The following is a 576716-nucleotide window of genomic DNA, read 5'->3' as shown; positions in this document are numbered from 1 at the left end:
GTAAGGCTTCGGGGAAGGGTTAGGGTCAGGGCTCGGGCTAGGGTTAGGGTTAGGTAACGGGGATGGTTTACGGTACAACTGAGGGTACGACAACGGTTTAGGGTGAGCGTACGTGTGAGTGCACGTAGTAGTGTCAGCGTACGGGTTAGGATTAGGGCACGGGTGAGGGTAAGGCTTCGGGGAAGGGTTATGGTTAGGGTTCGGGCTAGGGTTAGGGTTAGGGGATGGGGACGGTTTATGGTACAGGTGACGGTACGTCAACAGTTTAGGTTGATCGTACGTGTGAGGGCACGGGTTAGTGTTAGCCTACGGGTTAGGATTAGGAGACGGTTGAGGGTAAGGCTTTGGGGAAGGGTTAGGGTTAGGGTTCGGGCTAGGGTTAGGGTTAGGGGACGGGGACGGTTTAGGATCCAGGTGAGGGTAAGGCAACGGTTTCGGGTGAGCGTACATGTGAGGGCACGGGTTAGTGATAGCATACGGGTTAGGATTAGGGGACGGGTGAGGGTAAGGCTTCGGGGAAGGGTTAGGGTCAGGGCTCGGGCTAGGGTTAGGGTTAGGTAACGGGGATGGTTTATGGTACAAGTGAGGGTACGACAACGGTTTAGGGTGAGCGTACGTGTGAGTGCACGTGGTAGTGTTAGCGTACGGTTTAGAATTAGGGGACGGGTGAGGTTAAGGCTCTGCGGAAGGGTTATTGTTAGGGTTCGGGCTGGGGTTGGGGTTAGGGGACGGGGACGGTTTAGGGTCTAGGTGAGGGTACGGCAACGGTTTAGGGTGAGCGTAAGTGTGAGTGCACGGGTTAGTGTTAGCGTACAGATTAGGATTATGGGCTGGGTGAGGGTAAGCCTTCGGGGAGGGGTTAGGGTTAGAGTTCGGCCTACGGTTAGGGTTAGGGGACGGGGACGGTTTAGGGTCCAGGTGAGGGTACAACATCTGTTTTGGGTGAGCCTACGTGTGAGGCCACAGGTTAGTGTTAGCGTACGGGTTAGGATTGGGGACGGGTGAGGGTAAGGCTTCTGGGAAGGGTTAGGGTTAGGGTTCGGGCTAGGGTTAGGGTTAGGGGACGTGGACGGTTTAGGGTCCAGGTGAGGGTACGGCAACGGTTTAGGGTGAGCGTACGTGTGAGGGCACTGGTTAGTGTTATCGTACCGGTTAGGATTAGGGGACGGTTGAGGGTAAGGCTTCGGGGAAGGGTTAGGGTTAGAGCTCGGGCTAGGGTAAGGGTTAGGGGACGGGGACGGTTTAGGGTCCAGGTGAGGGTACGGCAACGGTTTAGGGTGAGCGTACGTGTGAGAGCATGGGTTAGTGTTAGCGTACGGGTTAGGATTAGGGGACGGGTGAGGGTAAGGCTTCGGGGAAGGGTTAGTGTTAGGGTTCGGGCTAGGGTTAGGGTTAGGGGATGGGGACGGTTTAGGGTTCAGGTGAGGGTACGGCAACAGTTTAGGGTGAGCGTACGTGTGAGGGCACGGGTTAGTGTTAGCGTACGGGTTAGGATTAGGGTACGGGTGAGGGTAAGGCTTCGGGGAAGGGTTAGGGTTAGAGTTCGGGCTAGGGTTACGGTTAGGGGACGGGGACGGTTTAGGGTCCAGGTGAGGGTACGACAACGGTTTAGGGTGAATGTACGTGTGAGGGCACGGGTTAGTGTTAGCGTACGGGTTAGGATTAGGAGACGGGTGAGGGTAAGGCTTCGGGGAAGGGTTAGGGTTAGGGTTCGGGCTAGGGTTAGGGTTAGGGGACCGGGACGGTTTAGGGTCCAGGTGAGGGTACGACAACGGTTTAGGGTGAGCGTAGGTGTAAGGGCACGGGTTAGTGTTAGCGTACTGTTTAGGATTAGGGGACGGTTCAGCGTAAGGCTAAGGGGAAGGGTTAGGGTTAGCGTTTGGGCTAGGGTTAGGGTTAGGGGACGGGGACCGTTTAGGGTCCAGGTGAGGGAAAGGCAACGGTTTAGGGTGAGCATACGTGTGAGGGCACGGGTTAGTGTTAGCATACGTGTTAGGATTAGTGGACAGGTGAGGGTAAGGCTTCGGGGAAGGGTTAGGGTCTCTGCTCGGGCTAGAGTTAGGGTTAGGTAACGGGGATGTTTTACGGTACAAGTGAGGGAACGACAACGGTTTAGGGTGAGCGTACGTGTGAGTTCACGGGTTAGTGTTATCGTACGGTTTAGGATTAGGGGACGGGTGAGGGTAAGGCTCTGGGGAAGGGTTAATGTTAGGGTTCGGGCTGGGGTTCGGGTTAGGGGACGGGGAAGGTTTAGGGTCTAGGTGAGGGTACGGCAACGGTTTAGGGTGAGCGTAAGTGTGAGTGCACGGGTTAGTGTTAGCGTACAGATTAGGATTATGGGATGGGTGAGGGTAAGGCTTCGGGGAGGGGTTAGGGTTAGAGTTCGGGCTAGGGTTAGGGTTACGGGACGGGGACGGTTTACGGTCCAGGTGAGGGTACAACAACGGTTTTGGGTAAGCGTACGTGTGAGGGCACAGGTTAGTGTTAGCGTACGGGTTAGGATTAGGGGACGGGTGAGGGTAAGGCTTCTGGGAAGGGTTAGGGTTAGGGTTCGAGCTAGGGTTAGGGTTAGGGGACGTAGACGGTTTAGGGTCCAGGTGAGAGTACGGCAACGGTTTAGGGTGAGCGTACGTGTGAGGGCACGGGTTAGTGTTAGCGTACGGGTTAGGATTAGGGGACGGGTGAGGGTAAGGCTTCGGGGAAGGGTTAGGATTAGGGTTCGGGCTAGGGTTAGGGTTAGGGGACGTGGACGGTTTAGGGTCCAGTGAGGGTACGGTAAAGGTTCAGGGTGAGCGTACGTGTGAGGGCACGGGTTAGTGTTAGCGTACGGGTTAGGATTAGGGGACGGGTGAGGGTAAGGCTTCGGGAAAGGGTTAGGATTAGGGTTCAGGCTAGGGTTAGGGTTAGGGGACGGGGACGGTTTAGGGTCCAGGTGAGGGTACAACAACGGTTTAGGGTGAGCGTACGTGGGAGGGCACGGGTTAGTGTTAGCGTACGGGTTAGTATTAGAGGACGGGTAAGTGTAAGGCTTCGGGAAAGGGTTAGTGTTAGCGTTCACGCTAGGGTTAGGTTTAGGGGACGGGGACGGTTTTGGGACCAGGTGAGGGTACGACAACGGTTTAGGGTGAGCGTACGTGTGAGGGCACGGGTTAGTGTTAGCCTACGGGTTAGGATTATGAGACGGGTGAGGGTAAGGCTTCGGGGAAGGGTTAGGGTTAGGGTTCGGGCTAGGGTTAGGGTTAGGGGACGGGGACGGTTTAGGGTCCAGTGAGAGTACGGTAACGGTTTAGGGTGAGCGTACGTGTGAGGGCACGGGTTAGTGTTAGCGTACGGGTTAGGATTAGGGGACGGGTGAGGGTAAGGCTTCGGGGAAGGGTTAGGGTTAGGGTTCGGGCTAGGGTTAGGGTTAGGGGACGGGGACGTTTTAGGGTCCAGGTGAGGGTACGACAACGGTTTAGGGTGAGCGTACGTGTGAGGGCATGGGTTAGCGTTAGCGTACAGTTTAGGATTAGGGGACGGGTGAGGGTAAGGCTAAGGGGAAGGGTTAGGGTTAGCGTTCGGGCTAGGATTAGGGTTAGGGGACGGGGACCGTTTAGGTTCCAGGTGAGGGAAAGGCAACGGTTTAGGGTGAGCGTACGTGTGAGGGCACGGGTTGGCGTTAGCGTACGGGTTAGGAATAGGGGACGGGTGAGGGTAAGGCTTCTGGGAAGGGTTAGGGTTAGGGTTCGGGCTAGGGTTAGGGTTAGGGAATGGGGACGGTTTAGGGTCCAGGTGAGGGTATGACAACGGTTTAGGGTGAGCGTACGTGTGAGGGCACGGGCTAGTGTTAGCGTACAGATTAGGATTAGGGGATGGGTGAGGGTAAGTCTTCTGGTAGGGGTTAGGGTTAGGGTTCGGGCTAGGGTTATGGTTAAGGGACTGTTACGGTTTAGGGTCCACGTGAGGGTACGACAACGGTTTAGGGTGAGCGTACGTGTGAGGGCACGGGTTAGTGTTAGCGTACGGTTTAGGATTAGGGGGCGGGTGAGGGTAAGGCTTCGGGGAAGGGTTAGGGTTCGCGTTCGTGCTAGGTTTATGGTTAGGGGCCGGGGACGGTTTAGGGTCCAGGTGAGGGTACGGCATCGGTTTAGGGTGAGCGTACGTGTGAGGGCACGGGTTAGGGTTAGCGTACGGGTTAGGATTAGGGGACGGGTGAGGGTAAGGCTTCGGGCACGGGTTAGGATTAGGTTTCTGGCTAGGGTTAGGGTTAGGGGACGGGGACGGTTTAGGGTCCAGGTGAGGGTATGACAACGGTTTAGGGTGAGTGTACGTGTGAGGGCACGGGTTAGTGTTAGCGTACAGGTTAGGATTAGGGGACGTGTGAGGGTAAGGCATTTGGGAAGGGTTAGTGTTATGGTTCGGTCTACGGTTAGGGTTAGGGGACTGGGGCGGTTTAGGGTCCAGGTGAGGCTACGACAACGGTTTAGGGTGAGCGTACGTTTGAGGGCATGGGTTAGTGTTAGCGTACGTGTTAGGATTAGGGGAGGGGTGAGGGTAAGGCTTTGGGCAAGGATTAGGGTTAAGGTTCGGGCTAGTGTTAGGGTTAGGGGACGGGGACGGTTTAGGGTCCAGGTGAGCATGCGAGAACGGTTTAGGGTGAATGTACGTGTGAGGGCACGGGTTAGTGTTAGCGTACGGGTTAGGATTAGGGGATGGGTGAGGGTAAGGCTTCGGGGAAGGGTTATGGTTAGGGTTCGTGCTAGGGTTAGGGTTAGGGGACGGGGACGGTTTAGGGTCCAGGTGAGTGTACGACAACGGTTTAGGGTGAGCGTACGTGTGAGGGCACGGGTTAGTGTTAGCATATGGGTTACGATTAAGGGACGGGTGAGGGTAAGGCTTTGGGGAAGGGTTAGGTGTAGGGTTCGAGCTTCTGTTAGGGTTAGGGGACGGGGACGGTTTAGGGTCCAGGTGAGGGTACGACAACGGTTTAGGGTGAGCGTACGTGTGAGGGCACGGTTTAGTGTTAGCGTACGGGTTAGGATTAGGAGACGGGTGAGGGTAAGGCTTCGGGGAAGGGTTAGGGCTAGGGTTCGAGCTAGCGTTAGGGTTAGGGGACGGGGACAGTTTAGGGTCCAGGTGAGGGTACGGTAACGGTTTAGGGTGAGCGTACTTGTAAGGGCACGGGTTAGTGTTATCGTACCGGTTAGGATTAGGGGACGGATGAGGGTAAGGCTTCGGGGAAGGGTTAGGGTTAGGGCTCGGGCTAGGGTTATGGTTAGGGTTAGGGTTAGGGTTAGGGTTAGGGTTAGGGTAAGGTGACGGGGACGGTTTAGGGTCCAGGTGAGGGTACGACAACGGTTTAGGGTGAGAGTACGTGTGAGGGCACGGGTTAGTGTTAGCGTACGGGTTAGGATCAGGGGACGTGTGAGTGTAAGGCTTTTGGGAATGGTTAGGGTTAGGGTTCTGTCTAGCGTTAGGGTTAGGGGACAGGGACGGTTTAGTGTCCAGGTGAGGGTACGACAACGGTTTAGAGTGAGTGTACGTTTGAGGGCATGGGTTAGTGTTAGTGTACGGGTTAGGATTAGGGGAAGGGTGAGGGTAAGGCTTCCGGGAAGTGTTAGGGTTAGGGTTCGGGCTAGGGTTAGGGTTAGGGGACGGGGTTTGTTTAGGGTCCAGGTGAGGGTACGACAACGGTTTAGGGTGAGCCTACGTGTGAGGGCCCGGGTTAGTGTCAGCGTACGGGTTAGGATTACGGGACGGTTTCGGGTAAGGCTTCGGGGAAGGGTTAGGGTTAGGGTTCGGTCTAGGTTTAGGGTGAGGGGACGGGGACGGTTTAGGGTCCAGGTGAGGGTACGACAACGGTTTAGGTTGAGCGTACGTGTGAGGGCATGGGTTAGTGTTAGCGTACGGGTTAGGATTAGGGGACGGGTGAGGGTAAGGCTTCGGGGAATTGTTAGGATTAGGGTTCGGGCTAGGGTTAGGGTTAGGGGACGGGGACGGTTTAGGGTCCAGGTGAGGGTACGACAGCGGTTTAGGGTGAGCATTAGTGTGAGGGCACGGGTTAGTGTTAGCTTACGGATTAGTATTAGGGGACGGGTGAGGGTAATGCTTCGGGGAAGGGTTAGGGTTAGGGTTCGGGCTAGGGTTCGGGTTAGGGGACGGGGCCGGTTTAGGGTCCAGGTGAGGGTACGACAACAGTTTAGGGTGAGCGTACGTGTGAGGGCATGGGTTAGTGTTAGCGTACGGTTTAGGATTAGGGGACGGGTGAGGGTAAGGCTTTGGGGAAGTGTTAGTGTTAGGGTTGGGCTACGGTTAGGATTAGGTGACGGGGACAGTTTAGGGTCCAGGTGAGGGTTCGGCAACGGTTTAGGGTGAGCGTACGTGTGAGGGCACGGGTTAGTGTCAGCGTATGCGTCAGGATTAAGGGACGGGTGAGGGTAAGGCTTCGGGCAAGGTTTAGGGTTAGGGTTCGGGCTAGGGTTAGGTTTAGGGGACGGGGACGATTTAGTGTCCAGGTGTGGGAAAGGCAAAGGTTTAGAGTGAGCGTACGTTTGAGGACTCGGGTTAGTGTTAGCATATGGGTTAGGATTAGGGGACGGGTGAGATTAAGGCTTCGGGGAAGGGATAGGTTTAGGGTTCGGCCTAGGGTTACGGTTAGGGGACGGGGACGGTTTAGGGTCCAGGTGAGGGTACGAAAATGTTTTAAGGTGACCGTACGTGTGAGGGCACGGGTTAGTGTTAGTGTACGGGTTACGATTAAGGGACGGGTGAGGGTAAGGCTTCGGGGAAGGTTTAGGGTTAGGGTTCGGGCTAGGGTTAGGGTTAGGGGACGGGGACGCTTTAGTGTCCAGGTCAGCGTACGACAACGGTTTAGGGTGAGTGTACGTGTGAGGGCACGGGTTAGTGTTAGCGTACAGGTTAGGATTAGGGGACGGGTTAGGGTAAGGCTTCGGGGAAGGGTTAGGTTTAGAGCTCAGGCTAGGGTTAGGGTTAGGGGACGGGGACGGTTTAGGGTCCAGGTGAGGGTACGACAAAGGTTTAGGGTGAGTGTACGTGTGAGGGCACGGGTTAGTGTTAGCGTACGGGTTAGGATTAGGAGACGGGTGAGGGTAAGGCTTCGGGGAAGGGTTAGGGTTAGGGTTCGGGCTAGGGTTAGGGTTAGGGGACGGGGACGGTTTAGGGTCCAGGTGAGGATACGGCAACGGTTTAGGGTGAGCGTACGTGTGAGGGCACGGGTTAGTGTTAGCGTACGGGTTAGGATTAGGGTACGGGTGTGGGTAAGCCTTCGGGGAAGGGTTAGGGTTAGGGCTCGGGCTAGGATTAGGGTTAGGGGACGGGGACGGTTTCGGGTCCAGGTGAGGGTACGACAACTGTTTAGGGTGAGCGTACGTGTGAGGGCACGGGTTAGTGTTAGCGTACAGTTTAGGATTAGGGGACGGGTGAGGGTAAGGCTTCGGGGAAGGGTTAGGGTTAGCGTTCGGGCTAGGGTTAGGGTTAGGGGACGGGGACGGTTTAGGGTCTAGGTGAGGTAAAGGCAACGGTTTAGGGTGAGCGTACGTGTGAGGGCACGGGTTAGTGTTAGCGTACGGGTTAGGAATAGGGGACGGGTGAGGGTAAGGCTTCGGGGAAGGGTTAGGGTTAGGGTTCGGGCTAGGGTTAGGGTTAGGGGATGGGGACGGTTTATGGTACAGGTGACGGTACGTCAACAGTTTAGGGTGAGCGTACGTGTGAGGGCACGGGTTAGTGTAAGCGTACGGGTTAGGAATAGGGGACGGGTGAGGGTAAGGCTTCGGGGAAGGGTTAGGGTTAGGGTTCGGGCTAGGGTTACGGTTAGGGGACGGGGACGGTTTAGGGTCCAGGTGAGGGTACGGCAACGGTTTAGGGTGAGCGTACATGTGAGGGCACGGGTTAGTGTTAGCATACGGGTTAGGATTAGGGGACGGGTGAGGGTAACTCTTCGGGGAAGGGTTAGGGTCAGGGCTCGGGCTAGAGTTAGGATTAGGTAACGGGGATGGTTTACGGTACAAGTGAGGGCACGACAACGGTTTAGGGTGAGCGTACGTGTGAGTGCACGGGTTAGTGTTAGCGTACGATTTAGGATTAGGAGACGGGTGAGGGTAAGGCTCTGGGGAAGGGTTATTGTTAGGGTTCGGGCTGGGGGTGGGGTTAGGGAACGGGGACGGTTTAGGGTCTAGGTGAGGGTACGGCAACGGTTTAGGGTGAGCGTACGTGTGAGGGCACGGGTTAGTGTTAGCCTACGGGTTAGGATTATGAGACTGGTGAGGATAAGGCTTCGGGGAAGGGTTAGGGTTAGGGTTCGGGCTAGGGTTAGGGTTAGGGGACGTGGACGGTTTAGGGTCCAGTGAGGGTACGGTAACGGTTTAGGGTGAGCGTACGTGTGAGGGCACGGGTTAGTGTTAGCGTACGGGTTAGGATTATGGGACGGGTGAGGGTAAGGCTTCGGGGAAGGGTTAGGATTAGGGTTTGGGCTAGAGTTAGGGTTAGGGGATGGGGACGGTTGATGGTACAGGTGAGGGTATGGCAACAGTTTAGGGTGAGCGTACGTGTGAGGGCACGGGTTAGTGTTAGCGTACGGGTTAGGATTAGGGGATGGGTGAGGGTAAGGCTTCGTGGAAAGGTTAGGGTTAGGGTTCGGGCTAGGGTTAGGGTTAGGGGACGGGGGCGGTTTAGGGTCCAGGTGAGGGTACAACAACGGTTTAGGGTGAGCGTACGTGTGAGGGCACGGGTTAGTGTTAGCGTACGGGTTAGTATTAGAGGACGGGTAAGAGTAAGGCTTCGGGAAAGGGTTAGTGTTAGCGTTCGCGCTAGGGTTAGGTTGAGGGGACGGGGACGGTTTAGGGTCCAGGTGAGGGTACGACAACGGTTTAGGGTGAGCGTACGTGTGAGGGCACGGGTTAGTGTTAGCGTACGATTTAAGATTATGAGACGGGTGAGGGTAAGGCTCTGGGGAAGGGTTATTGTTAGGGTTCGGGCTGGGGGTGGGGTTAGGCGACGGGGACGGTTTAGGGTCCAGGTGAGGGTACGGCAACGGTTTAGGGTGAGCGTACGTGTGAGAGCATGGGTTAGTGTTAGCGTACGGGTTAGGATTAGGGGACGGGTGAGGGTAAGGCTTCGGGGAAGGGTTAGTGTTAGGGTTCGGGCTAGGGTTAGGGTTAGGGGACGGGGACGGTTTAGGGTCCAGGTGAGGGTACGGCAACAGTTTAGGGTGAGCGTACGTGTGAGGGCACGGGTTAGTGTTCGCGTACGGGTTAGGATTAGGGGACGGGTGAGGGTAAGGCTTCGGGGAAGGGTTAGGGTTAGAGCTCGGGCTAGGGTTAGGGTTAGGGGACGGGGACGGTTTAGGGTCCAGGTGAGGGTACGACAAATGTTTAGGGTGAGCGTACGTGTGAGGGCACGGGTTAGTGTTAGCCTACGGGTTAGGATTATGAGACGGGTGACGGTAAGGCTTTGGCGAAGGGTTAGTGTTATGGTTCGCGCTAGGGTTAGGGTTAGGGGACGGGGATGGTTTAGGGTCCACTGAGGGTACGGTAACGTTTCAGGGTGAGCGTACGTGTGAGGGCACGGGTTAGTGTTAGCGTACGGGTTAGGATTAGGGGACGGGTGAGGGTAAGGCTTCGGGGAAGGGTTAGGATTAGGGTTCGGGCTAGGGTTAGGGTTAGGGGACGGGGACGGTTTAGGGTCCAGGTGAGGGTACGGCAACGGTTTAGGGTGAGCGTACATGTGAGGGCACGGGTTAGTGTTAGCATACGGGTTAGGATTAGGGGACGGGTGAGGGTAAGGCTTCGGGGAAGGGTTAGGGTCAGGGCTCGGGCTAGGGTTAGGGTTAGGTAACGGGGATGGTTTACGGTACAAGTGAGGGTACGACAACGGTTTAGGGTGAGCGTACGTGTGAGTGCACGGGTTAGTGTTAGCGTACGGTTTAGGATTAGGGGACGGGTGAGGATAAGGCTCTGGGTAAGGGTTATTGTTAGGGTTCGGTCTGGGGTTGGGGTTAGGGGACGGGGACGGTTTAGGGTCTAGGTGAGGGTACGGCAACCGTTTAGGGTGAGCGTACGTGTGAGGGCACGGGTTAGTGTTAGCCTACGGGTTAGGATTATGAGACTGGTGAGGGTAAGGCTTCGGGGAAGGGTTAGGGTTAGGGTTCGGGCTAGGGTTAGGGTTAGGGGACGTGGACGGTTTAGGGTCCAGTGAGGGTACGGTAACGGTTTAGGGTGAGCGTACGTGTGAGGGCACGGGTTAGTGTTAGCGTACGGGTTAGGATTAGGGGACGGGTGAGGGTAAGGCTTCGGGGAAGGGTTAGGATTAGGGTTCGGGCTAGGGTTAGGGTTAGGGGACGGGGACGGTTTAGGGTCCAGGTGAGGGTACGGCAACGGTTTCGGGTGAGCGTACGTGTGAGAGCATGGGTTAGTGTTAGCGTACGGGTTAGGATTAGGGGACGGGTGAGGGTAAGGCTTCGGGGAAGGGTTAGTGTTAGGGTTCGGGCTAGGGTTAGGGTTAGGGGACGGGGACGGTTTAGGGTCCAGGTGAGGGTACGGCAACGGTTTAGGGTGAGCGTAAGTGTGAGTGCACGGGTTAGTGTTAGCGTACAGATTAGGATTATGGAATGGGTGAGGGTAAGGCTTCGGGGAGGGGTTAGGGTTAGAGTTCGGGCTAGGGTTAGGTTTAGGGGACGGGGACGGTTTAGGGTCCAGGTGAGGGTACAACAACGGTTTTGGGCGAGCGTACGTGTGAGGGCACAGGTTAGTGTTAGCGTACGGGTTAGGATTAGGGGACGGGTGAGGGTAAGGCTTCTGGGAAGTGTTAGGGTTAGGGTTCGGTCTAGGGTTAGGGTTAGGGGACGTGGACGGTTTAGGGTCCAGGTGAGGGTACAGCAACGGTTTAGGGTGAGCGTACGTGTGAGGGCACGGGTTAGTGTTAGCGTACGGGTTAGGATTAGGGGACGGGTGAGGGTAAGGCTTCGGGGAAGGGTTAGGATTAGGGTTCGGGCTAGGGTTAGGGTTAGGGGACGGGGACGGTTTAGGGTCCAGGTGAGTGTACGGCAACGGTTTAGGGTGACCGTACGTGTGAGAGCATGGGTTAGTGTTAGCGTACGGGTTAGGATTAGGGGACGGGTGAGGGAAAGGCTTCGGGGAAGGGTTAGTTTTAGGGTTCAGGCTAGGGTTAGGGTTAGGGCACGGGGACGGTTTAGGGTCCAGTTGAGGGTACGGCAACAGTTTAGGCTGAGCGTACGTTTGAGGGCACGGGTTAGTGTTAGCGTACGGTTTAGGATTAGGGGACGGGTGAGGGTAAGGCTTCGGGGAAGGGTTAGGGTTAGAGCTCGGGCTAGGGTTAGGGTTAGGGGACGGGGACGGTTTAGGGTCCAGGTGAGGGTACGACAACGGTTTACGGTGAGTGTACGTATGAGGGCACGGGTTAGTGTTAGCGTACGGGTTAGGATTAGGAGACGGGTGAGCGTAAGGCTTCGGGGAAGGGTTAGTGTTAGGGTTCGGGCTAGGGTTAGGTTTAGGGGACGGGGACGGTTTAGGGTCCAGGTGAGCGTACGACAACGGTTTAGGGTGAGCGTACGTGTGAGGGTACGGGTTAGTGTTAGCGTACAGTTTAGGATTAGGGGACGGGTCAGGGTAAGGCTTCGGGGAAGGGTTAGTGTTAGGGTTCTGGCTAGGGTTAGGGTTAGGGTACGGGGACGGTTTAGGGTCCAGGTGAGGGTACGGCAACTGTTTAGGGTGAGCGTACGTGTGAGGGCACGGGTTAGTGTTAGCGTACGGGTTAGGATTAGGGGACGGGTGAGGGTAAGGCTTCGGGGAAGGGTTAGGGTTAGAGCTCGGGCTAGGGTTAGGGTTAGGGGACGGGGACGGTTTAGGGTCCAGGTGAGGGTACGACAACGGTTTTGGGTTAGTGTACGTGTGAGGGTACGGGTTAGTGTTAGCGTACGGGTTAGGATTAGGAGACGGGTGAGGGTAAGGCTTCGGGGAAGGGTTAGATTTAGGGTTCGGGCTAGGGTTAGGGTTAGGGGACGGGGACGGTTTAGGGTCCAGGTGAGGGTACGACAACGGTTTAGGGTGAGCGTACGTGTGAGGGCACCGGTTAGTGTTAGCGTACAGTTTAGGATTAGGGGACGGGTGAGGGTAAGGCTAAGGGGAAGGGTTAGGGTTAGCGTTCGGGCTAGGGTTAGGGTTAGGGGACGGGGACCGTTTAGGGTCCAGGTGAGGGAAAGGCAACGGTTTAGGGTGAGCGTACGTGTGAGGGCACGGGTTAGTGTTAGCGTACGGGTTAGGATTAGGGGACGGGTGAGGGTAAGGCTTCGGGGAAGGGTTAGGATTAGGGTTCGGGCTAGGGTTAGGGGTAGCGGACGGGGAAGGTTTAGGGTCCTGGTGAGCGAACAACAACGGTTTAGGGTGAGCGTACGTGGGAGGGCACGGGTTAGTGTTAGCGTACGGGTTAGGATTAGGGGACGGGTGAGGGTAAGTCTTCGGGGAAGGGTTAGGATTACGGTTTGGGCTAGGGTTAGGGTTAGGGGACGGGGACGGTTTAGGGTCCAGGTGAGGGTACGGCAACGGTTTAGGGTGAGCGTACGTGTGAGAGCATGGGTTAGTGTTAGCGTACGGGTTAGGATTAGGGGACGGGTGAGGGTAAGGCTTCCGGGAAAGGTTAGTGTTAGGGTTCGGGCTAGGGTTAGGGTTAGGGGACGGGGACGGTTTAGGGTCCAGGTGAGGGTACGGCAACAGTTTAGGGTGCGCGTACGTGTGAGGGCACGGTTTAGTGTTAGCGTACGGGTTAGGATTAGGGGACGGGTGAGTGTAAGGCTTCGGGGAAGGGTTAGGGTTAGAGCTCGGGCTAGGGTTAGGGTTAGGGGACAGGGACGATTTAGGGTCCAGGTGAGGGTACGACAACGGTTTAGGGTGAGCGTACGTGTGAGGACACGGATTAGTGTTAGCGTACGGGTTAGGATTAGGGTACGGTTGAGGGTAAGCCTTCGGGGAAGGGTTAGGGTTAGGGCTCGGGCTAGGGTTAGGGTTAGGGGACGGGGACGGTTTAGGGTCCAGGTGAGGGTACGGCAACTGTTTAAGGTGTGCGTACGTGTGAGGGCACGGGTTAGTGTTAGCATACGGGTTAGGATTAGGGGACGGGTGAGGGTAAGGCTTCGGGGAAGTGTTAGGGTTAGAGCTCGGGCTAGGGTTAGGGTTAGGGGACGGGGACGGTTTAGGGTCCAGGTGAGGGTACGACAACGGTTTAGGCTGAGTGTACGTGTGAGGGCACGGGTTAGTGTTAGCGTACGGGTTAGGATTAGGAGACGGGTGAGGGTAAGGCTTGGGGAAGGGTTAGTGTTAGGGTTCGGGCTAGGGTTAGTTTTAGGGGACGGGGACGGTTTAGGGTCCAGGTGAGGGTACGGCAACGGTTTAGGGTGAGCGTACGTGTGAGGACACGGGTTAGTGTTAGCATACGGGTTAGGATTAGGGTTCGGGTGAGTGTAAGCCTTCGGGGAAGGGTTAGGGTTAGGGCTCGGGCTAGGGTTAGGGTTAGGGGACGGGGACGGTTTACGGTCCAGGTGAGGGTACGACAACGGTTTAGGGTGAGCGTACGTGTGAGGGCACGGGTTAGTGTTAGCGTACGGTTTAGGATTAGGGGACGGGTGAGGGTAAGGCTTCGGGGGAGGGTTAGGGTTAGCGTTCGGGCTAGGGTTAAGGTTAGGGGACGGGGACGGTTTAGGGTCCAGGTGAGGGAAAGGCAACGGTTTAGGGTGCGCGTACGTGTGAGGGCACGGGTTAGTGTTAGCGTACGGGTTAGGAATAGGGGACGGGTGAGGGTAAGGCTTCGGGGAAGGGTTAGGTTTAGGGTTAGTGGGTGGGGACGGTTTATGGTACAGGTGACGGTACGTCAACATTTTAGGGTGAGCGTACGTGTGAGGGCACGGGTTAGTGTTAGCGTACGGGTTAGCAATAGGGGACGGGTGAGGGTAAGGCTTCGGGGAAGGGTTAGGGTTAGGGTTCGGGCTAGGGTTAGGGTTAGGGGATGGGGACGGTTTATGGTACAGGTGACGGTACGTCAACAGTTTAGGGTGAGCGTACGTGTGAGGGCACGGGTTAGTGTTAGCGTACGGGTTAGGATTAGGAGACGGTTGAGGGTAAGGCTTCGGGGAAGGGTTAGGGTTAGGGTTCAGGCTAGGGTTAGGGTTAGGGGACGGGGACGGTTTAGGGTCCAGGTGAGGGTACGGCAACGGTTTAGGGTGAGCGTACATGTGAGGGCACGGGTTAGTGTTAGCATACGGGTTAGGATTAGGGGACGGGTGAGGGTAAGGCTTCGGGGAAGGGTTAGGGTCAGGGCTCGGGCTAGGGTTAGGGTTAGGTAACGGGGATGGTTTACGGTACAAGTGAGGGTACGACAACGGTTTAGGGTGAGCGTACGTGTGAGTGCACGGGTTAGTGTTAGCGTACGGTTTAGGATCAGGGGACGGGTGAGGGTAAGGCTCTGGGGAAGGGTTATTGTTAGCGTTCGGGCTGGGGTTGGGGTTAGGGGACGGGGACGGTTTAGTGTCTAGGTGAGGGTATGGCAACGGTTTAGGGTGAGCGTACGTGTGAGGGCACGGGTTAGTGTTAGCGTACGGGTTAGGATTAGGGGACGGGTGAGGGTAAGCCTTCGGGGAAGGGTTAGGGTTAGAGCTCGGGCTAGGGTTAGGGGTAGGGGACGGTGACGGTTTAGGGTCCAGGTGAGGGTACGACAACGGTTTACGGTGAGCGTACGTGTGAGGGCACAGGTTAGTGTTAGCGTACAGGTTAGGATTAGCGGATGGGTGAGGTTAAGGCTTCGGGGAAGGTTTAGGGTTAGGATTCGGGCTAGGGTTAGGGTTAGGGTTAGGGGACGGTTTAGGGTCCAGGTGAGGGTACAACAGCGGTTTAGGCTGAGCGTACGTGTGTGGGCACGGGTTAGTGTTAGCGTACGGGTTAGAATTAGGGGACGGGTGAGGGTAAGGCTTCGGAGAAGGGTTAGGGTTAGGGTTCGGGCTAGGGTTAGGGTTAGGGGACGGGTATGGTTTAGTGTCCTGGTGACGGAAAGGCAATGGTTTAGGGTGAGCGTACGTGTGAGGGCACGGGTTAGTGTTAGCGTACGGGTTAGGATTAGGGGACGGGTGAGGGTAAGGCTTCGGGGAAGGGTTAGGGTTAGGGTTCGGGCTAGGGTTAGGGTTAGGGCACGGGGACGGTTTAGGGTCCTGGTGAGGGTATGACAACGGTTTACGGTGAGCGTACGTGTGAGGGCACGTGTTAGTGTTAGCGTACGGGTTAGGATTAGGGGATGGGTGAGGGTAAGGCTTCGGGGAAGGGTTAGGGTTAGGATTCGGACTAGGGTTACGGTTAGGGGATGAGGACGGTTTAGGGTCCAGGTGAAGGTACGACAACGGTTTAGGGTGAGCGTACGTGTGAGGGCACGGGTTAGTGTTAGCGTACGGGTTAGGATTAGGAGACGGGTGAGGGTAAGGCTTTGGGGAAGTGTTAGGGTTAGGGTTCGGGCTAGGATTAGGGTTAGGGGACGGGGACTGTTTAGGGTCCAGGTGAGGGTACGACAATGGTTTAGGGTGAGCGTACATGTGAGGGCACGGGTTAGGTTTAGCGTACGGGTTAGGATTAGGGGACGGGTGAGAGTAAGGCTTCGGGGAAGGGTTAGGGTTAGGGATCGGGCTAGGGTTAGGGTGAGGGTACGGGGACGGTTTAGGGTCCAGGTGAGGGTACGACAACGGTTTAGGGTGAGCGTACGTGTGAGGGCACAGGTTAGTGTTAGCGTACGTGTTAGGATTCGGGGATGGGTGAGGGTAAGGCTTCGGGGAAGGGTTAGGGCTAGAGCTTGGGCTAGGGTTAGGGTTACGGGACGGGGACAGTTTAGGGTCCAGGTGCGGGTACGACAACCGTTTACGGTGAGCGTACGTGTGAGGGCACGGGTTAGTGTTAGCGTACAGGTTACGATTAGGGTACGGGTGAGGGGAAGGCTTTGGGGAAGGGTTAGGGTTAGGGTTCGGGCTACGGTTAGGGTGAGGGGACGGGGACGGTTTAGGGTCCAGGTTAGGGTACGACAACGGTTTAGGATGAGCGTACGTCTGAGGGCACGGTTTAGTGTTAGCATACGGGTTAGGATTAGGAGACGGGTGAGGGTAAGGCTTTGGGGAAGGGTTAGGATTAGGGTTAGGGTTCGGGCTAGGGTTAGGGTTAGGGGACGGGGACGGTTTAGGGTCCAGGTGAGGGTACGGCACCGATTTAGGGTGAAGGTAAGTATGAGGGCTCGGGTTAGTGTTAGCGTACGGCTTAGGATTAGGGGACGGGTGAGGGTAAGGCTTCGGGGAAGGGTTAGGGTTAGGGTTCGGGCTAGGGTTAGGGTTAGGTGACGGGGCCAGTTTAGGGTCTAGGTGAATTTATGGCAACGGTTTAGGGTGAGCGTACGTGTGAGGGCACGGGTTAGTGTTTGCGTACGGGTTAGGATTAGGGGACGGGTGAGGGTAAGGCTTCAGGGAAGGATTAGGGTTAGGGTTTGGTCTAGGGTTAGGGTTAGGGGACGGGGATTGTTTAGGGTCCAGGTGAGGGTACGGCAACGGTTTAGGGTGAGCGTACGTGTGAGGGCACGGGTTAGTGTTTGCGTACGGGTTAGGATTAGGGGACGGGTGAGGGTAAGGCTTCAGGGAAGGGTTAGGTTTAGGGTTCGGGCTAGGGTTAGGGTTAGGGTACGGGGAAGGTTTAGGGTCCAGGTGAGGGTACGGCAACGGTTTAGGGTGAGCGTACGTGTGAGGTCACGGGTTAGTGTTAGCGTACGGGTTAGGATTAGGGGACGGGTGATGGTAAGACTTCGGGGAAGGGATAGGCTTAGGGCTCGGGCTAGGGTTAGGGTTAGGGGACGGGGACGGTTTAGGATCCAGGTGAGGGTATGACAACGGTTTACGGTGAGCGTACGTGTAAGGTCACGGGTTAGTGTTAGAGCACGGGTTAGGATTAGGGGACGAGTGAGGGTAAGGCTTCGGGGAAGGGTTAGGGTTAGAATTCGGGCTAGGGTTACGATTAGGGGACTGAGACAGTTTAGGGTCCAGGTGAGGGTACGACAATGGTTTAGGGTGAGCGTACGTGTGAGGGCACGGGTTAGTGTTAGCGTACGGGTTAGGATTCGGGGATAGGTGAGGGTAAGGCTTCAGGGAAGGGTTAGGGTTAGGGTTGTGGGTAGGGTTAGGGTGAGGGGACGGGGACGGTTTAGGGACCAGGTGAGGGTACGACAATGGTTTAAGGTGAGCGTACGTGTGAGGGCACGGGTTAGTGTTAGCGTTCGGGTTAGGATTAGAAGACTGGTGAGGGTAAGGCTTTGGGGAAGGGTTATGGTTAGGGTTCCGGCTAGGGTTAGGGTTAGGGGACGGGGACGGTTTACTGTCCAGGTGAGGGTACGGCAACGGTTTAGGGTGAGTGTACGTGATAGGGCATGGGTTAGTGTTAGCGTACGAGTTAGGATTAGGAAACGGGTGAGGGTAAGGCTTTGGGAAAGTGTTACGGTTAGGGTTCGGGCTAGGGTTAGGGTTAGGGGACGGGGACGGTTTAGGGTCCAGGTGAGGGTACGACAACGGTTTAGGCTGAGTGTACGTGTGAGGGCACGGGTTAGTGTTAGCGTACGGGTTAGGATTAGGAGACGGGTGAGTGTAAGGCTTGGGGAAGGGTTAGGGTTAGGGTTCGGGCTAGGGTTAGTTTTAGGGGACGGGGACGGTTTAGGGTCCAGGTGAGGGTACGGCAACGGTTTAGGGTGAGCGTACGTGTGAGGACACGGGTTAGTGTTAGCATACGGGTTAGGATTAGGGTTCGGGTGAGTGTAAGCCTTCGGGGAAGGGTTAGGGTTAGGGCTCGGGCTAGGGTTAGGGTTAGGGGATGGGGACGGTTTAGGGTCCAGGTGAGGGTACGGCAACGGTTTAGGGTGAGCGTACGTGTGAGGGCACGGGTTAGTGTTAGCGTACAGTTTAGGATTAGGGGACGGGTGAGGGTAAGGCTTCGGGGAAGGGTTAGGGTTAGAGCTCGGGCTAGGGTTAGGGTTAGGGGACGGGGACGGTTTAGGGTCCAGGTGAGGGTACGACAACGGTTTAGGCTGAGTGTACGTGTGAGGGCACGGGTTAGTGTTAACGTACGGTTTAGGATTAGGGGACGGGTGAGGGTAAGGCTTCGGGGGAGGGTTAGGGTTAGCGTTCGGGCTAGGGTTATGGTTAGGGGACGGGGACGGTTTAGGGTCCAGGTGAGGGAAAGGCAACGGTTTAGGGTGCGCGTACGTGTGAGGGCACGGGTTAGTGTTAGCGTACGGGTTAGGAATAGGGGACGGGTGAGGGTAAGGCTTCGGGGAAGGGTTAGGGTTAGGGTTAGTGGATGGGGACGGTTTATGGTACAGGTGACGGTACGTCAACATTTTAGGGTGAGCGTACGTGTGAGGGCACGGGTTAGTGTTAGCGTACGGGTTAGCAATAGGGGACGGGTGAGGGTAAGGCTTCGGGGAAGGGTTAGGGTTAGGGTTCGGGCTAGGGTTAGGGTTAGGGCACGGGGACGGTTTAGGGTCCAGGTGAGGGTATGACAACTGTTTACGGTGAGCGTACGTGTGAGGGCACGTGTTAGTGTTAGCGTACGGGTTAGGATTAGGGGATGGGTGAGGGTAAGGCTTCTGGGAAGGGTTAGGGTTAGGATTCGGACTAGGGTTACGGTTAGGGGATGAGGACGGTTTAGGGTCCAGGTGAGGGTACGGCACCGATTTAGGGTGAAGGTAAGTATGAGGGCTCGGGTTAGTGTTAGAGTACGGCTTAGGATTAGGGGACGGGTGAGGGTAAGGCTTCGGGGAAGGGTTAGGGTTAGGGTTCGGGCTAGGGTTAGGGTTAGGTGACGGGGCCAGTTTAGGGTCTAGGTGAATTTATGGCAACGGTTTAGGGTGAGCGTACGTGTGAGGGCACGGGTTAGTGTTTGCGTATGGGTTAGGATTAGGGGACGGGTGAGGGTAAGGCTTCAGGGAAGGATTAGGGTTAGGGTTTGGTCTAGGGTTAGGGTTAGGGGACGGGGATTGTTTAGGGTCCAGGTGAGGGTACGGCAACGGTTTAGGGTGAGCGTACGTGTGAGGGCACTGGTTAGTGTTAGCGTATGGGTTAGGATTAGGGGACGGGTGAGGGTAAGGCTTCTGGGAACGGTTAGGGTTAGGGTTCGTGCTAGGGTTAGGGTTAGGGGACGGGGACGGTTTAGGGTCCTGGTGAGGGTACGAAAACGGTTTAGGGTGAGCGTACGTGTGAGGGCACGGGTTAGTGTTAGCTTATGGCTTAGGATTAGGGGATGGGTGAGTGTAAGGCTTTGGGGAATGGTTAGGGTTAGGGTTTGGGCTAGGGTTATGGTTAGGGGACGGGGACGGTTTAGGGTCCAGGTGAGGGTACGGCAAAGGTTTAGGGTGAGAGTACGTGAGAGGGCACGGGTTAGTGTTAGCGTACGGGTTAGGATTAGGGGACGGGTGAGGGTAAGCCTTCGGGGAAGGGTTAGGTTTCCGGCTCGGTCTAGGGTTAGGGTTAGGGGACGGGGACGGTTTAGGGTCCAGGTGAGGGTACGACAACGGTTTAGTGTGAGCATACGTGTGAGGGCACGGGTTAGTGTTAGCGTATAGGTTAGGATTAGGGGACGGGTGAGGGTAAGGCTTCGGCGAAGGGTTAGAGTACGGTTCCGGCTAGGGTTAGGGTGAGGGGACGGGGATGGTTTAGGGTCCAGGTGAGGGTACGACAACGGTTTAGGGTGAGCGTACGTGTGAGGGCACAGGTTAGTGTTAGCGTACGGGTTAGGATTAGGAGACGGGTGAGGGTAAGGTTTCGGGGAAGGGTTAGGTTTAGGGTTCGGGCTAGGGTTAGGGTTAGGGTACGGGGAAGGTTTAGGGTCCAGGTGAGGGTACGGCAACGGTTTAGGGTGAGCGTACGTGTGAGGGCACGGGTTAGTGTTAGCGTACGGGTTAGGATTACGGGACGGGTGATGGTAAGCCTTCGGGGAAGGGATAGGCTTAGGGCTCGGGCTAGGGTTAGGGTTAGGGGACGGGGACGGTTTAGGATCCAGGTGAGGGTATGACAACGGTTTACGGTGAGCGTATGTATAAGGGCACGAGTTAGTGTTAGAGCACGGGTTAGGATTAGGGGACGAGTGAGGGTAAGGCTTCGGGGAAGGGTTAGGGTTAGAATTCGGGCTAGGGTTACGATTAGGGGACTGAGACAGTTTAGGGTCCAGGTGAGGGTACGACAATGGTTTAGGGTGAGCGTACGTGTGAGGGCACGGGTTAGTGTTAGCGTACGGGTTAGGATTCGGGGATAGGTGAGGGTAAGGCTTCAGGGAAGGATTAGGGTTAGGGTTGTGGGTAGGGTTAGGGTGAGGGGACGGGGACGGTTTAGGGACCAGGTGAGGGTACGACAATGGTTTAAGGTGAGCGTATGTGTGAGGGCACGGGTTAGTGTTAGCGTTCGGGTTAGGATTAGAAGACTGGTGAGGGTAAGGCTTTGGGGAAGGGTTATGGTTAGGGTTCGGGCTAGGGTTAGGGTTAGGGGACGGGGACGGTTTACTGTCCAGGTGAGGGTACGGCAACGGTTTAGGGTGAGTGTACGTGTTAGGGCATGGGTTAGTGTTAGCGTACGAGTTAGGATTAGGAAACGGGTGAGGGTAAGGCTTTGGGAAAGTGTTACGGTTAGGGTTCGGGCTAGGGTTAGGGTTAGGGGATGGGGACGGTTTAGGGTCCAGGTGAGGGTACGACAACGGTTTACGGTGAGCGTACGTGTGAGGGCACGGGTTAGTGTTAGCGTACGGGTCAGGATTTGGGGATGGATGAGGGTAAGGCTTCGGGGAAGGGTTAGGGTTAGGGTTCGGGCTAGGGATAGGGTGAGGGGCGGGGACTGTTTAGGGTCCAGGTGAGGGTACGACAACGGATTAGGGTGAGCGTACGTCTGAGGGCACAGGTTAGTGTTAGCGTACGGGTTAGGATTAGGAGACGGGTGAGGGTAAGGCTTTAGGGAAGGGTTAGGGTTAGGGTTCGGGCTAGGGTTAGGGTTAGGGGACGGGGACGGTTTAGGGTCCAGGTGAGGGTACGGCAACGGTTTAGGGTGAGCGTACGTGTGAGGGCACGGGTTAGTGTTAGCGTTCGGGTTAGGATTAGGGGACGGGTGAGGGTAAGGCTTCGGGGATGGGTTAGGGTTAGGGCTCGGGCTAGGGTTAGGGTTAGGGGATGGGGACGGATTATTGTTCAGGTGAGGGGACAACAACGGTTTAGGGTGAGCGTACGTGTGAGGGCTCGGGTTAGTGTTAGCGTACGGGTGAGGATTAGGGGACGGGTGAGTGTAAGGCTTCGGGGAAGGGTTAGGGTTAGGGTTCGGGCTAGGGTTAGGGTGAGGGGACGGGGACGGTTTAGGGTCCAGGTGAGGGTACGGCCACGGTTTAGGGTGAGCGTACGTGTGAGGGCACGGGTTAGTGTTAGCGTACGGGTTAGGATTAGGGGACGGGTGAGGGTAAGCCTTTGGGAAGCGTTAGGTTTAGGGCTCGGGCTAGGGTTAGGGTTAGGGAACGGGGACGGTTTAGGGTCCAGGTGAGGGTACGACAACAATTTAGGGTGAGCATACGTGTGAGGGCACGGGTTAGTGTTAGCGTACAGGTTAGGATTAGGGGACGGGTGAGGGTAAGGCTTCGGGGAAGGGTTAGGGTTAGCGTTCGGGCTAGGGTTAGGGTTAGGGGACGGGGACGGTTTAGGGTCCAGTTGAGGGTATGGCAACGGTTTAGGGTGAGCGTACGTGTGAGGGCATGGGTTAGTGTTAGCGTACGGGTTAGGATTAGGGGACGGGTGACGGTAAGGCTTCGGGGAAGTGTTAGTGTTAGGGTTCGGGCTAGGATAGGGTGAGGGGACGGGGATGGTTTAAGGTCCAGGTGAGGGTACGACAACGGTTTAGTGTGAGCGTACGTGTGAGGGCACGGGTTAGTGTTAGCCTACGGGTTAGGTTTAGGGGACGTGTTAGGGTAAGGCTTTTGGGAAGGGTTAGGATTAGGGTTCGGGGTAGGGTTAGGGTTAGGGGACGGGTACGGTTTAGGGTCCAGGTGAGGGTACGACAACGGTTTAGGTTGAGCGTATGTGTGAGGGCTCGAGACACTGTTAGCTGACGGATTAGGATTAGGGGACGGGTGCGGGTAAGGCTTCGGGGAATGGTTAGGGTTAGGGTTCGGTCTAGGGTTAGGATTAGGGGACGGGGACGGTTTAGGGTCCAGGTGAGGGTACAACAACGGTTTAGGGTGAGCGTACGTGTGAGGGCACGGGTTAGTGTTAGCGTACGGGTTAGGATTAGGGGACGGGTGAGGGTAAGGCTTCGGGGAAGGGTTAGGGTTAGGGTTCGGGCTAGGGTTAGGGTTAGGGGATGCGTACGGTTTAGGGTCCAGGTGAGGGTACGGCAACGGTTTAGGGTGAGTGTACATGTGAGGGCACGGGTTAGTGTTAGCTTACGGGTTAGGATTAGGGGACGGGTGAGGGTAAGGCTTCGGGGAAGGGTTAGTGTTAGGGTTCGGGCTAGGGTTAGGGTTGGGGGACGGGGACCGTTTACGGTCCAGTTGAGGGAACGACAACGTTTTAAGGTGAGCGTACGTGTGAGGGCACGGGTTAGTGTTAGTGTATGGGTTACGATTAAGGGACGGGTGAGGGTAAGGCTTCGGGAAAGGGTTAGGGTTAGGGTTCGAGCTAGGGTTAGGGTTAGGGAACGTGGATGGTTTGGGGTCCAGGTGAGGATATGACAGCGGTTTACGGTGAGCGTACGTGTGAGGGCACGGGTTAGTGTTAGCATACGGGTTAGGATTAGCAGACGGGTGAGGGTAAGGCTTCGGGAAAGGGTTACGGTTAGGGTTCGGGATAGGGTTAGGGTGAGGGGACGGGGACGGTTTAGGGTCCAGGTGAGGGTATGACAACGGTTTAGGGAGAGCGTACGTGTGAGGGCACGGGTTAGTGTTAGCGTTCGGGTTAGGATTAGGGGACTGGTGAGGGTAAGGCTTCGGGGAAGGGTTAGGGTTAGGGTTCTGGCTAGGGTTAGGGTTAGGTGACGGGGACAGTTTAGGGTCTAGGTGAAGGTATGGCAACGGTTTAGGGTGAGCGTACGTGTGAGGGCACGGGTTAGTGTTAGCGTACGGGTTAGAATTAGGGGACGGGTGAGGGTAAGGCTTCGGGGAAGGATTAGGGTTAGGGTTCGGTCTAGGGTTAGGGTTAGGGGACGGGGATTGTTTAGGGTCCAGGTGAGGGTACGAGAACAATTTAGGTTGAGCGTACGTGTGAGGGCACGGGTTAGTGTTAGCGTACGGGTTAGGATTAGGGGACGGTTGAGGGTAAGGCTTCGGGGAAGGGTTAGGGTTAGGGTTCGGGCTAGGGTTAGGGTTACGGGCCGGGGATGGTTTAGGGTCCGGGTGAGGGTACGACAATGGTTTAGGGTGAGCATACGTGCGAGGGCACGGGTTAGTGTTAGCGTACGGTTTAGGATTCGGTGATGGGTGAGGATAAGGCTTCTGGGAAGGTTTAGGGTTAGGGTTCGGGCTACGGTTAAGGTTAGGGGATGGGGACGGTTTACGGTCCACGTGAGGATACGGCAACGGTTTAGGGTGAGCGTACGTGTGAGGGCACGGGTTAGTGATAGCGTACGGGTGAGGATTAGGGGACGGGTGAGGGTAAGGCTTCGGGGAAGGGTTAGGGTTAGGGTTCGGGCTACGGTTAGGGTTAGGGGACGGGGACGGTTTAGGGTCCAGGTGAGGGTACGGCAAAGGTTTAGGGTGAGCGTACGTGTGAGGGCACGGGTTAGTGTTAGCGTATGGGTTAGGATTAGGGGACGGGTGAGGGTAAGGCTTCGGGGAAGGGTTAGTGTTAGGGTTCGGGCTAGGGTTAGGGTTAGGGGACGGGTACGGTTTAGTGTCCAGGTGAGGGAAAGGCAACGGTTTAGGGTGAGCGTACGTTTGAGGGCAACGGTTAGTGTTAGCGTACGGGTTAGGATTAGGGGACGGGTGAGGGTAAGGCCTCGGGGAACGGTTAGGTTTAGGGTTCGGCCTAGGGTTAGGGTTAGGGGACGGGGACGGTTTAGGGTCCAGGTGAGGGTATGACAACGGTTTACGGTGAGCGTACGTGTGAGGGCACGGGTTAGTGTTAGCGTACGGGTTAGGATTCGGGGATAGGTGAGGGTAAGGCTTCGGGGAAGGGTTAGGGTTTGGGTTGGGGGTAGGGTTAGGGTGAGGGGACGGGGACGGTTTAAAGACCAGGTGAGAGTACGACAACGGTTTAGGGTGAGCGTACGTGTGAGGGCACGGGTTAGTGTTAGCGTACGGGTTAGGATTACGGGACGGGTGAGGGTAAGGGTTCGGGGAAGGGTTAGGGTTAGGATTCGGGGTAGGGTTAGGGTTACGGGACGTGGACGGTTTATTGTCCAGGTTAGGGTACAACAACGGTTTAGGGTGAGCGTACGTGTGAGGGCACGGGTTAGTGTTAGCGTACGGGTTAGGATTAGGAGACGGGTGAGGGTAAGGCTTTGGGGAAGGGTTAGGGTTAGGGTTCGGGCTAGGATTAGGGTTAGAGGACTGGGACGTTTTAGGGTCCAAGTGAGGTTACGGCAACGAATTAGGATGAGCGTACGTGTGAGGGCACCGTTTAGTGTTAGCGTACGGGTTAGGATTAGGGCACGGGTGACGGTAAGGCTTCGGGGAAGGGTTAGGGTTACGGTTCGGGCTAGGGTTAGGGTTAGGGGACGGGGACGGTTTAGGGTCCAGGTGAGGGTTTGACAATGGTTTAGGGTGAGCGTACAAGTGAGGGCACGGGTTAGTGTTAGAGTACGGGTTCGGATTAGGGGACGGGTGAGGGTAAGGCTTCGGGGAAGGGTTAGTGTTAGGGTTCGAGCTAGGGTTAGGGTTAGGGCACTGGGACGGTTTAGGGTCCAGGTGAGGGTACGACAACGTTTTACGGTGAGCGTACGTGTGAGGGCATGGGTTAGTGTTAGCGTACGGTTTAGGATTAGGGGACGGGTGAGGGTATGGCTTCGGGGAAGGGTTAGGGTTAGGGTACAGGGTAGGGTTAGGGTTAGGGGACGGGGACGGTTTAGGGTCCAGGTGAGGGTACGACAACGGTTTAGGGTGAGTGTACGTGTTAGGGCACGGGTTAGTGTTAGCGTACGGGTTAGTATTAGGAGACGGTTGAGGGTAAGGCTTCGGGATAGGGTTACAGTTAGGGTTCGGGATAGGGTTAGGGTTAGGGGACGGGGACGGTTTAGGGTCCAGGTGAGGGTACGACAACTGTTTAGAGTGAGGGTACGTGTGAGGGCACGGGTTAGTGTTAGCGTACGGGTTAGGATTCGGGGAGGGGTGAGGGTAAGGCTTCGGGGAAGGGTTAGGGTTAGGGTTCGGGCTAGGGTTAGGGTTAGGGGACGCGTACGGTTTAGGGTCCAGGTGAGGGTACGACAACGGTTTAGGGTGAGCGTACGTGTGAGGGCACGGGTTACTGTTAGCTTATGGGTTAGAATTAGGGGACGGGTGAGGGTAAGGCTTCGGGGAAGGGTTAGGGTTAGGTTTCGGGCTAGGGTTAGGGGACGGGGACGGGGACGGTTTAGGGTCCAGTTGAGTGAACGACAACGTTTTAAAGTGAGCATACGTGTGAGGGCACGGGTTAGTGTTAGCGTACGGGTTAGGATTAATGGATGGGTGAGGGTAAGGCTTCGGGGAAGGGTTAGGTTTAGGATTCGGGCTAGGGTTACGGTTAGGGGACTCGGACGGTTTAGGGTCCAGGTGAGGGTATGACAACGGTTTAGGGTGAGCGTACGTGTGAGGGCACGGGTTAGTGTTAGCGTACGGGTTAGGATTCGGGGATGGGTGAGGGTAAGGCTTCGGGGAAGGGTTACGGTTACGGTTCGGGCTAGGGTTAGGGTGAGGGGACGGGGACGGTTTCGGGTCCAGCTGAGGGTACAACGGTTTAGGGTGAGCGGACGTCTGAGCGCACGGGTTAGTGTTAGCGTACGGTTTAGGATTAGGAGACGGGTGAGGGTAAGGCTTTGGGGAAGGGTTAGGGTTAGGGTTCGGGCTAGGGTTAGGATTAGGGGACGGAGACGGTTTAGGGTCCAGGTGAGGGTACGGCAACGGTTTAGGGTGAGCGTACGTGTGAGGGCACGGGTTAGTATTAGCGTATGGGTTAGTATTAGGGGACGGGTGAGGGTAAGGCTTTTGGCAAGGGTTAGGATTAGGGTTCGGGCTAGGGTTACGGTTAGGGGACGGGGACGGTTTAGGGTCCAGGTTAGGGTACGACAACGGTTTAGGTTGAGCGTACGTGTGAGGGCTCGGGTCAGTGTTAGCTGACGGATTAGGATTAGGGGACGGGTGCGGGTAAGGCTTCGGGGAAGGTTTAGGGTTACGGTTCGGGCTAGGGTTAGGGTTAGGGGACGGGGACGGTTTAGGGTCCAGGTGAGGGTACGACAACGGTTTAGGGTGAACATACGTGTGACAGCTCGGGTTAGTGTTAGCGTACAGGTTAGGATTAGTGGACGGGTGAGGGTAAGGCTTCGGGGAAGGGTTAGGGTTAGCGTTCGGGCTAGGGTTAGGGTTAGGGGACGGGGACGGTTTAGGGTCCAAGTGAGGGTATGACAACGGTTTAGGTTGAGCGTACGTGTGAGGGCTCGGGACAGTGTTAGCTGACGGATTAGGATTAGGGGACAGGTGCGGGTAAGGCTTCGGGGAATGGTTAGGGTTAGGGTTCGGGCTAGGGTTAGGGTTAGGGGACGGGGACGGTTTAGGGTCCAGGTGAGGGTACGGCCACGGTTTAGGGTGAGCGTACGTGTGAGGGCACGGGTTAGTGTTAGCGTACGGGTTAGGATTAGGGGACGGGTGAGGGTAAGGCTTCGGGTAAGGGTTAGGGTTAGAGTTCGGTCTAGGGTTAGGGTGAGGGGATGGGGACAGTTTAGGGTCCAGGTCAGGGTACGACAACGGTTTAGGGTGAGCGTACGTTTGAAGGCACGGTTTAGTATTAGTGTACGGGTTAGGATTAGGAGACGTGTGAGGGTAAGGTTTCGGGGAAGGGTTAACGTTAGGGTTCGGGATAGGGTTAGGGTTAGGGGACGGGGATGGTTTAGGGTCCACGTGAGGGTACAACAACGGTTTAGGGTGAGCGTACGTGTGAGGGCACGGGTTAGTGTTAGCGTATGGGTTAGGATTAGGGGACGGGTGAGGGAAAGGCTTCGGGGAAGGGTTACGGTTAGGGTTCGGACTAGGGTTAGGGTTACGGGACTGGGACGGTTTAGGGGCCGGGTGAGGGTACGACAACGGTTTAGGGTGAGCGTACGTGTGAGGGCACGGGTTAGTGTTAGCGTACGGTTTAGGATTCGGGGATGGGTGAGGTTAAGGCTTCTGGGAAGGGTTAGGGTTAGGTTTCGGGCTACGGTTAGGTTTAGTGGACGAGGACGGTTTAGGGTCCACGTGAGGGTACGGCAATGGTTTAGGGTGAGCGTACGTGTGAGGGCACGGGTTAGTGTTAGCGTATTGGTTAGGATTAGGGGACGGGTGAGGGTAAGGCTTCGGGGAAGGGTTAGGGTTAGGGTTCGGGCTAGGGTTAGGGTTAGGGCACGGGGACGGTTTAGGGTCCAGGTGAGGGTACGACAACGGTTTAGGGTGAGGGTACATGTGAGGGCACGGGTTAGTTTTAGCGTACGGGTTAGGATTAGGGGACAGGTGAGGGTAAGGCTTCGGGGAAAGGTTAGGGTTAGGGTTCGGACTAGGGTTAGGGTAAGGGACGGGGACGGTTTAGGGTCCAGGTGAGGGTACGACTATGGTTTAGGGTGAGCGTACGTGTGAAGGCACGGGGTAGTGTTAGCGTACGGGTTAGGATTAGGGGATGGGTGAGGGTAAAGCTTCGGGGAAGAGTTAGGTTTAGGGTTCGGGCTAGGGTTAGGGTTAGGGGACGGGGACGTTTTAGGTTCCACGTGAGTGTAGGACAATGGTTTAGGATGAGCGTACGTGTGAGGGCATGGGTTAGTGTTAGCATACGGGAGAGGATTAGGGGACGGGTGAGGGTAAGGCTTCGGGTAGGGTTAGGGTTAGGGTTCGGGCTAGGGTTAGGGTGAGGGGACGGGGACAGTTTAGGGTCCAGGTGAGGGTACGACAACGGTTTAGGGTGAGCGTACGTGTGAGGGCACGGGTTAGTGTTAGCGTATGGGTTAGGATTAGGGAACAGGTGAGGGTAAGGCTTCGGGGAAGGGTTAGGTTTAGGGTTCGGGCTAGTGTTAGGGTTAGGGGACGGGGACGGTTTAGGGTCCAGGTGACGGTATGGCAACGGTTTAGGGTGAGCGTACTTGTGAGGGCATGGGTTAGTGTTAGCGTACGGGTGAGGATTAGGGGACGGGTGAGAGTAAGGCTTCGGGGAAGGGTTAGGGTTAGGGTTCGGGCTAGGGTTAGGGTTTGGGGACGGGGACGGTTTAGGGTCCAGGTGATGGTATGACAACGGTTTAGGGTGAGCGTACGTGTGAGGGCACAGGTTAGTGTTAGCGTACGGGTTAGGATTAGGGGATGGGTGAGAGTAAGGTTTCGGGGAAGGGTTAGGGTTAGGGTTCGGGCTAGGGTTAGGGTTAGGGGACGGTGACGGTTTAGTGTCCAGGTGAGGGTATGAGAACGGTTTAGGGTGAGCGTACGTGTGAGGGCACCGGTTAGTGTTAGCGTACGGGTTAGGATTAGGGGACGGGTTAGGGTAAGGCTTCGGGGAAGGTTTAGGGTTAGGGTTCGGGCTACGGTTAGTGTTAGGGGACGGGGACGGTTTAGGGTACAGGTGAGGGTACGACAACGGTATAGGGTGTGCATACGTGTGAGGGCACCTCTTAGTGTTAGCTTACGGGTTAGGATTAGGGGACGGGTGAGGGTAAGGCTTCGGGGAAGGGTTAGGGTTAGGGTTCGGGCTAGGGTTAGGGTTAGGGGATGGGGACGGTTTATGGTCCATGTGAGGGTACGACTACGGTTTAGGGTGAGCGTACGTGTGAGGGCACGGGTTAGTGATAGCGTACGGGTGAGGATTAGGGGACGGGGGAGTGTAAGGCTTCGGGGAAGGGTTAGGGTTAGGGTTCGGGCTAGAGTTAGGGTTAGGGGATGGGGACGGTTTAGGGTCCACGTGAGGGTACGACAACGGTTTTCGGTGAGCGTACGTGTGAGGGCACAGGTTAGTGTTAGCGTACGGGTTAGGATTAGGGGATTGCTGAGGGTAAGGCATCGGGGAAGCGTTAGGGTTAGGGTTCGGGCTACGGTTACGGTTAGGGGATAGGGACGGTTTAGGTTCCAGGTGAGGGTGCGACAACGGTTTAGGGTGAGCATACGTGTGAGGGCACGGGTTAGAGTTAGCGTACGGGTTAGAATTAGGGGATGGGTGAGGGTAAGGCTTCGGGGAAGGGTTAGGGTTAGGGTTCGGGCTAGGGTTAGGGTGAAGGGATGGGGACGGCTTAGGTTCCAGGTGAGGGTACGACAACGGTTTAGGGTGAGTGTACGTGTAAGGTCACGGGTTAGTGTTAGCGTACGGTTTAGGATTAGGGGATGGGTGAGGGTAAGGCTTCGGGGAAGGGTTAGGGTTAGGGTTTGGGCTAGGGTTAGGGTTAGGGGATGGGGACGGTTTAGGGTCCATGTGACGGTATGGCAACGGTTTAGGGTGAGCGTACATGTAAGGGCACGGGTTAGTGATAGCGTACGGGTGAGGATTATGGGTCGGGTGAGGGTAAGGCTTCGGGGAAGGGTTAGGGTTAGGGTTCGGGCTAGGGTTAGGGTTAGGGTACGGGGACGGTTTAGGGTCCAGGTGAGGGTACGACAACGGTTTAGGGTGAGCGTACGTGTGAGGGCACGGGTTAGTGTTAGCGTACGGGTTAGGATTAGGAGACGGGTGAGGGTAAGGCTTCGGGGAAGGGTTAGGGTTATGGTTCGGGCTAGGGTTAGGTTTAGGGGACGGTCACTGTTTAGTGTCCAGGTGAGGGTACGACAACGGTTTAGGGTGAGCGTACGTGTGAGGGCACGGGATAGTGTTAGCATACGGGTTAGGATTAGGGGACCGGTGAGGGTAAGGCTTCGGGGAAGTGTTAGGGTTAGGGTTCGGGCTAGGGTTAGGGTTAGGGGACGGGGACGGTTTAGGGTCCAGGTGAGGGTACGACCACTGTTTAGGGTGAGTTTACGTGTGAGGGCATGGGTTAATGTTAGCGTAGGGGTTAGGATTAGGGGACAGATGAGGGTAAGGCTTCGGGAAGTGTTAGGGTTAGGTTTCGGGCTAGGGTTCGGGCTTGGGCACGTGGACGGTTTAGGGTCCAGGTGAGGGTACGACATCGGTTTAGGGGGAGCGTACGTGTGAGGGCATGGGTTAGTGTTAGCTTACGGGTTAGGATAGGGGACGGGTGAGGGTAAGGCTTCGAGGAAGCGTTAGGGTTAGGGATCGGGGTAGGGCTAGGGTTAGGGGACGGGGACGGTTTAGGATCCAGGTGAGGGGACGACAACGGTTTAGGGTGAGCCTACGTGTGAGGGCACGGGTTAGTGTTCGCGTACTGATTAGGATTAGGGAACAGATGAGGGTAAGGCTTCGGGGAAGGCTTAGGGTTAGGGTTCAGGCTAGGGTTAGGTTTAGGGGATGGGGACGGTGTAGTGTCCCGGTGATGGAACGACAACGGTTTAGTGTGAACGTACGTGTGAGGGCACGGGTTAGTGTTAGCGTACGGATTAGGATTAGGGGGCGGGTGACGGTAAGGCTTCGGGGAAGGGTTAGGGTTAGGGTTCGGGCTAGGGTTAGTGTTAGGGGACGGGGACGGTTTAGGGTGAGCGTACGTGTAAGGGCACGTGTTAATGTTAGCGTAGGGGTTAGGATTAGGGGACGGGTGAGGGTAAGGCTTCGGGGAAGGGTTAGGTTTACGGTTCGGGCTAGGGTTAGGGTTAGGGGACGGGGACGGTTTAGGGTCCAGGTGAGGCTACGACAACGGTTTAGGGTGAGCGTACGTGTGAGGGCACGTTTTAGTGTTAGCGTACGGGTTAGGATTAGGGGACGGGTGAGGGTAAGGCTTCGGGAAGGGTTACGGTTAGGGTTCGGGCTAGGGTTAGGGTTAGGGGACGGGGACGGTTTAGGGTCCAGGTGAGGGTATGAAAACGGTTTAGGGTGAGCGTACGTGTGAGGGCACGGGTTAGTGTTAGCGTACGCGTTAGGATTAGGGGATGGGTGAGGGTTAGGCTTCGAGGAAGCGTTAGGGTTAGGCATCGGGTAGGATTAGGGTTAGGGGACGGGGACGGTTTAGGGTCCAGGTGAGGGGACGACAACGGTTTAGGGTGAGCGTACGTGTGAGGGCACGGGTTAGTGTTAGCGTACGGGATAGGATTAGGGGACGGGTGAGGGTAATGCTTCGGGGAAGGGTTAGGGTTAGGGTTCGGGCTAGGGTTTGGGTTAGGGGATGGAGACGGTTCAGGGTCCCGGTGATGGAACGACAACGGTTTAGGGTGCACGTACGTGTGAGGGCATGGGTTAGTGTTAGCGTACGTGTTAGGATTAGGGGACGTGTGAGGGTAAGGCTTCAGGGAAGGGTTAGTGTTAGGGTTCGGGCTAGGGTTAGGGTTAGGGGACGGGGACGGTGTAGGGTCCAGGTGAGGGTACGACAACGGTTTAGGGTGAGCGTACGTGTGAGGGCACGGATTAGTGTTAGCGTACGGGTTAGGATTAGGGGACGAGTGAGCGTAAGGCTTCCGGGAAGGGTTAGGGTTACGCTTCGGCCTAGGGTTAGGGTTAGGGGACGGGAACGGTTTAGGGTCCAGGTGAGGGTACGACAACGCTTTACTGTGAGCATACGTGTGAGGGCACGGGTTAGTGTTAGCGTACGAGTTAGGATTAGGGGATGGGTGAGGGTAAGGCTTCCGGGAAGGGTTAGGGTTAGGGTTCAGGCTACGGTTATTGTTAGGGGACTGGGACGGTTTAGGGTCCAGGTGAGTGTACGACAACGGTTTAGGGTGAGCGTACGTGTGAGGGCACGGCTTAGTGTTAGCGTACGGGATAGGATTAAGGGACGGGTTAGTGTAATGCTTCGGAGAAGTGTTAGTGTTAGGGTTCGGACTAGGGTTAGGGTGAGGGGACGGGGACGGTTTAGGGTCCAGGTGAGGGTACGGCAATGGTTTAGGATGAGCGTACGTGTGAGGGCACGGGTTAGTGTTAGCGTACGGGTGAGGATTAGGGGACGGGTGAGGGTAAGGCTTCAGGGAAGGGTTAGGGTTAGCGTTCGGGCTAGGATTAGTGTTAGGGGATGGGGACAGTTTAGGGTCCAGGTGAGGGTACGTCAACTGCTTAGGGTGAGCGTACGTGTGAGGGCACGGGTTAATGTTAGCGTAGGGGTTAGGATTAGGGTACGGGTGAGGGTAAGGCTTCGGGGAAGGGTTAGGGTTAGGGTTCGGGCTAGGGTTAGGGTTAGGTGACGGGGACGGTTTAGGGTCCAGGTGAGGGTACGACAACGGTTTAGGGTTAGCGTACGTGTGAGGGCACGGGTTAGTGTTAGCGTACGGGTTAGGATTACGGGACGGTTGAGGGTAAGGCTTCGGGGAAGGGTTAGGGTTAGCGTTCGGGCTAGGGTTAGGTTTAGGGCACGGGGACGGTTTAGGGTCCAGGTGAGGGTATGACACGATTTAGGGTGAGCGTACGTGTGAGGGCACGGGTTAGTGTTAGCGTACGGGTTAGAATTACGGAACGGTTGAGAGTAAGGCTTCGGGGAAGGGTTAGGGTTAGGGTTCGGGCTAGGGTTAGGGTTAGGGGTTGGGGACGATTTAGGGTTCAGGTGAGGGTTCGACAACGGTTTAGGGTGAGCGTACGTGTGAGGGCACGGGTTAGTGTTAGCGTACGGGTTAGGATTAGGCGACGGGTGCGGGTAAGGCTTCGAGGAAGTGTTAGGGTTAGGGGTCGCGCTAGGGTTAGGGTTAGGGGACGGGGACGGTTTAGGGTCCAGGTGAGGGTACGACAACGGTTTAGGGTGAGCATACGTGTGAGGGCACGGGTTAGAGTTAGCGTACGGGTTAGAATTAGGGGACGGGTGAGGGTAAGGCTTCGGGGAAGGATTAAGGTTAGGTTTCGGTCTAGGGTTATGTTAGGGGACGGTGACGGTTTAGGGTCCAGGTGAGGGTACGACAACGGTTTAGGGTGAGCGTACGTGTGAGGGCACGGGTTAGTGTTAGCGTAGGGGTTAGGATTAGGGTACAGGTGAGGGTAAGGCTTCGGGGAAGGGTTAGGGTTAGGGTTCGGGCTAGGGTTAGGGTTAGGTGACGGGGACGGTTTAGGGTCCAGGTGAGGGTACGACAACGGTTTAGGGTTAGCGTACGTGTGAGGGCACGGGTTAGTGTTAGCGTACGGGTTAGGATTACGGGACGGTTGAGGGTAAGGCTTCGGGGAAGGGTTAGGGTTAGCGTTCGGGCTAGGGTTAGGTTTAGGGCACGGGGACGGTTTAGGGTCCAAGTGAGGGTATGACACGATTTAGGGTGAGCGTACGTGTGAGGGCACGGGTTAGTGTTAGCGTACGGGTTAGAATTACGGAACGGTTGAGAGTAAGGCTTCGGGGAAGGGTTACGGTTAGGGTTCGGGCTAGGGTTAGGGTTAGGGGTTGGGGACGATTTAGGGTTCAGGTGAGGGTACGACAACGGTTTAGGGTGAGCGTACGTGTGAGGGCACGGGTTAGTGTTAGCGTACGGGTTAGGATTAGGCGACGGGTGCGGGTAAGGCTTCGAGGAAGTGTTAGGGTTAGGGGTCGCGCTAGGGTTAGGGTTAGGGGACGGGGACGGTTTAGGGTCCAGGTGAGGGTACGACAACGGTTTAGGGTGAGCGTACGTGTGAGGGCACGGATTAGTGTTAGCGTACGGGTTAGGATTAGGGGACGGGTGAGGGTAAGGCTTCGGGGAAGGGTTAGGGTTAGGGTTCGGGCTGGGGTTAGGGTTAGGGGACGGGGACGGTTTCGGATCCAGGTGAGGGTACGACAACGGTTTAGGGTAAGCATACGTGTGAGGGCACGGGTTAGTGTTAGCGTACGCGTTACTATTAGGGGACGGGTGAGTGTAAGGCTTCGGGGAAGGGTTAGGGTTAGGGTTAGGGCTAGGGTTAGGGTTAGGGGACGGGGACGGTTTTGGGTCCAGGTGAGGGAACGGCAACGGTTTAGGGTGAGCGTATGTTTGAGGGCACGGGTTAGTGTTAGCGTACGGCTTACGATTAAGGGACGGGTGACGGTAAGGCTTCTGGGAAGGGTTAGGGGTAGGGTTCGGGCTAGGGTTAGTGTTTGGGGACGGTGACGGTTTAGTGTCCAGGTGAGGGTATGACAACGGTTTAGGGTGAGCGTATGTGTGAGGGCACGGGTTAGTGTTAGCGTACGGGTTAGGATTAGGGGACGGGTGAGGGTAAGGCTTCGGGGAAGGTTTATGGTTAGGGTTCGGGCTAGGGTTAGTGTTGGTGGACGGGGACGGTTTAGGGTACAGGTGAGTTTACGACAACGGTTTAGGGTGAGCGTACGTGTGAGGGCACGGGTTAGTGTTAGCGTACGGGTTAAGATTAGGGGACGGGTGAGGGTAAGGCTTCTGGGAAGGGTTAGGGTTAGGGTTCGGGCTAGGGTTAGGGTTAGGGGACGGGGACAGTTTAGGGTCCAGGTGAGGTTACGACAACGGTTTACTGTGAGCGTACGTTTGAGGGCACGGTTTAGTGTTAGCGTACGTGTTAGGATTAGGGGATGTGTGAGGGTAAGGCTTCGGGGAAGGGTTAGGGTTAGGGTTCGGGCTAGGGTTAGGGTTAGGGGACTGGGACGGTTTAGGGTCCAGGTGAGGGTACGACAACGGTTTAGGGTGAGCGTATGTGTGAGGGCACGGGTTAGTGTTAGCGTACGGGTTAAGATTAGGTGACGGGTGAGGGTAAGGCTTCGGGGAAGGGTTAGGGTTAGGGTTCGGGCTAGGGTTAGGGTGAGGGGACGGGGACGGTTTAGGGTCCAGGTGAGTGTACGACAACGGTTTAGTGTGAGCGTACGTGTGAGGACACGAGTTAGTGTTAGCGTACGGGTTAGGATTAGGGGACGGTTGAGGGTAAGGCTTCGGGGAAGGTTTAGGGTTAGGGTTCGGGCTAGGGTTAGGGTTAGGGGACGGGGACGGTTTAGGGTCCAGGTGAGGGTACCACAACTGTTTAGGGTGAGCCTACGTGTGAGGGCACGGGTTAATGTTAGCGTAGGGGTTAGGATTAGGGGACGGGTGAGGGTAAGGCTTCGGGTAGGGTTAGGGTTAGGGTTCTGGCTAGGGTTAGGATTAGGGGACGGGGACGGTTTAGGGTCCAGGTGAGGGTACGACAACGGTTTAGGGTGAGCGTACGTGTGAGGGCACGGGTTAGTGTTAGCGTACAGGTTAGGATTAGGGGACGGGTGAGGGTAAGGCTTTGGGGAAGGGTTAGGGTTAGGGTTCGGGCTAGGGTTAGGGTTAGGGGACAGGAACGGTTTAGGTTCCAGGTGAGGTTACGAGAACGGTTTAGGGTGAGCGTACGTTTGAGGGCACGGGTTAGTGTTAGCGTACGGGTGAGGATTAGGGGACGGGTGAGGGTAAGGCTTCGGGTAGGGTTAGGGTTAGGGTTCTGGTTAGGGTTAGGATTAGGGCACGGGGATGGTTTAGGGTCCAGGTGAGGGTACGACAACGGTTTAGGTTGAGCGTACGTGTGAGGGCACGGGTTAGTGTTAGCATACGGATTAAGATTAGGGGACGGGTGAGGGTAAGGCTTCGGGGAAGGGTTAGGTTTAGGGTTCGGGCTAGGGTTAGGGTTAGGGTACGGGGACGGTTTAGGGTGCAGGTGAGGGTACGGCAACGGTTTAGGATGAGCGTACGTGTGAGGGCACGGGTTAGTGTTAGCGTACGCATTAGAATTAGGGGACGGATGAGGGTAAGGCTTCGGGGAAGGGTTAGGGTTAGGGTTCGGCCTAGGGTTAGGGTTAAGGCACGGGGACGGTTTAGGGTCCAGGGGAGGGTACGACAACGGTTTAGGGTGAGCGTACGTTTGAGGGCACGGGTTAGTGTTAGCATACGCGTTAGGATTAGGGGACGGTTGAGGGTAAGGCTTCGGGGAAGGGTTAGGGTTAGGGTTCGGGCTAGGGTTAGGGTTAGGGGACGGGGACTGTTTTGGGTCCAGGTGAGGGAACGGCAACGGTTTAAAGTGAGCGAATGTTTGAGGGCACGGGTTAGTGTTAGCGTACGGGTTAGGATTAGGGCACGGGTGAGGGTAAGGCTTCGGGGAAGGGTTAGTGTTAGGGTTCGGGCTAGGGTTAGGGTTAGGGGACTGGGACGTTTTAGGGTCCAGGTGAGGGTACGACAACGGTTTAGGGTGAGCGTACGTGTGAGGGCATGGGTTAGTGTTAGCGTATGGGTTACAATTAAGGGACGGGTGAGGGTAAGGCTTCGGTGAAGGGTTAGGGTTAGGGTTCAGGCTAGTGTTAGTGTTAGGGGACGGGGATGGTTTACGGTCCAGGTGAGGGTGCGACAACGTTTTAGGGTGAGCGTACGTGTGAGGGCATGGGTTAGTGTTAGCGTATGGGTTAGGATTAGGGGACGGGTGAGGGTAAGGCTTTGGGGAAGGTTTAGAATTAGGGTTCGGGCTAGGGTTAGGGTTAGGGGACGGGGACGGTTTAGGTTGCAGGTGAGGGTACGACAACGGTTTAGGGTGAGCGTACATGTGAGGGCACGGGTTAGTGTTAGCGTACGGGTTAGTATTAGAGGACGGGTAAGAGTAAGGCTTCGGGAAAGGGTTAGTGTTAGCGTTCGCGCTAGGGTTAGGTTTAGGGGACGGGGAAGGTTTAGGGTCCAGGTGAGGGTACGACAACGGTTTAGGGTGAGCGTACGTGTGAGGGCACGGGTTAGTGTTCGCCTACGGGTTAGGATTAGGGGACGGCTGAGGGTAAGGCTTCGGGGAAGGGTTAGGGTTAGAGCTCGGGCTAGGGTTAGGGTTAGGGGACGGGGACGGTTTAGGGTCCAGGTGAGGGTACGGCAACGGTTTAGGGTGAGCGTACGTGTGAGGGCACGGGTTAGTGTTAGCGTACGGGTTAGGATTAGGAGACGGGTGAGGGTAAGGCTTCGGGGAAGGGTTAGGGTTAGGATTCGGGCTAGGGTTAGGGTTAGGGGACGGGGACGGTTTAGGGTCCAGGTGAGGGTACGACAACGGTTTAGGGTGAGCGTACGTGTGAGGGCACGGGTTAGTGTTAGCGTACAGTTTAGGATTAGGGGACGGGTGAGGGTAAGGCTAAGGGGAAGGGTTAGGGTTAGCGTTCGGGCTAGGGTTAGGGTTAGGGGACGGGGACGGTTTAGGGTCCAGGTGAGGGTACGGCAACGGTTTAGGGTGAGCGTACGTGTGAGGGCACGGGTTAGTGTTAGCGTACGGGTTAGGATTAGGGGACGGGTGAGGGTAAGGCTTCGGGGAAGGGTTAGGATTAGGGTTCGGGCTAGGGTTAGGGTTAGGGGACGGGGACGGTTTAGGGTCCAGGTGAGGGTACAACAACGGTTTAGGGTGAGCGTACGTGGGAGGGCACGGGTTAGTGTTAGCGTACGGGTTAGGATTAGGGGACGGGTGAGGGTAAGGCTTCGGGGAAGGGTTAGGATTAGGGTTTGGGCTAGGGTTAGGGTTAGGGGACGGGGACGGTTTAGGGTCCAGGTGAGGGTACGGCAACTGTTTAGGGTGAGCGTACGTGTGAGAGCACGGGTTGGTGTTAGCGTACGGGTTAGGATTAGGGGACGGGTTAGGGTAAGGCCTCAGGGAAGGGTTAGGGTTAGGGTTCGGGCTAGGGTTAGGGTTAGGGGACGGGGACGGTTTAGGGTCCAGGTGTGGGTGCGACAACAGTTTAGGGTGAGCATACGTGTGAGGGCACGGGTTAGTGTTAGCGTACGGGTGAGGATTAGGGGACGGGTGAGGGTAAGGCTTCGGGGAAGGGTTAGGGTTAGGGTTCGGGCTAGGGTTAGGGTTAGGGGACGGGGACGTTTTAGGGTCCAGGTGAGTGTACGACAACGGTTTAGGGTGAGCGTACGTGTGAAGTCACGGGTTAATGTTAGCGTACGGGTTAGGTTTAGGGGACGGGTTAGACTAACGCTTCGAGGAAGTTTTAGGTTTAGGGTTCGGGCTAGTGTTAGGGTTAGGTGACGGGGATGGTTTAGTGTCCAGGTGAGGGTACGACAGCGGTTTAGCGTGAGCGTACGTGTGAGGGCACGGGTTAGTGTTAGCGTACGGGTTAGGTTTAGGGGACGGGTGAGTGTAAGGCTTCCGGGAAGGGTTAGGGTTAGGGTTCGGGCTAGGGTTAGGGTTAGGGGAAGGGGACGGTTTAGTGTCCAGGTGAGGGTACGACAGCGGTTTAGCGTGAGCGTACGTGTGAGGGCTCGGGTTAGTGTTAGCGTACGGGTTAGGATTAGGGGACGGGTGAGGGTAAGGCTTCGGGGAAGGGTTAGGGTTAGGGTTAGGTTTAGGGTAAACGTTACGGGATGGGGATGGTTTAGGGTACAAGTTCGGGTACGACAACGGTTTAGGGTGAGCATACGTGTGAGGGCACTGGTTAGTGTTAGCGTATGGGTTAGGATTAGGGGACTGGTTAGGGTAAGGCTTCGGGTAAGGGTTATGGTTAGGATTAGGGTTAGTGTTAGGGGAAGGGGACGGTTTAGGTTACAGGTTAGGGTACGACAACAGTTTCAGGTGAGCGTACGTGTGAGGGCATGGGTTAGTGTTAGCCTTCGGGTTAGGATTAGGGGACGGGTTAGGGTAAGGCTTTGGTTAAGGGTTAGGGTTAGATTTAGGTTTAGGTTTAGGGGATGGGGATGGTTTAGGGTACAGGTTAGGGTATTAGTACAGGTTAGTATTTTGTTTTCATCTGTGTGTCTTTGACTACGAGTATGCTTGAATGGTTTTAAGGAACATTCATTTATTGATTAATAGCCTTTCCTACATATTGTCTTCTTTTGTGAATTTCCAAAAAGGCTGGTGAGAGGGGCCCCAAGCAAGGGAGGACAGGAAATGGGGGTCTGCTTTGTCAAGTGGCCCCAGTTTGCCCCCCACCTGCCCTGATTCTGCCTGAGCAGAGCACCAAGGTCTGTGAGTGTTAGAGGCACCTTTTTAGAGACCACACTTTAATTAAAACCTTTCTTACATCACACATTATCTATAAATGCAATTCAGTTAGGTTATTGATTTTGCTGTGTGGTTACAGAGTTCCCATGGGGAGTCTTATTCCACTCTCTGCAGCTTTCTAGCCATGGTATCTGCAAGCTTCTTTGTGAGAATTGCATACTCACCCATGCTCATATGCCTGGACACACATGCACACACATGCACACACACGTTCAGATGCACACATTCATACTCATACCCCTGTACACATATAGACTCACAAATACAGACTCATACACATACACAAACATGGACACACATGCACACACACATACACATTCATTCAGACACACCCACACTCATATGCCTGGACACACATAGACACACTCATACAGACATAAACATACAAGGACACACATGCACACTCACACATACAGCCTTTTCTCCCCTTCACACGCAATGCTACCGCCATATTCAATTTCTTCCACCTCTTTGCACATGCCACAATCACTCTCTCCTTGAGTACTCTGTGCACATTATTTTTTTCTGCCTGGGACCCTCTTTCTTCATGTCCTGGACTCATGCCTTCCCTAGTTCCCTGGGTCACCTTGGGGCTTCTTGCCATCACTCCTGTTGTATGTGTACCTGCCTCTTTGGTGACACTCACTGTGCTGTATTACAATTATTCCACAAGGGCAGGGATTTCTGTCTGCTCTGCTCCATGCTTTGTCCCCAGAGCCTAGGAAGTACACCTGGTAGGTGTGCAAATATATTATTCAAAGAATGAATAGTCTGGGGAAACTGATGCTCTGGTTGACTATGGACACGAAGCTAGTAAGCAACAGAGGCAGGACTCAAATGCCCAGTTTCTGACTCCAGAGCCCATGTTCCTTATCTTCTATCCTGGGACCCTTCCCCTCTCTGACACTGGTTTTTCAAAGGATTCTTTTGACTATTAATAAATATGTGCACACACACACACACACACACACACACACACACACACACACATCAACCAAAGGAAAAGGTAGTTAAATGATCTTCCAGTTGGGATCTTCTTCAGCCATCAGTCCACTCATCTCCTCTATGACAGTAGCTCCCCAGAGAAAGGGACTCTCCACCCTGTTTACCTGTGCGGTGATAACCTTTGCACATAACACAGTGCCTGGCTCACAGCAGACACTCAAAAGTATGTGTTAAATGAACAGATGAAAGTGTTCAATAAGCAGTCACTGAACATCAACGAAGGACTGGACTAAGTGCCAGTGGGATTGCAGAGATGAATGGACACAGCCCTTGACCTCAGTATCTTGCTGAATGGTTTTTAGATATATCTTTGCCTTTATGGATATGCAGACAGTCTGGTCCTTTCCTGATCCTCTCTCATACCTGTGCACAGACAAAACAAAAGCACACACACAATGGCATGTGTGATTGCAGCTCCAAACGCCCTGCACACATACACCTGCACACCCAGGCCTCTTGTCCATGTGAGGAATAAACAGGCTGCAGTATTTGCAGCCCAACATGGTTTGTTTCCTCTGAGATCAAAGGAGTTTATTAATCTCAGGCCCTTCATGTGGAACTAGCAAAGCCTCCTGTAGGAGATACCATAGCAACTGCAGGAAGCAGCTGAAAAGGAAGATGTTAACCTCTTGGAGCCTGCTGCCCACTTTGTATGCCCTCCTTAGCATATTTGCAGTGTTGCTCGGAATGTCTGAGATAATGAGGCTCTCCGACCCAGAGAAGCAGCTGCCCTGGGGGTGGTGAAGTCTGGGGCAAAGGGGTGCCTCCTTCCTGAGCCGAGGACCTGTGCCCCAAGCAGGCTGGTGTTGATGAGGTAAGCCTGGTGCCAGCTGGTGTCTCGAGCTGGAGGTGGAGTGAGAGGCTAGGGCGATGTGGGCGTTAGCCTCGGCTTTGCCCCCAAGCTGCAGGCTGAACTTTCTGAAATTGCCAAAAGGTCTCACTCTGGGTCCTGCTGTCTGCAATCTGACCTTTTCAGTAAGAGTGAAAAATGTTCGGTGCCTCATCTTTAGGTCCAGAATGGATTGTTTCTTCAAGCGGGTCAGCCACTTCTACTCACTTCCTGACCTTTGGCACACCACCCCAATTTTGTGATCTCATCTGTGGGCAAGGGACTCCTCTGAGAGTAGAAAGAATGCCTTTCTTTCCAGCTTGAGGGTTAGGGGGAGGCACTAGGGTACAGCACAGCTTGGGAAGAAGGCACCTAGTTTCCTGCTCTTGAGAGAAGCTTGGTGAAGAAGGGGAGAAATTTCGGGGCCATTCAGACCAGATTCAAACCCCAAGTACATTCACATACTTGCTGTGTATCTTTAAATGAGTTCCTTGTTTCTATGCCTCAGTTTCTTCATCAGCAAAATGGACACAATGAAACATACTGTACAAACCTACTAGAAGGGGGAAGGAAATCATACATGCAAGCAGTTTAGATTTGTGCTTGGTATATAGTAGGTGCTCAGTAAGTAGTAGTTTACTTTCTTCCCTATCCTGCTCTGCTACCCTCCACTCTGTGCCAACTACAGATACAGATACAAATGAAGTCAGCCCTTAAGGGGCTCCCAGCCTAGCAGACCAGCCAGATGAGCAAACAGTTATGAGACAATGAAGGCAGTGGCTAATTCGACGGGAAGAAAGCTGGGCATCTCCCCAGAAGAGGTGCTGTTAACTCAGGGCAGAGTGACCAAGCACACTGGGGTGAGGGGATCTATTTCCTGTAGAACAGTAGTGCTCAACTGGGGGCAACTTTTTCCCCAGGGGACACTTGGCAACGCCTGGAGACAGTTTTGGTTGTTAAAACTGTGACGGGTGCTACTAGCATCTAATGAGCCAGAGATGCCACTAACATTTTACAAAGCACAGGGCAGGCCTCCGCAACAAAAAATTATCCAGCCCCAAATGTCAATTATGCCAAGGCTGAGAAACCCTGCTGTAGAATAGAATAATATTCTTCATCATAAAAATTATAATCACTGATGATTATTGAGTACCTACTGTGTGCCAGATACGGCACTAAGGGCTTTCTGCAGGCACCATTGCATTTAATTCTCAAAACCAGTCTATGGGATAATTCTCATGACTCTCTTTTAAAGCTAAGGAATCTGAGGGTCACAGAGATTAAGAACCTTGCCTGAGACCTCCTGGAATCAGAAGTCAAGTTTGGAATTCAGGTCTGCCTGACTTCAAACCCTACTTTTTTCAAACTTCACCATGCTCTGCTCAAATGTCTATTGTGGAAAGATCTGGGGCTTGCTTTGACCACCCACTGGACGAGTGGTATGTAAGATGGGTCTGAGTAGCTTAGGGATTTAAAGAAGAAGGACCACTGCTGCCTTCAGAGGTACCACCTGGGGTCTTCTTTCAGACAAGGAGGGCAACTCTGGCCCGACCCAATAATATGTCAATTCCATGGGTAGAGAACAAGTAGAAAGGGAGTAGCTGGTCCTTACTTCCCCATCTCTCAGGCCTTTTTTTTTTTTTAAGTTGCTAGTCTCTTTCCCGCCTAGAGGAGTTCCTTTAGCATTTGTTGCAAAGCTGATCTGGTGGTGCTGAATTCTCTTAGCTTTCGCTTGTCTATAAAGCTTTTGATTTCTCCATCAAATCTGAAAGAGAACCTTGCTGGGTAGAGTAGTCTTGGTTGTAGGTTCTTCCCTTTCATCACTTTAAATATATCGTGCCAATCCCTTCTGGCCTGCAGAGTTTCTGCTGAGAAATCAGCTGATAACCTTATGGGAGTTCCTTTGTATGTTATTTGTCATTTTTCCCTTGCTGCTTTTAATATTTTTTCTTTGTCTTTAATTTTTGTCAATTTGATTATTATGTGTCTTGGCATGTTCCTCCCTGGGTTTATCCTGCCTGGACTCTCTGCACTTCCTGGACTTGGTTGACTGTTTCCTTTCCCATGTTAGGGAAGTTTTCAGCTATTATCTCTTCAAATATTTTCTCAGGCCCTTTCTCTCTCCTCCTTCTGGGACCCCTATAATGTGAATGTTGGTGTGTTTAATGTTGTCCCAGAGGTCTCTTAGGCTGTCTTCATTTCTTTTCATTCTTTCTTCTTTATTCTATTCCACAGCAGTGATTTCTACTGTTCTGTCTTCCAGGTCACTTATCCATTCTTCTGCCTCATTTATTCTGCTATTGATTCCTTCTAGTGTATTTTTCCTTTCAGTTATTGTATTGTCCATTTCTGTTTGTTTGCTCTTTAGTTCTTCTAGGTCTTTGTTAAACATTTCTTGCATCTTCTTAATCTTTTTTTTTTTTTTTTTTTTTTTTTGCGGTACGCGGGCCTCTCACTGTTGTGGCCTCTCCCATTGCGGAGCACAGGCTCCGGACACGCAGGCTCAGTGGCCATGGCTCACGGGCCTAGCTGCTCCGCGGCATGTGGGATCCTCCCAGACCGGGGCACAAACCCGTGTCCCCTGCATCGGCAGGCGGACTCTCAACCACTGCGCCACCAGGGAAGCCCGCATCTTCTTAATCTTTGCCTCCATTCTTTTTCTGAGATCCTGGATCATCTTCACTATCATTATTCTGAATTGTTTTTCTGAAAGGTTACCTATCTCCACTTCATTTAGTTGTTTTTCTGGGGTTTTATCTTGTTCCTTCATCTGGGACATAATCCTCTGCCTTTTCATTTTGTCTATCTTTCTGTGATTGTGGTTTTCATTCTGCAGGCTGCAGAATTGTAGTTCTTCTTGCTTCTGCTGTCTGCCCTCTGGTGGATGAGGCTATCTAAGAGGCTTGTGCAAGCTTCCTGATCCCTCAGGTCTTGATGCAAGTTCTGCTAATGCTGTTGCTGCTACTACTATGATTACTACCACTACTTCAGCTAATAATTTAATGAACACTCATCCAGCTATGCCTTCTATTCACTTGATATTGTGTAGTCTCCTAGCAACCCAGTGAAATAAGTATGACTGCTTCTATTTCACATATGCAAAACTGCGGCCCAGAGAAAGGTCAAACATAAGAGGGAGGGCTGGTAATTGAACCCATATTGTTCTATCAGTGGTTCCCAACTGGGGGAAAATCCCCCCCGGGGGGAATATTATCTGAATATCCAAATATTATCTGGAGACAGTTTTGATGGTTACAACTGGTGTGTGTGTGTGTGTGTGTGTAGGGGGTGCACTGAGTCTGCTGCTAAACATCCTACAATGACAGGACAGTTGCCTACGACACAGAATTCTCTGACTCCAAATTTCAGTTGTGCCATGGTTGGGAACTTTGGACTCTACCTCAGAAGCCCCTACTGTGCTCTACGTCTTCAGCAGGCAGTGAGATTGATGGCTTCTGGTTTGTGTTGAGTAAAATGTTCATTTAACGTTTCCTAAGGACAGAAAACTCCTTGCATTGTGCCTGGAAGCACAGAAGAGCAGCAAGAAAGTTACAAATTCTTTTTTGATTTATTTTTGACTATGGGATGAGTTCTGCGGCAAAAGTATGAGAAAGGCCAGGAACATGAACATTGCAAATCCACCTGTTTATGGCTATGTGAGGGTTTGTTTTTTATTTAAAAAAGATGGAAATTGGGAAGGCTAGCAGTGAGCCTTAGTTAAATATTCATGACCCCCATCTAATTTCTAATTCAATTAAAAGGTGCTAATGTAGTTAACTGTGACAACAATTATTTTTGTTAATGAATATATTTAAATGCTTATCAGCTAAGGTGATAAGGATTGCCCACAAGACCCAGCCACAAACTTGAATTTCAAATTGGTTTCAAAGTTTAAAGGTTGTTTTCAGAAAGCTGTGAACCAAATTCTGAATTTAAAAAATGGCTTATTTCAGAATTAGCTATTCAGTTCTAAAGGCAGCCTTCCGCGTTCTTGAGGATTCAAGACAGAATTCTTTTAAAGTGCAAGTTCCTCAATTGCATGTGAAATGGGATTTGATTTATAAACATTCAAATTACAATGACTTTGCAAGAACCCAAGGACAAGAAACTGGGCAAATCCCAGAGTTTGTTGCTGAGCAGAAAACAGAGTTTCTCTGCCTGGGATGTCAAAAGATTGTCCCAGGAATGGGAGGTTATGGGCTGGGAGCCCCTTTCAAGTGAAATTGAACAACATCTCCTTCTAAAAATTCAGCTCGTCTTGTGGTGGGGAGGGGTGAACCACAGGTGGATGTACTGGGGCTGGTATACCAGATGTCTAGACATAGTCTCTCATCCTTACACTGGTATTTAAACCATGTACTTGAAATTGCCTAGTTTTAAACACAGTCATCAAAATGTGAAATTGCCTATTTTAAATTTTACAGTGTTTGCGTGACTTTTAAAAGATGGGTTTCTAGCTTCTGGATGAAAAATGTCTCTTTTCATGTCCTTGATTCTTACTTTCACTGTTCTGTTAACCACAGTAGCCACAATGATGGGTATAATGCCATCTTTGTGACCAACAAATCTGGTTTTGACACTCAATTCCACTTCTCACTAACTGTGTGATTTGGGGCAAATCAGTAAACTTGTCTGAGCCAGTTTTTTTTTAATCTAGGAAATAAAGATTATAATATCTTGCATACCTTGCCAGGTTGTTGAAGGGGTTAGAAAAGTAACCCCTAAGTAAAGTTTGCAACAATTTAAGTGCCTAACAGTGTCTTGACATATAAGTGCTCAATAAATGGTAGTGAGAGTGGTCATAGTACTAGCAGTAGTCGTTGTGGTCATTGTTTAATCTTTACATACTTTAATCTCAAAACATCTTATGGAGTAGATAACATTATTTCTATTTTATTGATAAGGAGACTGAGGCTTAGAGAATCTTACTTGCTTGTCCAATGTCACACAGTTGGTAAGTGGTGAGATTAAGATTTGAACCAGATTGGTTTGATTCTAAAGAATATGTTCTGTTCACATATAATGTTCCTTGCACTTACAATACATATTCCATCTCCCCTCAACCTGACTGAAATCTCTACACACCTTACAATGCCTAGTGCTTCCAATTCATTGTAGGTCCTTAATAGACATCGTTTGAGAATAACCAGTCTCACCATTGCTTTGAACAAAAAATCGCCCAGTTCCTGTATTTTATCTCTTCAAGATAATGCAGAAAATAAGACAAAACACTGTGAAGGTACATCAAGCAGTAATGTCTTTGATATTGTTTGGAGAAAGATCCAGGACACTAGTTTCTACATGTAGACCTCACTCTAACCATAGAGACCTCTTGGGTAATAGCTGAGGTAACTGTTTATAAATCTAACCCTTTCCCCAAATCTATCCAGAACTGGAAATGCTAAGTTCTTGCAAAGGTAGGAGTGAGAGAAAGGGGCAAAGACTTTAGTATTTGACTTGTGCTGTTGGTTCTGTATAATGACTCAGCAGAGGACTTTTGGCTCATGCTCCTGGAAATTCCAGGAGTAGTCCAGTCCAGAGCTTTTCCTGGAGATCCCAGGGAAGGGAAAGCATATAACATTCAACTGTTTCTGGTAAGGACTCCAGACAGGAACGCTCCCGGTGTGGTTCACAATGCCAGAGTAAGGCTCAAAGACTTGATCGGAGGAAGAAATCTGCCAAAGTAACCCACTGAGGGAGAGAACATCATTTTAAAAGCCATTCAAATCTCAACAACAGTGAAAACATTATGCTAAATGAAAGAAGCAGCTCACAAGAGACCACATGTTATATGATTCTATTCATATGAAAGTTCAGAACAGAGAAATTCGTATAGACAGTAGATTAGTGGTTGCTTGGGGCTGGGGGAGGACGGGGGAGTAGGAGGGTGATAACTGGAGAGTACAGGGCTGCTTTTTGAGGTGATGAAAATGTTCTAAAATTGACTGTGCTGATGGTCGCACATGCCTGTGAAAATACTAAAAACCACTGAATTATACACTTTAAATGCGAATTGTATGGTACGTGAATTATATCTCAGTAAAGCTGTTTTTAAAAATCTCAACAACCGGGCTTCCCTGGTGGCGCAGTGGTTGAGAGTCCGCCTGCCGATGCAGGGGACATGGGTTCGTGCCCCGGTCCGGGAAGATCCCACATGCCACGGAGCGGCTAGGCCCGGGAGCCGTGGCCGCTGAGCCTGTGAGTCCCAAGCCTGTGCTCCGCAACGGGAGAGGCCACAGCAGTGAGAGGCCCGCGTACCGCAAAAAAAAAAAAAAAAAAAAAAAATTCTCAACAACCAACACAGGCAATCTGTTGCCTCTGGCCATGCCCTTGCTCTCAGTGCCCACCCATTGCTTTCTCAAAGCCTTTGTGGTTCTGCCTTCCTTATCCTACCAAGCTTAACAAATTGATATTACCCATATGGTCTCAGAGTACCCATAATAATATGTATCTTGGAAGCTACAGAGTCATTTCTTTGCTTTTTAGAGCATGCTGATTTTTCTGATCACCCGAATTTGTTTTTGTGTATTTCAGATATACATTTGTAGGCTTTAAGGAAACTGATATACCACCACCCAATAACCATCTGTTCTCATACTTTTAAACCTGCTCTGGGAATCATTGGAAATTGAGAGGGGAAATCTCTTCAACATTATGTTGGACTTCCTATTTGGTATCCTCAAGGGAGGCAAAGAATAACACACAGACCTTGGGAGCTCATTTTCTAACAAATTTGAGTGTTACCACCTGTGAGATCCAGGGAACATGACAACCTTTCTGAGTCTGCTTTCTCATCTATAGAAAGGGAATCATTGTAGTACCTGTTGGGTTTTCTGTGTAAATGAAATAAGATGGTGTCTGTAAATCACTTACCCTGACATGCAGTAGGCAATCTGTGGATCAGAGCTATTTATTATAATTGCTGTGGTTACATTACAATTGACAGGAGTGTGTATACTTCTGAAGTTCAATCTTTTTGACTCCCTTAGGACCTGTACCCTAGGGAATACCCTAGGAATACTCACCTTCTCGTAGATGCCCCCTTTCTTGAAATGACTACCATTCTAGCCTGATCCAGAATTCAAATAAACAGGAGTGTGCACGTTACAAAGAAAACCCTGATAACCATGATGGGGTGTAATGGGAGGGCTGGATCTTCAGACTGGCTGCATGTGTTTAGATTTTGCAGACCCACGGACCGTTTGGTAGCTAGAGGTGGTCATTCCTTTAATCCTTTCATCTTTACATTTTGATAGCGATTTCTGGGAGAACCAAACCAGAGAGCATATCACCCACAGGTGTGTGTGGTTTGCACCAAGAAGTGTCCCTGTCTTTTATTTAGTTATCAGCACCAAGTAAAAGTCAGACTTCATTTATCGTGTGGATTTTTGATTCCCCTGCAATGCCTGTGCACACATTTCTGCGTGGCAGCTCCCAGTTGGAACTGAAAAGCAGCTGCCCTCCTTCAAAGGGATGTGCCTCCGCCCGTTCCCCCAGTCTCTACCCTTCTTCCTGACTTATTTATGTTACCTGTCTGGTGTCTGGATGCGCCCGAGTTTATGATCCCCAAACTAAGCCTGTGTGAGCCACAGGAATGAATTACTCATAGCGGAAGAGATATTGATAAGCTTTCTTGGTGTCCCTAGAAAAATCACAGTCTATGAGGCCAAGTACAGGGATTAAGGTATTTTGTCTGGAAGTACACAGGAACAGGAGCCCAGCTAGGACTGGAAACTCTGGCTCAGAGCCCCATTCTAAGATGTATGAGGGTAGGAGATGAAGCTTTCAGGACAGACAAGTGGACTATTTCTCTCCAAGTATAACACAACATCATCAATAAATCAAACCCTCTAAAGAACAATGTCGGGGAATGTGCACTGCTCTCTCTCTTCCTTAAATGTGTTAGAAGAGGAATAAGTCCGCAGCTGCAGCCATTGCTACGGGTCTCACGCAGGTCTCTGAGGCCCTCTCCTCCTCTCCAGTCCTGAAACAGATCAGCTCACATTTTAAATTCTCTAACAGAAGCACAAATGAGGTTTATGAACCATTAACCTTAGGTCAGTTTTCCAAAATCTCAAAAAGCATTTTCAAACAATTAATTACTTTGCTTCACTGGAAGCAGATTGTAGATCAGTGCAATTAGGCAGATGCTCGAGGTGAAACATTTCACTAAGATGGACCGTAAGCTGCCACCCCAGAACTTTTTTGGGGGAGGGAGAAGCTTATTTCTCATATATTCCCCCCTCCCACCTTGGCAATATTATGATCATTTCTAAGCAAGACCTGTTTGCATTTTCCAAGCCCCTCCTTATGGGTTTGAAGTATAACCTTGACTTTTTTTTCACTGTGCTTGGGGAAAGGACAGTTCTGAGTAAATGAATTTATAGGTTAAGAGGAAGATCCTCTTAAATTCATTCAGTTCTGTTGAAAATTTCTTCTAGAAAGTCCTCCATTATTTTGTATTAAGAGGATCCTAGAAAAGAGGTGATTAATAAGGTGAATACTGTGCTGAGCCTAAGATACAGGTGGGTGGAGACACTGACTTTCTCCTATAATTTCTCAGGGTTCTTGGAGCAGAAGACAATGGCCAGTGTAGAGGGTGAGTGACTTCCTTCTTTGCCCAGCTCTGCCACCACTGTGCTGTGGAGGCTCAGGTGAGTGAGTTCCCTTATGTTAGTCTCACTCTGTTCCTCAGTAAAATGATGGATTGGACTGGCTCTCGGATCTCCTCTCTAGCCCTGACATCCTATGATTACTTATAAAACTTATTCTGTAGACACAAAAGGCATAAGAAATCAGTCTACTACTTTCAGTTCAAGATGGCTGATTGAGCACATCGTGACAGAAGAAATATAAGAGCAAGAATAAATCAATGGCGGTGCTGGAAAATGGGGAACATTGCCATCAGCAGGCCAAGAATGCCGAGAAATGTGTGGAAGAGATAAAATACATGGCATCAGATTAATGACCATTCCTTAACAGCCTTCAGGAAACTATAACCCCAAGTAGATAAAAGAGGAGACAATTGTAAAACTGTGTTTTCCCAACAGAACTCTGGAGAAGAAATCAAGATCAGAGAGAGAGCAATGTGGGAGAAACAATGGTCTATGGGTAATAAATTAGAGAACAGCAGAACAGTTCCGCAATTCTTCATTCAGAAGAGAGGCTGGCTATCACACTGTGGAGTCAGTTTTCTATGTAAAGTGACAACCGGAGCTTAGGTGGCTAGAGAGAGACATGGGTCACTGCCCTGAGTAACCGTTGCTGAGCACGAGTGAGACGGAGCACCCGCAACTAGAAGCATGCTTCCCTACCTCCCATCATGAAGAGAAGCCCACTGGATGTAACTCTTCTCCACTTAATGCAGGGGAAAGTGACAGTCACATGTTCGGAGGAAAGCCATTTTAGCTGCCAACGCTGGTCAGGTTAAAGCAGCACTGTACAGCAGAAGTCTGTGCTGATAGAAATACTTTATGTGCGAGAGATGAATTGGGAGCTTGGGATGGACATATACACACTACTATATAAAATAGCTCACTAATAAGGACCTACTGTTGAGCACAGGAAACTCTACTCAGTACTCTGTAATGGCCTATAGGGGAAAAGAATCTAAAAAAGAATGGGTATAAGTATATGTATAACCGATTCACTTTGTGGTACACCTGAAACTAACACAACGTTGTAAATCAACTCTATTCCAATACAAATTTTAAAAATAAATAAAATAAAATAAGCTACAAGGATATATTGTACAACATGGGGAATATACCCAATATTTTATATTAACTATAAATGGAGTAGAGCCTTTACAAATTGTGAACCACTATGTCGTATACCTGTAACTTATATAATTCTGTACAACAACTATACTTCAATAAAAAAATTTTTTAGTATTCTAAAAAAAAAAAGAAATACTTTATGAATCTCAGAAACAGAAAGAAGAATGGTGGTTGCCAGGAACTGGGTGGGAGATGGGGGATGAGAAGCTGTTTAATGGGTATAGAGTTTCAGTTTGGCAACATGAAAAAGTTCTGGAGATCCATGGCACAACAGCATGAATATACTTAACACCACTGAATTGCACATTTAAAAGTGGTTAAGATGGTCAATTTTGTGTTATGTGTTTTTTACCACAATTAACACTAAAAACTAAAATAACTGAAAAAAGAAAAAAAAGGAATACTTTATAAATCTGTGCTGCCCACTCCCACAGCCACTAGCCACATGAAGCTACTGAGCACCTGAAATGTGGTTAATGACACCAAGGAACTGCATTTGCATTTCATTTCATTTTAATTCATTTAAATTTAAATTGAAATAGCCACATGTTGTTAGTGGCTACCACATTGACTATTGAAATCGTTGCCATATGGGACGGCACATTCTCCTCCATAACTATAAACAGCTGCATCACCCGACATTTGAGGGAACTAAATGACATCAAAGAGAGACATGAAGCCGAGCATACTAAGATCCTAAATCTTGACCAAAGTTAGTATAGGAAACAGAAGATGACTTCAAAGAATGCTGATTAGTACCCTCAGATCTGAGAGGATGTACCATCCATACAACCACCTGGGGTTATTCATAAGAGTACTTTAACAATGCAAACTAAATCTTGGAAAATAGAATGTGATTGGCAACATTAAAAGCTAAATAGAAGGTCTGAATGGCAGAATTAAAAATTAAATAAAAGGATTGACTTAGGGATTTGGAATATATAACCAAAGTAGACTCCCGACACATGGAGTAATGACAAAATTACAACAGAAAAGTTGACACATGAAGGATGGATCCAAGAGCCCTAATATTCATCAAAGGATGCTTCTAGAAACACAGTAAAGGTATAATGGAACTAAGAAATGAGCTGAGGAAATAATGAGGGCAAAATCCAAATAATTGCTGAAAATACAGGTGTAAAATTTCAAAGCAACTGTGAGATAGCAGTTAGTAAAAAAGAGACATGCCACAAAGGTAAGTATGTAAAATCCATGCATATCTACATCAAACTATTCATCTTAGACCAAAATTCTACGTAATAAGACCTAAGAGTTGGCAAATGGAGGGTGGAAGAAATGAAGGGATACTTCAAGGATTGTCTTTTCAGAGAGGAGGCTTTAGACTACTGGTTACTTTTTGACATTGCTAAGAAAATAGGATTTGAAATGTATTTGTTTTTGTAAAAATATATGTAAAATACAAGTATTTTAAAAAAGAAGGCAGACCTCTATTTCACTGGAAAAATAAAAATAAGAAAGAGTATTTGCTCAATTAAGTAGAATGTGGAAAGGGAAAACTCAAGACAAGAGGAAAAGTAGATGACATAAATTAAGATGACAGAAATAAAACCAAACATACAGTGATTGCAGTAAAGATTAATAACAATTCCTCCTATTGAAAGGCAGACACTATTAGGATTTTTCAAAGGGAAATCTAACTATATGTTGCTTAAGAAAACTTAAATAAACCATAAAAAATATTAGCAATAAAGTGTTGGAGAAAGCTATAAATACTGAATTAGTTTCAACTATCTTTTCTAAGAAAAGATTTTCCTTGTTTAAAGATTATGTCCCACTATTTTTTATTCTTGCTATACTAAAATACTCTTATTTTATGATACGTCAACCTTCGGTTAGCTGCTAAATCATTTTGAAAATTTCACTCTTGTAAAAAAAAAATCTCAAAGTCTGGCCTCATCTGAGTTACAGTGATAAGAAATCAAGATCCTGTCAGTCATTAAAAAAATAATAAAACCTACTAGTTTCAGATTATGTTCCAGGGCCACAATTACTTTTAACCCTTCTTCTCATAATATTATTATTATTATTATTTTGTATTACAAAAGTCAAACTTGGTAGTTGGAAGAAGAAATTCAAATGGTTGAAAGGTATGTAAAACACATTAACTCCTAATACACACATACATACACTGCTACCAATTAGCTCTTTTTTTTTAAATAGAATGTGCACGTTATTTTATTTTTTTAGTTTAATTTTTTTCAATTAATTTATTTTTTGGCTGCGTTTGGTCTTCATTGCTACGCTTTCTCTAGTTGCGGTGAGCAGGGACTACTCTTTGTTGTGGTGCGTGGGCTTCTCATTGCGGCGGCTTCTGTTGTTGCAGAGCATGGGCTCTAGGCGCACAGGCTTCAGTAGTTGTGGCACGCAGGCTCAGTAGCTGTGGCACACAGGCTTAGTTGCTCAGTAGCATGTGGGATCTTCCCGGACCAGGGATCGAACACCTGGCCCCCTGCATTGGCAGGCGGATTCTTAACCACTGCCCCACCAGGGAAGTCCCCCAATTAGCTCTTTAATTATTGAAATAGTGTGGAGAACCAGTTCCTCCTGAACACTTCAGATACTCATTTTCCTTTCTAGAAAGCATTCCCGACGCATCTGCTCTAATCCATCTAATTGTCCTACGGGTCTGAATTGAGAAGGTTCTGCCAGTCTCCTACAAAAATCCATGTTTAAAACAATAATTCAGGGACTTCCCTGGCAGTACAGTGGTTAAGACTTCAAGCTTCAACTACAGGGGGCGTGGGTTCGACCCCAGTTGGGGAACTAAGATCCCACATGCCCCGTGGCACCACCAAAATGTAAAAACAAACAAACAGACAAACAAAAACAATAATTCAGTAAAATGCCCTAGAATGCCACAGCAAAAATATCTCCTTTAACTAATAACCACATTTTATAGCTGAGGAAATCTAGATTCAGAGGGATGAAGAGGCTTGCCCAAGGTCACACTACTAGTTTGTGGCAGAGTTAAGATTAGACTCTAAGTATAGAGCTCTTCTTTTTGTTTGTTTAAGGTGATAGGAAACCCAACTGAAACTAGCTTTGATTCCTATAAATGACAAGTTGAGGATCAGAATTAGGTTCGGGTGAGGCCCGAGCCCGGTGTTCAGATCACGTCATCATAATGAAGTCTCTGTCCGAATGCTTCCTTCCATATTGGCCTCATGTCAGATGCCATGGGGTAGCAAAATGGCTACCAGCACCCCCAACTCCAAATTCAAGTCTGGCTATAAAGAGCCTGGGCCTGTGATCTTTACCATCAAAAGTATCTTTATGTCTCATTGGCTCAACTTGAATCATGTGACCATCTCTGAACTAATCACTATAACCACAGTAATGTGTGCTCTGATGGGTCTGGTCTGAGCCACATGCCCATCCCTAGAACAGGAAGTAGATTCAACTCCACCCAAAGCACATGGGCTAAGAATCAGAGGGGAATGTTCCCAGAGGAAGATCTGGTTATTCTAAATAGAAAAAGGATGAATGTGTGCTGAGCGGCCAAGTCAAGTCTCCTTCCTTCTGGTCCAGTAAGTCCACACTGTACACTCATTGAAACACGTTCATTCCTCCACTAAAGGAAACAACTGTTGCTAAACCTAGTCATACTATCAGTACTTCAGGGGCAGGAACAACCAGGAAGGAGAACTTGAACTCTTTTTTTTTTTTTTTCTGGAGTGATGTTCAAAGGGCAATAGTGAAGGATGACAATAGCAAAGCCATTGTTCATTGTTCTGTCATCATCTATTGCAAATTCCAAATCAGCAAAAGCAGCAGCTGTCTGGAGTGATAAGTCCTTTGATAAATTGAAGCCTTCCTGGTTGCCAAGCACTGACCCTGTTCCAATCATTGATTGTGAAAAATCAATGGAGACTCTGGAACCTGAGATAATAGTATTTTTGAGTCTATATGCTTTCAAAATTAGCCAGAGTGTCTAGCCACAGTATCAAATTGAGGCACCAGTCCTACAGATGCTGCTTACAGAATACATCCAGTCTTGGTGGTGCATTTTATGAAGATATATAGGAAGGGTGGTGCTGAGTAGCCCAGCCTCTCTTGGACTTGGGATTGTACTGGAGGACTTCTGTAATTCGTGACTGCTCAAAACCAATGATCTCCTTGTGGAAAAAACACCCTCCCTAATCACAGTCTTTAGAGAATTTCTTCCTCCCTCACTACAACCCTATATTTTGTATAATACAAGTATTTAAAGAATGAAGCATAGCATCTTGCCGATAGGACATAGGAGAATCTAAGTTTGGACAATAAATATTTATATTCCTCCTGGTCATAGTGATTGGATCCTAGTTGGACCAATCAGAAACCTAACCTAAAATTTGTGTATGAAAAAGTGGGAGGAAAAGTCATCTTTTTTCTTTAGAGTTGAGGCTGTGTATGTCTGGTCCCATAGATGCTGGTGATTATGGGGATCAAGATTTAGAAAGGATGTGTGCAGGGAGGGACAGGAGTTATAGGAAGAAAGGATGTCCTACAATATCTAGTGAGACATTTGCAAACACATTTTCGGTTTTTATCCAAAAGCCTTATTAGTAGAAGCTTCTCTCTGATTCTGACAATAGGTTTATGCTATGTCCTTGTGGAGTGGAATAGCCAGACTAGATTTTTTCCTTGTTTAGCTAAAGAAGGTGCCAGCTGCTCTTCATTCTGGTGGGGATAGAAGGTCAATATAGAGCAGATGTTTATGGACTCTCTTTAATATGCAGACGTATTCCAAAGAGACTCAGATTTGAGAACTATTATGATGAGGCCTTTGGTTTGACTTAGAGAAGCTACCTATACATTCCTTTTTGCAAAGAGAAGAAGGCTACTTTGCATATGGAAACCAGGGGTTTTCTGGGAGGAGGATGTTAACATACTTGCCCCTGATTATTTTACTTATGAAGCTCTACTGGAAAGGATGGAGTGGACCTGGACAAGATTCAGTGAAAGAGAAGAGTAATGGGGCCATTAATTAAAGTCATCATAAACATAGAGAGATGCAAGACCAATGATCTCTTTCTGGAACTAACTCAAGAAAGAATAGCAAAAGGTGGTTCTGGGGATCCAAGATGAATAAATCTTCAAAAGGATTCTGATCTAGCATTTCTGGTGTTAGCTCACATCAGGAAGCGCCTGTGCGTTAGCTGGTGCTAAGGGCCAAAGCAACTATTGATGCTTTTCCCATTGATGAGAATGTTTTAGAGATGCAGATAGGGCCATCTCCCTGCATCCTGTTCTTCACCAGTGTTACAGCTAGTAAGCAGCTGTGTACTCTGAACGAAGCAGCTCTTGGGTGCCCACTGATGTTCTCTACATTTCTAATTTCTGGTGCTGATAACCAAGAGGCTACCCAAGTGGAACTAGTCTCAATCCAAGGCAGCATATTCCTGCATGAAGTGGGACTTTTCATGATAATGATCACTCCTTTCTATCCCACTTTCTAAGACAAGCGAGGTAAGGAAAGTTGTGTTTGTGTGCTCGGGACTTAAGAGTGCTTGGACAACTTCTGTAATCCATAGACCATGGCTCCATAAGGGTTATTGGCTTTCTATTAGAAAACATGCAGTAGTGCTAGGCACTAAGGATGCTCATTGTTACTGGGTTGGCTATTGTTTTTAGGAGCTTTCAGAGAATATAATATAATATAATATAATATAATATAATATAATATAATATAATATAATACCTCATGCATTCATAGTGATATTTCCAGCTTTAAGTGAAGACTTCTTTCATTTAACTTCTTCAAATTACATCAATATGTCTTCTCTTCCATCCCAAGAATACTGGTTTTCAAGAGCACAAGGGGTGATAGAATTAGAATATACCATAATTTCTCACCTGTTTTATACAATTTTAAACACACAACACTCTTGGAATAATACTACTCATACCATTAAGAATTACGATTGTTGAAAACATTAAGAAATTTTGGTATATGTTCTTCTCATCCCCCTCCTTTTTGTCAAGTTTATTGAGATAAAACCTACATACAGCAAAGGTTACCTGTTTTAGGTGCACAGCTCTATAAATTTTGACAAACTTATAAAGACCCCCCCTCATTCTTAATAATTGTACTATATATACATGGCTAGAGCATGTAGGCATTTCATAATACACTCCTCCTATGGGTCCTCATTTATCTTGGTTTTCTCTGTCTCAACTGCTGTTCGTTTAATGCTCATTAGCAGTCATTATGTCACCGGCTCCTTAGTTATTTTTGGTTGTCTAAAACTCATTCCATGCTAGATTACTCAGAAAAGGCTTGTGGGAACAATATTTCTTGAGTTCTTGTGCTTTGATAAGTTTGTCTATGCCCTTTGTACTTAAAAAACCAATTTTGGTGCGTATAAAATCCTTGGTGTTCTGTTTCTTGAGTATATTAAATATATTACTCAATTTTCTTATGACATAAAGCATGGCTTTCAATGCCTAATAATAATCTAATTCTCTTTCCCTTAAAAGTCACATGCTCTTTTTGCTAGATGCCAAAAGGATTTTTTAAATCCCAGATCAGAATATGTCTTGATAGTGATCATTTTGGATCAACGTTCTTATGTATGTGGTGCTCTTTCACAATGTAATTTAAAATTATTATTTTTTAATTTCAGGAATGTTTTATTCCTGAAAACATTTAGTTTTTAATATTTCTTCTGTTCCCTTGTTTTGGTTTTCATCTTCAGAAATTCCTGTTATCCATGTGTTCAATCTTCTTTGCCTATTTTCAGTACTTCAGTTCTTTCTTCATTTCTTCTTTTGAAATTTATTTTTATTTATTTTTAATTGTGATTAAAAAATATATAACATAAATGTTAACATTTTAACCATTTTTAAGTGTATAGTTCAGTGTCATTAAGTACATTCACATTGTTATGCCACCATCACCTCCTTCCATCTCTAGAACATTTTTCGTCTTGCAAAACTGAAACTCTGTATTTATTAAAGAATAACTTCTATTGCCTACTTCCCCCATCCCCTGGCAACCGCCATTCTACTTTCTGTCCCTACGAATTTAACTACTCTAAGCACCTAGTGTGAGTAGAATCATACAGTATTTGTCCATTTTTCCCTGGCGTATTTCACTGTCTTCAGGTTTCATTCACCTTATAGCATGTGTCACAATGCTTCCCTTTTAAGGTTGGATAGTATTCCATTGTATGGATAGACCACATTTTATTTATCCATTCATCTGTAGATGGAATTTTGAATGGTTTCTACCTTTTGACCATTGTGAATTATGCTGCTATGAGCATGGTTGTACAGATATTGGTTTGTGCTCTTCATTTCTTATTGACTTTTGAATTTTTCTTCCTTTTCACCTTCTGTTTCTTTAAAGCATCATTTCTTTTGTTCTTTCCAGTTGACTACTATGGGATTCTCTTTTTCTCAAGCTCTTCAGATTCTGCGTCTATTGCTTCTCTCCTCATCCTCCTCTATAGACTTCAGTACCAGGCAAGTCTGATATCTGTTAATGATCTGTCCCCACCCTCCTGTCTTTTGGAGCTTGTGGGCGGTATCTTTTCCCCTAGAATTGTTTTGAAATTTTATAGCTTTGCTATCTAGTTGCTCTGTTTTTGTGTGGGGATTGAAAGAGATTGAAAAACTAAGCTGCCACTGCTACTGTCTTCTGAGAATCCCACAGTTGTTTCTTTCTCTTACTTTCTACTCACTATGTCTTACTTCCTACATGCTTAGACATTTATTACTATGTTCTGCTCATTTTTCTTGGAGATTTATTTCTGGCAATCCCTTGAGGACTGGGAAAAAGTTGCATTCCTCCAGACAGCATTCTCATTTTCCTCTGCTGGACACCTGGGGCCACAGTATGCGATCGTGTTAAAACATTTCATGGCTTGGAGGCTTTTAGACATGTGGGTGGTTCAGTTTGGGCTGTAACTGTGATTATAGCTTCTTTAGAAGTTTTTTTCCCCCCTGCTGTACTAAATCCTGAAGAATTTTTCTTGCAGACTGCAGGGATTGGGGCCATATATGTACAGTGGTTTTACTTCTGGTTCATCTTTACGCTGATATTATAGCTCTTTGGGTTCCATATTTTTGTGGAGTCTTGCATTTAACTTCTCACTTTGGGAAGGTCCTAGGCTTGGTATTTAGTCCCTTGTGCCCCATGAGGATGTAAAAACTGAAGCCTAAGTTGATCAGTTTAGGGAAATGCTTTCAGCACAAAGATGGTTCAATACTGTGCTTACCATTCTGAATTTCTGCCTTCCTTAGATTTTGATTTGACAATTCTTCACTATCAGCATTTTTAGTTTTTTTCAGTGAGAATATTGGCCTTCTATTTGATCAGAAATGGAAGTTCAACATGATCTTCTTCTGTGTAGGCTTTTGTAGAAATATTGTCACTTTTTGCAGTCATAATAATTGCTCTTCATTCTTTCAGTTGGATATCAGGAACCATGCCTGGTGAGGTTAGGTTGTCCAGACCAAGTACTGGCACCCAAGAGCATCTAACAAGTTCAAGAAGGCCAGATCCAATCCTAGAATATAGGTCAGATCTTCACATAGGCAAGTCATGTTGGAACAGCCCTGTCTTGCCTTTTTCTCTTACAATATACTCTCTGACTTCAGAAGGCTCACCTCAATTTCTGAGCTGGCATAAATGCGTTTTTCTTAGTTGATCTATCATGGACTGGAGATGGGTTCTGGAATAAGACTGCCTGAGTTTGAATCCTGGCTCCACTACTGTCGGTACTATGACCTTGAGCATGTCATCTAATCTCTCAAATCTACTTCCCTCACTTTCAAAGAGAATAGAAAGAGAACATGCTTTATTGGGATGTTCTGAGAATTGCATGTGATAAAGTATTTAACACAATGTTTGGCACATTTATGAGCCCTGAGTAAAAATTAATTGTAATCTTAATATCCCCAGAGTGAAAAGTTTTATGGCGTTTTTCCCCTTCATTTTTTTTCTCCTTGTTGAGACATACTTTATCCATCCCTTCATAATTTCATCCTGACCTCTGTTTTTTACCACCCTTACTCTTTGTCATAATAGAAATGCTAAACTAAAGTTTTAGGGGATGAGATGGGAAAACAGTTTGGAAATACAAGGGCAAAGAATTTTCTGAGTGAATGGGGAAGGTGACTGATGGGGGAAAAGATGCCATGCTACAGAGACCAGGTCCTGCTGCATCTGTGAGAATGATGGTGTTCAAGAGAGAGGAGCAAGGTATGGCTGAAGTGCGGGGTGGAGGAGCAAGGCGGGTATGGGAAAGTCCTGTGCATTCGAGAGACTGGGTCACTAACTGATTAACAGTGGCACATTTGGGTAATGAAGTCTCATATTTACTGCGCTATCGACTGCAAGAATTCGGCAAACAGTAGGATTGAGTGGACTATGGGGAACTGACCCCTGAGTTTGATCTGGGTTTTCAGAGTTCCTGAAGGTTGATGTTGGCTGCTCTGTTCTTTTTTACTTCACACCTTACCATCAAGAGACCCAGAGCTCTTTTGGTAATTGTGCTGTGACAGTCCTGGACAACCACACAAGCTTTCCTCCTTGCCCTGTATCCCCATCAAAACTCACCTCTCCTGTGATCTATTCTTTGCAAATTTTCTCTGCCTTGCTAACTTGACAAACACATCCATTCTAAAATGTGGACTAACGTATTCTCCATTCTAGGAACATTCTATTGAGGGGTTTCTGGAAAACTGGTTGCTTCAGCCCAAGGATGGCATATTGATTCTGTCATGCATGCCAACTCCAATCTAGGGCTGGTGAGAATATAAAATGGTACAGTCACTCTGGAAAACAGTGGCAGTTTCCAAAAAAACTAAACATGTAACTACATTATGAACCAGCAATTACACTCCTGGCCATTGATCCCAGAGGAATGAAAACATATTTACACATAAGTGTTTATAGCACTTTTATTCCTAATTGCCCAAACTGGAAACAACCCAGATGTCCTTCAGGGACAAATGGCTAAACAGTGATACATCCATATCATGGAATATTACTCAGCAATGAAAAGGAACAAAAAATTGATTCATGCAACAACCAGAGCAAATCTCCAGAGAAATATGCTGACAGAAAAAAATTCAGTCTCAAAAGGTTACATCCTGTATGATTCCCTTTATATAACATTCTTGAAATGGCAAAATTATAGAAATGGGAAACAGGTTAGTGATGCCCAGGAGCCAAAGAGGGGATAGGGCAGGAGGGAAGTGGGCATGACTATAAAAGGGCGATATGAAGAATCCTTTTGGTGATGGAAATGTTCTGTATATTGACTGTATGAATATCAATTTCCTGGTTGTGGTATGTTGCGATAGTTTTGCAACACGTTGCCACTGGGGGAAGCTGGGTAAAGGGCACATGGGATTTCTCTATTATTTCTTACAACTGCATGTGAATCTACAATTATCTAAAAATAAAAAGTTTAATTTTGTAAAAATGCTAATATAAATTAAGTATTCGGAACAGCGATTGGCACAAAGCCAGAGCTATTTAAGCATTTGCATTTGCTGTTATTAGTAGTGATAGTATGTTAAATTTTCAGCTCTGTTGGGTTCCAATCCCATGGATGATAGGAAGTAAAATAATCTCTACCCATGTAGGATGAAGATGAGGAAGTGGTTAAATGGGCCAGCCCCTGTAGAGGTACCTAGGGAAAACCTCTCTAATATCCTTGAACTTCCCTACCTTGGGGTCAAGAGAGGTCATCCCTTCTGTTCATCTCCTTCTTGGCTTCAAGAGGGCTTTGCATATCACTACAGACCAACGTTGGCCTCCCAGAAAGTCACAGATCTCTAAGACTCTCAGTCCTGTAGCTACAGGGCTCACCCAGCCTTTGGAGAAGAAATCTCTTCCCCAGTTCTCTCTAGAAGGATTGAAGCAAATCCCAAGGCTTCATTTGCTTCTACCTGCACCTAGATGACGTTGATAGCTTAGACCTGTGGGTAGACCAGAAAGAAGTCTCATTCAGGTTGCCCTGCTCCCAGAATCCAACACGACCCTCTCTTAGGAATGTCACATTCTCAGAACCTCCCTCAACTTCCTCTCTCTCTGGAATGTCATTATGACCCATGTGCCCAGCATCTCCTTGGTCTGCTCTCTGGAATGTCATTAGGATATTCCCAGATTCCCTTTGGCCCTCTCCCTGAAGGCCATCATGCCTCAATAATGCTTGTATTTGGGAAAGTGGTCCTCAGGGAGGGGGGACACCATCTTCTGGAGAGTGGGGATTTGAAAATGGTGCCATATTTTTGGTTGTCCAAATGAAGAGCCAGCTCCTCTGCCACAGGATGCTGGGCACATAGAAAACAGTACTTTCCTTCTCCCATTAGTTGGCGTTACCACACAGCCTGTTTCCCTCTAGCTTTTACCTTAATTGTAACCACACAGCAACATGGTTAAAAAACCATGAACTCTGAGCACACGTGCATGGAACTTTGTGTTGACATCAACTTCTAACCAAGATGATCCCACACCTATCTAAGTATAAGCATCACTGTTGCCATGCTGCAGGGCAATTAGGCACATATCACATGCTCTCCTCATAAATGAAAGTGATTCTGATTCCTCTCTTCAAAACACCAGACTACGTGCTCCTAGACTTAAGGGAACGTGGGCAGTAGGAAGGGATCCTGACTCAGCAAGACCTCCATTCTCACTGGAGGAAAGCATTTCCCTTCCCTTCCCGATCCTCACCTGGATCTGATTATCAAGCTCCTCAAACTCTAAAATGCAGACCTAACTACTAGATACTTGGCTAAGTTTGTTTTGAAGTTTGAGATCATGTATATTCAGCTCCTGGTAACTGTTAGACACTCAGTAGCCATGAACTGTAATTATTCATCATAATTCAGAGAGAAAGAGAGGGATGACAGAGAACCAAAACTCTATGATCATTGCTGACACGTGAGCTTGATGTCCACTGGCGTTACTTTGTCTTTTGAAATTCCAATGACACTGGCTTCGTCTTCACCCCACATATGGTGGGAAGGCCACTGCCCCTTCCTGTCTCTCTAGGATTCTCAGAGGCCTGATTTGGATAAGCTCTATCTTCTCTGGTCACTGTCCTGTTTCTCCTTTCATTGAATTAGATCTGTTTAGGGAGCACCTCACTGTCTTCCAAGCTCCGTCCACCAAGAGTAAAACCTGTTTTTTCACTTCCACCAATCCCTGAGACAAGGTTATATTCATCAGATTGTTGGTGAAGATTTAGGGCAACAGAGGAGGTTCATGTGGCAATTCCCCCAAATCCAAGCTGGAGTATTAGACATCTCTGCTCCTAAATAATGTTCTCTGACCTCACCACTGGGAACTTATCACTGATACATTTCTCAACAGGCTCCATCTTCCCACCCTGTTACTCAGTCCCTTTTGCCTCTCCCATCTCTCCTCTCTCTTATCTGTCTCCTTTCACATGGAGGATCTTTCCACACAAAAGCAGCCCATCAAGTATTTTCCTAGTCAAACATGGTTCTCACCCAAGGATCTCTGGTTCCAGCTGTTGAAATAACATTTTTATTCCACAACATGGAGAAACTCAGAAGTACAAATGTCTTTCGGACTCTGGGTCAAGGCCACCATATAAGATTTTGCCAGTTGTGCACTGCACAAAGGTGTGTGGCCAAGAAGGTAGATAGGGGCCAAAATGTAGCCAGTTCTCTACTCTCCAAGCTGTGTGCCCCTTGATGTTGGGTACCCTCAGAGAGGTAATTTTTCCTAGGTCAACCAATGAGGTAGAAATAACTTTTCTAATTTTCTCCCAGGGTGGGGGGGTGGGTGGGAAGGTGGAGGTTGTTGGTGGTGTGTTCTTTTAACTCATCTGTCCAGAGGGAGCCCCATTTTCTCATTCTCACAAAGGTATGTGTTAGCAGTAGCCTTGCTTGAAGTCAGGGCGTTTGCTATCAAGTTGGGTAAATCAGAGCCCCAGATTGAAGTAACAGTGTCAGTAACTGATTGGGAACAGCAGCGGGGCTGTGTCATTTTGAAGGCAAGACATCTGCAGTTCTCCCCAGGCTGTCACTGGGAGGTATCATTTGCATATTAAACAAATATTTAAAATTAGCCGTGCAGCAAGCAATCAGAAGCTGGCATCACAGACGTCACTCCTTCGAAGCAACATCAGGTGTGCTCTAGGTGTGCTATGTACCTCTAGGTGTGCTTATCTGGATGGGGGTGGTGTGATTTGAGCCTGGATCAGTTTCTATGACAGGTGACATTTTCAGGTAAGAAAGGAAAAATAAAATGAAATAAAGTAATAAAATAAAATGACATAAAATAGAATAAAACACCAAATCCTTTATACTCCAATCTCAGAGGGCTATTTTGAGGGTTAAATGTGGTAATGCATTTAGAATAGTGCCTAGCTATAGTAAATATTCAATAATGTGAGTTACATTTGTCCAGAGGTGATGGCCAAAATATTTGTAAATGGACCAATCAGAATGGATGACACCTATGAACAATCATATATAGTCATCATCTGACCTGATTTTCCTCACTTGATCAAAATGTATTATTCAAACAATAGCCCAGTGTTTTTTGAGTAGGCTAAGAATGTTACATGTTTTATTTTATTTAATTCTTGTGAGAGCCTCATGTAGCAGGAAATAGCATTATCCCCACGTTATAGATGAGGAAACTGAGGCAGGGAAAAGTTAAGCAAGTTGGCCAAAGTCACACTGCAGGCGTTGGAACTCACGCCAGAACTCATGCCCTTGACCCCTCTGCTAGATTGTTTCTGTCCTTCCATTCTGCTCAAGGCACTGTATAGGGACACACCCATATTCTTTGATTTAGCAGGTAAACCCTTTTAGTAATGTAGTCATTGTGCCCCATAGGTAAATTTTTTTAACCACTTTATGCTTTTCTCTATTTTCCAATTTCCCACATTTGTCCTAGTATTTTTATAATTGGGCAAAGAGTGAGAAATAAAAGCAAATGCTAGTTAAATTTAAAGGAGAAGATAAATTGTTGCTTCCCACTCGACCAAAGGGACTACGGATCTGTGTCATTAATTAAAATGCTTTCTTAGGCACAGATACTTGCATCCCCATTAGCTCATTTTGTCTTTACGATATGTGGTGTGGGGGAGCTTAAACATCCCAGAGGGAAGTGGATACAGGGAGTGTAGTGACAGGCAGCCCAGATGCTGGAGCCCCAGTCCTCCAGGGCCTAAATCATTCATTCCTACTGGCCGTGTTCAGATCCCCCTCATATGCAGGCAGAGCAGGTAGCCACCTGCTCTTGTGATCTGAAACTACTGTTTATTCTTTCTCCAACTAGAGCGATGTTTGTTTTTAATGTAGTGAACATAAGAATGATGTGGAGGTATGTGTTAAAAATGTAGATTCTCATACTAAAAAATACTGCCTTATTCGAGTGAGGGCAGTTCCAGGAGCCTCCATCCCCACAGACACCTTAGAAGGTGCAGTTGAGAGCTTTCCTTCCACTTTGCTTTGGATGGGAATTGGGTGGGGTCATGGGGTGCTTTCTCTGGGCCAGGTCTGGACTAAGCATTTCAGAAACACTTTCTCATTTAATCCTCATAACCACCATCATTAGCATCATTTTACAGCTGAGTAAACTGGGACTCAGAGAGTTTAACCCAGACCCACCAGACCCCAGGGCCTGCCCTCTTGTCCAGCATGTTAACAGCCATTTCCAGATCCAGGTCTATCAGCTGGTCCCATCATGGTCACTAAGACTTTTGTTAAAAATACGTATTCCCACCCTAGAATCACCCACCCTAGAATCACTGAATCAGAACCAGAATTAGGGACCCAGATTCTGAATTTTTAATAAATGCCCCAGAAGGTTTCTGATGTGCAGACACACGTATACCCTCTATTTCTGTCCAAGCAGGGCTGGTGTTCTGCTGGTGTGCCCTGGCACACTTACCTAAGTCGGTTAAAGATCAGCATACCTCCATTCTGATTGGTAGAAACAGATACATGCTGACCCCAATCTCTGGTGCTCCAGCCTCCTCCTGCACCATCCCAGCCACTCAACCAGAACGTCTCACAATCCAGCTAATAGAGGGCTGTTGCCCAGCTCACTCGGGGTTTTCAGGGGTCTGCTCCAGTGCTGAAGCCATTGTCCTTCTGATTTGTGGACGCTCCTACATACCTGTTATCAAGGACTTTGAATATCACCCTGCATATGAGTACATCTCCCTCTTGCGATCATCCACCTGGGAAGTCAGGAAAGATGACTGACAGGTCTTCCCATTGCAAACAGGGCCCTAGGCAGAGTCAAATATTCATTAAATTGAGTTTTTAAAAAATCCCGACTGTATGATTTTTGTTCTCATACGTGTTGTAAGAAGGAGCCTGCACAGATGGAGAGACAGTGCGGGGAGGACCCAGAGCCGATTCCTGGAGGCTGTACAGCAGGGTGGACCTGGGCAGCCCGGGACAAACTTCCAGGTACTCGGGAAGACGAGAAAGCAGCTCTATGGCTGAAAGAGAAAATGGGGTGCTCAGCAGACATTTGTTCAATGTTAGGTGAGTGAACATAACAAGAGAATTGCAATTGGGCTCATTTTTCACATCATCTAAAGAGAAGAAAGGACCCGTGGGTAAGAAGTATGTCAGTTTCAATTCCACTGTAGCCGCGGCATGTGGAAAAGACATTAAATTCTCAGGAAGGAACCCATTAAGCCAAATAAACGTCACAGTAGCCAAACATTATTGGCTCCCTGACTTCCACAGATAACTTTAGAGATGGTTATTTCCTTAGTTGAGAAATCATGGCCAGGTATTTTCAATGGAAATGAGTTTCGCAACCTCTCACATGTTTGAGGAAAAGGAATATTTTTGACACTCCATTCCAATAATAGATAATGCAGAATAATCTCCCAGGTAAATCAGCAATGTGGAATGATTTGCTTCATCACAGAAAGGCTGGTTCTCCTCCCACCCTCACCTTTCCTTTCTGGAATGTCTGTATCATCTCCCATGCTGCTCTCGTGCTTCAGAAAAGTAATAAGAAATTTAGGGTTATACGCTAAATGTGTTTGTAGCAGAAAGCCGCGTTTCTGCACCACCAGCACGCCCACCAGCTTCTCTGGCACCTGGTCAAGTTCACTGACTAGAGTGTTGCAGTGGAATCTAAGAACGTCTAACTAACCCCCCTTATGGCAAAATGAGGTTTTTAATAGAGGAGAGCGTGCCAAGGTTGCATTTGGGAAACGTAGAGGAAAAATAAAAACTCAAACTGTGACCAAGCCAGCTCAGAGCATGAGAAAGAAATCAGCACAGAATGCAGACACAGACGACCAGACTCTTCCCTGTGTCTCAGCTGCAAGATTTCCAAGTTGAGATCAGCTTTGAAAATAAATTCTCCAACCTGGCCATTCAGGGCAAATTCCAAACCATTCAGGAGCTTCCTGGTTGGAAAAAGGTTGCAATCTCTATTCTTTACCATAGAGGTGGTTCCCAAGGCAGCCTCTAGACCCTAAGGAATAGCAGCCCTGGTGGAGAAGAGTCACTGATGCCCCAGGTCTCTGCTTCCTGTGTTTCCATTTCCACTCCCTGGTGGAGAAACTAGAAGACAGAAGCATTTGGGCAAGGAAATCTTTCCATTCCTTGTTGCAAAAGTGAACCCAGTAGTTTCATGTTCTTTCCACAGCAGTGGGTTATTGGTGGAAAATGAAGTCATAGGACTTGCTGATGTCTTAGAAATTACTTGAAGAGAGTTCTCAACAAGAAGTCACCCTAAGTGTCCAGAGCAACTGACATCAGGGAGCTATTAACTAAAGATAATATATATACAGTTCTGTGTCTAGTTCCCCCAAATACTGTGGTTTTCTCTCTTAGAGAATTCTTTGCTGATGCAAAGAATTTGGGGTGTAGAAGATCTGAGTTCAGATCTCTGCTCATCTCTCTTGAGTGATGCTGAGCAAATTTCTTACTTTTTCTGTGCCTCCATTGTCTCAACTGTAAAATGGGAATGACCATTTCTGACTGAGGATGCTCTAGAGCGCTCAGTTCAGAGGAAGGGAAAATGATCTTCCTCCAGCTTTACCTTACGCTCTGTCATCTGCTCCTAAAAGAACTCTGAAAATACTCAGAGTCCACAATGTCTAAGGACAAGGCAGTTTCAAGCACATATAAGAAAAGAGCAGTCCCAGAAGCTAGGGGAAGGGAGATAACATGAGGCCCCTCCACGGTTGTCTTCTTTCTCCCTTTTTGACCCAACAAAATACCAGCTCTCAGTTCTTCCCTGATTGTAAAACAAAAGCCTCCATGTATATCAACAGATGCACATAAATTCCTGAGGAGAAAAGAAAGAAAAACTTACAACATTCTATGTCTGAGCACGGTTGGCCAAGACGTCCTGTCCTGACACTTTATAAAACACTCTCACCAACACCATAATTCCTGATTATTATTCCTGTTATGGTTAAAAAGACATGCCTCCACCTTGCTTTTGGCTGAAGATTGGGGCAGAATTTTCAGAACAAAGAAAAATGATGTTCTGAACTTCAGAAAAAGTTAGGTTTTTCAAAACTGAACACCGAATGAATATGAGCATATTTTATATTTTCACAGGGAATTTTGTAACAGAAAGTGCCAGACCAATACAGCCCTGTGCTGATTAAACTGGAGACTCTAAAATAGTGATTTTTCACACCTGACTACACATTAGAAACATCTGGAGAGCTTAAAAATGAACAAACCCCAAAACAGTGTCCAGGCACTCTCCCTACCCTGCGATCCTGACTTAATTGGTCTGGGAAGGGACCCAGGCATCTATGATATCACAGCTCCCATGGTGACGTGACTTTAACATGCAGTTAGCGTTGAACACCACGGATCTAAAATTGTTTCTTTTGTGGCTTTTTGAGGCTGCCAGTGCAAAATAAAGAGCAGATGTTGATGTTTATGTAGGCGTAGACTCCTTACCCTTTCTGACTCTAATATCCAATAAATCTAGCTAGGTTGCCCTGACCCCCAAGGAATACTGGATGTGGTCTCAGATTCAAAGAGCCAAATAAAAGTCGTAAAGCTCATTTAGCTCAGGAAGTCACAAATGTAGATTGACTGGGCGGTGGTTTCTAATGGGGAGCCTGCCTTTGGCCATGGCTGCATTCTCTGGTGGGAAGAAAAGAGGACTGAAAGAGGCTTGATCAAGAAGGAAGAGGTGAAATTGGCAAGGAAACACAATCACTCTGTATCACTGCATGCCTCCTCTAAGAAACAGACCTAATGTAGCCAGCAGGACAGGGAGAAACCTTCTGAGCACAAACTTAGCCATCTGTTGTGCTGGCTATGCTTGGTGCATAGTAAGGTGACCCGAGAATCCTCAGAAACAAAAGACACCTACCTATCTATCGCCACTAACATTGTACCTTAAACTAGTAAGTTTATAACTGGCCTGAGCACAGTTTTGATCGATAAGTCTTGAGTGGGTCTTTCCACTGGGCTGCCTTACAAATAGCCATGGCTCATCTGTCTATGTTCATCAAAGCCTGGGAAAAGCGACCCCTCCCCCCATTTATGTCCTTTAGTCTCTCATATACATGGTCACGCTATGGGACCTTCCCCATTTTCCTTTTTCAATGCCAAGGGCACTACCTTACACCTTGGGGGCAGATCTTTATATCACTATAAGGCAAAGTTTATCTTTGGGGCTTGTAGTAGATTTAATTATTGGTCTTAATTATGCCCTCCTTTGGAATAGTATTAGACACGTACCTCCTTGCCATGGTTTCACGGTGAGCAGTGTTCCCCTACCCTCTGCCTTTGGACTTGATCATGTGAGTTGCCTTGGCCAGTGGGGTGATATCAGACAAGATGCCAGCAGAGATTGAAATGTGTTTGTATGATTAGACTTGCTGTCTTGTGTTTTTGTCATTGCCATGACATACACCTGCCCTGGCTCACCTGCTGGTCCAAAGAGAATGAGAGACACGTGGAATTGACCTGAACCCAGCTTCCAGCTTGGAGTAGAGTGTAACCTAGATCATCTATCTATCACCGCTAATATTGCATCTTTATTCGTTTATAACTGGTATCGCCAGCTGGCCCACAAATCTGTGAACCAGAAATAAATACTTGTTATTGTATGCAACTGAGTTTTGGCATGGCTCGTGACATACTATTATTGTGATATTATCTACTCCAGGATCCGTCTGGCCAAGTGCCTGGCCTTCAACCTTTGAACCTTTCCTACTTTGATACAGAAAAATCATCCTTTGGTGCCCTTTTATTGTTTATGGTCTCCATTCTGAACCAATGTCTTCATCCTACTCCCTCACCTTGCTGACATGTTCTACATCTTTCTGACCTCTGTTCCTTGACTGTTGATGGCCTTATCTGCTCCATGGAAATTGTGCTCTTGGCTACCTGCTGCTCCCTTCAAGCATAAATTGCATTTGGTCTCTGTGCTGGCATTGGTTAAGCATCTTTTGTGGATGCTGGGACTCCACAACCACGCTCAAAGCCTCAAAGGCAGATCCCCACTAGGGCTCACCTATTCCTGTGAGTTGGATCTAGATACATTTCCATTTTCTCCCAAGCACACAGTGGAGAAGCAGTACAACCTAGTGGACAGAGTGCAGACTCAGGAGCCAAGGTGTATGACCTTGGGCAACCATTTTCACGTCTTTACCTATAAATTAGGGAGGGCAATGCCTACCTTCTAGGCTGGCAGTGAGGATTAATTCATGGAAAGAACTTAGCAGAGAACTTGGCACATAGCAAGCACAATGTAAGTTTTTGCTCTAATTATCATTATAGTCACCATCATCATCATCCTTCATCTCCCTCAAATTACTCCATTTTACATCCAACTCTCTCAGTATCCTACTCTGTGACTGGCATAAAACACATGAATAATCAACCAAGGGTTGACTATCTGAGACACAAGTGGTGTCCTAATGCTTTAGTGCCAGGCTTCTCAAATTGAAGTGAGCACATCGCTTAGTATACAATTCTGCTAGCAAGTACTCAGAAGCCATGGAATAAATATGGTGCAACTTTCTAGAATATTCGTTTTGCTTGACAATAAGTTATTATAAATACTACTTTTATGTACTTAAATTATTTTTTAAAAATCTTATTAGCTTGAATAGAATTTCTCTTAGGGAAGAAATTCCTATGTTTCCTCAAAGGCTTTATTAGCCTTGGGGTAGAAAGTGAGGCACCTGAAGTAAGGAGCCAAAACAAATATAAAAGTGAAGGATATTTTTGGTTTCAAGTAACAGAAAACTCAACTCAAATTTGCATTAAAAACAGAGGGCGTGTATTACTTCTTGTACCTAAAAATCAGGAAGATCTGGCTTCAGATAAGGCTTCGTCTTCAAATGATTTTACCAAGGACCCAGATTTTGTCTTTCCTGTTTGCTTTCCTTTGTCTTTGGCTTCATCCTCAAGTTCTGGTGGATATCTCTTTATCTCCTCCTTAAGTCCTGGGTTTCCTTCTCCCTCAATGGCCTACATTGGGTCATGTGTTCAACTCTGAACCAATCACTGTAGCCAGGAAGCTGGCACATGCTGATTGGCTTAAGCCTCTCAGAGCTAATTCCTATAGGCAGGGAAGGGTTCATTCCACTCAAACAGTAAAACTGAGAGGGGAGGAGCGGTGCATTCCACATTGAAAGTGTAATAGGCTGTTGATGGGGAAAGGGACATGGATGTTTGGATGGTAACCTGCAAACATCCAATACCCCGATGAAAGAGATGATTAAATAGCTTTGCAGAAGATAAAGAACCTGAGAGGGAGGAAGAAGAAAAATTACCCGTTTTTGAGGTGAGAAAGTATATGTATATATACACACACATATATGTTTACTATTCAGTGTGTTTATATTATCATGATATAAATTCTTCTGAGGGCTGGGCTGGTAAACGTTTAACAGCTAGTTCTCCAGGGAGACATACATAAGTTTATCCAAACCTTTACTGACATGAAGGATGTGTAGCACACAATTTACAAATGAGAACAAAATATAGGCTATTCTTTACCATCTAGCCACTCGATTCTCACAGAATGCTTTCATGAATTTTGCAGAATTCTTGTATCTATAGCTGATCTGTGGTCACAATTCAACCATGATTTGACAAAACTGGGCTAAAAATAAATACTTGATTACAAGTGTAATTCTGACATGAACGTTGGTTGATATTTTCATTTATGTTGGTGAATAAGATGGAAGTGAAACAAGGGAGACAGACCTGTCAGAACTTCACTCATTTGTCAATGACATGAATGACTCCTTTGCTAAAATGGGTAATAGTTTTCAAATATTGACAAAAATTTCTTCAGCCTTTTATGCGAGTCACAGGTATGACACACTTAAATTTAACTGATATTATTAACGTAGCCTCCATGAACTTTTAAGTCTAGGCAATCAACAAAACAGTTAATCAAGCTTTGATTTATAGCATTTGCCAATTTATGTTGTATAAAAACTCTCACCATGGCCAATTTCATTCTACCAATATGAAATCATTGAACATAGAATTGGGAAGAGATGCAATAGCAGCTCATTTTATAATATTTCTGCCACATGAATGTAGTAGACAACCTCTATATCTATATCTATGGTATAGATAATAATAGAATGTAGTGAAATGATTAGTAAGTAATGAGTTTTGGATATTTATTACCTTTATCAATAACATAGTTTATTTAATTATAAGTTTATATAATTTAATTTTTAATAATGGCTGTGTTTAACAACCAGATTGCAAAAATCTTGAAAATTTAATAGCTGGCTCTTGTGAGCCTGTATGAGCCTGGTCCTGCACATCATTGCCCCTCATCCATGCATCTCTCCCCTGTTCTTCCCCAAAAACCCATTATTAGAGTGTACTGTACAGACCAATATTTTGTGAGAATTGATTTTACTGGAAATCAACTATGGGTCACTTTACATGCATCAAAAAGTAGAGGTGATGTCCATGGAATGGTGAGAAGATCCAGAAACAGATTTAGTGGAAACAGGAATTTAGAGCCCAGAGATGAACCTGAGGTTATAAGCACCCACCCCTACCCCACCATGGATTTTCAGACATTTTGGGAAAGGCTGTGTATATCCATTGGGTAGAGCATGGGCTGTTCTAGGAAATGTAACAGGTATTCTGGAGCCAGCTAACAACTGGGGTATGAACACACACACACACACACACACACACACACACATAGATATGCACACACATATATATGCATATGTTTATATAATGGTTATTATTAAAATGGAATCCAAAATTATATCATTTTTAGGATAAATGAGAAAATTTCAAAGAAATTCCCTGGTGGGAACCATCTAGGCTAGAAGCTCCAGCCTCTTGGGAGTATGTTTCATTCTTCTCTGCCATTTGGGATACCTAGTGTGTTTCTCTTCCCTGAAAACTTGTGTTTTTCATCTATTCTTGACATTTTAATCAGATGACTCCCATGCCTGACTAGTCATCAGAATCTGCCTGGAGACGTTTGAAAAAATAGAGATTCCAAGATCCCATTCCTAGATGTTGTGATTCAGTAGATGGAGGCTTGGGATTGAGAATTTGAATTCTGAAGACCCTACCCAGGTGGCCCAGCCACGTGTGGTAGAGAAACCATGTGTGGGTCTAGGTCTAGGATTGAGACACAGCTCTGCCCTTCGTTGTGTGACTTGGCAGATCACAGCTCCTTCTGGGACAGTTTATCTTTCAAGCTGTGACATTCAGGACAGTGTTGTGCAGCACAGCAGGCCAAGGAGGCCTCTCCTATCCCTCCTTGTGGGAAGGTCCTTTCCACCTTCACATCAGCCCAGCCCTGTCTGCATGGCTGGCTTCTGTTTGATGGGGAAAAAGAACTGAGTTTCCCCTTTGCAGTGAGATGCCCTGATTGCAATAAACTTTTAAACTTTCTCTCTAACATGGAAAACTTTCACTCCCATCTAATTTGCCTGGACCAGAGGGGCTCTGCAAGTCAGACTCCTTCCAGATGGAAAAAACTTGATATGAACTTTTAAATCAGTTTTAAAAAATTATTATTAATCTGCCTCATGGGATACAGCATGCTGTGACCGAAAGCAGGAGGAGTCGGGTAGCCCCCAAGTATCTAATTTAACGCCTGAAAATCCCTGAGGATGATTATACCATGTAAGGAAGACATATTAAGGATTGTAAGAAAAGGTTTAATAAAAAAATGTAAATGGAGAGGTCATAAAATTCAAATGAGGCTCATTCCCTGGGTTATGACAAGCTCTGTGCTCAGACCTTGTTAATAGCTTTTTTAAAAAAATAACTTTATTGTAGCTTCTATTTTTCCTGTCAGTGTAATTAGAGCTTAATTAATTCCCCTCCAAAGGGGAAAAAGAGGACAAAATGGTATTTGATCTGAGACATGTACACCCTGCAAAGCAATTAGGATCAGCAAGTTGCTTTCTGTTAACCTTTTTTCCTAGTTACGTCTTCAGGGAGGCAGAAGGCTTTGGACAGAGACTCCAGAGTCTCTCCCTGGACCAGACAATCAACAGTGCCAGGACATGCAATAGGGCCAAAGGGTTTTATTTATACAGAGATCATGCAGTTAAAAATATACATATACAACTGTAGACGCCTGCTGCATCAGTTCTCAGGTAATAAGAATGGTTAGTTAAGTTCTCGATGTAAAATATAGTTCAAAGTATTAAAAGCATAGCTCATGGAGGGTACTAGAAAGAACATGACCTAAGTTATTACTTAGACATGGGATGGAATCCCAGCTCCAGCACTGAAGCTGTGTGACTTTAAAGACCTCTCTGTGCCTTAGTTTCTTAGAATCTATAAAACAAGAAGAGCAATAAGTACTATTGTACCTAATGGATGAGCTGGTCATGAGGAAAAGGAAGTCATGTAACAAAAAGCATCAGATGTAGGAAGTTGCTAAGTGACAGCATGATTTTTTTTTTTTTTTTTGCCCTGATTTCACAGTAATGGAATTAGTCTTGAGCAGTTCCCAGTGTTAGAATTAATTACCCTGAGCTTTCATGGCAATGACTTATTATACCAAGCCTGTTAATGCGACCTCTGGTGGCCTCATAGGCTCAGGAGAAGCCACTGGCAGCGTAGGTGTGCTAGCTAATTAGAGAAGAAATAACACGCAGGAACCTCAGTCAGTTCACACTGCATGTTGGAAGCCAGGTGCTTGTGGGACCTGCTGAGTGGCAGAAAGTGATCTGGTGGGGGTGGGGGGTCACAAGAGGATAGGGAGAGAGACATTTATCCTCCAAAAGCAAGCAAGCCAGCCCCTAGCTGGACTCCAGCATTGCTGGGGCCTCCAAGGTGATGAGGGGAAACGAGGCCAGGGAATAGCTCTTGCTCCAACATGCTCTGAGATGAAAGCTTGGAGGCAAAGCGGAAGTCTGCTTTTTGCTTCCTGGTCTTTGCATGTTAGTTTCTTCTGCCTGGAGTGTTTGCCTCACCTGCTTCATCAAATTAGCCCCTCCTCTTTCTTTCATACCTCTTCTGGGCAACTAATTCTGATGTCAGCTGCCTCCTCCCAACATATTAAATCCAAGACAGTTGTTATAAGCTCTTATCTCCCCCTGTAAGAACTTTTTAAATAGATAAGTTTATTTGATTAAGCTCCACTAGAATACAGATTGTTTTGTTTGTTTGTTTTTGCTCACCTCCATATCCTCCATTTCCAGCCCAATTTAAGATTTTTTAGGCAGCTGCTAGTGGCTGCCCACAGACCTTGGCTTGTGGCCCCATTACTCCAGCAACAGCCTCTCTTGTCACATCTCATTCTCTGACTCTGACCCTCCTTCCTGCCTCTTATAAAGGACGCTGGGTCCACCAGGATAATCCAGAATCACCTTCTCATCTTAAGATCCTTAACTTAATCACATCTACAATATCCTTTTTGCCATGTAAGGTAACATATTCACAGCTTAAGGAGATTAGAACATGGCTATCTTCTTGGGGGTCATTACTATATGACCCACACTCTCTAAAATGATCTACAGATTCAATTCAGTCCTTATCACTATTACAACTGGACTTTTTTCAGGAACTCACAAGCTGATCTGAAAATTCCTATGTCCTAGAATAGCCAAAACAATCTTGAAAAGAAGAATAAGGTTGGACTTACAGTCCTTGATTTCAAAACTTACTTCAAAGCTACAGAATCAACACAGTGTAGTACTGGCATAAGGTTAGACATATAGATCAAGGAAATAGAACTGAGAGTCCAGAAATAAACCCTCACATTTATGGTCCATTGATTCTTGACAAAGGTACCAAGACAATTCAGTGAGGGAAAGAATAGTCTTTTCAACAATGATTTTGAATAACTGGATATTCACAAGTAAAAGAATGAAACTAGATCCCTACCTCACACCAAAAATTAACTCAAAACATTTTGTCAAACTAAGTGTAAGAGTTGTAACTATAAAACTCCCATAAAAAATAGGAGTATATCTTTGTAACCTTGTGTTAGGCAAAACCTTCTTAGATATGACATTCAACATAAATGACAAAAAATAATTAGATAAATTGAACTTCATCGAAATTAAAAACTTGTGCTTTGAAAGACAACATGAAAAAAAGTTAAAAGGCAACCCACAGATTAAGAAATAATATTTGCAAATCTTATATCAGATGAGGACCTTGTATCCAGAATATATAAAGAAGCCTTATAACTCAACAATTTTTAAAAAACCCTCAATTTAAAAATGAGGAAATGGGACTTCCATTAAGACTTTGCCTTCCAATGCAGGGGGTGTGGGCTCAATCCCTGGTCGAGGAGTTAAGATCCCACATGCCTCGTGGCCAAAAAACCAAAGCATAAAACAGAAGCAATATTGTAACAAATTCAATAAAGACTTTAAAACTGGTCCACATAAAAAACAAAAATCCTTTAAAAAAATAAATAAAAATGAGGAAAGGATTTCAACAGACATTTCTCCAAAGAAAATAAACGAATGGCCACTAGGCAGATGGGTAGATGCTAAATATAATTAGTCATTAGGGAAATGCAAATCAAAACCATAATGAGATACCACTGAATACCTACTGCAATGGCTATAAACAAAAAGACAATAACAAGTGTAGACAGGATTTAGAGAGATTAGAACCTTAACATATTGCTGGTGGGATTGTAAAATGATGCAGCCACTTTGGAAAACAGTTTGTTAATTTCACAAAAATGTTAAACATATCTACCATTTGACAGCAATTCTACTCTTAGGTATATCTCCAAGAGATTTGAAAATATACAGCCATACAAAAATGTGTACATAAATGTTGATAGCAGCACTATTCATATTAGCCAAAAAATTGAAATAACCCAAGTATCCATCAACTTACGAATGGAAAAGTAAAATGTTGTATATCTATACAATGTAATATTATTCAATTATAGAAAGGACTGAAGTACTGATACATGCTATCCCATGGATGAACCTTGAAAACATTATGCAAAGTGAAAGAACACATCACAAAAGGACACATATTTTGTGATTTCATTTATGTGAAATATCCAGAACAAACAATCCACAAAGACAGAAAGTAGAATAGTGGTTGCCACAGGCTGGGGAGAGTAAAGAGTGTGGAGTGACTACATAATGGATATGGCTTTCTTTGGGGCATAATGACAATCATCTGGAATTAGACAGCAGTGATGGTTGAACAACTCTGAATTTACTAAAACCTACTGAGTTGTACACTTTAAAAAGCTAAATTTTATGGCATGTGAATTACATCTCAATAAAGCTGTAACTTAAAAAAATGAAACCATAAAGAATACTCAATTCAACAAAAGGAAGAAACAGAACAGAAACAAAGAAACAAATGGATCTAATAAAAATGGCAAGATGATAGACATAAACTTAACTATATTAATAATCATATTAAATTTAAATGGTCTAAGCATCCTTATTAAAAGGCAAGAAAGCCAATTTGGATTAAAAAAACAAACAAACAGACAAACAAGACCTAACTGTATGCTGGAAATACAAGAAATGCTCTTTAAATATAAATACACAAATAGGTTAAACATGAAAAGATAGAAAAAATATACCATGCTAACACTAGTTTTATAAAAAGCCAGAGAAGTTATGTTACTATCAGAGAAAATAGATTTCCAAGCAAAGAATAAAGAAGTTTATTTCATAACAATAAAGGGGTCGATTACTCCAGAGGACATACGTGTTTATGCACCCAGTAACAGACCTTGAAAAGACACAAAGAAGAAACAGGGAAATGCAAAGAGGAATAAAGAATTCCACAATTATAGTTAGAAAAATCAAACTCTTCTCTCAATAACTGATGGAACAAGTAAATGGAAAATCAGCAAGGAAATAGAAGACTTGAACAGCACTGAACCAGCATCACTGAATTAACATTTCCAGAACGTTCAACAGTAGCAGAATACACATTCATTTCACTGTGTTGAATGTCCACACAGGACATTTAGCTATATCCTGAACCAAATACAAGTCCCAATATAGCTAAGAGGATTCAAGTCATTGAAAGTGTATTTTCTGACTATAATGGAATTAAATTAGATGTTAATAACAGAAAGATCTCTGGAAATTCAAAATATTTGGAAATTTAATAGCATACTTCTAAATAACCCATGGGTCAAAGAAGATATCAAAAAGGGGAATTGGAAAGTATTTGGAACTAAATGAAAATGAAAACATAGCACATGGTAAGGTGTGGGGTATTGTTAGGGAGAAATTTGTAGGATTTAAATGCCTTCCTTATAAAGCTGTGAAGGTCTCAAATCAATGACCTCAGTTTCCACCTTAAAATAGAAAATGAAGAGCAAGTTAGACTCAAAGTAAGCAGAAGAAAGGATGTAATAATATGAGAGCAGAGACAAATGAAATAGAAAACAGAAAAAAAAGAAGAGAAAATCAATACAACTAAAGCTGATTCTTTGAGAACATCAGTGTATTTGATAAACATTTAGCCAGACTGATCAAAAAAAAAAAAAAGAAAGAAGACACAAATACCAATACCAGGAATAAGAAAGGTGATCTCATTACAGATTCTGTAGATATTTAAAGGATAGTAAGGTGAATATTATGAACAGCCTTATGTCCATATATTCAACAAGTTGGTTGAAATGGACAAATTTCCTGAAAGACACAAACTGGGAACGCTCACTCAAGATGAAATAGATAACCTAAATACTGCTATCTATAAAATGAAATTGTAGCTTAAGCATTTCTCACAAAGAAAGCTCTAGGCTCAGATGTCTTCACTGGTAAATTCTATACATTTTAGAAAGAAATAATATCAATTCTACACAAAGTCTTCCTGAAAAATGGAAGAGGAACACTTGCTAATTCATTGTATGAGTCCAGCATTGCCCTGACACCAAAACTGTATCAAAGACATTACAAGAAAAGAAAATCACAGAGCGAGTTTCTGGTCACTCCCAAGATAGAGTCTGGATGTGAAAATATGGAGGACCAGCCTGGATAAAAATTCTACGGGACTGTGGTTAAGAGGGATTGTTTAGTCAGCCAAATTTAGGTTCAGAATTCCTTCTCCAACACTTTACCAGCTGTATGACCTTGGACAAGTTGCTTCACCTCTCTGATCGTCAGTTCCCTTATCTGTAAAATCAAGGTAATAACAGCATCTATGGCTGAGGATTGGAGTGAAAATTCAACTAGACTGTATTTTCGCAGCACCCTCAAACAGTGCCTGGGACATAACAAGAAGCTCAATAACTATTAACTTTAACAAGATAATACTCTTGTTAAGATAAAGGAGGCTTATGCCTTTTGTAGTGTGAATAACTGTTTGCAGCGGTAGTTATTTTTTGATCAATGAAGCCATTTCAAAATTGTTGTTTTTCTCTGCATTTAAAGGAAGAATTAAAATCCTCTATAACTACATAGCTTGTATAACAATACAACTTATCTCTTAAACAGGAAGCAGTGGCCTATCTTTTTATTTTTTTCCTTTTTTTTTTTTCTTTCTGTCATCGGAAGAAGGAAGGTTTTTCTGCTCCAACGTAATGGAGAAGTTCCTCTTGGCCGTCTCTATTCCTGCTAGCCGAGGACCTGACTTCCCCGGATAGCAGTCACAGTTCAGTCCGAGACAGAGTCCAAAGAAGTCTTCCTCGCTGGAATGTGCTGGTTTCCCCAGGCCCATGTGGTTTACAGCCTTACTTGAGGAAAAGCCTGTCAGGAGGCTTTACCTGGCTCTGCTCAGAGCCTTGCCTTCCCCATGACCTGGGGAATAAAGACAAAGAAATAGACCTGAGTACTTATCCTTGTTAATGCCTCATCCCAAAGTCGCCAAGATACCCAAATGCAAAGGATTCAAGTCTAAAATGAATTCCTTTCCCCCTTCCTGGTTAATGGAAATTTACATGAAGAGCTGGAACCCTGAGCTTTATAGGTAGTATAGTTTCCATGAGCTTCATTGATGGTTCGCACTCTCCCACCCCCATCACCACCAAATCCTCATCATTTGGTAAAACTGTATTATAGAAAATGGCTTAGATGGGGGCTCACAGGCCCCCCTCCCCAAATCTAAGCCTGAAAAGGACACACCTTTAATGTATGAAAGCATAACAAAGCATCCAGCACAGGCTTGGAGTCCACACTAGCAGACATCAGTGAAAGGCAGGCTCCTCCCTCATCTGCTGTCCTCAACAGGGATGCCCTGCTTATTGTTTTTACTGCAGGGGTCAGCAACAGGACAGGAGAAAGAAGATTTACTGTGTCTGGGGGCAGATGAGACCAGGGGAAGTAGACAGCCTGGCTCTTGTTTTTGAAGCTTTGGGAGCCCAAAGATCCTGACTGCTTATTAATATGCCTCAACAATTGTCTCATATTCTGACAAACAGGATTACTCACTCTCCCTCCCGCTGAGAGGACAAGTAAATCCATAGAGAAAGAGACTGAAATCACCAGGATATTTTTTTTTTCCTCCTCATGGTTTCTGAACTGTAGCATTGCTGACATTTTGGACCAGACAGTTCTTTGTTGTGGGGTCTGTTCTGCACACTGTTGGATTGGCATCTACCCACTAGATGCCAGTAGCAGCCCCCTTCCCACGTTGTTACAACCAAAATGCCTCCAAACAGCGCTGAATGTCCTCTGGGCAGGGAGGGGGCACAAAACCCCCTGAGCGCCGAAAACCGCTGACCTCTGCAGAACCATGGAAGTAAGAACATTTCTCATGAGATCTACTACAGCTTTCTCTTAGAAAAATGGGAGAAGGAAACAAATTCCTGAACTTCACACAGCAAATCAATGGATGATGAGAGAGGAAAAAATGGGTCTGCAAACGCTGCTTGGTCAGTTAACCATCTCTTATGAATGGTCAAACTTTGTCCAAGTAGAAAATGAATCACCGATTGATTTAGTCAGAAAAATACAAAGACTGCTTTGCAGGACTCTCCAGTGAGGGCTGAGCTGGAGGCTGCAGGATGACTGGACAGTATTTCTTAACATCCTGTCCCACCTGCAATGTGGGATGTCCAGAAATGCAACACAAACCAGCAACACAGAGCAGGGAGGAGTGAAAGCAAGAGCACATCAACCTCGAACAAAGTTCTCTCCCCTCCAGTAAATATGACCCTGAGAGGTCCTCACCCCTTAGCAAAACTAGGAAGGGGTTAGCCAGAGAAACAAGATTGGAGAAAAGAGACTTTGTCCCTCCTCTGCAACAGTAGTCACCATTCATCTGTAATGCAGCAAAAACGGGCTGAGGCTAATAAATGCATGCCCCTGATGGTGAAAGGACAGAACTGTGCGTGGTCAGTTGAATAGTGGCCTCCCAGGGATGTCGGCATCCTCATCTCTGGAACCTGTGAATATCTTACCTTACAAGGGAAACAGGACTTTGCAGATGTGATCAAGTTAAGGATCTTGAGATGGGAGATCATCCTGGATTATCCTGATGAGCCTGATATAATCACAGGGCCTTTAGAAGAGGGACGCAAGGAGGGTCAGAGTTAGATGGAAGGGCATGTCATGATGGAAGCAGAGGGAGAGAGATGGTTTGAAAATGCTACCTACACTGCAGGCTTTGAAGACAGAGGAAGGAGGTCATGAACTAAAAGATGCAAAGGGCCTTAGAAGCCAGAAAGGACAAGGCAACAGATTCTCCCTGGAGCCTCCGGAAGGAACACAGCCCTGAGGACCCATTTTAGACTTCCAGCCTCCAGATCTGTAAGATAATAAATGTGTGTTGTTTAAAGCCATTAAGTTTTTGATACTTGGCTACAGCAGCCATAGGAAACAAACAGAGAACCCTACAGAGAATCTCAGAGAATTCAGGGTTAGACACCAAGGTTTCAGACCAGCTTAGCCACTGAGGTCCTCAGCATCTCTGAGTCGCTTTCACTCCTCTGTAAAATAACACATGGCTACACTCTGAAAACACCCAGCCAGTTCTCAAGAGGGAAGCTGGGGTGACAGAGAAAGAAGGAGTGGCGGTGTCAACCTCTGCCCTGGAGGTATGATTATAAAAAAGAAAAATCTTGTCTTTGTTCCTGGTTCCCGGCACAGAGCTTCAAAAATCTTTGGAATTTCCTGAATGGTAGGAGAATCTTATTATTCATAAGGAACTCCTCTTGAGCACACCTGAGTTTACATAAAGAGGTAACGCATGGTGGACCCTTAGATAGTTTCTAGGGAGGGTCTGGCCACACCAGAAACACTAAGCATGCAATTAGAGGGTTGGAACTTCTAGCCTCACTCTGCTTTCTTATTAAAGTTCAGATAATTTAGAATGTTGTGTTAGTTTCAAATGTACAGCAAAGTGATTCAGTTATACATATGTATGTGTGTATGTGTGTGTGTGTGTGTGTGTGTGTGTGTGTATATATTCCTTTTCAGATTCTTTTCCATTATAGGTTATTACAAGATATTGAGTATAGTTCTCTGTGCTATACAGTAGGTCCTTGTTGTTTACTATTTTATATATAGTAGTTTGGATCTGTTAATCCCAAATTCTCAATTTATCCTTCCCCCCCACCATTCCCCTTTGGTAACCATAAATTTGCTTCCTAGGTCTGTAAGTCTGTTTCTGTTTTGTAAATAAGTTAATTTGTATCATTCTTTTAGATTCCACATATAAGTGATATCATATGGTATTTGTCTTTCTCTGTCTGACCTCTCTTAAGATGATAATCTCTAGGTCCATCCATGTTGCTGCAAATGGCACTATTTCATTCTTTTTTGTGGCTGAGTAATATTGCATTGTATATATATAAAACACATCTTCTATATCCATTCATCTGTCAATGGACATTTAGGTTGTTTTCATGTCTTGGCTATTGTGAATAATGCTGCTATGAACATTGGAGTGCATGTATCTTTCCAAATTAGAGTTTTCTCCAGATATATGCTCAGGAGTTTCATCTCCACTCTTGCCCAGACCTCCTTGGGAGGGGAGAGCAGCTGGAGGCTGAGTTCAGCACATGGCCAATGACTTAATCAATTGCACCTATCTAATGAAACCTCAACAAAAACTCTGGACAAGGAGGTTCATAGATCTTCCTGGTTGGTGACCTATGGCTGTACAGGTAGGATGGTACACCCCAGACTCCACAGATACAGGAGCTCCTATACTTGGGGTCTTTCCAAACCTTGTCAACTCATGAATCTCTTCATCTGACCGTTCATTTGTTTCTTTTATATTAAAATGATAATTACAAATACAGCACTTCCTGAGCTCTGTGAGTCCTTCTAGTTAATTATTGAACCTGAAGGAGGATCATAGTACCACCAAATGTATAGCCACATTGGTCAGGGAGGAGTGTGGGTGGCCCTTGGGACTTGTGGCTAGCATCTGAAGTGATTCGGTCTTGTGGGACTGAGCCCCTCAATATGTGCAGTTTGATGCTAATTCCAGGTAGTTAGTATCAGACTTGAATTGAATTATTGGACACCCATTTGCTGTCAGAGAATTGGTGTTGGAGTGTAGCCCTTGAGTGGTTTATGGCCTTGGGCCTAGCTTTTCTCATCTAAGTGAGTAGACTAGTGGGGTTCATGACTTTTAGCAGCAAAGTACTTTTTTCTCTAGATAATATCTTACCCCTAAGCCCAATATATCTATATCTATATCTATGTGTATACAGTTGACCCTTGAACAAAGTAGCCATTAGGGGCACCGACTCCCACCCAGTTGAAAATCTGCATACAACTTTCTAGTCCAAATATACCCACAGTTCCACAACCACGGATTCGACCAAACACAGATCACATAGTATTTTAGTATGTATTTACTGGGAAAAAAAATCCATGTATAAGCGCACCTGCATGGCTTAAACCTATGTTGTTCATGGGTCAGCTGTATATATAATAAATTAGAGCAAATTTCAGGGCCCAAATCTCTTCCAAAGCTTCCTTCTCCTTACCCGCAAGTTGCCTTTGTGAAAACCTGGGGCCCTAGTGAATAATTGGAGAGCCACTGGCCTAGGTGATCTGCGATCCCCTGTTCTCTCAGGAAATCCTATTACACACTCTCCAAGTCTAGTAAACAGAGATGTGATTTCCCCGAGGCCCTGGATGCCATTTCAGAGGGCCCCTTCCTCTTGCAAGCAGCTCCCAGGGGAACTGGTGACAGAGGATGCCTGCCTCCTGACTGAGTTGGAAATGAGCCCTCACTCCTGTTCAAGTTCTCCACCGGGGACCAAGGTCAAACCTGTGCGGTCGCAGAGCCCAGCTCTTTATTATCAGAAATAAAATAAATTCTTCCCTTCTCTCCTCCCCCACGCAAGGCAGCAGCGTGCTCTGGCCCTATCTCTGGGCCAGATATCTGGTAATATCAGGTTTATAAGAACAGTTTCTCACTTTTATTCATTTGAAAATTGAATTAGCTTTCACATTTGCCTCCACAACTTCAAAGAACATCTCCCAGCCATCCTTTACCACACTATTAAATCGAGAAGCATCTTGTCGGCACATCTGGTAATTTGATTCTGAGTGACGTTTGTGTCGTTGCTAAGGATTTTAGCCAGCGACAATAACGTTACGGATGTGTGGCTGGGCCTTTTAACTACCAACTCAAAAGAGATTTTGACAACTGGTTATAGCACTGGTAATGAAGAGACTAGATTACTTTAAAAGTTAATATGTTTCAATAGGAGGAACTGGATTCAATTTAAAGATACTCCCAGGTCTGGCCAAAGTAACATCTTTAGTTTCTCACATGAAACTAGGTAAAAATCTGCTGTTGGAACAGTGGGCAATCTTCAAGTCCCAGCATATTAAGTAGGTTCAGGATTGTCACTGTAAAGTTCCCTATTTAGTTCATCCTTATAGGCTGTCAAGAGTTATAGGCTGGACTGTAAGAGCACAGGGTTTAGAACCAAAAGACTGAGGTTCAAATCCCAGCCCTACTTCTTGGGCATATTACACATTCCTCGGTTTTCTCTCTAGTCAAATCAGGAAAATAATAATAATAGGATTGTAGACGGGATTCACTTAGATCAGAATTTCTCAACCTTGGCACTATTGACATTGGGGATGGACTACTCTTTGTTGTGGGGGCTTGTCCTGTGTATTATGGGATGCTTAGCAGAATCCCTGGCCTCTACCCACTAGCTGCTAGCAGCAAACCACTTCCAGAGTGACAATCAAAATTGTGTCCAGACATTGCCCTATGTGCCTGGGAGGCAAATCACCCCGATTGAGACCCACTGGTTTAGATAATGTTGTCACAGCTCTTAGATGGTGCCAGACACACAGTAAGGGCTCAGTAACTGTTAATAAGATTTCTTTTTAAAAAGTATCTGAGCAGCCTCGACTCCTCTCATTAATACTGGGTTGAGTGTCCTGCCCTTGGGTCTCTGCTATACCCGTGAGACCAGGATTGTCTGTGAATCCAGGTCAGGAGAACATCTAACGAGATGTGAATTCTGTTGGCTTTTGTGTGCCCTGACAGCCTAAATTTTCTAATCAACAGACTCACAATGCAAAAGTCAGTGTAATCACTCATCTTGCTCAGAGTAGGATAAGATACCTCTGTGGACAAGTGAGGTTAGCCAAAGTGATCTGTCTTGTGTCCATCCATCCATTTGTTTAATAAACATTTACTGAGTGTCGATTACATGCCATGTTCTGCCCTGGGCATTTGGGATATAATGAATAAGTGCTGGTCTCTGTCTCCTAGAAGTTACAATGTGGCGGGGAACACAGAGAAGTAAAAGATGAATACAACAGAGAACAATGAAAGAGAAAGAAGGAGAGAGAAAGAGAGAGAGAAAGAGAGGGTGGTGGAGGGAGAGAGGGAGGAGGGAAGGAAGGAAAGAAGGAAGAAAGGAAGAAAGACAGGAGGGAGGAAGGGAGGAATGAAAGTCCAGAACAGAATTTGGCCACATAACACAACCTGGAATCTCAGGGAGCTCCCTTCATGAGACCTGAGTGGTAAGGATTTATTTCATATTCAAGCTCTTCACCTTTCAGATGAGAAAACTCAAAAACAGAGGGGATAACTCTTGTTCAAAGAAACCCAGTGAGCTTGTACCCATCAGAGTCTACTTCTCTGCACTGGAAACAACTGATTGGCCCAGGAATGGGTACCTAAGCCAAAGAGTCCATTCATTAGGACATTTGGACTAGCATTGAGGGAATGAGTTCAGTATCTCTAGGAGGACTGACATCATAAGTAGAAAACTCAGGAGTTATCAGGGGCCATGTTCTTTGCTGTGTAGCCAAAACGCGTTTGCAATGAGAGAGAAGAGTAAGGAAATGAGCAGACAAATGCTACAGGAAATGGAAGAAGAATCGTAGTGTGTCTGAATCTTGGTTTTACAGTTCTGAGGCCCACCTGCGTTCCTGCCTTTTCCTTGGCTTAATTGATCCATTCTTCACGAGATTCCTCTGTGTCTTTATAATTCCATTTTTCCTTAAGCTATTTTGAGTTGTGTGTCTGTCACTTGGAATCTGCAGGGTCCTGGCTGAACACACAGGCCCAGCATCAAGATAAGTTCATTCCCTTTGCCTGATTTGTCACTTCTGTGGATGGTATCAGGCAGCACACACCTCCATGCTGTAAATCATAAACACAAGGCCCTTGGTCTGTAATAAAGCACCATTCTCCTTCAAATGCATTCAGTACGCCTTCACAAGAGTAATAGATCAGAATTTGCTTCATAACGAAGATGCCGATACTATAGAAACTCAAGATGGAGAATTTACTGGAGAGAGAAGAGCCGTCTATTGACCTACCACAAATGTTCTGGTTCTGCTGTTATTAAAATACTTCTATTGCCTGGACTCCTGAATTTTTTCCTCCACTCTCTGCTCCTAAGCAAATGGGAGAGTCTTTCTACTAAGCCTTCCCTACCTGTATTATTTTGAATTAATGCTCCGTTGTGGAAATAGCTGTTCATGGTGTCATAGTTTGTGGCAGCAAATAGTTTAAGCTGATGATAAATCCACATAATCTGAGTGCCTCCATTCAGAGAGGAAGGAAAATCCACCTTTATCCACTTTTCTAGGCACCATCCAAATGTTATCTATCATCTGATGCTCTCAGCCACACAAGGAATGTTGTTTTCCCTATTTTGTAGATGAGGAAACTGAGGCTCAGATTAGTTAAGGAAATTGTCCAGCTGGTAAGCTGTGGGGCAGAGGTTGGAAGCTGGATCTGTCCGGTTTGGCTGGCTCCACAGCCCATGTTCCCTCCTTGTTGAGATCCTTCAGGGACACAGAGGGACCACTTGGGAGAAATTCCTGACCGCCCGGAGCGGAAGAAAGTCCCAGTTCGTTCAAACCAGACTCTCCTTACTGAAACTTGAGCACCTGCAGGCAAGGAGGAATCCAGGTACAGTCTGCAGGACCTACAGCATTCCAAGGCTCTTCTCTCTAACCAACACATGGACTCCATGTTGGGAACCTCAAGTTTTTATAAAATAACGGAAGAAAATGTTCAAATACCTTTTCTCCCATAATTCTGGTCACTGGCTTCTTCTCCCCACTGCTGCTAATATGGCCATTTTCCTTCCCACTCAGGTGGGTCCAAAGCCTTGGAAATAGTTTGCCAGCTTCTTTCTTTACCTAATTTCTATTTTGCACCCCAGAGCAAAAATGAGATCTGAATCTGCTACTTTGCTTAAAACCCTTGTCTCTATCGCTTATCCTGACTCTTAGAATAAAGTCAAAAATCCTGAGCAGGGGTTTACAGGGCCTTCCAGCATCATCCAAGTCTTCTCTTGCCTCACCCGTCACTGTTCAGCTTCACTCTTGCCCATCCCTAATCTAATTATATTTTCCTAATTCCCTTTCTTCTTACTCTCACTCAGTCACCCCAACCCCTGTCGCCCTGGAGGTCTGAGCATAAAGGGCTTTCCCTCTGAGAAGTGTATTCTGACCCTTGAGGCCAGGTTGGGCACCTGCTCTATGCTCCTGTGGCACCCTGTGCTTCCCTTTGTAACACGAAGTTAGTACCTGGTTTTCCACGTCCATCTTCCTTACTAAACTGCAGAATGATGGGCACATGGCTGTCGTATTCTCAAAGACAGTGCCAACGCTTTTCACCTATAATCACCTAATTCTTCTTCCTGTAGAGAATCCTTGGTATTCATTGTTTACTTTCCACTTATCATCATCCCAAATGTCTTCATACAATGCTGTTGGTTCCTGGGTCTCCCCACTCAAGTCCCTTTTGGTTCCCTAGTGGTTATGTGACCAAAACCATCCAATGAGCATCAGCTCCCCAGTTTTTCTAAACCTACTGGGAATGTGGGCACTTTCTCCATTGCCGTTGCTAAGCCAGAACTTCTGGGAGCTTTTGGTGAGCCCACCTGAGAATGAAGCCAACCCAGCGGAAAGCAGATGTAAGAGCTGGGGAGGAGAACCCTGATGACATTGTCTGGGTACCTGCAGCCCTGGTGCCTGGACTTTGCAGCTCTGTAAGCCAATACACTCCATGGATCCTCGAGCAAGTTTGAGTTGTGTTTCTGGCATTTGCAAGCAAACGAACCCTGACTAAAATGACAGGACATCATTCAGGACCAAGAGCAGGGATTCCAGCCATGTCTCCCAGGAGCCTGGAATTGGGACCAGGTGTCTGTGTCCATCTCAACGGTGTGGCTGGATGGGGACACAAGTGTCTCCCCTCTGTGTCTTTCTGCAGACTTGTCTGCATTATTCTTCTCTTTCTCCCTCTGCATAGCAGCTGTGTCTTTCAGAGCCAGGCTTCAGAATTGTATGGCTCTTCATTCAAGTGCCTGACAGCAACTGTGCAGAGCTCCTGAACCACATTCTTTTTTTTTTTAATTGGAATGTAGTTGATTTACACTATTATATTAGTTTCAGGTGTACAGCATAGTGATTCAATATTTTTATAGATTATACTCCATTTAAAGTTATTACAAAATAATGGCTACATTTCCCTGTGCTGTACAATAGATCCTTGTTGCTTATCGATTTTATACATAGTAGTTTGTATCTCTATCTTCCCCGCTCACCCCCCGACACTGGTACCACTAGTTTGTTTTCTGTGTCTGTGAGTCTGTTTCTGCTTTGTTATATACGTCTGTTTGTTTTATTTTTTAGATTGAACCACATTCTCAATCCCCAAGTGATGCTGGCATTATCCCAATTTAGGCTTAGATTTGTGTCTATCTTTGGCCCAACCTACAGTCAAGGGGCAGAATACAAGGCTCATTTTCCACTCATCAGCCTCTGTGGAAGAGCCTGAGATGGGCAGAGCGGGGAAGGGGTGGGGTATAGCACGCTGAGTAATCAACACGCCAGCAACATGAATGACTCCAATTCACTGTTAATAAGTACAGGTGGAAAGGAAATCATACATAGTTGGACCACCTTCAACTCCGAAGCCTGCTGGTTGGAATATGAGGTGACCTTTCCTGCAAGATGGAGGCCAAAATGATGAGTCCGTGGCAAAATCCAATGACATCTTCCTTTTGCCTTATCTAAGAGCCAAACTTCCTTCCCCATCTGTCCATGGAGATGTACATAACAAGCAAAGCAACCAAGCAGCATTCCCAACATCAGTGCTTTGACCAGGATCTACACCCTGGTGTATCACTCATCTGTCCCCGGTGGAGACGTGCAGGCTCTCACTAGTCAGCAAACCTTGTCATATCTCTGCTTAAGAACATTTCCCACAGTCTCCTGGTCTCATCTGTTCCCTTGAAAAGGAAAAAATAATTATGGGGCCGTGACAGATCCCCTTATAGCAGATTTTCCCAGGAGCCCCCCATAATAATCCTCTAGAGCAGCAGCCCCCAACCTTTTTGGTACCAGGGACTGGTTTCGTGGAAGACAATTTTTCCATGGATGGGGTTGAGGAGGGGTGATGGTTCAGGTGCTAATGCGAGCAATGGGGAGCGGCAGATGAGGCTTCGTTGGCTCGCCCGCCGCTCACCTCCCGCTGTGCAGCCCGGTTCCTAACAGACCGCAGACTGGTACCAGTCCGTGGCCCGGGGGTTGGGGATCCCTGCTCTAGAGCTCAGAGTGGGCCTCTGGGGACCCCACTGGAGTCTGGGAAGGTTGAAGGCACAAAGCTCCAAGATGCTGCCTGCAATTCCAATTAGCAGCTCTACTTTCATTTTGTAGATTAGGGTTCCACTGTCTTTTAAAAAATCTACAGAGACACAGAGCAGACGTGTGGATCCAGGGGCTGGGGGTGGGGGATGGGTGTGGCGTTTCGTTTGGGAGTGATGAAAATGTTTTAAACCCAATAGAAGCGATTGTTGCACAACACTGTGAACGCACTACATGCCGCTGAATGGACCCTTTAAGTGGTTAACCTTATGTTATGCCAATTTTACATCCATAAAAAAAGCTCAAAAACTGCTAGTTTAAATAATCTTGTTTCGAAGTCACTTGTTAGGCTGTGGGAATCACTTTACCTCCCTCGGCCTCAGTTTTCTCATCTGAAAAACGGGTTAATAAATTGTACCTATATCATGGGTATGATGTAAGGTTGAAATGAGACAATGATTTTGAAGACCCTCACTAAATGTAGGTATCTTTCCCCTGTATCCCTTTTTGTTCTAATATTTCATGATTCCACCTTGATCTGTAGATCACTGGGAATGTTGTTGGAATTTTAGCAAGGACAAGATATGACGCCAGTGTTTTATTATCCCTTTGCATTGAGCTGGAGAATTTTGCTTGCCCTCTTTTTTCCCTGCCCCCAGAGTCTCTCTGGAGGTCCTGCATGTATAGGCCACATTTTTCTCTCCCAACTTGCTTCAGAGACTGTCACAGAATCTTGATGGAGGGATGCAGAACCGGGGATGAATTGCCAGGCTCTAAAGTCAATACCTGTTCAGAGGCTACACTGAAAGTGAATGATTACCGGCGGGGAGAGCTTGCCAAAATGGGCTGATGAATTGGGATCTATCCAGTCACAATAAAGGTTGCAATGCTGTTAGGAGGCCAGATTAGATTTTTCTGGGCTACAATAGGCTGCAATCATCTTGTTATGTCAGCTTGTTTACTGTTTTGGGTCCTGACTTATTTTCAGAGTGCAAGGTGCCTACTCTGCTGTAAACACTCAAATAATCTGTGTAGCAGGCATTTAATCCCACTAGTGTCCCCCATTAATCAGTAGAATGGGTCACCCTAGGGGAACGGTGACCCCGTATTGTTCAGGAATGCTTTATCATGGTAGAAATTTCACACCCAGTAAATTGCTAATGAACATGTCATTTTGCTGCCGAATACACCTGACATACTATTTCTCTTGCCATTGCCATTAGAGATAGAATTACTGTCAGATCGACTACAAAAAACAGAATTGATTTTTAATTAGGGTTTCTAGAACTAAAGGTTAAAGATGGTTTAAAGAAATGGAGCTGTGGTTTTCTCCTTAAGTATCCCCAAGATTGCTTCCTTAGTTCAGTGAGAGGCCAGGGCCATCACCAGCAGAGAGAATGCTTCATAATTAACCCTTCATACTTTTTCTGGCAACAGGAACATGAACAAATTCCTCTCTACCCCCGCCTCTGACCCTTTTGCAAGCCAGGGGTGTCAGAGTGTCAAAGTAGAACAGATTGGTTTGTGTAACAAGGGTTGCTAAAATTGCAATCTTACCTTCACAGACGATTCAGGGAAGGCTCCGATAACCTCATGCAGGCGTTTCACATACAAGCAATTATAGGGAGATAGATTAGAGTGTCCAGAAGAATCATAACTTCCCTTTGCCTGATTTATAAGCCATATCCTGATGTTTTATAATACCATTTATAATATCAACACCATCTGGACATCTGTCTATGGGAGTTGGTTTCTCCCAAGCTTATGCTGGTGCCCGGCTGACACGGGAAACGAGATCCTAGAGGCAAACTCCTTGGGAGAGCTGATCTCGTGGAGAGGTTCTGAGTTCAAGTTCAGGGCTTGGGCCTGGATGTGAGTCTGAGCTTCGCCGCTCATGAGCTGTGATGGTGGGCAAGTGGCTTAACCTCTCTGAGCTTTGGTTTCCTCTTCTGTAAATATGGGGTAACGATAGCTCGTACACTGTAGGGTTGTTGTCTGCAGTAAATGAGCTGAAACTTATAAATGGATTAGCATTGTATCTGACACACTGTTAGCATTCAGTAAATATTAGCTATGAGAAGGGCAGAATATGGTGATGGAATTAGGACCTAAAACCATGGGGAGCTGTGCTCATAATTCATTCTCCCAAATATCTGATAGTTTGTATGATGTCACTGGACACCCGCGCCTCATGCTACCTTCATAGTTTCAAATTATCTTTGCTGTTGTAGGAAAATCTCTTTCCAGGGCCCGGTCTCTCTTACTTTTCATGTTTTCGAGTTCTTTTCCTGTGGCCAGGCTTAGTGCCCACTTAGCCCACTATCATCAGCCTGTCCTTTTTCACCTTGATGCTACATCCACAGGAAGCCTGGGTCCCTGGTGACCGCTCCCCTTAGCCCTCAGTCTGTGAATATGAGAATGAGAAATTGAAGAAGACAAAGGATCTCCACTGCCCTCAGCATTTGAGTTGGAAAGCCTGGGGCAGCAGAAATCCTGTAAGCCTCCACTCTGCCCTTTGGCTTACTTCCCATAAGAAGCCACGACTTGCCCCGCCTGATAAGTTCTTTATGCTTTAAACAAAAGACTTATTGGAAGGAAGGACATGAGTGTCTCAAAGTGGTATTTTGGTACTAAAGGATGTCTTAAAATAGCATGCTTACACTTTCCACTGGGGCAGGAAGGACCAGAGGAGAGAGGACATTAAGTCTGGAAAAGCCAAAATGATTGCCAGGCATTATCGTCCCCTGATGGGTAAGACGGCTCTCTGTGAGAAGTGGCTGTGCACTCCGCTGGTGGGCTGCTGGGAGAGGATAGGACCCCGTGATTAAGTGGCGGCAGGACACGTCCTCTCAATGGACAGTGCCAGTAAGACCCAGCAAGCTGGAGCCCACTTAGGCAGTAGGAAGAGGAGAAAGGTGATGAGTTTGTGTCATTTCTTCCAAGCCTGACCTGAGACCCTACAGATACTAAACAGAGAGGCCATAAGTGACCAGATGATGGCTGCCGTCTGGTACCCGAGCCTCTGCTTCCACATACCCTGTCTCTGTTTTAGATGCATACGTTCAGTGCCCCCCATCCCTCACACAAAGAACCCATAATTCACAAGTCTCAATGTCCAATACAGACATAACACAGATTCCCTAGGGGATAGAGAGGAGGAGTGTTATATAGTACACCTATTGTAGACCACTTAAAAATCCATGGTAGACATGTCTATTCTGCAAATTCTGTCTCTGAGGGAGTCTCTCTCTCCTTCTACATCAGGGATCAGTAAACGTTTTCTTCAATGGCCATATATAGTGAATATCTCGGGCTTCACAAGCCAAGAGGCAAAATCGAAGCCATTACATGTGTACTTATATAACCATTTAAATGTAGCCATTAAAATATATAAAAACCATTCATAGCTCAAGGGCCATAAAAAGTAGAGCTGGATTTGGCCTGTAGACAATAGTTTGCTGACCTCTGTCCTACATAATTCTCAAATTTCAGGCTCACCATTTTGCCTTAATAGCTCTGAAGCACTTCACATCCTCAGGTCTGCCCCTGCTCATATCCCTGAGCCAAACCCAGTTTACAGAAACAAACAGACCCTACAGCAAACAGTTAATGGCCTCCAAACAGTTAACAGGAACAAACTTGTTTGAAAATGACCAGGGTTATGGGTAGATTTTTTTTTCCTGTCATATGAGGAAACATTGGGGACATTGGTGGAAAAGGACCAACATCTCAGGATTTCTGCCCATGAGTCAGTGAAATTAGGTCATGTTTCAAAGTGAGGGTAATGCCTCTCGGTCTGCTCTGAGGGGAACTGGCCCAGTGATTTGTGGAGGAGAACAAGACCCGCTATTGCTATATCCGTGTCTATGTCCAGTGCAAACACAAGGTACATACATCCATTGGGCAAGATAAGACTCCTTAATACCGGACTTATTTTTCTTCAGAAGCCATCAGAGACAAATCACCTGGCTACCAAAGGACACAGAAGTCTGGATTTCTCCAGACGTAGCAGTCAGCAAAACTCAGCTATCATGTATTCATTCATTTGGTCAACAAACATTTATTAGACACCTATCCTCTTCAGAGATTTTTAAAAATGCAGCCAATGAACTTATAGAGCTCAAGTCCAGGTAGAGGAAAGAGTTACAGGAATGGACAAATCATAGGCCATTTAGTCCAGAAAATTTGCATAAGTGCTGGGAGGAAGATTTGCCCAGACTAAAATGGGAGGGTATGGAAGTATGTGGGGGGAAACCTCCCCAGACTGGGAAGGACAGAAAAGGGTTTCCAAAAAGGGACAGTTAGTCCAGGGAGTCCAAAGGCAGAGAAAGGGAGAGGTATCCAGGGCAAGCTTATAAGGGCACAAGAGAACACAGTACATAAAAGAAGTGAAAGTGTAGAAGGGATAGATAGGAGTGTCTGGGGTGTGTGTGTGTGTATGTGTGTGTGTGTGTGTGTGTGTGTGTGTGTGTGTGTGTATTGAGATAGGAATGATACCAGAACAGAGGGCAGAAGATTAGGAGCACCAGTTAGGCAGGAGAAAGAAAATGAAAGGCCCTTTCAGCTTTACTTAGTGTTTGTCCTTTATGCTTAAAGCAAGGAGATGCCATTGGGAAACTCAAACAGAAGAGTGTCCAGAATTGTGTTCCTAGAGATGAAAAAGCTACAAGCCTTTTTGCCTAATTATGGCCCCAGTTGCCATCAGAATGAAGGTCAATTCCTGAGCATGCATTTCAAAGTCCTTTGCAATGTGACCTTTCTCTGCCTTTCCAGTTTCTCTTCTTTGCATCCTTTCCCTCCCGCCCTAGACCATTTACTCCTTCCCTCAACATGTCATTGATTTTGTATTAGTTATCTATTGCTGTGTAACAAAGAGTCCAAAGTTTAGCAAAGCTTAAAATACAAACATTTATTACCTCAGTGAGTTTCCAAGGGTCAGGAATCCAGGGCTGACTTAGTTGGGTGGCTGTTCCTCAGGGTCTTCCATGAGATTGTCATTAAGATGTCAGCTGAGGCTTCAGTTATCTGAAGGCTTGACTGGAGCTAAAGGATCTACTTCCAAAATGGTTCACTCCATAGCAATTGACTAGATCCTCAGCTCCTCACTGGCCCCCATCCTCACCGTGGAGACTTCTTCATAGGGCTGCTTACGTGTTCTCATGACATAGCGGGTAACTTCCCCTAGAACAAGCAATTTCAGAGAGAGAACAAAGAGGAGGCCAGAGTGCCTTCTATGACCTAATCTCATGTGTCCCTATTATGTCCACTGTATTTCCATTTCCGAGAAGTAAGTCACCAAGTTCTCCCCATTTTCAGGAGGGTAGGAATTAGGCTCCAACTCTTTAAGGAAGAGTATGAAAGATTTGGGGGACATATTTTAAGACCACACCTACTTTACTATTAATGTGCCTTTCTTAAAGTTCTCAATTAGGAGACATTTGCCAGGGGACATCCGTCAGTGTCTGGAGAAATTTTTGGTTGTCACAAGTGGAGGGGAATGTGCTACTGGCATCCAATGACTAGAGGCCGTGGATTTTGTTAAACGTACTGCAAGACCCAGGGCAGCACCCACACAACAAAACATTCTCTAGCCCCAAGTACCAGTAGTGCTGAGGCTGAGAACCCCTGGTCTCAGCTGTTAGTAGCTGTGTGACTGGGCAAATGAATTACTCACTCTAAGCCTTGGTTTCCTCAGCTGTAAAATGGGGACACAACATAATCCATCTGGTGGAAAAATGAGATAAAACATGTAAAGCAACTACACAGTGAGTCAAAGGAGTACTTTCTCTGTGCTAGGCCCCATGCTAGATCCAGGGAACTTGGCGATAAACTAGCCAGGCGTTGTCCCTGATCCTAGCATTTTGTGTTTGGAGCCATAATCATAATATGAGTCTGAGTTTAGTATAATTTATCATGCCGAGGTCATTTTTCCGTTGTTATGAGAAAATCTTGGAGACAGGAGCAGTCCTCTTTCCAGGTCCAGCCCACTTTGATGCCTAGCCACATGCTTTTCACAGAAAAGATACCCAATCAATACTTGTTCAATTGAATTCCACCCACTTGCTTCTTGAAACGACTACTCTTCCTATGATTTTAAGGTGCTGAAGATTTTTAAATGTACAATCTATTTAATAACAGCTTTCAATTTTGTTAGAAAGGTTTGGGGAAAAAAACATTCTGTTAACTATTCTTCAGTTGTAAGACACATCCTGATTTGAGAAATGTTAAAATTTGAAAAACAAAACAAAAAAGCATCACAAAATTGAGGAAATACGGTAACGTTTGTATCTTGCTCTACTAGTTCTGAGTAAAAGAAGGCTGTGTTAGTTCCTCTATGATTCTTTCTACGGGCATGGTTTTAGTGTCGGCAGATTAGTTTTCTATTGCTGCTGTAACAAATTACCTCCAGCTACGTGACTTAACACAAATGTATTACCTTACAGTTCTGTAGGTCAGAAGTCCCTGAAAATCTTCACTAGGCTAAAATCAAGGGGTCTACAGGGCTGCATTCCATCTGGAGTCTTTCAGGGAGAGTCTATTTCCTGGCCTTTTCTGGCTTCTAGAGGCTGCCAGCATTCCATGGCTCATGGCCCTCTTCCTCCATCTTCAAAGCCAGCAATGGAAGATCAAGTTCTTCTCACATCACATCCCTCTGTCTTTCTTCCATTATCACATCTTCCTCTGGCTCTCCTCCCCTGCCTCCCTTCTACTTTTAAGGACCTTGTGATTATATTGGGCCCACCTGGAGAATCCAGGCTAATCTCTTTGTCAGAAGGTCATGAGGTCAACTGATAAACAACCTAATTCCTCGGCAACCCTGATTCCCTTTTGCCATGTCTCCTAACATAATTACAGGTCCAAGGGATTATTAAAACAAGGATGTCTTTGGGAGAAGTGTTACTCTGCCAACCACAGTCATTGATACCGAAGGAACCACAGAATCCCTCTAGACTTGTAAAGGTAATCCAAACCAAAGGTAATCCAAATCCACATCTCATAGCATAGGGAATGTTGAACATGAGTTACATTATCCATTTGGATGGATGAATTCCAGCCTCTGCTTTCAAATGGCAGGATCCAGAGAAATATTGCATTTCCGTGCTCCTTGCCACTGGGTGAAGTGAGACTCAATCCTTTTCTACGTAAGCAAATGGAACCTATAAACCTCACTTTGGCTACTCCACTGTTCCAACATCACATTGCTCAGTGTCGTGAAACGTGACTCTTCAAAAATCTATTATGTGACAAGCCGGGTGGTTTATGACACAAATATTGTATTTTGCACACTTCATTTGCAGTTAAATTATTGAACATCTGACAACACAGGCCATGTTCTGTTTCTTAGTGCAAATCCATTAAAAGGTACTTTTTTGGTTGTTGCTGTTAAACTAAGGCTTTAATATTTCCAGACATGAAGAGTGAATTTATTTTACAATGATTAAAAATCATTTTGTAATTAGATTTGAATGAATAGGGAGTTATTGGAAAAGCTAAGCCTAACATTCAGCTTCTAAGGGAACAATTCCAATGCTCACGTTTTGATGATATTTACTGTTGTATCACTTGGCTATTTTATAAAAGAGGAAATTAAGGCCAAGGGGGAAATGACCAATGAGAGTTGAGACCAGGGAAGTAAATCTCCAGGAAGATTTTAATTTTGATTCACATTCTGAGATAGGTCAATCTGTGAGTTTTAAAACCTTGCACTGCTCCATCCTCTCCATGATTAGGTAATTTATTGCCTACAACTGGGTCATAACATCAAAGTCTGTTACTGCTAGGCAGTTAAAGAGAATGAGAGAAATGATACTGACGCATTAGGGAGTAGTGGGGACTGTGGAAAATTGGAAAGTATATGTCCTGATAAATGAGTAGCTGCTACTCAGCTCTTATTGATTTTTCCAGAAAGGTATGGGACACCAACAGTCTTGCCAAATTTTCCAACTTTTCACAAGAAAATAAAATTCTGGGTTTTTATGTAAAATCTGATTTTAAAATATAGACTATTAATACAGAAACATTTAAAAAACTATTCAGGTCAAACAAAACACGTGTACAATTCCAATATAGCCCAGAGGCCATTTTTTCTAGAATTTTGGGTTCTAATGTTCCAGACAGACTATATGCAGTAGCTCATCCAAGGCTACAAACCCTGAAGTAAGCCATGTAAGGGCAGTACAATGAGGTATTATACAGCCTATAAACAGAATTGCTTGTTTCAACCTAACCTAGCTACTAACTGTTAATGACCTTGGGCAAGTTACTTAATATCTCTGTCTCCGTTTTAGTTTCTTGTTCATATAAAATGGAAATAATATCTATCTCATAAGGTTATTATGAAGATTTAGAATCAATGTCTGTTTAATTCCAGTAGTGACTGGTTGTAGAAAGTGCTTGTGTTTTGTTGCTCTTGTTACTGGTAAGGACACTAAGCAACTCATGCTCAAGGTCACATAATAAGTGTGATTCTGTGTATTGCCTTTTATGTGTTGCTACTGGTGAAATTGTCAACAACTGTCTCATAATTGGTTTAAAAGTGGGAATAAATAAGTCCATAATTTGGATGCTAAGATTCCCAAAGCCTGTTTCATTAACACTTGATAAATATACCACATGAATACAAATAAATGCCCTGAGCCTCTGACTCAATCTGACTGCCTTGTTTTCTCGTTGCTAGAGTTTGCACAAGACTGAAAACAAAATCACATCACTTGTAATCCTTCAATGACTCCCTATGACCTTGGGATAAATCTTGATTATTTAGCATGGCTTTGGGGACCCTCCATGATCTGGTCTCTCCTTACAGTGTTTGTTCCAGCCCTAACGAACTCTCTCTGTGTCCAGAATGCATCACATCCTTTTTTGCCTCTGGAAATTATACTTGTGTTATTCTCTCTGCCTGAAACACTTTTTGCATCCTTTTTTTAATTTTATTTTATTGACTGATTGTTTGTTTATTGGATCTCAGGAGCACAGAGCTGAATTAATCATATTCCCTAGCCCATGCTTGGTCATTGGATGGCCCTTGTCTTATTGTATTATTCATTTATTCACTTATTTTTTCCCCTATACACCTAGTCCCCAGTATCATTTGCCTCTCTCATCTGTTTGATAGAAGTTCGTAAATACTGTAAAATATGCAGTTATTTTGATTGTGAATGTGTTTTTAATTAGCATAAAGAGCATTGTGTTATAACCCACATCCTGAGGTTTTCTTCACTCAACACTGTTTTAAGATTTATCTGTATTGCTTTCTATATATTTAGCTTGTGAATTCCTCATGCTCTATGATTTTCTGTAATGTGCATTTATCACATTTTATTTACACAATCCCCTAATGATGGACACCTGGGTTCCCTTCAATTTCTTTTTTTATTATTATTTATTTATTTTTATTTATTTATTTTATTTTTGGCTGCATTGGGTCTTCATTGCTGCGCTCGTGCTTTCTCTAGTTGTGGCGAGCGGGGGCTACTCTTCGTTGCGGTGTGCGGGCTTCTCATTGCGGTGGCTTCTCTTGTTGCGGAGCATGGGCTATAGGCACGCGGGCTCAGTAGTTGTGGCTCATGGGCTCTAGAGCACAGGCTCAGTCGTTGTGGCGCACGGGCTTAGTTGTTCCACGGCATGTGGGATCTTCCCGGACCAGGGCTTGAACCCGTGTTCCTTGCATTGGCAGGCGGATCCTTAACCACTGCGCCACCAGGGAAGCCCCCTTCAATTTCTTGATATTATAAACAAACTCGATGCTACAAACCCATCCCTTTATGAATCTATGTGAGAACTCTCCCAGGACGTACGCATAGGAGAGAGATTAATAGGTGATAGGGCACACACAAGCCTAAGTTCACCAAGTCCCACCAGATAGCTTTTCTGAATGGTTTTGCCAGTTTACCCTCCCTCCAGGAAGGAAGGAGAGTTCCTGGCTCCATGCTTCTTGGCATTTGCCACCTGTCTTAATGTTCTGCCATTCTGATGGATAGGCAGCATCTCATTGTTTTACTTTGTATTTCTCTACTTATGAAAGAGTCTGAGCACTGCTTCCTATATCAGAGCTATTCAGTTTTCTCATTGTCTGAATCATATGTTCTTGGGCTTTTTAAAAAAATCTTTCCATCGGGTTTCCTTTTTGATTCTGGATGTTGTCAGTATCTCTCAGGGTCCATCATGCTCACCTCCCTCTTCTTGGGCTACCTGACTCCAGCTCTCCAGGATTCTTTAGGACCAGACTAGACATCCCTTCCTCCACAAGGCATTGCCAGGCTCCCTGGATTCTGTGTTATCCATCTCATGTGCACTCCTCCAGCCCCCTCTACTTCTCCTGCCTTCACGCTTATCAATCTATTATAATCACCTGTTGGAGTCCCAATTTCCCCACCATGATGTTGAGCTCCCTAAGGCTATACATCACATCTTGTTCATTGTGGCATCTTCAGCTCCTGTTTCAAGGGCTTAGAATGAAGGACCAAGACAAATATGTATTGAATCAGTGAGAAGGAAACTCATTTGTGAAATACCTCCTATGCATTAAACCCTGATCTGTGAGCATCGTAGGCGTTGATCCATAAAACCATCCCAACAACCCTGAAGAGGAGGATTTGTTATCCCCATTTTACAGATCTGGAAACAGGGGTGAGACATGGTATGTATAGCAGGGAAGATGGATAGCCACAAGCATTTGTTATTTTCCACACTCATTATGTATATACAACTCCATAGCTCGAGCTGTCATATTAGGGTTTCAGAAGTTCTTGCCCAAAGCATGATCATTTATTTTCCCTCAAATATTTCTTTTTTGCTCAATATGGCTGCAAGAATCTGATGGGGTCTGCCCCTGCCCCTCTCTCCAGCCTCATATCACCACCAATTCTTTCTCTCCAGGTTCAAGGAAGACCTGATCCTCTTGCAGTCCCTCAAATGCTCTTCTTTCCCTTCAGAGCAGCACTTCTCAGCCTTCAATGCAAATATAAATCACCTGAGGATCTTGTTAAACAGTTTGGATTCTTATTTACTACATGGAGGAAGGGGCTTGAGATTCTGCATTTCTAACAAATTCCCAGGTGATGCCGCTGGTCTGAAGACCACATTTGGAGTAGCCAGAATTTAGAGCACTGTTTACTCAGCTCTCCCCTCATCTCCCAGATAGTCATGCTTCAGAGCTCAGGGTAACTATTATTGCCTCAAGTAATCCATCACTAACCAGACTAGACCAGGAAACATCCTCATTGCTCTCTGTCCTTATTTTTTGAAGCTCTTCACACCATCGTACTAATGAGACAAATCATTTACTGCCTATCTCCCTATCTCACATAAAAGCTCCGTAAAAGAGGGAGCATCAATCTGGTTCCCCATCATAGTCCTTGCACCTGACCATGACTTGCCCATAGTAGGATCTCAGTAAATATGTGTTAAATGAAAGAAGGGCTGAATGGAGATGAGTGTCCTAACATTTGATTCAGAGACCCCACGACAGTGGGTTTTTAACCTCTTTGGGGTTGCAGATCACTTTGAGAATTTGAGGAAATATACCTCCAGGAAAAATCTCTCCCAGAAAACTGGGGCATTTAAATAAAGTTTTGCCTAACATCGTACTGCACTTCAGGAGGTGAAGAATCGCTGCCCTATGTAAATGTAATCATGGTGCATCTCTTCCGAGGAGCACCAGGCTCCCTCCAGATCTTCCCTCCTTTCCTCTCATTTCAGTCTCATGCTGGAGGGCATGGTGGAAACTCCTGGTGTCCTTACAGTGTCTTCATTCCAAACTCACTCCCCTGCACAGGCAGTGGCAAAGCGCAGGTAAACATGGCCAGAACAAGGCAGGGATGTGTGTGCACTGCTGGGGGGAGGACTACGCTTTGCCAAATCAACAAACGAATCAGTCAGCCCTGAATTAACTGAGACATGTCATGAGTTAGAAATCGCTTCACCCGGAAGTGGGCTAATTTTTAATCTGGGGGTTGCAGCAAATGAACCTGATCTTAAAACATCTCAGAGGCCTACCTCTCTCACCATCATTTCTGTGCCTCTCTGTCTGCTGGAACAGAAATGCCTTGTTTAGAGGACTAGTGTGGACTTCAGGGACAGATGCATCTGCTTTCACATCCTGCCCGCCAAAGTGTATTGCTTTTGAGATCTGTGGGCAAGAGAATGAACTTCCCTCTACCTCAGCTTCCACATCTGTGAAATGGGTCCCTTCAGGGTATCCTCTGAAGTCCTGACGCATATTTTCCAGGGCTGAAACAATGTCTGCAGATGATATGGCTCTTGCTTTTAGGCGCTCTGTCCCACTGCCCCCACCTCCCCAGTAAAAGAGCCAGCTTAGAGGGGCTTGCGTTGCCCTCTCAGGCCGATTATCTAATCTTCCTGCTCACTTCTCTCCTCCCAGGCCTCTGGGAGTACAGCCCATTAAAATCTGTTATTGACACTGCTATTTATTTGGAGCCAGGGATATTTTATCCTTTTCCAACTTGTACAAACCTGGGCTTGGCTTCCATCCACAGCCAGACCTAGAAATGATAATGTAGGTAATATTTAAGGTGGTTTTTTTTTTTTTTAAGTTCTTTAATATTCTCTCAGAGGCTCAATTATTTACCATGCTAGCTTCAGGTAGAGAGTAATTTGAATATCACAGTCAGGAGAAACTGGTGGAGGAAAAGGTAGCAGTTTGCAAATCACACGAGTCAGCCTTGGCTTTGGTGTATACCACCAAGTTGCAGAAATGGAGGCTTGCATTATATCATGTTATAGTTTATTGATTTGTTTTTAAATTACATTAAAATATACATTTCTGTCTTTAGGGGTGATATTCAGAATACGCAACTGTGATAGACAAAGGATCAAAGCCTGAGGCTGGAGCAGGGATCTGGGCAGTCAAAGCATTAACCCTTTCCCTGCTGGATCATGGGGAAGACTACAGGGGGAGAGAGACCCTACGAAAGGGCCCTGGAGGGTCAGGATAGTGGGGACATTCTTACCTGACTGGTACAAAAATATTTCAGTATTTTCACAACTGCTATAACCCAAAGGTTGCCTAACCGCTGAATATCAGCTGTCTTAGTTGTAACATTTCAGTAGTAAGAATATAATGATGAAGTGATTAATCTCCCCCTTTAAATCCCATTTGTCCTTAGTCTGGTACATTGCCCCTCATTCAAACACTAGGAACATCTATATCTACGGGTAGGGTTTTTTTCCTTTTTATTTAACTTCATCACAAAAAATGGAATCTATGTTATGAATAATAATAGCTAGCGATTGTTAAAGCTTACTGAGTACCAGGCACAGTTCTAGCAATTTACATAATTAACGCTTCCAATCTCCCTAATAGTTTTCTCAGCTGACAGAGGAAAGGAGGCATAATGTGGTTAGTTACCTCACAAGCTAATACGTGCTGAAGGAGAGAACAAAATCCAGGTAGCCTGGCTCCAGACCTCCACCCTCAGTATCATGAACTAAGCTAAAAAATCTATTACTCTGCACTTTTTGTTCTAGATCTGACTCATTCTTTAATGACTACTATCATATTATCTTGTAGGGTTTACCATATTTTATTAACTCTTCTTCCTTTTGATAGACATTCAGAATGGTTCCCAGCCTCTCTCTCTCACTCTCTTGTCTGCCTCTCTTTTGCATTTTTCTTTTCTTTTCCTTGAAGGAGAACACTACAAACAACGCTACAGTGTGCCCATGTGCCCTTCTACAAACGAGCCTTTGTACAGCTTTTATTTCTGGAATATGTGCTTCCAAAAAAGAATTGTTGGCCCTAATGGTAAAAGTATTTTGAATTTTAATAAATGTTGCTAGAATTACATTGCTAAAAGGCCTATGCAGTTTCAACCAGTTGTACATGTGATTGTGTGATTGCCATTCCTCCTCATCCTTACCAGCACTGGAGGTTATCAGTCCATCAATTATGCCACAAATGGGAGAAGGATGGTGCCAAATGGTTGCCTTAATTTACCTTATTCTGATTATCAGTGGGATTGAGCCAACGTTTATAGGTTTAATGGCCTCCTCCTCACAACTTGCTTGTTGTTGTTCATGTGTTTTGCCCAACTTTAAACTGGGTTGTTTATCTTCTTTCTTATTGGAGCCCTTTAGCTATTAGGAACATTAACCTTTTGTCAGTCACATGTATTGCAAACGTTCAATCCGCATCTGTCGCTGCCTTTTGTCCTTATGTGGTCTTTGAAGAGGTTTAAGAAATTTTTTTGTAATCGGTTTTTCAATCATCTATTTCACAGCTTTTGGACTTTCCCTCTCGCATAAGAAGGTCTCTCCCATCCCAAGTTTACTCATATGGTCTCTTATTTCCTTTCCTATTTCTTTTATACATTTACATATTCAATCTATTCAAAATTGATTTCTATATCTAATTTGATGTGTGAAGCTGTGTTTTCCTCCAGACGGAGAGCCAAATATACAGTTCCGTTGATTAAATTAACCATACCTTCCCCATCAGTTGAGATGCCACAGCCAGCACTGAGGACAGAATCACAGGCCTGGGTGGAATCTCAGAAAGACAGAGTCAAACCATGACTCCTAATTCCTCACTCCTCTGATTGTCCACATGTGTGCCAAGTCGTGGCCGCAGGTCTCCTTGGGAAAATGCCTCTACAACCATCTGTTTCTCTTTAAAAAGCAGGCAGTGTCTAGAGTGAGAACGAAGGAAAAGGAGGGCGTTGAGTCTAGGCAAAAGGACTCTCTACCCGCCCACCCCCACCTCCCAAGTACACAGGATTTGGTCCAGGTCAGGCAGCCTGGGCCATCAAACCCATCACTATTAAGAGCATCTGTTGGGCAGCACCCAGCAGGCCTGGAAGACTTGTAGTTGCCGAAGAAAGAGCCTGGAGACAGCAACAGAGACATCAGTGGTTTACTGGCAAGGGATCTTGCACGTCCGAAACAAAGGTCCTAGAGGGACACCCCACCATGTACGACAAACAGCAGGCAGTACACAGCAGCAATCCCCCCCCTTCGGAGGAGAAGGAGGCTACTGTTTACAGGGGGAATTGACATCTGATTGGTTCAACAGTTATCAGGAGAACCAGAGGCTAGGGCAGGGGGCAAGCATGTAGGCAGTTACTTATTAAGCCCTGTAATTAAGAGGATTAGATAGGCCTGTGAGTGAAGCGGGGCCTGGTTGGGCAGGGGATGTACAGAGAGCAAGAGAACAGCCATCTTGAGTGGCCTGACCACACAGCATTGGTGAAACCAAATCACGTCCTGGATGATTTGGTGGGAAGGGCACCGGCATCCTGAAAGCTTGAATTATGCAGTCAGTTCCTGCCTGCTGTTTGAAATATGCACTGACTTCTAAAAACTTGTGCACACATGAGCTGGCAGTGTCTTCCTGCTTTACCTGGGACCAATATAAGCAAAGTCATGGGTGACTTACTTCCAGTCAGGTCTCAGCATGCAGCAACCTGGATAAAAGTTTAACCAAAGGCTAGAAGTGCTCGGCATTTGCCAACCAAACTGGAAAGCTGGTTTGGCCACTTTTTCTTTCCTTTTCCTTTTTGTTCTTTTCTCTCCTTACCCCGCCCCCGCCTTCCCTTTTCCTTTTCCCCTCCTTGTCCACTTCCTTCTTTCTCTCCTTCCTTCTTCCCTCTATCCTTCCCTCTACATCTCTCCCCTTTTCTGGGAAGATGAGATCCCAATGACCCCACTGAGGGCTCATCTCCAAGACAGAACAGAGCAGCCTGCCCTGCATTTGATCAACAATTGAAGTGGCTGCAAATACTCTGACTTCTCATTTCAATGTGTATCGATCTCCCAAATGGAAAACAGGCATCTACAATAAATTATATAGAGTTAATCAGGAAGGAGCCAGTGCACGAGAGGAATCTGGGGCTGGTGCCACAGATTTTGCTGATATAGAAAAGTTGCAGGGATGAAATATGGCTGCTTTGGAGAGAAGAAAATAAACAAAATCCAGTCCCCAAGAAGTCAGAATTATTGGGAAGTGAACCAGGGTCTCCCTGGACAGACTTATTCCGTGGCTGGCAGTTCTGGAGGTGAGAGTACATGGATCATTAAGGACAAGCTCCTTCTTGAGAAGAAGCTGCAGAAATCCTATATGAGGAAGAAAAGATCCACTTATAATAGGTATATGGTTTTTTTCAAATTAAGCCATTTCGAGCCAAACAACGCATGACTCTAGGAAGAAGAAACCCAGCAGGGAGCCTAGTAATACTAGTCTTTTCAGTTTGTGCCTTAAATCAAGTATCTGTAGCTTCTGTCTAATTTTTCCTGATTTTGACTTTAGGAATCATCTCAAGAGAAATAGACCTGCAGTGCAGGTTTAGCCAATCAGCTTTCATCCCATTCCCCCAGGGATTGGTTCAGAGATGGATCCAGTATTATCAACATCAATGTTTTGTTTTGGTTTGTTGGCTTAAGTGATTTCGTTGCCTACATTTAAACAATGGGTCTGTTTTATGTAATATCATGGATTGACGGCTTCTACACCCAGCCCACATCATTCACTAGCCCAATTCCTACTTGCCTTTGAGTTTCTAAGATAGTACTTAATATCATTTCATTTCATATCAAATGTCAAGACTGATAGAGACCTCAGACATCACTTGTCCTCAATTCTCTCCTTACAGATGGAGAAACTGGGTCCTGAGAAGGGAAGTAAGTTGTTTAAGGTCACACCACAAGTTGAGAGCATAAATGGGAAGAGACCTAGGACACTTTTATATTAGCTCTCAGCAGCAGACAATAGTTCTTACATTTCCGGCCAGGGAAGGGCTACTTCCCCAAGGATGCCTCCAAAGGTAATATTCTATGATGTAATCTTTTAGGTGTTAATGGTGGAATTTCAAATCCAATAGGTGGTGAATATTTTTAGGCAACGGGACCAAGTGCTGTCTCTCAAATTGCTTTTCACAGGTGGGTGCCAACTCCTCTTATAACCAGGGTTGAAGGCTGGCTGTATAAGACTGTTCTTTTCCTGATCATTAAAAAAAATATGACAATATCCCTCAGTCTTTCTGAAGTGGGTGTGATTTACAAGCTTACAGATGGAAAAAATATCCATCTTTTTTCATTTGTTCATTCAACTGTTTGTCTAGCCATCCTACATTTACTGAGCATTAACTATAGGCCATGTACTATGCTAACTTCCAGAGATACAAAGATTGGCCCATGAAGCTCTCAGGTGAGCTATAAGCTGTAATGCAGACACAAAGAAAAGATGGCTTCACTGAGGAGGTGCCCTGTTACTAACCTTTCCAAGACAAGGAAGAGTTTTGGGTAGGAGTCAAGGATGAACATCTGTGATCTGTGCTTAGAGCCCAGACCCACTCTGGTTGCCCCACCTCGACCCAACCTTAAAAATTAAATTAAACAGAAGTAGTTTCCCATATCTAAAAATTGGAAGATTTCAAATAAAATTCAGACTCCCAACTTCTCTTGAAAAATCGTGGATCTGAAAACACTGGGCCCACATCCCCACATGCCACAATTACGTGTTGCTGAGTGGTAGCTGCGCCTTTTAGAAAGGGTGAGCATTCTCCAGTATGTCACATTCCCCCCCAGTCCCTATCAGATTATTCATGGTTCCCATCATAAACTTATGTAACTTGCCTGTCCTCTCTAGGGATTTGAATCGGTAGTCCCTGACCTAGCATCTCAAGGAATGCATGAAGATCACAGAGCAGAGGTGGACAGTAATGTGTAGGCAGAGGCTTAGAGGTGGGAAACATAGAATATATTCAAGGGATGGAACGTCATTTTGCGTGGCAGGCAGATGATACAGTGGGACAGAGGGTAGGCAGAAATGAAGCTGGAGAAGTAGGTGAGGGCCGAATTGCCCACGGAAGGTCCTGTGGGTCATGCAAAGGGCTTTGTCCTGGATCCTGTACTCTACAGGGAGCCTTTGGATTCTCGGCAGGGGAGTGTTATGATGATATTTGTGTCTTTGAAAGACCATCGTGCAACCACAGAGAGAATAAAACTGGCAGAGGTCGTGAAAGAGGCTGGGACATCATTTGAGCAGCAATTGTACAGACCAGGATAGAGATGAGGGATCCAGTAATCTTTAATTCCTGCCTGGTGTAGGCAGTAGGCAAATGATATTGAGAGATGAATGATGAAGTCTCAGGGGTCACTTGCCCCTTATATCAACCAAGGGTCACCATGACCACCCTCTAGGCTTCCTGTGGTCAAAGTTAGGCACATGGTCACAGGGCACAACTGAGTACTTTCTTGTCTGGAAAATACTTTTTGGCAAAGTACATAGGAATTTAGACTTTCTTAGTAGTAATTACATTATTATGCCCCAGGTGCCCGCAGGGTGTGCTCAGAGAATTAATGGGCCTACCCGTCTCATTTACTTCTTAGGGTCCCAGGGTCTCCTTCCATAAATGAGCATTACTAGTGCACTGAATGGGACCCTGGAGGGCTAGAAGAGTGATTGCTTCTCTCAAAGGTGAGCTGGAGGTAAACATCAGCCCCTTGAGGACGCCCATGGCCTACTGATGGGGAAATACTGCAGTGACCGAGGCAGAAGGCACTCCAAATGCGAAGAGCGTTATTCCAGGCAGATGAGGGAACCCAGCAATTATTTCCACTCAGAAGCCGGTAATGAATAGGAATGTAATTTATTCATTCATTAAACATAGGCAAACAAGGAACCAAAGAGGAAGCCGTCTGGGCATTCTTTTAATGAATCTGCCCCGTTTCTGAGTGAAGTGTGGGCTGTGTGGATGAAACGCTGAACTCCAGAAATATATTACCCACTCAAGAAGCCATCCTTCCAGCCTTAATTAAAGAAAATCAACAGCTCCCACTTACCATGGATGATGATGGAAATCAAACTGAGGAACTGAAATACAGACTTGCCAGGCAGGCTGGGCTGGGCTTGGCTGGGCTCCCAGAAGCCTGGGAACCTCATGAGTTGGTCTGAAACATTGTGCCTTGGGCATCCAGGAAGCCTGGAGCACCAAAGGTGGCCAAGGCATTGCCCGGAATTGACGTCATTACAGGACACCAGATCCTTTTGGATGAAGCTTTGGTGACTCATTCATTCATTCCCTCCGTTTTTCATTCATCCACTCAGGAAGCATTTTTGGAGTACCTACTATGTGCCAGGTTCTGCACCATAGATATAAAATGCTAAGCAAAAATAAACACTGTCTCAGTTCTACTACGCATATTTTAGTAGAAAAGATGTTTATTATGTAGAAATTAGGTAGATATATAATCACAAATTGACCAGAACTCAGAGGGAAAAACACAGTATTCCCTGCAAACATGTAACGAGGAAGCATGGGGAATCAAGGTAGATATCTGGCAGGGGCGGGGTGGGGGGGACTTGGGGCAGGAATTCTAAGGGGTCAGGAGGAAACTGGGTGAGGACCAGAGGGAGAGGGAGAAGGCAGAACAATCCAGGTAGTGCCAGCATGTGCCAGTGTTCAGAAATGGAAGAGAGCACTGTAGACAGAGAAAACACCCCTTGTGTATGACTTTGCCTCACTTTTATATACAAGTAATGGGATGCTCTTTAGATGATTAAATTAGGAAATACTTGTGGGCTGAAAACTGTCATGAGAACAGAAGGCTTGGTTTAAGCGTGTTGGTTTAGATGCGTCATAAACTAGAGAGAACCGTATTTTCACCCGAATAGCCTCTTAAAAGGAGGATTGAGCTTGCTTTCATGTAGTAGGAACACGACCTCTGGGTCTCCTGTCATGTCAGCGCCTCCTGCCAGGTGAGTTGTCCCACCTTGGCTGAACCCAGAGTCCTAGAGACCTCTTAGGTCTTAGGAAGAGCTCCCATGCCCTCCTCTCCAAGAGGCTGCCAACAGCATGGACTCCAGAGACTGATCATACTGCCCTGCTTTTCGTGAGTTCTGTAACCTTGACCAACCCACTTAACCTCACTGTGCTTCAATTTTCTTGTCTAAAAATTGGGTGTGAAAATAGTGCCTACCTTAGAGTAGATGACTCTTGTGAGGAGGGGCTATATGGAAGGCATGGTACAGTGCCTGTTCTATAGGAGAAGCAGCAAAAATACCTATATGATTATTACTTAGGGAGCCCTCCCCCCTCCCATTTCAGGCCAAGGGGCAAGAAAGAAGCGTATTGTTTAACACCAAAGCAGGTGGATGGATGTGTGTATGTGTGTTTCATGTTGTTATACACACCGAGAGGTAAACACTCCTGAGACAGAGGTGTAAAAGGTGTGTAGCTCGAGCAGTTGTCTTTGGCCACGTCTAAGGCAGGGTTCTTTGAGGGACTGCAAAGTCATTGGGGCTGGAGTCCACATGACTTGAAGTCTCTTAGCAGGATTCTGCTGATGGCTTCTGTGCAGCAGCTTGGGACTGTCTGCCATAAGAACATGTACTACTGAAAGATGGTGATGTTCCCGAGCTCTCCATATCTTCAACAGCCACACCCACTTTTCAGGCTTAGCTAGTCACGGTGTGCTGAGTTCTGCATTGAATATAGACTACTTATCACCTCCATTTTATACCCAAGCTGTTCTTTCTGCTCTGACAGCCCTTTTTCTCCTGCTCCTCCTTTATCCACAGCCATCAGGAAAACCATTTATCTTCCAAGACTTGGCTTATGTGTCACACCCCATAAAGTACTCCTGGACTCATCTTCCATCCCCACCTCCATAAAGTCAGCTATTTCCTTCTTTATTCCTAAATGAAATGTATATGTAACTGTCTTGGCATCTGTAATACTGTATTGTTTCACTAAATGTATGTCTATCTCCCCACATAGACTCTAGAAAAATCCCTACAAGGCAGAGCCCTCTTATGTCTCTCATGTGCCCAGTGTCTAGCACAATGTTTGACATGCAGTTGGTACTTCAAAAATATTGGTTGAATTAATAAACAAATGAAAGAACATGTGAGAACCTAGCTTATCGTCCCTTGAGTATAAAAGAAATTAAGTCACTATGATTGTTTGGGAATGAGTGCTTGTTTTCTTTTCAAAAGGTCTTTCATGGAATGCTACTCAGCAATTAAAAGGAATGATTCTGATATATGCAACACCTTGGATGGCCCTCAAAAGAATTACACGTATAAAAAAACCTCAAAATGTTACATACTATATGATTCTATATATATAACATTCTTGAAATGGCAAATTATAATGGCAAATTATAGTGGTTTCAGGGGAGAGAGTGTGAGAAAGGGAGGGAGGTAGCAGTAGATATAAAAGGTAGCAGGAGAGATCCTTGTGGTAGACTGTTCTGTGGCTTGACTGTGGTGGTGGTCATTGAGTCTACGTACATAGTAAAATTACATAAAACTAGACAACACACACACATGTAAAACTAATGAAATGCCAGTTTCCTGGTTGTGATATTGTACTATAGTCACCCAAGATGATACCATTGGGGGAAAATGAGAGAAGAATATATGGGATGGGATCTCTTTGCATTCTTTCTTGCAACTGCATGTGAATCTTCAGTTATCTCAAAATAAAAGAAACACACACATATGCACACACACACATACACAATGAAATCCCACTACACACCCGCCAAAATGACTAAAATTAAAAAGACTGACAACATCAAGTGTTGGCAAGGTTATGGAGCAATTGGAACTCACATACACTATTGCTGGAAGTACTGATTGATATAAACACTTTGAAAAAAATGTTTGGCAGTTTCTACTAAGGCTGAAATATCTACACCCAGCATTTCCATTTCCGGGGATATAATCCGACAGAAAAACATACACACTAGATGATTTGAAGTAGCACATTTCATAATAGCTCTAAACTGGAAACTGTCCAATGCCCATTGGCAGTAGAATGGATAAATCAGTTGTGGTATATTCCCATGTCTCAGTCAGTTTGGGCTGCTTTAACAAAATACCATAAACTGGGTGGCTTAGATAGCAAGCATTTATTTCTCACAATTCTAGAGGCTGAAACGTCCAAGATCAAGGTTCAGGTAGGTTTGGTGTCTGGTGAGGGCCTTCTTCCTGGTTTGCAGATGGCCATCTTCTCCTTATATCTTCACATGGCCTTTCCTTGTTCAGGCTTGAGGTCTTTTTATAAGATATTAATCTCATCATGAAGGCCCCACCCTCATTACCTAATCCAATGCTAATTTCCAAAATCCCCACCTCCAAATACGATCACTCTGGGGATTAGGGTTTCAACATATAAAGTGGGGGTGAAAACCACATATTCATTTCATAGCACCCATATACCACACCCTATCACAATTAGAATGAGCAAGTCGTAACAGCATGCATCCATAGGAATGAATTTCAGAACCATAATGTTGAATGAAAGAAGATAGTCACAAAAGAAGACACACTATATGATCCCATTTATATAAGGTTCAAAATAAGCAAAATTAGTCTGTGCTGTGAGACATCAAGATGGTGATTATATTTGGAGGAAAACAATTGGAGAGGGACACGAAGGAGACTTCTGGGGTCACAGAACTGGTCTGTTTCTTGATCTGGGTTCTGGTTATGTGGATGAATTTAAGTTTGTAGAAATTCATCTAATTGTACACTTAGGATGCATACTAAGTGTATAATACTTCAATAAAAATTTTTATGATACTTCAATAAAAATTTTTATTATACTTCAATAGAAATTTTTAAAAGAAAAAAGTTTATTCATTTTGTTCTGTAGTCAACATTTATAAGGGGCTGACTCTGTTCTAGATACCCTACTAAGCTCTTTGGAGACCATATAGTTGAAAGGAACCCTGGTCTTGGGGCTCCCAGTCTATGGAGAAGCTACTTATTTTCTTCTTTCTTTCTCCCTGTCTTGCAAAGTAAGTAACCAATAAGATCAGGAGAAGCTTTTCTGTTGGTGGTATTTGTGATTTTAATTAATTATCGAACTAAAAGAACTTGCATAAGAGAGAGTTTTTCTTGTCTTTACAGCAGAGCAGAGAGATCTTTTTTATAAAGTACTTACTGAACTCTAAATCTTGAGCCCCAGCATCCCGGAGATAATTCCTTTTAAGACCTCCTCAAACTAATTTTCAATAAAAAGAAGGAAAAAAATCGCCAAATGTAATTGCTAAAAGAAAAGAAACCTCCTTATTAGGAAATCTATAACTACCTTCAGGAATTCAAAAATAAAAATGTTCAAGTGAAGGAATCGTTGCTTTGATTTGCCTGGAAATATCTCAGCTAAAAAGAAACTCTACATCTGTGTTTGCAATCCTCCAGCTTGGGTGAACACACCTGCTAGCCCCACCCCAGGACAGATTATCCCCACCCATTCAAATGAAGGGCAGTTCATGGCTTTCACTGTGATTTGGTGAAAACAGTGTTTCTTGTCATTCCATCTATCATAATCCTGTAATTTGCAGAACACAGGAGGCATTAAAGCATGGATAGTGTCACCTCCCGATGCCAAAGAAGGAAAAGAGAATTAATGAGATCAATAAAGCTACTCTCGCAGGAAAAATAGAAACACAGATGGGAAATGGTACCAGAGTTGGCAAGTCTGAGAGAGAGCTGGGGATCTGCTTATGGCCCTGTCTTAAAGCCAGGACTGTTACAGGGAACACGTGAGCTGGCGACCTCACCACCACACCTCCAGCAGAGCCCCACCCTTGGCAACATGCAGGGTTCTGGCCAGGATGAGAAATCAATCAGTATGGTCAGCAGGTATTGATGGAACACTGCCATATGCTTGGCACCAGGCAAGCATCATGGTGATGCAAAGAATTATGAAATATTGCCCATGTATCAAGGAGCTTATGTTCTACTATGAAAGTCAAATGCCCTCACCTCTTCCATACCATCACTTAAGTAAACATGTTGTATGGAGGTAGACATCTGATCAATATTTACAATAAAAATTGTGTCAAAGTTTATCCACGCTTCTCGAAGAATTGAACACAGAGGGTAAGGAGATGGAAGCTCCAATCAAGGAAATAAACATATAATCTAATACATCCATTAGGTCCTCAAAGCAACCCCTAGAAAGATAGATGTAATTACACCCTGTGTGCGGATGGAAAAAATGAGGCTCCAGGGATAATATGAACTTTGCCCAAGGTCCCAGAGCAAGTGGTGAAGCCAAATCAGATTGTAATTAGTTCAAAGTCCATGCTTTCTCACCCCAACCTTGTTTCCTGTAGAGAGAGGCAAGTGGCACCTGGATGGACATTTTAAGTTGTGTCATCATGCATTCACATTAATATTTATAAGAAAAAATACACATAGTTAGTATAGCAAAGCCCTGATTTCGGTCACTTTGCTTCAGATGAGCCTAAAGTATTTAAATACTTTAAATAGTGCTTCAGATGAGGCTACAGTATTTAAATACTTTAAAACAAATAATGCAATTTCTTAGAGCCATATTAATAAATCATCGTGCAGGTGATAAACGTTTGTAGCAAAAAGCATGGATGATTAAAGTTTGGACAGTTTTCACTACAGAAAGCAACTATCCCTGTGATAGGGAGACTTAAGGATGTTTTATGGGGTCCCAGACAAGGACTGAGGAATCTGGAGGTTACTAGGACTCATAATTCCTGCCTGAGGCAAAGGAGGTTAGTCTACGTGTGGTGGAATCAGAGAAAAACCTAGAGTAGAGGGGACACCATGTCCAGAGGGTCTGGGGTCAACATCAAAAATCTGAACATCAATCAGTATCAATTAGCATCAATATAGGAAAAACAGAAGCTCAAGCTTTTCACTACCAAGTCGAGGAGACAGGAAATAGACATAATTTTTGAGAACTCTAAGCAAGGGACATCAGGAACCCTATCACCTGGGACAGCCTGGTGCCTACTGCTCACCTTGGTGGGCCTGGCAGCTGATTTAAAGGGCAAAGGTGGGGGATACGGGACCAGACAGCAGCAGGCTTAGGAGGGCAAATTCTAATTTTCTCCTAGTTTGTCAATGCCCCTCAGGAATGAGCACACCTGAGACACACGTCCTCATCACCACCTCTGAGATTAGCTTCTTGTTGGCACTTCCGTCTTCTCTTCCTACTAATCTTCTTTTTGATATTTTAATTTATTGCAGTTCATTGGGCCCTCTTTCCCTTTAAGGCACTGAAATTAATGGACCGATCTAATTTCCTTTGAGACAACGTTTTTAATTGCCATAATTCTCACTTATATCTTTTAGGCATCCCTGTTGGCGGTAATTCATTCGCATTCGCCTTCTCCAACTCTTCAATTATAAATACTCTGTTGATACAGGGAGACAGTTTTCCTTCCATCCAAGCATTCTTCGTGGTGTGTGCGAGCTTCAGGCCCTCTGTCTACCTTTTAACGTCTATTTTATAATTGAAAATCCTCTCAGTCTTGAAGTACATTGGAATTTTTATGAACTTCTGCGAAGAGGTTATTGGGATTTTGTTTTTGTTTTTGTTTGTTTGTTTTGGAAAGTCAGTATTGTGTTGTTGTTTTGTTTTTCTTTTTAACATCTATACTGGAGTATAATTGCTTTACAATGGTGTGTTAGTTTCTGCTTTATAACAAAGTGAATCAGTTATACATATACATATATCCCATATCTCTTCCCTCTTGCGTCTCCCTCCCTATCCCGCCCCTCTAGGTGGTCACAAAGCACCAAGCTGATCTCCCTGTGCTATGCGGCTGCTTCCCACTAGCTATCTATTTTACATTTGGTAGTGTATATATGTCCATGCCACTCTCTCACTTTGTCCCAGCTTACCCTTCCCCCTCCCAGTATCCTCAAGTCCATTCTCTAGTACGTCTGCATCTTTATTCCCGTCTTGCCCCTAGGTTCTTCAGAACTTTTTTTTTTAATTCCATATATGTGTGTTAGCATACGGTATTTGTTTTTCTCTTTCTGATTTACTTCACTCTGTATGACAGATTCTAGGTCCATCCACTTCACTACAAATAACTCAATTTTGTTTCTTTTTATGGCTGAGTAATATTCCATTGTATATATGAGCCACATCTTTATCCATTCATAGGTCGGTGGACACTTAGGTTGCTTCCATGTCCTGGCTATTGTAAATAGAGCTGCAATGAACATTGTGGTACCTGACTCTTATTGAATTATGGTTTTCTCAGGGTATATGCCCAGTAGTGGGATTGCTGGGTCGTATGGTAGTTCTATTTTTAGTTTTTTAAGGAACCTCCATACTGTTCTCCATAGTGGCTGTATCAATTTACATTCCCACCAACAGTGCAAGAGGGTTCCCTTTTCTCCACACCCGCTCCAGCATTTATTGTTTGTAGATTTTTGATGATGGCCATTCTGACCGGTGTGAGATGATAAAACCTACTTTTACTTTATAATGTTACATTATATTAATATATAATACATTATAATTATTGGGTTGGCCAAAAAGTAAGATGTTATGGAAAAACCCAAACGAACTTTTGGGCCAACCAGTATATTAAATTAACATATTATATTTTCCTTTATTTTACTCTCCACCGCATACCATGACACCCTCCTCCCTTTTAAGGAATTTACAAAAGAGTTGGGGGAAGCAAGACCCCAAAAAAGGCTAAAATGCAAAGAGATGACCATTAAGGTTTCTCAATGGGGTTTCTAATCCTTGTGGTCCCCCTGTCCTGCCTTCTTAGCGCTCATAAGCAACGAGGAAGGAAAAGGTCTGATCATGCTGAGAGTAAACTCAACAGCGTCGACTCTAAACTGTGTGACCTTGGGCAATGTATTTTGCTTCTCTGAGCCTCAGTTACTTTACTTTTAAAATGGGGATAATAGTACCTACCTCCCGGGGTGGTCGTGAGGGTTAAATGAGTAAGAATATGTAATATGCTTAGGACCATGCCAGGTACACCTGCAGCATTTCTGTGTCTGGTGCTCTCATCAGCCTCATCCCCCTCATCATTTCCACAATCAAGCACAGCCAAGAAGGAGGGAGAGGGTTCACCCCTTTTGTGATCCCAGTGCAAAAGCAGTCCCTCAAAAATACTGTGCATAGCACAAGGAGTCGGCAAGCTCTGAGGGTGCCCAGAGGCTGGGATGGGGCTTGGGGAGAGACTCCTGTAGCTCCCAGCTCTCCCTAGCACCTGCACTTTGGCTTAGGTGCTTATGCAAAGTCTGAAACCCTCCCCTCTCTGCTTCCTGTTCCCGTTCTTCCCAAATTTGCCTCAAGCATCTCCAGCAGGGACCACGTGCTCCGGCCAAGGAGGGTCCCACAGAACCACTCAGCCCTCGCTTCTTGGACTCTTGCCCAGTCGTGGTAACACGGGGGTGGCGTTTGGTGACTGTGGCCACTTCGGTGCCTGCCAAGTCTGTTGCTCAATAACCTAAGGTAATTGGTTTCCTTTCCTTTGTGACTCACCCCATTCTGAGTCTGTGATCAGCTCTATTGGAAAAATTGAGAATTTACTTTCTATTATATCTTGTAATCACCTGTTACTGTTAAATGGATAGTTTTAATTTTTCTACTGCTATTGTAATTTTTTAAATTTTATTTTGAAACAATTTTTCATTCCTACAAACGTAGTTAAAAGAGTTGCTGTGTGCCCTTCTCCAAGCTTCCCTCAATGGTAACATCTCACATAACCAGACTATACCATCAAAATTTGGAAAGTGACTCTGGTACAATACTATTAACTAAATCACAGACATTATTTGGATTTTGTCCATCTTTACAGATTCTCATTCGCGCACATGTGCACACGTGTGTGTGTGTGTGTAGATCTACGAAATTTCATCTAATGAACAAGTCCATGCAACCATCACATTCAGGGCACAGAACTGTTCCATCAGCACAAAGAAATTCCTTCACGCTACCCTTTTCTAGCCACACCCCCACCCCAATGGCCTGCAACCATCGATTTGTTTTCCATCAAAGCAATTTTGACATTTTGCGAATGCTGTATAAATAGTGCCCTTGTAATTTTTTATTCTAGCTTTTGGTTATGCCTCCTTTTGCAGTTGTATCTACTGTTTCCAAAGTACCTAGAAACATACTTTTATATTTTATTTTATTCCCCATCACTCCCCATGCATGGCATCCTTCACTCATTTGGGAAATGTATAAGATAGGTGAAGGAAACAAAACAAAAGAGGAGACTAAAAAGCAAAGTGACAACCGCTAAGTTTCTAAACAAGGAAATAATCGTGAGAATAGTAACACTAGCAGTAATAACAGCTTACATTTACTGGGCCCTGACCATGTGCCAGGCACCGCTATAGGTACCTTTATGAACATCATCTCATTTAATTTTTACAGCCCCCATCATGAGGTAGATGTTATTATTATCTTAACGGTGCTACTATTATATTATGGGTGAGGGAACTGAGGCACATGTAAATTTCTCAAAGTTAATGCCACAAAGTAATGGAGCCAGGCTGGGAACCCAGGAAGAATTCATCCTGTCCCCCGAGTCCCACCACAACGAAGAATTCACTTGGTTTCTTTTATTCTGTAGCCAGGACCCACGGCTTCAGGAAACTCTGTGAAAATTCATAAAGTCCTGAAGAGTCATAGATTCTCAGAGCTGAAGGGGCATCAGAGACCATGTGACTCAATTCCTTAATTTTACCCTGAAGAGATGGAGGTCTGATTGCATTTGGGGCTTGAACAAATGATTTAGAGACACAAGATTAGAACCTTGAGCTACTGGTGTCTTTTGTTTTTAAAACAAATATTCCTTTTTCCCAGCTTTTTTGAGGTATAGGTGACAAATTAAAATTGTATATATTTAAGGTGTACAATGTGATGGTTTGATAAATGTATACAATGTGACATGGTTACTACAATCCAGCTAATTTACATTCCCATCACCTCACATGTTTACCCTTTTTTTGGTGAGAACAATTAAGATATCAAGTATACAATATGATATTGTTAAACTGTAGTTACCATGCTGTACATTAGATCCCCAGAACTTATTCATCCTGCATAACTCAAACTTCATAGATTTGAAAACCTTCTTAGGGATTTTCAGGGTTTGGACAAAAGTCAAGGTGTGGGACCAGTTACCTTCTGCTTTGGTTTTTATATGAAAGTTTCTATCACTTGCTCTTGTCCTCCTCTCGCAAATAGAGCCTTTTTTTATGATCAGTATAACTTTGTCATTTTATGATTAGTCACTAACCAAAGTCAATTCACTTGTTCGATTCATATTAGTCGGGGTTCTCCAGAGAAACAGAACCAACAGGATGGTGGTATATATCAATATATAAAGAAATTTGTTATAAGGAATTAGCTCGTGCAGTTTTGGAGGCTGAGAAGTCCCAAGATCGGCAGTCAGTAAGCTGGAGATGCCATGCACACACACACAGACACACACAAACACACACAACCACACACACTTCTACTGTACTACAGCCATTGTGATTTGCAGGCTTATTTGTTATAGCAGCTAATATTACCTTAATTAATACATGGCATCAGGTCTGATTCATTTTAATCCAATTCACCCAGCAACCAGTCACTGAGCATCTATATGCCAGGCACTGGCCTGAGTGGTGGAGCCCCAGCCCGTGTAGGGCAGGTATGATTCCTGCCCTCATAGTGTTTTCAGGGTAGGGGGCTGGTGCCCTGCTTCTGGCCTCTCCCAGTGTTCTGTGCTTTTGTCTATCATAACACTTCTTATGTTTCATAATCATCGTGTATTTACCTGTATCTACTGTGAAAATATGAGTTGCTTGAGGGTAGATAACTTGTCTTAATTTGGTTTCTAACACTATGGTGCTGGAGACACAGTGCAGGTTGGTAAATGTTTAATGAATAAATGCCCCACCTGCTGTTGTCACATTTTGCCCCCTTAACCCTGGTCAATAGAGAAGGACCCACTCCACGTCCTTTTTGCATTTTGTGACTTACTGGCTTTTTTCAGAACCACATAGAAGTCTCTCCACAAACAAGGCAAATTCATTGAATCAGAAGAGAAATTTTATGTCTCATTCCATGGCTTCCCCACCATGAGAAAATAAAATATTTGACCATTTTCTCCATTGTCCTCCTACTATGTTTTGAATTGGGCTGCATTTTGCAGTGTTTCTCCTGCTCAGAAATGATGAATACCCTTTAAACCAACACAGTGTTATTTGCAAATGAACTTAAAGAGGAACAAAACCGTACAGGGCCGAGGTGGGCTCCAGCAGTGGCTTGGAAAAACACATTTTTCAAAGTACCAACCAAAAGGAATTTATCCAATTTAATTTTCAGGTAGGTCTATAAAATTAATAAGTATTCTGACTGAAAAACATAATTAAACCAACGGTGAATGTAAATGAGGAAGGGAAGTATCGTGCTATGACTAGAATATCGTTTTGCAACCAAATGACCCATACCAAGAAAACAAATTATTAATGCAGTCTTATTTCTCGAGAATATTCAGGGAAACAAGAAAGCTCTTGCAGTTCTGTATAATCATCTTCTTTGGGATGTATGAGCAAAGAACAGCAGGCTCAGCTGGAACAAGAGGTCGTTTCCACAGCACTGAAGCCAAGGGGGAGCTGCCATTTTTCATATCCAGGTGGAGACAGTTGATATAAAACCGGAGCCCACCTCCCACCCTATGGAAGACACTGCTCAAAGCTAGGCCTCCTACTAACAGAATCTCGATTTTGTTTAAGGGAGGGCATTCTGCAAGCTACAGGGCATGGATCATGACTCGTGTAAGCCATTCAGACACCTCTGTTTACCTTTGCTGGATACCGTATTTCTCAGCTCACCTTGCAGCTAGGAGTGACCATAGGACATTGTCCTGGCCAAGGAGACATCAGCAGATATCTGCTATGAAACTGGAAAATAGTTCCTCCCTAATAAAAGGAGAAAGAAGTAAAATGATCCTCTCTCAGCACCCTGGCTCCCCCATTTTAACCTCTCGTTCCTGTCTTTGAAGGTAGCCATGATGCCTGGAATTGTGGCAGCCATTTTGCAACCATGAATCAACAAACAATATATTTTTATGAATATAAAAAGCCAATAAGCTAGAGATTGTAGTCCATACTGGAAGAGATCTGGATCTTTAATTACATAATTGAGTTGCTAAACCAAACTAGGAGTGTCTGTCTCCAGCCTTCTTGTTAGTGAGATAAGAGATGTCTACATTGTTTAGGCTACTGTTGATTAGAATTCTATTACTTACAGCCAAACAGAATCCTAACTATGTCTAATTCAATCCCCCCTGTAATGTCCCCAGATGCCATCTCTTCCTCACCAACTGCTCTTCTGCTTTCCAGTTCAGGCCTGCTCATCTTTCATCTGAGCTATTGCTCCAGCCTTTTAACCAACCTTCCTACCTTCAGTCTCATCCAGACTATCTCCTGCACAGCAGCCTCTGTGATATAATGTTCCTTCCCAATTTGTGCATCTGACAAATGCCTGTTCATCCTTTAGGTGCCTTTAGGGTCAAAGTCAATCACCACCTCCTTTGAGAATCCATCTCCGTTTTTCCAGGCAAATTCATTGATCCCTTCTCCTTTTCTACAGGTAGTACTGTTTCCATATGTATTTCAGAGTATTCCTTCCTTCCTTCCTTCCTCAAACATTTGATGTACCAGAAAGCACATCTGGTCTTATCTCTTCCACTTAGAGTTACATGTATCTCAGTAGAGATTTAGCTTGTGGTCAGAGACTACATCTTATTCCTTTTGTGTCCCTAGCACCTAGCACAGCCTTTGACACCTCCTAAGAACTCCATAAATATTTATGGAAGAAATTCAGCCTTCAAGGCACAGGAGATGAAGTAGTGAACAAGACAGAACAGTCCCCTCTACCCTTCTGGTTTACCAACTCCAGCAGGAGACTCAGTAAACAAATAATTGCAGACATTTAAGCTTGGAGAGTGTGTGGGATGCTAAAAAAGGTGAATTAGAAGATGCTGTGAGGAGTGTAACACAGGATTCTATATTGCCGGAGGAGGGGTCAGACCAGGGCTCCCTGAGGAAGTCACTCGTATATATTAAAACCCTCAAGGCCACGAAAAGGGAAGAAATTGAGTTTTTCCAAAGAGCTAGAAGAGAGTCATTGTGGCCGTAGCACAGTGAGGAAGGGGAGGAGAGGATTCAGGGAAGTAAGCAGGGGCCAGACCACGGGGGGCTTGGAAAACCGTGGGAAGGTTTTTTTTAACATAAAAAAGTGTATTTTTTCATGCTAAAAATGTCCAATTTTGTCACACATTATGTATGTTTTAAATAAATTTAGTCCAATAATCCTGATATACAGAAAACATTGATCATCAAATTATCAAATCAATAATACCTTTCCAGCATTTGTCAATAATGCGCATGTAGCTTATCTTGTTACTGGAATAAGTTAGTCAGCGTCTATTTCCCAGATGAACTGAAACACACAAAACGTTGGTCATTCATCTCAAGTTTCAGTTTTAAAATAATGAGTAGTGGTGATATGTGGTTTAATTCTTTAAAAAAATTATTTTATGATGGTAAGACCACTTAACGTGAGATCTGCCCTCTTAACACAATTTTAAGTGTACAATAGAGCATGGTTGACGACAGGTGCCATGTTGCACTGCAGATCTCCAGAGCTGAGTCACCTGACTTCACTGAAATTTTGAGCCTGTTGATTAGCAGCTCCCCATTTCCTTCCCAGCAGGCCCTGGGAGCCATCATTCCTTCCTTGAGTCTACAAATTTGCCTGTTTTCAATATCTCATATAAGTGGAATCATGCATCTTTCTGTGACGGGCTTATTTCACTTAACACCGTATCCTCAAGGTTCATTCATGGTTTTGCAGAATTGCAGAATTTCCTTCTTTCTTAAGGCCAAATAGTATTGCGCTGTATGTCTCTACCACATTTTCTTTGTTCATCTGTTGATGGACATTTAGGTTGTTTCCACATGCAAAGGATTTTTGATGTTTCTCCCAAGTGCAATGGGAAGCGACTGAAGGGTTTCAGGAAGGTGGGATGACAGTGATCTAATTTACATTTAAGACAGTCACTTTGTTGGCTCTGATACGAAGTTACTGGAAGGAAACAAGAGTGGAGGTTGAGGGTGGAGTTAGGAGTCTACTTCAGGAAAAGATGGCAACTTGGGTTAGGGAGAGAGCAGTGGGCTGAGAGGAATGGGCAGATAGGAGGGAGGTTTGGGAGTTAAATTGACAGGACTTGGTGACAGGTTGGATGGGGGGCTTGGGAAGCAGGTGAGACACAGTTTCAGACACGCAGGGCTGTCTCTACCTTCGCCCTGCTCCCTGGCTGCCTCCTGACTTCCCTTGGGGCATGGGGCCAGGGTCTTCCATCTCTGAGAGGCTGCCAGGCTCCTTGTCCCAAGCAAACCCACTTAGTGGGAGCAAGGTCAAAGAGAAGACTTTCCTGCTAGAAAAATCAATGTAACATAAACCAGAAGAAAAAATATTAAATCTGCCTGCCTTTCCTTCCACACATCTGTCCCTGTAGAAAGATGCATGTGGTATTTCCCAGTAATTAAATCATACGGTTGAGAGGAAATGCAAGGGATCATTTAATTCTCCAAAGTCTGTTTCCCTGGAGGATGCTTCTTCTCTGGCCCCCACGGGAGCAAGGTTTGTGCAGAGCGCCATCAGCCTCCTGCTGCAAGCCCTGCCCCTCGTGGCTATGGTCTCCTCTGACCCGACTCGGTCAGGATTTCCTGTTGTGAACTCTCAGAGCCCCCTACACCTTCTAGCACTTATCACTCTGCATTTAAATAATTAATCGTGTAGGCAGTTGTGTAATGTCCTCTTAGGGTGGGGGACATGCCTGGTGTGTTTAGCCTGCTTTCAGAGTTCGGACTTATTTAATAGCACTAAATTAACTCACCCCAAGGGCTCACCCAGACATCTGACCATCCCCTGGATCAGATGTGCCCTCCTTGTGAAGGGCACCCCAAATCCCAGCCAGCCCCCAATCCCACTGACTCGGAGGAAATTCCCTCGTCTCAAATATCTGCTCTGATGCTTACAAGCTATGTGACTTTGTCCAGTTAGCTGACCTCTCCACTTCTCTGTTTCTTTTTTCCTACAGTGAAAACTGTACCACCCACCACAACATAGTGGTTACGACCCTGGAGTCAGTGTGGCTCAGGTTCAAATCCCAGCTCTACCACTTCTCTGCTGTGTGACCTTGGACAGGTCGCTTAACCTCTCTGAATCTGTTCCCACTTCTCTAAATTGAGACTCAAGAGTATCTATGATGTAGGATTGCTGTGAAAATTAGATAAGATAATGGGGTTTTTAGATAGCCCCAAATTTGGCGCTTATTAGATACCTAATAACTGTGAACTGTTATCATGATGATGGCTGGTTTATCATCTCATATAACTGTTGCAATGAAAGCACTTTAGTACACGGAATAGATGCTTAAATGACACCATTACCAACACCAGGGACAACAATGGCTAACTCTTGTTGAGTGCTTACTAGGTGCCAGACATTGTCTAAGTGGTTTACTTATGTTAACTCAGCAACCTTGAGAGGTGCTGATAATATCCCCATTTCAATATAAGGAAATTAGAACAACTCAACAAATATTAGATAATAGTACCATCAACAAACGTTCAATCAGCACTGCTATCTGCCAAGTACTACACTCAGCCCTGAGAATACAGACATTCTTTCCTTCTAGAAACTCACAGACCAGCAGAAGAGGTAAATAAACACATCACTAACTTAAAGTGCTCTGCTCACAGTATGAATAAAATTGTATGCAAATACTGAGTTAATAAGCAGTTTTTTCTGAGGCAGTAGGCGAGAGGATTAAACTGAAAGTATAGGAAAGAACTATGTAAATATAAAAGCACACACACACAAAAGGAAAATAGTATCATTAGCAGTTAGAAATAGCTCCCTACCTACCTGCCCAGGCGAGAAACAACATACCTCAGGTGTGAGGGGAAGACAGTCAGCTTAGTTCACTTGATTGACATTGTCCCCTCCTTGGCTGGTAGAGGGGAGGGTCTTGAGATGGCCCATATCCGTTCATGCCTGAATGCGGGCTGATCCGTCTAATTCCATAGTGGTGGCCTGATGTTAATAATAACAGCGGCTGAAATAGGAAAGCAGCTTTATTAGAAGCAAACCATTAATTAATTTATTCATTCAACAGATATTTACTGAGTGTAGGACTCTAGTCCGAGTGCTCGTCAGTCTACAATCTAGGCAAAGTCTGTGCCATCGTAATGCATATATCCCAGTAAGGAAGATGGACCATGAGCAAATAAAATAATTTGCTTATGTTTTAAAACGTTTAGTGGACTTGATGGTGATGTGTGCTAACAGAGGAAAATAAAGCAGGAAAAGGAGGGGAAAATGAGTCTTGGGAGGGAGAGTGGAGTTATCATGTGTACAGGGTGTTGTATTCATCTGCTAGGGCTGCCGTAACAAAACACCTCAGACTAGGGGTCCTAAAAAACACACATTTACTTCCCACAGTTCTGCAGGTCAGAAGTCCAAGGTCAAGGTGCTGGCAGGGTTGGTTTCTCCTGAGGCTTCTCTAATTGGCTTCCTGATGGCGTCCTTCTGTGCATGTGCACTCCTGGTGTCTCTTTTTGTGTCCTAATCTTTTCTTATAAGGATACCAGTCGGATTGGATTAGGCCTCACCCTAACAGCTTCATTTTAACTGCATTACCTCTTTAAAGACCCTATCTCCAAATATAGTCACATACTGACGTACTGGGGGTTAGAACATCAGTACATGAATTTGGGGGGAAGTGGGGGGACAGAATGCAGTCCATAACAGGTTTTGGGAAGCCTTCACCCATTTATAGTATATATATATATATATATATATATATATATATTTTGTTGTTGTTGTTGTTGTTGTTGTTGTTGTTTTTGTTGTTGTTTTTTTTTGTGGTACGCGGGCCTCTCACTGTTGTGGCCTCTCCCGTTGCGGAGCACAGGCTCCGGATGCGCAGGCTCAGCGGCCATGGCTCACGGGCCCAGCCGCTCCGCGGCATGTGGGATCTTCCCGGACCGGGGCACGAACCTGTGTCCCTGCATCGGCAGGTGGACTCTGAACCACTGCACCACCAGGGAAGCCCTTTATATTATATTTGATTGTATTTGACCAGAACTTGAAGGAAGAGATGAGTCACGTGGACGTTTGGAAGAGCATTCTGGCCGAGTAACAGCAAGGGCAAAGGCCCTGGAGTAGGAATTGAGTGGGTGAATTTGAAGAACAGGAGACAAAAGCAACTCAGGCTGATTGAGTGATGCTGTCAGAGAGACCATGAGGGAGGATGAGCCTTGTAGTCCATGCTTGAAACGCGAATTTTATTCTTGGTGAAATGGAAGGGATTTTGGAGGGTTTTGAAAAAAGGAATGGTACAGATTGCATCACTCTTGTTTTTAAAAGATTCCTCTGGCTGCCGTGCTGAGAGCAGACTTTAGGAAGGCAAAGGAAGAGAAAGAGGACTGGTTACAAAGCTATTGCAGTAATCTGAGCGGGGGATGAGGGTGATCTGAGCCCAGGTGTTAGTCCTGCAGGTGTCAGGAAGCCAGGTGGAATATGAATGTTTTGAAAGTAGAGCTGAGAGGACTTACTGATTGGCTGGATGTGGGTGAAAGAAAAGCAGGAGACAGGGAGAGCCCACCTTCTTTGGCCTGGACCACCAGAAGAATGGAGCCTTGTTTACTGAGACAGGAGAGACTATAGTTGGACAGGTGGGAAGTGGGTAGATTGGAGCCCTTTGGACCATTTGGTGTGAGCTGCCAACAAGACACCTGCAGAACTACTGAAGGAGTTTCGGCAGAGACATCCAGGTTTGGAAGCAGAAATTTGAGAATCATCAACTTACTTTGAAACCCATGGGAGTAGAAGATACGGCGGAGGGGATGAACACAGACAAAGCAGAGAAAAGCTCTGAGGAATTGCCCCAGGACCACAGCAGTGTTGAAAGCAGAGGCTTCTAGCCAGGAAGGCCATGAACTCAGAGGGGAAAAATAAAAAGCGTCTTCATTTTCACTGACTCCTAACTGAAATTTGATATGTCCCTCAATAATGAATGAGGGAATAAACCACAGCAGCATTAAGTATTAGAGTAGCTGTGACCATGTCACCAATAGGAATCATAGCTAATTATCATGTTATAAGTGTTGCCAATATTTCAAAATATCCTTTACACTTATCACTATTTAAAAATTATGAAGTCTTTAGACCTGCCACTGGACCTTTTTCTTTAATGTGTTAATAAAGAAACCCATATATTACCATTTCACACATTAGTGTTATTAAATATTTTGATAACTATTTTCAGTGAAATTAGTTTCTTTGAAAAGGCATACATTTTATGGATTTTTTTAAAAAATCATTATTCTGAGAAGATATCCACAAGCTTCATCTGCCTGTTGAAGGGGTCCAAGCCACAGGAAAAAAAAAAAAAAAAGCTCAGTCCTCTGGTTTAAAGGTTGAAGGATCAACAAAGGAAGTGACAAGGAGCCAGGCTCCCAGGCTGATTCTACAAACCTGGTCCCTCTCCCTGGTCCTTCCACCCTCCCTCCCCGATGACCATGTCCTATTTGTCTGGCCCTGTGCTCAGTGCAACTTGGATTCAGAAATGAGCGAGCCAGAGCCTCTTCCCCCAGTGACCCTGTTTTCCAGAAGGGGCACAAGTACCCAAACAGACATTATACTCGTCAGACATTCTTGCAACCTACAAAGGATACTCAGCTACTCTGTGCAAGTTCCCAAGACTATACTATATAGCTTTCAAATGCAGGTTTTTACAGCCGGGGAGCAGAGAATTGACACTGCCATTGTATTCTTCTGTGGCTTTCTTTCTCCCAGAAGTATTCAGCTCAGAGAGAAGATCTCTTTGGAGAGAGTAGTCTATCTACATTGATTTCATCACAGAAGGAGTAAGTCCCTTAAAGAACACATCCTGCCTCACGGGGCCACTCAGGATGAGAAGTTACTTTCCACTGGTGGCCCGCTCTGTTTTCTCCTCGCTCACTTAAGTCCCTCCCTGGCCCAGGCTGGAGTCAGGGATGGGGGAGGGGACCAACAGCAAGAGCTATTTTCATTGTTCTTTTGCAGATTTTCTTTCCAGAACCTTGTGGGTGCCGTTTATCCCGCTGCACTTCTGAAAATAGAAGCACCAGAATGTTCAGATCCACGTTTTGGGCCCTGTAGCTTGAGGCCTTCTATCTCACTGATGCTGTTTTTGGAGCTAGCAAACGGCTGAATAGATTTTCTTGGCTCAAACCCACTGTCTCAAAGCAGCAGTCAGGGGGGTAGAGCATTTCAGAGCATTATCTTCACCCCAAGAGGAAACCAAGAGCATCAGAAAGCATCATCCTGCCTGCATTGCTAGGGGAAGACTTCATACCCACTCCCATGGCTTGCAAAAGAAATACAGAAAAGAGTTTGCTGCAAAAAAGTGTGTCTATTACAAAGCTTTAATTAAGAGACATACTGGACCAGCTTCATTTTTCCCCATTGGTAAGATGGAGGAGATGGTCTCAACTAAATGAAAGAACGTGTGTATGAGGGGTGGGTATTTTACTATGAATTTGCCTTAGTTGAGAGGAGACTGTCTCATCTTGGGGAAAATATCTTGGTAAGTGGTTTAGATTAAAGGGAAAGTGTGGAAGGCATGAGATGGCAGAAGCTCGGCTGACAGAAGACTTGGTTAAACTGCTTGCTTTAGAAACAGACAAGCAATAGATAAGAAGTAGACAGCCTGGGCTTCCCTGGTGGCGCAGTGGTTGCGAGTCCGCCTGCCGATGCAGGGGACACGGGTTCGTGCCCCGGTCCGGGAAGGTCCCACATGCCGTGGAGCGGCTGGGCCCGTGAGCCATGGCTGCTGAGCCTGCGCGTCCGGAGCCTGTGCTCCGCAAAGGGAGAGGCCACAGCAGTGAGAGGCCCGCGTAACGCAAAAAAAAAAAAAAAAAAAAAAAAAGTAGACACCCTTTCGTAAACAGTGGGAACTTTATTTTAATAACATATTCAATACAATGAAGTAAGTAAGGCCTTTCTAACCATTCATCTATTCAACAAACATTTTTAAGTGCCAGGCACTGTTCCATGCAAAGGGATCCACATTTATGTCTTCTAGAAGACTCCGTGAATATGAATGTGTGTTGGAGCATGGAGAAATGTTTGTGAAAATAAGGCGTCAAGAGCGCTAATGTATTCTTATAACTGGGTGACAGAGAGCAAGGGCTTTGCCATCAGCCAGACCTGCCGGGGTTCAAGTCCCAGGCCTTCCTGCCAGTGATGTCACCTTGGTCAAGTTACTAAGTCCTCTGGGCCTCTGTCAACCACGGGGTTATAAGAACCAGGTAAGATAATGGTATGAAACATTTAGCACAGCACCTGTGTATAATATGTACTTCCCAATGATAGCTGCTATCATTAAATAAACCCTTCCTTGCTATGTTCGTTCCCAAAGAACTTAACCTGCAAAAGTGTAATCTCATAATAAGCTGGGGTTGTTAGTAAAATTCAACCATTAAGAAAGTGTTCTTTTCTCTGCTTAGTGTGGAATCTGCAAAGCCCTGCTCTGGAAGGAGTTGGAATTATGCACTTCTGTGTCCATTCTTGTTCATGCATCCTTTAAGCCAATATTTGTTGAAGCCACACTATGTGTCAAACACTCTGCTGAGTATTGGAAGGGCAGTGGTGACAGAGAGGTGATCCTTGTTCGCATGGAGATTGCATTTTAGCTGAGGAGATAAAGTATTAACTGCACAGATAATTACTTAGCAATTATGTACTAAACAGTAGATGGACCAGTGAGAATGAGACAGAGGAAATGATCCTGGTATGGGAAAGACTGCTCTGTGGATGTGGCATTTGGGCTGATGCTTGAAGGATCTGGCAGGATTTAACGTATGACCTTGGTGTTCCAATCACTGTGTGTTGAGCCGCTGGGCTCAGCAGTCCCCTGGCATTACTATTTGTGAAATCAGAGAGAGACTGAGCAGCATGGCGGGTAAGAACATGGGTTCTGGAGCCAAACTGCCTTGGTTTGTAACCACCTTGGATAACGTCTCTGCCTCAGTTCCTCATCTGTAAAATGGGGATGAAAATAATGCCTGCCTTGTTGGTTCATGGTGAAGATCAATGAGTAAAATAATATCATCAAATAATGGGAAACACTCATACAGTAAACCCTAAGTAAGTATTGGTGATTATTGGAGTTAATATTGTTACTTGAAATGAAGGAGTAGGTCTTCTCCAATAAAATCTGTCCCACAGATCTGGGAAATGGTGAGAAAACGGGCACCAAAAATGGGCTAATCACTCCGATCCCACCTGCTCATATTTTCTATGCAATCCCATCATTTTGAAGTGAATTTGGCCATCTTTCTTTGCAAGTGACATCGTCTGAGGCTGGGAGTGGAACCTACATTCTTCTTAGAGAAGTGAACAATCAGTATAAGAACTGCCGTGGGCAGAATGTCAAATAGAGGCAAAGATGCAAAATCCGATTTTTCTTCCATGGTAGTGTTTCCGACTCACTTTCATGGTCTTGATTCTTTAAATTCCTGGTAAACTCATCCAGTCCTCCCTTCTATGAAACTTCCACTCCATAAAAAGGGAGTTAAAAATGTTATTTTTATAGCTGGCATGAAAATACTCTTCAGGGGATCCTGTCTTTTTTAGAAAGACATCTTGATAATAAGATTTAAGTGTAGAAAGATAGTAAAAAAAAAAAGAGAGAGATAGATGACCAGCTTTGTACTCCAGACATTTTGGGTTGGGAAAAGTGAGAGACAGAGGAAAAGGGAAAAGTCACAATAAATCCAGCAAAGAAGCCAGAAATGGTCAATTAAAAAAAAAAAAAAAGAAACAGGAATAGCTGAAGGACTTTTTAGATCTCGTGTGCCTAAAAATCAGTTTTCAAATTGTGTGCTGGGTAGAAGTCATCCATCACCTTAAACTTTCTTTTAAGACACACACCAAATAAATGTCTTTTGTGAATTTTGGACGCAGAAAATTAAGGAAAAGTTTATGATGTCCATATCTGCATAGCCCTCCTCAGAATGAGACTGCGGTGAGATTAACAGGAAGTTAGAACTAGAGGTAACCTTAAGAATATACGACCCTGGAATCTGCAGAAATCTTGGAGCAGAGATTAAATTTTCCAGCTGAGTGGGGGATAGGGGGCTTGTGTCAATTGTAAGGAAATGGGGCAGGGTGTCCTCAGATGACTTGTGAGTCACATGACCCTCTCCTTTATAAAGTTTCACACAGCAATGCATGGATTGCTGGAGGAGCTAGTTTATGGGCCATTCTTATGACTGTTCGGGGCAGATTAGACATAAAAGACAGTAAAAGAAATCATTAGGTGCTCAAAGCAAAACAAATGAAAGCATAAAAATCTCAATATAAAAACTTATAAAAGAGCCTAACTAACCTAAAAAAAAGTCTTGCTAACTGAAACAAAGAAATCAATAGGAAACTAACACAGTACTGTGAAGCAATTATACTCCAACAAAGATCTATTAAAAAAAAAAGAAATCAATAGGCAAAAATGCAGTGGTTTTACTGATTTAAGGTTCACCCTCTCGTCTAGATTAAAAAGGTATATTTAAACTTTTACTTTGCTTCTCCCAAGGTACTAGGAACTTTGTCTTGTCTTGGGGTGTTTTGTTTTGCCCGAGCTCATCACCCTATAAACTACCTCCTTCTGCAGTGGGAAGAGATGGAAACAATAAAAAGCTACAGGCGTCCCTCATTTCATTGTGCTTCATTTTATCACACTTCCCAGATTTTTTAAAAATAAATTGAAGGTTTGTGGCATTTCTTCATCAAGCAAGTCTATCAGCACCATTTTCCCAACAGCATTTGCTCACTTCGTGTCTGTGTGTCACATTTTGGTAATTCTCGCAATAGTTCAAGCTTTTTCATTATTACTATGTTTGTTATGATGACCTGTGATCCGTGATCTTTGATGCTATCATGACTCACTGAAGGCTCAGGTGATGGTTAGCACTTTTTAGCAATAAAGTATATTTTAATTGAGGCATGAACTTTTTTTTTAGACATAATGCTTTTGCACATTTAATAGACTACAATACAGTGGGAACATAAATTTTATATGCACCGGGAAACCGAAAAATTCATGTAACTCAGTTTATTGCATAACTCACTTTATTGCATTTGTCTGGAACTGAATCTACAGTATCTCTGAGGTCACCTGTACCCCAATTTAAAAATGAGGTGCTGGGCTTCCCTGGTGGCGCAGTGGTTAAGAGTCCGCCTGCCGATGCAGGGGACATGGGTTCGTGCCCCAGTCCAGGAAGATCCCACATGCCGCGGAGCGGCTGGGCCCGTGAGCCATGGCCGCTGAGCCTGCACATCCGGAGGCTGTGCTCTGCAACGGGAGGGGCCACAGCAGTGAGAGGCCCGCGTACCGCAAAAAAAATAAAATAAAATTTAAAAAAATGAGGTGCTTCTTTTTTTATTGACAACTGCTTTATTATTAAAAGTTACTGAATTCCATAAAGCACACAATGTAGTTTATATTCAACTAACAAAAGTTTCATACATGTATTTAAAATAAATAATATATAGATTTATCTGTCAATATTTATATTTTATTTAAAAAGCAGTAGCTTTACATATTTCACAACTTGATTTTATAACATGCATACACCTGCCCTATGCAAATCTTCAAGCATGAGCTTCCATTCCTATTAATAAAATGCACAATCTGTATTTCTCAATATTGAGAGAAAAATGGTACCAACTAAAAATAACATATCCATTATGACTCGAACATGCACCTGATTTTTGGCTACTAGATAACTGACCTAATAATCTATTCAAATAACTGTGTTCCTTGAGCTTGGCAATCAATTTGCATTATGTAAACAATCTGTGATTAACTATGAAGAGACTTGCATTTCCAGGGTATCTGACACAATCTACCAAATTCTTTATTTGTCCTGTTTCAGGTTTTTAATTAGAGAAGCAAGATTATTCAATAATTTGATGTGCCAGGAAATCTGACAAGTGAAGTCACACCCAACAAGCCACAGCCTGGTGAGTTCTGAAACCGTGCTTTTGCCTTTGAGAAAACAGCTCTGAGAATTATTGTAGGAGCAAACTTTTCTCCAAACCCTGATGGTGTATGTGCCAAGAAATAGAACAAGAACTGTTTCTCCTTTCACAATCAGCTGCGCTCAACTTGCAAAACTCGAGCTCTTTAGGTATGTGAAGACGTACTGGCTTCTATTCAAACATTCCTTCCACATATTCAAAATGGCGTCAGATATCACACTGTTTTATTAACAAAAAATTTTTCATAAGAAAGATATTCATGTAATAATTTTGGAGATTCATCACCAACTATAAGTCCCAATGCTAACATTTGAGAATTAAAGTCACAATAAACACCTTAATTATCAGGACCATAGTCAGAACCAGAACTTCAACTTGAAGGACAGAGGTCTAAGTTTGAAGTACATGCTTAGATTCCATGGGCCTCTAATGATAATGGTGTATATAAGTCTGTCTTTAATTTATGCTGAGAAAGTAGAAGTCTCCCATAAATTATTATTTTTAGAAAATTGTTCCAAATCACAAAATGGTTTAGAAACTTAAATGGAAAAACACTTTCATCAAAATAAGTAATTTAATTCATTTGGGCAATAATTAGGCTTTGAGAGAGGAGTCACATCCAAAAAGTAAACAAAATTCCCTCAATACCAGCATTTAAGAACTAAATTATAGCTAACAACAGCTTATTTATCAAGTAGTCAGTTATTCAACAAGTTTAGCCATCTACTGATGGACTAAAATTAGGTATCGGAAATTATTTTATTTGTAGGATGGAGTCTTTTTATTAAAATATTTTTCTGATATACTTTTAATAATCCTCCTTCTCTGGATTTCCTAACCTCAAGAAAGGGAAAGGGAGAGGAAAGGGAAGGAAGGAAAGAAGGGAGAAAGGAGGGAAGAAAAACTGAGAGGTCAGAAGGACACTGAAGACTGATCCATTGGTATCTGTGAGTAGACAGGAAGGAAGAAAAATAAAGGAGGAATAAAAATAAAGACTGCAGGGCTTCCCTGGTGGCGCAGTGGTTGAGAGTCTGCCTGCTGATGCAAGGGACACGGGTTCGTGCCCCGGTCTGGGAAGATCCCACATGCCGCGGAACGGCTGGGCCCGTGAGCCATGGCCACTGAGCCTGCGCGTCCAGAGCCTGTGCTCCACAACGGGAGAGGCCACAACAGTGAGAGGCCCACATACCGCAAAAATAAATAAATAAATAAATAAATAAATAAAAATAAAGACTGCAAAGAGGATTAGGGCCAGGAGGTGCAGCTTAAAAGATATCTTCTTCACAGATCTTAATGATGCAAAGGCATTAGCATAACAGAATAGTGCAGTAGCTGATTTTGATAACAATGAATCCTCAGAAAAGAATCATATGGTCAAGCCTCAGCTCTTTATAAAAAATAAGACTTGATTACCAGAAACAAGTAATATGTGGTTACATACCATTTTCAAATCATTACTCATTTGGGAACAATTAAGCAGTCACTAGATACCTGTTCTAAGATCTGAAGAAATTGTTATCCACCACAGGAATCTAATGACATATATTTTTGCATATAGTTAAAATTTCAGAAGGGAAAAAGTAGTAAACTATTCTAGTTACTTTATACCAAATATTTATATACCTAGTCAAAACAATAAGTATTACAATCTTTCTCCAGATAACTCTATATAAAAGCTATTTTTAGCATTTTCTCCCAAGGATTTAAAAAAAGCCTTATTTCCCTGCTAGCTAAAAAAGAGGAATTTGTACATTACAAGTAAGTCCTTTAGAGATGAATATTAAATTCCTTAAGAGAACAGCTGTAAAATTTATTTTTAAAAATTTATCTTAAAAAACTGAAAACCGTTTCTCTCTTTAAAATCTATGGTATTAATTACCTACTTGACATAATTTTTTTTTGAAAGGATACCAAGTTCATGCAAAATAAGGAACTGAATGTATCACTGCCTTAACAGAATTTGGCAAACCGGAAGAATGACTTTAAAATAAATAAATAAAAAAGAAGAGAGTACATATTGTCCTAAATCTGAAGGTATAATTCTGTAGACCTATGCAGCAGATAGTGCCTCACAGAGGGAATGCAGGGAAGAGGGAAGTAGCATGTTCCCATGTACACTTTCTTATTCTGGTTGTGATTCAACAATGCAGTACAGAGAAATATTCTTTTTATTATTACAAAACTGTTAATTGCCCTCTCTTAAGCAATGACTCAGGTAAACATCTTATGTCTTTCAATTATGTAACTTAACATTTAAAATTAACTTAATTAAATCTAAGTGTACAGGAGTTTTCAGTGATTCCTAAGTTCAAGGAAGTAATGCATAAGGTGTTATCAGATTGAAAATTTTGAATGGTTGGTGCTTCTGTATTTTAGGATATTTCATCCTATCTTCTTCTCCTTAAACCATAAAATGTACCAAAATTATTTGGTTTTCCTTTACTTTCCTCTGTGTCATTTTAATTTATTGTACGGTATCTCTATGTAGAGAGAGAGGTATGTTAAAATACTATTATTTGTATTAAAAAACTCAATTGAGGCTATGTATGACCTATTAATCTATACAGTAGCATTGTTAATCTTTGACCTGGTATATTAATTCCTTTGGTGAATAAATGTCACAGGTCATTTCTTTATAAAAGGGTTTTAGTAAGAGGACCAGCAGTACGGAGAGAGACCCCCTACCCCACCCAGAGAATGATCAAGTGAATCAGTAGTTTAGAGCAGTTATGTAAAATATGAAAAATACATAATTTACAGCTGCAATTTTCATATTAAAAAGCAGTTAAAAACTAAGAGTAGTTCAAAGCATTCCAAAAAACATTTTTTTGTCTTGGTTGAATCAGCCAATTAATAATACTTACTGGTAGAGACTACTACTGTGAGAATTTAGGTACATCTAGTCAAGAACAAAATGCTTCTAAGTTTAAACAGTGGTAGTTGCTAACTAACAGTATAAACAGTGTCCACAGTTTGGTGGCTGGCCATAGTTTAAAAATTTTTTCCAGTTATTTCTACAGCAGACATATTTTAGAAGTCTACCCACCCCTGAGTTCAACAATTATCCTTTTAGAGTATAAAATTATACACTTTTAATTAACATGTACAAAGCTACAAAATGTCATCTATACAGAGATTAAAAACAATTTGTAAAATATTCTTTGCCAATTATTGATTGGAAGGTTTTGCTGGGGTACATATTTCAAACCTTTTAGCCAACTGGCTTTCATTTTTAAGGCCAAATTGATTCATATATTCACTGCAGGATATGTCAAAAAGAGTGCAACAATAGGCATTCGTAAAAGTAACGTTGTAGTAGAAACAGATTTTGCATATGTGAAAAGACAACTTATAAAATACATTAATTGCTTTTTAAAAAAGAGAACCTAGTTAACTTACATGGTACTGAGAGCTGGACCCTTCAAAAAAACTTTTTTCTATAGGAAAATATTATCTAGCTGTAAGCAAAGTCTTAAATACCAACAAAGCAAAGCAAAACAAAACAAAACAAATCCCTCCAGAACAGAACTGTATGGTTGTGTGAGACAAATAAGCAAACATGCCATATTCTATAGTGTACTTTTACCTAAATTTTAAAATAAAAATGTCCACACTCCTTTGTTAAAACATTAAGCCTCTGTCAAAATGTATTCCTTATTTTAGGGTACAGGATTGAAGGACAAGATGATGCTTACAAATAAAGAAAATTTACAAGGAAAAACTTGACAAAAGTTTTTCAGTTAAAGTATTGTAACGTTCAAACTTGACTTAAAGCATAACAAAAGAAACAAAATTGCAGACAAAAATGTTTATGGATTTTCCAAACATAAATAAATGAAATAGTGTTTAGGCAGCAGGGCTTAATGCTGATGGCTAGCAGGAAGTAACAGGGTGTAATCTACTTGGGAAAAAAATCGTTAATGTACAAATAACAAGCCCAAATTATGGACTGCAGCAGTTTAATCATCACTGTCATTTTTCTTACAAAATAAAACCTTTATTAAACCATTCATACCCTATATTACCTTTACTTTACTATAAATACTATATTTACTTTACAATACCCTATATTACCTTTACTTCAGAGATTGAGGAACTATATACAACAGATGAATTCATTTTCACCAGAGGGATAACATATTCTACCTCTCTGCCAATGTTACTTGAAAACCGTCCATGTCAAAACAATTTGACAGCAGATATAAACAATTCAATAAATACGCAATGATCTTTCATTACAGTCCTTTAAAAACGCATGTTAATTCATGCTGTTAACCTTGGGTTCACAGTGCATAGAATCCAAATATAAGCAGTTGGGGTGGCTTTCAAAGTAACGTTGGATCCCTCACTTTATTTATAATCCCACTCTAACGGATAAGTTCATTTCATAGGCCCTATCATGCATTAATCATTGGGTGGCAGGAGTTGATGAAAATTTTTCCTGTTACAACGTCCGTTGCCGGCAATGAACGTCCCAAAACCTCCAAGGAAGTCATTGTTATTGCACAGTACATGAGGACCTGGAACTTTTCCAAAACCTTAAAAAAATAAAAATTAAAAATGAAATTATATTTGACATTTCCTGACACCTGCATCAATACTGTATGACTAATAAAAGCATGTCAGTTGCCTGGACTGAACCAGCGATCAACATGCGCCCAGAATGCACACAAGTAAAAGTGCAGTAAAAGGAAGTAGTCTTCTTTGTCTATAGGTCATTTCCAGTCAAAGGTTAAAGTTCAAAGACTGAATGATCAAAGTGCTCATTTTCTCAGTAGGACTATCTTCTGCTAGGAGGATGATAACAGTGGCATCAACAAGTGTCATCATGATACCACCATTTTGTTTTCTTTGGATTCTTGTTACATGTTCGAACATAAAAAGAATTCTGGTGGTCATCTCTGAGGAGAGTCAAAAGGATATCAACTACTAAACTTAAATAGAAGTTGAAATTTTTCCCCTTCATATAAGGTACCTGGTGCTCCTTCCATATCTACAATCCACTGTATAAATGAATTTTGAACACTCTTCATTTAAAGTCATTCCGGGAGGTGGGTCATTTTGCAAAGCCAACGGTTCTTTTTGTAGTCGTTCTGCATTGACGCCATCAATGAGGTGCTTTTGAATGTTCAACATGATTCAATTCAACCAGCAAATTCTAGAATCAGCAAAATTTTATAGAAAGAGCGTGGATGATTCATTCTGGCAGAACTGGGTTTGATTTCTAGTTTTGTGTGACCACAGGCAACCTGCTAAGCCTCTCGGAGATGCAGTGTCTTCAACTGTTGAGTGGAATGGTACCTACCTTACAGACTGCTGGGAACATAAACTGAGACCAAAAAAGGTGCATTATTCACAAGAGTCATGTACCATAAAGTTTTGAGAACACCGATTTAGCGAACACTGAACCATTGTTCTTAGGGGAGATACAGGTTAGGTTCCTGTAAACCTCTGGTCACAGCATTTTCATCGAATAATCAGTACAGAACTTTGTTTTAAGTGTGTTTCTGTTTAAAAGCCTTTTAATATTAGTGTTGATTCATTAATGTTGGTCTCAGGGCCAGCAGCACTATGACCCCTGCCTGTTATCTAGCTGTTCTCTCCATAAGGCATGTCCCAGCCTTACTGCACTTAGGAACACCAGACAGCACTTCAGCTCTTTACTTGGAGACCATTTTAAACAGCGAAATCACCAATAAAAAGGACAAAAAAGCAAATAGCAGTAGTGCTAGACAGACTTCAAAAAGAGCACTTGTTTGCAGTGTAAGAACTGCAACAACAAAGCCTGGTTGTCTCATCAAAGCCGTGCACATCAGCTGGGAATGTGCACGTTGAATGACTGGAATTTTTTGCAACTCTGTGCATGGCTGCAAATAACCACCAAAGTACTGCAAGTTTTCATTTGGGGATGATGAAAAAATTGTAGCGAGTAAGCAAATTCACAAATACAAAATCTGGAAATAAATGAGCATCTACTGAAATATATATATGCTTAAAACTGAAGAAATGCTTTGTTTCCCTCTTTTTCTCTTTTCCCAATAACATGTTAGACATTGCAGGGAAACCAAGGAAGTTTGAGACAAGTAGTGTAGAAACTCAGTTTGTCAACAGGGGGAATAAAAAACAAAAACAGCAGCTGAAAATTAATTAAGATGAGAGGAATAAGCGTCTCTCACAGCCCAGGGGCTGCCACAGGTAGTGGGTGATTAAAAGCCACCTGCCTGATTCAGGCAGTAAAGACTACAGCTGGGATGCAAGCAGGTCCTTGCATACGCCTAGCCTCACTCCCTCACTCCTAGCTACCCGCAGAATGTGGTCCAGGACAAACAGAACATCAGCAGTTCCTGTGACTTCTGGACTGGAATTTGTCTCTGTGGTCACAAGCAGAGCTCTCTCACTTACCAGCTGTGTGACCTTAGGCACATGACTTAACCTCTCTGAACCCTGGGAGATGTAACTGAGATGTTAAATTCCTCTCTCCACCCCATAGGAAGGTCCCATGATCATTTGGAGAAGCACCAATGGATCAGGAGAGGATCTTGTTTCCTGAGCATTGAAATCCTCAGAGAAGCACTTTGAAAAAACCCTGTGAACAGCTATGTAAACAGCAGACGTATGAGCGCTCTGTGACCAGCCCCTCATGTACAGGTACTGTTAGAGACTGAATGTTTGTGTCCCGCCTCAAAATTCATAAGGTGAAACCTAACCCCCAAGGTGATGGCATTAGGAGGTGGGGTCCTTGGGAGGTGACTGGGTCATGAGGGTGGAGCCCCCACGAATAGGATTAGTGCCTTTATAATAGGGACTCCAGGGAGCTTCCTCCATGTTAGAGCAGCCTGAACAGATTAAGACAAGCACTCAGTTTCCTTCTCTGTGAAACTGACGTAATAATAAGACCTACTGCAGGAACTTTGTGGAGTTGTTGTCGGTCATTACATGGAAAGCACTGAAAACAGGATTCCAGAGGATCTCAACAAATACCAGTCACTAGCAATAACCATAACAACAACAGTGGTGGTAAAAAGAATAACACTTAATGATGGTAGTGTTGTTCCCTTCCTTCCCAGGCCCCAGCTCATTCCCCATGTCTGGAAACAGCTACCCCAGCAGATGGTTAAGCTCTAGAAAAAAGTTTCTAATTCCTGAACACCTTCCGTGAGCCAGGAGTCGGGCCAGCTCTTTTCGAGCATGATCTCACAACATTTGCTCTTTACACGAGGCTTTCTCAACTGCAGCCCTATTGACATGGGGCGCCAAACAATTCCTTGTTGGGGGTCTGTTCTGTGCACTAGGAAGTTAGCAGCATCCTGGCCTCCACCCACTAGGTGCCAGGAGCAAGTCTTCCTCCCCCACCGCTGTGGCAATCACAGATGTCTCCAGACACTGCCACATGTCCCCTGGGTGGGTGGGTGGGGCGGGGGACAAAGTAGTATGGTAGTTCTATTTTTAGTTCTTTAAGGAACCTCCATACTGTTCTACATAGTGGCTGTATCAATTTACATTCCACCAACAGTGCAAGAGGGTTCCCTTTTCTCTGCACCCTCTCCAGCATTTATTGTTTGTAGATTTTTTTCATGATGGCCATTCTGACCGGTGTGAGGAGCTGCATAGCACAGGGAGATCAGCTCAGTGCTTTGTGACCACTAGAGGGGTGGGGTAGGGCGGGTGGGAAGGAGACACAAGAGGGAGGGGATATGGGGATATACGTATGCATATAGCTGATTCACTTTGTTATACAGCAGAAACTAACACAACACTGTAAAGCAATTATACTCCAATAAAGATGTAAAAAAGAAATAAAAACGCCCTAAATCCTCCCACATGCCCCCCAAGAGGCAGTGCTACTCCGAGGAGCACCACTGCTCTAAACTTCAGGCAGCATCCTCCCAGCCTTCCATCGGCCTGAGTTCACTTCTCTTATTCTGGTTCAAACCCCAGGCCTGTCCTTCTAGCCCATAAGCAGATCTCAAACCCCCAGGCACTGCCCATCTCTTTCATCTCTTTCTTCATTTCTGGCCCCTGGTGAGTTTGCTCTCTGGCTTTTAAGTTTGGGTGGGTATCCTCATGTTTTTATGATGTGTTATCCTGCCTAACTCTATGTTTATAGCAAGAGAGGATGCTGTCCGCTTCAGCTTCACCTGATAATTTGCTGGAAACCACGTGTGGTTCCATTTTCTTCCTCTCTCACTGCATCTCCTGCCCTCATGGTGATGCTGTTCAGGTGTGGTCATTACAAGCCCACCCTGTGCTTTTGTTGGGCATTGACCCCAAGCACCCCAGGCCGGGGTTTCTCAGGTCCACCATCTATAGTCATCTCACCCCTGTTAGGACAACATCTGTTCCAAGTTTTTCATGTCAGAGGCCTTGGTTCCTAACCTACATCTGCAGTGTCAGGGCATCTGGTTCTAGAAAGGTCTCAGCCACGGCCTCACACTCTCACAGAACCAACCTGCCCCCCAATGACAGCCTGGTCTCAGCCCCCAACCCCAGTCCAGCTTCTCCCTGCCTCTGTGGTGAGTCTCCCAGCTGCTCACTCCTACCCCGGCTCTCATGGTTTGTGGTGACCTCAGTCAGGACCACATGAGTCAGCAGAGATATCCTATAACCTTGAACCTCAGGTATGAAGGGGTCAGCATCTCCCTAGAAGGGGATCTCAGCCCCCTAGGCAGCTGTGCCCCCCTCCCCATAACAGCCCTCTGTATTCGTTTCCTGTTGCTTCTGTAACAGGTGACCACACATTGAGTGGTTTCAAACAAATGCATTCTCTTACTGTTCTGAAGGTCAGAAGTCTGAAGTGAGTCTTACAGGCTAAAGTCACGGCGTCTGCAGAGTTAGTTTCTTCTGTTGGCGCTGAGAAAGAGTCTGCTCCCTTGCCTTTTTCAGCTTCTAGATGCTGTCCTCAACTCCTTGACTTGTGGCCCTGTATCACGTGGCCTTTTCTCCCTCTGCCTCTATCACCAGTTCATCTTGTTGCTCCTTTGACCTTCCTGCCTCCCTTCTATAAGGACCCTAGTGATTACATGTAGGACCCACCCAGATAATCCAGGATCATCCCCCACCCCCTCCAAGATCCTTATCAGAGCTGCAAAGCTCCCCTTGCTGCATAAGGGAACATTCACTGGATCCAGGGATTAGGACCTGGGTACCTTTTGGGGGCGGAGGAGCATTACTCAGCCCACCATGCTGTCCGCCACTTTATAAAGGAGAGTGGGAGTGCTGAGGTTATCAAACTGAAGACGAAAAATGTTCCCGTGCTGTTGCACACACACTTCAGAGCCATTGCCACCTCCTTGGATCATGAGACGAGAGTCACCACAGAAGTAAGTGGTTCTTGGTAACTTAGAGGCCTCTCCACCGCTGGACAGAGAAGGAGCTAACAAGGCTTGCATGGACGTTTCTTGTCCTATATTTATAATCGTTATAATAATGCATCTTAGCTTACAGTGAATCTTGCTGATAAGAAGGTACAGAATTCTAACAATAAATAAAGCACACGTCCTATGCCAAGTCTATATGTGCTTTACCTCATTGGATTACCCTCAAAAGCCTACATTATCTCAATTTTCTGGGCAAGGTCACTGAGGCACAGCTAAATAACTTGCCCAAGTTTCCCAAGTTAGTAAGAGTCATATCCACGATTGGGAGCCACACCTTTGGACTCCAGAGTCTGTGCTTCTAACAACTGCAGGTCATTCTGCTGCCCAGTTCTACCATCAAGTTGCTGTGTGACCTCAGGTGAGCCCCTTTCCCTCTCTGGATGTTGGTTAAAGCAGGTGTATTAAGCTAGGTCACGATTTCTCAACCCTAACGCTACTGGCATTTGGGACCAGATCATTCTTTGTGGTGGAGGCTGTCCTGTGCACAGTAGGATGTTAAGCAGCTTCACTGGCTTCTACCCACTAGATGCCAGTAGTAACCCTCCCTGAACTCCCACCTCCACTGTGATAACCATAGATGTCTCCAGACATTGCCATATGTCCCTTGTGGAGGACAGAATCTCCCTTGGTGGAGAACCACTGAGAAGTCACCCATCAGGACTTGCCAAACTTAAAATATTCTAGGATTTCTTTCATTCTTTCTTTAGCTTCAAGTTAGGAATTGCTTTGTATTCAGGAAGCTCTCTCGGCAGGCAAGAGTTCAGATGCAATGTGCAAGCTAACCAGTCTCATAAATTAGCACAAACATATATCAGTGGTAATTAATTAAATACCTCTGTCGCATCACTAATAGCACCAGCTGAGGACAATATTGCTGTTCAAAGTACACCGTCACCCATTTCTCAGTTTCACATTGCATAAGGTATAAGAGTAAACTGTTTAGGGGGTTAAACAAAAGCTATTGCTTTTTCATGTTGAAGGAAAGAGGAACCTCCCAAGATGGAAACAGGGTCTGCTTACCCTCTATTCCTGCCACTTTCTGCAAGATCGTCTCAAGGAGCCAATTTACATACAATGGACAAAAAACAAAAAAGACTGGTGCTCATTGTTGGTTTATCTTGTTCCCTCTCCCTGTGGTCTCAGATTTGTGAGTTTGCCTCTTAGCTTCACGTTTTTCCATCACATTATTATAGGAGCTCTCCAGCCCAACTGCTACCTGGTACATAGGTACTGTTTTCATGTCATTTGACTTTATCCTTCATTTAAATCAGTTTTGGATTTTTTTGGGTACTAACTGAAGTCATGAAAACACAGATAAATGCCTGATTCTATATTCCAGCTCTACCACCGGTTGTGTGATTCTGGGCAAGTGGTTTCATGTATCAGTCTCAGTTTTGTCATCCGTAAAATGGAGATAGTAACACTTATCTCATGGATGGCCATAAAGATTAAACTAGATCATATCTAATCAGTGCCAAGACAGTGCCTGGCAGGTACTGATGGCTCACTTCTGCCACAGCAATGAGTCAGCAGGCAGAGAAGTGGCTTTGGGCTTCTCCCTTAGCTTCTTGCTGTCACGATTGAAGAGTAGAGCTCATGTAAATGAGATGGTCTAGATCTATACTAAAAGAAGAAATGAGGTGGAATAATCAGCCCCTGAATAATGAACCTCTGATTACCTATAATCGCTTTGGGAAACACAGCTCCTAAAGGCTGAGTCCATGCTGGCTTTAAGCAGGATCAAGTGTCCTTCTGACATGAGCTCAGTCTGGGAAGCTTCATCACACACACACACTTCACGTGCGCACATAATCAGCCTGAAAAATCAGATCCACTGGGTCACCAAACTCCCAAAGCAGTGGAAAGAGTAGAAGCAATCAATATTCCATAGGAGTAAGTTTAAGTTTAGCATGAGAAACTAATCTCTGGCCTCTATTAAAATGTTTAACAAACAGCTCTTTAGCCAATGACCCCTCTTACCTCCTGTATCAGTTAGCTTTAATAGGTTATGCTGTGTAACAAGCAACCCCAAAATCTCAGTGGCTTACAACAACTTAGGTTTTTTTCACCATCTCTTTATATGCTGGTAGTCACAGGTCTGCCACAGCTCTGTTCCACATATCTTCTCATTTCAGGACCCAGATTGAAGGAACAGTCCCTGTCAAAGCCCCAAGAGACCTGATAAAAACACACAGTCTTAAAACTTTTGCTTGAACATGGTTTACATTACATCTACTCATATGCCATTGTCCAGAGCCAGTCACGTGGATAAATCTAACATCAGTAGATCAGAAAAATATACTGCTCTTACAGGAAGAACTGGTGAATATTTAGGGACACACCTCCAAAGTGTGTGTGGGGCGGGGGCAGGCTTGGATTATGCTCTAAGCATTTCCAGGCCTTCTCTGATTTCAAGCTAATTTTCAGTTTTGAGAAGACAAACCAAGTTAAAGCCTTATACACACTATGAGAATGCCAAAGCTCAGAGTTCCTCTTGAAGGTTCTTAGGGTCTATGGTCTCCTAGAAAAACTAGGGTTTTTCTAACAGATTTCCAACAGATACCCATAAACCTCTAAATGTACTTTGTTAGAGTAGGGATCTACTTATGGTAACGATAATCCATGGTAAGCATCTTTTTCAGGTATCTTTGTGGCTTTTAGGTATTTTCAGCAGAGGAAGGTCACAATTCCTTTCTAGACTTGCTATGCCTATGACAGATTTCACACTGGTAAAAGATGAAAGGACATATATAGAGAATGGGATATGTATGCACCTTGGAAGGAGTGGGCCCCTGAGGAATATAGAAATGCTGTCACCACATGGTGAAAAGGATGGTGAATAGCCAAAACTACAAGGATTGAGGAACATCCGTTCTTCCACTCATTTCTGAGATTTCTTCTACATCTAAGATGTTATAAGTCCAAGTTTAGATACTGCTTTCTCCATATAGACATCAAACCAACTGCAATATCATTTTCTAAGCATGACACTTTCCTTCACACCACTCACCCCCTCCACTGCCACTTGGAAAGAAGGTCCCAAGTTGTCCATCACTAATTCTTCTATTCAAACCTAGGACCCTTTGCTTCCCATTCACTAGCACCCACCAAATCCCATCACTCATATTCCTAGTCTTCTGATTTTCCACTTTTTCCCAATGACTTTACCTTGGGAAACTTTGCTGTCCTTGCAGGTCTAAGTCACCATTCTGAACATTCTTGCAGCAGCAGTATGAATGTTCACACTGAGTTGTATGTCCATTAAAGGGAAAAGCTCACCCATCTTTGTTATCACTATGTGTGGAGTCCCCAGTGATGTTCTAGGCACTGTGCTCCATAATGTTCATTTACTACAGCCACCCCTGAGTACAGGAGAGAATATAGTATGACCCCAGTTGAAGAGGTGAACCAGATGGAGGCTCAGAAGTGTGAAGTGGCTTGCCCAAGGTCACAGAAGCCAGGAACCAGCAGAGCAGACATTCAGCTTTGCCTGATCCCAGTATCCATATCTTCCTTCTACATCATGCCTCCTTCCACCTAAATACTGGATGAAACAAGCAGTATGAAGGGCATGCCATGCTGGGCCAAAACGATGCCCGTTAAGTGGAATTCACACCTATCTTGTACTTCCTGCACACTTCGATTCACTCAACAGACTGAGGAATGGAACAGAAGACACTTATTCCTCTCCAGACAATAAATCATTGGCTTACTATCTGTCACTGGCTCGATTTTCCAAAGACTTGTTTTCATCAGTTTAATGAATTATTGGATCACCTGGAAATCGCTCAGAATTAACCTGTGGCTGACATTAATGGATCCGCAACACAAGTGTCAAGCTCTCTCTAACCAGTCCTATCCATCCTTTTGCGAGGAGGCCAGCTGCCCTGCACAAGGCGATTCATTTATTTTGATGCTGCATCTGCCTGTGTCTGCAGTGGGGGTATGGGGGTGGTGGTGAAGAGCCTGTGGGGAACAAAATGGCATCCTCGTTTCCAGGGGTACCTGGGCGCTGCCTGCTGCCTCCACCCTGCCCGTGTGGGTGGGCAGCAGGTAAGAATCATGATCAATCCCGTTACAACTTGCCACAGCATCCTCAGTTCTTTGGAGAGGCGTGGCAAGCTTTGGGCTTCTTTGCTTGGATCCCCTCTGTATTTTAACCATCCTAGAGTCCACTTAGCTCTAACTCCAGATCTAGCTCCAATCCAGACGGTTCCCTCCATCTCCCTTGTTACCAGCCTTCACAAGCTAACCCCAATTCATGCCTCATAACTAGCCAAAAAGCATCCTCCTTTCTCCCTGCTCCCACCCCCAACCTGCAATAAGCCATTCACTACAGAGTGGTCAGAGGGATCACTTTAGATCAGATCATGCCACCTTCCACTCTGCTTAAAAGTTCTCAATGGCTTTCCGCTCTACTTGGCATGAAATCGCCCAAGAGCCTCCAAGACGTGCCTCAGTCCCCGCGTTCCCCCCCCACCCCCAATCTAGCACCTTGCTCCAAGCTCTCCCTTGGTACCCATCCCTGAGGCCTTTGTCCCTCCCACATTCCACTCTCATTTTTCGGTCTGTTTCGCTAACAGCTCTATCCACAGCACTATGACTGAGCTTGGCACATAGCAAGTACTAACTTACTATGTTGACTTGATTCATTAATGAGTTATTTTCCAGGTCTTAAAGACATTGTGGAGAATGGGGAAATGGAGGGCTGCTGATCCTTTGTGAGTGGTTTTACAACAGAGTTCCACTCAAGGGAAGTCCCATAGCTCACTGAGCTCTGGTGTTCAATTTCCAGTTTATCTGTCAGTCAACTCTCTAGACCAGGAAGTGGTACACTCTTCCTGCATAGGGCCAGGTAGTAATCATTTGCCCCATTCAGTAGTTGTGACAGAGACCCCATGCCGCCTTCTCCAGACAGCATTCAGTCTCTCAACTACTCTAATCAGCCATTGTAGTGCAAAAACAGTCATAAAAAGTATGTAAAGGAACAGGCCTCTTATGTGTCAGTAAAACTTTATTTACCTGCAGCAAGTTGGAGGTGGTCCACTGACTATAGTTTGCTAACCCTGCTTAAACTACAAGTTTCTTGAGTAACATGGCTGGCCACCACTCACTTCGGGCCCACTGAAGAAGGTCCAATATGGTAGAGACAAGAATTCACCCACTGCTATGGCAATCAAGAAAGCCCTCGGGCTTCCCTGGTGGCGCAGTGGTTGAGAGTCCGCCTGCCTATGCAGGGGTCACGGGTTCATGTCCCGGTCCGGGAAGATCCCACATGCCGCGGAGCGGCTGGGCCCATGAGCCATGGCTGCTGAGCCTGCGCGTCCGGAAACTGTGCTCCGCAACGGGAGAGGCCACAACAGTGAGAGGCCCCCGTACCGCAGAAAAAAAAAGAAAAAGAAAAGAAAAGAAAAGAAAGCCCTTTCCATGGCCTTCTATTTCTGGGACCAGCCTTTCACATCATGAATATTGGAATCAAGCCTGTCCATCACGGCTTCCCCCACAGACAAGATATGCAGCCTCAGACAAGTTACCAAATTGTTCTGTCTTTTCTCCCATAAAAATGGGACGAGGGTTATTTTAAAGAGCAAAGGAGATAATGGAAGTGATTCCAGGTGAAGTGAGAATCACCTAGCACAAACGTACACATGCATGCAGGTACATGACCAGCAAAAATAGTTTTGATCGTCACTGATCCGCTAACAACCTGGCTTTTATCCTCCCGAGTGATGTTTACAATCTAGAGGCGCAGCTGAATTGCTCAGGACGACAGAAGACATTTCTTTGTAATCTTTAGGGGAAGAGGGGAGAGAAAGATGAGGCAACCGGTGAGGAGAGAAGATTTTGGTGAAAAAAAAAAAACCAACAGGCGTTTGAAGGGGATTTTCATGCTGCATGCAGTGTCTGATGTAAAACCTCTCCCTTCACCATCCACGGGACTCCAGTAAAATATCCCTTTCTTTTTACTGTGTTGGGGACTTGGATCCATTTGTTTTCAGGGGGGCTGATTTGCTGAAGAGCTGACCCCTACTTGCTTAAGGCATGAGCTGAGAACAAGGGCTCCCTTGCCTGGCACATTAGAGATTCAGTAAATGCTAATTCGTTCCCTTCTCATTCTACCTTCGTCACTTTGTCTTTACAAAAAATTCTTGGTAATTCAGACTCCATACCAAAAATCAGTAAGTCTCAAGTATGGGTGTTTGTTGAAGGAAGAAAGTAATTCAAATGAGGCTTGCCCGATAGAGATCCCTCAAGGATACACGAGAATAGCTTGCAATTAACATACTCATTCTTAATATATGAATGGATTCTTCTAAAGTGCCGAAGTATGCTAAAAAGCAATTTTATTCTCAGTAGTTTAAGCATTCTCTTCACAACCTTTTCCTCACACTGTTTACACTTCTCAAGAACAGGGGAAACCAGAGACCAACACTTGCCTGAATTATAACAAATTACAAATGAATAATTGTCCTAGCACTCCCCGGGAGAGAGAATTCAGCTTTGAGTCCTGGGAAAGGGAACTCAACCGGGTTCCAATTGACAGTTTCCCATATGTTTTTGTATGATCTTGAATAAATCACTTATTCTCTCTAGGTTTCAGTATTTTAATAAATTCAAAAACATCCTGTGTGCATTGATTGGAAGACTAAATATTGTTAAGATGTCAATATACTGAAAATGACCTACACATCTTCTTGGCATTGTTTCACATCTGAACTGTGATTCATCTCAGTAAGGTGCTCTAAAAACCTATTGTTCTTGTTGTTTGTCCCCCCCTAATCCTGGAGATATGCATACACACACAGACACACACACAGACACACACACACACAGACACACACACACAAGAAAAGACACAACTTATGTCTTTTCTTGCTAGTGCTTTTGGTATCATATCTAAGAATCTGGTGCTAAATCCAAGATTGTAAATATCTACCCCTATGTTTTCTTCCAGGGGTTTTATGGTTTTAGCTCATATTTAGTTATTGATCCATTTTGAGTTAATTTTTGTCTAAGGATGAGATTGGGATCCAACTTCATTGTTTTGCACATGGAAATCCAGTTGTCCCAGTACCAGCTGTTGAAAAGACTATTCTTTCCCCACTGAATAGACTTGGCACCCTTGTCAAAAATCAATTGGCCATAGATGGTTTATTTCTGGGCTCTCAGTTCTATTCCATTGGCCTATATGTCTATCCTTATGCCAGGAACACACTATTTTAATTACTATAGATTTGTAGTAAGTTTGGGGAAGTATGAGTTCACCAATATTCATATTTTTCAAGATTATTTTGGCTCGTGAGAGCCCCTTGCAAATACATATGAATCTGAGGAACAGCTTTTTCATTCTTGCAGAAAAGGCCATTATAATTTTGATAGGCCATTGAATCTATACATTGCTTTCTATATATTGACATCTTAACAATATTAAGTCTTCCAATCCATGAACACAGGATATTTTTTCATTCATTTAGGTCTTCTTTAATTACTTTCAGTAATATTTTGTAGTTTTCGGTGTACAAGTCTTTACCTCCTTGGTTAAATTTATTCCCAGGTATTTTATTATTTTAGAGGCTATTGTATATGGGATTGCTTTCTTAATTTCCTTTTTGGATTGTTCATTGCAGTGTATAGATTTCAACTTGTGTTTGCTTTATCCCCTGAAACTTTGATGAATTTTATATTAGCTCCATAGCTTTCTTGTAGATTCTGGGGATTTTCTGTGTATAAGATCATGTCATCTGTGAACAGAGATAATTTTCCTTCTTCTTTTCCAATTTGGATGCCCTTCATTTCTTTTTCTTGTCTAATTGCTCTGGCAAGAATTTCTAGTACAGTGTTGAATATCAGTGGTAAAAGCATGCATCCTTGTCTTGTTCCTAGTCTTAGAGGAAAAGCTTTCAGTCTTTCACCTTTGAGTATGATGTTAGCTGTAGGTTTTTCATAAATGCATTCTGTTATGTTGAGGAAGTTTCCTTTATCCCTTGTTTTATGAGCTTTTTATCATTAAAGGGTGTTGGATTTTGTCAAATACCTTTTCGTTATCATCTGAGATGATTGCATGTTTTTTCTTCATTCTATCAGTCTGTGTCAGACTGACTGATTTTCTTACATTGAGACACCCTTGCATTCCTGGGATAAATCCCACTTGGCCATGGTGTATAATCCTTTTATTATGCTGTTGGATTCTATTTGCTAGCATTTGTTGATTTAAAGGAATATTTTTAATGAGTCAAATCCTCAAAAATTCCATTGTCTCCATATTGTAATAAGCAGTAGCCCACTGTCTCCTGCCTACATATAACTAACTTGTCCTCTTATAATAGCACTAGATTTTTACTTCGGGGTTATGTTTGTTGTATAGATAATAGCTTAAATAACTGATCTTTTACATCCTTAAATGTGTGTGTGTTCCTGCATGTGTGTGTGTGTGGTTGAGGCAGTAGAGCACAGTAGACTGCTCCAGGCTTTGGGGTCAGAAAGATCTGCACTCAGCTCCCAGTTCTGTCACCCACCATTTGTGGGAAACTGGACAGTGTCTTAGCTTCCCTGACCTTCAGTTTCATCACAGGAATAATTTCATCTCTAGCTTTCAGAGCTGTTAAAAAAAAAAAGGCAAATGAGACACTGTATACTAAACACTTAGCACAGTGCCTAGCATAAGACAGAAAGTCTCAATAAAAATAGCAATTTGCTTATCAGGATTATTTGGATTTAACAAATTACAAGTGTGTTATGTTTATGCATTTTGCTCCCCAGGAAGTTAGTTTTGTTGGGAAAAACTGTTCAGTTAACATGAGCTTGAAGTGGTGGCTGTGGTTACATCTATCCAGCCAGATGTACCATGAAAACAATTCCATCAGGCATCCAGATGTGGGAAGACTGAGGTATGGACATCTCACCCAGATGCTGAGTGCAGTACTCCAACCTCAGTGATTTTCGTTGCTCTCTGCTTTATCAGCGTGGAAAGGAGGGTGGTATTCAGCTCATCTAGGCTGATCTTTCCTCTGTGATCTCCATCCTGGGCCAAGGGGAGGATGCAATCCCTCACTCTATCACTAGGTGGCGGGAGACTTCCCAGGAAGGGAGCGGGGCTAAGTGGGTGTCCTGAACCAGAGGCTGTTGGAATAAAAAAAATGATCAGGTATTTGAGCCACAGTCTGAAGTCATGGCCTTGATTACAGCCCAATAGAAGAGGAATTGCTAATGCCACTGCTTTGTTTCTCTGCTTTTTCTCAAGAAATGGTACGATGTTGAGGGTAGACTCACCTTTCTCCAACACCCCATAGGAAAGAAATAATTACATCCAATTCCAGAAATGATGCAGCAACTGTAATAACTGAAGTATGCTCAAAGAATCACTATGACAGAAGTTCACAGTATGGCAGGATTGTATGCTGGCTAAGAACAAGGTCTCAGCAGACAGAGTGCCTCCATTGAGGTCCAGAATGTTCCACCAGTGGCCTGTTAGCTGTGTGACCTTGGACAGGATGCTTCATCTCTCTGTGCCTTAGTTCTCTTATTCGTAAAATGGTATAATAATAAAAGCTCTCTCTGGACTTTGGGGAGGAGCGGATGAGACCGTGGGTTAAGCTCTGAGAACAGTGCCCAGCACGTGATAAGTATTCAATACATAAGAGCAATCATTCATTTAGCCAACATTTGTGAGAGCTCATGACAGTAACTCCCCAAAGAGTGGGTGTGAGAAATAACAGATTATACAGCTCGAGTGCTTGGAACAGAGTCAGCGCTCAAATCAAGGTTTACTATCAGAATATTAAGGAGAAAAAGTTTACAAAATACTGGTGTAGAGCATGATCTCATTTTTCAAATATGCAAAGGGATGGGGGAGGGATACAGTTCTCCTTTCTCTCCTTGCCCTGCACCTCTGGTGCTGCTCCAGAAAACCTTGAATACCAAACAACAAATTCCACCCTGGGATGTTAGAGTATTTTGCAGGTGGTTGAGAAGCCTTCAAGGCCCAAAACAAAGAGTTTCCTAATGGGATTTGGGGCACCTCCACCAGTTGTGCCAGATTCTGACCCTCACTCAGGACCCAGGTTTCCTGGAATGGGGGTCTTAACCCTTAATGTGCTATGGACCCCTTTGCGGTCTGAGAAAGCCCATGAGTTCCTTCTTACAATGATGTTTTTACATGCATAAGATAGACTTCTTTGGATTACAAAAGAAGCCTATAATTTGACATAAACTATGCCTGATTTCTGTAAGTGAAAAGTCACAGATATTACTAATACCATTGTCATTTTGGTTTATATTCATAATTGACTGAAATGCTAAATTTTAAGTGGAAGTTAGTTAAAACTGATATGCAAATTTTTTCCCATCCAATGCACAGACTCCTGAATTCTATCCACAGATATTGTGGGTCAGTGGTCCCCAGGTGAGGACCCTTGCTGGGACAGATATCCGTTATGCCTACACCCTTAGGCAGGCTGACTGAGTCGTCAAGATCTTGTTGTTTCGTTCAGGAACAACAGATGTTCCATTATGCGCCTTGAAATCTAAATGAATTGATTCAAAACACATAGCTTATCACCTTCTTTTAATTATGAGATTGAGAAAAACTACAAGCGCACCTTATGTTGCGGGAAAATCCATCTAATTGGAATTGAATGATATCAACAGCTAATTCTTTTTTTAACACAACAATTCTACATAGAGTAAATTGGTTTAGCTGATCCGTGGAAAAGAATACTGTTTTAGGGCTTAATGAGAATAATTCCTTCTTCCTTTACAGAGTTCTCACTCACAACTAGATGCATATTCCTCTTATCAACAAGTTTGGAAGTGATGCCACATTGTTTTTCATTTAAAAAAGGAAAAAAAAACACCTTTCCTGAACCTTTTCAGTACCACAGACGTTTGTGTATATGTACGTGTGTGTGTATGTGCATGCGTATGTGTACATTTTATCCCAGAGTTATGAAACTAAGATAAATAATTCTGTACCTAACAGAGAAAACCTTTTGAGATTGTTTCCATCAAGAAACAGCTAGAAGGGCTTCCCTGGTGGCGCAGTGGTTGAGAGTCCGCCTGCCGATGCAGGGGACACGGGTTCGTGCCCCGGTCCGGGAAGATCCCACGTGCCGCGGAGCGGCTGGGCCCGTGAGCCATGGCCGCTGAGCCTGTGCGTCCGGAGCCTGTGCTCCGCAACGGGAGAGGCCACAACAGTGAGAGGCCCGCGTACCGCAAAAATAAATAAATAAATAAAAGACACATAGGAGGGAAAGGGCAAGAGCATTCCAGGCAGAGGGACAGAAAGTGTGGGAAGGCTCGGTGCCCTCTTGGAGTTTCAGTAGCCCAGCAGTGAAGATGTGCTGTGAGATGGAGCAGCAAGAGATAAAGATGAGGAGGTCAGTAGGCAAGACAAAGAATGTCCTCTATTAGCTAACTCAGGAGTCTGAACTTCATTCAGCTAGTAATTGAACTAGTGATCCCAGCCTGGAGCCCAAGAACCCCTCAAGATCCCTTACGCTTGATCAGAGGCCTGTGAGTTCCCTTTAAGAATTTTTCTTAGGAAACTTCTGGTGGGATGACTCAGGACAAGTTAACGTCACCTCTCTGAGCCTCATTCCTCTCATCTGTCATATGGCAATAATAATAGTGCCTGCCCTATAGAGTTGTGAGGATTAAATAAGTTACTATATGGCAAGTACTTAGAACAGTGCTTGGCACATAGTAGTCGCTCAATAAATACTAGTTATTGTTATTCTTATTAGTTCAATGAAATGTAAAAATGAATATAGGCGTCTTTAGGTCATTTGGGCAGTCCACTTATAACCTGGCACAGCAATGGGATTACAATGCCTATGTTTGCATTAATATTTTATGATCCCACCGGCACCACTTAGCATATCTTTCATTGTCATGGATTAATGGGGAAAGAACAAAGGTGGATTTGATCCATGAAAGGTGTTTTTGTAGTAAGCGAGGGTCCAGTAGTGTCAGGGCACAGTATTCAAACAAAGGTACCCCATCTAGTTCAAAGAGAGGAAAGGGATGGGAGAACCGAGCCATCCCAGGACCAGAGCACAAAACAGAACCTCCATGAGAAAGAACCTACATCACAGCAGCCAACAGGGCACCATAATCTCTCTGCCAGGGTCACTTTAGTTTTGGCAAAACAACCTCATCCATCCCATTAAATTAATGTTGTTCATTTGAATGTTATGGGTCTTATAGTCTTTTTTTAATTCATAAATTTGGCTTTATTGTTGTATAAGAGCTATTAGCATATGGACTACATGCCAAGTTTTATGTTGGTACATATTTAAACAGCGATATCGTAAACATAATTTAAGTCAGTACTAGGAGTCTGCAATTTTTATATTATCATTATTACTCACACTTGAGAATACTGTAGACAGCCGGGAGGGCGTTGAAGGGCTGAAGTCTGTTTCAGAAAGCTCGGGCTGTGTAAGGGGATGATGGGTGGAAAGTTCTGTTGTCTCAACAGCACAGTTTGCTCTGAGAAACTAACGACCTTGTGGAAATAACAGTACGTTTTCTTGTCTGTATCTCTGCGTCTGGAGTAGGTGACCAGCAGTTGTGGTTTGCCTGGGAGCAGGGCCAGCTTCATGAGCCTGCGATGTGTGCAGGACCCCACCCTCAGAAGGACACCACATTTACTTTAATGCCCTGTTGTCGCAGTCCTGAAATTCTTCGTACGTTCCGAGCAAGGACCCTGCACTTTCGTTTTGCATCAGGCCCTGCAGATTACGTGGTTGGTTCTTCCTGGACTGAGGGGATTCCCCAGACATGGGGCTTTCAGTGCTAAAACTGGGACCATCCCAAGCAAACGGGGAGGGTTGGTCACCCCAACTGGCAAGGAGGGCCCAAGCCAAAAAGAGAGTAGGTCACCTTAGAAGGGCATCTGGTGGCTTTACTCCCAAGCCCCTGGATGCTTCAAGGGGCACCTGGCAGAGGATTTGTTGAGCCCGCAGGTCGGGATGGCGTGCACAGCCAGGCTCAGGATGTCAGTTTCCCAAGGGGCTGCTCACTGCAGAGCTGGCGGATGGCTGGGGTAGCAGCTGGATCTCATTTGGCACAAGGAGTGAGTGGGTTGGGAGGGGGATGGCCTGGCTCTGTATAAATGGTTGGGACACACCAAAGGAAACGACATCTGTACATGTCTCCCGGCAGGCTTGCTTTTTCCAAAGCATGAGCCATTCACAGAAATCCCGACTACCTTCAGAAGTAAAAGTTGCTGTTTCATCTGCAACAAAAATCCCAGCAGGATAAGGGCCTGGCATCTCCATAGACAGCTCCCAAATCCAGCCCAGCTCTACAGTCTGCCGCTTCATCTCAGGTAATGCGTGATCAAGGAAGAAGAGAAAAACGTAGTTAATCCTTTAGCTGTCAGGCCCCCTCGACTGACTAAAGAAGGTTCAAGGAACCCAGAGGACAGAGAAGCGTGGTCATGGGAAGCAACAGAAGTAGAAGCCTCGGGCCAAATACTTCTCTGCCACTGCAGCCCAAACGCCTTCCCTTTCCCCAGAAGGTACTCATAGCCATCCCATGTGAACTAGAAAGAGTCAGCCCTCTTCGGAGGTTAAGTCTCTAAAACAGGGACACGCTACATGATCCATTGGGCTACTGGACACAGAATATCTCTGTTCATCTTTGTATATCATGCCTTTCAAGAGCTCTTTTTCATATGTGCATCATAATTTGGAGAGTATGTAGTTCAACGTAGACTTTATACATATGTGACTATTCTAATATTTACAGCGCCCATCCACTTTTTTTTGAAGGAGGTGTCCGTGATCAAACGTATTTGAGGACTGTTGACTCAGATGTTTTAAGCCGTGGAAGCGAAAGAGGCTGTGAATTTCCATTCAGGCTCTTTTTCCCCTTCCCACAATTCAGTGGATTATGTGCGCTGACTATGCAGATGACATCATACAGATGCAGCGAAGAAGCACACACAGTCGATGTCCCCCTGGGATTTGCAATATGATGCGAGAGGCAGGGAGACACATAGAAGGGGCTTGATCCATATTTTTGAGTAAAAGATGGAGGGTGGGATTTAAGCATGGATAAGGGGTTATTGGATGGCTACAGGGCAGGAAGGTATTTTAGGCAAAAGACACAGTTTGAACAAAAATACGGAGAATAGTGTTCAGTTTAGAGTTTAGTGTAGAGAAGAACGCAAGTGGGGAGAGTGGAAATGGATGTTTGCTTGACAGATGACAGTGAGTAGAAAGGAGGACTGATGGGCTGTTGCCCAGAGCAACATGCTAGGTTTTCAAGAAATATTTTTTGTGTCAATGAAGAAAGGAATGAATGAAAGACAACCTTGAATGCCGGGCTAGGGACATGAAATTTAACTTTAGGCAATGAGAAGACATGATAATAATACTGGTTAACATGTATCATCTTCAATAGTTTTGAGAATAGGGGGTGAGCTGCTCAGAGCTTCACTTTGGGAAAACAGGGCACAATATATGGCATCTCGGCATAGATTGTGAGTTGGATGGGAGATGTTAAAAGTTCAACATTGTATCTACTCCAGTGGAGCTTAAATTATGTTGGTGGAAACTGAAGTTAAAGAAACATCAATGCCAGAAAAATAAGTAAAGACAGAGGTAGGAAGGAAAATACAGGGTAGTATGAAATAAAACAATGGGGAAGTTTTCCCTGAAGAATTCCCACTTCAAGTGAGAATTGAAATGTTAGAATCAGTTAGCCAGGCAAAGGGAGAGGAAAGTGCATTTCAGGCAGAGGGACAGTTCATGCAAATGCCCTGAGCTGAAAAGGGCTTTGGTGAACTAGAGAAACAAAATGAAACAATATAACAACAACAACAAAACTGGTGTGACTGCAGCATTGTGAGGCAATGGGAGAGAGCGGCCCATAGTGAGGCCAGAAACAGGCAGGGGCCAGCTCAGGCCAGGCCTGGAAGGCCTTGATAAGGATTTTGATTCCCATCCAAAGAGCAAGAAAGGGCCATGGTAGGGTCTAAGCAAAGGAGTGGCGAGCTTCTATTTATGATATTTAGCAGATCACATCCAAGTGCGTGGGTCCAGATGATTTGTACCTGGACCAAAGACCTGCTTATCTTTCTTTCCTCAGGACAGTCAGATGATCCGCTTTTGTTTGCTAGTAATAGAACTCTGAAATAAAAGTATATTAACCATATCAATTAATTTTTTTTGTACTTAAGAAGCAATCCAGAGGTAGGTGATTCCAGAGCTCACTCAGCAGTTCAACAAGAGCTTCTCTATGATTCTTTGGCCCTTTCCTCATAGTCCCAAGTTGGTTGCCACAGCTCCAAACATCACATCCTCACCTGACAGCACACAAATGGGAAAGAGAGGAGAAGAAGGCCTTCTCCTTGCATCTCCTCCTTTTTTACTGACAGAGGGTATACTTTCCAGAAACCCCTGAGCAGATTTCCTCTTTATGGAGACTGGGTCACTGGCCACGCTATCGGTAGGCTAAGAAAGTGAATAGCTACCATCTTTTGCTTCTATCGTAAAAAACAGTCTCTGCTGGCACAGCAGGGCCGTTGGGCCCGCAAACAAAAGTGCTGCCAGTCCAGCTTCTGGATGGGATTTTTGGTGACTTTCTGATTCAGTCTATGAAAGGAAGTTCCTCTTTCTTGCACCGAAGCTACGTGGAAGCCAAACCATACTCTGGGATATGGGGAGACAACTGGAAGGAAGGTGTCAAGGGCGATGGTAAGGCAGTGATCAGGGAAGGAAGGAGGGAGAGATACGGATTACTCAACATGGCATTTCATCTCTTCCCCACGTTGCACAATGGGGTGATTGTCTGCTTTTTGGACAGCTTGCTGCAGGGGAAAGAACACTGGACTAGGAATCAGGAGGCAGATATACTGCCCAGCTGCATCCCTAGACAGCTGGTTGACCTTAGGCAAGGCATCACCTTTTTATAAATGAAGTATTTCCACTGGGGAAAAAAAAGTATAAAATAATGTAATAAACACCCACCCAGCTTAAGGAAACCATTCCAGCAACCATGAGACCCCTGGTTACTCTCCACAATATCATCTCCATCCCTTTAACCATAATTTTGAATTTGGAGCTTATGATCCCGTGAATTTGAGCGTGGCTATTAACGTTTGTATCCTTAAACAATGCATAGTAATGTTTGGTATATTTTTGAACCTTGATATGAAATGGTCCTATACTAATAGACCCTTTGGCAGTTTGTTTTTTTCATCCACACTGTTTTCTCCTCCACGTTAAAGGTGATATGAATACCCCTAGTTCATTCAGTTTAACTGCCATATATTATTTCAGTGTTTAAATGTTCTAGTGTGTCTATCCTTTCTCCCACTGACAGGCATTTGGGATCGCTACCACTTGTTTTTACTATTACAACCTGATATTTTTGTATATATTTCCCTGTGTACATGGGTATGTTTCTCCAGGGTATATAATGGGAGAATTGCTGTGTAGGGAAAGCACAAAACTGAGAGTCAAACCCGCTTAGGACTGGATTATAGCTCTGCCACGTCCTAGCTGTACGATCATAGGTGGGTCCTCTAACTGCTCTCCCCCAGGTTCTGCATCTGTGAACCACGGGACAATGATGTCGTTATGAGAATCATTATGAAAATTAAATTAAATCGTGTCCATTGAATGCCTAACAGAGCTCAGGCACAGAGTGGGTTCGAGTCCCCCTTACTTTTCCCTCGGTTCTTCTCTTGCTTCATTATTTTATAAAATGATGATTATATTCCTCATCTTGCTAACCACCCAGAATCAAAGGGGACAAGGTTGTAGGTAAAAATCTTATGAAATCGCTGCCTTTATAAGACAAATTTTCTAATAGCAGTAACATCACACATTTCAACCTAACATATCAAAATGCTTTGGAAGTGAAACCCAGCCCTCATTCATTCGTTCATTCATCAGATATTTTTTGAGATCTACTGCACGCCAGGCACCGGGTCATCAAAGATTGAGCAAACAGACCCAGACGTGGACTCCCAAACCTGCAGAGAAAGTTAGTGAACAATTAGCATACAAATGAATGTAAAATATGGTAAGTGCGAGGAAAGAAAATAATAGCTAGTAAAAATAATAATAATGGCAAATAATCTTTGCACTAACTACATGTCCTGCACTGGAGCTAATTTAATTCTCACAACAGCCCTGTGAGATTGATACTGCTATTGCGTGGGGTGGAATCCTTGCAGGAAGCAGATGGCATACACCAAGGGGCAACCGACATGAGTGCAACGAAGGGAACATTTACAGAGGTGTGGGCAGGGCTAAACGAAACCAGCCAGGGGTGGGGAGGCTGCCAGGAGCTGGCAGCGTCAGGGAGCTGTGACCTCTTTGGTGTTGAAGAAGCGTGGTGGGGGGCAGTTTCTAGAATTGAGTGCACAGCTGCCCATCAGGAGCCTGGGGAGGGAACAGAGCCACCACCCAGCAGGCAGGGAGCTGGGTGAATAAATTGCCTGATCTCCTGTTCACCTGCCTTTCACTGACTGAATCCAGCTGGAGGACGGGGCAAACCATTGACCAGCCCAAGGGAGCATAGAGGAGAGTGGAAAAGGATGGCCAGATAGAGAATATGCAGTACGAATTGGTATCCTTATTGACCAATGAGAAAGGTGAGGCACAAGGAAAGGAAAAACAGCATTGAGATCAAGGATAATCAAAAACAACCTTTTGCTATTGTGTGATCCAGGAGGGCTTCTCTGAGGAGGTGACCCATTCAGTGAGAAGGGACCAGCAGAAGAAAGATTGTCCACAGAGGATTTGCACGGGTAAAGATCCTAAGTAAGGAAAGTTCCAGGTGTGTTGGAGAGATGGAAAGAAGGTCAGACCAGAGTGGCTGCAGGGTTGGAGCAAGGTGGATAGAGGCACGTTACAAAGAAAGCACTTATTATTACTACAAGCAGACCCCGGCTCCCAAGGACCCGGCTGGAAGGCCCCTCATGGCTGGCCTCTCTAATCTGGATTCACAAAGGGCTTGCTATGGACACCGGGCTGGGTTTTCCTCATCGGGTCACCCCACTGGTGTGTGGTGACCTAAGAGTGGCTGCTTTTCGGCTGGAGGTTCTTGGCAGGATGCCCCGGCCAGACTGGCTGAGCTTGGCTCGGGGCCTGAGGACCCTGCCACGCGGCCGTGAATCCATTGAGTGATGAGCGCTGCCTAATGGAGCGGAATGTGTTTAAAATACAATCCAGGTGCCGGGCCCTATTCTACATGCAGTACCGTTAGGGAGACTCCATCCTTGGCCAAACACGACTCCCGTATCCACAAGGGCACCACTTAGAATGAGATTGCACTGAAATTGACTTTGGAGGGAGGTGGCCTCCCTGAGTGAGAACCAGACAGGAGGGAAGCAGAGGGCCCCTCTACTCTGGGCACCAAGCAATCGCTGTGGGTCTCAATTACTGCTGTTTGGTGTTCTTGCCAGTGCCCTCAAGGGACAAGGCACCCTTCAGAGGGGGAAACGAATCTTCCAGCTGTTGGCATGCTGAAATCCAGTTATGGGCCTTATATAATTAACATATTTGTTTTAATAATTTTTATTCATGTATGCATATCTATATCCACCCATCCATCCAACCATCTATGTATATATCCATGCATCTATCTGTCTATCACAGATAACCACAGGGCTAACATATTTGACCACTTATTCCATTCAAGAAATGGTTATAAGCACATTAACTTCTTTAATCCTCACAAAACACCTGATAGGTACTATAAGAATTCCCATTTCAAGATGGTAACATTGAGGCACAGAGTGTTTATGTAACTTGCCCAGGGTCATCCCCTAGCTAGTAAATTAGAGAGTGGAGATTTGAACCCAAGAAGTCTGGCTCCAGAGAAAGGCTGAAGGAACTGTAAGTGACCGCCTGCATATCCTCCACCTTAGGTTTAAAATTGTTGCCACTTTGCAATTTCTGCTCTCTCTCCCTCTCCCTCTCTCCCTCTGACTCTGTCTCTCTCTCCATACAATACAATGCTATATGTTAATTATATCTCAATAAAGGTAGGGAATAAACAGAATTAGAGGAGAATATATTACTTATAGGCAATGCATGCTGAGATATTAGTGTTGAAGTATCATGATGTACACAGTTTACTTGCAAATAGTTCAGAAGAATGTACAGAAGACATACAGTTGGCCAACAGGCCCATGAAAAGATGCTCAACATCACTAATTATTAGAGAAATGCAAATCGAAACTACAATGAGGTTATCACCACACTGTGGTCAGAATGGCCATCATCAAAGTCTACAAATAATAAGTGCTGGAGAGGGTGTGGAGAAAAGGAAACCCTCCTACACTGTTGGTGGGAATGTAAATTGGTGCAACGACTATGGAAAACAGAATGGAGGTTCCTCAAAAAACTAAAAACAGAACTACCATATGATCCAGGTATTCCACTCCTGGGCATATATCCAGAAAAGACAAAAACTCTAATTTGAAAAGATACATGCACCCCAATGTTCATAGTAGCACTGTTTACAGTAGCCAAGACATGGAAGCAACCGAAATGTCCATCAACAGATGAATGGATAAAGAAGATGTGACACATATGAAATGCAATATTACTCAGCCATAAAAAAGAATGAAGTAATGCCTTTTGCAGCAACATGGATGGACCTAGAGATTATCATACTAAGTGAAGTAAGTCAGACAAAGAAAATATCATATGATATCACTTATATGGGGAATCTAAAAAAAATGATACAAATGAACTTATTTACAAAACAGAAATAGACTCACAGACATAGAAAACAGACTATTGGTTACCAAAGGGGAAAAGGGGAGGGATAACTCAGGAGTTTGGGATTAAAATATACACACTACTATATATAAAATAGATAACCAACAAGGACCTACTGTATAGCACAGGGAACTATATTCAGCACCTTGTAATAACCTAAAATGGAAAATAATCTGAGAAAGAATATATATATATATGAATATATATATATGAATCACTTTGCTGTACACCTGAAACATTATAAATCAACTATAAGTTAATGAAAGGAAGGAAGGACGGAGAGAGCGAAAGAAAGGAAAAAAGAAAGAGAAATAAAAATGTGTGTGTGATGAGAAATTTTAAGATCTACTCTCTTAGCAGCTTTCAAATATACGCCACAGCATTGTGAACTATAGTCACCATGCTGTATATTGCATCCCCAGAACTTATTCATTAGACACCTGGAAGAGTGTACCTTTTGACCACCTTCACTGATCCCCCCAACCACACCCCCACCTCTGGCAACCACCAATCTGTTCTCTGCTTCTATGAGTTCAGTTACTTTAGGTTCCACGTGTAAGTGAAATCCTGCAGTGTGTCCTTCTCTGTCTGACTTATTTCACTTAACATAACGCCCTCAAGGTTCATCCGTGTCGTCACAAACAACAAGATTTCTATCTTTTTTATGGCTGAATAATATTCCATTGTGTATACATGCCACATTTTCTTAATCCATTTATCCATCCGTGGACACATATGTTGTTTCCGTGTCTTGACTGTTGTGAATAATACTGCAGTGAACGTGGGACAGGGATTTCATTTCTCTTGGATAGTTACCCAGAAGTGGAATTGCTGGATCATACAGTGGTTCTATTTTTTATTTGTTTTGAGGAATCTCCATACTGTTTCCTGTAATGGTTTACCAATTTATATTTTTACCAGTAGTATACAAGGATTCTCTTTTCTCTCCATCCTCACCAGCACTTACCTCTTGTCTTTTTGATGAAGCCTGTGTTAACTTGTGTGAAATCTCTCACTGTGACTTTGATTTGCATTTCCTTGATGAGGTTGAGCATCTTTTCCTGTACTTGTTGGCCACTTGAATAACCTTCTTTGGAAAAATGTCTATTCAGGTCCTTCCCCTATTTTTAATTCCATTACTTGGGTTTTTCTGTTTTTTTTACTACAGAGTTGTATGGGTTTGTGTTCTCAAACCTTGCTAGCTACAGGTGGACACACTGTCTTGTGATTTCCTCTTAGCTAGCGATCTGTTAAACCCTTGGGGAAGGGGGGCCCTTACATGGTCGGGGCCAGTGAGAGAGACTCAGGAGAGCTGAGCAAAAGTCCTTTGCAAGAGACAAAAAGGAAGTAAAACCCAATTTCGCTGAAGGTGAACCACCTTCAGCCGAGTGATTCTCCATTTCTCACCCTGATTTTTGAAACTTGCAATGCATGAAGGTAAATTTCAATCCCACCTTCCCTCTCCCCGCTTTAAAAATGCAGCTCACTCTGCCAGCTCCCCATCAAGATGCCCACAAACATCAGACAATCCTCTGCCTTAGTTGATTCATCTACAAATTTCTCTGCCACTGTTGCAAGGCCACTAGGATCTGATTCTGTTTCCTTCCCTCAGCATCTTCTTTTTTTCTTTTAACATCTTTATTGGAGTATAATTGCTTTACAACGTTGTATTAGTTTCTGCTCTATAACAAAGCAAATCAGCTATACGTATACATATATCCCCATATCCCCTCCCTCTTGAGTCTCCCTCCCACCCTCCCTATCCTACTCCTCTAGGTGGTCACAAAGCACCGTGTGCTATGCAGCTGCTTCCCACTAGCTATCTATTTTACATTTGGTAGTGTATATATGTCAGTGCTACTCTCACTTCATCCCAGCTTACCCTTCCCCCTCCCTGTGTCCTCAAGTCCATTCTCTACATCTGCGTCTTATTCCTGTCCTGCCCCTAGGTTCATCAGAACCATTTTTTTTTAGATTCCATATATGTGTGTTAGCATATGGTATTTGTTTTTCTCTTTTATATTTCCTCTAGCCATGAGTGGAATATTTTTCAAGTCCTCTCTGCTATGTTTGTGGGGTTTTTTTTCCCTGCCCCAAGCCCATCTTCTTGTTCCTCATTGGTGGCAGGAAAGCTGGTCTTTCTGACAGCTGGACAGACTTAAATAGATCACAGCCCATAATGGGACCCTACAATAAATAGCTATATTGCTCAGAGTGATGGCCTCTCTCAGAATGAGTTATAAAGCTGGCTGACGTAGTAGCATGGCACATTTGTACACCGGAACTCCTGCTCGGTATGTTGCATTCCGTGGGGAGCATCCTGAGACAAAATATGGTATTTTGCAAAGCCCTGCAAGAATTATTTGTGCAGAGTTTTAACAAAAGCTGCTTTTCAAGGCTTGCATGGAGCAGGGGTTTTGAAGATTATAATAATTGTAATAGCGACATTTACTGAGCTCTTACTGTGTGCCAGGCACTGTGCTAAATAGTTTACATGCATATCTCATTTAATCCTTGCAACGGGTCTCTGAGATATAGGTACTGCTGTTATTCTAATCATTTCACAAACGAGAAAATTACGGTTCAGAAAGGGGAAATCATTTACCCCACCCCCAGAGTTTCTAATTCAGTATGTCTGGGGTGGGACCTAAAAATTTGCGTTTCTAGCAAGTCTCCAGGTAAATGCTGTTGGACTGGGCCACACTTGGAGAACCACTGAGTTTTTGAGCAGCTGTTCTCATGCCAGTGCTTTACCCGTTCACCTAGGTTAACAACCTCACCACAATTCAGACAAAAAGTTGCCTTATCCCCACTTGAGATCTGAGATCCAGAAGAGGGAAGTGGCTTACTCAGAAGCATGCAGGTGTGGCTGACTTCACTTCCACCACTCTCTACACTAAAATGCAGCTACCTTCTGAAGTAAGAAGCTGTCATGGACCCAGACAAGTGGAGGGTTTCTGAAATAAATTTTGTTGGAAGATTCTTGACATGGGTTTTGAAACTCGTAGTCAAGTAGAGAATGCTGGTTAGGGTTCGCCCGCCCCTCTTTGCTGTCCCGGGATGCTGCAGGGAGCATGAGTAAAGCGGAGGCACTCATGGTGCTTCTTAATTTGATCCGGATATTTTTCCAAGTAGAGCTGGGGAGGAATGTCTCAGACACTTACTTCTAGCTGTGTCTTTGCGGGTCCGTGACTCCAGTGCCCCTACCCAGAAATAACCCTGTTTCTTCTCAGCGCTGTAAATGGCCCTCTGCTGGCCCTCAGCAGACCCATGCTCCCATTAATTTCTTTTGGAAATTAATGCAATTTCCAAAAGATTCAAGATGGGAAGCACAGAGCTGTGGAACTTGTCTGCATTGAGAGAGCCTCAATCCTGGCTGTGTCCTGGAATCACCTGAGGCAGGTGGGAAATGCCAATAGCCAGCCCCAGTACCAGAGCTGCTCATGAAAGTGGGCTGGGGGAATCTAGCGTCCCAGGCATTCCAGCTTTAAAAAACATTCCAGGCGAATTCTAAGATCAGCCAGGGGTAAGAACTGATGAAGCATGAAGGAGAATCCCCCAGAGAGCTTGTTAAAACGTAGATTTCGGGTCTCCACACCCAGAGACTTCAATTCCCTGGGTCTGGGGAGGAGAAGAGTAATTTATATGCCCAACCACCTGCCACATGATGCTGACGCCACTCTCCTCAACCATACTCAGAGGAGCAAGCACGCTCATCCATGTCAGTTTCAGAGAACCGAGCTCAGAACAGAGGGGAGCGACTGCTTTGGGCTACATAACCAGTTACTGGCATATTCAGGATGAGAATTCAGGTCTTTTGACTTTTGCCTGAGTCATGCTTTGCTACTCAGCCCAGAATCTTCATTCAGCCATTCAGCAAACATTTATTAAGGACCAAATAAGTACTAGGTGCTATTCTAGATTCTGGGGGGTTAGGATGAGAACGATAGACCCACTTCCTGTCCTCCCAGAGCTTACAGTCTAGTGAAGTGGTTTCAACCAGGGATGATTTCACACCTGCCCCCACCTGGGACACTTGACAACATCTAGAGACATTTCTGGTTGTCACAACTGAGATGGAGAGGGAGGGATGCTACTAGCACCTAGCGGGTAGAGGCCAGGGACGCTGCTAACCATCCCACACTGCACAAGAGAGCCCCTGTAGCACAGAATGATCTTGCCCCAAATGGCAATAGTGCTGAGGTTTAGAACCCCTGGGATAGTAGGTAAGACAGACATATAAACAGGCAACTAAAATACACTGGAGGGGGAAGGTGGTGGCCAAGATGGCAGAGTAGGGAGACACTGAGCTCACTTCCTAACACAGATACACCAAATTACAACTACTTATGGAGGAACTACCCATGAGAACAGCCCAAAGACTAGCAGAAAAGATTTTCCACAACTAAAGATGTAAAGAAGGAACCACAGTGAGATGGGTAGGAGGGGCTGAGAAGTGATATAGTCAAGACCCACACCCCCAGATCAGCAACCCACAAATGTAAGAAATACCTCCATCATCACCCTTCCCAAGGAGCAAGGGATCCAAGCTCCACACTGTGCTTCCCAGCCTGGAGGTCCTGTACCAGGAAGGGGAGCCCCCAGAATGTCTGGCTTTGAAAACTATCAGGGCTTATGTTTGGGAGGGTTGGAGGGCTATAGGAAACAGAGTCTCCACTCGTAAAGGGCACACCCAAAATCTCACCTGCTGAGTGACGGTGCCAAGGCAGTAGTTTGAAAAGAGCCTGAGTCAGACCCACTTGCCCATCATGGAGAGCCTGCTGGAGAGGCAGGAGGCACTGAGACTCCCCCTGGGGACATAGACATGGGGGGGCAGCCGTTTGGGGGAGCTCTTACTACCACGATAACACCAGCACTGGCAAGCACCATTTAAGAGCACTCCGTTTAGTGAATTAGCACTGGGGACCCAGCCCCACCCACCAGTGGGCCAGCACCAGCACCAAGCACCCCAGGCTACACAGACAGCCACACAGGGACCTGGCCATGCCCACCAGTGGACCAGCAGCAGACCCATGCTCCCCTGGGCCACACAGCAAACCATGCAGGAAGCTTACCTGGCCCTCCAGTGGGTCCACAGTCACTGCACAGGGCACAGCCTCATAGCCCCCCGGGTCGGTGCCCTGCCCCACCTACAAGGGTGCCCACAGTAATCAGCCTCCACCACAACAAAAGGGCACAAGCAGCCCACGTAGGCACCACTGAAGCACATAGCTCTGGTGACCAGAGGGGAATGTGCTGCTGGGTCCCATAGGATGTCTTCTACATAAGGTCACTTCAAGATTGAGAACGTTACTGACCTATCTAACACACAAAATAAACACAGAGAATTGGGCAAAATGTAGGGAGAGAGGAATGTGTTTGAAATGAAGGAACAAGACATACATAACCTTAGAAAAAGACTAAACAAAGTGGAGATAAGCAATCAACAATACATTAAAAGGATCATACACCATGGTCAAGTGGGACTTATCCCAAGGATGCAAGGAGGTTCAATTTTGCAAATCAATCAATGTGATACACCACATTAACAAACAGAAAAATAAAAATCATATGATCATCTCAATAGATGTAGACAAATCTTTTGACAAAATTCAGCATCCATTTATGATAAAAACGGTCAACAAAGTGGGTATAGAGGGAACATACCCTCTAAATAAATGTAATAAAGGCTATATAGGGATTCCCTGGTGGCACAGTGGTTGAGAGTCCGTCTGCTGATGCAGGGGACACGGGTTCGTGCCCCGGTCCGGGAAGATCCCACATGCCGCAGAGCGGCTGGGCCCGTGAGCCATGGCTGCTGGGCCTGCGTGTCCGGAGCCTGTGCTCCGCAATGGGAGAGGCCACAACAGTGAGAGGCCTGCATACCGCAAAAAAAAAAAAAAGGCTATATATAATGAGCTCACAGCTAACATCACACTCAATGGTGAAAAGCTGAAAGCTTTTTCTCTAAGATCAGGGACAAGACAAGGATGTCCACTCTCACCACTTTTATTCAACATAGTATTAGAAGTCCTAGCCACAGTGATCAGACAAGAAAAAGAAATTTTAAAAAATCCAATTGGAAAGGAAGAAGTAAAACTGTCACCATTTGCAGAGGACATGATCCTATATATAGAAAATCCTGAAGATGCTACCAAAAGGCTATTAGAAATAATAAATGATTTCAGTGAAGCTGCAGGATACTAACATGATACACAGGAATCTGTTGCATAGAAATACACTAATAACTCACTATCTGAAAGAGAAATTAAGGAAACAATCCCATTTACAATTGCATCAAAAAGAATAAAATACCTAGGAATAAATTTAACCAAAGAGGTGAAAGACTTGTACTCTGAAAAGTATAAGACATTGATGAAAGAAATTGAAGATGATTCAAACAAATGGAAATATATACCATGCTCATGTTTTGGAAGAATTAATATTGTTAAGATGACTATACTACCAAGGCAATCTACAGATTCAGTGCAATCCCTATCAAAATACACAGGCCATTTTTCACAGAATGCAAACAAATCATTCTAAAATTTGTGCGGAAACACAAAAGACCCTGAATAGCCAAAACAATTTTGAGAAAGAAGAACAAAGCTGGAAGTATCACACTCACTAATTTCAAACTATACTACAGAGTTACAGTCATCAAAACAGTACAGTACTGTCACAAAAAAAGACACAAAGATCAATGGAACAGAATAGAGAGCCAAGAAAAAACCCCACACTTATATGGTCAATTAATCTATGACAAAGAAGGCAAGAATATACAATGGGGAAAAGACTTCTTCTTCAATAGATGGTGCTGGGAATACTGGACAACTACATGCAAAAGAATCAAACTGGACTACTTTCTCACACCATATACAAAAATAAATTCAAAATGGATTAAACACTTAAATGTTAAGACCCGAAACCATAAAACTCTTAGAAGAAAAGATAGGCAGTATGCTCTTTAACATTGGTCTTAGCAATATTTTTTTGGACCTCAGGCAAAAAAACAAAAGCAAAAATAAACAAGTGGAACAATATCAAACTACAAAGCTTTTGCACAGCACAGGAAACTATCAACAAAATGAAAAGTCAGCCTCCTGAATGGGAGAAGATATTTGCAAACAATGTATCTGCTAAGGGGTTAATATCCAAAAATGTACTAAGAACTCATACAGCTCAACATTAAAAAAAAAAAAACAATTTAAAAATGAGTGGAGGACCTGAATAAACATTTTTCTAAAGAAGATGTAAGGTGGCCAACAGACACATGAAAAGATGCTTAACATCAGTCATCATCAGGGAAATCCAAATCAAAAGTGCAATGAGACACTACCTCACACCCGTCAGAATGACTGTCATCAAAAAGACAACAAACAGCAAGTCTTGGCGAGGATGTGAAGAAAAGGGAACACTTGTGCATTGTTGGTGGAAATGTAAATTGGTGTATCCACTGCTTTCCATAGAAGATTCCTCAAAAAATTAAAAATAGAATGGCCATATGATTCAGCAATTTCACTCTGGGTATTTACCAGAAGAAAACAAAAACAATGAAAAAAGAAAGACATAGGCACACCAATGTTCATTGCAGCACTATTTACAATAGCTGCACTATGGAAGCACCTTAACTGTCCATCAGCTGATGAGTGGATAAAGAAGATGCGTATACATATATACAGTGGAATATTACTCGACCATAAAAAAATCTTGCCAATTGTGACAACATGGATGGATCCAGAGGGTATTATACTAAGTATTTTACTATGTGAAATAAGTCAGACAGAGAAAGACAAATACTGTATGATCTCACTTATATGTGGAGTCTAAAAACAAAACAAGTAAACAAACAGAACACAAAGAAAACAGGCTCATAGATACAGAGAATAAATGGGTAGTTTCCAGAGGAGAGGAGGATGGGGGCGGGGCGGTATAGTGAAGGTGATTAAGAGTACAATCCTCCAGCTATAAAATAAATCATGGGGATGTAATATACAGCATTAGAAATATGGTCAATAGTATTTTAATAACTTATTATGGGGACAAATTATGGTGATCATTTCATAATGTATGCAAATGTCAAATCACAATGTAATACACCTGAAACATAACATTGTATGTCAACTACATTTTTTTTTTAATGTGAAAGTTTGCCATCTGGAATTATCTCTCTCCAGAGGAATTTATTATACTTTCAGGTAATTAAATATGTATCTGTCCCATTTAACTTTGTCACATTATATTCTATGTTACGCATGGCTGTAATTTTTGAAGCGTTCCCAGATAACAGGCACACAGGATGTTTCCTCTACTGTTGCTAATACAGACTGTAATATGGTACAGTCTTTAAAAACTTTCTGTGGATATGTACTCATTTTTGCCATTAGAGATACCTAAATCTATACAATTGTTTGTGCTCATGGTAAAGTCATTTTTGAATTTTATGTGTACTAATGGCCAAGTCATTTTTGTATTCTATGTATGTAGTTGAATTTCACTGAAAAGAGTCTTTGCAAGTTTGCTTTCCAGTAAACATGGTCTGAAAGGAGCTGGGATGCTGCCCCTTTTGCAAGGCCTTTAGTTCTCAGTGCCCAGTCAGGAGACTTTGTGGAGTTGGGGATAGAATTAATGACATTGAGGGTGTTAGACTCCACTCTTCATTGAAGGTCTTCTGGCTACTGATTGGTTCTCTGACCCTGCTTAGGAGTTTCACATTAGCCACAAACAACCCAGATAAACTTCAACATAGGATTGTATAAAAACTTTGGCATCTCTCCATCTCAATAACACAGGAAACAATGTAGATAGATGAATCTCAAGAGTTACTGAAAAACTTCAAACCTTAAGTGTTTATTTATTATTCCACTTTATTATTCCACTCATATGACACTTCTGAAATGACACATTTATAGAAATGGAGGGCAGGTAACAGATGAATGGTTGCCAAAGTTTAAGATGGCAGTGAAAGCTGGAGGGAAGTGATCATAGCTCTAAAAAGGCAACCAGATAAGAACCTACTGTAGAGCACAGGGAACTCTATTCAATACTCTCTAATGGCCTATATGGGGAAAAAAATCTAAAAAAAGAGTGGACATATGTATAACTGATTCACTTTGCTGTACACCTGAAACTATAACACAACATTGTGAATCAACTATACCCCAATAAAAAGTTTTTTAAAAAGGCAACCAGAAGGATGCTTGTGATGATGGAAATGTATATCTTGAACTGTACCAACATCGATATTCTAGTCTGTACGGACCACCATTTGGCATTGGTGGAACTGGGTAAATGGCACACAGGATCGCTGTGTATTATTTCTTACAGCAACGTGTGCACCTAAAATTATTTTGAAATAAACATTTTAATTAAGTAATATACTGGGGATGACATCTGTGAGGGAGGAAGTAGAGGGTGCTGTAGGAGCCAGAGAAAAGCACCTAACCTGCAGATAAGGGATCTGGAAGGATTCCAGGAAGAGGAAACGTCTAAACAGAAAACCGAAAGATGAGTCAAACAGGAGAATAAGGGATTGGGGCAGAAAGAGAGATTCAGACAAAGGAAACAAGTGTGTGCAAAGAGAAACAAAGCACAGTAGAGGAGCAGTCCTGCCCACTTATCTCTTCTGAGCACACAGCATCCACCAACCACTGTTGTAAGCGCTGTAGAATCATTAATGCATTTGACACTCACAATCACCTTAAAAGGAAAGTGCTTCTATTATCCCTGTGTTATAGACGTGGCACCTATGTCCCAGAGAGGTCAAATGACTTGCCCAAGGTCACACAGCTGATATATAGTGGAGCTAGAATTAGAACCAGGCATCCTGGCTCCCAGACTGCATAACTTTGAGCACTCTGCTGCATGCAAACGGTAATTCACTATCTGGGAGCATGAAGGTGAAGGGGGTGGGGTGTGGATAGGTATGGGGAAGGTGGATCCAGGAGGTAGGGGATGGGCCCACATGGCCATGTGAGACACCTGAGAGGTTTAGGCACCAACTAATGGCAGTGGGAAATCGTTGAAGGATTTAGTTGGAAAAGGGACATATTTAGATATTCGGGAAGTAGCATAGGTCAGGGAAGAGCCCAGATTAAGAGTGCATTGAGGCAGAGAAGGCTTTTAAATTCATGACCCTAGAGGAAATACTGGTGCCCTTTGTATTCCAGGGAAAGATGCACATGTCTTGGCTCCTTAAGACATCTCACCTGTCCAGCATCTCTCCCCACGTGTGTCAGCGGATCACCCTTCAGCCCGAGATAAAATCAGAACAAAGTGGTAAAAAATGGGCTTCATTGCTGTATTTCAGAAGGAGTCTTCTCCATGGCCAGCCGCCGAGCATCATTTAGCCAGCTCGCTAACTAGAAGCTTTAAAAGAACAGAATTGTTGAGTAGTAGAAAAATACAGTTATTAGCTCTGATTGTAGGGGAATCCTATTGAGCTGTGAGCGTGCTCTGCCCGTCTTCTCCTCACTGGCAATTTCAAGCTGCCTCCTTTCCCCAGATTTCAGAGAAGGAGAAACCCAAACCTTGCAAGCGGCTCTGCATTGTTTATTTGTTATTTTTAAACAAATCAAATGGAAATTGATCTGCCTTCTTGGGAACGCTGCCAAGTGGCCCAGCTCTCCTGCAGGTGTTTGTGGCGAACACCATCCGCAAGCCACGATAGCTTCAACTGCGAATAATCAGGGAACTAATTACAGGCCTTGTGGCTCGCCCTCACCAGCAGGTAATGTAATTCACTGCTAAGTGGGGTGAGAATGAGCCTCCCGTGCTTTGGAGGAAGCTGTCAGTCCCCATAACATTCCAACACTCCGCTACTGCAGGTTTCCCTCAAGGAAGATCTGGCGAGCCTCAGCTTCAGGGAGAACGCTGACCACCTGCCCATCCCTTCCTTCTCAACACGTATGTATTGAGGCTCTAAGTTTCAGACAAGCCAATGGAGCTTGTAGCCTACAGGCTAGCCATAAGTAAAGGAGATCATTGTTTAATGGTGATAAAGACTGGGATGAAAAGCAAACACACGTTCCCACAGAGTGGGGTCCTTAGAATGGTTGCGTCTCTCAAGAGGCAGCATCTCCCAGAGACCTGACTGATGAGAAGGATATGGTCCTGCGAAGATCTAGGGGCAGAAGATTCCAGCAAATGCAGAGGCCTGAGGAAGGAGCAAGCTGAAGGTTCAAGGGCAGAAGGCAGTGTGGCCTGAGTGGGTTGAAAGCAGAAGAGAATGTAGGGAAACAGGCAGGTCATTTCCGCTTTGCAGCCATCGCCACGAGCTTAGATGTATTGTGAGGGCAGTGGGACACTCCTGGAGGGCTTCAGGGAACAGCAAGGCAGGATTAGTGTGAGACCACAATGGAAGGTGGGGAGCAGGGCAGGAATCGTAGGCATATTCCGGAGGTAGAGCCCGGAGGTGCTGGTGACGGTGTTTAGATGATGAGCATCCCAGGTCTCTGGGCGCATCACTCCATTTCCTCCTCAGACCAGGGGACAGAGCTCTCTCTCCAAAGCATTGTCTTCTCCACCCTGTGTTTCTTAAGCATCTGCTGAGTGCACGGGTTGGAGTTCTCTTTTGAGGCTCTGTCTACTGCAATATTCAAAGGCAAGAGACTTTCCTTAATAGAAAACCACGGTGGTTTCCAGAAAGCCTGCCATACAAATATGAAACAATATACATTACTTTTGGTTTGGGTTTATTTCTGGGTCACAAAGACCTTACAAATTCTCATGAGGCGTGAAATGGACTAAAACTCCCAGAAAAATGCATATGCTTATAAGATCGTTCATACGTATATTTCACTAAAGACTATCTGTTAACACTCTGTTAACACTCCCCCAGTAAAGATTCCCTCCCATCAAGTGACAGGACACTTACCCCTTGATCCAGAAAATCTTGAAATAATATCCCCGTTTTCAGCAGGCCTCACGACCCAAAGTCCTTGCCTATCATGAATAACAGAATCAGGGGCAATGCCCCCAGGGGTATATATTATCTCGTCCAGTTTAAAATGCAGATAAACTCTCGCTGTTGAAACCAAATGAGGTCACGAGGGAAAAAAGAGTCAAGAGGCAGCAAGGGTGTCCGGGCCTGTCTTGGCCCTGCACAGGGCAGATTGACTAGTGGTCACAAATGTCACCAGAGTCGGGCAGCTGGGGGTCAAGACCAGCTCTGGCACTCGCTAGCTGTGTGAGTTTGAGTGAGGCAGCGTGTTTTCTAAGGTTTCGTTTGTTCATCTCTGGAAGGGGGACGGGCATTGCCCTTCCCTCCCAGGTTTTGGGGGAAGGTTAAATAAGATTGTGTCTACAATGTGAGCTTCCCACGGCGGTGTGGTCATAAGCTGAGCAGGTTTGGGCGAGTCAAGGCAGCTCGGAGCCTCACGTAACAACCCACTCCTGCTCTATTGGGCTGGGGTATTTGGAGAATCAAATGGGAGAATGTACCTGGAAACCCCCTTTACATCCCTAACAGTCAATACTTATAGTACTGTTGCTCTGACGGTTCATCAGGACGGGCTTCTGAAGCTTCCCTGCTCAGAAAAGAGAGGGTCTGTGATTTAAAACAAGCAAACAACTTTCCCTTTTAGTCTGCTGCAATAGCCTTTGAGATCACTGATGACATCCTAAGAAACTGGGGCTGGAAAGTTTTCGCCTATGCTCGTAAAGCAGGTTGAATAAGACGATTGTTGGATTGCGCTGAGGAGCTGGTGAATCACAGCTTACTGTTGGGTGCGGTCCAACGTGTGGTCACATCTGGATAAGCTGGATCTGCACAGGGGGAAGTTCGGATCCCTGGATGTCTGGTTATGCGAGGCTTCCCCTTTGATTCTTGCCCTGGTGTTTAAAAGGCTTTTGGAAGAACCCAAGTCCACTGCCCTTCTTTGTCAGTAGGAACTAGGGGGCAGCGGAAGCTCAGGCCGTGCCAGTATCACTGTTGTCAGGGTGACAGCCACTGTTATTGCACAGAGCTGGACAAGGACATGACACAGGTTGCATATTCAGTGTAAAGCAGGATGGACCCTCGGACATTTGTATGCCCGTAAAACAGAATATTTTCTCGGTGCAGCAACTATGGAGAACAGTATGGAGGTTTCTTAAAAAACTAAAAATAGAGTTATCAGGTGATCCAGCAATCCCACTCCTGGGCATATATCTGGAGAAAACCATAGTTTGAAAAGATACTTGTACCCCAATGTTCATTGCAGCACTGTTTACAATAGCCAAGATATGGAAACAACCTAAGTGTCTATTGACAGATGAATGGATAGAGAAGGTGTGGTACATGTATACAATGGAATATGACTCAGCCATAAAAAACTTTTTGGAAATAATGACATTTGCAGCAACATGAACGGGCCTAGAGATTATCATGCTAAGTGAAGTAAGTCAGACAGAGAAACATAAATACCATGTGATATCTCCTATATGTGGAATCTAAAAAAATGATACAAATGAACTTATTTACAAAAGAGAAACAGACTCACAGACGTAGAAAACAAACTTATGGTTACCAAAGGGGAAAGCTAGGGAGGAGGTATAAATTAGGAATTTGGGAGTAACATATAAACACTACTATATATAAAATAGCTAAACAACAAGGACCTACTATATAGCACAGGGAACTATACTCAATATTTTGTAATAATCTATATAGGAAAAGAATCTGAAAAAGAATATATATATATATATATATATATATATGGCTGAATCACTATGCTGTACACCTGAAACTAACACAACATTGTAAATCAACTATACATCAATTTAAAAATCTCATATTACACAGTATTGAATGGCAAGAGAAGCTGTTATGAATTATGTCCCTTCCCCCCAAAAAAGATATGCTGAAGTTGTAAGTCCCAATACCTCAGAATGTGACCTTATTTGGATATAGGGTTGATGCAGATGTGATTAGTTAAGATGAGGTATGCTAGAGTCAGGCCATGTGAAGACACTGACAGACACACAAGGAGAATGTCATATGGTGACAAAGGCAGAGATTGGAGTGATGCACCTGCAACTCAAGGAACACTAAAAATTGGCAGCCACCATCAGAAGCTGGAAAAAGTCAAGGAAGAATCCCCTATAGGTTTCAGAGGGATCGTGGCCCTGCATCACCTTGATCTCGGAAGTCTATCCGCCAGACTGTGAGACAACACATTCCTGTTGCTTCCTTTTTTTTTTTTAACATCTTTATTGGAGTATAATTGCTTTACAGTGGTGTGTTAGTTTCTGCTGTATAACAAAATGAATCAGCTGTACATATACATATCTCCCCATATCTCCCCCCTCTTGCATCTCCCTCCCACCCTCCCTATCCCACCCCTCTAAGTGCTCACAAAGCACTGAGCTGATCTCCCTGTGCTATGTGGCTGCTTCCCACTAGCTATCAGTTTTACATTTGGTAGTGTATATATGTCCATGCCACTCTCTCACTTCATCCCGCCTTACCCTTCCCCCTCCCCATGTCCTCTGGTCCATTCTCTACGTCTGCGTCTTTATTCCTGTCCTGTCCCTAGGTTCTTCAGAACTTTTTTTTTTAGATTCCATATATATATGTTAGCATACAGTATTTGTTTTTCTCTTTCTGACTTACTTCACTCTGTATGACAGTGTATACGTCCATCCACCTCACTGCAAATAACTCAGTTTCGTTTCTTTTTATGGCTGAGTAATAGCCCATTATATATATGTGCCACATCTTCTTTTTCCATTCATCTGTCAATGGACACTTAGGTTGCTTCCATGTCCTGGCTATTGTAAGTAGAGCTGCAATGAACATTGCGGTACATTACTCTTTTGAATTATGGTTTTCTCAGGGTATATGCCCAGTAGTGGGATTGCTGAGTCATATGGTAGTTCTATTTTTAGTTTTTTAAGGAACCTCCATACTGTTCTCCATAGTGGCTGTATCAATTTACATTCCCACCAACAGTGCAAGAGGGTTCCCTTTTCTCCACACCCTCTCCAGCATTTACTGTTTGTAGATTTTTTGATGCTGGCCACTCTGACCGGTGTGAGGTGATACCTCATTGTAGTTTTGATTTGCATTTCTCTAATGATTAGTGGCGTTGAGCATCCTTTCATGTGTTTGCTGGCCATCTGTATATCTTATTTGGAGAAATGACGATTTAGGTCTTCTGCCCATTTTTGGATTGGGTTGTTTGTTGTTTTGATATTGAGTTGCATGAGATGTTTATATATTTTGGAGATTAATCCTTTGTCAGTTGCTTCATTTGCAAATATTTTCTCCCATTCTGAGGGTTGTCTTTTCGTCTTGTTCTTGCCTCCTTTATCAAAGATAAGGTGACCATATGTGAGTGGGTTTATCTCTGGGCTTTCTATCCTGTTCCTTTGATCTATGCTTTCCTTTGCTGTGCAAAAGCTTTTAAGTTTCATTAGGTCCCGTTTGTTTAATTTTGCTTTAATTTCCCTTTGTCTAAGAGGTGGGTCAAAAAGGGTCTTGCTGTGATTTATATCATAGAGTGTTCTGCCTATGTTTTCCTCTAAGAGTTTTATAGTGTCTGGCCTTACCTTTAGGTCTTTAATCCATTTTGAATTTATTTTTGTGTATGGTGTTAGGGAGTGTTCTAATTTCATTCTTTTACATGTAGCTGTCCAGTTTTCCCAGCACCACTTATTGAAGAGGCTGTCTTTTCTCTATTGTATATTCTTGCCTCGTTTATCAAAGATAAGGTGACCATATGTGCGTGGGTTTATCTCTGGGCTTTCTATCCTGTTCCATGGATCTATATTTCTGTTTTTGTGCCAGTACCATACTGTCTTGATTACTGTAGCTTTGTAGTATAGTCTGAAGTCAGGGAGCCTGATTCCTCCAGCTCTGTTTTTCTTTGTCAAGATTGCTTTGGCTATTCAGGGTCTTTTGTGTTTCCATACAAATTGTGAAATTTTTTTGTTCTAATTCTTTGAAAAATGCCAGTGGTTATTTGATAGGGATTGCATTGAATCTGTAGATTGCTTTGGGTAGTATAGTCGTTTTCACAATGTTGATTCTTCTAATCCAAGAACACGGTATATCTCTCCATCTGTTGGTATCATCTTTAATTTCTTTCATCAGTATCTTATAGTTTTCTGCATATAGGTCTTTTGTCTCCTTAGGTAGGTTTATTCCTAGGCATTTTATTCATTTTGTTGCAGTGTAAATGGGATTATTTCCTTAATTTCTCTTTCAGATTTTTCATCATTAGTGTATAAGAATGCAAGAGATTTCTGTGCATTAATTTTGTATCCTGCTACTTTACCAAATTCATTGATTAGCTCTAGTAGTTTTCTGGTAGCATCTTTAGGATTCTCTATGTATAATATCATGTCATCTGCAAACAGTGACAGTTTTACTTCTTTTCCGATTTGGATTCCTTTTATTTCTTTTTCTTCTCTGATTGCTGTGGCTAAAACTTCCAAAACTATATTGAATAATAGTGGTGAGAATGGGCAACCATGTCTTGTTCCTGATCTTAGTGGAAATGATTTCAGTTTTTCACCATTGGGAATGATGTTAGCTGTGGGTTTGTCATATATGGCCTTTATTATGTTGACGTAGGTTCCCTCTATGCCCATTTTCTAGAGAGTTTTTTTTATCATAAATGGGTGTTGAATTTTGTTGAAAGCTTTTTGTGCATGTATTGAGATGATCATATGGGTTTTCTCCTTCAATTTGTTGATATGGTTTATCACATTGATTTGCATATATTGAAGAATCCTTGCCTTCCTGGGATAAACCCCACTTTATCATGGTATATGATCCTTTTAATGTGCTGTTGGATTCTGTTTGCTAGTATTTTGTTGAGGATTTTTGCATCTATGTTCATCAGTGATATTGGCCTGTAGTTTTCTTTCTTTGTGACATCTTTGTCTGGGTTTGGTATCAGGGTGATGGTGGCCTCACCAGAATGAGTTTGGGAGTGTTCCTCCCTCTCCTATATTTTGGAGAGTTTGAGAAGGATAGGTGTTATCTCTTCTCTAAATGTTTGAGAGAATTCTCCTGTGAAGCCATCTGGTCCTGGGCTTTTGTTTGTTGGAAGATTTTTAATCACAGTTTCAGTTTCAGTGCTTGTGATTGGTCTGTTCATATTTTCTATTTCTTCCTGGTTCAGTCTCGGAAGGTTGTGGTTTTCTAAGAATTTTTCCATTTCTTCCCGGTTGTCCATTTTATTGGCATTTAGTTGCTTGTAGTAATTTCTCATGATCCTTTGTATTTCTTCAGTGTCAATTGTTACTTCTCCTTTTTCATTTCTAATTCTATTTATTTGAGTCTTCTCCCTTTTTTTCTTGATGAGTCTGGCTAATGGTCTATCAATTTTGTTTATCTTCTCAAAGAACCAGCTTTTAGTTTTATTGATCTTTGCTATTGTTTCCTCTAAGTAGTGTATTGTTTAGCCTCCATGTGTTTGTACTTTTTACAGATTTTTTTCCTGTAATTGATATCTAGCGTCATAGCGTTATGGTTGGAAAAGATACTTGATATGATTTCAATTTTGTTAAATTTACTGAGGCTTGATTTGTGACCCAAGATATGATCTATCCTGGAGAATATTCCATGAGCATTTGAGAAGAAAGTGTATTCTGTTGTTTCTGGATGGAATGTCCTATAAATACCAATTAAGTCCATCTTGTTTAATGTGTTTTTTAAAGCTTGCATTTCCTTATTTATTTTCATTTGGATGATCTGTCCATTGGTGAAAGTGGGGTGTTAAAAGTCCCCTACTATTATTGCGTTACTGTCAATTTCCCCTTTTATGGCTGTTAGTATTTGCCTTATGTATTGAGGTCCTCCTATGTTGGGTGCATAAATATTTACAATTGTTATATCTTCTTCTTGGGTTGATCCCTTGATCATTATGTAGTGTCCTTCTTTGTCTTCTTGTAACAGTCTTTGTTTTGAAGTCTATTTTGTCTGATATGAGAATTGCTATTCCAGCTTTCTTTTGATTTCCATTTGCATGGACTATCTTTTTCCATCCCCTCACTTTCAGTCTGTATGTGTCCCTAGGTCTGAACTGGGTCTCTTGTAGACAGCATATATATGGGTCTCGTTTTTGTATCCATTCAGCTAGTCTATGTCTTTGGCTGGAGCATTTAATCCATTTATATTTAAGGTAATTATCGATATGTATGTTCCTATTACCATTTTCTTAATTGTTTTTCATTTGTTATTGTAGGTCTTTTCCTTCTCTTGTGTTTCCTGCCTAGAGAAGTTCCTTTAGCATTTGTTGTAAAACTGGTTTGATGGTGCTGAATTCTCTTTGCTTTTGCTTGTCAGTAAAGTTTTTAATTTCTCCATCGAATCTGAATGAGATCCTTGCTGGGTAGAGTAATCTTTGTTGTAGGTTTTTCCCTTTCATCACTTTATATATGTCCTGCCACTCCCTTCTGGCTTGCAGAGTTTCTGCTGAAAGATCAGCTGTTAACCTTATGGGGAGTTCCTTGTATGTTATTTGTTGCTTTTCCCTTGCTGCTTTTCATATTTTTTCTTTGTATTTAATTTTTGATAGTTTGATTAATATGTGTCTTGGCGTGTTTCTCCTTGGATTTATCCTGTATGGGATTCTCTGTGCTTCCTGGACTTGATTGACTATTTCCTTTACCATATTAGGGACATTTTCAACTATAACCTCTTCAAATATTTTCTCACTCCCTTTTTTTCCTCTTATTCTTCTGGGAACCCCTATAATTTGAATGTTGGTGAATTTAATGTTGTCCCAGAGGTCTGTGAGACTGTCCTCAGTTCTTTTCATTCTTTTTTCTTTATTCTGCTCTGCGGTAGTTATTTCCCCTATTTTATCTTCCACGTCACTTATCCGTTCTTTTGCCTCAGTTCTTCTGCTATTGATTCCTTCTAGAGAATTTTAAATTTCACTTATTGTGTTGTTCATAATTGTTTCTTTGCTCTTTAGTTCTTCTAGGTCCTTGTTAAACGTTTCTTGTATTTTCTCCATTCTATTTCCAAGATTTTGGATCATGTTTACTATCATTACTCTGAATTCTTTTTCAAGTAGACTCCCTATTTCCTCTTCATTTGTTTGGTCTGGTGGGTTTTTACCTTGCTCCTTCATCTGCTGTGTATTAATCTGTCTTCCCATTTTGTTTAACTTACTGTGTTTGGTGTCACCTTTTCTCAGGCTTCAGGTTCATAGTTCCCACTGTTTTTGGTGCCTGCTCCCAGTGGCTAAGGTTGGTTCAGTGGGTTGTGTAGGCTTCCTGGTGGAGGGGACTGGTGCCTGTGTTCTGGTGGATGAGGCTGGATCTTGTCTTTCTGGTGGGCAGGACCATGTCCGGTGGTGTGTTCTGGGGTTCTATGACCTTATTATGATTTTAGGCAGCCTCTCTGCTAATGGGTGGGGTTGTGTTCCTGTCTTGCTAGTTGTTTGGCGTAGGGTATCCAGCACTGGAGCTTTCTGGTCGTTGAGTGAAGCTGGGTGTTAGTGTTGTGATGGAGATCTCTGGGAGAGCTTTCACTGTTTGATATTCCATGGGGCCAGGAGGTCTCTGGTCGTCCAGTGTCCTGAACTCGGCTTTCCCACCTCAGAGGCTCAGGCCTGACACCTGGCCAGACCCTGTCAGCCACACAGCTCAGAAGAAAAGGGAGGAAAAAAAAGAAAGAAAAAAATAATAAGTAAAATAAAGTTATTAAAATAAAAATTTAAAAATATTATTAAAAATAAAAAAGTAATTAAAACAAAGAAAGAAAGAAAGAAGAGAGCAACCAAGCCAAAAAACAAATCCACCAACGATAACAAGTGCTAAAAACTATACTAAAACAAACTAACACTAACAGACAGAACCCTAGGACATGGTGAAAGCAAAGCTATAGAGACAAAATCACACGAAGAAGCACACACTCACAAAAAGAGAAAAAGGGAAAATATATCATATATATTTATATATAAAATAAGGAAGAGGGCAACCAAATCAATAAACAAATCTACCAGTGATAGTAAGCTCTAAATACTAAACTAAGGTAACCATAAAACCAGAAACAAATTAGATGCAGAAAGCAGACCCCAAGTCTGCAGTTGCTCCCAAAGTCCACCACCACAATTTTGGGATGATTCGTTGTCTATTGAGGTATTCCACAGATGCAGGGTACATCCATCAAGTTGATTGTGGGGATTTAATCCACTGCTCTTGAGGCTGCTGGGAGAAATTTCCCTTTCTCTTCTTTGTTCGCACAGCTCCCGGGGTTCAGCTTTGGATTTGGCCCTGCCTCTGTGTTTAGGTCGCCCTCTGGCATCTGTTTTTTGCTCAGACAGGACGGGGTTAAAGTAGCAGCTGATTCGGGGACTCTGGCTCACTCAGGCCGAGGGAGGGGGGGAGGGAGGGGCACGGAGTGCAGGATGAGCCTGCGGCGGCAGAGGCCAGCGTGATGTTGCATAGCCTGAGGCGTGCCATGTGTTCTCCCGGGGAAGTTGTCCCTGGATCACCGGACCCTGGCAGTGGCGGGCTGCACAGGCTCCCGGGAGGGGAGGTGTGGATAGTGACCTGTGCTCGCACACAGGCTTCTTGGTCATGGCAGCAGCAGCCTTAGCGTCTCATGCCCGTCTCTGGTGTCCACGCTGATAGCTGCAGCTCGCGCTAGTCTCTGGAGCTCGTTTAGGCGGTGCTCTGAAACCCCTCGCCTTGCGCACCTCGAAACAATGGTCTCTTGCCTCTTAGGCAGGTCCAGACGTTTTCCCGGAGTCCCTCCCGTCTAGCTGTGGCACACTAGCCCCTTCAGGCTGTGTTCACGCAGCCAGCCCCAGTCCTCTCCCTGGGGTCTGACCTCCAAAGCCCAGGCCTCAGCTCCCAGCCCCCACCCATCCCGGCGGGTGAGCAGACAAGCCTCTCGGGCTGGTGAGTGCTGGTCAGCACCCATCCTCCGTGTGGGAATCTCTCCACTTTGTCCTCTGCACCCCTGTTGCTGCGCTCTCCTCCGTGGCTCCGAAGCTTCCCCCCCACCCCACCCTTCCGTCTCCGCCAGTGAAGGGGCTTCCTAGTGTGTGGACACCTTTCCTCCTTCACAGCTCCCTCCCACTGGTGCAGGTCCCGTCCCTATTCTTTTGTCTCTGTTTTTTCTTTTTCCTTTTGCCCTACCCAGGTACGTGGGGAGTTTCTTGCTTTTTGGGAAGTCTAAGGTCTTCTGCCAGCGTTCAGTAGGTGTTCTGTAGGAGTTGTTCCACATGTAGATGTATTTTTGATGTATTTGTGGGGAAGAAGGTGATCTCCATGTTTTGCTCCTTCACCATCTTGAAGGTCCCTCTATTTCTAAGTCCATTTCTGTTGCTTTAATCCACCCAGGTTGTGGTACTTCACTCTGACAGCCCTAGGAAATGAATGCAGCGGCTGTTAATGCTATATAGCTAAGTGTAAGAGCAACTAATAAATCAGTGTGCAGACTATGATCTCATTTATATAAAAATCATGGTTATGTAATTTTAAATGACACGAAAGATATACAATAAAATACTAACAGATTTATCACTAGGGGATGTAATTTCAGGTTTAAATTTTTGTTCATTTTTCTAGTCCATATTTTCCAAATTTTCAAAACAAATAGATTATTAGTATAATAGGAAAAAAGGTTATTTTTTAGAACAGACATAAATTGCCCCTGGAAATAGGCTCCCCACACATACACCTTATACCAACAAACAGCATATTGAATTTGCTTCCTAAGGTCTCATCCTCTCTTGCCCACACATGCTCAGACTCTGACTCTTCACCAAGAAAGGAGCAGAAGCAGGAGGGTTTGTGCCTCTCCCTTTTATAATCAGCGGCTCCCCAGTACCATCCGAGTACGAACCATGTGAGATCTACCATGCCCAGCCCCTGCCAACATCTCCATTCTCATCCTCCACCCACAGCCACCCTCCCATACTGATCAGCTTGTTACACACACAGACACATACACACACACACACACACACACGCACACAACATCACTTGTACCTATTTGTTTAGTAATATTCTGCCTCATTCCCTAAGGAATCTCATGTGACTTCCCACGTAAAACCACGCTGTGCCACGCCTTAGTGCCTTTGCTCATCCTGTTTTCTTTGCCAAGTATGCCCTCCCCAGCTAAGTCCAAGTCATCCTTAGATCCTCGGCCTAAATGCCAATTCCTCCAAGATGCCCTCCTTGATATCTCTGCCTCTTTAGGTTCTGTAGGGGTTCCCGCCCTGTGTCGTCACATCATCTGGGTATCCAGATATCCTATCCCAAGTCATAATTGCTGGCTTCCTTCTGTCTCTCCCACTGCAGCTTCAGTTCCAGTGCAGGAAACACTCCCTGATCATCTCTGTACCCAGAGTACCTGGGACTGGTACGCAGTAGCAACTCAATAAGTTCTTACTGAACTGCTTGGAAGCCCAGATAGCTGAAGGCAATAGTGAGACAGACTGGGACTTAGGACCTGGGACCCTTTGCTGCAGTGCTTACACCTGGACAAATGTCTCCTCGAGAAACAAACTACAAAGAAAATAGAAGGGACTAAAAATAACTGCGTGCATGTGCAGTTGGGGCAAATTATGGACAACAAGATATAAAAGATACAAAAAGATCAAAAAACCCAACTGCCACTTCTGAAAAGCCAGGAGCAAAAGCAGGGTACTGTGCATGTCCCCTGCACAGAACACCAAGAAAGGGGTGGGCAAAACACCTAAGCCACCCCTCTGCCCTGACCCCTGGGCACCACCCCTACCCTCACCCCATATAAGGAACCAGCTCCCCCCTTCTCGGGGGAGCGAGCTGGGCAACGTGTTGCTTGTTCTCCCTCCCCGCTGCTGCAGCAGGGGCCCCAATAAAGCCTTGCTTGAATTTCTTGTCTGACCTCTGATCAATTTCTATTGACTGGGGAAGGCCAAGAACCTTGGTCCGTATCAATAGGCCTGTTGGACTGTGTTATTTAGAGACTGCATCTCCCTGCTCCTTCTTTTGCCCCCTCCCACCCACCATCCACAAACCAAAGCAATCATTTTAACTTACGTTTAGGCTACCTCATGCTAAAACCCCTACATGGGTCCCCATCACTCTTAGAATAAAATTCAAATTCCATGTCATGGTAAATAGGCCCTGCAGGATTGCCTTCTGACAACCCAACAGCTTAGATGGTAAATGTGTTATGAAATTTGCTGAATGATGAAATGGATGCATGGGTAGGTGGATGGGTCATGGGTGGATAGATAGATGGATGGATGGATGGATGGATGGATGGTTGGATGAAGGGGAATGTAAACTTATAGGGAGTGCAGCTTGAGTATTTACTTGTTTCTCTTCAAAGAAACCCTTTGAAAACATTCCATAGCAAGAGAAAAGTGGAAAGGACATTTGATTTTTGGTTTTGCCACTTAGTATCACCCATCTTTTTGCAAGCATTTTGCTGCCCTGGGACTCAGTGGTCTTGTCTTTTCACGGGCTTTAAGCCAGATGATTCAACAGATTTCACTGGAGATGCTTCTCTGGCCAGCGGTCCCAGGCATCCACAGGGCATTGCCTAACTGATGCCTTCCTCACCCATTCTAATCTCTTTTTTCTCTCCTCCAACCCCACGCCAGGGAAAATTCTGGGGAACCATTAAACCTTGCTTTAGGGGACTTTGCTTTTACTGACTGATGACTTCAGGGTCTCACTTTTCCTCTCAGCTGCCCATCAAGCTGTCTTTCTTAAAAAAAAGTTTTATCCCCAAGAGTAGTTTTCAAGCCAGCTGACAAGATGATGGAAATTTCCCTACAAAACATCCTCACCAATCACTGAATAGAGAATGGCTGAAGAACTTTTTTCTTCCCAGGATTCAAACCTCCCCACTACATTTCACTTCAAAATCAGACCAGAGCTGCCTTTGTACAATTTTTCTCTCACAGCTAGAATTCCACCTGAAGTTTTCGGTTGTAAGTCAGGGCATTCCAAAACATGCTAGAATTCATCCACTTTTCCTCACCTCTACTTCTGCTAATAAAGTCTCAGCCACTGTCACCTCCTCCCCGGACAAAGGGAACTAACTGGTCTCCATGCCTCCTCCACCTCCTGCCTCCGATCTTTTTGCCACATAACAACCAAAAAATTCTTTTTGAAAAAATGCCAATCAGTACATGGGAATATAAAATAGAGCTGCCATTGTGGAAAATAGTTTGGCAGTTCTTCAAAACATTAAACATAGGATTTCCATACAACCCAGCAATTCCACTCCTAGGTAGATATCCCAAAGAACTGAAAACAGGTGTTCAAACAAAAACTTCTACAAAATGTTCATAGTAGCACTATTCACAAAATATGGAAACAACTCAAATGTCCATTCACTAATGACTGCATCAACAAAACGTGGTCTATCCATTCAATGGAATATCATTCAACCCTGAAAAGGAATAAAGTTCTGATACTTGCTACAACATGAATGAACCTTGAAAACATGATGCTGAGTGAAATTAGCCAGACACAAAAGGTCCCATATTGTGTGATTCCATTTACATGAAACATCCAGAATAGGTAAGTGTATAGAGACAGAAAGTAGATCAGTGGTTAGCAGGGCTCGGGGAGGGGGTAGTGGGAGTGACTACTTAATATCTACAGCTTTCTTTGGGGTGATGCAAATGTTTTGGAACTAGAGGTGGTAGTTACACAGCATTGTGAATTTACTAAATGTCACTGAATAGTGCACTTTAAAATTAATTAGTTAATTTTATGTTAGGCAAATTTTACCTGTATTTACAAAAAATGCAAATCAGCATTTGTCACCTGATTACAACTCTCCAGTGGCTTCCCCTGAGAATTAGAGTCAAATGCAAGCTTCTTCCCTTCAGGTGAGTTTCCAGGATCTGGTTCCCACCTACCTCACACTCTCAGCTCTGGCCTTCCCCCTCTTTACCCACAACATCCAGCTACACTGGCACCCATCAGGCCCATCTCCTTCCTGCCCCAGGGCCTTTGTTCTTACTCTTCCCCTGCCTGTAAAGTTCTTCCCTAATCTGTAAGGTTTTCCCCTCCAGGCAATTGCCTTAAAGGTTGCCCCTTTGTGGACAGCCTCTTACATTTCATCTCTGATGACCTCATTATCCTGCTTTATTTTCCTCTTAGCTCTTCTCATTATCTGAAATTATTGTATTAACATGTATTTTTTAAATTAAGGTGAAATCCACACAACATAAAATTAACCATTTTAAGTGTATAACATTGGCATTTGGTATTTTCACAGTATTGTACAACCACCACCTCTATCTAGCTCCAAAACGTTTTCATCACACCAAAAGGAAACCCCATACCCATTAAGCAGTCACTCCCATCCCCCCCACTCCAGCCCGTGCCTCTAACCATCTGCTCTGCCTCTGTGTGGATTTACCTATTCAGGATGTTTCATATAAATGGAGTCGTACAATAAATGGCCTTTTGTGCCTGGCTTCTTTCACTGACCATAAAGTTTTCAGAGCTCATCCATGTTGTAGCAAGTATCAAAATTTCATTCCTTTTTTAAAAAAATTTGTATTGGGGTAGAGTTGATTTACAATGTTGTGTTTATTTCAGGTGTACAGCAAAGTAAATCTGTTATACATATACCTATATCCACTCTTTTTTAGATTCTTTTCCCATATAGGCCATTACAGAGTACTGAGTAGAGTTCCCTGTGCTATACAGTAGGTCCTTATTAGTTATCTATTTTATATATAATAGTGTATATATGTCAATCCCAATCTCCCAATTTATCCCTTCCCCCCCTTCCCCCTTGGTAAACATAAGTTTGTTTTCTACATCTGTGACTCTATTTCTGTTTTTGTTTGTTTTTTGCAGTACGTGGGCCTCTCAGTGTTGTGGCCTCTCCCGTCATGGAGCGCAGGCTCTGGACGCGCAGGCTCAGCGGCCATGGCTCACGGGCCCAGCCGCTCTGTGGCATGTGGGATCTTCCCGGACCGGGGCACGAACCCGTGTCCCCTGCATCAGCAGGCGGACTCTCAACCACTGCGCCACCAGGGAAGCCCTCTGTTTCTGTTTTGCAGGTAAGTTCATTTGTACCCTTTTTTTTTGATTCCACGTATAAGCGATATCATATGATATTTGTCTTTCTCTGTCTGACTTACTTCACTCAGTGTGACAATCTCTATATCCATCCATGTTGCTGCAAATGGCATTATCTCATTCTTTTTCGTGGCTGAGTAATACTCCATTGTATATATGTACCACATCTTCTTTATCCATTCATCTGTCGATGGACATTGAGGTTGCTTCCATGTCCTGGCTATTGTAAATAGTGCTGCTATGAACATTGGGGTACATGTCTCTTTTTGAATTATTGTTTTCTCCAGATATACACCTGGGAGTGAAATTGCTGGATCATATGGTAGTTCTATTTTTAGTTTTTTAAGGAACCTCCATACTGTTCTCCCTAGTGGCTGCACCAATTTACATTCCCACCAAAAGTGTAAGAGGGTTCCCCTTCATTCCTTTTTATAATTGAGTGACATTCCATTGTGTGGATAGACCACATTTGGTTCATCCGCTCATCTGCTGATGGACATTTGAGTTTTTCTAGCACATGGGCTATTGTGAACAGTGCTGCTTTGGACATTTGTGTACGATTTGTTTGAGTGTCTGTTTTCAATTCTTCGGGCAGTGGAATTGCTGGGTCTTATGGTAATTCAACGTTCAGCTTGCTAAGGAACCCAACTGTTGTCCACAGAGGCTGAACCATTTTCCTACATTTTTAATGTCTCACTGTCTAGAGTCCAAGCCTGGTTCACAGTGGTGGTCTCAGCATCTAGAAGACCGGCTGGCACATAGTAGGTCCTCATTTTATTCTAAAATGAATAATAATAGTAGAGTGACTCTCTGGCTTGTATAGGTAGGAGAAAATGGTCATCTTCAGTTCAAAGCAACAGCTCTTTAATGAGGAGCCCTTCCCTACATCAGCGTCTCTCCAGTCTAAATCCATCTTAGGCAAAGTTCTCTCCCAGGACTTCTTGAAAATAGCTCACTTTACTGAAGGAAATCTGGTTTATAGGAAGATGTTTTGGGAAAACTTCAAGTCTCAGAGTATTCGGGAGAGAAGCTTGGCAAGGGTATGGCTGCATCCTACGAAAGAATGGCCACCACGACCCTCGCCTAGCTCCACGGTCCCCACCCCAATTTGCCATCACCATCCACCTACCCTGGGCAGAGGGAAAGGATAACCTTCTCCATTCCAGGCTCAAAGCCATGCAATCAAGTATGTCACCAAGATAATACTCACCCTTGGGATATTAGTCTCTGGGTGGATGAGAACAGACTTAATGACTCCAGGACTGGAATTAGAGCCCAAGTTAGTAAGTGCTTTGTGACTGTGGTGAGGGAACAGATCACTTAGCCCAGTTCTATTAAAATATGTAGTAAATTATATCAGCTGGTAATGGCTCCAGTACGGCAACTTTAGCAAAAACGAAGAGACAGAGATTTTAAAATTGGATGTTCGTTCTGCCGCTCTTTCTTTCTGCATACCTCCCTCCTCTGCCTACACGCAATGTGTATATACGTTGTATGCACACACAAACACCCAGACACACACACCTTTACTGGAGCCCCATGATGCTTTACTCTTCAGAGAGGCCATGGAAAGAACATGGATTTTTTTTTTTTTTTTTTTTTTTTTTTGCGGTACGCAAGCATGTGGGATCTTCCTGGACCGGGGCACGAACCCGCGTCCCTGCATCGGCAGGCGGACTCTCAATCACTGCGCCACCAGGGAAGCCCAGAACATGGATATTGTAAAGTCAAACAAACAGAATTGTGTTAGCATCCCGTCTTTTCCATGAATCAGCTGTGTGACCCCATGCAGCTTACTTTACCTCTCTGAACCTCTATTTCTTTACTTTTAAAACGGGAATCTCAGTAATACTTATGCCAATCACTGTGATGGGTGTGACAAGTATCAGGTGCATACCTGCAGATTGTAGGGTGAGTAAACCTCCTTTTTCATCCCAAGGAGGCTAGAAGTCAGTGGGAGGAAGGGGCTGAGGGCTCAGGACGCCGGAACATTTTTCAGAGTCGTGGCAGCCATGTCCTGGGAAAGTCATCTCGAAAAGAAGGCCGGTTGGAGGTGGTTGGTGATAATTTAAAATCACAAAGAATAACATGTAACCCAGTAATCTTGGAAATACCCATTAGCCCAAACCCTTAAGGAAAAAGCAAAGAGAGCCACAGCATCGTTCAGCACTAGATTTCAGACTGACATGCTTTAATCCAGCTTTTAAATTTTTAATTATGTTAATCTAATTTTAGACGGTAATGAGATTGTGGTGCACAGCATTTATTTCCATTTCAGGTTGTCTCCTTTCCTTCTCAATTACCCACTCTCTCCAACAGTGCTGGGCGCTAGAGCCAGCCAGCTTCCTTTTCCTCGGAACGCCGGCAATCGCTTCCCACTGTGCGTCTGCCTGGCTGCTCAAAGCACGGTGTGCCCACCGCAGTGGCAGCGTCGCCTGGGAGCATGTTAGAAATGCACGGTCTCGGGCCCTGCCCTAAATCAGAATCTGCATTTTCAAAAGACCCGTCAGGTTGTTCTTGAGTCCATCAAAGCGTGAAGTACTGCATTTGAGGCCTCTCTAGATACCAGGTGATCTTTCTAAACATGGCTGGTCCATCGAGCCGTGGGCCACCGTGGGCTGCAAACCTAGCCAAAGCCAGCTCCTCATGCTTCCTGGGTTCCTGTAGTTATTCTTGTCTTATTTCAATTGGGCTTGGAGATATATGTCCTTTGGCAACACAAGATTTATTCTTTCCCTGTTGTCAACCACAGCTAAAGGGGCCCTTGTAAGAATAAGCTTAGCATACCTTTATTCTGTGTGGACTGTGTCAGCTCTTGTTCTCAATGGTTTATTGATAATAGCTCATGTAATCCTTGCAGCATCCCTGGGAAATGGGTGCCACTATTATCCCCATTTCACGGATGAGGAAACTGAGCCTAACAAATGTACGTGACTTTCCCAAGATCACAATTAGTCAGGCTGGCACCCAAGAGTCTGAGTCCAGACCCTGAAGCTTTATCAGTGTGTGCCCTGGGGGGACTTCAACCCAAGTGAGACTCTGATTCCTTCACTCAGCAGATATTTCCCGAGCGTAATGGGAAAATGCCAGGCATGTGCAAGGCACTGGGTGTAGGATTGCAAAGACAGAGATTTCACCTTGGGGAGCTTAGTCTAGTGGGAAAGAAGGACATTAACCAGATAACTACACACACACACACACACACACACACACACACACACACACGCACAAGTATGCATACGTGCACTTTCAAATGGGAAGGGTGTTAGATAGAAGAGGTACGCCTGGTATGGGTATGGGTGGGCGCCCCTAGGAGAAGATCTTTGAGTTCAAGCCTCACCGAAAAATTAGCCAACAATGGGGCATGAACAGTCTAGAAAGAAAAAGCATGTGCCCTGAGGAAGGGATACCTAGGATGTGAGAGAACAGGAAGCAAAGGGGATGGAGTTGTCCAATGCAAGGAAAGAGAGAGACAGGTCCCACTGGGAGGGCCTCAGAGGCCATGCCGAGAAATCCTTATTCATGGCGCCCTTATCTCCACACTGTCCCTTTCAGTGCTCTGGGATTTCTCCCTCTCCTGCCTCACCACACCCCTGTCCCCTTGCCCCTACTCCAAGCTTTCCCCTCCCCTTCCTTCTCTTTCGTGCTCTAGCCCTGTTGCGTGTCAGCACAGATTTGCGGCTGTAGTCATCAGGTCAGGGTTGGTTGCATGTGGCAGAAGCTCAACTCCAACCGGCTTAAACCTAAATGGTCTAGCTTCAGGAACAGCTGTATCCAGGTGCTCTACAATGGCATTGGGAATTCCCTCTCTTCATCTTTGGACTCTGACTTCTTGGGTTGGCTTCATCTCCAAAGGTTTTGATGGCCCCCTGCAGCTCTGGACCTCAACATCCCATTGGCTTGTTACCAGCCAAGAGGACCTAAGTCTCAGTGGCCCAGCTTGGGTGATGTGCCTGCCCCTGAACCAGTCACTCTAGCCAGGAGGTGCTAACGCTTTAGTTTGCCAAGCCAGGGGACCACCCAATGGAGCCCAAGGTCCCTTAAGGGGGACCTGAGAAAGAATTCGAATAGTGGATATTTCAGGCATGATGAGCATGTGGAGAGGGGGCTAGAGGAGAGAGAACCATGGCTGGCTTCTGGGTGTCCTCATCCTTGACACAGTTCCTAATGGCAGGGGCGACTGAATCATTCCTTCTTACAGGAATTTACTTCAATTATAAAATGTCATTGGTTATTTTTAAAATATTGTATTAAAAGTAGACTTTTATCATAGAACACATGCTGGCTTTAGAAATGTCAGCATGGTAAGGACAACATCTTAAAATCAACGAGATGGTATCTAGTGCTTTTAGTAAGCATGAGGTTTGGGGTGAGGCACTGAGAAAACCCTAAGTAATAAATTCTCGTCTCATTTTCCCAGAGTTGCCGCGTTCTGCTTCCTCACCCCCAGCAAGGTTGCTTATGACAACTGATAAGACTACATTCATAATCTACTCAGGATAAAATTCTGTATCTTGGTGGAGGAGAGAAGAAGGAGACTGACAGAAACAGGGTGGACAGAGACAGATAAATGGAGAGAGCAAGAAATAAAAGCTAAACACATCAAGAGTGGGCTTACATGAGAGTTTAGGGAAATGCCCCAAGCACAAGTGTGAAGTTAATCATGATTCATTTGTAAGTGGGTATGGTTCTTGGGCCAAAGGACAGGAAGCACTTTGATCTGGAATCTTCTTAGGAACTGTGGACTGTTCCTATGCCTGGAAGGGGAGAGGAAGAGGCGGGTCAGAGACGAGAAAGGCAGGTCTTCTGGGAGCTTCTTCCTCTTTCCCAAGACAGTGCAGGCAAACAGCCTTCACCTCCAGGAGGAATTGCCATGGCCCAGGCATGAGGCATCTGCAGCCAATGCACACACACCCACCCCTGTACTGTTGGTGATAAGACGTTTACAAATTCAGGGAGGGAAAAATGTGGTCGTTTATACTGCCATGTTGTAAAGCTTGCCATTAGTGGAGCTATTAGTCCATGAATCACAGAAGGAGGTAAAACTTCAAATGGGTATAAATGTCCATTAATAGTGGAAGGGTTAAATAAATTACACTTCATCCATAGCATGGAATAATATGAAGCCATTCTAAAAATGAGCTAGACCTCTACTGAGTGCCACAAAAAGGTCTCCAAGAAATACTAAGTTAAAATAAAAAAGCAAATTGCAGAACAATACATATAGTATTATTCCATTCATTTATGCTAGAAAAAAAATAGCTGTGTATGTAAATGCACAGATAAAGGATTTGTACCAAGCAATACCAGTGATTATCTCCTGGGGGGAGTTGAGCATAGTAAGATTGAGATTTCCATAATTTCTTTATCCATTTATATTCTTCAAACATTTTCTACTATTGGGCTCTTTTTCAATGAAAAACTATATATATATAGTTTATATAAAACTAAATATTTATATTTATTATTTATATATAAATATTTATATTTATTTATATAAAACTAAATATATATACATATATTATACATATACCTACCATGTGAGAAATAACATTGTACTTACCATGTGAGAAATAACAATGAAAGTTAGTGATTTGGGGAAAGACAAAAAGTTACTTAGCTTACTTACCTCCAGGCTCATTAATATCCCTTGCCTCCCACCCTCCACCACCAGAACTACTGATATGCTGCCTCTGGTTGCCCTGACCACTGTGGTTCTCCTGCCCAGGCTGGAATACTCTCCATCCCATCACGCTCCGCCATTCTGTTCTATCTACAGGGTTGTGCTCATGTAAACGCATTTTGTTCAAAAACATGTAGAATCCAGAGATGGTACTATAACCACAGTTGCCACAGTGCATCCATCAGGATAGGCATGGGTGTGCTGCAGTAACACATGAGCCCTGAATTTCAGTGCCTCAGAATAGCAGAGGTTTATTTCTTGCTCATGTCTCATGTCAGCTCTCATCACAGGTCCGATCGGACTCTGCATCAAGTTGTCTTCAATTCCAGGGTCAAAGTTTAGTCTCTGGAGCAGCCTCTGGGATGTTGCTGGTCTCCTGTCGAAGGCAAAATGAGATCAGCGTGAACCCCACAATGGCTCTTAAAACTTCTTCCTTGGAAGAGAAGAGGCCTGTGTCACTTCTGCTCCTATTTCGCTGACTCAAACAAGTCACATGGCCAAGACCAAGACCAAAGTGTCAGAGAAGTGTGATCCTCCTGCGGCAGGGAGGTATGATGGGGAAGAGGCAGCAGATACCTTTCAACAATAATACGGCCCCTCGTGCATGGTTTTCAAAGACTTGAACCACAGCAAATATTCCTGGGGTGCCTGCTATGTGCTAAGTACTGTACCCCATGGAGGGGTCTGAAGACAATTCATAATGATAAAAACTAGAGATTTTTATGCCTTATGACACCAGATACTATGCTAAACATGTTGCATGCATTAATTCATGTAATCCTTAAGTCAGCTATCACTGGACATGAGCAACCTGGGACAGAGAAAAGTCAAGTCACTTGCCCAGATTCACACAATCCCTGCCCTCCCGGAGTTTACAGTCTGCAAGTGTCCCAGACTTTGAATATGAAAGCTGAGCCACACTCTATGCTTTTCAAGAATTGATTTATTAGTGTATCAATCACCCACCATATTCAAGAACTGAGCAGGGTTCTTAGGATACTTGAGAAGAAAAGTATCATCAGGACATTAGTTCTTCCTATCTCTCTATTAGCTATATGACCTAGGGAGTGACTCAACCTCTCTCGGCCTCCAGATTCTCATCCAGGACTGAAGATGATGTGGAGCCTGCCCTTCATTCAACGGGATCTACTGAGCGCCTCCTCTGTGCCAGACACAGTTCTAGATATCAGGGCCTCAGCAATGAGTGGATCTCCCTCCACCCTTATTGGGGGCTGAAAGTCTAGTGAGGGAAGAAAGAAATTAATCAACATATAACTTAATGTGGATATGATAAGTGCTATAAAAAGTAAAAAGGCAGAGAAAGGAGACTGGGTGATAGGGGTGCTATTTTAAATAAAGTGGTCAGCAAGGACCTTACTGATGCGGTGATACTTGAGCCGAGACCCAAATAAAGTGAGGGACAAGAAGGCCATGTGAAGTTCTAAAAAAGAATGTTTCTAGTGGAGGAAATAGCAGATACAAAGCCCCTGAGGCCAGGCTGTTTCCCATGCGTGTGGGGAGCAGAGGAGGCCAGCGTGGAACGGCTGAAGCTGGTGAGCAAGGAGAATGGCAGGAAAGGGAGGCAGGACCAGATCGTGAAGGACCCCATGGGCCATGGAAAGGGGTTTCAGTTCCATTCAGCCCTGAGGGTAAAATGAGATAATCCCTGGGGTGTGCTGAGCGCTGTGCCAGGTGCGTAGTAAGCCTTCAACAAATGAATGGATGTCAGCAGTTCTTCATGCCATCGGTGCCCAGTGACTTATACAGGGCCTTTACGTGCTAGGCATTGTCCTGGCTGCTTGGGAATCATCAGTGCACATGGCGTACAAAGATGCTCTCGTGAAGTTTGAGTGTGAGAGCCAGGAAACAAAATAAATAAATATGATAAATAAATAAGTAAACGGTGAGGCATGTTAGAAAGGGATACATGCTATGGGTAGCAGATAGGGAAGGGGGTTCAGGCATGGGCAAAGGGGTGTCAGGCTGTGATGTTAACTCCTATTGCATGGGTGAATAGGCTTCAGTGAGAACAAAGACTCAGGTGAGTGGTTTAGGGAAGCAGATCTCTGGGGGAAAAGCATTGCAGACAGAGGGAAGAGCTGGAGCAAAGGCCTGGAGGCGGAGGTGTGACTGCCGTATTCCGTGGACATCAAGGACACCAGAGAGGAGCAGTAGTGATAGGAGCCAGATCACGCTCACGCAGGGCCTCGTAGGCCACTGTAGAAACCTTGGCTTTTGCTCGAGTGCCGAGGGTACCACGGGAGGGTTCTGAGCAGAGGAGGGACATGATCAGAGGTAGGTTCTAACAGGGTGGCTCCAACCTCTGGTTGAGAAGATATTGGATGGGGGGGGTGATTGGAAGCAGGGAGACCATTAGGAAGCCAGAGCAGGAATCCAGGTGGGGGGCGCTGGTGGTTGTGGCCCAGCTGGTAGTGATGAGGGTGATGGAAAGGAATAGGATTCTGAATATGTTTTGAGGTTAGAGCCCCCTCCGCAGACCTCTGTCCATTTCCTCCACCTCCAACCTCTGTATTGTTCCTGCCATGAACAATTGGGGAGAAGGGAGGTCACCATCAGCGTCCCATGCCTGAGCTCTAAGCTTGGGACGTCGCGCACACCTCTATTCCCTGCTTTGCTGGACAGCTGTCCGCTTATTAATGCCGGCTGCTCCCACCTCTGACAGCATGGAAGCAGTTCCGTTCAGCTCAGATTGGCAATCTGAGTCTGGGTGAGATAGGAGCACAGGATAAAGATGATAGCAGTAGAAGGAAAGACAGCCTTTATACGAGAGGAATCTCATCTCTCAGTCCTCCCCTGGTGCTATTTCTAGAAGGGCCCCCCTGTTTAATCCTATATACACCCCCTTAAAGTCTTGGAAGAGTGACCTTACCTGATTCCCTGTTATCATGCAGACACGCATCTTGGGTCTTTCTTTTTATAAGGAATTAACGCATTCTTGCTTTCCCATGTCCCTTCATTTATTCGTTTTGCAAATAAATTTTTAGTGTGCAGCATTCTGATAAATGATAAAGATAGAGTGGGCACAATCAATACAGCCCTTGACTGTGCAGAGCATATAACTGAGTAGACAGATAATGAATAAGTAATCCAGCCTATAAACAGTGGAACACTGTAGTCAGGAAGAAGCAGGGGTTAAGGTTTCAGACTTTGGAGCTAGTTGCTTGCCGGAGGATATTGGGCAAGTTACCTAACAACTCTGTGCCTCAGTTTCCTCACTTGTGAAAGGAGGGATAATAGGACTTCCTACTTCACAGATTTAGATGTGTTGATGGATTGAATTCACATGGACAAAGAAATATCCAACTCATAGGAAACATCGTCTGAGTGTTTGCTACTATTATCATAAGCATTTAATTCAGATTATGATTATTCTATGAAGGGAGTTTACAGGGTATGTATAAAGGTAGAGAAGATCAAAAAGGGTGTGGAGGGTGACTTTAAGGTGAGCCCTGAAGGATGAGGAGGAGCCAGCTTTGCGGACATGTAGGGGGAGGGGCCGCAGGACAGAGTGTTGGAGGCAAGGGGGAGGGTGTGGTGCAGGGAAAGAGGCTGGCTCTTTGGGGAGTGCAGAGAGGGTTGGGCAGGGCACAGTGCACCTGCAGATCCACCTGGTCCTTTCCTGAGTCTTAGACACCAGGAGGCAGGCGACGGGGGTACTGACTGAACTAGCCACTGGCAAGCTTATTACCCCAGAAGATTCTGACATGGATCCTTGTCGAGTGGTCCTTCCAAAGCCCAAGTCATTGTCAATCACTGCAGGCATTTGTTCTGTCTTCCTGCTTTGTGTATTGAAGATGCCTTTTAGGGCCCATATCCAGCTCACACCCCTGCGACCTGGTATCTCCCCCACCCCTCGGGGGTCAGCTCCTGCAGCCATGTTTGTGATATGGGACTTTGACCCCAAGCATAGATGATTGGACGAGAGGGCACAAAATAGGCCAATCGGATTCTCCCCTGGGAATTTGGAGTTGTACTTCATTGTCTTTGCTGGTCATTTATGGAGACTAGAACTGAGAGAAAATGAAGAAAAAGTGGGGTGGCCACATTTGGGTTGTGGGCAGGAGAGGCGTAGAAGGCTGCTCTACCCAGCAAGGGAAAAGAAAAAAACAGATTAGTTGAGAGCAGCAGAGAGGAGGGAGAATGCAGCTCCAGAATGAGGAGAGAGAACAGAGCAACCTTAGACCCTGATATGTCCAATTCCTGGCTCTAGACCCTTGAGCCCGGATGTGTTGTAGGAGGTACCCTTGAATACTTTTGAACAAGCTTAGACTGATTTGAGTCAGTTTCTTTGGCTTGCAACCCAGCACCCCCTGAGAACCTTCTTCACCTCCTTCACCATTCCATGAAATGCCAATTACACTGTTGCCAATTAGACTTCCAGGTCTTGGGAGGAGTGGGCACAATAAGGTTTCATGGACAGTCCATCAAATCTTCCACTTCTATGAGCATTTTATTTGATTATATTTTTGCATTCTTGTTTTAACCCAAGATTTATTTTTTTTAATTTTTATTTAAATATAGTTGATTTACAATGTTGTGTTTGTTTCAGGTGTACGGCAAAGTGATTCAGTTATACATATAAATATATATCTATTCTTTTTTTTTTGGCTGTGTTGGGTCTTTGTTGCTGTGTGCGGGCTTTCCCTACTTGCGGCGAGCAGGGGCTACTCTGCATGGGCTTCTCATTGCTGTGGCTTCTGTTGTTGCAGAGCACAGGCTCTAGGTGCATGGGCTTCAGTAGTTGCAGCATGCGAGCTCACTAGTTGCAGCACGCGGGCCCTAGAGCACACAGCCTTCGGTAGTTGTGCCGTGCAGGCTCTAGGACGCGTTGGCTTCAGTAGTTGTGGCGCACAGGCTCAGTAGTTGTGGCTCGCAGGTTCTAGAGCACAGGCTCAGTAGCTGTGGTGCCTGGGCTTAGTTGCTCCGCGGCATGTGGGATCTTCTTGGACCAGGGATCGAACCCTTGTCCCCTGCTGTGCCACCAGGGAAGTCCCTATATCTATTCTTTTTAAGACTCTTTTCCCTTATAGGTTATTACAAGATATTGAGTATATTTCCCTGTACTATACAGTAAGTCCTTGTTGGTTATCTATTTTATATATAGTACTGTGTATATTCTAATCCAAACTGCTAATTTATCCCTCCACCCCTTTCCCGTTTGGTAGCCATAAACTGGTTTTCTATGTCTGTGAGTGTATTTCATAAGCCTTTTAAAGTAGAAAATTCTCTGCAACAAATACATGTGCATTCCAAGAACAACAACAAAAAAATCCAGCTCAGCATGTAAGGTCTTTGTACAAGGTCTTTGTACATACAAAGAGCAATAGTTTTAGGTGGTTTATCCTAGAATTTCTGCATATCTGGGCATCTAGTTGACTGAAATATTTGAAGGAGCATAGATCATTTGGACATTGTACGGACAGATCTATCCACAGAGTAGCACTTATGGATTTCTTTTTTTTAATTTTCTTTTCTTAATTAATTAGTTGTAGATTTAATACTAATAGTTAATATTTATCAGTTAATTATTATGTGTCAGATACTGCTTTGAGGGCCTGACATGAATTAACTTACTTAATTCCCATAGCAGTCCTGTGATATAGGTACTATCATCCCCATTTAAGATGGGAAAACTGAAGCACACAAGATGAAGAAACTTGCCCAAGAACATGTTAATAAATGACAAAACTGGAGTTAGAACTCACTTGTTGAGTTCCAGAGTCCAGGCTTTTAGCAATTACACGGCATTTGTCCCATGCTCTACATTTCATAATCCACAGAGCTGGTTCTCTAGCTGATTTTTATAGTGTTATCATGTTTCTGACAGTTACTATTTTATTCCTCTGAGATGTTAGAAAGTCTCTTTCCCCATCTTCTCTGCCACCACTTCACTCTCCCTTCATCTCCAAATATTTGGTAGATGTGGCAGATCAACCAAGAGGCATTATTTGCATGTGAAAGAGTAGAGCCACTAGGCAAATAGTTCACCTAAGGAAATGAATATGATGGCATTTATATAGTCCTTAGTGTATACCAGGCTGTGCAATCATTATTTCACTTAATCCTTAATTTTCCTTGTGAGGAAGTATAATTATTCCTCCCACGTTGCAGATAATAAAACTCAGACTTAAAAAGATTATGTGACTTAGTCAGGGTCACAGAACTCGTATATGGTGGAGCCAATATTTAAACCCCTGTTGTATGACACACATGCACACACACCCCCAAAGCCTTGACTCTTAATTACCAAGACCTTAGTCCCAGAACTGGAAGGAAGGACAAGATAGAACCCAGCACAGGTCTTGCAATTCAGACCAGTCCGTCTTGAACCCAAGGGACTCTTGCCTGAATGCTAAAAAGCACAGGCTACAGTAAAAGAGGAGGTCAAAGCCAAAAGCGTTGTTTCAGTGAAATTTCTGGGGACCTTGAGTGCACCTGTGGTCACTGGTGGGCTTAGCAGTATTTGTTTCGACAGGGACTTTTGGAGTGAGTGGCACTGTGGTTCCAGTGCCATCTCATCACCCTTGGCGCTAATGGTGTCCCCGCCCCCTCACCCATAGTGGGCAGTGCAGAGCAGAAAGAAAAAAGCTGGCTTCACAGGATGGCCAAGCAAACTAGGCTTGTGAGAATAGGCCAGATGTTCCCCCAGAGACTCCCAGAAATGGTGAGGTTGCTGGTACTGTGAGCTTCGGGTGGAGACTGGGGTTATCGCCATTGGAGATAGAATGAAGGCAGAGAAATAAGGCTCTGGGATATGTGTCCAAGACGATCAATTTAGTCTTGTCACCTTATGGTCCATCAAACACAGATTACACACCCATCAAAACAACACAGCTTTATTCACTCAAAATTCACAAAACACCTCTCATGAGCCAGGCACTGTAGGATACAGCACTCACGACAGAAGAAGAGTCAGTACATCCACAGGTAACCAAATCGAGATGAGGTTATCAGATGAGAGGGGTGACAATAGAGGCAAAACGATTGAAGATGTTTTCACATGTTCACATGTGTCAGTGCTAAACTAGGAACTTTATTGAATCTATTTAATCCTCACAAAAGCAAAAACAAAACAACGACAACAAAAAACCAGGTAGATGTTAATATTCTCCAGGGATGAGAAAACCGAGGCTCAGAGAGGTGAATAATGTTATCAGGGCCACATAGCCAGTAAGAGGTGGTACCAGGTTTCAGGTTTCAACATCCCTCTGGCTTCTGAGCCCAAGTGTGTAAACATCAGGCTATATTGCTTCTCATGTTTGTCAAATTATTTTCTTCCTTAAAATGGGCTCCAGATATTCATGGAAAGTTCCCCTTGGAGAGACTCCATTCTCACCCCACGAGCTGACAAAGGCTGATGCTTGCTGAGCAGTCAGGGCGATAGGACACGGAGAGGCAAGGAGACACTGCTGTCTCCTCAGGAGCATTCTAAGGGTTTGTGCTTGTTCCGTAAGCTTTTGTGGGTGAGTTTGATCTGGTTTTTATTTTTTAACAAAGGCCATAAATAGTTGATGTGGTGAGGCTAACCACCTAGCCCTCCTTTCTGTAGTGGGGTCTGCATCCCAACCTCATACAGCCAGGAGATATGTTTTAGCCTAGAAGGAAAAGTCTCAGTCACAGAGCTGCTGACACAATCATTTCATTCCTCTATGGGGTGGCAGGATTCAAAGTGAGCAGACAGGAAGGCCAGGCATCATCCATGCCTGCAGAGGCCAGAGTCTCAGGCTTGGGACCCAAGCAGGGGTGCAATGCCAGACACCTCTTCCCAGCTGGGGACACAGAATGGAAATTCAGGTAGGGCGATGTCAGAGCCCAGTTTCTGGTTTTCAAGCAACAGGAACCAATTCAGGCTGGTGTGAGCTGAAAAGAATATTACTCAGCCATAAGAAGAAATGAAACTGAGTTATTTGTGGTGAGCTGGACGGACCCAGAGTCTGTCATACAGAGTGAAGTAAGTCAGAAAGAGAAAAACAAATACCGTATGCTAACACATATAGATGGAATCTAAAAACAAAAGGTTCTGAAGAAGCTAGGGGCAGGACAGGAATAAAGATGCAGACGTAAAGAATGGACTTGAGGACACGGGGAGGGGAAGGGTAAGTTGGGACGAAGTGAGAGAGTGGCATGGATAAAAATACACTACCAAATGTAAAACAGATAGCTAGTGGGAAGCAGCCACATAGCACAGGGAGATCAGCTCGGTGCTTTGTGACCAGCTAGAGGGGTGTGATAGGGAGGGTGGGAGGGAGACACAAGTGGGAGAGGATATGGGGATATATGTATATGTATAGTTGATTCACTTTGTTATACAACAGAAACTAACACAACATTGTAAAGCAATTATACTCCAATAAAGATGTTAAAAAATTTTAAAATATATATATAAAAGGTTATTTGTGAGCTCACAGGATCTCCAGGAGGTGGTACAGTGGATTGAATGGTGGCCTGCAAAAAGACACATCCATGTTCTACTCCCTGAAATCTGTGAATGTGACCTGATTTGGGAAAAGTCTTTACAGATGTAATTAAGTTAAGGATCTTGAGATAAGATCACTCTGGATTATCCAGGTGGGCCCTAAATCCAATGACAAGTGTTCTTATAAGAACAAAGCAGAGATTTGACACAACTGGAAGTGAAGACACAGAGAAAAGGCAAGACCACATGACCAAAGAGGCAGATTGGAATGATGGGGCCATAAGTCAAGGATTGCCAACAGCTACCAGAAGCTGGAAGAAGCAAAGACCCAATTCTCCCCTAGAGCCTTACAGAGGGAGCTTGGCCCTGCCAGCACCTTGATTTTGAACTTCTGGCCTCCAGAACTGTGAGAGAACAAATTCCTGTTGTTTTAACCCACCAAGATTGTGGTCATTTCTTAAAACAGCAACAGGAAACTGATACCAGTGGAGAGAACCAGGCCTTGAGGCTCCACCAAGAGCAGTCCCCAAACTCACACTGCAGAACTGGTGCGGCAGCGGCATCACCGCCCCCACAGCGCGCCCTACGGACCTTGCAACGTCAGCTCTCTGGACGTTCTACTACACCATCGACCACTGATGCCCCTGGAAGCTGGCTGAAAGCTGCTGCCATTATGGGTGGTACCAGCTTCCAAGGCAAAGTCTGGAACAAGCAATCTGATTGGTGGAAACCATGCTTTCACTCTAGCCGTAAGGGAGGCTGGGAAAGGGGGCATCTGGCTTCTGTTGTAAAAGGTGGGAACTTATAGCAGGGAAATTCCCCGAACATAGGAGGGTGCTGGACAGTCAAAAAGAGGAAGGGGTGTCCTCTAAGGGTGGCTTGCTGGGCAGAACCCCATCCTGTTCCCTAACTCCTCCCATTCAGTTGAAATAAAAGGGAGTCCCCCGCATCTCCAGCTATCATCAGCCCCGGAACCATCTTACTGAGTGAACTGTGCTTCAGGTATAATAAGGCATGGTCATAAAATACTGGAGAGTTTGCTTGCCCAATTTCATTACTGTAGCAGCTGGGTTTTGTTTTCGCTTCTGTTTTTCAGAGTTAACTTTTCTTTTGTTGTTGATATTTGCTTCCTTTTGAAGGCTATGCAGTTACAGGTCACATTGCATGATCTGGCCCTGCCACTCTCCCCACTGCTCCCTTGGTTCCAGCCACAGTGACCTCTCCACTGCTTCTTGAACCCGCCAGGTACCATTCTCCTCAGGGCTTTTGCTCATCCATTCCCTCCTGCCTGAAGTTCACATCCCTTGAAACTGACATGATTCACCGCCTCACTTGATTCAGCTTCAGCTCTTGGCCCAAATGTCATCTCTTTGGAAAAACCTTTGCTGACCACCCAGTTTGAAATAGCAGCCCCTTCCCATCACTGTCTATCTCTTTACTCTGCTTTATTAGTAAAAGCACTCATTACTAACCAGTATAAATTGCACATTTATTTGCTTATCTTTTATGGTGCCTTCCCCGCAACTAGAACATAAGTTCTACCAGAAGAGGAGTTTTTGTGTTTTGTTTGCTGCTGGGTTCCCAGAACCTGGGATAAGTCCTGGTATGTAGGTGGTGCTCAGTAATATTAGTTGAATGCAGAACTCATATTGTCACTAATAGTTTAAATGTTTTCTCTCCCCCACTAAGATTTAGCTATTTTTATGAAATGATTCAATCTTATTATTCTGTATTCCCCCCGGAGCCTAGCAGAGTGCGGAGCACACAGAGGGCCCCAGGGAGTATTTATGAGAGGAGTGAATGACTAGGCAAGCACATTCACACTCTTGTTAAACCCAAACACTCGCATGTACAAGCAAGGTTCTCAAGTGGAGATTTCTCCTAATGTTACTTCCCAGCTCTAAGCTGGCATCCAGTATAATTAGATCTGCCTTTCTATAGCTAACTTCTCACATACAGACAGCCAAAGTGGTTTTGTACACATAGCATCTAATTCTTGTACGTAGCAATAAGCATCCACCTAACTTGTATGTTTTTACGCATTAACAGAAGAGTTCTCTTTTCCCCCAGACAAGAACTGACCCTGAACACCAACCTGTAAAACAGATAAACAGGGAATGGCTCTGGTCAGGGGACCTGACTCCTTGCCCATGGGACCTCTCCTTGTAGCATCACAACTGTGAGCTCTGGGTCTCTCTAGCGACATTGGGAACAATTCTATTGCTGAGAACAAGGAGTGTCTCTGTCTCCTTAAGATGGCATACAAATATCCTTTGTTCTTCTTTCCTTCTTCTGTTGTCAATGACAACTCTTCTGGCTGTGTGTCTAGAAGGTGGATAACCTCATGGGAGCTAGCAAGCCTGGGCAGGAGTGCAAGTAAAACAATCAAGACAGCCTAGCTGGGGATGTTGTCCTCACTGCCTAATTCCAGGGGTTTCTTTTTGGCTTGATCGGGGGCCTCTATGAGAGGAGGCTTCTTAACATATATGTATACCTTATATTTATATTATATGTTACATGTATATTATAGTTATATATAATGTGTGTGTATATATATATATATATATGTATGCACACACACACCATGTATTACACACTATTAGAGCATTAAATGCTCTACATTCCCACATTTACATTGGGCGGTAGGGACTATTCCTATCACACCCATTTTACAGAGGAAGAGGAAGAGATGAAGGCTTAGAGAGGTGATCTTATCATTTACTTAGGGGCACAAAGAGACAGAGCCCTAGAAACCAGGTGTGACTTTCAACCTCTACCTACAGAGGAAAAGAGGAGGAATGACTTCTTTCACCAATTGCATTTGAGAGCTCTGAGATCAGACTGCCACAGCCCTTAACTCTCACTGGGCTCCCAGGTGGCCAATGGCGAGTCCCTAGGAGGTGGTGCCCAGTGTCTTGACTTACTGAGATTGCAGCTGGGCTGATGGCTGGCCTATGTGAACTCCATGCTGACAGGAGGTGCTGCCTTCAAGGAGGCTCTTCCCTCCTATGTCAATGACGGATGGTGCCGGGGCCCAGCCAAAGAGCGTCCATCAATCCACATTTCCTGGGGGCCTGCTCTGCACCAGGCACTGTGCTAGGTGCTGGGGATGTACAGTGATCATGATGGCCAAGGCCTACCAGGCCAGCAGAGGGTCCATAGCCTGCAGCCCCCAGCTGTGCCCTGGGCTAGATGCCTTTGTGCAGTGCATGGAGGTACAGCCCTGGCCTTCATTTTCATGGAGCTGCTCATCAAAAGGTGGGGAAAAAATGCATAAGCCTACTGAATACACCATTCGTATAAGAGTGACAAGGGAGGCACAGGAATGTATGAAAAAGGAAACTGAGCCAGGTCAGGGAGAGTCAGAAAAATCTCTCCAGATATAAATATTTGATCTGAGATGAAAAAGATGCGTGAGAGTAAATGATGTGGCCTGTGTGTGTGTGTGTGTGTGTGTGTGTATAAGAGAAGGAGGGGCAGAGCCTGGAACCCAAGCTAAGGGAAGAACTTGTAGGAAGCAGAAGCATGATGCTCAAGGCCGTGCAAGAAGTCCGGCGTGCTGGGAGCCCAGTGAGCAACGGGTGGAGCAGTGTGCGATGCCGATAAAACAAGGCCACCTTTAGTCCAGTCTCAGCGTGCCACTGTGATAAGGAAAGACAAATCTAAACCCCAAGAAATGGTTTAATACTCACATTTTTCTCACCATATCATGGGCTTATCGTCTAAATCACATCTGTCCAGGATGCACGGAAGGCTCAGTTTCCATCGGTATTGACAGTTGAGCCCGCCATTTAAGCTCCTGTGGATTTTATTCTTTCATCAATAAGACTCAAGGCTCTCACTGACCCTTCAGTCACGTCCTGAGAACCTTTGTCACGTTCCATCCCATTCACCTGATTGGTGTCTCCTTAGCTTGAATGGGCTCCCCTTTCTCACCGTTTTGCAGACATCGTTCAGAATGCGGTGGTCATATACAAACTTGGACAAACAGGGCACTGGGTAGCCATGAGATAATAACAAAAACATTTTCCTGTGTTGGGAACTGTGAGGCCTTTTATGATTTACTGGGGATGTCTCCAGACTCCTAAATTGTTTGAACTTTTTAAAACATGACCTTGAACATAAATGATCTTTGGGTAACAAGTGAGAGAATTCATATTTCTAAAGCAGGAAGCCATATTAAGTACTTTCCAAAAGGAGGTCTATTGTATTTGCCAGGGAAAGGAAGTTCAGGCATATACCCCTGACTGCCTATGTTCTTCTTCCATTTCAGACTCTCTAAAAAGGCACTGGGGGCTTCCCTGGTGGCGCAGTGGTTGAGAGTCCGCCTGCCAATGCAGGGGACACGGGTTTGTGCCCCGGTCAGGGAGGGTCCCACATGCCGTGGAGCGGCTGGGCCCGTGAGCCATGGGCACTGAGCCTGCGCGTCCAGAGCCTGTGCTCCGCAACGGGAGAGGCCACAACAGTGAGAGGCCCGCGTACCGCCAAAAAAAAAAAAGGCACCGGGCTTGGGATTCTGTATTTCCAAGCTCCCAGTGCTCACTAATTTCTCTATAGAGGAAGAGCAGGTGGGCCGGTTGCCACAAAGTACCTAAGAGGAAACGTGTCGGAGTTTGGTTTATTGGAACAGAAATGACAGAATGTCAATTTCCTTCCTAACTGCATGTCATCATCAGGAATCAAATAAGCAATTACACAAGGCTAAACTGAATTCATTTTACATTCAGATGTGCAGCCTGCACCTAGGATGTCCCGCCAAGGGGATATAGCCTTTCTAACTATGTGTATAGTGAGAGCAAACCCATAGGTGGTGGGTCTTGGAGCCATGCTACCTCTCTCCTGCTAAGGGTTGGCCTGAAATTGTCACTAACAACTTCCCACCTGGTCTTTCCATATCCACTCTCGTGATCTGTCATGCCCTACTCCAAGCCTCGAGTTGTGAAAAGTGGCAGCGATATAGCTCTAATGGTAGAATTTTAGGCATCAAGTCAAAGTATGGGGATGTGTCCATAAAAGATCAGGCCCTTTGTGACTCGTCCCAGGGGCTCTATAGAGCATCTTTTCAATTGGTCCTGCCAAGTAACATGGTAGTCTTTGAAGGTGAGAAAAAGAGAATGAAAGAAAATCTCATTTTTTTTTTAATGTCAGTCACTGGATGATACATGATTAAATGAACTAATCCATTTTAGCTTGTTTAATTCTTAAAATAACCCTCTGAAATAGGTGGTACTGTAATTCTTTCCATTTTTCCAAAATCTTCGTTGCCAGAGACAGTCTCGTACATTCATGTCCTCCACTGTATTTCCTTGCCTTTATTGATTGGTGTTGGACCACATGACTTGTTATAGCCATTGGGCTATAAGCAGAAGTGATCCATGTCACTTCCTGGCCAAGGTAGTTAAGACGCCTCCTCCGACTCTCCCTTCTCCTGTTGCAGCAAACATGGAGGCCACGTGGTCCGAATCGTGCACTACCAAGATGGAGGATGGTAGTGTTAATTATGCTTACACACTCATATTTGAAAGAGTTTTTAGAAGGCTGATACTTCTCCAACATCACAGCCAAGTTCATTTCTTCTTCTTGTACACTTTCAGTAACAAAGAGCTCACCACCTCCTGAGCTCCTTATACGTAATTAAGCTCTGTGTCGAATAGCCCTTGTTTGCAAACAGAACATCTTTCTCAGTATTTAGATAGAAGCACTCCATCCTCTGTGAGTTTTCCTTTTCCCCAGCTTAGTTTAGTTTAGTTTTGGTTTGGTTTTTTGGCGGTACGCGGGCCTCTCACTGTTGTGGCCTCTCCCGTTGCGGAGCACAGGCTCCGGACACGCAGGCTCAGCAGCCATGGCTCACGGGCCCAGCTGCTCCGCGGCATGTGGGATCTTCCTGGACCGGGGCACAAACCCGTGTCCCCTGCATCAGCAGGCGGACTCTCAACCACTGCGCCACCAGGGAAGACCCCCAGCTTAGTTTTCTTAAGCTGTTCCTTTCTTTTGCTTGGTGTTGAGTTCACTCACCTCTCATATCTCAGGCAGGAAGACAGAAGCCCACAGAGGGCAAGTGAGGCATCAAAACATAAACCGTTCCTTACTGACGGAACCTGGCATTGAACACTCTAAGCTCCCTGAGGGAAAGGATTTGAGTCTGTTTGATTCACTCACTGTTGCATCCTAGAACAGTTCCTGGCACATGGTAGGTACTCAAGTAATATTTATTGAAAAAATGAATGAACCCAAGAGTCCCAACTCTCAGTCACTTTTTTCTTTTTCCTTTAAACAACGTAAGGAAATCAACAGGCAATCATAACTTCCATGCTAAACTCATAGTTTGGAACCCTTGGGCACAAAACACTATAACACATCCAAGTAAAACAAGTATCAAATAGGCTTGAGCTTATAAGGCACTTAAACTTGGCAAAAAGTTTGTGTGTGTGTGTGTGTGTGTGTACGTATCTTAAAGATGATGGTGAACACACGTTTGACCACCCCACCTCCCATTCCCACAGCTCTAACTTTGTTGGATCTATAGTAAACCATTTCTCACGGAAAGTGTTCCAGATGCCCTGCATTCTAATTCTCTCCACCAATATCATGATACTCTCTAAAGCCTTATTAAGACACATATATTTTGAGGCATATTTCAAAAGCTTGGATAATAACTTCATGGATTAGAGTTAAGCACAATAACAGAATGTACCTAGCTTTTGACATTTAAATTATTTACGTTTTTTTTTTTTTTTTTTGCTGCGATGTGACATTATAATAAGGGAAAACTTTTCTTTTGAAAAGATGAATACGATTCTGGGATGAAAAATGAACACTGGTTAAAAAAAAAACACAGATAAGTATACCCTGGCATGATGCCATAATGTTTAGACAATAATTTAAATATGTCTGCCTTACTCCCCAGTGGATGAGGCAACATATTGCTGAGAAAAAAATAGTTGGGGGGATGGGTGCAAATCCCAGCTCTGGTGTTAGCTGTTGTGATCCAGCTTTTCATTATGTGTAAAGTAAGGATAAGATAAAATTCATTTATTCATTCATTTAAAAAATAGCTTTGGAACTCCTAAGATATGTCATGCACTAACAGTTTAATTGCTTTCTGTAATAAAGGGAAGAGCAGTCACTAACTAGTTAGTTATCTGAGTGACCAAGTGGGTAGGTAGATGGATAGATATGGGTAGATGGATAGATATGTAGGTGGATGGATGGATGGATGGATGGATGGATGGATGGATGAACAGCCAGATATATAGGAAGGATGGTAGAGAGCCTTGCATTTCCAGGATTACCCCCCTTTCATCCAATAATAACAATCCAATTCTTTTTAGGGAATCCCTCTTCATCATTCTCTGCCCATATGTTTTACATGGATCTGGCCATAGCCATTACCAACAGACCCGTCCTGGCCAATGAGACCACTGAGACTGATTCAAGGCTAGGCAGAGCCCAACAGCTCTAATTCCAGACCTAGGGCAGGCATGACCTAGAGAGAGGCAACACTCTTCTACTGGACTTAGATTTGGGAGGGTCTAAGCCTGGCTTTGCTTGGTAGGTTGTGGGTGCACACCAAGAGAGCTTGCCTAGGAGTGAAACCACCAGAGGGGAAAGCAGAGGTGTAGGAAGGAAAAAAGTAGAATATTGAGTAAATGATTTGAACATCTGATTTCTGCCATGCTTGATACCAATATCTAGGCTTTTGAATTCATGTGAGATTTTACATCTCCACTTTGTTTTGCATAAGTTTCTCTTTTGGTCTTTTGCAATGAAAAGCATTCTAAAAACCCAGATACCTAACTCATAGGGACTCAGCTATTGCACAATGTGCTATGGAGGATGTAAAGTGGAATCAACCACGGCATCCTATTCACTACCTCTTGGATGAGTAACCACAGCCTGTGGGCCATGTGACCTGCCTAAACTTTGGGATACAGTCTATAATCTAATTTCAAATTCAACAATTTGAAAGCCAATGGCATGGGGCTACTTCTCAAATATTTGATATTTAGTATATCAAATATACAGATATTTGCATTTTAGTGGCCAAAAAGCAAGGCAAATCTTCTACTGATGGCCTTCCATTTAATTGAGTAAGCAAGCTCAGTTTTGAGAATGCATCCCTTCCTGCCAAGGAACTCAATAAAACTATTCCACTTTGAATTCACTTTGAATGAACCAAGAGAATGTAGATGGTAAACATGTTTATTTTCCCCAAAGCAGTCCTTGTGTATAAAATGTTGCTCACCATTGTTTTTGATAGATGATATCCTCCCAGGGTCTTTCCAGCCTTAAAACCCTGAGATTGCATGAAAAGAGCAGTGAGAAACTTCTCTTTGCATCATCATGTAAAATCCTCCGAGCTCAGCAGAGTGCCCAGCACAGAGAAGGTTCTTAGTAAGTATTTGGTGAATAATTAATGAATAACTTTCGACTCCTCCAGAATCCTCATTCCCCTACCTGCTCACTTAGGAGGACCCCAGTAGAGAAGGCTCATAAGAGGCAATTAGATTCCAAAGAAACAAACCCGGAGAGTCAAAATGTCCCTTAAAACTCCGCTTAAGCTACCCACACTCTGAAGAAGTAGATCATTTCTCAGTACAGCCAACTGAGTCCATTCTCCCTCCGTCTTGAACAGACTACCGTGTCTTGGGCTGAGCGACTGATGAAGAGGCTGAGTTGTGTTTAAGCAAATCACGCTGACTAAAAACAGCAGCGTGGCCCTCAGCCCGGGGAAACACTCGTGCTATGAGAGGCAAAGGGACTACAGGAGGGATCTGTAGAATCAGATTCTCCATCTTCTGCTTTCTCAGCCTGTGGGTGGGATGGAGGTTGAAATAATCTATGTGATTAAAAAGATTCTCTCTCTTCCTTGGCCTCCTTCTCCTTCTTCCCTCCCTCCCTCTCTCCCTTCCCTTCTCTCCCCTCTCTCGCCTTCCCCACTACCCATCCCATATAATATAATTTGGATGACTAAAATATACTTCTGATGCCACTATGTTGTTCAACTGTTGTGCCACTATACCTTCAGAGACCAGCGAATGCCCCCAGTGAAAGGCACAAAAAGGAGATTTCCCCCTGTCCCCTGATGCCCGTCCTAATACAGAACATTCCAGGGTTGGTGGAAAGTATTCTTTGTGTCCTTCCTTGTTCCATATTCTGGTGATCTTGAAGCAGAAAGATCAGAGGGAAATGCTTCAAGCAGGCTCCACATTAGACCCTAAAAACCACGATGATTCATTCTTTTTCCATCCAAACAAAATCCCTGTCTTTACAGTAAACGTGATGAATAGAAACGGCATCCTCAGAGATTTATGTACATCTTACAGGCTTTTTCCCCCCTTTCTCTCTCTTCTTCCCCATCTTCTTTTCATTTTGCAGTGCAACAAACTTTCACAAGGAAGGGTTTTATAGGAAATCCATGTCTAGGGATTTATTCAGGCTTTTGTCATAAATTATAGCAACATAGAACCAGTCTCTTGATATACAATTCCAAATATTTCAACAAGGTGATTACAATAAAGTCCTCGGCTCTCTTCAGCTGGAGTAGGGCTTGTGAGTGTGCAGCTGCTCTCCCAGATATGAGTGAGACAAACGTGATACAAAGGCTTCCTTTGATGAAAAGGCAAGGCTTTTGGAAGGGAAGGCAGTTTTTCCCCCAAAGAATACTATGTTGAAATAGAATTGTCTTTTTAAAACCCAGATCAGCATCTAATCTATGGGGCACGGAAATGACAGCATGCAAGACTAAAGAGTTTCCCTGGATGAGAAATGACCTCGTCCCTGATTCATCTTTGCAGTTAATATAATGACCCTTAAAATCGAGTTGCTGAGAATCGGACAAACTTTAAAAAAATCAAGCATGAAAACCCCAAAAGGATGATAAGGGATTGTTTAAATGCCAGCTAATTGGGCGCCACGCCATCCGTGACCTACAACGTAAACCAAGGGAGCAAGCGAGCCATTTTCCTCACGGTTTCTGGATAAAAATCTAACGTGAGAATTAAGAAGTACTTCAATGATCAATTTCCATTCTGAGCCAAATTTCTATGGCCCGTCCAACCCTAGATGCAGCCTTCATGGAGGCCACTAGGGATGGTCAGTGGTCCAGCTGACCATCTCAGATAAACAAGATGGTCCCCTCCATCCATTAGAGGATGCTGTTGATTCATTTCGGCTTTGAGCAGGAACTTGTGAATCCCTTCAGTTTCAACAGATTGAGTTTTATCTGCAGAAGGCTGGATCTTCTTTGTCCTTCATTTCTCAACATTACTGCCACCTCCTCCAGAGGTCCTCCCTGGTCACTCCATGGAAAGACTCTTCCCGTACCCAGTCACTAGCTACCGTTCCCCATTTTATTTTCTTCATGTGTTTTAATATATACACTTCCTCATTAACATATTTATTTAGTTATTTATTTATTGTCTCTCTCCCTCCATAGAACCTAACTCTGAAAATCCTTTTCACTATGGTGTTGGCACCTAGAACAGTGCCTGGAACCCTGCAGTTGAGGAAAAAAAATTCTGAATTATAAAATGGCTGTCCTTTCTAAAAATAATTTTTCCACGTGTACTTTATTTTGTGGAAGCCAAATTATTCTTAAATAATTTAGAAGATTCTTCCAGTTGATAAAGTAGATGTGGTATATATATATACAATGGAATACTACACAGTCATTTAAAAAAATGAAATAATGCCATTTGCAGCAACATGGATAGACCTAGAGATTATCATACTAAGTGAAGTAAGCCCATAGAGAACAGATTTGTGGTTGCCAAGGAGGAGAGGGGGGTTAGGGTTGGGGGAGGGATGGAGTGGGAGTTTGGGATTAGCAGATGCAAACTATTATATATAGAATGGATAAACAACAAGGTCCTACTGTATAGCACAGGGTTCTATATTCAATAACCTGTAATAAACCAGAATAGAAAAGAATATATATATATATATATATATATATATATATATATATATAATATCTGATTCACTTTTGCTGTACAGAAGAAATTAACACAACATTGTAAATCAACTGTACTTCAATAAAATAAAAAAGAAAAAAGAAGATTCTTCCACTTGAAATTCCACAAAAGAATCCTACAGCCCGCTCCACGAGAACATGAAGGGACAGTTTCACCCCCTGTCTTTCAAGAGCACAATAGATACAATTGGAAACACGAATCCACTTTGGAAACTGTTGAGGCACCTATGGCATGTCCGGTCTTCTGGAAGCAGATGTTGACTTGGAGTCTGGGGTACAAGGTGTTTATTAGGAATCAACACCAGGGAAAGGAAGCAGGCTGGAGACAGAGGTAGTAAAATCGCAGTGCAGGCAGGTCTTAGCTCTGGAGCAAGTACTGGGTAACATCAGAGTGACCCAAGTGAGACATTAGATCATAACGCTGCTTCACTAAATCACAGGCTGTGGGCTGACCTGGGGCCTGAATCTCTGCAGCTGGGGCCGACCCTGAAGGAGCTGAGAGCTGGAGGTCATCTTCCAGCCTCACTGCATAGAGCTGGGCATGGAATCCCTCCTCTGAGGGGCGCCTGGACAGGGCACCTCCTCCACACTTCAACGCTGCAAACTTCAAGCGTGAACCAGCGCTTTTAGAAGCCTGGCTACTGGGTGTCCACTGAGTTCCCGCTGTCTTCAAAGATGAGCCACAAATAGTCCAATTCCTAAATTAGCATTCATGTCCTGTAAGTGCTTGCTGACTTGGCAGCAACAATAATTTCACAAATAATGATGTTATCCGAGGCAAAAGTTGCATTCGATCAATTACCACTCTATTTCCCCGCCATCTTAGTAGCTCTGTGTTTATTTCAGTTCACCTATTTTTAAACTAAAGCTCTCAGGCTTCTGAACCACAACCACGAATGCACCTTCCTTTTCCAGTCCTTGACAGCATCTTGCTCACATTTTGAACTAAAGACTAATGATTTGAATATCCTCCACCCCAATCTCGCTTCTCAGCTTCCTTTCTTTGTGTTCTTTAATTTGGGGGGAGGGGGAGTGGTTGTTCAGCTACAAGGAGAGTCAAAAACTTAAGGCTCAGAAAAGAAAGGAGAGAATATTGATCTCATAGGAGAATGAAAGGAGATGAATTTAAACTGTGACAGGAGAAAGTTTGCGTTAGATTAGGAACGTTTTCCTATTGGATAAGGATGTTGAACATGGGTGAGCTGTCAAGAGCAATCATTAGACCTCAGATGCACACCGATGTGGCTGGTGTTCGGGACTGAATTGTGTTGCCCCCAAAATTCACATGTTGAAATCCTAACCCCCTCCCCGTACCTCAGAATGTGAATTTATTTGGAAATAATGTTGTTAGAGAGGTTGAAGTGAGGCCATTAGAGGGGGCCCTAATCCAGAATGACTGGTGTCTTTCTAAAAAGGGGAAATTTGGACGCAGACATAGAGGAAAGATGGTGTGAAGAGACATGGGGAAGAGAAAGCCATTGTTCTGAGCTGACTATTTGTGTCTCCCTCCCTACCCACCCCCCTGCCTGTGCCTCTCCGTTACTCTCACACGACTATGACAATGACAACGCTTCTGACACCAGATGTGGGCGGAGGGTTCCCCACACCAAGCAATTCTAAAACCCCAGCTGGGTGTCGTACAACTTAACTCAATTCTGACACTGTCTACCTGGAGACAGCATCAGATCCCACAGGTTAAGGGCTCATTCCCACAAGACTGCCCCCCTACTTCAGATGCCAATCACAAGTACGAGATTCCCAGATGACCCACAACTTCTGTCAGACTTGGCTACAAATCAGAGGCTCCCATGACCTCCTCCCACTTGGATTTGAAGATTTGCTAGTACAGCTCACAGAACCCAGGGAAACACATTTACCAGTTTATTAAAGGATGTGACAAAGGAGACAGATGTACAGCCAGATGAAGTGACATACAGGGTGAGGTCTGTGAGGGTCCCAAGTGCAGGATCTTCTGTCTCTGTGGAGTTGGGGTGTATCACCCTCCCAGTATGTGGATGTGCTCGCCAACCTGAAAGCTCTCTGAACCCCATATTATTGGGATTTTATAGAGGCTTCCTCGTGTGGGCATGATCCATTATTAACTCCATTTCCAGCCCCTCTTCCCTCTCTGGAGAATGCGGGTGGGGCTGAAAATTCCAAAATTCTAGTCATGGCTTAGTCTTTCTGGTGACCAGCCCCCAACCAGGAGCCACCCAGGAGCCCACCCAGAGTCACCTCAGTAGAACAAGACGCTTCTAGGGCTCTTATCACTTAGGAATTTACAAGGGTTTTAGGAGCTCTGTGCCAGGTATTGAGGGCAAGGACCAATCTTTATATTTTCTGTTATCTCACACCCTAAAATTATATGTTGAAACCCAAGTCCCCAGCGTGACGGTATTTAGAGGTGAAGCCTCTGTTTAAGCTGCCTGGGTTCTGGTACTTTGTTAAGGTGGCCCTAGCAAACCAACCCAGCTGGATGAAATCAAGTGAAGACCAGGTGATCCTTATGAACTGTCCTAGCTCCAGGCTGAAGGACTCACTGTGTCTCTGAAAGTAGGGGAATTTAGAGGAGAGAGTCCCGCTGTCATGCAGGAGACCCAAGAGAATATGAGAAAATCACCTCCTCCTCCCTTCACCCTCCTCTCCAACATTGTATTTACCCTTCCATTCCCTGACCTCGGGTCTTTCTCCATATCTATTAAACAGTAGATGTGTTGGCTGTGACATGGGGCTCCCTGCATTGCAGGGCCCTTGTATATCAAATGGACATCATAAAATAATCAACGTGCAAGTGCTGTTGAGAGGAATCCATAGAATAATACAGGTACAGGTAAATAGCAGGTGCTCAGTCAACAGACACTATAACCACCATTATTGGGTGAGCAAGAGCTTTACATTATACTTTATCCATTGGCATTTATCACTGTGAGTAATGATAAGAAATTATAATTAATGGGTGAATCATTATTATTATTGGTATATCAAAGCCCTCCTCCAATCTCTCTGTCATTCCTGGGATGTGTCATAGATCACACAAGTCTCTGTTCAAAACCTGGCTCTACAATTTACAAGTGGCGAGACCTGGGTAAGATGCTTAAGGGGTTTGCAGAGATGGATATGTAAGGGGGGGAGCCTAAAGACACTGAAAGGGGGGCCAAGGAAACAGACCCATCCCAGTGAAGGAGGAGTTGAGTGGAGAAAAGAGGGTGGAGGACACAGTAACTGGGTGGTTTTAAAACATCGGGGTAACTTTGGGGAAGAGGCAAGAACAGTGATGATTTTGTTTCTGACACCTCTCCATGCCCCACTGTAGTTGGTTAGTATTGAAGGTAGAGCCCTTCGTCCTTAGCACCAAACTCCTTAGGTCTTGATCACAGTCAGCCACCCATATCCACGAGTTCTGCACCCACAAAGGGCTGACTGTCCTGCCCCATTTTATATAAGGGGCTTGAGCATTGTGGATTTTGATATGGGGGTGGTCCTGGAATCAATCCCCGGTGAATACTGAGGGATGATTGTGTCTTATTGGAGATAAAAATCACAAACATCTTCAAATCTACAAGGGACCAAGAAGTTTTCCAACTAGTGATAGTAATAGTTTGGGATATTTTGTTTGTTGGTCGTTTTTGGTGATTTTGTCATTTTGACCCCTCCTCTGTGCCAGGAAGTCTGGTCACTACCTTGGATATATTGTTCACGCTCTTAAAAATTCCATAATGTAGTCCATATTGTTACCCCATCTTAGAGAGATAAGAGATCACAGGGGCAGGAGTCAAGGTGGTGGTGTGGGAAGACATGGAGTTCACGTCTCCACACGACTAGGGTGCCTGCAGGACACTGGTGGGGGACCTCGAAGCCCGAGGAGACGGGAGGAACCCCCAAGTGAACCGGTAGGATGTGGGGGGATTGAGGGGGGAGAAGTGGAGCCTGGACAGGACTGGCATCCCTGAGGGGTGGCTGAGAGGGGGGATGAGTTCCCACACCTGGAGGGACCCTCGGGGGGATCAGGGGGGAGCGCACCCAGCATATCCCCTGCCCAGTCAGCCAAGGAAGTCTGCCTGGCTCTCAGGCTGGGTCCTACGCCCTCAGAGGCCCTTTCTGGGCTGTATTTGTCCTGGGGGCATAGGAGGGAGGCCGGGGGCGGGGGGGAGCAGGACAGGCAGGCAGGAGGGGCCCTCCAGGACCAGAGGAGCAGTAGAGGAGCGGAGGGCGTTTGCCCCACCCACTCAAGCCCAGGAAGTCTGCTGGGCTACCAGGTGGGGTCACTCACCCTCTGAGACCAGAGGTGGGGGCATGCCTGGGCCCCTTCTGCTCCGTTGAGGCTAAACCCCACCCCCCACAACCCACACCCCGCAGGGCCTTTTCCAGCCCTGTAGGTCCTAAGCATAGGCCCCACCCACTGCCAAACCCTGCCCTTTTTTAGGCCCCGCCCTCCACAGCCAAGACGTTTTCCACCTTTTATTTTTTTTCCTACTCCTCTTTTTTACTATTGTGGTCTGTTTTACCTTCTGGTTGTTGTTTCATCTATATTTTTATTTTTATATTCTTTTTAATACATCTGTTAGTTTCTTAACCTAATTTTATTTTTTACTTTGTTATTGTCTTTCTTTTTACTTTTTGCTGCCCCACACAGCTTGTGGGATCTTGGTTCATGAGCCAGGGGTCGGGCCAAAGTTCCTGCGGTGGGAGCTCCAAGTGTGAACTACTGGACTAACAGAGAACCTCAGACCCCAGGGAATATTCGTCAGAGTGAGGTCCCCCAGAGGTCCTCATATCAGCACCAAGACCCAGCTCTACCCAACAGCCTACAAACTCAGGTGTTGGAAGCCTCAGGCCAAACAACCAGTAAGACAGAAACACAATCCCACTCATTAAGAAAAAAAAAAAAAAAATGAGATGGCAAAAAAATGTGTCATGAAGGAGCAAGGTAAAAACCTACAAGACCAAATAAATGAAGAGGAAATAGGCAATCTACCTGAAAAAGAATTCAGAGTAATGATAGTAAAGATGATCCAGAATCTCAGAAATAGAATGGAGACATGAATTGAGAAAATACAAGAAATGTTTAACAAAGATCTAGAAGAACTAAGGAACAAACAAACAGAGATGGACAACACAATAACTGAAATGAAAAATACACTAGAAGGAATCAATAACAGAATAACTGAGGCAGAAGAACGAATAAGTGAGCTGGAAAACAAAATGGTGGAAATAACTGCCAAGGAGCAGAATAAAGAAAAAATAATGAAAAGAGTCGAAGACAGTCTCAGAGACCTCTGGGACAACACTAAATGCACCAACATTCGAATTACAGGAGTCCCAGAAGAAGAAGAGAAAAAGAAAGGGTCTGAGAAAATATTTGAAGAGATTATAGTGGAAAAATTCCCGAACATGGGATAAGAAATAGTCACCCAAGTCCAGGAAGCACAGAGAATCCCATACAGGATAAACCCTAAGATAAACACACCGAGACACATATTAATCAAACTATCAAAAATTAAATTCAAACAAAAAAATATTAAAAGCAGCAAGGGAAAAACAACAAATAACATACAAAGGAATCCCCATAAGGTTATCAGCTGATTTTTCAGCAGAAACTCTGCAGGCCAGAAGAGAGTGGCAGGGTATACCTAAAGTGCCTAAAGACAAAAACCTACAACCCAGATTACCCAGCAAGGATCTCATTCAGATTCAACGGAGAAATCAAAAGCTTTTCAGACAAGCAATAGTTAAGAGAATTCAGCACCACCAAACCAACTCTAAAACAAATGCTAAAGGAACTTCTCTAAATGGGAAACACAAGAGAAGAAAAGGACCAACAAAAACAAACCCAAAACAATTAAGAAATGGTATTAGGAACATACATATCAATAATTACCTTAAACATGAATAGATTAAATGCTCCAACCAAAAGACACAGGCTTGCAGAATGGATACAAAAACAAGACCCATATATATGCTGTCTACAAGAGACCCACTTCAGACCTAGGGACACATACAGACTGAAAGTGAGGGGATGAAAAAGGATATTCTATGCAAATGGAAATCAAAATAAAGACTCATATCAGATAAAATAGACTTTAAAATAAAGAATGTTACAAGAGACAAGGAAGGACACTACATAGTGATCAAGGGATCTATCCAAGAAGAAGATATAACAATTATAAATATATATGCACCCAATATAGGAGCACCTCAATACATAAGGCAACTGCTAACAGCTATAAAAGAGGAAATCAACAGTAACACAATAATAGTGGGGGACTTTAACACCTCACTTACACCAATGGACAGATCATCCAAACACAAAATTAATAAGGAAACACAAGCTTTAAATGACACAATAGACCAGATAGATTTAATTGATATCTATAGGACATTCCATCCATGAACAGCAGATTACACTTTCTTCTCAAGTGCGCACGGATCATTCTCCAGGATAGATCACACCTTGGGTCACAAATCAAGCCTCAGTAAATTTAAGAAAATTGAAATCATATCAAGCATCTTTTCTGACCACAATGCTATGAGATTAGAAATCAATTACAGGGAAAAAAACGTAAAAAACACAAACACATGGAGGATAAACAATACATTACTAAGTAACCAAGAGATCACTGAAGAAATCAAAAAATACCTAGAGACAAATGACAATGATCCCACTTATGTAAAATGTCCACAAAAGGTAAATCCATAGAGACAGAAAGTAGATTAGTGGTTGCCAAGAGCTGGGAGTGGGAACAGGGATTAACTGTAAATGGGCATGTGGGTTCTTTTTGGGGTGATGAAAATGCTCTAAAAATAAATTATGGTGATGGTCATGCAACTCAGTAAATTTGCTAAAAATTAGTAAATTGTACAATTAAAATGAGTAAATGTTATAGTCTATAATTTATACCTCAATAACGTTGTTTATAAATAAAATGAGGAAGAGGGCTTCCCTGGTGGTGCAGTGGTTGAGAGTCCGCCTGCCGATGCAGGGGACACAGGTTCGCGCCCCGGTCCGGGAAGATCCCACATGCCGTGGAGCGGCTGGGCCCGTGAGCCATGGCCGCTGAGCCTGCGCATCCGGAGCCTGTGCTCCACAACAGGAGAAGCCACAACAGTGAGAGGCCCACGTACCGCAAAAAAAAAAAATGAGGAAGAAACTGGACACAGTGAAGTAGTCGCTGATGTCCTGCCCACATCCCCTAGGCCTGTAGGTTTCCATACAGGCTCTCTGGCTTCCACCTCCAGTTCTAGAGCTCTTGGCCTAAGGGCTTTCTCTGGTCACCAGCACTCATTTTGCCCACATGTGTGGCAGACTGGAAATGCCAGTGAATTCATGTCCCTTGAGAGCAGCACTCAACCACTAACTGCTAAGAATTGGTGTATAAATACCTCAGCTCCCTGCCCTTTGGGCACATTTTACATGGTGCTTCCCAGATACATTGCTTCCTGAGATACATTTTACAGGCTTCCTTCCCTCCCCTGCTTCAATTTCCAGCTCCTCTACTGGTGTTTCCTGCCAAATTACTTCCACTTGAATCGCTATCTCAGAGTCTGTTTCTAGGGTAACCCACTAAGGAAGATGTGTTGGAAATTGGTAAGAAAAGTTAAATTAAACCATTTAGACTGAAGTTGAGCCATAGATTCTGGAGTCTGATTCCCTGGGTTGGAGCCTCAGCCCTACCTTACAACTCTTATGACTTTGACTAAGTTTCTCTACCCTAAAATCTCACGTCTCTTATGTGTCTAATCGGGATAACTATACTATCTACCTCATAGGGATACTGTGAGGATGAAATGCAATGCCATAGTGCAGCTGGAGCTCTTAGCAGAGGGATCGGCACGTAGTAAACGTTTAATAAGATGTAATTATATGTGATTTTATGAGGCAATGACTGGTCCACCAAATAATCAGACATTGGATCCAGACTGAAAAAGAGTGGGTTGGATTTTCTGGGGCTCAACCATAGAGGGTGCATTTGTAGCCAAGATCATAAAGCTCTGGGCTTGTTGCTAGGGTGACATGAGCACCACCCGCACCAAATGACACCAGCCACTCTGGGGTTGGGCAGAAAATGGAACAGACAGTGCCTTATCTTGTCTTGATGAACAAACTGGATTACATATTTCTCCAAAGGGACCCATTTAACTAAAGTAATTATTAAAAATTAGCAGGATTAGCTTTATGACCTTCTGAAAAGTAGGGGACACTATCATATTTTATTTGGTTCCATGTTAAGCCCGAGTTGTTCATTGGCTCAATGTATAATTCTGCTGTGACTGTGGGACTTTGAAGAGTTGTTTCCCTTCTCTTAGCCTAGGTCCTCATCTGTCAAAAGGCAATAATAATGCTCACCTTAAAGGGATATCCTGAGATACGATGACTTATATGTAGAGGACTGTACAAGGTCTAGCATGGAGCAGATGGCCAACATTTACTGTTTTGTCCTCCTCTGTTAATGTTTCTCCAGTGATGTTAACTTGGATAGAACTTGGTTTTTTTCAACCTGTAGGATATAGAGCATGTGTCAAGGCTGAAGTGACCATCATTAAATTGGCAGAAATAATCCAGCAGGTATGGCAAATGCATGGCACATAAACCACAATTTCCCTGTCCACAATAATAGCAGACATTACTAATCGATCATTACTCTTTTCATCTGAGTCTGGATACAGTCCCAGAATCTTTTCCAGCAGAGCACTCTAGGCCACCACTACCAACTGATCAAATTTGGCATGCAAGATGAAAGTTATTTGCTAACCTCTAGTGTAAGCTTAAAAATAGTGGAGTTTAGCACAATGTCTGGTACTCGATAAATACTTAATACATGGATGACTAAAGGATAAATGCAGTGAGGTTAGTTAATACTGTCATCACCTATGTCTTCACTAGCAATCTTACTCAATGATCAAGCTCAAATTCCTCCAAGTTCCTCCTCCCATAATGTGGATCTTTCCTTAGTGGTTGAAGGTTTTGGAGGAAACCTGGAATGCTCATAACTATAGGTTCAGAGGTACCTCCTCTGAAAATATGTATATTGGTATGATCTCATCTTGGGATATTAAATCTCCTTTAAGTTACAGCATTTTAATCTAGTGCTGGCTGCACAGAAACTTCCCAGAAGTGTAAGTTTCTGAAGCACTTGTTCTGGCAACAAAGGAGAAATCCTTAATTGGTAGAACATAACCAACTATTTTCTGAGCAGGTGGTACATCTCTAAACTGTATGTCAGGAGAATACTACTGAGCTGTAACGCTGAAGCTGATGGTGGTCTCCTTAGGAAATTGGTTTTAGCCATGGGAATGACTGCCCTTTTAAAGTAAAGAGACCGGCATCTGACAACAAGTCTGCAATTCCAAACATCCCATGCTATTAGTCACTGCAAGATTGATTCCTGGTCCAATGTTTGCTTTTTTCTGTTATAAATTTAAAAGTATTGATTACATTTATACAATTGTGGAAATTAAACATATTTATTATAAATGCAGAAAATTTGAAAGAAGAAAACAACGTCATCCATAGAGTCACCACTAGAGGATAGTATTAAAATCTGGAGTATTTCCCTCTTGTCATTTTTCTATGATATTTTAGCACAATTATGTTGGCGTACTATACGTAAAGATTTTACATTCTGATTTTTTTTCCAATTTAACTTTATAACATAGCATTTCTCCATGTTTTTGCAAACTCTCCACACACATTTTAGTTGTATAAATATTCCAATAAGTGAATATGCCATAATTTACTTAACCTTTAGATGGTATTGTCCAATGTTAGGTTGATTCTGATGTTCTGCTATTGTAAAAAATGCTATGATGACTATATTTGTATATAAGGTTTTTTCTGTATACATGAATGTATGAGTATTTCCTTGGAATACTTGGGTAGATTCCAAATCTTACTTTGTCTCTATCTCTGTCTCTCTCTCTCTCTCAGAGATATAAAATACATAAAGGGATAAAGTACACACATCTTAAGGGCAGAGCTAAACTACTCTTTATGCATGTATCCGGGTACCACTACCCAGGTCAAGGTGTAGTACTTTTCCAGCACACCAAAAGACACCCACGAGTCCTTTCTATGCCATGATTTTTCAATAAAAATTTGCACTTTGCACCCTACAAAGAAATACATCTCCTTCTTTGCCTTTAAAAACCAAAGCACTATCACTGCGTTAGACTATAGAGATGTCTTCCTTTCCCATCACTGTGGAACCTTGGTATATGCAAGGTCCTCCCAAAGCAAGCTGCTGAGAGGTTGCTTCCACCACCTACAAAGGAACTTAGAGGGGTGCTATTCAGACTCTACAAACAGCATTTAGTTCTCCTTCCATCTGTCCTTGGCATGTTGATTAGAAAGCTTGAAGATACCACATATTTTCCTCTCCAGTTTAATAAATGACTTTGGGAGAAGCCAGTGATTTTCTCTCTAGCAGCTGTGGAACTTGACAAAATTAATTTGCCAGATGATAACTCACCACGGATAATAGTGTGAATGGTAACATAAATTATCTATGTATACAAAAAATACATATAAGTAAAAATTAGAATGAATAAAAATAAACATATTTATACATATTTCTCAGATTCTTTCCCTGCTCTAATCCTAATCACCACCACCCCGTTATCGTCAACACCATCACATTTATTGAGCACCTACTATGTGCCAGATATTACCTAAATTATTTATATACATCACCTCATTTAATTCTTCCCATTTTGCAGATAAGGAAACAGGCCACAGACCACACAGGGAGTACGTATCGAGACTGGCATTTGAACCCAGTGTGGTCTGCCTCCAGAACTGGCACATTTAATCACCAAGCCATACCTCTTGCTAAGGTAACGTACACTTGAAGTTTTAGGTGATGGTGATGTACTGAGCTTCCATTTAGATTTCTGGCAACTGACCTATTTGAAATGGTATATGCCAATTCTGGAAAAAGGAAATTTGAGCCTTATATCCTTGGTGAAATAGGTTACCCTATGTTTTGCAAAGTTAGTAAACAAATGTGGTTTACTCTGTGGTTTAATGAGCTTTACTGAGATTTAATTTACATATTGTAAAATGCACCTGTTTGGGTGTGTTTACAGTTATGCCACCATTACCACAATCTAATTTTAGAACATATTCATCATCCCCCAAAGAAACTGTGTACACATTATCAGTCACTTCCTGTACCTGCCTTTCCCCAGCCTCTGGCAACCACTAAGCTTCTTTCTGTTTTAATAGATTTGCCTATTCTGGGCATTTCGTATAAATGAAATCACACAGTATATGGACTTTTGTGTCTGGCTTCTTCTTGAGCACGTTTCTGAGACTCCTCCATGTGGTAGCATGAATCTGTACTTCAGTCCTTTATATTACCCACGCTGAGGCACTGGTGGTTCAGTGGTAGAATTCTTGCCTCCCTTTATGTTACCCAATGGTTGTCAACTGTGCCATTAATATTTTCACCACACTAAGCATCTTTCTTATTCTTTCCCAGTTTATAAGGCTCAATTTATTCAAAAGTGTCTTTCCCTCCCTCAGGTCAAGCTCTGCCTGACCTCCCCATCCTCCTGTTGTAGTTTATTCTTAAAGAGTTGCTTTCTCCTTTCCTTCTTTCCTTCTTTCTTCCTTTCTTTTCTTCCTCCCTCCCTCCTTCCTTCCTTCCTTTCTTCTTTCTTTCCTTTCTTTCTTTCTTTCTTTCTTTCTTTCTTTCTTTCTCTTCTGACATTTTTATTGTTTTACTTATATTCAAGACTTTAATCCATCTGGAATCTTCTTGTACATGATATAAGTGCTCGACACTATTTTTTCCCAATGGAAAATCAGTTGGGCCAGCAACATACTTTAAAGAGACCATATTCTCCTACTGGATTCAAACATCACCTTTGTCATATAAGGAGTTCTCTGTAAGAGATCTAAATGATCTACCTTTTTCTATTCCTAAACCAGCAATAACATATTTATTAAGTTTGACTTATATTCTGATATAACTTGAGGCAAGTCTATCCTTGACATTTTTTTATTTATTGGCTATTTTAGGGCATCTCCTCTTCCGTTTGTTTAATCTAGTCTCCTACTTTCCCTCTCTTCAACACTAAAAGCAAGTTGTTGATATTCTAATTGATACTGAAATTTTAAGTTAATTTCATTAACTTTGGTAATATTTGCATTTTATATCTTCCCACTCAGAAATATGGTATTTGTCTCCATTTGTGTGAATCTTGTTTTATGAAATTCAATGATTGTGAAAATTATTTTTAAAATACTTTTCTTCATATAATTCCTGAGCTTCTCTTCTTAACTGTTCCCCAAGTTATTTTATGGTGGTGCTATTGTGATTGGGATATTTTTTCCATCTCAGTTCTCCCATATCCATTTCAAAGTCATTATAGTTAGTTAGTTAGTATAGAGAAAAGCTATTAATATTTATATAGTTTTATTGTTTCCAGTCATCTTACAAACACTCTTATTGATTCTAGTAAGATTATTGTTTTAATTTCTATTAAAGTCTACTAGTTTCCTTAGTATACAAGCAAACCATCAGTAAAAATAGTTTAAAATTTTCTTTCCAATGCTTACACTTATTTTATTTTCTTATTTTAATGCATTTGCAAGAACTTTTGTAACTATTTAAATAATTCACCATTTGGAATAGGGTTTTTTATTCACTAGCCTAAATTATATTTAGGTGATTTCCTTCTATTAATGATTTACTTGTTGATTTATTAGAAATGACTACCAAATTTATTCAAATGGCTTTTCAGCTTCACCTTTAATATTGATGTAATTAATATATTATGTCGATACCTTCCCTCATCCAAACAAGCCTTGAATTCCTGGAATAAGCTCTCCTTTGCCATAACACTTTATTCGTTCGGTGCCAATAGCTTAGTGAAAAGGGTTGCCTTTATTCATAAGTAAAATTTATAGTTTTCTTTTCTGGTGCTATCCATCAGAAGTGGGTTTTAAAAGAATCGAAACACTTATAATTACTTTCTGTGGTCAAGGTTATCAACCCTGGCTGCGCATTAGAATCATTTGGAGAGCTGTTTTAAGATGCTGACGCCTGGGGCTTCCCTGGTGGCGCAGTGGTTGGGAGTCCGCCTGCCGACGCAGGGGACGCAGGTTTGTGCCCCGATCCGGGAAGATCCCACATGCCGCGGAGCGGCTGGGCCCGTGAGCCGTGGCCGCTGAGCCTGCACGTCCGGAACCTGTGCTCCGCAACTGGAGAGGCCACAACAGTGAGAGGCCTGCGTACCGCAAAAAAAAAAAAAAAAAAAGATGCTGATGCCTGGCATAGCCCAGAGGGATTGAATAGGAAATTCTGTGGATGGGGTTTGAACATCATTAGTTTTAAAAAATGCTCCAGGTGATTCTATCATTTGATCAAGTCTCAGCATCACTGTGTACGATTTGCAATTGTTTAAACAACATTGGAGTACCAGTAGGTGGGCACCAGCCCCAGGCCCCCTAGTACCCTCAGCCAGCTGCTCTGGGAACCTGACCCCCCAAACCAGTGGGTCAGCACCAACCCTGGACCTTCCTGGCCCTGTAGCCAGCTGCCACAGGACACAGACCCATCCACCAGAAGTCTGGCACCAGCCCCAGCCCACATAGGCCCCATAGGCAAAACCCTGGGACCTGGCACAAAACACCTGCAGGTCAGCAACCTCTGCATGCGGCAGGGCCTGGCAGCCAACCAGGCCAGGGGCCAGCCCCACCCACCAGTGTGCCAACAGCAGTGGGCACTTCCACCACAGAAGAGAATATACAACCTGTATAGCAGGCACCCCTAGAATATACAGCTTTTGTTTCCAGAGGAGAGTATGCTGTTGGGTCTCATAGGATGTATCCTACATAAGGCCACCTCTCCAAGACTGGAAAATGTAACAAACCTACCTAATATGTAGACATAAATACAGAGAATTAGGCAAAATTAGGAGACAGAGGAATATGTTTCTAACAAAGGAACAAGACAAAGCCCCAGAAGAAGAACTAAGAGGCTTCCAATAAATGCCCTTTTCCCTTGAGCCTTTTTGAAATGGATTCCTGCGTTATACAAGTGAAAGAGACTTGAGCGACACTGAGGAATAACAACAGGTAGAAGATGGGTTGAGATGAGGGTGCAGAACAGAGGCTGCAAACAAGATAGGAGAAGAGTTTGGGGTAAAAGGCTGAACCTACCACCTTAAAGACACAGGGACTAGACAGAAACATTGGTAACACAGAGAACCTCTGAGAGGCATGAGTGTAAAGTTAATAGCACAAAAGGGTGTTTGGACAAAAAAGATTGAGGTGTAATATTATTGGGTTGGCCAAAAGGTTCATTTGGGTTTTTCCATAAGATGTTACAGATGTTTTTTGGTAAGATGGTATCCTTTTAACTTTTTTCTTTTTTAAATGAACTTTTTCCTAATTCATTCCATCCCCCCATCATACCACGCAAATTGTTGAGTTTTCAACAATTTCAACAATGAGTAATCATCCAAAACGACAAAAGAACTACTATGAATTAAGTGGCATTTGTCATTTATACATTACAAGAGCACGTATACACGTTTGAAAAAATAGATCTGTTACTTATTCGGCCGACAGATCATGGTGCTTTAAAGAAGTCAGACGACAGTTCACGAAACACTCCAGCGTAACCCCCTTGCTGAGGCCCCCTGGCCAGCCTGTTTAAACTTGCCCTATTCTGGTCATTCTAGCAGGTGGCTCCTTTTAATTTTCTTCGGAACACTCATCACTCTCTGACATTACTTGTTGACATATTTATTTACTTATCTTGGTCCCATCTGCAGTCTAGAATCTAGCATGCAATCTGCAATCTCCAGGAGAGCAGGGGCCTTCCATGTTTTATTCAGCATTGAATGCCCCGACATGAGCACCATCCTGGGTATCTCGTAGGTTTGCAATAAATATTTGGTGACTACTATTGTTAACAGTATCAATACAGGGCTTGGCACATAGTAAGAGCTCAAAAAATTTTAACTCTCACCATCACCATCGTTATCATCACCACTATCATCACTGCTGTCCTCCCACAGTTCTAAGCCTATAGCCCTAGGGACAAGATCGCACACCACTAACACACAAAATAAACATTTATTTTAAAGAAAAAAAGAAGTCTGCCAAACTAGTCTAAGACTTGGATCTGGAGTGTGTCCCCTTTTCAAACATCACGTCATTGAGAGGGTAGTACAAAGGCTGTGAGATGTCTAGAAGTGGGTCAAAGGGCTGGTACAGAACAAGGTCAGATAATCCGCTAAGCAGTGTGGTGATTTTCATGCATCTTTTCCTCAGCTGGTGTCTCTTCCTCTCCCGGATCACTACCCAGCCCTGACCCCCACCCCCCAAGCTACCCTTGCAAATTGGTGGCGTTTTCTTCTGCACAGGATGGACGCCAGCTCCACTTAGGACCCCTGCTTTTCCTTGTTTCCTACAAATCTTTTCTACAGGAAAGTACTGTCTGCTGTCAGAGGACAGTTATTTGCTACCTAGAGCTCCCTCTGCTGATACAGTGGCTGGATGGTTCTCTGGAAAAGCTGCAGGTTTCAGAAGCACAGCTGGGGAGTCTGGCGGGGCATGTCCTCTGCCTAAGCCTGTGGTCTGAACAGAGGCTGTTTCCTTCTCTTGGGTTGGGTTGGGGGGGGTGTGGTACAGGTGATGCGTGTTCATGGCTTCATGTGCTTCTGGGGGCCCCGAGGGAGGGGCTTTGGGCATCCTGGCTCTTCTGACCTCCAAGCGCCCTGGAACCCTGGTGTTTGCATGCACTTGTTGGAGAGAATTGGGAATTCCTGGGGATGGGAAGATGGATGTTCCATGCATAACTCTCCTGCTGACACTCAGGAACAGGTGACCCGTGTTGATGATTTCACTTCTGATGATGCAGAAGTGAAACCTAGGGGGAGGTTTTTAATTTTTTAAGAGCAAAGTCAGGGTCAATTTGTAGAGTCTGGGTAAAAAAAGCCTCTAGTAAACCAAAAAGAAACAGGCACATGCTTAAGATTTTAAAAACTAATAACCACGTATTTGACTAAACTTATTCTTAGGCTGAAGTTTATTTAAATTCAGAAGAAGGCATGTCAAGCCCTAGGTCTCTGGTACCTTCTGCCAGAACTATTTGAGAGAAAGGGAGAGCATTTCCTTACAGACCAGCCTGCTAACATTCCTTCAACTCTGCCATTGGTCAGTGCCAACATCTTATAGGAAATATATGACGCCGCTTCCCTGTCCCTGCTCCCTAGTAAACTTAAGAAATAGGTATTACTCTCTTTCACTTTTTACACATGGAAATATTGAGGTCTGGTTAAACAACTTGCTTAAAATCATACAACTAAAAAGTTGCTGTGTTGGGGTCTGCGAACTTGTGGGTACCAAGCTCCACTCGCCAGCTGTCTTGCCGCTGGAGGAACACACTAGGCTCATTTCCAGCTGCACGCCTGTCATTGGTGTTCATTGCTCAACCAGAGTTGACTCAGTGCCCTGCACTATGGAAAGTGCCAGAGAGAGCCGAGAAGAATGAGACCAGCTCCCCGCCCTTGGGGTACTTGGCAGTCCTCCATCAAAATCAAGGACTAGGTTTAGTGCCACTTCTTCTAGGCTGCCTTCCCTGACTATGCTTTTTTCCCTCTTATATCTTTCGACTCTGCCTTACTGTTATAAATGAAATCAATAATGCCTTACCTTTATTGAGCACTTACTGTGTGCCAGTCTCTATAGAAAAAAATCTTTACATGGGTTATCTAATTTAATCCTTACAAGAAATCTGTGAGAAAAGCCCTATTATTATCCCCCCATTTTACAGATGAAAAAACTGAGGCATAAAGGAGGGAACAATTGATGCTGAAAGTCTCAGTTAAAAAGCGGCAGAGCTGGCAATCTGACAGCTCCTTGAGGGTGAAGACCGTGCCCCCCTTCTCCTCCTGATTTCCCTCTCGGCCCCGAGCCTAGTGCTGGGCAAACCAGGAGCTCAAAACTACTGATTCACTGATTTACTCTCCTCTCATTGGAAAGCAGTGATGAAACAAGATTTGGGGATGGGGAAGGGAAGGGAATCGCACAAATCAGCTGGAACTTTTTTGAGCTCTGGCTCTCAGTTAATGCAAGAGTAAGAACCGTACTTAAAAAGAAAAATTCCTTAGGGAATCTTCTTCATTTCTATATCTCGCCTGCCCAGCATGATGCCTGGCACATAATAGGGTCCAATACATCTGTGTTGAACGACTGAATGAGCTTTAAAAATTCTCAAGAAACTTGCTGCTGTTGCTAATGGCTGCTGCCGCCGGAGTCTCAGGCAGTGCTTGAGCTCCACGAAGGTGCCTGAGGTGCTGCTCGTCTGCCCTGGGGCAGGAAGGTGGGCCCTAGAATTCTGCCTTCCCGCTCCTCTATCTCAGGTGATTTTTTCATCCTAAAAACCTCACATAAGCTGTTTATGGCACCCATAACCTGCCCGGAGCTTTTAAACCTCTTTTTCATGTGGCATTTTAGGAGTTGAGATAAACAAACCACTCTCTCTTTCTCCAGGGACTTGGGGGCCTGGATCCTTAACCTCACTCCTTCAGCCTGTGGCCCTCGAGGGAGCTGAACCAGAGTGTGGGCCCCAAAGGACTGTGGTTAAACGTATCACGTGGAGGAAGCAGATAACATCATTGCTGCTTAGAGGAAGAACGCAGCAGAACCGTTGAAGCAAAGACGGGCCAGAGGGCAGGGATGACAAGAGTCTCCAGGGCAGCCTCTGCTGGATTGAAAAGCTCTCTTTAGACACTGAGGAAGAGTTTCGGGGACATGACATGATGATCTTGGGGACCATCTCATCCAATCCTTCATTTGGCATGAAAGAAACTGAAGTCCTGGGAGAGGAGTGGCTTGCCCAAGGTCATGTAAGCATCACAGTGGCTGCATAGAGTAGAAGCAGCCTCCCTGGCACCTATTCCCACCTTCCTGTCAGATCCTGATCCCTATAGAACATCCAGGTGGTTGTAGGGAAGCTGACTTCGCCCCGGTGCCAGAGGAGGTATATGGGACCTTGGCCAAGCTGATCAGCACATTCTATCTTTCTGGCCACAGTGCTTAGTTTAGGGGTGACCTATGACCTAAAGCTGGTTCAAAAAGAGAGAATATCTGGACCTTTGAGGAGAATGCTGGGAAATAGTGACCCTCCTTCTCCTCGGCTAGAAATGAACAAAGGATACAATTAACTGATGTCTGGCTGTGACATGAAGAGAGGACCTCAGGATGAAGCAGACCTCGTGAAAGGCAGAGAGGAGAGATGGAGAGTAAAAGAGTCCTAGGTCATAGTTCTGATTTGCTGGATCAAACTTCACCTGATATCTTTACTCTAGAACATTTGGTTATATGATCCAGCAAACTCTATTTTTAAAGGTATAATAAATGCTTTATTACTTGTAACCAAAATATTCCCAGGTGATAAACAGATGACAAAAGACGTGTGGCGTGGCCATAGGAGCGCGCCTCTGTTCGAGCTCACTCCTGGTTAGGTGGGCTAAGCGCAAGGGGGAGGCCTCTGTGCCTGGCTACACGGCTGACCAGGCTTGGGTAATCTGAAGGCTGAGTCTCATTTGAAGTTCAGACCACGCCCCCCGCCACCAGCTGGCATTTTACACTCCCAGTTCAGGGAAGAGGGCTGGCTTATTACATGGATCCAGAAAGCATCTTTTTGGTGGTCACTCCTGCCCCACCCTCATGAACCCATAGCACTTTGTGCACATCTCCAAAGTGACACTGACCTCACTGCTTGTTAACGACCGACGTGCACATCAGGCTCCTCTAGACCCCAAGCTTGCTGAAGGGGAAATGAAGCCTTACCCACCTTTGGATTCCTGCACCTCGCCCGGTGTCTGACACAGCTTGATGTCCACAGACTGTCGTTGAGTGGATGAAACCATCTCTTCCCTGCCTCCTCTGATGGACCCTCTTTATTCCTTCACTTTCCTCCCTTAAAATTAGGATCTGGTTTACAAACACAGTGGACAAGATGCCAAACGTTCACCCCGAGTCCAAGGTTGACAAGCCGGGGATTTGATCTGCTATTGTATTCTGATAGTGCTAAGTCCTGTCTGGGCCACCCACTCCCTCTATCCGCTCACCATGTGTTCAGGGCTGCTGGGCAAGAGGACAGGGGAGGGAAAGACTGAGTCAGAGAAGGCTGAGTATGAAACTTGAGGCCGCTGGGATCGTCAGCCTTAACCGTCGTTGGCAGAGGAGGAAGCTCAGGCCCAGGGAGGAGTCCTCCTGGCTCAAGGTCACCAGGACAGTCCAGCCCTGATGGGAAAGAACTCCACTTTAGAAGGCAAGACCTGTTCCCCCAGGAGGTGGGCCCTGTGCAGTCAGGAAGACGGGCTTCAGGGTGGATGAGAAGAATGGACCTGGTGGAACGCAGGGGCCAGACTTTGGGGCTTGCAGCCAGTGAAGGTTGAGAAACTCCACTGGGTCTCCCTTTCCCCATGAAAGCACTTGCTTGCCAACTGGGTTTGGAAGTCTCTTGGCTTGTTCGTCCTTAGGGATCAGAGAAGTGACTCAATAAAGCACTTAGTACAGTACATCTTTGGCACTAGGGGGTGGGGTGTGATTCAGAAGTCACTCACACTCATTTGTAGCCTCCTCCCTGCCCCTTCAAGCCAGGGATCCAGGGATCCGCAGCGTGAGCCCCTTCCCTGGACGACACATTCCTGACACGTTTCTCCCGTCTCCACCTGCCAAGCAGTCTCTGTGCTCATAGAAGACACCTGGACCGCAAACTCCGGGCGGGGAGCCCGCTCCACTCAGCTGCCTCGTGCTTGCTTCCCACATGGAAGGGGATCTTAGGACCTCCAGAGCTTCCCGACCTCCCCTAGATTCTGAGCGGGCAGACCCTCACCCAAAGCTCCCCCTGCTTTTTTGACCCCTCCTCGTCTTCTCGGCCGCGGGAACTGTTCCCCTTCCCCCACCCACTCCGGCTCGGGTCCTGGGGGTGGGGTGTGGGCCCCTTCAGCTCGCCCCCACCCCCTTCCTCTCCCTCCTCCTTTTCCCTCCCGTGCTCCGCCCCCAGGCCCCACCCCTCTCCACCCCAGCCCGCTTGCCCGCAGCCTCTTCCCCACCCCCCGGCGACCCCAGCCCAGGCAAGGGGCTGCGGGGCGGGGGGAGCCCCGCGGGCTAGGCCCCCGCCCTCCCCGCGCGCCCCGCCCGAACGCGCGCGCCCGCCGCCCCCTTCCGCGGCCTCCAGCTCCCCGCCTCCCCGCCTCCCCGCCTTTCCCTCCTCCTGGTGACGTCCGGGTCCCTGCCCGTCTGAAAACTCCGCGCCGCGGCGGTGAAGGCGGCGGCGGCGGAGGAGCGGCGGCGAGCCGAGGCAGCGGCGGCGGCGGCGGCGGCGGCGGCGGCCAGAGCGGGAGCCTGAGCGGCGGCGGCGGCCGCCGCGGGAGCCGCGGGGAGCGCGGGGGCGGCCCGTAGCGCCCGGGGTCCCCCGCGCCCCGCTCGCTCGCCGCGCTCCGAAGATGGTGGCGGCGCCGTGCGCTCGGAGGCTGGCCCGGCGCTCGCACTCGGCGCTGCTCGCGGCGCTCACCGTGCTGCTGCTGCAGACGCTGGTCGTGTGGAATTTCAGCAGCCTCGACTCCGGGGCCGGGGAACGCCGCGGGGGTGCAGCGGTCGGTGGCGCGGAGCAGCCGCCCCCGGCCCCGCGCCGCGAGCCCCGGGACCTGCCCGCCGAGCCGGCTGCAGCCCGAGGAGGAGGCGGCGGAGGCGGAGGCGGAGGAGGACGGGGGCCGCCGGCGCGGGCGCGAGGAGGCGGCCCCGGAGCACCCCGCGCGCAGCAGCCGACCAGCCGAGGGGCACTGGCCGCGCGGGCGCTGGTAAGTAAGATGCCTTTTCGGCTCGCGTCCCGGAGGGAAGGAGGGAGGCAAGCGGGCAGGCGGCCCGACCCCACGCCCCCCAGCCCTTGAACCCCGCTCATCAGACCGGGACTCCCCAAGCCTGCTGGCTCCACATCTCTTTCCCCTGGAAACCGGGGTTCGGTCCCTTCCCAGGCTCAGGGGCCGAGGGCTGCCCCATCCCGAGTCTGAGGACTGCCCCCTTGGGGTCTGGGGAAGTTATCTCCAGAGGAGGCGCTTTGGGGGTTACCGGAGCCTGGCTGGGCCCCTGTACCCCGTCACTCTCGCTGGGCGCCCCGACTTGCTCTGTGCATGTGGGTGTTGGCGCCTCGCTCCCGGTCTGAGTGCCTGGACCGTGCCGGGATCCTCAGCTGCTGCTCTAGGCGGTGGTGCTCACCGCATCTCTGGATTTTGCCCAGCTGGGTGCAGGCAACTCAGTCCTCAGCTTGCTGCCTCGTTGTTTTTGCCTAGCCTGAGAGGGAGGGGGTCTGGGATCGGTGCCCCAAGTCCTCAGCCGTGCCCCGGAGTCAAGACTCAGTCTTGGGTGCCTGGTCTTACTTTGAGTCTCCTGTCTTCCATCCCTGGAAGTCTGAGACTCTTGTCTCCACCCTGCCCGTGTCTAACCTTGCCCTGTCCTGGTGCCCTCTCTCCAGTGTCAGGGCATGGCCCCTTCTCCTAGGTGGTTGTGTTTGGCTCTCTGTCTTGTGTGTGTGGTTAATTCCTGTCACCAGCTGTGTGTCAGATCACATCATCTCGACTTAGGCTTCTGTGGGTTTACTTTGCCCTCCTTGGGTGTGAACAGACCAGGCTCTGAAACTGTTCCTTCCGCAGATCTTCTGGGGCCATCAGGGTGTCTTCTACCTGCCCCCAACTTCTCCAGGGGTGACTTTCACACCTTCTTTGGGCTGATTTGTTTAGCCCGCTGAGCTAGGACCACACAGGAGAGGTCAGAGTCCCCAACTTCGGGCCAGGGTCTCAGTGCCCTGTGGGCGTGTCTGTCTTGAGGCATAACGATGTGCTGTGTGTCTGTCTGTATCTTCATTACTCCTATTGCCTAGAGAGTTTCTCCCAGCCCTTGCGGACATTAGACACCAGGGGGTAGTTTCAGGCTCTCAGGTGTTGAATGCATGTCTCTGTCGTTTGTCACTTTGGGAGGCTTCACTGAAGGCTGCCTTCGGATACAGCGTGATGCTCTTTGATCTGCTAAACTTCTTTGGAGTCAAGGCGACCCTCTTTGCCACAGCGCTGCTCTTTGTACCTGTGGGCTGAGCCAGCCCAAGATGTGATGCGATGGCATTTCACGTTGCTGGCTGGTCTGTGTGGGTAGCAGGGAGAGACATCTTTTCCCCATTTGTGGGGAGGAGAGTGGAGTGAGATTCCTGATGGAGAACCAGAACATTCCGAATGCCTCTTATTTATAGCAAAGAGTACTCTCAGACACTGCCTTTGAACTCCAGGAGTGGATAGAAGAAAAGCAATTAGAAGTTCTTTCTAGATTCGGAGGCCTGCGGGGAGGTGGGGTGGGAGGGGGTCAGGACATGCACCACTAGCCTGGGGAACACGTGGGAGGCATAGGGCTCACTGTACCCTTTGCATCCGGGGGTCTGGACAGGCATCAGGAGGTGTCTTTCCAGGCAAATACCACCTGTTGAAACAAGCGGAGGGAAGGAAGGAGGCCTGGTTGGTTGGTTTCTTCCTGGATCCCTGACATTTTGGGTCCTATGTCCACACCTGCTTTGTGCGTTCAGTTCTGTGTCTTACTCTCTCATCCCCCAGCTCGGCTGCACTGAGGTTTGCAATTGGGAAGGTTAGTGGGAGCGTGCCACTTTTCCTTTTTTATTCCTTTTGGAACACCAGTTCCAGCAGCAGAGTTGCTTTGCTTTTCTGAAACTCTGCTTTCACCTGTAAGTTCAGTGACTATCCCCCTACACACATCTCCCAGTGTCTCAATTTCTTCCGATATAGACATAGCTGTATTTTGTTTTTTCTGCCCTTCTCCCTTCTTTGTGGTTGCCTACCATGCGGTTGTTCACTGCTGTCTCTCCTGGATTTGTACTTTATTTTATCTGTTTGTGTCCTCTCTCTTCCTTTCCCCGACGTCTACCCCAGTGCCCTGCTAGATCCTGAAATCACAGCACAGACCTGCCGGATGGAGCTGGGGGTCTGTCCTTCTCTAGCTGTGCCCACCCAAGCCCTGCCCTTCCACGGAGCTCAAGGAGACCAGAAGGGGGCAGGCTGTTCCCAAAGTCCGGCGTTGTCTGAGCGTAGGTTGCAGGCTGGGAGGAGAGGACCAGGCCTTGCGGCAGGCCACTGAGGCCCTCAGAACATATGGTTTGTTTGCAAACCCTGCCGAGGCTGCCGGTGTGTGATGCTTTGGAGAGAGACTCAGGAGTGGGACATAAAAAAAATTCCCTGTGATTTTCCAGATGACTCTCATAAAGAGCTGGTGAGGCACGTGCTTGGGAGATGATGCTTTGTCTCTGTGCTCTGCAGAGGATGCAGGTGGGGAGGACAGTTGTGGTTTTGGGATGCAGAGGGACTCTGTGGCTCTGGTGGTGGCGGCAGTGGGTGTGTCCCAAGGAGTGTCAGGCAGGCGCTGTGGACAGAGCATTTTCTCAACCAGACCTTGCTGCTTCCTTGTGTTCACCCTCCCAGAGCTTGTACCTTTTATGTTTGGGGAGCTGCACCCCAATGGAAGGACCTGATTGTAATTTTGGTGCATTTTAAGAAGTCAAAAAGAAACACCCAGTTTCTCAAGCAGACAGAGCCAGAGAGAGTGCAGGTGGCGGCGAGCCGGGCATATCCCTAAAAGATCTGCAAGCTCCCCTTTTCCTCTCCACCCCTGTCAAAGCTCTTACATTTGAATTATTGGGTGGATGGCAGCTGAGTTTTGCGGCCGTGATACTCATCCCTTCATTGGGTCTCCAGTAAGCTGTGGATTTTATTGTCATCTCAGAATGTAAGAAACAGATGGGCTCGCTTATGAAGGGAGGGAAAACATTGAGGAGAGTGTCAAAAAGATCACACTACAGGTTCTGAATCAATTTTGGGGAGAATGAAAGAGAACTGTATGTTAATGTAACGAATGTTTATTTTCTTTCCCTTTGCCCCCAGTGATCCTCTGAAGTCCTCAACATTTATTGCTTGTGCCCTTAGATAAACTATTACCCAGTAAGTTTCATTTAAGAAACGTAATTTTTTATTGTGCGCGCACACACACACACACTCACTCACACACTCTTAAAGTAGAATGGACTTTCTGTATTGTCTGACTCCTTTGAAATGTTGATTTTTCGGCAGAAATTCCTCATACTTCACATTACTCAGATAACTCAGGACTTTTTCAGACATTGGCAGTGACTTTGAAAAATTGGTTCACTGTATCCAGATCGCCTCTGGTTCTAACAGCCTCAGAGGCGTAGCTTTTCTTTCTATCCAAATGTTTTGAGACCAGAGAGAACAGAGGGTATTTTATTGATGGTTTGTTTTTCTCACACTCTCAATGGAGGTTTATTTTGCCTGAGCAGTGCATTACACTTTGTATACAGAAATATGCACCACTGAACAATATTTATCTTGATGCAAATGTTGCCATCTGCTTAATCATGTACTGGAAAATGTTAAATAGATAAATAAAAGTAGAAATTATTATATGCTTATATATATTTTACATATATATTCACGTTCCTTCCAGTCTTACACTTTAGACGTTCTCTCTAGTTTATCACTTCTTTTTATTTTAATCTTCCAGAAGGTTGAGTGTCAAATGCTTGCTGTTTTGCAAATAGGAAGCCAAAGCATAAGTTCCTGTTTGCTGGGGATTGTCCAACTTTGATCCATGGTCTTAATAGAAAAGGAAATTACTTTGAGCTAGAGCAGATATCTGACATTGTTGTGTGTGTGTGTGTGTGTGTGTGTGTGTGTGTGTGTTTCCCCAGAAAACAAAATATCCTTAAGGGTATCTCTGCAGTAAGTGTCTGTCCTTCCACCCAGAGTTATTTATGATCAGTGGGGCCTTAAATCTACATGCAGAAAGACAAAAATGCACGCTGCCAGCATAGTTGGACCTGGTCTCTATCTTGGTCAATACTGCCCTAAGACTTGTCACTTATCACTCTCCCGGTTTTTCCTTTGCATCTCCCATTTCTATTGCCCCCAGCCCCTATCTACCAGAACCAGAGAGAAAATACTTTAGGGAAAATGAAAAAATAAATAAAATACAAACTCAGCCTCAACAAAACCCAAGCTCAAAGGAAGGGGTATGGGAACAGGAGAAGAGTCACATGAAACCCGGGCCAGGCCCCAGCGCAAGCGAAAGAGGCCTCCATTAACTATCCCTGGGTACGCCTTTGCCGGGTTCAGGTCCCGGCTCTGCTCTTGGCCGCTCCTGGGATCTTGGGCAATCATTCTCACTTCGTTCCTCTGAAAATCAGGGCCACCTCGTAGGGTTATGTGAGGCTGAAATGTAATAATACGTGGGAGCCAATTTGCGCCTGGCACATAATAATAACAACGGCCAAATGTGAGCGTTGTTCTTAAAAAGAAACTCTTAGTATGTTTGAAAATAAGCAAATTTTCGCAATTATTCATTTTCCCAAGCCAAGTAAGGCTTGAGTGTAATCCAAGGCAATAGAGTGCGTCCAACTCCTCTGTGTGTCAGCGTGGAGCAGGATGGAATGTGGGGGAGGGAGGAGCATTGTTGAGTGCCAGCTGCCGGGCATCCTTCAGGTGTTTTGCATATATGATGTTATCTTTTTTATTACTACTACTATTATTATTAATTTGCAATCACAGAGTGGTATGCAGTTAATAGAACAGCAGTTATTTTGTACAAGTTGAATCAAAGACAGTTGAAGATGGGGAAAAAGCCAAACTCTATCTGTAACTAATTTGTACCACGTACCAATAAAACCTGCTTTAAATTTCTGTGCCAATTTAAACCCCTGTACTCTACCAGGCAAGGTTGATGGCTATTGAAAATACCATTAAGGACAGGGCTATCTAAAGACAAACTTGATAGTATGTTATTTTTACAAAAAATGAAAAGATACTGTACAGTATCCAGTTTAAAAACAAATCATAAATCATGCACATATGATGTTAATTGCTCACACCAAAAAATAATAATTCAGGATGTAAGAAGGTGTTATATACAGAATTGAGACTAAGGACTCCTGGCTAGAGATTGCTGCCCTTCTGAGTACCAGTTACGTGGCAGGGATAATGAAAGCTCTGAAGACATTACCTCACTATCTCAGTGAATCTTCCTAACTCTGTGGGATAGAACTGTTGCTGTCCCCACTTCACAGATGAGGAAACTGAGGCTCAGAGCAGGGAAGCAGCTTGCAATGCTGGGGTTGCAGCACAACTGGGATCCAGACCCAGGACTGCCCCATTCCAATCGATGTGCAGATTTCAGAGTGCCTTGTCTGTGTAGTTCTTTGACAAACCCTAAATGCAGCCAGCTCATTCCTGGAAATCTTCATACCACTTTTCTCACTTGTTGCAGATTCCTAAACATGTGCCAACCCTGAGATACGCAGTTTTCCTTGAATCAGACCCCTGAATAATGAGACAAATAGAAGGGTAATCATAATAACGGTAATGATGCCTGTGTAGCAGTTACGATGTGCCAGGCACTGTTCTTGTCCTCCTTATGTATTTTATTCCTTTAAGGAATGCACTGTTATGTTTCAACAGCCAACAGTCACGATGCTTAATAGAACCAGGCCCTGTTTGGGGTGCTTTACAAATATTAGCTCATTTAAACCTCATGCTACAGTGAGGAAACTGAGGCGTAGGGAGCTTAAGTAACTTTCCCAAGGTTCACAGTATAAATGGCAGAGCCGGGATTTGAACCCAGGCAGTCTGTGTTCTCAGTCTCTCTATTCCACAGTCTCCCTCTTCTAAGCATCTTGTGAAGGGCCCCAACCTTGGAACCACAGACCCCATTTAAGGAGGTGCATAGGTAAGTGATTGGGTCACAGTGCCCTGCCCCAAGGACAGGATTTTATGGTCCAGGAAAAGAAGGTATCACCCTTTAGTGAAATATGCATCGTGCACCCTAGGGAGTAATTGAACTGCTGAGTTGGTGGAGGAAGGTGTTTTGAATTCAACTCCCCCAGCCAGGGGAGGAGGGGAAGAGGGTGCTGTGCAAGCTTCCTTGACCAGAGAGACAGACTCCTGCTGGTCTGCTCACCGATGACTGTTCCCCAGGAGCCTGGGTGGAACCAGGAGGCGTCGCCAAGAACACGCGGGCACTTCCTTCTTTCCACCTGCAACAGAAACTACCTGTCTGCCCTCAGATACTCATTGGGTCGCGCCCTTCTGATCCCTGTAGGGCTGCTCCCTCCCCCATCGAAAGCCAGAGCCTTGAGAAGAAGGTGGCGGGGACAGGGCCAGTGTGTGTGTCACCTTCAACCCATCAACACTGTAGTGAGCAGGGAGCTGGAGTGATTACTATCAGAGTCTGCGAGCCCAGACACCTGGCCGGATGGGGAAGGGGTGGGACCCTAAAGGCGTTCTCCAGTCTTCTGGGGGAGGAGAAAGTCTCCTTCAGGGCCCTCTGAGGGCAACAAAATGGATTTGTTCTGTGTCAGGCCTGGTTTGTTCCAGCCAGGTGACTGCTGGCTTATCTGGGCATCTAATCCACGCTGATGTGTCCGTGGATGCTAATGACAAGCATTTCTCCTCCCAGGGGATCCTTTGCTGTAATCCTTGGCCACCAGTCACATGGTTTAAGCCCAAAGGAGTTGAGCTAATGGGGCAGAGAGATTGATGCAAACGTCCCCTACCCAAGGGGTACAGACATTGTAACTATGATCCTGATGAGAAGGAGGGGGGCTTCTCTTTATTGAATGTTTACCTTGCTCTAGACACTGTGAAGCACTGGGGAGACATGGTCTTATTGAATCCTTGTCTTGCAAGTTAAGGGCTCTTAGTCTCATCTGTTTTACTGATTACAAGTAATAAAAGCAAGACAATAAGTTGGATGAAAGTAAGAGATAAGAGGGAACCAGACTAGGAATTGAAGGTTCGTGGTGACCCCAAAGGTTGCGTTCTTGGTTTCTACCCAATTCAGAGTCAGTAAGTCCCCTGTCCTTTACCCCTGCCCTCTCCCCTCCCTCCTATCCGTGCATGCATCTATCCATGCTTCCATGCGTCCACCCTTGCATCCATCCACATGTCCACCCATTCACCCATCCACCCATCTTCCACTCCAACCGTGCCCAGCACTGGGACTGCCTTTGTGAAACAGGACAGATGTGCCCCTCCCCTCAGGGAGGGCTGGTCCAGCAGGAGAGGGTTAGGGCCACGGCCTAACAACAGAGAGCTTCCTTTCCGGTCCTAGCCCAGTTCACTCCAGAGTGGCTTCTTGGACACAAGAGAAAGGTGTCCTCTGTCAGGTGGGGGCCAGGAATAGTGTCATTCAGGGGCCTGGAAGCCCTCAAGTCTCCTCCCACCCCCAAAGCTGCCAGACTTGAGACCTGACTGCTCCATCCATGGAGTTCAGGTGCATCTTCTGGCCGAATAAGGAGCCCAGAGACAAACCCAGAGATGTGGTTTGTGAGGGGAGCAGCTGGTTGGAAGCTGGGAGGGCTGGGAGGCGTGTCATGAAGTGTCAGGTTGAGGGAGCAGTGTGTGACCCAGACACGTTCCTTCGCCTCCTGGGGCTTGGTGTCCTCAGCTGCGATGCAGGGACCTTCCTACCTGGGAGGGTTTTGCGATGAGGCACAGCCCCTGCTCCCACCTTCACCTGACGCAGCCTCACCACGAGAGATGTTTGCAAGACCGGCCCTCGTGTTCACGGCCCGTGGGTAGGTTTCTTTTTGCCCACACTGTCTTAAAATAAAAACTGAAGTGTAAGGATTAGGATAGAAGACAGCGCGGATGTTTGGAATGCCTTTAAAAAGTCATGAGATGTGGCAGCACTGGGCCACAGCCTTTCCTCTTGTCCACTGGCCAAGCTGGGAGGACCTTCCCGAGATCCTCCAGGTTCCCGAGAGCCCCCCCCCGCCAAGATCTCTTCCTTTACCTGTGATACCTGACTGGGCCCTTTAGGCTGATAAGTTTGCAGCCTCTGCTTGGAAGGTCTCCGTGTTCACTGTGACGAGCTAAAAATAAGTATCTGTGGTCACTTTTCAGTGATCCCCATATGGTTTATTCACAGTGCTTCTTTACCCTGAGTGCCTTTGCCTTCCGCAGGCCTGATGGTGGTTTCCTTCCTTCTCTCCCTGCCGTTGGTGTAAACCCAGAATATGCAAATTCTTGTAAGCATTAGGCATTAGGACGTTGTGAAGGCAGTGTCCTCAACAAAAATAGAATCGTGCATTCTCCAGTTTGGTGGACTGGTCTCCCCTCTGCCGGGGGCGTGGGTAACACGCTGTTTTGAATCATCTGCCTTCACTTTTCTGAGCGCCTCACCACCTTGCCCTCCCCCGCCCCCCACAACATGTGTTGGGATGTTGTGAGTTGTCAGAGAGCTGGCCAGGGGTTGGAAGAGTGGAACATTCCGGAGCATCTTGGCTCAGGTCCCGACTCTGTCAAGGGACAAACCCTGACTTTCACCTCCAAGTCTTTTTGGCATTTCTGCCAGATGATGCTAATAAGCTCACTCCACCCCCTCACTGGCTTGTGAGGATGTAATTCGATAAACAGATGAGAAAGCATTTGGAGGCTCAGAAACCCTGCGTGAATATAAGACGGGGCTCCCGTCTTTGGTCTTTGTTCTTGGAGCAGAAGAATGTGGGAGCAGTCAGGCCAGTTGGCAGTGCTCCCCTCCCATCCCCTTGTAACCCCTGGGGGGCGAGGAGAGAATGAATGGGTGAAATCCACCAGAGGTTTCCCACCCACTCCTCCATCTGCCCATTATTTCAACAGGTAGTGTTTGAGTGTTTGTGTACCAGACACTGCACTACAAAGTATGGGGGAAGGCCGGCTGTGCCTGCCCGCATGGGGTTTATGGTCAGGAGGCAGGATGACCCCCAAAGAAACAAATTTTTTTTTTTTTTTTTTTTTTTGCGGTACGCGGGCCTCTCACTGTTGTGGCCTCTCCCGTTGCGGAGCACAGGCTCCGGACGCGCAGGCTTAGTGGCCATAGCTCACGGGCCCGGCCTCTCCGCAGCATGTGGGATCTTCCCGGACCGGGGCACGAACCCGTGTCCCCCGCATCGGCAGGCGGATTCTCAACCACTGCACCACCAGGGAAGCCCCAAACAAATTTTTTAAATTATCAAATTGTTCCAAATGCAGTGACCTCCAGTTGGGGTGCTGAGAGAAGACAAGAGGCTGTGGGTGAAAATTTATTTACGATGGGGTGGATTAATGTTACCTGTTTTTGCTTGAGGACTTATTCTGGATGGACATCTTTTGCCAGAGTAGCTCCAGACTGACCCTAGGAATCCGAAGTGTGATATGCATGTGGATTCTGATACACCAGTGATTGAAGGTGCTACGTGGGTAAACAGTCTCCATGGTAGCAGCTTTTTTTTTTTTTTTAAAGAAGATGTTGGGGGTAGGAGTTTATTTATTTATTTATTTTTGCTATGTTGGGTCTTCGTTTCTGTGCGAGGGCTTTCTCTAGTTGCGGCGAGCGGGGGCCAGTCTTCATCACGGTGCGCGGGCCTCTCACTGTCACGGCCTCACTTGTTGCGGAGCACAGGCTCCAGACGCGCAGGCTCAGTAGTTGTGGCTCACGGGCCCAGTTGCTCCGCGGCATGTGGGATCTTCCCAGACCAGGGCTCGAACCCGTGTCCCCTGCACTGGCAGGCGGATTCTCAACCACTGCGCCACCAGGGAAGCCCCTGTAGCAGCTTTTAATAAAGAGTTCCTATTCATACCTGTGCAAAATTTATTTATTTCCTAACTTTTGCCTATATTTTTAAATGTTTTTTTAACCAAAATATATACACAAAAGTGCACGTTATTCTAAATGTATAATTCGATGAATTTTCATGAACTGAACACACCCAAGTAACCCATACCCAGACCAAGAAACAGGGCATCTGTGACCTCCCAAATGCACCCATCCCTTGCTTCTTGGGTGAACATTTTTTAACACTTGTCATAGCTGTATATATCTTTAAGTGTTTATTAGGGGAAATAGGTGAATATAACCAGTCAATCAAAATGACCGTGTCAGGGCTCTTACTGCTTAGCATGCAGGTGAAGGGGCATTTATGTAAAAAGAAGTTAGTTAACATAATGAAAATGCATAAATTGTAGTATCTAAACCTCTCATTCTAATGCTAATCCTGACCTCGGTTTAGATGTATGACTGACAGGGGGGCAATGGAATGACCAAGGTTTGGTAAACGTTGGCTTAACCAGTTTGCGGATACCCTGCGCTTCTGGCAAACAGCTGTGCTGTTTTGTTCTCAAGTCCAAGTGGAAAGGATTTAAGTTAGACATTAGGAGGAACTGTGCTCTGGGCCTGTTTGAGTGGACACCCCCGTCGTGGGCCCTCTCTGAGGGTTTGGGTCGCTCTCTGCATTGCTTCTATAGCTGTGGGCCTTCCCAAGCCCATCTTCTGGACTCGGGTCTGGACTCTTCCTGTGCATCTCTTGGCTTCACGCTGAGCTTCCACTTCACATTGACTCTTTGTGCTCGAGTCCCCCGTGTGTTGGACATGAATCAGCTGTGATGAATGGGTCCCCAGATGGGCCCATAATGACTACATTAACTTAACCGTGAACCTAGGCTCTGTCTTCAGAACCAGGATAACAGAACCACAGTACAACTGGAACAGCATTTCAAAAGGGCAGTGGAGACGACTAATCATTTTATAAAGAGCAAGAGGAGAAGCAATAAAAAGAGAGCCCAAGGACGGCATGGTAATTTCCCAAAGTCTTAGCACTCAACCAGACTCACGTTAATAAAATAAACAAATGTTTTTCGTAATGGAGAGCTAATGTATACATTAGTTGAGGAGAGTATTAAAACCAGATTAGATGGATCAAGTAGAGCAGTGGTTACGTCGTTAAGCATCCTTTCTTTGGGATGTGGAAAAGTTGTTCTCTCTTTTTTTCTTCTTTCCTTGTGAAATGGTGCTTTATTAATTAGAGAGGTAATGGGGAATCTTTTTTTTTTCCTCCCAGACTGGTGGCTGTTTTCTATTTATTTTTTAATGTAGGACCATGCTTTGCAGATGTTCTCTTTGAAATAAAAGCCTATTCATTGTCTCTCTTCCTCTCTCTCTTTTATCCCCAGCTCAGAAGGGGCAGCTGTTATAAAAGACACAAACAGAACCCTGTTTGCTTGTCATCAGGCATTACAGGAGATCCCATTCCCCATGTAAAATGCCCCCATTACCTGCGCTTTCTCGTAGTCCTACTGAGGAATAGTTTTTGAATTGTTACATCTGATTCCCTCTTCTTTAGAAGAGGAGGTGATGACAGAGAACAGGGTGGAGATGACCTCAGGGAAGCTCTTAGGAGAAAAACTGACCTGTTTGCAGATGGGCGTGGACTCGGTTGTCAACTCCTCTTAGGACAGAGGCTGCCTGCTGTTTGGCTTTCTGTTAGGGTTAAAGAAAAAAAAAATCATGTGGAGCAGACGAACTCTGTTTTTGGAGTGAGCAGGTGGTATTAAACCCCCAATAAAAGTGGACGCTGTGAAGTACCGATGAAGGGAGCTGGGCCCTCTGTGGGTTGGATCTGGGCAGCATAGAGCTGGCTTTCTTATTCTCCTTGGTTTGGTATTTTAGTTTTGTTTTTTTTTAATTAAATTACTGGCCAGCATTTTAAAATCAGTGATTTAAAATAAAAATTGTTTGGCATTCCTATGAAAAATTTTGAAATTCTGGCCTTTATTCCCAAAGAGGTACTAATTTGAGGGAGCGGGGGAAGATGTGGTTGTCCCCCTACATGGAACCCCTCTTTCCAGTTTTCTACGGAGCCCACCTGTCTACTTGGCTTATTTGTGTTTCTTGCAGGACCACGGTTAGGATTTGAGTTTACAACTCTCAAAATAATAATAATAGCTATTATCTATTAAATGCTATGTGCCAGGCACTGTGCTAAGCAGCATCTCATGGACTATCTCATTTAATCATTATAACAACCTTATGATATTATTCCCATTCACAGATGAGGAAATTGAGGCATAGAATAAGGAATTGCCCAAAGTCACAGACAGTAGACTTGGAATTTGAACTCAGGCAGTGTGGCTGGGGAACCCGTGTGTAAGATCACTTGTGCTGCACAGAATGTTTTAACAAAGCAATTCTGGTTAGGAATCCTTCACATTGACTTTGCAAAAGGGTGGCACTGTTTGCCCATTGCATGGATGGAACCAGTGAGACCCATCAAGGTCAAACCATGATGGAAAATGCAGATCATGACTCACTATCTCTAAAGAGAGGACAGGCATGAAAATGACCGTGGGACTTGGGCACTGGTGAAGCTGGCAGTCTGGCCGTGGCAGAAGGACCCTCACCAGGATCCCCACCATCCTCACACTCACACAGAGCAGGGCAGGGGTGGTGGCCTCCACCCTCCATCCTTGCAGCAGCGAGGTAGTATCTACAGGGTAATATTTTGATAAGTTGCTGATTTGTATTAAAATAATAATTACAGTGATAATTACGAGCACAGATTTCGGTGAGGCTCAGCTGCTGACTGTGAGGAAAAATAATTAACGGCGTATTCTCTCAGAATCAGATGGAAACCAGGCCTGGCCTTTCTCCTTTGTGTGGGTCCAGCACAGGTTCTGCTGCAGGTTGAAGACCACATGTTTTGCCAGATGCTGTTTATGTTCACAGTATCGATGGCAGATCTCTGCGCGAGGAGGAGCTGGTCATCGGGCGAACACCATTGCCTCCTACCAGCATGGACAAAAACAACCTGATTGAGATCTGTGGGCTCACCATCCTTTAACTCATGAAATGCACCTCTCCCTGGAAGCAAATGCAAAAACAGCTAGAGGAAAAGTGATTTAAATCTACCTTTAATAAGTAAATGCTTGAGCATTGGCTGTTACCTGGCCATAGTGATGGATTTGTAGCTAATTTAATTGGAAGGCTGTGATTCTCTTTACATGTCTATTTTTGAAGCCGATTGAATGGTCTTGCCTTGATTTTAACCACTTGCTAAATTTCACTTGAAGCAGAACATACGTACAGAAAAGGGCAGAAATCATGAATGTACAGCTCAACCAAGTGGCCATGCTTGAATGATGAGGACTCAGATCCAGAGCACGGAGCATAAGTTACGGCTCCCTTCTCCTTAGGATCCTTATTCCCACTTCTAATCCCTGTGTCTCCAAGGGTAACCTTTATCATGATTTCTGACCCCATAGATTACTTTTGCCTCTTTTTAGAAATGGAATCATGTGGGCCATACTCCCTTGTGCCCACTTTGTTTTGCCGAACATCGCTTGTGATTAGATTATATGAGATCACATCAGTGGTTGGCAGACTACAGCCCACAGGCCAAATCTAGCCCATTGTCTGTTTCTGTATGGCTCATGAGCTAAGAATGGATTTCATATTTTGAAATACATGATTGGGAAGAAAACCAAAAGAAGGATACTTTGTGACATGAGAAAAGCACTGAAATTTAAATGTCAGCATGTATCAATAAAGCTTTATTGGAATCTGGCCATGTCCATTTGTTTACATACCAACAATGGCTACTTTTGCCCCCTAATGGCAGAGTTGAGTAGATTCAACAAAGGCATGTGGCCCACAAAGACCAAAAGATTTATATCTGGCCCTTTACAAAGAAGTTTGCTGACTCCGTATCTGTATTGTTTCATGTATTTGTAATTGTCCATTTACGTGGCTCTGTAGTATTTCATTGTGGAACACACCACAATTTACATAGCTGTTCTGTTTATTGGAAGGATCCCGGGTTTTGGCCATTACAAAGAGCACTGCTATGAACGTTCTTGTGTAGGTCTTTTGGTAAAAAAAAATGTTCATAAGCATTCCTATTGGGTATATATGTAGGAGAAGAATTGATTTCGCTGCTCTGTTTTGTTTTGTTTTGTTTTTTAAATGGGTTGATTTCACAAGTGTATTTAAATTTGGAAGTCTTACTTTCCCTACTAGGGAGTAAGGCTCGGTGATACTTTCATGTGTTGAAACTCTGGAACAAGGTTTACTTTCAAAAAAGTAATTAGTCTTGCAAAATAGAGCATCCGTAGACCCTCAGTTCATTAGTAGATTACTGTTCTTCCATCTCAGTACCTTCAAGGATGCTGGGAACATGCCTGATATTAACTGCTTTAGTTGCTTTTGGGAATGGTGCCATCACTGAATTTCTTATACCGAAGCCATATTGTCCAAAGACCTCTTATCTTTATGCGGCAAAACAGGTCTGGCAGAATTAGGTGAGTTTTTCCGATGTCGCTTTCTGCTTTGATTGACTTCTGTTTATCTCTAGCTGTCCTGCTTTTCTTGCTGGGAAGCAGATGAATACAGCTCTACATCCCCAATAAGATCTCTAGCCTACAGTAGCATGTGTCATTTGGCATTGAAACAGTGTGCTGAAATGTCCCTTCGGGGACTGCAGACATTGTATGTGGCCACAGCAGTGGAGCTCAGAGATTTCCCCCTAAGGAGCTGTCTTCCTGTGCGTTGTCAGTATTGTTTAGCAGCGTCGGTCCTGTGTCAGTTCCTGCAACGCTGGTCCTTTTCCATTTGCTGTCCCACTTTTGCAGGCAAAGACATTGACAGGGTTGGGAGAAGAATGTCAGGATTCCCTGGGATCCACCGGTCTTTCAGGTTTGCTTGGCACTGCCTGCAAATGGCTTAATATTCTTTCTGGAGCTCTTCAAAGAGTCGTATCGGCTTCCTTTTTCTAGCCAGCACACTTTACCAGGGATAAAGTCCTGTTTGTTTTAATCTTGCCTTCTGGTTGCGCCTTGCACAATTAACAACCTTAAGGAATGTCACAAGAGAAGATGTTCAGAGGATATTTTAGTATTTCTTTTGGAAGACAGTTGGATTCTGTGGTGAAGGGGATAATGGAATTGAAACCTAGTCTCAGCTAAAATGTAGCAGTGTAGCTGACTCAGTCTCAGGCAGCCTCAGTTTTATAGTCTTTAAAATGGGGCTACAGAGCAATGCCATTGTGGGTAATAATTCCTAGTATGGAACTAGATCAGAGAAATTTAATCCTTAGATTCTGGTAGTTCCTCCTCCTCCTTAATAGGTTGTTTACTTTCTTTGTTTGGATATTTACTTTTGAAAAGATAAAACTTTCTTTGGTAAGCATTATATGAAATTCTTTACAAAGGGGTGTGTGTGTGTGTGTGTGTGTGTGTGTGTGTGTGTGTGTGTGTGTGTGTCTTCTAGGAGATGGCCTTTTCTTTTTAAAGACTATTTTCTAGATGTTCTAAGATGCCCTAATTAAAATAGGTAATTAATTTGTTTCAAAAGAAACATAATAGATTTCAAAAGTAGAAATTGTCCAAGCCTCATTTATAAAACAATAAGATATATTAAAAGTTAGCCTCTAAAAGGCTATCATTAGAAAATTTAGACAAACCAACAAAACTCTTGTAAGTAACTCTTAAATCAAAGGAGAAATCAAACTTAGAATTTCATATTATAAGGTGATGAATGAGAATGAGAATACCTCATATCAAAACCCATGGGATGAGGCTAAAACTGTGCCCAGAGGAAAATTAATAGCCTATTATAAAAGCACTTTAGCTTTGGACATTAAATACAGAAGATGAAAATGATTAAGACTCCAATTTTTATTATAAAAAAATGATTGCGAACAACCTGAAAGAATGTAGGAAAGGGGCTAAATAGAAATAAAAGCAGAAATTCATGAAACATGACACAAACACGGTAGCAGTTGTTCTACAAGATCCTCTAACGATTAAGCACGCAATATTGATCTAGTTCCTCCTGGGGTTAGAATCTGTGAATGGGCTGCGTGTTGCTAACTCCCAACATTTGCTCAATGCTTCTGTTATGGCTGCTGAGTAAAGGAAGCAGTGGATAGCAGGAAGAGTCCCTGAACTCTCATGTTATTTGGGCTGGGTGGGTTAGAGGAAGTTATCGCTTAGCCTGTCCACATCAAGGCAGAGCCAGCCTCCTGCGCTTTTTTTCTTTTGACCAACTCCGTCTTGCCTTTAAGAACAATAAGGCTGGCAGGGCATTTTGTTATTTTGTAGAATACATTGACACTCCCGCAGGTTCCGGGAGAGATTTACCCCCAGGTCTGATGCCTTCCTGGGTCTTGTAAAGCCAGCATTCTCCTTGTCCTGGAGTTACCTGTTGGGGTTGGGTGGGGACTTGAGAGTGGACGTTGGGAGAGTGGACACTGGGAGCCGGGCAAGAGGCTTCTGTCTCGCTAAGCATAGGACTACTCTCCGGGAGGAATGGGAAGCCAACCTTGTGGGCTGGGGTTCGGTTTTAATGTCCTCCAAGCAGCGTCCATTGAGGATCTATGGTGTATCATGTGCTAGACATTTTACATGCATGTATCGCTGTCTAGATTTACCCAGAACATTCACTTATTCATTCATTCATTCCCAGTATTACCAGGGACCTACTGTGTGCGAGGCATGTGCTGGGAGCTTTGGACAAAACAGGATCCCAGCCTGCTTGTAGCTCACGTCCTGGTGCAGGGACAGTGAGTAATGGAGGGGTCATCCGGGCAGACTTTTCCAGCAAGGTGACATTTAGGGTGAAACAAATAGAAGGTCGTCAGGCACGGATTGGGGGAAGATGGGGACAGAGTGTGACCTTCATGAGCAAGGGCATACACGTCAGCTGGGGAGAGACAGGAGCCAGGGCCTGCAGGGGCTTCTGGGCCACTGTGCGGCGTTCTCTTCTGTAAGGGTCCCCGCAGCCCCGTCAGTGTATTCATCAGCCCCGTTTTCCTAAAACCTAAAAACGTTGACTGGGTTAGACGTTATGTGATTTGGAGGTGGCCCTCGAACAGATGAAAAAGTTTACTGTTTGTTGTCCAAAACCATTCTGTCTCCAGTGGTCTTTTCAGAGCTTCTCTGTCTTTATTGCCACTCTGCCTCCAACAGGAAATATTCCTGCCTTTGCAGGGGCCTCTCACATCCCCGCCTGCTCCTCCAGCATGATGTCTCCAACTCCGAACTTTTCTCTGCGTTCATCTCCATATCAAAACTCACCTGTCCTGCATCCCATTCTCAGGGAGTTTGTTTGATATTGGCATCCTGCACCAACCCTAGCCTGGTAGCATCAGCCCAGAGAAGTGGCGGAGAGGGGCCTGCCGGCCTGGGCCCGACAGCTGTTCTGGCTGTGGCAGGCGCTGTGCCGTGCTCCCCGGGTTGCTTACGCAGTTCACTAAGTGGATCTGTTCTTCCAGGAGTCAGACACCTGGGGACCAGTCCTTGTTCTGCATCTCACTTGGCGTGGCTTTGGTGTGGTCCTCTCAGGGCCTCTGTCTCCCCGTCTTTCAGCTGCACTAAGAGATTTCCAAGTCCGTTATGCTCCCCGCTTTTAGGTCTTTTGTGGTTTCCTGTGCCCTGGTTGCATGTCTGTCTTCTTCCAGCTATGACCTGCCCCCAGCAGGGGAAGTTACGGGGAGCCTTACCCACCTACCCCATGTATAGTTGGCTGGTCTGGTGTGGCTCATGTGCAGAAAAGGGTCTTATGCCCCCCGACATCCACATACTTCTGCTTGATGATAAACTCCAGTGTCTTAAGACCGTATTGGGAGTCCCCATCGCTGTCACGGCTGGTCTCTGGCCCACTGCCTCCGTCAGGGCATCCCCAGTGCTAGAACAGTGAATGGCACACAGTAGTTGCTCAGTAAGTGTTTTTTTTGTTTGTTTCCTTCAGAAATTGCGTGAAAGATCAGATGATGACATGCTCTAAAAGAGCCATAGAGCCCTGCTTTCAAATGACATTTTAACATCCAGAGGTCAAAGATTTTGCTAGAATTTGAATCATGTGTTTTTCCCTGGTTTCTCATCGGCTCCCCAACCACATTGATAGCACCTTAGGATTTACTTCTTGTGTTTAGTACCTGATGCAGAGACCTGTGGATGAAGATGTTGATGATGGTACCTAATAATAATAATTAAATAATAATAATAATAGCAGGTAACATTTATTAAGCACTTACCACATGCCAAGCATTTTAACTTTTAATGCTTCCAACGCCCTGGGATGTGAGCATTGTGGAAGTTACTGTTTTGTGGACTGAGGAAGTAGGGCACAGAGAGGTTAAGTGACTCCCCCGAGATTGCACAGCTGGTAATAGGCAGATCTGCATTTTCACCCAGGCAGGCTGGTACCTGATAACCACCATGTTATCTAATGCTAAGTCCTCCTCATGTGATTGAGAATTGGCTGGACCAAGGTGGACCAGGGGAGGTCCCCTCTGCCAGCTCTGGCCCCACCCCTTCCCTCTAGCCTGCAGGTGTGGCAGGTCTCCGTCTGATTCTGCGCTCTTCAGGGTCTCCCGTTCTCCAGGCCCACAGATGGGGCGAGTGAGAGGCTGGCCACTGCAGAGTCTTCACCTGGGATGGGGCTGCAGACGTGGCCCTCCCTCCATTGCCATGGTCAGCTGGCCCCATGCAGATGCAGGTGGAGAGCTCGGAGGAGAGGCACAGACTTGGCCTCATCCTAGGGAGAGGAGGTTGGGCTCTCCAGGCCCAGAGGAGCTGTTCTGTTGCTTTTCATCATGTAGGAAGAGGAGGAGGAAGAACTGCAAGAGGGGAAGGGTGGCCTGGCTGACTCAGCTCTTCCTCTCCTTCCTCCCTCCAGAGAGATGTAGGGACTGGATCCTGTTCCCAACTCAGCCGTGAATGTCTGTGTGCCCTTCAGTCAGTCACGTATCCTCTCTGTACCTGCTTTCTCACCTAAAATTAATATAATGATTGTAATAATAATAATTGACCTCATTTTAAGATGCATATTTTTATATTTAATAAATAGAATTTCTAACATCTGGGATGAATTTTACAATTGATGTATTTCCTTTGTTTCCTAACACAGCCTGTTGCCCTAAAACGGTTTTCAAACCAATGATGCATCTCAGAAGCAGTGGGGTCTTAAAATTAAGAGGCCATGGTGTCTGTGAGGTTCCAAACAAGGTGGTACCTGAGTGTTTTCACACGTGCCATTTTATTTACTCCTAACCACAGCCCTAGGGTGTAGGCACCATTACTGTCCCATTTTACAGATGGAGAATGAGGCTCAGAGAGAGAAAACTGAGGCTCAGAGAGAGAAAAAGTGGCTTGCATGGAAGGTCATGCTTGTTTAAGCAGCAGAACTAGTGCTCAACCACGGATGGGTCTGATGCCAGAACCTGAAAGTCTTTCCCAAGGGTGTTGGGTAACATCTCTTTCCTTCTCCCCGGGATGTGGGAAGTTGTTCCTGAAGATAGCCTCAGGTTTTTCAGGGGAAAAATGTTAATGGTGGCCTTAATGGCTCATAAGCCCCTGCCAAGTATCAAAAGTTCTTGACCATGAGCTTGGCAGGGCGACAGCACATCTGGGAGACCCTCGCAAGTCGTGCTTTCTGCAGAACACAATGTTTTCTGAGTCTGAAGGATTTTAGAAAATAAGGTGGGATTCATCCCAGAGCCTGGCAGAGGGTCTAGAATTCCTGAGCCCTGTTTTCCAGTTGGATTAAACTGAGGTCAGACATTCTGCCCCCAAGCCTGAAGCGAGTCACGCAGGCTGGGAGCAGCCCCTGGCTATCAGGCCGCTCCCGGGCTCTGGGCACCGAGGGGCCTTCCCCCTCCGTCTCTCTGCCCAGTGTCGAGGTGGGTAGTGGTTGCTAGACTTTGGGGGGGTCTGTGGGGAAGGGAGGAAATAAACAGTGGGCTGCCTGACAGCCTGGAGGAGGGCTTTTGGGAAGAATCCAGAAATGATCTTGCTAACAGTGACAGTCTGTGAGTTAGTGGGAAGCAGGGTCGTGAATAATTGATTGCCACTAACTGAGCTGTGAAAACCGTTTTCAGAGATTCCACTGAGGGGGGCGGGTAGATGCGAGTGGGGGCTCCCTCCTCCCTGGAGCCCAGGGGACATTCTGAGGCTCCCTCGTGTCTGCCCGTGACCTTGACCACGGCCCCTGGACTCGGAGGTGGCGCTGGCTGCTCAACGCCCTGTGTGGGGACCGGCTGTGAGTGGGTCAGGCGGAGAGGTGACCTCGCCGCTGCTGGGTGGGCTGTTTCTCCCTGAGGGTTGGTTGGGCCCCTTCTGCGGGCAGGTCCCCAGGTTGTCTCAGGTGCAGAGCAGTTCCCTGTGTCCTTAGAAGGGTGACACTGGAATGCAGACCTCAGGACACTTTGGGGCTGGTTCATCCCACTTTGTTTCTAGAAAACGCAGCGTCACTGCATCGTTAGGAACCGAGGGCCTGGGCTTGGATGCTGGATCCACTCTGACTCTCTGTTTGACCTGGGACCAGTCACGTTACCTCTCTCTGCCTCAGTGTGCCGTCTGTAAAGTGGGGCTGACAGTGGTCCCTACTTTAAAAGATTGTCGTGACAACGAGGTTAGTGTTTAAACGTAAGGATAAATAAATAGAAGTGCACATAAAAGAAAACTGCAGCTGTTTCCTCATTCAGTCCTCTTAACAGCCTGTGAGGCAGGCAGGGTGAGAAAGGATGGGCAGACGAGATGGTACAGGCAGGAGGGATCCAGTGTCAAAGCCACACAGCTGGCTTAAGGCGGGTAGACAGCCTCTGAGTTTGTGGGACGCGAGGTTGTAAATAATTGATTGCCGCTGAGTTGGGAAAACTGTTCTTGGAGATTCCGATCTGGGTTCAGATCCTGGTGCCACCATGGACCAGCTGTGAAACCCTGCTCAGTGCTGCTGGACCCTTCGGAACCTCACTTCCTCACATGCAAAATGGGGTGATAATATCACCTCCCCTGTGGGGTAATGTGAACACTGATGGTCGTTCATTCATCCATCCAGTGAATACTTACCGAGTGCCTAATACCTGCCAAGCACTGTCCTAAGAGCTTGAAATAGATCTTGGAACAAAGCAGTGACCCCTGCCGTGTGGAGTTAACATTCTAGAGGGGGAAAGCAAGTAATCAGTAATAAACATTTTAATAAATACAATAAACACTCTAGAGAAGGAATAGGCTAACATCTTCTGTAAAGGGCCGGATAGTAAATATATTAGGCTTCACAGGCCATACGGTCCCTGTTACGACTCAACTCTGCCCTTGAAGAGTGAAGGCAGCCGCGGACAGTGTGTGAACAAATGGGCGTGGCAGGGTTCCAATAAAACTTTATTTACAAAAGCAGACCATTGGCTGGATTCAGCCCACGGGTCATAGTTTGCCAACCCCTGTTCTAGACAAGAGTATCAGAAGGTGGTAAGTGTTCTGAGAAAGAAAAAATGGGTGACTCAGATGTGCAGGTTGGAAGGATAACGCGTGTTGGAGTTTGGACGCATGTCGACACTCATGTAGCCTAGTGAGACGTCTCAGAACCGGAGGGTTCAGGGCCAGATGCAAGGTTCTCTCTGAACAGCGAGTGGAACGAGCTTGGTGGCACAGTGTAGACGGTGCTGTCTCGGGGCCCATCCTTTCCCTGTGTCACCTTGGGAGACTGATGGGACCTAGACCCCCCCAGGGTGAGGTTAGTGACTGGTGGGTGTCAGCATCGAGACACAGATGCTTTTCCCGTGGTCCCTGCCTGCCTTCCAGGAAGCATGGTGGCTGTCGACGTGTCTCACCAGGAACCTTCCTAGCCACTGTGGCCTCTGTCTGGAGCAGGGAGATGCTTTTCATGGGGCTTCAGGGACCAGAGGTGAACGCTACTTTCTGGGGTGTGTTTGAACTTGTGGGCTTAGTGCCGACCTTGGGCGAGAACTTCTTTACCCTTCTGCCTCCTTAAACCTTTTCTGCTTCTCTCTCCCTCTTTCTTACCCCAGCCTGCCCGTGGCCCCTCTGGGTCCCTGACCCCATGTCTCTTATCGGGATGTGAACCTCCTCCTCATGTTCCATTGCTGAGGAGAATCAGGAGCCCATAGCCCACAGTCAGATGCTCAAAGACCCCGCAGAAGGTTTCTGGAACCTTCTCTACTTTCTCTGACTCGTGAGAAGGCTTTGCTTAACTCTACATTATAGCCGAATCTTGTGGGGAACTTGAATGGAGGGAGAATTGGTGCTTTTTAGCCTTCCTGTCAGGAAGGTGATGGGGGATGAATCTTATGAAAGAACGAGAAGAGAGGGTGGGAGCCAGGAGAAGCCCTGGGTGGGGAAGGAAAGCGGGCCTCCATTCTTCCTGTGGGTTTTCGAGCTGGTCTGGTGAACGCTGGGTGCTTGTAGGCTGCTACTTGCTGCCTTTATGTGAGTTAGAGAAAAGTGCCCACTCTAGGGAACGGACGTGGCTTGGCCAGAAAGCAGTGCTTGTGCAGAGAAAAGATGCCCCTTCCTCTGAGCAGTGCAGCCCTGGATGGGGGAGTGTGACTAGATTTTCCCCTCAGTGCCCAGCCTGTGCGTGGTGGCCCTGTGTAGGATGGCACGTGTATTTAGTAGCAGGTAGTCACTTTCCCTGGGCACCTTGCTCTCTCACTTCAAGCCTGAAGAGCTTTTCCAGGTTTCTCTTATCCATGGGTGCTCACCTGAGTCCACTGTCTGGCTGACCCCTTGGCCCATGCCTAAGTTTTCAGCTGGGAGTTGGAATGGACTCTCAGGTATCCCTCGAGAGGCTGACATTGTGCAAGGTATTGCCCCAAGGCCTGGGGCCTCCCCGCGCGACGTCTTCCTGCTTGTGTCCAGACTTCCTGAGGGTCCCCCACTCTTTAGCCTGTTAAAAATAAACACCGTTTTCTTCGCTCCCTTCAGCTGCTGAATTGTGCCCTGGAGAACAAGCGTTTGTGTTTCCTCCCAAAGGCTTCGAATAAACAAACTGTAAACAGCTGTTTCTCCTCTGGTGACAGGATTCAGACAATAGACCCTCGGAGGGTATTAATCAGCTGCCTTTTCCGTGGCAACTCTGCGTTGCGGGCTGCCGAGGAGCCTCCATGCTGGGGTGACGGTGGCTGTGACTTCCTGAACGAGCAGGGGGCCGTTATCCCACACAGGCCTGGTGGCAGTCGCCACCTCAGCACAGCCGTGGGGGACTGGTGCACTTTCCAAACAGATGTCCAGGCAGCTGGTGGGAAGCTCCCAGCTTCCCTCACTGGCAGCCTCTTGAGAGAGATCCTCGGTTAGAAAAGTGGCCTCCAGCTGACTCACTCTACCTGGTCACCTCTTTCTTTGCAAATGGATGGCATTCACTCAAATACCCTTCATCCAACAAATATTGAGCACCTGCTGTATGCCAGGTACTATGCTAGGTTCTTGGGATAAATCAGTGACCAGTATTTAATTCAAGAGTTTATTTATTGAGCACCTACTATATGCAGGTGCTGTACTAGTTTCTTGGGACATCTGTGAACATTTGAAAACAGATACCCGCCCTTTATCTATTCATTCCTTCAACCGCATGTCAGCAGATATTTACTGCGTACATACTGTGTGCCAGGTTCTGTCCTAGGTACTTGAGATGAAATGGTGAGCAAGATAGGCAAGGCCCCTGCGTTCCACCTGAGGAGGATACACCGTCAACCTCAAATATATAAATAGGATCAGTTCAGGTAGCAAGGAGTGCTCTCACGAAGGGAGAGAGAAGTATGTGATAGAGGGTGGTTGTGATGGGATGAGGCTGACTTAGCTGGGGTGACCAGGGAAGGCCTCGGAGCAGGCGGCATTCACACTGACACCTGGACATACAGCTTTCCAGGCAGAAGGTGCGGCAAGGGCAGATTCTGGACTGAGTTTGGGATTCAGAGAGGTGACCAGAGGCCTCTGGGCCTGGGTACCCTGAGTGAGGGGCACGTGGGTGAGCTGGGAGGGGGTCAGCAGGGGTGAAGTGTGTGGGGCTGGGAGACTAGGGCCAGGAGCTCCGGTTTTATTGAAACTGTGGGAAATCATTGAGTTTAAAGCGGGAAAGTGATCTGCTTTGAGCTTTTACAAGAAATCCCTCTGGTCTAGACATGGTGACAAAATGCATTGTGGTTTTCTGGATTGGATGCTGGAACAGAAGAAGAAAAGGTCATTAGTGGAAAAATTGGTGACATCTGTATAAAGGCTGCAATTTAGTGTCTTAATGAATAGTGTTGCACCAGTGTTAACTTCTTGGTTTTGATGAATGAACCATGGGAAGGGCAAGATGTGGACATTCGGGGAAGCTGGGAGAAGGGCACACAGCAACCCTCTGGACGATCTTTGCAATTTTTCTACAAATCTAAAATTGCCTGAGAATAAAAGGTATGACATTAAAGCTCCTTCTGGGTAATAGGTATTAGGGGAAGCACTGAAAAAAGGTGAGCGAGGAGACGGAGAACAGCTAGGGGGCTTTTGAGGTCAACCAGATGAGGGATTATGGTGGGAAAAGCACAGTGGGGTTTCTGGCCTGGGAGAGGGGGCCTCCTTAGTTGAGTGGTGGGTCTGCAGCCCTAGCTCTTGAAGATCTTTCTGTCACTGATCTAAGTTGCCCAACCAACTCCAGTTCAGCTGGTGTTTTTTGAGCGTGTTCTAGGTGCTCAGTGCCATGCTGGGGGTCAAAGTTCGTCTTCACACCCCCTCCCGGTCAGTGTGGCCTCTTATTTCTACCTGCCTCATTCCCTTGATGGAAATTCCCACCATCACCTTTGGTAATGACTTGGAGTTAGTGAGAGGGACAGAGACAGAGAGACAGACACGGAGAGTGAGTGAGTGTGTGTGTTTATATAATGCCTGACCCTCCACTACCCAGGCTAGGACACATGAAGCGGGGGTTAATTTTATTACTGGCAGGTAGCAAGCACTCAATAAATACTGTAATTATATAAATATTTTACTATGTATACACATAATAATATGTAAATACTATGAAACAACAACAGTAATAGTGACAGTAAGCACTTGATTAGCATTTGCTATTTGCCAAGCACATGTTAAGCTCTTTGCTTGAATTTTAATCCTTGCAGCCCTATGAGGTAATGACTATTTTTGTACTCATCTTACAAAAGGGTTTAAGATCATTGCTCAAGGTCACAGAGCAGCGCCAGGATTTGCACCCAGGGAGTCTGGCTCTGGCGCCCCCAGCCTCTAAACATTGAGCTCCATGCCCGCCGTAGAGTGAATGCAGAATGAATTGGTAACTTTTATTATCTTTGCTGATTAAAATAACATATGTTCTTGGAGAAAAATTTAGAAAACCAAGACGTGTGAAGAAGAAAATCCAAATCCCCCGTACCACCACTCTCAGTTTCCTTCTGGAGGACAGGAATAAGGTGGTCGTGTCGTCTTCTTTCCTGGGAGAGACTAAGGATGCGGAGTGTTGGGCTCGGAAGGAGATGGGGGAAAGGGGAAGAGAGCTGCAAAGGCTTATGGGAGGATGTTCTGCACTTCCTCCAGCATTCCTTGGGGTGGCATCTGTCTCTTTCCTCAAGGCAGGAGACTCCACCAAGCTCACTGGACATCCGGAGCCGAGGGACCATAGAAGCTAAAACAGACACTCCAGTCAGCCTGTAGTAGCTGGTGAACCTCTAGGTAGTTGAGTCTCCTCAGCTTAAACAGCGGTTCACGGGAAGAGATGGGGCTTCCCGTGGTTCTTTGATTATGATTTGCCATCAGTTGTAAGCTCTGTACCATCGATTTGATAACAGCTTTTTTTTTTTTTTTTTGAGAGGGGGTTGTATTAGCTTCTTCCAGAGTAATAGAACCAACAGGATGCATTTGTAGAGAGAAATAGATTTATTATAAGGAATTGGCTCATGCTCTTACGGAGGCAGAGAAGTCCCAAGATCTGCCGTTGGCAGGCTGGGGCCCGGGAGAGCTGGGAGTGTGGTTCCAGTCTGAGTCCGAAGGCCCAAGAGCCAGGAGAACCAATGGTGTAAGTTCCAGTTTGAAGGGCAGCATAGCCAGGAAGGCAGTGTTTCAGTTTGTATCTGAAGGCAGGGAAGAAACCACATTGTCCCAGTTTGAAAGCTGGCAGGCAGGAGGAATTCTCCTTACTTGGGAGAGGGTCAGCCTTTTTGTTCTATTCAGACTTTCAACTGATTGGACGAGGCCCACCCGTGTTAGAGAGGGCAATCTGCTCTACTCAGTCTACCAATTCAAATGTGAATCCCCTCCAGAAACACCCTCACAGACACACCCAGGATGTTTGATCAGATGTCTGGGCAGCCGGTGAGGCACTCAACTGGACACACAAAATGAACCACCACAGCATGGGGGGAGGGCAGAATTTTTGATCCATAAGCTCTGGCAGCTCGTTTTTGGGTCACGTGCAGAGAGGGTTGTTAACAGAGGGCTGGATCTTTATCCTCCTTCTGATCTGACTCTGTCTGTATCCTCAGCCATTATCTGGCTCTTCCTGTTGCTGAGGATTTCCTTAGGGAAGACTTAATCTTATTCATTATCTATTCTTGCCATTGCTACCTCAAGTACTTAATATTTTTTCAAAAAAAAAAAGTCGTAGAATTTCAAATGGAGCCAAATCCTTAAGGAATTAAAGCAAGGGTCAAAACCCCAAATGCCCTTAAGGCCAGGCAGGTAGGTAAGTGTGTTCTGTGGGACAGGTGTAGGGCGATTGGGAGTGGTGGGGACGGTGTTGAATAGAAGAGCAAGTTCTTTGTCCTAAGCGGACAGCGGCTTCTAGGCTGCAGCTGCCGGTAGCTGTGAGAGAGTCAGACCCAGGGTCATCTGCTCTTTCGAGTTTTAAGAGAAACCAGAACCTTGGATTTTTTTCACTGTGATCTCATATATATTGGCAACTAATTCAAATTTTTAAATTTATTTTAATAACACCCTGTGTGAACCAAACAAAACAGTTTTGTGGGCTGGATTTGTCCCATAGACCTCTGTGTAACCAGTGATGAATTAAATAATCATAGTGAGAATAATAGTAATCAGTAATAATTTTAACAAGATAGCTAACATGTATTTAATGTTCACTGTGGACCTGGCACTACTGCAAGTCCCTAATTACATTATTTCGTGCGGTCGTCAGAACCGAGGTGGGTGCTGATGTTATCCCCATTTTACAGATGAGGAAAAGTTAGGCGCTCACAGACACACCGTTAGTAGGTGTTGGAACTTAGCGTTTCTAAATCCATTGCCTTTGCCTTAAATTCCTATGTGTTGCTGACTTTCACACCCCCTGGAGACTTCAGCCTGGGTTATCACAGATCATAGCAGAGAGCCAGGGAGGAGCTTACACAAGGAAGCTCATGTTTTCTTGGGTAACTATGTGCCCTAGACCATGCTGAGCACTTTCAAATATAAACACATTGAACCTTTGCATTGACACAGTGATGTGGATTTTATCCACATTCTGCAGATGAGGAAATAAGACTCTGTTTCTGTTTCCCCAAGGTCATGTAGCTAATGAGGGTGGGCCTGGAACCCAGGTCCATGTGTCCCTAAGGCCCGTGGTCTTGCTATTCTCCTGCATAATTAAGGTCAAAGAATTGAAAAAGAGCTGGTCCAAATCACTGAGCGAGAACACAGCTGTACTAATGATAGCTCGATATGGGTGTGGGTCCTCGTTCAGACGGGCACTCTGATTTATACTTATTGCTTACTTGTGTGAGTGAGCACATCTCCACAAGTTGATAAAATGGCCAACATTTGACAGCTGTTTGTGTTTCCATGTTGAAAATTTTTCTCCGTAAGGGTTTTCATTCTCTGTCTTTTATGTTGATGGGTCCAGTGATGGTGTCTGTTCGTTTCTGTCTTCACAAAATAAGTGCAGATGCATCTAATGCCTTCTGACTGGTGAACTAGTTTTGGCTCTAGAATCTCCAAAGGTCCTCTCACACACCTCAGTCTTTATAGTGTGAAGACATTTACCGTCTATACTTTTAGACCCATGCATCCCACAGCACGGGATGTGTTCTGTCAGTGGTATTCAAATTGATCGTATGTGGCACTGTATTAATTACCTATTTTGCATAAATTACACCGAAAACTTAGTGGCTTACAACAGCAGACATTGATCATCTCAGTTTCTGTGGGTCAGGGATCTATAAGCAGTTCAGCGGAGTGTTCTGGTTCAGGGTCTGTCTTGAACCTCATTTTCTAAATTTTTCTCAGTGAACATGTATTACTTTAATTAGAAAAGGTAACTAAAGGTATCCATTCGTTCTGCATTTGAACTGGTGAGTAGAGCTGTGGCCTCATCTGAGGGCTCAACCTGGGGGGAAGATCCGCTTCCCAGCTCACTCACATGGCTGTCAGCAGGCCTTGGCTTCTCATGGGCTGTTGGACTGAGGGCCTCGGTTTCTTGCTGGTGCTTAAACAGAGGCTTCTTCAGTTCTTCACCATCGGGCAGCTCACAGCATGACATGTGGATTCCCCCGGAGCTAGTTATCCAAGAAGGAGAACCATAGGAAAGAGAACACCAAAAATGGGAGCTGCAGTTCTTGTATAACTGAACCTTGGACATGAAATACCATCGCTTCTGCCATATTCTGTTCATTAGACGTGGGCGTTTACCCAGCTCACCCTCCAGGGGAGGGATTTGCAGAAGACAGTGAATGGTCCGTCCAGAAGGGCTGTCTATACCAAGCAGCATCCAGTATTCAGCCCCTTTGCTACAAGTATTGTGAAGCATGATTTGGCCCTGGGGAAATGGTGCTGGAGTCCAGGAAAATGAATTTCACTCTGTTTTTAAAAATGGCCAGATTTATGTTTCTGCATACTTCTGAAAGATTCCCCCCACCCCCAAGAACAATTTTCTATAACTGGTGCATGGAGAGAGGTACTTCGAAGGAGTGGTCTGATTCCTCTTTCCCTCTCCTCTCTTTATCTAGATAACTGCTCCATGAAAAGTAGGCTGTTGATCTTGTTGGACCTGGTGGCACTTTTCCAGGACGGCACTCCAAGAGAGACATAATTCCAAGTGTTGCAATGTGGTCATGAGTGCATGCCAAGCAGATGTGGGTGACATTGTTCATATTGGCTTAACATGGGACCGTTTCCTGGAGTGGTCCCAATAAACATTTGGTACAGATAAAGATCACTTGTCCCCAGATGCCTTCTTGGTTTCAGTGGAGCCAAATATGATTACAGGCAGAGGATGCTGGGCTTGAAAAGCGCTTTTCTGTGGCCATGTGTGGGAGTTTAGCCCAGGGAAAATGCCAATAAAGTGGGAAGCAGGCAGCTTGTACCCGACACAGGCCCGGACAGTCCCAGCCGTCTTGCCTTCCTGTGTGAGATGTCAGGATTTTGGCAAGCATGTTTTTTTGTTTTTGTTTTTTCCCTTGACGTGATCTCCAGTGTTCTTTGCAGCAAAGTGCTGGAAATGTGATCTAAGGACTGAGTCACATGCCCCTCAGTCCCACGACCTGCGTTCAGAGCCTGGCTTCAGAGCCTGGTTTGCCTCGCTGTAAACTGAGACCCGTGACATTTGCCTGTCACAGAAGGGTCTTACGAGGATTAAATGGGATAGTGCAGTTAGATCATTTAGTGTGGGTCTAGCAACCAGGAAGTACACAGGAGGGTCAGTTATTATTATTGTTGTTATTATCAGGCTCAGCCATCTCACACGGATGGCCTTCCAGACTGTTCTCTCGGGGAAGCACGAATTGTTGGAAAGTGAGTGGAATAAGTCTTCATTTCCCTGTGTGACCCAAGCAGTTATATAAAACCCTGTGCTCCTATATTAGGAGCTTAACAGAAATGCTAATTTTACAAAAGAGAAAGTACCAGCGGAGACTTAAATTGTGTTTCTGAGCTGTTACGTAATTCTTCAGCACATCTCATTTAATCATAATATATTGAGGCCCTGTCTTAACTCTGTGGTCATTTGAATAGATTCCTTTCTGTATTCCTACCTCGAACTCCAAGAAATTCCTCAGGGTAGACTTCTGCTTTCCATTTTTATAGAATGACCTCGTTCCTGGCCCATAGCTTAAAAGCTGAGAGTGATTGCAGTAGCTTTAAATAAGATGATCAAATTCAATGTAGCAGACATTGGCCGAGCCCCTACTATGTGCCAGCCACCATGTCTGAAGGCTGGTGATGCCAACGTGAGAGCCACGGCAAACTTCCTGGAAAGATGAGGGGGCATGGTGGCTGCAGGCGGGGACTCTGGAGGCAAGCAGCTTTCGTTCACATCCCACCACCTCCTCCTGTCTGTGTGACTTTAGGGAAGTCGCTTCACCTCTCTGAGCCTCGATTTCCTCAGCTCTAAGATGGAGACATTAATAGTACCCGCCCACCTTTAGCTGGACGTAAATGAAGTCGTCTGTTTCGTGCCTCCTGTGGTACCCAAGCATCGTGCCCAGCTTCTGTCCCCAGCCGTTCACAGGTCACGTGGGACAGGTAGAAAATAAAGCAGATGAGAGACTCTTGAGAAGATTAAACCCTGGAGATTCCCTTTGGCCGCCTGTTGGTCTTGTCTGGGGAGGCCGTGCTGTCTCGACTGGGTCATTGGCCATTGGCCACCCTGCCTCTCCCCTGGCCCAACATCTGCTGTCTGCGTGTCCCTCCCCAGACTGTCATCTCCTGCGGGCAGGCCTGCTCTGTGCAGCTCCCCACTGGATGTCAGACCCTCGCCTGGAGCCTGGCACACGGCAGGAACTTTGTAAATATTGGCTGAAGGAGTCGATGACGTCTGCCGAGAGTCTTTTTCTCATCAGGCACAGTTTACCTCCGCAAGCCTAGATGTAACCAAAGCTGCAGCTGCCGTTCTGACAGAGACAGAGCCTGAAATAGCCCCAAAGCCCCTCATCATGTATATTTCTTCATTTACTGCAGCTGCTGTCGCCTTTTAAAAAAGCTCGCTTGTGTGCTAGGACAAAGTGAATAGATGTTGGGTTGCCTGGTTCTGGGGGACCCTGGCTGGGAACGAGAGGGTCTCGGGGGGGCCAGGTGGCACTCCTTTAGCCTCACCTGGCTTTAGAGGCGGACCGCTGCCGGCCACCTCCCTTTCTGCTCTTGAACCAATGATGTGAAAGGTCGGTAATCGGAGAGCTCTGCGTGCACTTCCAGGACAGGTCCCAGGAGGATGGAAACTGCCCGTAACCCGCTGACGCTTCAGCCTGATGACCCCTTGCCTCCCACATGTCACGCTGGACCCCTGAGCTACTTACTCCGAAGGCATCTTAGTGGCGTCCTGCCTGGCTGCCTGTAATGTAAATGGCCCCTCTAGCCCCGCCGAGAGAGCGAGCTAGGAATGGAAAACTGAGATGTGTGCGGTGGATGCAAGGACCAGGCAGCCTGGGGACCCACGCGCTGGGCACCATCTCACGCGTCCCTCCTTTCATCTCTACGACCGCAGGCGTGTTGTTGCGACTCTGCTAAATTCATTTGCTTCAGTGGTTAACCTCAGGGTTAAAGAGAGGAGCTGGCTGCCGAGGATTCCTGACCCAGATCTTTTGCTTCCCTATTTTTTCCTATAGCTCACTTTTCTTTATAATTTTTCCCCCCACAAATTACAAGTAATGTGCTTTTCTTCCTGGAAACTGAAGAAGTACAGAATACACATTGCATTGTTCACAGACCTTCACTGGCTGTGGCCAGTAGAAAGAGGAATGTGGGGTGAGGTGGCCCCTGGAAGGGAGCCCCTCACGTAACTCACCGGGGGGTGAGGATGCACGGTCACCGAGGCTGGGACATGGCTCGTTCTGGGCTGTACCAGAAAGACTACTCCTAAAACATCACTTGACATTGATGATGATGGACATAATCTGCAAAGATTGGCTCCAGAGGGAGAGGGGAGAGTTTCTGAGCCAGAGCGGCTCATTCCAGGGCTGTCTACTTAAATAAAGCCCTGGCTTAGAAAACCCCAAACACGCTAAAGTGGATACTGTAATGGGATTTATGCAATACTCTGTTAAGGGCAAACCCAGCCCCATAAATACATGTCCGAAATTCAGTCTGCCAAATGAAATGTTAAAGGCGCCAAATGGATTTCTCGAAAGGATCAGAGCTAAGATGTAGTTTGCCTGCACTTGATAAGCTTATCCAGCCTTGCCACTGGGAAAGAAGAGAGAGGGAGAGAGAGAGAGAGAGAGAGAAAATGTAGTTAAGGATTTTACTGCGTTCTCCAGTATCTTAGATATTTTCTTTTTCAATGAAAAAGGAGACAGATTATCAGACTTCTAGCTGTGAAACCAGTGTTTCTGATCCAGATACCTTCTGGGCTGCAGAGGGAGTTCTGTGAAATCACTGGCTGGAGCCCCAGTTCCATTGTCCTAGCCCTGAAGCCTCCTCGACAGGGTTCCGTCCATACCTGGTCAGCTCGGGTGCCTGGGTCTGGCACCCAGGTGGCCGAGGTCGTGGCTGGGCTGGCACGTGGGTCAGCCTGAGTGCCAGTTCCCATCCCCAAGTTCTGCCTTTCACTTAGGCTGCCACCGTCAGGTGTGTTTGTGGGTGATGAAGTGAGTTAGGAGAAGAGAGCCGCAGTGGAGACTGTGCAGCATTCTGGGTACTTCCTCCTGATCTCCCCCTTCTTATGTTTTATGATTTTCCATCAGCAAGGAATACATCATCTCCTGCAAGTGAATTGGATTGTCCTGTTTTTCCGAAGGAAGAGATAGCGTAATAGCTCAGAATTCCGTAAGATGTTTTTGGTACCATTTGGAGGTCAGCCAAAGCTGTATTGCCAGTGAGACTTTTGCACTTTCTTCCAGGCACGGGAGAGTTGCTTCTGGCATCAGAATGTGACCCCAGAGAGGCACTTTCAGGGTGACAGCATGCTTCAAAGAACATGCCGTCTTGGTGGGTATGTGAGTCTGTGGGTGTGGGTGTACTTGGGGAGTTGGTGAATTTGGCTCTCAGCATAGCAAGTTTCCTTTTTCTCTTCTACTTACAGCTGATGCATTAGGCCTTCACCATAATTGCCCTCACTCTTGATTTTCCTCAGGCCAAGGCCTTTGGGAGCCTGGTGGGCCAGGGTTGGGTTGGAGCCCATGGCTGTGGGTGTGGAGGCATCTCCACAGGCATTGCCCTGCTGGGCCCGGATGACGATGCTCGGACCACAGACGAATTCAGCACTTGCCGGACACATCAGGGACCTGCTCCTTCACGTTGATTTCCCTCCTTTGGCGAGTCAGTTGATGTGCCACCTCCAGGGTGTTTGTCTGGGCCGAAGGCCTGGGTTCAGCCTCATCTGGAATAACCAAAGGGTCTTCTGGGTCTGTTGAAGTTTACGGGATTCCTAAGTATTTTAAGAACCAGAGAATGACACAGGAAAGGACACAACGGGAACAGTTAATTTTTAAAACAACTTTATTGATGTATGATTTCTATACCATAAAATGTACACATTTTAATACTATCCAGTGATTTTTCGTAATTTCACCAAGCTGTGGAGACATCACCATAATCTAGTTTTAAAACATTTCCATCACCCCAATATTAGATTCTTTATGCCCATTTGTAGTCACTCCCCAGATAACTGCTCTTCTACTTTCTGTCCCTATAGATTTGCTCATTCTGGACCTTTCATAGAAAGGGGCTAATACCATATGTGGTCTTTCGCATCTGGCTTCTTTCACTCTGCATAATGTTATTGAGGTCTGTACTTGTGGCATGCTGCTGAGTAGTAACGCACTGGATGAGGGCCACTTTCTTTATCCATTCATCGGTTGATGGCCACTTGGTTTGCTTCCACTTTGTTGACTGTTGTGAATGATGCTGCTGTGAGCATTTCTGTCCAAGTCTCTGTGCGGACATACGTTTTCATTTCTCTTGGGTAGACTCCCAGGAGTGGAAATCTGGGTCATATGGTAAATTTGCATTTAACTTTTTAAGGAATTGCCAAACCGTTTTCCGAAGTTTTCCCAAGCTGCATCATTCTACATTCCCGCCGGCAGTGAATGAGCAGAACCATTCATTTCTGATCTTACTGCGAACTGGACAGTGAAGGTGTTTATGAGAGACCACTGCAGGTGAAATCCAAAAATTGCCCCCGGCATGGGGCAGCAGGCCCTCAGTGGGATCTTGACAACACACCAGAAGGGTCTTGACCCCAGTTTCCACATAAGCTTCCCCAGCAGATGTCAGAGCTTCAGCCCAGAGGGGCCACTGGCCCTTACTTCCACTTCCCTTCCCAGCTCCAGCCTTGCTAGCCACACTCCCCTGCAGCCCATCTCATTCCAGAGAGGATTCGCTCTTATGAAAAAACGTTCTGCATTGCACTGGTGCTAATTTAGCAACTTTATTGGACAATGTGATTTACCATCCGTGACCTGCTTTCAAATGGATTCATTTACCTGCATTGATTGGTATATGTTAACTGCCGCCAGCAAATGCACAGCAGTCCTTAAAAACTGTGTAGCATTTTGCTTTCTGGTAATGATAGTTAACTCCATCCTTGATCGCCAATGACATGGTACTCCCCTCTTGGAGATGGACTTAAATTGTATAACTCTGTTCCTTGATGATGAGAAAATAAATTACTCTTCAATACCGTATTCTGCTAAGAACTTCTTAAATTTGCGTTCTTTGGTAGGTGTTCCTTCTTTTCTTTTTTGTTTTGTTTTGTTTTTTTGCGGTACGCGGGCCTCTCACTGTTGTGGCCTCTCCCCTTGCGGAGCACAGGCTCTGGACGCGCAGGCTCAACAGCCATGGCTCATGGGCCCAGCCGCTCCGCGGCACGTGGGATCTTCCCGGACTGGGGCACAAACCTGTGTCCCCTGCATCGGCAGGCGGACTCTCAACCACTGCGCCACCAGGGAAGCCCTCCTTCTTTTCTTTTTGGGTATACTCTCCTCGCTATTCAAAGTGCTGTCCTTGGACCACTGGCATTGACATCAACTGGGAGCGTGTTAGAAATGCAGAATCTCAGGCCCCACCCCCAACTTCCAGAATCAGAATCTCATTTTAACAAGATCCCCAGGTCATGTTCATGAACTTTGAAGTTTGCAAAGCGCCGCTCTAAATCTGGAGTCATCAGAATAAGACCCTTGGAGCAAATCTGGCCAGCTGCTTGTTTTAGTAAAAAAAAAAAAAAGTTTTATTAGAACACAGCCACGCCCACTCTTTCTGTATTGTCTCTGGCTCACTGGGACTCGAACTGCAGAGTTAAAAGCTGTGACCGAAAGTGTTTATGGCCCGCAGAACTGAAAGTGTTTACTTTCTGGACCTTTACAGAAAAGGTTGCCGACCTTTGCTCTGGAGATGGTTTTATTCTTATTTACTTATTTTTATTATATAATATATAATTAATTGTGATTTACTTATATTTTTGTTTACTTAATTTCTAAAAATATATTGGTTTTTCTTATTTTACTTTTTTCGTCTTCTATTTACTATAACCTTTGGGTCATTCCACTTTTTTTTTTTTTAACTAAGTTGTGAGTGCTGTCCATCCCCAGGTTCTCTTAGGATCCTGCCTCTTAGAATAAAGTGACAGAACTTAAATGAAGCTTAGGCTTTGGGTTTCTCATCCACAAACTGGAAAACTCTGAGGTGCCCTGATTTCTCAGATGCCATCCCACTCTGCTTGAAGAGTGCTCTGGGTAAGCTCTGTTTTATGTCATTTTATTCTTTGCGAAAGAGGAGATTATTTGTGAAACTGGAAGACCATGTTCGTTATTTTTTACAAAGGCTTTAAAATGGAGATATTCACAAAGTAGAAGAAAGAAATGAATTCCTTTGTCAAATCACAGGGTCTGGTTAGGGTGGGAAAATCTCACCAGAATGGTCATGGGAGGCACCCAGAAAGGGAAGTGGGCAGGACAGTCTTCATGGGGTGCACCCTATGCACGGGGTCCCGCGCTCAGGAGGGCCCAGTGCTTGTGTCATGCTCTGTTGTCACCATCTTGAAATTCTTAATAACTTTAAAACCAGGAGCCCCCACTTTTGTTTTGCATCAGGCCCTGAAACTTAGGTAGTTGCTGGAAGCTAGTGATGGGGTGGGAAGATCCGCCCAGTGCCTGGTTCCTGGAAGCTGAGAGCTACGTGTGTGCCGTCCCGTTAGCCAGCACTGAATTATCCTGAACCAGTGATTCTATCACTGCCGAGCTGTCATCACCAGCCCGACGTGTGTCTGGCTCTTTCTCTTATGTTACTTTGTGCCAAGGGAAGAAAGACCACTTTGGATGATTTCTTAAATTAAGCACTTAGGTAAATCTGCTTGAGCAGAGGCAACTCAAAGTGAAGTTCGGATTATCTCCAGTTAAGGTCGGTATTTGAGCCTCACAACTCGAATGTGATTGCTTTCAGGGGTTGTGTGTTGCACTTTTCCCTGCAGAGCCAGTGAGAGATGCCGCTTTTCTGACAGGGGTGCTCCTTAAAGAAATTGGGCTCCCACCCGGTTTAGGTTAAGGTTTCTGGGGACATCTAAGCAGTCGGGGTTTTCAGGCCACAGGTCACTGGTGGAAGCCTCCCAAGGGTGCCACTTTCACCTGGTCCCTGTGGGGAGGAATTACATCCAGTGACCCTGCAGGTGGCTGACTGAGTCTGAAATAGCAGCCTCCCAACCCAGCAGGGACCAGAACAAGGAACATTGCTGTAATTTCTTTCTTCCTCCCCTCTGAATGATTGTTCATAAGGAGCCTTTTGGAAACAAAAAATCAAAGGAAAGCAAGAAAAAGGAGACTTAGTTTGGTGAACCCAATGGAAAAATATACTGTCCAGCCAAGAGGTCCCCAAAGGGTGATAAGTGAGCCGGGTACTGGGGACGTCTCAGAAGTTTAGACATGTTGGTGACAAGATGCTTTTAGCACTTTCTGAGAGACCAAAGGACATTTGATGATCATAATTATAACCCTAAATAATTATGTATTTGTCATCACAGGTGTGGTCATTTATTGAGCATCTACTATGTGTCAGGGCCTGGGCCGAGTCATGCATATCTCTTAATTCTTACCCTGTGTACGGCCCAGCTCTTTGTTACAGATGAGATCTGAGGCTCTCAAGGTTTGACTTGGCCCAGAGCTCACAGCTGGTCAGTGACAGGGTCAGATTTAAGCTCTGTCTGACTCCAGAGCTTGGGCCAGGTTCCCTAAGCTGCCCTCTGACCTCACCGCCCCCTCTGAAACCACTACAGCACTCCCTCCCCAAAGTCATGTCAGGAGCTGGTCCTGGGTTGCATTAAATGAGGTTCCGGCGATTTGAACGTCAGCACTTGTTTCCCAAAGAGTAGCTGAGATGAATTTAGGTGGTAGACAGGTGAACATTTAAAAGAATGTCTTTATTGTATTTTAAGGAAAAAGTATATTTTTTACTGGTATATTAAACCTGTGATTTTAGAGAGAACTAACAGTTTCTTTTAAAACACGAATGTAAGAAAAGAAACAGTCTTTTAAATAAAAATAGTGTGGGCGAGATGTGTACGGCCCGCTGGTTCAGCTGTTCTAGAGACCCAGAGAGATTTAGCAATGCACCCAAACTCGCAGAGCTAGGAAGTGAATGGATTTGAACACAGATCTTTCTGGCTCTAAAGTCCAAGTGATATGCACCAGCTTCTCCGAGGAAGAAAAGGAGGAAGGGTGTCCAAACATTCTCTGGGGTGGGTGGACAAATTTAAAGCTTCTCAGGACAGGCACAGATGGTAAGGCCGCTCAGACTTCCCGCCCCTTCTTGGGAGGCAAAGACAGCTTCAGCCTCCGACATCTAGGTTCCTCTGGGTTTTGGCTACGGGACCTGCTTTGACTAAGAATTGTTCTTGGGACACTGTCACCATGGCACGGTGAGCCTTTAATCATCCCCTCAAATAACGGTGATCAATATTGACTCCCGCTGAGAAGCCCAGAAGGGTGAGGTGGGGGAGGGACGACACACAGGACAGTCCCCACAGAGACACTGCCCAGCGCCCAGGGTGGCGGGAGTCCCCTCCTTTCTACCGGAGGCTCATTAGTAGTCAGTCCTCACGCGAGGACCTCGGAGGAAAAAAATCATCTTAACGGGTTCTGAACAAGCCGAACCGGCGGTCGTTGTTGGACGGTGACAGGAAGCAGACGCGGCTGCCCTTGCCCTTAGGGCCGGGCAGTGACGGCCGAGCGCTGAGCTCTGCCCCGGGTTGGGCTGTTTCACGTGGCATCGATCAACAAGCACCACCACTGAGTGAGCAGACCCACTGGGCAGGGAGGGCTTCAGCCCGCATGTGGGGTTTGCAGCTTACGGAGAGAAGGAGGAAGGACTAGATTCAGTGGGCAAAGCCCAGCGAGGCGGCCAGGAGAGCAGCGGGAAGGATAACGGCAGTTGGCCACGGTCATCACATTCTTCCTTAAAACTCATAAGTTTCCAGGGGTCAAGGTCTCAAATCTGGACAGCTGGGCTTGGGGTCAGTGCTGGTATATAGGGGGCCTTTCTCCTTGCTGGGATGATAAAGGCACCCTTTTCGTGGAGGACTAGAGAGAGTGTCCAGCTGGGCGAGGGCCGTCCTCCCCGGGCACAGCTTGGTGAGGGGCACTGGCTGGATTTCAGCCACCGCTTTGCAGTCCGCACACTAGATGGCCATTCACAGTGGCCTCGAATGAACTTGTTTACAAAACAGAAATAGACTCACAGACACACACACAAAAAAATCTTATGGTTACCAAAGGGGATAGCAGGGTTAGGGGGGGAGATAAATTAGGAGTTTGGGATTAAGATATACACACTACTATATATAAAATAGTAAACAACAAGGACCTTGAGTATAGTACAGGGAACTATACTCAGTATCTTATAATAACCTATAATGGAAAAGAGTCCAAAAAAGAATATATAGATATGTTTGTATAACTGAATAATCACTTTGCTGTACACTTGAAACTAACATTGTAAATTAACTATACTTCAGTAAAAAGAAAAAACACAAAATATAAATATAAAAAAAATCTACAGGTACTAGTTCTCTAGTATAGTTTAACAAGCTCGCTGAAAACCTGGTGGCTTGAAACAACCGTTCTGTCTTGTTCATGATTTCGTGGGTGAGGAATGTAGGAAGGGCTCTGTCGGGTGGTTTGTTTCTGCAGCTGGGGCTGGAGGACCCACTTCTAGGAGGACTTTTCCATTCATGTGGCAGGTGTCGTGTTCCTCCTTACCTTGTTCCTCCTCTCTGTCCGTGTGGCATCGTCTGCCAGAGCCTCTTGTGTGGCTTGATTTTCTCACAGCCTGATGGTCTCAGAGGAGTGACACTTCTTCTGTGGCCACTGGCCTCCATGAGGCAGGAAGTGGAGGCTGCCAGAAAGCACAGCGTCGCCCTTGCCAATTGTCCTGCTCAGAGCAGTCCAAGGGCCCATGCAGATTCTAGGGGCTGGAAAAATAGATCCCACCTCTTGTCAGGATGGGGAGAGGGGGTGTGGGGGGCAAGGTCGCCTTGCAGAAAAGCATATGGGACGGGCGATACTGCATTCATCTTTGGAAAATACAGTCTGCCACTTCTTAATTGACAGGGATTTTTCAGGGACCTCACAATGATTCTTGGACTCCCCTCAGCCTCCCATCAGAAGAACAATGAGCAAGACACAGGCGTATTCTTTTAAGATCAAAATATATGTCTAATTCTTAATTGTGTTAATGGAGTCCAGTTTGATCTGAAAGGTGATGCTAATAAGGTAAACCAACTTGCAAAGAGAAGAGAACCCCAGCTGTGAGCACTGCTGTGGGGGAAAGGAGGCCAGGTGCATGTCTCTGGTGGTGGTTCAGGAGCGCCGTGGCAAAAGCAGCTGGCTTGGGTTTGGTGAGGTCTCAAAGATGGGGCCGTTTGACTTGGAGCAACTCGGCGCCTGTCCCGGTGTTTAAATTCGAAGTGCATTTTACTGAGTCAATCAAGAAAGATTCAGTTGTTGAAATGGAGGCAAATTCAGACAGTAAATTGATGTTTTCAGTGGAAACTTGCTTCCAAGCCAAGCCCTTGGGTCATTACTGGACATTCGCCTCCCTTTAAAGATATGGTGTGACAAATAACATGCACGCCCATTCAATTGAACATTTGAACCCTTAGCTAAAAAAAAAAATCTGAATAATTAGCCAAGCACATTTTTTTTGGATGTTGCTAAACTTTGCAAAGAACGATGGAAAGAGATGTTGCATGTCAGTTATAACTGGAGAGGAGTTATCCCGTTCTCCTGAGGTGTTCCACGTGTAAGGGGGCTGGGGCTAGAAGCTGTGGTTTGCAGCCTCTTCTCTGCCACTTACGAGCTGTGACCTTGGGCAGGTCACTGGTACTTACTGTGAACGTCACTTTCTTTACCTTTCAAATGAAAACAGTTATACCTATGCCATCCACTTCTGAGTCTGATCTAAGAATAAAATGACACCATAGTGTTTTTTAAAATTGCTTTGTGAGTTCAGAAATCCTTTACATATTGAGTCATCATTGCTAATAATAATTAGCGTAGCAAATTTCTGTTGCCTGAGAATAAACACAAACATGCCTTTGTGGCTCCTTTAAAAATTAAATGTATAGAGTCTATAATTATTTTAAAATACAGAGGTTGAGAAATTAACTGTATAACTCTGACATCTAGAATTTGGGTACAACTCAGAATTTGTGCACTGTGCCTAATATGTTCATAAGTCCGGTTATTTTGCCAGTTTGGGCTAACACAGGTAGTACTTTCTGAAATTAAAGGCTTGAGTCTACAAAGACAAAAGAGTAAGGAAGCCATTAGACAATGTTTTGCTGCTTTGCATAAGCTTCACACAGTAGTTGAGCCCTATTGTTGAATGGACTAATGGTAATGAGTGGATTACTCCTATTCTAATAGACATAGATTCAGTTATTTATTAACAAATAATTTTTACTGAGGGCCTATGAGGGGAAGTTCTCTTTGCCATTAGCTGCCTCAGTACTTTCCAGATGTCGTTCTCATGGGACATTGCTCTCATGAGCTGGCCAAGGGCATCCCATACTCAACTCAAAGAAAGCAAGCTCACCCTCCCCCAATTTACAGACAAAAGAAGAGGTCAATGGATGAGATTTTTCTCTATATTAATTTTTTTTACTGTATCTTTTTCTTACATCTTTAGCACCTGAACCTACTTGACCATGCTAAAATATAGTGAAAGATGCCATCTACAATGCAGTATTGAGTACTGAAAGTCATTTTCCATCACAGGTGTTGCCTGTTTCATTGGTCACTCCCAAATTTAAGGACCACGGGATTACACTCTATCCAGGGATGGGCAAATCTGGCCCGCTGTCTGTTTTGTAAATAAAGTTTTATTGGAACACAGCTGTGATCATTCATTTACATATCATCTATGGCAGCTTTCACCCTATGGCAGAGTTGAGTAGTTCCAACAAGAGGCCTTATGGTCTGCAAAGCTGAAAATATTTATGTGGCCCTTTACAGAAAAAGTGTGTCGGCCTCTGTGCAAAATACCATGGTGAGAGCGTGACAACACAAGAGCAAGCTCTCTTCAACTCTGAACTTTCCCCTGGCTTAGACAGCTGATGAGGCTACCATTTTGTTGTGACAGGACTCGATTTGAGCATTCCATTTTTCCTCCCAAACCTGTAGCAAAAAAGAAAGGCGGGGGAAAAAATGACGTTTTCCTTTCAAGGGAACATGAGGTCATGGTTAAAAAAGAAAAAAAGAACAGGGATTTGGAGTTCTGCAACCTAGTTCAAATCCAGACTTCACCATTAGTTAATTCACATATTCAAGTTCGTATTTAATCCACAGATAATATGTTTATTAAGCACCTACTCATAGTTGCTGCCCCAAGAATGTACACCTAAGGTGTACATTATCCTGGATCCTATGGGATCCTGGTTATCTATTGCTGTGTAACAAACTTAGTGGCTTAAACAGTTACTTCTTATTATCTTTTCAAGTTTTTGTGGGTTCACTGGGCTTAGCAGGATGGTACTCCCTTGGGTTTTCTCATGCGTTACCATCAGCTGTGGGCTGGGGCTGCCATCACAGGTTTGGCTGGGATGGAGCCCAACGTGTCTCATTCCCAGGGCTGGCAGTGGGTGCTGGCTGTTGGCTGGGAACTCAGCTGGAGCTGTAGACTGGAGCACACGTGGCTTGGGCTCCTCCAAGCATAGTGGCTGGGTTCCATGAGGATGCTTCCCAAGAGTGAACGTTCCAGGAGTCCCAGCAGGAGCTTCTTATAACCTAAGCTCAGAGCTCCCAGAACATTACTTCCACCACATTCTATTGGTCAAACAAGTCACTAAGGCTAACTCAGTTTCAAGGGGAGCGTGACCGCACCTTTCGTTGAGGGGAACATCAAAGAATTTGTGGCCTCTTGAATCTGACACATATGCATGCAGTGGGGAGCCAGCACACAGTGGCTCTTTTGTTAAATTGCAACATAAAGAAGCCCTGATGATAAGAGAGCTTTTAATAGGGTGGTTTGGTCTGGAAGAAAGCCAGAGAAGGCTTCTTGGTGGATGAATAAACTGAGATGTGAAGGTCCAGTGGAGTTAACCAGATGAAGAAAAGAGGACAGGAAGCAACCTGTGCAAATGTCCTGGGGCAGGACTGTAAGAAGGTTGGTGTAGCTAGAGCTTAGAGTGTGAGGGAATTGCAGTAGGAGTTAAGTTTACTAGCTTGGTGATGAATGTCACAATTCCTCATCTCTCCAGACTTCTGTTTTCTCACTTAGAAAACAAGATAATATTTGCCACATGAGGCTATTGTGAGGATAAATTAAGAATGAGTCAATAAAGCCTTGCACAGTGAAATATTTTTTCCTCTTGGAAATGGCCATTAGCAAATGAGAAAAGCATCCCCCTGGCCCCTCTTCTCCACCTCCTTCTCACTCATCATCTCTCTCCAGGGTCAGAAGTGAGCCTGCAACTCATGCCTTTAGAGTTGCAGTGTATCCATGAAGTCTCACCTAAACTGTGAAGTCCTGGGGCTTGTGAAGAGTCCCAGTGAACTGAAGCCATTGCCTGGCCGTTATTTGTTTTAAAGTGACACCAACCACCGCCTCAGCAGCACATGTGGGTACTGCACAAAGGGTACATTTCTTTGCCTGCCCTCAGTGCTGATTTGCATAACTTTTCCCCCAGCCTTCACCACCCCTCCCCGACCTGACCAGCTGTAGTTAACACGTGAATTCACTTACAGTGCACGGGACAGCCCCCAATAAAAAAGTATGTTCTGGTCCAAGATGTGAGGAGTGCTGAGTCTGAGAGACCCCACTCTACTCCCATTCTCTGTGGGTCTCCTCTTGTTACTAATTCGCCATCACTCTGGCTCCCTGGTAGTTCCGCAAACACGCTGACCCCCGTCTTATTTCAGGGCCCTCGTACCTGCCTTCCTTCTGCCTGGATGTGCTTCCCCAGAGACGCCTTCCCTGGTCTCTAGATTTCAGTCAGCCTCCACAGCAGCTCTTGCTTCCCCTTCATGGCTCTTTTCTCTGTCCGCAATGCTCCACTTGTGTCTGCCGCCAGCCACCATCCCCTATGACCCTCCCTCCCACTACCCTGTAAGAGTCGTAAAGACTTGGTGTCCTCAGCTCCCTGCCCAGAGCCTGGCACAGAGCTCAGTGTATATTCATTGAAGTTGGGGGACAAGGAATGGGAGAGGTTGAAAGTGGGGAGAGGAGAGGACTGTTTTTAGAATCAGAAATCCTGGCTGCATGTGCCAATTTCTAGCTTTGTGATTGGGGAATACTTACCCAACCTCTCTGAGCCTCGGTTTTCTCATCTGTAGAATGGGGATGATAATCACTTCTACCTGGTTGGCTTGCTGTGTGAGGATGGTTTTCAGTGTTTGTACCAGATGTGTAGTAAGTGCTGAATCAAGGGTATATACATTGGGATGATCTTTCCTCCACAGGGGGCTGGCACCGATGCCCTGAGTGCCTGATTTGAAACGGTAGCAGTTAACACCCAGACGGCACTCTATGCGCTGGGCACCTTCGCTTATTAATGCGCTTTCATTCTCACCCCGCTTCCGGTGTCACGAGTCCCACTGAGGAAGGGCAGTTCAGGATGGGAACAGCTGAGCCGGGCCCACGGTGAGTAGGTGGCAGAGGTGGGGTTCAAGCACATCCAGGCCATCTGGCCCCAGAGTGTTAACCAGGACTCTGAGCTGCCCGCCTAGGATTTGTTTCTCACCTCACTTTGTAGAAATGTTTTTTTTCTCATTTCTCATTGCGTATGTCAAGACTTCCTGTGGTTGCAGTCCAGACAAGCTGATTAGTCAGATGGAGTCGAGGCTGGGGGTGCGGGGAGGGCAGGACACTCATAAGGAGACCCACAAACACGCCCGCCCCATTCTGTGGCCTGGTCTTAGTTCATGAAGGTGACTGAGTGATGACCTGGAGAGGCCGTGGAGAGAAGAGTTTCATGTTACTCACTGTTTCCCTAGAAATGAGATGCAGGAAGTGGAAGATGGGAAGGAGGGGACCGTCTAGGCCAGAGCCTTTATTGGGGTTTCTGAGGGAAAGGCGACGTAGGGCAGAGCAAACAGCTTAGGATTGGCTAGTTTGATCATTCTGAAGGGCTCTGGGCTATAGGGCCTCTAGTTGCCTAAAACCCAGCCCTGGGGCGATTTAGGGCAGGGGAAATATTGTCTCATTAAGGTCGTTGTTGAGGGTTGCAGACTAGAGGTCGGGTGGTGTGTATGTGGACCCAGGGCTGTCTCTCAGAGCTGGCTCGCCCTGGGGCGGTGGGGGGGTGGCCAGGGGACAGTCTCTCCCCGGGTCTGTAAGGCCATCACATGCTAGAGCATTAAGAATACAGAAAGTAAGAAAATACAGTTAACGTAACTGGCCCTGTGATGGGGATGCCAACTAGACAAAGAAAACACAGAGCATCACTCTCCCTTGCTAACGTGTGGGCACCTGGAGTGACACTGGGGAGTCCAGCCTGGGCCCCCTGAAGTGCAGAGCTGTGAGGTGTTGATTCATCTTGTCATCAGAAATGCCACCTCTTTTCTGAGTAGACTGTCAGGTCCCAGAGGCACAGATAGGCCAGCTGTCGCCATGCCTTTCTGCGGGCTGCATGCCTTGAGTGCCTGCTGTGTGTCAGGCTCCGGGTGAGGCGCTGCGGAGCAGTGGTGAGCAGTTAGGCTCATTCCCTGACCTCCAGACGCTCGCAGTCTAGTGGGGGAGGGGGAGGTTAGTGAGATTTGGCAACAGGGAGATCAGTCTGGGAGATCATGGAAGTCTTCTTGGAGAAAGTGACATCGTAGCTGAGTTTGGAAGGGTGTTTTGAGAATGTCCGGTGGAAGCCGGAAGCAGGGGAAAATGGATGTAGCAAGCCCCAAGTACACTTTTCTTCTAGCTCTGAAGGACCTGTGAACATCTCTGTGCCAAGAACCAGGACCAGCGCCTCCTTTGGGGGTTCAGATCTGGCCTTTTGCGAAGGTTGGATTGCTTTGTGGGGTGTGCTTTGCCTCATGGTCTATCTAAGCTTGAGCGATAATGAGTTTTGGGGAAAAGAGGAGTGTCACTGTATGTATTCACCCTCCAGCCACACTCAGCCCATATTAGCCACTGGAGTAAGTGACTAAACAGATACGAATATTAAACATGGGCTGGATTGCAAATCAGGTGTAGGATTTGACAAGTTTTATACCCCTCCTTGCTTCACCCCAACAGTAGGACCATCAGGAAAACAGCATTGCAGCTGTAGACACACCCCTGTCCAGGTGTTTCTTGTCTGGGACATCAAATGTGTTTAGACCTCCTTGGAGCTCCATCAGGTGGGCCACCTTCCAAGACGGCGGATGGTACTTGACTGGGAAAACCAAAGTTTGAGACCACCCTATTTCCATCAGGGTTGGAAAAGAACTTTGATTACTAGATTCGTGAGAGCCTCTCTGCCCTTCCCTACTCCCCTGAGAATTGATAATCTCAAAGTGAATCTTTTTTCCCCCAATCCTTGGTATTTGTAAGGTTGGAGTTTGGTTGTCATGGCATTTAATCTGTTTACATGGGTTTTATTCTGGCCTCTAAGTACACTGTGGGCAGTGGGGTCGAGTCCAGGCAGGGTTAAGCCTGGGGTTCTGGAATCCTTGGGCTGTGTGTGTGTGTGTGTGTGTATGTGTGTGTGCGTGCCCGCATGCTGGGTGCTTCTCACATGGATGTGAGTGTTATGGTCTCCACACCTCCAGAGGTGCTATTCATGTAGTTTCTCATGTGAGTGATTCCCTTAGACTCGGGGTGAAGTGTAGCCATGAGAACGCAAACTCCACCTCATCAGGATATGGACCTTCACCTCCAGGATCTGTGTACAGCATTTGTGGGGCGCGTTTGGGGACCCAGAGAAACAATCTTGCACGTACTTCTCACACATGCCCTTCACGGCAAGTTGGTGTGAGATAAGAGGCTCTGGACACCTGCGCATTAAAAACATGATTATATCACGATGGGGGCAAATCTAGTTCCCCCTTCTGTATCCTCCCCCCCCCGCCCGAAGAAGTTTGAAGGGCTTTCTAAAAGTCATGTGCCAGTGGAAAGAAAACATCCTTTTCACCTTAGGCCTCCTTGCCACCTACTGTTGAGAGCCGGGCTGAGCGCCAGAGTAGATTTCATGATTTAAACAGCTAGATCAACTGTGTCCGTCTAAGTCCGACAGAGGCCTCCAGGCACTAGGGTTTTCTTCTTGGATGGTTTCAGGAGCCCTGACTCTGTTTTACAGCCAGGTAAGCAGTTGGTTACCCTCACAGAAGAAAGCTGAAGCGCGATGTACCCTAGTTACACTCTCTGACCCAGAGCCGCTAGAGATTGGAGGTCTCGGAAAAGTCACCCTCTTGAGCAGTTACCCTCCAATCCAGAGCCAGCCAAGGAGTGTCTTTATCCGCTCTTCAGATGTGATTTTTCTCAATTCAGTGTCACGAGGCCTCATGGCCAAAAGACTTCTTCAAAAAGTAATAAACTTTCATCAAGTGAGTTGACAGGGATGCCTTCTAAGCAGTTTCATGGTGGCAGGGCACTTTTAACAGCGCGCGGTGACACTGCCAGTATTCCTCTGAGAGTGAGATGGTATAATTCAATTTGGATATATTATGATTAATAAATTGGGGAGCAGATTGCATTAAGTAGATGGCTCTTGGCTTTAAGGGTACTCTGTCAAGAAACTAGCACCGTGAAGGGGGTTGTGATGTTATTATTTTAATTTTTATTATCAGCATCAATAGTAGCAACTCCAGCTAATATTTTTGCACACATTTATGTTACAGGCGCCACTTTGAGTGCTTGGCTTTAATTCACTTGTATTCTGTAAACCTCACAACTAGCCTGTGACAGGCGTGCTCTTGTGATGCGCCTTCTGCAGTGGGGGTTGGATTCATTGCCCGAAGTCCTCCAGGTCATAAGGGCTAGATTGCAGGGTTCAGACCCAGGCAGGTTGGTTCCAGCGCTCAGGTTCTTTACTGCTGAGTGGGCAACCCAACGTCTTTATTAGAATATTTACATCAGTGTCTGGAATATGCAAGAAGCCTTATGCAAGGCGTGATGGTCGGCAAAAGAGAGCCAAAGCGTGGTGGACCCGGTGGCCCGGCGATGTTCAGGTTTTCTCTCTACACACTTAAGGCTCTAACGCACCTTTCGTATCAGCATTTCTGGATTTCACGCGGAAGCAAATGAAATGAGGAAGCGGGCCCAGCACTCTGGTGTGAAGGGCAGCGATGGAGGTGTTGGCTGCAGGGCAACCAGCCCAAACTCATGGTTTGGGTTCTGTGCCCGGCACAGGCGGTGTAAACTCGAGAGCAGCAATGGCAGGGTCTGTACGGGCCGGTCCCAGTGTGGTTGGGTTATCGTCTCCCCCAGCAGAGCCTCCAGACTTGACTCCCGTTGTCCCAAAGGCCCTGCAGGCCACCTGGTATCATTTAGTGCATTCCTTTTGAATCTGTGTTTACAACTACAACCTTATTGTACACACACCCTTCAGATATCAAAAGTGCAAACACAATTGAGTAACTCAGGCGGGCATTCTTTCTCAGTCTGTGGCCACCCATCTGGTCTCCTAACTAGAGGATCTAGGACGGTAACTGTGGTTCAGTGAAGGGCATGCACATCACACATCGTTGCTCATTGGCTTGTGCACAAGGGGGCTTTGAGGGGCTGTGAAGATATGGGGAACCCAAGCTGTTGGACTTAAGAATTCTTTGGTCCTAATATGTGTGTTTCAATTTCCTCCTTGTCTTCAAACTGCCGGCCTCTCTCAAATCCCTTTCTTATTTTCTGCTTTCCAGTAAATTTCAAAATAGAATTAAATTGCAAGTTGGAATTTGACCCGTTACTCTTTCTAGCTCTGAAGGAGGAGGTCTGGGCTCACTTTGGCAGCTCCTCCTCTTTCTGTTCACTTTTAGAAGGTGCTTCGGAAGAAGGTCTTTGTAATTTTCATCTCTTTTTCCCCTTGACTAAGGCTTTCTCTGGTTTTAATGTGTGTCATTATGGGCAGATCCTTTGGCCCAGTTCCTAGAGCCCAGTTTGGGTCCTGAGTACTGTCTAAATCTGGCATCTGAACTCAGAACAGCCCTGGGGATGTCGACCAAGTGCCTCCCGATGTCCCTCCCCACCAAACATCTGACGCTTCTTACTCTTCTAGCTAAAAACATATCAACCAAGGTTATTGTGGTCCCATCTAGTGGGTTTTGAATAAGCTGGAGGAATGTTTCCAGTTTGAGGCTGGAAACTGGGTACGTGGTCAGGAAATTTCTGGGTGAGCTATTGTGATCACTCAGATGTGGAGCTTAGGAGTGAATGTCAACCACTCAGGAAGCTGAGATTGGTTCTAGAAGATCAGTGTGGTGGCCTTCCCGACAGCTTGGCTCTGAAGACTTCACGAGAATTTGTGATATATTCGTAGAGACCATTTAGTAAGTGCTTACCAAGCGCGTGTCACTGGGCCCAGTAGGGACTTTAAAAAGCAAGATCCCGTTTATTCCTTAAAAAGAAATCTGTGTGATTTCCGTTTTGCAGGAGAGGTAACTGAGGCCCTGAGAGGCTAAGTAACTTGCTTAGGGTCACACAGCCTGTACTGGCAGGATTAGAATGCATACCTGCCTGATTCCCAGGACCGGGCTCCACATTGACCTTCACAGTGCTTGTTTCAGCAGGAGTCCCACAGATGGGTGGTGAGCAGGCAAAGAAATGAATGAATGAACGCGGCAAAGGGTTTCAAATAAAAAGGATGACTTTGAAAGACTGCGTGACTCCTGCAAGAAGAGACACTCTCTGTTCTTTCGTTTTGTTTTCCTTTCGCATCCCCACACCCAGCCCAGTGTCTAGCATATTCTAAGCACACCACATAATTTGTTGAATGAACCCTGAATTCATGAGGAGAAGAAAAGGCCACTTCTTTTCTTTTCTTTTGAATTAATGATTTAGCTGTTTAACATCTTCCTCCTTGTCCTAAAGGGCCCTGTGGTCCCTTTTGACCCCCAGCTTCTAAGGGCTGTTGAAGAAGGTTGGCATGAACACAGGTTGTTTTCCCCAGGACCTCCTTCTCCCCATCTGCTTTCCAGATGAGCAGATGACTCACCAACTCCCTGCAGCCTTCCCAGACCAGCTTTTTTGTCTTCTCCGCTCTCTTTCCTAGTCTCCTGGGCAGAACTCTTTTGGCCGCAAGTGATGGAAAACAACTCAGTGTTGTTCAGACCCTAAGGGGGAACTTGGGAACTTGGTCCCAGATGGTGGTTCACAGAACCCTAGGAGAGAATTCACTGAAGCACAGAGAGGGGCAGTGGTGTGCTCCACATCACACAGCTATTAATTGGGGGGAAGGCTGGGGAGAGCTTAAGGATTTTGAGAATAAACTGCATTAGTGTGGAGACTCTTTCATTCACCATGGTGTGTGCTTAAAACAATAACCCCCCGGCACATAGTAGGTGCTCAGTAAATATCGTTGACTGGATGAATGAGTGAATGAATATGTGAATAGATGAAGTCATAGTCTTAGAACCTCCCTCCTCCCCATGGTGGAGTCGCGGGGGAGGGTAACTGAGACCATGGAGGAGGTTCGGGAGGGCCGTTGCCAGCCCTGCTCAGCTGCCTCCTCCCCATCACGCCAGGCCCCGCCGCCTGGCTTCTGCTGGCTCCTGGCCCCAGGTTCTCTCTCTGCCTTGAGTCCATCTCAGCCCCTGCCGGTGATGCAGAGCCTGCTCGCCTTAGTCCTGGCTTGAGTGTCTCCGGGCTCCCAAAGGCCCCACGGTGAATGAATGGGCTTTCAGTTCTTTTATCAGCCTGTCTCGGCTGTGACCACAGCAAGCTGTGGCCCCTGAGGAAGATGCCAGAAGCGAGGTCTACTGCCAAGGGCTCTCCGATGCCATCCCCGGGAATTCCAACTCCCTGGGGCTCCCAGCCGGCGAGAACAAGGGCCTGCTGTACCCAAGCCCCCCAGTCTTTGGGTGGGGTGAGTGCTGAATGGAAAGTCAGCCGCCTGGGCCGCGTGGCTTGGCCTCCGTGAGCAGGGATGTTTCATAAAGTGACTTTTCAAGGCCTTCTCCCTCCACCGGGCCTTGGCAGCCACGCCGACTCTGCAGAACTGAGCGGGCCTTGTGTCTGTTGGGAAGAAAGACGTGAAAATGAGGGCTGGAACGGACGCGGGGCTCCGATTCCAGGAGAAACAGGGCTCCGTGTCGTGCTGCCCCTGAGGCAGAGCCGACAAGCGGCACATTCATTCCTGGGCAGGAGGCCCTCCCTGGGTGGCATCCCATCCCCCTGCGCAGCCGCCGTGGGACAGCGGGGTCGCCGTGTGAGAGGTGGAGCTGGGGGAGCCCTCAATCCTGTCTTCTCTCTGAGTTACTCCTCCAGGAAGCTCTGTGCTCATGCTTTGTATTCTGTGTGAATGGTGCCACCTGGAAGTGTGCAGAGCGGTGGCCCTGGTATGGAGACGGGTGTGCTTCTTACAGACTGAAGGTTTGTGGCAGCCCTGCGTCAAGCAGGTCTGTCCGTGTCAGTTTTCCAACAGCATTTACTTACTTCGTGTCTCTGTGTCACGTTTCGGTAATTCTTACTGTATTTCACACTTTTTCATTATTATTATATTTGTCAATGTGATCTGTGGTCAGTTATCTTTAATATTACCACTCCGACTTGCTAGAGGCTCAGATAATGGTTACCATTTTTAGCAATAAAGTCGTTTTAAATTAAGGCACGTACTTTTTTTTAGACTTTATGCTATTGTACACTAGACAATAGTAAAGTATAAACATAACTTTTACTGGGAAACCAAAAAATTCGTATGACTCGCTTTATTGCGATTTTTGCTGTATTGCGATGGTCTGGAACTGAACCAGCTGTATCTCCGAGGAAGCCTGTATTTATGCCTGTCTTTTGTGTGTGGACACAACTCTTAATCTTGTTTGTGTGCACATTACTGTGTGCACAAGTGTGGCTACCTAGATTCAAATCACGGCCACGTGACCTTGACAGAGCAACTTCACCCAGTAAGCCTGGCTTTTCTCACCTTTGCAAAGGGGACGATGATTGTTCTCACCTCACAGGATAGTCACGGACGGTAAATGAGGCAGTGCCGGGCCCCAAGTACGTGGTGGATAAATGTCAGTTCCTGCCACTGTTACCGTGTCTTGACTGTGTGTGTGTGTGTGTGTGTGTGTGTGTGTGTGTGTGTGTGTGTGAGTTTCTCTGTGGCTCACTTCACATCGTCAGCTTTGACAGGAATTGTGTCAGCTTTTTCTCTTTCTTTCTGAGCTAAAGGTCCAGCACTTTGAGTTCTGAAGGGGAAGTGACAGCATCAGAGGCTCTTTGGGTCTCACTGAGGCTGCCCAGCCTGTTCTGTCTCACTGGGCAGGGGACAGGTGTCCGTCCCGCTGGTGCCCTGTGTCCTCCTCAGCTCACTCATGCTTGTCACCCTCTCTCCGAGCCCTTCTACACACACACACACGCGCGCGCGCGAGACTACAAACACACACACACACTCACGTGTGCGTGGGACTACACACACACGTGCGGGACTACACAGACACACGCACGCACGGGACTACACACACACACACGCACGGGACTACACACACACGCGCACGCGCGCGGGATCTTTCTGATGTCACTGCAGTTTCCAGGGGGCCTTAAATAAAATTTTCCATGGCTGTGGTCTCAGCTGCAGAGAGAACGTCTTTGTCCTGATCCGTAGAGTGGACCCTCTTTACCCAGCCTCTGGCTCCTAAGAGCGACTCTGGTGTTTCAGGCGGCCTGTCTACCCCCAGGGCTTGAGGTCTGGGAGGCCAGCTCTCAATGAGACCTTGTGTCTAAAGTAGAGACCGGGGTGAGCTATTCTGGGATGGGCCTTTGGGCAAGGGACCTCTTGCTTCCTCCTGCTGTGAGCAGCCTTCCTGGCTGTTCATCAGAGATGGATTGGTGGGTTGGTTGAGCGTCTCCCCGCCTAGACTGTAAACTTGACGAGGGCAGTAGGCACCAGAACTGTGTTATTCTCCAAGGTACCTAGCACCTAGCACAGTGCTGGTACATGGTGAGCTGTACCCACTGTTGGTTGACTGAATGCTTGATGTACCTCCTGACACCTGTCCTTGCCATCAACATGGCCATAGACTAAGAAGGCTGTGAGCGCCAGGGGAGAGTTTGAGGTTGTGATTTCCTTGTTGCATAATGAATGTGAACCCCAGAGAGGACCAGTTAATTTGATGGCAGCCCCTGGGGGAAATCTGTTGACTGGTCCTTGGTGCCTGGATTTAGAATACAGTGGTTAGGTTTTTTTCCTTCCCAAAGAAATATTTGCTTTATCTCTGACAGTGTGTATTTTATTGGCATAGACCAGGAGGATGTTGACCTGCAATGTGAAAACATAGTTTCCAAAGAGACTCTGTCAATGGCTTAAAATTAATAAAGGCTCAGCGGTGGTGGGTGGGGACGGGGAGGGCAGGGACCTGGTGATTGAAGTGCTGCCATTTTGCTGTGGGTACACAGTGCTTTTCTTTTAAAGGTAGGTTAAGGGGATGAAAATCTGAATTGGCCTATCTATAAACAAGTTATTACTTCAGCCGTGAGATAATTTGTTGAGAAAATGCCATTATTTTCCCAGTCTAGGTCCTTGGGAGTCTCTGGGTTAGCACGCTGCCGGCGTTGCTCCTGCACGTAGAGGCTGAGAAGTCGCCGAGTGGGAGAATGAACCTTGGGTTAAAGCCTGTTTGTTCTCAGATAAATCGAGTTTTCTGTTTTCCACGGTGTGATGAATGGGGAGAAGGGCTTTCGCTGCTGCTTGCAGTGCGGGGACCTGAGTTGTCCACCCCCTCCCTCAACTCTCAGGATCCTTCTGGCCGTATCGAAACTTCAGGCGGCCCTGGTTCTGCTCAGAAAGATCCAGGGGCACCCAGGTCCTTATTCTTCTCAGGGAGGAGGCTCAGAAAGGGTTCTGAGACTCTCAGCTCCTTGACCCCATGCTTTCCCGCCACCTTGAGGAAATCATCTCTTATGGATTGAACTGTGTCCCCCCCCAAATGCGTTATGTTGAAATCCTAACCCTCGGTACCTTGGAATGTGACCTTATTTGGAAAGAAGGTCATTGCAGATGTAATTAGTAAAGATGAGGTCATTCTGGAGTAAGGTGGGCCCCTAATCCAATGTGATTGGTGCCCTTATAAAAAGAGGAAATTAGGACACGGACATGCACACCGGGTGATTCATGTGAACGTGAAGGCAGATGTTGGGGTGATGCTTTTATAAGCCAAGGAACCCTGAAGATCACCAGCAAGCCCCCAGAAGCTCAGAGAGAGGCATGGAACAGATTTTTCTCACAGCCCTCAGAGGGAACTAATCCTGCTGACACCTTGATCCCAGACTTCCAGCCTCCAGAGCCGTGAGACAATACGTCTCCATTGTTTAAGCCGCCCCACCTGTGGTGCTTTGTTACAGCAGCCATAAGAAATGAACGTGTCATCCAGGCTTGGCTGACCTAACATCCACCGCTAACTCCCCACCCCTAAAAAAACCACTCCTATCCACTCAAATCTCTATATCCACCCTGTGCCCGGGGTGGGCCCTTAACTACCGCTTGGTCTGCCTAGATTTCAGCCCAGGCTGCCCTTCGCACTTTCCAGAAACACAATCCGCCTTGTATTGTTCCCGTGCAGGTACCGGCCTCCCTGTGAGATTCTGAGCCCCAGAAGCCCAACCAGGCCTCTCTCTCTGTGACCTGCTTCCAGTAGGTACCTAGTCAGTGCTGGTCAGATTCATTAGATTGTTGACCCTGACCCAGATCTGATACCTGTCCACTTGTCCTTCTTTTTCTGGAGTTTTAACCTCTTTCCTCATTAATCCCTTGGTGAGCATATGCTCCTTAATCTTTATGCAGCCTACGTGGATCCAAGATCTTCTGCCTTCTCTAAGGTCTCACGTATGTGAAAGACCCTGCAAACTGTAAAGTGCCCTGGAAAAATCGCAGCGATGATGGATTCTTTTGTTCGAATGTCTGAAGAGGGGCAGTGAGCCGGAGTCAGAGGCCCTGGCTCCTGTCCAACTTTAGCATTTCCCAGCTGGGTGTCCTTAAGGAAGGCACTTAACCCCTCTGAACCTCAGTTTTCCCATCTGCAAAGTGGTAATGATTACCTTGTTTATCTCCTGGATTAGTAGGGGACCAAAGAATATGTATGGGAGGCCTTTGACAGCAATGGAGAGGAGGCCAGATCTGTATAAAATGGGGGCGGGAAGTGGGTCCTCCAGTGAGCTGGAGAGGCTCTGTAGGAGGGCAGGCCCACAGTGTGCTAGATACTCAGAATTTTACAATAGAAGCCAGAAAGGCAGCTTAGCATGATATAGCCCAGTCTTCCAGTGCCATCTCAAGTACTTTTAAAGCCATACAGCAGGTTTGCAGACTGTTTCTGGTCCTATGAGCCACCGTTTGGTGGCTTCTGCTGTAGAATTTAATATAAGTAGGGGTTGGTGGCAGTCCTTGCTTCCTTTCTTTTACCCAAACCTTCAAGAACTCTGTGAAAAGCAAGAATTAATACTGACTGAGGAAAAGTTAGGATGTCACCTCCTTCAGGAAGACTTCCCTGATCTCATGCCCACCAATTTGAATTGGATGAGGGGTTGGTACACCTTTTCTTAAAGGACCAGGTAATAAATATTTTAGACATTGAGAGCCATTCAGTCTCCTTGGTGACTAATCAACTCTGACTCTGCAGTGTGAAAGCAGCTATATGTAAATAAATGGGCATGGCTGTGTTCCAGTAAAACTTTATTTACAAAAACAGACCACCAGCCGGATTTGGCCCATGGACTGTAGTAGCTTGCTGACCCCTGAATTAGATGCCTCTTTTATACATTATCCTAACACTGTGACCTTAGCCCCTTACAAGCAGTCTACTACTACAACTAAGAATAAAAACATTAATTGAGCGCTGTGTGCCAGGAGCTGTTCTCAGTCTGTCATTTGCAATTACTCAGTTCTCACAAGTTTATGTGGAAGGTTTAGCTGCTATCCCCGTTTCACAGATGAAGACTGAGTCTCCGGGAGGTGAAGCGACTTGCGCAGAGTCACCCAGCTCACAAAAAGCTGAGCTTTCACAGTGTATTAGAGTGAACTCTCTGCTTCTCTGGCTCACCCAGCAGAATGGTCCTCTTCACCTTTGTCTCCTTGGTGCCCAACACGGACCAGCTCGAAGGATATGCTCAGGAATCACTGAGCAAGTGACAGGCATTGTTTCAGGTCTTGCAGACCTGTCCAGGAGGGGGATAAAAATGCCACGTTTCGGGCTTCCCTGGTGGTGCAGTGGTTGAGAGTCCGCCTGCCGATGCAGGGGACACGGGTTCGTGCCCCGGTCCGGGAAGATCCCACATGCCGCGGAGCGGCTGGGCCCGTGAGCCATGGCCGCCGAGCCTCTGCGTCTGGAGCCTATGCTCCGTAACGGGAGAGGTCACAACAGTGAGAGGCCCGCGTACCGCAAAAAAAAAGCCACGTTTCCAAATAGACTGCAACAGTCCGCCTGTGGCAGGAACCTGCCCCCAGACTTTTCCAAGCAGGTCCCTTTGCCTCCCTGGCACCAGGAATCTGGCAGCGACTGCTGGGGGTGGAAACCCTAACTTGGGCTTGCATGGGCCTGATTTTGAACATCTGGTTCTCTTAACGGCCCTAAAATCTGACAGACCTGTGACAGGGTTGATCTCTCTGCCTCGTTGCCTTGAGAACCATCACAGCCTCCTGCCACTGATTGGAGGGACTTGTGAGCGGAATCTCCCACTAACCAACAAACAGATGAGTGTAACAGAGAAGACGCAGGAGGTCTGGGTGTGTCCCTGAAGACTTCCGTGTCAATGTGGTAAATTGATTCTATTTGAAAAGCCCTTCAGGTATCTCACCATGTTTAAAGAAGTTTCCGACGGGAATCCTCTGGACTATAAATGATCTCCTGGTAATTTCCCTGCTTTAGGAGTCTGGCTTCGGTTTAGCTGGGGCACCTGTATTGTCCTGCATTTCTGTCAGCAGAGCTCCAAGTGTCCTAAAGAGTAATAATAGTGAGTACGATGATTTTTATTGAGACCTTCTGTGTACCAGGCACCCCGCCAGCTGCTTTCTGTACACTGTCTCGTTTGACCCTTTCGACTTTTCTATTAGCTTAGGTGCTGACCTGTGGGTAGATTGAGGCATGGGAGTTAAATAATGTGCCCAAGGGCACACAGCTAGTGAACGCTGAGACTTGAGCCCAGACGGGCCAGCTCTGGGGCCCAAGCTCTTCACTGCCTGTTGTGCTGTTCCCTCCGTGTGCAGTCTTATTAGCTTCCATAAATGATGTCCTTCTCCATGGTCAGACGCAGAGGCTCGGGAGCATGGCACACACCGGCCAAGGTCATGGCAGAAATCAGTGAGGATGGAGTGACCACCTTCTGTTCTCCCGAACGCCTGCCTCCTTGGTGGAATGATGATTACCCCTGGGAGTATCACTACCTGTGTCACCCAGCATTGTGGCCACCAGCTATGGGCGGCTGTTGAGCCTTGAAGTATAGCTAGTATGATGAGAAATTTAATTTTATTTGATTTTAATTAATTTAAATTATAAATCGGATACAGTTATTGGAAAGCTTCTAAACACGTTTGGAACAACTTGGGCCTGAGAATTTGTTTTTCCATCTGACATTTTTACGAACCAAATATGGAGCATGTATTTTTAATGAAAATTTATCGTCTAGATTGAGATGTGCTGTAATGTAAAACACACACCGTGCCCTCCACATTCAGCTATTTTCTCCCTTAATGTAGCTCAGCCATGTTTTCTTCCAATGAACATTTATTCATTGGACAGAGATTTCTTGAACACCAGCTATGGGCATGCTGAGTGTGCAGCAGTGAACAAAATGAGAAATCAAAAACGAAGAAAAAATTCAAATGATAAGCATTGTACGTAGAATTAAAGCCAGATGATATGATGGAGAGGCCGGTCACCAGAGGGCCCTCTGGGGAGGTGACATTTGACCTGACATCTGAATGACCAGAGAAGCCATGTAAAAACCTGGAGAAAAAGCATTAAGGGCAGAGGGAATAGACCTTGGGCTGTCAGGGAGGGTGGAATGTTCTAGAAACAGAAGGTCGTCAGGACCGAAGCACAGAGGAAGAGGGCAGAGTGGTGTGAGATGAGCCTGAGAAATAGGCAGGACTCAGGGCGGACTAATAGCAGTCCAGAGTGAGGGGTTTAGATTTTATTCCCAGTGAGATGGGAATGTTGGATGGATGAGTCGCTATTTTGTATGTTATTTGGTTTATAATTTGACAGAAGTCCCTCTGGCGGCTGGGTGGAGACGGGACCCCAGGCAGGGAAGAGGTGTTGATCTGATAAGACCTTGACTTGGACTAGCATGATGGTGGCCGAGACCAGCAGTGGATGGTTCTGGACACTGTTCGGTGGTGGATTCTGCCGGACTTGCCAGCGAACTGGAGCTCGGTTGGCTGTGGGGGGCACGTGAAGGACAGAGGAGTCAAGGGGACTCCTGCATTTTTGGCCTGAGTGCCAGGGTGGGTGGTTCTCCCATCGACTTAGGGTCCTTCATGTTGCTTCCAAGCTGCAGTATTGTTTTGATTTCCTTCCTCCCTCTGTCTGTCGAGCTCTTTCTGGTAGCTGGTAAATGTATATATAGCCTCAGCCTTTTTGGATACATCTGCTGTGAGTGGGGAAAGTGAGACTTGCTTGGTTCAGGGCTCTGCTTACCCCCTGCCCTCCGCAAAGTCTGTTCCTGCTGTTGGAAATGACGTTGGCACTAAGAACAGACCTCTTAAACCTGGCGTTGACTTTCCTGGTGTTTTTCTCTCTGTGGGGAGATGCTAAAGATGCCAAAGAAGTGGGGGGTGAAGTGATTATTTAATTGTGTGCAAATGAGAAGCCACAGACAGAGGGCACGACGGGAATTCTGTAAGAGCAACCTGACACGATTCCATTTCCTGACTTTAGGGTCTAAATGAATTTCTAGTTGACTAAAAATACCTCAAGAGCTAGGTGGCAGCTTAAAATGCTGTCGGTAAATTTAAAACAGGTTTACATGCCACTGATAATAGCAGAGCATAAAAAGTTGGGAGAGAATTGTCGGCTGCACATTTTAACTCCTGCTTCTCCATCCTGTCTTATGTCCTAACCACTTTGATTATCTGGGGAGTTGGGATGGCAGGTTGTATATTTAACTTTCTTTTTTTTTTCTTTTAACTTCTTGAGGGCCAGGGACTCCACTGAATGTATTATAGGCATTAGTTCTGTCCTGCTTAAGAGAAGATGAGATGCAAATGTCCTGGGGCTGAGTCCAGGGCAAGTTTAGTGTAAATCAGGCACGTCTCGTGCCTTGCTGCATAAACACTCCCAGGCTACATATTTATCTGCAAGACAGCTCCCGAATGTCTCCGTCCCATTCTCTACCTTCCAGCTCTAATAGCCATCCTTCTAGATTATCCTGGAAATAAACCATCATGAACCAAAAACTAAAAGCAGCTAGTGCTGATGGAGTTTGTTTTAAACACTTTACGTGCGTTGTCTCATTGAATCCACACAACAACCCTCTTGAGTGTTGACAGGGTTGAATTTTACCCGAGCCCCGTGCCCCTGGGAAAGAGCAGAGGGCTCTCCCCACCACTTTGTTTTTGAAAATTGCTTACTGCGAAGAGCCACCCTTCTCCGTTTGAAGTGTACGATGCACAGGTGCCCCCTTGTTTACCGATGAGAAAGCCAGGCGTACCCTCCGCATTCCCGTTCTTTGTCTCATAAATGATTAGCTGAACTGCTCGTCACCTCTGATCACGCAGAACAAAATGCTCGTTAACCAAACTTTGCTTAAGCCTCTCTCCTTCTGCCAGCCTCAGCCTGAGCCAGCGGACAGCCCCTCCTGAGAACAGGCTGGCTTCAGGATAAAACATCCTCTGCTCTATCAATCCCTCCACCCTTTCATCTGGTTTCCCCACACCCAGTTCTTTCTGGTCTTTTTTACTCCTGTCTAGAAAAGAAAACCCCCAGCTTTTGAGATGCTTGCAGATCTTACGGTTCAAAGCAGCCTTCTTATTGCAAGAGTCCCCATCCCCTTTTTGCAGTAGCCCCTTTCTCACCCTTGCAGTAAAGCCTTCAAGTAAAGCCTGTCCTTACTAAGTCCAGATTTGTTTTCTCTTGGACAGTACCTGTTACAAAGATCTCAGCTTTGCAGAGGAAGAAGTTGAGGTTCAGGGAGGTGGTGAAAGGCAGAAGAGGGAGCTCTGGTCTCTCTGAACCCAGATTCTTTGCCTGTGCCGCTGACGATTTACCGAGGCTCTGTTCATGAATTTTGGACTTCATCTGAACTCCACCTGGCCCTCAACGTGCTTAGTATCTAGCTGGAAACTTAACACAGCGAGTTTGTGCAGCGTCTCTGTTTTATAGCTCTTGGAGGAGAGAAGAGCGTGCAAGATGCTGACTGTGTGTCCCTGCCCTACCCCCATCCCCCATGCTGAGCTTCCAGCTGGGACGTTGGAGGAGGTACTTGGCCCTGGAGGATGGGTCCGTTGGGACGATGTGGGGTGGCAGGGCTCTCCCGTAGGGGATCATCTGGGATGAACGTGTGGGTGTGAGAAGTAGGATGAGGAGAAGGGCAGCGGCAGTGGCACCCGTGGCCTTGCCTGCCAGGCTGCCAACTGCACCATCTCTGGGCAGTGGGGAGCCACGGCAGGCCTTTAGGCAGGCGCGTGTCATGATGAAAATGACAGTAATAATCATCGTGCTGATAATAGCCTGCTCCTCCGTGTTTTTATAGCTGCTCTCCCAAGGTGCCCTTCTCCACGAAGCTGGGAGCGCTTCGCAGATGTTATCTAATTAATCACCAGCACTTCCCTGCCGAGGGAGGTGAGGGGGAGCTAATATCCCCATTTTTCAAGGGAGGAAAGTGAGGCATGAGAAGCCCTCAGGTAGCCTCGTCAGCAATGGTGGAGCCCTGCCAAGAGTTCCTCGTTCTCCCTTTATCCCCAAGGCCCACAGCCCACCTCTGGGGAGTAGAGGCTCCCAGGAGAGACTGGTTTGTGCTCAGAGAGGTTCTGATGTCAGGATCCCTAACATTAAGGACGGAGGAGAGGGTCTGGGCATTGAGTGTTTAGAGGTGCTGGAGCATGGACAACGGGGTCACATCTGGCTTTGGGCACAGCCTGGACCCTGCTTCTGCTCCCCGTCTTCTGCTCCCACAAAAGTCTCTCTTAGGGCCTTTATCATCTTTCTCTGTATCTGTTGATCTCCTCGGCGATCTTCTGTGTCCTCCTTGAGGCAGGGATCCTGCCTTTTATAATATAACCTCAGTGCTTGGTTCCTGGATGTAGGCTTGAGTATTCACTCAGCCATCCACTGGCTGTAGGAGAATCACGTTCCCTCTCTTAGCTTCAGTTTCCTCATCTACAAAATGATGGTAACAATGACATCCTCTCCACTGGGTCGCTTTGGTAGTTAGATGAAATAATGCATGTCGTGTGCTCAACAGCACCTGGTACATTACAGGGACTTACAATGACATGTAGTAAATTATCAGTGCTTTTATAGTAGGGGCTTAAGAACCAACATGCTGGATCACTGCTTTAAACTGGCTCATGGATACAAGTGCATCTTCTTTCATGCAGTTGACGTACAACCAAAGTAGGAATAGGGTTCTTTGAAATGGAATAGTTTTCTGTTGTTGAAGCCCATTATAATTTTACAGAAAGCATGCACACTTTTACATTTCTGGTTGGGCGTAATCAGGCCTTTGCTTCGAGTTCCTGGGCCCCTCTACCTCTCCATCAAGTATTTAGTAATCCATAAACAAGGCTTAAGCCGCTATTTAAAGCAACTCTGCTGTTAATCCTTTTGTAAGAGCAAATCCTTTTGGAATGTGAATAACCGTCTCTCCCCTGCCCCCCAGCTCCTCCCTTTGACTCTCATTGTGTAGAATCTGGTTTTCCAATTTTATTTCTTTTTAGGTAGGATCATTCATGGATTGAGAGTTTGACATTCCGAGCTGGAAGGTGGATGGAATTTTAAGAGTGTCTAGCCCAGAATTCTCATTTAAAAGATGGGAGGATGGGGGCCTGGGCACAGGGGGCTTTACCCATCTGGGTAGTAGCAAAGCAGAGGCTCAGCCCTGTGTCTCCATAAGCGTTTTTTAGCTGCTACATCAGTGACTTTTCTTTTCTTTCAATTGTCATATAATTATTTTAATATGTTAAATGATACTGTTCGGGTTTTTTTTTTTCTATAAAGATCCTAATACAAATAGTACTCATCGTGCTTACTACGGACCAGGCACTTTTCTAAGCACTTGCTGTGAATTAACGTTACATGTTTTAGTTCATTTACCCCTAACATATGGAGGTAGCGCTCATTAGTCTGTCTTACAGATGGGAAAGTTGAGGAAAGAGGTTTACTCCCTTTTCCAAGGTCACACAGCTAACAAGGGATGGTTAGCTCCCAAGCTCATTGATTACGGGGCCTCTCGATTGCCTAACTATAGTGTCAGAAAGTTTTATTTTTAAAAATAGACATAATTCAATTTAAAAAAATGAGAGTTGGTCAAAGAAAATACTCAGTTGTACAGGTGGCTAGAGAAATATGGCAAGAATCATGAAACCGTCGTGTAAGCTTTGGAAGCGTGGACGTGTTACAGGCACCATACATGATGTCAGAGAGGTACTAAGCAGGTTTTCAGTAAGGACTTGTGTGGTGCCAAGTACTGCTGAGCCTCCAGAAACACATAGCTGTTTGGAAACAGACCATGTCTGTTTCCTGCCTTCCCTGGAGTGTATAATCTAGTGGAAGAGAGACAATGCACAAGAGAACAAATAAGATATTGCACCTTGAGGGGAGGGTATTACAGTGCTGGGGAAAAGCAGGCGCGCGCGTGCGTGCGTGCGTGTGTGTGTTACGGGGACAGGGACAGAAAGCAGGGGCCTACCTTTACCAGGTGACACTTCAGAAGAGACAGGAAAGTGACATGAGCGTGCTTGTGTCTTCACCTGCTTGTATCTCCTTGTTCCATCATTTCCTCTTTGAACTGTGAGTAGATGCAGAGACCTTGCAGGCCCAGGTCTCTCGGCAGCTCCTGCAGCCTTCAAGGACTCTGCGGTCACCTAAAATCAAGAGTTCTTCCAGGCCTGAAGCTGGGAAAAGGACGCTCGCCTGACACCCGACTGTCAGGTGTAGATTGATATGCTGAGCCACGAGTGATTTATTTTTAGCTTTCTCCGTGAGAGAGGCGGCGAAGACATGCTTAGTTTATTATTAAACAGAACCATTTATTCATCTGTGTCTTTACATATTGGTGATGTCAAAGAGAAGTCGGGGGGGTTGGAATACTGAGTTTTACTCAGACTCAGATCTGCTCCTTGCCTCCAGCTAAACCAACAGCGGGAGGACTGTTTCTGGCCAGATCCCTTCTCATAGGGCAGGGCTAAGTCAGTTGCCTTCTGAGCGGGCAGGTGATGAGAACAAGGGCGGCGGTCACAAGGGAGCTGAGAGCTCCCACACCCCATTGCAGGTGGACACTTGCTTCTTAGCTCTGGCTGATTGGGAAGGCAGACCCAGCATGGCCAGATTTTCTGATTTTTCAAGCGAGGTGGGATACCCAGAATTTGAATGCATGGTGTCTTCCTGAATTTTAGATATTGGCAACTAATTGAAAATTTTTAAAATGCTTCATAGGCCAAAACCAAAATCCATCTGAGAGTCAAAATATATCTGGCCGCTCAGTGTCTTTTGTCTGAGGGACCCTCAAAACCCAGGCCTGGCCGGCTGAGAAAGCCAAATGGGTGCAGTCTTCCAGAACTTAGTGAGAAATGAGAAGGAAGACATTGGCAAATCACCTGTTCTCCTGGGACTGGCTGTCCAGTGCCACTTCCTTCGCTCTGATATGCTGTCATTCTGAGACGTTGGGCCCAGAGCTGGCTGGTCTTTGGGGTCCGCCTGGATGAGCTCTGATGCATAAGCTGTCCTTTTAGGTGACTTTCCAGTGATCGAGGACATTTACCTTGTGTCTTATCTGAGCTGAGGTTCCATGCCAAGTGCTTTCCATATGTTGTCAGCTCAGGTGACCCTCACAATATCCCCTGCAGGTAGATCCTAATGGCATCCCACTTTATAGATGGGAACTGTGGGCTCCAGGAAGCTAAGATCCTTTGCTTAGGGTCACACAGCTAGAATGTAGCCGAGTTGGAAAACTCACCCTGGTCCGTCTCCAGGGCCGGAGACGTTGAAACATTCTCACAACTCTCTCCCTTTGACATAAGCCAGTTCTTAATTCACCTCCTAAAATTTAAATCTTCCTTTTGTTTAAACCATTTGTTTTATCATTGCCGTTCAGAGTCTGAAGTGCATGGGCTCATCCCCCATGGAATTAGAAGTTCAGTTCCTTAGTTGCACCAGCCACATTTCAAGTGATCAGCAGACACAGGTGGCTAGTGGGCGCCGTATTAGATAGCCCAGATATGGAACATTGCTACCACTGTAGAAAGTTCTATGGGGCACTGCTGCTTTAGACAACTCCTGGACCCTTGCTGAATCTTTTCCCTCAGAGGTGCTCTCTGTGTGCCTGTGATGGGGGTGATAGTGCTTGCCTACCCTAGAGGTGAAAAGAAAAGGTACCAGGACTGGCATCTTTACCTGTCCCTTTTTGCAAACTTATGGCTGAAAGTGGCTTCTGTCACTGTGAATCCAGCCTTAGAGAGGGCCTGACATGTAGTAGGTTCTCAATAATAATTGACAGAGGGGTCTGGCACAGTGGGTAAGAGCATATGTAAGAGCATGGATTCTGGAATAATCCAGCCCTGGTTCAAATTCTGGCTTCTCTGTGCCTCAGCTTCCTCATCCATTCAATGGGTAGAACACCAGTGATGTCTTCATAGACTTGCTGTGAGGATTTATGAGTTTACAGAGAACTAAGCACAGTGCCTGACGCATAGTTAGAGCTCATTAAATGATAGCTCTCACTGTGATTAGTTGAGTAAATTCCTAGAAGTCTTTTATTTTCTTTTGGTATTTTACCTGGACTTAGAACTATAATTCATAGACTGTCAGAGTTAGAAGGTTAGAAATTTTCTAATCTAACCCCCTCATTTTGTTTTATTTTATTTTATTATTTTATGTTGTTACCTTTTTTTTTTTAAAGAAGATGTTGGGGGTAGGAGTTTATTAATTTATTTTATTTTTGCTGTGTCGGGTCTTCGTTTCTGTGCGAGGGCTTTCTCTAGTTGCGGCAAGCGGGGGCTACTCTTCATCGCGGTGCGCGGGCCTCTCACTATCGCGGCCTCTCTTGTTGCGGAGCACAGGCTCCAGACGCGCAGGCTCAGTAGTTGTGGCTCACGGGCCTAGTTGCTCCGTGGCATGTGGGATCCTCCCAGACCAGGGCTCGAACCCGTGTCCCCTGCATCAGCAGGCAGATTCTCAACCACTGCGCCACCAGGGAAGCCCCATGTTGTTATCTTTTATAAGTTCTCTTTTGTTTAGTTGTATAGCATTAAATTTTATTTTTTTGGCCACGCCCTGTGGCATGCAGGATCTTAGTTCCTGACCAGGGATCGAACCCGGGCCCCCTGCATTGGGAGTGTGGAGTCTTAACCACAGGACCACCAGGGAAGTCTTGGCATTAAATAGGTTTTTAAAACTTTTTTTGGGTCCAGCTTTATTGAGGAATAATTGACCTGTGATAATTGACTTGCACATGTTTAAAGGTACCATTTGATGAGTTTTGAGGCATATGTCCACCTGTGACACTGTCACTGCAGTAACTGGAAAATGAACATCATCCCCAGGATTTCCTTGTGACTCTTTGTAATGCCCGCCCCGCCCCCAACCCGTTCCATGGCAACCACTGATCTGCTTTGCGTCACTATAGATTAGTGTCCATTTGCTAGAGTTTCACATAAATGGATTATAGGGTACGGACTCTTTTGCGTCTGCCTTCTTTTACTCAACATACTTATTTTGGGATTCACTCGTATCAACAGTTCATTCCTTTTTATTGTCAAGTAGGCTTCCGTTCTATAGATGTACCCCAATTTGTTCATTTTTTCATATTTGGAAATTTGGGTGGCTACTTACATGGAAAGTTTACAGAAGAAATAAAAAGTTATTTATAATTCCCTGGCTCCAGTAATCCCTAATGCGTTTGCTTTTAAAAAATTTTTGGTTTGTTTCTCGGTAAAACCTCTATCTGATTCCAAAGTCAAATCTACAAAACAAGAGGCATTTGGAACAGTCTCTCTTTTTACCACTAAGGACCAATTTTTATTGGTTTTTGTCTTATCCTTTTATTTTTTTTGTCTTTCACATATTTTATTATGGAATGATATATGCAACATAAAACTTACCATCTTAACCATTTTAAGTGTACAGTTCAGTGGCATGAGCACGTTTACATTGTTGCACACCATCACCGTCATCCATCTCTAGAACTTTTTCATCTTCTGCAAACCCAACTGAAACTCCGTAACCATTAAACAACAGCTCACCGTTCTTACCTCCCCAGCCCTGGCATCCACCATTCCACTTTCTGTCTCCGTGAATTTGACTGCTCTGGGAACGTCATATCAGTGGAATCATACAGTATTTGTCCTTTTGTATCCGACATATTTCACTTAGAGTAATGTCCTCAAGGTTCGTCCACATTGCAGCATGTGTCAGAATTTCCTTCCTCTTTAAGGCTGAATAATAGTCCACTTTATGTGTATACCACATTTTGTTTATCCGTTCATCCCTCTGTGGACACTTAAGTTGTTACCTACCATATTTTGGCTGTTGTAAATAATGCCATTAGGACAAGGGTGTGCAAATATGTGTTTGAGTCTCTGCTTTCAGTTCTTTTGGGTATAGACCCAGAAGTGGGATTACTAGGCTCTATGATAATTCTATGCTTATTTTTTTTTATGATAATTCTATGCTTATTTTTTTGAGGAACCATATACTATTCTTTCATTTTTAAGTGACATTTGCTTTTTAAATAAAAGGAGTTACAAGCATATGACAAGAAAATTCACCCATGAGAGAAGGATACAAATAAAGTAGAATTCTATCTCCCCCATTTCTTCCAGTCTCTCTTAAAAGAAATCATTGCTAACAAATTCTTGTGTATCTTTCCAAGGGAAATACCAACATTTTCAAGTGTGTCTGGAGAGTGTGTGTGTGTGTAACTGGGTCATATCCCTCACTTCAAGGATGGGGAAACTGAGAAGCTACACTTGGCTTCTTGCCAGTCCCGAGAATGACATGAGCCTCAGAGAAGGTTTAGAGGTCACCGCAGCCCCTGGCGCACAGATTACTTACCCTCTTCCCCCTCACCACCCCAAGACCCGCAGCCCTGGCGTGGCTCCCTCCAGCCTCCACCCACTGCACCCTGTCTAATTTCACTCCAGCACCCTCCCTGGGATAAGCTCTCATTTTCTTGCGGTAATAGTTTGCTCAGAAACGCTGGGGCATCACTGCTGGGACAGACTGTGCTAACGCACAGGGGTTTCCGTCTCTCAGCCGGCCTTTCTGATTTCAAACTGCCTGTGAGGTGCTGCAGATTACATTAGAAATTAGCCGTTTGGGCTGAATTTTGGAGAAGCTGCCGCCAGATGGGAACTCTGGAGTGTTTTTTTCTATGTATGGTCTTTATGATGAGCTAACTGAAGTGAGCATGGTTTATTTTAGGAGGTAACTCCTCGGAGCAGGGCATGGTAGATGGGGCTGCTCGCCCAGGAGAGCATTTGAGAGATTGGTAAGACCGACATCCTGCAGGGAGATCTGGCCTCTGAAAGTTCTGTGGCATTAGTACGTTTACACTAATGTGTAAGAAGAAGATGCACTTTGGCTGCACTCTCCTCTGTAGCTGGCAACAGTCCTGAGAGGTGGTTGAGAATTACACCGATTTAACAGATGAAACAGTTGAGACTCAGTGATTTTGCAATGTGCTAATGATTGCGAAGCGGTTGTAATAGAGCTGAGTCAGGACAGAGGTTTTCCAATTCCTTGTTTCATATCCTTCTGGTAAAAATTAAGTTCCTTGGAGTGTCCTGTGCATGGAAAAATACTAAGAAAAAGTAGAGGGTGGAAGTGGGCTTTAATCTGAGATTAATAGGACATTGTGTAAAGAGCTTGGACTTCAGAGTAAGACCCAGGTTCAGTCAGCCTCTTACTAGCTCTGTGACACTGGAGCAGTTATTTTACTGTCTCTTAGCCTCAGTTTTCTCATCTGTGAACTGGAGATATCTCCTTATGGTGTCATTATGAAGGTGAAAATGAGAATCCAAAAGCGTTAAGGCCAGGACTTCCCTGGTGGCACAGTGGTTAAGAACCCGCCTGCCAGTGCAGGGGACATGGATTCGAGCCCTGGTCCAGGAAGATCCCACATGCTGCAGAGCAACTAAGCCCGTGCGCCACAACTACTGAGCCTGCGCTCTGGAGCCCACGAGCCAAAACTACTGAACCCACGTGCCACAACTACTGAAGCCCATGTGCCTAGAGCCCGTGCTCCGCAACAAGAGAAGCCACTGCAGTGAGAAACCCGCGCACCACAATGAAGACCCAATGCAGCCAAAAATAAATAAATTTAAAAACAAACGAAACAAAACAAAGAACAAAAGAGTTAAGGCCAATAGGGTACCTGGCACATAATATATGCTTAATAAAAATAGCAGCTCATTACTTTATTTGAAAGAAAGGAAGCCTTTAGCAATATCTGCCTAGAAATTACTTTAATTAGAAGGAGGCATCTTTGCTAGAATACTAAGATTTTAGGTTAAATTATTCAGATGTGTATATAGGGTCACCTTTTGGAAAGTGGCCACTTACTGGTGGTCTGGCAGAAGGAGACTTCCATCAGGCTTCCCTGCTAGGGCCTGACCTCTTTGAGCAAATCTAGTAGACATAATCAAGATTATAGAATATATTGTTTAAGAGGTGGTTATAATAAAATGATTTTTTTGGTAAAAACAAAAAACAAGAGAACACCCATTTGGTATGGGGACCGCAGTGTCTCTGTCTCTGTCTCTTTCTCTCTCTCTCACACACACATACACACACACACACACTCACACACACACACACACACACACACACACACACACACACACATATTGTCCCTCCAACAGTATACCTACTAAATGCTTGCTGAACATTCACTGAACATTTATTGTCAGCTGTATGCCACGCCCATTGGTGTGAAAACTCCTGACAGTGGAGTAATGTTTGACCTGCCCTAATTCAGCTGTGGAGAAGGAAGCAAAGGAGAAAAAGAACAGTGCGAATCGTCTGAATGTCTCCTTTGTTCTTCTAAGCCTCAGTCTTTCTGTCTGTACAATGGACACAGCTGGATGTCACTGTCTCTAGCTTCTTTGTAGCTCTTTGCTTCTAGAACTTTGCCAAGGTCAGGAGTTTCTTTTCCTTGATCGGCACCCCAGCAGGCCGATTCAGAGCTGCTGGTGAGGCCATTCCACCATGTGATGGAATGCTCAAATGCTCTCAACTTGCAGTCATCATGTGGTCAAGCCAGAGACAGGAAGAAAGTCATGTCTGGGCTTTGAGGGCTCCCTGATCATTCTAGTTGTCTTTAGAAAGGGAGTTAAGGATAGAGTGGACTGATGGCATGGGATTGTATCTTCCATTGCACAGAAGTTACAGTCATTCAGCCTTCTTGAGTGGGATGTGTGTGTGTCAGGTGGGGGTGAGCGTCTTTAAGGGTCTTGGGAGGGGCAGTGATCCAACTGAATGGTTTTCTAAGTCCTTCCCCAGGAGGTGGAGCAGGCTGGCTGTCCTGCACACCAGATTTGAGCCTTGGTCCCCACTACTTACCTGCTGTGTGAAGTTAATGAGTGTCTTTAGCTCTCTGAGCCTGTGGTTTCCTTATATTAATACCTATGGTTATGGTGGGTTGAGTGACCAATTCATCCTAGTTTGGGACTTTCCTGATTTGAGTACTGAATACCCAGACAAATTGGGACAGTGGCCACATTAGTTACGAGGTTAAAGTAAACCAGAGCACAGGGCACGCAGTAGGTGTCAGGAAATGGGAGCTTGCAGGAATTAGTATATACAGCTTTGTTGTGTGTGTGTGTGTGTGTGTGTGTGTGTGTGTGTAGGGGTAGGGGGGACGTTTTTGCTATTCATCTCTTTTAACTGAAAATGCCTCTGGCATTTTCCTAAGCCATAGAACTCAGAGTTGCAAATTGACATTTGTATAACCTAGATCAATTTCTTTTTTGTAGACATACGGAAGATATCAGACTTTCGTATGCTGTGACATAGCAGCACTTTTTTCACTGTCTATAAGAATAATGAGGATTGAATAACTCACGAGGTTGGTAGGTCGTAGCCACCTATGGCTTAAACTTTATGGGCTTTGTGACCCCTAAAAGTGGGAAATAGAAATGACTTGAAACTCATCTTGACTCTTCAGCATGTTGGTTCACTGAGTTGGTTTTCGGAAATACCTGTGGATCCGATACGGAAAGCCAAGTATATGTGATTTAGATGGTGGCACTGAAAGCTGGTTTCTAACGAAGATACGTGTCCCTCCACACTAAACCTTGTCAGTGACCCACCACGCTCTTTGGATAAGATCCAGACTCCTTCCTTGGACCCCGCGGGACTCCATCACCCAGCCCCTACACCAGTCTTCCCACCTTGTTGTTGGCCACTCGCCCATTCGCATTCTTAAGTTCAGACCTCCTCTCTTTGTTTCTTAAAAGTTATGTGTTCTTTTCCACCTCAGATCCTTCACTAATGCTGTTCCCTCTGCCTAAGATGCTTATCCTTTCTCCCATCTCAGACAAGCTGCCCTTTCTTTGAAGCCCAGTTTAAGTCTCATTCCCTGAAAGAATCTTTCTGATCCGCCACAGTGGTCGAAGTCCCCTATGTTTTGTGTCCTCCCTCGCTCCCCTTTGGCAGTGCTTATCACAAAATTAACTAAATCACCAGTTTGGTCATCAATTGTTTGATATATGATGATTGAATCAGTCGATCCCTCCTCTGTCTCTTTATGCCTTTTGTGTTCATTGAAAAGGTGACGGTCATCGAATTTTACAGCTATTATGAGAAACTACAGAGCAGAGGGTTCAAGATCAGGGGGTCTGGAGCCAGATCTCCTGGATCTGGTCAAATTCTGACTCTAACACTTTGCAGCTGTGTGCTTTGGGCGTGTTGCATAACCTCTCTGAGCTCAGTTCCCTCATCTGTAAAATGGGGGCTCATAACAGCCCCACCCTTACAGGGTAGTTGTGAGGATTAAGTGAGTTAATACCTGACAGTGGCTCAGAATAATGCCGGGCACGTTATGTGTGTTGGCTGGTGGTGGTTGTTACCATCCGTTCTCCTACGAGCAGCAGTAATCGTCTTCAGACATGTAGCTTAAGAAAATGTTAGAGAGATTGTTCATTGTTTGTGCCACGTTATGACTGTTTTATTAGCAAGCTGTGGTCATAGAAGAGTTGTTTAAAGCCCCAGCCTCCTTATCTATAAATGGGTTCGGTGCCACCTGCTCCATGTTACCTATTCACAGGGCTTGTGTGAGTTCAGAAAGATGGAGCTGTGGATGGCTGAGCCCAGGCACACAGCAGGTGCTTGGTGACATTTAGCGGTCCAGGCACTGTGAGAACCTCCTCAGGGGCTCCTCAGGTGCCACAGCCTGAGCTGTGCTTGGGCTCTGAGGAACCAGACTGTAAATCTGGGCTCCCGCAATAGCCCTTCAGGGAGAGGTCTGCTTCTCTGTGATTTAAAACAAAACAAAATGAAAAATAATGATGGATGATCTAAGGTGCTGGTTTTATATGGCAGCTAACGAGATAGAAGGACAAGTAATTGGAGAAGTTATTGCTAACAGACAACAGTAAATACAGCTGCGATTATATATTAGCCATTCTCAAATGTCTCGTAATGCAGTGAGTATGCATGAGGTCAAGAAAGAGTTAGAAAACAGATGTTGTTCACGTGCGTTACAGCCTTATAATAGAGCCCATGCTTTTTAAAAGAAATACTTATTGGATGATTCTTATGAACCAGACATTATTTTAAGTGCTTTACAAATGTTAATTCAATCACTCCTGATAACAGTCATGGGAGGTAGGCATTATTATTATCCCTATTTCACGTAGGAGGAAACAGAGGCACCAGGATAGTAAGTAACTTGCTCAAGGTTGAACAGAGCAATTGACTGACCCAGCATCTGAGCAGAGGTCATCCGATGCAAGAGTCCGTGTTCTCAACCACTACTCCATGCTGAAGCCACGTGGAAGAATATGATGAATGGAAGTAGAATAATTGAATGCAAAATACCCCCTTTCTTCTTGCGTGGGCAGGACCAGCTGTCCTTGGTCCTGATATCTACAGGTCTCTCCATTGATGAAACCTGTCTAGTGGATTCTGGAATACTAGCGTCGGCAGAATGTTAGCCCTCAAATCAGTGGAAGCTATACAATCTCTTCTCTTTACCTTTGACACTGTGCCCACCCCCGCTTCACGCCTTCTCCCCAAACTGATCTTCTTTTAATTGGTTAAAATGCGTGAGCCGTTTACCCTACCTGCTGAAAGCAGGGTCTTAATTAGCCTTAATTTTTGAAGTTGGCAGCTGTAAACGGTGTTGAAAGATTGAAAAGATTACTGCACTAGTAATAAGATAATTGTCCCTGAGAAATGCTGTTAGCATGTAAACACAGTTAGCATGTGAAATCAGAACAACTGTAATATTTCCCCCTTTTGGTGTTTAAAGATGCTCCTGTATGAATAATTATAGCTAAGTGCAAAGTGCAGAAATGAAATTCTGCATGCTTTTATTCTTTCTCGCTTGTGTCACAGCTCAGAAATAGAAGCCTGCTTAGTGGAATCTCTCCTGATGCTGCTTCCCCGCCCCCAGTGGCCATTTGAAATTAGTACAAGAGTGGGGTGACTCAGGGGAATTCCCCAAAATGAGGGATGCAGGGCAGACGAAATCCACAGATCCCTCTGCAGCTTTTTAGCAGGGCTTTGGATGGAAGAGACCCCATGTACGTGCATGTGAATGTTCACAAATGTTTGCATGTGTGCACACACATACAGGCACACAAACATACACACACACTCATATACAGAGCTGGAAAATGGTCTTGGCTACATACAGCAGAAGCAGATACAGTAAAACTTCAGTCTACCTTTTTAGACCTAGAAAAGCTGCAAGAGAATATGCTGCATCTGCCCCGACTCTGAGGGCTACCTTGTTTCTGGTGAGGTTTTGGATCCTTGGATACATTGGGAACTTACTTTCATTTTACGATGTCAGCACATGTCATATCTTCCCAACAGACCTTATGCTGTATAACGTGTATATCAAGTATACTGTGTGTCATATAAAGATGACCTCTCTGCTTCATCATCTCAGACATCCGCCAACCAGTAAGTAGGTTGAGCTCATCTACTTCTGCTCAGTCTTTCATTCCCAAGGGACTTGTCTTGACTTGCAGTTAGGAAAACATCCTACACCTCTTAAGTGGGCTGGGTTCAGAGCATATGCGTCTCTTAGGTTCCAACCCAACACGACTTGAGCTTCGGTTGATTTTGGTTCAACAAGACTTTGCCCAGTGCTGTCCGTGTGGCAGGCCCAGGACTTCGTTAAACATGAACACAGAGAAGATTGCCTTGGAAAACAGGACAGGTTGTTAAATAGTGTATAGCAAAGAGTGAGGAGAGCAGAAGAGCCTCACCCCTATTCGTGGGCGTGGACGCTTTTCCTCACCCAGGGTTCCTGGTTGTGTGTTCGTGTACATCTCTTGAGTCGAATTTTGAATTTTGTAGCCAAGTTTGCTTTACAACCAGTCCATATCCCATCCTTCTCTCCAACCCCAGGGCCTCTGCTGAGAGCTTTGGGACTTGATATACTAGAGATTGCAAACGTCGGTGCTCACAGCAGCCACGTGGCAGCCTCAGTGAGGGAAGCATGTCAGGAGGTCAGTGGCAAGCTGGAGGGCGCGTGCCCCATTAAGAGAGACAACCTCTTTCCAGATCTGAGCTCACAGTCAGTGCCTTACGGAAATGATGAATTCCTGTTGCAAGATCTTCTGATTTTCAAAGAAATGCCAGAGCTTTGTAGTTTTACATGAAACCTCCTGAACTTTAAGTGTTGGCATCACACGTAGCATTCTTCTTTTGAAAACATCATGCGGGCTGAACAAAACACGTCTGAGCGGAATACTGCCCATAGGCCCCCAGTTTGCTGTTTGCTCCCTGTGCAATAAACCCTCAAAGATGGTGTTCTCAGGGAGCCTACAAAGCAGAGGCTCGGGGCTTCCCTGGTGGCGCAGTGGTTAAGAATCTGCCTGCCAATGCAGGGAACACGGGTTCAAGCCCTGGCCCGGGAAGATCCCACATGCCGCGGAGCAACTAAGCCCATGCACCGCAACAACTGAGCCTGAGCTCTAGAGCCCGCGAGCCACAACTGCTGAGCCCGCGTGCCAAAACTGCTGAAGCCTGAGCGCCTAGAGCCCGTGCTCCACAACGAGAGAGGCCACCACAATGAGAAGCCTGCAACGAAGAGTAGCCCCCGCTCGCCGCAACTAAAGAAAGCCCGCGCACAGCAACAAAGACCCAGCACACCCATAAATAAATAAATTTATAAAAAAAAAAAAAGAAAAAGCAGAGGCTGCCGCTGGGTGGTCAGCGATGAGCTCCCACTGCATCATGAATTTGGTCAACTTGAGACGGCAGACTTGAACTTGCATCGTGCTTTTCCAGTCTCATCCTTTCTCATCCTGCCCTACCCCCTCCCTCCATACAGATGTCTCAGTGAAGTTTGTGAGAAAAGAGCACTTACTACCCTGAGGAGATCCTACAGTTATGCCCAACAGGTCACGCGTGTGAGTGAGGGGCCCCCGCCCCCGTGCAGAAAAGCGTAGAAATCAAAGGGGATCGTTGTAGATGCTGGGTCAGCCGAGCAGCACTGAGCACAGTGGTCCTCTCCTGGGGGCTGATTATCAATGTGCTGGGAGATCTCAGGCTCTTTCCTGACCTTGGCACAGGGTCTGGCAAATTTGGCTTTCTGGGTGTAGAATGGGTCGTTTCAGAAACAAAGCCATTGAGGCCGAGTCGAGGAGAGTCCTCTATTCACCGCTGAAAGGAGCTCATTGTACAGGATCGGTGGGCCCCACTGGATCCCCTTCCTCTGGCCTCCCCCTCCTCCCTTTCCCCCAGCTGGGGCTTTGTCTGCAGGCCCCGCAGGATGCTCTAGGCCAGGCTGCGCTTTCTTCCCATTTTCCTGTCTCGGCAGCTCTGGGGCTGTCCTGTACAGAAGAAGAGCTGGGCTCGGAGCCCCCGCGCACGTTCTTGGCTCTTTGGGCCAACTCTGTTGTCGTGGGTGATGAGAGTGCTTCCTTCCAGGAGAGCTGGGAACAAACGGTCAGTTCACAGGCAGCTGCACGCCGCGGCCGTGCAGGAAGCAAGAAAACAGTGGGCGCTAATAACTTCTTCCTGTTCCGCACTCTGCACTGAAGCCTCCCCGCCCGCCACCCGCTGTGCCTGATGCCCACCACCCCCTGGAGAAGTCAAGACCATTGAGCTCCAGGTAGAGGCTCGTAGATGAATGAACTGTAGTGCTCAGCTCACTTGTACATTATTAGAGCTTGCCTCTTTCTCCTCTCAGGTCTCGGCATCCTGAACTTTTCTTTCTTGGGATCCGGGGTGAGCCTGGAGTCACGTAGAATAAGTTGCCCAGTGGATAAAATGGTACTGTCCTTTGGTGGGAGAAATAAAGTACGGTAGTTAAGAGGTGGGAGGTCACAAACTCAGATGCTTCTGGGGCCAGCCCAGGTGGGCGGGGTAGGGGCTGTAGCCAAGAGGAGGGTGTGTACCCATCGTCAGGGGGTAGCGGCAGTGGTTAAGAACCCGCCTGCCAATGCAGGGGACACGGGTTCAAGCCCTGGCCCGGGAAGATCCCACATGCCGCGGAGCAGCTAAGCCCGTGCGCCACAACTACTGAGCCCGCACTCTAGAGCCTGCGAGCCACAACTACTGAAGCCCACGTGCCACAACTACTGAAGCCCGCGTGCCTAGAGCCCGTGCTCCGCAACAAGAGAAGCCACCGCAATGAGAAGCCTGCGCACCGCAACAAAGAGTAGCCCCCGCTTACCGCAACTAAAGAAAGCCCACATGCAGCAACGAAGACCCAACGCAGCCAAAAATTAAAAATTAATTAATTAAAAAAAAAAAATGGTAGCAGCTACTCAGCTCCAGCTGCAGCCATGCCAGCCTGCACACCTACTTGGCTGGATCTTCTGACATTTAAGAAAAACCAGAAATCTGGGTATTGTGAAATCACCCAATTTTTAAGTGTTGGCAACTAAGTTTTTTTTAAACGATATTGTGCACTGTGTAGGTCAGACCATACCACATCCACGTATTTTGGTTACTTTATTTTTTTAACTTAGAAGATATGGAGGTTAAATGGGCCTGGCTCTGACTTTTGGGCAAGTCTTCCTGAGCCTCTCTAAATTAGGAATACTACAGGAAATCCATAGTCTGGAGACAGAAGCAAACATATAACGTCATCAGGAGCATCTCCCAATGGTAAGAGCATAAAATAAAATCATCTGTGTTTCCAGACTCTATGGCCATCCTGTAGCCACCCCATGAGGGTGAAATAAGGATTAATGAAATAATGCATAGAAATTGCTAAACAGGGTGCTTCATAAAGACTTAAATGAAAGCTATCCTAATGGCCATTGTCGCCCATCCCATCATCTTCATCCTCATTACCATCATGAGCATTAAGAAATACAGGAAAAGGCTGGGGAGGCAGGAAGGGGGCAGTCAATCCCCCCAGGTCCCACCTCTTTGAAACCTCCTGACATTGAACCTGACTTTCACTGTAGGAAGCCTCTGCCCATCTGTCTCCTGTAGGCCCACCTGTCAGCCATCTCTCTTCCAGCCCAGGAAGGAGGCTCCCCTGTTCCGAGGCACGGCCTGGAGCGGGGGATGCACCCCCTGTACCCGCTGTAGAGCTCTTCACTCCATCACCATGTGTCCACATCCTGGGATCCATTTTCCCCCAGTTTGAACCAGCAGTTCTGTGTGTACCTCTTGGAAACATTCCAGACATAAAGCACTGCTGGATCACAGTTTTCCCAGAGCTGGGATACGCTATCTTTTGAACAAAAGATGTCCTAGTTAGAGGCTCTGGTGAGGAGCTGAAGAAGAAGAAATGAAGAAAAGGTGGGGCGGGGGGAGGGCGGGCAAGGACACACGTAGACATGTATTTTGGCAAAAAAGGATGAACCCAGGATTTTCTATCAAGAAACTTGGATTCTAGACTGGGTTTTGCTATAAATGGTGTGTGGCCGTTAGGAAATCCACTTCCCATTTTGGATCTCATATGCCTCACCAGAAAATGATGGGTCTGATTCAGGTCAGGGCAAGAAATGTGTTTCATCTCACTGGAAAGCAGGAATCTACTGGTAGTGTCTGCTCATAGAGCCGTGTCGAAAATTTGAGGCCTATCAAATTTTCTATCATTGCTTAGTAATATCCACCTTGGGCATCCTATAGAGAAGCTGCTGCTTACCTACCCTACATAAGTATCTTTCCAGCATTCACAGTCTTAGATTCTGGGGCTCAGATCTTTAAACTAGATCCCCGTGGAACAGAAAACCCACTGAGCAGTGCCAGGAGCTGTAGAGCAGAGCATAGTGTCTTTGGAACTCTGGACAGTGTCTACGGGACACCTGGCAGCGTTGCTTGCAGTTGGGCCACACGCCATCTTGGCAACCGCAGCAAACGGGTGCCAAGTTGGCAGGTGCCGTGCGGCCTGTGCCTGGGAAAAGGTAATTATTGGGCTGAGCTGGAGATGCGCCTTGTGTTCTGAGCTTCAGGAAGGCTTGTGTACAGGCCGAGCCCAGGTGGCAGGCCTCAGAAGGACCCAGAGCCCTGGACGGGCTACCAGAACCTCTTGTCCGGCGTTCCTCAGCTTTTTCTCGGTGTGTGGCAGGCATGCCTTCTTTCTGGTCTGAAATGCCTTCGAGCTGTGAAAAAGAGAACACTGTAAAGTGACAGTAATTGTCCTCCGAGAGGAACTACCATTTGTGGCTTGCCTCCTCAACACCAGGACTGGGCAAGGCTCTGATACACCATCTCACTCAGTCTTTACAGTGACTGTCGAGATGGTTATTATATCGTTATTCTTATCATTATTATAAGTTAAATATATTAGCTGAAGATCCACAATGAGGAAATGGGAAGATCCGGTATTTCCTAATACCATGTAATCCAATTCCCTGCTCTATAAGGCTTCCTAGTGCTAGCAACTCACAAAACTATGAGCTGTGGTTTAGTGATTACGATTTACCATGTGGTTGTCCCGCTGGAAAACAGTGTAATTTAGTGGTCCAAAAGCGCAGCCTCAGGAATTAGGCTGTCCTGGTCCAAATCCTGTCTCTGCCACTTAGTAATGAATGCCTTTGAGCAAATTACTTTCCCTCTGAGCCTCAGTTACACCATCTGTAAATTGGGGCTATTAATATCTACTAATGATACCTATTAATACTCTAAGAGTTGTTGTGAGGTTTTAATGAGATGGTTCTTACAACCCACTAAAAATAATGTCTTGTGATCAGTATGAGCCCCGTGTTAGCTACCATTCTGATTATTGTCATCATTGATCAGCCATGTGACCCTAGGATCACTGCGTGATTAAGGGGGAGGTGACGATACTGTTGTTTGCCAGGCAGCAGCCATACGGCCGAGAGCTTTGCTTTCTGGCAGAAATACATGTCCAGTGTCTCAGGCAGGTGTATTCAAAACGTTGTCGTTCTGAGAACTGTCATTCTGTGTACTTTGTAAAGAATTACAAAACCTCTGTAGGCACACACAGAACAAAGTGTTATATATGATGGTTCAGATTTTTGGTAGCCGTCTGTGCTCGAAGATACACACACCGAGCTGAGAAACACAAAAATCACTGCCGAACTTCCATGAGTCTGTGGTTTCTCCTATCTTCCCAGGCTGGGGATGGCCAGCTACCAACTCCAAGGGCTGGAGCTCCATTTTGAGGCTCTGTTGCTCATTTCTGGGGTCTGGACTAAAAAATGTGGAGGGAGTGCAGAAGAGCAAAGAGCGCTCTAAACTTTTAAAACCTTTAAGACAAAAGAGAGACAGACGGAGCGAGGAAATTCCACCCCATTTTAAGGTGCTAACCACATCTATCACCATCTCTCTGAAGCAGTGAGAGTCCCCTTGCCCTCATTGTGGGGTTTCTGCTTTCTCCCCTGAGTCCTATTTGACGGTGAGTTTGCATTTTCTAACAAGGTGAGGCTGTGTGGTGCTGGCCAGCTTCACATTCCAAGTGCAGCCTTTCTCAGAGAACAAGGGCGGTCTGTGTCCTTGGCATTTCTCCCTGGTCTCCCAGTGCCGCCTGCCATGCACGTGCCCCGCCTTCATCTCAGGAGCCATGGCCGTGCGAGATAAGCTCGCTGTGACATCCCACAGGGACGTCTAGACAGAAAGCCCCATTGTGTGAGCACCCTCATGGCCGTGACCAGATCTCGAGAAGGAGTTGAGAAGGGGTCACACACCCCTGGGGTGGGAATGGTGGAAGGAGGAGGGTTGATGACAGGGTTTCTGGGGCAGGAGGGATACCGTCACCATTTAAGTGGGGAGAAAGGAAGGCGTGGAAGCCACCCTGCTAGAGGCTGAATGTGTGTGTCCCCCCCCCCCAAATTCATATGTTGAAATTCTAACTCCCAATGGGATGGTATTAGGAGGTGGGGCCTTTGGGAGGCGATTAGGTTATGAGGGAAGAGCCCCCATGAAAGGGATTAATGCCCTTATAAAAGAGACCCCAAAAAGCTTCCTCGAATCTTCTGCCATGTGAGGCCACAGCAAAAAGACAGCTATCTGTGACTCAGGAAGCTCTCACCAGACACCAAATCTGCTAGCACCTTAACCTTGGACTCTCAGACTCCAGAACTGTGCGAAATAAATTTCTGTTGTTTATAATCCACTCCGTCTGTGGTATTCTGTTAGAGAAGCCCGAATGGGCTAAGACACACCCATCAGGAAATTTCTTGGGGGCACAGAGCACGAGCACCAAAGTCCTAAGCATGCGTTAGACACTTGGTGGCTGGCTGGCTATCAGAGGTTGGGATCGTAATAGAAATTTTTGGTTTTTCACTGACTGTCCTTCTCACCTTGGATGCTTTCAGTCTTGTATTATTCGGGATATAATCAGGGGTTCTCAGGTTTTGGCCTGCGGAAGACTTGCCCAAGAGTATCTAATAAAAATGCAGGTTCTTTGGATCCTTACCCAGAGATCCTGATTCAGTAAGTTCACGCTATTAGAAACACCAGGATATTGGGTAAGGGACCAGTTTCTGGCAGTTTACAAACCTGAGCACCGGTCCAGGCTCCATCCCTTATCAAATCTGTGTTTTAGAGCAAATTGTCCTGCCGGAGTGTCAGTTATCTGATCTGTAAAATGGGGATATGAGACTTCCCTTGGCAGAGTTGCAAGTAGTTCACATGCTTGGCACAAAGTAAGCATTCAGAACAAAGTAGGTAAACTTACCCATTTCACGGCTGTCCAGTTACCTGCAATAACTCTCAGTTCAGAAGAGCTGTGGTTGAGTAGGGTTGGGTGTGGAGGGATATGTCTTAGCCTTCGTAAGCCTGGAAGAAGAAAACAAAGGGAAGGTTATCTTTGAGCTTAATTTTAACCCAGGGACCAGACAGTTAAAATAGCGGGTTTTATTTAATGTTCACGACAACCTGTGATGTCAGTGGTATCCTGTTTTCAAGGCAGGAGGTGACTGTGTATCTGGGTTCCTGTGAGACAGTCCAGGTTTACACCTGTTAAGCTGGTGTAATAGTTATCAGTACTCCTTCTCACTTACAGAAGTGGCCAGACAATACACTCTGTGCTTTACTTTCTTGCAGTAGCTCTGTAGGAGAATACAGACCCACCTGTTTACACTGTGTAAATGAGAAAGGGAAAGCTCACAGAAGCTATGGAGGTCACTAGTCTAAGTGGTTGTTACCTGCTGACTCGCCAACCCCAGTACTTGGGAACGTGATTGTATTTGGAGACAGGGCCTTTAAAAAAGTGGTTCAGTGAAAATGAGGCCTTTAGGGGGGCCCTAATCCAGTCTGACTGGTGTCCTTGTAAGAGGAGGAAATTTGGGCACACAGAGACACATAGAGGCTCACGCACAGAGGAAAGAGACCACGTGAGGACACAGGGAGAAGGTGGCCGTCTGCAAGACGAGAAAGGAGGCCTCAGAAGAAAACAACCCTGCTGGCATCTTGATCTTGGACTTCTAGCTCCCAGAATTGTGAGAAGATAAGTTTCTCTTGTGGAAGCCACGTAGCCTGTGGTATTTTGTTATGGCAGCCTGAGCAGACCAAAACAGTGGTTATGCATGATTTGAATCCAGAGCTGACCCCAAACCTGCACTTTTTTCCCGTGAATGAACCTTCTTTGCCCCATGCCAGGCTGCAGTACAAGTGACCTTATCCGTTTAGGTCTCTGGCCTGACATCCAAACTCAGCTTCCACTGGGTGGTCTCCAGTGAGCCAGTTTCTCCAGCAGGCAAGGGTGCTGAGTTTTTGATCCCATGAAGAGCTCATTGCATTTCCCAAGGCACCTGGTGTTTGACAGTGACCAGAATAAGGTCCGGTCTCTGGATGGTGGAAGCTTCCTCCTTCTATCGCCAAGCAGAGGGCTCCCGGGGAGAGCACCACCCAGCCTTCTGCAGTGTTGTCCTGGGTGTGTCTGTGCTGAGGCTGTACTATAGGGGCCCATTGTCTATATGCTGACTTGATGGGCCTCGGGGAAACTGGCTCAGAAGGCTTGAATCACAGGATTGTCTCACCTGTACACCGAAGTCATCACTCAACACGCAAGAGCAAACGCTATCTTATGATATCATCAAAGCCAAGGAGGAGAACGCCCCTTCCATTGACTAAGGCTTACGCAGGTCTCAGCATAACCAGGAAAGCCAGAAATGTTTGATGCATGCCTGGAATGAAAATGAACAAATTCTTCCTCCTCTCTGCTTTCTTTATGAAAGTTTAATTGCTTGTTAAAATTAGGGCTTTGGCCCTGATGGGCTCGAAAGTTTTTGAGCCTGGCTTCCTGGTCTTACGGGCAAGACTCGAGGTGCAGACAAGTTTCAGTTCTGCAGGAGCTGTAATCAGGCTCTTGCCTCTCTTTTAAACAGCTTTGGGATGGAAGGGCACACAGGGTCCCTTTAAACTCACTTTTGTCTCCCTCAGGGTACCTGCCAGGCATAGCGCTAGCTGCTGAGTTGGAACACGGTAAACATTTGTGCACGGGTTTGGCTAACCCTGCATGGTTCCTGCCGTGGCACAGTGACTGCATTTTGTTTTTAGTCACGACACATGTACTGATTTCGATCAACCATGTCCACTACCTTTTTAAAAAAATACAGATACTAAAAAAGGATTCCAGTAGTTGTTAAGGTGGTACCTTTCATTTGCTGTATTCTTCCTTTAGATAGACATTCTCTAGGTTGCAGGATTACATTGTCTAAGGTGGGACGATATTCTCAGATAAGAGCTGGTGTAAAATAGTGGAGCACAGGTTTCCTGAGTGTGGGGCGCTGGGATTGAATCCGGGCTTCAACACTATCTGTGTAGCCTTGGACAGGTTATTCAGTCTCTATGGTCATCAGTTTCCCCATCTCTATCATGGGAGTAATGGTGGTTCCTACCATAAAGTTGTTACAGTGGTAAATGGAAAGATGCAGGTATAGAGGTTAAGCCAGTGCCTGGAACATGGGAAGAACTTAACAAATTATTAGCCATTACTTAACAAGTAACTTGGGAAGTTAATAGCTACTACTAGTATTCATGACTGTTCTGAACTGTGGTCAAGTAATATGCCTATGGGATAAAGTTTAGAATAAACCAAAAGAATGAAAAATGTCTTCATCTCAGGGCAAGGGCACTCTGAGTGATGATTTCCATTAATGTGGCTGTAACGGCATCTAAATGAATTCAGAAGGACTGGTATATTTAGCAAAGAGGGCTGAAGGCTAACTCATAAGTAGTGCAAGATCCTGATGGTCGAGTAATTTCTTTGCTTGGTGTAATGTACATCTTGCATGGAGCCTGGCACGTAGTAGGTCCTCAGTAAATGATAGCTATCAGTTTGGTTATTTCCGGTTCCTGGGATGTATTTGCAGACTTAGGGAGAGTATGCATCATTTCGTTTCCAAGGCTGGACTGTCTGTACAGTATGTTTTGGTTCTATCAAGGTCCATGTTCGGAGAGTGTATCTGCCACAATGGTGCAGTATGACAGATCAACCTGAAACTCAATGACTGGAAAGAACAAGCATATATTTTCTCCATGTGTGAAGGTTGGCTAGGGGTTGGCTGATCTAGGCTGGGTTTAGCTTCAAGCTGCAGATTGGATGGGGTCTGCGCCGACTGTCTCTCATTCTCCTTGGACCAGCAGGCTACCTGGGGCACATTCTTCTTGTGCTGATGGCAAAAGCACAAGAGGTCATGCTCAATCACGCAGCCACATTTCAAGCTTCTCTTATGTCCTAACTGCTAATGGGCAAGCCCAAGTTCAAGGGATGAGGAAGCACGCTTGGCAAAGAAATGCAAAATCACAGGAACAGAGGGTGTGGATCTAGGGAGTGGTGAAAACGAGGGCCACTTATTCAACCTACCCAGTTCCCCAATTGACTTCCTCCATGTAGTCATCGCAGTAGATGATATGAAAGGGCTTTCCCTGCTTTAGGTGGTTCCCTGGTTCCCAGTCCCCACATTAAGATTCTAAAAGCACTCCACTGTAGCATCCAAGCACGTTGCAGGTTCCCCTTTGGTCTCTGGGAGCCTTTCCTCTGACAGACAGGAGTTTACTGTAAACCAAAGAGTCCCAATTTAGACAGACAGGATGGATTAGGCAGACAGCATCAATGACCTGGTTCCACTTCGTTAGCCTTTCCAATTAAGGAGGATGTTACTGAAAGTGAGACCTCACAGAGGTGCTGTCGTACCTTGAATCCTCTGCACTGAGCCTCCGTAGGGAGAGTCTTATATTTCAAATGTGCACAGAGGAGGGGAACACAGCTTTCTTGGCAAGTGAATCCCAAGTGTCAATGACATGGCCATTTGTGAGTTACTTTGTCTTCTTCTTGGCTAGGTGATTAACATGCTAAATAGATAGCATTTTTGCTTTTGTTTTTCAGAAGCTTTTTAATGAATATTAGTCCCCTGACCCTGAGCCCAGAGGGTCTTCCTCTCCGTTGGAACACCAAATAAAGAGTTGGTGCGACACTGTGTCCAAGGATCAGGCTCTGGGTTTTGTCAACACAGTTGTCAGAGGTTCCCTGTGGTTTCCCAGGAAGGTTTTTTCCAGTGGAGTTGTTCATAGGGGTTCAGGATGGCATTCTCCCCTCTCCACCCCACCCCACCCAGTGGGATTCTGAGCAGTGAAGAGTAATCCCCAAACAATAGCCGAATGGGCTGTGAAGTACAGCTTAATTAATCTGGGCACGCACCCAACACCCTGTGCAATGCTTTGCAAAGACCTGGCTTTAAAAATGAGGCTAATGTCTGAGTCTGAGAAGCAGCTTCTTCTCTTCTAGTCAAAATCTGGATGGTAGGATCTGAATAAGGAGAGGGACAGGGCTTCCCTGGTGGCGCAGTGGTTGAGAGTCCGCCTGCTGGTGCAGGGGACATGGGTTCGTGCCCCGCTCCGGGAAGATCCCACATGCCGCAGAGCGGCTGGGCCCGTGAGCCATGGCCACTGAGCCTGCACGTCCGGAGCCTGTGCTCCGCAACGGGAGAGGCCACAACAGTGAGAGGCCCGCGTACCGCAAAAAAAAAAAAAAGAGGGACAGACAGACACACGGAGACTGAGCTGAAGCACAGACTTGCCTGCTGTCACTCACTGAACAGCACGGTGGGATCTGACCCACACTGCCCGGCACAGACCAGGATGATGGCCTTGCCTCCTGGCAACTAGCATGGGCCCTGCCCAGCATGCTTGCCTGACACAGGGAAACCGGGAGTACAGGGTCCACTCTCCCTGCATACGAGTGATACAGGAGCTGGCTGGGGGGCTTCGTGAGAGATGCTAAAATAATGAACCTCACTTGAAAAAAAGTGATTCAGTGAAGGTTCTCCCCCGTCATAGTTGCCGCTGCTTTCCCCTTGAGAAGGAGCTAGTAAGGGTTTGAAGACAGAGGCCTGCAGTATTTCTCTTAAGACTTCTCCAAGTTCCTTTATGGGCCAAGGCTGCAACGTGGGAGAGAAAATGCCCCTCAGTCTCTTCCTGAGTACGAGGAATATTCAGTGCCAGGGTGGAATGTGAACATTAGAGTGAGACGTTCTCTTGGCAACAGTCTTTGAGCTGCACCGTTGGAGAAGTGCTGGGAATTAGAACAGGAATCAGGAGAGAGCATTCCCTCGTCTTGAAGGAAAAGTCAGTACAGACCAGAACGCAAAATGATCCTGGGGCCAGGACTCCACGCTCATCACAATTAGGTACCAAAGAGAAATGAACAAGAAATGAGTGACAGTTCAGCTGGGGTAGGGGCTTAAGATGTTCCGCTTTCTCTACACTTCCTTCTTTTAAAGTTGTGGAAAGAACACTTCACGTGAAATCTACCCTCTGGGCAAAATTTTCAGTGTACAATATAGTTTGTTAACTCTAGGCTCTGTGTCGAACAGCAGCTCTCTGGAGCTTATTCATCTAGTGTGAACAAAATTTTGTACCCGATAAATAGCACCTCCCCATTTCCCTCTCCCTCCGGCCCCTGCCAACCACCCTTCTACTCTCTGCGTCTATAAGAGTTTATTTTAGGTTCTTCATATGAGTGGAATCATGAAATCTGTACTCTCATGTTTATGGCAGCCAAATTTGTAATAGCCAAAACATGGAAAGAACCTACATGTCCGTTGACAAGTGAACGGATAAAGAAAATACATAGTATGTACATGCACAGAGGAATTTTTTTTTTTTCTTTGTGGTACTTGGGCCTCTCACTGTTGTGGCCTCTCCCGCTGCGGAGCACAGGCTCCAGACGCGCAGGCTCAGCAGCCATGGCTCACGGCCCAGCCGCTCTGCAGCAGGTGGAATCTTCCCGGACCGGGGCACGAACCCGTGTCCCCTGCATTGGCAGGCGGACTCTCAACCACTGCGCCACCAGGGAAGCCCTGCACAGAGGAATATTATTCAGCCTTCAAACAAGAAGGAAGTCCTGCCGTTTGTGACAACATGGATGAACCTTGAGGACACCATGCTAAGTAAAATAAGCCGTTCACAGACAAACAGATAGGGTGTGATTCCTACATCTCCTTCTTGTTGACAGCAGAGGCCAGTGAGCTGGGGCTAATTTGCACGGCTTCCTTGAAGCCTGTGTTGGAAAATCTGCTCGGATAAAGCAAAGCTTCCAATTGAGTTCGCGCTGAGGGGCCCTAAAATCACGCCCATTCTCTGTAAGAGGCAGCTTGAGGTTACTTTCCCAGAATCAGGAATCCAAGATGATGAAGCTCGGAGCTGACATAGTCCAGACAAAAATAGCCTTTATGTGCCGAGCTTCCTGTTTTCTTTGGAATCCACTTGCTGAAAACCATTACCTCCTCCCCAGCTGCCCCTTCCTCCTCCGTACCCACCCTGCCCCCCACCCAAGAGTTCACGTTTAATGACCCGAGACATTACCACCAAGCATTTCCAGTCAATTGGCTTTTGTAGCCAGTGAATGAATGGGACTTTCTCTGGCCTTCTCTCGCCTGAAAGGAGTCTTCCCCAGCCCATTGGAATGTGCCACACAGACCAGGAATTAAGCTCTTCTTTTCCTCTTAGTCCTTCCCTCATTCTTTCCAAGATCAGACACAAAGTGGTGGCCTTGCCCCTAATGGGGATTTTATATTCTTTCAGGTTTATTTCTAATCCTCTTACGGACCCATCTTCTCCTTCACATCAATGATTTGAACACGCTTTGAGATACTCGGCGAGGGGCCGTTGTTTCTTATTTCTTTACGCTGACACTTCATGGTTGTGCACGATCTCCACGCGGGTGTCCCTGTATCCCCCTAATGAAAGATTACAGCCTCCTTCGTCCTGTGGGTGTGGGAGGAGGTGTGGTGGGGGGAGATTGGGCCGGGCTGTCCTCCTGTCACGTGGAATGGGGGCGACAGAGGGGGGCCAGCTTCCCTGCCGGGGTTGCTTGATGCCGGGGCAGTAGGTTACACTTCTCCCACCGCTCACGTGTGTTTTCTCCTCTTTTCCCACAGGCCGCACAGCCAAGCCCTGTGATCACCCTGGAGGCCCAGGTGAGTACCTTCCCGTGGTGTTTGTCACTTTCTCTGCACTGATGTCCCCGGACCAGCTCTCCAGGGAGCGTTCGTGCATCCTCTTGGCTCCAGGACTCAGGAAGGCTGGACGGACACATAAGGCCATCCTCCTGCCCGGTTGGGATATGTGCGTGCACCCACATGTGTACACACACCAGCTGATTGTTCATGAGTGTGTGTGCAGGCATGCATGTACCCAGGTTCTGAAAGCACCGTGGGAAGAACCAGACGTGTTTCTTTTGAGTTTTCTTCTGCCCTTTGCTTCCACCCAGCAGTCGCGAGGAGGTGTATGCAGGGGGAGAGGGAAGGCAGAGAGGAGGCATGCAGTGGGGGATGGCTGCCCTTTCATGCCTTGGGTTTGGAGAACTTTCTCCTGGGCAGTTAGTTGTGTGCTTGTGTCTGCTTGCGCGATGGGCCATTCTGAGGAATGTGAATCACGGTGGCATTTCTGTGCGGGGGGGCGGGGGGGGGGCAGGTGACCAGTGGGCCTTGTAAGGAGGGAATGGCCCTTACTGTCTACTTTCTGCTTTCCGGGGAGCTAGGACAGCGGGGCAGCTGTGAGTCCAGCAGACCCAGGTAGAGCCCCAGAGCTGTGTCTTCTGGACCTGAGGGTCACTGAACCGCTCAGCCTCTGTCTCCCCATCTGGAATGTTATTACCACAGGGATCGTGCCTGCCCTGCAGGGCTGTGGTGAGGAGGAAAGGACAGGGTGTCTGTGAAGTCATCAGTATGGCTAAGTGCTTGTGAGTGTTAGCTTTTTTTTTTTTTAACATCTTTATGGTGGGAGTATAATTGCTTTACAGTGGTGTGTTAGTTTCTGCTGTTTAACAAGAATGTTAGCTTTTTAAACCAGTACAACGGTGCTTTTCTGACGGGACTTGAAGGGGGTGTATCTTTGGATGGATGGTTTCCTTAGCTCTGGTCAGACAGTAAACAGAGAAGCCAGGGTGGATGCCACCAGCGCCCCACAGCTAACGGCGTGTCAGACAGGCGAACGCAGCTGAGCTTCTCAAGGCTTCTCGGTGACTCCTGCACATCCTGGGACCAGCTGCGCCCTGCTCTTCACCCTCATCGTGGGCATCTCTGCCCTGCCCCTCCTTCCTTCATCAGAAAGGCCGGACGTTGGGAGGACAGTGGATTCTCAGGGTTTCTTTGGGCTCTTGTGGCCTCTCACTACCCACCCCCGCTCTCCCCACACACACTTATGTTGGCTTCAGGGATGACCAGACAACAAAGCTGGCAGGAAGGAGCAGTGCGGGGGGACGTGGAGGGGATAAACGCCCAGTTTTTAGCCTCTGTTTGGCCATCCTCTGGTCTGGTTTTTGGCAGACTTCGGCCAGTCACCTGTCACCTCGGCCACGTTTGGCAAATGTGAATTGTACCTGTGCCAAGTCACCTAGAAACACATCCTCCCTGAAATGAACATATTTTACTTTCAGAAGTAGACTTATCCTAAGGTAATGATTCCCGATCAGGGGTATCTTTGAGCCCCAGAGGACTTGTGGCAATGTCTGAAGACATTTTTGGTTATCTCACCTTGGCGGGCTGGGAGGGAGGGGGGTTTACTACTTGGCATCTAATAGGTAGAGACCAGAGAGGCTGCTGAATGTCCTACAAGGCACAGGATGCCCCCACAGGAAGAATTACCGTGCCTGTAATTACCGAGATGGCAGTAGGGCCGGGCTTGAGAAATGCTATCTCAAAGAATAATATGGTGAAATCACAAGTTCGATGTGCCAGTTACATTGTGTTGCAAAACATTAAATGTTAAATTAATACAGTTGAAAAGCTCCTTTGGGTGCCCGCTAAAATCACTGCAACGTCCTCTCAGAAGTTTGTGAGCCATACTTTGGGAAACGTGTCTCTCCCCACGTATTTTGACAGAACGTCCAGGGCGGGTTTTTGAAATGCTGGCCCTTCTCTTCTTTATCAGTCTTTCCCCAGAAGGAAAAGTTACTAGACTCAGGGAGACCCCTGGGCAGATAGTCCGTACCCAGAATTCTGGAAGCCAAATCTGAGGTGGAGTGGCTGCAGCCTGGATGGTTCTGTCCTTTGCCCTGCTGTATCTTTCGCCCCACCAGCCCTTCAGAAGCTCCATGGGAAAGAACAGTCACATGCCCTGGCTCTGGGCTGTGACAGCTCACCCCTACCTACACAGTGACCTCTCCCCGAGTCACATCCATCGGCCTGAGAGACCTGAGCCCTGGGCCGCACGCAGCCAGCTGTGGCACGTGGCCGGCTTTCTGGAGCTCGGTCTTCGGGGAGCCGTAGGATGCTGTTGTCTTTCCCCGAGTTCTGGTTTCCCATGTTAAAGGGACGTTGGAACCCAACCAAAGTGCAGATGTTTTGTTTTGGTTTTTTTTTGTAACTGTTGGCACAAGCCCGTGGCCAGATCTGACTTTGTGCTGGGCCTCAGCCCATCATGGGACTCAGGATGGGATCCTCTTCAGCTGCCTGCAGGCAGGTCAGATGAGAGGGGCAGGGAAAGGTTCTCTGGCAGGACATGGCACCCCCAATATTACCCATATAGCACAAGCGAGGTGGCAGATGTGGCCGCGCTTGGAAGAGCCAGCCATGCAGAGGTGAGTGGTAGATGTGCTCTGAGCCCTGGGTCAGTTCCCACTTCCTCCCCCTGTGCCCTTTGCTCCCAAGAAAGCCATCACCTGCTCCATCCTGGAGCACAGGTGCCACAGGTGGGCCTGAATTTGAGATTTCACTGTGAGCCATGTCCGTACGTCATGCTTCAGTGGCGTGCCTGTCCAGGGCCCAGTCTGCATAGGGACATTGGGCCAGCCAGGGACCCTTCCCTCCACGCGTTCCCTCTCTCCCTAGTCCTCACTGCATCAGCCCCCGCCCAGTGCTCAGTGCATCTGTCCCCGGGCAGCTGTTCTGAGTTGGAGGGGGCGTGGGATTGCTTGGCTGCTGAGGCCTCCTCTATTGCTCCGCCACTGGCACAGCAAAGCTTCGCATCTGTTGGCATCAGCAGGACTGTCTCTGCTTAACGGCCAGATTAATAGGATGAGGGAGTCGAGTAAGGTTTAAATCCCTGGTGTCAGCTTTCCCTCAGCAGGTTGCCCCTGGGCGGTACCGAGGACTCCCTCACTTGCAGGGGTGAATACTTTTCTAGTCTCCAGATGGTGGTTACCCGGGAACCAAGTGACCTAGAGATGAAAAAAAAAAGCGTCTGAAAGGAATTTGAATTTGGTTAGCGGCATCGTCAATGATCCCCACTCTTACTGATATTTACCACTTGCCAAGAACTGGCTTCTCCCACTGAATCCTCAAGTGCCGTTATTACATAGGTCTTTTCATGATACCCGACTTCCAGATGAGGACCCTGAGGGTCAGAGAGGTTAAGTAACTTGCTCAAGGTCACACAGGACCTAACATTGGTGAGTGTCAGACTTGGGGCCATATGACATCAGAATCTACCTTCTCAACCTCTCTCCTATTTTTCCAGGAAAAAAAAAGTTGCCTAGAAAGATTTGCTGATGCTCAGAAAAGCTGGAGGGACGAGCCTGACGTATGCACCCCAAGCTCAATATAGATAAATAGATAGACGGATGGATAGTGCTTTGTACAAGTATCCGCAGATGTACTTAGGTAAGTAGGTAGAGGGATGATAGATAGATGATAGGTGGGTGGATATATAAATACATAGATAATAATGCTTTACATGGTGAGTGATTCTTTGACCGATAGTTTTGCCACAAGGCTGGTAGGTAAAAGGGTTTAAGCAATGGACCCAATAGAAAATTTATTTTTAAAACAACACAAGTGAAACATCTCCCCGTGCATCAGTAGTGTTTTGGTAAATATGAATGCTCATTATTTGATTCTCTGTTTCTCATTGATCGCCACGATGGTTTATCATTTCTGAATTCACTCCAATTGGCAAGGCCTCTCGTTATTCAATTGTAGCTTCTGTCTCCCTTTCTGCCACCCCTTCCCCCAACATCTTCACTGTCAATTACTTCATGGCCTCTGCGCCAACAGTGAGATCCCCTGGGAGGTGTAATAAAGGAACTCTCAGGACCTGAAGATCAGGGGCATCAGGAGGAAAACTCCTGACTCCTCAGCTTTCGACAACCAACCAGGAACTTGAATTTCTTTGATCAACCAGCTGTGGGTATAAGGGGAGGGAGTTACATTCACATTATTTAATGATGATACTGGGGACATTGAAGATTGTGAACAAAACTCACAAAGAAAACGAGTAGTGGGTGGAAGGAAATCAGTCAGTGAGAAATTCATCCATTCATCCAGTTGGTTATTTAATAAATAGTCTGGGGTCCAGGAAGAGGCCAGGCCTTGATGCTAAATGTACAGCAGTGAACAAGACAGAAGGTACCTTGCCCATGGAGCCCCCATTCTGTTTGGGGGAGTCAGACAGTGAATTTAAGAGCAAATAAATATGCCCATGGTTTCAGGGAGTAATGAGTGAACGAAAACAAGACCAGCGTGTCTGTAAGTGGGAGTGACCGGGCGCCACAAGGGGGAGAGTGTTCAGGGAAGTCTCTCTCTGGAGGTGAGTTTTAAGCTCAGGAGGTGACATCTGAGCTGAGAGCTTACAGTAGAAAGAGTTAACCAGGCAAAGAGATGGCAGTAATTGTGTTCTGAGAGTTTTGCATATTATACCTGGGTTCCTGCAAAAATAAGGCCAGTTCTCCTTAGAATCAATTAAAAGTTTTAGCTCCTTGGAGCTCCTTCAATGCCTTGGTATCATTAGAACGTCAGGATGAATAAGGAATTACCTTATCAGACAAGGGTGAAGGGCAAGGACTGAGGGGGTGGGACAGAGGAAAAGGGGCTGAAATTTGGGGCCATCCAGTCAAACTAACACCCGCGGTGAGCATTTTGACAGGGAACTTCTGAGCAATGTTGTGCTGTGATAATGGGGCTTATGTGAGAAATCAGCTAATACTCATCATTAGCTAATTAGCTGGCTCCCTTTCAGCTGAACGGAAGCCTGAGTCTAAACCAGTGGTTCTCAACTTGGGGCAAATTTACTACCTTCACACCTGAGGACGTTTGGTGATGTCTGGAGACTTTTTTTTTTTTTTTGGAGACATTTTTGATTGTTACAGCTTGGGGGCTGGGGAGTGCTACTGGCATCTAGTGGGTAGACGCTAGGGTTGCTGCTAAACACCCTACCGTGCATGCAGGAAAGAATGATCTGGCCCCAGATGTCAATAGTGCCAAGGTTAAGAAGTGGTGGTGTAACCTCATGTGCTACGTGGACAGCTTATTTTACAAAGACAGTCCCAGCCGCATCATTGTGACCGTGTAGAAGGGCGAAACTTGTTCCTTCCCACCTCCGCCTCCAGGCTCTTGGCCGTGACACCTCCATCCCCCAAAGCCTCTAGGTCGGAGTTGCCAGGGAGTGACTGCACACAGGGTCATGATTCATGATGTGTGTGAGCATGTGCACAGTGTGTGGAAAAGGGAAAAAACCTCTTAGAGCTAGTTTTCTGAGAGATGCTAGGGCCCAACGGCATTTGGAGAAAAATGCAGCATTTAAATAAAAAAAATTAAAAAGCCCATCTACGTGGCTGAGTTCAGAGAGGGTTGGGCTAAGGTTTCTGGACCAACAGAGTAGGACTTGTGAAAGCCTCAGCTTCAAGGCCCAGTTCCTTTTTCAGAGGCAGACCACAGCCTCTTCTGTGCAAACTTCTTTCTCCTGAAGCTCTTCCCCCACTCCCGGGATTAAAGCAATGGCTGTCTCCTCGCCTCGCTTCCAGCTCTGGGCTTCGATTAACCTTCTCCTCCGTGGAGAGCGGTTTGGGGAGTGATCAGGGCGCTTCTGAATGGCTCTTACCTGAGTCTCCAGCCCATTAATTCTTATGGTGCCCGGCATCTGTTGAGAGGACGTTGAGACCAAATTGCTTCTCAGCCCATCTGCTTTCCTCTCCAGAGCAGACAGGGCTGATTTTGGGACAAGGCAAATCCCTCCACCAGTCTTTTCCTCTGGCTGTGATTTGCTGGGTCTTTAATTAGACCTGGTGGGAGAGGTGGGGCAGGGAGGTGACCAGCTGGACCGCTGCCCGGGCCAGGACTTGGCTTGCCAGGCAAGGAGGCCGGACCTGGCGGTAGAAACGTTCTCAGGGAGGATTTGCGTTCCTATGGCCATGGTGCCTCTCTAGTCTGTATGACTCAGGGCAAACGAAGTGATGCAACATTCCATAAATAGCCGGCAAGTTCCCCAAAGTGTAGCCACATGCGCCGTTTCAAAAAATAGATCGTGTTGAGGTCATTATTCTTCTATTCTCCATGCGAGATGGCTTCTCCCGAGACATTGAAGGTTTGAGTTTAGCTGTTGACTGAGAACACTTCAAGCTATTGCTCTTGTCAGTAATGACCAACATGCATCGACTATAAGTTTACTATGAGCCGAGAACTGCACATTGTATGTGTATTGTAAGTTTAGTACATTTAGCCAGTATCCACTAAGCACTGGTAACATGGACTGGGTGCTCTTCTAAGTAAGCGCTCAGATTTCACAGCTGCCCTCGATGGGAGGTATTAAATCCTCCCTGTTTTACAGATGAGAAACGGAGGCATAACAAGACCAAGCTCCTTGTCCAACAGCTCACAAGTGGAGCAGCCAGGATTTGGACCTGGCAGTCTAGCAGGTACAGATCTTAGCCCCATTTTACAGACAAGCCGACTGAGGCCCAGAGAGACCGAATTTCCTATAAAAGTTATACAGTCAGGGCTTCCCTGGTGGCGCAGTGGTTGAGAGTCCGCCTGCCGATGCAGGGGACACGGGTCCGTGCCCCGGTCCGGGAGGATCCCACGTGCCGCGGAGCGGCTGGACCCGTGAGCCATAGCCGCTGAGCCTGCACGTCCGGAGCCTGTGCTCCACGACGGGAGAGGCCACAGCAGTGAGAGGCCCGCATACTGAAAAAACAAACAAAAAAAAAAGTTATACAGTCAGTAAGTGGTTGAGGCTGGATTAGAGCCAGGTTACAAATGACGCACCGTCTCCTTCGCTGCTATGTTGCTAAGACATAGATGACATATAGACAGAGAATAGATACAGATGATAGATGGGTATAAGAGGTAGAGATGTAGGCGTAGTTATAGGTCTGTAACTTAATTACATAATGTGTATGTGATGTACAGTGTATACAGTCAGCCCTCTGAATTCCCCATCCACAGGTTCAACCAACCATGGATCAAAAATATCTGGAAAAAAATTCCAGAAAGTTCTAAAAAGCAAAACTCGACTTTGCCATTTGCTGGCAGCTATTCATGTAGCATTTACATCGTATGAGGTGTTGTAAGTGATCTAAAGATGATTTAAGGTGTACAGGAGGATGTGTGTAGGTTATATGCAAATACTGTGCCGTTTTATATAAGGGACTTGAGTATCTATGGATTTTGGTGTCTGTGGGGGTCCTGGTACCAATCCGCCCGGAAATACTGAGAGACGACTGTATACACATAATACATATATACATTATGATATCCATTATACGTTAGATGTCATATATTATACACTATACATTAGAAAATATAATTCTGTATCTATCAATATATCTAATTTATATCTCTATATCTGAACCTATGTCTATCTAATCTATATCTAATGTATATATGTATTATAGTGCATATATTATTATAATGCATGTATGTGTAATGTATACAAATAGCATATATATGCTACATATAGATTAGAAAGATATAGAGATTAGGAATAGAGAGATAGATTAGATAGAGAACATATACAGATGTGATGTAGCAATAAATGTAGTTATAGACATAGATAAGATTTAGATATAGATATAGCTACAGATATATGTATAGTTACAGATATAAGTAGAGATAGAGACAGAGGTAGAGATCACTCCCTTGGCCAGCCCCAGCAGACGGGTTTGGAATTACCTGTCCGTATGGAGTGAATTCCAGGTGCGGAGCCGAGGTTCCATGCAGCGGGAGGGTCCCCCTGCAGAGAGCAAGCAGAGTGGTCTCACAGTGAGAAGGAGACACTCACGTTTCCCTTCCAGCAGATGCACCTTCTTGAAGAGCACCCGCCCACACAACTTCCAGCACTGAGGGGAAGCCCACAGTGCCACCAGCTGAGCAACATGGCAGTGTCGCCAGATTTGCATCGAATTACAAGCTGGAGTCTGGGTGAGCAGGCGTTGCTCCTGTCTGGCATCCGTAGCACATGGACCAGGATCTTTGAGGCTTAGTGTGTCTGCTCCGTGAGGTTTTCGGGCAGGGCGGTGTGAACCCAGGAGCTTAAAAAGAGAAGAATGTTCAGGCTGGGTTTGAAGGTTCTAGCTGTCGAGATAATTCAGTCAAGAAAATCGCTTTCACATAAAATAGCACGACAGAGGTCCAGGTGGAGGAGGGACATCAAAGTCAATACCCAGAGCCCAGACCTGGAGGATTTAGGAACGAGAGAGGATCTGGATGCTGCTTCTGCAACATCGCCTGCATGTTTGCTCCACACCAGGGACTTTGCTAAGTGCTTTTTTTTTTTTTTTTTTTTTTTTTGCGGTACGCGGGCCTCTCACTGTTGTGGCCTCTCCCGTTGCGGAGCACAGGCTCCGGACGCGCAGGCTCAGCGGCCATGGCTCACGGGTCCAGCCGCTCTGCGGCATGTGGGATCTTCCTGGACCGGGGCACGAACCCGTGTCCCCTGCATCGGCAGGCGGACTCTCAACCACTGCGCCACCAGGGAAGCCCTGCTAAGTGCTTTTTATGTATCATCTCATCTAATCGTGATGGCAGCACCTGGGGAAGGGGATCGCCTTCCCCTCCTTTGCAGGTGAAGACACTGAGACATTGACAGGTTAAGTACTTGGTTCAAGGCCACAGCCCTCCTGAATGGCAGAGGGAGGACCGAAGCCAGACCTCCGTCTCCTGCAGCGTTTGCTGTGCCCCCTGCCCCTCAGGGCTCACCTTTGTGCTTTATATGTGGAAAAACCCAGAGTGGCTCCACAGCTTTCATGGTCACCCAGCACGTTAGTGGCAGACCCGGATTCAGGTGACACGTCACCATTGCCAGTCAGATAAGCCACACATGGTTCCTGGCCACAGGAAGTTCAGGCTCCGTGTAGAGGGTCAACAGCCCCACGTCTCCCTCACGCACCCTCTTGCTGATGCCACCTCGGATGTTAGGTCTCAGCTGAGATGAAGCGTGTTGGCTGTATTCTGTCCCCACCCTCCTCAGATCCACTCTCCACCCATCCTCCCTTCCCTCGGCCCCCAGAGGCTGACCTCGATGGATTTCATCAGCATGCACTTCTCATTGCTTCGGTCCAGGGGGGGCCATGGCAGGAGATGGGAGGAGGTGGGGACAGTGGGATGGGGTCATTTTCTGTGGGTTGGCTGAGTCGCCTGGGAGGGCCACAGCTACAACTGTTCTCTCCAGGACCTGATCACTCGGATCAGGTGGTGACAGCTCCCCGCTGTGGCCGGAGCTGCTTTGTCGGTCCCCCTTAGAAGGTGTCTCTTGGTAAAGTGTCCTCAGCTTCCCCTAGAAGAGTGGCCTCTGTTTCCTCGAGGCCTGGACACGGAGCCTCCAGCCCCTTCTTCCCATAGCACTGCCAGTGGGTTTTCCCAGGGTGAGTCACTGTCGTTTCCTGTCCTGTTGTGATAAAGTGGGGGGTCTTCAAACCAAGGGGTGGTCCCAGAAGGGATGGGAGGGAGCAGTGATTCTTTTGAGACGGAATGCCCAGTTGTGGGTATCTGAGCATTTTTCTGGGCAAAGGATCAGAGCTGTCATTCTATTTGTGACAACCTCCCCCCAAAACCAAATCGAGAAGCAAACATTCTCAATACCGCTGTGCTAAGTAAAGCACGAGAGGACCCACATGCGTGAGAAAGACGCCCCAGGCAGGGGCCAGTTTGCTCTGAGTCTTGTCACTCACACCCTTCTGTCTGTCTTGGCTCTGAGGCAGTGAAGGACTCCTTCACCCGGGAGGGACCAAGGTCTAGGCTGACAAGGCGGGGAGGGCAGGACTTCAGCTCCTCCCTGTAACCCCAGAGCAGACAGGCAGACAGAGAAAACAGGCTATTTCTGCCAGCAGGGAAGGCCTTTGCAAACTCTCCTTTTCTCATTCTCCATCACACCTCCAGGAAATTAACTGTCTTAGCATTTGAAACTGATTTCTCAAAAGTGCCACCACCTCGCCTCTGCCTCTGAGAGGCCCTGGGAGGACCAGCACGTGGCCATTTCTCCAGTCCAAGTGGTTCTGGCTGGGGAACTGGGCTGTCCTCTCCCAGGAGGTTGGAGAGGTGGGGTCCCAGCTCCAACCTCAATGCAACCCTCCCTGCTGGGTTCAAGTGCCTTTCTGAAAAGGAACATCTTATTAATAATAATAACCCCTTCTGATTTTCTTCTGGGAACGACAGCACTTATTTTTCCACTGAAAGGAAGGGGACTGGATGGAAAACTCAAGTTAGCTGTGGTACCAGATGGGTGGGGCTGAGGACAGTGGGACAGTTTTATCGTCTTGAGAAGGAAGAGCCCAGCCAGCTCAATGCTAGAAGAAAGAAACTCCAGCTATACAAGGGGCCTAAAGCAACTTCTTTGCCACACGCTCCCTGCCCCAATTATAACCGGCACCGGTTATGTGGTGGCAGGAGGTAACTTTCTCATGACATCATCCTAGACCCAGAGTCATACACAGGCCTCCTGGTGGCATCTCCAACTGGCCCACGGGGTTTTGGGGGGCAGGGAGGCGGTTTGAAAGGTTTTTGAAAAATTGGAAGGTAAAACTACATTGAGCCTTTAGATGTCAGCTAGTGGCTAGGACCAGCTGCCCCCTTTGGATGGAGCCCAGTGTCCTGGGTTCGAATCCTGACCTCTTCACTTACTGAATGCATCACCTTTGAGAAGGTATTCAGCTTCCTGAGACTGTTTCCCCACTGGTGAAAGCAACCACGTCACCTACCTCCTTGGACTTTTAGAGGCTGGGGTGATGATGCCCACTTGTCACTTATAAACACTAACCCCACCCTGCTTTCTCTCTTGTGTCAGGAGCAGACCCCAGAAGCAAGGGCTCTTCAGTCTCCTTCCATTGTCTCCCCGTGCAGGAATTTGCTTTGTCCTTTTTCTGGAACATTCTTCCTTCTCTGTTCAGATGGCTGCTTCCCTCTTTGCAGAGAGGGAAGTAGCATTAGTTAAATAACCGGAATGTTTCTGGCAGCTGAGCCAGGCGCTTGCGTCCTGTGAGTGGGCTGGGACGTTTGCCTTCATGCGGGACAGGGTAGGCTGTGTTGTCACCACATAAGCAAAGCCCAGGTCTGCCTGGACTCCGAGTGGTCAGCAGAGTGGCAGAGGCAGGCACAGTTCTTCTAATGAAAAAGCATCTTCTGGAGGGGAGGGGAAGGGAGGGGAGGGGAGGGGAGATGAGGCTCTCCCACTAGCCCGGCCAGTGGAACTGCCCCTGGTTAAGAGCCCCACACAGCTTCCTTAGACGGCTAGACGGCCAGACGTCGAGCATCTCAGTAGCCCTCAGGCCGAGTGTGGGCCGGGTCTCATCGATTCTTCTGGCTCCCGTCTGCCCATTACTTCAGGGTCTCCCTTCCCCAGGGCAGCCTCGTCGTTCACCCTGCGCATCCACCAAGCTTGCTCAGCCGAGGCACTCCTGCCGTTTTGGACTTCACTGTGGGCGCTGTTCTGTGCAGCGTACCTGGGCTCTACCCACGACGTGCCAGCGATGCCCCCGCCCCCGTTGCAACAACCCAAAATACCTCCAGACACAGCCAGATGTCCCCTAGGGGCAAAGTGGACCCCAACTGAGAACCACTGGCCTGAGTGTGGTTTGCAGGGACCATGTCATGAAACGGTGCTGGGGAGGGTCAGGTGAAGTCCACGGGTTGGATACCTCCTATAAATGTCATTGGATTTGACGTCTTTGCTCTCAAGTGACTTTATATGGGTGGGGCGAGAGGGAGAGTTTAAACAAACCGGCACATGCCAAGCCTTTCATTGCTGGCTAGATGAGATACAAAGGAAAGCTCAAATGTCCCAGCAAACTCTGAGGCACAGAAAGGTGAAGGGCCCGGTGTGCTCCTGGGGGCTGGAGACCCTAACCCCAGCTCTGAACACTGGCCGAGTCGCTTTTAGGCTGGGTGCCTGGTGAGTGAGGGCCAAGTTCCAGGCAGGGCTCCTGAAGCCTGCAAGCGTGGGGTTGGCAGATTTGCTGTGGTTTGGCGCTCTCAGGAGGGCGTGGGCTTGCCTGACACCCGGAAATAGTCTGTGGCTTTGGGACTGACTCTGTAACGTGTTCAAACCGGCTGGTTTTACTCCCCAGTTACTAACTCTAACTGTACCGCATTCATACAAGCTGCTCTTTACTCCCTGGACTCCGTGAAAGGGTCCTATGTGCGGAGCATCAGCTTAGAACAACCAGGCTGCTGTGTGCCGCGCCGGAGGTTACTTGTTTACGTGTTAGTTTGCCCTTGAGCGTTTCTCCACCCTGTTCTCTATGGCTAGAAACACGTTGGTTTTTAATTTTTATTCATTTATTTATTTTTAGGTTTTCCTTTTGGGACTTAAGATCTTTTTTTGGATTTGTTTTTCATTGTTGCTATGATCAGTAGTATATTGTATTCTCCGTTTAGTATTATATTATTGATTAGTTCATTCATTGAATATTTATTGAGTGCCTACTCTGTGCCAGGCACTGTTTTAGGGGCTGGAGATACAGCAGCAAACACGACAGGAGTCCCTGCTCTCACGCGCCCTCATTCTAGACAGATGGTAAACGAGAGATGTGTGTTTCAGTGTTATGTCAAATGGTGACAAGTGCTAAGGAGGAAAGTGAGGCAGGGGAGGGGTGGGCCAGGCCAGGTCAGTCGAGGAGGGATTGCCCTTTGACTGTGGTGGGGCTGGGGAGGGCCGCCTGGAAATGAGGCAGCGTTTGAGCAGAGTCCTAAAGCATATGGGTGGGCGAGGAACAGAGAGCAGCCAGTGCAAAGGCCCTGAGGTAGGTTTTGCTTGGCGTGGTTTTTGCACCGTAGAAGCCAGTGCAGCTAAAGCAAGAGTGAGCAAGGGAAAGAGGGGTGGAGGTGGGGCCAGAGCGTTAGGATCTTATTGAACCTAGAAAGGACTTTGCTTACACTCCATGCTGGGAAGCCTCTGGAGGAATTTGAGCAGAGGAGCGACATGGCCTGACTTGTGAAAATGGGATTGGTTGCTGCCCTGGTGAAAATGCACGGTTGTTAGTCAAGGGCAGGCACAGGAAGACAGGCGAGGGAGGAGGCTTTGCAATATCCAGGGCAATGCAGTGGCGGTTGGGACCAGCATGTTCACAGTGGAGGCCGAGAGAAGTGGTTTGATTCTGGACACTTCTGACAATAGAGCCAACTGGACTGACTGTGGGTTGAACACATATAAAGCAATACAGGCACACAATAACAAATAAAATCAAATAATACAGGAGAGTATCAAGTGAAAGGTAAATCTTATACCCCTTTTTCCAGTGTTCAGAGGTAACCACTATTAACAGTTTTCTTATTTCTCCTTCCAGGTTTTTCCTTTGCATATTAATGTGGGGGGGTGTGGGGAAGGGTACATAGGCAGGGATTTTGTTTCCTTGAAACTGAATCTGAAGAAACATATTTTATAATAACTTGCCGTTCCTCTCTCTGTATCTTAGACGTCAATCTATATCAGCACCCATCACTCTTCTTCATTGTTTTTAACTGCCTTCCATTTTCTCCAAGTATTCCCAGCACCCAGCATGGTGTCTGGTATGTAGTAACTGTTCAATAAATACTAATCAAATGAATTAAATATCCCATCATCTATTTAACTGATTTCTTGTTGGTGGACATTTAGATTGTTTCTCTCTCCCTTTTTTTTTTTCCTGTCTTAATGCTGACATTCTTGTACACGTACCTTTTCACAATTGAACGTGTACGTCTGTAGGGTGAATGCCTAGATCTGGGACGGCTGGCTCAAAGGGTATGTGCATTTTAGGTTTTGGCAGGCATAGTGGATCTGTCCTATACAGAGGTTTCTTCAAATCACCTATCGGAGTGATTTCCTGTTTCCTCTCTCAAAAGCACTGGGGATTATCAACCTGTATAATCTGTGTCAAACTGATGGGTAAAAACAGTACTTACTGTCTTGATTTGCATTTTAGATATGAGTGGGTTGGAGCATTTTTTAAAAGTCGTATCTGTTGATGAATCCCTTCGCTCTGTTTTCCTGGGTGCCGGAGGCAGCACTCTCATCCTTGGCCACCTTGAGATGTGCCGGGTGATACCCGAGACTTGCCGGGCGCTTGCTGTGCCAGCACGGTGCTGAGTGCTACACGTGTGCTAACTCCTGTGATCATGCGCCATAAACGCTGTGAAGGAGCTGTGGTTATGTCCTCCCTCTCAGATAATGAAAATGAGGCTCAGGGAGGAGTTAAATAAGTCCTCGGAGGTCGTGTGTCATGTGGAGTGTACGTGGGGAGCTTGCAGACCTCGTTTTATTGCACTTTGCTTTATTGCACTTTGAAGATACTGTGGGTTTTTTTTCTGCTTTTCTTTTTTTTTTTTTTTTTTTTTTACAAATTGAAGGCTTGTGGTAAGCCTGCCTTGAGCAAATCTGTTGGGGTCGTTTTTCCAACTGCGTTTGCTCACTTCACGTCTGTGTCATATTTTGGTAATTCTCACCATATTTCAAAATTTTCATTTGTTATGATGAGCTGCAATCCATGATCTTTGATGTTACTATTATAATTGTTTGGGCACATTTTAGCGATAAAAAATTTCAAATTATGATAGGTACATTGTTTTTTTAGACATAACGTTATTGTACACTTAATAGACCACAGTATGGTGCAAACAACTTTTATATGCACTGGGAAACCAAAAATTCGTGTGACACGTTTTACTGTAATACTTGCTTTACTGTGTGGTCTAGAATCAAACCCACGACATCTCCGAGGTGTGCCTGCATTGGACCTGGGCAGAACTCTTACCCGCCGTGCCAGACAGATCAGTGGATTTGGTAATGGCCACGATCTCCCACTTTAAGACTTGGCCTGATATTTGGAAAACAAGCCAAAGCATTCCCTGGCTTTAGGGAATAAATGGACTGGACCTGGCACGTGGCCGCACGTGGGCCTGGGGCCCCAGCCCGTGGGGTGAGAGCTGGAGACACAGCTCTGAGCCAGGCACGCCCTGCCCAAGGCCACACAAGAGACCGGGGTCACCTTTTTCCCCCCAGGAACACATCTCCTCCTGGAACTGGATCTGGGGGCTGACTGCAGAGATGTCAGTAGTTAGAACTGTGGCTTGGATCAGGTAGCTGGAGAGACGAATGGAAGATGATGGAGGGACAGATGGAAAGAAGGAAGGATGGAAGGAGGGGAAGGAAGAGAAAGGAAAGTGGGAAGGATAGATTAATAGATATAAGATCTCAGTTCATATTAAAAAATCCCTACTACACACTGACCACTGCTTCAGGTACCCGGGATTGGAAGATGACGGACCCAGTGCCCTGCACCCAGGGAGCTCACATCCAGAGCAGGGCGTTTAAACCTTTTGTGTCATGGACTCCTCTGGCATCCGGCAAAAACCTGTGGCCCCCTCTCCTGAATAATCTTTTTAAATGCAAAAAAATAAATGCATAAGATTACAAAGGAAAGCAGTTATATTGAAGTACAGCTATCAAAATATATATAAAAATAACATACATTGAGAAATAATGCATTTGCATCTCTATTAATACATTAAGTAACTAGATTTGGTGGCAGGTCTAATAACTATGGTAATTTTGAAGTAGTGACAAGTGTGAATAATATTTTGAGACATCTGGTACCAAAGCAATGTGATATGAAAATATCTGTAATTTCTATTGGTGTCAGAGTCTCAGGTCTTGCTAATACCTCTGCAGCCTGGTGCCTACATTCATAACTGAAGGACATGCTAAATTTCAGTTAGATTTAGTGAAAATAATTATGAAAATAAATACGTACACATTCAAGACCCCCGGAATTCTCTCCACAGACCCCCCAAGTCCATGGACAAGGACCCCTGGGTTAGATGGAGAGACAAATCATTGCAAGGTGGTGTATACTCATTTCACTGAGCGCAGTGGTGGACAGGATCACCTGTATTATTTAAATGAGTTGTCTTGCTGTCTCTCTGTCTCTGCCCTTTTGTGTTTTTCCTGACCATTTATAATTGAAATTGTTGTAAGATAAATGGACTTTTGATATTTCTTCCTGTGGAGTGCTGTCAGGTCTATAATAATGTAGGAGCACCCAGTACAACCCAGAACACTCCTGGAAGGCTCCCTGGAGGAGCCGTTGCCCACACCATTGTCCTGAAGGGTGAGTGAGAGTAGGCCAGGAGAGGCAGGGATGAGGGGATGTACAGGCCATGGCCAACAGAGAGAACAGAGTTGAAATGATGGGTTCTATCAGGAAATTACAAGAAATATGATATTAATGGTGAACAAGGAGAGGAGCAGAGAATGGCAAGAGATGGGCCTGATGAGATGAGAACAGGCCTGGATGATGTAGACCATTCATGGAGCTTGAGATTTATCAGGTAGGCAATGGGGAGCCATTGAAGGTGTTTGAGCAGGAGAGTGACATGGTCCAAGACCAGTGTGAGAAGATCACTCTGGCTGCTGCTTGGGGAATAGATTGGAAAGGTGAGCCTGGAGGCAGGGGGACCAGAAAAGGGGCATTCAGTCCAGAAGAGCTATGATGAAGGCCCGAACGGGGCAGGGACAGTGGGAAAGGAGAGGAGGGGACAGATCTAAGGGCCATTAATATGTAGAGTGGACAGGGCAGGATTTTGGCAAGCAGTTGAGGGGAGCACGGGATAGGGAGGGCACAGAAAAAATTGAGGTAAGGATGTGTAAATAAAGGACCAATTTGGAGGGAAGATGAAATCTTCTTTGGACACGGGAGTTTGTGCAAAATCTTGTGGGGCTGTCGAGGAGCAAGTGGAGTGGCAAAGCCCTTCAGGAGCCTCCTATGCCTGTTTGCCCAGAAGCCCAAGCCTTGGAAGGGGGTCCTCTCTGGACTTAGCAATATGGAATCTTGCACCTAGGACCTATTTGGGGTGGCATTGCAGTGCTGCAAGTTTAATACAGGCCACTATCTCCCAGGAATGAACCCAGGCAAAGGGTAGTAAGAACTAAACCACTTTTTAAAAGAAAAACCTGCACTTCGCAGGGATTTATATGCCTTTCTGCGGCTGAATAATAAATTTTTTACAGCTACAGCTGGCGTTATGTATGACCTTATAAAATGCCATGATAGCGTCTAACGAATATCGTATCGTGGAATATATGAATTTCTTTTCCAAGGGCTTTTTAAAGCATCGTCTGTGGCTTGGGCAGGCAGGAAAGCCTCACTGCACTTCATCCGAGTGGGCAGGCGAGCATCTTCTCTGGGACTGCTTGTCACTGTCAAGGTCTCCAGGCCCTGAGGAGGCAGCCACTGGCAGGGAGCGGGGTGCTGATCTGACACACATGCAAAAGCCCTCAAGTTTGGGGGATGTCAGCTCAGCTGGATCAAAGGTCAGGCTGGCTCTTCCCCATGGCTTTCAGCCTGGCTGGACTTTCTGTGACCAATTTAGAAGTTGACCTTTTACAAGATATGAGTGTCTTTGATGGCCTGGAGGAGCCCTGGGAGAATTCACTCACACACACACACACACACACACACACACACACACACACACACACACACACACACGTGAGGAGTGGGATTCCAGTGTCAACATCGTCTCATTGGCCTTTGACTACCCCCGCCTTTTTCTCCATTCCTATCCCCCCCACCCCGACCTTGGACATCTGCATTCAGAATTCACCATCCTCCAGAAAACAGGATTTTTTCCCTGCCAGAAAAGTGCAATCTAATGACAGTTTTGGGAAACACGGGGGAGTGGCAGCGGGGGCTTGGGTTAATTGTTTTCTGGTTAACTGGGAGTTATGAGAACACTATTGTTTCAACCCTTGCTTTTAAAGTATTTCCAAAGTATGTCAGTCCATATTCCCGGTGTGGTAAATGCATTGCGGGTAACTGAACCTGTTTGTAGTGATTTAATTACACAGGTGTCAATTTCCTCTCCACATTACATGCCTCCACACTCCATCCGTGTCCACCTCTGCACCTTTCTCCATGCTGTGCTCCCCGCCTGGGGTGCCTTTCCTCCCCCTCCTCCTACACAAAGTCTTCCCAGCCAGCCAGGCAAAGCCAGGTCTCGACTTCTGATGGCAGCCTTTTCCAAAGTGCCGCATGAACTGGCAGAGCACGAGATCGTTCCCAGCAGTGCATGAACAAACTTCAAAGAAATTAATTGCTATCTGTTTAAATTTCTAGTTACATTCTATTTATGGCAAAAATTATGCTAGTGTTTCCTCCAGTTTATGGGTAATATTTGCTTTTTAAATTAGTTCATTAAAGATAAAGATAGATGAGCTGATGTAAAGAGCATTGGTAAATAAAGAAAACAGCAGACGCTACATGGATAGGTCAAAATCGGAAAAGTTAGCAGATGAATGATTAAAATTTGGAAGGGGTGACTGTTTCTTGCTGTCTTCTTCCTCCTGAAATTCCCAGTGCAGCGGCGGGTAATTCATTCATTTTTCTGATCTCAGTTTTCTCATCATGGTACCTGTCTTATATGTCGTCCAACCCTCGTTCCAGGTAGCCAGCAGCCAGTTTTTATTGGACCCATAATTAATTGATCTTTTTTCACGTGGGATTTGTCACTGCCCCTGCTGGACTGCAGGCTCCTTTGGGGAAAGTCTTTGTGAGCATCATCAAACTCTATACATTCCTGGGTGCTCAGTAGGAAAAAGGCCTTTTTAGAGAAGGATTTACTTTTTTTGGCTATAAAGTGTGAGTTCATTTGAAGTGAAAGATGGGGCAAATACTGTCATAGTCTGAGTCTGAGAAAGAGGCAGGTGGTTTGGTGGAGGCCATGGCCGGCAGCTCCTACTGCAGCCACCTTTCTGCTGGGAAAGGCCCTGGCAGCCCCTTCTCCAGGTACGAATAGACCCACTAGAGCCCAAATTCAACTTGTCCATTATGACGCACCAGTTGGGAAGAGACACGTAAGCAGTTGTTGATTGACGATCAATTAGTTGTAAACACCCAGAACCAGCGTTCTCAACAGTCAGTTCAGACGTCTGCTCCAGAGCTGCCCTGTCCCGGATGGTGGCCACCAGCATGGGGGTTGCTGAGCACTTGAAATGAGGCTGGTTCAAGTTGAGTTGTGCTCTAGCAGAACGAGCACCAAAGTATCACATCGATACTTTTTCATCTTGATTACGTGATGAAATGATAATATTTTGGATATATTAGGTTAAATAAAATAGATGATTCAAATCAATCTCTCTCATTTCTTTTTCTTTTTTTTTTAAACTGGCTACTAGAAAATTTTTTTTTAAACTGGCTACTAGAAATGTAACCATGAAGTTACATTCATGGTTCACACAATGATGAAGGAAATCGGGCTGGATCAGAGCCAAACCTTAGAAAACAATTTTTCTTTTTACTTTTTTAGAGTTAAAAAAAACCTTTTTTTTTGGCCACGTGGCTTGTGGGATCTTAGTTCCCCGACCAGGGATCGAACCTAGGGCCCCAGCAGTGAGAGCGCTGGGTCCTAACCACTGGACCGCCAGGGAATTCTCCAATTTTTCTTTTTAAATTGTAATGTTCTCAGTTCCTAAGCTCGGGGTCTCCTGAGAGGAAGCAAAAAGATTTCAGTTAATTGATGGTTCTGGTTAGTTGAGTTCACTTAATCAGGGCTTTGCCTCTAATTGCATCTACTGTCACCTCTCACCAGGTACAGGGCACACCACTTGTTATCAATTGCTCACGCTTTCTCTGTGGCTCCTGCCCAGGCTCCATTAAGAAAGGTACGGGTTGCAGAATTCAGGGGTCCTGCCTGTGGACACGTGGTAGGGTGACAATGGAATGTTGAAAGAAGTAGGACTGCTGGATGCTGTCAGTGCCCAGTCTGGGGATGGATCGAGACCCGGTTATCTGAATGCCAGAGCCCTCGGCACCTGCGAGGAGGCACTTTGCCAGATGACCTCTTGAGGGGGACTTGGCAACAATATATTCTCTCAGGAAAGCAAGGCAGCGTGCGAGGCTGGGCCACCCAGGGTCCTGGGGATGGCTGAATGCACGACACCCAGTGCCAGCAGGTGAGACGGGCAGCAGTTTTTTAGTCCCAGATACAGCCCCAGGGAGGAGGATGTCACATGCCATGAAGAGCCATGCAGGGACTTGCACTCAGGGACAGAGTGACCATCCAGGGCCTCCGGGAGGCTGACTTTGTAGTATCAAGAGGATGAGGGGACCACTGGTTCCCACAAGAGGACGTGGTTACCTTCTTTGAATAATTCCGAGGACTGGCAGGGAACTGAAGCAGGGATGAGCAGGAATTGCACCTGGTGCCTGTAATAGGGAGGGTCCTTTGGCTAGGGGACCTTATCCCGGGGAGCAGAGTAGAGGGGGAATTACATTCAGGCCCTTTGAGTCCCTCCAGGTTTTCCCCAGATATCACGGCAGTGCATATTATTAATTTTAGCCCTTACGTCACAACGTGGTGGGGGGAAAACTGGATGGTGGAATCATCATATCTGGGTTTGAATCTTGGCTGTGTTACTTATTAGCATTTCAGCTCATGGATCCTCAATAAGCCCATCGGGGATGTTAAGATCTACCGTGTGTGTGAGTGTGTTTGTGTATGTATGTCTGCCTGTATAGCTATCTACCTATCTACCCACATACATAGAGACACACACACACACACACACACACACACACACACACACACACACACACACACACACACACACACACACACACACACATTTCTCCTTTCCAAAAGGGTGGTTTAATCCCCACCACCAGCTTTAAACAACAACATAACCACAACCAACTCAAGAACAGCATTTAATGAAGAGCAGATGCGTCAGTTAAGCAAGCTGAGTTCTTCCAGCCAAAGGCTACATCTGGCCCTCCATGTACTATTTCCACTGACTTACTGAGGATTTGGTTTTGCATGGACAGAGGCAGACATTGGCTCATTCTGATTCAGGGCCAAGGAGCCAGGCTGTTAGTTTATGTAATGCTAAGAGGACACAGCCTCCACCCTAGTTCAGATAAGGAAGGCCAAGCTCCAAGGGCTTTCCTTGGCATAGTTGAAGGCAGCTGCCTGGGAACCAGGCAGCCCGTAGCACGATGGCCCTGTACGCTGCAGCTCCTCCAGAGGCGAGCCATTGCCTTCTTAGCTTAGAGGTGGCCTCACCTGCACAGACACCCAGGGGACCAGCAGGGACCTGGTTGAGCAGAAGTACCCCCTGCATGCAGAACAGTGGGGCATCCGTTGGCTTCTTCCTTCCAGATACACACACTGTCTTTCTTCAAAGACAGAACCTCATCCCAGCAGTTCAAGGGACCACCCTCAAGCCTCCTTTGCTGCTTCAGTTCCATCTGTGTGTTGAGGATTTTGCTTCTCCTTGTTCACCCTCCTCCTTGGCAGGGACATTCTCCATGGAAACCCCAGCCTTGTGTGTCCTGGGATCCTGGATTCGCAGCTGTGCTGAGCACCTCAGGGGACCACACTGGTGTGGTTCTTTGAGCAATGTGGGTGGTGGTGTTCTGGAATCCGGCAAGCAGCCAGCAGAATTTCATAATCCCACGCCTGGGTCACTCCTCAGCGCCTTCCAGGGGACGAATGGATGTGGATGGACAGTTGTGAGGACCTTGGGTAGCCCAGCCCAGCCCACCTATCAGCTGTTTGCAATTATCTGTTTACATGCATGTGTTTGTTCATAAACAAGCAAACAGCTCTTCAGTGAGCCCATGCTTTGTGTCAGATATAGTTCTTGCCTGCATGGAACTCACATCCCTGTGTGCATGTGTGTGCATGTGTGTGTAAGTGTGTGTAGGCCTGTCACTAACAAAGCAATGATCATTGATGGAACATTCCCTGAATGTCAGGCCCTGGGCCTGAGAATACTGTTCTCATTTAATCCTCACAACCACATGCAACAGAGGTTGGTGGAACACTTACTACAATATGTGCGAGGCATTATATTGAATACTAAGCTTAGTATTTCAAGGTAGAGCCTTCTAGAACCTATCCTATTATTAACCCCATTTCACAAATGAAGAGACCCAAGCTGAGTTGGTCAAGTGCCTTGCCTGGGGTTATACATCCAGTAAGTGGCCGAGCCGGAACTCATATGTCATGCCCCTAACCATGGTGCCTCGTCTATATACATGGATAGATTTCTCAGTGGGCATGTCTCCAAATTCGTGTGCATCCGTGTTTGTATGAGTAGCCCCAAAGCCAGAGGTTACTGGGTTTGAGAGTGTACTTTATCCCTCCGGCTACAGTATCTACTGCCATGAGTCTTTGTTTCCTTATCAGTGAATCAGTTGATGATGTCTGTCTATTAGCCTCATGGAATATGGGCGGGGGGGTTGGGGGCAATGAGATGATGTTCAAGAAAGGCCATGGTCTGAAAAGAATCATATGGATAAAGAACCAAGAAAAGTATCCTATAGATGGAAAGAAAAACTATTGGGTGAAGAAAGTTAATTTTTATCAATTCTGTACTAAGTTTTCCATTTGAAGCTCATAATCACCCAGCCGAGTGGGTATTATTGTCCCCCATGTTACAATTTGAAAGAGGGAGAATGAGCCTCTGAGTAACAAGATGGTGGAGACAGGGTTCTAATCCAGGTCTGGCCCTGCTGGAGCCCGTGTTCTTTGCTCTAGACCAACGGTTGGTAAACTATGGCTCACCGGCCCAATTCGGCCAGCTGTCTGTTTTTGTAAGTGGAGTTTATTAGGAACACAGTCATGCCCATTCCTTACCGACTGTCCATGGCTGCTTTGAGCTACAACAGCATAGCCGAGCCATTATGACCGAGACGGAAGACTTTACTATCTGAGCCTTTACCGAAAAAGTTTGCAAACTCCTATTCTAGACTCTGATATAAGGCCTGTGGTAAGAATGATTTTTTAAAGTAGGTAAAAAAGAAATGCTAAAAAATGTGGACATGCACATACACTGTGTATGTTTTGCACGTGTACAGAAAAAAACTCCAGCCCTCTGGAGCCTTTGGGAGATAAGACAAACCTCATTTTCTCAAGTTACATTTTACCCATAAGGAATATTTCTAAATTATATCACCCACTTTCCTGCCTTCTGAGGCAGAGTATGCTGGGCATGTGTTAAACTTTCCTTGAAGAAATCTCACCATCATTTTAAGCACTAGATTCTGGGTTCTGCTAAAAGCACTAATGACTCCTGATGGAATCGAGAATACTGTAGCTCTTCACTCAATGGCCCCAGAGTCCTTTTTTTTAAAAATAATCCTTCTGTCTGCTTTTCAATCATTTTTCCTGCTCTTACATTTCTCGCCCACTGTTATTTCTCCCCGCTTTCAATGTGGCTGATTGTAACCCTCAGCTGGCTCTGCTTCTCCACTCCAGAAATCATCACACTCATTAGAAATGTACAGGGAGTAAATAGGTTGTGGATCAGAAGCTGACACCTGTGTATCCTTCTTGTCCTTGGCTGTTCTGTGTAGCTGAGCTCCATGGAAGCGAGTTGACACCTTATGTGTTGGTTTCCTGCTGTTGTCTGAAGGCAGGAAGTGGTCCGTGTTTCCCTCTCCATGATGGCCCTGGTGTCCCAGGGTTCAGATTGACGGTAGCCGAGGAAACAGCAAGCACCGGAAGCAGATGGTGAGTGTGGCTGGCGCCTCTCACTTTGCAAAATACCGAATCTTATCCTCAGGTTTGAGCTTCAGCAGCCAGAGCTGACTGACTTACTTTCATCTTCATCACAGATGGTAGCAGAAATAAGGCTCAACATGGTAGAATTTAAGACTTGGGAAACTCAGTTGCCTTTGAAATCCAACCACAGTTTCATATTTAGAGACGTGTCTTTAAAATAGAAACTGATTGTAATCAAGTATGAAAACGCAATTGTTACTCGTTTTTTAATCACCCGACCTGAGTGTGGTTAACTATTTTTGTTGACATGTGTGAGTGTTTCTTATTGAAAATAAGAATTGTGAGTAATTCTTCTTGAAATGTACACACTTGGTCTGCCAAACACTTTTAAATCCGCTTTTGTTTCGGTGGGTGGTTGCTGGTAGATGGCAACAGCTAGAGATGAGGGCAGGGCTAGATGGGCGTGTGTCCCGTGCTCAGTGGGACCCTGCACTTGGTTGAATGCTCTCTTGTCACTGCCTTGAAATTCTTAATAAGTTTTTAATAAGAGGCCATGCATTTTCATTTCGCACTGGGCCCCGCACATTACGTAGCCGATTTTGGCCGTTATGGAATAGGATCGTGGAATATCAAAGTTGGAAGGAGCTTCAAGATCAGCCTTCCAAACCCCCTATTTTATTAATTTTTTAATGTATTTTTATTGAAGTATATTTGATTTACAATGTGTTAATTTCTGCTGTACAACGAAGTGATTCAGTTATACATATATATATTTATATTTTTTTCCGTTATAGCTTATCACAGGATATTGAATATAGTTCCCCGTGCTCTACAGTAGGACCTTGTTGTTTATCCATCCAATGTATAATAGTTTGCATCTGCTAATCCCCAGCTCCCAATCCATCCCTCCCCCACCCACCTCCCCCCTGGCAACCACGAGTTTGTCCTCTATATCTGTGAGTCTGTTTCTGTTTCGTAGATAAGTTCATATGTGTCGTATTTTAGATTCTACATACAAGTGATATCATATAAAACCCCTCATTTTAAATACAGAGGAACTGAGGCCAAAACAAAAATGGAAGTGACTTGCCCAAGGAAACAGGGCAATGGATGGCAGATTCAGAGACGTGGGACCCCCGATCTTCAGGTCCCTGTGATTACAGCCCCTTTCTCCTACACAGAGGCAGTGCTTCCTGCCCAGTTCATGATTAGGGATGATGAGCGAATTTAATAATAATCTAAGCAGCTAATACTGATGAATTTAAATTTGCCATTTATCTCCCTTTCCCCAACATACATGCACACAGAGTAAGTAACCAGTTTTGTCTGTAACATTCGAAAGTGGTATAATGGAATTCTTATTGATAGTATAAAAATTAGGACAAAACTCAAAAATGCTAGCAATTTCCCTGAATTAAAAATTTGAATGGCATTTTCTTTCTTGCTTACAAAAGTAATACATTCTCATGGTTGGAAATTTGGAAGATGACCAAGAAGAAAAAACAAGTCACCATGCCACAGTTTATGTGTATTTTTTCCAATCTTCTTTTCCATGCATGCACATTTTTTAAATAGTTGATCTCTAAGTCTATTCGTTGAACCTTTATATTCCATTTAACATATTAGCTTAAACCATATGAAATTGCTGTTTTTGTAGATCAAAAAGGGTTGAATACTGTATTGGCAATTTGACGTTCAACCAAATTGCAAAAGCATTTCCTTAAATCATGGAGTATTCTTTGTAAACGTCATATTTATTGGCTGTATAAAACTCCATCATGTGTCTGCACGCAGTTATGTAACTTTTACTGAACAGTATTATCCTATTTTATGTAGTAATTAATGTACTTATTATAACATCATACATACATAATTATACACAAATAACTATGTCTTATGATAAAGCATCTTATCCCCTTGCCTTCATAGATGGAATATTCTTTGATAAAAATCACTTTGATTCTTTTTTATGTTAAAAAAAATGGTGTTTTATTTAAAAAGCTTAAAAAAGGTGGAAAGAAAGCAAGAAGTAAAATCATCATCCTGAAATATAGTCTTTGGGGCATTTCTTTCTGGTCTTGGTTTCCTATGTTTGTATGCATTTGAAAGCCTGCATTTCTTTGTCGCTGAACAACATGTGGTGAACATTACATGGAATATTATGAATCTGATTAAGTGCATTCCCGGTGACTGTGGGAAAAGAACTCCTCAAAGTGAGGTCCATGGGTCAGGGCCAGTCACGAAGCGTTTGTTTGTCACCGTCTGTGCTGAGACAACTTCAGAAACTGAGGGCAAGCTTTTAGAAACTTTTATAGTAATTGGGCATTGCCTGGCGCCCAAGCATGGCCAAGCATCTCTTTTTTTTTCCGATACTTCATTTTTTGTTTTATTTTACAAAGCCATCAGTCTGAGATAGAGAGGAGGAAAAAGACCTTTCATCCCAGCGGGATGGAGAAGCATTGCTACATAACCCAGCCAACGCCCGGGCTCCGACACAGGGAGGGCAGATGCTTCTTCTCTGATCCTAACCACACGTGTGGTACAGGCTTTTAAAATTCCTGGGTTTGCTCTCTTGCTGTCTTTTTTGTCTTTCTCTGTCCCTTTTTGCTGCTCACATTGAGGATGTCTTTCATTTTCTTTGTTCCTGCCTTTTCCTCTTCTCCCTTTTTCTTCTCATTTCTCCCCCTCTTATCTCCTGGTAACAAAGGAGGAGGATAGCAAACCCCAGTTATACGCTTGTTAGAATGAGTTGGGAAGTGTGTCTAACTGGGGTCTCAGAGTGGCTCCGTATAAAGCGAACATGCTTTTTCATCCAGCTGTTGTGACACATCCTCCCACAGCTAGAGAACGAGGCTTTTTCTTGTTTAGTAGATACTGGTTGCATTTTAGATCTGAAGTTGGCCGTCTCTGAATAACTTCAATGTGTTTTACGGCTGAACATTTTTTTTCACGTTAGCTACACTTTGTCACCTTCTCTATCCCTGCCATCCTTCCTTGACGGAGAGTCAAGAGCTAACTGGGCATTTTGGGGGGCATATGCAGTACCTGATCTTTTTCTCAGCGGGCTTCAAACCCAGAGAAGACAGCTGCACGTAGGTGACGTCTTGTTGCCGGTGAGCAGGAGTGAGTGACATCACGCTTTGGAATGTGCGTCTCAGGCTCCACCAGCCTGATGTCCCCTGGATGACACGCACAAGGCCAGTGCTGAGAATAAAGCAAACCGCGATGCCAAAATAACTGGCTTTAGTTAAATAATTTGCTGTTTACGGCTTCTCTGTTTATGAATCAGTTAAAAGCCCTTTTAAGTGAAATTGGATAGACTACAGAGTGTTGGTTTCATGTGTTTTATTTGCAGTTTAATCAGAGTGGTCCAGCTGCTGGAGTGGGAAGAGTCGAGCAGGGGTTTTAATTATCCCTGCTTTGACCAAGTTAGGAACTCCCAATGGTGCAGTCTGTGCGAAGATGCCAAAAACTGCATTGTTCTTTAATTAGCGGTTGTAATTGTTTTAGTCTAATCTCCGTGATTAGCAGCAGCATTAAATACAGCAGGAAGAAAAGGCCTGTCCTCTACGCTCTGCCCCAGTAAACAGAGCCTTTCTCCCTTCTGGAGAGGGATATCAGAGAGAATCAATTAGAACTCAACCAGCGTTGATTGGAAGATGATAAAGACCAGACACCATGAAGAAGAAATGGCTCCGGCGAGTTGGTTTATGGCCCCCACTGCCGGCTGGCCTGGTGTGCTCTTCAGCCCTGCCCTGTCCTGGAGGCGCTTGGACAGGCCCCGCTAGATGGCTCTGTCCCTCTCTGGGGATGGGGAAATGGACAGGTCAGGCACCAGCTGTTGTTTTGGCTTCTGGTCCTCTGCTTCATGCATTCAACCACAAGCTTTTCTTAAGCACCTCTTTTGTGCCAGGCATCATGCCAGGCGCCCGGGCTGCAGCTCTGATCAAGGCAGGCACAGTCCCTGTCTGCACAGAGTCTGTAGTCTAGAGGAGGAGACCGATGTTAATCAAACACTTGCATGAGTCTTTAGTTCATTGTAAACTGTGAAATGCTGTGAAGGAGACCTAGGAGGGGGTTTAACGGAGGTAACTCACCTGGTCTGAGGGTCAGGGAGGGTGTCCCAGAGAAGTGAAGTATATAAGCTGAGTGCTAATGGGGAGGGAGGGTTAGCTGAACCCAGAGGCCAGAGGAAGGGTGTTTAAGGCAGAAGGAACAGCTTATGCAAAGGTCCTGAGGCAGGGAGGAGTTTGATCCTTCCTTTTCATCAATTTTCTTGGAGCCAGTAGTATGGTGGCAATGAGCCAGATTCTGGATACAAGCTCTCTGGGTGCAAATCCCACCTCTGCTACTTACGAGCTGTGTGAAATTCAAGTCACTTCACCCCACTCTGCCTCAGTATTTCCAGGCTGTAAAATGGGGATGATGATGATAACCATGGTAGTATCTGGTTCACAGTGTTGTTGTGGAGATTAAGATCATACATGTTAAGCATTCAGAACATTGCCTGGCATATGGTGAGGCTCAGGGAGTGTAAGCCAGGGCAGCCTCGACTTCGGAATCAAACAAAATGGGCTAAAATCTAGATCTGCTGTGTGCAAACTTTGTGACCTTAGCCTGGTTACCTGCCCTTGCTGTCCCTGCTTTCTTTTGGATGAAGTGGGGACATTGCCTTGTGGTTTAGTCCTCTTGTAGTCTGTTGTAGATACTCAGAGACTAGTAGCTATTGTCATTTTTCATGAGACATCTGCTTGGCACATGGCTCGAGGCTGATTCTCAGTAATGACAAATTCCCTTGGAGTTTTCTTCTTTCTTATCATTGTCTGTGGTCCTCCCCACACCTACAGAAAGGGTATCTCTATAGCAAGGTTTCCCAACCTCGACATTATTGCCTTTTGGGGCTGGATAAGTCTTTTCTCTAGTGGTGTCCTGTGCACTGTACGGTGTTTAGCAGCATCCCTGGTCTCTGCCCACTAGGTGCTGGTACCACCCTTCTCCCCTGAGGGGTGATATCCAGAGCGTCCCAGACATTGCCAAATACCCCTGTGGGGCAGAATTGCCCCCAGCTGAGAACCACTGCTCTAGAGAAAAATAGAACAAGTAGACTAGCTGTTACTTTGGGAATGATCGTTGGATATTAGGATAAAAATGGTAAAAATCTATTGGAGAAGGGAGTATACAACTGATGGTTTTGAGGCCCTTTGAGCTTAAGGAGTTTACAGTGGTTCTCGAATTCAGCTCTGCACTGGAATCACCTAGGGAGGATGAAAAACTGATGGCCTGCGCCCCCCGCTAGAGGCGCCAATGTACTGGTGACCCTTGAACAACTCGGGGGTTAGAGGCGCCTGCCCCGCACGCAGTTGAAAATCTGCTTATAACTTATAGTCGGTCCTGCGTATCCGTGCTGCCAGGCGTCCACAGTTCCTGGTACCCAAGGTTCTTCATCCTCGGATTCAACCGTCTATGGATTGTGTATTACGGTAGCATTTACTATGGAAAAAAAAATCCATGTTTAAGTGGACCCGCGAAGTTCAAACTCGTGTTATTGGAGGGTCAGCTCTAAGTGAGCTGGATGCCGCCCAGGCATGAGGATAACGTGAAGCTCCCCAGGTGATTCTGATGGGCTGCCCGGGTTGAGAACCACTGCCTGGTTTCGGAGTGGACATACCTGTGTGAAAGGTAAGGTACTCGGGTGGACCTCGTGTTTCTGTGCCACAAAATGGTAGTGACAGGAGTATTATCACTGCTGCTGCTGCTACTACTACTAGACGTCGTTCATTCACGTACAGGACCTAATTCTAAGTGCTTTACATATGTTAACTCGTTTAATGCTGAAAACAAGTCTGTGAGGTAGGTACTGGTATCATTACCCCTGTTTTAATGGTAAGGACACTAAGGCACAGCACAGAGTGGTTAAAAACTTTTCCAAGGTCACATAGCTAAAAGCGGTGGAGTATATCAGCTGAGTGCTAATGGGGAAGGAGGGTTAGCTGAACCCAGAGGCCAGAGGAAGGGTGTTTAAGTCAGAAGGAACAGCTTATGCAAAGGTCCTGAGGCAGGGAGGAGTTTGATCCTTCCTTTTCACCATTTTCTTGGAGGCAGTAGTATGGTGGCAATGAGCCAGATTCTGGATACAAGCTCTCTGGGTGCAAATCCCACCTCTGCTACTTACGAGCTGTGTGAAATTCTTCAAGTCACTTCAGCCCACTCTGCCTCCTTTGGGCGGTGGGCAGGGGTACCTTTCACCAGAAGGCTGAGAGACGTGTCCGTTGCCCTAGAGCCCATGCCCCCATTGCGTTAGGATGTGAGGCGAGAAAAGGACAGGACGGGGCACTGGGGGTGGTTTGGTTGGAGTTTGGGGGACTGGGCTGGATGACGGCTTTGATGTGTACAGAAATGCCAAGCACTCATCCATTCACTCATCAAACCTTTATTATTATTTTTATTTATTTATTTGCGGTAGGCGGGCCTCTCACTGCCGTGGCCTCTCCCGTTGCGGAGCACAGGCTCCGGATGCGCAGGCTCAGCGGCCATGGCTCACGGGCCCAGCCGCTCCACGGCATGTGGGATCTTCCCGGACCAGGGCACGAACCTGTGTTCCCTGCATCGGCAGGCGGACTCTCAACCCCTGCGCCACCAGGGAAGCCCCATCAAACCTTTATTGATCACTTGCTGTGTTCCAGGCACTGTGCTAGGTTCTGGAAATACACTGCTGACTGAAAAAGGCATGGCCCCTGTCCTCAGGAGGCTTACAGTCTCACAGTCTGTGGAAGAAACAGAATGGAAACCAGTGAACGGCACTTGGTATATAACCACACATGTTGAGGGGTGGTAATAAGAAAATTAATACAGAGCTGTGGTCAGATCTCACAGAGGGACCAGTTTAGCCAAGACACCATAGAGCCAGAAGGAAGGCTGTTCCAGGCGGAAGGAATGGCAGGTGTAAATTCTCGAGGCCCAGATTGAAGACCTGAAGAAGTCCAGCGGGGAGGGGCGTTATGCATGGGGTGGGCAGGGGAGTAGGATGTGAGGTTAGAGAGGTGGACAGCGACCAGATGACACCGACCGTTATCCTACTTGACGGCTGAGGAAACTAACGGCCAGAAACAGGGTGAAGGTGCATTGTTTCCCCAAGGTCACACAGCTCGTGTCAGAGCCGATTTCGAATCCAGGCTGTGCGGCCTGGACGTGACATGGTCCAGAATGGTCCCTGTTTCCTCCTCTGCCCCGAGGTCAGCCTGTATGTTCTGATGTGGGGTTTGAGAAATGCAGTGAAGACAGGGCTCTTCCTGTCATGCTTCTAGGATCTAAGAGACAGAGAAAACTCCGGCAGGGTACCGACTGCACTTGAACTTCTTAGGCATGTAATACATCTTTCGTGACCACTGCCTGTGAGGCGCCAGGCTCTGTAATTGACACTTGCCATGTATTTCTGGACATGGCATTGAAGGTAAGCCCTTTAAAATAAATGGACTCTCATTGTCCCCATTTTACGTATGTGAAAACCAAGGCCTAGAAAGTGGGGGCAGCTCTTTCAAGCTCACCCAGTAAGGGAGTAAGCAGAGCCCTGGGAGGAAGCTCGGGCTACCTGACAACACACCACGCTTTCTTCCACTCTGCTTTTCTGAATTGTCTCTGCGTTGTCCATGACGCCTGGAAGTTCATTATATACATTTGTAGCATCAACTGTTGAATTCATGGGCCAGGTTCTGAACTGCAGTAGCGCTTGAGATCTACATCATTGATTTCTGTGTTGCCTAACATTGCATTTTGCTAAGTCACCAACTTGGTCCTAGCATACAGGAAAGGGACCTCTAGCTAGAACCAAGCCAGGAGCCCCTGATCCCGTATGTTAGGGAAGTATTGACATAGGAGCCAAGGTGATTCTTAGGCAGTGGTTTACAAAACAAAATAAGATCTCAGCCTTCTGGTGAAAGTACCCCTCCCCCCCGCCCAAAGCCACATGCACCAGCCTGTCTTTGGAACATGGTGGTGTCTTTGGAAGTCCAGCAGACTTAGCAGGATGTCCTGTGCTGAGGCAGTGTGGCCCAGTGGTTAAGAACTCAAGCTTTGGAGTGATATCAACCAAATCCAGGTTCCACTTTCTCTATCATTCTTTCCTGGAGTATGTATTCAGTATCTACCGTGTGTCGGTATCGTTCCAGGCATTGGGCGTACTGGGAGTCTAAGGTCCCTGACTTCATGGAGCTCAATAAGTAGAAACAGACTAGGAACACCTAAGCAAAGTCATAAATAAGAAACTTCAGGGATGTGGTAAGGTGCTATTAAAAAAAAAGGGTGATGAGATGGACTAGCGGCTTGTGTGGGGTAGGTGGTATTTAAGCCTAGCTCTGAGAGAATGATGAGAATCAATCAGACTGACATTCAGGGATTTAGGGAAGAGTACTCTAGGCAGAGGAGTGAAATGTGCAAATGTCCTGAGGAAGGAATGAGCTTGGCCTGGTGGTTGAAACGTATTGATGCGTGAGGGGAGGAGGGAGGGGCTGACGGGGCGAGGTGGGGGGGGGCAGTCGTCGGATCCCATAGGGCCTTGCAGGTTGTGATAGGGAGCTGGGATTTTATTTTAATTACAAAAGAACACATGAGGGTAATGCAATACTGCATATAAATATCCATACAGTACCTGGCACGTGTGCTAGGTCCTCTAAATATTAACTATTTGTTTCATTATTTATTTATGGTTACTTTTTATTTGGACATTCATTCCCCAGACCTCTGGAGTATATGCCATGAATCTCAAAGGTTGCCTTTTCTCTCCAGTCCTAAATGACCTAAGAAGTTACAGCTCAAAGAGCCATGAAGAGATGGCACGAGGCAAACACCTAGAAATGGAATCCCATCACAGTTCATCCACAATTCATGCCAATGATGAGATGCCCATTAAATCTGTCTGGAGCTTAAAAGTCAGTTCTTTCAGATACCAGGTTCTGTGGAGAATTAGCTTTATCCCAAATCCTTCCACTCTCCAAGCCAGCCAAGTAGAGGTAAAACAGGGCCTCAGGAGAAGGGACCCCGACTCAGAAATCTGCACGGAGTGCGGAAGCAGGGTAACTGTGCCCCCACGCCCACCCTGCCCCCAGCTGTCATTCAAAACTCAGTACATACCCGCTGCCAATAACCTACAGCACCCCAGGCCCAGATGACCTGTGTAAGTATCTCTTCTCCAGGTGGTATCCAAAGACTGAGTCAGTAAGCTTAATTTCCTGTGGATTCCACTGTTTGGTTGCCGCAGCCTAGAAAACTGATCAGATAAAGGCTGTGTGCTTCAGGGAAGACAGCTTGTGTTGTGAGTGGGGATCCTGCCTAATCCCTCTTCGCTCTCGCACTCTGCTGGGGCCTGACCCAGGTATGGCTGCAACTTACTGACCCTCTTCTGGGAACTTTGCAGGTCGTCCTCACATTCTTGTTGGCCCCGGGTCAAAGCACAAAGATCTTGATTTAATTCAGTGGCAGGAATCTTGCAGAGTAACATCAGGGCCGGATCTTCTGATTTGAGTCCAGAGCAGTTGGAGGGAAGGATCAAGGGCCCTGGCCTTGGAGGCAGACCTGGGAACCACCAGCAGGTTGGTGACCTTGTGAGCTTCTGTTTCCTAATCTAGGAATCATTCTCTGTCTACCTCATAAGGCTCACTTATTCACCAGAATTTATTAAGCACCTGTTATGTGTCAGGTCTGGGGCTGTGATGCTGGAGGAAATGCAGTGGAAGGCATGTCTTGATCTTCATGAGATACCAGATGTCCTGGTGGAGATCATAATGACCCGCTGTGACTGGGTGCTAGGAAAGAAGAGAACAGGTCTGGAATTGAGGGAGGTCCTACATAAGATAAGAGTTTGGGAAAGGGCTCTCCAGGGGCTAACTTTGAGCTGAGACGCAAAGGATGAGGGTGCACAAATGCCCAAAGTGATAAACACACAGGACAAGAAATGGATGGAGATCAAGGTAGCGGAAGGGAGGGGACGGAAGGAAAGAGGCATGAGTTGGGGTTGGAGAGGTGAGTTCAGAGCGTGCCAAGCCTGGTAGGTCCCAGGAAGTAGCATGGTTTTATTCTAAGCGTTTGCACCATCTCTTGCCCGGCAGTTTGCTTTAGCCTCCACATCTGCTTCCCTCTTTCTCCCTTCCCTCCCCCACCCCCCTCCCCTCAACAGATATGCTCAGCATGGCTTCCAGAGCTGCTCTTTTAAATCATGAGTCAGATGAGGTCATGCCTCTGCACAAAGCCTTCCAGTGGCTCTCATGCCACTTGGAGTATAAGCCAAAGGTGCATCCTTGGCCAGGCTGCCACTCACCTCTGGACTTCATCACCTACTGTCTCCTCCCTCCCTGCAGGCACATCACACCAGGTCTGAGCTTTTCTCTTTTCTTTGCCTAAGCTTCCAGGTTATTGGATCGCGAGTTATATAAAACAAGGCATCCCTTTTTGCTTTGGCCGCCAGGAAGCTCAGAGCCCCATCTGATGTCAGTTGTAATCATTCTGTTAGGTTTGGTTTGTACAGTTTCCCCTTCATCACTTCTGCCTCTAGTGCAGTCCTTGTCTGGCTTCTGTGTCTTTCATCACAGGCCTGCCTTTTTTTTGGAATGGGAAGGTGTAACTTGTAAGTTGGTTTCACGTGTTGCGGTAACCTAACGGTGTGTCCATTTCCCCCCTAGTATGGGTTCTTTTGGAGAGCAGGCGCATCGATGCCATTCATGGAGAAACAATTTTTGGCGTTGCGGGGGGAGAGGGAACCCTCTAGCACTCTGAGGGGACCCGCGATGCATATTCTGGGATATCGAAGCTAGTAGTTTCTAGAGGGCTCTAAAAATGACTTTGACACAGCCGGTGCAGCTAGGGTGGGCTGACTTTTCCTCTTCTGCAGCACCCAAGGTGCTGGTGTGTGGGTGATGAACCGGAGGCTTCTGAAGTCAGAGCCCCATCGGGTTCCTTGCCAGAGAATGGGAAGCTGGGTGACACTCCAGGGCCGCCATTCATTACCCCCGGTCCTGTCACTGCAGAACTTTCTCTGAATCTCCCAGTCCGAGGGTTATGGAGAGCTCCTGAAATGGTTCCTGGAAAAGGGTGATTTAGAAATCAAAACCAGTAACTAGTGAATTAGCAAGTTTGCTTTGACCCGTAGAATTTTTTTAGACACCTGGGTTTCCATGTTCTCTTGGCTGGACAAGCCCTGTCCGGTGCTTCCGGCCCTCCTACAGCGGATCAATGACCATGACTCAGTGATGCGCCCTGTCTGGGGCTGCACTTCGAATCTCTGGACAGAAGAGAAGTAAGAGACCGCCCCTCCCCCTTAACCCTGTCCGCTCAATCCTACTCTCTCCCATACAGAGCTCTGCGGGTTGACAGTCTAGGGTGGATCCTTCCAGCCTGATGCACACTTTCCAGTTGGGGAAACTGAGGATCAGAGAGTAATTAAGAGAGGAGCTTCTTGATCGGGCCCTGACAGTAGTTGCTCCACGTCGATGCAAACTCGTTCCCAGTGCCGTAGTGGAGTTTTTCAAACTTTTTTTCCCATATGGTTTGAATTTTTTTTTTCTTAATGAAAAGAAACCTTTTCTACCTAACTACACCAATAGCATTATAGCAACAGGAACAGAGCACCAAATTGAAGAAGGAAAGAACTCACCCGCAGCCCCACCTATCTGGCCAGAAACCAAGTGCAGCGTACATGGGTCTGGGCAGTCCCTGTCCACACACATAGATCTTGCTTACAGATTTCTAAGCACAACAAACGCTCCCTTCCAAGGAGCCCCACATGCCATAAAAGTCAGCAGCAAAGGGGAGCCTTGTCTGGTAGGTCGCTGGCCACGAGGCAGTCTCTGGAGGCCTGGCTGGTGAGGGAGGCCTTGCTCCGTGCTGTAAGGCCTCGCTGTGTATCCCCTCTCCCCGCTCCTGCACCCCACCCTAACCCCAGCAGCCAGGGGCTGAGAGGTTGGCCAAGCAGCCCAGCCTCCCGCTTCTTGCCCTCACAAGCAGGCCTCTGTGGGGTTGCCAGGCGCCAGGGCAGGGGCTGGGACATGAAACAGCAGGTTTTTGTCTGGTCCTGATGTTGGCAAGACAGCCCAGGCCAGCCTTGCGAACATCACCAGACCAGGTACCTGGGGGCAGACCTGGCAGACAGGAGCATCTTTGAGCCGGAGCGAGACTGCCTGGGAGCCAATGGGACGGGGCCTCTGTGGCCACAGCCCTCTCCCCCGGCTTCTCCACCCAGCCTCTGCCAGTGGGCTCTTTCCCAGAGGACCTGGTCCTTCAGGACAAGCCTGGAGCCTCCATTTGCCACCCAGCAAATGTTGTTTTCAGGTGTGGATGGTCCCAGAAACATCCCTGATCCATGAGAGCTTGCATGCATGTCAGAACTTGCCGGAGAAGCGATAATGAGTGTCAGCTTTGAGCCAAACTTCTGGAATTTATTAATATTTCTGCCCCCCGCCCCTCCTGTGCAAGTTGCTTTATTCTCTCTGCACCTCAGTTTCCTCATCTGCAAAATGAGGTTCTGATAGGGTTGTTGTGAGGCATCAATAGTAAATACACGCGTACACACACACACACACACAAGTGAGTGCAAGGAAGGTCTGAAAACTAAGGTCTGTGGTCTGGTTCACAGTACTGGACTGATGTTCATTGTCTCGCTCTGATATTGCACCGCAGTTACATAGGATGTCACCTTTGGGGGAAGCTGGGCCAAGGAACATGGACCTCCCTGGACTATCTTGGCAACTTCTGTGAGTCTATAATTATTCTGTCATACAGAGTGAAGTAAGTCAGAAAGAGAAAGACAAATACTGTATGCTAACACATATATATGGAATCTAAGGAAAAAAAATGTCATGAAGAACCTAGGGGTAAAACAGGAATAAAGACACAGACCTAGTAGAGAATGGACTTGAGGATATGGGGAGGGGGAAGGGTGAGCTGTGACAAAGTGAGAGAGAGGCATGGACATATATACACTACCAAATGTAAGGTAGTTAGCTAGTGGGAAGCAGCCGCATAGCACAGGGAGAACAGCTCGGTGCTTTGTGACCACCTAGACGGGTGGGATAGGGAGGGTGGGAGGGAGACAAAAGAGGGAGGAGATATGGGGATATATGTATATGTATAGATGATTCACTTTGTTATAAAGCAGAAACTAACACACCATTGTAAAGCAATTATACTCCAATAAAGATGTAAAAAAAAAAGTTGAAAAAGAAAGAAAGGAAAGGGCTTCCCTGGTGGCGCAAGTGGTTGAGAGCCCGCCTGCCGATGCAGGGGACACGGGTTCGTGCCCCGGTCAGGGAAGATCCCACTTGCCACTGCGCGGCTGGGCCCGTGAGCCACGGCCGCTGAGCCTGTGCGTCCGGAGCCTGTGCTCCGCAACGAGAGAGGCCACAATAGTGAGAGGCCCGCGTACCGCCAAAAAAAAAAAAGAAAGGGAAATATGTTAAAGTATGTAAATAGCCTTAGGACAAGGCTTGGTGTGAGGACGTTTCAGTCCATCCTTTATGGCGCTGGGCCACAGAGATCTTACAGGCCAAGAGGAAGCAGAGCTTCTGTGGCCTCCAGCCTCCCTCCCCTTCTCCCCTCTCCCCTCCCCCTCCCCCTGGCTGGTGCAGGACATTCCCTGTGCACACCTTCGTGCTGCTGAGCGGCCCTCCTGCGGTACCCTCTGTCTGGAATGCCCCTCAAACCCTTCTTGTCCAGTGCGCTCCAGCTCACACTTGCCTCTTTCAGAAGACCTTCCTGGGCCCCCGTGACCTCTACCTGGACCCTCACAAGTTTATAAAGCAGTTCTCAAAACATGGTCCTGGGTGGACAGGCGGCGTCAGCATCATGCGGGAACCTGAGACAAATGCAGATTTTCCTGCCACACCCCGGAGACCTCCTGCATCAGAAAGTTGGGGGGGATGGGGGGGTAGGGAGATCCACAATTTAACAACCCCCCCAGGTGAGCTTCTCACACTTTAACACAGATCACACCCGGGCTCTTGGTCAAGCGCAGATTCTGATTCAGCTGGTCTGGGGTGGGGCCTGGGAGTCTGCATTTCCAAACCAGCCCGCAGGTGATGCAGTTGCTGCTGGGCTCCTGGAGGCCACAGTCCACATCTCCTTTCCACTGCCCAGGCAGTAGGAACTTGGCAATGTGTTGTTGTTGTTGAAACAGCGGGTGGATTTGCAGGGACCGGTGATCCTGGACTGAGGGGCGGTTCTTCTCGTGGAGGGCGGGGGGCAGGCAGCCAGGACCCGTCCTCATGTGGCTGCAGCTGGAAGAGGGAAGCTTGTAAAGTGGCGAGAGGAGGGTTGGCCACAGACCATCCAGGCAGGCAGACACCACGCTCTGCCCGGCCCCCTTTCTATCCTAATGGTGTCTGGGAGTGGAGCCATGGGACGTGACCCCTGAAAGGGACACTCTTTGTCTACACTTGGAGCAAGCCTCTCTCTTCCTCCTCCTATTTATGCACTTATTTATTCTGCAAACGTTTATTGAAACTGAGTAGAGAGCAACGTCACGTTAGTGGGCAAAATAGATTCCCACTCTGCCCTCAGACGGTGCCATCGTCTGTTTGGGGAAAGATGTCGGTCATTGAGCAGGACAGTGATAAGTGCAGTGAGATGAAGGTTGAGTGTTCTGAGGGGTTCTGCTGCAGGACCTGGCCAGGGAGGGTCAACAGAGTTTCCCTGGGGAAGTGACATTTAAGCTGAAACAACGAAGTGTAGACTGGGTAAGGATTAACTGAGGAAGAGGAAGCAGCATGGGCAAAGGTCCTAGGCTCAGTGGGAACTCATTCCAACTCATAATGACTGGAGAGAAAGCTAAGAAGCAGGAGAGAGTGGAGAAGGGAAGGGGAGGGTGGGCAGGGCCTGTATCTAGCAGGGCTGTGCAGGCTGCAGTCAGAATTCCATCTTTGTCCCAAGAAAAACAGGGAGAATGGAAGGATTTTAAGTGAAGGAGTAGCATCTGATCTGTCTTTTCAAAGGATCGCTCTGGCTGCCGGAGGGGAAAAGGGATGGATGGGCGGGTGAGGTACACACAGGGGCTCAGTCAGGAATCTGCACTTCTCATCAGGTGCAGGTGATGGGGGAGCTGGAGAGAAGTGGATGGGGCCAAGGGAGACCTAGGACTTGACAAAGGATTGGAGTTGGGATGAGAGAAAGAGGTAGTGTCCAGTAATTCATTTCGGTTGCAGCTCATTCCTAAAGGCAGATCCCGGAAGTTTCAGTCTAATTCTATCTTTATGCCCTGCCACCAGCCTCCAAGCCCAGCTGCCTTTGAGCTCACATGACTTTTCTCCCCTGCTTCCCTTCTCCCCTGGGGTCCCTCCACCCATGTACCTGTGACCTTCGCGCTTTGCTTTCTCTCTCCGTAGCCTCCCTAAGCATCCTCTGAAAGGTTACGTTCAGATGCTAAAGAGAAGCGCGGGCTTTGCCACCTCTAAGCCCAAACCACAAACCTGCGGCTTAACTCCATACCTCTTCATCTTCTCGACTGCAGAGGCTCCTCCACGAAATAGGAACATTAAACCACTTGGGACGAGAAGCGCTTCGAAAGAATCACTTCGGAGGGAGAGGAACGAGAGGCAGGTTGAGTGGCGGGGATGTTTACTACGATATCCACATGAAATCTTCAGGGCTGGAAAAGTAGGTTCTCAGAAAAGCCTCCCTCTTCACAAGGCAGAGCACAAACGATGCACTCTCGTAGCAGCCGACTGTTTCGGAGAAACTGAGCTGGCGTCTGCCCTGGACAGCCTCTCTCCCGGCTGAAGCAGGCAGGGGCGGCTCAGTGCTGTGCCCTCGATCCTCTGCCCCTGCCTTCTTCCAACAAGTAGTTGCTGAATGAGGGCCCACTGTGCATCGGGTGCTTCAGACTAGTGGTTCTCAACCTGGGGGCCCTTGTGCCCCCCAGGGGATGTTTGGCAAAGGCCAGAGACAGTTTTGGTTGTCTCCATTCCAGGATGCAGAGGGAGGGATGCTGCTGGCATCTAGTGGGTAGAGGCCAGGGATGCTGGTAAACATCCTACTGTGCACAGACAGCCCCCCAACCACAGAGAATCATCTGTCCGCACATGTCAGTAATGCTGAGGTTGAGAGGCCCTGTTGTAGACCCTTGCGCTTCCCTGAGCCTCCCTCGCCCCTCCTCCGCACTGGGCAGATGTCTTTTGAGCTCTCCTTCATGCTAGGCTCCGCGTTGCAGATTTGCTTTTCCACGAACCTTCATTTTTTTTGGTCATTCAGGTTTTCATTCCCCTGTCTCCATCCACCCAGATTTACTCAGCGTCAGTCATGGCATTAGGCACCATGCTAACTGCTCTTCCTACCTTACCTCTAATTCTCACGGCAATTAGAGGAAATAGGCATTTTTCCCCACAGAAAATAATGAATCCCATGTACTGAACATCCGTGTGCCAGGCAGTGGGAAGGATACTGATTTCTACACCTCATGGCAACTCTGACATGAATTAGGTTTTATAATCCCAACAATTGGCGCTTTATCCCAATTTATCCCAACATTGGCGCTTGGATGAGAGAAGCATCTCAGTCAAGTTCACAGGCCTAGGAAGTGGGAAAGAAGCTTGGGATCGGGGCGATCTTTAGGCTGGTTTGCAGAGCATGGGCAGGTGTCTTAGGACTAAACCAGCCTGTGAGAGGCAGACAGAGCTTCCGTCTTCTCTGCATCCTCGGCCACCTTAGAGAAACCAAGCGAGAAGTGGCGGTGCTAGTGGAGTCCGACCCTCACCAGCTCTGAAGAGGAGAAGGGCAGGAGCTCCCTTCATGCTGGGTCTGTGCTGTGCCTGGCCCTGGTCTGTGCGCATCTTTCATAGTCCTGGGGACGTCACACGGCAACTTTAAGGCATGTTTTGTCAGCTCTGACACACTGCTGGTATTCCGAGCTGGATCTCTCTTTGTTGTGCGGGGGCAAGGGGGTTGTGTACATTGTAGGATGTTTAGCAACATCCCTGGCCTCTACCCACTAGAAGCCAGTAGCATCCCACCCTACCTCCCCCGGTTGTGAAAACCAAAAATGTCTCCAGGCAGTTCCAGATGTCCCCTGGAAGGTAAAAGTGCCCCAGCCCACAAATTGAAAACCACTGCCCTAAGATAAGCAGCCTCACACCAGTTTTGTAGGAAAGGAGAGCACTGCCCAGAGGGCGAAGTCTGTTGCTCAAGGGGCGATAGTTAGCCAGTAGCCTCATCTAAGACTGAACTCAGGCCTCCTGGTCTCCCAGCCAAAGGAGCGCTCAGGACATCGGCCGCCATTTTGGGCAGTTGGGGTCGTGGAAACGTCTGGGGGAATGGGCCATCCTTCTCAACCCCCTACACCCCTTTGCCCTGTTCTGGAGCCTTCGGGCTCTCCCACTCTGCCCAGCCCATTGTGGATTCTTAAGAGATGCCAACAGACTGGCTGATGGACACGCCCAGGCTATATTACACCCACCGTGCGTTGGTGATCACCAAGAGGGGAGACAGGTCTGCTGTTTCTGAACTCCCAATGGCAAGCCTTTCCCGTGATCCCTTTCAAGCTTCTTTATTGTAGAGACTTCCAGGCATCAGCCCCTCTGCAGACCCAGCAGACGGAGGCTGAGCACGATCGACCCGTCACTGCCCACTCTTCAGAGGCCATGCTTGCCCCTACTGGGCACTCCCTCCAGGAGCAATTGCCCAGTTGAGTTCCATTTGTAGACTCTGCCTCCGAGAGCGCAGGAAGGCCCCTGGGCATGGAAGCAGTCCAAGCCTCGATCAATCCCTTCTTTTATTCAGGGCAAAGTTACTAATGGGCCGGAGTCATTGGAAAGATTTTCTACCTCACTGTTCAGAGAAGCCCTTATGAAAGATGTATTGATGGATCCCCTTGCACCAGGATGTTACTGGCCTCAGGAAATAAGTATCTGCTGGCTATCATCCTGCCACAGAAACCCTCTTTCAGGTCAAATTTCCTCTGTGCCCAAGCTCATTTGATTTAAATCATTTCACTGCAAAATATAAATAAAATAGAGGTGACTGCTGTAATGAAAAGGAGAAACACCCTGGTGATGTAGTTTTGACTTCCAGAAAATAGGATGTTAAAACTACAGGCTCATATAACTAACGGATTCCCAAGCCCCAGGCACTGGCCCACTTATTTCAGGCAGCACAAGTGAGTAACCACCAGAACGTGTACCGCCAAAGAGACCATACTCTCAGGTTCGAGACTCAGCTATGACTCACTTCATCTGTGTGACCTTGGTCGAGTAACTTTGCCTCTCTGGGCCTTAGACTCTTCCTGTGTATAATGAGGAGGCTGGAATACATGCCTCTAATATCCTTTGGTTTCATGAATGTAGGGACATTCAAGACTTGGAAACTCAAAACTTACCGAAAGGATACTCTTTAGAGGCTGGGAACTGGTGTTCATTTTCCCAGAGGACCCTTGTCTTTGTGAGTGGGTTTGGAGATGGTGTTAGAGGCTAAACATTCGTAACCCCAGCCCCCTCCAAATTCGTATGTCAAAGGCCTAACACCCAATGTGATGGTATTTCGAGGTGGGGCATTTGGGAAGTAATTATGGTTCAGTGAGGTCATGAGGGTGGAGCCCCCAAGATGGGATTTGTGCCTTTGTAAGTAAAAGAAGAGATACCAGCACTCTCTCTCCACTATGTGAGGACACGGTGAGAAGGCTGCCATCTGCAAGCCAGGAAGAGGGCTCTCACCAGCACCTGGCTATGCTGGTGCCCTGATCTCACACTCACAGCCTCCAGAACTGTGAGAAATAAATGTCTGATGTTTAAGACACCCAGTCTACGGTATTTTTTTGTTATTGCAGCACACATGGGCTAAGACAGATGGATACCTTCAAGTGGTGAGCTTTCAAAGATGTATACAAAGAGGACTTTTTAACAATTCTGTTCATATCCAGTTTTTCAGAAGAGCATCTACCGCATAAAGTGAAACACACGTGTACAGTGGAATTGTATCTTACTTGGGGTTTAGGTTTAAAAGTCAGCAAGAATCCTGTGTGGTCGGAGTTTTTGTTCTATCTTGTATATTCTCTCTCCTCTCTCATTCCTTCTCTCTTTACTTCTCTCACTTTTTTCCCATTCTTTCACTCTTTTTCCCTCCTCAGTGACCTACATTTGAATGCTCTTAATTCGAATACACATTTGATGTATCCCTGCCCCGTCTTAGCTCAGGCTACTCCAACAGAATACCGTAGACTCAGCGGCTTATAAACGACAGACGTTTATTTCTCACAGTTGTGAAGTCTGGAAGTCTGAGATCAGGGTGCCAACATGGTCAGCTTCCCTTTTCTTGGCTTCAGACAAACAACTTCTCATGGTGTCCTCACGTGGCAGGAACAAGGCAAGAACTCTCTAGGGTCCCTTTTATAATGTCACGAATCCCATTCATGAGGGCTCTACCCTCATGACCTAATCACCTCCCCAAGGCCCCACTTCCTAAGACCATCCCATTGCGAGGTTAGGATTTTAACATGAATTTTGGGGGAAACCGGCGTATGTAGCCTCCTAATAGAAGAATGCTCTTGGTAAGTTACTCAGGAAACGACACCCGCATGGAAAGGAGAGTGAAGAGCTTTCAGCTGCCCTTTGCTTCTCAGAGGCCCTCGGGGTTGACTTTATAGCTGTTTCCTGGCTCAGGTGTACTTCCCTCTGCGTGTGTCGGGGAAGGGGCTTAACACGGCAGTTTTCCCCAGCTGGAGAGGGCACCCCATCCCCCATAGTTAGCCTTACCCAAGGCCGAAGGAGTGATGGGTGAGTCACAGTCAGGTTAGAAGCAGTGAGTTAACACCCCCGCCCAGGCTCCCCATGGCCGCCCAAGCGTCTGGTCTGCGGGAAGGGGGTCAGCACACAGGACTGACTGTTTCTCACACGGGTGGGCTCCAGACCTGGCTCTTTTCATCTGGAAATAAAAACTGTCTGGAAGCCACAGCCTGGGGTGTTGCTTTAGTAGAGCAACACCTCATCTGTTCAGCAAAAAGGTATTCTGTATTGTAAATAAATGTTTCAGAGACCAAAAGCTGACCCCTGTAAGTCACACACACACACACACACACACGGTTTAGTTGACTTGTCCTCTAACGTGATGTGTCACATCTGTGCTTTATCAAACATGGTCTGAAGAACAAAATGCAGTGTGCTCAATGGCATCCTCATTATCATCGTTGATTGTTGTGCTGTGCTGTGGTTTGTGATACCCGAAGGAGTTATGAGGGTGCGACAGAGCTCTCTGCCTGTCCACTGAAGGCCCCTCTCCCCGCACCTACTCCTACTGACTCCGCCCTCTCCTCCCTTCTGCAGCGTCCTTCTCAGTGCGCTTGCTTCTAGGAGGCCGTATTGATCTCCCCTCCCCAGCCTTCCTCTCCTGTCCTCTCATTCACATTCACGTACACATTCTCATCTGCATCCAGAAGGACATTTTTTTAGAAATCAGAGAAAGTGGTTAGATGAGTAGCCGTAGATTTATACTCACATTGGACACGTGAGCTTGAATCCCAATCTGAGAATGAGCTGAGCTCCTGTCCCGGTTGGTCAAGGCCAGGGCATCCTGACGTAGGGAACTGAACGAGCTTCGGAGCCAGCACCTCCCTGTTCAACGGGGGTAATGTGCAGGGTCACCGGGTGCGACCGCGGGAGACACTAGGAAGTGTGACTGCAAACATGCACGTGGGCTTTGGGGTCAAGACTTCGTGGCCACCCGGATGCCATGACCCTGCCTTTTCTGGGTCTGTGGCTTTGTTCTCAGTGAGTTTGCCGACCGAGAATCCCTGCAGAAGAATGTCGGAGCCATGACCTCATTACCCCGTCCTTTCCTCTGTCTCTGCGAAGTTGGGGGATATGTACACACTTTGATTTACTTGTCTTGAGTGCTCTGCAAACATTCTGTGGAAACAGACACCTTCTCGCTCAGTTTTACTGGCCAGGTGCAAAGAAGGAACTTGCTCAACTGGCCCTACAATTTCGATGACAACCCATCCAGTTGCCACGACTTTCTGGGGGAAAAAAAAGTCTTACCTGTGGATTTAGTAGGTTTTTGGCAGGTGATTCATTTGGACATAGGCTTACAGCAGGTTTAGGACCAAGAACACATGTCAGCTGTTTCAGAGGAGCTGAGAGGAGTCAGCTGAAATAAAATGTGTTGCAGTCACTGACCGCTCTCCCCTTCCCAGCCCAAATCCCAGTCCCTTGTTTCACGCCTCGACTGTCCCGTCCACGTATGGTCCTTCTGTAATCCAAGGAGAGTGAGCCATTGGTCACTGCTTTGGTGAGGGGAGGGGGAACAAAAGACACACTGCCAGATATGCATCTCTGCACCTGAACTTGCACCTGCCCTTTCCTCTGCCTGGAGCCCTGTGCTCCCAAATTCCAGCAGGCCCGCTCCCTCCCCTGTCTTGGGTCGTCTTCTGGGGAGGCCATCCCCACATCGCCACTTTTAAATTGCAAAACTGCCACTGTTCTCTGTCCCTCTGCTCTGCTTTGTTTTTCTTCGTAGCTTTTATTAGCAACTGCCCTACTATGTGCTGTCACTGTTTGCTCCCCCATTCCCATGTAAACTCCATGCGAACACGACTTTATGTCTTATGAACTATATATATACACGTATATACACACCCCCGTGTATGTACACATACACATATGTATTGTTCACATAGATGTTTTGTTCATATATCCTGAGAGTCTGCCACATCATTGGTTTGCAACAAATAAGAATTAACAAATCATGTGTACACATTGATTGTAAGACAAGCCTTAATTTCAGAAATGTTAAAATAGGGAAAAAATGTTTGCCTTAAAATCAAGAGAACAGAGTAAAGTATCGTGAAAAATGCCTGGATCACTTAGATCAACTAGTCATACCTATTCCTGGAATCAGGATGAAAACGCGGAATGTATTTTAAAGACGTGTTGGAGTGAAATCATTTCTCTTCTTCCAACCACTGTAATATCAGAAATGAGGATAAAAAAGTATTGCGGGCGCCTGTGTTCTAGGCTTGTTTCTGAGTACTTCCCATGCATTCTCCCATTTAATCCCCACGATGGCGTGCTTATCGTACCAGTTTAATAGAAGGGCAAACTGGGGAGAGAGGGTATCAGAATTTCATTTTTGTTGATTTAAACATTTTTAAATACTCACAAAGAAAATGTGAGGTGGGCAGACTTTCTGTGAAGAGCCAGATAGTAAATATTGGGAGCTTTGTGGGCCAGATGGCCTCTGTCACAGCTACTCGGCTCTTGTCGGTGTAGCTCTAAAGCAGTTGTAGACAGCATGCAAAGGAGCAGGCGGGGCAGTGTTCCAATCAGACTTTACAAAAGGCAGCTGGCAGGCCAGACTGGGCCCAGCAGGTAGAGCGTGCCGACTTCCGAACTAAGTATAATCTTCATGAGGGCAAAGGACCCTGCCATTTTTTAGTTCATCATTGTATCCCGTTTAGGGAACACAGTACTTTGCACATGGTAGGTCTTGAATGAATGAATGAACCAGGGACCTGTGGTTTCTGCCTGTTGAGACCCCGTGGCTAAAGCTCGCTTTTCCTCTGCATACACGTACTTCCCTTTCCTTCCCTTGACCTTCTCTCCGGCCTGCCTCTCCTTCTCACCACTCTAGGCCCAGGAGAGCGCTCCCACTTTCCCAGCCTCCCTCAAAAGGCCCCAGGGAGTTGGGTGATGGAGCCCGACGAGTTATTCTGCCAGTAGTGGCTTTTTCTGGGACCTCTCAGAGTTCTGTGTGTGTACTGATTGATCTCTCTACACCCCTTCCTGTCCTAGGGAGGGTGTGTGGCAGGCAGCAAAGCAAAATACGATTGCATAAATTAAAATGAGGCCAAAGGAAGGAAACACGATGCTGGGGTCTCAAGCGGGAGTCAGCATTGACTTAGAACACAGGCCACGGAGAGCCCGCTTGTGCGGGAACTGGAGATTCGGCTCAGCTTTCTGGACAGCCAGCAGGAAAAGCAAATATACTCCCTTCCACCACTCTGTGTCCAAATAACTGACCCAGATCGTTGCTCGTGGCAGGCGAAGCTGTTCTCAGCACTCAGGTCAGGTGAAAATGTCCCCAGAGGGACTCACGAGAGGAAACTGTGAGGGCAGAGGAATAGCAGCTCTGGGCCTTCCGCATAGCAGACATGCTGGGAGTTCCTGGCCGTCGGGTACCGCGGTCCCTGGGCTGCTGCTCAGATGGGTGAAGACGCATCCGGGCATCTGGGCCTGGGTTGACCTGGCAAACGCCAGAGTGGATTTCAGGGCAGCTTCATAAACATCTGGACCCTGTGGCCTCCGAGCAGTACTAGAGCATTTAAGTGGAAGCTCTGAGTCAGGGAGACCGGGTGAACATTCTGCCTCTGCTCTTGACCTTTGGCCTAGTCCCATCACTTCTTTGGGCCTCAGGCTCATCATCTGAGAAATGGGGCTTGATATTAGCATTCAGCACCCGGATGGAAAGACAGCCCGGCGGCCTCTGCAGCTCTCATTCTGTTTAAGCCTCACAACCATGTTGTAAGGTAAATGTCATCCCCATTTGCCTTGTGCTGCTGAGAACTTTAGATCAGGGTTCCTCAACCTTTTTTGCATTAGTATCCTCCCAAGAAGAAAAATTTAATTTAATTTAAATTCTCCCTAGTGAGAGAAATTAAATAATAAGAGATAAGATTGATCATGTAATGTTGAGCTTTGGAGGACCACAAACCATTGTAATCGCTAAGATTTTTTTCACCACTGCTTTCTCTGAGCCAGTCTTTGCTCCCTTGTGGGGATGATATCACCCTATGAGAATGAGAATGTTGTAGAGATATTGCTGCTTCTTAAGAGTCCATTTGATGGATGAAGAAACTGAGGCCCAGAGAGGTCAAATAACCTACCCAAAGTCCCATAGCTAGAGAGAGGGAATTGGAATTCAAGCTTAGAGAGTCAGCCAGACTCTAGACCGTGCTTTGAGCCACATGCCAACTAACTGTGCCTCTGTTCTGTGTCCTGCTTTTTTCCCTTCTCTGTATACCTTGTCCACTGCTCTGTTTCAGTTCATATAGAGTCACCTTGTTCTTTTTATTGCCGCATAATTTTCCATTTGCATCAGCATAGCCTGTTATTTATCCAGGCCACAGCTGATGAAGACTGGGGTTATTTCCAGTCTCTGGCAAATACAAACTCAGCTGTAACAATCCTCCCTGCGTATATGTCATTTTACTTAAGTGCAAGCAGCCCTGAAGGTTAAATTCCTCGAAATGGAATCGCTGCACGCTTGCTAAAAGATAGCATTTTGGATGGGAGTGTGGAAACTGTTGAAATTCTTACCGAGCCATCCAAAGTGGACTTGGACGACTTTCTCAGCTTCTAAGGTACTGTTTTGACCCCCTCATTCCGCCTGACCTGGTTACTGATTTAGGTATGGGCTCCCCACCCCTGCCACCTTTTATGCATTTGGTCACTGGATTGTCCTTGTGTCATCTGGTATTTCCCTACGAGGCTTTGCACAGTTATTTTTGAACTTCAATTCTCATTTCATTAAAAGAAAGCCTGGGCGGCCAGCTTTTATTCCTGCCACCTGGGTACGTGCTTTGAAGAGGGCTTGGAAGGAGGCAGCACATGGCTTCTCCCAGGTCTTGACGCCTCTCGGGTTGGGGGCAAAGCAAAATCCTTCCCGTGTTGCTAGTCCTTTTGAAACTTTCTCTAAGAGCAAAGTCTCAGTCTGCAGACTTTCCTTGACCTTCACTTATATGGGATAGGGCTGTCCTTTGGCAGTCAGGGAAATCCAGCACGAGTGGTCCTGCTTCAGTATCTGCAAGGGGCAAATTAAAATCGCTTCTCCTAGACCTTAGTGGTAGAGTTTCTATGGCTGAGTCAAGACTAAATCGACCCCCATATACTGTGATCTCCGTGAGAAAACCATGAGGTGGAAAGGGTCTGGAAACTCATGGAAGGTGCCTTCAGCCGCTCTCTGCAGCAGCGTGGGCTGTGATTAAAGCCTGTGCACTATTAAAATCATCTGAGTAATTAAACCTAAGGGTGTCTGGCAGTGGCTTGTTCTGTTAAGTTCCATGAGGGATGGGAAGGCATGAATAGTATCTGGTACAAATAGAACCTCGCAGCCTACTTCGGCTGTGAGGTCTGGCTGCCGCTTGCTGCCACCCCACTCCCATTCTGTAAACTTCGTCCAATTCAGCTTGGCTGATTAAACATGGCGGCCAAGTTGAAAATTGGATGTAGCTGGATTCCACGGTGGGTGGTGGTGGGGTTAACCAGGGGGAGGTTCTTGGAGGAGGCGTCTTCTGAGCAGTTGCATGAGGAGTGAACCATGAGAATATTTAGGGGGAGATTTTTACCAGGTATAGAAAACAGCAAGTGCAAAGGCCCTGAGGTTGGTTACAGCATTTGCCTTGGGAGGCACCAGTGTAAGGTCTGCAGAGAGCACCACAGGAGGTCAGAGCTGAAGGCTATTCAGTGAAGCCCCTGCCCTGTCAGATGAAGACTGAGGCCAGAGCAGGGGTAGCTGACTGTCCCCAAATCATACAGCTGCTGGTGGAACAGTTTTTCAGGACTGCTGACTCCCATCCTCACACTTTGAGGGGCCTCAAGTGTCATGTCAACCAACGTGGCTCAACTCCCAACATCTCCATTCACCAGCTATGTGGCTTAAATTCCTTCACTTCCCCTGAAGTGACCTCAGCTGCCTCATCTGTGAAATGGGAATAATGGGAGCAGTTACCTTCAGGCTCACTGTGAGGGTTAAGTAACACATGGGCTCGGTGTGTGCTGTGCAGTAGCTTAGTCTGTAGTGAATCTTAGGGCCCCAGACTTCTTGGTACTGAATATACCACCCCCCCCCCAGCCTACTCTCTCACCCCCAGGGATGATACATGATACCCATCCTTCCTTACGTGGCTGTCACCTGACCCAAACCACTTTTGCGTTTGTTTGGACTTTTCTTTGGGGGCTCTGTTTTCCCGATGAAGACTTCTGGCAAGTGGAGCAGTGAGGGATGTGCTTCGGTTTCCTCCTCTGTGAAAGGGAGCCGTGATTCTCATAGCTGGCTCTCAGGTGTGTTACAAGGACCTGGCCTGGCAGCACACGTGGGAAGTTCTATGTGCTCTGCGTATGGTAGTGTCACTAACAGAACATGGAGAAAAGGGGATTCCACTCCCTGGTCAAGATGTGGTTTAATCCCTCGAAATCACAGCACTCTCGTATTAAAATGGGACACCCAATACCACATTGGGTTGTTATGAGAATTTAACAAGCTAATAAGTCTAAACATTTAGCCCAGCATCCAGCGCCCTAGAATCAGTAAATATGACTTCTCTCTTCTCCATTCCTTCCCTTCCTGGCCAAAGTGATTTCCAAGGGTAATTCCTGGTTGTTGCTGTTTGGGTCCATTTTACAGACGAGGAAACTGAGACTCAAAGAGGTTAGACTATTTAACACAGCCAGGAAGTGAAGGAGCCAGGATTTGAACCCTGATGGTTTGACTCCAGCCTGGAGAGCCTTCCCCTGCCCTCTCCCATCTCGAAGCTCCCTCTGGATTCTTGCTGCTTTGATTTGATTTACCCGTGAGCTGACAGAAGAAGGCTGGACCTTAGCAGCTCATCTGTCCTTGTGTCTTTGGTCTGAGCTAAAGGGTCAGCCTGGCCCTGGAGAAGCCACCCCCATTTGGCCCTGGGCTCTGGGCTTCTGGCCCCAGCTGACCTCATCCCCAGCGATCCCCGCTGACATTTGTCTCAGATCCACCTCACAGTTTTATTTTCAGAGTTTCTTAGATGTCTTGCACATCTAGTTCCTCGTCCCATGGGACCATGGCTAAGTAGCCTTTGATTATTCACCAACAGAGGCAGGAACGGAGACTCGAGTCCTCCGTGCTTTAATCACCCACGTGAAACTCAGGCAAGACTCTAGGTATCTGGAAGTGGCTTGGCCAGGATTTGAAGATCAGAGGTGAAAACACAAGAAATCACCAGGGAAGCCCCTGCCTTCAGTCTTCACATGGGGAGAACAAACATTGATCTGCTCTCCTCTGGGGCCCCCTCACAGCCCCGGGTCCCAGCAATCATGTTTGTTATTGTTGATTTTTGCTTTTTTCACTTGGGAAGCTCCTGGCCACCTCCATGTCCCCGCAGCCAGCTTTCCAAGAAGTTCCTTCTGTTGTCACCAGACCAGAGGACAGCTGGCCTCCTTTTAGGCTGCACATAAAGTAGGACACTTCCAAACCAGGAGTTCCACTGTGTGCTTTGGCAAGAAGAAAGGTCCCTTTTCTTTCATTTTGACTCTATTAATAGGAGAAAGGGTTCTGAAGAAGATGGAACATACCTCCCTACTTACGATTTGTGTTATCATTGGTGCAGGTGTAGGGTTGTTCATTCATTCAACAAATAATCTCAACTCACTCAAGCCAAAGTCCTTACAGTGATCTGGATTTGCACTTGGTGACTTACTGGGCTGGATAATTATTTGCTGGGCTGTCCTGTGCAGTGTAGGAGCTTAGCATATTCCGTGGCCTCTACCCACTAGAATGCCAGGACCCTCCACCCCCAGCTGTGTCAACCAAAGATGTCTCCAGACATGCAAGATGTCCCATGAGGGGTGAAACCGCCCCCATGAGAACCAGGGTTCTGGAAGGCTTTGTATGATCTAGCCCCCATTCCCCCTCTCTGACTTAATCTACTTTTCATTCTTTTACTTCCTCCATTCCAGCCACACTGGCCTCCTTGCTGGACCTTACTGGCAAGGTGAACTCTGCGGGGCGCACTGTCACCTCAGGGCCTTTGCACTGCAGTTCTGTCTTCCTGAAACATTTTTCCCCTAGTTATCCACACAGCCTGCTCACTTACCCACTTTGAGCCTCTGCACAAATCCTACCCTCTCAGTTCAAAGCCTACCTTGAATATTCTTTTAAAAGTTGCACCCCTTCCAGCCTCCTAACCCCCTTTCTCCTGCTCTCTTCTCCCCTCCTCCCCCCATTATTTGTACATATTATTATTATTGTTATTATTATTTATTGTCTGTCTCCCTACGCTGGAATAAAGTTCCACGAAGGCAAGAGTTTTGTCTGCATTGTTCACCGATGCCCCCCAGGCCCTTGGATACGCCCTTCTTTTGTGATAGATTTCTGCTGTGCCTGCTGTGTACATGCACCAGGCGTTATCCGCACACTGGGAAGGTAATGGTGAGCACGGCAGATCGGGGTCCTGCCCGGACAGAGGTCAGAACGGTCATCACGCAGATCCCACTTGCCCAGAGCTGGAAGATTAAGTTTTGTCCCCGGTGCCACAGGAAAAAGGAGCGTGACGATTCCTGGGCTGGGCAGTTAGAAGTCAGGGCCCTCCCCTGGGGCAGCAGGGAGCAGGGCTGAGTTTGGGGAGAAGGGCCTTTCTCCCCGCCAGGTCTCCCCACTTGGCAGGGCAGGGCCCTGGCCCCTGGGATTCCCCGCAGCCAGCCTCCTGCGGGCCCCATTGATATTCAGGCCGCCCCTTGCTCTGAATAAACATTTCCCTGTCATCCAGCCTTAGGCAGCAGCTATTGCCTGTGGCCTGAGAGTGTGGGAAAGGCGATAAAAATAGTGTTTAGTTACCCGCACTCTGCTTATTTTGTACTTTCCAGCAGTAACACGTCTTCTGACAGGTCGGGCCCGCAAGCTCATCATTTCTCCCTGGCGTTGAGCAGCCTTGAGACAGCCTCCCAGGTGCCCCGTTGTCTGGCATGCGTCTTCAGCTGTCAGGGACACCGGCCAGATGGACCCAGCCCTGACAGCCAGGTTTTCCAGAAACCTCCCCTTCCGTCCCCCGTCTTTGTCAGCAACCCCTAAAGAATAGGACAGAAGCAAATTTGGAGGCTGTGCTGAGCAGAACCCATGCAGGGAAACTGTCCTGACCCTTGTAGGTGCTCCTGCCTCCAGCCACAGGGCTGCTTTGGGGACTCCTAATGACACTGGCCGAAACATTTTCTCTCCTTTAATTTTCTCCACCAGTTGGTAGCTGTCTTTGCCCCCATTTTACAGATGAGAGGGCAGCGAGGTGCAGAGACGTGAAGTGAGCAGCTCAGGATCACACTGGGTGCGGGCAGTAGAAGGTGGAGCCGGGATCCCACCCTCTCCTTTCCAGCCCACGCTGGGAGCAGGGCCCCGTCCTGGCCCCGCCCTGCCCTCTGCCCTTCCCCCAGAGCTCTCCAGGGTTTCTTGCCTGCAGCTGCTTTTTGGTGCCCTTTCTGAATAGCAAACAGTAGTCACTAACGTCGACTCTTCAGAGAGAGATTCTTTTTCCACTTAAAATCTTTTAAGTTAGAGCCCTCGGGCCTCTGGTTTGGGAGTAAATACATGGCTTTACACCTCTAAAGTGTCGCATTATTTAATTGGTACAACTATCCTAAGGGAACCACAGTGGCTTTGCTAAGTGGAGGTTACATTAGGGAGATGCTGGCAGGTCAACAGAATGAGAGATTAAAGAGCAGTTGTTGGGTATTAAACAGAGGTTTCTGGAGCTGTCTGACGGCATTAAAGTCCGGGATGGCAGGATACCTGTCCCTGTGAGGGTTAAGTAACACATGGGCTCGTCACCCATCCTCCCTCCTGGTTTCCTAGGATCTCTGGACGTCAGCTAGAGTAGCAGACAGGGAATCATCTTCCCTGTGTCCTAGCGCAGCGTTCTCCTAAAAGGGCTGCTCTGGTGCACAGGGCTTGGAGGGTGGAAAGGCATTCTCTGCTCTCCTTCGCTTGCAGCTGCAGACCTGAATTTTGGCCCTGGAATGCTCCCACGTGGTCAGCGAGCCCAACTCAGTTTATGGTTCGAGCGCGTGGAGCCAGCAGAGCAGTGTCCGCCAGAGGCTGGTCCCTGCCTCTCACATGCGGTGCCCCACGTGGCCCTCTCAGTGCTCGGGGCTGAGATCAGTTGGATGGGCCTTACATCCTTTCACCAGAGGGACTGGGTAGGGCATGGAGAGGAGTGGGGAGCAGGCACCTTATCCCCAGGTGCCTCACTTTGTACAGAAAAGGGTTTCAGAAAATCTGTGTGGCGCATAGATATGACATCTGCCCAAACGTTCATTTTTTCATTCACCTCCGCTTTAAAGTAAGAGATTTCTCTACTTCACTTCTGATTGCTATTCTGGTGGCGCAGTCTCCTACCAAAGAGGTTTTAGACTTCTCCTTTATCACCAGTTTGTTCATGTGACGCTCAGTAAATAAACACTTGACTGTACCAGGGGTGCAGGGATGTGAGCCGGCCAGCTCATCTGAGCTTTTCTGTAGAGCAGTGCAGCAGATCATTCCAAATCAGCTCAGCAGATACGGAGACAAAACTAACGCATAGGAAACGCAATACAGTCAGAGCTGATGACACTGAAAAATGAGGGGTGACAGAGTCTTCTCTTTTTGAAAAAATGAGGACTCCCATTTGTGACACAGAAGCAAATAACCAGCTTTGTTTCTCTCTTTGCATTGCCTACTAGGAAGCTCAGAGACAGAATTCATACCTCTCACAAGTGCCCAGGACTTGTGGTAATTTTCTGGATGCTTACCAAGTTCCTGGTGGCAAATTAAGTTTCCTGTTTCTTGATTCCCTTGCTTACTTCCCCCTACGTCCTGTGTTTTGTCTATAATCTTTGGCCAGTGGAATAGTGTGTTTTGCTTAAGCCTTTTATTAACATGGAAGAGCAGGGGTAAATAGATATCGAGATAAAAATACACTTTGCGGCTATATCTTTTGCGTGCGTATGCCTTTTATTTAAGCATGTTTTGCCCCCCTGCACCCCTTTTCAGTATATTCTGAATGTGAGGCACTCAGAAGCGTATTTTGGTCTTCAGAGGTCTAGGAAAGCACAGTTCAGAGGGCTCACGGGATTCCTGGCCTTGGAGTGTGTAGAGGCTGTGCAAGGTGGGCACTCCCCCCCACCCCGCCCCCAGGCCCCAGCCAAATCCACACCCCTTTATCGACTCTGGGCTGGAAGTCCAGGATGTGTGGTCCATTCTTGACTGTGCCACTAACGGGCTGGTGACTGTGGGCAGGCTTTTTCCCTTCCCTGGGCCTCAGTTTCCACATCTCTGTGGTGGGAAATAATTACCCCTACCTGCTGACCTCATAGGTCCCATATCTTACATGCTGCTCATCAAATGAAAGTCCTTTTAAAACAAGACAGTTGGCAGGTGGCCCAAGGATGGTCGGGATTTAGTGGGAGATCCAGAGGTATTGACAAACACCTGGACACTGTCATCACCCACACAAATATGACCCTTTGCTAAGTCAGTTATTTCGTCTTGATTAAGAGAAGTCTCTGAAGTCAGACAAGCTGGCTGTGAATCTCAGCTCTGTCGTTCGCTAGCTGTGGACCTTGGGTCTTGGTCTCGGTTTCTCTGTCTGTATAACTGAGGTAATTACGTACAAAGTGGTTAACACAGCTTCTAGCACAGAGCAAGCCTACGTCATTGGGAGCCATTGACAAGTACGTGCTTGTGGCTGGCTTTGGGCTCTTCGTTGAGTGGATCAGACTAATTAGGGTGCCCCGACTACAGTAGAGGGTTCTGGACGTGGAATGTACACGTAGCTCCACGTACTTGAGGACCCTGTTCTGTGAGGCATCTCTTTTCTCGTCGCCCTTGGCCATCGTGGTAATGATGACTCCAGAAACAGCTCGCTCATTGCCAGGTCCTGGGACCAAGGGCGGCTGTTCTTGGAAATTGGATTTAACCATAATGAAAAATGAGATGGGTCTTCCTCTGCCTTCCTAGTTTTAGGACTTTAAAACTTAAGTCAGTCCAGATAGACATCTTTATTTTTACTTAGAAGGTTAAAAATTCTGGAAAGTTTGACACTAACCCTGACTAACCTTGGATGAAATTTTCAAGACGTGGCTCTCAGCTTCTAAGTTGGATGAGCTCCTTTGCTAAACTCTTAAGTCTACTTTTTTTTTTTCCAATTGAAGGAAAAAAATAGCCAAGCTCAGAGTTCACTTTAATTGCCAACAAGGTTCTGTATTTTAAGTAGGGCAGCAAAGAAGTGAAAAGGGCTCAAGAAAGATGTGGAAAAACTGAAATCTGTTATAACATTTTATTTTCTGGATGAGATGTCCATCCATAAAACTGAAAATCGCTGAGATTTCATTTGTTCCAACCCCAGTTTTTATTCTCTGCAAGAAGTCATCATCACATGCCTCGTCTGCTTCTTAGAGAGAGGTTGCCCCAGAGACCGGGTGTGTGGAGTGATGAAAAAGCTCTCAGAATTACTTCTGTATCACTCTGGATTTTTGAGGCGGGGGAGGGGGGACTTTTTTGGAGTGAGTCAAATTTCTACAGCTACAGATCTGAAACTTCTTCTTGAAATGTTCTGAACAGGAGTAATTTGCATTCCCAACTGTCACGGTGATGATGTTGGGTCTTGGGTTTAGAATATAATCATAACTTTTTAAAGTTCCCATACCTGGGGAATCCAGAGAGCTATCAACCTAACATTAGGAAAACATATCAGTCAAATTGATTTTTGGAAATGACAGAGATTTGCAAAATTAGGGAGTGGAGTTACACACATGCTGGGAAAACAAAGCCACTGAGTTTAGAGTTAGTTGTCACATGTCGTGGAGTAGAATATAAAAATGGCGCAATGTAATGAGGGGTTTTGCATGGAAATCCTAGAGAAAAGGAAGAAGTGAAATTACAGGGAAAAGAAAGGGAAGAAAGGGTGGTGCGAACAGTGGTGGTGTAGGGAAGTGATCTACAGCTCATGGGCCAAATCTGGCCCTCCATTTGTTTTTGTAACTAAAGTTTTATTGGAACACAGCCATGCCCACTTGTTTGCATATGGATTATGACTGCTTTGGCTCTGTAATGGCAGAGTTGAATAGTTGCCACAGAGACTGGCCTACAAAACCTAAAATAGTTATTAGCTGGCCTTTTACAGAAATAGTTTGTTGACCCCTATGGTCTAGGTGGTCTAGATGATCATGGATAAAAACTCTGACAGTGGTGCAGAATCCCTGCTCCATCACTTATTAGCTGCATGACCTTAGAAAGTATCTTCCTGTCTCCAAGTCTGTTTCTTTGTCTGTATAATGCTCATTATATCATTGGGGTGATTTAACAAAGCACTCCAAACTCGTTATTATAAAACTGGAAGTGTTTTTGTTATTAGTTACTGCTTACAGGTCTTTGGGTCAGCTAGATGGTTCTTCTGGTCTCTGCAGCGGCTCCTCTGGTCTTGGCGGGCTCTCACGTCTGGGGATCGACTCGCTATGGGCTGCTCTAGGATTGTCTCATCCGGGAAATGCGGACTCTCCTCCGTGTGGTCTCTCATCCTCCAGCAAAGGAGCCTGGGCCTGTCCTTATGGCAGTGGTAGAGTTCCAAGAGAGAGTGCAGGAAGTGTGCAAGGCTTCCTGAAGCCAGACTTACAACTGGAACGGGGTCACTTCCACCACATGCTTTTGGCCAAAGCAAGCTCCAGGCAGCCCCATATTTAAGATGTGGGGAAACAGATTCCAGTCCGTGATGGTAGGACATGCAAAGTGACCTCGCCCAGGGCGGGGATACAGCAGACTGTGGCTTGGGGCCATCAGTGCAGTGGGTCTACTCTACTCCTAATAAGACAGGCCCCAGTAGGAACAAAAGAGTCATGACCATGACTGACAAGTAGGAGGCGGGTAAGAAATCCCAGCCGCTGCAGGAGTGAGGCTGCACACCTAGGGTTGTACTCCAAGGGTGTGGCCTCCCTGCTTGGGCAGGGCATCACGCTTATATTGGGGAAGGGCAGGTAACTGCTACAGGTCCACGATTGAACAAGTGCACTGAATATTGCACCTGGCACCTGTTAAGCTCCCATTTCGTGTTAAGTCTTTGTTAATAAGTGATGGATAAACTTGATATCTTGTTATTATTTCTACTACTCGTCAGAAGTACCAGACTCTCCCTTCCACACAGACTTGGGGTTGGTGTCTCTGTTTTTCTTCTTCAGATGCCCGGTCTCTCTCTCTCTCTCCCTACCTCTCACCTCTCTCCCTTTATCCCCCTCTGTCTCTCATTCCCTCTTTCTCTCTCTCTTACCCTCTCCCGCTTCCTCATTTAGCTTCTCTCTTGGCGACATTTAGCAGAGAGCCGTTGGGCTCTATCTCTGGGAGCCCAGGCCAGTGAGCCTTTAATGCAAAGTGACACCTGCTCTGAGTCCAGGGCCCTGGGAGTGCTCCCTGGTCACAAGCGCTTTGGGCTGCAGAAGCCTCAAGCAGAGCAGAGTCCCAGGAATGGCCAGATTGTAGCTGGACAGTGTAGATCAGGAAGGGTCGCTGTGCAAAGTGGCTGCCTGATTGAGGTGGGGAGATAGCGCCACCGAGGTACCCACTGCAAGAATTCGACAATTGTCTCGCAGTGGAGAGTCACCGTCTGTGAGCCCAGAGTCTCTCTGAGACTGGGATGAAGTTGTCACAGCTCCTGGGGATGGAAGGGGTCTGTTATGGAAGGATCTCTCTCGACCAGTACACCTTGACTGAGCTTTTGCCCACTTAAGGATACTGGACTGGGCATTTTCTGAGCATCCTTGGATAGGATTGAATCTAGAATTGCGTTAGAAAAGAGGGGTGTGGTGTCTGAGGTGGGTGATGGAACACCTATAGTGATTAAAAGCCAGATGCCAGTCGGACCTGGGTTGGAATCTCAGGTCTGCCATTTATCTGCTGGGTCACTACTTCCGTGTACAGTTGTCCAGGATGTACACTGCACAAGGGAACAAGTTGGAGCTAAAATTCAACTTGCAGTTTAGTCAGCAAGGCGTGCACCTAAACTCAGCACTAAAGTTGCCCAGAGTAAGGGACAATTCCTGTTAATAATTCTTACGGAACTGCAGTTTGAGAGCGACAGTCTGGGCTGGGTCGCGTTGGGAGAGTCCAACCTCTCTAAACCTCAGTGTCCTCATCTATAAAACAGAGGTGGAAATAGTACCAGATCATGAGTTTGTTGATCACACCAAGTATTTGTAAAATGCTTGGAATAGTAAAAAAGGCCCAATCGATAATGGTTACCCCTAGGGCTTCCCTGGTGGCGCAGTGGTTGAGAGTCCGCCTGCCGATGCAGGGGACACGGGTTCGTGCCCCGGTCCGGGAGGATCCCACGTGCCGCGGAGCGGCTGGGCCCGTGAGCCATGGCCGCTGAGCCTGCGCGTCCGGAGCCTGTGCTCCGCAACGGGAGAGGCCGCAACAGTGAGAGGCCCGCGTACCGCAAAAATAAATAAATAAATAAAAAATAATAATGGTTACCCCTAGTGGTTAAGAGGGCAGGTGACCTGAGTTCAAATTCTGTTCTGCCACTTGCTAGCTGTGAAACCTTGGGCAAGTTACTTAAATGCTCTCGTTTATTCATCTTTTAAAATGGGGTGATAATAATATTACCTTCCCATGGAGTCAGGGTGAGAATTAAACGAGTTAGTATCTATAAAGTGCTGATTTAGTTAGTGCATAATATCAGCCACGCAAGCCAGTTTTAGTGCTCCTGTGACCAAGGATCCATGTGGGTAACAGGTCAGTCCGGGCTAGAGCATTCGCCATGAATAAGCAGCCGTGGATAATGGAAGGTGAGTGGTTTGGGATGCAAGAAACAGCAGCTTGTATGTTGGCAAGCCGATGGGCATTTCCACTGTTCCACCAGGAGAGGGAAGAGAGTCTCTGACGTAGTGGTTCTAATTTTCCATCTGCCATCCTCTGTCCTGATGCTCTAGCCAGTACCACACGCTACTACCCACCCATAACCCGCTCTCGGTCCACCCTTTGAGCTTCAGAGTCGTGTTGAAGGGGCTAGATTCATGGGCTTCAGTGAGCCTGGTTCATATCCCCAGTCCTACCGATGACTAGCTGTGTGACCTTAGGCGGGTTTCTTAGCCATCTTAACCCTCAGTTTCTTTGCTATGAAATGGGAATAATAAGAGGTCGCAGGTTTACTGTGAGGGCAAGTCAGGTGTCTAGCACATGTGGGGAGGGACATGGGCTCAGCCTCGTATGTTAGCTGCTGCTGGTGTTATTGTTGGCATAACTTGCACACACGTGCACACACATACACGCAGCAGGTTTGGGGCTAGACCTTTGGGGGTTATACACATAAGTAAGATCTGCTTCTCGGAAGTACGTATTTGGATGGAGGTTACGCCTATGCTAACCAGTGACCCGCATGCAGTGTGGAGGTGAGAACAGAGTTTTGTAGGTGCAGAGGAGGAGAAGCATGTCTGGTGAGCACAGGGCTGTAAAACAGAGGGGAGACGGAAAGCGGGAGTCCTTTGAATGCTAGCTTGTGGGTGAACTACATTCTCAGCCAAGGCAGCAGCAGAGAGCAGCCCTTCCAGGTGGTGGCAGAATGTGCAGCTGGGTTGAATGCTGATTCTTGGTTCTGGGCATGAACACACAGTAGCCACTGCATGCCAGCAGGTAGGCATCTCCCACTCTGAGACCGTGACAGGGTAGGGGCTGCCCCAGGTCACCAGGGATCAGAGCCCCAGGTCTGGTGGGAAATGACAGAGTCATTAATTCTGCCACTGACTCACCACTAGGGACCTCCTGAGGATAGGTCAGATGCAGCCCCTCCAGGACAGGCAGCCAGGGCTTCTGGGGGGCTTCAAATTAGTCAGCGCTACCCTGGTACTTGAGACTAATTAGAATTGTGACTTAGGCCCATTGACCGGCGTGAGATCACAGCGGGGTGCTGGGTGATTATGGCCACCCAAGCTTGCAGCCGAAGACCATTAAATAAATTCCCATCACTTCCAGTGTTACTCGTGCCTGTCCCCAGCCGTCCCTGACAACACCCCAGAGTCGGGGAAAGGCCAGAGCAGCACCCAGGAAATGTGTTCTCATCATCATGGACTTGGTGGGGGCTGCCTGCACCTTTGTCCCCCCTCCTCTGTTCTCTGCCTGCGTCTGTGAGTGGTGAGGGACAGGGCCCCTCCACACACCAGCTAGAGGGACCTTTGTGAAACATAAGTCTGATCGTGGCACGTTCTCCTGCTTGAAAAGCCTGGTGTCTTCCCAAGGCCTTATCATGAGATCTGGAGTCCTTCTAGGTGGACAGCAAGGCCCAGCCCCATCAGACCCCTCCCTTCCTCAGCTGTTGCACCTTGGACCCTGTGACCCCATCACAGCCCCACCGGCCTCTTTCTGCTGCCTACATAGGCTCATTTCTGCCTCGGGAACTTTGCTGTTCTGTTCCCGCTGCCTGGTGCCTCTCGCCCAGAATCTTCTCGTGTCGGCTTCTTCCTGACATCAGGCCCAAATGCCACCTCCTTGGAAACGTCTTCCCTGACACTCATCTGTCATTCCCCACCTCTCTCCTGCTGTCTTCCTTTAAAGGACTCAGCACGATATCACATCATATTTTACAACCATTTGTTGCTCTGTTATCTCTCTGACTATAGAATGTAAGTTCCATGGATCTATTTTGTTCACTCCCCAGCACTCAGAGCACTAGGTATTGCTTAGAAGGTGCTCACATATTGGAGGGATGAATGGATGAATAAGAGGTAGTAGTAACAATAGATAGAATAGTAGTAGTAATAATAATAATAACGATCGATAGCTACTACTCTTCAAGTGCATGCCATGTGTCTGTCGCCAGGCTAAGCACTTTACCTACATTTTCTCATCTGATCTTCACGACAAGCCTACTGAGGTTGGTGCTATTTCCTCCCGTTTTACAAATGAGAAAACTGAGGCTTGGAGATGTTAGCAGTAACTCGCCTAAGATCACCCAGCTTGTAAGGGGTGATGCTGAGATTCAGTTCCGTTCTTAACCCCTGCTCTGTGTTGATCTGGAATAGTGAAGACAGGGGGCCATGCCCTCTGTTCCCCTTCCCTGGCTGAAGGGCTCAGGGGGGCTTATTGCTGTCGACAGAATCACAGCTGGCTCCATGAAAGACAGTGAAGTTGGTGAGACTGTCTGAAAGTTCAAGTGGTTTTCAAGTGGAAAAATACTGCCTGCAGCCACCATCATCAAACCCCACCCCCTTGGAATGGTGGTGGTGGGGTTGTGTGTCTGACCCAGGACACACGAAGGACCCTGAGACAGGCCAGAAGACAGGGTTCCAGAGTTTTCTTGCTTTACTTCATTAAGAAGATGAGCTGTGTTTGCTTTGAAAGTCCCAAGCAGCTAAGCGGCCTGAGCCATTTACATCTTTTCAAATTGGAGCTTTTTTTTCCAAAGGGAAAATCTGAAACTCCACTTGAATCTCATTGCTGAATACAAAGGACGCTGATATGGGCTTTCAGAGACTCTAGAATGTCAAGTGAGAACCTGGCTGTCAGGGAAAGGCAGCATTGTGTGCTTGTGTGTGTGTGTCTGTGTGTGTGAGCACACACACGCGGGTACACAGGCCTGGACCATGCTGTCTGTGGCCTCTTTCTTGATGCTCCGCACCCTTCTTCTGTGATGTGGGGGGACGGCCCAACCAGATTCCTTTGTGTCTTTCTGAGTGACTGTGACTGCCACTGGCCTTCAGAGTTTAAGCTCCTGACAGATATTAAAGAACAATTCACTTATTTCGGCTAAACAGAAAAGCATATGGAAAAAGCAAACTGCATTAACATCTGCCGCCTGGGCCCCATCTGCTCCCGTTGGCGTGGCTTCCCCTGCAGCCGTGCCAGCCTGTCAGCTCTCCACGGCCGCTCCTTTTTCCTTCCAAGCCAGGGCAGGATGTGCCCGTTCATTTCGATCCACTCACGCAGGACTGGGCACGTCCTAGGTGTTTTGGAAATGTGGGGAAATGCATGAAATGCAACAAGTGGGGAGGCGGTGGGCTCTGGAGTTCATACTCTGGATCAGCTGCTTACTAGCAGGCCTTAGGCAGGTGTCATGCCGTTTTTGTGCCTCAGTCTACTTGCCTGTCAAATGGGCTTAGCAATAGCGGTAGCTACATATAAGGATCATTGTGAGGATGAAATGATACAATGTATCTGAATCCCTTGCAATGGCCGGGGGGGGGGGGGGCATAGAGTAAGTATGCAGTAAATACTAATTCTTGCTTTCAGTAAGAATGTTCATTCCCCGCTCCCCACCTGTGTTACTCATCCTCTTTCTACAGCTTTACAACTTGTCTTAAAGATGGTCACCTATAGCAAAGTTCACACTGACACCTTTAAGGACACAACCCCCTCTCCCCAACCATCGTCCAAAACATACTGGTGTCTGGGCAGGGCTGACCGTGATTCACAACAGGACCTGAGGCTGGAGGGGGCTGAGTCGGGGGTTTGCACCTCTGGCTACACATTGGGATCACCTAGGGAGCTTTGAGAAGTTTCAATCCCCAGGCTCCAGCCCAGACTAACTCAGTCGTATCTCCCAGGTTGCAGCGTGGGCATCAGTATTTTTAAAAGCTTCCAGGTGATTCCAGTGGGCAGCAAAGATGAGAACCAGTGGGCTAAACTCTGCCCATTCTCAGTGCCTCATGTTATCTGAGGGAAGAAGAATTGAGAACAAAAATTAAGGGGAGACGGCGGGTGGGGAACGCTAAAAAAATACTGAATGAAACAGATTGCAAAGGGGATATTTACAGCCAGCCTGGTGCCGTTTTGTCAAACTTATAAACACAAAAAACAATATTATATACTGTATGTGGAAACATACAAATTTACTAAAGATACAGACACACAGACGTGAAGGGTAGAAGTGACCTCTGGGTTTTTGATAAAGGGGATTAAGTGATGAGAGGTGTTTCAACTGTATCTAAAGTTTTCTTCCTTTAAAGAGCTGAAAAAAGCATGGCAAGACTGGTACATGGGGGCGTTATGTTATTTTTCTGTACTTTCAGTATGTTTTGAAATCTTTCATAATTAAATGATTCTATTAGAAATTGGATCAACATTTGTATTAAGAAACTATTTAGACCCATTTTAGAAAATGATGTAAAACCATAAGTTTACCAGCTCACTTCCGAAGTTTAACAACTTTTTAAATGTCCCAGGCCATGGGCGGCCTTTTGATTGGGGAATGAGGCAGGACAGTGGGGTGAGAGAGAAGGAAGAGAGGGACAGAGAAAGGGCAGAGACCCACAGGTGGAGACAGCTTGACCCCCTGGGGGTGTGAATGAAGTCAAGGTCCTTATCATGCGAGGCTGTCCCAGCGAAGGTGAGTGCTCTCCACCTGACTTCTTCCGGGACTTGGAATTGTCCTGTTACTGCTGACGTGGACACCTCAAGGCTTGGCTACAAGCGGTAATTAATACAGGAAGGGGAAAGTCGGGGAGGCCCAGCCTGACCCTCATGAACCTCTTTGGCCATCCTGATGGAGCCGTCAGTGGCCTGGAGGTGGGTGGAACCGGACGGTGCCGGGCAGCTGACCTCCGCGGTCATCCTCCGCACAGAGAGTGAGCCCAGGGTGGATCTGAAGTTGCAGGCATGGCCGTCCCCAGAGAAACTGCCAGCCTTTTTCTAGGTGTTTCACTCCCAACAAGAAGAGCTCATTCCCAGACTGTGGCTCGAATGGGGCTGTTTTGGGAAGTGTCTCTGAGCTGAGGCTCCAGAGTCAGGCACTGTGGTTTAAATCCCCGATCTGTGTGGCCTTGAGCAAGTGTCTTTACCTCTCTGAGCCTCTGTTTACTCATTTGTCCAAAAGGATATCCTACGACTAATAGGAGTATTATTTACAGCTGTGATTTGTGTTTTAGGCACTGTCCTACGCGCTTTCCCAGCAATGACTTGTTGCATCCTCCTAGTAATTTTTTGAGCTGGTTACAGCTGGGAAACCTGCCCCAAATCGCAGGGCTTTGAAATGGCACAGGGACCCAGGTCGTCCACTGCAGTGCTCATGGCCATGGCCGCTGAGCCACACTGCCTCTTTGTAAAGCTGTTGGGAGCATTCAGCGGGAGACCACATGGAAAATGCTGCCCTAGCAGTGGTGCTGCGTCATGAAATCATGAACACCTGGTGTCAGCTAGGATTCTCCTAGTCTCAACTACAGGCGTGTGGATACAACAGGTGATATTCTGTTGTCTTCCTGAGGTCCAGCCAGGAGGGGAAAGTTCACAGGTGGCCTTGGTCCAAGTTCAGACACTTCTGAGGCTATTGAGAGATGAGGCTGGGACGTTAAGAGCACAAGGTTTGGAATCAGACCGGCCTGGGTTTGATCCCAGCCTTGCCCCTTCCTACCTGTGTGACGCTGGGTGAGTCACATGACCTCCTCTCTGGGCCTCAGTTTACTCTTAGGTCAAGTGAGGATGATAACATCCCGTATGTCAGAGATCAACGTGAAGGTCAACAGAGGGAATTTTGCAAAGTGTTAGGTAAGGTGCAGGCGCTCTCCCGTGTAGCGAGTGCCAGGTGGGATGGGATGAAGCAGACATACAGAACGGCAGGAGGTGGGATGAAGCAGGAAGCTGGGAAAGTGGGCAGGGCCTGCTTTACTGAGGCAGCTGCAATGACTCGGGCATTTGGCCTGTATGTAGTAGTCAGCGTGGGAGTCCCTGTCTTTCTGTCTTAAACTTTTCTTAAGTGAAAAATCCTGACGGGAGGAAAAGGAAAGTGACCCGCCCTGGGTCAGTCAGGCAGCCAGGAGACCCGAGGAGACCCTAGAGGGCTCCCCAGAAGCTGAGGACTCAGAAGGACTACTTAGAGATGTGTCCCATCCAGAGAAAAGGCAGCCTGTCTTCAGAACCTCCGTACAGCTAGTCGCACTCCGTAAAGTTCACGGGAAGAGCCATCTAGTGGCCTGAACTACTGTGGTCCATTGGGTCTCCCAGAACCACCTTCTGCTGGGTCTGTTTCATGGGTCGCTTGAGGATAAAGGGGAGCTCCTTTGTCTGACTGCAGCCCGACTTGAGAAGTCAGGGCACGTCTGCCAGGAAAGATCTGCTGAACAGCTCCTTGAATAAGGAGCTTGTCCAACAGCAAACCCTCTCCCCAACCCAGATGGCACGTGTTCTGGGGGAGGAGTGTCACTCTCCAGGACAGGAGGGGCAAGAGGAAGCAGAAACAGCCCTCTTACCTGTCGCCCGGGCACCCAGCCTCTCTCCAGTTCCTCTTCTCGCTTTCCCAACTCTCTGGGGCCAGACAGACCTGGCTCTTCAACCTGCTTAGAGAACCTCTTCCAGCCTCAGTTCCCTCATCTTTAAAATGGGTGGATAAAAACATGTAAGAGATGCTCAGCATTGCATCCGCAGCACGTCCCGTCTATTTTTGTCTTTTTATTGAGTTGTTGGTAGGTTGGTTGTCTGTCTTGTTCTACTAGAATGTAAGTTTCACAGGAGCAGGCGTCTCTGTATCTTAGTGATAGACATGGCCCTGCTGCCAAGGACGGTGGCTGGCGTGTACTTGGCATTCAGTAAATACGCATGAATTGGTGCACCACAGAAAGTTACTCTAGCAGTTTGGGTGAAATGATGTTGATAACAGCTTCCATTGTCTGTGCTCTGAGCTGTGCTTTTGCACAAAGTCGGTATATCTTCTCATCAACCCTGTGAGGTTTAGATATCATTATACCCGTTTTACACAGGAAGGAACCAAGGCTCAGAGAGGTTAGCTAACTTTCCCAAGGTCACACAGTTAGGAAGGGGCAGGGCCAGGTTTCAAATCCAGAAGAGTGACCCCCGAGCATGCCCTTGTAACCCGCCAGCATGTCACAGTGGCCGTGATTGTCCCTTGCCTCCTCTGACTCAGCACAGTTTGAGAGATGAACATCAGACACATCCCATCTGAAGGGAGTGACCAGAACTCTCCTTTGCGGGGAGAGAACAGGGCACACAAAAGTTAGTTGTGAGGAGGTTTTCCATCCTGAAGCTTGACAGAGAATGTCAGGGGCTCGTGGGCCGTGTGGCGGTGAATGGCATGTCCCATCACACAGCCCCCTCAGGCCAGGAGGCAGAAGCCGTTTTCCACAGCTGTTGAAGTGGGTACCACTGTCACCTCCATCCCCATGGCCCTCGACGGAGATGGCTGTTCTTCTCCATGTCACGCCAAACCCACACGTAAACAGGAAGTACCGGTGGGGCTCCTACAGTTGGCAGGGGGTTAGGCCCGCAAAAAGGCAGCCTTCTTTGGGAACTTAGCCAGTGAAACCTTGCATGGAGGCCCCATCCCTGGTAGGTAGGGCCAAGGCAAACACACGCTCGTAAAAGAGATTTAGGGGGTGACAGCAGCACACTCATTTGTATCCCTGCATAATAAAGATGATTTATTGGAAGCTGCTGGGAAGCTCAGCTCTGAAATCACATGGATGGTATATCAGGTGTCTTTCCCTTGTTTCCTCTCCCCACCCCAAATGGCTCTGGCTTTCAGATGGTATAAATTAATTGGGTTTGTATGCATGTATTTGTGCATATATATTTATTTATTTACAGGCATCTTTCCTTATTTATATTGCTGCCTCCGTGAGCATTTACATTTCTTTAGAGACTTTGCAGTAATGAGCTTACAAGTGGGTCATTCATTACCCACTTGTGGCAGGGTGTGTGGGGAGGAGGGGACCCGGCAGATGCAAAGGATGAGTTTGATTCATCCACAGGAGGCCTGTTTGTCTCCTCAAGTGCCCCTTCCCCAGAGGACCTGGATGGGAGAACATCAAGCAGGAGATGCCGGTACCACGAGGGCTTCCAGGGACTTGGGGCAAGAGAAACATAGACAGTGTGCAGGGAAATAAAACCACAACAGATAGCACACTGAGGCCAGCGGGTACAAGGCTGGGGTTAGTCTCAAGTAACGGAGACAAGGCAGCGGCGCAAGAGGACTTTACACCAAGGACTCAAGTTGTTCAAGTAACCCTCTGCCTGCTGACCCTCTCTCCGCGCTTAAAGATTTCAGCCCACTTAGTGATTGCTCTCTTCCAGGGTCTTTGGTGGAGGTGGTGTCACCCCCTAGGCGTCATTTTGGGTACACGTCGGACGCTCCTCCAAGCCTGGATGTTAACAGCCTGAGGGAGTGGAGTGTAGCTTTTATAGCCATGCTGTGTGATTTGGAGCATGTTACTTAACCTCTCTGTGCCTCCATACATTCATTCACCTGTAAAATGTGGATACTAATAGTACCTACCCAAAAGAGTTGTTCTGGGATTCTTTTTCAGCTGTGTTGAGGTATGATTGACAAATAAAATTGTAAGATATTTAAAGTGTGCAATGTAAGGAACTCAGTGGGAACCCCACTGAGTTCATTAACAAATGGTTCTGGGATTTTTAAAGATAATCTGTGTCAAGTGTTAGCGCAGTTCTTGGGATAAACGTTCTATAAGTGTTAGCTATGCTCGTTGTTGTTACCAAGTTTGGTTGTGCTGGGCTCGCCTGCCCGTGATGCCCTTGTCTGCCTCATGAACATGCTTTCTTCTCCAAACTGGGCAGGAAAACTGCTTTCTCTGTGAAAGCCTCCTCTACTCTCCTTGGACCCCGGACCACGTTAGGTTCCAACTCTTGATGAAACCCTTGGCACTCATTCATCGCCCCCCTGCCCGCCTTCACTCCCGCCCTGTATTGAAATAATGTATGTCCACACCCACTCCCCTGTCCTGTGTCTGAACTCCACCAACAGCAGGAAGCATGTCTTAATTCACTTTCCTATCCTTTGCCTCCGCCGTGCCTGGTAGGGAGTAGCCACCCAATTAAAGTACATGGAGTGAATAAATCAGTGCTTCTCAACCCTATTGGACCCAACCCCTCTTCCTGCAAAAAATCTTTGAAAATGTTCCTTTTGTCTATCATGAAATGAAATCCATACTTGTTATAACCTACTTACACTCACAACTCTGAAACGTATCAATATACTGCCCTGATAATAATATAACGAATATATAAAAGTAATTTAAAATAAAAACAATGTGTATCTCATTCTGTAAATGATCAGGCACAACACCGCCAGACTAGCACTTCCCAGACTGTGCAGATGAACCCCCGGGGGTCTTGTTAAAATGCAGATGCAGTGGGTCCAGGTGGGGGCCTGAGATCCTGCATTTCTAACAAACTCCCAGGGATGCTGATGCTGCTGGCTGACGAGCCTCACTTTGAGTGTCGAGGGCCTGGAAGACACATGGAAAGGTCCCGTGCTGGATGTTGAATCATCAAGAATTATAGTTACACACAGCTTGCATGGCTGTTGATGATAGGATTTTTTTGAAATCGTACTAAAATTCTGTATGATGTAGGATCTCCCCTTGAGTTAAAGGTAGTTACTTTCCTAGAAAATTCAGTTACATTAAAAGCATTCAAAAGGGCTCTGTCATACGTAAATTTGTATTAGGTTCCTGACCTGCAAAATTAAAAATGAGTTGTTCACCCACATGACATGTAGAGACATTCAGAAGTCCTGCAGGATGTGGGACACTTCCCTACTGCTTTGGGAACATGCATTGCCAGGGATCTGGTGTCCTGCCACCAGTCTCTTCCAGGAGCGAACCCCGGTCATTGTGGCAACCAAAATGGCATCACGTGTTTTCAGAACACCCCGTGGGGGGCGGTCCCACTTCCATGGAAGACCCTGGAATTAAAGGATTCATTAAGGGCTCTGAGGTCTTTGAGGCAAGGCTCTGAAGTTGAGTTCCTTGAAGATCCTGGGTCCTTGGTTTCGAGCAGGCTCGTGGCATGCAGGTGGGTAAGGGGACCTGGGCCAGGCTGGACGAGAGCTGTGATGATCTGTCCCCAAATGTCCATAATATCATAGTTAAGAAAGTCCGTCTTAGAGGAATCCAGAAGGCTTTGTTATTGAAGCAAGACTGGGTTGTTCATTGTCACTGTCACTGTCACATCCTCCTGGTGGGCTGGAAGGACAGCATGGGTCAAGTCTGGACTCCTGTGCTGAGGCCCCAAAGACGCGGCATTATGGGGTTGAGGTCCAGACCATGTGGCCTTGGGCAGTGTCAGAGATAAACAATACCGTAAGGACAGATTTTAACCTGCAAAGTACTGTTGCACTAGGGGGAAGGGTCCAGTGTGAACTGAACTCCACTGTGATTTGTACAGCGTGACTGGGTCTTTTAAAGGGAGCATGAGGGAATAGTGCGGGGGTGAGCAGGGGCTCCGTAGAGTCAGGGAAGTGAAAAATGACAGAAAGCAGAAAGGGGGGGCTCTGTCCCCAGGAAGCTCATCTGGGTTTGCTGACTGGCGCTTCTCCAGGTTAGTCCTCTTCCCTCCCACAAAGGCTGGGACGGATGCTGGGGCCCTGTCGTCGGGGGTTGGCTGGAACAAACTAGATTCTATTAGCAGCCTTGAGTTTTCTCAGGCAGGCGCTATACGGGGGGCTCATGTCATCCAAGAGCTGTGTCCTTGAAATGTCAGAAACTATGTTAGTGTTTGCTCAAGTCTACAGGCCAAGGTTGAGACCTGGTTGAGGAGGGGCTCGGAGGGGCTGGGCTAGAGTTTGGTCAAAGGGGAAATCTTTGCCAGCAGGTCACTCTCCCCCCAAGAGGGTGGCCCAGGGCTTCAGGGTTCTGCCTCTCTCTAGATAAAAGTAGTTATCAGCACCCCATTTCCAGTTGACCTAGATTTCTATCTGTGTGTGTGTATTTATTGTGTGTGAGAGTAAAATGTTAATCCACAGGCTTGGCGTATAGGGAAAGACCCAACATAAAAAGGCCCTCAACTTTTCATTTCCTCAATGAGTAGATATTTCGGATGACAAGTATTTCAGCAATTCTCAAACTTGGTGGTCTCCATGGACCCCCTTATATTTTCAAACATTATTTCAGACCCCCAAAGAGCTTTTGTTTATGTAGGTTATATCTATCAATTATTTGCTATATATTGAAATTGAAACTAGGGCATTCTTAAAATGGTTATTTATTGATTTACTTAAATTAACCGGGCTTCCCTGGTGGCGCAGTGGTTGAGAGTACGCCTGCCGATGCAGGGGACACGGGTTCGTGCCCCGGTCCGGGAAGATCCCACATGCCGCGGAGCGGCTGGGCCCGTGAGCCATGGCCGCTGAGCCTGCGCGTCCGGAGCCTGTGCTCCGCAACAGTGAGAGGCCCGCATACGACAAAAAAAAAAAAAATTAACCATAACCCGTTACCTATCTATATAAGTAAAAAATTTTATGAAAAATGCATATGTTTTGTACAACAAAAGCAAATTTTGTGAAAAGAGGCATTGTTTTACATTTTTGCAAGGCTGTAATATCTGGCTTAATAGAAGACAGCTGGATTCTCACATTTGCTTCTGCTTTCAATCTGTTGCGATTTCACACATCATGGAGCCTCTACAAACTCCACTGTGTGCTTGTGTGAGAGGGTGAGTGATAAAAAGGAAAATAACATCTTCAAACTATGATGGAAATGGTGACCTTGAAGACCCCCTGAAAGGGTCCCCCAGGAGTCCCCAGAGCACACTTTGAGATCTACCTCATTAGATCATCACAGTAAGCATTAATTCCAATTAAATCAATTGTAGCTAACATTTATTAAGTTCTAGGCTTTATGTTAAGTGCTTTACACGTATTAACTCTTTGAGCTGTTGTAAAAGCCCGGTTAGGTAGGTACTAGTTATTATGCCCATTTTACAGAGAGGGAGACTGAGGCTCTCAAAGTTAGGTACTGTGCCCCGGGTCACTAAGTGAGCAAGTGGCAGAGGCCGGGTGGATCTGAACGCACTTCACCTCCCGACCCTGCCTTTCCAAATGCTTTAGGTCTGCTCATCAGATGATGGGGTGCCAGGTAAAAATGTCGATTGAGTGCTGAGTACATATCAAGCCTCATGCTAATTGTTCTGTTGTTAACTAGAATTAAATATGAGTGTGCCCTATTATTTAATCTCTCCTGCACCTTTGCAAAGTAGGTCTTCCTACCCCCTTGTTTTTGTAGATGAGAAAACTGAGGCTGTGAGAGGCTAAGCTTCTTTCTCTGTATCTCAGGGTTAAGGGGCAGAGGCTGGATTCCAAGCCAGCTCTATCCATCCAGCTCCCTCCCTCCTCACCCCATGCTGGGCGTCCCGTTAACATGACTAAATTTGCTAAATTACACCAGGCTTATTATTGAGGGTTCTGTTAAAGCCTGGCCTGCCCGTGCCCAGCAAAGACCACGGGTTTCTAAGCTCTGGCCAGCCCTGCCACTTTTTGTGCATGCAAATGAGCCAGGCGGGTGGGCGCCGGGCCTCTGTGAGGTCTATTTGCATTGGCAGCCCGGTAATTGCATGTCCTAATTGGGTGCAGCCATGCACACTGCGCCTCCTCCATTCCACTGCCCTGGCACAGAAGTCCTTCTGGAAGCAGGTGTGGGCTTCTCCCCCATGTGCCCCTCTCAATGGCCTTGATCACCTTGGTGATTGGAATGAAGCCTCGGACACTGAGTTCAACAGAAAACAGCTACTCAGCTGGCAGTGCGTCCACATGGCACAAAAGAAAGCCCTAAACGGGTCATGATGAGTGAGCAGGTGGGACAGGCGCCCTCACGCCTGCACAGCGCACCTGGCCGGGGCTCCCCTCTGACACCATCTCTATTCCTCATAGCTGCAGAGAGGCGGTGCAGTGTTGGTGGGTGTGGCCTCTGGACCCCAACTGCCTGGGTTTGAATCCTGGTTCCTCCACTTCCTAGATCTGGATTTAGTCACTTAACTTCTCTGAACCTTCATGATCCCATCCAAAACACGGGGAGAATAACATAGCATCTCCTTCATAGGGTCCTCATGGGGATCAAATGAACTAGTCTCTGCAGAGGGCTTGGGAACAGAGCCTGGGGCAGAGCCAGCACTGTATGCATATTTTCTAATAGATGCATGTTTCGTAAGCACCTTGCACGTGTCAATCACTGTGTCCTGTGCTTCATCTGTTCTCTCAGTTCCAGGGAGTTAGATGCCAGCCTCAGCCCCTGGGATGGATGAGGACTTCAGGTTGCAGGGAGATGAAATGGTCTGTCCCAGGTCAAAGAGCTGCTGGAGAAAATGATCACAGGATGAGGCAGGGAGAAGACGGTGCACTTAGGAGCGTCCATCTATCCCTCAGTCCCTGGTCCCCTAAAATCCATCAGTTATTTCTCAATGATCCGAAACGGCAGAGCTTTGTTCATCGATTGTATCGATTAACGGTTAATTCAGAGAATGTTCAGCAGCACACACACAGGACCTGTCATTTTACAGATGAGAAAATCTGATGGTCGCTAAAGCAAGACAAGTACCCAGGTCTCCTCCTTTCTTGTTCGGTGTTCTTTCTACACAAAAATAAGAGCAAAGGTTTATCAATGAGTGGAGAGTTTGAAAACACAGCAGCCCACCTCCACCCCTCGGAAAGAGGACCTGGGTACAGGGGAGGAGGTTGGGCCGATTCAATTGATGAAGTGAGGAGAGATCCATCCTGAAGTCTGAACGTTAGAGAACCAGGAAGGACAGAGCAGACCCAGGCATCTCTGAAACAGCAGCCTGGGTCCTGTAACCTGCCTCTCGAAGCCATCTTGTGCTTGGCATATTTCTACCTGATTGAAATTGACTCTAAACATGCCCAAGGTTGAATGGGAATAGAGGACATTATTGCATTTAATTATTTCTCCAGAATAAAAATGGATTCTAGCAACAGCTTAGGGGTAAGGCAACAGCAGAGCAATTAGAGTTTTGGAGCTCGCATGCAAACATTTGAATGTGCAATCATTGCAATAAGTACATTAAAATACAATAAGTCAGAGGGTTGCATTTGCATAAATAACCCAAGGTGAGAGTGTTGGATTGCTTAAGAATAAAGGGGACACAGCTACCGATCATAATGAAGAAATACTAACTGATCTGTCCTCCAGGTGGAGACCATCAGGGGTGAGGTGGTGGAGGCCCGGTGTTGATTAGTAGGGAAACTTCTTCGCTCATTGTTTCTCCTGCTTTGGGTGTGGTGGGCACATTCTGGAAGTTTTGACATACATTCATCCTCATCAAATACCCATGACATAAGTAGTATTTTCACATCCCCATTTTCCAGATGAGGAAACTGAGGCATGCAGAATTTGAATCACGTCATTTCTAGCATCACATTCATTCCTTGGTCAGGTTATTTAACCTCCCTGTGCCTTACTTTCCTCCCCTTCATTAGGACTCATGCTGTTGCTTCACTGGGCATTCGAGAGGATTAGAGACACAAGGTGTGTGAAGGGCCAGAGTATGAGGGGACATGGGTGCTGAGGATATGATAGTCATCTCGCATGTATTTGCCTGGAAACCTCCCAAGGTTGGTTTTTACAGGGAAGGGAGCCTGGGTTTGGATGTCTGGATCTTGATTCTCCAGGGGAAGAAGAGAAAAGCTGAGACCCGTTTGCCTCTTGGCGAGCAGGTGAAGAGTTAGAGGGAAGGTAAGGTGATATCTCATGCCCATCGAGGGATGGATGGATAAAGAAAATGTGACATACACGTACAATGGAATATTATTCAGTCTTGAAAAAGAAGGAAATCCTGCCGTATGTGATGCCATGGATGAACCTGGAGAGTGTGATGCTGAGTGAAATAAGCCAGACAGACAAAGACAAATGCTGCTTGATCCACTTACATGAGAATCTAAAATAGCCAAACTCAGAAATTCGGAGAGTAGAATGGTAGTTGCCAGGGGTTGGGGGAGGGGAAATGAGGAATTGCTAAGCAATAGGCATAAAGTCTCAGTTACACAGGATGAATACATTCTAGAGATATGCTGTACTACCTTGTGTCTGTAGGTAGCAATACTGTATTGTGCACTTAAAACGTTTGTTAAGAGGGTACAGCTCATGTTAAGTGTTCTTGCCACGATAAAATAAAATGTACAAGAAAAGAAAGAAAACTGTGGAGGGAAGGTGTAGGAGAACTCATCAGCTATTGTAGGAAGCAACCCTGACTCAGTGTGACAGATCATCCCAGGCCTCTGGGTGATGCCTGGTTCTCACTGACTGTGGCTCAGTGGCTTTTCTGGAAGCTATTGAATATCTGTGAGCTCTTCATTCCAGAAGACAAAATATTGCCCTTTTCTCTTACACTCGGATCTTTTGATTGGCAGCTGAGTAGCACCTGGGGCCAGGCGGAAGGCCAAGGGGCCACCGTGAGCTCACCATCCCCATCGCGGGGGTGTCTCTAAGTAGACGACGCTTATTAATCAGGAGTCCTGTTAGAATTGATGGTGGCGCCTGGTCCTGATATCACACATTAACCAGAGGAGCCAGCCGTTCTCTGATGGCCACATTAGCTTCGTTGATTGCAGTGCTTCCTGCCACTGGTGTTGCTTGGAGAACTTCTGCCAGAAGGTGGTAGAGAACGTGAGCTTTTGAAATTAGTGGTTTTATGGAGGTTTTCTGCTTGGGGGACAAACTGGTGATCATCAGTTCATGATGAGGAAAGAGAGCAACCCAGGAACAGTACTGAGGATGTGTTTGCTGAGAGAGGATGCAGATGGCTGTGAGGGCAGAGGCCTTTCTGCTCAACTCTCTGCCTTCTTGTTAACTTCTAGAAAACGGGCTTAGGGACAGAATTTAAATTCTTGTTCTCAGGCAGCAGGAGTCATCGAACTGATTTTCCAACCGTTAGAGGCAAAAAATGATAATAAACTGGCTCCTGTATCTGAGGACAGCTGAGAGGAAGAAAGCAGATCAGGTTGGCTCCTGTATTAATCAGGATGAGCTAGACTATGCTGCGGTAACAAAGATCCCCGAACCTCAGTGACAGCAGCAGAGGTTTATTCTGCCCATGGAGGGTTGGTGGAGTCTATCCTCCACCCTGGCCTCACTCAGGAATGCAGGGCCTTCACCATCAGGAGTGTGGCCGGATGCTATGGGGGAAGGAGGGACATGGCAAACGGTGCCCTGGCCCGAGTCACTGGTCTTGGCCACGGCAGGTTGATTGGCTGTGCCTCATTTGCAGGGGATGGGAAGTACAATTGCGTCATGTGCCTAGAAGGAAGAGAACTGGAATATTTGTCAAGGGCTTTATTGAATACCATCCCCCCATCCAGCTCCATCCCAACTAGGCTAATATGAGCAAAGAGAGAGATACCCCATCCATTCCCCCACAGACAGGGGGGAGCTGAATGCTCCTCCCTTGACCTCTCAGCCAAACAGAAGAGGCACGAAACTATAGCAAGTTTTAGAATTAAACGGGTACGCGTTCACAGCCTCCCCTAAATGATGTCGGGCAAATCACTGAACATCCCCGAGTCCGCCTTGTCCCTCTTTTGTAAGATGGGGGAATGGTAATACCTGTCTTGAAAGTTACTTCTGAAGGTTAAACATGGAAGGGCTTGGCACAGTGCCTGGCACTTGATACGTGCCCGTGCCTGAGAGTGTTAAAGCAACAGGCCTTGGCGCCTCTTTCTGTAAAATAGTGAGGAGGGTACCCCTTATGGGACGACTGTTGGTATCCAATAAGTAGTACCTGCGTCATTTGCATATGGTGCCTGCTGACAGCGAGTGCTCAGAAAATGCATCCGAGAGGCTGCTTGGGATTCTTCAAGGGCCTCTGGACAGAAAGAAGGGAAAAGAGGAATATCAGTGTGGTTTGTTTATAAGAACAGAGGGATGGCCCCTCACTGAGGGGGATTTCTTGCAAGATACGTGGAGAGGTAAGAAAGACTGGAAACGGGTGTCAGAACCAGAAGTTCCCCTTCACAGACCAGCATGTAATAGCAGCTGCTGTGTACGGCCAGTAGCCACTCCAGGACCCGTCACAGACTCCACTCTCCCTCGGCCTCTCCTTGTTTCCTTCTTCCTACCCATTGCCTCTCAGCCCCTGCCACCTCAAGCTCCTGGTGCTTCGTGGCCCCTCCTTACTGTCCTCTCCCTCTCTGTGACTCCCTGCCACCTAATGGCCACTGAGCAGCCTTGACACGGCTATTTGGAGATGACATGCCTATCCCAGATCCATTTAGCTGGGTGGGAGTGGATGGGAAGGGAGCCAGGCTGCAGTGCTTAAGGGGACAGATGATGGGGATCAGAAGGGCTCTGCGGCTTCCTGGAAGTGGCTGGTGGAGCTGGTAGCCTAGCGCATGGGGTCTGCAGTCTATCTGGCTTGAATCCCAGCTTCACCACCAACCAGCTGAGTTACCTTGGATAAGTCACTGATGCCCAGTACCTGCAAAATGAGAATAAAAGTAACATCAACTTACAGAATGGCCACGAGGTATCTCAGTGTAGTCTTCATTCTTACGGCCTCTTGAAATTGGTGCTTGATGCTAGGGGAGATGGGACAAAGGCAAGAAGAGGGCAGACACGTTGCTGGGCCAAATGGGGACGTTGGAGACAGGGCAATCAAACCAAGCCCGGGGGAACCTTCTAAACTCACAGTTCTTGGAGAGCTGGGGTCTGCACACTTTTTCTTAAAGGGCCAGCTAGAAATATTTTAAGCTTTGCAGACCAGTCTCTATGGCAACCGCTCACCTCTGCTGTTGTAGCAGGAAAGCAGCCATAGACAGTCCATAAATGAACAGGCGTGGCTGTGTTTCAATAAAACTTTATTTACAAAAACAAATGGCGGGCAGGATTTGGTTCGGGGAGGGCAGTAGTTTGCAGACCTGCTGAAGGAGGAGCCACGCTCGGTGTCAGCTGCACGTCAGCCGATCCTGGGCACCAGCACTACCTCCACTGCTCTCCACCACCCTCTTCCTTGAGAACCTTTAATCGGCACATTTAGGAAAACGAACGAGGATGTCTGCCCTCAGAATTGCTACTCATTGCCAGTGTGTTTCTAGAGCAATGGGTGTAGATTTATGGAGTCAATTAGCGTTCTCTGTGGCCTCTGTGTCCCCTCTGACTAGCTTTGGGACAGTGGATTCTCTTTCAGGTTAAGGCCTTGATAATGGGCTCTAAGCAAAAGCAATGTGTTTTGGAAGTGATGCAGGATGGTGGTTGACCAGTGCATTTGATCCGAGATCAAAATGGCCAGGGCCCACCTACCCATGGAGAAGCTGAGTTTGGGGTGCCCGCCTTCCCAGAAAGACTCATTTTCTCCAGAATGATTCTTGGCCTTTCTCTTGACACCCTGCCCCCCCACCCCGTGACTTAATCAGTTCTGCTCTAGGTACAGACATCAAGAGTCAAAGCTCAAACATAAGACTGTCACAAGTTTTCATCCCCCTGGGACTCACTGTAGGATCCTTGCATAGGATTGTCCTATAAAGGGCATATTCCCCTCAAGATAGCCGGTGATGCCTCCCCCTCAGAATGCACTATGGCACGGTCTGATTTCTCTTACGGGCATAGATCTACGAGCCTGTCCTAAAGGCAATGTAAATTATATACTAGCCTACCAATATTTTCTCCCCTTAGAGCTTTATTATGGCATTTCTAGCCATTAAATAAACCATCACAGTGCTTGCTGCTAGAATTTAAACAGGAAGCTTGGAACAAACTGTCCAGATTCCAGTAGCAGAGACAACCAAGGAGACTTATATGAAAAGGGGGTGTGGTTAATAGCAAGCATTGAGGATCATAGTCGTAGCACGTTAGAGCTTGCAAAAGCTTTATTTTCTAGTTGGAACATCTTCTATTTCCAGGTTGGGAAACTGAGGTTCAAAGAGAAAAACCTAACATGAGGTCTAACATTAAGCTCGTAGCAAAGGCAGGGCGTGGAACCAGGGCCCAGACTTCCAAACCTATGTGCCCCACCCTCCAGGGCCAGCCTGCTTAGCGTGATGGCAAAGTCAAGTTTCTCTTCTGTGTTTCCTTCCTGTCTTCTCCAGGATGGCTACTTCTCTCACCGGCCAAAAGAGAAAGTGCGAACAGACAGCAACAATGAGAACTCTGTACCCAAGGATTTTGAGAACGTGGACAACAGCAACTTCGCACCCAGGACTCAAAAGCAAAAGCACCAGCCCGAGTTGACGAAGAAGCCCCCGAGAGGACAGAAGGAGCTTCTGAAGAGGAAGCTGGGGCAGGAGGAGAAGGGGAAGGGGCATCTGTCCCCAGGGAAAGGTGCCAACGAGGTGCTGCCTCCTGGTGCGAGAGCCCCGGTCAACGGCAGCCGAGGGAAGGATGCCCCCAGACAGCCCCACGCCCGGAAGAGTGGGGGCAGCTCCCCCGAGATCAAGTCTGACCGGCCCCTCAAGTGCGACATCTCGGGTAAGGAGGCCATCTCCGCCCTGTCCCGCTCCAAGTCCAAGCACTGCCGCCAGGAGATCGGGGAGACCTACTGCCGCCACAAGCTTGGGCTGCTGATGCCCGAGAAGGTCACTCGGTTCTGCCCCCTCGAAGGTAAGTCCCAGCCCCGTTCTGCTCACATTCTCAGACCTTCTCAGAATAACCGCCCTAGTTTTCAAACCCCAGATGAAGACAGGAGATCTTTTGTTTGGGGCCTCCCTGAATTCAGAAGTCTCGTGTGAGAAAAGTTTCGCAGAATCAAATTACCTTTTGTTACAGCTTTAACCTGTTGCTTTGCTGGCCAAGGACAAAATACAGTGCAGTCGGGGCTAATGTGGAAGTCGCAGGAGGCAATGGTATTGATGTGGCTTGTTTTCTGTCTCAGCAGAATATTGGGGTGAAAATTGACACCAATGTTACCGTAATTGAATAAGACTTGAAAGGTTTCTAGTTGGTTGCATTGACATTGGAGGCTCTGGAAAACATCCTTCCCATTTTCCTCCGCCTAAAATTCCTTCCTTCCTTATTTTCTCCCTCCTTCCCGTCTTCTCTCTCCCTCCCTCCCTCCTGCCCTGTGCTGGGCCCTATTCTCTGTGCTGATGACCAGTGATAAATCAGACCTCTTGCTGCGATGCAGTGCGAGTCAGAGCTGTAACGGCGGCGTTCACAGCACAGGGGAGGGTCCTCAGAAACTGGGGGGGGGACAGTTTTGCACAGGTGAGGCGTCACCGTGCATCTCTGCATCTCACCTCACGCCTCTGACACGTATTCCTTGCTGGCAGGTTTCACCTTTTCCAGTGCGTGTGAAAGGGGGGTAATAACAATTACCAAGTGCTCACTGTGTCCCGGGCACAGCACGGGCACTTTGCATTCAATCAGCTCATCTCACCCACCGCCCAGTGAGGCTAGCACCGTCCTCGTGAGCATAACTTTTTTACACGTGACAGACGTAAAACGACTTCCCTAAGGTCACGTGGCTTGTAAGTGGCCTTACAAGCCTGCAGGTAGAGACATCCTGAGATAGAGATACTGCCATCCTGGGTTAGGTCATATTTTGTCAAGATCCCTTCTTAAAAAAAAGAAATATGTTATGGCGGAAAATTTCAAACCCACCTCAGAGTAGGGAGAACCTTCACGTTCCCGTCATCTAGCTACAGTTAACTCGTGGTGGTCACTGCTGTTTCACCCATGTACCCTCATCCCCACATAAGCTCGTTGTGAGCCAGTAGATTTTATTTTTCCTTGCAGAAGACGTTACATCCCAAATAGTTTGTGAATTAGCTCGTCCAGTGGTTTTCTCCATATAGAGGGCGGACTGCATCCAAAAGACACTTTCTACAAAGAAAGAGCCAGTGTCATTGGGAACAGACAGGGAGGGATGCATTTGAAATGGAGAGATTGTGTTCTAGTTGAGTTCAGCCATGAACTGATAGGAAAAGCCCTTTCCGCTCGCCGGTTCCGTCTTCCTTATCTGTCCAGGGAGTGCCCTGCATTAAATACTCGAAGGGTCTTCCCACTTGGTCTTCCCTTGCGGCCTGTTTCCCAATTTGCTCTTGGTCACCCCTCATTCTCATTGGCCATAATCAGTGCAAGGGGTACCCCGCTATCCCTCACTAAATGGTCAAACGTTCAAAATAGAAGTTGTTGCTTCTAAATTCAGATACTACCAAATGCTTTAGTTCACTCTCAAGTGGAGAGAGAAGGTCCCCGACCATGGGACAACCCAGAGGTCCTGAGGGCAGGGGTTGGGGGAGGACACGTGGAAAGACCTGCATGGGGCAGGGACAGGGTCCACGCGTGGAAGAGGAATGGGTCCATGGTCCCAGCGGCTGGGTCCGCCTCTTTGTCGAGACGGAAGGTCAGAGCATCAGGAAAGGTGACAACAGAGCTGGACCAAGAGGCAGGGTGGGGGCAGGGGGCTCTCAGTTCCCCCAACACTGGAGGATTTGGAAGCCAGGCAGGAAGATGCCTAGTGCTTCCTCAATCCCCCATCTCTCTCGAGAGAAGGATGTGCATGGTAAGAATGGCTCCCAAGGAAAAGGGGACTAGATCACCCCTAGAGAAATCCTAATTCCGTCTCTCCGCTGGACAGGTAAGAAACGAGGTCCGTAGAGGAGAGGAGACTTACCAACAAGGTCACCTAATCAGTTAGAGGCTGAACTTGGGCTAAAATTCAGGCCTCCTCACCTCTCACACATGCTTGTCTGTTGACCGCTGGTCACAGAACGGAGGGTGTGGCTCAGGTGGGGGATGGCCACGTGGGTAAGTGTGTAAAGAGTCTTGGAGGTGTCCACGGCAAGCCCTTCACATGGCCCTCTGGGTGGGGTGCAGTGGGGACAGCTTCAACTCATTACTCAAGTTCATCTGTATTTTTTAAGTTTTCTGTTGGAAACATGTATCTGTACTATACTCTCTTTTCAATAGCAAGGTCTAAAAAGAAAAGGTTTGCTTCTCTCTTGCATTCTAAACCTCGTCTAAGCAGTCCCGGGGTCCCCATCATACTCTTGACACGACTTGGCAGATTGTGGCAGAATAAATAAGTGGAGATGTTTCCAAAATCTTTTTCTTAGCTAGTGCATGGCCTGGCGGAGGCCTGAGCTGAATGTCTTTCCGTGAGAATGACAGTGGGTCCTCGCTGTGTACCAAGGGTCAACACACTCTTTCTGTAAAGGGCCCGAGTAAATATTTGAGGCTTTGTAGGCTGTGCAGTCTCTGTCGCAGCTCCTCAACTCTGCCATTATATCTCAAAAACAGCCTGGACGATAGATACGCAAGTGCACTTGGTTATTCCAATAAAACTCAATTTACAAAAACAGGCTGTGGGTGGGATGTGGCCCATGGGCCATAGTGTGCTGATCCCTGCAAGGTACCAGTTCTGTGTAGTAATACCTCCAGCACTGTGCCTCCCATCCCACTGTATCCTCACACCAGCCCCATGAGGTCGGTCTCTTATCGACCCGTTTAATGGATGATGAAATGGGGGCTCAACGAGGTTTAGTCCTTGGTCACAGGTGCGTGGCTAGTAGATGGCAGGGCTGGTATCATATCTCAGGAATACAGAGGCTGAGTCCTCCCGAGAGCCTTTCCCTCTTCAGGAGGCAGAAGGTTTCAGTTTAGCCTAAACGGTCCGAGCTCGGGGATGTCCTGAGCCCGCAGGCTGTCTCTCTCCGCCATCAGTACAGTTGCAAGGAGAAGGGTGGGTGTTGATGGGGGAGCGAGCGGGCTGATGTGGCCTGTCTTGGTCCCGCTGAGACACCTCCAGCATGGCTGTGCAGCCTGGGGGATTCCCTGTGGCCTCTGCTGCGTCCGCCAAAGTGGCACACCCTCCAGGGAGCTGGGAGCTGGGTAATAAGATGGGCGTCTGAGCCTTGGCACACCAGCCCGGGCAGTGCCTTCATTTACTGCACCACAGCCTTCCCCTTTTGCAATAAATTCTCTGTGAATAGACTAATTGCAAAATAACCCTAATTGGGTAGTTATCAACGAACAACTTCCCGTGGAACAAAACAGCTTACAATTAATAGCATTTAAACCGTAAACTATTCTTCTGCAGAAAGCTAAGATGTAATTACACCCCATACGGAGATCGCGTTCCCTTTCTGGAAACCATGACAGCCGGATTTCCCTCCGCTCAGGAGGGATTTGAGCTCCAGCTCTGAGGGCAGTGAGGAAGCCAAGTGGGGAGGGGAGGGGAGGGGAAGTAGGTATGTGTGTAAACAGACAGACACATACACTTACACGTCCGCACGCAGATGTACGCACTGTTTGTCATTTTGCCGAACTCAGCGTCACCCAGACTTCAGCTGACAGGATGCCGGAAGTTGAATATCCCTAAGGACACAATTCCTCATGGCTTGAAGTCTGAAAAGTTACGAGGGGATCGATGTGAAGTGTTGGCTTGTTGAAAGGCTCCTCCTCCGATCCCCATGCCTCCAGTCCCCGCAGCCCAGCACCTTCAGGGAAAAGGAAGAGTCTAGAACCCCCGGATTGGTGTGCTCTGCACGGATACCTTGCCCCTGTGACTCATCTGCTTCACTGCCAGCCTCTGGGAGGAAGCAGTTGGAATGGTGACATGTTTTCAGGAGGAAAACGCAGATCTGCGGACCATCCACTCACAGCCCCCAGGAGTGAGATGCGGTGAGGTCAGGCGGGGTCCTCTACCCCATCGGCCCCCAAGCCTGGCCTCCGAGCAGGTTGCTTCTAATCCCGCAGCGCCCCTCTTTCCTCCCAGAGCCCCCGTGCTCACTGCAGCCGCCAAGCCACCGGACCCCACCCCCACCCGCGTTCCCCACCCAGGTGGCCCAGCCGCCAGTGGCCCCCCTTACCTCCCACAGTTGCCTAGGCCTCCTGTCCCTTCCTTAGGCTCCAGAATCACCCAAGAGCCTCCAGGCACTCCAACCGGACCTCCCAGAGTTTCATGGAAATGAAACCATGTTGGATGGAAGGCCCAGGGTGGCCTGGGCTGGAAGAAGCTTTTCCATCGGAAGATCTGCTGACACTGGGTTTTGAATCCTGGTTCTGTCTTTGCTAGTGGTGTGACCCTGGCTTCCTAGTGCCTCAGCTTCCTCATCTGTAAAATGGACACAGATACTCGTACCCTATTCTCATAGGGTTGTTGGCTGACATGGGACCGTGAATATGAAACCCCTGGTGCAGAGGGGGGTAGGGTACGGCGAATGTGTCTGGCTTCCGGCTGTAGCAAGGCAGTGGTGGTGGCGTTGAGAAGAGTGGAAGGCCCGCCTGTAGGGTGACCACGCCTTGCCCAGCCCTAGATGTCTCGCTCTGGTCTTCAGACAAGGCCCCGCGTGCCTCAGCCACTCCCTCCTGCTCGTCCCAGCCCCCTGCATTGTTGCTCCCACTGCAAACTCCACCCCACCTCTTCCCTCTCCAGATCTCAGCCTAAATGCCTCTTCCTCAGAGAAGCCTTCCTGGACCACACCTTCCGCGGGGAGCCCCGGCCACAGAGGACACACCAGCCCTGGTGAGGGGCAGAGGTAGCTTTCCCAATAAAGACCATTTGACCTGTAGGAGGCATTCTAAGCAGGCAATGCCTCATTATATTGGGAACAATTAAAAGTCAAGATGCTCTCTCCAACAGCCCTCATAGGCTACCAGCCTCCTTTCATCTTGAGTTAAAATGCCTCAAGAGAAAAAAAAACATCTCAAGAGAGGCCCCACCGGTTACCAGGGTGCCTCTGACACCTCCTCACTCTTTGCTGTGCCAGGTAAAGCCAGTGGAGTGACTGCAGCCCAGGTGTCCAGGTGAAGAATGAGAGAGGAAAACGGAGAGGTTCCACGGAAAGCAGTCACTGAGGGGGGGTTGGGGGCCACCGTAGCGGGGGCTCCGGGCCCGAGCCTCTGAGTGGGCCGGTGGTCCTCCGATGAGTGATGAGCAAGGGCTCTCCCTTTTCAGTCAGCTGACCGGCTGCAGGTTTGCAAGCACGTGCACGTGGCAGGGGCAGTGGCTCCAGTATTAGGAGTGAGGACGGACCGGAGGAGGTTTCTGATGAAAAGGCAACCGTCCTTGGACGCAGCAACCCGTCTTTACCCATCAGTCTTTGCAGGAAGCCAGAGACTCTGGACAGATGGCTTCCGGATGGAGGTGGCTGAGGGCAGACTGTCGCCTCAGATTCCCCATCTGTCGGGGCAGGAACACTGCTTTCTCCCGGGTCTTTGCTGTATCGCTCAGGATGAGACAATGAGGGAAGAGCCGTGGACAACTCAGAGACACCGCGCTACCGGGGTGGCCGTGATGAAGCCAGATGATCTTCCTGCGGCTCAGCGAAGCCAATGGGGCCGACGTGCCCGAAGCCCAGGTTTGCAGAGGACTCCTTCTCGGCTTTCTCTCGTCAAACCCCAGTGAAAAGGAGGTTTCCAGTAACAGCTCATTGGGGTCGGAGTAACCTCATGCCTCAGGCTTCTGAGGGATGGGTAGGACCCTGACCGCGGTCAGTCCAGAAAAAATCAGCACACCCCATTCATTGATCGCCCACTAGGTGCCATTGGACGTCCCAGGCCAGCACTCCCCAAACGTGTTCTGCGAAGGGCCAGATAGTAAACACGGTATGAGGCCTTGCAGGCTGCAGGGTCTCTGTCACAACTACTCAACTCTGCATGAAAGCACCCACAGGCGATACATAAAGAAACGACCAGCATGGCCGTGTTCCAATAAAACTTGATTCTGGGCATCAGAATGTGAATTTCACATAATGTTCATGTGTCACGAAAGGTCATCCATTTGATTTTTTTTCAGTTATTTAAAAATGTAAAAAGTGCTCTTAGCTCGCAGGCCATACCAAAACAGGCAGTGGTGAGCTGCCCTTTGCCAGCTCTTATTCTAGTATCTGGGGACGTAACAGTGAACAAAAGCACAGGATGCCTTGTCCCCGCAGGGCCTCTGCCCTACACAGCTCAGAGCACCACGTCTGTTGCCACAAGCTGGATGGTGACTCTGGGAGGCGTGCAGCCTGAGGCCCCACCTTGGTAGCACTTCTGCCCTAGTGGGAGAGGCCAGAGGGGACCGGTGACCCAGTAGACCTACAGTCCACTGTCTGGTGTGACGAGAGCTCGTAGACAGCACAGCAGGCAACAGGACAGGGGAGGTGGACGTTTTAGGTAGGTGGCCACAGAAAGCCCCTCTGAGGAGCCTCGGTGGCAGTGTCACTGGGAGGAGGAAACAGTCCTAGCAAACAGCCTGGCTTGTTCCAGAGGCAGCCAGGAGGTCAGTATGGCTGAAGCAGAGGGAGCAGTGAGGGGAGCAGAAGGGTGAAGGGTCAGAGGCCAGGGGTAATGGCCAGGCCACCGCAGGGGGTTCGGATACTGATGTCAAAGAGATGGGAGCCATTGGAGGAACTGAAGAGTTTTAACATTATCTGATTTTGAATTTTTTTTTTTAATTTTATGCTACTTTAAAATTTTTTTATCTTATTTTGTTTTTGTTTTGGTTTTTTTGGGTTTTTTGTGGTACATGGGCCTTTCACTGTTGTGGCCTCTCCCATTGCAGAGCACAGGCTCCGGACGCGCAGGCTCAGTGGCCGTGGCTCACAGGCCTAGCCGCTCCGCGGTATGTGGGATCTTCCCGGACTGGGGCATGAACCCGTGTCCCCTGCATCGGCAGGCGGACTCTCAACCACTGCGCCACCAGGGAAGCCCTTATCTTATTTTGATAAGAACACTTAACGTAAGATCCACTCTCTGAACAGATTTTCAAGCGCACAGTGGTGTATTGCTGTTTACAGGCACAGGGTCGTACAGCAGATCGCTAGAACTTATTCATCTTGCTCAGCTGAAACCTTATACCCATGGAACCCCATTCCCCATCCCCCCAGCCTCTGGCAACCACCATTCTGCTCTTTGCTTCTATGAGTTTGACTGTTTTATATTCCTCGTATAAGTAGAATCGTTCAGTATTTGTCCTTCTGTGTCTGGCTTATTTCACTCAGCATGATGTCCTCCAGGCTCATCCATGTTGTTACACATTGAAGGAGTCCTTCGTTTTTTAAAGCTGAATAATGTTGCATTGTAAGTCCGAATTTTTTAGTCCCTTCGTTCCTCAGTGGACCTTGAGGTTGTTTCCACGTCTTGGCTATGCTGCAGTGAATGTGGGTGTGCTAATATGATATCTCTTTGAGATGCTGATTTCACTTCTTTTCGATAAATACCCAGTGAGATATCACCTCACACAAAAGACAACAAGTGTTGGTGAGGATGCAGAGAAATTGGAATCCTTGTACATTGTTGGTGGGAATGCAAAATGGTGCAGGCACTGTGGAGAACAGTTTGGAGGGTCCTGAGAAAATGAAAAACAGAACTACTGTACGATCCATCAGTCCTGCTTCTCACATGATTTAGCTTTAAGGAAGGAGTAGAAACAGGGAAATTGTGGGGAGGTTCTTGCCGCGGCCCCAGTGAGAGGATAGGGTAGTAGGAAAAAGCTGCTAGGATTGGCCGATGGACTGGATGGGGGTGACCAACTGTTGGTGTTCTGGGCTGAGGGGTTTCTTTGGGGCACAAAGACGACTCAAGCCTGACCCTTGAGCAAACATTTATTGAGCTCTGCTGTGTGCCAGGTCGTGTGGCCAGCAGTCCCCCAAGGCCCCCCATCGGAAGGTGGGTCTCCACAGGCCAATCCCACGTGGCCTTCTCCTTCTAAAGCACCGTGGTATTTGACCCCCTCCCCATTTGGGAATCGTAAAAACAGCCAGCTGTTGCCCACATGGCTTTTTAGAAAGAGAAATATGCAGTTATGGGAAATATCATAAATGCCCCCCTCGCCTCCCTCCCACCTTCCTCCTCCCGGAATGGCCTGCCAGCTGCAGGCTCTGCCCTTCACTCTGAAAGTTGTCATCAGGGTGTGTTTGTTCCCTAACTGCCATGCCTAGAAGGCAGAGTTGAAAGGTTTAGGCACGGAAAGAAGATGAAAACAGCAGCCCTGAAAGAGCGGGATTAGCGCCCTCCCCGGCCTCACCCGGGCAACCGGTTCGGAAACTTCAGGCAGACATTTCCCAAGGCTTCCGCAGTGTATTTGAGACAAGGGGATCATGGTTAGATGGAGTTTTTTTTTTTTCCTTCTCATGTGCTCACAATGACATCTAGAGACTAGGGGACCGGGAGCATGTTGATAACCCTGCATTTGTGGATCACTGCTTGGAGCAGCTCTGCAGAGAGGCTGACTAATCGGGGGCTTTGCAGACCAGTAGGGATTTTGTTCTTACCTGGGTGACCAGGGGGAGCTGCTGAAGGGATTTGAGCAGGGCTGGGGGTGGGGGCTGACCTGACATGTGTAACAGGATCCCCTGGCTGCGGTATTGACAGTAGGTGCTAGGGGTGAGGACGGCAGCCAGGAGAGCTCTTAGGAGCCGCTGGTCAGCATTTGCTCTGAGATTGCACATGGGGCATGAAGAAAGCGGCCCCTACTGTTTATCTGTCTCTGCCCCAGAGCCACCCTCCACGTGGCAGGGGCTCCGTCTTACTCATCTGAGAATAGCACTGCTTGGCATGTCATAGGCCTCAATCCTATCCTCCCTGGGTAAGAAGATAACACGGTTGTTTTGAGCTTCAGTGGCTCAAGCTACCTGTCCCGGTAGCTATGCAGAGGCCCTCATGCACTGGGATGGGAATGGAACAGTTAGAAGTCTGTGAGTGGCATAGCCACCAGCTGGGGACTGAAAGCGTTTGTCCCCCACTCCCTTCAACATTCACTCATTCAGCAGTTACCCACCGAGCGTCCTCTGTCTATGCGGGGCACTAGGTTTGCGGGATCTGTTTGGGAGGAAAACAGACAGAATCCCTGTCCTTATGGAGCTTACAGCCTGTTAAACGTGGGAGGGGAGACACACGAATCCAGTGAGCACAAAAATAAGTGCAGAATTGCAACAGCACCACCGATTCTGCAGAGACATGTGGTTGAATTTTAGTGGGACTGAGAGATGAAGAGTGGGAGGAATTACCTAGGGAAAGAGCAGGAGGGGGAGTCTTCCAGGACAAGGGTCCATCGTGTGCAAAGGCTCTGAGGCAGTAGGAGGCGTAAGGAGGTTGAAGAACTAACAAGACCACCTGGGGAACTCTGACTGTGAGCAGGAGGGTTGGTCTGTCGTCTTCCCAGCCGGATTTTAATTCCGCAAATCACTGGGTCTAGATGATCTATGTCTTCGTCTTGAGCGAGGAGAATGGAGCAGAGGCATCTGTAGGGACCAAACCGAAATCACCGGAGAGCCAAGGGAAGACCAGCCCGAAAGACAGGCAAGGCTCTGGCAGTCCGGGACCGGGGACGGGTCCCACATCCCCTCCAGCGAACCGTGCTCCTTCCACCTTTGGGCCCTGACCCCCACCTCCACCCCAGCCTGAACGCGGGCTGCCAACTCCTGGGGGCTTCACCTCCTGTGGCACCTTTGTTTTCCAGGACATCCAGGGCACAGAGGGGAATCCTCAGTGCCTCCAGCGGTGAGACAGACTCAAGCAGGCAGTGTGCCCGGGGGTGTTCCACTGGCACTGAGCTAGTGCAGGCTTAGGGGAAGGCTCTGAACCAGTCTCCCCAGGAGAGCCTGGCGGCCCCTCTACCGCTGAGTGAGCTGCCAGACCCTCAGACAAGGCACTTGTTTTCTCTGAGCCTCACTTCTTACCTGTAAAATGGGTTGTTGGATGCCTCTCCTGCCTCCTCGGGTTGCTGTATGAAATACCGTGTTTGAGAATATTTAAAATTTGCCCTCTGTTCAGTCAGCGAATATTTACAAGCAGCTGTTACAAGTCAGCATTAGATTATTGCGGTTCGGAAGCCAGCCTCCAGGGTGGGCACAGTGGACCCGCTTACGCAGCCGGGCAGTTTAGGATGCTTTCCTCAGCTTCCGTGAGTGTCTCGCCCAGAACCTGCCCTGGGACTAGGTAGAGTCACTAGGACAGTTTCTTGTGCTCTGAGCCGTTCCTTCCTTTGGGTGCAGCTGCTTCTGTGTCAGCCGCCCAGGGCTTGGAAATCAGAGCCCTGGTGCGGAAGGAGAGCCCGGGCGTGGCCCTTGAGGCGGCCGGTGGATGACAGTCAGTCCGAGCTAGTCCCTCCTTTTTGCACAAATCAATAAAACCAGCTTGCTTTTTCTCCTCTCTCAAATTATTTGTCAATTAAGCGTTAAGAATTTCTTTCAACATCACTTCCTTCTGGAAGTCTTCTGGGACTCTCTCCCTACCTCTCCATGAGGTGCTCAGACTGTGTACCCCCAAATCACCTTACCCGCTCACCACTGGAGCACACATCACATTATCCTGGAGTTGCCAGGGTCATCTGCAGCCCCCATTTAGCCACGAGGCCAATCTCATCTGTGTTCCAGGTCATATCTCCAGCCCCTGCTGGAGCAAAGTCTGTTTGCTAACCCCATGTTACAGATGGGGAAACTGAGGCTTGGGGAGGTCGAGTAGCTTGCCCGGGGTCACGCTTGCAAGTGGGAGACCTTTCAGACTCAGTTCTGTCTGCCTGACTTCAAAACCCACATCTCAGCCTCTCTGCTCTGTGGAGCCTTTAGTAAACCTGCCGTCGGAATGAGTCGAATGAGTAATCCAGTTTCTCCAAAGATAAAGGGAAATGCAGAGGCAATGGTAACACCTATCTCTAGCTGTTCATTACTCTCCTTCCTTGCGACCAGAAAGAGCAGGGCGCCAGGTCTCCGTACAAGAATCTGTGCTTAGATAATAATGCTTAACCTTGACCTAGGGATTGCTAAGTGCCAGGGACTATCTTAAGCGTTTTAGCCATATTAGGTCATTCATTCTTCTGACAACTCTGTAGTCCAGGAAACTGACGCACAGAGAGGGAGGACATTTGCCTAAAATCACACATTTGCTCAGTGACAGAGCCAGGCTCTGAGCTCAGAGGCTTTGGTGCCAGCGGCGAAATGCTGAACCATCCCTCTAGCAGCGGCTGCCTTTTAGCTGCAGTTTTCCTCCTCAAGCTCTGTCTGTCTGTCACAAAGAGAACCACGCAGTCAGGTGATCTACCTGGTGCTGGAGGGGGGCTGATCCTGTGAAAGACCTCAGGTCTCACCTGCGAAGCTGCGTTGGGTGAGAAATAGCCAGTGGCAGTGGCCTCCCATTTTTCTGCCAGTTTCTAGTTTCCATGGTATATTTGTGTTAGTGTAAAAATGACAAAGCAATCATTTTTCATTGTATCCTTCAGTCACCCATGAGAGATTGGATTTAGGTCACAATTTATTACCCCATGGAATTGAATCCAATTTTTAACACCATGTCAGCCATTCTGGTACTAGAGCCTTTTAATGGCTGTGAAATTTATACAATGATAAAGTAATTTAAAACATATGTAGGAAGAGCATTAGGCAAATTGATGTATAGAGAACCCTGTGGTAACAATTGAATAGGAGATAAACATGGAAAATGGTGATTGATTAGAGGACAGTTGAAATAGGGCTCGCTTTGAGAAACTCTTAATGGCGACATTAGTCAATTAATTTATTCCTCGGAATTTTGAGGGGGGTTTATGTTGCCCTAAATCAGAATCGAGGATGAGGCACAAAGTGCAAATTAATAGCTCACCTCAAAGCGTGGCACCGTTTGAGCGAGAAGCCTCGGCTGAGTGACTGGGATGCTGCCAGGAGCCTGGCCCTGGTGGTGTTTCCAGCGGCCGAAGTGAAAAGATGGGGAGAAGACAGGGCAGTGGGAAGGGAAGCAGAATTTTTTTTTTTTTTTAATTTTTAAAACTTGCTCAAATAATACAGAAAGCATGCTTGTTATAATACCTTTATTCAAGTGGGACCATATGCATTCTCATTATTTCAAAAAACTGGAAAACGCAGCAGATAACTGGAAAATCTTTAAAAACTTGGCCAGTCCCCTCGGAGAGGTAATGACTGCAAGCACATTTTTGGTTTTGTTTAGATCTTTAAAACCAGCGCTTGCAAAAATAGAGTTTGTTTTGGAACAGAGGGTTTATAAATAATAAGAAACTGATGTATAAATCTGGAACTTACAAAAATATCAAATCTGGTTTGGGGCATGGGAAAACTCAAAAATCATGTGAAATTGATATCTGGTTCTGGAACTTGCTTTTTTTCATCTGGACGTGTATCTAGGTCTGAGACCTGTATCCCTGTCAGGAGATGGAGAGCTGTATAATCCTTTTTTTCTGTTTCCCAGTATAATGTTTATTTACCCAGCCTCTTTTATTGCCTATATAACTCTTTGTCATGGCTGACTGTTACTCTGGAGTATGGCCTCACCACAGCTTAACTAGCCATTCCCCTATTGGTGGACATTTAAGGTTGTTGCCAGGTTTTCGTATATTGGGTGGCTCTTTTCTCAACTCTCCCAAAGATGGTGCATAACCTCTACCATTCTAGGTGCATCAGAGAAAAGCTAATTGCTGCTTATGATGGATGCCTCAGGACATGAGAGCTTAATTCTCTTGGGGACCCTGAGTTGAGACTGGCTGCTCGGAACATCTGAGAAATGGAATTGGTGGGTCCAAAGGCTTGTCTGTTTTAAATTTCGGTAAATACCATCACACTATCCTGCAAACATGCTGTACCAATTATGGCAGCCTGTTCTATCCTGTGTTAGTCATACACAGGATGTTGGAAGCTTCCAGAACATCCTCCTCCTCCTAAAGGGATCTGCTTTCTTCCCAGGAGCCCTGGTCAGGTTTCAAATTAGTAATGGCTCTGCATCCCAACCTTCTGAGATCCTAGCAAGTCTCTTCCATGACCCAGGACAGTAGTTTGAACATTGAACTCCTGAATATGTGGGCACCTGGGCCTGCCCCCAGAGATGCTGGTCCAGGTCTAGCGCGGGACCCAAGAAATTACATTTCTAACAGATGCTGCAGTTGCTGCTCCAGAACCACACTTTGAGAACTACTGACCTGGAAGAATGATTCATCCCTTCTAGTTCTGCCCGTTCTCCAGGTCATTGGTTCTGAATGGGGCAGTTGTGCCCCCCAAGGGACATCGGGCCACACCTGGAAATATATTTGGCTGTCACAACCTGATGGAGGGGCAGGGTGCTATTTGCAACTGGTGGGTAGAGACCAGGGATGCCGACAAATGTCCTACAGTACACAGAACAGCCACACAATACTTTTCCGTCCCAAAATGTCAATAGTGCCTTGGTTGAGAAACCCGCCTGTGGTCCTACCGGGATGGTGTGTCTGAGACGGGGCCGTCTGCCTCCCTCCGGGGGCCTTCATCTCCTCCACGTGCCTAGCTCACATTCAGCATGGCTGTGTCGCATCCCCAGTCTGGTTCCTGGCCATGGAATACCTCCACCTCACCCCCCCCCCCCACCTTTCTGAGCCCTTAGCTGGCTCCTTTCCCCCTGAAGGCTCATCTCCCCAGTCTGAAGAGCCAATAACAATTAGATAGCATGTATTGATTACCAGCTGTTGCCAGGCTGCGTGCTGTGTACGTGGAATTGTGCTTCACGATGAAAGCTTTAGTCAGTTGGCCTGGGTTTGAATTCTGGCTATGCCACTCACCAGCTGTGTGACCTTGAAAAAGTAACTTCACCTCTCTGTCCCTCATTTTTCATCTGTAAAATGGGGATGATGACTGACATTCCAGTTTATCCCAGACAGTCTCGATTTGTGCCCGTTGTCCCAGTACAATTATTAATAGTGCCCCCTTTCCCTCTCTAGAGTTACCCAGTGTGGGCAATAAAGTTCTGTGGTCTCTCTCATGATAATAATAGTCTAACCTTGTAGGGTTGTTTGAGCACTGAGTGAGGTGATCTATGTGGAGTGTTCACGCAGAGGCTGGCCCTAGGAAGTGCTTGATAAAAGTTAGCTCTCCTCTTCTGGGTCTATACCTAAAAGAATTGAAAGCAGGGTCTCAGAGAGATACCTAAACACCCATGTTCATAGACGCATTAATCACAAGAGCCGAAAGGTGGAAGCAGCCCAAGTGTCCATCGACAGATGAATGGATAAACAAAAGTTGGTCTCTCCATACAATGGAATATTATTCAGTCTTAAAAGAGAAGGAAATTCTAGCACATGCTGCAACACGGATCAACCTGGCAGACATCACGCTAAATGAAATACGACAGGTGTAAAAAAGACAAATGCTATGTGATTCCACTTATAGGAGGCCTCTAGAGAAGTCAAGTTCATAGACACAGAAAGTAGAACGGTGGTTGGTTGCCAGGGGCTGGGGGAGGAGAAATGGAGAATTGCCGTTTAATGGGTAGAGTTTCCCTTTGGCAAGATAACAGAGTTCTAGGGACTGGTTGTACAACAATGTGAAGGTACTTAACGCTACCGAACTGCACTTAAACTTAAAAGCTTACAAATGGTTGAGATGGTAAACTTTATGCTCTGTGTGTTCTACCACAATTAAAAATAAAGTTAGTTCTTCTGCAGACATGTATCGCCTCATGTGAGCCTCCCTCGGCCTCAGTGAGGTCAGCTTCGTTGTCCTCATTTTATAGACGAGGATCCTAAGACCGAGCGAGGCTGGGTGATTGGTCTACACATACAGACAAATGACGGAGAAGGTGTGGGACATGAGACTGGGGCCCAGTTAGAGGGTTCTGGAAGTCTGGGTAAGGCATTTCCCTAGGAGAGTAGGGAGCCCTTGGTGGGTTTTGAGTAGGAACAGTGGCACGATCTGATTTATGCTCTATGACAGGAGCAAACTTTCCATAAAGGGCCAGTTAGTCTTTCACGGCGTATTATATAAGTCTTTGTCTTAACTACTCAACTCAGTGTGCAAACAGGATGGAGGTGAATAGGCATGGCTGTGACCAATAAAACGTTATTTACAAAACAGACAGGCTGGATTTGGCCCGAGGGCCATAGTTTGCTGACCCCAACTTCATAATGAGCTGACTGCTGTAACCTCTCAGCTGTGGTGGGTTGGGAAAAGAGTTGCAGAAGACAGGATACTTCCTTGCCTCTTCCCCAACCATACGCCCAAGGGAGTCCCCCACGTCATCACCTGAAACTTGTAACGAGCCTCCCAGGGAAGCAGCAAGCTCCCACTGGTGGCCCATAGGTCCCAACCTAGGTGCAGCCCCCGCTCCCCCTAATTATACTGAAAGCCCCAGGGGGCAGGACCCTGACAAGGTGACCTGGAGGCCCAGCGAAGCCACAGCAGCCAGGCCAGCCATCTGGGCCCTGGATGCTGGCTTGACAGTGTTGTTTGTTTCAAGACTTTATTAACATTGCAGCTGGGGACCCAGAGAATTTAGAGGTGCTGTTGCCATCGCTTTCTCAGCCTAGACCTCAAGGGGCAATCACCCTGGTTATCCAGGCCTCCCGCCTCCCCTTGTTTATTGCTGTGAACACAGGAAATGCACTGTTAGGGGGCATGGAACGCTCTCAAGGAACTTAACTGTAATTTAAAAGGCTCTACGGGGAGGACCCCAGTGGCTGATTAATAATGCATTTGCAGAACAGTGAAGACTCCAGCAGATCAGTGGAGCTCAGCCTCCGAACTTTATTTATGCAGCTGGAATCCTATAAGCCTCCTCTCCAGGGGGTTGTCGGCACTGGGGTTTCCTGATTTGAATTACCTTGGGCAGGATCCTTGCGAAATTGAGAATTGCAGAAATGGGACTACTGAGCTGCTGGACAAGGACACAGGGGTTCTGATCCTTGGGCTTCTGGAGGTGAAGCCTGGTTCTCCAGGGCTAGCTATGGAACCTTGGGCGTGCTGTGCAAACCTCTCTGTGCCTCATTTTTCCCATCTGTAAAGTGGGACTAAAGATAGTATCTAACGCATAGGTTCCGTTAAATGAGATGATGCGTATACAGCACATAGCACAGGACCTGGCACATACAGAGCAGGTGCTCGTTCCGTAGTAACTGTCCTATGTCTGCCATCCTCACTTGGATTAGTATTCCCTTCTGAGGGGCTCAGGTACTGAGGCTGGCTCAGGCTTGCTTCTGAAGAGATGTAAAAAGTGAGTTTTTATTTTCACATCTCACCCAGCACTGAAAACTTTCCTTTCTGCCTCCCGAATATCACTCCCTGGTCCCTGTCTCTCTGTCTCCTGGACGAGTTGCCAACATCTCTTGTGTGGGTTGTGCCAGTATGTCCCTAACTCATCTTCTCACATCTGCTCTGCCGCAACCCCCCTTACCCTGCTGCCAAGTGATTCTCCAGTCTGCATCCAGAGCATTCCTCTTAAGGTATACTGTGGACATTGCTCCTTGTCTGCCGAAAACCTGCCAAAGGCTGCCCATGGCACTAGGGCAAATCTGCCTCCTTACGGCGCCCTTCGGAGCCCCACCTCTCTCTCCAGCTTCATCTCCCATCATTCTCACCCCTCCTTCCCCCATGGCTCACGGTGCCAGGGCCCGCCAGCATCCTGCAGCCCCTAGAGAAAGCAGACTTCAGACTAAGCCTAGCCCACGTGCTGATCTCCCTGTCCAGACCCCTGTTCTCGTGTCTCTCCTGACAGGCTCCCATCATTCCTTGGACCTGAGTTTGAATCAAGTTATGCTTTCTCAAGGGAACCTTTACTTTTCTTTTATAACATTTATTCTGGCTTGTCACATACATATATTTTTGTGGTTGTTTCTTTAGCATCTTTTTCCTAATTAGACTCAAATATCCAGGAAGGTCGGTCCTACCTTTTTATTCACTACTTACCCCATCTGGCACAAAATAGGTACCCAGGAAGGAGGGATGAGTGGATGGATGGATGGATGTGTTGATCAAAAGATGCGTGGATGTATGAATGGATAGATGAAAAGATGAGTGGATTAAATGAATGGATGGACAGACAGATGGATGAATAAGTGGATGGATGGATTAGAGAAATCGAAATCTGCAGGCAGAGAGTCCAATAAACATGTTTCGGAGCTAGTCCAGGTGAGAAATGATGACGGGTTCAATTAAGAAAGAGGAGAGGTTGGATCTGAGAACAATTCAGGAGGCAGATTCGATAGAACTTGTCAGTTGGCTGTAGAGACGAAGGATGGAGAGGAATCAAAGGAGACACCTGGATTGTTCATTAGAGTGACGGGCTGGTGTTGGTAAAAACCAGCTGAAATGGAGAATTTACCGTTTACCATGTCTGGAAAATGAAGCTGATGACTGCACCCACATCACTGTTGTGAAGGTAAACAAGAGAATGTAAACTCCTTGGCTATGTTGCAAAAGCCGATGGAAGTGGGAAAAATTTCCTAGATTCTGAACTAAACTGGAGTCCAGTTCGGGTGGAGCTTTTGAAACAGGAAGAACAGCTGTGCAAAATCCTGAAGTAGCCAAGCACTTGGCAGGACCAAGGAGAGACGGGAGGAATGGGTGACTGAGGATCAGTAAGGAATGGGGGGTTCCACTGAAGACAAAGAGTAGGGTAGAGTCTGATTGGGCAGGGCCTTGTAGGCCGTGAAAAGGAATTTAGAATTTTTCTTTGGTGGGATCCAACAGCATCACAAAAACCACACCTGATTTCTCAAAGACAGGAGTCCTTGGTCCAGATGGGCTGGCAGCCTGCTTCTGTAAAACCATGGCTGCACCCATTCACACACGTACTGCCTGTGGCTGGTTCCCAAACTCGAGCACAGAATGGAGTAGTTACAGCAGAGGCTGAATGGCTCCCAAAGCCTAACTGTTTACAGTCTGTCCCTTTACGGAAAAAGTTTGCTGACCCTTGTTCTAAGATAAAAGCTCCCGCTTGCTATGTCCTGTGTATATTCCAGCATTTTACAGATTTGCCATAGCCTTCAAAACAGATTGACGGGAATAAGTTAAAAATGTAACAAGGAATGACTAAAACCTTTTGGCAGGGTTTCAGTTGATTTTCAGGGATGGGGTGGATGGATGGAAAAGTCAGAGGAAAAATGCTCTGATTCTAGCTCATTATTAAAAAAACCTCCACCCTGTGTCCCAGATACACCTACACTCACTGGAGAGTTGCTACAGAAGGCAGGATGCCTGACACATAACAGATGCTCAGCAGATGTTTGTGGAATGACTAATGGATGAATAATGACTTGCAGAGGAGTTTGGAGCTGGCCTCTCACCTGGAGTGTTTTAATACTGACTTGGAAATAGGATAAAGACTTACCAGCCTGCTGCTGCCTTTTACCTGGGCTCTCTATCAGCTAACTTGTCCTGAATGGCCTAAACCCCCAGTGTTCACCTAAGTGGCACCAGAGGAGGCCCTGAATTTTGCCAGCAGACGACACACATCATCGACACCCCTGTGGTCTCACGGGGAGCAGAACTGGGCCCAGATGAATATGGTATCATCATTTTAAAATGCTGGTAAGAAATGCTGATGATTACGGGTCTCCGGATTCTAATTACACCACTGCCTCTCTCAGGAAGGAAGAGACCTTTTGCCACAGGCATACTTCGCAGCTCATCTGAAACCCAAGGGGCTCTGGTTAATTACATGTGCACTTCCTGAAACCATGAGAAAGGTTCTGACAAACGAACTCACCGCCTGTCAGGAAAAAGGGCATTGATCTTAAACCTTGAACACCACTGGTATCTTCAACCAAGACACAGTGCTATGCCCGGCAGGCGAGGGGAGGGCACACCAGCTTGTGGGGTGAGAAAATTCCATTTGGAAAAATGATGAATAATTTCTCCTCCATTTCTTTGAGCTTCTTTCCAAAGCGAGACTGGGAAAGAAAATACTGGAAAATACAGATCTGACTCTGGAACCCTTTCAAATAATAGTAATTATAATAATAAAAATAATAATAGTAATGCTCATTGATTGCCCATTATTTCCACTTCTGGACATTAAAGTTTGAGAAGCACCAAAGCTTTATTACCAAGCAGTGTTATTACACATAACTGGATCTTTAATTTCTTAAATCCCTGAATGAGATTCACCTGAAGGTTGTTCTCCATCTTCATGAACAGTGAACAGTCAATCCTGGTGAGTCCCAAATCAGGCCTCTTCCCAGAGTTACAGAATCCTACACTCAATTGCTAGGTAGATATTATGGGTTGCATCATTTCCCCCAAAAGATGTTGAGGTCCTAACCACCAGTACCTGTGAATGTGACCTTATTTGGAAGTAGGATCTTTGCAGATGATCAAGTTAAGATAAGGTCATTAGCGTGGGCCCTTAATCTGACTGGTGTCCTTATAAGAGGGGGAAACTTGGACATAGAGATAAACAGGGAGAATGCCATGAAATATAAAAGTGGAGATGCTGGTTATATATCTACAATCCAAGGAATGCCAAGGGTTGCCAATAAACCACCAGAAGCTAGGAGAGAGGCATGGGACAGAATCTCCCTCACAGCCCTCAGGATCTCCACTTCCAGCCTCCAGAACTCTGAGACAGTCTGTTGTTTAAGGCCCCTGGTTTGTGGTACTTTGGTAGGGCAGCCCAGGAAACTGAAAGAGTAGACATCGCCACCCAGAGGTCCCTCTGGCACCTCAAACCCTCCACCAAATCCAGCCGTCTGGTATTCTCTTTTTCAGTCATTCCCTCTAACTAACAACCCAGATGTCTTCTTTGCTTCCTGATAGCCATTTAGGCTAGTAAACAAAAGAGAGGCATTTAAACCCTAACACCCTCTGACTGTCACTCTTAGCCTTGCGGCTAGGGCTCGTTGACTGGCACGTCTGGACGAGATGTTAAATTTTCTGAATCAGTTGCTAATAATTAAAAATTGGAGATCTTCATTTAAATTTCCAAATTTCCAGATTCCCTTGAAATTAATGGGAAGAGCTGGCGGCCCCAAGCCTGCAATGCCCCATGTTGCAACATTTATCTGTTTCTGAGAAGTAACCTCTTCTGCTGGGACACAGATTCTCTCTCCTGCAGTCCCCACCACTCAGTCTGGTTTCCCCCCCGGGCCCTCCTCATTCATCAGGTTACCCACCTGACCCCTGACAACAGCAGTTGGCAGGATGCCAGGGGACCAATTCCAGCACAGTGGATAAGTGGGGACAAGGCTGCAGAATTTCCATGGTGAGGAGAAATGAAACCATCCCATCAAACAATGAGCCCCCCAGTTTCCACTGAATCTCCCCCACCTCTTAATGACTTTGGTCCTTCCTTCTCCCCATCAATACAGTCTTGGATAAAATAATCAAGTATAAAGTACATGGTTAAAAATATAAGGATGATAGCACCTAGGAAGTGGCTTTGGACAGAAGCTGTTTCTTGAAGGATGCTCGAGGTGCCACTTTATCAACACATCGGATTTTCCGTAAATAGATGCAGGCACTAGGCAAACGTGTTTCCAGCCTGAAAGCCCCATGATCAAGAGAGACACAGTCCTTAAAGGAACTACTCTGAAGGCATTTGTTATAATTCCCCACTCAATATCTCAAATGTATAATTCCTACCCTGAGTCAGCGCATCTTTGGGGACTGAGAAGTAAACAATCCCTCTCACGTGTATAAGAGTTCAGATCCTGCTGCCACCGCTTTCTAGCTGTATGGCCTTCAATAGGCCACTCACCTCTCTGATCCCTTCGTAAATGAGGATACTGGTACCTCCCTTTGCAGATTCGGTGGGAGGCCTAGGAAGAGCGCTGTGCGCTATGCGTAGCACATAGTAGGTCCTCAAAAAAACCAGCATCATGAAGGTGCTGGGGACTTGATTCTACCAACTCTAGGCCACTTTCAACACTCTTCATCTTATGTGTGATTCGAATGGCTTTGATGTGTCTGGGATCAGGGAGTTTTTCTTTCTGAAATCCAGAACTTCATTTAATTTGGCATCAGGAACCTTCGTTCCCAAACTGAATTGGAGTGAGCTGTTTTTCCACACTAAAACAAAACAATGACTAAAATGGAGCATTGTGACTCTATTTTTTTTTTTTTTTAGGGAGTTTCCCCATTTTCTCATAATGAGAGATCATTAAAACAACCAGAAGACAAATGGCATCAAATTAATTAAAATGTGAATCAAATGATACTCTATTACCTATTTTTGCTCAATTGCAGTTGAGGAATGCACTGATTAAGCTGCCAGCAAACCATTATGGTCATATTAGTTACTAGAGCATAATCTATTTTATTATGATAGGATAATCACTAACACAGTCTTGCAGACAGACATTTCTCTGTGGGCTAAGTAATCATTTACTGTGGATCCTCACCAAAGAGCACTGGGTTCATTTTGTTCATGGTGGAATGGAGCCTTTGAGCTGGGGAGGGGAGAAGATGGTTTACTTTCTTTGTATTTATCACATGGTTCAGCTTGTTGGATTCTCAGGTGGAGGACGCTTGGAGTACTGCTGTGTCATCTACAATGATCCAATAGAGATTGCAGAAATATTTTTAAAAAAAGGTAATCAGTGAGCTTATTTAATTTTTTGTTGTTTTTATCTACTCCATACCCCATAGTGGATTTGATTGACTTCTCATGTGCTTATTTATTCATTAGGTTCATTTATTCATTATTCATTAGGCAAACAGGTGATAGGGTATGGCGGAGGGCCCAATCCTGGCCTTGCAGACATCAGTATCACAAGATCTCGAATTGCTCACGGACTAAGGGGAGAGGCAGGGGCGCAGCTGAGCAGTTAGGCTATACAGGGATAGAGATATGCACGGAGATTGCTCATAGCAAAACTGGAGAGGTGTTTTTGCCACTGCATGCAGGCAGCCTCAGAAGTGTAGCCCCTAGAGTAGCAGTGATGATGAACTTGAATGCAAGAGGCAGGCCGTCTGCATTTGAACCCAGACCCCGTCACTCACAAGCTAGGAATTCCTGGGCAAATTACATCATTCCTCTAATCCCAAGTTTCTCCTCTGCAAGCTGGGGGTGATAACAGGACTCCCTCACTGTGGTGCCATTATGTAGATGAATGCTTTGCATTTCCTGTGTATTGTCTTGTTGAAGTCTTCAGTGTGGAGGAACCAGTGTCATGGCATTCTTGCTTTTTACCCAGGAAGAAATTTAGCATTTAGAGAGAGTAAGCACCTTGCCGGAGGCCACCAAGCCAGCCAGAGGCAGAACCAGGAGAGGAAGGCAAGTCTCCTGTCCTCCCAAGTGCATGCTCTGAACCAGTATGAAGTGAGCATTTTCATACATCTGTGTTGTTTAATGCAAGGGTCGCAAAATACCCTGAGGGGCCAGGCAGGACGTGAATGCCTGGAGCAGGCAGGCGGGGATGTGACTGAATAATAGCACAGGTCCATGTAAAGCCCCGCATGATCTTGCCTGGTGGATTACAGGCTCAGGCTTGCTCACTCTTCTAATTGTTTTGAAAATAAGAAATCTGACTTTTTGTCCAAAATCTCTTGATTTAACTGACAATTATTTTAATTTAAAACAGAGTGTGAGCCCAACAAAACCTGTCTGCAGATGGGGCAGGCCCAGGGGCTGCCAGCCTGCAAGCTCTGCTGTGAAGGAAGACCTCTCTGCAGGCCACTAGGTGCCCTAAAAGCCTCCTGCACACTTCGTCCTACTTCAGTTTCTGCTTGGAGGACCCTTGCTTGTCTCCGGGCAGTGAGAAATCTCTGACACAGGCTGGCAGCAGGGAGCGGGGCTGCTGCTCTTCCAGCCCCTGTTTCTGCGGGGCTCAGCCCCAGCACCCGTCACTCACTGTTCACAAGAAGGATGGTCAGGCTCCACCCTGTAAGGAAGCTTGTCTTCTGGGGCTGCCCCGACCCTCAGAGTGATTTGAAGCTGGGGATGGGCTTGCCTTGCGGGGGCGGGGGGGGGGGGCGTCTCCTTCAAGCAGGCAGGGATGCAAGTTTCCCCTGAGTTGTTTTTGTTCTCATTGTTTCTTTGGGTTGAGAGAAACAAATTGGACCATTTAGGTGCCGTAGTAATCCACCCCATTCATTGTTAGCATGTGTTTACTAAATGACCATTCTTTGCATGGGCCAGGTGAGGGGAGGGGTGGCCTGTAGGGCAGGGGAGACAAGTAGGTACAGGAATCCTGAGATCATACGGCAAGTATGGTGGAGGCATTAACAAAATGCTACAGAACACAAGTGGGGAAGAATTATGCCCAAAGGAGGCAATCAGTGAAAGTGTCATAGTCTTTGAGCTAAATCGCTAGGTGTGGATATAATTTCACCAGTTCAGGAGAGAAGAGGAAGGACAGTCCAGGCAGAGAGAGAACACTACCACCATCACCATCATTGCCACCACTGTTGCCAACACCATCACCATCCAACACCATCATCAGCCACTAACCATCACCATCATATGATCTCCATCGCCACCAGCACCATCACCAACACCATTGCCAACACCATCGCCAACACCATCATCATCACCTCCATCATATCACCACCACCGTCACCACCACCATCTTCACTATCCTCAGTGAATCAATAGCCAACATTAGTGAGAGCTTAAAATAAAGTCCTTGGGGCTTCCCTGGCGGCGCAGTGGTTGAGAGTCCGCCTGCCGATGCAGGGGACATGGGTTCGTGCCCCGGTCCAGGAAGATCCCACATGCCGCGGAGCGGCTGGGCCCGTGAGCCATGGCTGCTGAGCCTGCGCGTCCGGAGCCTGTGCACCGCAACGTGAGAGGCCCACGTACCGCAAAAAAAAAAAAAAAAAAGATGAGGAAATTGAGGCTTAGAGAAATGAGGGGACTTACCTTCTCACAGCTCATTAGTGTGACTCCAGATTCCAAGCCAACTGCCTGACTTCAGAGCCTGCACTCAACCCCTGCATCTCACTGCCGGCCGTACACCAATACCCGAAGGGGACAAAGGCCTCAGAGTACGTGTGAAGGGATTAGGGTGCTGCTGGCACATAGTAAGTGCCCAATAAGTGTTAGAGACTGTAGATTCTTTCAGAAGAATGTTAATGGCTATTGCCCAGTCAAAGGGCTTCTGTAGTCAAATACCTGTAGGAAACGGTAGCTCAAAGAAAGTGAAGCAAGTTTGGCTGCAGAACTTGTCAGAGCCTTCCAAGTGTAAACACACATTGGGAATCTCCAAGAAGCAATGCAGGAACCTTTACGCCCTGAGCATATGGTCAAGATCAGGGTTCCTTGAAACACAGATCATGAGATAAATAGTCAAGAGCATCAAAGTGGGGTTAAGTGGGCTCAGGGTTTCTCAGCTGTGGCACTATTGACATTTGGGGCTGAATCCTTCTTTTGGGGCAGGGCTATAGTATGCACGTTGGATGCGCTTTGGCCTTGACCCACTAGATGCCAGTCGGACCCCCTCCCCCAGTTGTGATCGTCAAAAATGTCTCCACACGTTGACATAATGGGAGACAAAATCACTTCCAGCTGAGGGCACAGTATGCTCTAGTCCACGGAAGGACTAGAGCAGCCAGTAGCAGAAAATGCCATTAAGATGGGAAAATCTGACCTGGTCCAGAGAAGGACTGGAGGAGGGCATGGAGGAGAGGGAGTCAAGGAGGAAGTGGGTTGATGAAGATCCAGAAGAGGGGATAGGCAGAGAAAGGTTCAAGGACGTGATCCTTTCACCAAAAGAGGGGCGGTGCGCACTTGCTTCTCACAGACTCACAGACATCTTTGGTTTAGCCCACTGTATTCGTTTCCTAATTCGGTGGCTTAAAGCAACATGGATTTATTGGTTCATTCTAAAGAATGGGAGTCCTGGAGGTCAGAAGTCCAAAATCAGGTTGTCAGCAGGGTTGGTTCCGGGTCAGTTCCTTCTGGGAGGGGTCAGAGGGAGAATCCATGCCTCTCTCCTGGCCGCTGGTGGTTGCTGGCCACCCTCGCATCACTCGGCTTGTGGATGCACCCCTCCATCTCTGCCTCCTAACGGGGCTGTCTTTCCTGTGTGCCTTCACCTGGCATTCTTATGAGGACACCAGCCCTTGGATTTAGGTCAGCTAATCCAGCTGACCTCATCATTTTTTTTCTTTGCAACAGGTTTATATTTTTGCTTTATATGTATTACAGGGTTTGAAACCTGAAGAAATACGTTTTCTCTTCAAATTTGGATGTGTATATAAATATCATTAGTCTGGACTCAGCACACTCAATGCCATGGTTTCTTGGCCTGTATCTGCTCTGAAATCATCAAGCTTTGTCTGTCTACCCAGGGGCCCTGAGAGCAGAGAAACCACAGCCAGAGTTTATAGTTCTTAAAAGCAAATAAATTTGAAAAGAAAAACCAGTGAGGAAAAAGGTTTGATTCACCTTCTTAGGGTCTGTAGCTGGGAGCCCCAGTTGATTTTGAGGGACATCTGGTCTGTCTTGGGTAGTTGGGGCCTCATACTGCCTTTGCTCCTTTAATGGTTCAGTCAAAGGCAGTTCCCACAAAAGCTGGCTAAAAGAGCCAATACCCAGCTCCAGGGCCTGAGGGTTCTTGGCATGGCAGAGTTTTCTCTTCCCAAGCCCAGAGGCTGACCATCTGACCTACATAGGGGAACAGGGCTAGAGTTTAGCAGAGGGGTTCACAGCTGACCTCATCTTAATTTAGCTAATGACATCTCCAAAGACCCTAAATAAAGTCCGAGTGGATATGAAGTTTGAGGAGACAGCTACTCAACCCAGTATATTCACATACAGATTTTTTACAAATTTGACTCAATAACCATTTTAAACATTGGGATATGGAACATAAGAATCAGTATTTCTGGGGCTTCCCTGGTGGCGCAGTGGTTGAGAGTCCGCCTGCCGATGCTGGGGGCATGGGTTCGTGCCCCGGTCCGGGAGGATCCCACATGCCGCAGAGCGGCTGGGCCCGTGAGCCGTGGCCGCTGAGCCTGCGCGTCCGGAGCCTGTGCTCCGCAACGGGAGAGGCCACAGCAGTGAGAGGCCCGCGTACCGCAAAAAGAAAAAAAAAAAAAAAAGAATCAGTATTTCTGGAGTCTTCTGGAAAACCAGAAGCTTTAGCAACACTGGACTGTATCCCCCATGGCAAAAGCAGTTGGCGCAGACAAGCGATTGCCCGTGTTAGGGTGAGCGGGCTCGTTCTAACCTGCCACAGCTCCTGCCCAGCCTGCTTCCCTCATTGACCTTACCTGGGTGGCCCCTGTATGGGCTGGAGTTTCAGGTGCCTGGCCAAAGCCCTGGGGGCAGAGCCCCATTTTCTAAATTCCTGGCGGTCTGATGGAGATCAGCTGTCATCCTCCCCTGATGTTCTTTCTGATCCTAGGTTTAACCACAGTCATGTTCAACCATCCAGCTTAGAGCACACAGCTGGGATTACACAAGCGGGTAACCCCACTGGGCCCTCCTGTGGGTGTTGGACCAGGACTGGCTGGGTCTGCTAGTGTTTCTCCGGTTAAAGTTCAGGAGGCCCTTGGCCATGGTGGTGGTTCTGGAATCGCACTGCAGAAGGGCATGGTGCCAGCTTTAGAAATCAAGCAGATCTGACTTTGAGTTCTAAGGCCAGCCCCAGGTACCTGTATGGCCTTCGAATGAGGAGTTTGTGAGAATAGGAAATAATGTATGTAAAGTGCCTCAGACTGTCCCAGGTTTGAAATGAGCACTTGATAAATGCAACCGTGAAAAATTATTACCAGTTCTGTTGTTAGATGAGTTCCAAGTCACCAGACAGATGGCATATCGCATTCACAGGTCAGGGAGAGCAAAGTGGATGGAGAAGAGGGAAGACGAGGCCTCCCCCAATCACAAGCGTCAGTAAGGAGGACAGCAGGATTCTAAGTCACCCATTGGCCGTTTCTAACAGGAAGTCTTTTAAGCAGCTGCCACCCATCCCCTTCTCCCCCACCCCCACCCATGTTCTGTGCTCATTTCATATGCACCATCCAGTGTTTAGGTGACACTTTGTTAAACAAGGTCTGCCTGTGACCCAGCAAGTCACAATGAAGACAGGAATTAAGATATAGCTTCCTGCAATGCCTAATTGGATTACAAGGATCTTGTGAATGTGGCAGTGACTATGAAATGTGCAGGGGATTATTCAGTAATGACTTTTCTTCTATCGTCCTTCACTAATCCTGTCAATCGGGAATAGCTTTAGATTAGGAGAGAATCCCAGTGGAAGGAGCTGTCTTCCTCATTTACAGTTGGGCCTTCCCGGGCGTTGGGGGAGCAGGGTGGTTATAGGTGATGGATTGCCCGGCGATGACAGCTGCCGTGTGTAAGCCAATGATCCTGGTCCGTATCACTCATCTGGATTCCTGCTCCAACCATCCTACAGTCAATGGACGTTTCTACCCTGGGATCTACCCAGAAGCCCAGGAGTCTCTGTTACTTCCACTCCCTTAAATCCATGAGGTCACTCTCAGTTTAAACTCCTAAACATCTCTTGGGTCCGTCTCCTCCTCCCCCACCGTGTTCCCCCCATTAGGCCTTTATGAGCTCTCTCTTATGGTATTACTGTCACTCCCCCACTCTGTCTCTTGCCTCTATGCCTCTCCAATTAAAACAACGATAACAACAACAAAAAGATAACAAAAAGCATGGCTTTCAGAATGAGTTTCTTTTTGTTTTTTTGTTTTTGCGGTACGTGGGCCTCTCACTGCTGTGGCCTCTCCCGTTGCGGAGCGCAGACTCCGGACGCGCAGGCTCAGCGGCCATGGCTCACGGGCCCAGCTGCTCCGCGGCATGTGGGATCTTCCCGAACCGGGGCACGAACCCGTGTCCCCTGCATCGCAGGCGGACTCTCAACCACTGCGCCACCAGGGGAGCCCGGGGAGCCCTCAGAATGAGTTTTTAAAAACGTCCTTCTGCTCATATCACTCGCCTGATGAAGATCCTTCCATCACAAAACCAGTAAATAAACACTGCGTGTTTGGGTCTCCTCTTCCCTCCAGGGCCCAAGCAGACATTACTGATCAATCACTGCATTGTTTCCTGCTGAGCAGGATTTGAACAGAGCTTTGCTATGAGCTCATGGGCACTGATATGTCAGAGTCCTTCGTCACCTGCCTTCTGCCTGCCGGTCTTGTTTGTCTCTTGCTGCTCCAGCCCTTCCCCCACCTCTACTGTGGAATTCACCTCCCAACAATCCTGAGCTCTGGGTAGTTATGAACGACTCATACCGCCAGGCCTTTGCATGTGCAGTTTCTTCTGCCTGGAATGCCCTCTCTCACACGTGTCTGCGTGGAAAACTCTTCCTTCACTCAGGTGTCATCTCTGTGAGTCCCCAAGATGTGGGCATTTTTCTCTAAGCCCCCGTTGCCTGTGCCTCCTTTTCAGCAAGTGTCCCATTGCCCTGACATGGTTGGTTTGCATGTCTGGCTGCCCACTAGTTTTTCTAGCTCCCGCAGTGGGGACAGGGACAGTGGCTTGGCTCATGCATCACTACGTCCTCAGCACCTATCATGGCTTTATGGTGGTCACTAGCTGTTTATCAAGGAAGTGATTGGATAAGTAGCATCTCTTTATTGACCACTTACTTTGTGCCGGCCACTGGGCTAAGCACCTACATGCATCCCCATCCTCCATTCTTCTATGAGGTAGTCAGGCTTCTTTTCCATTTTGCATGAGAGGAAACCAAGGCTCAGAGAGATAAAGGCACTTATGGGCTCAAGGCCACACCCAGGAAGGACCCATTTCTGTCTAAACTACTGTTCCCCCAGGGGACATTTTGGCAATGTCTGGGGACATATTTGATTGTCACAACCGAATGGAGGGTGCTCCTGGCATCTAGTGGGTAGAGTCCAGAGATGCTGCTAAACATCCTGCACTGCACAGGACAGGCCCCCAATAACAGAGAATTACCCAGCCGCCATTGTCAATCGTGCCAATGGTGAGAAACCCTGCCCATGACCCTTCGCAGATAATCATGGCCTTGAGCACCTCTCTGTAGTATGTGTACCTTTGAACTGTTGGTGTTTTCACTGGCTTACAAACTGCAAAAATACAGTTAGAAGGAGCCGCCCTCTCTTTGGTGACATCAAGACTGGATGGGGACACACATCCAGGTGTACATTCTAAATCATAGGACTTCTGAAAAGACATTAAACCATGACAACACCCAAAGACGATAGATAGGTCTCAGTGTAGCTATCTCCTCCCCAGTCTGTCCACCCCTGAGGGGTCACCTCCAAACCCACTGCTTTATGCAGATTTCCAGCAGCTGAAATAAATACATGCAAATTTTGGGGGGGTGGGGGGAGGGAGCAGATGGTCTTAGGAGCAAGGTAAATAAGTAATTTAGATAAATGCAGAGAACCCATGGTCCGATCTGCTTACACCCTATGAAGTCAGCAGAGGGTTAACAGTACTCAATCCATTTTCATGAAGAAATCTGAACGTTGGTCCCAGTGTGCAACTTAGCTGGGATTTTTACATTATTTATTATTCATGGGGCACTGTAACTTACCACAGTCTCTGAGTAATCTTTTTAAGCCTGCCAAAAGAACTGGTGTTAATTGCTTACACTGGAACATATTTGCTGTTGGAAATGTCACACCGTAATTATATCCCATTTCGCTGTCTGACAAGTAATATACTAAAAGAAAATTGGGTTTCTTTTTTTTCCCTTCTTCTTCTCCTTCTTCCTGTGATGTGTAAAACCATTCCCGAAACCCTTCAGGCAGCAAGAAGGTAAGAAAGTTTCTTTACTTGTCAAGAAGTTAGAAAACTTTTGGGGCTGGACGATGGTGATACAAATGAGCAGGGCTGGCTCATGGACAGACGTGCTAGCTGGACAGTCGCTCAGAGCCCACGCCCAGCAGGGCCTGCACTTAACTTACTGCTCTGGTTTCACTCTCTCGAAATTCTTCATCATTTTTGAACAAGAGGCCCCGCGTTTTCCTTTATACTGGGCCGTGCAAATTATGGAGTCCAACCTGCAAAAGTGGAAGGGACGGGGCAGTGACGTGGCCCATGGAGGTGTGGTCAAAGGTGAGGCAAGAGTTGATGTGAAAGGAAATGGTGAGAATTTCTGGGACACAGACCAGGTATAACTGGAAAAATACGTGTATGTGTTTGTGTGCATGTGTGTGTCGTAAGAATCGGTGGCTCGCGGGGTCAGGCAGGGCAGAATGTCTAATCAGATGCTCTTTCTGGAAGGCGAGTGACTATATCTGGGTGGCTGAGTTTCTCTTAAGCCCGGGGCTGCTCAACTATAGCCCCCACTCCTGTCGTGTAAGTCAAGTTTTGCTGGAATGTAGCCACGTGCGTTTGGTTAGGTGTTGTCTAGGGCTGCTTTCTCATACGAGGGCAGGGTTGAGTAGTTGCAGCAGAGACTGTATAACCCACGAAGTCCAAAATGTTTACTCTCTGGCCCCTTACAAAAGAAGTTTGCTGAGCCCTGTCTTAAACCGAGAGGGGGGGAGCTTCCTCCACCTGGCTGCACGAGAGGCTCAGAAGTGCTGTCTCAGCTGGGCAGCCACTTTCCCATCTACGGAAGAGAGGGGAGAATGGATTTTCATGGGTGGTTAGCTGTTTCTGCCACACCCATTGACTTCAAGAGATTGAACCATTTGCTCACAGAGAGAGGTCCACCTGACTTGAAAGTATTAAAGTGCATGTTCTTTTTTTGATCTGATGTAAAAACATGTACCTGTCACTTCCCCATTTCTCCAACATCCTCTCCTTTTCCTCTCTTCAATAAATAAACATGCATAGTTTCTCTTTTGTCATTCTTATTCCAGGAGCTGACACCATGGTTTTTGAGGGATGTAAAATAAGAAATGAAGTCTGCTTGTGTCGAAAAAGATACTACAAATTTATTCTATAAATACTGAATCAGGGTATACTCTGTGCTAGGCCCTGGGCTAAGCACTTGGGATAGGATGTTGACTAAATTGTCCAGGTATAAGTAATTAATTAAAGTCCATGTTTTCTAAATTGTAGTAGTTTACCTGCATCAGGTCACAGACATGCACTGAGTAATCTTCTGCACAGAGCACTCTATAGACTGAGAGAGAAAACTAGCTGAGTCACAGTGGATCTTGCCCTGGGGGCAGGTGAGGCCTGCACATGCTTGCTCCTCATAAAAGGTGATGCTGCTAAAGGTGTTTGCTCATTCAAGCCCATTTGGAAAGTTCAGGCTGCACCTGTACCTGGCTCGGTGCCTTGCCTTCCGTTCATGTCCCCGACTGGTTGCTGACAGGCCAAGGCTGAGAGCATATGTAATAGCTGCCAGTTACTAGATGGTTACTCTGTGTCACACCCTTTAATTAAAATGTGTAGGTTAATCCTCCCAAGTATATTATTTCTATTACATCTGAGGAAATTAGGCTCAGAGAGGTTCCTGTAACTTCTCCAGATCACACTGTTAGCAGGCACTGGTCCTAGACTTTTCTGCTTTCAGAGCCCAAATGTGCAGTCAGTATATTACTTAGGGCAACATTTGCTGCTGTAAGAAACAGGCCCGGTAATGTATGATGCCTCAAACATGAAGGAGGCTTGTCTCTCAATGCTATGCCATCCAAAATGGATGTTCCGGAAATTGGTTCCCCTCCAACTGGTGATTCAGGGACCCGGGCCCCTTCAGTCCTCTGGCTCCACCAGCTTCAACACACAGATCGCCGTGCTCTTCTGCATCCACAAGTGGAGGGGGGAAAGCATGGAGGAGAGTGAGAGGGAGGTACCCGCGGTCAAGCCTAAAATGCATGCTTGTTACTTACACTTGCACTGTATTAGCTAAAGTGCAGTCATTGAGCCAGATGTAACTGCAGAGGATGCTGGGAAGTCAGTTCTAATGAGTGGTAAGGAAAAAGCAGAAATGGGTTTACCAAGGAGCCTGCGCCACTCTGCTTTGCTCTACTGCTCTGGTCTTGCTTCCCCCTCCTTTGGGTTATTTCTATCCAAGCCCAAGTCCCCTGGCCCCTTTGAAGTATGTGACCACGTGGCTCTTTTCCGGCAAAAGGGTCACCTTCCCCGATGCTGGGGATGCATCTCCAGGAAGCATTCCTCTGTTAATGTGGCTGCATGTCTGACAGGGATATGGGGCACGGGAGAAGGCGAGGTTAGTAATTTAGTTGTCATTGGCTGACAGGTTAGTCTTAGAATATGTTCCCTGCAATTCAAGGCTTGCGAGAGAGAGACGGAGAGAGGCACTGAACAAATGTCAGCTTTTTTTTCCCTGGCACGGCTGTCTCACACTGACCCTGACACGTTCGGGCAGTGTCTCGGCACCGTTCCATCAGCACTTCTTCCCCTCACCCTTGGTGTTCTTGTCTCATTTTCCTAGCAAGGTTCCCCTGCGTGGGGTCCACAAATAGCGATCATCACGATCACCAGAGGGCCTTGTGAAAGCTGCCAGGAGAGTGAGCTCCTGGGAGGAGCCCAGGAATCTGCATTTTTGACAAGCTGCCCAGTGAATCTGTTGCAAATCACTGGTTTCAAGCAGAGTTTTTCAACCTCAGCACTTGATATTTTGAATCTGATGAATCCCTTTTGGGGGGCTGTCCTGTGCATGGTAGGCTGTTTAGCAGCATCCCTGGCCTCTACCCACTAGATCCAAGTAGCACCCTCTCCCCCAGTCATGATAACTTAAAATGTCTTCAGACAAATTGCTAAATGTTCCCGAGAGGGGGCAGATTGCCCCTGGTTGGCTTAGAACATGACTCACTGTGTTTCTGTGCTATAAACTGTACATGCTCCCCAGGGACCCATGTTCTCCTCTCTGTTGCCCACTCCCATGCTTCTGGGTGGGGTCCTGGGGCTGGGTCTCCCTAATAGGGACATGAGTGGAAGTGATGGTTCACTTCCTGACCCTGGCAGTCAAGGGTGGGTGTGAACCCCACCCTGATCCCTAACCCCTCTGTGCAGCAAGAGGACTCTGAGTGAGATGGTGGAGTTGCAGTGGAAACAAAGTGGGTCCTCAAGTCACCTCTTGGAGGATAGGCACTGGAAGGAGCTGCCAGCATGGCACACGAGTGAGAAATAAGCGTTGGTTGTGTCAAGCCACTGAGATTTGAGGGCGTACACATTACTGCAGCAGAGCCTTGTGTGGCCCTGACTAATACAAGATCTAGTGCTCAGAGGCTTCCACGTGAGAAGCAGTCACCTTCTTTCCCTCACCTGCCCCCCGAAACAGGTTCACAGTACATTTAAAGCAGAAGCGGGTAGTGTCTCTGAAATCAGATTAGCCTATGGTACCTGCCTCACAGTGTTTCATGAGGATTCAATGGGGAAAAAGTGCAACAGAACAAACAGAAAACCAAAAAGCACACTTGACGCTGTGCCTGGCATATTGTAAGGGCTCAACAAAATGCGAGCTTTTCTCAGTATTCTATTTCTGGCAGGTTCAATGTAGACATTGTTTCTTGGTTGTTGTTTTTTTTTTTTTTTTTCCTATATAGCAGGTTCTTATTAGTTATCTATTTTATACATATTAGTGTATATATGTCAATCCCAGTATCCCAGTGCATCCCACCCACCCTCCCGTTTTCCCCCCTTGGTGTCCATACGTTTGTTCTCTACATCTGTGTCTCTCTTTCTGCCTTGCAAACCAGTTCATCTGTACCATTTTTCTAGATTCCACATATATGTGTTAATATACAATATTTGTTTTTCTCTTTCTGACTTACTTCATCTGTATGAAAGTCTGTAGGTCCATCCACGTCTCTACAAATGATCCAATTTCATTCCTTTTTATGGCTGAGTAATATTCCATTGTATATATGTACCACATCTTCTTTATCCATTCGTGTGTCGATGGGCATTTAGGTTGCTTCCATGACCTGGCTATTGTAAATAGTGCTGCAGTGAACATTAGGGTGCATGTGTCTTTTTGAACTATGCTTTTCTCTGAGTATATGCCCAGTAATGGGATTACTGGATCATAGGGTAACTCTATTTTTAGTTTTTTAAGAAACCTCCATACTGTTCTCCACAGTGGCTGTATCAATTTACATTCCCACCAACAGTGCAAGAGGGTTCCTTTTTCTCCATACCCTCTCCAGCATTTATCGTTTGTACATTTTCTAATGATGGCCATTCTGACCAGTGTGAAGTGATACCTAATTGTAGTCTTGATGTGCATTTCTGTAATAATTAGAGATGTTGAGCATCTTTTCATGTGCCTCTTGGCCATCTGTGTCTTCTTTAGAGAAATGTCTATTTAGTTCTTCCACCCATTTTTTTGATTGTGCTGTTTGTTTTCTTGATATTGAGTTGCATGAGCTGTTTATATATTTTGGAGATTAATCCTTTTTCCATTGATTCATTTGCAAATATTTTTTCCCATTCTAAGGGTTGTCTTTTTGTCTTTATGGTTTCCTTTGCTGTGCAAAAGCTTTTAAGTTTCACTAGGTCCCATTTGTTTATTTTTGTTTTTATTGCCATTACTCTAGGATGTGGGTCAGAAAAGATCTTCCTGTGATTTATGTCCAAGATTATTATTGCTATGTTTTCTTCTAAGAGTTTTATAGCATCTGGTCTTACATTTAGGTCTTTAATCCATTTTGAGTTTATTTTTGTATATGGTGTTAGGGAGTGTTCTAATTTCATTTTTTTACATGTAGCTGTCCAGTTTCCCCAGCACCACTTATTGAAGGGACTGTCTTTTCTCCATTGTATGTCCTTGCCTCCTTTGGCGTAGATTAGTTGACCATAGGGGCTTTGGCTTGTCTCTGGGAGTTCTGTCCTGTACCATTGATCTGTATTTCTGGTTTTGTGCCAGTACCATATTGTCTTGATTACTGTAGCTTTGTAGTATAGTCTGAACTCAGGGAGTCTGATTCCTCCAGCTCTGTTTTTTTTTTTTTTTTCTCAGGACTGCTTTGGCTATTCAGGGTCTTTTGTGTTTCCATACAAATTGTAAAATTTTTGTTCTAATTCTGTGAAGAATACCATTGGTAATTCTATAGGGATTGCTTTGAATCTGTAGATTGCTTTGGATAGTGTAATCATTTTCACAATATTGATTCTTCCAATCTAAGAACATGGTATATCTCCCCATCTGTTGTCATCTCTGATTTCTTTCATCAGTGTCTTATAGTTTTCTGACTACAAGTCTTTTGCCTCCTTAGGTAGGTTTATTCCTAGGTATTTTATTCTTTTTGTTGCAATGGTGAGTGGGATTGTTTCCTTAATTTCTCTTTCTGATCTTCTGTTGTTAGCGTATAGGAATGCAAGAGATTTCTGTACATTAATTTTGTATCCTGCAACTTTACCAAATTCACTTATTAGCTGTAGTAGTCTTCTCACAGCATCTTTAGGATTTTCTATGTATAGTATCATGTCATCTGCAAAGAGTGACAGTTTTACTTCTTCTTTTCCAATTTGTATTGCTTTTATTTCTTTTTCTTCTCTGATTTCCATGGCTAGGGCTTCCGAAACTATGTTGAATATGAGTGGCGAGAGTGGGCATCCTTGTCCTGTTCCTGATCTTAGAGGAAATACTTTCTCAAAACATCACTGAGAATGATGTTTGCTGTGGACTTGTCATATATGGCCTTTATTATGTTGAGGTAGGTTCCCTCTATGCCCATTTTCTAGAGAGTTTTTTTATCATAAATGGGTGTTGAATTTTGTCAGAAGCTTTTTCTGCATCTGTTGAGATGATCATATGGTTTTTATTCCTTAATTTGTTAATATGGTTGTGTCACATTGATTGCTTTGGGTATACTTAAGAATTCTTGCATTCCTGGAACAAATCCCACTTGTTCATGGTGTATGAGCCTTTTAATATGTTGTGGGACTCTGTTTGCTAGTATTTTGTTGAGGATTTTTGCATCTATGTTCAACAGTGACATTGGTCTGTAATTTTCATTTTTTGTCTGATATCTTTGTCTGGTTTTGGTATCAGGGTGGTGGTGGCCTCGTAGAACAAATTTGGGAGTGTTCCTCCTTCTCCAAGTTTTTGGAAGAGTTTGAGGATGATAGGTGTTAGCTCTTCTCTAAATGTTTCATAGAATTCACCTGTGCAGCCATCTGGTCCTGGACTTTTGTTTGTTGGGAGATTTTTAATCACAGTTTCAATTGCATTACTTGTCATCTGTCTGTTTATATTTTCTAATTCTTCCTGGTCAGTCTTGGAAAATTTTACCTTTCCAAGAATTTGTACATTTCTTCGAGGTTGTCCATTTTATTGTCATCTAGTTGCTTGTAGTAGTTTCTTATGATGCTTTGTATTTCTGCAGTGTCGGTTGTAACTTCTCCTTTTTCATTTCTAATTTTACTGAGTTGCATCCTCTCCCCTTTTTTCGTGATGAGTCTAGCTAAACGTTTAGCAATTTCGTTTATCTTCTCAAAGAACCAACTTTTAGTCTTACTGATCTGTGCTGTTGTTTTCTTCGTTTCTAGTTCATTTATTTCTGCTCTGATCTTTATGATTTCTTTCCTTCTACTGACTTTTGGGCTTTCTTTGTTCTTCTTTCTCCAGTTGCTTTAGGTGTAAACTTAGATTGTTTATTTGAGATTTTTCTTGTTTCTTGAGGTGAGTGTACAGCAGATATTAACACAACATTGTAAATCAACTATACTTCAATAAAAAAATAAATCTAAAAAAATAAAATAGATAAACAAGAAGGACCTACTGAATAGCATAGGGAGCTATACTCAATATTTTGTAATAAGCTATATGGGAAAATAGTCTGAAAAAAATATATATATATATGTATGTATATGTGTGTGTATATAAATATATAGCAGAATCACTTTGCTGTACACCTGAAAGTAACACAACATTGTAGATCAACTATATGTCAATTGAAAAACATGAGAAAAGTCAACAGGGACGTTGGCCAGAGTCCCCTCGATTCATCCAGACCACCTCCAGCCCAAGCTGCCACTGCTTCTCTCAAGCACATTGTACTGAGAACGCTTAGGGGCCCTGGCCCGGGTGACAGCTTGCTGAACTTTCAGTTGTGCTTGTATATTTTTTATGACAGTCTTAACAAATTCTACCCACTGATGCATTATTTAACCAAATGTCATTTCTCTGCCTTTCTCATTTAAGCATCATCTGTTCGATTTACACATTGGTACCCCCATGAAATTAACATTACACATGTTTCCTTTTGGAGCCGACTGAATTTAATTTAATTTAAATTGTTGTCACTGTCAGTGGCCTTCCAGAGCTGCAGTAGTGCGGGTCTTGTCTCCTCAAAGGCTTATCTTAACCCCATCCTGTCTCAAAAGCTACAACTCTGCTTTCCCCTAGAGTTCTCTGGTCTAATGTCTAGTCCACATGTAAGATGAGCTTCGTCTGCCAGTTCATTTATAGGGGTTCTTATTTACGAAAGGGTATTCTCAGAAGTCCCCTGGCTTAAATGAAGCTTCCAAGCCACGGTTGAGAAACCAGGGTCTCTTTGGCCTTCTAGGCTGATCAAGAAGTCTCAACCCAACATGTTAGGGGACTTGATTAATGCAAACACCATGGCAGGTGATGGTTATCCCACCATGAAGCTCTAGTGGTGAAAGACAAGACATAGCATTTGTTCATTCCACATTTATTTAGAGACTTGCTAGGAGAGAGACTGCGCCTGTCTAGTCCATGCCGGACCCCTCAGTGTGTCCCCAGTAGCAGGCATCTGATAATTATTTCTCAAATACGTGATATTCAGTCATACCTTGGAGACGTTGCGGGTTTGGTTCCAGACCACCGCAATAAAGCAAATATTGTAATAAAGCGAGTCACACGAAGTTTTTGGTTTCCCAGGGCATATAAAAGTTATGTTTACACTACACTGTAGCCCATGAAGTATGCAGTAGCATTATGTCTAAAAAAACAATGTACACGCCTTAATTAAGAAATATTTTATTGCTAAAAAATGCTAACCAGTCTCTCAGCCTTCACTGAGCCGTAGCAGTAACATCAAAGATCACCGATCACAAATCACCATAACAAATATAAGAATAATGGGAGAGTTTGGAATATCGCGAGAATCACCAAAATGTGACACAGAGACATGAAGTGAGCAAGTGCTGTTGGGAAAACGGCGCCGATAGACTTGCTCAACGCAGGGTTGCCACCCACCTTCAATTTGTAAAAAACGCAGTATCCGCAAAGTGCAATAAAGCAAAGAGCGATAAAACCAGGTGGGCCTGTGTCCATCCTGTTGTGCGCTGCCCCACCCCAGGGCATAGCACTCACGGGCATTTATAATTATGTATCAAATGAATGGTGTCCCATGCTCGGGAGACTTCTAAAAAAATGTTTACCGTGATCTTAAGCTGTACTTGTGCCACAGATGTCAGCCAAAGTCTGATGGCGTCTACTCACTCTCAGGAAAGATCGTGACGAAGACACCCTAAATGCAGCAGGAGCGAACTGAAGTGAGCTGGGGGTGCACACTTGGCCTGGACTTGGAGTTTGGTCGGGGGCGGGGTAATTGCATAATAACAATTTCCAAGTACCGGAGAGGCTGCAGTGCTGCCTTTGAAGGCAGAATTAGGACCAGCGGATGAAACCTTCTGGCAGGCGTATTTTGGGAAAAAAACAGCTCAACACTGTCCACAAGCGTGACTAGCTGCTGCATAAGGCACTGAGGTGCGCATCTTTGGAGGCATTCAAGAAAGAACTGACAGACCCTTCACTATGTTTTCACTATGTTTTTTGTCATTACACTAGAGAAATTTCAAAAACACAGGAAAGATAGCTGATTCACTTTCTTATAAAGCAGAAACTAACACACCATTGTAAAGCAATTATACTCCAATAAAAATGTTAAAAATAAATAATTTAAAAACCCCAAACAAACACAGGAAAGGATTGTGAAAAACCAAACGGAGACCCCCACCCCTTTAAAAAATTCTGCAAAGTACTGTTTTTACCTCTTTGAGACCTGGACTCACGGCCTTTCTTTTGCCCGAAGAGACACCCTCTTTACCTGGCTCCCACCTCCTCACGTTTCAGATCTGGGCTTCATTGTTGCTTCTTCAGAAAAGTCTGAAGACCTGGTCTGCATTGATCCCCCCACCCCGTCTTCCTCCTGCTGGTACTCTGCACCTTTTCTTCATTGCATTAAACATCTTTTGTAAAATATGTTTGTCTCTTCCCTTCACCCACCGCACTACTGGACTGTAAGCTCCTTGAAGACAAATTCAATATCTGTTTCGTTCTTGTGAGCATCCCCCAGCTCCTGGCGGGGACATTGCTCATGGTAGATGCTCAGTGAATATTTGTGAAGGAAGGAAAGAAAGCACATCTGTGCTCACTGACGTGGAGAAGGTGTCAAGAGCATATTGTTGAAAAGAGAACGCATATGACAAAGCAGAATGTACACAATGGTATGTAATGTGTGTGCATAAAAATATTTGGCAGACGTTCACCAAAATGTTAACAATAGTGATATCTGGATGCTCTACTATTTGAGTTTTTTCTTTTTTTTTCCTTTTCTCGTATTTTTCTGTATGCTTGAATTTCCTATAGTAAGTATATGTTAATCTACATAGACAGAGACACCAAAGAAACCACCCAGAGCTGGCAAAGCTAGATGGGCTGCTTCTTGGTTTAATCCTGTAACTGCAGCTCCCAAGTGCCGTGATCTCCGGTCTGGGCGTCTGTCCCTGTGCCCTAGTCTCACCAGTGCAGGGAAACGGGTCTATCATGATCCCAGGTGCACCTGCGTTGCTGTGTTACTCATTGCCATGAGCCCTCTTGCACGTGTATTTTGACATGTTTCTTCCTTCAACGGGAATGTATTCAGTGTGTCCCAGGTGCTTCTGGCACTGTCACTGGACATTGGGCTGAGCCCCAGGGAGGCAGAAGTAAAGAAAAACGTAATCCCTGCCCAGTAGGAACAAAACCTAATGCTGTATTGGATTAACTGTGTCTGTCACTGCTGTTGAAATCAACTGGACAGCCTGTTAGCACTGGGGATAGCCAAGAGGCTCCCACGGGTACTTGTTTCTCAGAGGCAGGATGGCTGAGGTTTCTGCAATCAGCTCGCCTAGATTCAAAGCCCAGCTCCATTATTTCCTAGCTGTTTGGCCCTGGGCAGATCCCCTCTGTGACTCAGTTTCCTCATCTGGAAAATGGGGATGACAGTGGCACTCATCTCCTAAGTTTGCTGCAAGGACTAAATGGCCGAGCGACCAGCACAGAGTAGACGCTGCGCAAACGTGAGCCGAGGTCATTACTCCCGTCTGCGTGCCGTGATGTGACAGCATTAACGTGACAAATGGGTAACAATTGGAGGAAACATCCGTGTTTAAATAGAAGGCACCTGCAGGACATATTTATGGGTGTAGGATCAGGAGGCAGTGTTAGTGGCCCTTAATGTAATTACTATAAGGATTTTTATTAGGAAAATTCCAACCAATTTGGCATTAATTAATGTACTGTTACTTTAGCGTGTTACCCTTCTAGTCCTTGGAGAGTTGGAGAAAATAAACCGGTTATTTTCTCAAACCCTTTCCTGAGAAGTAAGTAAGTGTTGTTCTCTCCTCCAGTGGCTCCATTTGTAATAAAAATAGATGAGTCCCTGTGTTTTTCTAGGGCAGGATTTATGGAGCCTTCAAGGACCTTCAGGAGAGGTGAAAGGAGGGCAGAGATGAAAGTGTCAGGCAACGGGAAGGCTCTTAGGAGAACCTGTGAACAGCAGCTCAGGCTCAGAAGGCAGGGAGGGAGCAGGTGATCTTAACACCTCAAGCTGCAGCCTGCAGGAGGGCCCAGGCTCCACTCTGCACCCTGAAGCCAGGCTTCTCACACCAGCGCACCTGTGGTTCCACCTACAGTCCACTCCTCAGCCACCCTTAGCAAGCCTGTTGTGATGGTTTGTCACTCTCTTCCACTGCAGCCCTTAAAATGGTGCCCAAGACCCTGCATGGGGCCCCTGCTGTCTTTCCATCCCCATCTCACCCTGTGCTCTGTCGTGGCCTCTGTGCTCCAGCCACACTGACCCTCCTGCATGTCCCCTCACTTACCATGCTCTGTCTCACCCCAGGGCCTTTGCATATGCTGTTCCCTCTGCCTGGGGACACTCTCTGCTCCCCCCTTTTACCTAGTCAACTGCTTACTCAACCTGTAGATCGTACTCCAAGGAATGCATCCCTTGAGCTCCGACTAATATATTAGTCTGCTCAAGCTGTCATAACAAAATACCACATAACAACAGACACTTACTTATCACAGTTTTGGACCCTGGGAGTCCGAGATCAGGGTGCCAGCTGGTTGGGTTCTGGTGAGAGCGCTCTTCCTGGCTGGCAGGCTGCCTTGTCCCTGTGCCCTCATGTGGCAGAGAGAGAGAGAGCAAGGTCTCTGACGTCTGTTCTTATAAGGGCACTCATCCCATCGGATCAGGGCTCTTCCCTTATGACCTCATCTAACCTTCATCACCTCCTAAAAGGCCCATCTCCAACACAATCACATGGGAGTTAGGCCTTCAACATAGGAATTTGGGTGAGTGACACAATTCCTTTCATAGCAAGTCGTATCTTTGAAAAAGGAACAGAACAGTTAGGAAGAGAAACAGGGGTTTGGTGACATTGTTACAGCTTCCCGGAAAGGGAAACTGGGTGAATACAGTGGGAAGTGAGCTGGAAAGGGGAGAAGAGAAATAGAATGCAGTTCCTTGCATGTCGTTATGTAAGGTAACTGTAATGACAGCCGCCATTTAATTTTCTTCATATCATGGAATTGTATGTGTTTATTGTCTGTCTTCCCTTTGGGAAGGTCTGCTCTTCAGAAGCCCAGGCTCTCGGTGGCATGTGCTTTGCTCTGTTACACCTAGAACACAGCCTGCCTGGAATGTCATAGGTGCCTGTTCCAGTTACTACTGCTGAGTAAAAAAAAAAAACACCCCAAACGCAGTGGCACAGAACACTTCATTTTTTATGCACATTGATTCTGTGGGATCGGGAATTCAGAAAGAATACCTAGGAGATGGGTGGTGGCATGGACAAAATAGCCCAGGTTAAGAACCACCACTCTTACTAGGCCCTTTTCTGAGCACATGATTCCATGGGTCCCTCCCTGTGAAACAGGAGTCAATATTTTACCCTTTTTGTACTGATAATGGACTAGAATCTTAGAGCTGATATAATTTGCCCAACCTCACAGAGTTAGGGAGTGAAGAGCTGTGGTTGGAAGCCTGATCTCACTGATTGCAAAGTTTGCAAAGCCAAACTTCTTTCCACTTGCCATGCTGCCTTTCCAGAGTGACTGCCCATGTTGCCAAAAGTGAAGTAGGCCATCTTGGCAGGGAACCTTCTGCCTCCCAGTAAGATGAGTGGTTCTCAAGCAACAACCGTATTGATTCGCTATAGGGGACTCTGGGAAATATAAAGGGGAAGAGGCTGTTTGGGGGACTAGGGATATTAAATGTCCCATAAGGCATGAGACAGCCCAACCCAACAAAGAATTATTATCTCTCCCCAAATGCCAGTGGTCCCTGTTGAGAAACACTGCTTGAGAAGGGGCAGAAATGTGTGAAATATTAATCTGTACCAAAACCGTCTGAAAGGTTACTCGGATGACAATAGAAGCTGTTCTTTCCTTGCATGGTTTAGCTTAGGGCTTGCCTTAGTCCATTTGGGCTACTATAACAAAATACCACAGACTTGACTGGCTTATAAACAACAGAAATTTATTTCTCATGGTTCTGGGGGCTAGAAAGTCCTGCAGATCTGGTGTCTGGTGAGGACTTGCTTCTGGTTCATAGAGCACTGTCTTCTCCCTGTGTCCTCACTTGGCAGAAGGATAAGGGAGGTCTCTGGGGTCTGTATTATAAGGGCACTAACCTCATTCATGAGGGCTGCACCCTCATGACTGAATCACCTCCCAAAGGCCCCACCTCCCAATACCATCACTTTGGGGATTAGGTTTTCAACATATGATTCTGGGGGGCACACAAACATTCACACCATAGCAGGGGTTAAAAGCCCTCATTTTAGTGGCTGACAAATGGAGATCTGAATCCCAATTCCACAGTGTATTAACGGGCCCCAGGTCACATAACCACTCTGAGTCTTGACTTCCTTATCTGTAAAATGGGAATAATTAGAATACCTCCCTCATGGGTCTGCTGTAAGAAGTAAATGAGATAATATCTGCTTAAAAACACTCTGCCCGGGCCTGGCACACAGTAGTAGCTGTTCATCATAATAGCACTTTCATCCTTGATGTGTGGGAAAAGTAACATCAGCAGGATGGACAAGAGCTTGCAGGCCTCAGCACAGTGCTTTTGCTGGGTAACCGGCAGAGTGACTGGGACCCAGTGAATTGCGGCGAAATGCACCATACGCCATCAATATTTATCCCACTGGTTTCCACTTATTGAGCAGTACATCATTAGAATATCCCAGGGCTCTTGACAATAAAATCAATAAGACGGTTCAGCCATGGGCTGTGGTTTAATAACTCCAGACTTGAATGAGGGGGAAAAAAAAAAAACCAGTGAGCAGGAGAGTTTCCTGAGTGCTTGATCAGGAATGGAGGGAGACATTTCTCAGAGCGGGAGAAAAATAATGAGTGAGACAGCCTTGGGCCTCCAGCGGAACAGGAGGCTGTGAGCGTGTGAGGTGGCACCCAGAGACGTATCTGGGTGAAACTCTTTCCACCTTGAGAGATGCAGGTTTTAAGAGGAGGTTGAAAGGAAAAGAAGGTACACAATGTGGTCCTCAACCCTGACTGCATGTTGGATCCCTTGGGGAGCTTTGAAAACTTGCCAATACTGGCACCCACCAAAGTAATTAAATGATTATTTCTTGGGGTGGGACCCAGGCATGGGTTTTGCTTTTTGTTTTGTTCTCTTACCACGTTCAGGTCATTCTAATGGGCAGAGGTGAGCCTCACTAGCCTGGGCCAGTGGATTCGAACTTCAGCTTGCACGAGAATCCCCTGGAGGGCTTGTTAAAACACAGATTGCTGGTCCCCACCCCAGAGTTTCTGATTCACAAGGAGTGGGGTAGGGCCTGAGATTCTGCCTTTCTAGCAAGATCCCAGATGATGCTGTTGCTGTGGACCAGAGACCACCTTTTGAAAACTTCTGTTCTAGAGCAATGCTTTCCACCGAGAGTGAGTTTGCCCCTCCTCCCAGGGGACACTTGTCAATGAATGGAGACATTTTTGCTTTTTCACAAGCGGGAGGATACTGTTGGTATCTAGTGACTAAAGACCAGGGATGTGACTTAAACGTCTCACAGTGCATAGGACGGTGCTCATCTCCCACAGCAAAGAATTATCTGGTACCAAATATCAATCATGCCCAGACTGCAGAACCCCATTCTAAAGTAGACAGTGGTTTAGAAGCCATTCAGGGAATATGATGCTTTGGGTCCAGATGAGCTTGGCAGTGGGAGCCTGAGTGGAGACAAGAGATGCCCAGATTCTTGCTAGGAGCATGCATGGAGCCTAGTATCTGAAGTCAGGTCAGTTTGTTTCTGTTTCTTCATCTCTTCTTCACCTCCTAGCTCTGTGACCTTGGGTGAGTTCCTCACCCTCTCTGAGCCTGGGCCAATTATCTGTAAATGGGGATAATTTCTATATGCAGCATTGCTATGAGAGGTAAGAAGTCTGTGCAAAAAACTTTATAAATATTAAATGCTCAACATATTGGAGTGCAAGTCAAAAGGACAGTGTTTCTCAGCAGACCCCTGTGTCTGTCTGTCTGTCTCTCTCTCTCTCTGTGGCAGGAAGGTGGTCTCCCAGTGGCTACTCCAGAAAACTCCCAACGAAACCCTCCTGGGCCCCTGAAACCTGGAAAGCAAATGTTATCTGGACCTACAGGTCCTTCCATGAAATACGAGGCTGCTTGGGCATCAGTCTGTACCTGGCCTTCACCTGCCCTCATTTGTTTAGCAAACTCAGCACATCCTAGTTGGAAAGCAAGTTTGTGGAGTCTAATTAATATTCTCCAGGCTTCCTTCACACTCTCTCACCTTCACGATTCTGCCAAATCCCTATTTGCCATTATGCCCTATTATTTGCATAATGTTTTCATTGCAGTAGACTCACTTTCATCTTTACTTAAGTCAATTGTATTTTGAAAGTCATTTTGCATCACTGCCAGAAGTGGAGATCTCTCTCTCCCTTGCCATAGAGACAGCAACCATGCAAATGAATCGGTGAAATCACAACAGTGGTCTTCAGTGCCCGTAGTTACTTCTCTTTTCTGCCAGAGACACCAATACTGTGGGCAGATCTCCCCTTGTTGGGAGAGGAAGTTCAGTCCCCTTGCTGTTGAGGAAATGTTTGCATTGATCTGAGACTCCCTTGGTGGGCTGGCTAATCAGAAAGGCTGGATGAGAATTGAAAAGGGAATCCCTTTCCCATTCTCACTTAGTGCCATTTGATGTCCTGTGTGTGGGCTATGTAAATCTTCCCTTGGGAAGAACACCAGCTCTGAAGTCCTCATGGTCAGGTCCTGCCCCCACCCCCCCCCCACCCCGCCCAGCTGTGTGAACAATTACAAGTTTCACTGCATTGGGCAAGGGTTCCAGAGTCACCCCACATGGGCTCAACAGCTGGCTTCTCCACTGCCGAGCTGCATGACCATATTTTGCCTGTGTGATAGCTTTGCGTCCTTACAGCATCCCTTGGAGGTGAGCACGCTTTGACAGATGAGGAAACAAAGGCACACAGCAGCCAAATGACCTGTGAGTAAGTGGTGGGTTCAGGATACAGACCCAGGCTGAGCCCCTACATATGGGATGGCTGAGTTCAGTAGTGCAGGATGGGTTCCTCGAAAAATAACTTAATAAAAATTAAGTTACCATATGATCCAGCAATTCCACTTCTGGGTATATACCCAAAAGAATGGAAAGCAGGGTCTCAAAGGGATATCTGAACACCTGTGTTCATAGCAGCTTTATTCACAAGAGCCAAAAGTTGGAAGCAACCCGGCTGTTCACTGACAGATGAATGGATAAACAAAATGTGGTACATACACACAGTGGAATATCATTCAGCCTTAAAAAGGAAGGAAATTCTGCCACATGCTACAACATTTTGCTACATGAAAGAAGCCAGTTGCAAAAAGAACAAATATTATATGATTCCACTTATGTGAGCACCTAGAGGAGTCATAGAGACAGGAGTAGAATACTGGGTGCCAGGGGCTGGGGGAGGGGAATGGGAGTTAGTGTTTAATGGGTATAGAGTTTCAGTTTTGCAAGACGAAAAGGTTGGTGGTGACGGTTGCACGACCACGTGAAGGTACTTAACACTACTGAACTGTATGCTCAAAAATGATTAAAAAGGTAAATTTTATGTCATGTGTATTTTACCACAGTTTTTTTTTTAAAAAGAAGAAATTCAGGATTCTTGGAGGGCCTGTGGGAGGGTGGTGCAAGGAAGGGATGGGGGAGGGGGTCAGGGATGGCTTGGCAGAGAAAGGGTCATTTCTCCTGAGCCCCGAAGCGTGTGGCCTGGCCAGCTTTATCCTTGGACTTGCTCCCTCAGTTCCCCTCTTCCGACTCCACGATCCCTGCTTAGTATCTCCTCCCCTCACTTCCCATCAGGTCAGGTTGGAGGTGACATGACCACAGGAGTCAGAGCAGCAGCCCTGATGTTAGAGACATGACCAGGCACTTGCCCGGCTCCTCCCAGGGAGGCCTGGGGCTCCTGAACAGGGAAGAGCGGGGTCCAGCCCTCAGCCAGTTCACATGAGCGGAGACCGTCCCATGCAACAGCTCGGCCCTGAGGCTTCCACTTCGGCCCCCTGGGCGCTGAACGTGGACGGAGCTGTCCGGCTTAATCCATCAGTCCGAATCGTTCATTCTCTGAGGGCCTCTCCCCTGAGCCGGCAGGGGCGGGGGCGTAGGTGATGGGGATGGCATGCTAGGAGAGATGAAACCTTGGCCTCGGCTCATGAGGAACTGCCAGCTATCAAGAAAGCCCACCTGATGTGGTATATACCAGGGAGTATCACTCAGCCTCGAGAGAGAAGGAAACCCTGCCATTGCGACAACATGGATGGAACTTGAGGACATGATGCTAAGTGACATAAGCCAGAGAAAGACGAACACTGTGATATCACTTATATGTGGACTTAAAAAAAGTGAGGCTTTTGGAAACAGGGAGTAGAGAAATGGTCACCAGGGGCTGGGGCGTGGAGGAAAGAGGAGAGGTTGGCAAAGGATACAAACTCTCAGCAATAAGATGAATAAGGTCTGAGGATCTAATGTGACTGTATCATGGTGACCATAGCTGATAGCACTGTGTTGTACAATTGAAATTTGCTGAGAGAGTAGAACTTAAATGTTCTCACCCCCAAAATACATAATAAACAAACGAATAAGTGAGGTGGTGGATGTGCTAACTCACTAGATGGGGAGAACCATTTCACAACGTGTAGTGTATCAGATCGCCCCAATGTACAACTTGAATTATCTTACAACTTTATATGTCAATTTTACCTCAATAATAATAAATTATACCTCAATAAACCTGAAAAAGGGAGGGAGGGAGGAAGAAACTAAGTGAACTACCAAAACCCAACCCTGTCTCAAGGGAGGACAGTTTTCTATTCAGTGATGCTAACTCCATGATTGGGCTAGAATCCCAGACTATGGGAATGTTATCTACTCATCTCCTAGAGTAAAGCATGGGTTTGTCTCTGAGCCGACACTCTACAGAGAGGGTCACTCATCAGTTACTCAGGGCCTCTCAGCCTCAGAGTCCTCCATGGTGAGATGGGGGTAATAATCACGGTGCCTGCCTCGTAGGCCGTAGGAAAATTAAGTAATGAAATCATGTATGCGTAGTGCTTAGGGCTCAGTATGCCTCAGGCATCATTATTTTTCTAGAAGAGTCTTCAGGACCAAGGAAGGGAAATGACTCGCCTAGGACCCCACGGCTGATTCACAGCAGAAGCAGGGTTTGGACCCAGACTTGTGGCCCTTGGTGTGCTGCCCAGTGAGAGAAAGGCCCTTCGGCCCAAGTCTGACAAAGAACCTGGAGCCTGTCAGGCTTTCCCCTCCGATGACATGAACCCCACTCCGTGCGGTGTGCCTGGTGGGCAAAGGTGCCCCATCCACAAGCACGTATCACCCCACTGTCAGCAGGGCCAGGGATGGATCTCTCATCCCTCTTTATTTTTAAAAAAATTTTATTGTATTTTGGAAGAACACTTAGCATGAGCTCTACCCTCTTAGCACAGTTTTAAGTGCACAATACAGTGCTGTTGGCTGCAGACACAGTGCTGTACTCAGGTTCTCTAGAGCTCATTCATCTGCCTTTTGCCTGAAACTTTTTGCCCATTGATGATAACTCCTCATCTCCCCAACCCTTCAGCCCCTAGCCACCATCTTTCCGCTCTTCGAGTCTATGAATTAGACCATGTAAGATAGCTTATATGAGTGGGATCACACAGGATTTGTCTTTCTGGGACTGGTTTATTTCGCTCTGCGCATGTCCTCAGCGTTCACCCTGGTGGGAACGCAAAACGGAGTAGCCTCAATGGAAAACAGTATGGAGGTTCCTCGACATATTAAAAGTAGAACTACCTGTGACTAACCCAGTTTATAGAAGAAGAAGTGACAACCGGAGAGGTGTCTTTCCAAAGCCCCCGCGGTCAAGAGGCAGAGCTGGACCCAGTTCTGAGCCGCAGAGCCCGTGCCTCGCTGGCGGCAGGGAGCTGGGCCCACCCCGATCCAAGCCCCGTTTGCACACAGCCTCGTCTCCACTGGTCTCCAAGACCCAGCCTCCCCTCTTGTTTGGAACCAAGTCAGAAAGCTCCCCCTCGCAGTCGCCGGAAGAGCCCCTTTCAGAGTATCAGTAGAATCGAGGGCTTTGTTGGTTGGAATAACTATTCCAGTCAAGAGGCTCCTTCGTTTTGCGTTTGTTATTTAGTCATTGTTTTCAGAGGCAGACGCTGCAGAGGGAGATCCAGGGTGTGGCTGTTTATTTGCAAACCGTGGGCTCTGGGGTCTACACAGCCCTGGGAGACTGTGCCGCCTTGGGTAGGACGCTGGAGCCGGGCCCACTGGGTCCACCAGACTTGATCCACATCCTTGGGGACGAACAGCCAAATAGAGTAACACTGACGGTGATGAGAGCTATTCTAATGGACATGAGCGTCCACGAGAGACAGGCTCTGATGATAACATACCCATTTTTACAGATGAGAGAACCGAAACTTAGAAAGGTGGCTTACCTGGTCCAAGGTCACGCAGACCTGCCTGACCAGAGGCCACACTCCTAATCCCTGCAGCTTAACTTTCTCCTCCCAGATCATATTCCTACAAGGTACCACAGGCGCGATCCTTGCTAGCATCACGACATCTGCACAACCCATTGACCCTGGCCAAGTACCTTCATCTTCGCCATCTCTTTAGGGCCCAAGGTTTACGTCGTCCTTATTTGACCAAATGATGATAAAGAGACACACAGAGCTTGGGTGGGTAACAGGCCACAGCCCTCCGTGAGTCCTTGGCCTCCACACCTGCATCACAAAAATATACTTGATATGCTTCCCTACAACCCTGGGTTTTTAACATTTGTCAGAAGTCAGCTTTCCCCGCTGCCTCTGATCACTCTGATTCTTCCACCTATTTTCTGTTTTGTGCCACGGGAATCTGATTATATTGTTAAATTCATAGCTTATTTTTAGGAGCCGGGCAGTGTTTGGGTTTCCGTCTGTAAAGACACACATAGCTCTGACCACATGCCATTGTTTTCTGTCCTGCAGCCGGAAAAAAGTCAACTGACAGGCTTCTAGGAACAGATTTTTGTCTTTTGGAAATGGGGACAATTGGATCGAGCATAGTGGCCATGCTAGGGCTCTGGCATCACAGACCAGCTCCGTTCCCAGCTCAGCCAACTCCTAACTGGGATGTCTCTGAGCTCCAGCTTCCTCAGTTGTATAAGAGGAAGGTAATAACTCTTTTCTCATAGTGGTTTGGATAGAAGTAAAAAAATCATGCACAGAAATTGTTTTACACATAGCAGGCTCCGTAAACAGTATTAGAACTAGCAGTAAGCATCACCTTTATTGTTAGGTTCCATTATAAAAGTAATCCATTTTAGAAAATGCAGTTAACACGGCAAAGTGTAAAGAAGAAATGAAAACCGTCATGCCACCATCTGACCCTCTGTTAATATTTGGGTCCATGTCTTTTAAATTGTTATGGATTGCATTGTAGGACCTCTCTTTGGCTTAATATATTATAGGCAATGTTCTGTATCAACAAGTATTACTAAGACCTTTGGGTCGACTCCTATTTTGGACCATTATACACACTATTGAGGTGGAGGCCCCAGGACCTTTGCACTTGCTATGCCAGCTGCCCAGAATCCTCCTCCATCCATGATAATTGCATGACTCACTCCCTCAGTTCACTCGTTCAGGCTTGTTCAAGTGTATCCACTTCACATCAGCCTACATTTGGCCACCATAGCCAAATAAACCCCGCCCTGAACATGCTTAAATTTTTTTCTTCATAACCTATACCACTGTTTGCAATCGTATTCTCTATTTGCTTACTTTTTTAGTGGCTTTCTATCCCACTAGCCTAAGCAGCGTTTGGGAAAGGACTCTGTTGTGTCCACTGACAGGACCGGAGCTGTGCCTGGCACAGAGGAGATGCCGCATGAGTAACTAATTGAACAAAGAACATCCTATACATAGAGATGGGCATATTTGCCTTCTCCTCCCCCCAGGATAGATTTTTAGGCATGGAGTTACGGGGTCAAGGGGACTGCATATTTAACACTGTATGCTGTTGCCACATCACAGCCAGCTGTGCCAGCTGCCACTCCCTCCAGCAGGGTGGGAGAGAGCCCATCCCCAGTTCCTGCCCCGCTGGGAATCTCACCACAACCCACTGACGATCCCACTCCTGGTGCAGGAGGCTGGGTGCTTTTCAGGAGCACAGTCCCAGAAACGGTGGCCCGGGTGGGGGAGGCCCACCCCCAGGGGGGGCCTCTCTGCCTGGTCTACGGGGTGTTTTCTTGTCCTCTCCAGCGACCCTGTGTCTGAGCAGCTTGCCAGAAAGGGCGATGCAGGAGCCGGGGGTGTGGAGCAACTATAGGAAGCTGGTTACTGGCACCTGGCAAAGGGCACCATGAACCTCGGCCCCTTTGAACAGTACCCCACCCTGCTGCAACTCGGGGCAGAGAACTCGCACATTCACTCTCCTGTTTGTTCGATAAAACCCCTCAGGATCCAACCATGTGCCAGATGGGGAACACTGCCATTGTGGTCATGGAGCCAGCGCGAGACTGTCCCACCAATTTGATGGGTCCTCGGCAAGGCGCTTCGCCCCCCCGAGCCTCACCTTCTTCCTCTACCTCTGGGCTCATACGTGGACAGGGCTGGTCAGGGCACAGGCGAGGGGCAGGTGTGTAAAGGATGGAGGTAGACTGGGGGGCAGGGGGAGAGGAGCAGGCAGCGTCTCAGGCCTGGAGGCATTGTTTGACTCTGAGATTCTGGAACTTTCGTTGGCCTTTGCTTTTAAGGATAGCTGCAGTGCTCTGAGGTCGAGTGCATCCAGCTTTTACAGCGTGGCTCCCCTCCTTCCCTCTGCCTGAGCTGTCTCAGTGCGTGTGTCTGGTTATGTGTGTTTGTCTCCATTTATGTCCGTGTGTCTGTCTTTCCCCGCGTTTCTGTGTGGGTCTCTCTACATGCGTGGTCCCCCGTATGTGTGGGAGGGGAAGGTCCTCCTGTCTGTTTGCAGGTCTCTCTCTGCGTTTCTCTCGATGTGTGTGGCCTCTCTGTATCCCTCCCCTGATCCCCACCTCTCATCCCCATCTCCATCTCTCTGTCTCCTTTCTGTAGATATTTTTTGTCTTTCTCACCCACCCTTATCCCCAAAATAGCTGTGCTCCAGAAGAACTCTAGGTTTCTGTTCCCCCTTGTCTTTACTGCTCCCCAGACCGACCGTCTGACCCAAGGATGGCTTTATGCTATTCACGCCCGGGAGCCTCTGCTGCTGGTGTGGCAGTGTATCCATGTCTGCATCTGTCTGTCTGTGAATCTGCTCTGCTTTCTAAAAACCCTAGAGAGAAGTTACAAAAGGCGTTTCTCATCGTCAACACCCAAGTCCCCTTAGACACCAGCGGCCTTCACTCCCCGTACTGCTCTCCAGTGCAGCAGAGCGGGGGTGGCAGGAGCGGGGCTGGATTGGGGCCCCTACTCCCGCCTCTGTGCGCACTCGCTGTGTGACCCGGGGAAACGTGCTGACCTCTCTGAGTCTCGAGTATGACATAGAATTCCTCCTGGAGCTAAGTAATGACCCACACAGAGCCCCCAGGACCGGCACTCAGATGACGTCAGCTCCTCTGGACCAGAGCAGCCAGTCTTCTCCAGAATGCATTCATTCACTCACTCATTCAACAGCATGGCAAGAGACATCCAGGGCTGGAGAGCGTGGCTGTTCCCAAAGGCCTCATAAAGCTCACTTGCTGGGAACTCCAGATCATTGTTACCCAGAGGCCTTGGGGCAGGGATGAGCAGTATTATCTGAGTGCCACCGGGAACTCCTACAGAGTGGACTTCCTGTGAAGCGTCGTATCCACGTTTAAACCTTTGAAAAATCACCCAGTGAAATCCAGGTAGAAAAAAGTGACACAAGTAGCCATTGCGTTTTTGTTTTGTTTTATTTTTTGCGGTACGCGGGCCTCTCACTGTTGTGGCCTCTCCCGTTGCGGAGCACAGGCTCCGGACGCGCAGGCTCAGCGGCCATGGCTCACGGGCCCAGCCGCTCCGCGGCATGTGGGATCCTCCCGGACCGGGGCACGAACCCGTGTCCCCCGCATCGGCAGGCGGACTCTCAACCACTGCGCCACCAGGGAAGCCCAGTAGCCATTGTTTTTAAGCATCCCTCCCTTTGTTTGATAAAGAGTCTCCAAGGGAGGCGGAGAGAGGTTACAGCCAGCCCTGTGATAATTACGCTGCCTGTGGGCTGTGGTTGTGGGAAAGAGAATGTAAGCTTTTCTCGTATGTCATTATCTTTTTACTTTGGATTCTCACATTCCTTAATCCATTCATAATCCATTTGTGAAAACAGCCTCACATCCCATGTGCTTTTGTGCTCAAGACTGTGTCCAGGACTGGCAAGTAGGAGGGTTTAAGGATTCTGGGTGGTTGGTTGGATGGATGGATGGATGGATGAATAGGTTGTTGTGTGAGTGTTTAAAGGGACATGATCCTTCCAGGCACACCTCTCGTACGACCACCAGGAAGGCCCAGTGTATTTGCAAGAGGTTTGGAGAGATTAGAGGGTGGTTAGGATAACCCTCTGCTTGCTCCCCAGTTTGTCTTCAACCAGAGCCAAGATGTTAATTATCCCCAGGATCGCAGCTACTGATTGAACAGTCAAGGAGACAAAGATGGTGGGGTATCAGGAGAGCGCGGGGAAGTGGGCTCCAGAGCTTTGGGCTAAACTCTCTGCGGTCTCCTCTGTCCCTGCGGGCAGATTGTTCACTCCTCCCCCACCCTCCAAGAGCACACTTCTATCATAAAACAATTGAGCATTGTCTTCTGTTTTTCCCACTTGGTTGAGAGGTCCTCAAAGGCAAGGATTTTTCCCCCAATTTTAATTTTCTAGTACCTAGCACAGTATGTGGCACGTAGTATAGGCTAAGTTAATATTGTGTGGATCAGTGAGTTGATCGTTAGATGTTTGGAAGAGTGGATGCATGGATGATTTGCTTGGAGGAGGATGGGTGAGTGGATGAATGGATGGTTGGGTTTTTTGGGGGAGGTGACAGGCCATTGAATGCTTTGCTAGGTGGGTAGTTAAATGGTTTGTTGGATGGGTGGTTGAATTTGGACGGATGGATGGATGGATGGGTGGGTGGGTGGATGGAGGGTGGATGAAAAGATGTAACCTTATTGGCCACCTAGAGTCAGCCTCCCACATGATACAGGAATCCACCTTGCAATGCCTCTGACTTCCTCAAGTACGTGCCAGTCTACCTGCAATAACTAATTTACAAGATATTTCATTAACTAAGCAGAATTGTTATAAACATTTCCAAATTCTGGGTATGCTAATGTAGTGTATATTAGTGGTTAAGCACATAGGCTTTGGAAACAGACCTGGGTTTGAATCTCAGCTTAACTTAATTAAAACAGTGTGACCTTGAACAAATAAATCGCTTGGCCTCTCTAAGCTGTGGTTTCCTCATTTGCAAAACAGAGATAAAGGCCCTACCTTTCAGGGTTGCTATAAGGATTAAATGAAATAATTAATGGTAAGGACTGCTGAATGCTCAAGAAGAGGTACTGTAATCGTTATGGTACCAAAATGTACCCACCTGTAACTTTTATTTTCACCAAAAACCAGACGTGTGCCAGATATTCTTACAGTGTTATGTATCCAATGACAAACATTCTGATACAGTCCCTCATCTTTTGGCGTTTATGTTCTAGTAGGGGGTTCAGACAATAAACAAGGAAACAATTTCAGATGGTGTTAAATGCTATGCAGAAAATCGAAATAGGTCGAGGTGAAAGAGAGTGATGTGGTTGGTGGGGGCCGGGTGGCCTTATTGTGACCTGTGAACTAGTGACACGAAGATGTAGCCATACGAAGATCTAGGGAGAGTGTGTCCCAGGTGTCAGGAATGGCCAGTGAAAAAAGGTCCCAAGGCAGAGACGAGCTTGCTCAAGGAAAAGATAAAAGGCCAGGGGGCGAGGTAGATGGTAGGGGCGATCAAGGCCCAGGGGTGTGCAGTCATATCTGCGGGAAGCAGGTCCCGCAGGCCATGGACACGATACACGCTAATCTCATTCCGTCCTCTGGGACGACATAGAAGGAGCCTCGCTCATTTGGTGGCCATTCAGCTTCCCAGTGGCAGCTGACAGGCTCCCAATCTCCTGACCTCCAGGCTAAACAGTCCTAGTTCTCAGCTTTCCCAGTTGACAGTCGGAGACACCTGCAGCTGCTACCCTGACAAGGTTCTGAGTCCCACAAACCTAGAACCCACAAGAAATCAGGTTAGACCCAAAGGAAATTCGGCTCAGGAAAACCAGGATATTTCTAGTTGGGCCTGTAATGAACTGAACCAGTAAGCTGTGTTCCTCCCTGAAACCTTGCCCCTGGAGCATTTGCAAGGGAAGAAAAGGAGAAAAGGTGTCTTTGAGGCTGCTTCCAGGAGAAAAGATGTCTGGAATCATTTATCCAGGAGCCTCTGGTATAGGTTCTGGGCTTTCAAAGAAAAAGAAGCTCTGACCGTGGCTGATCTCCACCCGGGCTGATCCAGGAGCCCAGGTGGGTTCATGAGGACCTAGACCCCCTCCATCGCTCAGCAGTGCTTCCCTCCGTGTTGGCTTTCCTCTCCACGTGGGGACCAGAGGGCTCTGAGCATCTGCCAGTTTCATGGATTGCAAACGTCTCTCATCTAGTAGTTCCAACGAAAGTCCAGAATTCTGTCTTCTTAGCTGAACAGCTTGGTTAGGGCTGAACCATACCTACTGTGGCCAGAGAGAGGCGGTGTCCTGATTAACCAAGCTTCATCCCTGTGACCACCCCTGAAATCGACAATGGAGAGAGACCCTCTCCTTCCACACAGACTGAGAATTGAGGAGGGGGATGATGCCCCCCCAAATATCAGATGATAAATTTCCCATTATGCAAGATGGATAACTTCTAGGGATCTGCTGTACAACATTGTGCTTATAGTCCACAGTACTATCCTGTCCACTTACAAATGTGTTAAGAGGGTAGATCTCATGTTATCTGTTCTTCTACAATTTTTTTAAAACGGATGCTCTTAGGAGGAGAAGGGAGAGTGTATTCTGGACAGGCAAAAACAGCATGTGTATCTTGCGTTTCCCAACTTGAAATTAACTGCTCCTTCCTCTGTGATTCAGAAATACACCTCTTACATCTCTCATCTCCTCCTGCCTTGTTCAGTAGTTTAATATGTGTACACATGTCTCCGTCCGTTCTTTTCAGCTTCCTGGGGATGGAAACCATATCTTCAGGTCCTCAGGGTTCCTACTCCTGTTGTACCAGGACAGCGTAAGGGTCCAGGACTTGCTTGGTTACGTTGAATCAGGTTTCAGGGCCCAATATGACTACTTTGCCCCTCAAATAGTTTCCGGGGAGAAGCATCAGAGAAACGCCCCCCGAGGACGACCGAGCTCACCCCACCTCTGTGGTTTCTCGGGTTTTCCCAGGCAAAGCCAACAAGAACATTCAGTGGGATGAGGATTCGGTGGAGTATATGCTGGCCAACCGGGTCAGAATCGCCTTTGTCCTGGTGGTCCACGGCCGCGCCTCTCGGCAGCTGCAGCGCATGTTCAAGGCCATCTACCACAGAGACCACTTCTACTACATCCACGTGGACAAGGTGAGGACCGCCCTTTCTCTGCAGGTCTGTCTGCCTCTCTCCAAGCTGACCTCCCTGCTTCCCCCCAGAGCATTTGGTCTTGAAGTGCCGTGTGTGTGTGTGTGTGTGTTGGTTTTAGACTTTCTCCATAAACACTGTCATTCGTACCTCTTTTCCTCACTGTCCCACTGCCCGATGCAGTGCCTGTCGCTCTGTGAAGATAACTAACCCAGGGGTGGGCACACTGTTTCTGTAAGTGGCCAGAGAGCAAGTATTGCAGGCTTCGTGGGCCACACGCCGTGTCGCAGCTACTCAGCTCTGTCATTGTAGCATGGAGGCAGCCATAAAAAGCATACGTAGATGGACGTGTGTGACTGTGTTTCAATAAAACTTTACAAAAAACCTGCAGCCAGCTTGCTGACCCCTGAGCATCTTGTTCCAGAGGTTTCTGTCGGTCTGCTGACGTGACATGACTATGTCTTTGGTCAAGAAAGGCAAAGGGGATGCCTATGCAAAAAGCTTGCTTCTTGCAGGCCTGCGAGAGGGTAATGGAGAAATTCTACCTCTTGAAATACTCATCAGGTCTAGATGCAGCTATATTTCTTAGCTTGTTAACCTCAGACCATATGTATCCATCTTGTAGAAAAATGCAGACTCCCAGGCACCCGCCTACACCTAGTGAACCAGTGGCTTAGAGGCGGGGCCAGGGAATCTGCATTTCAGATAGCTAAAGTAATATTTTAAAAATAATGAAGTTCAAATAGCAATGCAGAAAGACACCCTAGGCCTGAATCAGTTACTTGGCAAAGTTCAAAAGCCCTGTCAACTAGAAGGGAAGGGACAGAGAGGGGGCAAGGGACAGGTCTTGATGTTTTCTGCGCTGCTGAATGTCACCCTTTCTCTCCTGGGAAAAGCGCTCTAATTACCTGCATCGCCAAGTGCTCCAGTTCGCCAGGCAGTACAGCAACGTCCGCGTCACCCCCTGGAGGATGGCCACCATCTGGGGGGGAGCCAGCCTGCTGTCCACGTACCTGCAGAGCATGCGGGACCTCCTGGAGATGACCGACTGGCCCTGGGACTTCTTCATCAACCTCAGCGCGGCTGACTACCCCATCAGGTAAGGTGGCCTGGCCCCAGGCCAGCCTGCTCTGGAGTCCTGCTTCCCCTGTCACAGCTGGGAAGCCAGAGGCAGAAGCAGCCTGCCTCCTGTCTGGAGAAGCCTTTGTGCCTCTGTGAGACGCTTATGCACTGTCTCCATGAGATCTCTCTGCACAGGGTCCACCCTGAGCCTGAGAATCATGTGAGCATTCGCTCATCCATCCACTCGTTCAACAGAGATTTCTTAAGTACATGGTTTTTCCAGCTCTGTTTGAGAACACACTGCAAAGGCCAAAACCTTTGCAGTGGGGGAGACAGACAGCACATAAAATAAATAAAATGGTATATCAGAAAAATAAGGCAGAGAGCAGCAAGATGAGAGTGGCCAGGAACGTCCTTCCCGAGAAGAATGGAAGACGCCGCTTGAGCCACCCAGACAGGGAGAGTGGTCCAGGAGGAGGGCGGAGCGGGTGCTGAGCCCTGTGGATGCCTGGTGTGTTCCAGGAACAACAGGGCTCAGGGTGGCTGGAACAGAGTAAGTGAGGGGAAAGTGGTAAGAGACAGAAGCCAGAGAGAAAATTGAGGTGAGATCATGGAGGTTCTAGAATTTGGCCATTACTCAAAGAAAGATGGGAATCGCTGGCATGTTTGGGGCAGAAGAGGGTCAAGGTCTGACTTACGTGTTAATCTGAAAGGGACAAAATGGAAGAAGGAGGAGTGCTGTGACGGCTCGGGCAGAATCACAGACAGGTGTCTCCGGGCTGTTGGAGGCCCGTGGTGTGTTCACCTGGCTCCTCTCAGATTTCAACACATGAGTTGATTGCCCACATTTTAAAACCGGGAGATTGCAACTGAAACTCCAGATTTCTAGCTTCTCTTGAAGCCCTCCCACTGAACCTGCAGGCTGCTTGGCCACAATTGTGGGCAGCTGGCGGAACAGCCAGCAGCCCCTAGGCAGAGAGAAACTCAGATGCCACCAGGAAGGCCTGTCCCTTTGCACGAACGTTGGTCTACTCTTTAAGAGAGACGTAAGCAAAGAAAACCCCCGGAGATCTGTAGAGGGGTAAAAAGGCAAGAAAATGAACTATATTTCTGATCAAGAAGGCAGCTCTTTGCTTGACCGTGTCTTCCATCTTGATTTTTTTTTTTTTTTTTTTTTTTTTTTTTTTTGCGGTACACGGGCCTCTCACTGTTGTGGCCTCTCCCGTTGCGGAGCACAGGCTCCGGACGCGCAGGCTCAGCGGCCACGGCTCACGGGCCTAACCGCTCCACGGCATGTGGGATCTTCCTGGACCGGGGCACGAACCCGTGTCCCCTGCATTGGCAGGTGGACTCTCAACCACTGTGCCACCAGGGAAGCCCCCATCTTGATTTTTGACAAGGCTGAAAAGGAGAGGTGAACAGGGTGAAGGGGAGAAGGCCTTCCTTCCTCTCCTGGCACTGGGTATAGCATTCCCAGAAGAGCTAGATAAAAGTTTTTGTCATTGTTGTTTAATATTCCTTTATCCGGGCAATTTTCATACATGCACAAGAATATGAGACTAGTATAGTGACCCCCACGGCACCCAGTTTCAACTGTAATCAATTCACCTTGTATCTATACAAGTACAGACTTTCACCCTCTTCCACCAACCCTTGGTGAAGCATTTCCAAGACGTCATATAATTGTATCTGCAAATACTTCAGTAAACATATCTAAAAGGTAAAGTCTCTCTTGGAATTTAACATCAATTTGATTATCACACCCAAAATATTAACAGTCATTCTTAATGCCATCAAATGTGGAGATCACATATTCCCGGGAGTTTGGGTTTTGAATCAAGATCCGTATAAGATACAGGCATGGAGGGAAGACCTCTCTTTAAAACTAGCAATGGCTTCTGTCTCCTTTCCTGTGCCCCTTTCAGTCCTGGGCTTGGTGGCATCCCATCATCTGCTGGGAGAATCTGGACCTTGGAGGACATCAGGGGAAAGCACAATCCTTGGTTAGTTGACGTAGGATACTCCTGGCACTCTTTGAACCTGAGGAAAATAATGGGGATTAGAAAGATACCAGTTTTCTTTTATTCATAGGGTGGCAGGAATACAAGGGGGTGATTATGAAGTATCTCTGGCAGACTTTTACTTACTTATTCATTCATTCCACAAACATTTATTAAGCAACTACTATGTTGAGTACTACAAGCACTCCTTGGGCATTCAGTGGAGCATGGATCCTAGCTGGGAGGATAGAATTAGATAATCATGCAAGCGACACATCATAGTAGGTGTGAACAGACTGTAAAGAAAGGAAGATGGTGTGAGTGGAGGAGGGGCATAACCAGGGGGTCAGAATGGCAGCAGTTCTGAGCTGAGACCTGAAGGATAAGAAGGGATCGGCAGACAAATGGAAAACAGGAAGATCCTTCTAGACGAGGATTTCCCAACCTAGACACGAGTGACATCAGGCTGGATCATTCTGTGTCCTGGGGGCTGCCCTGCTCACTGCTGGCGTTTGGCAGTACCCCTGGCCTCTACCCACTAGATGCCAGCAGTGGGCCCCGCCCCCAATCACTTGTGACAAGCACAGACATCTCCAGATGTTGTTCCCAGAGGAGCAAAATCGCCTCCAGCTGAGAACCGTCTGAACAGCCTGGACTCGGGTCAGAGATGAACTAGTTGCCGTTGAGAAATTTAAACATGGCTGGAGTATAATAAATAAAACGGTGAGGAGAGGTGAGTGTAGAGAAGCACAAGGCATGGGTGAGTTAGAACATTCTCCCTCCACCTTCCAAATAAGGACCGCATTCAGAAATATCCCAGCATGCTGAGTGCAGCTGCTAGCGTGGCAGGCACTCCCGTCAAGGGTCTGGGGTCTCACTCTCCCACCTCCGGACCTCCTGTGGAGGCCTCAGAGTTCACCTCAGCCTCGGTTGGGTGGTGACACTTGGCCAGAGATCTCAAGGGCAGGTGGGCCAGCCCATGGCCCTTCCCCAAAGAATCTCCTCAGGTCTCAGTGCTGCCCCCCAGAGGCCCTCTGTTGATTTGCAAGTTGAAGCTGTAACAGCGGCCACTTAGCCAGGTCACCTCGGCCAGGATGTCAGGATTTCTAGCATTTCGTATGCAGGAGGATGAGTGCTCAGGCTTCCATCTGATGGCTTAAGGTTTGACTCTGAGTTCTGCCACCTTACTAGCGGGTGACCCTTGGCAAGTAAATTCAATCTTTGTGAAATCAGGTTATAACAATAGAACCGAGCAGAGTTTGGGCACTTAGAAAGCTCAGTAAATGTCAACTGTTAATTCCCATGCTGTCTCCAAGGCTGCACCTCATAATCTCCAAGAAAGATCCAGAAATCCTTTCTCAGACCGTGTGCCCCACCCACTTTGGGGTTCAGAGAAGGGAGTCGTCATTTTTTTAGCTTTAATGCTTTAGTTGTCTCGACATCTCTGTCAGTCTATGTCTCCTCTGCCCCCCACGGCCCTCGTTCCCATGCGCCCCACCCCAAGCTCTTCTGGCCACTCACGTTGCCAGCCTCGTGGCCAGAGGCACTTCACGCATCAGGCACTGCTGCTTCCTCTTGCTGTTGTTTTCGTAAAATCGCCCCACACAGAAACATATGAATTTTGCAGATGAATGGTTTTATCCTGGGCAACTCTGATAAGCTTTCACTTCCCATCTGCCTCTCCATCTGTAGCTTCCAAAACCATGACTTCTCCCCTCCCAGGAAGGATGAGCAAACTTAGGAGCCTTCTCGAAGGGGCGTGAGTGCCCAAGTCAGTAGCTTCTACGAGGCTCTGAAAACCTGGGGGGATGGATATCCAAGGGCAGAGGCCACCTGTCATGGCTGCTCTGAGCTGTTTGTGACTTGACATCGCCTGCCCGGTCTGCTGCCTAGTTCTGACTGCTGGCCAGACTCATTGGTCTTCACTGGCCAGTAGCCTCGATGAGACCCTGGACACAGACAGCCTGGCTGCAGAATCTTCCACCACCGGCCGGCCGTGTGAACTGGTACAATCAGCTTCAGCCTTCTGCATCTCAGCGTCAGCACCTGAAAGGGGGCACAGTATCAGTACCTACTTCATAGCGCAGTTAGGAGGATTAGAGGACATGTTGCATGTCAAGGGCTTAACACAGCGCCTGACACAGAACGTGCTCGTTAAATGCAGGCTGTTATTATTATAGTGGTGGAGTAGCGTGGACCCCATGGGCTGGACTTCACCGTCAACTGAGTTGCTTTCCTTTTTCCCTTCACTCGTGAGAAGACCAGGAAAATATTTCTTGAACATCTCTTTCAAAAGTGGGAAAATCAAAGTTAGACTTGAAGGCTAAAATGTTTCAAGAGAAGCAGGATAGAACCAACTCATCTATGAATGGGAAGACTGTTCTCATGTTTGGAATATGCAAGCGAAGTGTGTTTAAAGAATCCAGGTCTTCCTCCTTCGCCGTTGATGTGACCGCCTGGCCCACGTAGGCTCTGGTTGGAGATGTTTACGTATCCAGCGTGTGAATGAAAATGGATGCTTTCAAGCACTGAGACCCTGCTAGGTCTGGAATCCTCAAAGGACATGATGGTTTTATTCAATATGTTCTATGTACTGAGTAAGGCTGGACACTGCGCTAGCATTCTTCGGTTAGATGGGCCACAGGAAGGGATGAAACCCTAAAGCATTGCGCCGTTGGTCTGCGTGGTTTGGGCCAGTAGCAACAGACCCCACACAGTCTGTCACTGGGCTCTGTGTCCCAGAGCAAATCAGATGCAAAGGCCGAGTGTGTCCACGGCCCCTCTGGGGCTCATATTCTGTCTGTGGTGTATGTGTGCATGCGTGGGTGCATGCATGCATGTGTGTAGGTGTGTGCGAGCATGCGGTAGGGGAAAACAGTATTTCAGTTTTTCAAGCTAAAGGCAGGATCTACTAATTCTGCCTCTTGGGGATCCACAGCAACAAGGTCTAACGTAGCGGGACCTACCATGTGGATATTTAAGCTACACTTGACCTAGACCCAAACCTCTCTCTTGACATACCACCAGGGACCCAGAGCAGGAACCTAAGAGGTTTTTTGCGGCTCCTCAGCAGGAAAGACCAGCTCGTACAGACAGGAAGCAGGTGTCCTGGCTTCTTTGCAGCGTCCCCAAGACCAGGGTCTCCATGGCACTGATCAAGCAAGACTAGAGCCCAGATCCAGCAGCTGTTTCCTGTGTACCTACTGTGTGCCAGGCCCTCTGCTGGGACCTTTAACACGTGTGTGTCTTAATCCTCATCCCTTAAAACATGACTTCCAGTGTGTAAAAACGTTTAAAGAGGTTAGTATTCAAACAGAACTTCTAGTGAACCTTGCAGGAAAGTTAAGCCCTTGATAATATTCGGCATGGAGCCTGGTCGCCCTGGGATCTGGGCAGAGGACTCAGGCATCTGTGCACAGTCGATCCCCTGCTTTTCATTCCTCTAGTCAGTTCCGTGATTCTCGAGTGGGTCAAGGAAATCCTGTTGTTAACAGCAAATGCAACCGCAGCAAATGCATTTACAGCACTTAGTACATCCCCGGCATGATTCTAAGTGCTATCCATGGTCCTGACAGCAATTCCATGAAGTACATACATACTTTGGGGATCCCATTTTTCAGATGAAGAAACTGAGGCACAAAGATGTTAAGGAACTTGACCACAAGGTTCCAGCCAGTGATCTTTTTTTTTAATTGAGGCAAAATTCACTTAACATTAAATTAAGCATTTTAAAGTGCTCAATCCAGTGGCTTTTAGTACATGCACAATGCTGTGCACCCTAGAACCTCCATCTAGTTCCAAAACAATTTCATCACCCCAAGAGGAAACTCCATCCCTCCCCATTCACCTCCCCCCATGAGCCCCTGTCAATCTCTAATCTGCCTCTCTGGGTTTGCCTACTCTGTATATTTCATATCAATGAAATCGTACAGTGTGTGATGTTTTGTGACTGGCTTCTTTCACTTAGGATAATATTTTCATGGTTTACCCACATTGTAGTATGTGCCAGTATTTCATCCTTTTTTATGGCTGAATACTATTCCATTGTGTGGCTATAGCGCGATTTGTTTGCCCACTCATCAGGTGGTAGAGCCGGGATTCTTAAGAGCTCCCCGAAAGCCGTGTCTTTTGGCCAGCCTGGATGGTGCCGTATGTCCTGAGGTGAGGACCTCATCAGGTTGAAGAAGATGCAGCTTCATCACGTGGGACTCTGCACAGCATTGGTACTTAGGGACTTTTGTTGACTGATCCCTGATGATGCTGGGGTCGGGGTAGGGGTGCTGATCTGATGCACCAGCGTCCACAGAAGCCTGGTGACCTTTCCCCTTCAGCCTGGCCCACCTCTGCCTAGTTCTAGCAGAAAAGCTCCCAGTGATTCCAGTTGGCTGAGGCAGATTTGAGGTTGAAGATGGAAAGATGGAGGCTTAGGGTCAGAGCTCTAAGCTTCCCTTTTTCCCTTCCTCCTTCTTTCACCATCCAAGCCCCTTCTGAAGGCAGCCTGGGGGTGTCCTGGGGAGGAAAGAGCTCAGGCCTGCCTGTGAGGCCAGCTGAAAATGGTCTCGCAGATGAGATCAGGAGACAGGGCTCCTCTGACTTCACTCAGTCATGCAACAGATAATTATTGAGCACCTGCTATGTGCCAGACACTGTGCTGGGTACCAGGTGTTCAACGGGAAAGAAGAACATGGTCAGTCCCTGCCCTCATCCTAGTGGTCAAGGGTGCAGACTTAAGCCAGACCAACTGAGCTTGAATCCCAGCTCTTCTGTTTACTAGCTGTGTGAAATTGAACTTGAGAAAAATCGCTTAATATCTCTGGGCCTCAGTTACGTCATCTGTAAAATGGGTACAATAACAGCACCACCCCATACGGTTGTTAGAGGATGAAATGAGTTAACATGTGTAATGTGCTTAGTAAGTACTTGGTAAGTACTGTCTGTATGGCAGCCATTGTTATTGATGGGAGAAGACAGACATTAACCAGAATGATCACACGAGTGAACACGTGGTCACAAAGTGAGGCAAGTATTCTGAAAGGAAGGAGGGATATAAGAGCCCTTAGCAAGCAAAGCTCACCTGGACCAGGGAGCATGGGGTGGCCTCCCTGAGGACGCAGCACGTGAACTGAGGTGTGCGAGATGGGTTGGGCTTAGCTAGCGGAAGTGTGCAAGATGATTCTGGGGTAGTGTTCCAGGAAAGGGGATGGCATGGGCAAAGGCCTGCTGGGAGGAGGGATGCTGGCATGCCTGAGGAGCTAGAAGAAGGCTGACGTGGCTGAAACACAGCGAGCCAGGGGTTGCCTTACTACCAGGGAGGATGGTCCAGCCAGTTCCTGCAGGGACTTTTGATCACCTGTCCGGTGGTTGAATCCTTAGCCCATGAGCTGTGTGGTTTCAGCGTGAAGTAACCTTATTTACAATGTGGAGGGATCACTTTGGCTACTGTGAGACAAGAGTGGGGAGGGGATGGAGCGGGAAAGGGGAGGCCAGTGAGGAAGGATGGGGGCTGCAGCTGCTGACCTAGAACCACATTCAGGGAGCCCCCTCCTCCCTGCACCTCCGGCAGAGGCCAGAGTCCTGTAAGCCATCGTGAGCTTCCTGAATCCAAGCAGCAGCTCAGCCTTTGAGGCACAGAGCCAGGCCGCCTCCTGTGTGGCGCTCAGGCCCCCCATCTGCACGGAACAGCCCCATTCTCAGGAGACCCGTAGAGCAGGGCTGGTGCAGAGGACCCAGGGCGCCCGGGGGCCTGAGGCCAGAGTTTCAGAAGAGGACTGAGTGTGAGGCAGGAGGGGACAGCTAAGGACTGAGAAAGAAAGTGGCTCGAGACCCCTCTTTGTTCTTTTGGTGTTAATTGTCATAAAACATGCGTAACATAAAATTTACCATTTTTAGGTGTACAGTTCAATGGTTAAGTACATTTACATGGTTATGCAACCAAGCTCCAGAACTCTTTTCATCTTGCAAAACTGAAACTCCACACCCATTAAACAAAACCCCCATCGCCCCTCCCCCAGGCCCTGGCACCCAGCATTCTCTTTTCTGTTTCTGCGGATTTGACTGCTTTAGGTACCTCATGGAAATGGAATCAGACAGTATCTGTCTTTTTGTGACTGGTTTATTTCACTTACCATAATGTCAGGGTTCATTGATGTTGTAGCAGGTGTCACAATCGCCTTCCTTTCTAAGCGTGAGTACATCTCCCTTGTACGTATAGACCACATTTTGCTTACCCCTTCATCCATCATTGATGGACACTTGGGTAGCTTCCACCTTACGGCTATGGTAGATAACGCTGCTGTGAACATGGGTGTATGAGTATCTCTCCACCTCCCTGCTTTCAGTTCTTTAGGGTATATGCCCAGAAGTAGCATTACTAGGTCATATGGTAGTTCTCTCTTTAGTTTCTGAGGAACCTCCATACTGTTTTCCTTAGTGGCTGTACCAATTTACATCACCACAAGCAGTGCACGAGGGTTCCAATTTCTCTACATCCTTGCCAACATATTTTTCTTTTCTTTCTTTCTTTTTTTTTTTTTTTGATAGTAGCCATCCTAATGGGTGCGAGGCATTTCTTATTCTTTTTAAGGAACATAAACTCCCAAAACAAGGGCCCTGGAACCCTTGGAAGCTTTCAGTAGCTGGTACAACTCTCAGTAGACCCATGAGGTTAGCTACAGGCAGTTGTCTCCCCACAGGATCATAGCCCTCAAATGATTATTCTAGAACTTCTTCCCAGCCCACATCAGTCCCCCTTCTCATTCCCCATCCTTCTGAATAAGACCACCTGTTCACCAGCAGCTGGAAACCTGTGTGCCTTCCATCTCACCCCTCCATGGGGGCCTGCATATTCTCATTCTAACCCTGATATCTTTCTCATGTGTGTTTCCACCTATGATTCTTCTATCTCGGCCCAATTCAGACCCTCATTGCTTCACACCTGGGCCTTCAGAGTTCCCCAAGAGGACATAGTCTGAGCCAGACTCTGAAAACAGGCTAGAGCTTCTCCAGGGCCGTTCGGAAAAGCAGCGGCCACTACCCTCTCTGGGAGCAGCTTGCAGGATATAATCATTTATTTACTCAAGCAAGTGTGCAGTTCACTTACCGACTGGGTGTTGAGCCAGGCTGAGTGCCAGGCACTGTGCTAGGGACTGGGAGATGCAGCAGAGGAACGGACTCGCTCATTCACTGAGGGGGTTTACAATCTATGGGAGAAATGGTGATGACGTCAGTAAAGTCATGTTGGGGTGCCGTGATGGGGAATAAGCAGGGGGTCCTACTTTAAGGAGCATGGTCAGGGAAGATGAGATGCTTTTAAAGAGTGCTGTTTAAGCCAACTCCTGAAATGGGGCCCACTGTGCAAAAGAGGGAGTGGAGGTACCAGGTGAAGGGGAACAGCACGTGCAAGGGCCCTGAGGCAGGGAAGAGCCCAGCGCGTCCAGGAACTAAAGAGAAGAGAAGTAGGTGGAGCAGAGTGATGGAGGCGGGGGGTGGAGCAAGGTGAGCCCTCTGACTCCTCCTTCTGCCCACCTGCCTCTGCTCTCCGTGCCCTTAGCCTGTGTCGTGGGTTCCTCAGGCTGCTGTACGAAATGACCACTAACTGGGTATCTTAAAACAACAGAGATTTATTCTCTCACAGTTCTGGAGGCTCAAAGTCTGAAATCAAGGTTTCTGCAGGCCCGTGTTTCCTCTACCGGCTGGAAGGGGAAACATTTCTTGCCTCTTCCTAGTTGCTGGAGGTCACCGTCAGCCCTTGGTGTTCCTTGCCTGGTAGATGCGTCACTTCAATCTCTACCCCCGTCTTCGTTTGGCCTTTTTCCTGTATGTCTGTCTCTCTTCTCATGACCTTTTTATAGGGACACCAGTCATTGGAGTTAGGGCCCACCCTAGTCATCTTAACTAATTACATCTACAGAAGTCCTAATTCCAAATAAGGTCACCCTCTGAAGTTCCAAGTGGATATGAATCTGGGGAGGGGAGACACCCTTAAACCCGGTACAGCCTCCCTCCGCCCCTTGCTGGGCCAAGTGTGGGATGCAGCTGCCCTGCGGGAGGGGACGGTGCTGTCCTGGGTCTCCAGCAGCATCTGGGGTGGGCATTGCTGGGAGCCCCCTCTGAAGGCAGCTCTTGCAAGGAACCCATCCTCTCAGCTCTGTGTGGGGATGGAGCTGACGTTCTCCAGTTCCTTCATTCAATAATCATTTCCCGAGCACCTACCAACCTCCGGACCCTGGGGGACAGCAGACAGCAGGACAGACAGGGTCCCTGCCACAGGGAGCATGGTATCCCGTGACGTGGTTCTCAATGAGGGAAAATCAGAGTTCTGTGTGATTCCCGGAAATTTCCTCTAAAACACCTTTCAAGTATCAGGTTCTTTAAAGTATTAGGACTCCAACCCAGACCAGTGAATATAAATTCCTTACGGGAAGCAAGAACCTCTCTCTTTTTTAAAGCTTCCCGGGTGATTGGAATACACAGAGAGTTGCAGATCATTGGTCTGGGGGAGACATAGACATCCATCCCTTAGTTACAGTAATAAATAGCAAGGTGTGTGCTAGGGTGGAGAATATGTTAGCCTCAGTACTTCGTGGGAGGTCATATTTGGCAGCCCGACGCCAGATCTCTGGATGCGACCATCTCCCTTGTTGGCTGCTTTCTCAGCATCCAGCCACTTTTATTCTTTGGGTGATCAGAGATGCGCATCCTCTTTCCTGAGACCCCAAAACCCACATGGACACCATCCAAGGAAAGCTCCGCCCAGATAATGTGGGAGTCGGAAAGGGTGTATCCACTCAGGCTGTTGGTCACGAGGGAACTGGAAAAACATGCCAGCAATTATGCCGTTAACAGTTCTGTTTGCATCGAGTAGCAAAATAATCATTTCCTCAGCCCTGTTATTTTCCAGCCTGACGGATCGCACTCCTGCCTTTGCAGAAACTCAGTTTGCTTTCCCCGTGCTGGCTCGTCTGGGTCTCCTGAGCTGTACTTTCGGTTGGACAGCTCTTCAGCCTTTCTGGAGGTGAGGACTGACCCAGGGCATCCCCTGGACAGAGGGAGGCTGGAGTTCTCATGGGACACAGATGAAAAGCACCGAGACTCCTCAGAAAGTCAAGGTAGAACACTGTGTTGGCTAAAGTAGGTAAGGAAGGACATTCCTGGGAGGATGTAGGGAGTTCACATAATCGGTACAGAAGGTGGCAGGACACAAGGCAAGCATGACATGACGTTTTTCACCCAAGGGATACCGCCATTTGGCTTAAATACTTCCCAGCCATATTGTATGTTTGCTGTTTTTGTTTTCCCTTCTTTCATTACTGAGAAAAGTTCAGTCCTGGGGAAAGGGGGTGGATGGTTTTATCTTGACTCATGTGTCCTGGCTTTGGCCAGCAGGGCAGAGCACTTCAGACATTCCTTCCTTCCTTCATCCATCGCACGCTTATTGACACCCTACCGGATGCCAGGCAGTGCTCTAGACCTGCGCTGTCCAGTAGAACTTACTGTGCTGATGTCCAAGTGCAGTAGCCACCAGCCACGTGTGGCTACTGAGAGCTTGAAATGTGCTTTGTGGGACCAAGGAACCAAATCTTCAGTGTGATTTGATTTTAATTTAAATGTAAACAAATAACATATTAAGCAGCACCGTCCTTGATGCTCGAGATGGAGCAGTAAAGAAAATGATTTTAAAAACTCCTGCCCTTGTGGACCTTGTCGTGGGGCAGGAATACTTCCACTAGAGAGAATTGCACTGCTGTTAGCAAACAAGAGAGAGTGGATGCTACCAGCTCAGAAACAAATGTGGTCTCTATGCTCTGCCAGTTTGATGGTTTCACCACATCCCAGACTGACCATGCCATGAATTTTGTAAGGTATTTTCTTCCTAACTCCTCCCTCCTCAGATCTCATAGTTCTTCCTCTTGGCAGAAGCTCTCTACGTGTCCATTGATGGGACATTTCCAGCCCTAGGCATCTTCCTGTCCGGTGCATTGAGCATGTTTGCGTCTCGGGAAAGTTTCAGTGATGTGGCTTGTCCACCAGTGGCAAAGGGCAGGGATGCTGTGCACTCTGGGATGCTCTAAGCACATCCAAGTGCACCCTGGGAATTTGAGTGTGAGCCCAGGTGGCCCACAATGTGGGCGATCAGCACTGCAGAGCCTGTTATTCTTCCCCTGCCTCCCCCTCACATGTAACTGCAGATGGAGATTAGCCTCAAGGGCATTGTAGAGGAACGGCATGAACGGCATGTCTTAAAAGGTCAAGTGGGATAAAGGAGGGGAGTTTCTACCCCTTTTTATTGATGATAGCAGAGATTTAGATGAACATGGGCCCAGTGGACAGGGTTAAGGTCCAGTTGTTGGGTGGATAGATGGAACCTCTGTGGGTTTCATCATCATCATTCATTTCCTTCCTCCCACTTGCTGCCACTTTGAATCATTGCCCAGCACGGAGAATGGTCACTAGTGGACTCTCAGAATAGTTGCCCGGGGAAGCGCTTCACGATCTGCCAGGCTGCAGTGGTTGATAATATTCGCTAGCATTTCATGAGTCTAGTCGGCCCCTGTATCCACAGGTCCACAGCCAGGTGGTTTGGTTATGGAGCCCGCAGTTATGGAGGGCCGACTGTAAGAGACGGAGCATCCTTGGATTTTGGTAGGTGCGCAGTGGGTCCTGGAACCAGTCCCCTGCCTATGCTGAAGGATGGCTGTATTCACCGTATGTGGCATCCTGAGCCAGAAGATTTCCATGTGTTACCTAAAGTCACAGAAACCCCAGAAGGTAGATGCTACGTCTGCATCCCATTTTACAGATGAAGAAACCGAGGCCGAGAGAAGTTAAGGAATTTGCCCTGTGCCTCACAACTGGTGGGGGTCAGAACCAAGATCCACTCATGCTTCCGGGGGAAAAAGGAAAGATAACCTGAGTTCTTCACCAATAGGTCGTTTTGCACCCACTGAGCTGTTGGGGACCAAAGCTCTCCTGCTCATTCCTTCCCCATCTAAACCCTTGTTCTCTTCATCTGGAAGAGAATCCAGGTGGCAAAGATGTCCAATAACCAAGAGAGGAGCAGTGCACATCAGAACCTGAATCCAGAGCCACCAGCATTCAGCCGTCATTTTCTGTTTTGGTCCCCACAGCATCCCCAGGGGGCTGGCACGGAGAAGGGCACTGAGGCTCAGTGGGTTTGAGTGACTTGCCTGAGGTCACACAGCTTGGCAGTGGCCCAGCCTGGGTTTGAAGGCAGGTGCAGGTGACTCGCAAATGCACCCTCTTTCGGCTTTGCGCAGCTGCCCCACTGTGAGGCTGGCCGGCGGTGGACCCCAGGGAAAAAGCCAATCACAACAGCGCAAACCGCGCCACGTGACCACCATGGCTCGTGTGGTCCCATTTCCACACTTGTGGGCTGTCTCCCTCTGGCTGATGGAAGATCGGGCTTTACCAGTTGTGTTTGCTGTAAGCGTGGACGGAGGAACCAGCTGTTCTGCATTAGCTGGGAACGCCTAGCTTTCAAATTCCTTTATAATCCTGTCCCTTTTGATCTCAGACTGTCCAGACCCCTCCCCAAACTGCCAAACTGCAGTGCTGAAGGAATTCTCACTCGTTTAAACCTTAGCCTCAAGCCGCGTAATTAAGAACGAATGGCTGCCATGCCTCCAAATGTGCACAGTTGTTCCGTTGCAGAATCGAAACGATGCTGGCGTGTTCTGCGCCATCTCGCTCCACGAGGGCACGTGAGTGAACACGCAGTGTCATCCTGACCTGGATTTGAATCCTCTCTCCATCGCCTTCCACCTGCATGATCTCAAGACAGGTGAATCCAACCTTCCTGAGCCTCGATTTTCTCACCTGTAAGAGGGAGATGATCGTGTTACCAACGGCCAGGTGGGAATCCAAGGTCTGCCTGAGGTCCAGCTCTGCAAGCTGTCTGTTATGCAACCAGGCGTGGGCACAAAGGCTCAGGCCTGGCACCCACGTGCGTCCTCGTGTTCATCTCTCGCACCGTCTAAACGTTGGGCCCAGGATACTCAGCCATGGTGACGGCACTGAGGAGACAGAGATGTCCGGGTCCGCCAGGGAGACCACCTGGTTCCATGAACGGAAGAGGCAGAAGAAGAAAGCATGACTGATTCAGGCCCCAAGTGTTCAGATGCAGCCTAGGTTTGAGGCAAGAAACATGAGAAAAAGTAGTGGAATCCAGGTAGGGGCTTTCACCAAACAGTAACCCAGCCCACTAGTAACCATGCCCAAGCAATCTCTCCGGCCCTGAGTAATCATACCATCAGTTCCTCTCCCTTCGGGTAAACCTAAGGAGATGGGCAGAGGAGGGCCTGATATGCGAAGCAAGGCCGGAGCCCTCTCCCCACCACACTTTCCTCCTAGGGTCATTATAAAAATGAGAGATAGTAAAATACAGGGCCCAGTGCAGAGTTGGGCATTTACTACAAGTTCCGGGAAAATGGGTCTCTTATTGTTCTTCTTACGATAGCTAGAAATCCTGGACAGTTACTCATTCTGCGCCAAAATCATGGTCTGGCCTTTTGTTGTTGTTGTTGTTAAAAGCTTGTTTTTTATTTTTGTTTTTTTTTAAAAATGTATTTATTTATTTATTTATGGCTGTATTGGGTCTTCGTTTCTGTGCGAGGGCTTTCTCTAGTTGTGGCAAGCGGGGGCCACTCTTCATCGCGGTGCGCAGGCCTCTCACTATCGCGGCCTCTGTTGTTGCAGAGCACAGGCTTCAGACGCGCAGCCTCAGTAGTTGTGGCTCACGGGCCCAGTTGCTCCGCGGCATGTGGGATCTTCCCAGACCAGGGCTCGAACCCGTGTCCCCTGCATTGGCAGGCAGATTCTGAACCACTGCGCCACCAGGGAAGCCCTGGTCTGGCCTTCTTTTGTGGTCAGTCTGTAGTTGAGCAGCCCGGCCCCCATTGCCCCTCCCTGCTGCAAGGCTGTTTGAAAAGAGCCTTGGTGTTGATCAGCCTGCTTGACTGCAATGGGCTGAAGCAACACTCTTGAGTCATCGCAGCTGCAATCTCCCTGAAGGTTCAAGTTGGAACCCTCCTCCAAAGTTCTACCTTAGACCTCCTCTTCAACCTCACTTCCCCCACCCCATCACCAGGCTCAAACGATCTGTCCCTGACCAACCTGGTGGCCACTATAAGGCTCCCAGGCAGTTTCTGAACGTGTCAGATGTCAGCTCTGACATCTGGATGGGTCCCAGCCTGGGAAGTAGCCACAGAGTAGATGCCAAGGCAGAGAGCAGAGTCGCAAGCCTCCTCCCTCACACTCTTGTCCATCTGAAGAGAAACAGCCCCACTGAGGCCAGATTGGACATCTAACCTGGATTCCGGCCCTGGCCCAGTGCCCATAACACTGCTTAGTCGGAAAGTGGAGAGTGGGAAAGAGGAGGCCGTTCGGTGGTGCTGGCCAGCCTTCCCAGGGTAGGGCCCGAGTGGAATCCCACATCAGTGTTTTGTTCCCTCATGGAGGAGGGATGGAAATTGTGTCCCCGAGAGCCGCCGGCTGTCTCCTGTGTCCTTTCCTCCCCCAAGAGAAGGAGTGTCCTCGGTGCAATTTAATTGTGTTCATCAGTCAACATTACTTGGCAAACCCAGCCAGGGGCACAAACGTTGCCACTCCTTTCTGAGCATAAATGTGCTCTTTGAGATGCTGGAATGTGGTTTAAGGCCAAGCAGTTTTTTATTACAGAGTCAATCTTTGTTTAAAACTTTGCCACCCTGGGGAAGTTCCTAACAAGTTACTTTAAACAATGCATTCTCTGAACACCTACAGCTAAATGGTCCCATTAATCCAAACTGCTCTGCCGGGATGCGGTGCAGCAGAGGGCAGTGTCCGAGGTGGGCTTCACTGAGAGCGATGGCTGCAGAGCCGAGGTGCGGCTTGTCGTGAATTGATCTGCCAGGAGATGCCCGCTCCCCCAGTGTCCCCGCCTCTGTTCATCCAGCCCCAAGCGTGCGCGGGGTGCCGTGCTAGTGCCTGTGGTCTCACTTCATCCCTCAGCTACCTGGTGAGGCAGGACCTCATCACTCCCATTTGAGAGACAAGGGACGTGAGGACTCACCCAAGGTCACTCATCTACTGAGAGGTGGAGCTCAGGCTTCAACCCACTTGTCCTTAACCACAAGCCGGGGCTTCCCAAGTCTTAGCCGCAGTAAGCCAGATGCTTTAAAGGAGTACGCAGTTGAGTTTTTGAAAATGGCAGTATTTATCTATATTAACACGTGTAAGGAAAAGCTAGCATGCTCCAGCTTTCTGAAGTTGAAGTTTTCTTTTTAAAAAAATAGTTGATCTAAATAAGAAAATATTAATAAAGCCAAATACAAGGGGTGAGTGGTTCTTCGAGTATTCAACAAGTATTTATTGAGTGTCTACTGTGTATGCCAGGCACTTTTCTGGGGGCTGGGATACAGCAATAAATAAAGCATATTCATGGTGTGCCCACCACCCCACCCGGTGCTGATGAGAGAAAGAGACAATAGATCAGAGAATGGGTAATGCGTAGAGTGGAAATACGTCTGAGGAAAATTACAGCATTGGAAAGAGAAGGGAGGGTGGGCCAGGAAGGCGCTTTGATAAGGTGGATATGCCAAAAAGTTGTGAGAAAAATGTATGAATGACCAAAAAAAGAGGAACAGCATAATGGCAGGGGTCAGCAAACGTTTTTATTAAGGGCCGGATAGTAAATAAAATATTTATTATTTTTAGGTTAGGTTTTGCAAGCTGTATGGTCTCTGTCACAATGACACAGTTCTACCACTATAGCAATAAGGTAGCCATAGACAGGATGTAAACAAATGGGCATGGCAGTGTTCCAGGAAAACTTTATATATGAAAACATGTGTTGGGCCATAGTTCACAGACCCCTGCGCTAGACCATTCTGCCAGATCTCCCACATTCAGATAATGGCCTTGCCCAGAACACACCTGTCTCAGCCTTTGCAGATTTAGTTCCCTATCCACCCACCCATCTTCCCAGGCAGGCCTTTCCTGCATTATCTCAGGTGAGTCTGTCACCCAAGGTGCCAACGTTGATGGACTCCTTGCTTCAACTTTCAGGACCCTGGATAGAGAAAGGGTGGTGGAGATTCCCAGGGTCTTCTGGTCAACGTCCTCTGGAGCCTGGCCTGGACCCCCACCCAGCCGTGGGTGGCTGAACTTGACATAAAACAACAGTCTTCTTTTACTTTATTTTTCCCCAACCTGCATGGCTTACCAATACTGAACTTGAGCTAGAAAGAAGCACATGAAATCCAGCTCACCCGTCAGTGTTGCCTGGCCCTGGTCATTTGTTCACAGAGGGGCCTACAGGACTGTAGGCCTATCCAGCCCTTCATAGTATGTGTGAACCAGAGCAAATTGGATGTTCTTACCACTCAGCTTTCTCTGCATAAGCCTGTCAGAAATAGCTGGTGCCCCTTAGCACTTAAATCACCCTGCGCTACCTACCTCAATCGGAATCAAAAAGGTTAATGACATTGAATCCTGAGACTCATTGATTTCAGGACGTACCCCAGCTTCCCGCTTCCCCTCAAAGCACAAGACTCGTTCGTCTTTCCTTGACTGATCAGGCAAGTTGCTGACTAATGCCCCGAAGCCAGCTGATTCTCAAAGATTTCCCAGAGTGACTGGACGCGTGTTCCTGTAGTGCTTTCTGTAAATCTGGTTGATTTTGTGTGTCTGGTTCCCCACCATCTTTCTGCCTGGATGTGTCTGGGCTCCCTGTCTGTAATTTGTCCCATGAGTCTGCCACAGGTTGCAGTGTTGATTTGACAAGAGAGAGATGAATTTTTAACCAAGGTGATGACCGCAAAGTACACTCTAATGAAATATCAGCTTTAGTTCCTCACTATTTATTTTTATTGAAGCATAGTTGATTTACAGTGTCGTGTTAGTTTCAGGTGTACAGTAAAGTGATTCAGGTATACACATACATATAAGTTCCTCACTGTTGATTGATTGATCCTTTCATATAGTCAGTCTGTTGACTGACTAGTCAGCACATGCTTAGCGGGAACATACAATGTGCCAGACATTTGCTGGGATCTGCAGTTACAGCCACCAATAGGGTAGTTAACATTCCTGTCTTCATAGATTAGCATTAAATAATTATATCCTTATGACATTGTTAGGACAGAAGTTCACATACATATAATATAGGAAGCCAACGTGTATATAACCTTTTCTCTTCTAGGGAATCAGAGAAAGCTTCCCTGGAGAAGTGTCCTTAAACTGAGAGTTAGAAGTAGAGAAAGAACTAATTGGGTGAAAAAAAAAAAAAATAGGGGCCGAGTATTCCAGGCAGAGAGGGCTGTGTGTGCAAAGGCCCTGAGGCATGAGGGAACATGGCCCATGCAGCAAGTTGAGAGTGTTAGGTGGACAGGGTATGGTAAGGGGATAAGCCAATAGAATGAGGCTGAAGAGGTAGGCTGACCCAGATGCTGTGGGACCCTGAGGGCCGTGTTAAGAAGCCCCAGTTTATCCTAAAAGCATCAGGTTACCTGTGAAAAGTTTTTTATTGGAAAGCACCATGATGAGATTGCTTTAGTTCTTAATCAGTTGCTTGGCAGTGGGGAAAAAAAGGAAGGAAAAAAAGTAGAGAGCTATACCAGGCTGCTGGAAGAGGGGAAATACAATAGCTAATATTTTCTGCTAGTGGATATATACATTATAGCTCAGGTAATTATTTTCCATCAGGCCAGTCCCCCCTGTTGTTTCGGTACAGTTATTTTTCTCTCTTTGTTGGGCCTTTCTGCCCCACTCGGGTTTCTTAGTCCCCAGGCCCCTGGGTTTCCTGTAGGGACACTGTAACCTGGAGCCAGACCCAGAAACCTTCTTTCTCATCTCTGTTTGGCAGAAATTTTCCAGGACTGAGGCCATGGGAAGTGTAGCAAAGGGATCCGAGTGTACACTTGCAGAGTCAGCAGAGTCTGAAGCCAGCCTATCCCCTTTACTGGTCATGAAACCTTGGACAAGTTGCTCATCCTTTACCATACCCTGGTTTTCTCATCTGTCAAATGGGAACCGTCAGTCACCTACCTCAGCCTTCGCCGTGGGGATGAAGCTGTGAAATGTCAAGTGCTTGCCTGGCACAGAGAAAGTGCTCAATCAATAAATGATGACAAGAGGGTAAACCCACTAGGTTGACAGTTTTTCAAGTGCAGAAACAACATCTGTTTCACTCAGGTTGTGTCTCGGGTGCCGGGGGCAGTGCCTGGCACATAGTAGGAGCTCAGTAAGTCCTTACTGAAGTAAGAAATCAGGGAGCAAATGGATCCATGGCCGTCCCATGTAACACCACTGGGGCTGCAGTGCCAGCTGCCATTTATTCCCAAGTGGTGGGAGACTCGCTGATCCTTTATTGCATGTTTTTTACTTCCATGATTATTAAAAGCATCTCCGTTTTTTCCTAGATTGAAGACCAGTGGAAAGGTTTTTGTCTTTACTTCTTTCTTTCCACCAGAGGCATTTTCAGATCTCTCCGCCATTAAAATGGAAAACATTCCAAAGAGCCAGAGAGTCAATTTCAGAAGAGCGATGAGCCATGGTGGGTTCTCGTAAATCCTAAAGTTGGCTCAGCCACTTCTCCCCTTAACTGGAGGTGCCGGCACAGATAGAGAGGAGCCCCATCTGGGGGCCCAGCAGGCCAAGGGATGGTGACACGTCACACCTGTCAGGCCACATGCTGGCTCCCTTGCAGCCGGGAGAGGGTCCGATATCACACGTAATTCCCTGATGTCATAAGGCAGGTATCTCAGCTGTCCCTGTCTCCACAAGAGGGGGCTGGGAGGCAGACATAGCAGCACTTTCCCTCCAGTTTCCATGACCACACCATGTATCCTCCAGGCCTCTTTGGTGAAGCCCTTGAGGTCAGGTGGCCAGGTACAACTCCCTGTTACTGTTATAGGTGGACTGTCTAACCTGGCACGAGTAATTTAACCTCTCTGTACTCCTTCATTGCAAAATGGGTGATGATAACAGCACCCATCACGGCGGTCGTTGAGAAGGCAAAATGAGTCAATATATGGCAGGTGCCTGGATCACACGATTTATATCTTCAGTAGCCATCATCATCATCACCATCATCATCAATATCATCATCATCACCATCATCATCATCATCATCACCATCATCATCAATATCATCATCATCACCATCATCACCATTTTTAGATGAGTTATCCAAGCTTTGAGAAGCCCAGTTTGCTCCATTGTAAAATACAGCTACTGCTGCCTACCTTCTGGAGTGGTTCAAGGATCAAGTGAATAGTGCATACAAAATACGAAATACCAAGCATGATTCTTTTTTTTTTTTTTTTTTTTGCGGTACGCGGGGCTCTCACTGCTGTGGCCTCTCCCGTTGCGGAGCACAGGCTCCGGACGCGCAGGCTCAGCGGCCGTGGCTCACGGACCCAGCCGCTCCGCGGCATGCGGGACCCTCCCGGACCGGGGCACGAACCCGCGTCCCCTGCACCGGCAGGCGGACTCTCAACCACTGCGCCACCAGGGAAGCCCCCAAGCATGCTTCTTACTGTAGCTATGTTATAATGACTTTTTTTCAGTTTGAAATTTGGGGCTTCCACGGGTATTTTTTTATTGTGGTGAAATACGTATATCGTAGAATCTACCGTGAGTGGCGTTTAGTACATTCACAGTGCTGTGCATCCACCATCGCTGTCTAGTTCCAAACACTTTAATCAGCCCGAAAGGAAACCCTGTGCCCACTAAGCAGTCGCTCTCCATTTCCCCCGCTCCCAGCCCCTGGCAATCACCGATCTGCTTTCTGTCTCCATAGATTTACCTATTCTGGACATTTCACAGAAGTGGAATCGTACAATATATGGTCTTTTTTGTTTGGCTTCTTTCACTGAGCATCGTGTTCACAAGGCCCATCCGTGTTGAAGCGTGTGTCAGTATCGTTACATTTTATGGCTGAGTAATATTCCATCGTATGGATAGACCACGTTTGCTTTATCTAGTCGTCTGTCAGTGGATGTTTGGGTCGTTTCCTCTTTTGGCCTACTGTGACTAGTGCTGCTATGAATATTCATATACAAGGGGTTTTCTGAACACCCGTTTTCAATTCGTCTGAGTATTATTGGCTTTTAACATATGTGGTTCAGCTATGTAAGAAAAGGAAGAAACAGTAAAAAGATAAAGTAGGAAAAGAGGGATTTCGGCTTCTGTATCTGGATTTCGTTTTTCTGCCAACCTCAGCTGTTTGGGAGCCAGCAAGGGAACCAACCACAGAGAGTTTGGTCTTGGCTTTATTCTTTTTTTTTTTAATTATTTTTTATTTTTTTATTTTTTACATCTTTATTGGAGTATAATTGCTTTACAATGGTGTGTTAGTTTCTGCTTTATAACAAAATGAATCAGTTATATATATACATATGTTCCCATATCTCTTCCCTCTTGCGTCTCCCTCCCTCCCACCCTCCCTATCCCACCCCTCCAGGCGGTCACAAAGCACCGAGCTGTTCTCCCTGTGCTATGCGGCTGCTTCCCACTAGCTATCTACCTTACGTTTGGTAGTGTATATATGTCCATGCCACTCTCTCGCTTTGTCACAGCTTACCCTTCCCCCTCCCCATATCCTCAAGTCCATTCAGGTCTGTGTCTTTATTCCTGTCTTACCCCTAGGTTCTTCATGACATTTTTTTTCTTAAATTCCATGTATATGTGTTAGCATACGGTATTTGTCTTTCTCTTTCTGACTTACTTCACTCTGTATGACAGACTCTAGGTCTATCCACCTCATTACAAATAGCTCAATTTCGTTTCTTTTTATGGCTGAGTAATATTCCATTGTATATATGTGCCACATCTTTATCCATTCATCCGATGATGGACACTTAGGTTGTTTCCATCTCCGGGCTGTTCTTGAGCTCCTGGGCGCTGTCCATGCCCCAAGGGCCACAGATCCCCCTGGGGAAAGCCCTGATGACTGTAACTGGTGTGCCTGGGGAAGCCAGCTAGCCAGTCATCCTTCCTCTCCCTCAGAGGGAACAGGCAACAAGAGCTCTGGGATAATCAAGCACTTACTGTGTGCCAGGCACGGGGCTGAGCCTTTCACATACATGATCTCATGAAGTCTTTGCCCAACTCAGACAAGGAAACGGAGGCTCAGAGGGGTAAAGTAACTTACAGGATCACACAGCAAGGAAGCAGACAGGCAAGCTTCAAACCCGGTCACCCAACGCAGAGTGATGTCCCTGCAGGACAGTGGCACATCTGGCTGTCACTCAGTTGGACTCATCTCAGTTGGACCTGCCCAGGTATCTGCCTTGGTGTAAAAGGGGTTCTGTGTACGTTGGCAATTCCATTTCAGGGACCTTGCACAGCCTCAGGGATTTCATTCAACCTTTGTCCCTGTGTATATTAAGCGACTATTATGTGCCAGACATTGTGCCAGCCAAGCCTTTCTCAGCTGGAGTTCCTCATCTGAACCTCAGAACACAGCAGATCATCAGGGTGACTATGTTCTTGATTCTTGCAAGTATAGAACATAACTAGTACCGTTCCCGATACACAGGAGGGAAGCTAATCCAGGACATACAGTGGATGCCCCGGGAGCAGGGCTGAGTTCTCACAGAGACGTGGTCTCAGTCGATCATCGCTGTGTCTCCAGCATCTAGAACAGTGCCTGACACACAGTAGGTCTAACATAAATATCTGCTGAATGGATGAGCGGGGCAGAGTGACGGGAACAAAATAGACATGACTCCCCCCCTCACGCAGCATACCTACATCCTGTTTTACAATTTACAGTACAGTCCTCTTTAATAATCCAAACCGTTCAAATATTCGAGGACCTCGCACTGCAGATAATTTATCAATGATCAGTGAATTTGTACCAGTACCTTTCCAGCATAGCCATGTGTGAACAGGTCTTTGGAATAGTCCCAGGTGACATTTCTTAAGCTTTTTTTTCTTAAGAAACACTGTCACTATAAGAACAAAAGGGGGGTGGGACTAAGGCATTGCCCCTAGTAAACACATCAGGAGTGCCTGTAAATGGATAGGTGTTACCCAATGAGCAGGATGCGTGAATTCACGGACAGTCAAATAAAAGCGGGGCTTAAGTTACCCCCATTGAAATGGGTCCATACAACTCAGTGATATCAGTTGAAAAAGCTGAATCCGGGCTTCCCTGGTGGCGCAGTGGTTGAGAGTCCGCCTGCCGATGCAGGGGACACGGGTTCGTGCCCCGGTCCGGGAAGATCCCACGTGCCGCGGAGCGGCTGGGCCCGTGAGCCATGGCTGCTGAGCCTGCGCGTCCGGAGCCTGTGCTCCGCAACGGGAGAGGCCACAACAGTGAGAGGCCCGCGTACCGCAAAAAAAAAAAAAAAAAAGAATACCCTGGGTGCAGCATGTCCTGATCCTCCAGAATCTCTCTTGAGCCAAGAATCTGTGTCTGCTTGAGGTTTGCAAGGGTGGCTACAGCATTTCTTTTTCCGTGGAGGAGTGTGTGGCTTCTCTTCTGTGTTGCATCTTGACCTGGTTCCAATACGAACAGGCTAGTGAACCTGGCAGGCTGCCAAGGTGCTCAGGGACAGTCAGCTGTCCCTCTGAGCTAAGTCTCACCCCAGGGCTGAAATCTGAACTGACCTAACCCTGATGTTCTGGGAGATGGAGATCCTTGTTGTATTCTACCCCCAGCAGAACGCAGACTTCAGTCCTAGAGAAGTAATAATAATAACAACGATAATGATAGCTAGCATTTCAGCCTTCTGTGGGCTAAGCTACGCAACCTAGAGTGATCCCTGTTGCTCTCCCCTGCCCACCAGTCATTATCCCACTTCTGATACCGGTTTCTGTATCAGCCAGGATTGTTCAGTTGCAAGCAACAGTTAATGCCCTCTTATTTCATTTAATCCTCATAGCCACCCCATAAAGTGTAAGTATTGTTATCATCCTCAGGTGTTTTTTTTTTGTTTTTTTTTGGGGGGTGGTGGTTTGCGGTATGCGGGCCTCTCACTGTTGTGGCCTCTCCCGTTGCGGAGCACAGGCTCCGGACGTGCAGGCTCAGTGGCCATGGCTCATGGGCCTAGCCGCTCCATGGCATGTGGGATCTTCCCAGACCGGGGCACGAACCCGTGTCCCCTGCATCGGCAGGCGGACTCTCAACCACTGCACCACCAGGGAAACCCCCATCCTCAGTTTTAAAGAAGAGGAAATTGAGCTTCAAATAGATGAAATGACCTGCCCAAGGCCACACAGCTCATAAGTGGTGGAACCAGAACTTGAACCTACATCTCTCTGTATTATTTTAACCACTTCAAATACTGATGTGTTAGTATTGGTGCATTGGGGACACTTGTCTGGTGACTTGGAATTGATCATAGGTCATTGCCATCATTTGAACCCAGGGGAATGTGAAATGGTATAAGATATCTGTTTTTAGCCATACACACAGAAGGAAGGTTGAACTTATCAATACAGATCAGTTTAGTTTAACACTCATTTATACTCTATCCCTTGCCAGTTGAACTGACACTGAGCTGATTCTTGCAAAAACAGGCAGGAATTGACCAGGCAAATGTGTAGGAAAGGTGTCGCCAACATAAGGGACAGTACAGAAAAGCCCTCATTCTGGAATGCAGCACACGTGTTTAGAGCAGTTTCTGTGGACCATTCTAAAACAGGCATGAGGACCCAAAGAGGAAGAGCACACGTGTTTAGAGCAGTTTCTGTGGACCATTCTAAAACAGGCATGAGGACCCAAAGAGGAAGAGGCATGTGGCTGCTAGAACCTGCCCTGTTTCGGGCCTGTGCTGGACACTGGGGAAAGAGAGATGAATCAGACAAAGTTCATGTCCTCAGGTAGCTTACAGTCAAGGGAACTGAACATATATAACTTATAAATGGGAACACAAGGCATATAAGAGTTAAAATGTCACAGCTTGATAGAAGATTGGTAAGGAGTGGGAATGCCTTCCCTCCAGCATTTCTAAGCAAAGGATCTAGGGACTTCCTTCTGAAGGCTCCCTTTTACTGAACACCTACTATGGGCCAGGTACTGTGCGGGCCATACCCCCAACACACAGGCAACTCGGAGGCCATTGTCATTCCTGTTTTGCAGATTAGAAAACTAAGACTCAGCGAGCTTGCTTAAAATCAAACAGCAAGAAAGTGGCAAAGATCAGAGAGAAACTTCTACAAACACCTTTCTAAAAACAGCTTTCATTGCAGCGAAGTTTTGGCTTTCCCACATAAATCGCATTTACTTTTAAGATTCAGTCTTTTGATGTCCTCCAAAGGAGGCCTTGTCTTGTCCCCCTCAAAACCAAATCAAATAACTGGCTGTAATCCGTCATTGTAAAGGGATGCAGGATTTAGTTAACCAAATGTTCTGCTCATTTGAGATGTCTCGTGGCATATGAGGACAACCAGATTTCAGAGAATTAAAATACAATCAAACAGACTTCACACACACACACACGCGCGTGTGCACGCGCAGCTGAATGGCAATTCAGTTCTTCATTCATGATTCCAGCAATGTTATTTTATCAGGCTCTGCCTCTGGGTGCTGATTCTTGTCAGTTACCTTTCCATTACAGCCATCTGGAGGAAGGGCTGACGTGTTTAGAGTTCCCACCGATGGAAAGTCAGATAAACTGCCTCTTAGAATGGCTGATGTATGCTTAAAATGAAAAATGTGTGTTTTACAAATGTTCTGTGAAAGTGTTGAGGCTTTGAGAAATGGTTTGCCGGTTCCTAGAAATGCAGTGAGCATGTTTTAATTCTGCGTCATTGTCACCAGTAACGAAAAGATGCATCCAATTAAAAGCAATTGGGTTTTATTATCCAGGTGGTTATCTAGTTTGCTGTCTGCCTGTGTGGAGGGGAAGAGCTGTCCCCTGGTGCCTCCAGAATGCTTTGTGCTTTAGTTCACCTGGTGTGTCACCCCCTATCCCAAGAATCTCCCTGTTTGTCTGCCTGCCCCACTGTCCCCGCCACTAGAGGACAGGTACCATGACTGCCTTACCCACTGAGGTTCCAGGGGTCTGGCCTCTGACCTATCAAACTGGGAAATCATGTTTCCCAGGAGAGCAGACGGAACTTGCAAAACCTTAAAGTCATGAAAGGGCACAGAACGTTTAGAGAACTTCAAGTAATCTCGAGACTGAACGGGCAGAACCAGCTGACAACCCACTTTCTAGCCTTGCTAAGGAGTTAGGACACTGTCCTTCAGGGGATGGAGAACTACCAAGGGTATTAAGTAGAAGAAGGGGCACGATCAGACTTACGTTTTAGAAGATCTTACAACTGCTTCCCCGAGGATGGATTAGAGTGGAGTCTAGAAGCTGGGGCTGCATTTTATCCAGTTCACTTTTCCTCAGGTACCCAACTATGGCTGTAATTATGCCCCCAGGGTCCAGGAAGAATTACAGCATCTAGCTTTCCCAGTATCCTAGCACTCAGGTCTCGCTATGAGCTTCCACTACATTTGAATCAGGGGTTGCCTTCTCTTGTCTCCAGTTGCCTTTGCTCTTGCCTCTTCTTCAGGGAACCCTGAACTTGGCCTTTCCTCTGGTTGTTCTGGAGTTCTGGCCTTCCTGAGAGATTTCCTAGCAGATAAGACTTCAGTAAGGCTCACGCATGAGCCATCTGGAAAGTCGAGGACAGTGATGGGAGTGCCTCCCCCCAACCCAAAAAGAAATAAGCCGGATGGAAAAATGGGTCTGAATCCACTTGTGAGATGGAGTGCAGTGAGAGGAATCAGGTGGCTGGAGTCAGATTGTAGACGGCGCCACAGAAAGGCCCACACCCCGGACAGACGACGCCTGATGTGCAACCTATGCTCCACAACGATCCCCTTGGAAGGAAGTAGGAGGCGTCAGAAGGTGGCTACGGTTTCCTCTGCTTGCTTCCTGACTCTTTCTAAAGAAATGAAGCACATTCCTGTAGCCTGTTCACCATGAGGAAAGCAGGATTGAAAAGAGCCTGCACTCTCGACCTGGGGTGCTGAGGTCCAGATCTCAGCTCCACCTCTTCTAAGACTTTGGCCAAACTGTTAAATCTCTGTGTCCCACTTTATTCACATATAAACTAGTACCCACGTGATGGGGTTACTGTGAAATTAAAAGAAGGAGGAGCACTTAGCACTTCGCAGGCAACAAAAGGCATGTTTTCTACCCTCATTATTATTGTTTTCTGCCCCACATCTCTCCCAGGTCAGAGACATAGGGAGCAGCATTCCTGGCAGAGGGAATGGGATGGGCAAAGGCACAGATGTAGAAGTGAATGCCTGTGCTCTCCGCCCTCGGGAGCTGAGCCCGTCCCATGGGGCGGACGCTGTGCTGAATCACCGTTGAGCACCTACTGTGTACGGGGTCCTGGAGGAACAGAATGGAATTAGACCCAATGCCTGCTCGCCTCATGACTCTAGCCAGGTTCCTGAAAAGTATCGTCCAAGGTGCCCGACTGAAAATTCCAGGGCTGTGAGCGGACAGATGGGCACCAGCTGGAACAGCTGCCCCGAGTACTGAGGAGGATGGTTTTCTGCCGTGCCCCACACACCCATGCTGCTTGACAGAAGGTTCATTTGGGTCCCACTGGCTGTTGGTACCATGGGGAAACAAGAAGCCCCCTGCTCAGGCCTGGCCATCCTGCTGGAGAAGCCCACCAGCCTCCCCACCTCCATCCCCTTTACAGTTTCCTTCTCCCTGCCCACACCACTGGTAGCCAGCTGGTCAGTTCCTGTGTAATGATGTGAGCCCCAGCCATGCCCTCAACCCTTGGGGCAGCCTCAGTCCACGTAATGAGTCTTTCTGAAAGCAAAGCGAGACTCAAAGACATCCTTTGCATGAACAGTTCCACATTTGGGAATTTAATCCTACAAAAATCTATCATACCCACATGTGGAAAGATAAATGTGCAAGGATGTTCGTAGGAGCAATACCTGCACGCAGGGAGGCGAATGAGGAAACAACCTAAATGTCCATCACTAGGGGATCGGCTGTGCCCATTCCATAGGAGGCTGTGCGGCCATTAAAAGGATGAAGTCTGGGGCTTCCCTGGTGGCGCAGTGGTTGAGAGTCCGCCTGCCGATGCAGGGGACACGGGTTCGTGCCCTGGTCCGGGAAGATCTCAACATGCCGCGGAGCGGCTGGGCCCGTGAGCCGTGGCCTCTGAGCCTGCGCGTCCGGAGCCTGTGCTCCGCAACGGGAGAGGCCACAAGAGTGAGAGGCCCGCGTACGGCAAAAAAAAAAAAAAAAAAAAAAAAAAAAAAAAAGCCACGAAGATGCATATTCCCGTTTCTGTAATGAAAAATGGATATAAATACTACAGCATCTACTTCATAGGGTCGCCATGAGGAATATGTGGGTTAATAGGTACAGAGTGCTTAAAATAGTGTCCCCCACATAGTGGGTACTCAAGTGTTAGGTGCTGTTGTTGCCTCTGCTGTAATTTCATGATCTTGCTGTAGCCTGAGTGTCATAGTCATAATTTTAAAAGCACAGGAGAGGGTTACAGCTGGCCTTCCCATCATTGTGGTTTTCTGCACTCAGGTTTATCATAGAAAGATGGAGGATGACGCTTCTCCTGGGGTCACACATCCTGTGGCAGGTCCATGTGCCCAGAACCATCTGAGTTTAAAAGGAAAACTTCTGTGTCCTGGGCACCCCCTCGGTCCTGGGCAGCCCGGGGCAGAGGGCCACTCTCCATACGCCTTTGGTGGCCCAGTGGCTTTAGGAGGAATACGGACAAGGCATCATGTGCTTTTCACATGTCACAGGAGAAAACATCAAAACGGTACGTCAGGATGGAATATTATGTAGCCTTATAAAGGAGAGAAATTCTGACCCATGCCACCACAGGGAGGAACCTTGAGGACATTGTGCCATGTGAAAGAAGCCAGTCACATAAAGATAAATACTGTATGGTCCCACTTACACGAGGTCCCTAGAGTTTGACTATGAATAGGTACAGAGACGGAAAGTAGAAGGACGGTTGCCGGGGGCAGGGGGAAGTGGGGAGTTGTGTAACGGATTCAGAGTTTCAGTTTTGCAAGATGCAGAGAGTTCTGGAGGTGGACGGTGGTGATGGTTGCACGACAATATGAATGTTCTTAATACAACTAAACTGTACACTTAAGATGGTTAAGGTGGCAAATTTTATGTGTATTTTGCCGTTTGAAATTTGAAAAATAGAAGAGTACATCAGCTAGCACAAACACTGTTGCATAGGGTAATGCAAAGGTGGTACTTAAATTGAACATATATAGGAAATAACTGTACAGATGATACACTAGTGGAAGAAGTTGGGGAAATACTGTAGTATATTCTGAGCGCAGATTGAAGGTGCCTCAATGCTCAGCTTGCCCGATTCCACAGGCCTCCATCCACTGCCTCTCACACACACTTCGCTCCACAAATGGCCCGCCCACTGCCTCCAGGAGGGCTGCATCCGGTGCCCTCTGGGGTCTGGGCATACCTGGCAGCATCAGGGGTTTGAAATCCTGACATTCACAAAACTCTGTGCTGAACTTTGCTTTAGCACCGTCATCCTCGCCACCAGCCATGAACACCTCTGGCAGCGTATTAGCATCCTGTATCAGGGAAGGGGTATCGGGGTGGGCAGGAGGGACCCAGAGGAGGGCAGTTGGCTCTGTGATGGGCTCCTTCCAAGCGAAACTGAGCAGGTCCCAAACGCTCCTTGCCCTGCCACTCGCTGCCTGCAGACAGGCTGGGCTGTGACTGGACTTCTGGGCACCCGAGGACCTAAGAGCTATCCCCCTTCTTCCTGGGTGTCTTCATGCCCAGAGCTACATGCGTATCGGACACACACAGCAGTGTGGTGGTCCTCTGGGAGCCAGTTCGTAACTGTGATGCCAGCTGGGAGACTGTAGACAGGTTCCCTTCTGTGGAGCGTCTCCCAAACCATGCTCCGCAGAAAATTCGTGGGTATGAGGCACAGAGAGATTTCCAAGTTCAAATCAGCTTGGATCTTTATACTGCTGTCCTCAGTTCAAAATGTCTTAAGCTTCTGATGCTCACGATGGCAATAATAATACTATTGAACAGCAGTTAACCTTTATCAAGGGCTCACGGTGGGCTGGGTGCTACCGCACGGGTCTTACGTGCATTATTTTATTTAATACTCCCAACACCTGAGGCTTATTGAGATGAAAGTAACCTGCCTGAAGTCTGGGCTCTCCGGGAGAGACCGTGGCGAGAAGATGAAGAGGAAGGGAATTAACCACCAATATTCATGCTTGGCGTGAAGCAGCACTTCCTAAACGTTAAAGGGCGCACGCATGCCCTGGGAGTCTTGTTAAACGGCACATTTTAACTCAGTGTATCTTGGGTGGAGCCTGAGGTAGGGCATGTCTAATAGCAGTGGGCTAATGCTGCTGGTCCCAAGACCAGGCTCTGAACAAGGAGGCAGTGGAACACGTGTGTGTTTTCTCTTGTACCTGGGATGGAATTCATTCACTCATTCATTCATTCATTCATTCATCCATTCATTCATTTGTAGAAGCCATCTAGTAGCAAAGAACACGAGCTTTGCGTTTGGAACCAGCTTCCAATCCTAGTTCTGCACTGTTCACTAAATGGGTGTTTTCTCTGAGTCTCAGTTGCCCATCTGTAAAATGGGAATGAAACTCGCATTTTAGAGACTCTTTGTGATTATTAAATGCAATAAATTGTAGCAAAAGTCCCCCCTGGGGCCCAGGGCATGGTGGACATTTCATAATGGTGGTGCTTCGGGAACGCATTTTACTCTGCATGTATTTCCTTCTAACCGAGGTTCCCACATGGTTCCAATAAGTTTATTTACGTTAAAATAAATGTATTTATTAAAACAAATTATTTACTATAATATTTATTTACTTACATATTCCCATAAAGATGTCCCAGTGGCTCCAAAGGCCGCAGTGATGGGTCCCAGAGGCCCCACCACGAATCGGAGGAGCTGGCATAGACGTGTCTTCTGATAATTTCCACAAAAGGTGGAAGGAAATTGTGGAGGAGACAGACACAAGTGATGAGCTGTGGAATTCATTTGGCAAATGACTCCACCAGAAAGGAGTGAGAAATGCGTGTGAGGGGGAGAGAGTGGGAGAGAGCACGGAACTGGGTAAAATGACAACAGATCGCAAGCTGTTAATTATTCAGAGGGAACTAAATATTATGTAGGCAATTACCAACAGGCGTCGGAAAGCCCCACAGGGAAACCTGGTCCTCAGCCGATCTGTCTCCCCCTGCAGAAGGGCTGGGGGACAGGTTTTAGCTCGAGGGGCAGGCTCTTCACCCAGGGAGGGGGAGGCAGGGTCCCCTCCGTGTCCAGCCCAGCCAGGACCCCGCGCTGTGCTTTGAAAATCGCTTTACCCACAGGCTCTGGGCCTGGAATCCGCAGCCCCCTCCCTGTCTACGCTCCCTCCCCTAAGATGTCATCTTTTGAGACGATTTCATGTGGAAGCATCGCTAAGTAAATTCGCTAAATGCCTATTCATCCCCGTCAGATGGGGACGCAGTGAAGCGGTAAATGTGACAATGGCCCCAGCTCGGGGCCCTGAAAAGCGCTTTCTGGGGCTGCTAGATGGAGCCTCAGCCGCTGACCCTGGGAGGCCTGAGGCTTCGTGAGAGGGGGCCCAGGAGCCCCGGCCCGGCCCCTTCAATCCTGCCACTGAGGCCGCTCAGAGGCCCCTCTTTATTATTCCTGCTGCCAGGGACCCATTCAGAGGTTAACTTGTCCCGGTATTCATCAGGAGGACAATAATGAACTGTCGCAGAGAGTAGAGAGGGGGTTGGTAAACAGGAACTGCTAAGACGCGGAGATGGAACGGGCCTCTATGGTTTGGAAAGAGAGATTGCTTTCATTTCCTTTGCAGGCTGGTTTAGTTTCCACCTCTCCAGCAACTTCAAGAGGCCCTCTGCCCACAGCAACCCGTAACTGGGAGGGAAGCACGCGTGGGCTTTACGTCGCCTGTTTGCGGAGATGCTCCACGTGCGCATGGACACGTGGACTTGGCCTTTTGCCTGTGTCCCTGGGATCCGCCTCTGCGCATCCGCGGGACTAAGCTTTCTGCGTTTGTGCCTGGGCGGGTTTACCTTGCTGTAGGCACGCGGGGTTTTTCTGGCATCTGCAGCCACTAGAACGGCAGGTTTTGAAGTGGTGTTGATTTCTGTAAACTGGTACGGGATGTCGGCAGTGCTCGTTTCCACTGCAGCCTCTGTTAACGTCTCTGTCCCCCTCCGCTGAAATTATGAGTTGGTCAACAATAGTTGTCCAACCAGAGAGCAGGGGCTTGGAGTGGCACGACTGCAGGTGATGCAGGGAACTGAAGGAGGGGGTGAGGGGTGAGGGCGGCCCTGACCGGGTGGTGGGAGGCCCAAAGCAGAGCAGCTCGCATTTATTGTGCACCTACTGTATGCCCTTTAAGTCCACCCAGTTATCCGTCAGTATGTATACCTACTGTGTGAAGGGCAGCCAGGTGAAGGCCGCCACTCAGGTTGAATGACTTACCGTAGGACACACAGCTGGGTCAGAAGTGGAGCTGGGATCTCTCCCCAGCCCTTTCTGCTTCTAGAGCACAGGCATCGCTTTCTTAGGCACCCCCCTGCCCCCCAGAGTCTAGCCTCCTTTCTCTTCCCAGAGATGCGCCTTCACCGTTTCTCCCAATTTGAAACAATGGTTAACCCTTTCCTTCTAAGTAAAAATCCCTGAGCGGAGAAGCCAGATGATAAAGGAGCTGTCACTTCAGCACCATTTACCTGTTTGGGTTTATTCAGCCTAAGAGGCAACCGCGTTTCTGGCAGATGGAGACCCCGTGTGACTGCCTGTTAAAGTACTGTCACAGCTGTATGCACAAGCTGATTAGCTGTGACTACACCGCTAGTGCTGAGATTGATGGCGATAAATCTGGGATAACAATGCCGGGAACAATGTCACCCGTTTGCATCGCACTTCATATTTCTTAAAGCTCTCTCAGTCAGCCTGGGGGTTATGGATTCATTCATTCATTGACTCATTCATTCCTCAAAACACATTTGAAGGAGTCAGTTTAAACTCATCTCACCTTGAGTCATCCATTCATCCAGCAAACGTTAATGTACCTCTTACCATGTGCCAGTGATGAGTGAGTTTCATTAGGTTCTGTCTTCACAGAGCTTACGTCCTAATGTAAGCAAATATAGCTCTTTCAGATGGCGCTGAGCTCATGTCGTGAATATAGTGATGTGATGGGGGTGGGGGGAGGCAGGTGCTACTTTAGGTTGGGCAGCAAAAAAAAAAAAAAAGCCTCTCTGAAGAGGTGACATTTGAAAGGAGACCTGGATGACAAGAGCAGACATGGAAAGATATGGGGTAGAATTTCCCAGGCACGGCAAGTGCAAAGGCCCTGAGGTTACTCTGTATCTGGCATTGAAGTATTCACTGATGCCTTACGGTTTGCCAAGCCCAGTGTTGGGCACTGGAGATTCCAAAACAAATAAGGTACTAGGCTTATTCTCAAGGAGTTCACAGCGTATGGAGTATGTAAGAGACAAACAGTCCATTTTAGCATACTGTGGTAAGCTCAATGATGGCGACATATGAAAGAAGATGCCTTCCCTACCTGCATGGTGTGAAAGAAGGAGGGGACCTGGTTTCTGTGACAAAGAAAGGAGCCAGGACACAAAGTCTCCATGATTTCTGGAGGACCCTGACTTTCCTCTCGGTTTGCTTCCACAGGACAAATGACCAGCTGGTGGCATTTCTCTCCCGATACCGAGATATGAATTTCTTGAAGTCACACGGCCGGGACAACGCCAGGTAGTATATCCTCCCCCTACCCTTGTGCAAAAGGGAAATGGAAATCTTGAGTGATCATTTGGGGGCTTCCTTCTAGGCTGGTTTGATGCAGCCAGAGAAAAGTTGAGGATGGGAGAGAGGCATGGCATGGGCCTTGGCCCTTTCTTTGTAGCATCTGAAATGGTGTCTCCTGCCGGCCAGGGACAGAGATAACAGTGAATGTGTCTCATCATGTCCTAGTCCTTTACACCTTTTCCCCCAAGCCCTTTCATGAGTCCATTATCACATTATGGCTGTCCTTCAAGGAAACTAGGGTAGTCATTTTAATACCCAATTTATTGGTAGGAAGACTGAGGCCCATAGTTTAAGTAAATGATGTCCCCAGATCATTCATTCGGTCAGCCAGTCATTCAACAAATACTCACTTAGTGCCAAGCATGTGCCAGGCACCCTTCTAGAGGAGAACAGGACAAAATCCTCACACTCATGGAAGTTACCCTCTAGCAGGAAAGAGTCTCATGCCAGCATGGGGTTGAACTCAAGTATCCCGACTCCCAGCGCTGCGCCCTCACCATTGCCTCACTCTTGCTGCCTAAGATGTTGGCAGGGATTTGAGGCACCAGAAGCCCCACTGGATCTGTTGTGCCTCTCTCACTTAAACTGAGCAAAGCCAAACAGCATCACTACAGTCCCGCTTTGAGCTGAGTCTAAATCCCCGCGGCCAGAGATCAGCCGGAAGGGACACAGTCTTGAGCACCCTCTGTAGGAGAGACCACAGGGTCCGCTCCACCATCTGGACAGAAAACACTGCCCAGGATCTCTCTGCCATCTTAGAGCCTTTTCCTAGCGTTGCCTTCAGAACTTAATCTGGCAGCTCACAGGATGCCTTTAGCGTCTTAATGTGTTTTCTTTGGCCTTCGTGCTGGTTTTGTCTTGTTTAATTCAGGTGCTTCATTCGAAAGTTAATAGCCCCATTTAAAAATAGCAATATTTCCCAGGGAAATCCAGATTTCCAGCTCATCTTAAAAGAGCCAAAGGTCCACTACATCTGTGCTTGAATTTTCTCATGGAAGTTCTGATCTGGTTCTTAGACAAAGCCCACGTTCTACAGGTTGCTGCGGTCCTGCTGCCCTCTCCCCTACCTCACCCTGGTTTTGAGGTCATACCTCCTAGGTTGAAGTTCTGATCCACCACGTCCTGTCTGTGTTTCACTGGACTGGTGACGTAACCTCTCTGAGCCGGTTCCCTTATCTGTACAAAGGAAACATTAATGGACTTATACGCACGAGATTGTTGGAAGGATTAAATGCGATGTTGTATGTGAAGCATTTGGCATATCATAAATGCCCTGTGAAGATGATGATGGTGGTGGTGGTGGTAGTGATGATGTCATTGCCATGATAAACATTGGACTCAAATATTGCAGGTGGGAGAAATAAATAGATGGTGTATAGGCCAGAGTTGTGCCTCTGGCTGTATGAGTACATCTTGTCCAGTTGATGTGCATCAGCAGTTGACAGGTGGTACCCAAACGGCACAGCAGGATAAAGGGCAGGATAAAGACGCAGGCTAAGGAGTTGTTGCTTGCATCTCCCTCTAAAACCCTAAAACCCAAGGCTCTCTGGACAAAACAGCTCACAAGTTCCAACACTCATGCATGAGTCCTCAGCTGGGAGTCTCTCACTTAGATGAATTCAGGAGATTAATTTAGAATTAATTCAGTAGTAAAATGAGCCGTCGACGGTGACCTTCTCCTCTTTGTCAGTTGAGGCCTCACCTGCTGAGTGAACAAACCTAGCCACGCCCATCTTCCCTCACGTCTCCCACGGGTGCAGCCTGGGGGGGGCTTTGCTCTGGCTCTGCACTGATGGCATGTTAGGAAGGACCCTTTTTTGGTGGGAAGTGACAGAAACTCAGCTCAAACTCGCTTAAAGGGTAAGGGAAGTTAATTGGGTGATGCAACTAAAACATTAGTATCTGACTTCAGGCATAGCTGAATCAAGCAGTTCAAATGATATCATCAAGCCCAGACTCTGTTAATTCTTTTTTTTTTTTTTTCTGGCTGCTTAATTACTTCTTATTATTTCTGGAGAGGGTTAAAGTAAAATAAACACATCACATCAAATAGCCAAGTAGTTCACGGGCAAGAATCTTTTTTTTTAATTAATATATAACCGACATATTATGTTAGTTTCAAGTAAGTGATATAACAATTCAATATATGTATATATTGTAAAATGACCACCACAGTAAGTCTAGTTAATATCCATCACCACCCATAGTTACAATCTTTTTTCTCGTGATAAGAACTTTTAAGATCATAGCAAATTTCAAATATGTACAACACAGTATTATTAACTGTAGTCACCGTGCCGTACATTACATCCCCAGAACTTACTTATTTTATAACTGAAAGTTTGTACCTTTTGACCACCCTCACCCATTAACTTCTGTTCTCTTTCCCTTTGTGTTGGTTTAATTTTCTGGCTCCAGACGGTGACCCTTCTCAACGTATTAGCCTCATTTTACTGATAAGGTAACTGAGACTCAGAGAGGTGAAGTAACTTGCTTAAGCTCACGCAACTGGGGCAGGGTTAGGGCTCAAACCTAAGTGAGTGTGTCCCCAGAGCCCAGGCTCAAATCCCTGCATGATGCAGCCTGTCTGTGTTCTGGTCCTGCTTTCCTCCAATATGCTGGGTGGCTTTGAGGCAGCCACTCTGCTTCTCTGGGCTTCATTTTCTCCCTTTGAAAAACAAAGTAGTTGAATGACATGATCTCCAAATGCCTTCCCATTCTGATGCTTCATGCTTCGGGACCAGACAGTGTGACAGAGGAAGAGAGTTTAAAAGACAGAGAGATGGAGAGGGACAAAAGCAAGCAGTGAGATACCAAATGGGCCACAGGGCGCCTTAGTTTTTAATTCCACGTGGTTCCTAATAGCAGTTTTGACCTTCCCGTCCCCAACTTCAGCCTTTAGCAGCCAATTTGGACTTCCAGCTCCCGCTGCTAAGAGATGGCGTAAAGGTAAACTGGTACTTTAATAACTGCCAAATTGGTCCTGACTGTTCCTATAATTAAATCAAGGGGAGTGTTGTGTTCACTGTATTTCCTTGCTTTCCTCCAAAACTGAAGTAGCTAGATATATTGAAAGACATATAGCACAATTATCAGTTTCCCAGATGACCTCTGCAGGGCTAAAAGAAGTAAGTGCCCTGAATAAGCGGGTCTTGGCAAACATCCCCAGGAACTCCTGGGTTCTGCTCGGGGAGTATTGGAGAAGTTTCCCAAATCTCGGCAGCCTGATCAAAGCTCAGTGTGTAGGGACAGGCCCCTTACAGGGAGATGGAAAGGGAAAATCATTTCCCTCATTCCCAGCCGGAATAGAGTTTCCTCTGGGAATTTTCCGGCCTTGATTGGTCTAAGTTCTCCAAATAATTCAAGGTCACCAGGGCCCCAGTGCTTAGCCCTGGGGCAGAGTGTGGTGTGGTGGTAAGAGCATGGGCAATGGAGTCCAGACACGTGTGCCAAAATGCCAGCTCTGCCGTGTGACAGCCAGGGGACTTTGACAAATGGCTTTGGCTCTCCATGTCTTCATGTCCTCTTCTTTATAAGGTCCGGACAGTGATGTGGGGATTGTGGAGGACTGAGTATCCTCGCTGACCACAGGAAGTGCCGAGCCAGGCGCTTTCGAGTTGTGTTATCCTCTTTTAAAGAGTACAGCTGAGGCTGGCAGAGTTGCTTTAACTTGCTCAGGGTTCCACACGGCTGGCACTGGAGTCTGGTTAGGTCTGACTTTTATCCCCCCCTGATTAGTGACTGCATCTGAGAGGACCTGTTGTTTTCAGTTCTTGGAGTGTGTGGATGAAAGAGCAAAGCTCTGCTGATTTTAAGCAGAATCATTTGTAAAGGAGCAAGAGAGGAAAATCAGTCCTCCCCCTGCTTTCTAGGGTCACCCTATCCCACAGTGTGTTCGCAATCCACCAGTGATATGTGAGATGATTTTGGGGTGTTCACAAATGGGCATCATGGGAGAGTTAGTACTGATTTTATGTATATCAACGAAAATTTATATAATTAGCCCATCTCATCGATGATTTCATGGACATGATGCTTAGAATAAGACTAAGTTTAAAAGAAAACAGTTGAAGCTATCTAAAGTTGGTTTAGAAAAGAAATATTAAGGAAAGTCTCATACAGACGTCATAAAACCTATAGCATGGCAGTTAAGAATCTGGGTCCTGGACCCTGACTGCCAGCGTTCGTATGCTGAGCACTCACTAGGTGTGTGGCCTTGGGTAAGTTACATCCATCACTTGTGCTTCAGTTTCCTCATCTGTAAAATGGGAATCATGATAATAAAACCAATCTCATAGAATTGCTGCAAGAATTAAATGAGTGACTATGTGAGTAAGCTCTTGGAATAGTTAGTTACGCATATGAAGTTGATGATGGTGGTGATGTTGATAGTGGTGATGGTGACAACAGTGGAAAAGCCTTGAAGATGGTATATATACACATGATTCATGTTTTCAAAACACTTTCTACAACTCTCAGAGAAACGGCTAGCATTTCAAATGTAAGAAGACTAGACCAGAAGGAAGCTAGGAGGGGTCCCAGCCCTCAGGTCAGAAGTGGCATAAACAAGTTTCTTCCTGTTCCCTGGTCTGGGGCCCACCTGCTAGAGGCGGCAGCCCCTCCCTGGGCACCAGAATGGCAGCTAAAGCAGCTTCAGCAGCTTCTTCTCTCTGACATTGAACTAATCTTCAGGCCCAAACCTCTCTTGATGTATAAATAGGCAATTGTTTAACCAAAAGCTGTCAAATGCATCGAGAGCCTGGCCAGGAACCTCCTCCAAGCAAATCTGCTTTCAGGAGGCCCTTTGGTGCCAACTTGCTTATCAGGAGAAGAGCTCTCTCCCCATCTGTCTCCTAGTACCATGATTGATGGGAGGAGGTAACTAATATCTCATCTCCAATGGGGAAAGCAGATTGCATTTCCCTCTTGCTTTTCTTAAACCCAACCGGTGAGTTTATCCCTGTTTGCATGTTCACTTTATTTAATCCAGTTATGGTAGCCATGTCAAAATAAAGCTTAGCATCACACAGGCACCCATACAAGGCTGTGTACACAGACGCTCTGTGGGCCTCCGTATGAGTTTTGAGGTCGACTTTCAATCTTTTCTTTTTTCAAAACAATACATGTCAAAGGTGGACCAAAGGCTAGAAGGACGATATGTGCAGTGTCATCTCTGAGACGTAGAGCATGATTTTTTATTTCCTTCTTTTCTTTCTTTTTGTGTTCCATGCCTTTTATGGAGGAACTGCATTATATATATATTTTTTTTCGGTACGCGGGCCTCTCACTGTTGTGGCCTCTCCTGCTGCGGAGCACAGGCTCCAGACGCGCAGGCTCAGCGGCCATGGCTCACGGGCCCAGCCGCTCCGCGGCACGTGGGATCTTCCCAGACCGGGGCACGAACCCGCGTCCCCTGCATCGGCAGGCGGACTCTCAACCACTGCGCCACCAGGGAAGCCCCCTTTACTTTGACAATAAGAACAGAAGGCGGTAGACTTTGTTTATAAATATGTGTGAAACAGGGAAAATCAGTTAGCCCTCAGTGGACCTTTAGACTCTGGGAGGTGCAAGCTGATTTGGGCCCATGTGAAGAGCATGGGCCACCAAGCCTGGGATTCTCAGTTCCAGGATTTGGGCCCCTAACCCTGCATTTCTGCTGAGGCTGGGTTTTTTTCCATTCCTGAATGTCAAAACCAAGTCAGCTTTCTTTGCCCAGGGCATGTGTAATGATAGAGTTTACTGTGTTCCAGCGACTGTCCCAGATGCCTTAGAGATATTAATTCTTTCAATTTTCACAACAATCCCATGGTGTAAGTGCAGTCATTATCATGCCCATTTTCCAGATAGGGACACTGAGGCTAGAGAGATTAAACAACACACAGCTTGGGAACGGGGAAAGAGACTCGAACCCTGGCAGTCTGGCTCCAGAGTCCACATTCCTAGCCACTGTGCTGTACCATTTCCCTAAGTATGTTCATTGTGGAGTTTCCCGCCATGTCCAGGCCCCATGTACTTATGGCTGACACATTCCTTCCACCAATCAGGTCAGAGTCTGCCTCTCCTGTGACTGGTCTCCTCTGGTGTGAGGTGGTGAAGCTGAGCTTCTCCCTGTAGCTTCCACTCCTACCATGTTAGCTTCTTTTCATTCATTTGGGCTCTTGCACACACTATTTCTGTCTCCTATAAAGCTCTTCCCCAAAATTCTTCAGATGACTGGTTCCTTCTCATGCTTCTTGTCAGTGCCACCTCTTCAGCAGAGTCTTCCCCAATAGTCTCCACTAATTAAGTCCCTGTCTCTTTATTTTGTCATTGCACTCTAAGTTTTCCTGTATAACACTTATCACAAACATCTAGTTACATATTCATGTGTTTCATAGCTGTTTATGACTACTTACCTATTTACTAGAGTAGTGTTATAGTCTTGTGGCTAAGAGTGTGGAATCCAGAGCCTGACTGCTAAGGTGTGAATCCCTTCCTTGCCACTAACCAACTGTGTAGCCTTGGGAAAATTAGTTAACCTCTCTGTGTCTTTGTTCCTTCATTTGGAAAATGAACCCTCATAGGATTGTGATGAAGATTAAATGAGAGAATATATGTTAAGTACTAGGAACAGGACCTAGAAAGTAGCAAGTGCTCAATAAATGGTAAATATTATGGTTTTATTTTTCATCTTAGAAGAGAGAGGGTAGGGATGATGTCTGTCTTCTTCACAACCATATTCTCAGCACAGAGACTTGGAGAGTTGCTGAATGAGCAAATACCCCGAGCCCCTTTTCTCTTCCAACTGCTGCAGAGTTGAGGCCTGACAGCTGACTCCAGCTCGTCTTGGGAAGGGGCATAACCCACACTGGACATGTGAGAAATGGCCAGCAGAGCCCCTGTGGAGCTGCCAAACTAGGAACCCAGTGACCTGAATCCTCACTGACTTGTGCCTTGGAAAGATGGGAGGGTTTTGTAATTTGTGGTTCTCAGACAGAATCAGGGTGCCCGTGTTGCTTGTCACCCTCTACCACCACAGCCATGGGCATTGCTGAACTAAAATAATTGCAGGACATGGGTGCGCTGTGAGGGCTTTGGGGCTTCTGTCCCTGGTGCTGAAAAGGCATTCTTCTCAGAGCATGAAGGGTTTCTCCTTAGCTGTGGAGGTGCCCTACACATGCCTGTCTACCAAATCCCAGAACAGAGAAGAGGACAGATAGAAGTTTTAATTTTCTGGCTTGATGAGGGAAAAAGTTAAGTATCTTGGTGAACACTTATTAAGCACTTACTAAGTGCCAAGCACTACGCTAAGCCCTCTCCATATATAATATAATCTCACTTAAACTCTCTGAGGCAGATATTATGACGATCGCCAGTTTCCATGTAAGGAGCTGAGGCATCCATGTTCAGGTCGCCCAAGGTTAGTGGCAAATCCAGGACTTGTACCAAATATGCTGGCTCCAGAGCCCAAAGTTTGGCGCCTGTGTGACATGGCTGTTTTGTGTGAGTCCATTCACATAGCTGGCTGAATCCATACCTTGTGTTTTCATGCTTTGTTCCATGACTTCATTTTTAAACTAAAATGCTTAGGTTGTACTTAGGCTAAAGGAGTAATCTGGTTCAGTGGGAGATCGCTGGAGAGAGAAATAGAAGAAGAGAAAATATTTTTCTAGGCTGTGTGACTTTGGATCACACGTCCTTTCTGAGTCTCGGTGTGTTGGGGTTTTTTATCTGTAAAATTAGTTATATTCGCTGACTGCTGAGATTCCTTCTTGCTCAAACATGCTGTAAGATCTGAGGGGCAGTGTTCTTCCTTTCAGAATTCATTACAGGACAAGACAGTCCTGGAATAATTCCACACTTGATGAATATACCGAGATTGTAGCCAGGGGATTAACTGAATTGAGAGACTTCTTCATTGTCTGCCCTTTCTGAGGCCATTTCCAAAGGCTACAGATACTTCCTTAACTGACCTCTTATCCCATGGGGGAGATTCAGGACCCCGTGCCATCCTCCATCTGATTTCCTTTGATGCCCAACTGAGTAGATTTGGTCCTTGTGACATCCTAGTCGAAGCATATTTAGCTCTGACTTTGTCCCATATCGTGACAGTAGAGAAAAGTCTCAGGGAGGCAAACCATCCCTGAGAGCCCAGGAAGTAAAACCAAATGCAAACCGTACCGTGTTTGCCCTCAAGTAACCTATTCTGAAGACAGAAGCCCTTGTGAGGACTGGCTGAGAGCCTCTTCCAACCAGCAATGAGCCGTTTTCTCTTGGTTCACCCATTTCCGGGCATTGTCTTTTTGAGGAAATAGGAGTTCTCAGATCGTTCATTTGGGTCCTTTTGGAGGGACCCTGGCGAATTGAGCTGAAAAATGGCAGAGTAGTTAAGCATGTGCATTGGATTCATCCAGACCTGGATTCAAGTCTAGGCCTGTTAGCTGCGTGACTTTGGAGAAATTACTTAACCTTCCTGTGATTCAGTTCCTTTGTCTGTCGAACGTGTGTTAGAAAAATCTGATACCTGGCTAACTAATGGCAGCTACTTCCTGATTGCCTGACAGACGTGGCTGTTACTGTTCCCTTTATTCATTCACTCAACAAATATTTATTGGGCACTGGCTGTATGTTAGGCACTGTAGTAGAATACAGAGGTGATCAAAATCTCTGCCCTCTTGGGGCTTACATCCAGTAGTAGAAATAGGCAATAAACTAAATAAATACCTTGTATATTATATTCGAAAGTGAAAAGTGCCATGGAGAAAAATAAAACACCAAAGGAGGATTGGGGAGGGATGGTGTCTCTATGAAAAAAAGAACTGATGGTTGGGTCAGCCCACTGCTTGGGTGAAGAGTGCTTACTTTGCAAGGACCTTTGTAAACAGTCACCCATCACAATTTTGCAGCTGATTTGGGAACTTGTTAGGACAGGTGTCGTGGAGCTCATCCTACAGGTGAGGAAACTGGCATTCAGAGAAGTTAAGCCAGCCCCACTGCTCAGTGAAAGCAGAGACAGCATTGGTACCAGATCCTCTTCATGTCTGCTCTTCTGTGGTATCACCTGTTGAGCCCAGTTCTACCAGGTAACCAGGTCAACTGGAAACAAAACTGAAGGGAGGGCAGCATCATTGGCCACCTTCTGTGAATTGGGCCCATTGCTGCAAATCTTCCCTCCATCCCTCAGGTGAGAGAGCCGTGCACCTTTTCCTGGTGAGCCAGCACTGATGACAAGACTCACCCGGGTGTTCACAAACTTACTGTGGTTTCCGACCTTTACCTTTTCAAGTTATAGTAAATCCACAGGGAAGAATAAAAAGCAAATCACTGTTGAAACAGCTGATTCTTTTCGCCTGCTAGATACCCAGACTCTGGGCGTCTGCCACCTTATCTGAGTCCAGACCTAAGTTCCTGGTAGCCCCTTTCTGATACAAGGCAATCTGTGGTCTCTGTTTACTCATAATTAACCAAAGCATGTCTTTGCAGCTTATCAGTTTTTGAAGGCAGTCAATACAGCGGCCAATCTCCCAACCCCATGAATATTTCATTTTGGAGATCACTGCATAAATATTGTATTTGGATATTGCGGTCCAGGTCATCACATTAAAATTGCAAGATGATGCTGTTATCCCATCTAATGGAACATGAAATTAAAAAGCTGCTCCACGGAAAGAAAAATTTTGCAAGTCGTCCCACCTGTATTTCTTCTCTCTCTCTCTCTTATTCTCAGTTGGTCTTGATTACCATGTAAGTTTTGATATAGAGTATGTCAAATTTAAAGTTTTAAACACAGTTAAGTGTGCCCACTGGACATTATCATATAATTGGCACCAGCCAGAGTCGAGGTAGGATTTTATTTCCTCAGCCTCGGCGGCTTCCTTCAGTGGGTCCGTGAGTGTCAGTGAGTACTATGGTGAGCGTATTGAAAACCCTTCACCAGGTCGCTCCCCAGAGAGAACATGGCTTTGCTAACGAACTTGGATTTTGCACTAGGAAAGGTGTGTTAGGGAAAGAACAGGGCCAGGGATGCTGGACACGTGGGTCTTCTGGTCGGCTTCTGCCCTTGTTTGTATCCTCAGAAAAGCTGTCAGCCTTCTCTGGGCTCCCATGCGTCCGTCTAATGCTTGCCCCACACCTCTTGCTGAGTATAACAGAGGGACTTAGAGAATGTCACAGCTGGAAAGTACCCTAGAGATTACCTAACCCAGCGTTATTATGACTGGTGGTCTGTGGGCTGGATTCAGCCTAGAGATATGTCTTATTTAGCCAGAGATGCTTTTTTTAAGGGATTTGAGTGCTTTTCAGAAAATGCAGTCTCTACGTCTTTGCTAACTCCACCTACCCTGTTGCCTTATACTAAGCCCCCCTCACAAACTTATATTATTTGTCTGACCCCTGTAGACATTTAATTTTATAACCTAGACCTAGCCCAACTTTGTCAGTTTCCCATGGGGGAAACTGAGTCAAGGTCATCATTTTCCAAATTCACCCAGCTGGTTACTGGTAGAGCCACATTGCAATGTAGATGAAAAGCACATTTTAGCAGAATTAAGTCCGTTCACCACCAGCATCGTTGTTGTCACCATTTTTATTACAGTAGCATCAGTTTGGTTAAGAATTAAATATATTACACCATCGTGCTCAGTGAGTGACCAATGTCAAGAAGCAGGTCCTCTATTTATGCAGAAGAAAATGCTAGGGATGTGGGTTTATTAGTGAGGTTTCAGGCAGTTCCCTTTGGTGGATTTGTGGGAGGCCCAATGGGAGAGATTCTTTGTAGAATTCAGCATGACCAACAGGGTGGGACTGTCTTCAGCTTCTATGCTCTGACGTCTGGTCATCACCATAGACCTTTCCTGAGCAGATGCCTTGTACGCTTCCAGGACCTGTAAGGTAGGCAGAAAGGAGGAAGCCAAGATCAGTTCTAGTGAGCACAGCATCTACCTCAGAGGAGACAGGTAACTCTGATGTGAAGACAGAGATGAGGTCTGCCATGGAGGCTCAAAGACCTCTAGACACACAATGGGGGATGCAGCCTGCTCTAGTGGAAGAGGTGGCATTAATGTGCCACAGCCATGGCTACCTGCCCTATCTGGAGCCTAAGAACATTTGCATTCATCACGGTAATGACAAAGGTGAAATCATTCGGGAATGTATTAGTCAGGACTCTTTCAATTGCAAGTCACGGAATCCCATCTTAAAATGCCTTACGCACTTTACAGACAAGTCTGGGGGTGAATCAGGTATAGCAAGATCCAGGGTCTCAAGCAGAGTCATCAAGGCCTTGTCTGTCTGCCTCTCCCCCTCCCTTACTTCCTCCCTCCCTCCCTCCCATTCTCCGTCTCTCTTTTTTTGTCTTCTCTTCTATGTTACCTTCATGATCAGACAGCCTCTATACTCATGGTGACAAGATGGCTGTCGGCAGCCCTCAGCTTGCCTTCTTGCAGAAAAAAGTCCCCTAGAAAAGCCCTCCTTCCTAGTATTTCCAGCAAAACTCCAGAACCTAGTCTCAGACTCAGCTTGAGGTGCGTGCGCATCCAGGAAGCAATTATGGCAGCCAAGCAGGTGGAATACTCTGACTGACCAGGCTGAGTCGTGTTCCCACCCCTGGTGCTGGGCGTGAGGCAAGCCAAGTGAACTGAGAGTTGAGGGTGAGCAAGTGTCCAAAATAAAGTCAAGGTGTGGCTCCCAGACAGTGGATGCTGGGCAGACGGAAACAAGGGAATGAAGCCCCGCCATTTGCTACAATGCGGAGGAACCCTGAAAACACGAAGCTGAGTGCAAGAGACTACAACTTGTGTGATTCTCTCTATAAGAAATATGCAGAGTAGGAAAATCCATAGATGGATTGCCAGGGACTGGAGGGAAGGGGGAATGGGAAGCAACTGCTGGTGAGGATGGGGGTCTCCTTTGGGGGTGACAAAATATTTTGAAACTAGAGGTGACGATTGCACAACCTCGTGAATGAACGAATGCCATTGGATTGTGTGCTTTAAAATGGTTGATTTTATGTTGTGTGAGCTGGAGGGGCAGCGAGATCCCTGGGCGGGGAGACCTGTAGACTATAAACTCCCAACGAGATAACCAGCTCCTGAGGAGGAGGGACCATCCTCACTTCTCCTTGCCTCAAGGCCAGCACATGCCTGGCACACAGTAGGTGCGAAGTTAATGCTAACTGCAAATGAACCGAGAGTTTTGGCCAGAGAGTTTGGCCCTAGTTCTGTCTACCCTCCCAACACACCCACCTTACCAGCTCTTTGACCTTTGATTTCTGCATCTACAAATTAGGAAATGCCAGTTCCACCTTGCCTGGCTTGCAGAATCCCAAGAGTGTGTGTGTGTGTGTGTGTGTGTGTGTGTGTGTGTGTGTGTGTCCTAGAGCAGGAGTTATTAATCTGAGGTTCATGGATAGAATTCAGGGGTCTATGACTTTGAATAGGAAGAAAATGATCTTAATTTTCACTAAACTCTAACTGAAATCTAGCTAAATGTAGGCAAAATGTAGGGTAACAAACCACCACAGTATTAGCAGTTACTGTTAGGAATCACTTTTTTTTTTTTTTTTTTTTGGCCATGCCACGTGACATATTGGATCTTAGTTCCCTAACCAGGGATCGAACACATGCCCCCTGCATTGGAAGCGCGGAGTCTTAACCACTGAACCGCCAGGAAAGGCCCAGGAATCACATATTTTCAAATCGCGTTATAATTGAGGCATCCACTTCTAAATGTCATATATGCTCACCTCTTCTTCAAAATTACAGTAGTTTTTAGACCTACTACAAGACCTTGTGATTAAATGTGTTAAAAAGGAAACACATGTAATTATCATAAATGTGGTGTTTTAAAAACTATTTTGTAATACTCATTTTAATGTGTGAATCAAGAATCATGTAAATTACTATGTCATCACTTTGGTGTTTTTGAAAATATTTTGTAACCCTGTGTATTTTTGTTGTATGCATTTAAAAGCATTATTCTGCAATGGGATAAATTGGGAGTATGGGATTAACAGATACACACTGCATTATATAAAACAGATGAACAACAAGGATTTACTGTATAGCACAGGGAACTATATTCAATATCCTGTAATAAGCTATAAAGGAAAAGAATCTGAAATATATATACGTGTATATATATATATGTGTGTGTGTATATATATATATATATATGAATCACTTTGCTGTACACCTGAAACTAACACTATATTGTAAATCAACTATACTTAATTTACTAATTAATTAATTTTCAAAAATATATTAAAAAAATAAAAGCATTATTCTGAGATGAGGGTCCCTAGGCTGTATTCACCAAACGGCCAAGGCATCCATGGCATGAAAAGGTGATTCAAAAGTTCTCTAAAGAGGAAGCAGATGTCGCAGATGATCATTGCCATCTAATCGTGCTGGGTGGGCAAGTCTCCTAAGCTCTCTAAGCTTCTGTGTCCTCATCTGTAAAATGGGCATAATAATAGTACCTACCTCATAGGGTTATAGACACCAGCCTCACTTGTGAAGATCAAGTGAAAAACTACACACAGAGCCCCTAGCTCAGTATCTAGCACACACAGTAAGTACTCAATAAATGCCTTTATTGCCGAGACTGTGCCATTTCATTTGGACTCTAGGTGGCGCTCTTTCAGGGCTAAGCACTACTTTGTCTTGCCCAGGTTCATCCGGAAACAGGGCCTGGACCGGCTCTTTCTGGAGTGTGATGCCCACATGTGGCGCCTGGGGGACCGGCGGATCCCAGAGGGCATTGCCGTGGATGGCGGCTCAGATTGGTTCCTGCTAAACCGGAAGTTTGTTGAGTATGTGACGTTCTCCACAGACGATCTGGTGACCAAAATGAAGCAATTCTACTCCTACACCCTGCTTCCTGCAGAGGTGAGTATCCAGGAAAAAACCCCTGAGAAAGGTAGGGGTTGGCTCTAGCCTTTGGAGCAAAGTGGATGCTGAATTTTTGGCTGAATTTTTGGCAAAGCCACGCAGGGTTCAATACGTTGTCCTCCAAACATCCAGAGGAAGATGGGGAACTGTTTTGGCTACCAGGGACCTTGCTGTCACAGCAGGGCCCCTGGTCCCCTCCAGTCTACATAGAGGTTGCATGGAGTAGATGCACAATGCTGCCACCAGCAATCTAGACAACATCTTTAAAGATGTAAAGTAAAAAAGGCAGTTCTTCCTCAAGACACTTGGCTCCCATTGGTCATAAAACCATCGCCATATACTGATTTTGTTAGAACGAGACACTTTATCGCCATTTTTCAGAAAACTGTTATTTATATAAATACAAAGCTCTCATACCTACAGTAGCAATGGTGCCCCCTAGAATTGTGCAGTGTGTAACCTGCACAACTGTATATGCTGGCTTTTTCAGGAAACACCCACATCAACTTTTGACAGATCCTCCACATTTACCAATCCTGTAATAACTTTTCAACACCAAGAATTCCTTTTCTAATTTTGAATAGTATTCTATCATTCCCTGACAGACAGTAGTTTTGGCCTCATCAGTCACACCAGAAATTCCAGTGATCCCAAAGCCAGGGCTTCTGTTGGGTTTGCACTAACCCCCTGCATTGACAGTCACTGTGTCCAAATGCTTGGGACTCGGCATTTCCTGTCAGCTTCTGGAAGTATTTGAAAAGCTCTGGGACGTCTGTCACCACTTTTCAGACCTCAGGATGGGAAACTGTCTTAGTTCAGGGTGCTAAAACAAAATACAATAAAATGGATGTACTTATTAGAGTTTTGGAGGCTAGAAGTCCTTGATCAGGGTGCCAGCATGGTCAGGTGAGATCCCTCTTCTGGGTTGCAGGCTGACTACTGACAGTCCTTGCTGTGTCCTCACATGACAGAAGGGGTGAGGGTCCCCTTTATAAGGGCACTAATCCCATTCATGAGGACCCCACCCTCATGATTTAATCACCTCCCAAAGGCACCACCTCCTCACACTGTCACATTGGGGGTTAGGATTTCAGACTATGAATTTTGGGGGGACACAAACATTCAGTCCGTTTCAGAAGTCCTATTGTGTAAGATTGCAGGGTATTCTGAAACAGCCCCAGCCCCATCTGGAAATGGGTAGGGACTCAGTGCTGAAGTGTTGCCCCTGACACGCCAGTAGCCTTCTTATCAGACCTGGACTGAGAGATTCTAGATTAGCTCCCTGACCTCCAGTTCACTTTCACCCTAATTTCCAACTTCAGAAAATTCCAGAGCTGGTTCTGTTTCTATTGAGCCTGCAACACCTCCCATGAATGGCCCACCATTCCTGGCTGTGCCCCATCTCTGGACCCCTCAGATTGTGTGTTTCTAGGCCAGACAAGACAGTGCAACTCATTTGATGGTTTCCACATCCCTCACCGACATCTGGGGCAAGGCCAAGCTCTGAGTAAGGCTGACTGCCCACTTCAATCCTGAGGGATGATGGGCTTGTCATCACTGGGCCAGGTTTTGCTATTCTGCACACATGTTAAGTAATCAGCTTTTAATCCTATTTCAGCAAAAATCACCTTTTCTATCAAGTCTGGTAACCTCCTCATCCATTATCTTGCAGGGAATTTCTGTATCATTACAAAAGGACACAGGGCAATCGATAATTGGGTACTTTCCCCCACTGCTTGATGGAGAATATGTGCCTCTCTGGGCTTGTAGACAATTCAAGCTTAAAATGCAGGTTCACAGGCATGTCATTTAACATCATAAGAAGGGCAGCTGGGGTGTGGATAGAGCCTCATTTTGTCCACTCACCCATTGAGAAGAGACTGTTTGGGGCTTTGGCTGTTTAATCAAGGTGCCCATCCCAATGCTGGTTCTCTCTGTCCCAGCCATCACCCACTTCCCAGCACACACAGGCACTTTACACTCCAGCATCCCTGTTAGATCCCACCTCCTCCATCCCAGCCTTTCTGTCCTGCCCTTCTCCCAGACCACCTCCAGGGGACCAGTTTAGAAGAAATCTGAAGGCTGTGCCATGAGTTTGTAACAGGAAGACACGTGCTCCCCAACAGCTTCCCTAGGAAGCAGAGAGCAGGGGGGAACGTGTCTGCCTGGTATCTGAGGTTGTTATAAAACAGTTGTCCAAATAGAAGTCAGTCTCTCTCTCTCTCTCTCTCCCTCTCTCTCTCTCTCTCTCTCTCTCTCTCTCTCTCTCTCTCTCTCTCTCTCTCTCTCACACACACACACACACACACACACACACACACACACACACACACCGTCTCTCTCTCTCTTTCAGCAGCTCCAACTAGGTGTCTCTTCTCTGGTCTCTCTTTTCACTCTCAACATTGCCTCTTTCTCAGATTCCTAGGAGAGGTTGACCAAGCCTCAGGAATGGGGGGCGATTACGGCGCCTGGTTCAGCACCACGGACAGTGGGAAGCCCAGTGGACCCCCACCTCCTCCCCTCCCAGTGTTGTAGTCGCTACTCTAGTGACTAGGGCAGGAGGGCATCCGTGATTCTGGCCGCCCTCTCCCAGGAGTGAAATTCCAGAGCTTCAATCTTTGTTTTCAAGATATCTCAGACCTGAGTCTCTTTGGTTTCAGGTCTAACTATTTGCAAAATCAAGAGCCCTTTTGGCCCAGGGTTTTCTACAAACTTGTCCCAGTGTTTTTCTCCGGTCCCCATGTGTTGACATACCCTAAGGGACTTTCTCTCTCTGCTGAGCGGACAGAGGATGTCCTGGGTGATAAGAGATGTCTTGAAATCAGTTTCTAGGCTGCTGGGGAGAGACATCTTAGAGAAACACGCGGAGCAGTAACTTCTAAGCAGCAGTAAGCCACCCTGGACAAAACCTCCAGGGTACCCTTGGTTGGCCTGGACTGGCACTGACCCCATTTGCAGAGAGAACAGCTGAGTCTCCAGGAGAGTCCCTTCACTGTCAGGTGGCCCTCGGGAAGGACCCCTCACCCCAGCCCACTCGAGGGAGGCTGGACGAGGTCTCAGGTTGGCCCCTCTCTGCCCCGCAGTCCTTCTTCCACACGGTCCTGGAGAACAGTCCCCACTGCGACACCATGGTGGACAACAACCTGCGCATCACCAACTGGAACCGCAAGCTGGGCTGCAAGTGCCAGTACAAGCACATCGTGGACTGGTGCGGCTGCTCCCCCAACGACTTCAAGCCGCAGGACTTCCACCGCTTCCAGGTGAGCCGCGCCTTCCAGCCAGCGTCTGCAGGCATCCAAGGCAGCCCTGCAGGTCATTGGATCCTGCAATTCCCAACCCTGGTTCTTTTTTTTTTTTTTTTTTTTTTTTTGCGGTACGCGGGCCTCTCGCTGCCGTGGCCTCTTCCACTGCGGAGCACAGGCTCCGGACACACAGGCTCAGCGGCCATGGCTCACGGGCCCAGCCGCTCCACGGCATGTGGGATCTTCCCGGACCGGGGCACGAACCCGTGTCCCCTGCATTGGCAGGCGGACTCTCAACCACTGCGCCACCAGGGAAGCCCCCCCAACCCTGGTTCTTGATGATAATCATGACAACGTCAACAGTAGCCAACGTTTATTGATCACTAACACCATGCAAGGGATGTTCTAACCACTTTCCCTGTATTGATCCATTAACCCTACAACAGCCTTAGAAGATACATACATACATAGATTATTATTCCATTTTAGAGATAGGGAAACTGAGGCAGAGAAAGTTCCATAACTTTATGCAACGTCACATAGCCCAACATATCTGTTTCCAAAGCCCATACTTGTATCCATTTCTCTATACTGCCTTTCAATCAGAATCTCCTGAAATATTTGTTAAAAATATATTTCTGGGTACAAACTTGATTAGAGGACAGAGTTTCTCAACCTCAGCACTCTTGACATTGTGGCTGGATAATTCTATGTCGGGGTGAGGGGGCTGTAGGATGTTAAGCAGCTTCCCTGGCCTCTACCCACTAGGCGCCAGGAGCGCCTCCCCCTGTTGTGATAACCAGGGACGTCCCCAGATGCTGCCTAATGTCCCCTGTGGGGATCCAGTAGCACCCTGCAGTTACGACAACCAGGAATGTCTTCAGACATCGCCAGCTGTCCACTGGTGGCAAACTCATCCCCATTTGAGAGCTTTTGATCTCCAGTGTGGTCCAGGCCAGGAATTTTTATTTTTAATATATTACACTTTGAGAAATTCTGATGAGCAGACAAGTTTGTAAAACACCGCGCTCTGTGAACTTTAAAGGAGGAACAAGAAGAAACGTTATTGCCTTCACAGGTATCTCTGCAAGGCCTATCGATTCATGGTTCTGGGGAGAGCAGAGACAGGAGGGTGGCCAGTGCCCCATCTGCTTCCCGTGAGCACCAAGGGTGCCTTGGACCCCAGACCTATTCAGGATGGCGACCTCTTCCCACCCCGTGTGAGCACACCTCCCACTCCCTTTAGGCCAGTAGCCTGAGTTCTTCCTCCTCTCCCCCTCACCATGCCCAGCCTCAACTGCCCAGAGCACAAACAGAAGGCTACAAAGTGGTTAAACAAGTCACTTTGAGGTCACTAGAGCCACCACATGGAGATGATGTGCTGCTTCCCAAACCACTAACGTGGGGGAGGATGGGGGGCGGACAACAGTGCCAGACTGGTAACCCAGTCCAAGGTGCCCCTGCTGCCTTGCTCTGGTACGTAACGGAAACGTCCAGGGAGGACACGGACTGCCACGTGAAGCTTCCACCCTCGTAGCCTGGTTCCTAGGAGTGTGGTCCACAGACCAGCAGCAGCAGCATCACTAGGGAACTTGTTAGAAATGCAGAATCTCTGCTGCTCCTGACCTGCTGAGTCAGAATCTGCATCGTAACGAGACCCCCAAGCAACTAGAAGGCTATTCTGTTTGAGAAGCACGAGGTATGGGTCTGTTCTATCCCAGGCTGTGTGCCTGGTCCGCTGTGGGCGTTGCCTTCACCGGGTAGAAATCATCTCCATTGTGCAGGTGGGGAAACCAAGGCACAGAGGCAGGGACTTGCTTGTCCATGGACATGCAGCTTGTGGAGTGGTAGGGTGGGAGGTCCCACACAGGTGTTTCCAGTTCCAGACCTGGGCTTTTTCCATCAGACCCCGCTGCCAGCCTGGTCTCATGCCTGGTCAGGTGCCGAATACACAGCAGGTTTCATCCCATCCTTCTTATTCCCTCAAGGTTCCCACCTAACGTCTTTCGCCTGCGTAAGCAGTCGCTGCAATAAGTATTCTTTAGTCTGTTTTTGGTGGCAGATTGAGAGCTACCCGGGGGCCTCCTCAAACCCATGTTAATTGAGGCATGAACTTGGGTGACATTTTAGTTCCATTGTCCGTGCAGAAAGGATCTGCTGAGCAGAAGGAGGGTGGCGAGGGGAATATTTGACCTATTCAAAAGAGAAAATAGAGAAGAATTCCCACTTTCGTAGAGAACCAGTCATCACCCTCATTGCAAAGGACCTTCATCATTTAGAGCAAGAAGCCGGGTGATTCTTGGGTGCACTGCCCCTCTGGGGCCACTCCTGGGCGCCGGCACTTGTATTCCAGTCCCAGCATCCTGGGGACGTTGTGGTCTCTGATAAAGATGAGCTGACATAGAGACTGAGTTACATGCTCACAGCTCTTTAATTCGCAGTAAACAAAGATCAAGTATATCCCCCAACATCTAGACTCAAGAAGCTGCTGCCTGCCCGGAACTCTTGAGTTCTTGTTGAAAGAACTCTGAGGAAGAGAACTGTAAATATAGAAATGTGCCCTTTAGGAGCTCCAGCTATGATCAGAGAATCTCGGGAGGAGAAAGGAGGCTGCCCTGCCACTGAGTCTGGTTCTCTGCCTCCAGAAAATGAAGACTTGGAAGCCCCTGGTAGCAGGCTTAAGGGTGTAGTGATAATAGTCACATACTCATAGCTGCTAACACCGTGTGCCAGACTCTATGCTAAGTACCCATATTATTATACCCATTTTAAGGATGGGGAAACCGAGGCCCTGGATGACTTGCCCAAAGACATACACAGCTTGAAAGATGCAGAATGAGGATTTGAACCTACGTGGTCTGGCTCTTTTCAGTGCTACTATAAGGGAACTGACCTGACCCCTTCACCACAGAGAAGGGGGTGTGGTTCCCAAGGGTCATGAAGCAGAGAGCAGGTGGGATGTTCCAAATACTAACAAGGGCTTTTGTTATTGAGGCTTCGAGTTCCCCCAACTAGCAGTGTGATCCTAGGATGATGCAGAAGAAAGAGCTTGGGTTTTAGAGTCATCGGATCTGGGTTCAAATCTTACAACTGTGTGAGTTTGTACATATCACTTGCCCTCTCCAAGCTCAGTTTCCTCATCTGTAAAATGGGAATCGTAACACCTGCTTTGCAGAGCTACGAGGATTAGAGTTGGGGGGATTAGAGGTAATGACAAAATGCAGTGCACTGTATATAGCACGTGCTCAGGAGTTTTTATTGACATTATTGTTGCTATTAATCCACTGCAGTGAGAACAATGCTAGACCCAAACTAAGGTCAATAATTACACTAGATCATAGGCTCCTCAAGGGAGCGGTCTGTGTTTTAATTGTTTCCGTAGCCCTAGACCAGAGGTCAGCAAACTACAGCCCCTGGGCTACATCCAGCCCACTACCTGTATTTGTAACTAACGTGCTTTTGGAGCACAGCCGCTGCCCGTTCATTTTCCTGTCTGCGGCTGCGTTCACACTGTAACAGCAGAGTTGAGTAGTTGCAAAGCTGGAAATACTTATTGTCTGGCCTTTTGCTGAAAAGGTTTATTGATCTCGGCCCCAGACCGTAGTTTTAGACCTGGTAGATAATAAGGGCTCAGTATTTTATTTCTCTAACCCTTGATGCTGTATCTGAATCCTGGCTCTGCCATTACCTTGCTGTGTGACCTTAGATAAGTAAGTCCCTTTCTTCTCTGGGACTCAGCCTCCTTGAAAATTTGGTTTACATAAATGGTTCTCAAACACTGCAGCACAATCACCTGGGAGGCTTTTTTTGGATACGGATTCCTAAACCTCATCTTCAGAGATGTTGGTTCAGTAGGTCGGCGGGAAGGACTCCGCAGTCTCCACAGGTGGCTCTGATGTGCAGCCAGGTCAGGTGTCCTTTGCATTAGCCTCAAACCCTAGTGAGCAAATGAACCACCTTCAAAGCCTGTGAAGAATACAGATTTCTAAGCCCCACTCCTGAAGGTTCCGATCAGTAAATCCAGGGTGTTCCTTGTGAGTCTGTAAGTCAGTTACAATGCCCAGGAGGCAATAGGGAACGGTAGGGACTGTGGTGAGCCAAAAACCCCATGGCCATCTAAAGGGACAGGTGCTATTCAGCTTTAACTACTTGTCACCATGTAGGAGCATGGGGCCAGATCGTTTCTGTTCAGAGGGAAACCAAAAGTTGCTTCTGTAAAGTCTTCTACCTTTTAAATGTTGTCAGCTAATTAAATTTTAACACATTCTTCTGGACAACTAAAATATATCCGTAAGAGGAATTAGACCTCCAGCTAAATGATTTCTGAGATCCATCCCAGCTATAAGCATCTAGGATATAATTTATTTCACAGATATTTAAGTGATGCTTACTACATGTCCATCATTGCTTTAAATGCTTTACAAATGTTAACTCATTCAATCCTAACACCCTTTTTACAGATGAGGAAACTGAGAACAGAGAGGGCAGTAAGTGTCAGAGCTGGGATGTGGATCCAGGCAGGCTGGCTGCAGAGCCCGGCTCCTAAATGCCCACCTACCCTCATCCCCACTTGCTGACATTGTTCTTTTTATTTCGTGAGCGCAGCAGACGGCCCGGCCCACCTTCTTTGCCCGCAAGTTCGAAGCCGTGGTGAATCAGGAAATCATTGGGCAGCTGGACTATTACCTGTATGGGAACTACCCCGCGGGCACCCCGGGCCTCCGCGCGTACTGGGAGAATGTCTACGATGAGCCTGACGGCATCCACAGCCTGAGCGACGTGACACTGACCTTGTATCATTCCTTCTCCCGCCTGGGCCTCCGCCGGGCGGAGCTGTTGCTGCACGACGCCGGGGAGAACAGCTGCAGGTGAGCCCGGGAGCAGGGGGACCAGGGATGAGGGAACGTCCTCCTCTGTAGGGGCTGCGGCTCCACCCAAGCTTCTCCCTAAAACCATCCACGCAGACATCCCAGCGTTCAGAGCATTTCCTGTCTAAGCCTTCGTCACCTTTTTACCTTCTCAGGATAGCAGATCTACTATTTACCTAATTATTTCCTTTCTGTGGACTCATTCTTTGTGCTAAATATATGTATTTTAGAAGGAAGCTTTATGTCACCGTATTAGATAGTTATTTTTGTTCCACATGGAAAGTAATCATGAAAATACAGAACTTTTCTTTTTTACTTTTTATTATGGAAAATGTCAAATATACACCAAATAGAGAGAAAAGTGTAACCCCATCTCTCATCACCAGCTCTAGCAATTACCAGCTCCCGGCCAATGCGGTTTCATCTGCGCCTTCACTCACCTTCCCCTCGTCCCAGATCAGTTTGATTGAAGCAAATCCCGTAAATATTTTATCTCTGAAAATTGACTCCTTTTTAAAATGTAACCATACTATCATTGTTACACCTAAAAACATAACCAAAAACATCACGAAAAGGCATAACTATTATTTAAAATGTTCGTGTACCCTTTAGAATCATCTCACCTACCACTAGTGGGTACCAGTCGACACTTCAGGAAAGAATGTTCTAGAATATATGAATAGAAGATGGAAGGTGGGAAAACGATTCAACATAACCCCATCTCTCCCCTGCCTTTCCCTAAGCCAGCCAACCCTTCTCATTTTGTGTACCTTCTCTTCCGTTCTCTAGCAATGTACATTGCAGATATTTCCACAATGACAACAGGGATTTGGTGTCCTGCTTCTTTCGCTCGGCATTATAATACTAGCCCGTCTTCTCCTCGCTGCTCTGCAGCTTCCTTAAGGATAATGACCCTTTTTTTTTTTTTTTTTGCGGTACGCGGGCCTCTCACCATCGTGGCCTCTCCCGCCGCGGAGCACAGGCTCCGGAGGCGCAGGCTCAGCGGCCATGGCTCACGGGCCCAGCCGTTCCGCGGCATGTGGGATCTTCCCGGACCAGGGCACGAACCCACGTCCCCTGCATCGGCAGGCGGACTGTCAACCACTGCGCCACCAGGGAAGCCCTAATGACCCTTTTTAATGCCACTAGTATTCCACTGAGTAGGAATTCCGGAGTTTGCTTAATTCAGCCCTTTCCTGTTGCTATTGTCAGTAATGGACCATTGTACATAATGTTCTGATGAATATCTTTTTGCAGAAAGCCTCTTTTATCCCCCTTCTCTTTTCTGATTATTTCCTGAGGATGGGTTCCCAGAAGTGCCTCTAGCCACTCTCCTTCTCCTTCTTGTTCTGCCTCCCACCTTCCTCTTTAAACAACAAAGAAAAAAAAGTATTAATATCAGTCTTTCCCCACTGAGCCTTCTGTGTCCCTCCCTGCCCCGCTCTTCCCTCTTCTCAAGAACAGAAGAAAGAGAGGAAAGGAACCATTTTGTTCCCTAAAACTCTGAAAACATGGGGCCCCATGCATGCACACCAGCTGGATTTCCACAGGGCTGCAACAGTTTTTCCCTCAGCCTTCCCTCTCCTCTCCCTGCAGGTTCTGGTTTAGTTAAAAGGGAGACCAGAATGGGTTAGGAACCCAGGACCTGCCATTTGAACTCCACTCTACTTACTAGCTATTGACCTTGGACAAGTCATGAACCTCTCAGAGCCTCAGTTTTCTCGTCTGTAAAATGGGAGTAATCATAAGCCTTACAGCCAATGGTGGTGTGAGGTTTAAAGGGGATAATCCTCCAAAACTACCTTATGAGTTATGTATTATTATTATTAGCCCCATTTTAACAGTATTTTACATATGAAGTGCTTGGTACATGTTTATGCTGTTGTTGGTATCTTAGTTGCCCATATTCTTAAACTGCCAAAAGCAGCCAATAGGGAGCCGGCTGTGTGAGCTACACGCTCCATCACTGGTTATATGAACTGTTCATCGCTTCCTCTGCGCTGTTCTTTGCTGACCGTCCCCACTGTCCGCACTCATTCTACCTTTTCCCAGTCTTCCAGGGTCATCTCAGGTGCCACATCCTCTGTGAAACTTGCTAAGAGCTCCCCGATAGCCCACCCCGTGCCTCTCCTGAGCCCACAGTAGCCTCCAACACTCCCACTGCACTTAGCAGCAGTGTCTTGGATCGAGGCCGTTGGTGAATGTCTTTTCCCCCTGCTGGTCCGGGGTTAGAATCCCTGGCCGAGGAACCACATGTGTGTCCCCAGTAGATGGCACAGTGCCCGATGCTTGGGAGGCAAATGCCGTTTAAGAGTAGTTTTAATCCCAGGCTTCATAGCATTTATAAGGTAAATAATCTTACAGAAAATTTCAAAAGATTCCTCCAATTGATTTATAGTTGTTGAAATTTTCACCTGGTATTTGTTTGGGGATTAAGCAAGCCATCAAGTTGCCTCAGGCCCGGAATCCTTTGGCTTCTACCCCGTTTTTTATTATAATGGAACCATTGTGCCTCGCTGTGGGAAAAGCCAATATATATTTATGAATATGGGCCTGCAAATAAATCAGGACAAAGGACCCTTGTCCCAAAGGCAAAAAAGAGTAAATTTCTACCCCTGGGCTCTCTGGGGAAACAGCAAGTGAAAACTTTATTTCAGGAGTCTCATTTCCTCTGGGCATTTCATGCAAATTGTGTCTTTCTAGTCTATAGTATAACCTTTCATAAAAATAATGTTTATTGACTTTTACTCATTAGGTAATAACATTTGTTCATTGCAGAAAATCTCAAAATGGCAGTTTGAAAGTTTTCTTGTGAGCCCCGTCCAGAGATAAGGAAGTCAGTATTTTATTACATGTCCTCAAATTCAGATGCCATCAGGACCAGGCAGGAAGCATGTATCCTCAGCACGGGGTGGGCTGACCTGTAAACCAGGGACCCCCGCCGGGGCCCCGGTGCTGAACGCCAGCATATCCTTGCCCTCCGGCACATTCCTTGTAGGAATGTACCTTTGGGGTTGCCAGTCACATCTCCTGAATTTTCAAGACAAATCAGAAATCCACAGTTTTGTGTGAGCCTCCTAATTTTTTAATACCCACCTCATTTAAATAAGAAGCAAAAGCACCTTTGGGCCAAGTGAACGCACCTGAGGCATCCTTTAGGTTCTATTGTATTGCACCTGGCATCTTGTTACAACTCCCTTCTTAGTCTTAATTACTTAATTACCATATAGAGTCTAGAGGAGGTACGGGGGGGGGGGGGGGGGGGGGGGGGGCTTTGTGTTCAGTCCTGGGTTACAGGTTCCCTAGATGTACCTTAGAAGCAAAGGGTTCAAGAGAAAATCCTTCTAGAATCTTCCCTCAAACAGTAAGTATGGATTGAGCACCTACCATGTGGCAGGCTGTGTTAGGCACTGGGTGCTCAGCCATGACCCAGACGGACCAGGTCCCGAGCTCAAGGCCCTCCCATGCTAGTGTGAAAGCAGGCTGTACCCCAGCTCACAGAAACAAGAACAAAAGATCTATAGAGAATGAAGAATGAAGATAAACTCAAGTAACAGCAGTGAGCTGGTGACTTAAGTTCAGGGGTCAAGGAAGGTCTCTCTGAGACGGTAACATTTAAGCAAATTAAGACAGAGACAACTATGCAACCATAAGAGGAAAAGAGCATCTCCAGCAGAGAGAATGTCCTATGCAAAGGCCCTGAGGTGAAAAGGAGCTTAGCATGTTCAAGAATCCAAAATAAGGTCCACGTGGGGCTTCCCTGGTGGCGCAATGGTTGGGAGTCCGCCTGCCGATGCAGGGGACGCGGGTTCGTGCCCCGGTCCGGGAAGATCCCACGTGCCGCGGAGCTGCTGGGCCCGTGAGCCATGGCCACTGAGCCTGCGCGTCCGGAGCCTGTGCTCCGCAACGGGAGAGGCCACAGCAGTGAGAGGCCCGCGTACCGCAAAGAAAAAAAAAATAATAATAAGGTCCACGTGGCTAGAAGGTGGTAGGTTGGGACGGAGGAACAATGAGGCTAGAGAAAGAGGTAGGAGTTTTAGACCAGGTAAGGAGTCTGGGTTTTACCCAAGCATAAGCAAAACCCCTTGCAGTATTTAAGGAAGGGACAATGCATATTGCTACTATGAGAGTCGGTTATAGCAGACAGAAGTAGGAGGAAGACGAGTAAGGACGCTTCTGCAAAGGTCCAGCAAGACGTGATGTTGGCTTGACCAAGATGCTGGCGGTGCATAGGACAGTAGAGGATGGATTCAGGTGGAGAAAACAGGATTTCTTGGAAGAGATAAGGGAAAGCGAGCAACCCAGGATTAACTCCTAGCTCTCTGCGGCGCTCGACCATTGCTCGCCTGCCTGACCCCTTAGCAGCGCCCCATACAACTGACCACCGCCTTCTGGAAACACTTTCTTCTTTTAACTCCCGTGACAGCAATCTGTCCTGCTTTTCTTCCACCTTTACTAGTCAAACACTGACGACCTACCATTTACCTATTGCAGTAATGTCGTGTAACAAGCCCCAAATCAGTGCTTTGAAACGTTAAGCATTTACAGAGCCTTCAAGTTTGCAGGCGAGCTGGGCAGCTTTCCTGGGCTCAGCTGGCGTCTCTCCTGCATCTGCAGCCAGCTGTAGGTCTTGGCTGGGAGTGGTTGGCGGGTCTAGGATGGCTTCGGCTGGGATACCTGGGGTGGCTCTGCCCTGCTCTGAGTGTCTCATCCCTCCACAGGCTACTCTAGGCGTGCTCTCGTGGTGATCACAGAAGAGCAAGAGAGAGAGTGGAAACGTGCAAGGCTACTTGGGGCCCTGGCTCAGAACTGGCATGATGCATCCCCCTCTTCTGGCCAAAGCAGATTTGAGATGGGGGAATAGACTCACCTCATCGGTGCAAGGAAACCTACAGAGTCACATGGGAAAGAGACAGGAGAGGTGACAAATTGCAGGCAACCCCAGGACACTCTCACAGTGCCATCTATGCTGTCCACAATCGTCACTAGCCACAAGGAGACATTTAAGTCTAAATTAACTACAATTTCAAATGCAGTTCCTCGGTTACACCAGCCACATTTCAAGTGCTCAGGTGTCAGAAGTGGCCGAGGCTACTGAACTGAACTGCACAGATGCAGAACATTCCATCATGGCAGTGAGTTCTGCAGCACAGTCCAGAGGGAGGGTTTTCTGCTTCCAAAGTCCAGACCAAAGTGGACTTGCGTGGGCCGGGAATGCCCAGCAAGCAGTCTGAAGACAGTGCAGGTTTTTTTTCTCGAAGCCCCGAAGGCATCCGATAACAAGGCAGTGATTTCGGGAGATGCGTAACACAGGAAGGCAGCTTCCCTAACTGTTATAATCAGACATAAAGACTTAAACTCCAGAGCAGGACCAGAGGAAAGGAAGGCTGAGAGGGACAGTGATTTGTGGAATGCTGTCATTAAGGAACCACAAGCACCCGCTAAGTACCATGCGCCTTACACACTGCAGGAGCCGACAGCTTTTCATTTCACAAGTAGGAAGGACAAAGAACTGGGCTCGTCCAGGCTCCTCCCTCCTTCTCTCTTCACTCCCCCCTCCTCTGGGCATCTCTGCTTAGCTTCCCTGCCCCTTTCAGCGAGAAGCCTTTGCGGATCAAAGGCATGCATCTTAAAACGAGCTACCTACTTGTGTATGTATGAATTTATCTCAGTTTGGCAGTAATTTTTAAGGACCATACCCAGTGCCACTGGTAAGGACAGTGAAGTGTAAATCAGTACAACCTTTCTGATAAACTTGGGCAGCAGACATCAAGAGCCCCTTGGAGATTAGAGAGGAAGAAAGATGTTCCCCAAAACATTTTTGCTCAAGGATGGTTAATGCAGCATTGTTTAGAATGACAAAAAATTAGAAACCAGTTGAACACCCAATGATGGAGAACTTTCTCTATAATATAATAATACCATATTTGGTATTATATTTCCATATCATGGTATTACGTACAATGGAAGAATGTATACACACACACACACACAAATCATGTTTTCAGAGACTATTCAAAGACATGATAGCGCTCAGGAAATACTATGAAGCAAGAGCAGGATATAGCCAGTGTGTATATTATGGTCCCAGCTATGTAGGATTTATGTAAATATGTGTGTAGAAAATAAGGCTGAAAAGAAATATGTCACGATGACATTGTTTGCACACCGTTGTCGCTTCTCAGTACGTAGCACTGGAGGGTCAGTGGATGTCTGTGAATTGACATCGTCTGTGGAGGGAAGCATCAGAAGTCGTCGTTTCTATTTTCTTGATTGTGCTCTCACACAGTCAGCATGTGTTACATTTATGATCAGCAAAAGGTTACTGTTAACAGTTACTGAGATCATAGCATCACAGGAAGCAGCTTTCAGGAACACAGCGAGCTTTGTATAAAATGGGGATTCTTTTAAGGACAGGACCGGCGTGATGGGTGGGGAACCCCACTGTGATCCAACACACGTCCAGCCCTGACCCATGAGCTTGCATGAGCCTGTGCGTGTTTTTCAGGTACTATCCAATGGGCCACCCAGCCTCTGTCCACCTCTACTTCCTTGCTGACCGTTTCCAGGGCTTTCTGATCAAGCATCATGCTACCAATCTGGCCGTGAGCAAACTCGAGACCCTGGAGACATGGGTGATGCCAAAGAAAGTCTTCAAGATCGCCAGCCCACCCAGCGACTTTGGGAGGCTTCAGTTTTCTGAGGTAAGAGGCCAGAAACTACCACACGACATCCCCTCTGGCAGTCCACTTGCTGGGTTCTGTTTCTGCTCTGACACTTGTAGTTGGAGCTGGAGGAGAAGAGGACTTGAAGAGGCCCCAAGATAAGCTGGCCCTGTGCCTGGAGAAGGTTCAGGGTGGTCGATATCAGTGCACCAACCAACCCGGAGCTTTGGTATATTTTTATAGTAGAACTTCTATTCCTTTTCATTTTTCACCCTAACCAGTGATTCCTCCTAAACCTATGTTAGTAATAAATCAGTAACAAACCAGTTTCCTAATGAAGTTGCGGCATGAGTCCCATCTTACAGATTGGAGAACTGAGGCCTACAGAGAGTCAGTGATTTTCTGGATCGTAGCTAGGAAGCAGGAGAGCTCAACATTGAATCCAGGTCTCTTAGGCCACAAATCCCATGCTTAATTGTGCTTTTGTTTCCCCAGTTCCTAACACAGGGTTTAACTCAAAGTAAGCACCAGATCAGTCATTGAACGGATGAGTGAACGGGTGCATGCGTGCATAGGGGGATGAACAGAGGTGTCAGTGGATGGACAGATGGTCTGATGCGTGGATCCATGGAATGCAGTTCCCACCTCCCCGGGACCGCACTGGCTTTTAGTTACTTTTCTGCCTGGGGAGATGGATTCACCTAACACCACCCTCGTAACATCAGCCCCACCTCGCGACCTGAAAGGCCCCACATGATCTGGCCTCTGTCTGCTTCTCCAGCCTCATCCAGGACCACTCTTCTTCCCGCTCACTCTTCTTGCATCTTTGTCACACATGCCAAGTTGGTTCCTGCCTTGGGCTTGACACGTGGTGATCCTCCTTCCTAGAACACTGTCCGCCAGGTTTTCACCTTTTTTGTTGTTGTTGTTCATTCTGATCTAAGTCCAAATAGTGCACCTTCAGAGAAGCCTTCCGTGCCCACCCACTTAGGCCGCATTTCTACACCCAACACGTCTCTATTTTATTTCTTCCTTCGCATTTACCATCTCAAGTGATCTTGTTGATTTCTCTGATCACTTGGTGATTGTCGGCAAGGGAGCAGAGATTGCAGCACTGGCTCACTGCTGCACCCTCAGCACATACAAGAGTACACAGCCTTCGTAGAGGCGGAATGAGATTTCTGAATGAGTGAGTGTACGTGCTTGGGTAGCGATGCTGGTGGGAAGGGGAGACATGAGCAAGCTTGGTGAGCGTTGCCCACACAAAATTCCAGCACCTGATTTCTAACTTCCCCACGTCAGCAAGAAGCTAAACGGGTGATTTCATTCCCGGAGTTCAACATCCCCCATGTGTTTGGCTGCTGGGTTAGGGATGAAGAATCCTGTTTTAGAATATGGAGAATCTTGAAGGTCAGGAGTGGGGTGGGAGGAAGTGTCTGAGTTGCTTCCATTTTCCTTGCTGGTCCTTTTCCAGTCCCTCTGGCCCCGCCTGGCCGACCTGTGCCCGACTGGATGGGCACTGAACAGGCATGGGTGGAAGTTTCTTGTTCAGCCACCATTTTCAGTTAAGGCTCCACATGGATTGGCCGGATCCGAGCTGCCATGGGAGCCCACTCCATAAATTACTGGCGTCAGGGGGCAATTAGACGCTGTCCCAGTTGGATTCTGTGCTGGGGGCCCAAGAGGCCAATTGAAGACATTAATGTCCCATTAGGGAGATGGATGCCTGGTGGCTGGGCTCTCCCTGTTTATCAGCCTGCCAGCGGGCGACTGGGCACTTCCGGCAGTGACGGATGTTGGCCCCTCTGTGACCAGTGATTTGTAAGGGTTTCCGCTACAGCTCTGGTGCCCTTGGTGTGGGAACCACCCAGCTCTCTGGCAGAGTAACAGCGTGTGATGCAGGGAACCCTGAAACTCGTGTCTTGATTTTTTTCCCCCTTAGTTTTAAGGCAAACAGTGTAAAATTGGATGTGAAGGGGGGAACGAGCTGCAGGGCCACTTTGTGGGCTGTTGAGAACCTCCGCCGGGTCAGCACTGTCCCAGGGCTTTGCATAGGGCCTGGCTCATGGCAGGCGGCCAGTGTCATTGAATAGCTCCGATTTCTCCATCCCTGGGAGTCCCATGTTAGTGGCTTAGAGGAAACATGCTCATTCCTTCAGCAGGCAGCCCCCAAGTGCCTACAATACATGAGGTGTGGGAGGGGCAGTAGTGTACCAGACAGACCAGGCCCTTGTTATTGTGGAACTGCAGTCTAGTGGGGCACTCGGCCAATGAGTGAGCAAATAAATGAACAAAAACGCTCCAGTTAAAGGCAAGTATTATAAAGAAAATAAAACTTCATTCATGTGATTCCTGAGGACGTGAGAGGCTGGTAGGGACAGCTTTCTGTTACCAAACCAAACTTGGGTCTGCTCGCCCAAGCACAGCAAAGCCAATCTACTGACACCGGGTTGTGGTGAAGGAAAGCACAGCGTTTATTCTAGGGCGCCAAGCAAGGAGTCCAGGCAGCTAATGCTCAAAAGACGCAAATTCCCTGATGGTTTTTCGGGAAAGGTTTTTAAAGACAGGATGAGGGAGGCCGGTTGTTGGGTGAATCATCAGCTCATGGACATTCTTCTGATTGTTTGGTGGTGAGGTAATCAGGAGTCAACATCATAAACCTTCTGTTTGCAACCCATCTGGGGTCTAGTGCTGTGGGCAGCATACAGTTAACTTCTTCCACCTGGTGGGGATTTCAGTATCTGCAAAACAGCTCAAGGATATGGCTCAGGGTATCATCTCTAGCTCTTGAGGAGGAACTAAAAGGTCCTTGACTTTGTTTAATGACTAAACTCTTATTATTTTGTCTCTCTTGACTGTTTTCCTTTCTTTCTGAATTTTCTCACTTCTCTAATTAAATTTATTCTGTGGAACTCAAGGAAGGCCTAGGAGGCTAAAGTTTTTATTCCAGACAAGAGGCAGGTGGAGGACCTAGGAGGATCTGTCTGGAGAAGGCCCCGTAGAGTCCTGCTGGGTTACATTTGATGGAACGATTCATTTGGGAAGGCTTTTCTAATGAGATAACTTTAGGGTTGAAACCTGTGAAAGAGTCAATGGTGGGAAGACCTAGAACATTCTTGGATCTTCCAAGAGAAGAGCATGCACAAAGGTCCTGAGGCTCCAGGAAGGAGGTTGGCATATTCAAGGAGCAGCAAGGCCAGTGTGGCCAGTGAGAAGGAGGAAGGTCTCAGGGGGGCCAGAGGACAGATCATGAGGGGTCTCGCAGGCCCTGGAAGGAAGTTTGAATTGCATTTGAGGTGCAGTGGGAGGAAGCCTTGGTGACTCTGAAGCTGGGGACCAGTATATTGAGCTTGAACTTCAACACGTACTGAAATTTGAGTAATTGACCACTTGGCAGTGAATGGCAGTGGACTTCCACAGTGAGGCCTGGTGAGAAGACCTTGAGGGCCACAGACGATGTGACAGCAATGGGGCTCCCTCTCGGGCAGCCCCGCCTCCCCTCATGTTTGGAGGCTGCAGCTGATGTCCTCCTCCTCTCCTAGATACAGGACAAATTCAAGTTTCCCACCGTCAGCTGCTCCACAGCTCTTCCACCTGGGTTATCTTGGTTTTAGAACTCAGACTTAGGAGACCTGTTCACCCCCATGTGTCTGGGGGATCCAAAGATGATGTTCTGGACTGTCCCCCCGCTCCCCTAACGGGTCATACATCCCTTCCTTAAGTAGGACCCCAAAGTGGTTTTGTGATCATTGATCCATTTGTCCATGTGCTCGGCCCCTAATCTTTCATGACACATGTAGATAATGGATGGATTGATAGATAGAGAGATTGAGCACCGACCACATGCTCAACACTCTTCGGCACTAGTGATATAGTAGTGAACAAGCCAGATGTAGTCCCTGCCCTCATGCAGTTGACAATTTGGGTTTTTTTTTTATTTTATTGAAGTATATTTGATTTACAATGTTGCATTAATTTCTTCTCTACAGCAAAGTGACTCAGTTACACACACACACATATATGTGTATATTCTTCTTCACATGACAGTTTTGAGCTATGGAGAGAGACGTGTAAATTAGAAGTTGTGATACTGCGCAAAATAGATAGATAGATAGATAGATAGATAGATAGATAGATAGATAGATAGATAGATAGATAGATAGATGATAGATAGATAGAAGATAGATAGATGATGATAGATAGATAGGTTAAAAGGCTATGCTGGGCAAATGCTTAGACAAGCACATCAGGGGTGCCTGTAAGCAAAGAAGCCTTCCAGGTAGAGGTGACACCTGGGCTGAGAGCTAGATGATGAACTGGCCAGGAGGAGGGCGGGGAAGGAAGGAAGACTGAGCCCGAGAGAGGGCCGGGCGTGGACGGAAGATCAGGGGAGAGAGAGCCCTTCTGGCAGAGGCGCCGAGAGTGTTCCAAGGTGGCCTGGAGCATGGGGGAGGAGAGGGGAGGGAGAGGGATGCAGATGAAGCTGGAGTCGGATCGTGAAGGACCAGACCTCGCAGGACAGGACAGGAGGAAAGACTGGACTCATGAACAGTGGGAAGGAGCTAGAAAGGATTGTATGGATGGAGGTCACAGGATCAGGTTTCTCTAGAACAATCTCTGACTTTGAGGCCTAGCTTGCATCCTGCCCACTCATTCATTTATTTCTTCAATAGACAGTGTTGTTTTCATTCCTCCTGTGTTTCAGCTGCTGTGCTAGGCCCCAGGGGTCCTCAGTAGGAGCCAGTACCTGGAGAGGGTGGCAGGGTGGCAGAACAGGCCAAGATCTCCCAAGGCTGGGAGGGACGGCCGCCTCTGTCCCAGCATAACTCCCTCTGCTGCCCCTTAGGACAGCTCCCCAAGGCCAATCTTGGCCTAAAGATGGAAACCTGAAGCACGTTGTGGGCCAGGAACATGCACGTATTACAACCACCCCAGTAGGTGGTAGGCACCGGCACATGTGTTTTGGATGGATGAATGAATGAATGGATTAGTGGGTGAGTGAGTGAGTGAATGGGAGGCAATATATAGAAGAGTGAATAAGAACCCAGACTCTGGGGTCAGACTTCCTGAGTCCCCCTCACTGATCAGAGCTAGTCATCCAACTGCTCTGAACCTGTTTCCTCATGTGTGAAGTGAGGATAACGTCAAGGGTCCCCCCTCCGTGGAGTTGGGAATGTTAGCCAGATCGATGCACCCACCCACTTAGCAGTAGGTCTGGCACACCAGAAGCTCTCAGTAAATATTAGCCGTGGAGCCCTGCGTCCTGGGTATAGTAACTTGTGGCCCGAACAACGAGAAAGTAAACCAGCTCATGTTTGCACTGCACATGTGAAGTCTGCTCAGGGTGTAGACATGTTTAGCCACACCTGCACCCCAGCCTGCACACACATACATCAGAGACGCTGCTCACAGAAGGACCACGGCAGCAGCGTCCTTGTAGTGTGCTCATCACCTGCTACCATGTACCCACATGCTGTGTCTTCAGAACATTATATTAAACCTCCTGGGGGAGAGAAGAGCCCCTAATTTAATCTGACTTGAAATAGTATCAAAGCTCAGTATCAGGGATCTATGTGGTTAATTCATTTTTTGCCAAGTCATTCATGCATTCATTTGACAGGTGATTGATGGAGCATTGATTGTGTACCAAGCACAGTGCTGGGCACCAGGAATCAGCAGGGGACCAGCCACAGGGATTTGAGCAGTGAGAGGACATTTCACAAGGTCTTTCTGGTTACTGGGTGGAGAATAAATTGCAGGCAGCAAAAGGGGAAGGATGGAAGCCAAGAGCAGATTTCTGGGGGGTCAAAGCCATACACACCCCCCGCTGGCTGGCAGGAAGGATGGATATGGTACAGCCATCTCCCACCCCTACAGTCCAGCTCAGAATGCTTTAGGGAAGCCGAAGCTGTGTCTTCCCTGGAAAGCTGTCTGAACTCCTGCAAATGATAGGCGATACTAAGGGGCCCTCACGTTTCCTAGCTTATAATAGGGCAGCTCCAAATCCTGAGCTCCACTCTTGTTCAGAATGATTGTACTAAAAAGAGGCACATTATCTGGAAAGCCAGTGACTAAGGTGGAAATCACCTGCACCTGTTGAGTGCCAGGGTGTATGTTTCCATGGAATGGCCTGCAAGCAGGTATTCATTCATTCCATGTACACACCACACAGTAGGCACAGGAGGCCCAAAGGTTTAGTGAAATGGACCACAGGCCTCGTAATCCTTCAGACTAGGTCCAAATCCCAGGTCTCCTGCTTACTGCCTGTCCAACATTAAGTTACTGTGCAAGTAACTTAATTGGAGCCTCAGTTTCCTCGTCTGTTATATGGGTATATGAAGCCCAATAAGCAGTAGGCTAGGCCTTCCTAAGAGGCCCAGTGATTTCAGAACTCGCTCTCCTGTTTCAGGTCGGCACTGACTGGGACGCCAAGGAGCGGCTCTTTCGCAACTTTGGGGGTCTCCTGGGGCCCATGGATGAGCCAGTAGGCATGCAGAAATGGGGGAAGGGCCCCAATGTGACTGTGACTGTCGTCTGGGTGGATCCCGTCAACATCATCGCAGCCACCTACGACATCCTGATTGAGTCCACTGCCGAATTCACCCACTACAAGCCCCCTTTGAACTTGCCCCTGAGGCCTGGGGTCTGGACAGTGAAAATTCTCCACCACTGGGTGCCAGTCGCAGAAACCAAATTCCTCGTCGCGCCCCTGACCTTCTCAAACAGGCAGCCCATCAAACCGGGTGAGTACTTCCGCTATTTCTGTGGGGTAATATTCCATTGCCCGAGGCCTCCTGGGTCCTTCACCCGGGCGGGCGGTGTTGCTCAGACATGGGGCATGTGGGCCACCTTCGAGAACGGTGCTCTCTGTTCTCAGGATTTTTTCCTGCTCATCTGTCATACAGAACCTTCTAATTTTCTGCCTGTCTCTGCACACTGAGGTGATGTCATCTGTCTCTGTATTAGACACCTATTTATTAGATGCTCTCTCACTGGACTTCTAGAAGGTCCTGACCATATTTAAGACAGGTGGGAAATAAACCCAAGCTGATATTGAGTTTCAGCAAATCTTGTTTAGTGTTTTTTAAAAAAATAACTAAAATAGGAATCTCTGTTCATCAAAAGCATGATACTAGGTGAGGAGACGTATCACATACTCAAGGAAAATATTTGCACACACAAAAAAGTACTCAAATTCGGAAATCCCCTAAGTCAGGGCAAGCTACAAGCCACAGGCCAAATCCAGCCCACTTCCTGTTTTTGTAAATAAAACTTTATTGAAATGCAGTCATACTCATTTACATATTGACTGTGGTTGCTTTGGGGCCACAACGCCAGCATTGAGTAGCTGCCCACAGAGCCAAAAGTATTTGCTATCTGGCCCTTTAGAGAAGGGGCCAATCCCTGATATAAAAGAAACAAGGAAGAGAGAGCATATACACACACATACAAAAAGATGCTCAGCCTCATGAATAATGAGAGAAATGCAAATTAAAAGCAAAAAGAGATTCCACTTCACGTCTGCCATGTTTAGGACATGTTTGAAGATGAGACAGCGTCATTTGATGGTCAAGATGGAGAATAATAACTGTCCATGTACGTGCTAGTGAGAGAGCCATGTAAAAAAATGAGTTCGCATTTGCTGGTGAAGTTGAACACATACCCTACCGCACAGAAATTCCACCCGAGGTAGAGGCCATAGAGACTTGTGCAGAAATACAGCAAGTTGTTCATAATAGCACCAAACCAGAACCAGTCCAAATATCTGACATCCAATGGACCAACAATGTGGTCTGTTGCGACAGTGGAGGTCTACGCAGCAGGGAACACGGCGTAGGACGTGTTCTAGAACGTAATGTTAGGGTGGGGATATCAGAATTACCATGCATGTATCTAAAGTTCAAAAACAGGCCAAGCCAACAATACAGTATTTCAGGGTTCATGTATCAGTAGAAAGCTGTAAAGAAATGAAGGAAATTATTAACAGGAAATTCAGGATGGTGGTTCCCACTGGGCATGGGGTCGGGGAGAGGGGTGTCAGACTCCTAGCATGCCTGCCTTTTTTCTTTTTTTTCCAAAAGGGTTTCTTTTATTTTTCTATTCCCCACCCCCCTTTCTTTTATCACAGGTAACGTCTTCCTCCCTGCTCAATCCCATCCCCAGGAGTGGCCACTGCCAACAGTTTGGTGTACAGTCCTTCTAGAGTTTTCTCAGTGCTTTTAAAGCATTGACATAAATCACAAAGACATTGTCACTTTTTTAAGAATGGAATGATACACTTCGTAGTGAAACTTGCTTTTTTCACTTTCCGAGTCAATATATGTAAAGCTGCCAGTGTTCCTTTGGGTTAAGGACCCACAATCTATCTGTCCTTTGGGTTAAGGACCCACAATCTATCTGTCCCTACCCCACCCCCGCCTGGGTAGACACAGCTTCTTTTGTTGTTGTTACAGATACCACTGCAAAGATTCTTGAACCTAAGATAGTATGTGCCCATGAAGATGCATCCATAACATAGATTCCCAGAAAAAGGATTTCCAGGTCTCTTGGTGTTTGAAATTGTTCACCTCCATTTAACAGATCGCAAACCCAGAAGCCAGAAACGCATTACAGCCTCTGTTGGCTAAAAAGAGCTCTGGGCTGGGTGTCATTTAGCCAGTGACACAAGGAGAGGGGGACATAGATATGGGGAGGGGCACCTGGAGTCCTAAGAAGGGAGTGTTGATGTGAATTCTGTCCATTTCTGCTAAGTTTTTCTGCTAAGTTTCTGTGCTGAACAAGCAGAAAGATTTGGACCTCATGTTTTCAGGTAATGGAAGTCTGTTTCTCCTCTCCCCCATGAAACAGGCAAAAGACAGCTCCTCCAGAACTAGCGGGGCCAGAGCCCACCCACTTAGGGTCCTCAAGTGTCCCATGATGAGGCTCACGTCCTTAGCCTCTCTAAGGGTTCCCAAAGCCAGACGTGGAGGAGAGGGATGGAAGTGGCCGTCTCCTCTTTGCTTCCATACAGCTAATCGGACAGAAAACGAGTGACCCTGAATCCATCCCTACCTCAGTAAAATAGCCCGGGGCCATTCATGGGGTCCTGATTTTTCCGATCTTTTCTCCTGGGATTTCTGAGGACAGCGAGGCTCTCCCCACGCATGCCCAGGATGAGCCAAGGGTCGTTTTACCCCACTGGGAGCAGCCCCCCAGCCATCAGTAATTGGATCTGTTAATGATGTTCTGGTGACAGGGAACACGAAGGTGGGAGCAATGCAATTTGTAGAATGATTCATCAAGAGTAATTTGCTATTGAAGCATCCCTGGTAATCTCAAGAAATCTGATGAGGTGGAATTGAGGGAAATTTAATTATAGAGGCGAGCATTGTGGGCTGATGCTATAACAGCATTTCCCACATTAACCTCATTTTTCATAAGGGTTTTCTGCACCAACCACAATATTTGGTTACCAGCGTTCAAGTGTTTGTTAACTCCTCTTTTCACTTTGAATGTCCTGCCTTTTCTCAGTTTGGGTGTCTCCCCAGTCCCCAGCTTCTCATCTCTGCAGTCCCTGCAGAGATGAAGGCGTTGAGAGGCTCTAGTAGGGAAGTCAGGACCAGCTCCAAAGAGAACAGGCTCTGCCCTCCAGAAAAAACAGAGGAAAAGAAAACAGGGTTTTTTTCCTGAAAACCCTTTGGTGGGCATCAGGGAGAGGTGGGCCAGACTCCTTAAGGAACTCGAGAAAGAGAAGCTCTGCTAAGTATAGCAAGATAGGACATGTGCTCCAGGCGTGCTTCTCAGCTTTCTCCCACCGGTTCCCCTCCAGACCAGAGTCCAGCCCCCCAGCTTCCTGGGGCATTGGGAACTAAAGGAATGACTTTCTCGTACATGCAAGTCAAAGCATATTTTTAGTTCAACTAGCTTTCTCATTGCTTTCTGTTTTTTTAATAAATTTATCTTATTTATTTATTTTTGGCTGCATTAGGTCTTCGTTGCTGCGCACGGGCTTTCTCTTTGCTGTGGTCGGCGGGCTTCTCATTGCAGTGGCTTCTCTTGTTGCGGAGCACGGGCTCCAGTAGTTGTGGCTCACGGGCTCTAGTTGCTCAGTGGCATGAGGGATCTTCCCGGGCCAGGGCTCGAACCCGTGTGCCCTGCATTGGCAGGTGGATTCTTAACCACTGTGCCACCAGGGAAGCCCTCCCATTGCTTTTTGAAGGGCAGGCATATATACACGGTCTTTCTTCCTCACTCAGGACCACACGTATTAGAGAGTAACGTGCTGATTATCCAGGCTCTCCTGGTTGTCTCCGAGGGTGACAGCCACCATCAAGCAAAGAGGAAGCATTGTCATCTGAATGCTACATTGTCTTATAAGGAGGTTTCTTCTAATCCTAGTGATCTTGGCTATAGCAAAACCTGATTTGGTAAAACACGACCTACCAGAATCATTAGCCAGTCTTTTCAAAAAAATATATTCTTGTGTTTGGCAATGAAATAAATAAGCCATGAGTGGGAACTTCCTCAAGATAGAAACATCTAGCTTCTTTCCTTCAGTCCACATGTCTAGACTTTCTGCTTCCCCATCTTTAAGCCCTGGGAAACAGTCAGTCACTGTCTCTCTTGTTCATACATTACTTTACTGTTTACAAAGCACGTGAACTTCTACCTGAGCCTCGTGCCAGGTAGAAGTGAGTCTAATTGCTGGAAGGGTGAGTATCCCCATTTTGCAGATGGGGAAACCAAGTCTGCAAGAGACTAGCTCCCAGATGGAAAAATAAACTAAAAAACAAAAGCATTCTTTTAGCTTCCTGCTGCTGTATGAGCCCCTTGGTAGAGTATCATAATGACAAGAACGGGCTTTGGAGTCAGCCAGCCCTGGATTTAACTCCAGGTCTGTCTCTAAACTACAGCTGCTTCCGTTTCCTCATCTGTAAAGTAGGGATGATAAAATCAGCCCTATAGTTGTGTGTGTGTGTGTATTGTGTACTAATAATGCCAATAATAATAATCCTAGCTAAACTTTCCCAAGTACTTAGAATATGCCAGGCACCATTTTAAGCACCTCACATGAGTCAGCACATTTAATCATCACAAACAAAGCTACGAGGAAGGTACTGGTTCTCCACCCATTTTATTGATGAGGAAGAAGGAACACACCTGGTATGCGGGACATGGGGATTCAAACCCAGACAGCCTGACTGCTGTCCCCGAGCTCTGGCATGAGACCCCAGTGCTCAGCAAGGCAGAGCCGTTTTGGGAGCCAGCTGGACCTCCCACCCCACCCCACTCTGGTCCCAGCTCCGTGGTTTCCAGGACTCCTTGCTGTGGGCCGTTCATGCCCCACATCTTGGACCGAAGCAGAGATCCAGGTCTTATACAGAGTTCGTGGTGGGCATTCAGCAGCCAAGGGTGGGGCTGCCCGCCAGGCTCTGAGGTCCACAGACCCGGGTTCCAGCCCTGGCTCTGACTCTCATCACCTGTATGATTCGGGGAAAGATGCTTTGCATCTTTAATGAGCTTTAATGAGGCTTTGCATCCTCTGTTCCCAGTGCCTGGAATCCTCTTCTCCAGGATCTGCACGTGGCTTCTTCCTTCCCGTGAATCAGTGCTCAGCTCAGATGTCATCTCCGCAGAGAGGTCTCCCCGGCCATCCCAGCTAAAATGAACACCCTTGTCACTCTCTAACCCAGGAATCAGCAAGCTTTTATTGTAAAGGGCTAGATAGCAAATTTTTCAGCTTTGTGGGCCATATACAATCTCTGTCTCAGCTACTCAGCTGTGCTGTGGTAACAGCCATAAACAATATGTATCCAAATGGGCATAGCCATGTTCCAGTGAAACTTTATTTACAGCAACAGGTGGTGGGCCGCATTTGGTCCAAGGGCCGTAGTTTATCAAGCCCCTGCTCTGACTCGACACACCCCATTTATTCCCTTCATGACACTTATCACTTTCTGGAATGACCTGATTTATTTACTTCTTTCTTTCTTTCTTGTCATCATTCTTCCTCCCCTGGATTGCAGTCTCCTTCATTGTCTGGTTTGCCCCACCGCAGAATAGAGCCTGGCACTTAATAAATCTGTATCATATAAATAAATGAATGAATGCCTTGCAGATGTAGCTGTTTCGTAAATATGTGTTGAATGAATTATCGTCTGGACTATAGAAAGGGCTCCATAAATACATGCTGAATGAATAGGTGAATGGACCATGCCCTGCACGAAGTGGGCTCATACCTGTTGAAGGAATGTCCTCGTAGGCTCAGGTCCTTTGTCTGTACAATGGGAGTGCTAAAGGAACTCCCTCGTGAGATTGTCCCGCGAACTGAATGGTGCTACGCAGTGCCAAGCACACAGTAGTAGGTGACCGGTCCATGGCTCTTCTAATGATGTAATTGTTCCCTTTGGCTTTCAGAGGAGGCATTGAGGCTGCACAACGGGCCCCTCCGCAGCGCCTACATGGAGCAGAGCTTCCAGAGCCTGAACCCCGTCCTCAGCCTGCCCATCAACCCCGCCCAGGTGGAGCTGGCTCGGAGGAACGCCGCGTCCACCGGCGCCGCACTGGAGCGCTGGCTGGACTCGCTGGTGGGCGGGATGTGGACCGCCATGGACATCTGTGCCACAGGCCCCACCGTCTGCCCAGTCATGCAGCCCTGCAGCCAGACGGCCTGGAGCTCCTTCAGCCCTGACCCCAAGTCGGAGCTGGGCGCAGTCAAACCCGACGGCCGGCTCAGGTAGCACTGGGCACGTGGGGGCCCCAGCGGATCTCAAAGGGGAAGCAGCCAGAGGGCCAGTGGGAGCCGGACCCTGGGCTCCCACCCCCGGGGGTGGGGGGTGCCTTCTGTGAGCGGGGCTCTCCTGGCCGTCAAGTGACGGGAGGGAAGGTTTGGAGGCCGAAGCAGGTTCTGCCAGCCACGTGACCCAGCAGGCCGGCTCCCGGGGGTGGGGATGGCTCAGTCCCAGCACCGTGGTGGTCTTACCTCTTCTGATTGATCCTCGAGTGCTACAGGTTCCTTGTCTTCCCCCTCAATGACCTGACCCCCCCCCACCCCCACCCCGCCCAGACAAGTGATTCCAAAACGTTTATTTTGAGCAGCAGAGCCTTGTTGACTAAGTCGTAGGCGGAGGGAGGTCCAGGGTGAGGAGGAAATCCAGGCTGCTCTGGTTGAAGCTGCGAGTGTGAGATTCTTTCTCAAAGCTCAGCCCACCGGGCAGTCCCCTGCCAAGGGCGTCTCCTAAGGTACCTCTTCAGAACCCAAGGGCTCTACAAAACCTAGTTTGAAAAGCACTGCCCAGAGGGTGGGTTTGATCTCCAGCCCCGCCCTTCAGCTCCTCTGGGCCAGGAAACCCTTGTGCCAGCCCTGAAGTGACAGGACACTAAAGTCACGCTCTCGTGGGCCCGTCCCCAGGGAGGCCTCCCACCAGCCCTTCTCAGGTTCAGCCATCCTCCTTCGTAACTAGATGAGCCGGAGAGCCTTCTGATGTGCCACGGCCAAGGTCCACCCAAACTGTGACCGCCAGACATCCTGGGCTCCAGGCCACCCTCCTTCGAGGCAGAAACTGGGCGATGCTCATGAGCGTGAGGGTCAAACCCCCGGCCGTTCATGGGCGAGGAGATCAAGACCATGACCCCTCTGGGCCTTGACAGTGGGAACTTTGGGGACCATGGCCATGAAACTCATAGAGATCCTTGGGAGCAAAACTCCTGAGCTGGTCAGTACAGCAATACCTGTCACGTGCCTGAGCCCTTTGTTCTGAGGTCAGGTGTTTGGAACATTTGGGAATCGCACACTCGGTGCTGCTGGGAGCGACCAAACTGCATGGAACAGACTTTTCACGGCCAGGAAAGAGCATTTTAGATTTAGTTTTTAAATTCATGCCCTTTCTTATCCAAGGTGCCAACAGGCCCATCTGACACGCAGTGTAAAAGTGGGAAGCTTGAGTATCTGGTTGTTTGAAACCTAAAGAACAGTGTTATTCAAATTGCTTGAGTTACTAGAAACGCAAAGGGTTTCCTTGCCATGTGTACATCGGAGGGCTGCCCTGCTCATCCGGAGACCCCTCCCCGGAGGCCCCCTCCTCCGCTGATCCCACCCTCCCCCCAAGGACAGGGTTCTCTTGGAAAAGTCCTTCCCACGGAGAGCTGGTCCTTGGCGATTCCCCTCCAGCGTGGGTTTGAAGGTACCGCCGTTTGCTCCCAGTGACCTGTCAGCTGTCGCCCCCTACTCACACCCCCAGCCCAGCAAGGCAGAATGTCCTATGGGCCATGGAGGATACAGAGAAGGGACACTTTAGGTATTTATTATTTATATGTTTTAGTCAATGACTAATTAGTAGGTGCTGTTTTTGCAGCTTGTCAATTACATTATCTTACTAACTGAAGCTGCCTTTATTCACGAAAGGCCCCCTCCCCCCACCTTCCACTCCCTCCCCCTCTCATCCCCCAGCCCCTCATGTCTGTCTCTTTCTGTCTCTCTGCTGCTTTATCTATCTATCTGTCTATCATCTCTGTCTCTGCCCTGCGTTCACCGTGTCCTCAGTGGGAAGCAGGGGACTTGGACACCATGAGGAGAACGCCTCAACCAGCATCATCCACTGGCCAGAAGTGGGGTGTCCTTGGGAACAGTGGCACCTCGCTCTTCCCCATGCAGGGTGTTAGCGTGACTCAGCCCTCCGGCTCTGGGGGTGTTGGAATTCCTGAGCCATCCCCGCCACCCGCCCCCAGCACAGGGACGCAACAGGCCAGCGACTGCCGGCTGCAGAACCTGGGGCGTCCCCGCTTCCTCCATCACTGCCCTCCCGCAGCCAGTCTAACCGTGGGCCTCCATGTGAGGGAAAGCAGGCTCCCTCCACGCCCTGGAGGAAAAGATACCTATTTTAGGAAGATGGTAGGGGGTCAGACCCGGCCAGGAGAGCCCAGGAGCTGGCCCAGTGTTTCCAGGGACCTCGGCGTGGCTTTCTCAGAAAGCCCACATGAGCTCCACATGGGTTCGCAAGTTCTGTGGGAGCCAAGAGGCCCGTGTCACGTCCACTTCCTGGCCCCGGCCTCTGCCCCTGGCCAGGGCCTCCCTGAGCCTGTGGAAGCTGCCCGGGGAGCCGCCCTTTCACCCTTCTCGCCACTAGGGCCCTGTGTGTCGTTTGTGATGGTTTTGGGGGCTCTGCCCTGGCACGTCCCTGCGCACCCGTGAGCCTGCAGCCTCCTCGACGGGGCCCCACCTGCACCCTGACATTGCTGACTCCTGTTCCATCCGGGAACAAGTGGAGAAATGTCAGAGCTGGCTTACTCTGGGGACAGCCCCCACCCCCACGGCCCAGGCCCCATTCCCTACTCACCGCCGGGAGACTGGGAAGCTCAGGGGCCTCATGGGATGTTCCTCAACATCCTCCGTTTTTGAACCAGAGAATCACTTTGAAGATGTTACATTTGGCTTTAAGGAAAAAAGGGAGAATTTCAAACAAAGCCCAGGATGATTTGAGCAAAGGTGATGTTTTCCCAGGAGAAATAGTTGAACTCATTTTTGTAATCTACCTGAGGATGATTTATTAGTTAGTTAGAGGCCATTGGTCAGGCAACCTTGAGCTGTGGCTGCCTGAGGGTTTCAAAACCTGAGAACATGGTCTCTGGAAATCCTATTAAAGAAGCAAAGTGACTGTGGGCTGAGTCACTGACCAGGTCCTCGGACTTCAGGAGGGCTTAGAGGTGGGACGTGGGCTTGGGGGAGAAGGACACATTGAATAAGCTGCGACACTCTGTCCAATTTCCCATCCACCCCTGTGACATTCAGGTGGAAACCACGCTCAGGAGGCAGGCAGCCTTCCTGAGTCCCACTTCCCCGGCCATGTGCAAGGCGGTCTGTCTCCAAGGAGGGCACGAGCAGTTCCTAGGACCCCCCATGTTCTCAGAAGTGCAGATGCTCCTCCCTTTGGAGAAAGGCCGTTCTGATCTCATCAGGAATCATTCCGACTTCATTTGCCATTGTTAGTTTAACTTTCAAAATGCCAGTGGAGTTGAGAAGGAATGAGCACGCCGCCCCAAAAGGGCAGATTACAGCTGCTCTGGGCACATGCCGGGACTGGGGGGGACCATGCTTCCTTCCGGTTCTCCAGTTTGCAGGTGCAAGGAGGATGCTGGCTGGAACCTTGATCTCTTTGCCAAGAGGGTGCAGGGGAAAGGAGGGCGGTAGCTGCTGGGTGTGGGGCCTGAGCAAAGATCCCTTTCGTAGCCAAGTTCACTGGGGACTCAGGACACGCTCCTCCAGCAGCACCCAAGGGGGCTGTGCTAGAAACAGCTGTTAGCAAACACCTGCCAGATAGAAGCCACACCCTCTGGCAGGGGTTACAAGTGGCTATAGGGCCCAGAACACTAGCACAGATGAGTGACGCCGTTGGTGTAAGACGTTAGGGAGTGGTGGGGACTGTAGTCTGCAGTGTGCACATGACACAGACAAAAAACTACAGCTGCATCTCAGCTCCAGCCTGAGTTGCATGTGAGAATACGGGCACAGTGCAGCAGAATCATCTAATTTGGTAAGGGAAGCCAGAAATCCGTATTTTTATAGGAAATATGATTTCGAAATGTTGGCATTTTTTTCTTTCCAGAGTGTAGGCAAAGAGAAACCTCACAGTTCAGCCTGTGCGCTGCCAGCAACCTCTGCTCTCTGGAGACGTGGTTTGAAAGGAAGCTAGGCTTGTCCCGGTGGGGGAGGGAAATGACACCACTAGGAAGGGGCAAAAAACTAACAGCTCATGTCCAGCTCCGAAGGGAATGGGGACCTCTTACTAGTCATTCCCGTCCCAAAGAAACGGTCCCTCAGAGGAGAAGTGTCTCATAACTGGCGTGTTCAGCTCTCCTGGTCTCAAGACAGTTTGTACTGAAGGGAAGATGGCACAGAATTTGCAGACCCCAAGAGCTGCCCCTTAGACGTACGGAGGTCCACATTGGCCTGGTCCCCGCCTTCCAGAATTCCATCCTACCAGGCGGAGAGGTCCAGGATGTGTTTCAGGAGGAGGGGTTGGCGTGTCAAACAGCCCGGCCCTCTCCAGATCCCAGGTTTTAGCAGCCATCTTGCCACATGTCCGGCAACATCTTCGGAAGCCGTGCTCACGGGAGGTCCTCTGCTTCTGCCTCACTTACCTTACTATGCCCATGGGTCAACCACAGGCGCTACCTCATGTGTCTGCTGAGAAGTTTACCGGGGTGGGGGGATAAAGGTGTCCAAAATCTGCTGGAGCTAAATGCATAACCTATGCAAATTCTGTCTTTCTCTTTCTTTCTCTCTCGCTCTCTCAGAAGTATTACTTTTTTTACCTGGCAAACAAGATACTGTACAGACCCCTCTTAAGACTGAGGAGGGCTTTCACGTGCCACCTGTGTCTGCCCCTCACGTTGTCATTGGTTCTGTCCTTGCCAAGCCCCAGGCAGCGAGAAGGCAGCCCTCTGTCGCCCTCCCCTTGGCTGGGAACGCTCCAGCCGCCTCTGCCTACACACCCCGCGGGAAAGCAGGTTCTGCACCTTGCCACCTCCGTTCGCAGCTCCATCCTCTCCACCCCTCATTTGCCTCCCTATCCTTCCCTTCCCCCACCCCCAAAAGCCGTAGGTTTCTCTTTTTTGAAATGAGGCCTTAAAATTATTTTGGGAAAGCTAACCACCCTCCCCCTCCCATTTCCACCAACATCCGAGAAGAAAGAGCATCTTGAAGCTCTCGGGGCAACCTCCTAAGCCAGGGGCTGCCAACCTGTAGCTTGCAGATGTGATAGAAATGGCTTCTCTTGTCGTCTTGAAGAAAAATGTTCTGTTTTTCCTATGGGTAAAATGAAGGCTTGGGTGCTCATCTAAACCTCAACCAACTCCCGAAGCACTCTCCTAGAGCATATCGCCACTGCGATGGGCTGCCGACGTGGGCTTTCCAGCCCTCCCCCGACCCCCGAAACTTGGTGACTTTAGGTACTTCATTCATGGGTAAATCAGGAGAGTTTCTCAATATATCTCTTCATCCTTCCTGCCTGGAAAGTGATAGCATTAAATAGTCCCAGCGGATGGGTCATGTTCTCAAAGGGATCACACTCTACCTACTTGCAGAATCCCCCCATTTCCCCGCCATCGCTCCAGGGCTGATGGAGGCCAAAGACAACCCCAGGGTTTTCATAGGAAATTCACTGGAATTGAGCGCAATCGTCTTTGTCGTCCTTTGTCTTTATATATATATATATATATATAAATAAATAAATATATATATATATAAAATTATGTTGTCAAAGACGTTTGGGTATTTTTTTTTTTAGAGGCGTCACAATAAGTTATTACCGTCCCCCTCATTGTTTTTCAAAGACATGTGGTGATATAGTTTTAAAAAAATAACTATTTTGTTATAGATCATAATACGCATAAAACTGTACAGAAATATTTTGTAATGTATTGATTTTAAAAAAAAAGACTGTAAATAAAGTTTTTAAAAAAAGAGAGAATTCGAAAGGCACACACTGAAAGATGTAGATATTTTGCTATTTATTTAAAGGAGTATTTTAAGAGATACTGAACTATCTGAAATTGACCAGTAATCAAAGTTCCAATCATCCGAATGCTTTTCCTCGCAGTAGAATGTGATTCTCAGAAACAATTGCACTACCGGCCCATTTTTGCACCTTTTCTGTCTTTTCATTTAGCGGAAAAACAACAACGAAATTGTGCCTTAGCTGTATTTTTTTGTCTAGGGGAGTTTGTTTCTGTCTGACAAAGCAAAATTTTTTGCAGAAAACAGTGGGTGTACTGAATACTGTATCATACCAAAAACACTGCAGGTTGTATATAGATGCTTTCTGTCATACCGTGTTTTCAGATGCAGAATTTTAAAATTAAAAAAAAAATACTGTCTTTATGGAACAGTGGGTGTGTGACTTTTTAGTGATAACTGCATCTTCATGCAATCCTGTATTCGCCCCCCTCCTCTGCACGGTCCTCCTGCTGAGACCGTCTCTCCTGGGAAAACCTGATGTGCACACACTCCGTAATCAAGCCTGCTGTCATCTCCCAGCCAGATTATTGCAACACCCTCCTGTAAATGATACCCCTGGTTAAGGTAGAAGTGTTTGGTTTTAAATCCCTTTGGTAAGTAGAGGATAGTGAGGAGGACTGCCATCTAAAGTGGCAAGCGTTTTCTGTACCCAGCTGGCCGGTTGTGTAGCAACCTGTTTTCCTTTCCTCTTCACTACACAGCTAGACTGCATTTCCCAGACTTCCTTGCTCTCAGGTGTGGTCATGTGACCAACTCCTGGCCAATGGCATGTGGGTGGAATGGATGTAAGACACTTCTTAGGCCTGGCCCATAAAACTTCCCAGAGAGCTCGTGCTCTCTCTCTCTCTCTCTCTCTCTCTCTCTCTCTCTCTCTCTCCCCATTTACCAGCTCAAGTGTTTTAAATCATCTTGATTTGGGGCATTCATAAATTTGTCTATTCTACTGCTCTTCTTGGAAGCTTCACACAGCCCCCAACTTAAAAGAGGGCAGAGACACAATATGGGAGGAGCTGGGCCCCAGATGGTGACATGGAAGACCACCCCTATTTGACTAGGATGTGAAAAGAAAGAAGCATGCGTTATGTCATGCCACCAAGCATTTATCTACTACAGTAGCTAGCCTTACCGTAACTAATTCATCCAGATACAGAAACTCAGATAGTCCTCTGGGAAAGTCCAAGGTTCAGCCCCTTCATCCCATAGGTAAAGACACAGAGACTCAGATGGGTGAAGCTACCAAGATATGAGCATCACGGTCAGAAGTAGAACCAAGGTTTCCTATCCCACAGAGACTTTCACAAGTCATTAGGAGGACTGGTTCTCCATCCTTTGGTTGGCCTCATTACGACATTTATAGTGACTCCTGACGGCCACAACCAAGGATTGAGAGTGCCCAGGTGCTGCGTCACAGACATGCCTTTAAATCATCCTTCAGAATCCTAAAGGCAAAGGTTGGCCCTGAGACCCAGATGGGACTTTATAGCTGGAGCAAAGTTGGTTAGAGAAGGTAAGTGACTCTATGTTTGGAAGGACGGTTGGACCCCAGGTATAGTGCCAAAACCTTTTTTCCAGTTGGATCTTATAGCCAATCTCCCCCTCCTTTGCTCAAAGATAAGTCCTCCAAAAAAAAAAAAAAGGGTTTTCTTGCAAGGGAAGGATAAACTTCCAAAATCTCCATGGGCAGAAAGATCAAAGATCTTGTTCACCCAGTGTTCCCAGCACTTAGCACAGTAAGCCCAAGGTATGGGCACTCAGTGAGCATTTAGTGAATGAACAAGCGAATAAAGCCATATTTCTTAATTAACATACGGGCATGGGGTCATTTGTCCAAGACGCTGTCTTTACATCTAACATTTGATGATAATATTTGGCAAAACATGCGTTATTGTAAAGTAAATAGTGATTTTTTTCCCTTCAGTAAGGATGTTTCTGGGCCTTCTTTTATGCAAGAGTTGGTTGGACTTTCTTGCCTACTGATTTATTTGATATGTCACATGTCACCTTTTGTTCAGAGAATAGTAGTGGTTGGCTTAAGTTCGTCAGATTAATGGTTTTAAAGGTTTTATTTTAAGGGAACCCATTTTCAAACAAAATTGTGCATTAAACCCCCATATTATATAAAAAAGACCTGGGGTCCAGTGGTTAGGATTCCGTGCTTCCACTGCAGGAGCCACGGGTTCCATCCCTGGTCAGGGAACAAGGATCCCCCATGCCATGCGGCGCAGCCAAAAAAAAAAGGCGGTGGGGGCGGGGGGAATTGGGGCCGGCAGGGACAACAGTGGTTGCCAGAAGGAAGAAGGAAGCAGGGGGGCGGGGGAAATGGGTGAAGGAGATTAAGATACAAACCTCCAGTTATATAATAAATAAGTCACGGGAATGTAATATACAGCACAAAGCATATGGTCAATAATACTGTGTTCAATTTTTATGGGGACAGATGGTTACTAGAATTAGCTTGGTGGTCATTTCATAATGTATGCAAATGTCAAATTATTATGTAGTACACCTGAAATTTACATGATGTTGTACATCAACTAAATATTTCAATTTAAAATAATAGAATAAAACAAAATGAAAGAAATCGGGGGCTGGGAGGGCTGGTGCAGTTGAAGTGGGAGTGGAAACTGTCTTAGCAGTGTCTCCCTCTCTCCTCCTCAACCAGTCCCTTTGGTATCTCCAGGGGGTAGGTGTGTAGACAGCCATGCTGTAAAACTCTTACCTCTAGACCTTTGGTGGGGTTGGTTGGAAACCTGGCTGCCAGGGTGCTGTGAGATGAGTTCTAGGCTGGATCTCTGAGAATGAGACCAAACTAAGAATAATTCACCCCTTACCTGGTCTTGGAAAGTCAAAAGGGTGGAATTTTAGAATTGGTGCCCAAAGGAGCTATGGCTGCCCTGAGGTCAGGTGTTGGACACTCTTGATGCTGTGCCTCCGTATTTAGTTGGTCTGATCTCCTTCTCTGCTGGGAAGCTGCATGCTGCCCCAACCTACATGGTCCAAGTTTCAACCAAGCACTCGATACAGAACACGTAAGGTGCCAGCTCCTTACAAGAAAATGTTCTCAAAATATGATTTTTTGATGTTCCTATCTACGTTAGTCAGGGTTCTTTCACTTGCAAGTAACAGTAGCCCAAATCAAACAAGTTTAATCAGGCAGAGAATCTATTGACTCATGAAATTGCAGAAAAGAACAAAATTAAAATGCAAAGGACAAGAATGAGAGCCTCTCTAGGAGGCTCAAGAATGGGAACTGGATCCTCAATGCTCCTGGTCCCCTTTTCCTCCATTTCTGCTGCTCCCACTTTGATTCTATTTTCCCCTACAGACAGCTGATGCCACGTGATAGAGAAAAAAGGCCCTAGAAGTCCCTCCTTCTTATCCTTTAAGCTGCACGACAGAAAAAGATCTATGTCCTTTGTTCTCATTGCCAAAAGAAATGGCTCCAACAAGCAAGCTTGGGTCACATGCCCAGCACTGGACCTATCACTGGGGCCAAGCAAACAAGGTACTATAATTGGCTGAGTGTGGGTCATGTACCAAGCCCTGTGGCCAGGTGATTGGGTAAGAAACTGTGATTGGCAGCACCATCCCAATCCCATGGTCAGAGTGGAAGAAGAACATTTCCCCAAGGATGTGCTGAACAGACATAAACAGCAGATGTGGCTAGTACCTTGGATTTAGCCCAGGAAAAGTCCAAGCTACAGAAAGTTTTTCTAGGTTTGACCAATGGGAAGCAGCAGATGCCTATAGGAGGGAACAAGAATGCCGTGTGGATGAAAGGCTCTTGGTGCTCCAGCCAGGAGTCAGGGCTCTGCCTCTGAGGTAGGAGAGCCAACTTCAGGACACTGGTCCACAAGAGACCTCCCAGCTCCATATAATACCAAATGGTGAAAATCTCCCAGAGACCTCCATCTTAACACCAGCACCCAGCTTCACTCAACGACCAGCAAGCCACAGTGCTGGACATCCTATGCCAAACAACTAGCAAGACAGGAACACAACCCCACCCATTAGCAGAGAGGCTGCCTAAAATCATAATAAGGCCACAGACACCCCAAAACACACCACCAGATGTGAACCTGCCCACTGGAGAGACAAGATCCAGCCTCATCCACCACAACACAGGCACTAGTCCCCTCCACCAGGAAGCCTACACAACCCACTGAACCAACCTTAGCCACTGGGGACAGACATCAAAAACAGCGGGAACTACGAACCTGCAGTCTGCAAAAAGGAGACCCCAAACACAGTAAGATAAGCAAAATGAGAAGACAGAAAAACACACAGCAGATAAAGGAGCAAGATAAAAATGCACCAGACCTAACAAATGAAGAGGAAATAGCCAGTCTACCTGAAAAAGAATTCAGAATAATGATGGTAACGATGATCCGAAATCTTGGAAATAGAATGGACAAAATGCAAGAAACAGTTAAGGACCTAGAAGAAATAAAGATGAAACAAGCAACGATGAACAACACAATAAATGAAATTAAAAGTACTCTAGATGGGATCAATAGCAGAATAACTGAGGCAGAAGAACGGATAAGTGACCTGGAAGATAAAATAGTGGAAATAACTACTGCAGAGCAGAATAAAGAAAAAAGAATGAAAAGAACTGAGGACAGTCTCAGAGACCTCTGGGACAACATTAAACGCACCAACATTCGAATTATAGGGGTTCCAGAAGAAGAAGAGAAAAAGAAAGGGACTGAGAAAATATTTGAAGAGATTATAGTTGAAAACTTCCCTAATATGGGAAAGGAAATAGTTAATCAAGTCCAGGAAGCACAGAGAGTCCCATACAGGATAAATACAAGGAGAAATACGCCAAGACACATATTAATCAAACTGTCAAAAATTAAATACAAAGAAAGCATATTAAAAGCAGCAAGGGAAAAACAACAAATAACACATAAGGGAATCCCCATAAGGTTAACAGCTGATCTCTCAGCAGAAACCCTACAAGCCAGAAGGGAGTGGCAGGACATACTGAAAATGATGAAGGAGAAAAACCTGCAGCCAAGACTACTCTACCCAGCAAGGATCTCATTCAGATTTGATGGAGAAATTAAAACCTTTACAGACAAGCAAAAGCTGAGAGAGTTCAGCACCACCAAACCAGCTTTATAACAAATGCTAAAGGATCTTCTCTAGGCAAGAAACACAAGAGAAGGAAAAGACCTATAATAACAAACCCAAAACAATTTAGAAAATGGGAATAGGAACATACATATCGATAATTACCTTAAATGTAAATGGACTAAATGCTCCCACCAAAAGACATAGACTGGCTGAATGGATACAAAAACAAGACCCTTATATATGCTGTCTACAAGAGACCCACTTCAGACCTAGAGACACATACAGACTGAAAGTAAGGGGATGGAAAAAGGTATTCCATGCAAATGGAAACCAAAAGAAAGCTGCAGTAGCAATTCTCATATCAGACAAAATAGACTTTAAAATAAGGACTATTAAAAGAGACAAAGAAGGACACTACAAAATGATCAAGGGATCGATCCAAGAAGATATAACAATTGTAAATATTTATGCACCCAACATAGGAGCACCTCAATACATAAGGCAAATACTAACAGCCATAAAAGGGGAAATCGACAGTAAGACATTCATAGTAGGGGACTTAAACACCCCACTTTCACCCATGGACAGATCATCCAAAATGAAAATAAATAAGGAAACACAAGCTTTAAATGATACATTAAACAAGATGGACTTAATTGATATTTATAGGACATTCCATCCAAAAACAACAGAATACACATTTTTCTCAAGTGCTCATGGAACATTCTCCAGGATAGATCATATCTTGGGTCACAAATCAAGCCTTGGTAAATTTAAGAAAATTGAAATTGTATCAAGTATCTTTTCTGACCACAACGCCATGAGACTAGATATCAATTACAGGAAAAGATCTGTAAAAAATACAAACACATGGAGGCTAAACAATACACTACTTAACAATGAAGTGATCACTGAAGAAATCAAAGAGGAAATCAAAAAATACCTAGAAACAAATGACAATGGAGACACAACGACCCAAAACCTATGGGATGCAGCAAAAGCAGTTCTAAGGGGGAAGTTTATAGCAATACAAGCCCACCTTAAGAAGCAGGAAACATCTCGAATAAACAACCTAACCTTGCACCTCAAGCAATTAGAGAAAGAAGAACAAAAAAACCCCAAAGCTAGCAGAAGGAAAGAAATCATAAAAATCAGATCAGAAATAAATGAAAAAGAAATGAAGGAAACAATAGCAAAGATCAATAAAACTAAAAGCTGGTTCTTTGAGAAGATAAACAAAATAGATAAACCACTAGCCAGACTCATCAAGAAAAAAAGGGAGAAGACTCAAATCAATAAAATTAGAAATGAAAAAGGAGAGGTAACAACTGACACTGCAGAAATAAAAGAGATCATGAGAGATTACTACAAGCAACTCTATGCCAATAAAATGGACAATCTGGAAGAAATGGACAAATTCTTAGAAATGCACAACCTGCCAAGACTGAACCAGGAAGAAACAGAAAATATAAACAGACCAATCACAAGCACTGAAATTGAAACTGTGATTAAAAATCTTCCAACAAAAAAAGCCCAGGACCAGATGGCTTCACAGGCGAATTCTATCAAACATTTAGAGAAGAGCTAACACCTATCCTTCTCAAACTCTTCCGAAATATTGCAGAGGGAGGAACACTCCCAAACTCATTCTACAAGCCCACCATCACCTTGATACCAAAACCAGACAAGGATGTCACAAAGAAAGAAAACTACAGGCCAATATCACTGATGAACATAGATGCAAAAATCCTCAACAAAATACTAGCAAACAGAATCCAACACCACATTAAAAGGATCATACGCCATGATCAAGTGGGGTTTATTCCAGGAATGCAAGGATTCTTCAATATACGCAAATCTATCAATGTGATAAACCATATTAAAAAATTGAAGGAGAAAAACCATATGATCATCTCAATAGATGCAGAGAAAGCTTTTGACAAAATTCAACACCCATTTATGATAAAAACCCTGCAGAAAGTAGGCATAGAGGGAACTTTCCTCAACATAATAAAGGCCATATATGACAAGCCCACAGCAAACATCATCCTCAATGGTGAAAAACTGAAAGCATTTCCACTAAGATCAGGAACAAGACAAGGTTGCCCACTCTCACCACTCTTATTCAACATAGTTTTGGAAGTTTTAGCCACAGCAATCAGAGAAGAAAAGGAAATAAAAGGAATCCAAATCGGAAAAGAAGAAGTAAAGCTGTCACTGTTTGCAGATGACATGATCCTATACATAGAGAATCCTAAAGATGCTACCAGAAAACTACTAGAGCTAATCAATGAATTTGGTAGAGTGGCAGGATACAAAATTAATGCACAGAAATCTCTGGCATTCCTATATACTAATGATGAAAAATCTGAAACTGAAATCAAGAAAACACTCCCATTTACCATTGCAACAAAAAGAATAAAATATCTAGGAATAAACCTACCTAAGGAGACAAAAGACCTGTATGCAGAAAATTATAAGACACTGATGAAAGAAATTAAAGATGATACGAATAGATGGAGAGATATACCATGTTCTTGGATTGGAAGAATCAACATTGTGAAAATGACTCTACTACCCAAAGCAATCTATAGATTCAATGCAATCCCTACCAAACTACCACTGGCATTTTTCACAGAACTAGAACAAAAAATTTTGCAATTTGTATGGAAACACAAAAGACCCCGAATGGCCAAAGCAATCTTGAGAACGAAAAAAGGAACTGGAGGAATCAGGCTCCCTGACTTCAGACTATACTACAAAGCTACAGTTATCAAGACAGTATGGTACTGGCACAAAAACAGAAAGATAGATCAATGGAACAGGATAGAAAGCCCAGAGATAAACCCACGCACATATGGACACCTTATCTTTGATAAAGGTGGCAGGAATGTACAGTGGAGAAAGGACAGCCTCTTCAATAAGTGGTGCTGGGAAAACTGGACAGCTACATGTAAAAGTATGAGATTAGATCACTCCCTAACACCATACACAAAAATAAGCTCAAAATGGATTAAAGTCCTAAATGTAAGGCCAGAAACTATCAAACTCTTAGAGGAAAACATAGGCAGAACACTCTATGACATAAATCACAGCAAGATCCTTTCTGACCCACCTCCTAGAGTAATGGAAATAAAAACAAAAATAAACAAATGGGACCTAATGAAACTTCAAAGCTTTTGCACAGCAAAGGAAACCATAAACAAGACCAAAAGCCAACCCTCAGAATGGGAGAAAATATTTGCAAATGAAGCAACCGACAAAGGATTAATCTCCAAAATTTACAAGCAGCTAAATAACAAAAAAACAAACAACCCAATCCAAAAATGGGCAGAAGACCTAAATAGACATTTCTCCAAAGAAGATATACAGACTGCCAACAAACACATGAAAGAATGCTCAACATCATTAATTATTAGAGAAATGCAAATCAAAACTACAATGAGATATCATCTCACACCAGTCAGAATGGCCATCATCAAAAAATCTAGAAACAATAAATGCTGGAGAGGGTGTGGAGAAAAGGGAACACTCTTGCACTGCTGGTGGGAATGTGAATTGGTTCAGCCATTATGGAGAACAGTATGGAGGTTCCTTAAAAAACTACAAATAGAACTACCATATGACCCAGCAATCCCACTACTGGGCATATACCCTGAGAAAACCAAAATTCAAAAAGAGTCATGTACCAAAATGTTCATTGCAGCTCTATTTACAATAGCCCGGAGATGGAAACAACCTAAGTGCCCATCATCGGATGAATGGATAAAGAAGATGTGGCACATATATATAATGGAATATTACTCAGCCATAAAAAGAAACGAAATTGAGCTATTTGTAATGAGGTGGATAGACCTAGAGTCTGTCATACAGAGTGAAGTAAGTCAGAAAGAAAAAGACAAATACCATATGCTAACACATATATATGGAATTTAAGGAAAAAAAATGTCATGAAGAACCAAGGGGTAAGGCAGGAATAAAGACGCAGACCTCCTGGAGAACGGACTTGAGGTTATGGGGAGGGGGAAGGGTGAGCTGTGACAGGGTGAGAGAGAGTCATGGACATATACACACTAACAAACGTAGTAAGGTAGATAGCTAGTGGGAAGCAGCCGCATGGCACAGGGATATTGGCTCGGTGCTTTGTGACAGCCTGGAGGGGTGGGATGGGGAAGGTGGGAGGGAGGGAGACACAAGAGGGAAGACATATGGGAACATATGTTTATGTATGACTGATTCACTTTGTTATAAAGCAGAAACTAACACACCATTGTAAAGCAATTATACCCCAATAAAGATGTTAAAAAAAAAAAAAAAACAGCAGATGTCCATCCACTGGACACAGCCAACTCCTGGCTCAGGTGGTTTCTCAGCTTTCCCAGTCCAATTTGTTCCTCTTCCTCAAATGCCCGAATTGTCTCCACCCAGCTCCTAGCTATCTTCCTAAAGAGAAGGATTCTGGGCATGTCTTGAGCAAATCATTTTAAATAAACATCATATAGATGGTAGAGATTTCACCTTCACTTAATTAGTTGTATTTATGCTTATGAAACAACATGATGAATCCCTCCTTTCCTCCTTGTAGCCCGGGCACAGGACTCATTTAAAAGGCTCATGTTACTGCCCTTTGCTAATTATGGTAGATGGTTCTAACTTGCATCAAAAAAGAGTGAGTCTGTGTACCAAAGACTCGCACAAAGTCTTTGTACCAGACAAAGAAGAATAATATATTTTTCCATGTTTCTGTAGCATCAACCTCCTGGGCTCCCAGTCTCTCCTCTGCCCCCACAGCAGGCACCCAAAACCCTCATGCTAGTAAATTCATCCATGATGAGGTGACAGAGCCTTGCTGAGTTGGTGTTAAGGTACTAAAAGAAGAGATGAGGAGGAAAGTAATGGTTAACCCAGTTGAAAAGCACTGATAGCAGATAAGCTGATTGGGCATCACAGCAGATTGGGTAGGACTCAGGACAGATATGGGGAGTACTTTTCAAATCACATTATCAAGTCTGAACTCCTTACTACCAATTTTCCAGTGCCACTGACCAAAATAAGGACTCCTCCTCCAAATCTAGAGTCAGATAATCCTGTGTTCAAACACAGATTTCATTACAGATTAGCTGAATCAAATTCCCTAACATCTCTGAGCCTCAGCTTACCTATTTGGTGATAATAGTTACTTACTCATAAAGCTGTTGGGAGAATTTTAGAAAGACAGTGCACGTAACATACAAAGCCTACTGTCTACACTTAGGAGGAGCTCAGAAAAGGTCAGCTCCCCTTGCCTTCACACCCCAAGGTAAAGCTCCTTGAGGGCAGAGACAGTGTCTATATTTTCAGCACACATTAAGGGGCTTGACACAAAATGGTGTGCCAGTGTTTGATGAATGAATAAATGAACAGGACTGCCACTACTTCCATAATTTCTTCAGGGGCGTTTCATTTTGTCTGGTCAGAACAATTATTCTCTATTTGAGAATTGATGTCTTCTATTCATGACAAGGTGGTATCTATCACCTTGACTTCTAAGATGCAAGTGACATTTTCTCAAATGCCCTGAATGAAGGGAAGCACAGCACTGCCCCCAGATCTTTGGAGCTTCTTGGGGTGCCTCAAGTTCAGCTACAACCTGGGTTCCACTTCCACTAAATTGGTTCATTGTACCAATCATTCCTCTATTCTGCAGGTCCTTTTTTTCAGTTCTAGGTACTTCTGCTGTAAGCATCTTTGCCATAAACATCTTTACTGCAAACATTTTTGCCTCATAACTACTTGGCCATAAGGCAATCTTGCCGTAAAAGATAACTGGTTGACAGTTTGGTTTTAAGTTGTTGACAGTTTGGTTTCATTTCTTAGTGGACATAGGACTCCAGTTTTTACATTCCATCAATCTTAGCCCTCATGATAGTCTATACAGTGATGAATAGCATGGCAGTCTTAAAATAGATGATAACTACTTACATGGACTTGGTAGAAAAAACGGTGATAAAACTTACTGGAAGTGTGATTAAGAGAGCGTAAAGGGCTTCCCTGGTGGCGCAGTGGTTGAGAATCTGCCTGCTAATGCAGGGGACACGGGTTCGAGCACTGGTGTGGGAGGCTCCCACATGCCGCGGAGCAACTAGGCCCGTGAGCCACAAGTACTGAGCCTGCGCGTCTGGAGCCTGTGCTCCGCAACAAGAGAGGCCGCGATAGTGAGAGGCCCGCGCACCGCGATGAAGAGTGGCCCCCGCTTGCCACAACTAGAGAAAGCCCTCGCACAGAAACGAAGACCCAACACAGCAAAAATTAATTAATTAATTAATAAACTCCTACCCCCAACATCTTCTTTTAAAAAAAAAAAGAGAGAGAGAGCGTAAAGCCAGAGTGAATGCTGTACTAGAAAATGATAATGTATCAGTTGCAAATCCTTCAGTGATTTGAAGGTGTAGAGTTGAACCCACACCTTCCATAAAACTTTGGAACGTCTATCAGTGGACATGTGACAACCTGCTAAGAACAAACAGCTTTCCCAACGTGATACAAAGCTCAGGTACAAATATACATCCTAGTATTTGGAAGCTGATGCCTCTCTATGAAGAATTTTATCAAAATAGAAGACGTGTGATGCCAAATGAGGCGACAAGTCAACAAGCAAACAAAGTAAATAAATAAATAGTCTAAAATACTGTGAATGAAAGACTTGGAAGACAAGTGCTTAGATACAACATGCAAAATAAAATCAGTTATTTGCACAGTATTGCCATGAATTTACACACATTTCAAATATTTTGTATTTTGCAATAAAGTCTTTTTGTTACCCATTTTTCATGTTTCATTATGTCCTTTTTAATGCCCCTCTTTTATTTTTCCTTATTTTGTCTTTTACAACAAACCTGCCTTATGGTCAATTAGTTACGCAGCAAAAGTACTTACGGCAAAAATACCAGACATACTTTTTCTTCTTTCTGCACCATATCACCCCTCCTAATAAACACCCCAATCCATCAATCCCCCAAAATAGTACGGCTAGACTATGTAAACCGAAGATTTTACCAAAGCTTTCAGGTAAGAAAGTGCATGAGAGCATTTCAAACGATTTAGAATTTAATATTAGATGTTCCCATTCTCAAAATCCCCAAATCCCTGATCAGCCACCCGCCTGCACATTCTCCAGCATCCAGGCATGTGTCTGCCACCCTCTCCTCATTCTCTTCTTTCTGCTCTCAGGCACCTCCCTGCTCAATGCCCTATTATCTCATCATCCCACTGTCTCTTTGCAGACCAGTCCCTCAGGGACTCACACTCTACACCTACAGAAAACTCTAAATGTAAGACTCTCCTTGGTTCTAAACATAGACAGTTCTCTCCTAAGAGGAAGGAGCTCTGGAACCAGCTTCGAAAAAACTTACTACAAAGTACTTTTCCCTCCTGATTGTTCCGATTTAACACACTCCCTGGCTGCCAAGTGGTGTCTGAGCACTTTGGCTCCTTTCCTTAAATAATACTTTTTATTTTTATTTTTTTGTAAAACATTTAGGATCTTCCTCACCACCATGGGAATCCTTTCAGCATCTCCAAATTCCATCATTAACATCTGCTGATTTCACTGGGGATGGATGATGGGCAGGTAGGATGCAAGAGTCCAAAGGAGAACTTGGATGAACTCCAGGATCAAGAATTGCTCAAAACTAAGATCACTGACGTCCTTGGTTTGGTCCCAGTAAAGTACAGTCCTTCCTGCCAACTTTTATTTTCCAACCTTGACTATTCATGGTCTGCATCTGCAGACACTGACACTGACCTTGTCATCAAGGAGTCTAGAATTTGCTTATCTGATATGGGTATTGGCCCAAACTTAGCTTCAAAGACTAGAAACAAGAGACGACGGAACATCCAGGGATGTTAAGGGACTTGGAACCCTAACTAACTGTCCCCTAGCTCAAAGCCTGACCTTTATCTAGAAACCTAATTGTTCCATCCCTTAGTGTTCTCCAATAGGAGATATATTATTAGACTATAAGATTTATTATTATAAATAATAATAATATTTATTATTTACTATTATTATAAAGAAAATTTATTATTGTAAGGAATTGGCTCACCTGATTATGGAAGCTAAGTCCCCAGACCTGCTGTCAGCCAGCTGAAGACCCAGGAGAACTGATGATGTAAATTGCAGTACAATTCCAAAGGCCTGAGAAGCAGGAAAGTCAATGGTGTAGCTGCAGGCCCAAAGGCTGGTGACTCGAGACCCAAGAAGAGCTGATGTCTCAGTTCCAGTCTGAAGAAAGGAAAGGACCAATGTCCGGGCTCAAAGCAGTCAGGCAGGAGGTGTTCCCCCTTACTTGCTGGAAGGTCTGTCTTTTTATTCTATTCAGGCCTTCAACTGATTGGATGAGGTCCACCCACATTAGGGAGAGTGACCGGCTTTATTCACTCTGTTGATTCAAATATTAATCTTATCCAAGACACACCCAGAACAATGTTTAACCAAATATCTGAAGACCCCTTGGCCCAGTCAAGTGGACACGTAAAATCAACCATCACACTCAGGTTCTCTTTCTTTGTAACGGGCATAATACTGGCCACCTGGAGGCAATACTGATACACATTGAAAGAGCACAACCAGTTAACATAGGTTTGAGATCTGAACCTCCCACTTATTGGTTGTGTGACTTTGAGCCAATCAGTCAGTTTTGTGATACAGCTTTTTATTTGTAGAATGAAAAGAAAGGAAGGAAGGAAGGAAGGAAGGAAGGGAGAGAGAAAGTAAGAAAAGAAGGGAGGAAGGGAAGGAGGGAGGGAGAGAGAGAGAGAGAAAGAGAGAGAGAGAAAGAAAGAAAGATAGAAAGAAAGAAAGAAAGAAAAGAAAGAGAGAGCAGGAGGGAGGGAGGAAAAGAAAAGATAATCTTATCTGCCTATTAGTGAAGGGTTCTTATAAGGTTGAATCAGTGCCTCTCAACAATGGCCACAAAGTGGAATTGCCTGGGGAGGATTTCTAAATGCTGTCCAAGCCACACCCCAGATGAATTAAGTCAAAATCTCTGGAGGTGGGACGGAGGCATCAGTAACCAGTAAAGCTCCCCAGTGATTCTAACGGGCAGTCAAGGTTGAGAACCCCTAGATTAAATGGATGTGAAACTGTTCCCCAAATGTTGGGAATTATCATTATTACCCTACGCTTAGATCAGCCCTTCATGTCATAAGAAGAAATCTCCTGTCTTAAGACCACAGACTTTACACCTATACACCAGTGGCCCACGTTGTTAGAATCAGAGCCACAAGGATAAAAGTGAGATCCCAGGTATTAACGGAAAACATCTCAATGGTCTGGCTCTACTCAATTTTCCTTAAAACGTGACTCGTAGAATTGTACATCCCAAGAACTGTGAAGAGCGGTACAAATATATCGTCTGCTTAATCTCCCTGCCTCCAGCCAAAGTGGTGCTTGGATCACACAGACAGACTGGGTTCCGTAAGTTCTCTGGGGTGGGTGTGGGGACCCCATCACCTGCCGCTGCCCACTGGCACTTCAGCCAGTTTCCCTCTGGCCCGTGCTCAGGCCTCACAATCCCTTCGCCCACACGTGAGTGACCCCTGCCCAGCATTGCAGAGCCAACTGAGAACACACAAACCTTGGACGCCTTTCTGTATTCCGCAGACACTTTCTCGACCGTCTTTTACTGACACGTCCTCTTTCATCCTAGGCACTTGAAGGAACAGGAGCCCAGCATGCAGTAGGTGTGCCCACGACTGGGCTGCGCTGCTTTGTGGGCGGTCCCGGGCTGTCCTGCCGGATGAAGTGTCTCCCCAGCTAGGTTATTAAGCTTGTCTGGGAGTAGGATCACGTGATCTAGATTCCTGCTCCATGAAGCACAGCATCAGTATCACCTGGGAGCTTGTTAGGAAAACAGCATCTCAGGCTCCACCCCAGACCTACTGAAGCAGAATCCTCATTTTAACAAACCACCCAGGTGCTGTATATGCATGGAAATTTGAAAAGCACTGATCTATACGTTTTATGTGTCCAGACAGGTCGTTGAGTCATTCAAACAAACAGACGGTTACCAAGCACTGTGCAAGGGACTGTGGTAGGATCTAGGAATGTAACTGTAAATGGAAACCGGTCCTGATGCTCAGGGAACCCCCAGTGCAGTAGTGAGGGAGACAGACTGTGACAAATGGTCTGCTAAGTGCTAATGTAAGGATAACTGGAGGACGCTGTGGGACCATGGACAAGGGGCTCTATGACGGTTTTAGAATGTGTCCACAAACTCTCCTCCTTTCGAGAGGTAGAGCTTAATTCTCTTCCCCTTGAGTGTAAGCCAGACTTAATGAGTCACTTCTAGCCAACAGAATATGATAGAAGCCACAGTATGTGACATCGGCCTCTGGGACGTTGCCTTACCTTGCACAAGCTGCTATAACAGAATGCCAGTGGGTGTTTTATAAACAACAAACATTTATTTCTCACAGTTCTGGAGACTGAACTGAAATCAGGGTGCAGACATGGTCAGGTTCTGGTGAGGACGCTCTTTCACATTACAGACTGTCATCCTCTTGTCATGTCCTCATATGGCGGAAAGGAGAGGGAGTCCTTGAGGTCCTATTTATGAGGGCACTAATCCTACTCCTGAGGGTTCCACCTTCATGACCTAATCACCTCCCAGAGTCCCTACCTCTTAGAATTGGGGGTGAGAACTTCAATATATGAATTTTGGGGGTACATAAACATTTAGTTCACTGCAGACATAAAAAGCATTGTAGCTTCCTCCCAGCTGTCTCTTGGACCACTCTGGGGAAGCCAGCTACCAAGTTATAAGGACACTCAGCAGTCCTATGAAGCAGCCCATGGGGCTAGGGACTGAGGCCTCCTACCAACAGCCATATGAGTGAGCTATTTTGAAAGCAGATCCTCTAGCCCTCATCATGTTTCAGATGACTGCAGCCCCAGCCAATGTCAAGACTAAACTCACGAGAGACCCTGATCCAGAACAAGCCAGCTAAGCTACTCCTGAATTCCTGACCCACAGAAAACATGAGATAATAAACATCTGTTGTTTTAAAGTGCTAAATTTGGGGGTAATTTTTTAAGCAGCAATAGAAAACTAATACAAGTACCTAACCACATCCTGAAGAAATATTCCTTCCCCAAAGGAAGTAATCTCTAAGACCTAAAGGATGAGCTGGAGTTAGGCAATATAGACGGGAGAGTGTTCCAGAGAGGCCCACAGCATGTGCAAAGGTCTGTTAGGGAGTGCATGGTACTTTGCAGGGACCACAAGTGATTCAGATAGTGAAGGGGGAATAGTGATGGATAACACTGGAGAGGTTTGGCAGGGACCAGCTTATACAGGGCCATGAAGAGGAACCTCGACTATAATGAGGACCATGTAGAATTTTCATCAGCACAGTGCGACGTGGTCAGATTCATGCTTTAGAACATGTATCCTGGTATCTTAGGAAGACCAACTTGGAAGCAATGATGGGAAATGGGGAGACCAGAGAGCAGGCTACTGCAGAGTCCAGGTGGGGAACTATGGCAACTGGACTGAGGCAGGGCTTCTATACACATGATATGATTATTACTGCTTTCAGATGTGACGGCACAGGGGACAGGAGTCTTCTGTGTCTGCGCATGCATACTCTGGCTGGGAGCATGTAACCTCAGGCAGGGTGCAGAGGTGGAAGGTAAGATAATAAAAGAGTAATTGTGTACAGGCACACCTTATTTTATTCTGCTCCACTTTATTGCACTTCACAGATATTGCATTTTTTTTTTAATTGAAGGTTTGCAGCAACCCTGCATCAAACAAGTCTACTGCATCATTTTTCCAACGGCATTTGCTCACTTCATGTCGCCATGTCACATTTTGGTAATTCTCATATTTCAAACTATTTCATTATTATTATATTTGTGCTGGTGATCAGTGATCTTTGATGTTACTAGTACAACTCACTGAAGGCCCAGATACTGGTTAGGCTTTTTAGCAATAAAGTATGCTTTAATTAAGGTATGCAAATAATTTTTCTAGACATAATGCTATTGCACACTTAATAGACTACAGTATAATATAAACATAACTTTTATATGCACTGGGAAACCCCAAAATCTGTGTGACTTGCTTTATTGCAATATTCACTTTATTGCAGTGGTCTGGAACTGAACCTGCAATATCTCTGTCATGCCTCTGTCAGGACACTGGCCAGCACCCCCTACCACCTCCAAACACCAAAGCTATGGAAATTTGCATCTTTCCTTGGAGAAAGCTCCAAGGGAAACTGAGTCCAAGAGGCCTCATTTTAGGAGGTGGAGATAATAAAATCTCCTTCCTTGCCCCCTCACTCTCAAAAGACCTTTTTGCTGTCCAGAATAGTCAAATCTATAGAGACAGGAAGTAGATGAGCAGTTGCCTGGGGCTGGAGGTGAGGGTTGGGATATAAGATGGTGATAGCTAAAGGTTACAGTTTCTTTCAGAGGTGATGAAAACGTTCTCAAATTGACTGTGGGGATGATTTTTACATATGTGTGAATATACTAAAAACCATTGAATGGTCGAGTTCTATAGTATGTGAATTATATCTCAATAAAGCTGTTTTTTAAAAAAAGACAAACTTTTTTTCATACTTAGTGGAGAATATAGAAGCATCGGATGGAAATGCTGCTTGACATTAAATCATATATTCATTTGATTATTGTTTACCTACCTCAGATAGAACATAAGCTTCATGAGGACAGAAAATTTGTTTTATTCACCACTGGTTCTCCAGAGCCCAAAACAGAGCCTGACACATATCAGGTGCTTGGAAAAGACTTGATGAATGAATGAACATCTTGACCAAGACTACCAGTCTCTTAAGCAAATCCCCTCCTTGTTCTAGTGGAATAAGCGTCCTTCCTCCTTTCAAAGGTCTCTGGGGTGATACTGCCTTCTATGAGAGTAACTTGGAGGAGGCTGCCACAATCACTTGTGATATTGGCATTCATGCAGAACCCTGATTCTTAGCAGCCTAGGGATCCAACCATCACACCAGGACGCTCTTCCTCCATTTGACACTATCCCTTTTATTTTTTTTTGCTGTACGCGGGCCGCTCACTGTTGTGGCCTCTCCCGTTGCGGAGCACAGGCTCCGGACGCGCAGGCCCAGTGGCCATGGCTCACAGGCCCAGCTGTTCCGCGGCATGTGGGATCCTCCCAGACAGGGGCACGAACCCGTGTCCCCTGCATCGGCAGGTGGACTCTCAACCACTGAGCCACCAGGGAAGCCCGACACTATCCCTTTTAAACTAGCTAAGCAGCACCAGTTAACACTCATTAATCCAATTTTCATGAAATTGGACAAGCAGACACAGAAGTTCACAGAGCAGAACAAATTACTGGAAACCAGAGTGAAATACCTCTTCCAGCTTCTTAGCCTGCTAAGGGCCCTTCCAGGGGGAATTGGAAAGCAGGTAGCAGTTCAAATTCACCTTGCATGCAGACTGCTGTCTTACCATCATCAGAGGCTTGAGAAATGAAAGGTCATGTAATAACAAGCCCTTTCAGGCGTGTTGGGGCCGGAGCTCAGTAAATCAATCACGGCACCCCTTCTGGTTGCTAATTCCTGATGCCTGTCCACACACATACGTCCTCTCATTCAACCTTGAGATTTGAGCAGAAATGGAATCTTACATGTGGTGACTGAGAACATGAAGGTAAGAGGGGTCAGCTGACTGGCTCACGGACCCAGAGTGGGTGGAGTCCTTGCAGTAAACCGGCTAAGCCCATGAATTTTGTTTTGCGTTGGTTTGGTTTGGTTTGTTTGTTTTTAGAATTTTATCCAAGTAGAGTTGACTTACAATGTTATGTTAATTTCTGCTGTACTGTATAGCAAAGTGATTCAGTTATACATATATATATATTCTTTTTCATATTCTTTTCCATTATAGCTTATCACAAGATATTGAATATAGTTCCCTGTGCTATACAGTAGGTCCTTGTTGTTTATCCATCCCGTATATACTAGTTTGTATCCACTAATCCCAAACTCCCGATCCTTCCCTCCCACCCCCCCACCTCCCCCTTTGCAACGCAAGTCTGTTCTCTATGTCTGTGAGTCTGTTTCTCTTTCGTAGATATGGTCATTTGTGTCATATTTTAGATTCCACATGTAAGTGATATCATATGGTATTTGTCTTTCTCTTTCTGACTTACTTCACTTAGTATGATAAAATCTAGGTCCATCCCTGTCGCTGCAAATGGCATTATTTCATTCCTTTTTTGGCTGAATAGTATTCCATGTGTGTGTGTGTGTGTGTGTGTGTGTGTGTGTGTGTGTGTGTGTACACCACGTCTTCTTTGTCCATTGATCTGTCGATGGACATTTAGGTTGTTTCCATGTCTTGGCTATTGTAAATAGTTCTGCTATGAACATAGGGGTGCATGTATCTTTTTGAACTAGAGTTTTATCTGGGTATATGCCCAGGCATGTAAGCCCATGAATTTTGAAGTCAAACCCAAGTTTGAATACTAACTTTGCCAATCACTCTCTGACGTTAGGCTGATTAGCTATCTCCAAGACTCAGTTCTCTCGTCTACAAATTAAGTAGCAACTACAAATTAACTTCTCAGTGCTAAATAAGATAATGCATATAAAGCATTTATCACAGGTCATGGCAAAAAGTATATTCTCAATAAACGTTAGCTTGAAAAGAAACCACTTAGGCTCTTTCTATCCTATGTTTTGTGAAAAACTCTAATACACCATGTTCTGATCAATAACCATCCCAAGCCTTCAATTCCCTTCCCTAATTCCTCCTGAATGAACCTCGGGTCAGATGATAAGATGGGCATTCAATCCACAATGCATATATCCCTTCACTTGACATTTTCTGAAGGATGAATGGATAGATGAAGAGATAGATGGGTGATTGAGAATTAGTCATTGAATTACTGAATGAATGCGGAGGTGAATGGATGAGTGGCTAACAAAATTAATGAGTTAATGAATAAAAAATAGCTAACATGTATATTACAACCTCTGCGCACCATATAAAGGTCTTTAGTTGGATTGTGTTTCAGGTCTTGCCCAATGGTCTCATTCCCAGTGATACTTTCCACCATGCTCTCACAAATACCATCAGCTTCTCTATCTCCCTCCATAGTATTTATATATTTTTATATTTTTATTGTCTGTCTATTCCTACTAGAATATAATCCCCATGAGGGCAGGGATTTTTTGTCTATTTTATTTACTTTGGTGCCTTCAGCACCAAGTATAGTACCTGACAAATAGGGAGCTATAACCCTGGATAAATATTTGTTAAATGTATGATGTACCTTAATGCTCTCAGACAACCAATGAGGAAGGTACAATTTTTGTTCTTGTGTGACAAATGAAGAAACTGAAACCCAGAAGTATCATTTGTCCAAGGACATACAGCTAATAAGTGACAGAGCCCAGATTCCTACTGACCCTAAAGGATACTCTTGACTATTGTCAAAAAGAGACAACAGGACCAAAATGGAGTCACTTGCGCTAAGCCCACATCACCACCGAACCAGAGCTTGATACCTAACCTAATTACTTGATACCTAACCTTGATACCTAACCTAATTCAACCTCCCCCAGGAACGTAGCCTTAGCCAGTCAGTTTGGAATTTCCTGGACAGTGCCAATGCAGTAATCTGCCACATAGACCCGCTCCATTCCCCCAGAGAAAGATGAGGTAATCAGCCCTTTCCTTATCCCTTCCCCCTTCTGCCCTTAAAAGCCTTTCATGTTATACAGCTCCTCAGAGCTCCTTTCTACTTGCTGGATGGGATGCTACCTGATTTATGAATTGTTCAATAAAGCCAATTAGATCTTTAAAATGTACTCAGTTGAATTTTCCTTTAACACTATTCAGCAGCATTACCTCATTTTAGAATGAATGAATGCAGGTCAACTCTTTTGAAGACTTGCCCTGGCTTCAGTTGAAGTTCTAACCACAGAACACAGCTGGTCCCTACCTAGCTTTTTCTTCCCAGGAGGAACCATGATTGAACAAGGATTGCTAAGCTTTGCTGAGAAGAGAAGGGGAGGCGCTAGCTTTCCTAGAGGCAGGCCAGACTCAGAGGTGTGGTCAGGGAGTGATGGACTCCAGTCTCTTAGTTTCAACTTACAAACTTCAATTGGCTGCTAAGAAATTGTACAAAGGGAGGCCCATTAGAAGCCCTCAGAACCCACACACAGTTACATAATACCAGGCCCTTCCTTTATAGAAATGCAAATAGTGCAAGTCCAAGACCGGCCTGTAATCTGTGCTGCCTGGGATAAGGGGATTTCTGTTTGGAGCCCCCAAGAAATCCAGTCTCATGGGGGATGGGCTGGGGAGGAACCAAAGGATTGGGGGAGGGGTCTTCCTTCGGTGCCACTTCCAAAGGACTTAAATATTAATATGCAATCCAATCCCCACTCCACAATAACCAAACCTTACACAATCGGTAGCCACACTAATTAATTCACTGATTAGTGTTTTTTACTTTTAAATAATCTTTAGATAATATTTCAGTGGTTGGATGGAACTAACCCTAGGGAAATGTTACAAGGCAATACTTTAGAGGAGGGTGAGGAGGAGGAATTTCCAGGGTCGGGGCTGTACCTTCCTTTCAGATTCTAAAGAATAGGAAGCTTAGTCCAAAGTCTTGGCCGAGCAACTGAAAGAACCTCCAAAGATAATGTTAAAGAACAAAATCCAGGGCTTCCCTGGTGGCGCAGTGGTTGAGAGTCCGCCTGCCGATGCAGGGGACACAGGTTCGTGCCCCGGTCCGGGAAGATCCCACATGCCGCGGAGCGGCTGGGCCCGTGAGCCGTGGCCGCTGAGCCTGCGCGTCCGGAGCCTGTGCTCCGCAACGGGAGAGGCCACAACAGTGAGAGGCCCGTGTGCCGCAAAAACAAACAAACAAAAAAATCCAACAGAGTAATTTTTTAACATTTTTCTTGCTTTTATTCCATGATTCATGAATCATGCATTACCTAGCACATAGAAAGGAGCTCTGAGCCTCTGTACAAATGAAAGACTTTTATGGGCAGAAGGGAGCAGAACAAGGAAGTTATACTAGACAAACTAGGATTGGTCATGGCAAGGTCACTTTCCTTCAGGGGCTGGTGAGGGTCTATCAGCAGATGACCTCACTAGTGCTGAGCAGGTGATTCCTGATTATGTTAAGATTGCATTTCTGGGAGGGCTGAAACTGTGGTTAAATTGAATCTCAGTTTGGTGATGTAGGGCTTAGCATAAGCGACTCCACTGGGGGACTGTGTTGTCTTGTTTTTAACAATAATACATTCCAGGAAAAAAGGTTTAGAACAAAGGATTCAGCCTCCAGGATGGTGCTAGAATCGCAGGATGAATAGAGAGCTTTTTTCAAGAACCTTAAATTCTCCACTTGAGCCAAACCATTTCCTTTTGAAATCCCAAGCCGTACTAAGATCCCCCCAACTCTGAAGCAGACAGAACACTGACATCAGAAGAGATTTCCACAGGCCCATCGCATGGACCAAAGCTTGTTCGCCACTGGAGAGTCCCAGAATCCTGGAACGTCTGCTTTGTCCAGATGGGACTGTCTGTTGCAAACCTCACTGTTAGTCTCACCTTGAGAGTATCTGGCTTTAATCCAAACTGGTCCTGACCAGTCCAGCCTTTGGTGACAGCACCATCATTTCTCCCAGGGGCCATGCTTTCTCCCTGCCATCTGGCAGGGAATTATTTGATTAGCTGAAATACAATGAAGGTTGGGCTCAGGGAGGAGAGGAGAGAATCCACCATGGTCTCAGGAAACAAGAGGAGGCTGGACACTTAGTTTAAGACAAATCCTATTAGCAATAACACGGATCTGTGGAAAGATTCTGTTCAACAGTTCTGAGGACAGACAGGAATGTGACAGGAGAGATGTGCTGAACCTGTCAGGTTAGATGATAAAAAATCAGTTCACTTTCAATTTTCTAAATGTGGGATCAGTGCCGCTATTCTTGCTGCTTTTAGCCTCAGAGAGAGAGTGACGCCACCCCAGAGGTTGTCAAAGCCCTCACAGAGCGGGAGTATTTGCTTTTTTTTAACGAAAACATAGCTGCGGCCTCAGCGTGGGCGATTCCACCTCCCAGAAGGCATTTTGGAAATGTGTGGAAGCTTTGGGTTGTCTGCTTGTTGGAGGTACGGTACCATGCATGTTGAGAGCGTGCCACAGAGAGGATCCGTGCCACAGAGAGGACCACTTCAGCCCAAGCAGAACTGCCCAAGTCCCGGCTGACTTTCTAATGTCCCTCTGTACACTCAATCAGTGAAAAATTTATTTATAAAGTCTACTTTCCCTAGAAACACAAACTTAATTTTTCACAGTCTTAATTTATACTGAAATGTCTGTGGACTAAATTGTAAACCTCACTTTGTTTTATTAAGAACACTACGAGGGGCTTCCCTGGGGGCGCAGTGGTTGAGGGTCCGCCTGCCGATGCAGGGGACACGGGTTCGTGCCCCGGTCCGGGAGGATCCCACGTGCCGCGGAGCGCCTGCGCCTGTGAGCCCTGGCCGCTGAGCCTGTGCATCCGGAGCCTATGCTCCGCGGCGGGAGAGGCCACAACAGTGAGAGGCCCTCGTACCGCAAAAACAAAAACAAAAACAAACAAACAAACAAAAAGAACACTACGAGCAGTTCCTTTACTATTTCAGGAACCCCCATCACTGGTGGCGAAGCCACTCAAGGTACGAGAGTCCCCAGCAAAACACATCTGTGTCAGTTGGTTTCTGCAAGCATCCCATTCGCGGTGAGTCTAGATAGAGATGCAAGAATCTGCCTTCATCATCTCTTCTATATTCACAGCCAAGCAGTTATCTATTGAAGTACAAATTATTTTATACAAATTACTTTTCTGTTATTCTCCTGTATAATATAGTTAAGGCATTCTATTAATTTTTTATGAAATTATGTGTGAGTTATATAATCTATGAATTTCATTTCATGTAAAGGGGACGTCACAAAATATTAGTTATAAAAAAAGGGCATTGAGCCTGACAAGGTGGAGAACCATAGAAATACAATGAAACAACATTATTAAAGAAAATTTTGAAGAAGAAAAAAATTCACCCGAGTCAGCCACTTTCAGTCTTTCAATCTTCCTTCCCGTTCCTCTCTCCCACGCATACCCACTTTTGAAGTTCACATAACTATATAGTCCTAGCTGCAATCATAGTTGCAATTAAAGGTTGGCTATTTGCAGCGACCCTTTAAGGAAATCCATTTGATGGATGTGGAATCTGAGGCTCAGAGAATTTCTGTATCTTCGCAGCATTTATGAGCACCTGAGCCAAGTTTTCACTCTAACTTTGATTTCAAAATGAGCTGCTCCCAAACCAAAGTCTGTTTTCAGAATAAATGTCAGCTTTTGCTGGAGCAAATGATTCTTGGATACAAACAGTAGAGGCCAAGGATTTGGGAAAAGGAGAAGACTGGGACGAGGTGGAAAAGAAAGAAGCAATGGAGGGGTAGAAAGTGGAGGAGGAAAATGTGGAAGGAGTCTGACGGATAAGGGAGGTGGAGAGGGTATGGATGGAAGGGGAGGAGAGAGAGAGAGAGCAGGAAGGGGATAGATGAGTAAGTTCGATGTTTTCCCACGAGAAAGAAAACGTGATTTAATTCTAGAAATGTACAAGCCAAGATAAAACAAAAATGCAACGTGGAAGACCAAACAAGACCAGCCATCCAAGACTACAGGGTCACGACCCAGGGCAACCCAAACCAGCAGCAGGTGTGTCCAGCCCAGGCAGGATCTGGGTCTGTTTCCAGCGCCTGCCCCTAGTCTTGGCCGAACCTCGTCAGCTGGCCCTCCCCAGGGCTGGCCTGGGGTCCACTCTGAACCTCAGAACTTGAGGCTGAAGGCGAGGCCTGCAGCTGAGGCCCCCTGGTCTGTGGAGCCCGACGCCCAGCCAGCTGTAACCCAGGCCTTCCTCAGGGGGCTGCAGGCAGGCGCCACCCTTCACTCTTTGCTGCTCGCTCTTGATGGGCCACATCGGGGACACTGGGGGGCCGATAGGGCTGGGGGATCTCATGGAAATACTCGTGTACGAGGCTGTCTTCCGAGTCAACCCTCCACCCTGGGAAGTAGGTCACAGGTGGAAGCCCAGGTCTGAGAAAGGCGGTTGTTACAGGGGTGCTTGGTGAAGGTCATCTTCTTGACTGTGGGGAGGTCTTTGTAGCCCGGCTAGATTTTCTCACTGGGGGTCCACAGGTCCTCAAACACTATGTTGAGCTAACTGATTTCCACCTTCCCGGGGAACAGTGGCTTCTGAGTCAGCAGCCCCCCCAAAGATGCAGCCTATCGACCACATGTCCACTGGTGTCCTATTCCTCGAATGACTTCGATGCCTACATTTCTCTTTTCCTCTCTCCTGTGATAAGCCTTTTCTTCCTGAAACACTTTCTAGGGTGGTTTGATAGCCAAAGAATCATCGTCCTCTCCTCTGTCTTCCACGGAATCCTCTCTTGTGTAGGGCGAGATCCTTTTCACTCTGTCCCTGAGGTGGTGCCTCAACTTCCCTTCCTCAAAGGAATCACACTTCGCATCTGGGTCATCAGAATTTTTTTAAGTGTTTTATCTCTGCTTTCTCCTCTTGTTCCTTCCATAGTTCCTTTGCCTGAAGACTTTCATCTAAAGTTTTCACTTTCCAAGAGTTCTTTGCGTCACCCATCTGAGTTAAAACACCCTATGCTGCCATCACTGGTCTCAGAACCTGAGACCAGAAACTGGTCACTTCCTGTGTTAGCACAGACTGATTTTTTTAAACCAACCTAAGTTATTTATTTAAGCCATCTCCTGCCATAAACAAAAGGAGGGAAAATCAGTATGCTGGTAGGAAGGGAAGGAGACTCAGAGGGGAGAAGCTGGAGGAGGAAGAAGTAGAGGAGATGGAAGGTGGGGAGATGGGAGGGGGACATGCGGGAGCCAGGGGAAGACCCAGAAGTAGCATCGGGCCCCAGCTCTGCCACCTCTGTGACTATAGGTGAGACACTTCTCTCTGTGTCTACTTTTCCATCTGCATGCCTGCCTCATAATTGCCCAAGGTTGTAATAAGGCCAACCAGCATGCTAGATGGGAGAGAACACTGGAAAAGTTCAAAGGCCTGACACAGAGGTGGAAAGGGCCATGCTCTAGCTTCCTTGTGGAGACCTCTCCACTGGATCCTCCACACACCGCAAGCCCAAGTGGGTATGTTTGTGGTTATCCTGTGTGTGCCTTCTCTCACATCCCCACCTACAAAGAGGTAATTTCAGAGGAAGCAACTGAAATCCACCCATCACCAAGCAACTCATATGCTATGATTTCCCCCCAGCCTACTGCCATTCCTGTGCTACGAGAATAGCCTTGGCCAGACCAGAGGGATGTACAAAACATTTGTCACTGAGGTCCACTGAATTCTATTAGCAATCTTCTCCTTTGCTAGCAATTTCACATTGCATATTAGCATTCATTTTCATATCATATTAGTATTCATCACAAAAGGCTAATCCTATTAGCACTTTTTACATTGTGTTAGAGAAAACAAATAATCGCTTTGTACCAATGCGTCACTGCAACAAGAATGGCCTTGTTCATCTGCTGCTTTTCTATTTACTCCAGATCTGCCCCACCTCTCTCAGCAGAATTACCTACTAATAGAGAACACTCATGGATTTAGAATCTATGAGCCATGTGAGCTATTCCAGAGCCGGGATTGGCCCTTCCAAAAATTCCCACTCATTTATTCATGCATTCATTTAACATTTATTGAGCTTATACCTATACCAGGTATTGTGTTAAATGCTGGAGATGGAGTGGCTAGTAAGAACTCTATGAAAAAAAGACAAATAAATATTTTCCTCAGGTTACAGTAATATATAAACAAATTGCAAGGGAATGTTTAAGCAAACATTTTTAAAGCACTTTGTACCTGGTTGAACCTATAAGAAATAATCCTGCATTTTCATTATATTTCATAGTTCAAGATTGTCCTTATTCCTGATTTGTTTCTGAACAAGTAAGGTGTTTTGAGCATTTTGAGGTTTGCAAATGTGGAAATTTAGAGAATGAACACAAAATTTAAATAGCTTTTATTTCTTTAAAACAATGAGTCTACTTTCTTATATTTTCAGATTTTCTCTAAGTAAAATTGACCACTCCTCACTTATTAGGCTCAGATACTGAAATTATTGCAATTTCTGGTTAAATGCCTCATTTACCAAAGGAATGGCTATTAGAAACCTTATGTGGGTATGTCACCTGCAGGTCCCCATAGCTATGCAGATGAAATGTAAAGATGGGGGAAAGAGACTTTGTCAACTGTAAAGCTTGCTACAAATGTGTAGAGCTGTGATTACAAATCAAGTTGATGTCTTGTGCCAGGGAAAAACACGATGAAGACCAAGAGTTCTTAAATACTCTTGTGCAGAAGAAATCTTCAGCTGTCTGGTGAAGCCTATGAACCCCATCTCAGAAAAATTAGGTTTTTAGATGTATAAAGTGAAGTACATAGTGATTCAAAAGAAACATTATATTGAACTACAATCACCACAATATTTTTTTAAATTATGATAAACCAATATATGAGGTTCTTTAAAAAAAAAATTAATGGAAAACTTAATCCAGTTGAATGACTAGCTGCTCCAGTAATGACTGGTACTATTGAAGAGCTTAGTAAAGAAATCACTCATTACTTAAACACAGATCAAGGTAAAGAGAGGCCTGGTCAATAGATGTGATGAGGATGAGGATGAGGATGATGATGATGACAACAATAACTCTATGATCTTTTGGACCCCAGTTCTTCACCTCTTTCTGTATCCACACACTTGCCATAAAACTTTGCAATTCATCCTACGAAAGGGAGGGTGTATTTCCTACTCTGACTTTGGGCTCAACTATGCAACTTGCTTTGGTCAATGGGATATTAGCAGACATGACACAGGAGGGATTTGAAATGTGCTTGTGTGGTTGGACAGACCCTCTATAACTTTACCATCACCATGAGAAGAGCTTTCCCTGGGTAGTTGCCTCCCCTTCAGCCTGGGCACCAGAATAAACACATGAGGATCAGAGCCACCCTATCCTGAAGTGAAATAGATGCTTATTATTGTATACCATTGAGATTTTGTAGATGTTTGTTATGCAGCAATAGCTGACTAGTACATGGCGGTGAGGGCAATGATGATAATAATAAACATATTTACCTCTATTTATAGAGCATATGAGGGCCCTGGGTAGCGACATCTGAGTTCCTTCAAATCCAGGCTCTGCAACTTACTATGTGATTAGGGCATTCCACCTCTCTTAATCTCAGTGTCCTCATCTGTAACATAAGAATCATATTTATCTTACAGTGTAGTTATGAAGAATAAACGGGGTGATGCCTATTAGGTGCCTGGTACAGAGTAAGCACTCAACAAAATAAGAAGAAAGGGAGGAAAGGAAGAAGGAAGGAAGGAGAGGGAGGGAGGAAGGAAAGAAAGGAAGGAATGGATGAAGCGAGGGAAGGAGGGGAGAGAGGAAGGAAGGAAAGTTCATGAAAACAGAAAGTTCACCTGGAAATGTGGGCAAAGATTCACAGGTCACACTTCACCTGCCTCAGAATTCTTTCCGCCCAGCCTGGACTCTGAGAAGCAGGCTGTACCACCCTTCCTGGGCCTCCCAAGGCAGAGGGCACTTCCAGGAGTACCATGCCTGGTGTTTAATGCTCTCATAAGGCTTCCTTTTAAACGGGTTGCCACAGGAATAGAGCTCCTGTACTGGCAAAAGACTGGCAGAAGGAATGGGGGGGGGGAATCCACCCTCATGTATTCTCACTAGGAAATTATCCCTAGCCTTTGATATATTAAAATTGAAGAGTCGGTAAATGCCAGTTGTCATGGCAACATCTTGCATGCTGCCCCGCGCTTGGTGGTGTAAGTTCACTTTCCTTTGGGTGTTGCAGCCTAATTAACTGTTATTTTTCTCAGTGTGGAAGAAGAGCCCACACTTGGGGGGTTTGGTGGTGATTGCAGTCCCTGTGGACTAAATTAATTTTCATAGGCTACAAAGACAGAAATGGTTGAGCCCCAGTCACATTTATAGTCTCAGGAAAGTTGCCAGTGTTTAAGTAAGAGTCAGAGAAAATATTCGCATACACCCCAACTTCTCTCTTTGGCAATTTCGATTTCTCTAGCAATCGCAAAACTTATTTGGGATGGAGAGGGGAGAATCGGCAGCAGTTAAGCCACACCGAGGATCAGTCCTTTGTTCCTGGCTCCAGCTGACTTTGCACCCCTGCCCCCCTACCGCCCCACCAGGCGCACATACACTCACGTGCCTGGCCTCATTGGAATGTCTAGCTTTGCACCTTCATCCTGTGCAGCTGGTACCACGCACTAACAGCGTGCATGCAAAGCTAGCAGGGACATGTGAGAGTCACTTAATGTATATCTCTATCTCCACACCCAACTATGTCTCAGCTATGCCGGCCAACTTGGTGGATCCAGCCAATTCCCTAGAGATCTCCAGGAAAGAATTCCATGTTGCCACAAGCCTGAACATCAGAAAGCTGTCTTGTCGCAATTTAAACCAATTTGTTTTCAGTGTGGATTCTTACATGAGCTAGAGATGACCTGTTATAATATGAATTGCTCAACTCATCTCTTTCTTGATTTTTTTTCTGCTTCCTGCCACGTGTTTTCATAAATTTATTTATTTATTTATTTATTTTTGGCTGTGTTGGGTCCTTGTTGCTGCACGCGGGCTTTCTTTTAGTTGTGGCGAGCGGGGGCTACTCTTCATTGCGGTGCGTGGGCTTCTCATTGCGGTGGCTTCTCTTGTTGCAGAGCACGGGCTCTAGGCATACAGGCTTCAGTAGTTATGGCACACAAGCTCAGTAGTTGTGGCTCGCGGGCTCTAGACTGCAGGCTTCAGTAGTTGTGGCGCATGGGCTTAGTTGCTCTGCGGCATGTGGGATCTTCCAAGACAAGAGCTCGAACCCGTGACCCCTGAATTGGCAGGCGGATTCTAAACCATTGCACCACCAGGGAAGCCCTGTCATGTGTTTTTAAAAACTGGAGACTCCCTCCTCTTCAGGAAAGAGGAAAACAAATTTTGCACGGCTAAGAATGCACATTCCAGTCTTAGGAGAAATAAGCTCTTCCTGCGGGGCCGGGGGTGGGGACTGATTGGTAATACAGCATATGCTTTAAGGGCTAAAGAACACAGAAGACACGGGTGGAAATTGAAGTTAATCTGGGAAGAGAGACAAGTAGAAGAAACCCTGGACTGGGGCCCTAGATGCATTGACTCTAATCCCCAAAATCTGTCTTAGGAGGTGTAGTGGGCATTCTTTCTGACCACTCTACTCCTTTGCATATCCTTTTCGGTTGGGAGATTTCTCCACTTTATGGTATAAGCTTAAAACTTTCTTTCCCGGCAACTTTTGCAGCAACGATACAGGCATGTGGCATAGACTCCTCCAATCAGCCATACCTGTGCAAGACTTTGAAGAGGAAGCTGGTTGTCCCCAAGGATCCACTCTGGGGAGAGGAGCAGCAGGAATGCGCAGCTTCCAGAGGCCAGAAAGACAGAGATCCTTGCAATAGCATCCCTTGCCTGGTGCCAACCGTTGGACCAGGGTGTCTGGGTCAGGGTAAGCCCCTTGGTCATTGCCCTTGCACAAGGCTGTGGTGCCGTTTCAGCGATGCTTCTGAATCTACGGCCTCTAAGCCAGATTCTTCGGAGATTCCTTGAGTGTGCGTGATAAATATTCTTTAATGAAATCTCTGTGTGTGCGTGTGCATGCGTGTGCACGCGTGAGTACGTATTTGTTCAACATAGCTGATTGGGGCTTAGAAGTAGAATGAGGCTGGTTCAAGGAAATCTTTGAAACAGGTCCCAGTTCTTGTCCAGGAGACTGCACTTGGGATTATCTGATGTCATAACCAACAGAGTCACTGTGATCTCAAACTAATAGGTAAGTTGGATTTGGTAAAGACTCAGTTTTTGGAGAAAAGTATTTTCTGGCATTCAAGGAACTGGAGTTTGGTCCTGAGCTGGGTTCAATCATATACTCTGCTCTAGACCTGAAGACTTGTCTGACTGGGCCTGAGCCTTTCCCAGGCTCTTGGCACAAGAGTCTGGATCTGTCAGCTCTAGGGCAGATCTTGTCGAGGTGGCGGACGTGGGAGGATGGAGCTCACTCAGATGTGGATGCTTTGCCAGCACTCTGTCGCTCATGAGTTACACCTGTGTAGACATCTTCCAGCTCCAGAGGGCTGCTCATGTGCACAGACGTCACATGGGCAGAGATGGAGCACATCCCTTTTTGCTTTCCTCCAACTGAGATCAAAGATGCAGAGATGACTTGGTACAATGGAAAGGAGATGTTGGGTGTTCTTAAAGGATCAGTAACATTGGGCAAGGTGATGGCCCATGGTGGCGATAGGCTCAATGGTGACCTGCCAAGGAAGGAGGTAAGGAAGTCCTTGTCTCATTAAACTACCCAGTGATTTTCGTTGCTGTCAGCTAAGAAGCCTAACTGACCAGAAGGGCTTGGCTGCCTGTGTTTGTAAATAAAGTTTTATTGGAACACGTGCTCATTTCTTTACATTTTGTCTGTAACTACTTTTACACTGCAGTGGCAGAGTTGAGTAGTTGCAACACAGACTGGCCCACAGAGCCTCAAATATGTACTCTCTGGCTCTTTACAGAAAAAGTTGACTGACCCTTGGTCTAGCGCATTGCTACTCAAAGTGTGATCTGGGAAATAGCAGCATCTGGGAGCATATTAGAAATGCAAATGGCCAGGACCCACCCCAGACCTACTGGATCAGAACCTCCAGGAATGGGGCCTATGAATTTGTGTTCTAACAAGCTCTCATGCACACTTACATTTAAGAAGTGCTGTTCTAGAAAGCTCGTCCTTCATATTGCACAGAAATCTGTCAATTCATATATACACTACCAAATGTAAAATAGAGAGCTAGTGGGAAGCAGCCGCATAGCACAGGAAGATCAGCTCGGTGCTTTGTGACCACCTAGAGGTGTGGGATAGGGAGGGTGGGAGGGAGACGCAAGAGGGAGGGGATATGGGGATATATGTATACATATAACTGATTCACTTTGTTATACAGCAGAACCTAACACAAACTGTAAAGAAGTTATACTCCAATAAAGATGTTAAAAAAAAAAAAAGAAATAGGGTAGAGGGAACAAGTTGAAAACAAGAGCAAGAGGCATTTTCATCCAAATATATTGCTAATCATATTAAAAGCAAGCAATCTAAACAATCCAATCAAAATAAGGAGATTTTCAATCTGGATACTGAAAGCTAAAGAACATTGGATTGATTTGGTAGCAGAATGAGGAGAAAGATGACCCTGTGCTGTAGGACTAGAAACCTGGATGAAAAGGCCAATGGGAAGAACGAGAAGAGAACTCACAGATTGACCGGCAAAGCTGCAACACCCAAATGTTCTCTATGTCCGGGACTCCGGGTGACCTCAGTGTCCACGGAGCCTGAAGGAAAGACACAGAAAGTACAGAAAAATCTCAGGAAAGAGCCTGGATTTACAGCCACAGGAGAAAATTCTGAGACTGGAATCCAACAGCTTCACAACCGGAACTTACCTGCTCCCCAGAGAAAAAGGGCCACACAGCACAGGAGGCTGAGGCACGTTGTTTGCTCATGGGAAAAGCAGGACAGGTGGCTTTTTCTCTAAGCCTGCCCACCCCCCATCAGTAACCTCCTTGTGACGTGGTCACGTCCCACTGCTATCATAGTCCCCATGTACCTGAGACTCTAACATTTCATAGGCTGGGAGGGCAGGGAAAGCTGGTGAAACTACTAGGGTGAATTTCAAACTGCTTTTATTTTTTTCCTGATTCTGCTCTTTCATTATTTAAATAAAATCACACATCATTAAGTTAAAAAAAAAATCTGTCAGCTTGAAGATGTGATGTGTCTACCCCTGAAACTACCCCAAACACATCTAATTCCTCCTTCTCCCAATGGCTCTCAAGAGATCTGAAGGGTCTCTTCATTCCCCCAAGAGTCTTTTTATTCTCCTTGATAAAGAGACTCACTTCCTACAAAGGTTCTCCATCCATCCCTCCATCACTTTCATCCTGGCCATCTAAGATGCTTCAGTTTATCAATGCTCCTCTCACTGTGTTGCCTGAACTCTAAACCATGAGGTATTGGATTGTCCAAAAAGTTCATTTGGGTTTTTCCATAAGCTGTTATGGTAAAAACCCAAACAAACTTTTTGGCCAACACAATATATTTTTTTTTCTTTTTTTGCGGTACGCGGGCCTCTCACTGCTGTGGCCTCTCCCGTTGCGGAGCACAGGCTCTGGATGCACAGGCTCAGCGGCCATGGCTCACGGGCCCAGCCGCTCTGCGGCATGTGGGATCTTCCTGGACTGGGGCACGAACCCACATCCCCTGCATCGGCAGGCAGACTCTCAACCACTGCGCCACCAGGGAAGCCCCAACACAATATTTTTGCAGAACCAACATAAATGCCCTCTGATGTGGTGAGAAAATAGCAGAGTGCTTAAGTACTGGGACCTTTGGATCAGGGAGATGGATTTAGATCTGGCCTTGCCTTACCAGAGGCATGACCGTGGCCAAGTTGCTTAATCTCTCTTAAACTCTTGTGACGTGAGCAAAATAATTAATTGTAGCATCCACTTCATGGGGCCATTATGAGATTTAAATGAGATTACTGGCAAATATCTGGCTCTTGATAAATGTTGAAAGAGTGAAGTCATATTAAGCAGCGGCTCATCACAAACATTTTACCTGTTTTGTTAGAGCTGTGTCTAAGTCAAAAAGGGGGCAGTCAACGGTCAGCTGTCTTTGCAGGCAAGGCTTCGTCTGTGGTTATACCCTCATGAAGGGCATCACCAGTTCTCTGTGTGCTCCTAAAGCCCGTAGCTTCCTTTCCACGACTGCAGGTTCTCCAGTCATAATTTTATTCAGTAGCTTTTCCCTTGTTGCCATTCAGCCATCCACTTAACAGCTGAATGCCTACTGTGTGCCAGGCACTGCACTAAGCACCTGAGAGACAGAGGTAAACAAAAGGTCTTTCTTATTGAGATATCTCCGTGTAGAACAGTGTTTAGCAGAGAGGAACCCCTTTTTTCCCCCAAACAAGATTGCATACAGAAATGCACTGAAAAGACAGATGAAAGTGGGGAAGATCTGGTTGAAGCCAGGAGGAGTCTGAGCTCTACCCACTGACCTTCCACCTGAATCCCACTCCCCAATTCCTTTTAAAGTATCCTGAGGAATCCTCCAGAGCTCTAGATACCTACGGAGCAAAAACTGAAGGCATGAGGGAATCGGGGCTGGGCTTTTATTTTTTTTCATTTTTTTAATTGAAGTATAGTTGATTTACAATGTTGTGTTAATTACTGCTATACAGCAAAGTGATTCAGTTATACATATATATATTATTTATATACATATATTCTTTATATATATATAATAATACATATATATATATATATATATATATATAAAATCTTTTCCACTATGGTTTATCATAGGATATGGAATATAGTCCCCAGTGCTATACAGTAGAACCTTGTTGTCTGTCCATTCTATATATAAAAGCTTACATCTGCTCACCCCAACCTCCCGCTCCATCCTTCCTCCAACCCCCTCCCCTTTGGCAACCACCAGTTTGCTCTCTATGTCTGTGATTCTGTTTCTCTTTCATAAATAGGTTCATTTGTGTTATATTTTAGATTCCACATATAAGTGATATCATATGGCATTTGTCTTTCTCTTTCTCACTTACTTCACTTAGTATGATAATCTCTAGTTGCATCCACATTGCTGCTGCAGATGGCATTATTTGGTTCTTTTTTATGGCTGAGTAGTATTCCACTATATATATGTACCACATCTTCTTTATCCATTCATCTGTCTATGGACATTTAAGTTGTTTCCATGTCTTGGCTATTTTGAATAGTGCTGCTATGAACATAGAGGTGCATGTATCTTTTTGTATAGTCTTGTCTGGATATATAGGGTTGGGCTTTTAAAACATTTCTTCCTATATGTTCTCTCTCTTGAGGAGTTGAAGGGAAATCTTTCTGGTTCTTCTCTAGTTCTGTGTTTCCATTTCTGAGCAAACCTCTCTGTAAGGATCCTTCTATCTTTCCCTTTTATCTTCCATTCCCTCTGTGTCTCTCCTCAAATCACTCCCTCTCTCTCTCCTATAACTTCAGAACCCAGAGAAGATGGGAGATAGTGAGGCTTGACAAGTGTGGTGGGCATTTTTTGGTTTTATGTGGTCAGCATCTCTTTCTCCTACTTCTGGTCATGACACCCCAGTTGTCCTGAGAGGGACCACCTTGTGTTCTCAGACCACATCGTTCAGGTGATGCCATCCTCAACTCCAACAGGAAGCATGTGGCTCAGCCTGGCCAATCAGAGCACCACATCCCTGGGCCCTGGTGATTGGTTTACTAGGGGCAGGTGACTTAATCGGAGTTGAGACAGAAAAACAAAAGCTTTTCTGCTGAGCTTGAGCTGGGAGATTGCAAGCCTGGTTCTCCAGAGCATGATATAGCAAGAATATGGGTCTAAGATAACCACATCTCCTTGGCCCCCATCATCACCTCGTCCCATGGACGGAAAGCAGCTGAAAGAGGCCAGGGGACCTGATTGTCCAGGTCTCAAGTAGATCCTTCACCAGGGTTCCACTTGGTCAAGATTTGTATACTCATCATTAAAAAGACACCCCTCCCCAACATTAGATCTACATAGTTTTGTGGTAAAGAGTGTGGTCTCCAAAGTCACGCAGACCTGCTCTCTATTCCAGCCTCCACCAATCATGGGCTGCATGAACTTGGGCAAGTCACTTGGCTTCTCCAGAGCCTCAGTTTCCTCATCAGTAAGTTGGGGATATTAGCACTTTTGTCATTGATTGTTGTGAGTATTTAATGAGGACATAGAGGTATATGCTTTATCACAGTACCTGGAACCTATAAATATTCTAAAATGTCATTATTAGCTCAAAAAAAACAAAAAACCCCACAAAACCCAAGAGTAGCTATCTAGGCTCTAGAAGGCTATGAGTTTGCCATGGGCTTTGGATGAATGCTACAGTAGATGGGGGAATGGGAAGTCGGTTTATTCTCTCACTTAGAAAGAAAAGGGATTGGGGGTGGGGTGGCCGTGATGAAAGGAATACAGAACTTTAAGGAATGGCTTAAGACAGTCTTCAAAGAGCCGCCACTCCTTGGCAGTAGCCGTCTTATACTTGACTGTCAGCTGTGACAAGTGGAAGTGGCCAATCTTTGCAGACGGGCAGATAGTGTAGCGATCACATTATCATGCCGTAAATGAAAACTTCAACATGAAACTGGTGTTGAAATGCAGCTCAAATCAATTCCACCACTCCCTCTTCAGTCTTGCCTTGCATTTATTGCCCTCTGATTCGTATTGGGCATCCAATGAACCCAACTGGCCTCCACTCCATTTTTGTTACCAGCCTGGGGAAAGAAAAGGAGGATTCTGCTCATCCCCAAGTAATAACTCGAAACAGTGGTATAGCTCGTGCCAGTGGCTGGCTCTTTGTTGTTGTCATTGTTGTCTCATTCTCAGTCATTATTGTTGGCTTCTATTGTAGACTCAAGCGGTGTTTGAAATCTCAGTCCCTTTCATTTCTCCTTTGCTCTGAAGGGAACAGCTATGTACAGCCCACCAGTGGGGAGATTTCTTCCTCTATCATTTTACGCTACGTTGCAACAGAAGTTGCATGACTCCAAAGGACGCTTTTGACTTTAAATTTCTTGTGATCTATTTGTCCAATACACGTGTTGAATTAGAAATTGATTTGTCACTCCCAGATAATAATGTTCAGAACAGCGCTTCCTGCATGAATCATTATCTTCGGCCTGGAGTTGTTCTACTAATGAATATGCATGAGCCCAGAGAGGGGGAAGAGAGATTTGCACAACCTGTTTCCTGGAGGAGCCTCAGATGGTTCAGCTCAATGTTCTGAGCTGAAGCTTCCAGAGCCAAGCCCAGAGTCTGCCTCACCGCCCACAGCTCGTTCAGGCTTCTCGGAACACCTGCTCTCTGGTGATGGTGAGTGCCCATTGCCGGTGACAGTGGGGAGCCCACGGGCCAGGGAAATGCTGCTGCTCATTCATTCATGAGCCATGAACTTAGCGGGAGGGTTAAAGGCAGCGGAAGTGAAGTGGGCTCACAGTGTCCTTCAGAAATGCCAGCTGGAGAGTCGAGAAACCATGAGGGCTGCCTGCTGGCTCTGCCTCCAAGGAAGCAGGAATTAGAAACAAGAGTGTAAAGAGTGATTATCGAAGACAAATGCTGTCTGCTGGCTGCAGCCATGGCGAGAAAAGGAGCCTCTTCCGAAATGATCAGCTGAATGTCAAATAAAGGTGGGATGGGGATGCATCGCTGAGAAACCAGCTGCCTTGGAGTCCCAGAGCAGCTTGGCCACATCTGCGTGCTGTCGTGGTTTGAGGCCCTTTTTCAAGATCCACGCTTCAGTCTCTGAGACAGAACTTGTTTCCTGCCACAGAAGAGGTGGTTCTTCAGAATATCTCACGCCATTTGGATGGGTTTCATATCCAATTAAAGTTTCTAGACGCTGAAGCGCTCTCTCTCGTATCTTCTGCAGTGATCGGGAGGAATCATGTTTATGGATCAGCTAGTCTGCTCTAGGCACTGCCCCAGACAGAACTACAATCGTTTCTGAAATACACGAATGTGTCTTTTCCTCAGCCAGAGCACCCACTGCCCTGGAAAGGAAAGATTGGGATAATTATGGCAGAAACACGAAGAGAAGGGAGCAATGTCCAGCAATGCCCATCATGAGACAACAGTTTCTCTTTCTCTTTCTCCCTGTCTCTCTCTCACTCTCTCCATATATATATATTTCTCCAGAGAAACAAAACCAATAGGACGTATATCTATAGGATATATATAGGTTCTGCTTCTCTGGAGAACACTGTGTGTATATATATATGAAGAGAGAGAGAGAGACTGATTGATTATAGGAATTGCCCATATGATGACAGAGGCTAAGAAGTCCCATAATCTGCCATCCGCAAGCTGAAGAACCTAGAAAGCTGGTGGCGTAACTCAATCTGAGTCCAAAGGCCTGAGAACCAGGGAAGTCGATGGCGTAAGTCTCGGTCCAAGTCTGAAGGCCCAAGAACCAGGAACACCAATGTCCAAGAGTAGAAAAATATGGATGTCCCAGCTTAAGCAGAGAGCAAATCTCCCCTTCCTCTGCCTTTTCCTTCTATTCAGGCTCTCAGTAGATTGGGTGAGGCTCATTTGTATAGGTGAGGGTGGATCTCTTTACTCAGTGTACCAATTCAAATGCTAACTTCTTGCAGCAACATGGATAGACCTAGAAATGATCATACTAAGCGAAATAAGTGAGAAAGAGAAAGACAAATACCATATGATATCACTTATATGTGGACCCTAAAATATGATACAAATCAACATATCTGTGAAACAGAAACAGACTCACAGACATAGAGAACAGACTTGTGTTTGCCAAGAGAGAGAGGGGATAAGGGAGGGAAGGATTGGGAGTTTGGAACTAGCAGAGGCAAACTATTATATATAGGATGGATAAACAACAAGCTCCTACTGTATAGCACAGGGAACTATATTCAATATCCTGTAACAAACCATAATGGAAAAGAATATGAAAAAGAATATATATATGTATTAATATAACTGAGTCACTTTGCTGTACAGAAGAAAGTAACACAACATTGTAAATCAACTATACATCAATAAAATAAAATAAAATAAAATAACAAATGCTAACGTCTTCCAGAAACACCCTAACAGACACACCAGACATAATTTTTGACCAGCTATCTGGGCATCCCTTAGACCAGCCAAGTTGACACATAACATTAACCATCACAGTGGTCACTCTGCAGTGGACACCAGCACGGGACACGCAGGGCCAAAACAAGACCCAGAATCCCACAGTGGTAGCCAGAGAGGACAGGGAACAGCACATGGACAGAGACCACTTCTCCTTGGCTTTGAAACACCTGACCTTCATGAGGGCAGACACCACCTTCGAGAGATGGAGGAGAAAGAGCCCTGGAGAGAGG

At 46.6% G+C, this 576716-nt stretch overlaps 1 protein-coding gene and 1 pseudogene across 2 annotated transcripts; one reads left to right on the top strand and one right to left on the bottom strand.

Moving 5' to 3' along the window:
* Positions 1 to 137731: 137731 nt before the first annotated feature.
* Positions 137732 to 138114, bottom strand: LOC309973475 (ubiquitin-conjugating enzyme E2 W-like; annotated as a pseudogene). Its single transcript has one exon. The product of its transcript is annotated as a ubiquitin-conjugating enzyme E2 W-like (transcript).
* A 95579-nt stretch (positions 138115 to 233693) lies between these two features.
* On the top strand, positions 233694 to 531741 carry XYLT1 (xylosyltransferase 1; the record flags this gene model as incomplete). The annotated part of the gene is made up of 12 exons (XM_082857206.1): positions 233694 to 234047; positions 320488 to 320526; positions 398723 to 399233; positions 455324 to 455496; positions 456390 to 456592; positions 490245 to 490325; positions 504028 to 504244; positions 507331 to 507507; positions 512095 to 512357; positions 518866 to 519061; positions 525432 to 525765; positions 531419 to 531741. 12 exons carry the CDS (start codon positions 233694 to 233696, stop codon positions 531739 to 531741), a joined length of 2871 nt encoding a protein of 956 aa, XP_082713332.1.
* Between the last annotated feature and the right edge of the window lie 44975 nt (positions 531742 to 576716).

This window comes from Leucopleurus acutus, assembly GCF_964270905.1.
Source record: "Leucopleurus acutus genome assembly, chromosome: 16".
In the NCBI taxonomy this organism is placed as follows: domain Eukaryota; kingdom Metazoa; phylum Chordata; class Mammalia; order Artiodactyla; family Delphinidae; genus Leucopleurus; species Leucopleurus acutus.
This window is presented reverse-complemented; position numbering and strand designations above follow the sequence as displayed.